General features: G+C 45.9%; 2 protein-coding genes across 2 annotated transcripts; one reads left to right on the forward strand and one right to left on the reverse strand.

Annotated features, from left to right (window-relative positions):
- The first annotated feature begins 18483 nt into the window (after positions 1–18483).
- ARL1 (ADP ribosylation factor like GTPase 1) lies at positions 18484–56868 on the forward strand. Its single transcript, XM_029599718.1, has 6 exons — positions 18484–18636; positions 30673–30810; positions 31372–31453; positions 39155–39266; positions 54904–55082; positions 56401–56868. The coding sequence occupies exons 1-6, from the start codon at positions 18633–18635 to the stop codon at positions 56429–56431; spliced, it is 546 nt and encodes a 181-aa protein (XP_029455578.1). The 5' UTR covers positions 18484–18632; the 3' UTR covers positions 56432–56868.
- A 9449-nt stretch (positions 56869–66317) lies between these two features.
- On the reverse strand, positions 66318–465614 carry UTP20 (UTP20 small subunit processome component). Its single transcript, XM_029599719.1, has 62 exons — positions 465412–465614; positions 453104–453184; positions 452172–452238; positions 450659–450791; positions 443351–443539; positions 430949–431030; positions 426198–426335; positions 423413–423568; positions 404414–404560; positions 403769–403903; positions 382336–382413; positions 376004–376173; positions 367012–367167; positions 365898–365986; positions 360911–361016; positions 359059–359209; positions 350344–350406; positions 344783–344941; positions 341143–341219; positions 340755–340834; positions 336829–337075; positions 335820–336011; positions 309887–309977; positions 307963–308048; positions 305280–305405; positions 303591–303757; positions 296915–297123; positions 276969–277112; positions 260103–260182; positions 252170–252396; positions 239856–240000; positions 237992–238079; positions 237009–237152; positions 230548–230601; positions 230284–230436; positions 227681–227836; positions 224711–224851; positions 218282–218419; positions 211512–211651; positions 202966–203048; positions 189713–190014; positions 188752–188891; positions 188214–188370; positions 180916–181014; positions 170730–170897; positions 163112–163278; positions 155620–155767; positions 151335–151451; positions 150053–150223; positions 149595–149726; positions 143910–144020; positions 143498–143577; positions 143338–143407; positions 132884–133066; positions 132026–132157; positions 112335–112467; positions 107022–107218; positions 94533–94604; positions 78712–78957; positions 76109–76235; positions 67948–68093; positions 66318–66687 (listed from the first exon to the last, which is right to left on the reverse strand). Exons 1-62 carry the CDS (start codon positions 465454–465456, stop codon positions 66532–66534), a joined length of 8367 nt encoding a protein of 2788 aa, XP_029455579.1. The 5' UTR covers positions 465457–465614; the 3' UTR covers positions 66318–66531.
- Between the last annotated feature and the right edge of the window lie 80368 nt (positions 465615–545982).

The following is a 545982-nucleotide window of genomic DNA, read 5'->3' on the forward strand; positions in this document are numbered from 1 at the left end:
ACTCGCTCCTCGAGGGCCTGCTCTCTGCTCCGGTGCCAGACCTCTTGTCTAGTGGAATCTCTGTTACTGCTAAGTGAGTACAACGCTACTGATTCTCTCTGCTCTAAGGATCAGGTACTCGCTCCCCGAGGGCCTGCTCTCCCTGTCTCGGAGCTTCTCCTATTTCTAATTGGGACTCTGTGTGTTAATCTTAATGTGTGCTCATAACTCTCAGTCTCTTTCCACTACAGCACTGCCTTGCAGAGGATCCGCTGTTCCAGCGTCTGTGTGAGATGCGCCCAGCCGGGCTCTACAACCACTACTCACTACTGCCACCTCTGGTGGTCACTCAAACTGTTTAATACAAGATTCAAATCTGTGTTTGTCTGTCCGGAGTCTAGCCTGACACCGTGGTCCCTCATGGGACTGCCCCCCGTGGGTGTGGTCAGCTGCCACAGTGTCCAAGGATCCACCCAAACACCATTAACCATAACAAAAAGTTACTCAGTCAAAGCCTTTGATTACTGACTTCTAAATGTCATCTGCAAACAGTTGACATTCAATGTAAAAAGTCTGAATGATAGCGAAAACTGGCCATTTGTATATGCTGAAAAGAACTAATGGTAATACCGAATCCTGGGAAAGGAGGGAGATTACGCGTAGTTGCATAGTAAATAACAGCAGATAAAGACCAAAATGGCCCATCTTGTCTGTCCACATTTCTTTAGGGTTGTAACTGCCACTCTGTGCAGGTTACCCTTTGATTTTTTGAAAAGCAGTTTACAAAGAAACTAAACTAAACCCCCATGCAGAAAAATTGCCATAGGTTATCCCAGTGCTTCATATCCATCCTCTTGCCACTAGGAGTCCTCTGTGGTTGTCCCAAGCCATTTTGAATTTCGTCACCATTCTTGTCTTCACCACTTCAGGGAAGGCAGTCCAAGCATGCACCACCCTTTCTGTGAAAAATTGTTTCCTGACCTTGTTGCTAAGTCTGACCTCTCTCAAAGCTTCACATCATGACTCCTAGTTCTACAGCTACCTTTCCCTTAGAAATGCTTTATTTCTTCTTGTGCATTTTTTTAAACCTGGCAGTTATTTAAAAGTCTGTATCATATTCCCCCTGTTTCTCCTCTACTCTAGGGTACACATATTTAGTTCCTAGTCTCATGTCATATGTCTTTTAGTGCAGACCCCGCATCATTTTGGTTGCCTTTCTCTGAACTGCTTCTATCCTATCTCTATCCTTTTTTAAATATGGCCTCCAGAACTGAACACAGTACTCTAGGTGAGGCCTCACCAATGACCTGTACAGCGGCATTGCCACCTCCTTAATCCTGCTGGTTATGCCTCTCTCTATATAGCCCAGCATCCTTCTAACCTTAATCACTGTCTTGTCACACTGCTTTGCTACTTTCAGATTGTCATACAAATCACCCTAAGGTTTCTGCATATCAGTCTCTTACCCACTGCCCCCAATCATGTATGTCTCCTTTGTATTTTTGAACCCCAACTGCATGAATTTGCACTTTTTTGGCACTGAATCTTAACTGCCAAGGATTCAACCACTCCTCATTCTGTCTATTCCTTCAAGGATATTCGCCCTGTTGCAGATATTAATGTCATCTGCAAAAATCCCCTAAACTTTTCCTTCTAATCCCTCCAAACTATCACTCACAAAGATAGGGCCAGATTCTAGTAGGCACGCGCCCAATTTTATAACATGTGCGTGCAGCCATGCGCATGTTTTAAAATCCGGGGTCGGCGCGCGCAAAGGGGTGCACACTTGTGCACCTTGCGTGCGCCGAGCCCTAGGGGAGCCCCGATGGCTTTCCCCGTTCCCTCCGCCCCTCCCACCTTCCCCTCCCTTCCCCTACCTAACCCGCCCTATCTAAAAAACCCCCATAATTTTGTTGACAAAGTCGAGCCTGCCTCTGGGCAGGCGTAGGTTGCGCATGCTGGCTGAGTGCCGGCGCGCGATCCCCCGGCACAGCCGCTGTGCTGGAGGCCTCAGTCCCGCCCACTCCCCGCACCTTTTTTCAAGCTCCAGGACATACGCGCGTCCCGGGGCTTGCGCGCGTCACTGGGCCTATGCAAAATAGGCTCGGCACGCGCAGGAGTGGGTTTTCGGGGTTACGCGCGTAACCCTTTTAAAATCCGCCCCATAATGAGTAGAACTGGCCTCAGAACCAATTCCTAAGGCATTACACCACTCTCTCCTAAGAATGAATTCCATTTACTACTAACCTCTGTCATCTATCAGTCAACCAGTTTCTAATCTAGTGCACCATGTTGGGTCCTACTCCCATACTGCTCATTTCATTCATAAGCCTTCTTTATGGCACAGAATCAAAAGGTTTGCTGAAATCCAAGAGAACTTCATTTAGTGCATGCCTTTCATCTAACTCTGTAGACACTCATTCGAAAAAAAAATTGATCAGATTCATTTGCCACAATTTTCCTCATGCTGCCTTATATCCTGTCAACCACTGGACTGTAAATAAGATATATAAACACTGATGTAATGCCCTCTATGCTGATGTATTCTAGGTGCAACAGGACTCCGGGATCAACAGCACTGAATGTAGGTCAAGAAGGGAATTTTCAACCTGGTCTGCATGCAAGCAGATACTGTTGTCCACAGTCAGTAAGGCAGACTCTGTTCTGTGATTTCTCTTAAAGTCATGCTGGTAGGTATGGAGGATCTGATACAGTTAAGTCTGATAAGAAGTCAAGTAGCTGAGTATATACTGCATTTTCCACCAAGTTGGATTAAGATGGAAGACTGGATATCAGGTAACAGTGATCAGCTACCATGTGGTCTGAACATTTTTTCAAGGTGGGATTTTAAAAACTATAGAGCTACCACCACATAAACATGCTCTGTAAAACTCTTCCTGCCTTCCACTGGTTTGCTGAATGCAACCTAGGGAATGGCAGAACTGGCACTTTGTATTATTATGATGAAAGGAATGATTCTTTTCTCTTCCCTAAACGGATTTAGCTATAAAAATAAACTCAGGTTTCCATACTGGCTGCATACAAATGCATTATTGTTTAGCTCTGCGTTCCTCAGTTTTTTTGGATGTGTGTACTGTCTCTGTCACGTTGTAGCTTTATATATTAGAAAAGCTGACCATTCTGACATTTAAGCCAAACAAAGAGAATATTGTCCAATAAAAGTAGGTAAATTGAATTGACTCCAAAAATCTACAACTGCATTGATGCCACAGATGAAATGGAGTTACATCGGTGAAACTCAGTTAGAGGTTGAGTTTCACCAATAAGTGTGACTCTTTGGGACGCTCAATTTGACTCATTACAGAATTTTCAAAGTGGCACATAAGCGTGCAATTTAAATTTACATTGTAAGGTTAAAAGCAAGAACATATGAATAATGGTCTTTGAAGATCAGCTTATTTTAAACTGGGAGACTGGGTGGCAAAGAAAAGCACTACATCATGGCCAAGATGTACTGAAACAGTGAACCTCAAGAGCGGCCACCAGAGTGTTTTGGTGCAGCCACTGCAAAGAAGAGGGTGAGAGGTGGAAGCCAGCATTATCAGCCCATGCAAGGCTGGGAAGAAGAAGGAACAGGTGACGGTGGCATCTCACATGGTCTGAGAGAGGCAGGAGCTGCCATCTCGGCTTGCTTGGGGCTGGGAAGGGTAGCAGGCAGTGGCCCATGTGGGCAGAAACAGAGGTGGGAGTTGCTATTCTTGACCTATGCAAGGCTAGAAAGAAAAAGGAGTAGATGGTGGTGGGCTGTGCAGTCCAGGAAGAGGAAGCAGGTGGCAACAGCAACATACTCGTTGCCATCCTTATTGCCAGAGGATGTAGTTAAGACAGTTAGTGTAGCTGGGTTTTAAAAAAGGTTTGGATAAGTTCCTGGAGGAGAAGCCCATAAACTGCTATTAATCAAGTTGACTTATGCATATGCTTATTATTGGCAATAGTGGCATTGGATCTATTTAATGTTTGGATACTTGTAACCTGGATTGGCCACTGCTGGAAACTGGATGCTGGGCTTGATGGACCATCGGGGTCTGACCCAGTAAGGCAACTTATGTTCTTAATGGGAAAAGGAGGTAGCAGAGGACCAGTTAGAACATAAGAAAATTGTTGCAGGAGCACTAGGGAGCGGTCCCGATTCTGGGGAGATTGGTGTGCCCTTGGACCACGGCGCAACTGTAGAGGAGCTCTGTGGAAGTGCCGAGGCAGGCAAGATGTATCCAAGCATGGGCGGACAGGCTGACCACCGGAGCCCTGACCTCTGCCAAACCTGCACGCACCGGGAGAGATCCAGCAATGAAATGCTGGTCTCTGGGGTAGCTCTCTGGCCACTCAATAGCCCTTTCAGACCTGCTGCTTGGGAACGGCAGATGTGACAGGACGGTCAGAGTTCGAGGACAGGCAATGGTACTGGAACTTGGAAAAAGACAGGAACTCGGAGACTTGGACAAGGCTTGAAGACTTGAACAAAATGAGGATACTTGGAACTTGGATAAGACGAGGACTCTTGGAACTTGGACGAGACAAGGACCCTTGGAACTTGGACGAGACTTGGACACTTGGAACTTGGAACAGATGAGATGAGGATACTCGGAACTTGGACGAGACGAGGACTCAGGATACTCGGAGACTTAGACAGGCACTGCCCCTCAGGGTGCCCTAAACAGCCGACATGGGCTGGTCACGGACCACTCTGCCCCACTGCATGCCCTACACAACCTGGAGGCTGGTCACGGACCACATGGAGAGCGGGACATGTGCAGGACTGAGGCTCAGGATGAAGGAGGAATCCGGGCAGTGCTCGAGAAAGGATCCAGCCAGAAGAGGACTCCAGCCACCAGAAATGGACACCGGATCGATACGGATTTACTCCCAGGAAGGTTGCCTGGAGACAAGGTCCGGGGCGAGGCAAAGCTGAACCCGGAGCTAGGAACTAGCAGTTACTTCAGGATCAGGACTGGAACTTAGGACATCAGGATCAGGACTCAGAATTTGGAACTCGGAACATTAGGATCAGGACTCGGGACTTGGAACTCAAATACATCGGTATCAGGACTGGAACATAGGACATCAGGACTCGGAACTTGGAACTTGAATACATCGGGATCAGGACTGGAACATAGGACAACGGGTCCAACAGGACTCCGGTACCTGTGGACACCTGAAGACGAAGACATTGGAAAACAGGAACATCTGGACATCTGGAGACGGGATCCAACGAGAGACAAGGACATGGAACAAAGATGAAGATGAAGGATCAGGAACCACAGAGGAAGACAAGGGAATTCCCATGAAAAAAAACAGAGTGCCTTGAAGAAGCGAAAAAGGTTCACGGAGGTCTCCTGAATCGAAGAGCTGGAATGGAGAATCCAGGAGCTGACTAGCTCCTTGTGAAGGTGAAGACAGACTGAAGGAAGGCCCTCTTAATAGGAAATGTCTTGGGAACATCATCAGGTGGAGTCAGGAAGGACTGCCCACCACTGGCCCTTTAAAAGGTGAAGAGAGGTGCGGCCATGCGCCCTGAAGGAGGGCAGGACCTTGGAGAGCGGCGTTCATGCTGTGAGGGAAGGAGCAGGCCCAGACGTCAGCAGCTCCCTGCCGCAAAGAAAGAAGGTGATGGTGGCTCCCTGCCGCAAGAAGAGGAGCTCCGGGGTGGCCTCCAGCCGTGGAAGAGGACCTGGTAGGCAGCGGCCTCCGAGCTGTGGAAGAGGCGCATCGACGGCGACCTCCAGGCCGCAAAGATGGCAGCATTGGCGGTGGCCTCCGGGCTGCGTAGGAAGAGACGTTGGTGGCAGCCTAGCCGCGAAGAACAGGAGGGACAGAACTGGCAGGGGCCACATGAAAGGAGCACTGGCGGCAGCCTCCAGGCTGTGAATATGGTGGCGGCTCCCAGGCCACATGGAAGGTGGTGATGTCGACGGCAGCTGGCCCCACTGTGGATGGAGGGCAGCAGCGGAAGTGGCGGCGACCTCCAGGTCACACTGAAGGTAAAAGGCTGCTTGTGGGCAAAAATAAGAACATAAAATATGCCATATTGGGTCAGACCAAGGGTTCATCAAGCCCAGTATCCTGTTTCCAACAGTGGCCAATCCAAGTCACAAGTACCTGGCAAGTACCCAAACATTAGATAAATCACAAGCTACTATTGCTTATTAATTCATAGTAATGTATGGATTTTTCCTCTAGGAATTTATCCAAATCTTTTTTAAACCCATTTACACTAACTGCCGTAACCATATCCTCTGGCAATGAAATCCAGAGCTTAACTATATGCTAAATGAAAAAGAATTTTCTTCGATTTGTTTTAAATGAGCTACTTGCTAACTTCGCCCCTGGTCCTTCTATTATCTGAGAGAGTAAATAACCTATTTACATTAACTTGTTCAAGTCTTGGCGCCAAGTTCTAACCTTCTCATTTTATTCACGAGCCTCCTATCCGGGACGGTATTAAAAGCCTTGCTGAAATCCAAGTAAATCACATCAAGTGCTCTTCCTTGATCCAATTATCTAGTCATCCAATCAAAAATAATCAATGAGATTTGACTGACAGGACCTCCCCCTGATGAATCCATGCTGCCTCGGGCCCAGTTTGTAGATAGTTCACTAGCCTTTCCTTCAGCAGTGTCTCCATTAATTTTCCTACAACCAAGGTGAGGCTAAATCGTTGGTGAGATCTCTTCTACAACAGCAAATCTGTCATGCCAAAACAGCAATAACTCCCAGGACTCAAACAACCTGCCTCCAACCAGGAAAGGGCAGGGCCAATGTGGGGCCTGGTAAGAGTGTGCAGATTCTCTCCCATCCCTGTGCGTCTTCACCAGATATATTTGCTCCAACCCCTGCAGCGACTGGAGTGTAAAGTCTGTCGGGCAGGGGAGGAGTGGGGTATCTTGACTTGTTTGGAGGCTGGTGGTTGGCAGAAAACCAACAACGACATTGGCCAGTTTTCTGGCCTCCCTTCAAGAAAACCCAGCCAAATTGGTCAAATACCGGCTGGTTAGCAACCCTAATTAACACCCAACTGAAACATACTGTGTTGGATTGGCAAACAAAATAAATATCTGATTTGTGTAAGAATTAAGGTTGCCAACTTAATAGAAAAAAACCAAAATTTTGAAAACAAAATCATGTCCGTTCCTGCCCCAATATCTTCTTCACCACAGTCTTTTCTGATGAAACAAGGGCCAGTCTGAGGCCCAAGTGCCAGCATCAGGCACACAAGCCAGGAACTCTGCAAACATGTGCTCTACTCCCAGACCCCATGGTGGCCAGACCTCCTTGCTTCTGGTTTCCAAAAAGGTGAGGCATGGGAACAGAGCAGGTGCTTGGTGACCGGACTCTGTGCCCTTACAATGGGTTGCTGTCACCACCGCTGAGAATGGCCTTCGGACTGACCTCTGCTTCAACAAGAACAGGTCTACAGCACAGGGTGGGGAAGGCTCTGCCAATCTGGGCTTACCTTAGGAGAGTAGAGGGCCTAAGGCAAATCAACCACAGCAGAGCCCTTGAACACTGAAATGATAGTGTTTAGAAAGGAGCTACTATGGTAGTCTGAGGCCCCGGGCAGTCGCCCCTATTTGCCCCCATTCCCCCAAGGACAGCCCTGATGCTAGTCTGGAAGCCAATAGTCGGCACTTACAGTGGCTAACCTTTAGGTCCTATCAGCCACCCTTAAGGAAAACTAGGCAGGCCTGCAAATACCAGCTGCTTGGAAACCCTAGTTGGAGTTTGAGGGGTCTACCCCCTCGCATACCAGATCCTTACCCTCCTGCCACACAAGTAACTCTGAGTACCTCAGAGAAGGTGGTGGTCATTTCGGTTCTGTTTCACTCTTGTACATTATTTATATTTTATGTTAGCAGTTTGCATTTAACTCCCTGGGTCCCGGTTCAATGTAACTCTTGTTCTATGTAATGTTTTTCCAATTAAGTTGTTTCGCTGTAAACCAATGTGATATGTATTGTTACATGAATGTCGGTATAAAAAAAAGTTATAAATAAATAAATAAATAATGCTGCTAAAGGTGGTCAGTTAGGACTCTGGCTACTCTGTATAGGTGAAGCTATTTAGATCAGCGCTTCTCAACCAGTGTGTCGCGTGCTCCTGGTCTCCCCCGCTGCTCTTCCTTCCCTGCTGCCGTTGCCACCGGGCTATCAGTACGTTCAAGCCCAGTGGGAACGGCAGCGGTGGTAGAAGAAGCATTGGCACTTGTGGCTGGCCTTTTCTTCTTCCTGCGCCTGCCGCCCCCCCCCCCCCCCCGTGACCCGGAACAGGAAGTGATGCGGTGAGCGGGAAGGAGAAAGAGCTGTGCCGCATGGAAAAGTAGCAGCGGCGGCAGCAGCAGTGGCCCCCGAGCAATCAAAGCAGCCAGTAATCGGGAAAGGAGACAGCAGCATGAGTCTCCCGCGGCTCATGGGATTCTTCTTTCTTGGCCTGCGGGGACTGGAGGAGGAGGCTGCTGCAGCTACCATTTGTGCTGGGGGGGGGGGGGGGGGAAGGGGATAGGAAGTGAGTTAGAGAAAGAGAGAGAAGCAGCCAGCCAGCCTGTGTGTAAGTGAGAGAATGTATTTGATTGAGAGCATGTGTGTGATTAAGAGAAACTGGTCAGAGAGCTGATGTGTGTGTATATGTGAGAGACAATGAAAGTGACTGCTCAGGGAGATGACTGATGTGTATGTGAGAGTGTGAGACAGTCAGGGAGGTGATTGATGTGTGTGTGTGTGTGTGTGAGAAAGAAAAACCATGGAAGTAAGAAATCTGGGTATGTGAGAAAGCATAGGAGTAAGAAGCCTGGTGTTGTGGGGGTGTGTGTGAAAGAAAGCATGGGAGTGAGAAGCCTGATTTTGTGAGAGAGAGCATGGGAGTGGAAAGCCTGTGTGTGTGTGCATGCATGATAGAGAGACTGGTTGGTAAGGTGACTGTGTGTGTGATAGAAAGAGACTGGTGTGTGTGAATGTGAGAGAAAGAATGTGATTCAGGGAATGAGAAGCCTGTGCACGTGGAGAGCGAGCATGGAAATGAGAGAGAGACTGGTGTGTGTGTAACAGAGATAAAGTGATTATGGGAATGAGAAGCCTGTGCATGTGAAGAGAGTGAGCATGGGAGTGAGAAACCTGGGTGTGTGTGAGACACAGCATGGGAGGGAGAAGCCTGTATATCTGAAAGAGAACATGGGAGTGGGAAGCCTGTGTGTGTGTGTGTATGCATGAGAGAGATCAGGTGACTGGTGTGTGTGTGTGTGGAGACAGCAGCATGAGCCTCCCGCGGCTCATGGGATTCTTCTTTCTTGGCCTGCGGGGACTGGAGGAGGAGGCTGCTGCAGCTACCATTTGTGCTGGGGGGGGGGGGGGGGGGAGAGGAAGTGAGTTAGAGAAAGAAATGCAGCCAGCCAGCCTGTGTGTAAGTGAGAGAATGTATTTGATTGAGAGCATGTGTGTGATTAAGAGAAACTGGTCAGAGAGCTGATGTGTGTGTATATGTGAGAGACAATGAAAGTGACTGCTCAGGGAGATGACTGATGTGTATGTGAGAGTGTGAGACAGTCAGGGAGGTGATTGATGTGTGTGTGTGTGAGAAAGAAAAACCATGGAAGTAAGAAATCTGGGTATGTGAGAAAGCATAGGAGTAAGAAGCCTGGTGTTGTGGGGGTGTGTGTGAAAGAAAGCATGGGAGTGAGAAGCCTGATTATGTGAGAGAGAGCATGGGAGTGGAAAGCCTGTGTGTGTGTGCATGCATGATAGAGAGACTGGTTGGTAAGGTGACTGTGTGTGTGATAGAAAGAGACTGGTGTGTGTGAATGTGAGAGAAAGAATGTGATTCAGGGAATGAGAAGCCTGTGCACGTGGAGAGCGAGCATGGAAATGAGAGAGAGACTGGTGTGTGTGTAACAGAGATAAAGTGATTATGGGAATGAGAAGCCTGTGCATGTGAAGAGAGTGAGCATGGGAGTGAGAAACCTGGGTGTGTGTGAGACACAGCATGGGAGGGAGAAGCCTGTATATCTGAAAGAGAACATGGGAGTGGGAAGCCTGTGTGTGTGTGTGTGTGTGTGTGTGTATGCATGAGAGAGATCAGGTGACTGGTGTGTGTGTGTGTGTGGAGACAGCAGCATGAGCCTCCCGCGGCTCATGGGATTCTTCTTTCTTGGCCTGCGGGGACTGGAGGAGGAGGCTGCTGCAGCTACCATTTGTGCTGGGGGGGGGGGGGGGGGGGGGAGAGGAAGTGAGTTAGAGAAAGAGAAGCAGCCAGCCAGCCTGTGTGTAAGTGAGAGAATGTATTTGATTGAGAGCATGTGTGTGATTAAGAGAAACTGGTCAGAGAGCTGATGTGTGTGTATATGTGAGAGACAATGAAAGTGACTGCTCAGGGAGATGACTGATGTGTATGTGAGAGTGTGAGACAGTCAGGGAGGTGATTGATGTGGGTGTGTGTGAGAAAGAAAAACCATGGAAGTAAGAAATCTGGGTATGTGAGAAAGCATAGGAGTAAGAAGCCTGGTGTTGTGGGGGTGTGTGTGAAAGAAAGCATGGGAGTGAGAAGCCTGATTATGTGAGAGAGAGCATGGGAGTGGAAAGCCTGTGTGTGTGTGCATGCATGATAGAGAGACTGGTTGGTAAGGTGACTGTGTGTGTGATAGAAAGAGACTGGTGTGTGTGAATGTGAGAGAAAGAATGTGATTCAGGGAATGAGAAGCCTGTGCACGTGGAGAGCGAGCATGGAAATGAGAGAGAGACTGGTGTGTGTGTAACAGAGATAAAGTGATTATGGGAATGAGAAGCCTGTGCATGTGAAGAGAGTGAGCATGGGAGTGAGAAACCTGGGTGTGTGTGAGACACAGCATGGGAGGGAGAAGCCTGTATAACTGAAAGAGAACATGGGAGTGGGAAGCCTGTGTGTGTGTGTGTGTGTGTATGCATGAGAGAGATCAGGTGACTGGTGTGTGTGTGTGTGGAGACAGCAGCATGAGCCTCCCGCGGCTCATGGGATTCTTCTTTCTTGGCCTGCGGGGACTGGAGGAGGAGGCTGCTGCAGCTACCATTTGTGCTGGGGGGGGGGGGGGGGGGAGAGGAAGTGAGTTAGAGAAAGAGAAGCAGCCAGCCAGCCTGTGTGTAAGTGAGAGAATGTATTTGATTGAGAGCATGTGTGTGATTAAGAGAAACTGGTCAGAGAGCTGATGTGTGTGTATATGTGAGAGACAATGAAAGTGACTGCTCAGGGAGATGACTGATGTGTATGTGAGAGTGTGAGACAGTCAGGGAGGTGATTGATGTGTGTGTGTGTGAGAAAGAAAAACCATGGAAGTAAGAAATCTGGGTATGTGAGAAAGCATAGGAGTAAGAAGCCTGGTGTTGTGGGGGTGTGTGTGAAAGAAAGCATGGAAGTGAGAAGCCTGATTATGTGAGAGAGAGCATGGGAGTGGAAAGCCTGTGTGTGTGTGCATGCATGATAGAGAGACTGGTTGGTAAGGTGACTGTGTGTGTGATAGAAAGAGACTGGTGTGTGTGAATGTGAGAGAAAGAATGTGATTCAGGGAATGAGAAGCCTGTGCACGTGGAGAGCGAGCATGGAAATGAGAGAGAGACTGGTGTGTGTGTAACAGAGATAAAGTGATTATGGGAATGAGAAACCTGTGCATGTGAAGAGTGAGCATGGGGGTGAGAAACCTGGGTGTGTGAGAGACACAGCATGGGAGTGAGAAGCCTGTATATCTGAAAGAGAACATGGGAGTGGGAAGCCTGTGTGTGTGTGTGTATGCATGAGAGAGATCAGTGACTGGTGTGTGTTTGTGTGTGTGAGAGAGAAAAAGTGATTATGGGAATGAGAAGCATGTGCATGTGGAGAGAACAAGCATGGGAGTGAGAGATTGGTGAGTGTGTGTGAGGCAGAGAAAGTGATTATGAGAGTGAGAAGCCCGTATATGTAAGTAGAACACGGGATTGGGAAGCCTGTGTGTGTGTATGGCATAAGAGAAACTGTTCAGGAAGGTGACTGGTGTGTGTGTCAAAGACTGTTTGGGAGATGATTAGTGTGTGAGAGACAGAAACTGGTCATGGGGGCATGACTGGTATGGTGTGTGTGTGTGAGAGACATTGGCACTAAGGAAGAGGACCATGAGTATAGAGCTTAGCCTCTACTGCTGCTTCTGCTGTGTGCTACTGCCTGCATGGAAGGGGAGTAGGAGAGCTGTTGGAGGGGGTATGTAAAGGTGGCTTTTTAAGTTTATTTTTCTTGATTGACTGCCATTTTAATTATTTAATATTATGTGATGTGTCTGCTTTTTTTTAAATATTTTATTGGTGTTTGGAGAATTTTTAATAGTTTTTATGAATTTTTAATTGGATGTTATTCTGTTCATAGCTGTTTAGAAACATTTATTCTGCTTATTAGTATAGTTTTACAATTATTTCTGTGTGGGGGATCTATAGCTGCTTGCTAGTTCTGTTATCCTAATAAGAGGTATATTGGTTTTTAGGGCCTGATTTAATATTTGTAGTGTTGCCTTTTCATAGATAGGGTGCTCCTGTTTGAGTGTATTCCAAAATACAGGTGTAACTGTGTGCGGATTAGTTTATGTGCATTACTACAGATCCTGGGAGTACGTTAGGTCGGTTCTGTGTCTGTTACTGAGATATTTTACTAGCATGTAAGTGTTTGTATCAGTCTTATTTGTTGTGTTTTCTCAAGAGGACATGCATTGGTGGTAAACTGCTGTCTTTTCATAAGTAGGGCTATTGAGCCTGGAAGTAGAAGGCGTTTGAGTTGCTGTTACTGAGATGACACCAGAACATCTTTTTTGTAGGGTTAGTTGTATGGGGAATGTCATAATTCTGCTTTACATCCATTATTGTGGGTCAGGGGGCTTCCTGTGGATGCAAACTGTACTTTTACATCTAGCCCCGTGACGATCATGGGTCAGTGTGTCATGCATGTGAGAACCATCTGTCAGGTGTGTCCCGACAGAAAAAAGGTTGAGAACCACTGGTTTAGATGAAGTGAATTTGGACCCAGGTCTCTGCTCCTTTTCAGGCTCTACTAAGGGCTGCCAAAAAGGAAACAACTAGGGATGCCACCTCACCCCTGGTCAAACAAACAGGCTGATCCAATCCTGGTTTTGTCCCATTATATGTATTGATGTATAGTTCATTTTCTTAGGGCACTCAATGGGACGTTTTATAAAGGAAAATTGTTTTTTTCATTTTTTCGTTCCTGGAATACCACGAATCAGTCCAGACTCCTGGGATTATGCCTCCCTTCCAGCACATGAGACACAGAGAAAGTTTCACTGGCACTGGCATATAACCCGGAGTGCCACCTGCAGTCCCTCAGTATTGACCTGTACTCAAGCCAAGATTTGCTACATAACAATCCTACTGAAATGCCCACCAATGAGCAAAGGGGGAAAAAAGGTAAAACCCCGCCTTAAAAGAAAACTCTTTGTTTCATAACTCAAAACCATGAGAACAAACTTGAAATCTTAAACAGCTCTGTAGCTTATATACAATATCACCATGACAGAAATATGAGCAGACTCTCCCCCACACCAGGGTGGGACTCTGGACTGATCTATGGTATTCCAGGAATGGAAATTAGCAGAGAAGAACCAATTTTCCTTTCTTGTTCATACCTGGAACAGTGCAGACTCCTGAGATATACCCAATCTTCCCTAATTAGGGTGGGACTGGGAGAGTCCCGCTTGAAGAACACTCTCACCCTTAGTCTCTGGGGCTTGGACATCTAAATAACGTTTAGCGAAAGTGTGCAACGACTTCCAGGTAGCTGCCTGACAAATTTCTTGTGGCGACACCAGGTGACAGCCCACGACGTCGCCTGAGATTGAACTGCATGTGCCCTCAATCCTTCTGGAACCACCCCTTACAGATTATAAGCCAAGCTTATTGCCTCTTTCAACCACTTTGCTATTGTGGTCTTTGAAGCCTTCTGACCTTTCCTAGGACCGCTCTATAGCACAAAGAGATGGTCTGAATCCCTGAAACTACTGATGACTTTGAGGAAATGCAGCAAAGCCCTGCTCATATCCAAACACCGTAACCCTCTTGCATGCGGAAATGAGACATCCAACTCTGGAAAGGCTGAAGGTTCCATGGTATGATTCAAATGGAAGGTGGACACAACCTTCGGGGGAAAGGAGGGCACCATCCTCAAAGATATCCCGGAATCTGAAATTTTCAGAAACACCACCTTCGAGGTGAGATCCTTTACCGTTGCCCTTCTCAAAAGGAGCTACACACAACCTGCGGCACCTAATAGCGCCCTCAACATGCAAATGCATGTTGATGGCCCTATTAGGTATGCCCGCATGATACAGAAAGTAAAATGTGCAGCCAAGCCGCACATTTTACTTTCAGAAATTAGCGCCTACCCAAAGGTAGGTGCTAGTTTCTGCCGGCACCGGGAAAGTGCACAGAAAAGCAGTAAAAACTGCTTTTCTGTACACCCTCTGACTTAATATCATGGCGATATTAAGCCGGAGGTCCCGAAGGGTAAAAAAAGTAAAAAAAAAAAAAAAAAATTAAAATGGGCCGCGGACGCTCAATTTTGCTGGCGTCCGGTTTCCGAGCCCGTAGCTGTCAGCGGGCTCGAGAACTGACGCCGGCAAAATTGAGCGTCAGCTGTCAAACTCGCTGACAGCCGCCGCTCCGGGTCAAAAGGAGGCGCTAGGGACGTGCTAGTGTCCCTAGCGCCTCCTTTTGCCCGTTTCTACCGCACCACCTAATTTAAATACAGAATCGCGCGCACAGGCGAGTGGCCTGTGCACGCGCTGGGAGAGCGGGCGCACAGTAAAGTCCGCGGGAGAGCGGACGAACGCCCGCTCTCCCGCAGACTTTACTGAATCGGCCCGATAGCTAGATGCTGTTCTGCCCAAAAAACCAATTCCTGAGCTTCCATGGCTACTACTTGGCTCCTGCTTCCCCCTTGACAGTTGATATAAGTCACCGTGGTCGAGTTGTCCGACAGAATGCGCACCGAGCAGCTGCTCAACTGAGGCATCTCCAAATGATTGAGAGATCAGGAATTCTCTTCCTTGGACCTTTGCCCCTGAGCCGACTGATTCTGGCATAGTGCTCCCTAGCCGGCAAGACTGACATCGGTGATAACTACCATCCAGCTTGGAACTTCCAAGTCTACTCCACGTCTCAATTGTTCTTGACCAAGCCGCCATGCGAGACTGGACCTGGAAAGTTCCACAAGTAACAGAGGAAGATGAAACTGCTCCGACAAAGGATTCCATTAGGAAAGAAGAGATCTCTGCAGAGGCCTCATATGCGCAAAAGCCCAAGGGACAAACACCGAAGCCATAAAGCCCCAACGTCTGCAGGTAATCCCAGACCCTGGGATCAGCCACCTGCAATAGCCTGCATACCTGCTTCTGCAGTTTGAGAATAGGACCCTCGGTAAGAAAAACCCTTCCCCAACCTGGTGTCGAAGTGTGCTTCCAAAACCACAGAACCTACGAGGGGGTGAAATGACTCTTTGAAAGATTCATCACTCAGTCCAGAGACCTTAATTGCTGTACCACTTAAGCCACCGCTTGAGTACGGAGGTCTTCCGACTTTGCCCGAATGAACTAATCGTCCAGATATGGATGCACAAGATGTCTGTTTTCCTGAGCGTCGCTGCCACCACCACCATCTCCATGGCAAATGTATGTGGCGCTCTTGCTAGACCGCATGGCAGGGCACAAAATTGAAAGTGGTTCCTGACAACCATGAAGTGTTGAAACCGCTGACAATCTGGGCAAACTGGAATTCTCCTTTGCGCACCGCTGCAATCACTTAACGCAGTTTCCATTCGAAAATGGGGAACTCAGAGGGCCACATTCATTTTCTTTATATGAAAAATTCAGCAGAAGAACCCTTCCTTTTTTTTTTTTTTTTACACCAAGAAAAGGATGGAATATCTTCTCATTCACTGTTCCCCCATCGGGACAGGAACTATGGCCCTCAGTTACTGTAACCACTCCATGGTTTCTTGGACCACCTATCTCTTACTAAATGGAGCACAAAGGGAGACCATAAATAGGTCTTGAAGCAGATGAGAGAATTCTAATGCGTAACTGTCTCTTATCACGCTGAGGACCCACTGGTCTGTTGTGATTTTGGTCCACTCCTCGTGAAACAAAGTCAAACGCCCCCCAATACGAGGAAGAGAGAGGTGGACCGGTCTTGCTTCATTGTGAGGACTTTGCCCCACCAGATCCCTGGCCAAGACCCTCTCTGCCTGGTTTCCTTTCCCCCAAAAGGGTTGGCTCCAGTACCTTGCCTTTGAATCCCTGCCGAGGGCCTAATCAGACAAAACCTTCTACTTGTATGAAACCGGGAACACCCTGCAAAGGAACCTTTGCTTCCTTTATGCTTATCTTCTGGCCACTTATGTCCTTTACCCTTAAAAGTTAACGCTCCTAGTCGAGACTTAGACCAAACATCTGCTCACCAGTTCCTTAACCAAAGATGCCATCTAGCCGGAACCGCAGACATCATAATTCTTGAAGTTCTGATGAGGCCATATAGGGCATCTGCGACAAAAGCAGAAGCTGTCTCAAGAGAGTCCGCCAGCTTAGCCTTGAACGCCGAAAGTGTCCTTGTAGCATGTAGCTGCTGAACCCAGTGTAAACTGGACCTCTGCATAAAGCTACCTCATACAGCAGCCCGAATGCCAAGCACATAAACCTCAAATATCTTCTTCAGATGAATTTCCAACTTCCTGTCCTGGATATCTTTCAGCGCCACTGAACCAGTCCCAGGAATGGTTGTCTTCTTAATGACTGTAGACACTGATGCGGCCACCTTGGGGAGTGCCAACAGCTTGAGCATGTCCTCAGGCAACGGCTATAACTTTGCCATTGCCCGGCCAACCTTTAGGCCCATCTCTGGAGTGTCCCACTCCCAGAACCCCAGCTTTTCCATTGACTTGTGAAAAGAAAAGGTTTTCACCAGACCCTCAGGCCATCCATGACCAGGTCCACTTCATCCTGATCAAACCCCTCCTGAGGAACCTTGATCCCCAGCTCGTTGAGAACATGAGGGAATAAGGGCCTTAACTCTTGCTTACGGATGAGACGCATCACCTTTGGGTTGTCCCTTTCAGCCACTGGCACCTGGTTCAATCCACTGTCCGGGCCAGGTCTTTTCCCAGGATGCAGACCATTAGCCTCATGAGACTGGTCCGACCGCCTCCCAGATGCTTTATGAGCTAAATGCACCCCATGACAGAGGAGAATGAACTTCGAAGAAAACATTTCAGGGTCCTCTGATCCGTCCCCGGAAGGATCCCCCTGGTCGTCAGAATCAGGCTCCCTCCGGTGGTCAAAGCCCTGCCCTACCAGAGACCACAGGGGAGAGGAATCCTCACACCCCCAAGGGCCTGCAGCCTCTGACAACATGGCCGCCTTTCCCGTGCCCGGTGGGGGAGGGATGGCTACCTTCAAAGGTGCTCCCATGCCTACCTTTGGCTTGTGTTGCTGCTCCTACATGGCTTCTGACAATATGGCCGCCCTTCCCGCACCTCGAGGGTACTTTCCTGAGGCTGAAGAGCCACGGGACTGGAACTGATCTCCTGGGGGAGGGAGCAGACACCACCAACTGTACACCCCCTGGCGGTGAAAGACGATCATAACAAGGGGCCCTAACCCTCTGCTTGCATTCCTCAATACCAGGGGGAATAGCCCCACAAGGGCCTAGTAAGCTCCTAGGAGAATCTCCTAAATTCGTTTCTCTTTATTCCCCACCAGACTGCAAGGATTACATTTCTACCATCTGCTGGAGACAGAGAAATACTGAGGGACTGCAGGTGGCACTCCAGGTTATATGCCAGTACCAGTGAAACTTTCTGTCTCCATCTGCTGGGAGGCATAATCCCAGGAGTCTGGACTGATCCGGGGGTGAACAGGAATGTGTTTTAACTGTTTTGGTTCTATTTGATAAGGCTGTAGAGCAAAATAAATCAAATCTAAACAATCAGCACACCCATCCATGCATACAATGGGGACAAAACCAGGACTGTCCTCTTTTACCCTATTCAAGTAACTATGAAGGAGGAGGTGGTAAACCTAGAAACAAGTTCCGACAAGAAGTCTCTCCTTCGGGCACTGCGACAACAATGACATTTAGTTTAACTCGAAACTTCATTTCGTGAGGCAGTGTTTGGATGCGCTTCCTAAATTACAGCTTGCAGTTTACTACAGGAAGCAGCGGAGGTCCACGGCTGCTCCCAAACCCCGCCCCTTCGAAGCCGGCCGCGGCGCCTGTAGCTCCGGGTTCAGCACTGGTAGATTCGTCACTGCGCCGAACACGATTAACCGTTCCCTCATTTCTCTAAACGTTTGATTTTTTATTTTGTTTTATTCAAGATGAAGTTCCGGAAGGAGACGGGTACAGCAGTTCCGTTTGGGTTCATTAACCCTGTAGAGGGAACGGTTATCTTGCCACGCCGAAACTTCAGGCATTGTTTTCACGGTTAGGTTCCCCCCCCCCCCCCCCCTCTGGCGTGGCCGTCCTACGCACTGGGCCGTCTGCCAAGTGTGTATATGACGTGGAGGTGCGCTCCCCACTTCCGGCTTGCGTGCGGGAGATTGCGGCAGCGGTGCTGGCAGTGTCTGGGGAGCGGAGCGGAAAGGAGACGACATGGGTGAGCGAAGCGGGTGACCGAAAAGAGCCGGGCACTGTTCTTCGTTGCCGTGACTGCACGGAGGCGTTTTGAGGGCAGCTTCGGCTTCCTGGCGCGAAATGACGTCACCAGCAACGCCGCGCGCTTCTTAGTAACGGGGGCTCCATAGCGACCCCAGCCCTGGGTGCGGGATGGGCGGCGTGTGACACCGAGCCCAGCGCTGGCGTCGCAGTACACTCGTTCTCTGAGAGATAGTTCCCGCAGCGCCATCACTGGGCGCAGCGCTGTACGGGTCCCAGTGAGATTCGCGAGGCGGTCTTTTCCGGCGTAAGCCTCAGCGCAGGGAGGCGGTGCCTTGTTCTGGTTCACGCTGGACTCAAAAGACTGTGGTGGCACCAGGGCTCAGCTTTCGGCTTTGCCAGCTTCAGCAGCAGCCTGGCAGAAGTTCGTGCCCGCTGCCACGTGTGCTCCCGGTAGAGGGAAAACAAACTCTTCCTGTACTCGTTGTTACTGATTGTTGGTGTTGCATGAAAAGGAAAGGGCACAGCTGAACTACTCTCTCTCTTCCCCCCCCAGCTAGGCTCTTTAATAGCTTATTTATTTATTTATTTTTAATTTTTATATACCGAAGTTCTTGTAGGGACTACAAATCAATCCGGTTTACATAAAAACGAAGAACTGCTCAACAGAGAGCGGAGCTTTACATGGAACCGAGGAACATATGGAACAGTATAACTGATTGACAATTTAACATAGTGCTAAATAAAGTAAATAAAGTAATAATTGTTTAACTGTTAAGCTTAGCAGAAGAATTTAGTATTGCTAGTGAACTGAGCCAGCACGCCCATGGCAGTGATGGAAGGAACATACTTATGGTCTGTTTTTAATTCCACAGTAAATCATTATGGTGGATTTACGATTTAATAGTAATAGAGCAAGGATACAGGAGACTAAATGATAATGGCTAATTCTGGTTATAAAGATCTAAAGAGTGAGAATATCTTTCCTTGGGCTGGACCAGGTTAGGTTGAGGTTTCATGGAGTCCACTCTGCTGCAGTAGACGTATATTGATTTGTGCTCCCTTGTGGCTTCTGGTGGTATAGAAATGATAGTTTTGTGGCTGTAAGACAAGGATTCAAAAACTGGGCTATGGTTTACCTGCCACGCACTGTACTCTCTCTTTCCCCACCACCTTGTAATACCCTATCTATCCTCCCTATCCTCACAATATTAAGCCAGAGGAACTACAGAAAAGCAATATTTTCTGCTTTTCTGTTAACTTTAGGTTAGTAGGCATTAATTTTTGAGAGTAAAAATGTGCACATCGGGCACACTTATTTTTTACATAAGTGGGTAATAGCCTCATCAACATGAATTTACATGTAATGAGCACCATTTGGACGTGCTGGTTTGGATGCATCTTTCCCCTTATTGCATAAGGGGTAATGGACAGGAGTCAACCTGTGGGCTAGGTTCAGTTATCCTCAGGCAAATGCATGATATCGCATTTGCCTAAGGATAGGCTTTGGTGTTGCAGATGTGAAGTGTGATATCAAATTTTATTAAATAAATGAGCAAAGCCTTCTCTTGACCCTGGCCAAATGTGCCCACCAGCTGTGAAAACAAATGGATTTTCAAAACCTTGCCTCTGGAAATGGTGGTGGAGAAGGAAGGGCATCTCTTTACACATGAGTAACTCTTCATTCCTGTGTGAAGAGATTTATATAGTTTCCATTGTCTGAGAGACTAATTTGTTCTGGAATAGTAAAGTCTTTCCATGTTGTGATAGCTTTTTTGTTAGCTCTTAAAAAAAAATTTGTGAGGTTTCAAAAGCTCATTTACTAAATTTTTGTTCCTGAATATACCCAGATCAGTGCCGACCAGTGGGTTATTCATCCCTTCCAGCAGATGGAGTCAGAGAACAACACATTGAGGCGCTGTTACTTAACTGAGAGTGCCACCTGCAGGACCCCCCAGTATTTCTCTGACTCCAGCAGATGGTAGAGCTGCACCTGCAGGCTGATAGTTAAAACAAAAATAAAAGGAAAAATTGTTTTACATTAGTTTTAGGGTCCGGATCACGGACACTCCCTGAGGTGCTAGGCATCTTTGTGGGCCATCCCTCAGGTGGAGCCGGGCCGCCAGGGGGTTGGATACCCCTGACTGGGTTTGCCCGCAGTGTACCGGTTGGTGCGATAGCAAGGGGTCCTGGCTCCCTCAACCCTCTGAGGCACTCTCTCACCTTTCTTCCACTGGACAGGGAAGTACCCACTTAATAAAGTTTCTTTAAGTTCCTTTTAAAAAAAAAAAAACCAAAACAAAACAGCGAACAAGAAGCAGCAGAGCTTAGCAGGAACTTCAGCGGGGAGGGCCTAGTCAGCAGGAGCTGTCGGCCAGGGATGGGAGGTGCAGGACTGAGCGGCGGTCGCCTGACTGGTAACCCGGGGCTCTAGGGGTTCGCAGTCAATTGCAATGCTCGTTCCGGGAGGGAACCGCAGTGCCTTTTTTTTTTTTTTTCTGTAGTCCTGTGCTCTGGTGGGGCCGACTGTACTCTGTCAGTGTTCCTGGGAACTCCCTGGTGGGGATTACATCCATTCCCGGCGGTGGCTTGGTGGGCCTGAGTCCGGCGTGCATCGCCGTGGGGGAGTGCCACGGGGTGTGATCGGGAGATATGGCGCCAAAGACTAAAATGACCACCTGCTGTGTGTGTGGCGCGATGGCAGTGGGTCTGAACTCACATTCCCTCTGCCTGGCATGCGTTTCAGGGTAGGAAGGCCCCTTGAGCTATGCAGGAAATCACAGCAGGAGGTCAGAAAGATCTGTTCCCATTGCCACTGGGGAGGCAGTGCAGGAGACTGCAGGGCGGTTGGGTGATTCTCCCCCCACTCTTTCCGTGGTCAGGCAGGATGCCTCGGAAGGGGAGCGTGAGGCGGCTGATAGTCCCCCAGGATTGGGGGAAGATGAATTGGGGGATTTTTCCCTGGATTTTATTCTTCTCCATAAGGCCTACTTGGCTAAGAGAAGTGGAGGAAAAAGGCAGGCAGGGGATTGCATGCGGGCCCCCTGCAGCTAAAAAGTCTAAAGTGGCTTCTTGCGGGATTGGCAATATTCTTCAGCGCCTGGGTTTGCGCCGTGTGGCTGCAGAGGCTGGTCCCAAAGACTCGGAGGACTCGGATCAGTCCCAATTGGACCCCCTTGATGCAGGAGCTGACCCAGATTGCCTGCTGACCCCTGATGCAGATGGGGCAAATGATGATCTGATCCCGACAAGTTCCCGGTCCTGGAGGGAGAGGATCCGCGGGTAGTGCATCTGTTTAAAAGGGATGAACTATGCCCCCTCATCCCGCAGGTGCTGGAGGAATCAGGAGTGAAGGTCACTCGGGAAGTCAGATAATGAGTGTTAACCCAATTCTGGATGGGCTGAGGGGACCCACTAGTGCTTTTCCGTTGCCCAAGAAGATCTGCAAGCTGGTAAACCGGGAGTGGGACTCCCCAGATGCTGGCCTGAAGGTGGGCAGAGCGATGGCCAAGCTTTACCCCTGGAATTGCTGAGGATCCCGAAGGTGGACACGGCTGTCTTGGCGGTAACCAAGACGATCCCAGTGACTGGGGCAGTGGCTCTGAAGGATGTCCAGGATCATAAGCTGGAGGTGCAACTGAAACGGATGTTTGAGGTCTCAGCGTTGTCTTCGAGCAGCTGGATGTGACAGTTAAATGCAAAGGGCCTGTCTCTGTTGGGTTCAGAAGGGTCGGATGGCAGTGCGTTACAGGCAGTGTGTCTGGAGGCAGGCTTAGCAGATGCTTTGTATGATTTGGTGCATATTTCAGCTCGCTGCATGGTCTCCTCGGTAGCAGCTCCTAGGCTGCTGTGGTTACATAACTAGTTGGCTGATTTTATCATACAAGGTCCAGCTCTGTAATCTTTCCTTTAAGGGAAGCTGTTATTTGGAGAGGACGTGGATCAGTTGATGAAGGTCCTGGGGGAGTCCAAGGGGACTAGATTGCCGGAGGATAGGAAGCCTAGTAAGTAGGTGTTTCCTTCTCGGGCTCATTTTCGGGATTCCCTTCGGTTTCATTCCGGTAAGTCCTGTCTGTTTCTGTCTCGAAACAGGGCGGTAGGTGCCAACAGTTCTTTCGTGGAGTATGCAGGTCGAGCAGAGACAGTGTCGGGCAGGGCACTGGGAGCAGAAAATCAGCCCAATGAAGCCAGTGTTCCCCCTCTCCTCTGTAGAAGTTGTAGGAGGCAGATTGTCCAGCTTTTACGAGGAGGGGGAAAAGATTACCTCAGACCGTTGGGTGCTGGAGGTGATATGAGAGGGCTAGGCTCTAAAACTTTTGTGCCTGCCTCGGGAGGCCTTTGTGGAGTCCCATGAGGTCTCTCGTGTCAGGCAGGAGGCAATGTTGGGGACACTGCAAAGGCTGCACACTCTAAAGGCCATTGTTCCAGTCCTTCTTGGAGGAGCAGGGTCAGGGAATGCATTCCGTTTACTTTGTGGTACCGAAAAAGGAGGGCTCCTTTCGGCCCATTCTCGATTTGCAGAAGGTGAATCGGTTCCTTCGGGTTCCGTGCTTTCGCATGGAGATGCGTAACGTGAGATTTTAAAAAGTATCAGTACCTACAAATAATCCAGTTTTCTCGAAAACCAAGAGGAATATTTTAACTTCTCTTTTCTTCCCACCCCCCTTCAAAAATAGCATCAGATTTTACTACAATGATTGTCTGAAATTGGGATAAGTGATATAACTCTACATTGGTTTTCCTCATTTCTAAAAGACCGCTCGTTTCAAGTAAAAATAGGCAGTTCGCTATTGGAGAAAATGGAGCTTACGTCAGGGGTACCACAAGGATCTTTTCTATCTGCCACCCTTTTAAACATATATATGTTACCCTTATGTCATTAGTTGCCTGGTTTGAGTATTACACATTTCCTATATGCGGATGATATTCAGTTCATGATCCCTGTTAAAGATACACTTGAAAATACTATGAAAATTTTAGAAATGTACATCTTCACAATCAAAACATTATTAACGCACATGAAACTCATTCTCAGTATTGAAAAGACAGAAATGATCTTATTAAATAGGAAACTGAACCCAACTCATTTTTTACTTTGTATAAGTTCCATCAAAATTGAACCGTCTGCCTATGCCAGAGATCTGGGTGTATTTATTGACCATGAACTAAATATGAAGAAGCATATCGCTCTAAAAATCAAAGAAGGTTACAATAAATTACAAATTTTAAAACATTTAAAACCTTTTACAACATGAGCACTTTCAAATGCTATTATTTTTGAGCCTAGATTACTGTAATGCTCTACTACTTGGCCTACCAGCAAGTACCTTAAGACCGTTACAGCTATTACAAAATGCGACTGCCAGAATACTAACTGGAGCCAGAAAATTTGCTCATATAACACCAATTCTGAACTCTTTGCACTGGCTACCAGTTAAATCAAGGATTAAGTTTAAAGTCTTATGCTTATTGCATAAATACTTAAATAATAATACAGAATGGCTAAATACATCTATCCATTTATATACCCCGCAAAGAAATTTGAGATCCGCAGGTAAAGGCTTCCTTGTGGTACCCTCTATACGCACAGCACACCTCAGTGAAGTTAGAGAGCCATCTCAATAGCTGGACCGACATTATGGAATTCATTACCTTTTAGATCTAAGAATGCAGTCAGATTATATGATTTTCAGAGAATCTAAAAACATGGCTATTCGCAAAGACATTCGAATGATCAGCTTTTATTTATTTTTTTATTTATTTATTTAAGAGTTTTTATATACAGTCATTAAGTTATTTACCATCATAACGGTTTACAATAGGGCACCTATATCAAAGAAAAAAGTGGATCATAATTTACATAGATGGTGCCATTAATATTCGGTAACAAATAGTATTATGAATAATATGGTATATGCTAATGCATTTACGTTTAAAGACATTCACATGGGGAAATGAGTTTTCTCATTTATCCTGATTTCTAGTATTATCTTCTCCTTTATACTTTTTGATTGTATTTTTATTATTTTATGCTCATTTTCTACATTTTATATTTATACGATTAATTTTGATTTAACTATTTAAATTTTAAATTTGGATTTATTTTGACATTTCTGAATTTCTTTACCTTTTGCATTTTTTGAATATTTTCGTTTTAACTTTCATTGTAAACCATTATGACTGAAAAATACAGAATGAAGGTATATAAAAGTTTTAAACAACAAAAAAAAGGCAAACCTTTTGACGAAATTACTGAGGTCCTTATACAAAGCCTGTTAGCCAGTTTTCTGTCTAAATGACAAGTATTTGAATATTGAATCACTTAGCTAGCTAGATTTTAGCTGGATAAAAAAAGTATTCCAGGGCAGGGTACAGTTATCCGGCTATCTTAGTCAATTTTCATTTATAACCAGCTAAATTGACTGGATAGCAATACCTAACCAGGTATCTTCAAAGATATCTGGTTAAGTAGCACTCTAAAACAAACACATAAAAGTGCTTTGCAGGCCTGGGGCTTGATTCCCAGGCCCTTCCCCCTGTTTTAATGGGCTGAGCAAGCACTCCCCCTCCCACCCAAGACCTGAAGAATTTTTTATGGGGTTGTAGATCACCCCCTATCCCCTCCTTTCCCATTTTTGTTTTGTCTCCCTCCTGCCAACCCACTCTTCTCATCCTTTATGCTTCCAGCACTGGGTCCAGAGAAAGGGAAATGTGTGTTATTGAGGTTGTGGGTAGGGGTGGGAGTTTGAGAAAGAGCCTTTTAAAATAAATGGAGAAGGAAGGGAGGAGAGCTTGCAATCCCATAAAACAAAATTTTAAAGTCCTGGGTGCTGCTCAGCTCAGCAGGGCCAGTTAAAACATATTGGGGAGAGGGGTATAAATTTGCCCTACAGAAAGTTTTTTTTGTTTTTGTTTTACTGTGCTAGGAGCAAGTTATCAGGCCACACAAGTCTGGATAACTTCCTAGCCTAACCGGTTATATGCAGACATAGCTGGGTAGGTTTTTAAGTTATCTGGCTGCATGTAGTTGGGGAAAACTTTTTAGGTGAGCATATTAAGCAGGACATTTCCTGGACAAGTTGATGAATATCTGGGACAAGTTATCTAGTTAATTTTTGCCAGAGAACTTGTCCACTTGCTGGCTTACTGAATATGGACCAACAGTACTGAATATTAGGCGAATTTTAAAAGCCCTTTGCACGCGAAAGCTGGGAGATACAAGTCCAAGTCGAGCCAGCGCACACTGAGTGGATTTTAATAAGCTGCCCATGTATGTGCCTATCTCCCGCTATGCGCACAAGTCAAACCTTTATAAAAAGGGGTGTGGCCTGTTGGGGAAGATCGAGAGATGCGTGTAAATACACACACAAGCATGCGTTGGGGTCCCCTGCTACGTAAATTTACTACTGATATGGATGGTGTGGAAGTAAAAAAAAAAAATCTAGGCTAATCAGTGGGTTTTAAGGGTTGGGGCTAACGAGGGGAAAGAGAGGCTAATAAATTAGGAGGGTTTTGGAAGTCTTGTCCCTAAATTGGGCAAACTGGGAACGAACAGGGAAAACTAGCTTTGATATCGGCACGCATCCCTTATAAAATTCTCTCACTTAACGCGGTAGACACAGCATTTGCATGCACATTTAAAATTGTGCGCCCATATCTGCACGTCCAGGCTATTTTATAACATGCGTGCACATATGTGTGGATGTGTCTCTGGATGCGAGTCAGCAAATGTGTGTGTAGGTGCATCCACATGGCTGTTTCAAAGTTACCATCCCAGTGTTTATTCTAAAACCTTGCCAAGAAATCGCTGTCATGTGGGCTGTGAAAACAACAAAAAAGTATATGGCAGCACCACAGGTGGAGGTGCAGCAACACTGGCGGGATTCTGTCTCAAAAAAAGAAGAGACTTTTCCCCTTTTAGTCCTTTTCCTTCAAGGGACTAAAGTTTATGCCCAGTTTGAAGGCAGATGAATTTTGGAGAGTTCAGGTAACACTGGACAGTATACTAAATCATAAATTCACCTCACTGAGGGGCAACTGTACTAAAAGGTTTTCCCGTTTTTTTTATTTTTAGTGTAGCAGACTTGCTTGGTTCGGTATAACCAGCAGTCTGCATGTTCATGCAGGGATTTCAATTATAAAATTGAATCCTCTCTTTTAAATATAAAGTATATGAATCTTTGCAAGTTGTGATAGCTTTAATTGAACCAACATTTTTCAAGGATGATGTTACACATGAGGTTCTGAGACTCTCTCGTCAGATGTGCATATACAGTACATGAACCTTCTGGCTGGGATTGTTGGCAAGATAATATGGAAAAGCTTGCACAGTTGCTGACTGTACTTAAAGTTGCAGAGAAAAGAAACCATGAGATTCTATTGTCTAGCCTTTAGGGGAATAAATATTTTAAATGAAACGCTGGTCTCTGGAAAGTGCTATAGAAGAGGGACTGCAACATTAGATGTACATTTTCCGCTCTTTGATAGCTTAGGAAAACATAATAGCCTAGCACAGCGGTTCTCAACCGGTGCGTCGCGACACACTAGTGTGTCGCCAAGCACCGGCAGGTGTGTCGCGTGGCTCCCGGTCCCTCCCGCTGCTCGTTCTTCCCTGCTGCCGTTGCCGCCGGGCTATCAGCACGTTCAAGCCCAGCGGGAACGGCAGCGGTGCAAAAAAAAAAAAAAGCTGTGGCATCCGCGGCTGGCCTTTTCTTCTTCCCGCGCCTGCATTCCCCCCCCCCCCGGACCCGGAACAGGAAGTGGTGCGCGGGAAGAAGAAAGGCCGTGCCGCAAGAGAACCCACGCCTCGCGCGCCATCACGGCACACATGGGGAAGCGCTGCTGCGGCCGTATGGCCAACCGGTCTTCCTGTTCGGGGGGGGGGGAGCGGAAGCGCCGCGTGCAGCTTCCGCTTCCTCCCCCCAATGCAGGAAGATCAGCTGCCTCTCCTGCTGCCACCCGTTCTCCTGCTATCTTCGGACGTCGGGCCGTATGGTCCGTCGATCTTCCTGCTTGGGGTGGGGGAGCGGAAGCGTCGCGCACAGCTTCCGCTTTCTCCCCCAGAGCAGGAAGATCAGCTGCCTCTCCTGCTGCCACCGGCCTCCTGCTATCTTCGGGCGTCGGGCCGTAGGGTCCGCCGATCTTCCTGCCTGGGGGGGGGGGGGAGGAAGCGGACGTTGTGCGCTGCGCTTCCGCTACCCCCCCCCCGACAGGAAGTTCGGACGCCCGAAGATAGCAGGAGTCCGGTGGCAGCAGGAGAGGCAGCTGATCTTCCTGCTCTGGGGGAGAAAGCGGAAGGGAAAGGAGAAAGCAGCATGAGCCTCCCGCGATCGATGGAATTCTTCCTTCTTGGCCTGCGGGGGCTGGAGGAGCAGCTACCATTTGTGCTGGGGGGGGGGGGGGAGAGGAAGTGAGTGACAGAAAGAGAGAGAAGCAGCCAGCCAGCCTGTGTGTAAGTGAGAGAATGTGTGTGATTGAGAGCCTGTGTGTAAGTGAGAGAATGTATTTGATCGAGAGTATGTGTGTGATTGAGAGAAAATGGTCAGAGAGCTGATGTATGTGTATATGTGAGAGACAATGAAAGTGAATGCTCAAGGAGATGACTGATGTGTATGTGAGAGTGTGAGACAGTCAGGGATGTGTGTGTGTGTGAGAGAGAGAGAGAGAGAAAGCATGGAAGTGAGAAATCTGGGTATGTGAGAAGCATGGGAGTAAGAAGCCTGGTGTTGTGGGGGTGTATGTGAAAGAAAGCATGGGAGTGAGAAGCCTGATTAGGTGAGAGAGAGCATGGGAGTGGGAAGCCTGTGTGTGTGCATGTATATGAGAGAGACTGGTTGGTAAGGTGACGGTGTGACTGGTGTGTATGTGAATGTGAGAGAGAGAATGTGATTCAGGGAATGAGAAGCCTGTGCATGTGGAGAGCGAGCATGGAAATGAGAGAGAGACTGGGTGTGTGTGTGTGTAACAGAGAAAGTGATTATGGGAATGAGAAGCCTGTGCATGTGAAGAGAGTGAGCATGGGAGTGAGATCCTGGGTGTGTGTGAGACACAGCATGGGAGGGAGAAGCCTGTGTATGTAAGACAGAACATGGAAGTGGGAAGCCTGTGTGTGTGTGTATGCATGAGAGAGATCAGGTGACGGGTGTGTGTGAGAGAGAGAGAGAGAGAGAGAGAAAGTGATTATGGGAATGAGAAGCCTGTGCAGGTGAAGAGTGGGCATGGGAGTGAGAAACCTGTGTGTGTGTGAGACACAGCATGGGAGTGAGAAGCCTGTATATCTGAAAGAGAACATGAGAGTGGGAAGCCTATGTGTGTGTGTATATGCATGAGAGAGATCAGGTGACTGGTGTGTGTTTGCGTGTATGTGAGAGAGAAAGAAAGTGATTATGGGAATAAGAAGCCTGTACATGTGAAGAGTGAGCATGGGAGTGAGAAAGCTGGGAGTGTGTGAGATACAGTATGGGAGTGAGAAGCCTGTATATCTGAAAGAGAACATGGGAGTGGGAAGCCTGGGTGTGTATGCATGAGAGAGATCAGGTGACTGGTGTGTGTGTATGTGGGAGAGAAAGAAAGTGATTATGGGAATGAGAAGCCTGTGCATGTGGAGAGAACAAGCATGGGAGTGAGAGACTGGTGAGTGTATGTGAGAAAGAGAAAGTGATTATGAGAGTGAGAAGCCCATATATGTAAGTGGAACACGGGAGTGGGAAGCCTGTGTGTGTGTGTATGGCATGAGAGAAACTGTTCAGGAAGGTGACTGGTGTGTTTGTCAAAGACTGGGAGATGATTGGTGTGTGAGAGACAGAAACTGGTCATGGGGGCATGACTGGTATGGTGTGTGTGTGTGTGAGAGACATGGGCCCTAAGGAAGAGGACCATGAGTATAGAGCTTAGCCACTACTGCTGCTTCTGGTGTGTGCTACAGCCTGCATGGAAGAGGAGTAGGAAAGCTGCTGGAGGGGGTAAGTAAAGGTGGCTTTTTAAGTTTATTTTTCTTGATTGACTGCTATTTTAATTATTTAATATTATGTGATGTGTCTGCTTTTTTTTTAAATATTTTACTGGTGTTTGGAGAATTTTTAATAGTTTTTATGAGTTTTTAATTGTTGGATGTTATTCTGTTCATAGTTGTTGTGAAACATTTATTCTGCTTATTAGTATAGTTTTACAATTATTTCTGTGTGGGGATCTATAGCTGCTTGCTAGTTCTGTTTTCCTAATAAGAGGTGTATTGGTTTTTAGGGCCTGATGTAATATTTGTAGTGTTGCCTTTTCATAGATAGGGTTGCTCCTGTTTGAGTGTATTCCATAATACAGGTGTAACTGTGTGTGGATTAGTTTATGTGCATTACTACAGATCCTGGGAGTATGTTAGGTCGGTTCTGTGTCTGTTACAGAGATATTTTACTAGCATGTAAGTGTTTTATCAGTCTTATTTGTTGCGTTTTCTCAAGAGGACATGCATTGGTGGTAAACTGCTGTCTTTTCATAAGTAGGGCTATTGAGCCTGAAAGTAGAAGGAGTTTGAGTTGCTGTTACTGAGATGACACCAGAACCAGAATATCTTTTTTGTAGAGTGAGTTGAACGGGGAATGTCATAATTCTGCTTTACATCCATTATTGTGGATCAGGGGGGTTCCCGTGGATGCAAACTGTACATTTACATCTAGCCCTGTGACGATCATGGGTCAGTGTGTCACGCATGTGAGAACCATCTGTCAGGTGTGTCCCGACAGAAAAAAGGTTGAGAACCACTGGCCTAGCATACCTTAAATAATTAAAATGCAAAAGGACAAGTAATTTTATACATTTTATAGTAGTGCTTAGGGCTTGCTTGACGACTTGCTGATTCAGAACATTTGAGTTCATTGAAATGTATTTAGGAAGTTTAAAAACTCCTTTTTCTGTGATCTGTGAACTTCCTCAATGCAGAATGTTTTCCTTAGTTAGCTTATTGCTCTAGCAATATGTATGCAGTTTTGAAGAGGTTTGGATCATGTGCAGCCCATCTTACAGTTTTGTTTCTAATTATTTTTAGGTGGCTTTTTTTCTAGCATCTTTTCCAGTTTATTTGGAACTCGGGAGATGCGAATTTTGATCTTGGGACTGGATGGGGCAGGAAAGACCACAATTCTGTACAGGCTACAGGTTGGCGAGGTTGTCACCACCATTCCTAGTAAGTGCTGGCTTAAAGGCATAAGAGTGTGTCTGTGCTTTTTATACTGTATGACTATTCCTCTGCAGGGGCGGATTGGCCTATCGGGGGATCGGGCATCCCCCGGTGGGCCGCTCGCTCTGGTCACGTGGTCTGCCGAGCACGGCCGCGGCAGACCACGTGGTAATCTCCCGGAATCCGCCCCTGATCCCCTGCATCTGAATGAACTGCAGCGCCCTTGCCCACACTAAGAGCTTCAAAATCTAGCATGACAGGCGAAGATCCTGGCACACGTCCCACTAAAGTAAATTACTCGAGGCTCCCGTAGGCACATAAGAGACATTCAAAGAAAGGACCCTAAGCATAATTATGTTCTTCCCCCATCTTTGGGTTGTAGCTCTTCTTTCCTTTTTCATGTAGAAATTTACACACTACTAGCTCATCTTCCACAGAGAGCAAGAAAAACAGGGGGGAAAAAAGGTCCCTAAGCTGCTGTTAGATACTACTGACCTGAAATATACCTTACTTGTAATGTGGCTACTTTTGATGACAATACTGAAATAGTTTTCCTTTTCCTTTCAGCAATTGGTTTTAATGTTGAGACGGTAACCTACAAGAACCTTAAATTTCAAGTGTGGGACCTTGGGGGTCAGACAAGTATCAGGTAATAACTTTAAATATTCAAATCGGACCACAGGGGGAGTTGTATTAGTTTTCACGTGATAGTCTTAATATTTTTACTTTCAAGTTCAGATTAGAAATCTCCTTCTATGCACTGCCTTTCTGATGTAGACACATTCCACATTTTTCCTTTCTTTGGCTGGGATAGGTGGCTGGATTTGCTGGAAGAACATCACAGCTATTTTACTTCAGCTCTAAAGCTCTGTGATTAGAATCCTATTAAGCCACTGTAATACCTTCCTTGGTTATACATTTTTTTTTTATTAAAAGTAATCCTGTATTATGTAGTCTTGTTTTCTGCAGCTGCTGGTCTTGCTGTCTGGTTACTTCTTTCTTAGGCAAAGTTAGTTTTTAAATTTGTATTTTTTCTTTTTTTAAGAAGAAACAACAGTTTCTTTGATTATACTAACAACCCTTCTCTGGCCTCAGTCTTCAGCCATTTTGTCTTTTATTTCTAGTCTAGACCTACTAAAAGTGCTGCAAGCTTGAGTTTCATACTGATGAGGACTTTAGTTTACTTAAATCCAAAATGGTAAAAGTCATTAAGGAGAAGCAGCTTTCAGAAACTTCAGACATCTGTCTCAAGAGGAAATAAATAATTGAGAAGTAAAAAAATTTTGTTCAAGGTGCCAACTGAATTGTGAGAAACAAAAATGAGATGGCATTGATCATTGGGGTAGTTTGGATCTGTAAAATCAAATAATGCAAGCATGGTACAGTTCATCTCCAGGCACTTATGTTTTTTAAACCTCTAGTTTGTAAACCAGGGTTTCCCCAAACTGTGGGTCAGGACCCCAGATGGGGGTCACAAGTGCTTCCTCTTCAGGCACACGCATCAGCAGTGTTACTACTGGAAGTCAGCATGGGGTCTGTGAGCCAGCATGTGCTCATAGGCTGTGCAGTGGCACTACCATTGTATGAGTTTCTGTGGTAACAGGAAGCTCTGCAAAAGGAGGGATTAGGGCTACTGCAGGGCCTGTTAACTTGGACTAGCTCGCAGCCTCTGTGCTGCCTTTCATTAGTAACACCGCTGTCGCTTGCAAATCATTGTTGGGCTTGGAACCAGCTTTGAGGGGAGGGCTGAGAGTGCATGGGTTGGTGGCAGTTGCTCACCCACTGTTAAATCTACCGAAGAGAAAAATGTTGCCGGGGGGGGCTTTGAGGGACCCATCTGAGGATGATTCTGACTCCCGGGAGGAGGATCTTGGGGGGTCCTTCAGGGTTTTCTCCCGACTTTGTACTCCTAATGCACCAGGCCTTCTTGGCCAGGAGGGCCCACAAGAGTGGGACTCCCTGGCGCAGGGGGTCTGGAGGGCTACCTAAGAAAGCACCCCAGGGGGCGGATCAGCGAGTGGCCACCAGGATCCATAAGGTGCAAGCCCCGAGGATCTGGTGGGTTACGCAGGATGTACCCTCAGAGGACCATGGAGAGGGTCCTAGAGGTTACTCCTCCCTCAGATGGTCCAGATCCGGTAGATGAGCCCGGCCAGCTTCCTTCTATGGGAGGGGATGACCCCAAGATGGTCCACTTGTTTCAACGTGAGGAATTGGCTCCTCTGATCCCACTTGTCCTAGGGGAGCTAAAAGCTGCAGATCCGTTAGTGGAGCCGAACCAGGACACGGTGGATCCGGTCATGGCAGGCTTATGGGGTCTGGCCAAAACTTTTCCCTTTCATGAGATGGTAAAGCAGTTGATGGTTCGAGAATGGGATACTCCTGAGACAGGGCTTAAGATCAGCAGGGCAATGGACAAGCTGTATCCCTTGCCTGAAGATACTCTGGAGTTGCTGAAGGTCCCTAAGTTGGATGCATCCATCTCAGTGGTCACAAAGTGCACCACCATACCCGTGGTGGGTACAGGGGCTCTGAAAAATCTGCAAGATCGGAAGCTGGAAGTGCACCTTGAGAAAATTTTTGAGGTCTCTGCTCTGGGCATTCGAGTGGCAGTCTGCAGCAGTTTTATGCTCCAGGCCAGCCTCAGATGGGTGCAGCAGTTGCAAATTGCTAGGGATCTTGAGCCCCAGGAAGCGAAGCAAGTGGAATGTTTGGAGGCTGCAGTGGTCTATTGTACAGACGCCTTCTATGATCTTATTCGTACTTCTTCCTGAACAGTGGTGTCGGCGATCTAGTCTAGGAAGCTCTTGTGGCTGCGCAACTGGGCAGCGTACATTTCGTCAAAGGCCCAACTTGGAGTGTTCCCTTTCAAAGGCAAGTTCCTGTTTGGAGAGGACCTGGAACAGCTGATTAAGCAGCTTGGAGAGAACAAGGTGCACAAGCTTCCTGAGGACAAGCCTAAAGGACTGAAAGGATTTTCCTCCAGTCGCTTTCGTTTTTGTGGTCAAAGGTGGTTCCATCAGAGCAGAGCTCCAGGTGCCGGCCAGAGACAGGCCTTGGGGAGGTCTCAGTCTTGGCCCCAATCCTTTTGAGAGCGCAGAGCAAGCCATGATGGCCAAGGAGTTAGTGGTGCCAAGTCCTCTCAGTGAGGTGGGGTCGGCTGGCTCTTTCCCTGGAGTGGGTCAAGATCACATCGGACCAGTGGGTTCTAAGCGTGATTGAGCGAGGCTACGCGTTAGAATTTGCTCGACCGCTCAGAAACCTGTTCATGGAATCTTCCTGTGTTTCTCCAAAAAAGAAGCTCGTTGTTCAGCAGACCATCCAAAGGCTGAAGAGCCTGGGGGCTATCATTTCTGACCCCCTGGAGGAACGCGGCATGGGCCATTCCATTTATTTCATCATTCCAAAGGACAGCTCCCTTTGACTAATCCTGGACTTAAAAAGTTAAACAGGGCTCTAAAGTTGCCATGCTTCTGCATGGAGACTCTGCAGTACAAACGGGAGCGTTTCTGGCGTAGCTGCACATAGGGATCTGTCGAGACCATCAGTGATACCTCAGATTTTATGATCCTCTGACAACATTTTCCAGTTTTGCGCTCTCCCATTCGGTCTCGCCATGCCCCGAGGACTTTCATGAAGGTGATGGTGGTGGTAGTAGCAGCAGCCTTCCAGCGAGAGGGCGTTGGTACACCCCTACCTGGACGACTGGCTCACCCACGCAAAATCCGAGGAGCTCTGCAAGCAGGGGGTGGTGATGGTTCTGCACCGCCTGAGATCCCTGGACTCGGTTGTCAACCTGGCCAAGAGTCATCTTTCTTCGTCTCAGTTTCTGGCGTTCTTGGACTCACATTGCGATACCTGTGTGGGCAAGGTTTTCCTCTCACAGGAATGGATTCTCAAGCTGTGTGTGCAGGTCTGAAGTCTCTTACGAACCTGAGTGCCCAGGGTCTGGGATTACTTGCAGGTTCTTTGTGCCATGGCATTGACCTTAGATCTGGTCCCATGGGCGCTTGCACATATGGACCTTACTACTGTCACAACAGTTTCATCTCCCGCTTCCACTCACTGGGGTCGCCAGATCAGGCTTTTTTGTGGTGGCTTGGCCAGGACCATCTGGAATGTGGGTGGATCTCCTAGCTACCTCAGTAGTCAGTGATGACAACCGATGCCAGTCTTTCCGGTTGGGGGGCCTGAATACCAGGGTCAGTCGGTAAAGAGCCATTGGACAGCGGAGGAGGCAAATTAATCGATCAAGCGCCTAGAGACCAGAGCACTGCGTTTGGCTCTGGAGAAATTTCTTCCCCTTCTGCGCAACCAGCCGGTCAGTCCTCTCCAACAATGCGACAACTGTTGCCTACATAAACCAGCAAGGAGGAACCAAGCGGAGGTGCTAATATCTTGGGCGGAACAGCATCTGTCGTTGGTCAACCCCGCTATATGAGATGCCGCCAATGTGCAAGCAGATTTTTCTCAGCCGCCAGAAATTAGACCCAGGAGAGTGGGATCTGTCACAGTGCCATGGACCTGATCTCTCGCAGGTGGGGTAACCCTCACATAGATCTGTTGGCAGCCCGATTGAATGCCAAGGTGCCCCATTTCTTCAGTCTCAAAAGAGATCACTGAGTGGAAGGGGTTGATGTTCTGGTAGTACCTTGGCCGCACGCCATCCTTCTTTACGTGTTCCCTCCTTAGTCTCTGGTAGGAAAGGTAGTAATGAGGATAGAGGTTCATCCGGGGCCAGTGCACCAGAGTGGCTGCGGCGGTCCTGGTTTGTGGATCTAGTCAACCTAGCAAGTGATGGGCCTCTGAGGTTGGGTCATCTGCCAAATCTTCTGCAACAGGGCCCTATATTTTTCGATCAAGTGGATTGCTTCTGTCTAGTGACTTGGCTTTTGAAAGGCAGCAGTTAAGAAAAAAGGGCTATCCAGAAGCACTTATTACTACTCTGCTGTGAGCTAATTAGACTTCTACTTCCTCCACATATGTGCGGATTTGGAGGATCTTTGTCTTTGTATGGCTCAGGGATTTTATCCTCATCGCGCTTTGATCACTGCAATTCTGTCCTTCTTGCAAGGTGGCCTCGAGAAGGGTTTATCCTTTAACTCCTTGCGGGTCCAGTTCTCAGCCCTAGGATGTTTGAGAGGCAAAATTCATGGGTCCGCTTTGGCTGCTCATCGGGATGCGGATCAAACTTTGTCGCATTCCAATCCTTGTTGGACAACTTTTAAGAAATTCTGAAGTTGTTGAGGAAGGCGATCTGTCAAATCATGCACCTGCTTCAAGAGATTTCTGTAATATTGGCCCATATATAACTGGTAGCAAGCAATGTGGTCTGCCAGCATTGAGCCCTGGAAGACCTTATGGCCTAGGGCATCTAGGGCCTTGTGCTTGCGTCCTGGAGGGTGGAGGCATGGGTATGGGACCTTTTTGCTTTAAGGGCGGACTCCACTACACAAATTGTTGTGGGAGGCGGTACCTATCTAACCTGCTAGATGACTGCGTCAGTCGTCTTGTTTACCAGAGGGACCTATATTGGGTGTTGCCAGAGTCTGCTAACCAAGTCCTTAAAGATATCGTGGACTGGGACCGCGACTACTTTGGTAGCATCCACGAATTGATGGATCTCCAACATCTTGTGCCTGGAGTCCTCTTCAGTGAGGAGCTGGAAAGGGACCAACTCCACAATTGCCCTTACAAAACCTGCGAAGGTCAGGTCCTATGGAGGAGAGGGTTCTGAAGTTAGATCCTCAGAGGAGGAGGCAGAAGGCTCATCTTCTTATGGGTCGTACTGGTTGTCAATTTCACTCCCTGGCGATGCTAGTGGGGGTGCCTGAAGCACTGATTTAGGCCGGGGCACATTGGGCACTGCTAGTCCTACAGGCACAGACAGTACACTTGGCCCTGGGGGCATCATAGGTACAGGGGCATTGACTGAGTCACAGGCCAGGGTAACCCGAGGCTCATTGGCTGTAAAATTGGTTGGGGAGTACAACCAGGGCCAACAGCCCTTCCTCATTGGAGGAAACCTCGATGGGAATTTTTCTCACCGTGGCCTCACCAGTGCCCCTCTTGAGAGCGAGGGTTTCTGGGGTATCAGCGCAGCTTGCATCAGCAGTGCACAAAGAAGGAGGTCCAAGCGCTCCAACAACTGTGCTACCATGGATAGTGCAGACTCCGGCAGAGGTACTGAAGGGAGCCGGTGGCTCAATACCCTGCAGGGCTCGCCCCACCGTCAGACGCATCCTGCACGCCAACTCTTCCTTGCATGCTATCGATGACAGTACAGCTTGCGGAGGAGGGGGAACCGGTGGCTGGCGCCAACAATAGTGGGCACCGCCTCGGGCCCTTGACTTCGGGCTGTGATGCCTCATCAGTACAGGGCCGCTTCAGGGATGTCTTGGGCAAAGCCGGCATCTTCCCGAGCTTGGAGCCATAGGAGGAAAGTGACTGATGCCAGTGCTTCCTCAGTTTCCCCCAGCACAGAGGATGAAGGCAATGACCCAGATTCTAGAGAAGGAGGAAACAGATCCAGCACCGATCTCCAGCTGGGGTATCAACAAAGGAGAAGACAAGATGGCTCCAACACTTCTGGGGTCGTCTTTGTGTGTCGATGCCCCCGACAACAAGGTCGAAGGATCAGACTTCCTGGTGCCAAACAATTTATCCATCTTGTCCAGGCATGCTCGACTACTCTTGGGGGTCATCTGAGCACAAAAAGGACAGCTGCACACATCGTGCGAGGGCCCCCAGGCACAGGACACAGACCTCATGGGGGACTGTGATTGACATGGTCCAAGGGCACTGGGGGGCAGCGGCGGAAACCTGAGGAAGTCATTGAGAAAAATAACTGCTGGTCAATGGCTGGGAGTTACTGGAGGACAGCACAATCAGTGATCAGCTGTGTAGAACACGAGTAACTTACCGCAATGCCTCTAACTAGGGCCCGGAAAGAATTAAGGGACCCAGCATGGAAAGGAATGAGAAGACTCTAAATAAACTTTTTTTTTTTTTTTTTTGAAGAAAAGAGCGCAAGTTCCATGTCCATGAGGCAACAGCTCCTTAGAAAAGTCTAGACTGAAGAGGGACTCTGCATGGACGTATGGATACTGGCATGCTGGGCATGCTCTGTGTGCCTAGTCAAAATTCTAGAAACTGACAGACGTTTTCTGGGCTGGACTCTATTTGATGATGTCTACTATCCTGCTTGTCCTAGGAGAAAGCAGCAAAATTTGTTTTTCAAATTTAAGACTAATCTGATGACATCCAGTTCTTTAAATATCTTTGCTGAGCATTACCAGTTGGTTGTCTGAGTTAGAGAAAAGGTTTTTTTTTTTGCCTCAGTGGTTTTGAGTGGGGCTTGGATAGCGACCTATCTTATTCAGGAATAGTTTGCATATGTGCCACTTGACTGGTCTGACTGGATGAAGAGGAAGGTGAAATTATTTCTTACCTGATAATTTCCTTTCCCTGAGTCCAGTCAGAGCAATGAAGTCTCTCCCTATGCTGCCAAATTTGATTCTGTTCTCTCTGCTACTGAAGGAAGAAATAAAAGGAGATGACATATGAGAGGAGTAGGAAGATGGAGCATCCATTATTGCACTGCTTGGCATGTGAGTGGTCAGTTTTATTTTTTATCTACATTCTGCTTCTTCTGCAAATCAAAAAAAAAAAAGGAACAGATTTCAGTCTTGTTATATTGGGATAGAAGTTGCTACAGTTAGCTTGTTACAGAAATACTGACAGGTTGGTGTCAGCACAGGGATATATAAGGAGTGATATCAGCGAGCCTATTGATCTGTCTCCATCTACTGGTTGGTGAGCTAACCCACTGGTCTGACTGGACTCAAGGAAAGGAAATTATCAGGTAAGAATTTCATATTTTCAGATAAATTGCCCTCCTCATACATTTGTGACTAGCTTTATAAAGCTGTGCCCCCTTCAGGCCACTGCAACCACACTAGCTTATCAAGGTTTCAGATGGGCAGCATTTGAATGTGATAACTCTCAAGCAATGCATGCAGGCTTATGAACTCAGGTTGTGTTCTTTCCTGAACTGACAATTCCGGTGAATAATTGCACTTATTGCCAGAGAATACCAACTCTGGCAGGAGCATAGCCTGTGTCGCTGAAGCATTCTGTCTTCTGTAACTCTGAAAATCTCAAACAGAACTGTGTAAACTGAGCTTCTGTACAATGTAGTTTCAGCAGGAATGTTTTGTCTTAAGAATGTAACTCTTAATTGTTGAAATAGTGTTGAATTTTTTTCCTTTTCTTTTTTGACCATCTTATTACTTTGTTGGTTTCAACTAAATTTTGTGGTGTATAAAGAGCCTGCTCTATTTTGTTCCAGACCGTATTGGCGCTGCTATTATTCCAACACAGATGCTGTCATTTACGTAGTGGACAGCTGCGACCGTGACAGAATTGGAATTTCAAAGTCAGAATTGGTAGCTATGTTGGAGGTATGAAAACAGCAATATGTATGTTCATGTTTTGTCATCTATATGTATATAAAAGGCTTATGTCTGTCACATTGTCATGTGGCTGTGGCTATCAGGTGGTGCCCTGAACAGTGGAAGGTACACAGTGCAAAGATAATATGCTTTGTTTGCACACAGGTTCTCATATACAGCTCTTCTCTTAATTTAATTAAAATAATATTTATCTCTTCCGTTTTTGTTTTGAAAATTTACATCCATTGTGAATCAGACAACCTAAGCAACACTGCATACTTTTCACTAATATGCTCTGTCTACAAAGCCTTGTCTCTCAGGATTCCACAACAGGCTCCTCTCCCCCCCTTCCCCCCCATACACACATAAGGTGTAGTCTTCAGGCATTGCCAAACCCCTTCTTCAGTCACCACAGTATGGGGTCGACTGTGGCCCTCTCCTTTTCTGGCTGCTGTGGGATGGGAAGTGTGGCAGGCCTTATCTGTTGGCGTTGGGCAGCCCTGATTTTGTGAGCCTGAACCCTAAGTGAGTAGGCCATGGCCCACCCAGACCCATGCCACAATTATGAACTGGATAAAAAAATAGGAAACAAACTAAGACTTAACCGGTCAGTTCTGTCAATAGACGATGGTAAATAATGCAGGAAATCTGTGCTACAACCTTTTTAATCTTCTATAACAATAGCTATATAGAATTGGGCAGTGTGAGACATCTAATGTACTGTCAATGTAGCTTATATATACTTGCTGCTAATTACATAACAAAATACAATATTTAACATTTTCACTTTTTTAAATTTATAGCTATTATGGACCAGACACCCTGAGCAAGGCCAGGCAGTTTTTGCTAGTATAATATAAATTAGATTTTTTTCATTTAAAGGATTCATTACATATTTTTCTCAAAAGCACTGATTGCCTGTGTGTGCGCCATGCTTGAAAGGTTTAAATTGACTAATGCTTGTGTAAACGCGGCGGCTGTGCATCTGCACCAGTTTGAGACTGCATATGTATTACACATTTGGGGGAGATTTTCCAGACTGTCTGCTTTAGGTCAAATGCTTACCTGTGGCTCTTTCTCCAGGTTTCAAAGCAGGAGTATGCATGAAAAACAACAATCGTAGAGTTTGAAATGCAATCCAAGTTTTGTGTGTGTGTTTTTAGCTGAGGGAAGTTTTCAGATAGTTAGTTTGTGTGTGCAAATTAGTTTACCTTGGTAAATGGCTTTTGAAAATTGCCCTCCCCTTGTCTCTACTGGATAGTGCAGTGCTTCTCAACCTTTATTTCATGGCACACTTTCAAGCTTGTTCAATCCTCGTAGCCCTCCAAACTAAATTTTACACGATTGTCAACCATTGGCAGGAGGAAAGTCCCACTTTTTACTGGTGTGCCTTATTCTGCCAGCTTCAATCTGACATCCTGCACTTGAGAGCGGCAGGTCCTGTAAGCACTAGCAGGGCGCCACACATTTGACCATCAGACTGATGCTGGCAAAAGAGTTGCATTCAGGTGGTAAATGCTGCTTGCCTTCTGCCAGTGGGGAGGAGGATAAAATTACCCGAGTTCTCCTGAATGAATCTGGGACACTTGCACTCTATTGTGCTAGAGGTGAATGAACAGCTTATTTTTTTGAGGGGGGAGTGTGTCTGGTGCACTGTTCTCATGGAAAATTGTGCTCATCTACTCTCAAAATATACCTAAAAGTACATAAGTTTTGTTACAACAAAATATTTTTGAGCCCAGTACAAGGTGGGGATGTCCGATTTACCAGGCTAAATTAAAATTAGCCAACAAAATCCATCTATTCCCAAAGTGTAAATTCTAACGGGGAGACATTTCCATTTGAACTGGGTCACAGGATATTCATACTGATGAGTTAATATTCTATCAGGCAATGTTTGCTGTCTCTGGCCTGCTTTTTTTGGCTCGTTTGTGTTTTTTTTTTCCTCATTTGCTAGTCTTTATTTTTTCTTCTCTGGTGTTCTTTCCTTGAGTGGATATTTTTAATACTTCTCTTCTTTCTGCTCTTTCCTTGATGCTCTCCGTTCCTCATTCCTCCTCTTCTTTCCTACTAACTCTCCGTTCCTCATTCCCTTTCTCCTGTATTATCTTCCAGGATTCCCCTACCCCCAAATCCAAGGTCATCTCTCGCGCTCTCCTTTTTCAGTCCTCGTTCTCCCTCTCTGTACATCTAACACCCGATTTTCCCCCTCTCCCCTGGCCAGTCTTTTCTCTTCTTCTGGTTCCCCATCCCCAGATCTCTTCCCTATTCCAGGCCCCCCTTTCTCTCCCTAATCATGAATCATGTCTCCATCCCAGTACCTGGTGGTCTTTACCTTGGAGCTACAGGTGGTGCTGTACTTAAGTCACTGCAGCACAGACATTTAGGGCCTGGGACTAATACTTGTTCAAGCAAACAAGAGTACAGCAGAGAAGATGGGACTGCGGCGTGGAGCACTGGGGTAGGGGCTGCAACAGGGAGCAGAGGCTCTTCTCTGCCATTCATTGCTAAAGTGCCAGCTCCCTGCTTCTGCCTCTCCCTTCTAGTTGTTCACAGTGCTGTTTGGTTGCTGAGGGGGCTGAAGCAGCCAGCAGGATATTTGAGGTATTGTCCAATAGAGTCAGAGCTTAAGACCAGGGAGGAGGATTTTGCTTGGGCAGCTAGCACTGTGGCAAAGAGAACTTTCTCGAGGCACAGTGGGATAGTGCATAGGTGGTGTGGGCACCCAGCAAGCCTGCATAATCTCACAATGTAGCACCAGAGAACATTTTCCATGGAAAACAGAACAGCTGTGGCTCTGTAGAGTGGAAAGTCTCCAGTTCTCTGTATGTACCAGGATCAGTCCAGACCATGGGTTATGTCCCCCTTCCAGCAGATGGAGTCAGAGCAAAAACTGAGAGGGCGGTCCCTCATGACTGGTGCGCCCTCTGTAAACCTTCAGTATTTCTCTGACTCCAGCAGATTCGGGTTGCACCTTCGGGTCTCCCATTTTCTTTCTGTGAGAATAGTCTTTGTTGTTTTATTTCTCCTGTTTTCTTGTTAACACTTTTTACAGCTTTGCTGTACTTTCTATGGGCTGTCCTGCTGCAGGCTTGCAGGCAGAGCAGACCTGGCATCTTTTGTATTTATTGCTGTATCGTGTTGTGGGTAAGTTTAACTTTCCTTTTACAGGGCTGTCATTTGCTGCCTTTAGGGATGAAGTTGGTGGTCCAACCTCTCCCCCTTGATCCGCTGCCCGGAGATGTCGTTTCCTCAGGGCAGCTCCTAAGCTTCAGAGACTAGACATCCCTCTCGCTGGGGGGGGGGGGGGGGAGAAATGGAACGGGTCATTAAAGTTAGGCAGGCAGCGCAGGACTTTGATTTCTTTCCTGCTATCGAAGGTTTTGGGAGATCTGGGTTCCAAGCCCTTCTTTACTTGCCTCCATGCCGCGGCTGATGCGATGCAGCGCCTACGGGGAGCCCAGATCGCGGCTCTCCCAGGACGGCCTGTGTACTCGGTGCCTCCTGGGCGGGGAGGGCACCTCGAGCCCTAGAGGGCGGTCTGGTTCGCGCGCCAGGCTCTGAGAAGGTCAGCCCCTTTCCCATCCAATGCGGGAAGGGTGGCCATCTTGGATCCACTACTTGCTGCTCCAGCGCTGCCTCCCGGGGATTCAGACCCGGACGGACCTCATTCTCCTCTGGTTCTCTTTCCATTGCACCTCCCTGATGCAGAGCCACCCTCAGAGGACCCTCCAGCCCCTCCACTCCCCCCGGAGCCTTTTTCCACAGAATTTATTCTGCTGATGCATGGGGTTTATTTGGCAAGGCTCAGCCAGCACCAGGATGCGGTGTTGGCTCCCCCTCCTAAAGTGGTCAGTCTGGGGGAACTCCCGCCCTGGCAGGGGGGCCTCTGGGATCGGTACCATCACGGCCCGGTACAGCAACAGTATTTCCGGCCCTGCTGTTCCAGTGGCCCCTTCGGGATTCTCTAGAGTTCAGCCAGTTACCTGTCCAACCAGTCCTGACCCTCCACCCCCTGCAGTGGACCCTGATCTAGATGACCCGATGCCCTCGGCGCAAGTCGAAGGGGACGTTCCTCGGGTTCTACGCCTTTTCCAGAGCGATGAGATGGTTCTGCTTATCTCACATGTGCTGGCTGGATTAGATATTGAGGCTCCCCAGGAGGCTCCTGCAGCCAGCACTGCACCGAAGAGAGGGGATCCCGTCCTACCAGGGCTCAAGTTACCTTCGAAGACTTTCCTTTTTCATCCTATGCTCCTCCAATTGCTGTCCAGGGGGTGGAAGACTCCGGAGGCCTCGCTGCAGGTTGGCAGAGTGATGTACAAACTGTATCCACGCCCCGAGGAGTCCCTGGAACTACTTAAGGTACCGAAGGTGGGTGCGTCGGTATCAGCAGTCACGGCTAGGACACCTATTCCTGTGACTGGAGGAGCAGCCCTCAGGGATTTGCAGGTCCGCAAACTTGGTGTATTTGAAGAGAGTGTTTGAGACGTCCGCCTTGGGAGTTCGGGGCTGCTGTTTGTAGCTCCTGGATGCAGCGTGCATGACTCCGGTGGGTCCAACAACTACTCGGGACTCAGGACCTGCCTCCAGGGGAGGCACAACAGCTGGAAAGGCTAGAAGCCATCATAGTGTATGGCGCGGATGCGCTGTATGATCTTCTCCGGGTGCTGACAGGTCTATGGTTTCCGTAGTCTCAGCTCGGCGCCTGCTCTGGCTCAGGACCTAGTCCGCATATTCCTCCTCCTAGTCTCAACTCTGCTCCCTTCCCTTCAAGGGTAAGTTGTTGTTTGGAGAGGAGATGGAGCAACTTATTAAGTCGCTCGGGGAGCTTAAGGTACTTAAGTTACCGGAAGATCGTCCTCGGTACAAGCTCCACGCAGAACCGTTTCAGAGGACAACGGCGCTTCCACCAGGTGCGGCCAGTGCCCCACAGGCCGCCCTAGTCTAGATCGCAGTCCTGGTCTCATTCCTTTCGGGAATGAAGATCAGCCCGAGACACCCTCACCCAAGGGATTGCCACTACATCTTCACAATGAAACATTGCCGGCCCACTCTTCGATTCCCCGGATAGGAGGACGCCGCTTCTACGAGGAGTGGGTCACAATCACCTCAGACCAGGGTGTCCTGGATATTCTACAGAGACAGGTTTGTCTTTTCTCCGGGCGGACTTAAGGAAACAGGGCGCAGTATGTCAAAAGCTAGACTGCCTCCTGAATCTGGGAGCAATTCTTCCAGTACCACTACCGGACCAAGGACTCTGCTATTATTCAGTCTACTTCATAGCCCCCAAGCAAGAAGGCTCCTTCCAGCCAATCCTGGATCTCAAGATGGTCAACAGGATGCTCAAGATACCACACTTCAGGATGGAAACTGCGCTCAGGGATTGCTGCGGTGCACTGGGGAGAGTTCCTGGCGTCCTTGGACTTGACAGAGGTTTATCTTCGTATCCCCATCCTGAAGGAGCATCAGCGCTTCCTTCGCTTCAAGATTTTGGGGCAGCACTTCCAGTTCCAGGCCCTGCCATTCGGCCTGGCAACTACTCCTCACACCTTTACCAAGGTGATGGTAGTGGTGGTGGTGGCCCTGAGGAAGGAAGGGATCCTGGTCCCTCACTTTCTGGGAGCTCATTTCGACATCAGAGTAGGCACATGCTCTCTTCGTCTGGAGCGGGCCCAATCATTCCTTGCTCAGGTTCAGCGTTTTCGGGACCTCAGACTTCTCACAGCCTGGGACTATCTCCAGTTGCTAGGTTCCATGGCCTCCACGACAGATGTCGTGCCTTGGACCTTTGCCCACATGCATCTCTTACAAAGAGCATTACTCTCCCGTTGGAAGCTGGTATCTCAGGAATTTCAGGCTCCTCTGACAATACCGCCCCTACCCAAGGACAGCCTGACGTGGTGGCTCAACCTGGATCATTTGCTTCGAGGAGTAGAGCTAAAGGTTCCACATTGGGTACTCATTACAACAGATGTCAGCCTTACCGGCTAGGGCCAGTGTGCGGTCGGCACTCGACACAGGGTCAGTGGACACCAGAACAGGCAACTTGGCCAATCCACAGTCTAGAAACGAGCGGTCCATCTTGCACTGCAAGGCCGAGCAGTCCAGATCCTCTCTGACAACACCACGACTGATGTACGCCACAATCGTCAGGGAGGAATAAGAAGTCTCCATGTGACTCGGGAGACGAACAAGCTGATGCCATGGGCGGAACTCCAACCTGTCTCATCTGGCGGCGTCTCACATTGCAGGGGTGGACAATGTTCAGGCAGATTTTTTTTTAAGTCGCCAGCGCTTAGATCCTGGAGAATGGGAACTGTCCCAGGAGGCAGTGGCACTACTCGTCATGCAATGGGGGACTCCCTATCTGGATCTGATGGCCACACAAAGGCTCTGTGCATTTTCAGCCGCAGAAGGGAGCATGGAGCAGCAGGTGTCTATGCCATAGCCCTCCCATGGCCAAGGTACATCCTATGTTCCGTGTTCCCGCCTTGGCCCCTGGTGGGAAGAGTGCTCTGAAGAATAGAGGGTCACCAGGGGCCCGTGATTCTCGTGGCTCCAGAGTGGCCTTGTCTGCCATGGTTTGCAGACTTAGTCAACCTAGCGGTGGACGGCCCACTGCACCTGGGGCATCTGTCGACCCTCCTTCAGCAGGAATCAGTATTTCTCGACCAGGTAGATCACTTCTGTCTAGTGGCCTGGCTTTTGGAATGGCGCCAGCTGAGGAGACTAGGGTATCCAGCGGCGGTTATCTCCACTCTTCTCAAGGGTAGGAAGCCTTCCACCTCCATTTCCTATGTCCGAACTTGGAAAGAGTTTGAGGCTTGCTGCCAGTCCTCAAGTCACTCTCCACGGCATGTGACCATAGCCCAGATCTACAGCGAGGACTGGAGAGTGGTTTAGCCTACAATTTTCTCAGAGTTCCAGTGGCAGACTTAGGTGCTCTAGTTCCTCATTGGGATGGCCCTCCTCTTGCGACACACCTGGACGTGGTCCGGTTCTTGAAGGGAGTAAAGCATGTGAAACACAGATTCGCAATTTATGCTCCTCAGGGAGTTTTTGATTTTGATCCTTTGTATTCTTGGCGGGTCGCCCTTTGAACTGCTGTAGAGCGCTACCCTCAAGGACCTGAGGCAGTTTCCTTGGTTGCCATCTGTTCTACTTGCAAAATCTCAAAGCTGCAGGCCTTGTCATGTAGAGAGCCTTTTCTACGCTCTACGGATCCTGGAGTATCCTCTGGTATCGTACCATCTTTCCTTCCAAAGGTGGTCTCATCTTTTCATCTGAATCAGTTGGTGGAACAGCCATCATTCCAGGCTGAGGATTCCAAGGAGCTCTGGCGCCTAGATGTCAAGCGAGTCCTCCTTCTATATCTGGAGGTTATTACCTACTTCCTCTTATCAGATCATCTTTTTGTCTTCTGGAGTGTTCCCAAGAAGGGGCACTAGGCTTCAAAGACCACCATTGCCCGATGGATGAAGGAAGTAATCTCTACCGCCTACATTGGGGTGGGCGTTAAAGCTCATTCTCTCCGAGCTCAAGCAGCTTCCTGGGCAGAAAGCAGAGCGGTCTCTCCACTAGAATTTTGCCGAGCAGCCACTTGGAAGGCTTTGCACACTTTTGCGCATCACTATCGCTTGAATTTGCAAATCAACGACCTCTGGTTCTTTTGGGGCTTGGGTCATTCGAGCTGGGATATCAGTGGCCCACCCTATTTAAGGGAAGCTTTGGTACATCCCACAGTCTGGACTGATCTTGGTACGTACAGGGAAAAGAAAATTTATTTCCTTACCTGCTAATTTTCGTTCCTGTAGTACCATGGATCAGTCCAGACGCCCACCCTAAGGATTTTGGGGTTTTTTCTTTGGGATAATCCTTCAGCTCGACTGTGTAATCATTTCAGGACCTGTTTGGGATTGACTGAGGGTTCACATTGCAAGTTTGCCTATTCAGATTTACAGTTTGATGTTCAATTTAGTTGATATTCATTTTTGTATTGATCCATCCAAGGGGTTTTTCTTTGTTGCTTGCAAATTCTTAATACTGAAGATTTATAGAGGGCGCACCAGTCATGAGAGACCACCCTCTCAGTTTTTGCTCTGACTCCATCTGCTGGAAGGGGGACATAACCCACTGTCTGGACTGATCCATGGTACTACAAGAACAAAAATTAGCAGGTAAGGAAATCATTTTTTTTACAGCTTCCTGCTTCTTAGGTTGGCTGGGGAATCCTGAGAAACAGGGGGGGGGGGGGGTGTCTTAGTTATCGCCTAAGGGTTACACTTAGTGGCTGTATTCCAGGCCAATGAGTGCATGGCCCTGGCTAAGGACCATCTCTGCAGTGGCTAGACTGCATGTGTCGGGAGGGTGAGGGGGGAAATAAAGGGGCCTGGATCCCAGCCCTGGATGCAGTTGAGCTGAAGGCAATTACCAGGTCTTTAAACAAAAATAAAAAAATTCCCCCAAAGAACACCTGCAAGAAGAGGGTGCTTAACTTCACTCCTGAAATCTTTATTCAAATTGCTGATTCTTTTTGTGGTGCTGGCCAGTCATCTAGGGGAATTCCTAACAAACTGTGGGTTTTATTAGCAAGGTTCACAACAGGCTCTTTATACAGATAGGGGACCTGGCAGGGTGACAAGATGCTCCTCAACTTCATTTCTTGTCATATGAATATGGGATTTTTGTTTGTGTGTGTCTTTTGTTTTTAGGCCGATGTATGGGAGTGATTACATTTTAATGCTGCTTTTTTGATATGTTTTTCTTGGTTTTTATTGAATTATGAATGTTTTTATTGTAAATGCTTTGATCAATTTTGATATTCAGCAGAATATAACTTCTAAATTCCCCTACCTGCTGGGGATTTGTGTGATCTGTCTGTGCAAGAGAGACTGTTAAGCCCTATCAACAAACTCACTTTTTTTTTTTTTAATTCTGAGATGAATGCAAATTCCTTTTGAGGATGAATAGGTTGTGGGGGTTGGACTTTTTTTTCATGTTGATAGATGGTTGCATTAGTATTATGTAAATGTTTTGATGTTCTGTTGTCTTATACAGGTTAGTTTTAAGCTTCTGATTCTCAGGTGGACAGCCCTGTATGGCTTTGGTCTCTCAGTAATATATAATAGCTCTGACAGCTGCTGTTCCTGTTTACTAGATAAAAATAGCTACTAGGCTTTACATATCCTTTGTTTGGCAGAGTCTTCACCTTTTGTGGCTTGTGTTTTTAAATTAGATGATCTGGATATTTGTAATTCAGCATCATTCTGAAAAAATAATCCTCTGCTGTCTTTGTGCATTTTTTATATTTATTTTTTTGCCATTAAGGTTGCCTGAGAAACACATTCAGATTATCCTCATTGATGAATAAAGCAAATCACTTGTTGTGGTGCATTGCATTTTTAATGGAGAAGTACTAGAAAAGATCTGTTTTTTTTTACTTGAGATATAAGGCTATAGTTTGAACAGACTGGACTAGTTGCTAGATTTGTTTTGTGCAAAAGTAGGACCCAGCTTGCAAGTCAGTTTGCTTGCAGTTTTGAAATAGCACTTCTTTTGGCCACTGTTTGTATTCAGGAAGGAAAATTCAAATCCACAGTAAAATGTGCCAATGAACTTAGTGTTTACAAGATTTGTGTAAGATTCCAAAGCACTTTATTGTTTTAGATGCTTTCTGTGCAAGCCAATTGACTTTTAGATGACGTTTTGTATAGTTCTTTTTGTCCAAAACTTGAATCTGGTCCTGTATGTGAGGAGGTGAAGCAATTCATGTGGAAAGAACTGCACTTTTCTCTGAGAATTGGATTTTTTTTTTTTTACTCTTGAAAATTAAACATTGACTTCCTAGCATCCAGTCAGATGAATCCAGAACAAGTGGATTTATGCTCCCTACCAGCAGATGGAGATGGCACAAACTGACGTCACAGTATATAACCCCTTGTAGCCTGCTAGTATTCTCCATCTCCAGCATTTGGTGAATGTGCATTTCCCCACAGGGGGGTTACTTTGATTTGAAGAAGGGAGAATTAAAGAAGAAAATTACCACCCTGCTCTCCTGCGGTGATACCAAATGGTCCTTCCTCCCCAGTTGAGATTTCCTGAAGTATGTCTGGGCCCAGTAGCTGGTTTTCCAGTGTGGGCTTAGCTACTTGAGCAGCTAAAAGGCAGCAGGTGCTGGAAGCTGAGCGCAACTGTGATGGCAAATGCCCTCTCCCATCACAGCTAGATACTGTCTCTATGCTCAGCCAGGTAAGGCTGAGTGCGGTAAGTTAAAAAAAACAAAAAAAAAAGTACAGAGACTTAGTGGGAGGTTTTACTTGCAGGGCTTCCTCCTCCCTCGGCTCTTCATGCTTGTAGCGCCATTCGTCTCACTGTGTGGGAGGTCGAAGGACAGGAGCAGCTTTTCTAAGCTAGGCCCCGCTCAGAGGCTTTTGCTGTGCGCTGTGGGTGGGCCACAACAGCTTTTCGATGCTTTTATTGAGCTGCCCTCTACAGGCTTGTTGGTTCGGAGTGTGCGTCTTGCTGTTCGCCCAGTTTTTGGGAGCACAGTAAAGCCTTATCCTTTGAGTGCCCACGTTAAGTGCTGCCTAGTAGCCACGTGCTTACATCAGCGCACATCTAGCACTGTGCTTTCCTGTTGGCCACCTGGATGAGCGTGCATAAATATTGTGCACATAACGTTTTGGGCGCATATCCTTGAGTGCATCTAATAAAAAAAAAAAAAAGCTAGATGCACACCCCCAGCAAAGACTCCACGTGTTGTCCACCATAATGACGCCTGTGCCTAAGAAGTCTAAGCACCTTACTCTTTGCACTGTCAGTGCTGTTTGGAGGCTCAGGGTGAATTGTCTTCCTCTGATTTCACTATGCTTGGTTCTTCCCATTGGTAAGGAAGTCTCAAGTGGGACACCTGATTTTGGATCTCCCCTAACTAGTTCCTCAGCTGCGTGTAGCACAGTGATTAGTCCCCAGGTACCTCATGGTCTGGATGCTGCTAACTTATCAGGGGTAGAGCATTTTTTTTCAGGTGTAGTCGTCAGCTCTGTCCCAGGCTCCTAGGGCAGAGGCATAGTTGGGAACCTTGCCTTTTGTTACATGGCGGAGTACCCCTCTGAAGACAACAGCTCTTTTGATTTGGAGATCTGGACGGCTCGGGTGATGATGCTGATCCTGCCTCTTTTGAGGATGGGGAAATTCCCCTTGGATAGGAACCATGTTGCATGTCTTTCATAAAGATGAAAGAACAGCCTTGAATTCCCAGACCTTGACTATGCTTGGTATTCCTGGGGTGGATTCTTCCTCTGAGCTGAAAAGAAATCCTATTTTGGTCTCTTTGCGCAAAGCCTCTTGTTTTTTTTTTCCCCGTGATGGAAGCCATTTATGAATGGATTGATCTTGAGTGGAGTGCCCCAGAGGCTAATTTCAAAGGGTGTCAGATTTTGGAAGGACTTATCCTCTGGATGCAGTGGTAAAAGAGCGTTTTTGTTATCCGAAGGTAGATGCACTTGTGTGTGCAGTCTCCAAGCGGACCACTCTTCCTGAGGGAGGAGTGGCCTTGAAGGATGCTCATGATAGAAAGATTGAGACTATACTTAAGCAGGCATTTGAAGCTGTGGCAATGACCTTGCAGATTGCTTCCTGCTGTTCCTTAGTGGCTCGCTCTTGTTTGTTTCTCTACCATAGTGGCTCCCTACCCTGTCCTGGGGACCCCCCTAAGCCAGTCAGGTTTTCAGGATATCCACAATGAGTATGCATGAGAGAAAATTTGCATGCACTTCCTCCATAACATGCTAATTTTCTCTCATGCATATTCATTGTGGATATCGTGAAAACCGAAGTGGCTGGGGGGTCCCCAGGACAGGGTTGGGAACCACTGCTCTACCAGGAGGTTGATGCTGGGGGTATAGTCCAGATCAGTTGGTGGCCAGGCATCACTTATGGTAGAGAAGTTAGTTGGCCGATGCAACCTCCAAGGCTAATCTTACTGAGTTGCCTATTAACGGCTCACTCTTGTTTGGTAGCGAATTGGAAAAGATGGCCAGTAAGTACGGCGATCTCCAGTTCCTCGTTTGCTGGATGATAAGAGACTGGCACAGCGCTCCCTTGTCATGAGCGGTCATGCTAGAGGTTCCAGGTGCTTCTGGCCCTATAGCAGAGTGATCTTCAGAGGACTTGGCCCTTCGGTAGGTCTGTCATTTTGTTCCCAACAGCCCAGAAGAGGCGCAGGTTCGGATAGTGGACCCTCCTGACCCACCCAATGAAGGTTTTCCAACCTACCCCCAGGAACAGGATATAGGGGATCACTTCTCTCTTACCAGAGGTGGATCAAGGTCACATCGGATGAGTGGGTCCTGAAGGTGATACGAGCAGGATATGCACTGGAGTTCCGCAGTATTCCTCGGGACGTGTTCATGGTCTCTCCCTGCCACTCCCCGCAGAAGCAGCAGATGGTGGAGGATACATTGGCAAGGTTCCTTAGGCTGAGAGCTATGGTCCCAGTGCCCATGTCAAGAAAATATGGGGCGATACTCCATTTATTTTGTTGTGCCAAAGAAGGACTCCTCCTTTTGTCCCTTCCTGGACCTCAAGGGCTTCAGTTGTCATCTGAGAGTGATGCATTTTCACATGGAAACATTGCACTCTGTGATCATGGAAGTACAGTGGGGGAATTTCTTCACATTCCCATTTGCCTGGAACATCATTCCTGTGGTTCGCAGTTTTGGGACACCACTTTGTTTCAGGCCCTTTGGTCTGGCCACCACTCCCAGCACCTTTTCCAAGGTAATGGTGGTAGTTGTGGCAGCATTGAAAGAGGATGGAATACCAGTACACCCATAATGGGACAACTGGCTGATTCTTGCCAAGCCGCTGGAAGAGAGCTGCTTGGTGACTCACAAGGTGTTTTGCTGGATGGTGAACTCAGCTGGATGGTGAACCTAGTCAAGAATAGCCTTCAGCCTACTCAGTTGCTGGAATACCTTGGAATTTGGTTTGATGTGCAGCAAGGTGTTTCTGCTAGAGGCTAGGATTTGGAAGTTGCTAGCCCAGATCCGCCATTTGTCAACTTTGTGCCTTGGCTTAATAGCAGTGACCCTGGAAGTGGTACAGTGGGAGATGACACATAAGGGTCCTCCTCAGCACTCCCTGCTGTCTCAGGACCAATCAATTTGGCTCCACCTGCTGATGGAGGTCTCCTCCCAGCTGCAGGCAGGTCATCTGCGGAAGGGTATCTCCCTATCCCCACTGGACTGGCTGGTACTGACCATAGATGCGAGTCTCCTTGGTTGGGGTGCTCACTGTCAGGAGCTGACAGTACAAAGCTGTTGGAATGCAGAGGAGTCGCTCTTGACATATCAATTGCCTGGAAGCCAGAGCAATCCGGTTGGCATGTTTCCAGTTCAGCGACAGATTGCAGGGTCGTTTGGTTCACAATGTCTGGCAATGCTATGACTGTGTCTTACATCAATCGGCAGGGAGATACCAAGAGACAACAAGTGTCACAGGAAATAGATGAACTTATGGAAAGGGCCGATGTGCATCTCCAGCTGATCTTGGCCTCACACATCGTAGGCAAAGAACACATAAGAGCAGGCTTTCTCAGCAGGAAGTCTGGACCCAGGAGTTGGCATTCTCACATGAGGCGTTTCAGTTGATTCAGGATTGCTGAGGTCTTTCAATCTTAGACCTGTTTGAGATCTTGCGTAATGCAAAGGTTCTGCACTTCTTCAGTCACAGAAGAGATCTGAAGACCTTAGTGATCAATTCCCTAGTGCAGGAGTGGCTGGAAGACTAGTTGCTCTATGCTTTTCCTCCATGGCCCATGTTAGGCAGATTGATTTGAAGGATCGAGCGCAACGGAGGGATGGTGCTCTTGATTGCTCCAGATTGGTCCAGGAGACAGTGGTATGCAGATCTGCAGAAGCTCCTGGTGTACTCACTCTTCGACTTTCAGCATGTAAGGGACCTGTTCTTCATGAAGATCCGAATCGATTTTGTCCCTTGAAAGGGCTTGCTTCCTGAAACTTGGCTATTCCCTAGCAGTTATTTTCACCTTACTAAGAGCAAGAAAGTTCTCCACTTCCTTGGCCTAAATGCGGGTCTGGAGAGTGTTTTGAGGCCTGGTGTGAAGTTAGAGGTACTCTTCCTTCCTTCCTTAGTCAGGATTCCGCTCATCTTGGAATTTTTGCAGGATGGCTTCCATAAAGACTTTGCGCTCAATTCCTTGAAGATAACAGGTACTGGCGCGCTCCTGTGTTTAGGGGTCAGGAAAACAGTGGATCCTTGTCATCTCATCCTGTTGTGGCCTGTTTTCTGAGAGGCGTAAATACTTTGGCCTCCCTTGCAGTTTGCGGTCCCCTTATGGAGTCTTAATTTGGTATTGGACTTCTTGGCAGGCCCTATGTTTAGACCACTGTATACTCTCTCCTTGCAGTTGTTGACCTTGAAGACTGTAATGCTGGTGGTAATTTGTTCTGCACGTAGGGTTTCTGAACTGCAGGCTGTCTTGCTAGAAACCATTTCTCCAGGTGACTCCAGGGGCAGTGATGTTGCGCACTGTTCACTCCTTTTTACTGAAGGTGGTCACTGAGTTTCACTTGAATCAGTCCACCTCCCTGCTGTCCTTACAGAGCAAGATGTAGAGGAGTATCATTTGTTGCAGGATGTCAGGAGGCGTATTTTCAGCTAGCTCAAGGTTACTGAACCCTTGCAAAAGTCACTGTCTGTGTGTCCTTCACAGCAGTACTACACAGGGAGAGCCAGCCTCGCAGGCTACAATAGCTTGCTGCATTAAGGAGGCAGTTGTGGCTGCATGTGTGAATGCCAGGAAGCAGTTACCTAGTCAGGTTAGGGCTTATTCCACTAGGGCTCAGGCAGTGTCATGGGCAGAAGTTAGATTCTCTCTCATTGACAGTTGCCAAAGTGTGACGTGGTCCTCCTTACACACCTTTTCCAGGTATTATTGTCTGGATGTGCAGGCCCAGGACGACGTGGCCTTTGCATGTGCTGTTTTGACTAGACTGTGTGCAGCTTCCCGCCCTATGAGGGAGTAACTTGGGTATATCCCACTTGTTCTGGATTCATTTGACAGGACACTAAGAAATGAGAAGTTACTACTTAACTGATAATTTCCTTTTCTTTAGGACAACCAGATGAATCCAACTTCCCTCCCTTGCTGCCAAATGATTGTATTATAATCCTCCTGTGTAGTTAAAAGAATTACTGGTAAGTGTTAGTCCTCTCCCTAGATCAGCATTATTACATTCTTGTGTTTCCTGTTGGCTGAGTATTGAAATGGTTGTGTTTTTTAATCAAGTTTTTTTTTTTTTTTGTTTTTTTTTTTGCTAGTCTGTCCACAGTTGCTTTTGAAGAGAATACTGGCAGGGGGTTATATACTGTGATGTCAGTTTGCTCCGTCTCCATCTGCTGGTAGGATAGCATAAACCCACTTGTTTTGGATTCATCTGACTGTCCAGGTAAGTAGTAATTTCTCATTCATAGTCTTCTCTGGTTCAGTCCTGTTATTGTATGGTAAAATTTATCACTGGCTATATCATTTAGGTATAAAAAAGGTAGGGGCCTGCATCAATTTGATACTTCTGACATGATTTCATACTGAAATAAACTCTTGTAATCTGTTCTTCAGGAGGAAGAGCTCAAGAAGGCTATTTTGGTGGTGTTTGCTAACAAACAGGATATGGAACAAGCCATGACTCCCACAGAAGTAGCAAATTCACTGGGCCTGCCATGTCTGAAGGACAGAAAATGGCAGATTTTCAAAACATCTGCAACCAAAGGCACTGGGCTTGATGATGCAATGGAATGGTAAGTACTAGTTTAAAAAAAAAAAAAAAAGGCAAAATAGTTGCTTGTTGGAAATATTTGAATAAAGGTATGAAAATATTTGTATTAGGGCACCAACCACCATGAAAGTAAGTTACAAAAAGGAAAGCAAGATATTTAAAAAAAAAAAAAAATATATATATATATATATATATACATAAAAATTAGGCAAGCAACTTCATAGGATACATTCCAGCATAGTCACACAGTAATATTTAAGGATAACCTTAGACAACACAGGAAGCATTAAAAAAATATATTGCTGTTTGGAAATTGTGGAATTGGCACTGAAATTAATCTGGCTTCCATAATTTGATTAAAACCGTTGGCCTGTTTCCTTTATTTATTTATTTAAAGGCTTTTATATACCGGAGTTCATGTACTAGTACATACCACTTCGGTATGTACTAGTAATGAATATACCTTTAATGAATATAGATTAGATGACACAACCCAACAGCTTGGATATAGCCTTGGGGTAATTCCCAAAAGGATTTATGTGCCTAAAAGTATATATTTTCGAAAGTGCATTTAAGCGTATGAATGCTTTCCAAAATTACCTCCTTTATATGCAAGGAATAATGAAGCAAACTGGGATGGTTCCCACCCTTTTTTTCTGTCATCTTTCTGTCTATCTCTATATATAATTGTCCCACCTGGTCTGCACACTTGTCTTCCTTTCTGGTTCCCTATGACTGCGTAGATGAGCTATATAAACTGCCATACTTGAAACAATCAAAACAAAAGCACACCCTCTGGTTTAGAAATGAGACAAAAACTATTGCATGGTATGCCTTTTAAGGCTTCCTAAACCAGATGTAAATTTATGACATGATTAAAAAGAGAAAAATGTATTTCAATACTTGGGCCATCATAGCAACAAACACTTACTTTGCTGACCAGAGAGCTTCCAAGAAGTTTGTTGCTCAGATGTTTGCTATGATAGATAGTAATTTCCCCTTTTTTAGATTTTTTTTAACCTCTATTACACTTAAAGCAATACCATGTCTTACCTAGTGTATCAGCCCTGTCCCTCACACTGCTCTATACAGTATCTATTCCAATCATCTTTAAATTGTTACAGTATTGGTCTCTACCTTCTCTGGTAAGCAGTGTTGTCTTTGGTTCTTATAATTCCTATATCTACTCAACACCCAGGCCTCCCTCCCATGTAATTTAATGCAATACCTCCTTCTTTACGAATGTAAAATCCTGCCCCCTCTCCTTTAGATATGCTGAATATTCCCAAAAGTATGTGTTGTCCTCTTCTGCTAATTAATGGAAACATCTTTTTACACAGGTTGGTGGAATCCTTGAAAAGTAGGCAGTAAAGACCAGTACAACACAACAGTATTGAGAATGAAGATGAAGTCCTGCATCCCTTCACTGAGATAACTACACCACTCTGTGCATACTGTACTGGTAGAGACTGGCATAGGTGAAGAATCTTGGTTTGTCAAAATTTCAGCCATTCTATTTTGTTTAAATAGGGATATGCCTGAAAAACTAAATACACCCATTGACTGTGCACTTGGCCTATGTATGATAGCTTGAAATACTCCATTGTTCTTTGCTCTCCTTTCTTTTTGGTTGTGTACTGATTGTTCATTTGTATTTATTTGGAATTTCATTTTTGTAATTGAAAACAGATCTTTTTTATGAATGCAGCTGTTGGTTTGGAAATAGATTGGTTGTTTAATGTCTCCATTCAGGTTGCATCTTTATTTGTAATTATACACTAATAAAACATTTTTAGGTGACTGGTAAAACTAGCGTTCTGCATTTTTATTTTTGTGCGGATTATGAAAACCCCTGTATTAAGAAATCAGAGGCTAGTGAGCAGAACTGTGCATTTATTCTAGGAGGGAAGCTAGAGATCCCTAAGGCAGGGAGGAGCTGATTGAAAGATGTGGAAGAGGCAAGAGACCATCATTTGAAGCTACTTGAAAAGAGTGTACTGAATTTCTAAGACATCAGATTGATGTTAGGAGCAACATATTTGGCATTTTCAGTTTAACAAGAAATGGGGAAAGCTTAATGGACATAGGGAATATTTCAGGATATAATGATTTCTAGAAGCACTGCTTTAGATTAATTTGCTGTTGACAGCAAAAGTAGCAGAATGATGAGTGTCTCTTTAGTTTTATAAACCAAGTGTGTTGCCCAGAATTTATTTTGGCCGTTTGGTTTCATTGTGAAGAGCTGGTAATTTGCCATTCTCATGCTGTAATGTTAGGGGAATTTTAGAACACAGTAACTTCACATTTTTCTCATGGTCTGTATGTGGCTATATGGCAACTCAGTGCAGTGTTCAGTATTGAGTGCCCAGCTTGGGAAACTGTTGAAACCTTAAGGCTAAGGTCGTAAAGATTCCTAGTCTAAGCTTTATGGTATTTATTATTAGAGCAAAGCCAGAGCCGATTACAGAAAATAAACAGAATAGTTTAAATTCTGAAAAGTATAGTTAATTCCTAAGTAATACATTACAACAAATTGATACTGTAACTACAGTTATCTGACAAATTCAATGTACATTCCTTCTTTTCTCTTCTCCCTAAAGTGCATTAGGGATTAAAATTTAAATCTGGAGCAGCTTTCATTATCAAGCTACATTCTAAAAAAAACAAACTGGCTATTGTGTTAACTATTTGGAGCAGGTAATAACCAGCTAATTCTAATCACTGATCAACAAGTGTCTAATCTTCTGTGTGTTATGTTAATTAATCACAGGAAATTTACTCAAAAGTGAGCCGCCTTTTATAGAATTTGCCAGCTTTCTTTCTGATTTATAGAGAAAACACATTGGTTTCAATCTCCTAATTACAGGTGGCAGAAAATATGGGAGAAACAAGGAAATTCCTTTGTCAAAACAAAAGCGATGAAGTGAATTTTGATGTTGACAAAATGTGACATCATACACAAAAACCTGCTTGCTTCCTGCTTCTGGAATATGCAAAATCTGACCATCAAAACTAGGGCCTTTATCGTTAATTTTTTTTAGAAATCTTCCCTGTTGCTGTAGCTAGAATAAATTCTGAAGAGCTCCAATTTAGATACAGATGAAATCAGGAGGGGAGGAAGGATGGAGAGGAAGTGAGAATTTTTCAGAGTTTGTTGGTGCTGCTAGTAGCAGTGTTGGGCAGTGAAAGTGCAGGAAAACACAAAACCTAAAAGCATCAAGTCAGCCAGGCTTTAGGGTGGAGCAAAAACATGAAAATCAGGAGTGTCCCTTTAATCATAAACTTCAGTATTTTCCTTTTTTAAACTTTAAGTGCAGGATGTGTTTACTTTATAGCAAACAAAATGAAAGAGAAAAAAGTTTTGTTTTTTTAAACATTGTCGATGTATATGTCCTCCCCAGTGCTGTTGTAGGGTTAATGCTTTTCTGTTTTTAAATAAGAAATACAAATGGAATGAAACATCCTGTCTGCATCTCTACATGCAGAAGACTAAGTAACCCCTGTTGCTATTTGTTATGCCATTGACTTGGCAGGAGATGAATGGTTTTGTTAGGCAATTTTATGTCTTGAATGAGAGACCTGAGGTGCAAAAACCAAAGCGTGATGATGCTTTAGCAGCATCTAACAGTAATTTGCTTTTGGAATGATTAGCATTGTGCTAGTAATAATGGTGAAATGGTGGAGAATTTAGTAAATACACACTGTCTTCCATGCAATTTGAGGAAAAAAAGGTCAGTGATCAGAATGCAGCTTATTAGGACTATGAGGTCCTTCATACTATTTGTGTATCTTCTGAAAAGAGTGATGAAAAAAAATTGGTTCTTACCTGCTAATTTTCTTTCCTTGAATCGGACAGATCAGTCCAGACCATTTGGGTTTTTCTCCCTTACCAGCAGATGAAAACAAAAGAAAAGCTTTACTATACTGCTGGTACATAAGACAATGTGCCAATTGAAGGCACGCACTATAATCTATAACCAAGCTAAGAAAAAAACATTAAACCCTTATCTTAAACGAGGGGAAAAATAAACTATTGGTAACTAAATCCAACTGGAGACCCCCCTCCAACAAGAGGAATTTGTTCATCCATACAAAACAATCAGCTGACATATACAAATAAGTGTTCTGCAGAAATTCAGGGTGGCATTCTGGACTAGTCTGTGCGATTCAAGGAAAGAAAATTAGCAGGTAAGAACTAATTTTTCCTTCTTTAATGATCCCCAGACCAGTCCAGACAATTGGGATGCACCAAATCTTCCCTAAACTAGGCGGGAACCCAAAAGACCTGCTCACAACATACTTTTACCAAACACAGCTGTGGCTGAAGCATGAACATTCAGCCTTTGTTTAGTAAAAGTATGTAAGACCAAGTTGCTACCTTGCAGATCTTCTGCGGCAAAACAGACATTCAGCCCAAAATGCAGCCTGCACCCTAATGGAATGAGACCAAAGCCCCTTGCAAATGTAGGCAAAGGCAGTCACAGAGCCATATCTATTGCTGGTCCAAAATTATGGAACTCACTACCAGAACACCTGAGCTCTCAAAGCAAATTTAAATCCTTCAAAAAAGAGCTCAAAACATGCTTATTCATCACGCAAGGATGGCATTAGCTAACAGCACCCGACAAATCCAATACATACCTTCGTCGGGTATGCAATATCTAGCATAAATCTAGAACTAGGTACGTTTTAAAATAGACTGGTAGAATAAATAAAACACATTGATCCCTACCCAGATTATATCCCCCCTGCTACCTGATATATGTAACGGACTTACCTTGGTAATGTTTAATGGTGAATATAGCTTTCAATCATAAGGAGGAGCTGATGTTAGTTTTTAGCTTTTTTCCTCAGATCAGATACTGTTATATGTAATGTTTGGTGTTCAATTGCAATAAGGAGTACTCGTGTTTTCACTTTTTTTCTGAGTTCACATACTGTTCTATGTAAACTGGAGTGAAGGCAGCTAGCTAAACCTCGGTATAAAAAAAAAAAGCCTTAAATAAATAAAATAAAAATAATCCATCTGGCAACAGGTGCCTGTGCCTTGTTGGGAGATTCAATTTGCAAATGTAGTTTGTGACCCTCAGTAGCGCCCCATGCACATCCAAAACATGAAGTGCTGTGGCATGAGCAAAAGAAGATTCCAACTTCCTAAAAGGAGGCAATTCCACAATTCTTAAATGAAAAGAAAATTACCTTCAGTAAAAAGTTGGTTCTTTCTAATGTGAAAACTGAGGGAAAGGATCCCTCATGACAAAGCCTGTAGCTCCAAAATACCTCACTGAACAAAGTTTTCAAAAAGTCTTTAAGGTAAGGTTCTTCAAAGATGCCCTTCTCAATGATTCTGAAAGAGGCTTACACAATGTTGTCACAACCAAATTAAGATTTTATGGTGGAACAAAAAAACACACTTTGAAATGTCTGTATGCCAATGCCAGAAGTCTAAAAAGTAAGATGGGAGAGTTAGAGTGTATAGCAGCAAATGATGAGATAGACATAATTGGCATCCCAGAGACTTGGTGGAAGGAGGATAACCAATGGGACAGTGCTATTTCAGGGTAAGAACATGCCATACTGGGTCAGACCAAGGATCCATCAAGCCCAGCATCCTGTTTCCAACAGTGGCCAATCCAGGCCATAAGAACCTGGCAAGTACCCAAAAACTAAGTCTATTCCATGTTACCATTGCTAGTAATAGCAGTGGCTATTTTCTAAGTCAACTCAATTAATAGCAGGTAATGGACTTCTCCTCCAAGAACTTATCCAATCCTTTTTTAAACACAGCTATACTAACTGCACTATCCACATCCTCTGGCAACAAATTCCAGAGTTTAATTGTGCATTGAGTGAAAAAGAACTTTCTCCGATTAGTTTTAAATGTGCCACACGCTAACTTCATGGAGTGCCCCCTAGTCTATTATCCGAAAGAGTAAAAAACCGATTCACATCTACCTGTTCTAGACCTCTCATGATTTTAAACACCTCTATCATATCCCCCCTCAGCTGTCTTCTCCACTCTGAAAAGTCCTTACCGCTTTAGTCTTTCCTCATAGGGGAGCTGTTCCATTCCCCTTATTTTGGTAGCCCTTCTCTGTACCTGCTCCATTGCAATTATATCTTTTTTGGGATTCGGCGACCAGAAATGTACACAGTATTCAAGGTGCGGTCTCACCATGGAGCGATACAGAGGCTTCTAAAAAATTAAGAAGTCTTGGGATAGGAGACGATGTCCTTTCGTGGATTACAAACTGGTTAAAAGACAGGAAATGGAGTAGGATTAAATGGTCAATTTTTTTCAGTGGAAAAGGGTAAACAGTGGAGTGCCTCAGGGATCTGTATTTGGACCAGTGCTTTTCAATATATATATAAATAATCTGGAAAGGAATACGACGAGTGAGGTTATCAAATTTGCAGACGATACAAAATTATTCAGAGTAGTTAAATCACAAGCAGACTGTGACATTACAGGAGGACCTTGCAAGACTGGAAGATTGGGCATCTAAATGGCAGATGAAATTTAATGTGGACAAGTGCAAGATGTTGCATACAGGGAAAAATAACCCTTGCTGTAGTTACACGATGTTAGGTTCCATATTAGGAGCTACTACCCAGGAAAAAGATCTAGGCATCATAGTGGACAATACTTTAAAATCATCGACTCAGGGTGCTGCAGCAGTCAAAAAAGTAAATGTTAGGAATTATTAGGAAGGGAATGGTTAATAAAATGGAAAATGTCATAATGCCTCTATATCACTCCAAGGTGAGACTGCACCTTGAATTCTGTGTACAATTCTGTTCACCGCATCTCAAAAAAGATATAGTTGCGATGGAGAAGGTATAGAGAAGGGCAACCAAAATGATAAAGGGGATGGAACAGCTCCCTTATGAGGACAGGGCTGTTCAGCTTGGAGAAGAGATGGCTGAGGGAGGGATATGATAGAGGTCTTTAAGATCATGAGAAGTCTTAAATGAGTAGATGTGAATCAGTTATTTACACTTTTGAATAATAGAAACACTATGGGGCATTCCATGAAGTTAGCAAGTAGCACATTTAAGACTAATCGGAGAAAATCCTTTTTTACTCAACGCACAATAAAGCTCTGGAGTTTGTTGCCAGAGGATGTGGTTAGTGCAGTTTAGTGTAGCTGGGTTCAAAAAAGGTTTGAATAAGTTCTTGGAGGAGAAGTCTATTAACCACTATTAATCAAATTTACTTAGGGAATAGCCACTGCTATTAATTGCATCAGTAGCATAGGATCTTCTTAGTGTTTGGGTAATTTCCAGGTTCTTGTGGCCTGGTTTGGCCTCTGTTGGAAATAGGATGCTGGGCTTGATGTACCCTTGGTTTTATGTTAACTCCTTGAGTATAGTATTTATGCTCAAGGGAGCATAAATTTTATTATTTTATATACCGACATTCGATCTCAATTGAGATATCACACCGGTATTTTTCTATCCCCAGAGGGCTTACAATCTAAGTTTTTGTACCTGAGGCAATGGAGTAAAGTGGGTAAAGTGACTTGCCCAAGGTCACAAGGAGCGACAGCTGGACTCTAACCCTGGTCTCCTGGTTCATAGTCCACTGCTCTAACCACTAGGCTATTCCTCCTCCCTTGAGAAATACTATGCTCCCTTGAGAAATCTCACTTGATTTGGGTGTGAGGCCAGTGAAGTCTAATGCACATTCTCTCTGTAACAGGCTAATGCTGCAACTTGAACCTTAAGAGAGCTCAGGGCCAAACCTTTCTGTAATCTCTTCCGCAGCAAGGAAAGGATCCATGGAACTGAAACCTAAAGCAGAGCAATCCCCGGCCTCCTGAAACCAGGACTCTTGACACCTTCCAAACCTGCTCAAATGCCAGAGAAGTCGAGGGTTTTCTAGCTTGTAGCAAGGTTGTGATGATTGTACCCCTTAACACAACTGTTTCTGAAAAGCCAGGCTGAGAGACACAAGTGATTCACTTGTCCAAGAAAACTGGTCCCTGACATAGCAGTCTGGGAATATGACTGAGCCTTAAGGGACCCTCTACCTTGAGATTTATCAAGACTGCAAACCAGAGTCACCTGGGCCATTCAGGAGCTAGCAGAATAAACCATGCCTCTGACACTTTTATATGTGCGTGGCTACCCTGCGAATCAAAGGCCAAGAATGAAACACACAGAGCAGGATCACTGAAGACCATGGTTGGGAAAGTGCAGAGGCCTTCCAGCCCCTCCTCCTTTCTTTATCTGAAGAATTGTGGAGTCTTGGCATTCAGGCTGGTTGCCATCAAATCCAACTGGGGACCCCCCCTCCAAGCAGTTTCTATGAGCACCACCACTTCCTGCTTCAACTCCCACTCCAGGGTAGAGTGACTGCTCAGAAAATATGTTTACACATTCTCCACCCTGGCTACATGAGACGCTGACAAGACCCTCAGATGTCTTTCTGTCCACAAGAATATCATCCCAGGCTCTTGGTGCACCCTCTTCCCCCCGGTCTGATATATCCTACTGCCATGGCATTACTGGGTGGGACTTTCACTGTCTTGTTTTGGAGTAACAGAAGGAAGAACAACACTTTCCTTATTGCTTTTGTTTCTAATTAATTGATGGACCACAGGCCCTGTGCTGTGTGTCCCTGACAAATGGCTCCCTAGTCCTTCAGACTGGTATCTATTGTCAATATGACTCAATCTGGAATTTCCAACTTCACTTATTTTGGAGGAAAGACTATATGGCTTCCTCAGAGATGGGTAACCTGACCTTGAATCCTCTGACTGGGCACTCCATCACAATAGAAGGACTCTCTGTAATGTTCTCATCTAAGCAAATGCTCAAGTAACCAGGTCTATCCTAGACACCATGGAATCCAGGCCCTGAAGATAATCCCAGCCCATGTGATTCCTCAGGGCAACAAGTGATGATCTGTCCCTGCAGTTTCAGAATCCTGTCTGCTGTAAGGAACAGCTTGTCTACACTTGTCTCGAAATACATCCCCAGATATTCCAAACTCTGTGATGGAGTTAGCTTGCTCGTGGAAAAATGTATGACCTTCCCCCAAGCTCTGCAACACTTTGTGAACAGACTGTTGGCAAATGGCCCTCAAATTTGCTCAAATAAGCCAGTCATCCAAATAGAGAGGCACCAGAATACCTTCTTTGTGCATGATCGCAGCCCTGCCACTACCACCACCATCATCTTGGAAAATGTGTGGGGTGCTATTGCCAGCTCAAATGGAAATATCTGAAATTGAAAATGGCTCCCTCCTCCCGAGCAGCGCAACTCTGAGAAATCGCTAAGAATCTCTTCAAACAGGGATATAAAGATAGGCTTCCAACAGATCTAAGAACACCAGAAACTCCTTTTCTGACCCCCACGATCATGGAACTCAGTTTTCAGCCAACAGTGAGGCACCCATAAGGATGCGTTTTACCTTTTTGAGGTCCAGAATGAGCTGATTAGTGCCCTCCTTTTTTGGCACTACAAAGTAAATTGAATAACTGCCCCAACCTCTCTTCTTTGAGACAAGAATTACCACACTCACCAGAAGTTGGCAATCCAACATGGATAAAACTGTGGCTTTTTTACCTTTTTGAAGCACACAGGCAGACCATGAAGGCTTCAACCAACAGATGAGCAAATTCTAAAGCATAGCCATTCCTTATGACTGAAATCGGCCCACTGATCCATTGTTATCTTGGTCTACTCTTTGTAAAACTGGGCCATTCATCCTATACGCACATACAGTGAACCAACTGAATCTCATTGCACCTCTAAGACCTCCTGAGCTGGAGCCTGAGCTCTCATGAGAGGTCTTACAGCCCCTCCCCCAAAAGGATTGTAATTTGCTTGGATACTGCCATTGTGAAGTGGACTCTTTTGCTAGATGGTAAGGCCAGGCCTTACTGAATTCTGCTTCCTGAGGAAGGACTTCTGGTCCCACCTTGGACCTATCTTCCAACATCTTATGAGACTTCAAGTTTCCAAACAGTTTAACCATCTGTTCCAAATGTTCTTTCTTTGAAAGGAAGATTTGGACCACACATTCCCAGTTGTGGAGTGAGAGAAGGTGTCTGACAGAGAATGCAGAAACCATATTTGTAGTAGGTCCATGAAGTAAATCATCCAGTGTGTCTGCGATAAAGGCCAGCCCAGTTTCCAAGTGTTCTGCTTCCTTTTGTGAGAATATCTGCGACTGGATTCTGTTGTACCCAACGTAAACAGGCTTGGGCCATGAAACTACTACAGAGACTGATACTTCAAACATTATCTTGAGCTGAATCACCATTTCCTGATTTTGGGAATCATCAAGAGCTACATGACCACTATCCCAGTGGAGGGTTTTCTTTGTAACTGCCAATACTAAGACATCTACTCATGGCAGCTGGAAGTTCCAATGCATCCTCCAGCAGGGGCTAAAACCTTGGCATTGTCTTGCTCATTTTCAAATTGGAATCCCATTGTTTAAACACAAGGGCCTTGATTGTCCTATGGAAGGGAAAAGCCTTGAAGACCGTGAAGCCCCTCCAAGACGGGATCCTCCCCTTCGTGCTCAGACTTAGCTGTAGCCTCCTTTAGGCCTAGTTCTGCTAGCACCTGTGAAATCAGAGGATAACTTTCCTTTCCTAAAGAGATGCACCACCTTAGGGGTATCCCCTTCTATTACTGGGATTTATTACTTCTTGTTATCATCCCCTAGGCAGTCATCCATGTCCCCTACTGAAACCCCCAGGTCAAAATTCAAATCCTTCTACAGTTTCTTCCTCTTTGGATGGGATGGAACCACAGTGACGACCTGAGAAGTCCTCCTTTGTGGAAAGCCCTTTCGCAACACCTGCTTTCTTAGCTTAGTCTGCTGGTAGGAGAGAAAAACCCAATTGTCTGGACTAGTCTAGAGAATAAGGAAGGTTTGGTTTCCTCAAACCACTTGAAAGAAGCACCATATACAAAGAAGGATAACCAGAGGTAATCAGAAATGCACTTGAATTGAGGGCCTCTGTCCTTGCAGCTCAATGGCTTATACAAGCTCCGTTCCACCAGAGAAAGCTACCTTTCTATAAAAAAACCCCCCAAAAAACAAACCCTCCTTTCAATTTGTATGAAAACTTGCTGCTTGTTTATAAAGATATTTTAATCTATTGCTAACTCGCATTATGCAAGTTTTATGCTTAACTTAATTTGCACAAGCTTTTGTACAAATTATTTCTCTTGTTTCTAATCTTAAATCAGTCATTTTTTACACTAAAGTCAATAAATAGATCAGACACTAATGTACAAATTCTTCATCAGCGCATTTAATTAGAAAAGCGCAGTGGTAGTACATAAAACTGTACATTTTAGGGTACATTCCAATAAGCTGCATTACATCAAATGCTCAGAATAGACTAAGATAAAATCACTCTCTGAAGTATAGCATCATACCTCCTCTCCAAATTCAGTATATACAAGTATTGTGTTAAGTCCATTGAGCTCTGCATAGCAGAACTTCATTCCACCATTGCTAAATCTTTAAGCACATGGCTTCTGGATTTCTTGGCCTTGTAACCTGGGCGCAGAAACTCAATTTTTCTTTTCTTAGCTTCAATTTTATTCTTATGTTTCTTTAACTTCTTTTTGGCAGCTATATCAGGATTGGCAACAGCCTACATAAAAATAAAGCAGAAAAATATGCATACATGAAGCAGTCAATTTTATTAGTTTTCTCTCGTTGAGGAGGAAGATGGGGGAGTGGAGCTCTTAAATTAATTTTAGATTCAGCTTTGATCCAGATTTAAGCAACCAAACGTGATTGCTGTTTATAAGATCACAACCACTGCAGGGGTGGAGGTTTTTTTTATCTAGCCAAGTACCATAATACTACCCCACCCCCAAACAATTAAAAAAAAATCCATGTAACCTCATTCTTAAGTCAAAAATGAACAGTGAGATATTTTTAACTACCCAATATAGAGGAGCACAAGGAAGATTACAAAAACTAATTTGGATAAGGAATGAGATTGCACTATTACTATGATTATTTTATGTTTAGGCTGAAGGCGTTTATTTTACTCTTTCAGAATTTTGAGTCAATAAGTATATAAAACAACACATGCTCATGTGACTCATGATATGATTCCACAAAGAGTGTTCATAGCCATGGTGAGAGGGAATTGTAGGAGATAACCTATGACTGGATTTTAGAGCCCATGATACAGGGTTCTGGAAGCAGGGCTGGCGCAACCAGTAGGCGGGACTAGGCATTTGCCTAGGGCAATAGCAGCGTCAGTGGGCGGGGCACTGCTGGGATAGGCAAGAGTGCCATTTCAAAATGTGAAAGGAAGGGTGACAGCACTTGCAGAACACAAATATAATACCACTGTCAGAGGGGCACTTTCAACTTGGGGTGGGTTTGGGGGTGCGGTGTTACATTGGTCTACCTAGGGCGCAACAGACCCTTGCACCAGTCCTGTCTGGAAGAAGCCCTGTAGCATGGCTCCCAGCCGCAGCACAGTTGCTGCAATGAGCAGACTAGGAAGAGTGAGAATGGAGGGCTCAGTTAAAATAGGGGAAACATTCTAGAGCAATTGCGAAGAAAGAATTCTGATTCTATGAGCCTAACACTGGTTCTAGGTGAAGAACTCCCCCTTTTTCATAATTTCTTTTAAGGAACAACTGTGGTGTCGAGTTCTAATGGTCATATAGGCCCTGGAGAAAACTGGAATCTTTGCAGGTTTATATCTATTTAAAAGAACCAACGAAAAATGTAATACATGAACTTTTGAGATCTCATTGGTCCCCTTCTCCCATCTATTCTATCTTGTTTGTTGGTCCTTTACAAAAGGTACCATAGTTTATGAAGACCCCAGGAACAAGTGAGGCTATGTATGGATGAACACAATATAAGGTGATAAAATAAATCTTGCCTGTAGTGCTTTTTGTTTTTTCCTAGTGGCCCTCTTTTGATTGGCTTGCTTCTGCACCACAGCGAATGCCAAGGAAAAACTCTCCAGACCCACGGAATTCTTCAGAAGGTCTATAATCTCCTGAGAGAGGTTCTTCAGTGTGGGATCTAACCAAAGATAAAACAAAAACAGTCATCTTTCAAAAAAAAAATGTGATCTGATTTGTTTCAAAAACTCATACAAGGATGAAAGCTTTGTTAAAGAAATGATCCTAGATAATAGGTTCTACCCAAAATAAGATTCTTACATTAAAAAATGCTTCAAGTGATAATATATTATCTTGTGTAAAATGGATAAGCATGCATAAATTAATTTACTGACCAGGAAAGGAAAATTGGTTCTTACCTGCTAATTTTTGTTCCTGTAGTACCACAGATCAGTCCAGACTCCTGGGGGTTTTGCCTCCCCTCCAGCAGATGGAGACAGAGAAGTTTTAACAGACTCTGCCTTATATCCTAAGGGGCCAGTATTACTCAGTATCAAAGCAGAATGGTTCAAAACCAAACTAACTATATACAAATAACACTTTATCTGAACTGGCTCACTAACCCAAATGGGAACAGATCCCGTTGAACACTGAACAAAAATGATCTGGAGACCCAAATAAACAAATGCTTAATGAGCGGACTCTCCGTTGCCTCTGTGATTACAATGGGCGGGACTCCAGGCATCTGGACTGATCCGTGGTACTACAGGAACGAAAATTAGGAGGTAAGAACCAATTTTCCTTTCCCTGTACGTACCTAGATCAGTCCAGACGCCTGGGATGTACCAGAGCTTTCTTACCTGGGGTGGGACCCGGAGAGGCCTGCTCAGAGCACACCTTCTCCAAACCCCCAGAACCCGGGGCCTGGACATCCAGTCTGTAATGCCTCGCAAAGGTGTGTAAAGATTTCCACGTAGCCGCCCTGCAAATCTCTTACAGTGAGACTTGTTGGCACTCCGCCCAAGACGCTGCCTGCAAACGGGTAGAATGGGTATGAAGTCCAACTGGTAGGGGGTCTACCACGCAACAAATACGCTGAACTTATAGCCTCCTTCAGCCAGCGGGCTATTGTAGTCTTAGAAGCCATAATACCTTGTTTTGGACCACTCCACAGAACAAAAAGATGGTCAGACAGCGGAAACTATTTGTAACCTCCAGATAATGCAGTAATGCCCTGCGAACATCTAGCTTCTTTAAGTCTCTGGAAAAGGGATCCAACCGGTCCACTTCTGGAAAAGACGGGAGCTCCACAGATTAATTCAAATGAAAAGAGGAAACCACCTTTGGAAGAAAGGAAGGAACCGTCCGTAAGGAGACTCCAGAATCAGAAATTCTTAAGAAAGGCTCTCTGCAGGATAACACCTGAAGCTCTGACACCCTACAAGCAGATGAAATAGCCACCAGAAAGATCACCTTTAACGTGAGATCTTTCAACGTCACCCTTTTTAGAGGCTCAAAGGGCGCAGCTCACAGAGCTGTGAGAACCAAATTGAGGCTCCAAGAAGGACAAGGGAGTCTGACCAGGGTAGGAACCACCTTGTGTTCCATGCACCAAGATTCAAAGACTCTCCTCACCCGGACATAAGCCAGGGAAGTAGATGGCTTACGGGATCTCAAAAGCATAGCCACTACCGCATCAGAATAACCTTTATTCTTCAGACGCTGCCTCTCAAAAGCCATGCCGCTAGACAAAAGCGATTCACCTCTTCCAAACAGACGGGTGCTTGATGTAGAAGGGCCGGGAAATCCCAAAACTGCAGGGGCCCCACCATTGTTAGATTGATCAGATCTGCAAACCGTGGACGTCTCAGCCACTCTGGAGCTACAAGGATCACCTCCGCCGGGTGGAGTTCTATTCGCTTGATCACTTTGCCGATCAGAGGCCAAGGCAGAAACACGTACAGCAAGACGTTTGTCGGCCAGGGAAGAATCAAGGCATCCACTCCTGTCTCCCTGCAGAGACTGAAGAAGCACGGGGCTTTGGCATCAGATCCATTCTGGGTGTGCCCCACGTGTCGCATAGGAGCTGAAAAGCCTCGTCGGCCAACTCCCACTCCCCAGGATCGAGACGATGACGACAGAAGGTCTGCGTGAACGTTGTCGATGCTGGCTATATGAGACACTGCAATGCTGACCAGATGCTGTTCCGCCCAGCTTATCAACCGTCGAGCTTCTACCGCCACTGGTTGGCATTTTGTCCCGCCTTGGCGACTGATATAAGCCACGTGGTCGCATTGTCGGACAGCACCCTGACAGACTTTCCCTGCAGGAGTGGAAGGAAAGCTTCTAACGATTGATCGACAACCGAGATTCTTCCTGGGACCATTGACCCTGCACGATTTCCCCAGACAATCCGCTCCCCAGCCGGAGAGGCTGGCATCTGTGGTAACCACTGTCCACTCGGGCATTACCAAGGGAACTCTGCGGGTTAAGTTGTCCGTAAGGAGCCACCAATTGAGACTGGACCTTGCAGAATCTGTAAGAGGAATGGGCAAATGAAACTGCTTGGAGACTGGGTTCCATCGGGAAAGCAAAGCAGATTGTAAAGGCCGCATATGGCACTAACTCCAGAGTGGAAGTCATCGATCCTAGGACCCGCAAGTAATCCTGTACTTTTGGAGGATGCTTGAACAATAAGTCTCGAACCTGACCCTGCAGCTTGCCAATGCGGTCTATGGTAAGGAAAACTCTCCCCTGGGAGGGTACCAGATGACTCTTGGCAAGGTTGACTACCCAACCGAGCGATCTCAATAGCTGAAGAGCTCTGTGGATCGCCGAATGGCAAAGCAATTCCGATTTCGCTCGAATCAGCCAGTTGTCCAGGTATGGACGTACCAAGAATCCCTTCCTCCGGAGTTGCGCTGCTACTGGGCACGGTGGCAAGCCCGAAAGGCAGAGCTCAAAAATGATAATGATATCTCAGGATGAAAAACCTTAGGAACTTCTGGTGGGTGGCCCAGATGCCGATGTGTAAATATGCCTCAGTTAGATCCAGTGATGCTAGAAACTCTCCCTTTCGTACTGAGGCAATGACGGACCTGTTATGCTTCACTCCTCAAGAAGGGCGGACTTAGCAATCTGTTATCGATCACCCCGCCAGGAGGGCGGAATTAGCAATCTTTTGTGACTAGACTCCGCCAGGAGGGAGGAGCTAGCAGTCTGTTGTCAATCACCCCGTCAGGAGGCGCAATTATCAATCTGTTAGAGTGTCTGCTAGGGGTTAACAGTCTGTTATAGGTTAGGACTGCTGCATAGCAATCTGTAGTAGAAGCTGCTATGGAGATGCTCCCCAGAGAGGAGAGGTCAGCAACCATCTAAGATCTATTCTTCCAGAGAGGAGGAAATAATATCTGTTATGGATCTCCGCACAGAGTGGCAACCTGATATACGAGAGTTCCCCTGAAGGGAGGTGCTGGCCCTCTGTATGGTTCCTGCTAAGAAGTAGCAATTGGTTATGATACAGTTCCTGAGGAAGAAGATGTTAGCAACAGTTGAGGGTAGACTGCAAGGTAGCAGTTTGTTGTACTCAGCTCTTGAAGTGTGAGAGATGAGCACTCTAATGTAGAATGGTGAATCCTTGGGTTGATGGCAGAATACAGCGCCCTCGAGGATATCAAGAGAGGGACCACCAACTAGGCTGGAGTATGGAGACAGACACAGATAGTTCTTTATTAGACAGGTAGTAGAACCATCAGAGGTGGCAGTAGTGAGTTGATGTGCCCAGCAGGGCTGAAGTCCCTCAGATCCTGGAACTGCTGAGCTGTAGAGAGAGACTCATAGATAGTGAGTAGACAGGGTATGCTGGATACATAACCAGAAGTAGATGATACACTCTCATAGATATTAATAAAGATCAGTAGCTGGAGAGAGTTAGGCCCTCAAGGAGCGAGTACCTGGTTCCAGGAACAGCTCTGAGAGAGCGATGGTAACTCACAGTTAATTATCTCTGTAATGGTTTCTAGGCAAACTGTAATAAGAACTCACAATATCTGTATATTTATTTATTTTATTTATTTAGAATTTTTATATACCGGCAATCATGAAAACATATCTTGCTGGTTTACATAAAACAGGAGTGCATTATATACATAAAAACTAGAACTGTGGTGATCGAAGGTACAGTTACATTTAACAAGGGTAGCCTAACTTGGAGAAGGAAGAAGATAGGAGAGAATAGAAATGGTTAAATAATATACAATTTAAGTATAGTATACAAAATAAATGTTATATACAAGAGGCATGGTGTTTTAGGAAATAACTTCTGAAATAGAAGGGAGTCTTCGGAAGGTTTTAGGAACACAGGCCCTCGAGGAGCGAGTACCGGTTCCTATCTGTAATAACTCACGATCTCCGTACCTGCGATAGCGTCTTAGACAGAAGAGAATCTTCAGAGTTCTAGGAACATGGGCCCTTGAGGAGCAAGTACCAGTTCCTATATGCAACTGGAAAAGAAACTCACAATGTTCATGTCTGCGATCGCTTCCAGGCAGTAGGGAGTCTTCTGAGCGTTCAGGGACGTAGGCCCTCGAGCAGCGAGTACCGGATCCCGTCTAGCAATCTGAAAACAAGAGGAGAGAGCGTGGCCCCCGAGGAGCAGGTACCCCTGGTATGTTAGAAGAGGCAGAGCAGTGGAGAATGAAGCAGGTCGAGATGATCCCCGCAATCAATCCCTTGCTAACTCGATTCGTAAGCGTAAGCAAAGACCTTTTATGTTGGAAGTGGATGACGTCACTACGGGGGGGAATCCCCCGAGGTTTGCGCCCTTGCTGGTACAAACTTCGGAGCGCGCGCGCTCTACGTCATCAGGAACATGGCAGATCCGCAGCGTCAGGCCAGCCTGGGGACTCCGGGAGAAATGGCGAGGAGAAGCCGCGGCAGCAACTGTCCATCAGACCCGAAGGGAGTCGCCTCAGAGGTAGAGAGGGTGGAGCGAGGGCAAGAACAGGCATGACTGCAACAGGACCTCAGGGTCTCCATGCGGAAGCGAGGCACCCGAAGGCATCTGTTGACCTGTTTTAAATCTAGAATGGGCCGGAAGGTACCCTCTTTCTTGGGTACCACGAAGTAAATGGAATAGCGGCCTATTCTCCGTTCCACAGGAGGAACTGGCGTAATGGTGCCGAGCTCGAGAAGGCTCTGTAATGTGTCTTGCACTGCCTTTCGTTTCTCCTTGTAAGTGCACGGGGAGACCAGAAACCGGTCCCGAAGGCGATGTGCAAAATCTAAAGCGTAACCTTGTCTTATCACGGTGAGAACCCACTGGTCCGACGTCAATTTGGCCTATTCCTTGTAAAAGAGCGACAGTCTGCCCCCCACGACCGGTACCGAGGAATGGACCGGCGGAATTTCATTGTGGAGACTTAACTCCAGGAGCAGACTGGGGGTTACTGGATCTACCAAAGCATCGGCCTTGAAAGGACTGAGACCATGACTGCTGTCTGTTCGAATTTTGCCTAAAGGAGGAGCCAGTAGACCGGGGCGTTAGAAATCTTTGATTCCCACGGAAGAGAGCCCGAGTAGAAAAAGAGCCCCTCGACTTGGGCCTATCCTCTGGCAAACGATGAACCTTATTCTCTCCCAGGGATTGAATCATGTCCTCCAGGTCCTTTCCAAAAAGCAACTTGCCCTTAAAAGGCAACAAACCCAGTTGCGCTTTGGAAGAAACATCTGCAGACCAATTCCATAACCACAGACGTCTGCGTGCAGAGACAGCCGACACCATGGACCTGGCCGAAGTTCTCAACAGATTGTAAAGAGCATCCGCACTATAAGTGACTGCAGCTTCCAGGCAACGGGCCTGGAGAGCTTCCCCTTCCGAAAGATCGGTGTTGGCCTGCAGCTGTTGCACCCAGCTGTTGCACCCAGCGAAGGTCAGCTTGCAAAGAAAAACTGCTGCACATGGCCGCTCGCACTCCCAGTGCCGAGACTTCAAATATTTTCTTGAGCTGAAGCTCCAAATTTCTATCCTGCAGGTCCTTGAGGGCTGTCGCTCCCGTGACCGGGATGGTGGTCTTTTTGGTGACTGCTGACATCGCCACATCCACCTTGGAAACTCAAAGAAGGTCTAAAGCTTCATCGGCAGAGGATATAGCTTATCCCATAGCTTTACTAACCGTCAACCCCAGGTCAGGGGTGTCCCATTCTCTGAACAGCAAGTCAATTACGGAGAAATGAAAAGGAAAAGCAGTGGTCGGACCCCGCAGGTCCAACAACACCGGATTCATAGCCCCTATTCTAGATTCCTGTGGCGGCCCTTCAATGCCTAACTCCCCTAGAATTGCGGGGATAAGCGGACCCAGCTTATCCTTTCTAAACAGGCGGACCACCTTCGGGTCATCTCTTTCAACAATATGGGAGCCGCGACCTGACTCCTGCTGTTGATCTGCATCTACATACACCCCCAGCGGGGGCTTGGATTGCAGGCCCTGATCATCTGGGTCAGAAACTTGCGCGGAAGAATCTGTATCTGTATGGGGCACCACGGACCTTAACTGGCACTTCATCTTTGAAGACCCTGCGCTCCCCTTAAGTTTGGACCGCTTCCGTGGATTCGACCGTGGTACCAATAAAGAAGTTTTCCCTGCAGCCTGCTTTTTCCCTGACTTCCTGGCCTTAAAGGTCTTATGAAGCAGTAAAATAAACTCCGAGGAGGAGGAGAGTGAAGCCCCCTCAGGGCTGTCCTCCGTCGCAGGCGAGGCATGCCCCATTGGTTCGCCCCCCGGGGGCCCTTTGTTGAGGGGAAAGAGAAGGCGAGAGAATCCACTCCCCCACCACAGTTTGCGTCGCTGCCCTAAACATGTTCAAAATGGCTTCCGTTTCCGAGCTCAGCGGAAATAGATCAGGAGAAGGGGGCCGCAGTCCATTAACCTCCGTCGGAGCTTTGCATGCGCTGTGCCTGCCATCCCTGGGCACAGCGAAGATTCCCTCCCCACTGGGGAGACAAGAGGAACAGAGGCCGTCCTGAGACAGGCGTGCGTGGCATCATGAGAGAACTAAAAATAAACCGGAGCAGTGAAAAAACGGTGGCGAAGTGATCTGTTCCGGCAGCGACGGAAGGAAAAGCCTGAGCGCTGAAAAGCAAGATGTTCACATTTTTATTTTTATTTTTTTTTTTAAGAAAACAATTTCCCTGGCAGTCTTCCAAGGGTCCTGGTTCTCCTGGGGTGAGTGAGCCGAGTTCCCCGGTATCATACCCAGAGCTGCTTGAAAGTGGCAACAGGGCCCTCGACCCTTAGCCGCAGCTGCCTCAAGCACCAGGGGGGATGGTCCCCTCAGGACCTAATAATCCCCTGGGAGGCTGAAGAAATCTTCCTTGTCCCTTTGCTTTTTTTTTTTAAACCTAAGTAGAATTTAAAGAAACAAACTCCCTAACTTTGTCTTTTTTTTTTTTACACTAAGTAATCAGTACAGACTAGGTTTTGCACCTCCACCATCTGTTGGAGACAGAGAAATACTGACAGACTGTAGGTGGAACCTTAGGATATAGGGCAGAGTCTGATAAAACTTCTCTGTCTCCATCTGCTGGAGGGGAGGCAAAACCCCCAGGAGTCTGGACTGATCCGGGTATGTACAGGGAAAGCCAGATTAAGTCAAATGTCTTGGTTTCGGTTTGGCTTGGAGGCAGAGGGAGATGAAGTGACTTGCTCAGTCACACAGAGGTGTACCAAGAGTCTTGAATTCATGGCCTGAATTATAGTCCAGTACTCTAACCACTAAGATCTTCTTCCTCTTCCACCTACAGTGGTGCTTTTGTTGGGAGTTGTGTGCACATTCTTTTACTGGTTTTCATCAACTGGAATGTGAAGCTAGACAACTTTAATAAAACCACTCTTATCTGATTATTCTGTCTGAATTTCATGTTGGTTGAGTAATTGATTGGAAGAGACTGCTATTATGAGACCCAGGAATGGGAATGTTACAATTTGCAATGAAGCTCAAGGATTTTAGTCAAACTGCCACGGACTTGGGTCCCTGTCAAGACTAACATCTTTAATGATTGATGTTTACACTATGACTAGTTCCATACATTCTTTGCATCTTTCAGTTCAAGAGCCTATTGGAGAAAAAAAAATTCAGGCTGAAGTGGTATAAGTATACACCTCAGTTTATGTACCACTAAGGAAAAATTTGCTGTACCTTGTTCTGCATAAGTACTGTTCAGTTCTCTGAACAGAGGGGTAATGATTGTTGAAAGATAGGGCTTCACTTTGTCTCTTCCAAGATCGACTGAAATAGCACCAAGAAATTTGAAGATGCAGATTCTCTGAAAAGGCAAAATATAATTGATATATAAATTATATTACTTCTCAATCATAGTTTTGAGGTAGATAAGTTATCCCGATATTCTGGATAACTTATCCTGATAAGTCTGTGGCTGAAAATACCCAAATAAAGTTATTTAGATAAGATCTGCCTAATTTCATCTGGCCAGTACAGAGTCAGAAACACCTCTTTATGCAAGTACATTTTGTTTGGACAGCAGTTAGCTAGATATTGTTTGATGTATAAACATAATGAGATCAATATGCAATTAAAACAAAATATTCCAAAGGCAGGAAAAGTTGTATGCCTTATTTTCAGCTGGGACCTGGAACTAAAGGGAGATAAAGCAGCTTGTGTCAATGTCATAAAGAAGAGTCCTGAACTCAGATCTTTGGACTTCTCCATCCTGATATAACCAGACCAGACTTTCCTAATGTCAAAATAAGCCTGATAAGTTAGCAGTGCAGGGAGTGGATAAATTAGCCAGAAAAACGTATCCAGTCAACTAATACCAGATATCCAGCAGTGCATGTGTGCTGCTAAATATCCATAGCCATCTCAATGTCAGATACATTTATATGACTAGTCCTCATATTATCTAATTAAGACTGGATAACACTGAATATCGGCACTCATCTGGTTATGTTAGTCAGATAGCAGAATCTGCCTTAGATCACCCCTGCCCAAACTTAGCCAGTTAACTTTTTGGCAAGATAAAAAGAGAGCCGGATTCATGCTGGCTGCTGCGTATGGCAGGATATTCAAACTGCTCCAATTTCCCATCTGTGTCCAAACTTAACTGGATAAAGGGCGCTATTGTGCACAAAGTACATTGCTAATTGTAGCTGCAGACTGTATATTAAAAATATAAATGTTTACAGACAGACTTGTAGCTGCACTCACTTTCAGCTTTGACCAATTTAGATGTTACTGCTGGTCATAATAACTTTTTCCTTTGGAAATCTTGTTTGGTCAATATTTTAAGATCTATGCTATTTTATGCTTTACTGCTGGATGCTTTGAGTACTTTGGAAAAGCAGAATACAATGAAATTTGGATTAGACTGACCGACTGGGGCAAAATCTCACTTTGAGGGCCCAGCTATTGTCAAAATAGAATGGAATCAAGGAGCTGGTTATACAAATGCAATTTCAGACAGGACAGTAGTAATCCTAACAAGGTGAATGTAACTGGCACTCCTACTCTTCTGAGTTTTGCTTCAGTAGATTTTCACTGCTAATCCCATATGGTGTGGGTTATCTGTGAGCGCAGTAGTGGATTTAGAGAGAAATTGCTTTAGGAAGATTAATAATACTGGCAACTTGCTATTTTCTGTTAACATCCTGGGCAGGTTTTTTTTTATTTCAGGTTACAGTATTAGCTATAATTAAGCTTGTGACTGCCTGCTCAGGGACTGAGGGCAATTTTTATGTTCAATCTGCTGGTAGCCAATTATCACTACAGCTGACTTCACAGTAGCAGTGGTAAATGTCTTTTTCTGGCACAGCGGCAACCGGGCCATATTACTTCAACATATGATTGAAAATAGTTAAAGCCAGGAGTTTAAGTGACAAAGCAGCAGTGACTTTACCATGTATAATACCAACAACTATAGAAATTTATGTCAGTTGTACTGGATTACAAGTCTGAAAACTAGACAATAGAAACTCTGACATGTGTTGTCTGCATCGGGGCTCCATCTGATGATGTCATCCATGTGTAAGGACTAACATCCTGCTGTCCTTGGAGAACACCTATTACAGGAAAGCAACTGTGCTTAATGGTTCAAGGATCATGGCAACAACAATGATTAAGCAGGGATGATTTTCTTTACAAAATAGGTCACAAGAGGGTGGCGGAGCTGACCTCTTTTTCCTCCTTCATGAGCAGCTACAGTGGCATGTAGACCTTTTTCACGCTAGCAGAATGGGCTCTGCCAGCATTTTTAAAACTTGTAGGCTAGTACTTCCTGGCTGCTGATCTTGCATTGCATGAAATCAGCAGCCAGGAAGTGTTGAAAATGCTCACAATGTCTTGGGTGCGATACCCAGATATTTCCCACTGGCTTCAGGGCGCCAAACTGTGGCAATTCATGAAAAATAAATTTGCTGCAGTTCAAAAGGCTTTCAGGTTACGTGACCTTGGCATAAAATCCCCCTCCAATTTGGTAGCCAACACTTGATACTCAAAGGACGCAACCTGGACAGGTGACATGAGGGAGCCAGGAAATAAATTGGAGTCCTACAGTCATCAAAATCCAAATTCTCACATGTGTACCAAGTCTAATGTCTGAACTTGGAAGTCCAAATCAAATCCTTTTATATGTGCAAAGACTGCAAAGTACATAAAGATTAGAAACGAGAGAAGGGAAAACACAATGCGTTGTTCTGTGCTGGTATAGCTTCTACTTTCCATTTTATCTGATTTTTTTCTGTTTTTAAAATAAGAGGAGGGCAGTAGTAGGTTGGAGCACTAACCTTTAATGGGTTTTTAGGGGTGTGAGCTGCCTCTCTTTTTGCCATGAGAGAGAGTTTTTTCATTAACCACATCAGTGTGGCTGTTTTTTCTCCTTCCTCTTTTGCCTCCCCATTTTCCTCTTCGTCGCCTGACATCTTCCTCTCCTCAGCTTCACAGTCCATCCCTTGACTGGTATCTTCTTTATCCTCCAAGTCTGGTGCAAGTAGATAGAGAACTTTGGCCACAAACAACAAATTCTTTATAACCTTAAAAACATGAAAACAAAGAATGTGTCAATTTTTACTTCCTGTAAACCTGACGAGACCCACTCTGTAGCATCAAAGCAGATTTCACCACAACTAAAACTGTGCAGAGAGGTAAATGAAGATGAGATTTAGAAATGGTTCATTTTCTGAAATTACCTTTTAAAATGTATTTGCATAAAAATACCACAGACAGTTAACGTTTAGCATTCTTCTTCCATGCATTGCATGACATCTGACATTTATAACCGCGGTTAATACGGTGTTATCTTCCAAACTTATTGTGCCAAATCTCAGCCCTGACTGGCTGTTGACTGTTGAGGAGAGGCAGAAAACGGTGCAGCTACAAAGGTTAAGAGTGTGCAACAGGTGTGGACATTGTTAAAAAATACCAACTTAGAAGTGCAGTCCAGATGTATTCCACACATTAAGAAAGGTGGAAGGAAGGCCATATGATTGCTGGTATGGTTAAAAGGTGGGGTGAAAAAGGCTATTTTAGTCAAAAGATCTTCCTCCAAAAATTGGAAAAAGGATCCAGCTGAAGAAAATAGGAAAAAGCATAAGCATTGGCAAGTTAAATATAAAACACTGATAAGACAGGCTAAAATAGAATTTGAAAAGAAGTTGGCTGTAGAAGCAAAAAATCATAATAAAAACCTTTAAAAATATATCTGAAGCAAGAAGCCTGCAAGAGAGTCAGTAGGACAGTTAGATGATCAAGGAGTTAAAAGGGCATAAGGCCATTGCAGAATGACTAAATGAATTCTTTGCTTCAGTGTTTACTGGGGAGATACCCATTCTGGATCATGATGAACCTGGAAGAAATAGTAGGCCAGTTTCACAAACTGAAGCGTAGCAAATCACTTGGACTGGATGGTATATATCCCAGGGATCTGAAAGAACTCAAGAATGAAATTTCAGACCTATTACAAGTAATCTGTAACCTATTATTTAAATCATCCATTGTACTTGAAAACTGGAAGGTGGTCACTGTAACCCCAATATATAAAAAGCACTCCACAGATGATCTGGGAAACAAAAGACCATTGAGCCTGACTTCAGTGCTGGGAAAACTGTGGCAACCATTATAAAGAATAAAATCATAGAACATATAGATAGACATGATTTAATGGGACACAGCCAGCATGGATTTATTGTTGCCTCACAAATCTACATTTTTTTGAAGATGTGAATAAGCATGTGGATAAAGGTAAACCGGTAGATATGGTGTATTTGAATTTTCAGAAGGCGTTTGACAAAGTCTCTCATGAGGATACTACAAAAACTAAAAAGTCATGGGATAGATGTCCTTTTGTAGATTACAAACTGGCTAAAAGACAGGAAACAAATGGTCTGTTTTCACAGTGGAAAAAGGTAAACAGTGAAATGCTTCAGGCATCTGTACCTGGACTAGTGCTTTTTAATATAGTTATAAATAATCTGGAAAGAGGTACAACGACTGAGGTGATCAAATTTGCAGCTGAGACAAAATTATTAAGAATAGTTAAATCACAAGTGGATTGTGATAATCTGCAAGAGGACCTTGTCAGACTGGAAGATTGGGCATCCATATGGCAGATGAAATTTAATGTGGAGAAGTGTAAGGTGATGCATATAGGGAAAAATAACCCATGCTGTATCTACATGATGTTAGGTTCCATTTTAGAAGTTACCACCCAGGAAAAGGATCTGGGCGTCATAGTTGATAGTACATTGAAATCGTCACCTCAGTGTGCTGTGGTGTCAAAAAAGTAAACAGAATTGGAGAAATTACTTACCTGATAATTTCGTTTTCCTTAGTGTAGACAGATGGACTCAGGACCAGTGGGTTATGTGTTCCTCTGCTAGCAGACGGGAGACGCAGTCAGGTTTCAAAGCTGATGTCACCCTAGATATACCCCTGCAGTGACCTCAGCTCTTCATTATTCTCTTCAAAAAGCCATATATATCGAAGAACTTGATTAGAATTTGGAAACAACTTGATTAAACCCTTGGTTAACAAAACTTGATTAAAATACTTATTAAAAACTGTCAGTGTACTCAACCAATATAAGTATCGAAACCAGCCATACTGTGGATGCCCTGCACTATGGGTTGCCTGCTCGACAGATGTTGGCAGGCAACATCAGCTTAGCTTCCGCCCAGGATACTGCCTGGGCCCTAGTAGAATGAGCTTTGACATGAAGGGGTAAAGGCTTCCCTGCCTCTACGTAAGTGCCTTGATTACTCTTCCTTGATCCAGCGAGCTGTAGTAGCTCACGAAGCCGCTTCGCCCTGTTTCTTCCTGTCGTGAAGAATAAACAAGCGATCTGTCTTGTGCACTGGTTCTGAGTGCTCCAGGTACCGCAATAAGAGTCTACCAACATTTAGGGGACAGAGAAGGCGGGAGTCTTCCGTGTCCTTGTGTCCCTCCAGTGACGGTAAGGAGATGGATTGATTCAAGTGAAACGCCGAGAACACCTTTGGTAAGAAGGAGGGGACAGTGCGAAGCTGCACTGTTCCTGGAGTAAATCAAAGGAATGGTTCCCGACAGGATAGTGCCTGTAGTTCTGAGATGCTACGGGCCGAGCATATTGCCACCAAGAATGCCATCTTTAGTGTTAATAGGCATAGTGACAGACTGCGCATCGGTCTGAAGGAAGATCCTGCTAGGAAGTTCAATATTAGGTTGAAGTTCATTAAAAGGACTGGCCACTTTAAGGGTGTTCTGAGTTGTTTAACCCCTTTTAGGAAACGGGCCAAGTCCGGATGTGCCGACAGATGGTTTCCGTTCACCTCGGTCCTGAAGCAGGAGAGGGCTGCTACCTGGACCTTGAGGGAGTTGAGGGACAACCTTTTCTTCAGGCCATCCTGTAAAAATTCCAGAATCACAGGGATCTTGGCCATTCGTGGGGGCACCCCGCAGCCCTCGGGCCAGGCCTCAAATATTCTCCAGATCTGTATGAATGCCAGGGACGTTGAGAACTTCCGCGTGCGAAGCAAGGTGGTGATCCTGGCCGCCGAGTAACCACACTTCTTCAGGCGAGCCCTCTCAAGGGCCAGACCGTAAGAGAGAATAGAGATGGATCTTCGTGAAGAATCGGCCCTGCTGGAGACGGTCCCTGTGTAGGGGGAGACATAGAGGACTCTCCACAAGGAGCCTTCGCATATCTGTGTACCACGGGCATCTGGGCCAATCCGGGGCCACTAAGAGGACTAAACCTCTGTGGTGTTCTATCTTGTGGATGATCTTGCCCAGATGAGGCCATGGGGGGAAGGCATACAGTAAGCTCTCCTCTGGCCAGGTCTTCAATTTGACATGGATCCCTTGGGAGTGCTGATCTAGTCTGCGACTGAAGAACCGGGGGACTTTTGCATTGTGAAATGTGGCCTGTAGGTCCATGGCCGGGAGGCCCCAGCGATTTACTAGGAGCTGGAAGCCTTTGGTTGACAGCGACCATTCCCCCGGGTCTAGGCTTTCCCTGCTGAGAAAGTGCGCTGTGACGTTGCCTTTTCCCACAATGTGGGAGGCCAAGATCCCTTGTAGGTTTAACTTCACCCATTCCATAAGGGAGTCTATTTCCAGAGACACCTGATGGCTCTTGGTTCCTCCCTGGCGGTTGAAATAGGCAACCTTTGTTGCGTTGACTGACATCACCCTGTTCGTTTGCCCCTGGAGCCTGTGGCTGAACTACACACATGCTAGTCTCACCGCTTGAACTTCCAGGCGGTTTATGTTCCAGTTAGCCTCTTCCTTGGGCCACTGTCCCTAGGCTGTCAGCTCCCCATCCTTGGAGGCTCATGGCTGTAGTAAGGAAGATCCAGCTCGGTGGGGATAGGCTTATGCACTTGCTTAGGTGGATTTCCTGTAGCCACCACTGGAGTCGAGAGCATACCTCCGATGGTAGGTGGAGGCAAATCAAGTAGTCTTGGAACAGTGGGTTTCAGCAGGACAGTAAGGAGCGTTGGAGAGACAGCATGTGAGCCCTTGCCCACGGTATTACTTCCAGGGTTGATGCCATGAGGCCGAGCACCTAAAGATAATCCCACACCTTGGGGGTGCATTGTGGCTTCAGCCGGCGTACTTGTTCCATCAGTTTCCTCCTTCCTTGGGGGAGGGAGGAAGACCTTGTTCTGCTTGGTGTCAAATCGGGCCCCCAGGTACTCTAAGGACTGGGAGGGCTTGAGGCTGCTCTTGTCCATTTTCACAACCAAACCAAGTTCCTGTAGGAGGAACCTGACCCTGCTGGTCACCTGGAGGCTCTCTTCCAATGACTCGCCCGGATCAGCCAGTCGTCCAAGTAGGGGTGCACCAGAATTTCTTCTTTCCTCAGTGCTGTCGCCACGATCACCATAATTTTGGAGAATGTTCTGGGGGCAGTTGCCAGACTGAAGGGTAACGCCCTGAACTGGAAATGGCAGCCCAGTACCGCAAAGTGTAGAAATTGCTGGTGGTCTTGATGGACTGGAATATGAAGTTAGGCTTCGGAGAGGTCCAGGGAGGTTAAGAACTCTCCTAGTTGCACTGCCATTATGATGAAGCATAGAGTTTCCATGCGGAAGTGCAATATCCGTAGATGACGGTTGATGCTCTTGAGATCCAGAATGTGCCGGAATGAGCTCTCTTTCTTGGACACGATAAAATAGATGGAATAACGCCCCATATTTACTTGGGGTGTAGGTACCGGAGCTATAGCCCTCAGACTGAGGAGCTTTATCAGTGTGGATTCCACTGCCATTTTTTTGAGCTAGGAGTGGCAGGGTGATATCATGAACCTGTCCTGAGGAATGCTGCAAAATTCCAGAGTGTAGCCTTCTCGTATGATGTCCAGTACCCATTTGTCCGACGCTAGTAGAAGAGGGAAAGTCGACCCCTATCTCCTCTTCCCATGGATGGGTCGGCCCAACTTTATTGGGAAGCTCGGGTCAAGCCTGAGCCCGAACCTGTTCCTCTTTTGGGTTGCCGGTTCCGAAAGGACTGAGAACTCCCCGAGGGTCAAGGTAACTGGAATGACGGGTTTCTGTAGGGCCGGAAGCGCTGGGAGCCCCTGGCCCAACCCCTCATGGGAGAGGGGTGCTGAGGCCTCTTTTTAAATTTATTTTATTTATTTAAAAGTTTTTATATACCGACATTCACTGTGAGTATCACATCGGTTTACATTAAACATGAACTTAGCTTATAAATGCTTTACAGAGAACTCTTGATATATGCGAGTAATATAACTATTTATAAATGTGAAGGAACATAACCTTGACTTAGCTTGAAGCTCTTTATATAGAACGTTTTGTGAGTGTGAATAATTGTAAGGAGGGGCGTTAGGTAACTAAGAGCAAGGATGACAGAGTTTATGTGTTTTAAGTACAGCGAATAGTTATTTGAGTAACTGAATACTACATTACAGAGTTATTTGAGTAACTGAATACTACGTTACAAGGAGACCAGAGGAAAGACTTACCAAAGCCTTTCCACATCTCTGCATTGGAAGAGTTCTTCTCTACTTACCTGGTCTCAGCACTTACCAACTGATTACAGAGATGTTCTCCAGCTGCGGTGGGGAGAGGGCCTTGGCCTTCACCACCACGCTCGGCTTCTGTACCTGCTGCCTTTCACCTGCTTCAGCAACTAAGTCCATGCCGGGAACTGGCTACTGGACCAAGGCTCACCTCTGAGGGATCTTGGAAATCTCCTCAGGAATTCGCAACCGAGGGAGGGACCCTTAGGTATCACCGCAGAAGAGCGGGATTCAAGCTTCCTTTAAAGGCGAAGGTAAAAATTTCTTTCTTTGGATTAATGCTGCAGTCCTGCTAACACTGTAATAGTGTGGGGATAGCGGACACATCTGCTAAGGAGATGGAGAGATACTGAAGAGCTGAGGTCACTGCAGGGGTATATCTAGGTGAAGTCAGCTTCGAAACCTGACTCCGTCTCCCATCTGCTAGCAGAGGAACACATAACCCACTGGTCCTGAGTCCATTTGGCTACATGCTAGGAAAGTTAGGAATTATTAGGAAGAGAATGGAAAATAAAATGGAGGATGTCATAATGCCTCTGTATCGCTCAATGGTTAGACCGCATCTTGAATACTGTGTTCAATTCTGGTTGCTGCATCTCAAAAAAGATATAGTTGCACTGGAGAAAGGGCAACCAAAATGATAAAGGGCATGGAATGGCTCCGCTATGAGAAAGGCTAAAGAGGTTAGGGCTGTTCAGCTTGGAGAAGAGACGGCTGAGGGGGGATATGATAGAGGTCTACAAAATCATGAAAGGATGAATGGGTAAATGTGAAATTATTTACTCTTTCAGATAATACAAGGACTAGGGAGTACTCCATGAAGTTAGCAAGTAGCACATCTAAGAAAATTTTTTTTTACTCAATGCACAATTAAGCTCTGAATTCATTCCCAGAGGATGTGGTTAAGGCAGCTAGTATAGCTGGGTTTAAAAAAGGTTTGGATATGTTCCTGGAGAAGTCCATAAATTGCTATTAATCAACAGGGAATAGCTACTGCTCGTTGCCGGCATTAGTAGTATGGGATCTGTTTAATGTTTGGTTATTTGCCAGGTACTTGTGACTTGTATTAGCCACTATTGGAGACAGGATACTGGGCTTGATGGACCCTTGGTCTGACCCAGTATGGCATACCTTATGTTCTTATTTTAAACTGGCACAAAGGTATGGGATAAACCAATTTATAAAATCACCACCAGAAGATGTCCTAATAATGTCCAAATCTCCAACCCATCACACCTTCTTCAACTTTCCAGAAATGAACCAAATATTATATATATAACAACTTTCTTCATAACAATAATAAAAATTACAAAATATATATGTGTGAGGAGGATGGTGGTTTCATATAGAAATTAAACTGATATCTCCGGTAATCAGTCTCACATATGAAGAAAATATTTCACTATTGGACTGTTTAAAAAACATTTTGCTAAAAAAAATATGAATATAGGGAGGAAGGTGGTTGGTGGTTTATGATTATATTAATATTGTGAGGCGAGCCGTGTGCACGGATCGAAATGGCGGACAGGGTGGCGAACAGAGCAAAATGGTGACGGCGACCACGCGGACAATATGGCGACCACCTCGGTGGGTCTCCACGTGGGAGGACCCTCAGATCTGACCAGGGTCTAGCCCTGCTAGGGCAGATCAACCCGGTGGCACTGGTCCTGGCTGGTGACTTGTGCGGCTCCTCGAGCTTCGGAGACCGGAGACTTTTAAATAGATTTCTACCTTACCTTGTCTCGGGCGCTTCTCGGTCTCGTTCCGAGCGGTCTCCGGCTGCGGGGGGAGAGGGAAAATACCTTCACCATCGTGCTCGAGGTTGCACCCACTGCCTCAGCCTCAACCGATGTCGGGGGCTAGGTCCCTGCCGAGGGTCGGCCGCTGGACCAAGGCTTACCTCCGAGGGATCGCGGAAATCACATCGGGAAATCTCAACTGGGGGAGGGACCCAATGGGTGTCACCACAGGAGAGCGGAACTCGTCTGTAGAGGTAAGATTTCTTATTTTGGTTTTCTTTGGTAAAATTACTCTAACGCTGTGTGAGCGTGCATAGAGTCCCTATCTGCTATGGAGACGGAAAATACTGAAGAGCTGCACTTCCTCCAGGGGTATATGTACTAGGGCTGACGTCAGATTGAAATCTGATCCGTCTCCAACTGCTATCAGGAGTACACTATACCCATTGATCCTGAGTCCATCTGCTACACGCTAGGAAATGGTGGGAGCCCCTGGTCTGACCGTTCAGAGGCGAGCGGCACTGCGACCTCCTTTTCTTATTTTCCAGTACCTTTGGCATTGGAGAATCACCCCATTTACTGGCCAACTTTTCCAATTTGCTTCCGAATAGGAGGGATCCTTTAAAGGGCATCTTTGTGATGTTTGCCTTAGAGGTAGCGTCTGGTGACCAACTTCGCAGCCATAGTTGCCTTCTGGCTGCCAGCACTGAGGCTACTCTTCTGGCCAAGGTATGCACTAGGTCAGAGTTTGCATCTGCTAGGAATGCTGTGGCGGGCTTCATTGCTTCTCTGGAATGCACCCCTAAGCTATCTGCCTCTCTCTCTCTCTCTCGAGAAGCAGACACGAGCGAGCCACCAGGGCACAACAGGAAGTGATCTGCAGCGTTATTGCTGTTGTGTCAAAGGCTTGCTTAAGGATGGACTGCAGCCGCCTATCGTGCGCGTCCCTCAAAGACGCTCCTCCCTCTACTGGGATAGTTGTTCGCTTCAAAACGGCGCAGACCAGGGCGTCCACTTTCGGGAAACGCAGGTGTTCTTTGGCCTCTGGGTCCAAAGATACAGGGCCTCCAATGCCCAGCCTCCTTTAAAGCTGGCTTCCGGGGCATCCCATTCTAGGTTAATTAACTCCTGGATGCCTTCCAGCATCGGGAAATAGCTAGAGGCTTTCCGTAGAGACACCAGGATGGGGGTTCTTCTTAGGGTCCATGCTGGGAACTCCCAGAGTCTTCAGGGTCTGGGGAACCAGTGCCGGCAATTCATCTCTGTGGAAAAACCGTAAAATGGTCTGGTATGGTTCCAAGCTTGGAAGGATTCCCCCGTCCTCCAATGAGCCTGCATTCCCTTCGTCGTCCATGGTGTCTGCGTCCCTGTCAGGGATACCCTTGGTGAGGTGAGGCATGTCCAAAGGCATGCTAATAGGGCTGGGAGGACAAGGCCTTCCCAGTTAGGGCTCAGTCTGGGCAGGGGTAGCAGCCGATTGCACCAGAACAAAGGCTTGAAGGCCCTGTAAAAATTTCACCCAAGAGAAGGTCGCCGGGTCCATGCCTAGGCAGGAGGAACTGGGGTAGGTACCACTGAACTGCCGTCTCCTGAGGACGATGCAGTCCTGGAATTGTTCATATCTGGGGTACTAGCGGATAAGGTCATGGCTGACCCGTCCTCTGACTGGGAGGGGCTGGGCTTGGAGGAGTTCTGAGAGTCCAGCCCTCCCTGGGTCTTCTCACAGTGCTGACACAAGAAGGATTCAGACTGTGCAGACCTAATATAGCAGGCAGAAGAAAGAATGTTGCTTCTGCTTCTTTGCTGCCAGAGCCATAGTTCAGTGCAACTTGTGCGTTCAGCCAGCTAGCGCTTGAACTCGAGTGCGCACAAATCCACCCTGATGCGAGTAATTATAAGTGTCCGGTTGTGCGTGAATGTATGTGTGTACTTACATGCGTAGGTATGTGCTCACTTAAGCACACAGTAGGGCCGGCCTGCACCATATGTACCAACAATCTATGGGGGGAAAATGGCGCCGCACAAAACTGTGCGCAAGATTGTGCCGCCGCGGCCTGCCACATGGAGTGACTCACCGAGCCTGAAGCGGGGCCTAGCCCATCGGAGGGCTGCTCAACCTGCTCGGAAACCCCCTTTCCTTGCCCCAATGTGATTGGGAATGTCGTTGGTACGGTGCACCGAGCAAGAGACCAAAAGGAAAGACTTACTGGAGCTCTTCCACATCTCTGAATTGGAGGAGTTCTTCTTTTACTTACCTGGGCTCAGCACTTACTGGCTGAGTACAGAGATGGTCTCCGGCTGCGGGAAGAGAGGGCATAAGCCGTCATCGCCGTGCTCAGTTTCCTGTGCCCGCTGCCTTTCAGCTGCTTCAGCAGCAGCTTCAGCAGCAAAGTCCACGCTGGGAACCGGCAACCGGACCAAGGCACATCTCTGAGGGATCTCGGAAATCGCCTTAGGAATTCTCAACTGGGGGAGGGACCATTAGGTATCACTGCAGGAGAGCGGGGCTTGATCTTTCTCCAATTTAAAGGTAAAATTTCTTCTTCTAAAGAGTACTGTGTTCCCAATAGGGAAGGCACAATCCACATCTGCTAGGAGACGGCTGAGGTCACTGCAGGGGTATATCTAGGGTGATGTCAGCTTTGAAACCTGACTCAGTCTCCATCTGCTAGCAGGGGAGCACATAACCCATTGGTCCTGAGTCCATCTGGCTACACGCTAAGAAAATACCTGGCTACACGCTAAGAAAATTCCCAAGGATATAGCCAAAACAAAATGCGAGGAACTCGCACTTTTCTTCCAAGACAAAGTCAACAAACTGCTTACACGTTTCCCTCCCTCCCCGACAACCAATCAAAAACCACAAGAAACTCCTGCAACCCAGCCCATCTCCCTCCCCTCCAAAGGCCTGACCGCCTTAGAATTCACAACTGCCCTGGAAATTGAATCAATTCTTAAGAAATCCAGACCATCCTCTCACCCATCCGACACAATCCCCACTAAACACCTACTCTCCATACCCAACATAATAGCCCAGCCCATTGCCAGCATCATAAATGCCTCCATCTCCTCAAGTTTGGTACCCAACCCCCTCAAACAAGCAATAGTCAAGCCGATTCTAAAGAAACCCAAGCTTGACCCCACCAACCCTTCCAACTATCGCCCCATCTCAAACCTCCCCTTCATTTCAAAAATTCTGGAAAAATCAATCAATAAGCAACTCACAGAATACCTAGATGACTCACACCTGCTCACCCCATCCCAATACGGATTCCGGAAATTCCATAGTACCGAAACCCTCCCCTATCTGACCGACTCATTAAAGACCTAGATAAAGGACATTCATATATCCTAGCCTTCTTAGATATATCATCAGCATTCGACACTATCAGCCATGATATCCTCCTGCAAAGTCTCCATGAAATTGGGATCACAGGAGCTGCTCACAATTGGTTTAAATCATACCTTAGTAACCGAAACTACAAAGTCAAAATTGGAAACCACGAGTCCAAACCTATACCCCTTGTCCAAGGAGTCCCACAAGGCTCCTCGCTATCTTCAACCCTTTTCAACATTTATCTCTTACCTCTCTGTCATCTCCTATCTGACCTCAAACATCCCCACTATATCTATGCAGATGATGTTCAGATTCTTATCCCAGTACCAGACACACTGACTAAAGCTGTGAACATCTGGGAATCAACCCTTCTAGCTATCAACCAACTCCTCACCAATATCCACCTTGCCCTTAACAAAGCAAAAACTGAAATAATGCTTATCTCCCCACAAAATCAGCCCTCTAACCTCCTCCTACATCACCCACAATCTCTATCTATCCCGTTTTCCCAACAAGTGCGAGATCTAGGGGTCATGCTAGACAGCCAAATCAACTTCAAGAAATTCATCAACACCACCCTGAAAGAATGCTTCTTTAAATTACACACCCTAAAGAAATTGAAACCTTTACTCCACCAACCTGACTTTCTTACAGTACTGCAAACTACTATATTCTTGAAAATTGATTATTGTAACTCACTTCTCCTAGGCCTTCCTAAAAACGTCACTCACCCACTGCAGATCTTGCAAAACACAGTTGCACGAATACTCACAAACACACGCAGAAACGAACACATTTCACCCGTGTTCAAGGAACTGCACTGGCTACCCATAGCATCTTGAACCCAGTACAAAACTCTTTCCATCATACACAAGGCACTCCACAACCCAGAATTGAACTGGTTCAATGACTCTCTAGTATTCCACCAACCCACCAAACCATCTCGGAGCCAATATCTTGCTTCCATACGCACCACCTCCCCAAGAAACAACAATCTGGCTTCCACCAGCACACGTGCTCTCTCCTTAGCTGGCCCTGCCCTATGGAACAAAATGCCTGTAGACCTCCGCCAAGAAGACTGCCTAAAAACATTAAAAAAAAAAACTAAAGACATAGTTATTCGCACAAGCGTACACCTAAATCATACACCCCCTACACTCCCAGCACAGTTCCTCGGCTTCCTTGTTTCAAGATCTTGCTCATCTCAAATAGCATTGTATTTTCATTGTAAATACCCTTAATCCTTAAGTTACCGTTACGTTCAACCTCCCTGTCTCCCATATTTATCATGCATATATCTAGGCTTGTACCCCGTTAATTTGTTCTACCGGTATATATACCTGTTCTTTTGTTATATGTCAAGCGCATTGCATGTGCAGTTTTTAACGTTTAATGTAAACCGATGTGATATCCCAGATGAATGTCGGTATATAAAAACCTCAAATAAATAAAAATAAATATGTTATTGTATATAACAGTAACACTTCCCGTTTTTCATTCCATTTTGTCCTGTTTTGCCTACTGTAATGTCCCTGAGTTCTGTGTTTTATAATTGGGTCTGCAGACTAGAAACTTTTTTCAACATTTAGGATCAAGTGGACTTTAGAGCAATGGGGGTTGTGATACACATTTACAGATAAAAGTTATCTAGAATGAACCAGGATGACCTGAATTATTCCAAGAGAAATTATAAGAACATAAGATATGCCATACTGGGTCAGACCAAGGGTTCATCAAGTCTAGTATCCTGTTTCCAATAAAGGCCAATCCAAGTCACAATTTCCTGGCAAATACCCAAACATTAAATAAATCACAAGCAACTATTGCTTATTAATTAATAGCAGTTTATGGATTTTTCCTCTAGGAACTTATCCAAATCTTTTTTATACCCAGTTATACTAAATGCTGTAACCACATCCTCTGGTAATGAATTCCAGAGCTTAACTATGTCTTTAAGCTGAGGCCATTTTGGTGATTTTTTCCCAGCAACTTTCTCCTATAGTTTACAACTACCATCTCCCTATGTATGTCTAATAGTTTCTCTGTTGACAAGAATGGCTGAATTAACCATAATTTGTTGAGTGATGTCTTCCAATAGTACTGAACAGACCCTTCTCAGTAGAGCTTTGACCCTACTGAGCTTGCGCGGGGATTCCCACTCAAGCATTGCCTTGTGAACCTCTTCAGTCTTTTTGTGTCTGCGTGCTGCATGGATGTTTACCCTCTCTCTCAGATTTTTGTATTTAGTGCTTTTTTTACAGTTCTTCTATCATCTCTATTCACTGCCTCACTACCCCTGCACTCCCAACACTACCACTTTTCAGAGCTACTTAAAAAAAAAAAAGGAAGTTTGATGATGCTGGGCAAAGGCACTATCCCAAGTGGCTTTCAAGCCTGCCTTGTGGCCAGATCTGCCTTGGCCCTGACCATGACTGCCAATTGCCATCATTGTAGCAGGATGTCTTGAAGAGCACAGAAAAAACATATAATACAGCTGAACTCCACCAGGACATTGAAATACCTCATTTTTCCTCCTGCTCCAGTAAAGAATCCTTATATTCTCCCCAGGGACCCTCAGGATCTTCTGGAATGTCAGGGTCAAGCAAATAAAAAAAAAAACATCGGGCGCCAGAGCACTCTGGCTCCAGGCCGTGTTCTTGAACTTCATCCCTCAACATGGGCCTCTGAGGTAATGCCCAAGTTCCTAATGACAACGTTGTTGGCATGTCTTATGCCTTCTACTTCACTTTTCTGCTCTCCAGATGTGTCCAATGATCAATGTTCTAGACGGGAAAGTTTCAATGAAGTTCCTTCCAGCTTCCTGGCTAAGAAAAATCTGAATGCCTTCTTCCCACCTATTTTATCCTGATCCAGGCCTTTTAGATCTCCAGAGGGCCCTTTTTGGCCTCCTGATGCCAAACTCAATATACCAGATCCAAGATACTCTGTCCTGTCCCTCACATCCAACAGCTTACCAGCAGGTCAATCCTCCTCAAGTCCCTTAAGAGTGACTCAGGAAGATGAACTGATTTTGGTTTCTTCATCTGAGATTCCCTCCCTAACACCAGCCCAAAGAACCCCATATTCTGTGGACTAGATAACTGAACTGGTAAAGAGTTTCTTCACTTTGCTGATAGACAGCTCTAGGGAGGGCATGCTGCAGCTGATCTTATCTCAGTTGTCTGTTCTATAAGGGTGTCCCCACCTGTGGAGGCCCTTCAGACAGGACCTTCTAGAATGCCCGCTCCGAAGGCCCTGCTCACCAGTGGTGAGTGCAACCTGGTAGACCTAAAATCACTTTCATTATCGTCAGGATCCTGGATCAGTGTCCACCCCACTTATGATACAAGGGAGGAAGGCTTGATCGGCATTTTATCCACCCCCGAACACTCCTCCCTGCCCAAGGACCTCGCCTACATCAAGGTCCTCCAGAAAACAGGTAAGCCATTGGGAGTCACCATATGGAAGGACTCCAGCCCCAGAATGGAAGAGTTTGGGCCTTTGAGGATCCTGGAAACACCCATAGAGCTGGTGGCAATCTCCATTGACAAGATCCTGCAATTCCTTCAACTCAGCATGTGGGAAAACCCTTTCACTTGCATCCTGGCTGCCCAGAAACTCAATCTCAAGTTCAGAGTTCAACAGTGTTGTGAAACTTCCCCACCAATAAGTGGTAGTTGAATGGGCTCTAAAACGAGCCAAGAAGATCCGCCTTTTCTCAAACTCTCTGAGTAAGGAATCTCATTTTAAACTCTCTGGGTAAGGAATCTCATTTCTTGGCAACTTCAGAAAGAAGGTGATTCATAGCTCAATGGTGAATGCTCAGATTGTTGCTCACCAGCTATACATCTAGATATAGATATTTATATATATATAGTTGCTCTTTAGTTATTTGTTGTTGAACCTATTTAACCGATGTTTACATTCCTATTTTTCTTGCCTCTGCTTTAGTTATTCTCTTTAGTCATCTTCCCTTTACCCTGTTATAATGTATTTTCCTCGCTTTGGTTAATATGTGAACCGACATGATGTGCCTCTCTAATGTCGGTATATAAAAATTACTAAATAAATAAATAAATACATAGTGCAATATCTGCATGACTGTATAGAGAAACAAAGACCTCTGATCCTTTCCCTGCAGGGGAAGAATGAACCTTAATCCCAGGTCCTCCTGGACACAGATGAATGTTAACACCATGTCATTTGCCCTGTGTATGAATCTTTTGATATTGCAGCTGGTTTGTCAGCAATTGCCATCGCGGCCCATTACATGGCTTGGCTCTGGGGCAGTAGCTTTGGGAGGATGTTCATGAAAAGCTTGCCGATGTAACATGTGTGGACAATAACTTTTTTGGTGACAAGATCCGGGATGCTGTAGTGCAAATTAAGGAGCAACACAGGGTGATTCAATCTCTGTCATCTGTACACCCCTTCACATCCTACTGTTTAGGCAACCTCTCCAGATTTGACAGTAGCTTCGGGCAGGCAGAGAGAAGCCATATTACCTTTTCACCAGATGCTCCCCCTCTGCAACCCTGAGCTTGGGACTCTGCACGTCATGGCTAATTCAGCCTTCTATACTGGCAGAGAAAAGTGCATTTGTTTACTGTAAATGGTGTTTTCTGTAGACAGAGGAATGAATTATCCATATTTTATACCTGTCCACCTTCCTAGAGAGTTGATGACCCATCTGAAGTCAAGTTACAGATGAACCGAAGAGATTCATGAGTGTGTGCTTCGCGGGAATCCCCATTCATGTTCAGTAGAGCCAGAGCTGTACTGAACTAGAGAGAAGGGTCCTTTCGGTGCTATCAACTGATGTCACCCACATGTTATGGCTTATTCATCCTGCTGTCTATAGCAACCACCGTTTATGGTAAGAAAACATGCTTATACAACACTTGGTATACTAAGATTTGCAAGTGCTACTCCTGCTTGATATGATGCTGTTGAACCCTTGGGGTGTTGTCCTGGTTTACTACAGTTTAATAAAGCCAGAAACATTTTTACCTGTTCTCCCAGTGACTGATCAAGGAACTTGGACTGCAACTGATGACAGAATGCCAAAGCAAGCTCTTTCGCCTGTGGAAATAGAAGACCCACATGAAAAACCCCTGGGGAAGTAGAGAGTTGCTCTAAAAATGAGTGAGGTTCGTCTGAATAGCTCTTCTGTTTCTTAGGGTACATTGGGCTTTATATTAATCTTAATCATCTTTTGGATTTACACTTTATACACTTCATAACAAACAAGGAGACAATACACTGGCACTGATTGAAGTTTCTTATCTGACTTAATTGTATGAAAAATCTCTACATGGTGTCCTATGATACATGTTTATATTTGCAGGATCCAGTGCTTGGGTAAGAAATGAGTAAACTCTAGGTGTGGTAAATATTTTTTTGAATATCAAGTTAACACACGTGGCCATATTGGATCTTTCTATAGAAATTTGGTCCTTTCTCCACACTACACTACGGCTCGACTCTCGAAGCAGAGTGATAAAAAAATAAATAAATGCAATTCTGCCCCAATATGCAGCATCAAATGTGTGATGACAGAGTAGTAGTAAGGGAACAAATAAGCATCTCAACCCTGAGCAGGTGAACAAAATCCATGTTACCATCCCACACTAATCTAACCACTACAGGTGTGTCAGTGTTTACTCTACAATGCCTCATGAGCTGAAGGATTAAGTTAGCACAGAATAAAGATTTTTCACAAAATTGAAACCATGAGAAAAGAAAAAAAAGGGGGAATTAAACCATAACAAAATCTTTTCAGCCAATTCTACAAAGCTTGTCTAGCTCCTGTACTGGCTCTAGGGTCCTTTTTTCCTTCACTGAGGCATCATTCCCCCTCACCCCCATCAGTAGATGTACACAGACAATTACCAGAGTGCAGAATGTCAAATAAATGGCCTGACACTCACTGTACAAGGATCCAAACTGATAAGCCACATCCACGGTTATTTTGTACTCCTTTTCCCTTTTGGTGAGTTTATTAATAAACATAGTTACTTAAAATGACAAACTTTAATAAGGATGCACCTTTGCAGGTGGTTTCGCATTACTCCCTCCGTTAAGTTTTGTATCTCTTCCCTCCTTACCTCTTTGTTGCAGTTTACAACAATAATTGCTTTCTCATGTGATTTTCTGCCCTTTCCTGCTCTCTCTTCCAAGTAAATCTGGAGGCTGAAATTTGTGCATCCTTATTCAAGCACTTTCTGTGCCAGGTTCAGAGATGCACCTTCAAGAGCGAAAGTCTGCTCTTTCCAGTTTGGTTTCCATGGGGGAACATAACTCATGATTTGATCTTTTGTTACACACACTTGTACAGAGACTGTGTTTAATACCGCATTCTACAATTTAGTCTTATTACACTGAATGTGGCAGAAATCTGAATGGCCTTTTTCTGGCATAAACATGCTCCATTAAGCAAAGAAGATAGATGTCCTGCTATTTGACTACACTGGCAAAGCCCCAAGAGCTAAAGGGTCACGTCCTCAAGTGACGATGGCACCTATGGTTTTTAACTAATTATGCACTTAGGGACAAAAGAAAACTGCAGGTCATGTGCAAGAATCCAAAGTTTAAAAAAAGACTGCCAAAAATAAGGCTCTCATTTCTAACTAGCATCCAGGATTGTCCCTAGGGAAGGGTGAATTAAGGCGATTGCCCCTTTGATGATCCTCCTGCCCTGGGCACGATCCCCCCCTCTCCTAGCTCCTCAAGCAGGATCTTCTCCCTCCCAATGGCAGGACGACAGCGGTTCTTAACTATCTGCAGGCTTTGGTATGAATGTGTGGTTCCTGCAAAACTATGGGGCCCTGCACAGTTCAGACTGATGCCAGAAGAGGCGGCAGATGCAGATAAAAGCATTGCTCTCCGTTAGCTGGTGGAAGGGAGGGGGTACTTGGAGACGGCCCACACTGGCTTTGTCGAAGGCCACACACTTGTTTAGGTTCAGCCCTATGAAGAATATATTTTTCATTTCAAATCGCCAAAATACATTCAGTATTCAAATACATGAGCTTAGTACATAAATCAAACAGCAGGTGCCAAGTTATTAGATATTTAAATTATTTTAAAAAACACACTGTAAGAATATCATCCTCATAATAAATTTATCCTCCCAAAAGAGTGTTGTAAAATTGTAAAACTTACAGCCTTCCAATAATGTATGGCACTCGCCAACAAAAAGTAGTTCTGAAGGTAAAATTATTTAAAAATGGCTTCCCACTTTTTCACAATGATTAGTATTTAAAGCAGAGGTCCTCAAACTACAGTCTTTCAAGCTCCTTTTAGTGGCCAGATCCAGCCCACAGAGGGAGAATTTTTTTTAACGCACAGTGGTGACAGCAGAAATGCTGTCAGACCTTGCCAGTAAAGAAACAGTTTTCTGGACCTAGTGAAGACTGCTGCTGGCAGGGAAGCCAGGCTCCACCTGTGGCAGGAGAGCTGGTCAGACCTGCCAAGTAAGGGAAGGTGACCAATGAATGAAGGGATAAGGGGGGCAAGAGAGGTGATGAGAGAGGCATGAGAATGAAGTGAAAGGAAGGGACTGAGTGAAAAGAATGTGAGTGAGAAGGTATTAGAAGGAAGAAAGAGAATGAGAAGTGTGTGAAGTTAGGGGAGAGGCTGGGAGAGGGAAGAGAGTGGTGCACCACACACACCTACCTACCCCTCAGGGGGTCAGATGCAGGGGAATATGAAGGCAAGGACCAGGGTTTCCAGAGTTGTGGCAGAGTTGCCATCTACCTAGAAATCTAGATCCTTATCCCCCAAACCAGTCCAGATGCATGTGTTTTTCTTTCCTACCAGCAGAGAGAGACAAAGAACAAAAGCTTCACTGCACTCTTGGTACTTAAGCTGCTGTGCCACCTGCAGTCTTCTCAGTCTACTCTGTTTCCAGCATAATGGTAGAGGTAGAGGTCTAACCTGCGATCAGACAGTGTTCTGAATAAATTTCTCCCAGGGGTGTAAGGTCAAGTTTTGAGCTATTTCTCCCCTGGTGGAGTAGGGGTGACTCTTCTTTAGCTTTGGCCCAGTTGGTCAGCTAGTGAGCTGGTTCTCTCATAACCTGTCCTGTTCCTTCCCTTGGTTGGAGTTCCAGGCCTGTCTCAAGGAAGAAGTCTATTTCAGAGAAGTATGATTTTTCCTAATGTTTAGATGTACTTTTAGTTGTTTGGTCTCTTTAAGCCAACTGAAAAAAAGAAAAAAATAAAAATAAAAAAGACACGCGTTGAAAGGTAGTGCTGGGAGTGGCTCGAAGCCACTGAGGCTGGCCAGCAGGAGTTTTTGCAGAACCTTTTCCGACCCGTTTAAGAGCATTTTCGTCGCAGAGAGAGTGAGGAATTTATTTACAGTTATTTTTTCTTCTGTTTCCACGCAGCGTTTGGATTCACGATAGTTGTGTCTGGGCAGTGCAGGAAGCACTGTATGGCCAGGACTGGAGGGCGATCTTGTTATCATCGAGCCTCTGCGATATGTATGAGGGAAGTGGGGAGGGCCCTTTGGGAGAGGACCGATCTGCCGCGGATGTTAGGCAGGGGAAGAAGCAACAAACTCGGGCTGCAGGAGCAGGCTTTCAGCCAGATCATGTCCGTAGGATTCTTCTGAGATATTTGATGGTCACAAATAGCTTTTGGAGATCGGATTACCTTTTTTGTGTTGTTTAGTAGTCCCAGTAAGGGGCAGAAAATGTCAAAAGCCTCTATTGCTAGATGGTTTAAAGAGGCCGCATCGGCTTACATTTTCCAGGGACAAGAGATACTGGTCAAACTTAGAGCCCCATTCCACTAGGGTTCAAGCAACATTTGGGCAGAGGGTCAGCTGGTCTCTCCTCACAAGATCTGTAGTGTGGCCACTTGGTCTTCATTGCACGCTTTTGCCAAGCACTACTGACTGGATGTTTGGGTGCCAGAAAAGGAGAGGCTTGTGAGTGGGTTGTGAGCAGGTTTTTCAGGTTCCCGCCTAGTTTAGTAAGACTCATGCAACTGGACTGGTCTGGGGGGCAATAAGGAAGGAAAAAACTTGGTTTCCTGTACGTACCCAGATCAGCCCAGACTCCTGGGTTTTGCCTCCCCTCCATCTGCTGGAGACAGAGAAAGATTTACTGACAATGACACTTAACACGAGGTGCCACCTGCAGTCCCCTCAGTATTTCTCTGTCTCCAGCAGATGGTAGAGGTGCAAATTCTGCAGTCTGAGACTGAAAAAAAAAAAAGAGAGAAACTTCAAATGCCAGTTTGGCTTGCCTCCCAGGGGGGCCATCCCTCCTGGTTTGTAAGGCAGATGAGCAGGGGGTTGGGGGACCCTTCTTTGCTCAGTCCCTTCTGGCCGGACAAGGTGAAAAGCTGGAGGTTTCAATTCCCTCACCCTGAAGGAGGAACAGAGCCTGCTGCCGGTCTTCTGTTAAGGGAAGTGCTGTTTGTCGTTCTTTCATTGCTTTCAAGTTTTGTTTAAAAAAAAAAAAAAAGGAAAGGGCAAGAGTCTGAAGACAGAAAAGGGGTTGCTGTGGGTCAATACGCTTGCCCAGAGACTTGCTTTGCAGGTTAGACGGCTCTTATTTTTCTTCCCATTCCTCTGGATGTGTTTTTTGTATTGACTGCGGCTTGGTGCCACGTTTGTAATATTGCATGGGCCATGTTGTACTGTATGTGGAGATGCGCGTGTGCGTCTCTCCCACAAGGGCTGATGCTCCCAGTGTCTCTCCGGAGGACAGCATACCTCTGGGAAGCTGAAAACTGCCTCGGCCGGGGGCCGTGAACCTGGGAGGCTTTCTGCAGCAAAGTAGCCAGTGGACAACCCCTTCCCGCTGAGCGCGGGAATGGCAGTCATTCTGTCCACATTCTCCGCTGCCTCGCGCACCACGGAGGGGGAGAGGGATTTCCCTCCTCCGTTGTTCCCTGTGGTTAGGGCCTCCAGGGGAGGTCAAGAGGCTGAGGGGAATCTTGCAGCAAGTGGAAACGAGTCCTGGGAGGATTCCGATTCATCTTCTTCCTTTTCCTCTGACTTTGTGCTCCTTTTGCATAAGGCTTATAAAGCCAGGAAAGCAAAGGCCTTAGAGGTGGCTTCAGTGCATTCAAGGCCGGCGAAGAGGGCCAGCACCTCTTGAGCTGCTGGGGCTACGAGGGTCAAGTGGGTCCCAGGGACCCCAGCTCTATCTACGGCGGTGGACACCTCTTCTGATGCTTCAGAGATGGGGGATCTGTGGGCGCAGGGCCAGTCTGAATCTGATCCGGGTTTCACTGACCAGGATCTGGGTCAAGCGCTGAGCAAAAGCCCATCTGTGGAAGGGGATGATCTCAAGGTGGTTCGGTTATCCCTTAATTCCTGCGGTGCTGGAGTAGCTGGGTATAAAGATCCCATGAGAGGTACAGAGTTTGGAGGAAGACCACCCGGTCTTGACTGGCCTCCGGGATCCAACAAGGTCTTATCCTTTTCACCAGTCGGTCAGCTCATTGGTATTTAGGGAGTAGGATATTTCCGACACAGGCCTGAAGATCAGCAGAGCCATGGATAAGTTGTATCCTTTGCCAGAGGAAACGCTGGAACTCTTGAAGGTCCCAAAAGTGGATGCATCCATGTTGGCAGTTACCAAAAAGACGACTATTCCAGTTGCAAGTGCTGCTGCCCTGAAGGACCTTCAGGATCGGAAGCTGGAGGCACACCTCAAGAAGTTATTTGAGGTGTCTGCCCTTGGCGTTCAAGCGGCTGTCTCCAGAAGTTTCATGTTGAGGGCTGGCTTGAGATGGGTGCAGCAATTGCAGGCCGACAGGTCCTTGTCTGAGCCCGAGACACAGCAGGCAGAGAGGCTAGAAGCTGTGGTGGCCTATAGTGCTGATGCTTTGTATGATCTAATCAGGATGACCTCCAGGGCAATGATGTCAGCTGTTTCAACCCGCAGGCTCCTCTGGTTGAGGAATTGGTCGGCTGATGTCTCATCCAAGTCTCAGGAGCCTTGCCTTTCAAAGGGAAGCTGCTCTTTGGATGGGACTTGGAGGAGATGATCAAGCTTCTAGGGGAGAACAAGGTTCATAAGTTGCCTGAAGATAAGCCGAAGCAGAAAGGCTCTTTCCCCTCACATTCCCCTTACAGAGGAAATAGGCGGTTTCGGCCTACTAGAGCGTCAGGGAACTCTCAGTGGCAGTCCTCGGAAAGGCAGCCGTCCTGAAACCAGTCCTTTCGTGGGAGAAAGCCTGGAAGAGACAGTTCATCCCAGGGCGATGGTGGAGCCAAGTCCGCTCAATGATGCCATGCTGGTCCACTCCTTGGTGCCAGTTGTAGGGGGCTGGTTGGCTCTGTTTTACGAGGAGTGGGGCCAGAATCACATCAGACCAGTGGGTCTTAAGGGTGATAAAACAAGTTTATGCTTTAGAATTTGCTCGGCCGCTCACAGATTTGTTCCTGGCGTTCCCGTGCACTTACAAGGAAAAGAAACTTGCAGAATGGGAAACCATTTGTCGCCTTCGCAGGCTGGGAGCCATTGTGCCTGACCCCATGGAAGAGTGCAGCACAGGCCGCTATTCCATTAATTTCATAGTTCCCAAAAAAGAGGGCACCTTTCTTCCAATTCTCGATTTGAAAAAGATGAACGTTGCTTTAAAGTTTCCTCATTTTTGAATGGAGACTGCGCTCAGTGATTGCCTCGGTGCATAAGGGAGAATTCCTGGTGTGGCTGGATTTGACTGAATCGTACTTACACAGAGGCATCAGGCCGGACCATCAATGATACCTGAGATTCGTGGTTCTGGGGGAACATTTTCAGTTTTGCAGTCTGCCCTACGGGCTGGCGACGGCACCCAGGACCTTCCTTCAGGAAGGACGGGGTCTTAGTTCATCCTCTCTGGACGACTGGTTGATTCGAGCGAAGTCAGAATCCCTTTGCTAGGAGGCGGTGGATTTGGTCCTTCGATGCCTACGGTCCTTGGGATGGATAGTCAATTTGTCCAAGAGTCACCTTTTTCCTTCCCAGAAGTTGGAATTCCTGGGGGCGCGTTTCGATACGAAGGCGGGAAAGGACTTCCTCACCGAACAATGGACCCAGGTTGCAAGCTCAGGTCCACGGATTGTTGAAGAAGCAAGTGCCCAAGGTTTGGGATTATTTACAAGTTATCGAGCCTATAGCTTCCATTTTGGAGATGGTTCCAAAGGCATTTGCTCACATGAGACCACTGCAGTCGGCTTTACTATCCTGTTGGGCCCTTGGAGCAATTTCTGTAGTCTCTCCCACTTATGGAGGTTGTCAGGTCCAGTCTCTTGTGGTGGATCCTTCCGACAAGTTGAGATGAGGGATGGATCTCGGTATCCTGGTCTGGACGATTGTCACCACTGACGCCAGTCTTTCCGGTAGGGGAGTGGTGAGTCAGAACCAGTCTGTTTAGGGCCGGTGGTCAATAGAGGAAGCTCTATGGTCCATCAATCACCTAGACACAATAGCTGTACGTTTGGCCCTTCAGGCATTTCTGCCCCCTGGTGAGGGGAAAGCTGGTGAGAGTAATGTTGGACAACGCAACGACAGGGCTTACATAAATCGACAAGGTGGTACCAAGAGTCAAGCAGTGGCTCAGGAAGCCTGGGATCTCATCAACTGGGCAGAGCAGCATCTGGCGCTGCTAGCAGCCTCTCACTTTCAGGCCGATGGAGTGCACTGTTAACATGCTTTTGGACGCGCATTTTCTCTTACCCCTTATTCAGTAAGGGGAGGAAAACGCGCGTCCAACCCGCGGCACCTAATAGCGCCCTTAACATGCAAATGCATGTTGATGGCCCTATTAGGTATGCACGCAGGATACAGAAAGTATAATGTGCAGCCAAGCCGCACATTTTACTTTCAGAAATTAGCGCTGACCCAAAGGTAGGAGCTAATTTCTTCCGGCACCAGGAAAGTGCACAGAAAAGCAGTAAAAACTGCTTTTCTGTACACCCTCCGACTTAATATCATGGCGATATTAAGTCGGAGGTCCCGAAGAGTAAAAAAAAGTTAAAAAAAAAATTGAATTCGGTCCGTGGCTATAGGGCCGAAAACCGGATGCTCAATTTTGCCGGCATCCAGTTTCCGAGCCCATGGCTGTCAGCGGGCTCGAGAACAGACGCCGACAAAATTGAGCGTCGGCTGTCAAACCTGCTGACAGCCGCCGCTCCGGGCTAAAAGGAGGCGCTAGGGACACGCTAGTGTCCCTAGCGCCTCCTTTTCCCTGTTTCTACCGCACCACTTCATTTGAATACTGAATCGCGCGCACCGGCGAGGGGCCAGTGCGCACGCCGGGAGAGCAGGTGCTCGTCCGCTCTCCCGCGGACTTTACTGAATCAGCCTGATAGTGGGCACAGACAACGTGCAAGTGGATTTTCTGAGCCGACAGCAGCTCGACCACAGAGAGTGGGAACTTTTAGAAGAGGTGATGTCCCTCATCAGATGCAGGTGGGTCACGCCGTGTGTGGATCTAATAGCGACTTACCGAAATCTCAAGGCCCTGCAATTCTTCAGTCGAAGGAGAGAATAAGGAATGGAGTGGAGTAGATGTCTTAGATCTACCTTGGCTGACAGACATCCTGCTGTGTGTGTTTCCACCTTGGCCACTGGTGGGCAAGGTTTTGCGACGCATAAGGGTTCATCTAGGCAATGTGATCCTCGTGGCACCAGAGTGGCCGAGGCGTCCTTGGTTTGCAGACTTAATCTACATCAAGACACTATATTTTCAGATCACGCAGCTTGCTTTTGTCTAGCAGCTTGGCTTTTGAGAGGAAGTTTGAGAGATAAAGGATACTCGGAAGGGTTTATCACTACTCTCTTACAGTCCAGGAACACTTCCACCTCCTTAGTTATGTGCGGGTATGCAGAGTGTTTGAGGCCTGATGCACAGAACAAGGAGTAGATCCTTTGCAAGCCTCGTTGGTTCATATTCTCGCTTTTCTGTAGAACGGTTTGGTAAAGGATTTATCCTTCAAATCCCTCCGAGTTCAGGTGGCAGTCCTAGGCTGTCTTCGAGGCAAGGTTCGGGACTCCACCTTAGCTTCCCATTCAGATGTGGTGTGTTTTCTCCTGGAGCAAAACATTTGCATCCTCTGGTTTGGAAGCCTTTTCCCTCTTGGAACCCTAACGCAGTACTAAAGAGTATGTGTGCGGCCCTGTTTGAACCTCTGACACGGGCTCTTAGTAGCAATTTGCTTAGCTTAACGGTTTTCAGAGCTTCAGGCCTTTTTGAGAATCTCGGAGTCGGGTGTTTCTTTGAGGATGATTCCTTCCTTCCTGCTTAAGGTGGTATTTTCATTCCACTTAAATCAGTCTGTGGAGCTCCTGTCCTTTTTAGCGGTAGATCCTTCAAGCAAGAGAGTTGCGTCATTTGGATGTGAAACGTGCGTTGATCCAATACCAAAAAGTCATGAACAATTTCTGCTTGTCTGATCATCTTTTTGTCTTTTGGAGTGGTGCAAAAAAAGGGCATAAAGCGTCAAGGGCCACAACTGTGAGGTGGCTCAAGGGGGCTATTAGCTCTGTGTATATCTGTCAGGGTTGCCCTATCTCGGAGGGGTACAGGCACATTCTACCCGTTCCCAGGCGGCCTTCTGGGCAGAGTGTCAGCAAGTTTCACCACAAGAGCTGTGCAGGGCGGCTACTTGTGTCCAGGCTCCAGAAGCCATGGGCTTTGGTAAAAGTGTACTATGAGCAGGACTCTCAGAGTCCCACCCCGGTTAGGGAAGCTTTGGTACATCCCAGGAGTCTGGACTGATCTGGGTACATACAGGGAAAAGAAAATTGGTTCTTACCTGCTAATTTTCGTTCCTGTAGTACCACAGATCAGCCCAGAGTCCCGCCCACTGGAGGAAAGGGAGATTAGGAGAGTCTGCTTGATCTGCTTTTTGGTAATTATTCTGAAGAATGGTACAGGTTTTGTTAGTCCTACCAGTTTTCCACTTTCCACTGCTCATTCAGGGGATGTTAGTTGGTATTTGATATTTGTTTCTACTTTTTTTTTTAACTTTATTTATAAACTTTTTGGTATACACAAGAAAACATACAGGATCAAAGAAACAATCAGCGAGTACAGTTTTACACATAATGCCGATGGTAAATACTCCAGATTGAATGGCATTTAAACAGTTGACCCTTTAGAGCATAGAGAAGTTTTCCAAGGCAACCACCTCCTTCACTTAGGTTTTCCAATAAGAAACTTTAGGAACAAATTTCCAGAAAGTTGCAATGGTAAATCTGGCCACTAACAATAGATGAGCAATCAGTTTATGATGCTTCAAAGGTACACCAGACCCGAACCAGTGCCCCAGTAAAGCTAGAGAAGGTGTAAGTCGTATCGAAAGTCCTAATAAATCTGTAATGGCCTGTGTCACTTGGGACTAGAACATTCGCAGACAGGGACAGGACCACCACATGTGTCTGTGTGAGCCAGCTCCCCCATGTTGCGTCCGTCGGTGCTAGACGGCTTCATCCCGTTTGCCTCACCTTGTTCACGGCTTCTCCCGCTTCCCTTGGGAAAATGGCTGCCGCCGCGTCTACAAGCCGACCTCTCCGGCGTCCCCAGAACGGCTATGTGCTGCTTCCCGCCATGCTCCTCCCAAAGGGCCTACTAGGGTGCGCGCGCGCAAGCCACCCACGTCTTTATTCCAGCATTGGCGCGAGCCTCGGGGACGTTCCCCTCTACTGACGTCACGCCATCCAGGTATATATCCTGTACTAAGTTGCTAGCTCGTTGAGTTAGCAAAGGATTGGTCGCGGCCGGTCTAAGCTACTCTGCCGCTTCCGTGCTGCCGCTGGAAGCTCTCTCTCTCTGCCCTTCGGGGTATTGCTAACCTTGGGTACCTGCTCCTCGGGAGCCCTCTGCTTTATTTCAGGTGCTTTACAGGGAATCAGGTACTCGCTCCTCGAGGGTCTGCTCTTCCTGCCTCGGTGCCGCTACCAACTTCTTCAACCTGGTGGAATCGCATACCAACAGCAACCATCTAGTGAGTAATCTAACTCTCAGTCTATCTCATCCACAGTACTGCCTTGCTGGGAAACCTACACCGGAATCCCCCTATACCAACGAGGGTCCTAAGACTGCTACATCCAGACTACCTCACTACTGCCACCTCTGGTGGTACATTTCAAGCTGTTTAATAAAAGAACTAACTTTATGTTTGTGCGTCTGCGTTTAGCCAAGTACTGTGGTGCCTCACGGGGCTCTTCCCTGTGGGCGTGGTCATCTGCCTCAGTACCCAAGAATCCATCCAAACACCGCTTAACCATAACATCCCACATCTGCGCCAGTGGAGCAAGCCTGCCTCAGGGTTAAATTTAGCATAGAAAGTGGGTGTGCGATATGTCCAGTGGAACAACAAACAATTTGTTACATCTCACACAAATAGAAGCATGATGTGCCTCCTGCCAGATGTTCTTCCAGGCTTTAGCATCTAAAGTGAGCCCTAGGTCAGTGTTCCAGACATCTTTTAAAGTAGGGGAAGTGAACAGACCATAGTTACTCTTTAGGAGGACCTGACAGGGTAAAGCAGTACCTTTTTTTTCTAGCCCCGGAGTCACTCAGAAATAATTCTACACCATTCAATTACTGGGGGGGGGGGGGGTTAGATAAATCAAAGTGGCGTTCCAGAGCCATCCGTAGCTGAAAGAAGGCAGTTCACACCAGGAACTGGCTATGGACCAAGGCACACCTCTGAAGGATCTCAGAAATCACCTCAGGAATTCTCAACTGGGGAGGGATCTTTAAGTATCACTGCAGGAGAGCAGGGCTCAACTGTCTCCAATTTAGAATGCAGAATTTCTCCTTCTAAAAAGTACAATCATCCCCATAGGGAGAGGTATGTCCACCATCTGCTGGAGACGGCAAATACTGGAGGGTTGAGGTCACGGCACGGCTATATGTACTGTGATGTCAGCTTTATAGCCTTACTTTGTCTCCATCTGCTGGCAGGGTAGCATAACCCATTGGTCCTGAGACCATCTGGCTACACACTAGGAAAACCAAATATAAAAAGAGTGCAGAATAACTCAAAGTCCACACACGTTTCAGTCAATTTCAGAAATGTTTACTTAGTACGGCAACTCCACTATTTTAAATGAGAATAACATCAAATTCTAGTGGGTCCTCCTAGATATTATTCTCATTTAAAATAGTGGAGATGCTGTACTAAGTAAACATTTCTGAAATTGACTGAAACGTGTGTGGACTTTGAGTTATTCTGCACTATTCTTATATTTGGTTTATCTACAAAGTGCAGATTTGCTCCCCCCTTTCTGTTTGTGGATTACACACTAGGAAAACCATCTTTACACCCAAGAAGCGTATACTGCTTTGAAATAATATAGAAAAGTACAAGCAGCTATATTTTTCATATCTAAATAGTACCTAAATTTAATCTGCTTTGAGGTGCTGAAAAAAGTGTAAAAAGCGGAATATTAAAATCTAAATAAATAAAAAATAAATTTTCTGGGTCAAAGAAGAAATGGAGACAGGAGGAAAAGGACCCAGTCCAATAAACATTTACCTTCTTATCCAGCTTCTCAGTTAAGAACAAGGTAGCAGGAGGCTCAGAGAGGCGTTTCTGGGCTTTTCCTGTTTTTCTGGTTATCCATTTACTAACCAGTTCTTCTGGTTTCTGAGATGCAAACAATAAGCCAAAAATCTGGGCCGAGGTGAGCCACACCCAGGTGTGTGGGTACCATAGATGGGACTGAATGTGACCTTGCAGGGAACAAGAAAACAAGTCTCATAACAGATCCAGAGCAATGCAGGCAATGCACTTGGTTTTGTTTATTGCAATTTCTAGACCGCTACAAAAGCAAGTGCTCAAAGTGGTTTAGAAAATTAAAACAAATTACAGAAACATAAATAATGTTCAAAGTTCCACAATTACCACACATTAAGACATTTAACAGCCAAAACATTTACATAATATCTACAGACACACATTCACAGGCTGCTGCAATAAGCTGTGCCCAGTCTTGCGCGCTCGTTTACTTGCGGCTGGGCGCGCATTTCAGGCACGCAATAATAGCTTCCGATGCAACAAGGAGATTAGCGCTTCTAAAACGTGTGCCCTAAGAAAAGCATATTGGATAGCGCCCATCGCATTTAAATTCCATTAAATGAAGACATTAGGTATTACCGCCCGATGCAGGAAAGTGTGCCCAACACATATTTCTTTTACGACGGAAAACTAACTCCAGCTCTGGAGGTGGAGTAAAGTTTACTCGCAGTCAAGGGCTCATGAGAAATATTTAAAAGTTTGGTCTTCTATGTTGTGATAAATGTGCCCCTTGTAGGGTAGGGTTGTTTAGAGAGATTACTATAAGAATTAGTTATTTGGATTAGAATAAAAAATTTAAAAATGTATATAAGGAGTAGTGGAGCAGAGCATGATGATTAGCTAAAGGATACCTTAAAAAAAACCCGTGGTAAACAAAATGCATTGCAGATTTTCGTAATTTTATGTAAATGATGCACTTTTGTTAGGAACGCACAATTTAGACATCTGTGTGCCTGATGCAATAAACTTTTGATTGCCAGAAATGCACATTTCTCCTTAGTGCGCCCCTATTTGTACGCCGCTCCATTTTCTTTCTCATTTAAATATTGCATCAGGCAGACAAGGGGATGTGGATGCGCACATTTTATTGCCATCATCCTGTCAACGAATAACAGACCTCATATTGTTAATCCTAAATACAATTACATACAGGATACATAAGCGCTGAATATGGCCTACAACCTCAAAACTACAGAAATTTCCCTCCTCGGCCTCTCTACACTTTAATACTTTTCTGCTTATAACCTGATTGTTGGCTCTGACACACATCGCAGAGAATATTTCGAGAAACTGTAACCTGCATTTCTGTTTATTAATTTCACTCCTTCTTGCGTATTTTATCTTTTAGTTGGCTGTTTCCTGAAATTTATCGATGCTCATTCCCAAACATACAATAAGAAAATGATTTACATCTTTCTTGCTGCTGAGAAATGTAATTCAGAATTTATTGAACATCAAAACAAATCTCACCCCCACAACTTATTAGCCAGCATGAATTTCTGCAAGAATTTCATTTAAGATTCCTGCCAAACAGTCTCATTTAGATCTATGTTGCTTCTGCTTCTATGATTATACAGTCGCTGACATCTGACACAGCTGAAAACAACTGCAAGGACACAATGAAAATATTTAGGACAAAACACAACCCTAGAGGGTCTTGCTGCTTTAACAAAACGGATTTCTGAAGCAGCTGTAAAATGGAAGACTGATTTATTCTTGGATTTCTATTCCAGAAAGGGTAAGCAAGCTGGATGCTTTGTGGTTTATAGTATTATTGGAAGCTGTGCAAGAAGATACAACGGTAGCAGGAGTCTGGTGTTTTGGCATGGGCTCTGGTCTTTTTGAACAGTAGAGTATTATTTTCTGAAAAGAATCCTCATGCCCATAAGGGGCAAGGAGGAACTTCACAGTTGCTTCTACCACCTTGGCAGTGCTTCAGAGATATCCACATCACCAAGTTTTATTCAACAAAAATATATTTCTGTAGTCGCAGAATTGGCAGGGGGAGGGGGTCCTTTCTGAGTGAGGCCACAAGTCTGTCCTGAAGGGACTGAAGGTGACAGACATTTTTAAAGACGGCAACTCTTACTGCGGGTTACAGTACCTGCAGCCTAGCCTTCCAGACTTCACACCTTCCATAAAAATAGCAGCTACCTTGAATCAGCTTAGGACAGACTTTGATATGGATAATTCTAGGTTGCTGTTACATGCAGTTAAAACCAAAGCATCATTCTGAAGACGTTTCTGATTGTTAAGAGTCAGAGTTTACAAGGTCAGAAAGCCTCCTCTCTGTTAGCCGAGCTAAGCTGCTGGGAATGGCTAGGTTGGATCAATGCTTTTGTGCCTCGTATCACAACAGCTAGTTCTTTTTTGGAAACTGCACCAACCCGATCTGCTTCACTATGAATCTTCACTCGCAGCTATTATGTGTTTTCTTCCCCAACAATCCCTGGTTAACCACTCCACAGACCATGGCTCTTCCCGCCCCACTTGATGGCTGTGAATGTTGCAGTGTCACCAGCTCCTGCCAGCCCAATCAGCTGAAGACGCAGTGGCGTAGCCACGGGTGGGCCTGGGTGGGCAGCTGCCCACCCAATTTAGACCCAGGCCCACCCAACTGACACCAGAACTGCAAGGCTGTCGCGGGATCCCATCCCCGCGACAGTGAAGAGGAGAACCCATGCTTGGCGCGCCATCACGGCGCACGTGGGGAAGCGGTCCTACAACCATATGGCCGACCGATCTTCCTGTTTGCGGGGGGAGGGGGGGAGCGGAAGCGCCGCGCACAGTTTCCGCTTCCTCCCCCCAGAGCAGGAAGATCAGCTGGCCTCTCCTGCTGCCACCGGCCTCCTGCTATCTTCGGGCCGTATGGCCGACCGATCTTCCTGCGGGGGGGGGGGGCGGCGAGGAGAGCGGAAGCGCCGCGCACAGGTTCCGCTTCCTCCCCCCGGAGCAGGAAGATCAGCTGGCCTCTCCTGCTGCCACTGGCCTCCTGCGTACAGCCGACCGATCTTCCTGTTGGGGGGGGGGGGGAGAAGAGCGGAAGCGCCCCGCACAGCTTCCGCTCCCCCCCCCAGCAGGAAGATCGGTCGGCCGTATGGCTTGAAGATAGCAGGAGGCCAGTGGCAGCAGGAGAGGCCAGCTGATCTTCCTGCTCCGGGGGGAGGAAGCGGAACCTGTGCGCGGCGCTTCCGCTCTCCTCCCCGCCCCCCCCCCCCAGCAGGAAGATCGGTCGGCCATACGGCCCGAAGATAGCAGGAGGCTAGTGGCAGCAGGAGAGGCCAGCTGATCTTCCTGCTCTGGGGGGAGGAAGCGGAAACTGTGCACAGGCTTGAATGTGTATGTGAGGATGAGAATGGGAGCCTTGTGTGTGTGTGTGGGTGAAAATCGGACCCTGGGTGTGTATGGGAGTGAGAATGGAGTCTTGAATGTGTGTGGGTGATAATGGAAGCTTGAATATGTGGGTGAGGTTGGAAGCTTGAATATGTGGGTGAGGTTGGAAGCTTGAATGTGTGTATATATGGGTGAGGATGGAAGCTTGAATGTGTGTATATATGGGTGAGAATGGGAGCCTGGGTTTGTGTGTGTGGGTGAGAATGGAAGCTTGAATATGTGGGTGAGAATGGAAGCTTGAATATGTGGGTGAGGATGGAAGCTTGAATGTGTATATATATGGGTGAGAATGGGAGCCTGGGTTTGTGTGTGTGGGTGAGAATGGAAGCTTGAATATGTGGGTAAGAATGGGTGCTTGAAAGTGTGTATGTGTGGGTGAGAATGGGACCTTAAATGTGTGTATGTGTGGGTGAGAATGGGAGAATGGGTTTGTGTGTGTGTGTGGATGAGAATGGGTGCCTGGATGTGCGTCTGTGTGTGCATAAGAATATAAGCCTGGGGAGGGGTGAGAAAGTGAGAGCTTGTATGTGTGTCTGCAGAGAATGTGAGCTGGGGGGGGGGGAGCATATGAGAGTGAGAGCCTGAGTGTGTGAGGGAGACTGTGAGAGAAAGCATTTATGTATATATGTGTGTGTGTGTGGAAGGGAAGAAGACAGTAGTAGAAAAGACACTGAAGAGGAATTAGGAAATGAGCGACAAGGGAAAAAATGGGAAAGAGAGACCAGGACCAACTGATTAGAAAAATACAAAGATCAGACAACAAAGGTAAAAAAAAAAAATAATATATATATATATATATATATATATATATATAGAGAGAGAGAGAGAGAGAGAGAGAGATGTTAGCAATTTAAATATGTCATCTTTGGGAATGTGCATTCTTATATTTTTGTATTTTGCTCTTAAGTATTCCACTGTTCAGACATTTTAGTTTCTCAGGCTTTCTATTTTGGCTTTATCTACATGTTTCTGTTTCTAATTTATAGTCTCTTATTTCTATATTAGGTAAGGGTCGGTCTCAGTTTTGCCTGTTTGTGACAGAAATGAGTATTTCTAGCATATAGTTTCTCTGTAGTAGTAGTCCAGCCTGTTCTGTTATTCCCATAGGTGATGTATTAATGTTCTAGGGCCTGGTGTAGTATTTGCATTGCTGCTTTTTCATAAGTTTGCTGTTTGAATCCTGAGAGTCAGTGCTGTGATTGTTTGGCAAGGTTCCAGATGCCTCTTTCTTTGCAAGAGTTTGTTACTTCACAAAATAGCAGTGGAGGGTTATTTTTTGCTGAGATTACACCAGAATTTGAATTTTTTTTTCATGTTACTTGTAATGTGAATTGCCCTAGCTCTGCGCTGCACCTGTTCTGATGATTAATTATATTTTACTGTATTTATGAAGATTTCTGGGTTTCTGCAAAGATGGTTCATGAAAGAATACATTAATTTTTGTTTTATTATATGATTGGATTTGATTGTTTTCTATACTTGAAATAATTGAAGTAAATTATTTTAAAGTTTCATACATGACACATAATGGCTGTTGCAAACTACTTAGAAAGCCATTCTAGGGTGCAGTATATGGCATTATTTATCAATAAGAAAACAACTAGTAGACCTGCATGCCTTGTGCCCACCTATGTTAACCTTGTGCCCACCCAAAAAATCAATTCTGGCTACGCCACTGTGAAGACGGGTTTTGAATTCACACCAAGGTCTCCCAACACAGCAGCGCACGGCGCGACTATTAAACCGTAGGGCTGCTCCAATTTAGGAATCTTAATGGCAATCAGAATATTTGGTGCTGGAAATATTTTATTATGCAATAGCTCTAACCACAGCTCACTAGTGGCAAAAAAAAAATAAAAAAATACTGCACACACTTACCCCAGATTCTGCTCAGAATTTCACTGTGCTTGAACAAATGAATAATGTTACATTCCTTAATTAGTTTAGCAATCAACGTAAGAAAACTGAACAACAATCTGTCTGCAGATTTTTCTTCAGCCTCTTCCTTTAACTGGAAAGAAAACAAAAATAAATCAAAGGACAAGGCCACAATGAACTTTAATTCCACCCCACAGTGTGTATTACAAATTATGGAGTCCACACCCTTCTCCTGCAATAATGTAGCAGATCTGCACTGTCATGATAGTGTTAAATTATAAATGTATGTTGTGCCACTAAGAAGTGCTGAGAGAGAGGAAGCAAGTCATTACTAGGGGTGTGCAGTGAAAAATCATGTTTTTTTTCATTTTGTGTCGTTTGGTTTTAGTGAGCATTAAATCTTAGTGTGCATTTAACATGACGTAAAGCACAAAAAACAAAATTAAATAGACAACAGCATTACTGGGAAAAACTTGTAGAGCCAAGCTGTGTTGTTGTGAGGCTGAGGGGGGATATGATAGAGGTGTTTAAAATCATGAGAGGTCTAGAACGAGTAGATGAGAATCAGTTATTTACTCTTTCGGATAATAGAAGGACCAGGGGGCACTCCATGAAGTTAGCATGTGGCACATTTAAAACTAATCAGAGAAAGTTCTTTTTCACGCAACGCACAATTAAACTCTGGAATTTGTTGCCAGAGGATGTGGTTAGTGCAGTTAATACAGCTGTGTTTAAAAAAGGATTGGATAAGTTCTTGGAGGAGAAGTCCATTACCTGCTATTAATTAAGTTGACTTAGAAAATAGCCACTGCTATTACTAGCAACAGTAGCATGGAATAGACTTAGTTTTTGGGTACTTGCCAGGTTCTTATCCCCTGGATTGGCCACTGTTGGAAACAGGATGCTGGGCTTGATGGACCCTTGGACTGACCCAGTATGGCATGTTCTTATGAGGACTGTGTTAACTGTAAAAGTTACTCTAGAACAGTGGTTCTCAACCTGTTTTCTATCAGGACACACCTCAAAGATGATGCTCACATGCATGACACACTGAACACATGACCATCATGGGACTTAATATAAGCATATGCGCTGCATCCACAGGAGTCCCCCGCTTCCTAACAATGGGTGCAGAGTAGAACTAAGATATTTACCTGTATAACTCACCATACAAAAGGAAAATTAGTTTCTTACCTGATAATTTTCGTTCCTGTAGTACCAAGGATCAGTCCAGGACACCTGGGTTGTGACTCCGCACCAGTAGATGGAGACAGACTAAAACTTGTGGGCGGAGCATATATGCCCCTGTGCCAGTCACAGCCCCTCAGTCATACGTAATGTCAAAGTAGACAAAAGCCAAAAGGCAACCATAGCTAACCATACAACTTGGTAGGGAAAAGAAAACCAACACCCCTACAGGAACCAGACTCCCCAACCGGGAGAGCGAATAAACAAGGATCAGCGTACTGAAAAAAAATAATGAGCGGACTCTTCGTTACTATAGCGCAACACTGCGGGCGGGATCCTGGACTGATCCTTGGTACTACAGGAACGAAAATTATCAGGTAAGAAACTAATTTTCCTTTCCCTGTACGTACCAGGATCAGTCCAGGACACCTGGGATGTACCAGAGCTAACTTACCGAGGGTGGGAAGCAGAGAGTCCCGCTCGGAGTACCCTCTCTCCAAAACCCCCAGCTTCAGTAGCCTGAACATCCAACCGGTAATGTTTAAAGAAGGTATGCAACGACTTCCAGGTAGCCGCCCTGCAAATCTCTTGAGGCGACACCTGAGAAGATTCCGCCCAAGACGCAGCGTGAGACCGTGTCGAATGAGCCCGAAGACCCACCGGCGGCGATTTTCCGCGCAGAATGTACGCAGAACCAATGGCTTCCTTGAGCCAACGGGCAATTGTCGTGCGGGACGCCGCAGCACCTTTCTTTGGACCCGAAGTTAACACAAACAGATGATCCGTCACCGGAAACGGATTAGTAACCTCCAGATAGCGAAGCAGGGACCTCCGCACATCTAGTTTTCTCAAGACTTTTGTTTTCGGGTCCGAAGACTCCGCAACCGAGAAAGCGGGAAGTTCAATTGACTGATGTAAATGGAACGACGACACGACCTTAGGAAGGAAGGAGGGAACCGTCCGCAAGGAGACCCCCGAATCGGAGATGCGCAAGAAGGTCTCCCTACAGGACAACGCCTGTAATTCTGAGACACGACGGGCCGATGCAATCGCCACTAGGAATACGGTCTTCAAGGTGAGATCCTTGAGCGTAGAACGTTTCAGGGGCTCAAACGGCACTGAGCATAAGGCTGAGAGTACCCAGTTGAGGTTCCAAGACGGGCAAGGGGGCCGCAACGGAGGACGGAGGTGCTTAGCCCCCCTAAGAAAGCGGGAGATATCTGGGTGGAGAGCCAGAGAGACCCCCCGGACCTTACCACGCAAACAGCCAAGCGCCGCCACTTGAACCCGAAGGGAATTACACACTAAACCTTTGGCGAGCCCCGCCTGGAGAAAAGCCAGAATATCAGGAATAGAAGCGGAAGTGGGGTCTAGGCCCCGCTCCATGCACCATTCCTCAAAAACTACCCAGACCCGAACATAAGCTAGGGACGTAGACTGTTTTCTGGATCTCAGCAACGTAGCAACAACCGCATCCGAGTAGCCTTTTCTCTTCAACCGATACCTCTCAAAAGCCATGCCGCGAGACAAAAGTGAGCCGCATCCTCCAAACAGACGGGGCCCTGACGAAGGAGCCCCGGGAATTCCTGTAGACGAAGGGGTGCGGCCACCGACAGCTGGACCAGGTCCGCAAACCACGGACGGCGTGGCCACTCCGGCGCCACCATGATCACATTGGATGGATGCAATTCTATGCGCCGTAGGATCTTTCCGATCATGGGCCACGGTGGGAACACATACAGAAGTACATCCACCGGCCAGGGAAGCACCAACGCGTCGACTCCTTCTGCTCCCCTTTCACGACGTCGACTGTAAAATCGCGGAGCCTTCACGTCATGCCAGGTGGCCATCAGATCCATGTGGGGCGTTCCCCAAATCCGGCGAATGAAGAGAAACGCCTCGTCCTCCAACTCCCACTCTCCGGGATCCAAGCGGTGACGACTGAGAAAATCCGCCTGGACGTTGTCGACTCCCACTATGTGGGAAGCCGTGAGATGGCTGAGATGCCGTTCTGCCCAGAGCATCAAGAGCCGCGCCTCCTCCGCCACTAGAGGACTTCTTGTCCCTCCCTGGCGATTGATGTAAGCCACGGTGGTAGCGTTGTCCGACAATACCCGGACCGCCTGTCCGCGCACGAGGAGTAGAAAAACTTGCAGCGCCAGACGGACCGCTCTGGTCTCCAGCCGGTTGATAGACCACCGGGTCTGCGACTCTGACCACAGACCCTGAACCGACTTCCAGCTCAGGCTGGATCGCGCCTGCCCCTCGAGAGGTAGAGGTAGATAGAAATCCTCGGAAACCGGTTTCCAGCGGGAAAGCAATGAGGACTGCAGCGGCCATAGATGAGCGAACGCCCAAGGGACTAACGCCAGCGTGGATGCCATAGACCCCAGAACCGTCAGGTAATCGCAGACTCGTGGCCGGTGTAGCGACAAAAGACGTAGCACCTGAGACTGCAGTTTGCATATCCGTTCCTGCGAGAGAATCACACTGCCTCGCTTCGTGTCAAACAGGGCTCCAAGATATTCCAAGGACTGAGAGGGTTCGAGATGACTCTTGTTGAAGTTGACCACCCAGCCCAGGGACTGCATGAGCTGTAACACCCTGGCCACCGCCTGCCGACACAGACTTTGAGACTTCGCCCGGATCAGCCAATCGTCGAGGTAAGGGTGAACCAGCAGGCCTTCCCGCCGCAACTGCGCCGCCACGACCACCATCACTTTCGTGAATGTCCGAGGCGCTGTCGCCAGGCCGAACGGAAGCGCCCGGAACTGGAAGTGCCTGCCCAGAATGCCAAACCTCAGAAACCGCTGAAAACGCTGGTTGAATTCCCACATGAAGGTATGCTTCTGTGAGATCTAGGGACGCCAGGAATTCGCCGGGACGCACTGACGCGATCACTGACCGAATGGTCTCCATTTTGAAGTGAGGGACTCGAAGGCATCTGTTGACTCCTTTCAGATCCAGAATTGGGCGGAAAGTGCCGTCTTTCTTGGGGACTATGAAGTAAATGGAGTACCGGCCCTTGCCGTACTGAGCGGCCGGAACCGGCGAGATGGCTCCCAGTCTTTCTAGTCTTTGGATGGTATCTAGCACCGCCGCCTTCTTCTTGGGATCCTTGCAGGGTGAGACCAGGAATTTGTCTGTTGGGATGCGAGCAAAATCTAACTCGTAGCCATGTTTTATCACGTCGAGGACCCATTGATCCGACGTCACGCTGGCCCATTCCTCGAGGAATAAGGATAGACGCGCCCCCACGTTTGGAACAGCGTGCCGAGGACGCGACGAGGGATGGGCCGGCCGAACTTCATTGCGAAGGCTTGGACCCCGCACCCGACGGGGCCCCTCCTTGCCGGCCAAAACGTTTGCCCCGAAAGGACTGCTGCCACTGGGTGTTCCGAGAGGAAGACGGCCTATACGAGGTTCCAGAGGATCTTTGCGGCCTAGACTTCCTGGGTGCCCTGAACCGGGCTCTGCCTGAAAAGGAAGATCTCGACCGGGTCCTATCCTCCGGCAGCTTAAACGCTCGGTTCTCCCCCAGGGAAACCATCAAATCGTCCAACTCCTTGCTGAACAGCAATGTCCCCTTAAAAGGCAAAGCCCCGAGGTGAGCCTTGGAAGAGCCATCCGCTGCCCAATTGCGCAGCCAAAGGAGACGACGTGCCGACACCGCTGCCACCATGGACCTAGCTGAGGTGCGCAAAAGATCATGGAGTGCATCAGCGCCATAGGCAATGGCCGCCTCCAATCTGTCTGCTTGGGAAGCCTCCTCTGAAGAGAGACCCGCATTCGCCTGCAGGACTTGAGCCCAGCGCAGACTAGCACGCATAGCAAAATTTGTGCAACTGGCAGCACGCACCCCTAGGGCAGAAACCTCAAAATTCTTTTGAGTTGAACCTCCAACTTACGGTCTTGAATATCCCGGAGGACTGTCGCTCCCGTGACTGGGATGGTGGACCTCTTCATGACAGCTGACACTGCCGAATCCACCTTTGGGAGTCGGAGGAGCTCTAGCGCGTCCTCCGGCAAAGGGTAAAGTTTGTCCATGGCCTTGCTGACCTTCAGACCTAACTCCGGAGTATCCCATTCCTTGAAGAGGATATCCGTGGATGAAAAAATGAAAAATGACCGCCGGCCCTGTGAGCCCAAGCAGAACAGGATCCATATTTGCCTCCTGGCGGACCACTACCGGAGGAGCCTCAATCCCCAGCTCCTGGAGAATGGCCGGAATGAGTGGCGACAGTTCCTCTCTGCGGAACAGACGCACCCACCTTGGGGTCATCCCCGTCGACGGCCTGCGCTCCTTTACCTGTACTGGGCTGCGCCGAGCCATCTGCTGCTGCCGTCCCGGCCCCCGGCAGGGGCTCCTCGGAGGCCTCTGTGTCCGCCCCGGAGGTATCTTCGGAATCCGAGTCCTGCGGCACCCCTCGGGGAAGCCGTTTGCCCCGGGCCGCGCTCTGGGTGGTCTTCGCCACCCTCCTTGCCATCTTCTTCTGCGGCGAGGACCGGTGGATCCTTGAACGCGAGGCGTCCCCCCGTCTGCGCTTGCTGCGCTTATAATGGAGAACTTTGCGCAGCAAAAGCGCCAAATCTTCAGAAAACTCGCCCGAATCCGTTGCGTCGCTTTCCGAATGCCCCCGGGACTGGGGCCCCTCTGAAGGGACCTCCACCGCCGCACCCCGCTGCGGGGAAAGCGTAGGAGGTAAAACCGAGGCCCCCACCGTTTCCCGCGAAACTACCCGGCCGGTAGACAAAATGGCCGCCACTCCCACGCTGACCGGGAACGGGTCAAGAGGCCTATCAGGGGCCCCCCCCCCCTTGCGACGGCGATCGCGCGACCCGGGAACGGGCCCCCCGAGGAGCTGCCGACGATCCCTCGTCTCCCGGGACGCAGGCCGAGCAAAGGCCGTCCCGGGAGAGACGCGCGCGCGCCGAGTCGCAGGCCCTGCACTGCGAGCCGCGCGGCATTGCAAAAAACCGCGGGAAACCAAAGATGCGCCGAAAAGCACTGAGGGACGCTGAATAAAAACAAAAATTCAACGCGGCGAAAATCGGCGACCTCCCCCCTGCCGAAGACGCCCCCCCTCGAGCGGAACGGAGCGCAACGCCAAGGAACGGAGAGCCGACTGAAAACAAAAGTAAAAACACTTTTTTTTTTTTTTTTTAAATAAGAAAAAACGCTGTCCCAGGTGCTGAAAAGCCCTATGTCCTGCAGGGGTGAGTGAACCGGGCTCCCCGGTGTCACCCCTGACGCTGCTACTAGCCCAGCCGGGTCCTCAACCCTAGCAGCGGCCTCAACCTGGGGAGGGTAGTCCCCTCAGGACCTCACAACTCCCCAGGGAGGTAGGGCAACCGGGACTAAAGTAACCAAATTAAACAAAAACCCCAATTTACAGTAAAAAACCAAGGTCTAATAGACAAAACAAAAACAAAACCCCAAAAAGCGAACCTGACTAAGAACCAGAATCAGGCCCGACAGGGCTGTGACCGGACCTGCACCACCTACTGGAGACAGAGTAAGACTGAGGGGCTGTGACTGGCACAGGGGCATATATGCTCCGCCCACAAGTTTTAGTCTGTCTCCATCTACTGGTGCGGAGTCACAACCCAGGTGTCCTGGACTGATCCTGGTACGTACAGGGAAAAAGATATTCTGATTCTGTTGTCATCTTAACAGCAACACAAACTCCTTCTGCTACCAGGTGCATTGTGAAATAATACAAACAAACCCCATTCTGTACATGTCTATCAAACCTGTCATACCTGGGCAGCACTAACTCCAAGAAATGAAACAGCAATAGTCCTACCCATGAAAAGGCAGCAGTTCACCACCAATGCAATATAATATTGAGAAAATACAACAAATAAGGCTGATACAAACCTCTAGTAGAGTACCTCATCTCAGTCACATATACACAGAACACAGTCAGACCTGCCTTCAACGAATATAGAATAAAAGACCACAAATTACAAATGTGGAAACAAAACCTGGAATGGAAACCCCAAGGCCACCTTCTGCATGCAGTGCAAAACTGGAAACAAAAATATATTTCCTCCTACACTAAGCAAAATTCAAAGAGAGAAGAAATGCATATTCTCAAAACTGTATCCAGTCACTCCATTCCATGCCCCCAGCACCCCTCACTTCTTCCAACTACTCAATCATCCCTTTACATGCTCATAGCCCTGTCCAATATTCCTGACACTCCCCACCCTACATCCTCTTCCCCATGCTCCCTCTCTCCCCTGTTCAACTCTTTCTGCCCTTCCCTCTCCTCTTCCCTACCCAGAATACCTCTGACCACCTCTTTACTACTCCTTCCTGCTCAGCATCCCCACTCCCCTCTCCCCAACCCAGCCACCCCACACCTCCATCTCTCCAACTTCTTTCTCTCTTCCCTGCCCAGCAGCCCCCAAACCCTCCCCTTACCCAGCAACTCCAACCTCTTTATCCCTACCCCTGACTCCCTATCTTCCCATGCCTTCCTGCCCAGTACATTTTCCCCTTCTCCTGGCTCCCAGCCAGCAGAAAAAACTTGTCCAATCCAGAGTCTCCCTCCCTCTTTATCAGCAGCAGATGAGGGCAAGAAGCATTGAGGAGAGGAAGATGAGGAGGCAGCAGTAGTGGACCTACAGAGCATGCACCTTTTTCCCCTTATGCTCCTGCTTTCACATCCAGGCCCGATGAGTTGAAGAGAGAATCAGCAACCTCAATGCCAGGCCAGGCAGAGGGAGATAAAGTTGGTGTCCTGCTGGACCCATATGAAAAGAAGTTGGTGATATTGCACTCTGATCTGGGTGAAGGAGGGAGGAAGGAACAACCTCCCACTAGCCAGGAAGAGGAGAGACAGAGAAAGTTTCACTGACGCTGTACATAACCCAGTGTGCCACCTGCAGTCCCTCAGTATTGCCCTGTACCCAAGCCAAGATGATAGCAACAACCATAAATTTCTAAGCAAGCTTTTAAGCAAACTCGCTCCCCTCCAATGAGCTGGACGATGACGTTGCCCCCAAAAACCAATACAAAACTCGTTTCCCAAATTTAACATAAGAGATCAGCACTGAAACCTCTAACAAATCTGCACTATTTATTTATTTATTTAACGAGTTTTATATACAGTCATTCGGAATCGTCAAAATAACGCAATCATAACAGTTTATAAAATACAAAGTTACAGGGATAAGGGGGGTTAAACAGGGTTTCCAAAGGTAAAAACTGTTATTATAGACAAAGCAACAGTATGAGCAGTGGACTCCCTCCCCCCTAATAAATGTGTGGGTATTTGTTGATCTGTGATACTACAGGAATGAAAATTAACAGGTAAGAACCAATTTTCCTTTCCCTGTACGTATCGGATAAGTCCAGACTCCTGGGATGTACCTAAGTTCCCCTTAACTCGAGAGGATCGTGGAGAATTCTGCTTGTAGAACATACTCACTAAAGCACATGGAAGCTGGAGCCCCGACATCCAAGTGATAATGTCTAGCAAAAGTGGGCAATGACTTCCCAGTAGCCGCCCAGCAAATTTCATGCAGAGACACCTGCTGTGACTCAGCCCAGGAAGTCGCCTGAGAACACGTCAAGGGCGCGCCTAAACCCCTTGGCAGCGAGTGCCCATTAGAAATATAAGTTGACAATTGCTTCCTTCAGCATTCACACAATTGTAGCCTTAGACAACTTATTTCCCTTCTTTGGACCACTCCATAGTACAAAGAGGTGATGCGATCTATTTAAATCATAAGTGATCTTTAGATACCTCAATAATGCATGCCTCCAATCTAAGAGCCTAAGCTCCCCTGCATGAGACATAGACTAATCCAAATCCATAAAAGCTGGAAGCTTTATTGTCTAAGATGGAACGCCAAGACTACCTCAGGCAGAAAAGAAGGCACCACACATAAAGATACACCTGAATCAGACATCTGTAGGAAGGGATCTCAACATGACACCACCTGGAGCTCTGAAATTCTCCTGGCTGAACAAATAGCCACCAAGAAAACCACTTTAAGGGTCAAGTCCTTAACTGTAGTTCTCTTTAGTGGCTCAAACTGAGCCTCACACAATCCTCTAAGGACTAGATTCAGATTCCAAGATAGACAAATGTTCTGTACCTGAGGACACAAGTTCTTAGCTTCCCGAAGGAACCATAGAACATCCAGATCTGTAGACAGAGAATATCCTTGCACCTTACCCCGGAGATAACCCAATATTGCTACCTGGACACTCAGAGTTAAAAGCCAGTCCTTTGACCAAAACCTTTCGGTAGAAAAGCCAAAATATGCGACACCATAGCCTGAACAGACTGAGGCTGCACTCCGTCAACAGCAGACCAGGACTCGAAGATCCTTCAAATTTGCACATATGTCAAGGATGTAGAAGGTGGAAATAACCGCTTCAGAATATCTACTCCATCTCAGTTGTCTCCTTGCAGAAGCGAGCCACCTGACCCAAACATATCAGGCCCTGGTGGAAAACAATCGATTGATGTCTGAACCTCAGGGGCCCGTATATGGCCATGTTGATCTGATCTGGGAAGCCTGGTCGATGTGGCCACTCTGGAGCTACCAGGATCACGTTGCCTGGATGTTTCTCTATCTGCTGAAATCCCTTGTCCACAAGAGACCATGGGATGGAAGACAAAGAAGGATCTCATGAGTCCATGGCAGCACCAGAACTCAGATTCCTTTGTACCAAATTCTGTTCAGGGGCTGTAAAACCGCAATAGCTTGGTATTCTCTTTGGTCAGGATATCCCCATCTTCCATGAATGAATCACATTGCTGCCTCAGGCAGCTCCCATTCCCTGGGGTCTAACTTTTTCCGACTGAGAAAATCCACCTAAATGTTGTTCACTCCAGCGATGTGAGATGTTGAAAGCCACTCCAAGTGTTGTTCTTCCTAGAGAATCAACTCCCGGGCCCTCTCGAGCCGCTGCCTGATTCTTGGTTCTGCCTTGAAGGTTGATGTAGTTCACAGTCATCACATTGTCTGACAGGATCCATACTGGATGGCTGCGTAACCTTCGCAGACAGGCATGTAATGTGAAATGAACTTCTCTTGTCTCTAACCGATTGATAGGCCATGATGCCTCCTGTTTCAATCATTGGCCCTGGCCTTGCCACACCGCCCTCCATTCAGAGAGGCCTGCATCGGTTGTATTACTGAATTCTGCACCACGCTCGAGATTGGTGCAAGTAAGCACCACGAAAGACTGTCCCTGGCTTTCCTCTCCAATGGAAGAGGAAGCTGAAACTTTTCCAATAACGGATTCCAGTGGGAGAAGAGCCCTCTGGAGAGGCCGCATATGTGCGAATGCTCAATGCATTTATTCCAATGTTGATGCCTTAGAACCCAGACCTATAAATAGCCCCAGACCCTGGGCACTGAAAGCTCTAGCAGAAGCCTAATCTGACTCTGCAATTTCAGCAATCTCTGTCTGTAAGAAACACTCTCTCCGCCAGCGTGTTGAACTGAGCTCCCAGATACTCCAGAGTTTGTAAGAGGACTAATAGCTCATTGCTAGGTTCGCCATCCAGCCTAGAAACTTCAAGCACATCGGTACCTTTTGTATTGATTGTCGAAAGAGGTCATTTGATTTTGCACAAATAAGCCAGTCAACCAGCTACAGATACACCAACACACCCTCCCTTTTGCAATACGGCTGCCCCTACCACCATCATCTTGGTGAAGGTACATGGAGCCATCGCCAACAAAAGGGAAGGGCTTGAAATCTAAAGTGTTCCCTTAGGACCATGAACCTCAGGAATCTCTGGTGTTCCAGCCTGATGGCTATGCGTGATATACCTCTATTAAGGTGAGAGATGCCAAAAACTCTCCTTTGCGTACTGCTGCTATGAAGGACCTCAAGAGTTGGATCTCAAAGTTTCCATGCAGAAATGGGGGACTTTGAGAGAGCTGCATTTGCTTTCTTTAAATCCAATATCTCTTGAATTAGATACAGGGGGAAAAGAAATAGGATGCTTAACTTAAAATTGACCTCTGGCCACATTATGCATGTTCAGGGTCTGAGCCAACAAACTCAACAAGACATCTCTGTGAAAAAAGAAAAAAAAATCAGAGCAGAGTCCAAAGTGGTTCTCAATCATATGCAATTTCTCCCTCTTCTAGAAATGAGAAAGCCAATTCTCCATCAGAATCCTCCAATATCTCATGATCCACTCTCCCTTGAGCATTACCAAGGACAGCCTCCCTGCGGCATTTGCCCACCGTGACTGACAAATGGGAGGCCTGAGCACACGATCCCTACATTTATTTAAAAGTTTATATATCCCACCCCTCCCAAGTTTGGGGCAGGTTACAGTGTAACATACTTTATATCATTTAAAAATAATACACAAAAAGTAAATAATAAAACGACGAAACATACATAATAGTAAAAGATAGAAGGCAAAAGCAGATAGGTTAACTTAAAAATAAGTGTTGACCTAAAAACATAAGATAAATATTATATAAACTAATTAAAATATCAAGACTTACATAAGTCAGGAAAGGCTTGAAGGAAGAGATAATGTTTGATGGCTTTCTTGAATAAGTCACATTTCAAATGGAATTAAGTTCCAAAGTATGGGTCCGGCTATAGAAAATGTACATTCTCTGGTGGAAACTAGTCTGGTAGTTTTTGGCAATGGGACTTGAAGTAAGAGTTTGTTTTTGGAGCAAAGATTCCCGAATGGGGTGTAGATATGTAGTGAAGTAGAAAGCCAGGAAGTGTTATTACTGTAAATAAGAGTGTGGAGGATCATTAAAGTTTTGTATTGCACATGCCACTTAACAGGAAGCCAGTGAAGTTTGTGAAAGACTGGAGAAATGTGGTCACGGAATTTGGTATTGTGTAGAAGCTGCACTGCTGAGTTTTGTAATAATTGTAACGGACAGGTAGTGATTTGAGGTAGGCCTAAAAACAAATAATTACAGTATTCAATATGAGAAAGATTCATGACTGAACCACTGTGTGAAAGTGAGCTGGATCGAGAAGGGGCTTAACATGTCTTAATAGTCTGATTTTGAAGCAATAATTTTTAAAGAATGTTTTCATATGTGAATTTAGGTTTCGCTTTGTAGCAAGAATGATTCTTAAATTGTTTAACTATATTTATTGTGCAGTTGTCATGTTGAATGGAGGATGGAATGTTCTCGAAACGGGGGTTTCCTAATATGAGAATTTCTGCTTTTGTGAGGTTTAGACTTAATTTATTGTGAGTTAACCAGTTTTTGATCGATGAAAGACACAGGGAGAGAAATTTTAGTGTATCTGACCAGGAATATTTGGTGGGGAAAAAGAATTGTAAATCGTCTGTGTAGATTCTAGACCAAGCGTGGATATTAATTGACAGATTGGGTTAAGATAAATGTTGAATAATGCTGCTGAGTGAGCAGATCCTTATGTAACTCCAGTTTCTAGTACAAAAGGAATGTTGAGATTACTTACCTGATAATCTCCTTTTCCTTAGTGTAGACAGATGGACTCAGAACAAGTGGGTATAGTGTGCTCGTGCTAGCAGTTGGAGACGGATCTGACGTCAGCACGGGTACATATACCCTCACAGGAAGTGAAGCAACTCAGTAATCTTCCTTGCAAAAGCTGTTATGGATATATGTGTACTGACCGATCAATTAATTAAGGAAACAGGATTCCCCTGACCGATTGATAGTAGCAGGAGACCGCCAGCGTTCCCAACCGGAAGGCGTCGACAGCTGGTAGAGTGGACGCTCTCATGTAAGAAGTGATAAGGCTTACCTTGAATCGGTGAAACCCATGTAGACAGGCAGTTGGGCGGGATGCTGAGTCCATCTGTCTACACTAAGGAAAAGGAGATTATCAGGTAAGTAATCTCAACATTTCCTAGCGTGTAGCCAGATGGACTCAGAACAAGTGGGATGTACAAAAGCTACTCCCGGACTGGGCGGGAGGCTGCCCGAGGTCCATTCAGGACTGCCCTTGCGAATGCTGCGTTCTCCCTGGCCTGGACGTCCAGACGGTAAAATCTGGAGAAAGTATGGAGGGAGGACCACGCCTCCACCTTACATATCTCTGCAGGTGACAGCATCCTAGATTCCACCCAAGAGGCCGCCTGCGCTCTGGTAGAATGAGCCTTGACCTGTAGAGGCGGTGACTTCCCGGACTCTACGTAGGCCGCCCTGATCACCTCCTTGATCCAGTGGGCGATGGTTGGCCGAGAGGCCGCTTCCCCTTGCTTCTTCCCGCTGTCTTTCGTACTGCTTCTGTCATGTCCAGGTATCTGAGCAGCAATCTGCCGATGTCGAGATGGCGTAGCAAACGCCCTTCTTCCGACTTCTTCAATCCTGCCGTGGTTGGCAAGGATATGGTTTGGTTGAGGTGAAATTGAGAGACTACTTTGGGTAAGAAGGAAGGAACTGTGCGGAGATGGATAGCCTCTGGAGTGAGTCTGAGAACGGATCACGGCAGGACAGTGCTTGCAGCTCTGAGATGCGGCGTGCGGAACACACCGCCAGTAAGAACACCATCTTCAAGGTTAAGGAACGGAGAGACAGGCCCCGAAGAGGCCTGAAGGTGGATCCCGCGAGGAAATCCAAAACCAGGTTGAGGTTCCACAGGGGCACTGGCCACTTCAGTGGCGGACGAATGTGCTTAACTCCTTTCAGGAAGCGTGAAACATCCGGGTGCGTGGCAATAGTCTTGCCATCCTTCCTGGGACCGTAGCAGGACAGCGCAGCCACCTGAACCTTGATGGAGCTGAGGGAGAGACCCTTCTGAAGCCCATCTTGCAGGAAATCCAGAACGATAGGGATGGTGGCCGCATGTGGATTGGTGCCAAGAGTGTCGCACCAGGCTTCAAATACTCTCCAGATCTTTATGTAGGTGAGGGATGTGGAAAACTTACGTGCTCGGAGGAGAGTATCTATTACTGGCTCCGAGTAACCTCTTTTCTTCAGTCTAGCCCTCTCAATGGCCAGACCGTAAGAGAGAATTGAGCTGGATCCTCGTGGAGGATGGGACCCTGTCGTAGCAGGTCCCTGTGAGGAGGCAGGGGAAGGGGCTCCCCTGCCAGTAAGTCTTCTCATGTCCGCGTACCAGGGTCTTCTTGGCCAATCTGGTGCCACTAGAAGAACTAGGCCCTTGTGCCGCTGAATCTTGTGGATAAGGGCGCCCAGCAGGGCCACGGAGGAAAGGCGTATAGCAGGATCCCTGGAGGCCAGGGCTAAACCAGGGCATCGATCCCGTGAGAGGACGGATCTCGCTTGCGGCTGAAGTATCTGGGTACTTGAGCATTGGACCTGTCCGCTAGTAGGTCCATGCCCGGAGTCCCCCACTGATCCACAATCATCTGGAAGGCTGTGGGAGACAGCTGCCATTCTCCCGGGTTTAGGCTTTCCCTGCTGAGGAAGTCTGCCGTGGTGTTGTCCTTCCCGGCAATGTGGATGGCAGAGATGTCCTGGAGATTCGCCTCCGCCCAAGCCATCAGCGGGGCTATCTCTAAGGACACCTGCTGGCTTCTGGTTCCGCCCTGTCGGTTGATGTATGCCACCGTGGTGGCGTTGTCTGACATCACTCTGACTACCCTGTTCCGCAGTCTGTGAGTGAATCGCAGGCAGGCTAACCGGACTGCCCGAGCCTCGAGGCGGTTGATGTTCCACCCCGACTCTTCTCTGGTCCACCGCCCTTGGGCGGTGAGCTCTTCGCAGTGTGCTCCCCATCCGCTCAGACTGGCATCTGTGGTGAGCAGGGTCCACGTTGGGGAGGACATCTTCGACCCTCGGTTCGTGTGGTTGGACTGCAACCACCACCTTAGCTGGGTCCACACCCTGGCTGGTAGAGGGAGATGTGCGGAGTAATTCCGGAAGCGAGGGCTCCATCGAGAGAGGAGGGAGCGTTGCAGTGGTCTCATATGGGCCTGCGCCCATGGCACTACTTCCAGGGTGGACGCCATGAGACCGAGGACCTGTAGGTAATTCCAAGCCGTGGGCTGGCTGGAGCTCAGCAAGGACTGGAGACGAGTCTGGAGTTTTAACCTTCTCTTGGAGGTGAGGCTGACCTTGTCTGCCTGGGTGTCGAACCGGACTCCCAGGTATTCCAGTGATTGGGAAGGCTGTAGGCAACTCTTGTTTAGGTTGACTACCCATCCCAGGCTTTCCAGAAGGGAGATCACTCTGTTGGTTGCCCGATGGCTCTCCTCTTGCGACTTCGTCCTGATCAGCCAATCGTCTAGGTAGGGATGGATGAGGATTCCTTCCCGTCTGAGCGCCGCTGCCACCACTACGACCACCTTGGTGAAGGTCCGCGGCGCCGTGGCCAGCCCGAAGGGCAAAGCCCGGAATTGGAAGTGCCATTCCGGTAGCGCTGATGATCCCGATGGATCGGGATATGCAGGTAGGCTTCCGACAAGTCCAGGGCCGTGAGGAATTCCCCTGGTTGTACTGCGGTCTTGACGGAGCGCAGAGTTTCCATGCAAAACCTCGGGACCTTTAAGTATCGGTTGACTGACTTGCGATCCAGAACGGGTCGGAAAGTGCCCTCTTTCTTGGGTCTAAGGACGAGAGAAACTCTCCTTTGCATACCGTGGCCACCACAGTCCTCAAGGTCTCCATATGAAAACGGGGGACTCGCAGACACCTGTCACCTTCTGCAGATTCAGAATGGGACGAAAGGTGCCCTCTTTCTTGGGAACCACAAAGTACAACGAATACCGTCCCTTGCCCTGTTCTGCAAGGGGGACCAGAACAATGGCCCGGAGATCGAGAAGCCGTTGTATGGTCAACCTGTACTGCCTCTTGCTTGGCCTGCGAGGCAATGCGAGATTCCACAAAGGCCTCCTGCACCGGGTGCGAAAACTCACGAGTGTAACCGTCCCGGACCACTTCCAAAACCCATCGGTCCAAGGTAATTTTTTCCCACTCTGCGTAGAAGCTCGACAATCTGCCTCCGACAGTTTCTACGACAGAATGGGTGCCTCTGGCTTCATTGGGAGGGTTTTCCACATCCAGCACCCTGGCCCGTGGACTCTCTCTGCCTGGGTGCCGATCTCCACGAAAGGACTGCTGATGCCCTGAGACCGGCCTGGGCCCTGAAGGAGCTGAAGTGCAAAATCTGCGAAAGTGCGAAATCTGCGAGAATCCCGAAAACGAGCTCAAGGGGGAAAAACCTTCCCATAAAGGTTTCCTATGCTCTGGAAGTCGGTTGCCTTTGGACTCCCCCAGTAATTTTACTAATTGGTCCAGATCCTCCCCAAAGAGAAGCTTGCCCTTAAAGGGGAGGTTACAGAGTTGAGACTTGGAAGAAAAATCTGCTGACCAATTCCGCAACCAGAGGAGTCTACGAGCCGTGACAGCGAACACCATACTAAGCGCCGAGGTCCAAACCAAGTCATACAACGCGTCTGCGACATAGGCAACACTTGCCTCCAATCGTGCAGCTTGTAAGGGCCCCACGCCATCAGCACTTGGAGCTGTGGATGCCTCCTGGACCCAACAAAGACAGGCTTCTCTGCAGGAGGCTGACACAAATCGCTGGCCTGAGACTCAGCGCGGAGACCTCGAAGACTTGCCTAAGGTGTATCTCCAGCTTGCGGTCCTGTATGTCCTTCAGCACAGCAGCCCCAGCCACAGGAATGGTGGTCTTCTTTGTCACGGCAGACACCGCCGCGTCCACCTTCGGAACCTTCAGAAGATCCAAAATATCTTGCGACAGGGGGTAAAGTTTCGCCATGGCTCTACCCACTTTCAAACCAGCATCTTGCGAGTCCCACTCCCGGGTCACCAGCTTGCGGACCATCTTAGGCAATGGGAATGAGGTCATCGGTCCCCAAATCCCATCCAGGACAGGGTTAACTCCTTCGCTGTTGGACTCTTCCAGTGAAGCCTTGATCCCCAGGACCTCCAATATCTGGGGAATGAGAGGCCAGAGTTCCTCCCGCTTAAATAAGCACGCCACGCTGGGATCATCACCCTCTGAGGGTGGGAAGTCGTCTGGGTCCGGGTCGTCCTGGTTCCCATCACCCATATCATAGGTGAGTCCCAGATCCTGAGGGATCCTCGAGCAGGACCAGCAACCTTTCCTCAACTCGGGCCCCCTGTTGAGCCCCTGAAGGTTGTTGGAGATCCGGGGGCTCCGTGAATACCTGCTTAGGTGGAGGCTCCACCAAAACGTCTGGTCATGCTGCTCTCTTCAGGATCACCTATTTCCTAGCCAGGAACGCCTGGTGCAGCAGCAGCACAAACTCAGGACAGAACCATCCCAAATCGGCACCCCCCTCAGCAAGAGGGTCCGGTAGCCCAGGGTCATCCTCAAAAGTGGAAATATGCTCCACCGGGGATAGAATGGGAGGGACAGCCTCCCCCCGCGACACCCGCCACCCTCTCCCGTTGAGGAGGACTGCGGCACGGAGGAACGGAGCACTTGTCTGCCTGATGTCTCTCCTGAGGAAGTTCCCTTCTGCCCTGTGGAGCAGGCAGAACAGAGGGAACTAGTATCTAGGGCCTGCCCTGGCATGCCAAACGTGCGGCAGGTCCCCATTTTGGGTCGGGGTGCCATAATCAGAACCGAGCAGCCATGTGGTTGGCAGTAAAAAAGAAAAAATCAAGCCGGGAACCCTTCGCGCGGTTGGAGGAGCTAAAAATAGCAAACTCCCTGCAGGCGCAAAAACGGCTCTGTAGAGAGCTGCTGGCGCGAAAAATGCAGCCTACCACGCGCGCGAAGGCCTCCACCCCCCCGACCTACCCGGAGCACCGGGCCATCATTGAGACCCGCGGGATCGAGCTCCCCACTCCAACTGGCCTGCCGACGAATCCCAGAACAAACTCCTCCTACCTTGAAAAGGATCAGTTTCTCTTTTTTTTTTTACCCTTTTTTTTTTTCTTCAAGAAATTTTAAACAGGAACTCCTGAAGCCTGAGGAAAGGAGTGAGGGGAGCCTCCTCAATGGTCGAGGGAACCAGGAGCCCCTGGCTATCGAAGCCACTGGACCATTGCGGGCGAGACTCAGGCAGGGGTGTCCAACCCCCCAGTCACCCGGCTTCAAATGAGCGATGGCCCATGAAGGTGCCTAATACCTCAGGAAGCTAGACAGCTAACTACTAACTAGCTTAACCTAGGAAAAAAACTTTCCCTAATACTTTTTTTTTTTTAACTAACTAACAGACTGCAGGTTTGCATCTCTACTATCTGCTGGAGTCAGAAATACCGAGGGACTGCAGGTGGCACTCTCTGTTATGTAGCAGTGCCCAAAGTTTTTGTTCTCTGACTCCATCAGCTGGTAGGAATGCACAACCCACTGGTCTGGACTGATCTGGGTATGTTCAGGAACTATGTATCTCTCAACCATCAAGAAAACAACTTTTGTAGGCTCTGTCCCGCCCCTCTGGAATGCCTTACCCCAGTATATAAGAGCCATTCCAGACCTTCTAATTTTCAGATTAGCAGTAAAAATTTGGCTCTTCGATGCAGCATTTAGCAATAGTTAACACTAGGGTTCACTGTACTTTCCCATAATCCTCACTCAAGTCATATCAGACTGCACCCTCTGGAAATCTACCTCTTCCCCCCCTCCAAGATACTGTATTCAACCTTTCCCACTAAGCATCCTACTCCTTGAACCAATCTTCCTCCCATCCTTATCAACACTGATAAGTTGAAACACCTGCCTCTACCTGTACAACATTTCTTGATATTCCATGCGCTATCACTATCTGTAACTGATAACTATCTGTATCTGTAACTATCTGTATCTGTAACTGTAACTATCTGTATCTGTAACTGTAGCTCATTGTAACTGATTTTGAATGATGTAATAATTGATTATTGATTATTTATTGTAATTTGCTTTGAACTTTGTGTTGGGTAAAACGTGTTGCTGAGCCAGCCTGCTTTTTAACAGGGTTGCTTGCTGTAATTTCTGCCACTTACCATCAACTTTCTTCACAAGTTTCAAGTCTGAGAGCTTTCCCATAATCCAAGGTGTCTGGGGGCTGTGCGGGAACGTCTGCTCAGGTCACATATTTATTGATGGCAAGAGTACTCACAGCGTAGTTCTACTTTTAAGTCTATCTTGTGTGTGTGTGTGTGTGCACGGACATCTTTATGATTTATCTTGGTCTTCTGATGGAGGGCCCGAATTAGTTTTGAAAGTTCATATACATATTTGAATACATTTTTATTCTGGTTCAGTAAGAGACAACAAAACTTGCCTAGAATCCAGTTTTCCGCAGGACTAGTACAGCTACTAGAACTCTGTGCTCAACCTTTGTTTCAAATGAATAATAAATCCAGACTAATTTTAAAAAGTTATATTATCTAAATAATAGTTTAAGTTCTATATTTATAAAAATATTTTTTTCTTTTCTTGTGCTTAGCTTAAAAATAGCAAATTGACCCAGAAGCATTAATCTTCTACTTTCTGTTCTCCCCTCTTCTCTGTTTCATAAGAATGTTGTTGCCATTGAAAGATAAAGAACCCATAAATACAATATATACAGATAATGATGACCGGTATAGCCAAAATGACTTACGTCTTCGTATTTCAGAGGGTCAATCTCATTCTCAATCAGCGGAAGAACAGTTCCAAGGCGCTGCTCAAAGGTCACTCCCTCAGCTTCAATAAACCAACCACAGGTCTGGGCAGCTAGCCTCCTATGTGAGGTCTGTCAGTGCAAACAAAAGTCATTGTTGTATGACTTCCACTCCACCACATTACAAAGATCTAAAAGAAGGATACACAATGCAAGTCTCCAGTGCTGCAAACAGGGCTGATTTCAGGATATGCACAATGAATATGCATGAGATAGATCTGCATACAATGGAGGCAATGCAAGGAAGCATATCCCATGCACGTTCATTGTGCATACCCTGAAAACCAGACCCATTTGCGGCAACTGAAGGCCAAAGTTGCATATCCCTGATCTACAAGACAGCACTGCATCTTGGACATTCTAAAGCCTGGGGATTAGTTTAACTTGCTATCTAGTGCATCCTGGAGGTTAGAATTTTAGGGTTGCACACAGCTCTTGTGGGCTACCTGATGCATGCAATTTGGATGAATTTACAATGAAAAGGATGTATAATTCACAATATGGACACCTACGGCCTTTTTCATGTCCTACCAGTCTGCGGTGCATTCAGGTTCAGGAGCTTTAGGAGGTAATTTTATAAAGTGTTTTTTGCTGACCTGATGTAGAAGCAGCAATTGGTCAAAAACCTCTTGCCATTATTTCTATCTATTTAATATTACTCTTAACTCTTTGCATCTGCCATACAGATTTAATGAAAACTGCCCAGTGAACTACCTCAAATAAATATTTTCAAGTTCCCAACTGCTTATAGCAATAACCTCTTCATGTGCAATATAATAGAATGAAAATGGGGCATACCTTCTCACTGTGAAACCAGTTAGTAACCAGAGAAAACATCAGATCCTTGTTTTTGGTATTTATTTTGCTGAGAAGGGATTGACCCGCGATGGCTGCCATTTTCTTGCATTTTGCTGAGTCATCATTTACCATCATCAGGACAAGGGGAACAAAAAGTAAGCCACAGTATTGGTGAAGCAATCCCTAAAACAAAATGTATCCATACATTGTCACCTAGAATTAATCAAACTGCCAATCTTATCATGTCCGAAGAGATGTGGAATATAAAATATGGAGAAACTTTTCTTACTTGACTCCCTCTACAGCAGACCAGACAAGTGGATTATGTGCCTCTACAAGCAGATGGAGGCAGAGAGTACAGCTTTCTCCATGACATCATTGCCATTATATGGAGATGGTGCAGCACAGAGAAACTCATTAAACCTATGATAAAGCATTAGATATAACATGAAAACATATTAAAAATGACAGATATGAGAGAAAGGGAACAGGAGGTAAGTAGAACAAGGGAGATGAGATAAATCCTTCTCAAAGAATATATATATATATATATATATATATATATATATATACACAGCAGACACAAGATTCATAGCCTTTTTTCTTTAACTGTGGCCCAACTTCCTGGGAAGGGGTCCCTGGACTGGTGTAGCAGGATTCATGGAAAGAAAATTCACAGGTAGGAAAATGTCTCCTTCCATTTCTTCCTGCAGTCCAGACAGATGGGAAGTACCAAAGCCCAACTTTTTTGGGAGCAAATAAGTAAGAGCCACTCTAAGGAGGTCAGCCCTAAAATCTGCATCCTGCTTAGCCATTACATCCAGTCTGTAATGCTTGGAAAACAAATGCAGCAACAGCAAAGTCACTGCCTTCAAAATGTCTATCGGCTCAATAGTGACCACTTCTGCCCAGAAAGAAGACTGAGCTTCAATAGAAGGAGCACAAATGAGCTTAGGGGCCTGACAACCCTGAGCAAGTACAACTGTCTCCTTGATCTACCATGCCAAGGTGGCCTTAGAGACCACCTTGCCCTTATGTGGTCCTCCAAAGAGAACAACCAACCTATCAAGTCCTGCAACATGGGTTGGTGACCTCCAAATATCTGATGAGAACTTGTCAAATATCTGGGAATTGCAAAGACTTGTTGCTGCTCTTTCATTCCTCCTTAGAGAATGCTGTAAGGAGGTAGACTGATTGAGATGAAAAACCAAGAAAGGAAGGAACAGGGCGAAAAGGCACTAAATTGGACTCAAAAAAACTAAAAGGATCTCTACATGAGAGCGTTTGAATTTCAGAAATGTGCCGAGCACAATAGATAGCTACTAGAAAAAGACTTCAGGGACAAGTCCTTAAGAGAAGTGTGTTTTAGGAGTTCAAAAGTAGGTGAAACCAGCAGCTTCAGAACCAAATTAAGATCCCACTGTGGAACAGTAGGTCTAAACGGCAGTTAAACTTTTCATCCTTTTAAGAAAATGGGCCACATCTGGATGAGAAATGACTAATATCCCTGAACTGTACCTCTGAAACAAGAGATTGCAGCCAGCTGAACCTTCATAGAATTTAGGGCTAAGCCCTTATCTAGGCCCTTCTGAAAAAAGAATAAAATCGAAGGAATATCAGAACACCAAGAAGAAATTGTACAATCATCATAGCAAGCTTCAAAGTCATGTCTGCCCAGAAAATAGACCAGAGAAATAGAAGACTTACAGGTTTTCAAAAGAGTGGAAATTACAGATGAGTACCCTTTCTTTCTCAATTGCGACCTTTCAAGATCCAGGCCACAAGATACAATGGAACTGGATGGTTGATGGTGATTGGACCCTGAACCAGAAGATTGCGAGCGACCAGAAGCTGAAGGGGGCTTAAACTGGACCAAAAATCAGCCACCCAATTATGGAGCCAGAAAAGCCTTTGTGCTGCTATTCCCAAAGCTAGGCACCGTGAAGAAATTCTGAGGCGATCAGAAAGGGCATCTGCTAGAAAGGCTGCAGCCGACTCCATTCTGGCAGCTTCCTCTCTCTCTGGGAACTGTTGAATCAAACACAACAGAGCATGAACCACCATGCTGCCAGAAATGCTCGTGAAAAAAAGACACGCTTCAGAGGAAGTTCAATTTTTCCATTCTGTGGATCCTTCAGCAAAGTGCTGCCCTCCACTGGGATAGTAATTGTTCTAGTAACATCTGTGACCAAGGCATACACTGGAGGCATCTGAAACCAGCACTATACTGCCACCTGAGGAAGGCGATATAGCTTAACAATGTTCTTCACTCCCTTGAGGCCACTCTGTGGGGACTCCCATTTAGAAAAGATCATTTCTTCAACTACAGAGTGAAGGGGAAAAGTCTTGTTAATGAACAGACCCCTTTAATAAATGAGTCCTCAAATGGGAGGTTCTTCCACTTTGGGATCTGGAATTCTCAAAAGAGAATGACCTGATCGATATAACAATTTCATCCCTACAAGAAAGACAAATAATAGCCTCATCCTCCCCATCAGAGGGAACCTGGCAGAGTCAACTTGGTCCTCGGGAGCCTACTGTATATCCTCCAAATGCACAAACGATGCCTCAGAGGGCAGCCTGGGGTGTTTTCTAAGCACCTCTCTCTCAAGCTGGGCCCTGGAGAAGGAGCCCTAGAAGAGAGTGGGACTCCCTCTCCACTCAGGCCTGAGGCAAAAAATAAAACAATTCTGGCAAAAAACCTCCAGAAAAAGGCACAATCGGGCCCGAAGAATTCCCACTACCTGCTGCTCCTACAGGATCCAGCACCAGAGGATCCTCAAAATCCTGCACTGACCCGGAGGAATGTTGCTTAACAGAAGACACTATCACAGGAGAAGGGCTCAAATGGCAATCCTTTTCACCAAATCCAAACCCTCCGAGACCTCCCTTTGCGGGCAGTCTGAATGCAGAAAGCTAGGCCAGAATTTTCCAGCAGTGTCGAAGCCTCAGATTTCTTCATGAAAGCCTTGGAGGACTCCTTGGGGATCTCTCCATTGTGAATACAAGTGACGCAGAGGAGCCCTGAGGCAGATGCGGAATATTAAAGCAGGCCCCACAACGGTGGCTGCGGTTGGCCTTCTTCATGTTGACAGAAAAAAATCCTTCCATGGAGTGGAACAGACACGATGCAGAGCATCCAAAGCACACTGCCCTGTACAAAACTTACCTGAGCTCTCCTTGCTGGGAAAGATTCACCCCTCTTCCTGCAGTGCTCCAAAGTAGGCAGCTTGGCCTCTCAATGAAGCTCCTTTGCTCAAGCTTTCTTTGTTTTTTTTATCAAGTTGCATCACTTCATGGCACAGAGTGAGATTGGGGAGACAGAGAAGGGGGGGGGGAGGGGGGGGGGGACGCAAGCCATCAGAAAAATCCTCTACACAATTTGAAGCTGTTGATTCATAGCACATCAACTATATGGTTATGTTCCTCCTTACGTCTTTAGCAAGTTAGCAACCGCCACGCCATTTACGTTCGATCGACAAAAATTACTTACAGGTACCAAACATCAAAACAGCCAGGCTAGATCTAACTCGAAAATGTGCCTTTTCCATAGCGGGCCCTACATTATGGAACTCACTGCCTAATTCAATCTGACTACTTACAAATTTAAAAGAATTCAAAAAAGCTGTTAAAACCTAACTATGTTCACTAGCATTTCCTGATCCTTAAGCATGAAGGTCTCTTTATTTTTATTTTGTTATGTAATGTAACAGTTTCATTTGTCTTAATTTTATCTTAATTTCCTATGTTGTTTGTTGAAACGCCTATCTTATTTGTTAAAATTGGATTATGAACGTTTTTATTTATAAACTGCTTAGACCTGCAATAGTTTGTATAGGCGGCATTGAAAAGCTTTTAAATAAATACATTTTTTCTCCCTTTTATTTATTTATTTTTTTTTTACTACCTAGACAAAGAACGCCCTGTCCTGTGCCCCTGGGTTCATCTAAGACTCTACATTGACTGGGAGCCTAAACATGGGCTCGCTATCCTAGGAGAAAGCAAATGTTGCTTACCTGATGTAACAGGTGTTCTCACAGGACAGCAGGATGTTAGTCCTCACAAATGGGTGACATCGAGGATGGAGCCCACCACGGAAAACTTCTGTCAAAGTTTAAACAGAACTTTGACTGGCCCCTACTGGGCATGCCCAGCAAGGCACTGACCCTGCAGCCAGCAGGGGTCTCCCTTCAGTCTGATGTTCAAAGCTACAGGCAGTGCCTAGAAAGTAAAAACAAAACAAACCCAACACCGCGGGGTGGCGGGCGGGTTTCGTGAGGACTAACATCCTGCTGTCCTGTGAGAACACCTGTTACATCAGGTAAGCAACATTTGCTTTCTCACAGGACAAGCAGGATGGTTGTCCTCACAAATGGGTGAGTACCGAGCTGAGGATGTCCTGACTTGCACCAAATGCACCCAACGACGTGCAACAGGCACTACAACTGGGGTGGAATTTGGTAAAGGGCATCCGCACCCTACCGGGAAGGTGGAAGGGTGTGGTACATCACGTTGGAAAAAGGTTACGCAAGACAGATTGGCCGAAGATGGAGTCCTGTCTTCCAGCTTTGTCCAAACAATAGTGGGCTGCAAAGGTATGGAGAGAACTCCAGGTTGCAGCCCTGCAGATGTCAGGAAGCGGCACCGATCGAAGGTGTGCCACTGACGTAGCCATGGCCCTCACAGAGTGTGCTTTGACACGGTCTTGAAAAGGAATGCCCGCTTGCTCATAGCAGAAAGCAATGGAGTCCGCCAACCAGGAGGAAAGAGCCTGCTTACCCACAGGTTGTCCTAACTTGTTAGGATGGAAAGAGACAAATAATTGAGTGCTCTTCCTGTGAGCAACCGTACGGTCTAGATAAAAAGCTAGAGCTCGTTTACAGTCTAGGGTATGCAGAGTTTGTTCCCCGGAGTTGGAGTGGGGCCTGGGAAAAAAAGATAGGTAGTATTATGGATTGATTGATATGAAACTCAGAAACTACCTTAGGTAAAAATTTAGGAGTACCGCCCGGTCCTGCAGGAGTTTAGTGTAAGGCGGATAGGTAACTAGGGCCTGTAATTCACTAACCCTGCGAGCTGAAGTGATAGCCAAAAGGAATAACACTTTCCATGTGAGATACTTTAACTCACAGGAGTGCAGAGGTTCGAAAGGAGGTTTCATTAGACGACCAAGAACCAGATTAAGGTCCCAGGATGGGGCCGGAGGCCGTAAGGGTGGCTTCAGATGGAGCAAGCCTTTAAGAAAACGTGTTACTAGGGGTTGTACTGAAATAGGGACACCCTGTACACCTTTATGGAAGGCGGCTACCGCACTGACATGCATCCTAATGGAAGAGGTTTTAAGACCTGATTCAGAGAGATGCCATAAATAGTCCAAGAATTTGGAAATTGGACAGGAAAGGGGATCAAGGGACTGAGAAGTGCACCATGATGTGTACCTTTTCCATTTGTATGAGTAAGACTTTCTTGTGGAAGGCTTTCGTGAAGCTATCAGGACTCGAGAAACGGAATCTGAAAGGTTGAAAGGCTGAAGGACTAACCTTTCAACATCCATGCCGTCAGGGACAAGGCTTGGAGGTTGGGATGGAGGAGGCATCCGTCGTTTTGAGTGAGCAGATGCGGGTCCTTTTCCAGAGGAATGTGCCTGCGGATGGAGAGATCCTGGAGTATTGGAAACCATACTTGGCGTGGCCAGTAAGGTGCTATCAGGATCATGGTTCCTCCGTCCTGGCGTAGCTTCACGAGAGTCTTTGACACAAGAGGAAGTGGGGGGAATGCGTAGAGCAGACCGGTTGTCCACTTGAGGGAGAATGCATCCCTCGGCCGAGAGTTCTGGCTCCGAATGAGAGAGCAGTAATCGTCCACTTTGTGGTTCTGAGGGGACGCAAAGAGGTCTATGCGGGGAGAACCCCACTTGTGAAACAGAGAGGTCGCTATCAGAGGATCGAGTGACCACTCGTGCAGTCGGAAGACACGGCTCAGCCGGTCTGCCAATACATTGTCTACTCCCGGCAGGTAAGTGGCCCTGAGGTACATGGAGTGGGAGAGGGCTTCCGCCCAGATCTGCGCAGCTTCCTGACACAGAAGGAAGGAGCCTGTGCCTCCCTGCTTGTTTATGTACCACATGGCCACTTGGTTGTCCGTCTGGATTAAGATTATCTGATGAAAGAGATGATCTTTGAAAGTGCGGAGCGCATAGCGGATTGCTCGAAGTTCCAGGAAATTGATCTGGTGTTCGGCTTCCTCGTTGGACCATAACCCTTGGGTTTGAAAGTTGTCCACATGGGCTCCCCAACCGATGTGAGAAGCGTCGGTGGTTAGGATTACTTGCGGATCCGGTGGAAGAAAGGGTAAGCCCTGAAGGAGGTTGACCTGAGTCGTCCACCAGGTTAAGGATAGGCGCAGCGCTTGTGTGACTGTGACTATGGAGGACAGAGGCTGAAAAGCTTGAATCCATTGGTGTCGTAGAGTCCATTGTGTTACTCTCATGGCTAGTCGGGTCATGGGAGTGACTTGAACCGAGGATGCCATGTGTCCTAGGAGATGAGGAACTGGCGAGCCGTGGCCGTGTCTTGAGACTGGAGCTGGTGAGCTAGGGACATGAGAGTTTGGACCCGTTGAAGCGGAAGGTAGGCCTTTGCCTGTAAGGTGTCCAAGTCTGCCCCAATGAAAGATAAGGTTTGAGATGGGACGAAGCAAGATTTCTCGTAATTGACAAGAAACCCTAAGGAAAGGAGTGTGTTGATTGTCAATTGTAGGGAGGACCGGGCAATCTGAGGGGTGGAGGCCCTGATTAGCCAATCGTCCAGATAGGGGTATACGTGGACACCTTCCTTCCTGAGGAATGCTGCTACAACTACGAGGCATTTGGTGAAGACTCGTGGAGCAGATGCCAGACCGAAAGGCAGTACTCGGTATTGATAATGGTCGCGGCCTACTAGAAACCGCAGATATTTGCGATGGGATTGTGTTATCGCAATATGGGTATAAGCTTCCTTGAGGTCGAGGGAGCATAGCCAATCCCCTTTTTGCAGCAGAGGGAGTAGGTAGTAACGTGCCCAGGGTTACCATCTTGAACTTTTCTTTTTGAAGGTACTTGTTGAGGGCCCGAAGGTCCAAAATTGGACGTAGCCCTCCTGACTTTTTTGGAATTAGGAAGTACCTGGAGTAAAATCCCTTGCCTCGTTGAGAGGGAGGGACAGGTTCTATAGCATTTGATTGCAAAAGGAGGGATACTTCCTGTTGTAATTGAGTGAAGTGGCTGGATAGACTCCACGCTTGAAGAGGCGGGGAGTCTGTCGGAAGAGTTATGAAATTGAGGTGGTAACCCTGTGCGATAATTGCCAGCACCCACTGGTCTGAGGTAATCCGTATCCAATGCTGTAAAAAGTGGCACAGACGACCCCCACAGGGATGTGGGGGAGTGGGATATGGCATGTGCTCCGTGTTGGGAAGTCAAAGGCCTGCCGCAGGCCCGGGAGGTGGGGCTACAGCAGGTCTTTGTTTCCGAGGTTGGCGTAGCTGAGGTCTGGTGGAGGATCGAGCCGGACGAGGCCTAGTCTACGGAGGGTAATAACGACGTGGCCGAAAGAATGACTTTTTAGAGTCCTTCTTAGGTGGTGGTTTGGAGGATACCTCAGATGGAACAGACGAAAGTTGTTTCAACGTCTCGTGGTGATCCTTCAATTCCGCCACAATCTGTTTGAATCTGTTCTCCGAACAGATTGTCCCCCAAGCAGGGTAAATCGGCTAGACGATCCTGGACCTCTGGGCGAAGGTTGGATGATTTTAACCAAGCCCAACGTCTGGCTGAGATGGCAGTAGCTGAGACTTTCGTGGAAGCATCGAAGATATCGTAGGCCGTTCTGATCTCGTGCTTCCCAGCTTCAAATCCTTTGTGAAGGAGGGCTTGAAGCTGTGGCTGGTATTGGTCCGGTAATGTGTCAGCGTAGTCCTGCATCTGTTTAAGGATAGCTCTGTTGTATTGAGTCATATAAAGTTGGTATGAAGCTATGCGAGATATCAACATAGCCCCATGATACACTTTCCTTCCCACACTATCAAGGAATTTGTTGTCCTTGATAGGGGGAGTGGAAGAGTGTGGTTTTAGGCGCTTGGCCTTCTTTTGCGCAGACTCAACTACAACAGAGCGATGATCCAGTTGAGACTTCTGAAATCCTGGTGCTGACTGAACGAGGTATGTTGAGTCAGCTTTTTTATTAACTGGCGACACAGATGAAGGTGATTCCCAGTTTTTCTTTAAAAGATCCAGAAATACCTGGTGAATGGGGATGGAAGCGATAATTTTTGGGGCATCCAGAAATTGGAGCAGCTCCATCATTTGGTGCCTGTCATCGGTCTCAGATTGCAGCTGAAAAGGCACAATTTCTGACATCTCCTTTACAAAATTTATAAAGGAGAGATCTTCAGGAGGAGATCGTTTTCTACTCTCTGTAGGAGATGGTGGGGATGGTAAATCTGTATCTGAAGATGTATCATCACCCCAGGTATCATAAGGATCATGTAGGGCTTGCAGTCCTGAAGGACCTGGTAGAGGATCCAAAGGCATCGATGGAATCGGTGCTGCAAGCGGAACTGTGAACGGCATCGAGGGCTTCGGGGGCTACCGATGGAATCGGTGCCGATCTTGGAATCGATGGAGCCGAAGGATAAATCGGTGGAAAGGTATGTGAAGGCACCGATGGAACGACACCGGACGGGGGAATCCGGAACGGTGTTTCTCCTGTCGATGAATGTCCTTCCGGAGATGATGGTGTAGTCGGTGCTACTGGAATCACCGATGGAAGGCTCGCATGAGTGCCTCCATACGATTTAGTATCGGTGCCAACGCTTCCACTAGAGGCTCGGTGGTCGGTTCCCTCCTCGGTGGCAGAGTCGGTGCTGAGGTCGGTGCCTGAGGCGGTGCCGGAATCGGTGCCGGAGGCGGTGCCGGTGGAGGCTGGAATCTTCGCATCGCATTCTCGATGGCCTCCTGGACCAGCCGGTCCAGTTCTGCCCGGAGACCAGGGGTAACCATACCCGGCTCGACGGGAGAGGGAGGCTGAGGCAGGGCCGGAAGTACCACCGTAACCGGTGGGATCACGGCCCCCGCCACCCCGGGAGGGTGTGGGTTTCCTCGGTGCCTGCGAACGAGACGTGGACGGTGCCAGGTCTGACCGAGGCTTTTTCGTCGGTGGCTCGGCCTGTTCAGAGGTCGATGGTTGTGGATCCTCGACGGGCCGAGACTTGTGCCGTCGATGGCGATGCTTATCCTTCCGATCTCCTCGCCCATCCGGGGAGGGGACAGGAGTCGACGGCCGAGAAGTCATCGGTGGAGGACGGTCACCGGAGGGTTGACGATGGTGGTGCAACTTCGACGGTGCCGGTTCCGATGACGTCGATGCTATCGATGGCGTTGGGGTGGGTGCATGGAAGAGGAGCCCCATCTTCTCCATCCTGGCTTTACGACCCTTAGGTGTCATTAGGGCACATTTAGTGCAAGTCAGGACATCATGCTCACTTCCCAAACATAGAACACAGACCCGATGGGGATCTGTGATTGACATAGTCCGGGTGCAATCCGGACAACGACGGAACCCCGTCGCCATGGCCTAGGGCCAAATTTAGCAGCGGGATTGGTAAGTGCCAACAGGCCTCTAGGGCCAAAATCGACGGCAGTCGATGAAAATCGGCAAAAAACTTACCGGCTTTCGCGGAGGTGACAAAAATTTGTCGAAGGGAGACCCCTGAGGGGCAAATTTTCTTCGGAAAGAAAAAACCGAATTCCTGTCAGGAACGTGGTAAGAGAGCTCCTTTCACCGCGTGGCAGCTGCTGCGCGGAAAAAAGAAGACTGAAGGGAGACCCCTGCTGGCTGCAGGGTCAGTGCCTTGCTGGGCATGCCCAGTAGGGGCCAGTCAAAGTTCTGTTTAAACTTTGACAGAAGTTTTCCGTGGTGGGCTCCATCCTCGATGTCACCCATTTGTGAGGACAACCATCCTGCTTGTCCTGTGAGAACCAAGAGCCTGACCCAAACAAACCAATGTCTAAATCCCTTCGGCAGGAGGCATGCCAAACAAGAAATACTGCTGCACCACCAGTTGCCGTACCATTTGCCTTCATCTACTGGTAGAAAGACATAATCCACCTATCTGGACTGGTGTAGCAGGAAGAAATGGAAGTATTTGTTTAAACATCCTCAAACAAAATACATCCAGTTCCCAATACTTTCACATCAGTGATGCACTGTTTAGGTATCAAAATAAAAACAATTTGCAATTAGCTTGATAGAAACATTATGGGGGGGGGGCTCCAAAATATTACCAGGAATGCAGAAAACAGCAACATGTTAACCAGTGCTCACCTTTCACACAAACAGTATCACAAGATAAGAAAATAAATACATTTCTGCTTTAAGAGGAAGAAACCAGTACTTACCAAACAAAAAGAAACTTACCTGGGGGAAGGTTTGAAAGAGGTACGCAATCATTTCCAAAGCAGATTCTCTTCCTGTCTCATATTCATAACTACCAGAGAGTTACCAAAAAGAGAAAGTTAAAAGTCAACAAATTCAATGATAAATTTCTTTATCCTTGGATCAACCAACACAAACTTACTTAAGCTGTGCAATTATGAACTCCAGATTTGTCTTCAGTTGGTCCCCAAGAGGATAATCAAGAAGATATTTCAGGTAAATCTGAAAAACAAATGACCAAAAACTAGTTTCTACTCTGATCAGACAAAGTATGCAAAGACAATGAGTCTTACTATTGGCCAGATTGACCAAAAAAATAGAAATTTTGACTCTTTTTGTTTCTTTTGCTTTTTATGCTGTCTATAAAATTCACAAACAATTAATGGCAAATAACTGAGACACCTAAAAAACTTCTCAGATGTTTAAAAGTGATGCTCTCATCTATTACCAGATGAAATGTTCAATAATAATCTGTATGCAACATTTTCAATGTTGCTATTAAACATTTTTTTGTTTTTGGTACATGCTAATATGGAAGGTCACGTTTCACGCACCTGCCTGCACTGGACTCTGACCGGCTCGCTCTGTCCAGTGATTGCAAACCTGGCCACCTTCTGCATGACTGCATCCATTTCAGGAACCACCAGCTTTCGCGATAAAATGGCCTTTTGAAAGATTAAAGGGAGAGTGTGAGTTACGCTGCTTAATGCAGTAATCTGGCTAAGGTTGTGTAACATCAGCTATCAGTCGTATGAGTTTGACTTCCTGCAGGCACTGATCCAGGTCACTTTTGGTTTCTCTCTCTCTTTCGTCTTTTACCATTGTGGATGGATGAGCATATAGGTTAATATACCTAAACCAACAACTAGGGTCCTTTTATTTCTTTTATTCAATCTCTCAACACAGTTCTTATCAGCATCCTCTCCATATCAGGGGTAAGCAACTCCGGTCTTTTGAGTGCCACAAACTGGTCTGGCTTTTAGGAAATCCATAAAGAATATACATGAGATATAATTTAATTCATTGCATCCCATTGCATGCAAATGTATCTCATGCATATTCATTGCAGATGTCCTGAAAACCAGACCTGTTTGTGGTGCATGAAGATCAGAGTTGCCCATCTGCTCTGTATTGACACCAAGCACACTTAAATTCTATCAGTTTTGGTTTCTGCTATCTCTGCTTGCGGATTATTCCAAGCATCTAACACCCCATCAACAAAGGCCTCCTCTGCCTTCGTATCATGACCCTTTATCCTTGAATTTCTTTTTTCTATGGCAAACTGCACCTCTTTATTAAAGCCTGCTAAGTATTTGAATGTTTCTGTCTCATGACAAGAGTGACGATCTCTGCCCAGAAGAGGCAAGAAACTGGAAGAAAGTGCATCAATGGCACTATTTAGGGGAGGGTGCATGCCTGATCACATACAGATATTATAAATCCCTTAGCTCCATCAGCACTAAAAGAAACCCAATTAACATAAAATAATTATTATCCGATTTCTCATTATAAATACAACAATCAAGGATATGAAAATTACTCTAGGAGTTACTCGATAGAGATAAAGTGCTCTTGCTATGTATTCACTAGGCTTCCCTGGTAATGTGTTTGGAGGTGGGGATAGGGACAGCTTGTGCACTCTTTCACACATCTTCCACCCCCTCGCTACTCCTCTCACCCACTACAGACCTTTCTCATGCCACTTCTCAATCCTTTCACATTCTCTACCCCTCTCATTCTATTCTTCACTCCTCATCCCTGCCTTCCCCCACCCCACCCAACTGCAAAGTCCTCTCCTCCTTTTTTCCTCCCCTCCTCCTCCTCTCATTCTCCCTCAACCCTCTTTCTCTTACCTGCTACCCTGCTGCTGCCTCCCAGACTCCAATAGGACCAAAGAGGCCTCTTCATCTGCCCCCCAGGCCAAAGATAATGCAGACTGCTTCCAGGGCTTGACCGGGCCCAATAGGAAAATTGGTTCTTATCTGCTAATTTTCTTTCCTGGAATACCACACATCAGTCCAGACAAGTGGGGTTTGCATCCTTACCAGCAGATGGAGGCAGAGAATAAAAACTTTTCAGGCACTGCTATATAACTGAGTGTGCCACCTGCAGTCTCTCAGTATTGACCAAGTTAAGTAGAGCCACAAACTCAAAAGCAATAAACAACGCCCTCTACCAGGGCAAACGTAGTTGGGGCCCCCTGAAATGAAGCCCTCCCATCCAACAAAGGCATTGAAAACCCATCAGTCCTAACATTCAAAATATATACAAATAAGAACAGGTTCTGCATTAATATTTATCACAACTACATCAGTCTTTCAGTACCAGGAGATGGGTCTCTGGACTGATCTGGGGTACTCCAGGAATGAAAATTAGCAGGTAGGAACCAATTTTCTTTTCCTGTTCATACCCCAGATCAGTCAAGGCAAGTGGGATGTACCCAAAGCTCCCCTACACTGGGTGGGCACCCGAAAGACCTGCTTGCAGCACACCCCCAGTGAAGTTTGCCTTTCCTGGCGCTGCACATCTAAACTGTAGTGATTGGTGAAAGTTTGATGGGAAGACTATGTTGCTGCTCTTCAGATTTCTTGAGGAGATCTGAACGTTGGAAATTGTTAGTGACCTTAAGATAATGCAACAGAATCCGCCACACATCCAGTAAGTGAAGTCCCCTCGCATGCGATCCTTCTGAAGCCAGATTCGGAAACGCCGATAATTCCACTGTACGGTTGAGATGAAAAGAAGAAACAACATTCGGCAAAAACGAGAGCACGGTACACAAAGTCACCCCAGTATCTGAAATCCGCAGGAACAGTTCTCAGGATAAAGCCTGGAGTTCCAAAATCCATATGGCCAAACAAATCATCACCAGAGAGACTGTTTCCAAATTGATGTCCTTCAGCGATGCTCTCTGTAAAGGCTCAAATGGGGCACTACAAAGACCTTGCAAGACCATGTTAAAATTCCATGAGGGACATGTTCTTCTCACTGGCAGCCGCAAATGTTTGGCACCCTTGAGAAAACATACAGCTTCCAGATGGGCAGCCAAAGGATTTCCCTGCAACCTCTCACGAAGGTCACCCAAGGCCGCCACCTGTATACGAAGTGAATTATAGGCCAAGCCCTTGGACAAACCCTGCTAAAAAAGGCCAAGATTTGTGGAAAATCCATGGATCTAGGCCCTCATTTACACACCAGGACTCAAACACCCTCCATACTCTGACATAAGCCAGCGAGGTGGCTGGCTTTCTAGCCTGTAGCAAAGTAGCCATAACAGATTCCCCTTCAATCTTAATTGTCTCCATGAAAGGGTAGAACCTCACCATTGCCTTGGCCACCTTGAGACCTGCTTCAGGAAAATCCTATTCCCAGTTCACCAGCTTAATCCTTTTAAGCAGTGGAAAGTCTTTTGGTAGACCTCTCAGACCATCCAGCACTGGGTCCACTCCTTCATTATCCGACTCTTCCTGGTCCACCTTAACACCCAGCTCCTCAGCACCTGGGGAATAAGAAGCTTCAACTCCTCTTTGTGGAATAGGCAGACCACCTGAGGGTCATTCCCCTCTGCCATCGGAACCTAGTCCGGGTCTACAAGATCCTTCACCTCATCATGGTTCCCATCCGCTGTTGTTGACTGCCATCTTGACCTCAGGATTATCCTCTTGACCATCCTATAAATCATCTGAAACTTCAGAATCTTCCCCTACATTAGGAAGGGCAAGTCCTAAATGGCACAGCAGGTCCCCCAACTTCCTGGGCGAAGACCTCAGAAGGATGCTGTGGCTGTTGAGTCAGAGGCCTTTTACCTCTTGTACTATTTCTGGCCAAATAGGCCTTGCGCAACAGCAAGACAAAATCTGTGGAGAATTCTTCCACATCATCATTCCTAGCATCTAGCACGACCTCCTCTGCCTGACTTTCCTCCCCTTGTTCCTCCAACCCAGTCTGAATTGCTGGCAAAAGCAGGGGAGGGGAATCCCTGGGCTCCCAAGAGACCTCCTGTCTAGCGCTGCTTGTATCCTTCCTGCCTGAGCAACTGCAAAGACTCTCCGGAGTTTCTTTAACAGGGCCCTGAGTACGAGTGACACTTTTGCTGGCCGCAGCTTTCTCAGAGGATCTTTCCCCTCCAGAAGAACATTCTGGAGGGGAAATGGAGCCACAGGCCTGACACTTTTTCCCGTGCTCGGAGGCCGATGCAGGCACCATTACTCTCACACATGGTCGGGTCTGCCTGCTGTGCTACACTGTCGGCATGATCGCAGCCCAAATCGGAAGTAGCGCACCCTGTCCCGATGCTCCACCAGCTCTTCAACAATGCCCCGGAGGCTCCAGACGTAGCGAACTGACAGCCTCTTCCCTCCACGAAAGCCATCTATGCGATCGCACTATCTGCCGACCTTCCGCCGCTTGCTTCTTTTTTTTTTTTAAACTCTTAAAGAAACAGTGGTTCCCAAAATAATCCCCAGCCAGAAAGGATAAATACTTCCCTGCTGCTGAAGAAAATCTAAGGGGAAAAAGCCTTCAAGAAGAATAAGGGAACCAGGACCACTGGTTTTCAGGCTCATGGATGCTGCGGCTTAAAGCTGCTCAGGGATTGCCAACCTCCCCGCTCAACCTGAAGGATGGTTCACGAAGCTACCTAACACCTCAGGGAGCGTCTCTTCAAAATCTTCTCTTTTCTTTTTTTTTTACTCTCTCAGACTGCAGGTTTGCACCTCTACCATCTGCTGGAGACAAGGAAATATTGAAGGACTGCAGGTGGCGCTCTCTGTTATATAGCAGTGCCTGAAAAGTTTTTATTCTCTTCCTCTATGCAAAACTCACTTGTCTGGACTGATCTGGGGTATGAATAGGAATCAGTGTTACCTCCCGGCTCCTCGGGCAGCCTTGCTAGCCATGAAAATCCACTCACACCAGGCGATTGGATTATCGAAACCCCGACCACAGTAATTGTTTATATAACACTGTACTTTAATGAACACAGAACTATGGAAGATAACGAACATGGCGATAAAGTCCCTAGGGCCTGAGCACTGGTTGAAGAGAAGAAGTGAATTTGTAATGGGCACGTAGCGAGTGATGGGGGGGGGGGGGAGGGGTCTCTGAATTGGGGGTTCAATTTTCACCCCGTTTGTGTTCTAGCCATCACACTGACCACTCCCAAATGCTCTGTTGGAATGACAGAGGTGGTCTGCCTGTTTTGCATTCAAAGTATGTGTGGAAAAAAAATATAAGCAGTGAACTAACGGTGCTGCCCAATTCTGTAAAAGGGTGTGATCAGTCAGAGATTTTGCCATTCACTGGCTTTCCCCTCTGATTATATTTTTCTAATATTTTTTTGTTCCTTTTCAAGATGGATTCTGTATTCTTAAAGCGTTCCATGAGCCAGCAGGTTCATTGCTGCTAGAAGTTTTGCCAACAACTTTGGCAGGAACCCTTGCAGAGGTCTGACAATGTCCATTTCAATTAGAAGTGAAAAGTAACTGAAAGATAAGTGGAATGAAGAAGGCGGAAATAGCCAGACTAAATTATGCTGACAGGCCAAAAACCTTCAGTAAAGTACAAACCACTGACATGGGCCACTGACATGAGAATAAATCTTAGATCACGTATTCATGATGTATGTTCCATAAACACGGTTGCTATTGATGCAAGTTTGTGTCATAAGATAGTTGCCATTTTGTCACAGAAGCGCTTAATAGTGAGAGACAAGATGGAGCCGTAGGCTGTTACCTTGGTTCGTGAGAGGGCTGAAGAAAGCTAACCAGCTGACTAGGCTATGTAGTTGCCATCTTAGCAGACCGGACAAGATGGACTGGAATGAGGAAATATGGGAATGGAGGAGGAGAAAGGAGAAAGAAATTCCTGATGGTGAGAGTCTTACATGAAGCACTTAGTGAGCAGATTCTTTACCTGAACTTGAATCCTACCTATTGCAAGGATGCTGGATCTCAGCTAGACCAGCATACCACATGTAAATATTTTCTAAACATAGCAGAATAACTAATGGTATTGACTGCCTGTTGGGAATGGTTTGTAATAAGTGTCTGGTCACAGGGAACGGAGGTGCTGCCTCATATATATACACACACACAATACAGAGAGAGAAGCAGATGAAAGGCTGTTACCCTACTTAGCCACCAAGAGCTGTTCCAGAATAGAACATGAGGTGATGCTGCAGACAGGAAGAGTTCTGTGAGCAATTCAGTGCACACACAAAAAAAACCCCTCTACTACACCTTTAATAGGCCAAATGCTGTCGCTTGCCGAGATGAATCATACATGTCCTCTTCAGCATACCCGAGCAAGACCTGCAGCTGCCTGTCTGTTATCAGGGGGCTCTTCACGTTTCTCACAAGTAAAGTCACCACCTGAAAATTGAAAGTCAGGGTGAATCCCGATTAACCAGCATGTATTCTTTAGACTGGCTCCTAGAGCACAGTGTTGCAAAATAAGAGACGGGTAATATTTCTTCTTAATATTTCACTACCACTCTCTGCACACAGCAAAGAAAGGTACATCCTATTGTCCTCTCCCTGAAATTAAGCATGGACGTGAACCAAAATCCGGAGAGAGAATATCACTCCGGATTTAGCTGCAGTGTTATGCTCATTACCCTGCTGCATCATTAAAAAGCCAGCAGCCAAGGCTGGGCTAGCTACTACATTTCTTAGGAAAGAAAATATAAAAAACATACTTTGAAACAGTTTACAACCAAATGGAAGTTCTGCCCCCTGGCAGCTCCCGCTTTGGCGTAGTCCTTCAGCAGTAGAAAGAGCTGCCTGGTCAGCTGTTCAGTACTTGTCTCTACAGACGGCAGAGGGAATTTTAACATCCAAACCAAGGTCTGCAGAGCAGCAGTAATAACCTGGAAATATACAAATGATGTTAATCTCAAGTGGGAACAAGTCTGGAGGGCCTACAGCAACCACAAAAGGCTACTGCAGACAGCATCACATCAGAGTCACAGAATAAGAACATAAGAACATCTGTACAAGACCACCACATTTACTCAGAATGACAATTAAGATGCCTGTGAAATGATCTAACCAGTAGAAAATGAGCACAAACCCGCAGGTTACATTTTATGGAGAATGACTCTGTTTACTTGCAAGTAAACAGAAGTTTCACAACTGTCGTAGTGAACAAAGTTTTTTGTTTTTTTTTTGTTGTAATGAAATTAGTTTGTTTTTTTTTGGCTTATTTTGACTTTAAAATCTCAGCGTAAAACTTACAACAGACGGAGCATTACCTGTTACGTCATCTTACCAAGCAAGTTCGAGGTTCTCAGCTCCTCTCACCAGGGCATTACCTGCCAGGAAGTGCTGCCCTGCTCATCTTAATTAGATTTTCCCTTACTGAGGTGCTGATACATCAAGAAACGCTTTTAAAATTATCATCCTAAAGCAACTGAATATATTTTCTGTATTTGTTAAAAAGTACATGTAAATGGATTTCACAGGTAGCAAGAAAAGAAAATAGAGGAAAATCCTCATAAGAAGCTGGGAGATACCCATAGCTCTTTAATATTGCCAGGGGGGTTGGAGAAGACATCCAGATGCCTTTTAAATTCCTGTCTAGCCCTAAATGCTTTAAGAGGCAGAACCAGGCAAAGCCCTGTGCTCCAAATTCTCCATCTATTGAGGCCACTTGGACCTCAATAGATCTCGACTTTGAGGCCACTTGGACCTCAATAGATCTCGACTTTGTGGTGCAGTCGAGCCTAGGCAGGGAGGGAAGACAGCTGCTGTCAATGTAGAAGCCCCTGTCTGCCAACAAGTGGTGTTAACAGTGCGTGCGCCTCAGATAGGGTGCCCCCTCCAGCCTTTGGGCTCTCTGGGGAACAGAGTGTGGCAGAGAAAAAGCACAGGGGACAGACAACAGCAGCAACAAAAAAAGCAGCACCAAAGTGACTGCAGCAGTACTACTGGAAAACAGCAAAGAGAGGAACAACAGAATTTTTGCTTAGTGTGTTGTACCTTTACATCCATAGATTGCAGACAGTTTATCAGCAGATGCACAAAAGGATCCAGCATTTCCAAAATATGATCATCTGAGGAATTGATTTTGGATTTCTTCAAACTCATGTGCAGAAGCTGGAAGTGTTAGAGAAGCAGAACTAAAATCTACCTTATAAATGGGCTCTGACCGACGGCCCGCAAATGCGCAGTAGAGAGCAGCTCTACCGCGCATGTGCGGGCCAGCACGTTGGTCAGAGCCGTGCGTAAAAAAATAAAAAAAAAATGGCGGCGGCGGTAGCGGCAGCGGGCGGTGGCGGTGGCGGTAGCGGGCGGCGGTGGCGACAGCGGGCGGCGGCGGTAGCGGCCAGTAGCGAGGGAGGGAGGGACGGACTGAGTGGGAGGGAGGGACGGAGAGAGAGAGTGGGTGGGAGGGACTGAGTGGGAGGGACGGAGAGAGAGAATGGGTGGGGAGGGAGTGAGTGAGGGGGGACTGAGTGAGTGGGACTGAGTGAGTGAGAGGGGGGGAGGGAGAGTGGGACTGAGTGAGTGAGAGGGGGGAGGGAGAATGGGACTGAGTGAAAGGGAGAGGTGGGACTGAGAGGGAGGGAGGGAGTGGGACTGAGTGAGAGGGAGTGAGTGGGACTGAGCGAGAGAGAGGGAGAGAGAGGGAGGGAGTGAGTGAGACTGAGTGGGAGGGAGGGAGGAGTGGGTGAGGGAGGGGGGGAGGAGGTGGTGAAGAGTGAGGGGAGAGAGAATGAGGGGGAGGTGAGAGACAGAGGGATGTAGCCCGTTTTAACGGGCTTAACGGCTTGTCTTATATAAAAGACCAGGAAAAATCTTCCATCGACTAAATCATGATATTTATTGGCACAACCCACAGATTTAAACAGAAAATGATTTTTTGATGGGAGGCGGTTTCTTTCTGCTCATTTGGGCATCTAGCTCAAATCAGAACCGGGGCGCCGGCATCATAACCCTTCATTCATTTTTTCCCTATTTTATATCCCAGTCATCTCAGCAGCAGTCTTGGGTCACGGGGGAGGGGGGGGGGGTGTGAAGAGGATAGGGTTGTATCTTACATAGAAGGGAGCAAGCACTGAAGGGTAGTGGAAAAACAGGAAAGTCTGTCATTTAGGAAAGTAAACTAAACAAAATTGGCAGGACTAGCAAAAACATTTCTAAGATTATTCGACTGGCAGCTGAAACACACATAATCATTAAAGCACCAGTAAAATAAAATGTAAAAACAACCACCCCCCCCCTTTCAGTTGTAGGAATACCACTATTAAGATCTCCTCTTCCTTATTCAGAACTATATTTTTTGAATAAAAGACTTTAATGCTAAAAGCCATTATTAATGCTGAAAGTCATGAAGGCTCCTCCTATTTTGCCACCCTAACCATGATGAATCAATATAAATCAGAGTTCTGCTGTGCAGATCCTCATCTGAGCTTCACGCAGGTATCAAGTGGATAGATGTACAGGATGACTACAACAGCAAAAACAGGTGAAGAGTGGCCTGAAAGAACGATATATTTATTTTAAATTGGGCACGGTTATCTTAAAAAAAAGACATTTTATTTCAAAAAAGTACAACACTATACCATATATTGGAACTACCCCCTAAAAGAGAAGACTTTAGCAGAAGACTAAAAGTAGGAAATAATGTCAAGGTGTAAGTTGATGCTTTGGAAAACCTTGTTTAAAGCATTTGGTAGATATCAATATAATGGGATTTCCTTGCAGATATTATGAGTAAATACTGTAGAGACCTCCAGTGGCCAAAATAGCAAAAAAAAAAAAAAAAAAGAAGGAAGATAAGGCCATTGCAGAAAGACTAAATGAATTCTTTGCTTCTGTGTTTACTAATGAGGATGTTGGGGAGATACCAGTTCTGGATAAGGTCTTCAAGGATGATGAGTCAGACGAACGGAACCAAATCACTGTGAACCTGGAAGATGTAGTAGGCCAGATTGACAAACTAAAGATTAGCAAATCACCTGGACCGGATGGTATGCATCCCAGGGTTCTGAAGGAATTCAAAAACGAAATTTCAGATCTATTAGTTAAAATTTGTAACCTATCTTTAAAATCATCCATTGTACCTGAAGACTGGAGGGTAGCCAATGTAACCCCAATATTTAAAAAGGGCTCCAGGGGCAATCCAGGAAACTATAGACCAGTGAGCCTGACTTCAGTGCCAGGAAAAATAGTGGAAATTATTTAAAAGATCATGGTTAAATGGAACAAGGTCAGTATGGATTTACCTAAGGGAAGTCTTGCCTCACAAATCTGCTTCATTTTTTTTGAAGGGGTTAATAAACATGTGGATAAAGGTGAACTGGTAGATGTAGTATATTTGGATTTTCAGAAAGCGTTTGACAAAGTCCTTCATGAGAGGCTTCTAAGAAAACTAAAAAGTCATGGGATAGGAGGCGATGTCCTTTCATGGATTACAAACTGGTTAAAAGACAGGAGACAGAGAACAGGATAAAATGGTCAGTTTTCTCAGTGGAAAAGGGTAAACAGTGGAGTGCCTCAGGGATCTGTACTTGGACCGGTGCTTTTCAATATATATATAAATGATCTGGAAAGGAATACGAGGAGTGAGGTTATCAAATTTGTAGATGATACAAAATTATTCAGAGTAGTTAAATCACAAGCGGATTGTGATAAATATCAGGAGGACCTTGCGAGACTGGAAAATTGGGCAGCCAAATGGCAGATGAAATTTAATGTGGACAAGAGCAAGGTGTTGCATATAGGGAAAATAATCCATGCAGAAGTTACATGATGTTAGGTTCCATACTAGGAGCTACCAACCAGGAAAAAGATCTAGGCATCATAGTGGATAATACATTGAAATCAGCAGCTCAGTATGCTGCAGCAGTTAAAAAAGCAAACAGTATGTTAGGAATCATTAGGAAGGGAATGGTGAATAAAACGGAAAATGTCATAATGCCTCTATCGCTCCATGGTGAGACTGCACCTTGAGTACTGTGTACAGTTCTGGTCACCGCATCTCACAAAAGATATAGTTGCACTGGAGAAGGTATAGAGAAGGGCAACCAAAATGATAAAGGGGATGGAACAGCTCCCCTATGAGGAAAGGCTAAAGAGGTTAGGGCTGTTCAACTTGGAGAAGAGACGGCTGAGGGGGGATATGATAGAGGTCTTTAAAATCATGAGAGGTCTAGAACGGCTAGATGTGAATTGGTTATTTACACTTTCGGATATTAGAAGGACTAGGGGGCACTCCATGAAGTTAATAACTAATCGGAGAAAATTCTTTCACTCAATGCATAATTAAGCCCTGGAATTTGTTGCCAGAGGATGTGGTTAGTGCAGTTAGTGTGGCTGGATTTAAAAAAAAGTTTGGATAAGTTCTTGGAAGAAAAGTCCATTAACTAATAATTATGTTGACTTAGGAAATGGCCTCTGCTACTACTGGCATCAGTAGCATGGGATCTTCTTAGTGTTTGGGAACTTGCCAGGTTCTTGTAGCCTGGTTTGACCACTGTTGGAAACAGGATGCTGGGCTTGATGGAACCTTGGTCTGACCAAGTATGGCAATTTCTTATGTTCTTAAACCACCAACTACTCAAAAGTTACCGGAGTAGCAAGAAATGAGGGCAGAGATGAGCCTGTTTCTAAACTGTGAGGATTTGGGGGCATGGTCCAATCTACATATTCTGTGAGGCCATGATACAATTTTGGATCACAATCCTGGATTTGTATTTTTTGATTAAGGGTTTGATTTATTTATTTTTTATCCTAAGGTCAAATTTTGGATCCAAAAATAAAACCACTGACTGTGCTCCAAAAATCACAATGTGACCAAAATACCCTGATCAGATCATGCACACCTGGGCCACAGACCCTTGCAATCCAAAATTCAGCCAATCTCCAACTAAGTGCTGTGAGTGCTTTTTCAGAAACAAATCCAAGTGTCAAGAGTAGGAGTATGAATTGAGAGTCAGACCATATCTGGCAGCTCAATGACCCAAATACTGGGACACGAGACACAGATATTGTGCATGAGTAACTAAGAGTAACATGTCTAACTCTTCCCCTTGCATAGCTCCAGTCTTTCTTGTTAATAATGATCAGCAGATTTCCAGCAAAGGAAATATTTAGGAAGGGCAGAGGTTCAAGTGCAGTTCTCGTCAGGACTTTCAAACACAATACGGTCTGGCCAAGATTAATTTGCTGCTTTATAAACACCCAAACCTGACTCTTCCTTCTTCCCCCAACACTCATTGGATGCCTGAGGGCCATTATTTATTTTAAGCACAGTCCTTACCCGAAGTCCTGAATCCACCAAGACATGCATATTGGTCTTACTGCTGACGGCAGCTTTTTGCCCTCCTCTGGCTGGGGCTGATTGGATTAACAGGCAGCTCTCAAGCTGCAGGCGAGGATCTGGCAGACCCTGGGCTGACATTTTACTTCTGAAAATTAAAATTAGTATTTATGTTTCTATTCCATTTGGTACAATACAGTCTTTGTAGGCTCTGATTCCTTTTCATCAGGGCATCAGTAAGAGATTCTATTAGACCACAATCCCTGCTTCAGGTCTGACTGCAAGGCTGAAGAAAGGAAGTATCTATACAGCTAGTGAATATAGTGGGGCAAAATGTTATAAATGCCTAGATATTAATCAGTGTAAATGCTCTCTAGGTATAAATGCTTCCTTCCTTCAGCCTTATAATCACACCTGAAGCAGGGATCTATGTGGTCTCAAATAAAATAGTTGGTCCAATAAAAAAAAGGTATCACAAAGTTTAAATATTCAATATTTCTCCAGCACTAATATGATCATTAGAACTCTGCAACACAGACTTCTGATCACTGACGAAACAAATGCAGATTTGTTTGTGGGAGGGAGGAGCTTAGAAGTTTCATGAAAACAATTCCTGCGTGAGGTAATACTTTCAGGAATTATTTCCAGTTTGCACTGAGAGAGGTTGCATACTGAAGAACAATGGAAATGCACCTCCTAAAATAAACCTCTCTAGAGATGAAGGTGGTAGATGGATTACCAAATGACTGAAAAACCTGTGCATGAGGACGTGATCAGGCAAGAAATAGACCTTAAATATTCCCATTCCACCATGGCCATTTGATGTTGTGACTGCAAATCTAAAACTTACACTCATAATTTTAGCCGAGTGCTTATGTTCAAATAATATAAATATCATTGGAACAGTCATTTTATTTAATAAATGTGTTGAAAGGTAGCAGAGCAGTGGCACATTCCCATTCAGTCTCTACAGATCTAGATTCCAACTTGGATAATTTGTTGAGATCACAAAACCACTGCACCACTGGCGGTTTCTGTTCAGGATTGCAAGAGCAGGAGCAATTTGAGGTGCTACAAAGGAAAATTGGTTCTTACCTACTAATTTTCGTTCCTGTAATACCACAGATCAGTCCAGACAAGTGGGTTTTCCATCCCCACCAGCAGATGGAGGCAGAAAACAAAATTTTGAGGCACTGCTACATATTGAGAGCGCCACCTGCAGCCCTTCAGTATTGACCTGTACCCAAGCCAAAGATCAAACCCTAAACCTTTTCCAGGGTGAACAGGCAACTCAGGGTTGGAACCCCCTGCACTGGAGCCTCTCATACATCCAAAAACCAAACAACATTCTGAATGCAACATATGTACAAAAACTGTAAAAAAAAAAAACTCTTTGAAATATAGTACATCGATTATATCAGGAAATACAGTCTTTTGGCAGTGACGGGTGGGTCTCTGGACTGATCTGTGGTATTACAGGAACGAAAATTAGCAGGTAAGAACCAATTTTCCTTTCCTGTTCATACCCAGATCAGTCCAGACAAGTGGGATGTACCCAAGCACCCCTAAACTTGGCGGGAACCCAAAAGACCTACAAGAAGAACACTGTCACCCAAGGATCATTCTCCTCGGCCCGCACATCCAAACGGTAATGCCTGGTGAAAGTATGAAGCGAGGACCACACCGAAACTCTACAAATCTCCTGAAGAGACAGAAACTGACAGTCTGCCCAGGAAACTGCCTGCGCTCTTGTAGAATGTGCCTTCAATCCCACTGGAATTTTACAACCCTTCAAATATAAGCAGAGCAAATGACCTCCTTCGGCCAATGAGAAATCATGGCTTTAGAAGCCTTATCCCCTTTCTTTGTGCCACCAAACAATACAAAAAGGTGATCTGATCGCTGAAAAGAGTTGGTGACTTCCAGATACCGTAACAGAGTCTATTGCACATCCAAAAGATGCAGCTCTCTATCCTGAGGGGAATCCTTAGACCACTCCAGAAAGGCTAGGAGATCTACTCTCTGATTAACATGAAAAGAGGACACCACCTTCGGTAAGAAAGAGGGCACCATTCGCAATGTGACTCTGTCATTAGATATACGCAAAAAGGGGGTCCTTGCAAGACAGTGCCTGCATTCCGAAATCTGTCTGGCAGAACATATGGCCACCAGAAACACTGTCCTTCAAAGTCAGGTCCTTCAAGTCGCTCTTCTCAAGGGCTCAAAAGGTGCACCACAGAGTACTTGCAGAACTAAACTGAAGTTCCAATCTGGACACCAACTTCCGAACTGGCAGGTGTAAATGCTTCACCCCCTTTAGAAATCGAACCACATCAGGATGAGAGGCCAACAACTTCCCCTGCAACTTCCCCCTAAGGGAACCCAAGGCAGAAACCTGGAGCGAGCTATAGGCTAGACCCTTAAACAACCCCTCCTGCAAAATGGCTAAGAAATGGGGAATGTCTACAGACAGGGGATCCAAATGCCGTTGTAGACACCATAACTCAAAAACCCTTCAGACAATGACATATGCCAGGGGTGTAGAGGGCTGTCGCATCTGAAGAAGCTTGGAAATAAATCAGTTCCGAATAGTCTTTCAGGCCAATCACTGCCTCTCAAAATCCAAAAATATGGGGCTCTGACGAAGCAACCCTGACAGGTGGGCTAACCTGAAGTGTACCTCTATTGAAAGATGCACAAGATCTGCGAACTGCAGCCGCTGCGGCCACCGGTGCCACTAGTACCACCGTCCCCAGATGCAATTCTATGCACTGCGGAACTCGACCGATGAATGGCCAAGGAGGAAACATGTACAGTAGGATCCCCATCGGCCAAATGCACACCAGAGCATCTAGCCCCACCGCACCAACCTCTCTTGTGCAACTGAAAAACCTCGCTGTCTTTGCGTTGGCATGCGTCGCCATGAGATCCAACTGGGGAACAGCCCACCTGGCATAGATGTGATCCCAAGCTTCCAAGGACAACTCCCATTCCCCCGGATCCAACTGCTGCATGCTGAGGAAATCTGCTTGCACATTGTCCACACCTGCGATGTGAGAAGCTGCTATTCCCTCGAGATGGCGTTCCACCCAAACAAACTGTCGAGCTTCCAGAGCCATCACGTGACTCTTCACCCCCCCTTGCCCATTGATGTATGCCACAGTCGTTGCACTGTCCGAGAATATTCGAACCATCCAGCCTCTGATTCAGGGGAGGAAAGCTTCCTGGGCCCATCTGACCACCCTTGTGTTTCCAGAATATTGATGGACCAAAGCCCTGGACAGCACAGTCCAGGCACACTGTCCTCCAATCCTTGAGACTAGTGTCCGTGGTGACCACCACAAGTTCGGGGTCTCCAGATCCATTCCCTTTTCCAGATTTTGATGAGACAGCCACCACGAGAGACTGGACCTGGATTCTCATAGAAGAGGCAAAGGCAGATGATACTCCTTTGACAACAGATTCCACCTGGACAAGAGTGCCTTCTGTAAAGGTCTCATGTGTGCATGGGTACTTGCCAGGTTCTTATGGCCTGGTTTGGCCTCTGATGGTAAAAGGATGCTGGGCTTGGTCTGACCCAGCATGCAATTTCTTTTGTTCTTAAAGGCCCATGGAACCAAATCCAACATGGAAGCCATGGACCCTAAGACCTGCAAATAATCCCAGACGAAATAGATGCGTCACCTGCACCTGTAACTTTGACAATCTGTCCGAGGTCAGAAACACCCTGCCCTTCTGGGAATCGAAAAGTGGCCCTAGACATTCCAACAACTGGGTCGGCACCAGGTGACTCTTTGCCACATTGATTATCCAATCCAGTGACCGCAAGGTGTCCACAACTCACTGGAGAGACCACACGTACTCCTCCTCCTTCTTCACGCGAATGAGCCAATCGTCCAGATACGGATGTACCAAAATTTCTTCTTGCCGAAGTTCTGCAGCTATCACTACCATCACCTTCGTGAAGGTACATGGCACCGTGGCCAAGCCGAAGGGAAGAGCTCGAAACTGGAAATGTTGTCCTAACACCATGAACCAAAGAAACTTCTGATGGTCCTTTCGAATGGGAATATGGAGGTACGCCTCTGTCAGGTCCAACGATGCCAAGAACTCTCCTCTGCGGACTGCTGTTATCACAGTGCGCAACGTCTCCATTCGAAAATGTGGAACTCACAGGACCAAGTTCATCTTCTGCAAGTTGAGATTGGGCCAAAAAATTCCCTCCTTCTTGGGAACCACAAAATAAATGGAGTTTCTTCTCAGTCCCTGCTCCTCCCACAGGACAGGAACTATTGCGTTTAAATTTAACAGCTTCTGCAGAATCTCCCACATCACCTCTTGCTTGCTTCGAGAAGCAACGTGGGATTTCAGAAAGGCATCCCTGACAGGGCATGGAAATTCTAGAGTGCAGCCCTCTCTCTCACTACCTCTAGAACCCAACAGTCTGAGGTAATCTTGGCCCACTCTTCGTAAAAGCTGGACAATCTTAAAATTTTACTACTGTTGTATTAAGTTATAATTAGTAATGCAAGTTTAATTTTAAGGTGTTTGTACTAATTTATGTTTTAAATTTTGTGAACCATAGTGATGGAATATTGCTGTGCAATGGTATATAAAAATTGTATAAATAAATAAATAAATAAAATCTGCCCCCTACCGCTTCTATAGAGGAATAGGCAATGTTGGCTTCATTGCATTGACTTTCCAATACCAGCCACTTGACCAGCAACATCCCTGGAAGATTTGCGGAAGCCTCAAAAGGACTGCTGTCACCCTAACGACTGCTTCACTCCTGAACCAGAGGAGGTCTTGCCTGAACGAAACCTACGCAACTCCCGAAAACAGGAGCGAGACAGAAAAACCTTCTTGCTGGTTCTCTTATCCTCGGGCAACCTGTTCCCTTTGAACTCCCCCAAAGTCTTCATAAGCTGATCTAAATCCTCTCCAAAAAAGGTGTTTTCCTTTAAAGGGAAGATTGCACAACTGGGCCTTTGACCATGTCAGCCGACCAAATTTCGCAACCACAAAAACCTGCGTGCCGCTACTGCCAAGACCACGCTCGTGGCTGAAGTGCAAACCAAGTCATAAAGCATGTCTGCAACATAAGCCACTCCAAGCCTCCATGGGCGTCAACTGCACAGCAATGACATCCCCTGATGAGGCTTGCTCCTGTGCCTTCTGCACCCAGCACAAAAAGGCCCTCTGCATCATGCTGCCACAAACTGCGGCCCAGAGACTGAAGGTGGAAACCTCGAACATCTACTTCAATTGTATCTCCAACTTGCGGTCCTGAACATGCTTCAGGGTGGCAGTATCTGCTACTGGGATGGTCATCTTCTTGGTAACCGTTGAAACTGCTGCATCCACCTTAGGCACCTGTAGAAGCTCCAAGGTCACTTCCATCAGTGGGTAAAGCTTAGCCATAGCCCTGTCGAACTTTAGACCCATTTCCGGAAAGTCCCATTCCCGGTTAACCAACATTCAAATCTTCTTAGACAAGGGAAAAGTACTAGGAGTGCCACTCAGCCCAGCCAGAACTGGATTCAGGCCCTCATTATCAGACTCCTCCTGAGCCATCTTAATTAATCCCCAGTTCCTCCAACCCCTGGTGAATAAGAGGGTGTAATTCCTCCTTCTTAAACAAGTGGTCCTCCCAAGCGTCATCCGCCTCCGACACCGGAAACTCATCTGGATCAAAATCATCCTTACTAGCATCAGGGTCCACATTCGGAGTCGCATCCACGTCTACATCTAGATCTGCCCCAGGCTGATCCAGAGGGTGCTCCTGTGGATCATCAGAATCTCCCAAATCCCTGGGATCAGCCTCCGAACCCACGCGACCCTGACCCAGGCATTGCAGCAGATCCCCGGAACCTCCTGAAGACACCACCTTAGGTCTCCCAGAAGAATGACGAGGTGGCCTCTCTTTTGGACACTTCACACCCACCCCTTCCTCGCCGGGAAGGCCTATGCAGGAGAAGAACAAACTCTGAAGAAAAATTTTTGGGACCCTCAGTGCCCTGCTCGAGAAGGCACTCATCCAAATCCCCTCCCCCATCCAAGAGGCGGAGGGGAAATCCCTGGGCTCTCTGGAGACCGAGGACCCCTGCCTACTATCCCCCACAGGCACGACTGCACTCCGGGGTCCCTCCAGGACCGCAGCTGCAGCCCCCGAACAGAGGAACCTTTTTTCCAAGCCCGCCTCCGCTGAGATACCTTCAACCCCCACTGCACAGCCAGAGCACAGGGAATGAGTGTTGAGCTTTGTGGACCACAGACCGCAAGCCCTGCATGTTGCCATGCGTGGCTTTGGCGCCATCACTCACATGGTTCACTCAACAACCAGCAGGTTGCGGATGCGGCTGAAGCGGTGTGCTGCATTGTTGTTCTGGCCCGAGCAGTGCACAGGAAAAAATATAAGGCCACAGCCGTGACAAGATCACAGGTCCGAGACACGCAAGAAGACCTCAGGCCGCACCTGTGGCTGATATACTGCACCGCGCCGCCGCCCCCCCGACTCGATAGACAGACAGGAAGAGGCCTCCCTCTAACCCCTGGGCACCCCGGGGAGAAGGGAAAGGGGCAGCTACCCCAAGCCCCTGCCAGTGCCAACAGCTTCTGTCGTCCAAGGCACCCTCACCACCGTGCCCCAACTGCAGTTCCTTCAGTCACTTCGTTATCCTATTTTTTTCTCAATTAAAACTTAATACAATCAAACCAGGGTACTTCTCTGAACAGGATGGCAGCTTCGCAGGAGGAGACCTCGGAGGCCATGAGGGAGCCAGTCCCCTGGCTCTCAGGACCTCTGGAAAGCCATGGGCGAACACCAGCCAGAGGTTTCCAACCCCCTGGTCGTCCTGTTTCACCTGAGGGATTGTCCACAAAGGAGCCTAACACCTCAGGGAGATTCTGCCAAAACTTCTCAACTTTTTTTTTTTTTGTCTTCAGACTGCAGGTTTGCACCTCTGTCATCTGCTGGAGACAGAGAAATACTGAGGGGCTGCAGGTGGCAGTCTCAAATATGTAGCAGTGTCTCCCATCTGTTGGTAGGGATGCAAAACCCACTTGTCTGAACTGATCTGGGTATGAACAGGAAAAGTAAACTATCCCAGAACATCCCCACACTGCAAAATAACTTTGAAAAAAAGCAGCAATCATAGACAAAGTTGGCAAACATTGTTTTTAATGTCTTTTGCCTGTTTTTTTTAAATATTTTATCACTAAGCATGTGGATTGTTTTGAATTGGTATGTTAATTTTATAATCTGATTTTAATGTTGTACTGTAATCCACCTAGAACATCAGGATTGATTTAGAAAGAATATAAATGTTTATAAATAAAATAAATAAAAAAATAAACAAACAAACATACCACAGCTTAAAGTCACAACATTCTTCCTCAGCTCAAGAATTTGGACTTTACTACAGCAAATGTCTAAAGAACTGCAGGCATTTCTGGTGACTGTACTCCTTTCTCATTATTCCAGACTTACCTTACTTTCTCTGTTAACAATGGGAGATTTTCACTGATTAGGCCATGGCTGAGCAGGAGGATGACTTCTGCGGTCATGTCCACGTTGGCTATTAATCCAAACACAATGCGGCGTAATGCCTCATGCACTTTACGAGACAACTTCAGGCTGGTGGTGGTCTCCAAGATCTACATGGCACCAAAAAAATTGTAAAAAGCAGATTACCCTACACTGTAACAAAGCACCACCAATCAGCCAATCATAACCAGCCACTGAACTTCTCCAGATTATCCTACATCTAACATACTCGGAGGCTGCTACCTCACAGGTGGATTTACACTGCCCTGCTGCGGAAAGAGGTGTTTTCTTTGGTCAGCAATGAAATAAAATCCTGAATACAGATTGTAGAACACACAGGACCTAAACAAGGAGAACAAACTACACAAATTGCAAGGACTTGGAGAGTTTTTCAGGTTTTCACCCTATTGACAATGATCGCGTCAAGGTAATTTTTAATGAGGTAGATACCAAGCCCATTGTCAACCTGCCACCAAATTTCACCCCCAATCGGTCCATAGACAAACAAGTTATCCTGCCACCAGCACTGCCTTAGTGCCTGCCATCTTCACGTTGAAAAACACTAAAATAATGCACCGAAGACAAACTCAAATAAACTAAATAAATGTGTGGTTGATAATGAACAAGCCAATTAGTGAGATTCCTGAATATTCAGTGGAATATAGCTGGATAAGTGTTCCGCTGAATATTATATATGAAATCTTAAAATGCCAGGCAAGCTTACCCAGATAACTTCATCTGGGTAAGCTTGCCTCTCACCAGCCTTCTGAATATTTAAAAAAAACAAACAAAACTAGTGGCCAAGCTCCCCCACCCCCATCTTAAAACATTATAGTGGCCAAGCAGTGTTGATCCCCGCCCCCACCCCATACCTTACATTCTAAAAATTGTGGACAAATATCTCCACCCTAATTCCCAAACCACCAAAAGTGTCCCCAAAGCACAGCAGGAGAGAGAGACTCTTACCTATTTACTAAATGCCAGTACAGCTGACAGGTACCATCACTTTGCATTCATTTATTCACGTTACCTCATGATGTAAAGACCAATTCCCATTCAGAACTCAGTACTGACAGGGATTAGCTCCTTCCCTATGAGAGTGCTGAACATGGCCTTGGTCTTTTCATTGAAAGGTCTAAGTTTTAGAAGCCCAAGTTTTTGGGCCCTTAATTTATGGGACTTTTCAACTGAAAACGTAAGTGCATGAATTCAGCTGAAATTTCCCGTTCCCTATACGTATCCAGATCAGTCCAGACTCCTGGGTTTTGCCTCCCTACCAGAGGACGGAGACAGAGAAAGTTTCGCAGAAACTGCCATATAACCTGATGTGCCGCCTGCAGTCCCTCAGTATTTCTCTGTCTCCAGCAGATGTTGGTGATGCAAAACCTGCTATCTGAAAAATTAGTTTAAAAAAAAAAGAAAAAGGAAAAGTTAGTGAAGGATTAGGAAAAAAAAAGAGGTGTTGCTCCTAGAAGGTTGGCAGGTCCTGGTAAGGCCATAACTTCTGGTCTTGAGGTGGACGAGCAGGCGGTTGAGGACACTTTTTGGCTCTGTCGTTTTTGCCGCCATGGGTGGATAATTGGTGGTGTCAGCATCCTCACCCCCAGGAAGACATCTGGAGCCTGCTGCCCAGCTTCAGGAAAATGTTCATAGTTTTAAAGTTAAAAAAAAAAAAAAAAAAAAAGGTCTTTTCTGTTTTTCTTTTTGGAATGTTGTCCGTTCGGCGGGGCAGATCTCAGGCAGCCTGGTAGGTGCAGAGCTGTGTCTTTTGGCATCCTCGGAGCAGCGGTCGGGTGCGTGCGATCGAGCTGGCGAGAGCTATGCCGCGAAGCAGCTGCTGCTCAGTGTGCGGTGATGTGTGCACATGCCTGTCCCGAACTGGCCTGTGTTCCCGCTGCCTCTCCAGGGGAGAGGGTAATTCGAGAACACTTGTGAAAGCGTCAGGGAGGCATCATGACTCCATAAAGATCGCGGGTGATGCCAGCGTGGCTGCAAGCTTCTTCCTGGTTCACATGGGAATGGCAGCCATTTTGAATCTCCAACTGAGACTGTGGAAGGAGAGGGGGGGGGGGGGGAATCTCCCTCCACTGCTATCCCTGGCCGATCGGAGCCCCACAGAGGACCGGGGAGGGCCAGGGAACCTCTGTCTGAGGAGGATCCTGAGGATCTGACAGGTTTTTCTCCTGACTGTTCTGCTATCCATAAGGTGTATCTCACCAGGAAGGCCGCAGGACGCCGTCTTTCCAGGCAGAAGGGCCCACAAGGTCCATGGCCTAGCAAGAGGCCCAAAGTTACGTGGGCCAGTGTGGCAACCAGAGTTCGGTGCATTCTGGGTTAGGCTGCACATTCAGATGCTGCGGACAAGGCCTTGGGAAAGTTGGATGATGGGGAGTTTCCGGCAGAGGACTCCCCGGAGGCGGATTCTTCTCCGGAGAGACAGGATTCGGATGAGGGGCAGGGTCAAGTCCCAGCTGTGGAAAGGGATGATCCTAAAGTGGTTCATCTTTTCCACAGGGAAGAATTGTGGCCTCTGATTCCCTGTGTCCTTAAGGAGCTGGGAATTAAGGTACCATGGGAAGAATCTGATCAGGAAGAGGTGGATCCAATCATGGATGGTTTAAGAGGTCCAGTGAAGGCCTTCCCCTTCCATAAATCAGTAAAGAAGCTAGTGGTTCGAGAGTGGGGGGCTCCAGAGACTGGTTTGAAGATTATTAGGTCAATGGACAAATTATATCTGTTGCCAGAGGATACACTGGAATTGTTGAGGCTGCCAAAGGTGGATGCTTCAATGTTGGCTGTTATGAAGAAAACAACCATTTCCATGGCCGGTTCTGTGGGCTTAAAGATATGCAGGAAAGGAAGTTAGAAGGCCATCTCAAAAAGATATTTGAGGTGTCTGCTCTGGGCAATCGTGCTACGGTTTGCAGTAGTTTTATGCTTCAGGCTGGTTTGCGCTGGGTTCAGCAGCTGCAGACTGACAAGGCGATGTCAGCATCACAGGCCAAGCAGGCTGAGCGGTTGGAAGCCATCATGGTGGCCTATGGAGCAGATGCATTATATGACCTCATCCTAATGTCCTACAAGACTATGATGTCAGCGGGCTCAGCCAAGTGGCTCCTTTAGTTATGGAACTGGTCGGCAGGCGTTTGGTCTAAGTCTCAGTTAGAGACGCTACCATTTAAGAGGAAACTGCTTTTTAGAGAGGACTTAGAGAAGCTTATGAAGCATCTTGGCGAGAATAAAGGGCATAAGTTGCCAGAGGATAAGCCGAAGGGGTATCAAAGGATCCTTCTCTACTCGGCTTCGCTTTCGAATGAATCGGCGGTATCGGCAGAATCAGGCTTCGGAAGGAGCCCAGAGACAAGGCACTGGGAGGCAGCAGTTCTGGAACCAGTCCTTTCATAGCCAAAAGCCGAATAGAGATGGTTCTGGCCAGGGAGCTTTGGGATTCAAGTCCGCCCAATGAATCAAGGTCAGTCCCCTCCTCTGTGTCAGCCATAGGGGGTCGGTTGACTCTTTTCATCAAGGAGTGGGCCAAGATCACGCAAGACCAATGGGTCCTAAGTGTGATAAGACAAGGTTATGCTTTAATTTTCATTGCCCGCTAAAGGACTTGTTCATGGTGTCTCGAACCTCTGCAAACAAAAGACGGGTGGGTTCAGGAAGCTATCGTACCCGTTCCTGTGGAGGAACGGGGGGACAGGAAGGTATTCCATTTATTTTGTGGTTCCAAAGAAGGAAGGGACATTCCGCCCAATCTTGGATCTAAAAAAGGTGAACGTAGTTCTCAAAGTTCCTCGTTTTTTGATGGAGACCCTACGTTTGGTGATTGCAGCGGTGCGCAAAAGAGAGTTTTTGGCCTCTCTGGACTTGACTGAAGCTTTCTTGCAGACAGTGATCCGGCCAGATTATCAGACATTCCTGAGGTTCATGATTCTCGGGACACATTTTCAGTTTTGCTTCCTTCCCTTCGGGTTGCGACGGCACCAAGAACCTTCACCAATGTGATGGCTGTGGTAGTGGCAGCTCTCAGTAAGGAGGGCATTCTAGTTCATCTGTATCTGGAGGATTGGCTTATTTGGGCAAAGTCAGAGGTTCTTTGCAGAAAGGCAGTGGCAGTGGTACTGCAGCGCTTAAGGTCCCTAGGTTGGGCTGTGAATCTGTCGAAAAGTCAGTTAACCCCTTCTCAAGTGTTAGAGTTCCTGGGGGCACCTTTCGATACCAGGATTGGGAAAGTGCTTCTCACCAGGGAGCTCATCGGCAGGCTGCAGAGGCAAGTTCACAGCTTGATGGACAGTGTGGTTCCCAAGGTGTGGGATTACCTGCAGGTTCTCGGTTCCATGGTTTCCACATTGGAATTGGTTCCTTGGCGTTTGCTCATATGAGACCACTGCAGAGAACATAGCTTTCCCTGTGGGATCCGTTGTCGGAGCAGTTTCATCTACTGTTACCTCTTTCAGAGATGGCCAGGTCCAGTCTTTCATGGTGGCTTGGTCGAGACCACTTAAGTTGGGATGTAGCCTTGGAGGTTCCGAACTGGATAGTAGTCACAACCGATGCCAGCCTCTCTGGTTGGGGGGGTTATGTGTCAGACTCAGCTGGCGCAGGGCCAGTGGTGGAGGCGTCATGGTCTATCAATTGCTTAGCGACAAGAGCCGTGCAGTTTGCATTGCATGCCTTTCTACCTTTCTTACGCGGGCGGCTGGTAAGAATTTTGTCAGACAATGCGCCAACAGTGGCTTACATCAACCGACCGGGTGGTACCAAGAATTGGGCTGTAGCTCAGGAAGCCTAAGAGTTAATACACTGGGAGGAGCGACTTCTGGAATTATTGGCTCTTTCTCCCATAGCTGGGACAGACAATGTGCAAGCAGATATTCTCAGTTGTTGCCAGCTGGATCCCGGGGAGTGGGAGTTATTGGAGAAAGAAGTACGGCTTAACTGTCGTAAGTGAGGCATGCTCCATATGGACTTGATGGCAACTCAAAGGAATGCTAAGGCTCCTCACTACTTCAGTTGTAGAAGATAACATGGAGCAGAAGGGGGTCGATGCCTTATTACTCCCATGGTCGCAAGGGGTTCTCCTGTACTTATTTCTGCAATGGTCACTGATGGGCAAAGTGTTGCAGTGAATAGAGATTCATCCAGGAGAGGTGATTCTAGTGGTGCCAGAGTGGCCTTGATGGCCATGGTTTGAGGATTTGATCAATCTAGTGGTATATGGGCTGCTGAGTCTCACCTTTTTTCTGAACTTTCTGCACCAAGATCCCATATTTCCAGATTAGGCGTCTCGCTTCTGTCTCGTGAATTGGCTCTCGAGAGGAAGTGTCTGAGGTGCAAATGATATTCCGAGGATGTCATTTCCACTTTGCTGCAAGCTAGGAAGACTCAGCATCCTTAGCTTATGTGAGGGTGTGGAGAGTTTTTGAATCTTGGTGCACAGAGCAGGTGGTTGAACCTACTAGAGCATCTGTGGCACACATTTTGACCATTTTACAACAGGGGTTGGTGAAGGGTTTGGCCTTTAACTCCCTAGAGTCCAGGTGGTGGCATTGGGCTGTCTTAGAGGCAAGGAGCAACCCTAGCTACACATCTAGATGTAGTGCATTTTCTCTGTGGGGCGAAGCATTTGCGGCCTCCGGTGTGGAAGTTGTGTTCCCCCTGGAGCCTTAACTTGGTTCTCAGGGGGATATGTATGGCTTCATTTGAACTGCTTCGAAGGGTCACTATGAAGGATCTTACCTTAAAGATTGTTTTTTTGGTGGCAATTTGTTCCACTAGAAAAGTTTTGAAACTACAGGCTCTGACATGTAGGGATCCTTTTCTGAGGATTACAGATTCTGGAGTCTCTTTGCGTATGGTTCCTTCCTTTCTTTGGAAGGTGGTATTGTCTTTTCATTTAAATCAATCAGTAGAGCTTCTGGTCCTTCCAAATCTAGACATGGCGGTACCTCATGCGAGAGTTGCGGCTCTTAGATGTGAAACGATCCTTGTTACGGTATCTCAAAGTCACTATTAGCTTTCAGCTATCAGATCATCTTTTTGTGCTATGGAGCGGCACAAAAAAAGGGACATAAGGCTTTAAAAGTCCACTAAAGTGAGGTTGCTGAAAGAAGCGATAGTTTCAGTGTACATCTGTCAGGGTCGCCATATTCCTAAGGAGTTAAGAGCTCACTCTACTCGATTGCAAGCGCATCCTGGGCTGAATGTCAACAAGTATCACCATGTGAGATTTGTAGGGTGGCGTTGCACTTTCACCAGACACTATCGTTTGGATGTCCAGACTCCAGATGTCATGGGCTGTGGCGAAAGTGTGCTTCGAGTAGGACTCTCGCAGTCCCACCCTGTTTAGGGAAGCTTGAGTACATTCTAGGAATCTGGACTGATCTGGGTATGTACAGGGAAAGAAAAACTGGTTCTTACCTGCTAATTTTCATTCTTGTAGTACCACAGAGCAGTCCAGAGTCCCACCCAGTTGATGTGGGGAGGATTGGAGAGTCCGTTCAATCTGTTATTGTAAATAATCTGTGCCATTCTTCAGTCTTTGTTTGATTTCTTCTGTTGTTAAGGTTGGAAAGGATCAATCCCATTATGGGGTTCCACATCCTACTGCTCGTTCAGAGGGATGTGTTATGTGGGGATGTGTTCAGAGGGATGTGTTATGTGGGGATGTGTTCAGAGGGATATGTTATGTGGGTTTGTTTATGTTCAGTAATATCTTGGCTTGGGTTGAAGATTTAGATTATTTGTTAATTGCTGCTTTAAGAGAAACTACCTCATGTTAACAAGTAACTGGAATAAGAAGGCCTGAAGAGAGAAAAATGTAATTGTCAGCCCAAGGCTGAGAAAGGGCAAATGTGAGATAAGAAAGGTGCCAAAAAAGTTAAACAAAGGAAGTACTAACGTAAGCAGAATGTGTGAAGTCTGAAAGGCGCATGAAAGAAAATAACCAGCTGATGTAAGGGATGAGCAAGGGGAGGGGTAGAGCCATGTTTAACAGTGTATAAAAAAAGTAATGAAAATTTAAAACGATGAGAAAATGGCATTGCTCACAAAACAGTATATTCTGTAAGTTGGGCTCCTTTACTACCATAAGGAAAACACAATCTTGATTTCCTTATAGATTCCTCTATCCTAACTTATATGTATGTATGAAATAAACAGATCCTGCCATTTCTTATAAGATCTCTAAACTACTTAATAAATGTTATGTTTTACAACTGAAAGTCTGTTTCATCACTGGCTATCTCTGGTGAGGAAACCAGGAGGGGGAAGTTCAGGTCTTTTAACAGGGTACAGGTCAATACTGAGGGATTGCAGGTGGCACACCAGGTTATATGGCAGTGTCAGAGAGACTTTCTCTATCTCCATCCGCTGGAAGGGAGGCAAAACCCAGGAGTCAGGAATGAAAATTAACAGGTAAGAACCAATTTTCCTTAAATTTAGGGGCCTAATTTAGCCATGTAGTTTTTTTTTTTCCCCTAAATTGATCCATGTTCAACTTATTCCTACACAGAGAGAAATGATTTGAGAGGATTCAGACCGTATGGTCCTGTTTTACCTGTTTCAGTGGGAGGATAAGCTTTATAACCTGCCCCTTGCTCACAAACTGGGCCAGCAGCTCATAAGAGTCGTAACTTTTGCTACTACGGGCCTCCATGACCTTGGAAACGATTCCTTTCACCTCCTTTTCCTCGGCGATGTCTCCAAACAGCTCATGATTAAAAATCTTGAAATAAAAGAAAGTGACACCGAAAGACAGAAGGGTTAAACTTTGCTCTCTGCTTTTTTTTTTTTTTTTTTTTTTTTTTGAAACTTTTCATTTATACAATTTTTATGGCATACAAAAAACAGAGGAGAGTAATGGAAATGACAAGCATAAGGTAACCAAGCATTTAACATCTGGTACACACCAACCATGGAGAACCAAAAGAAAAGAAGCAAAGAAACAAAATGTTAATTAGTATTGTCATAACCATATGTAAGAGAAAAGTGTGCAACTTTATAATCACAAATATCAAAACTGCGGGTGACAGCATCTTGGTTTCCACCCAGGACACTGCCTGGGCTCTAGGAGAATGGGCCTTGACTTGTAAAGGCAGTGGCTTGCCTGCTTCTACAAAGGCAGCCTTGATGACTTCTTTGATCCAGCGGGCTATGGTTGTTCGCAAGGCCGCTTCCCCTTGCTTCTTCCCGCTGTGAAGGATGAATAGATGGTCAGTCTTTCGTACGGATTCCGACCTTTCTAGGTTTCGGACTAGGAGTCTGCCGACGTTAAGATGGTGTAGACTTCGAGTCTCTTCTGAATTCTTATGCTCATCTGGCGATGGTAGCGATATGGTTTGGTTGAGATGAAAGTGAAACACTACTTTGGGGAGGAACGACGGAACTGTGCGTAACTGGATGGCTCCTGGGGTGAGTCTGAGGAACGGTTCTCGGCAGGACAGTGCTTATAGCTCGGATATACGACGGGCCGAACAGACTGCCAGCAGGAAGGCTGTCTTCAATGTTAATAGTCACAGAGACAGGCCGCGGAGAGGTCTGAAGGAGGTTCCTGCTAGGAAATCTAGGACCAGGTTGAGGTTCCAAAGAGGCACAGGCCACTTTAGGGGTGGTCATAAGAACATAAGAAAATGCCATACTGGGTCAGATCAAGGGTCCATCAAGCCCAGCATCCTGTTTCCAACAGTGGCCAATCCAGGCCATAAGAACCTGGCAAGTACCCAAACACTAAGTCTATTCCATGTTACCATTGCTAATGGCAGTGGCTATTCTCTAAGTGAACTTAATAGCAGGTAATGGACTTCTCCCCCAAGAACTTATCCAATCCTTTTTTAAACACAGCTATATTAACTGCACTAACTACATCCTCCGGCAACAAATTCCAGAGTCTAATTGTGCGTTGAGTAAAAAAGAACTTTCTCCGATTAGTTTTAAATGTGCCACATGCTAACTTCATGGAGTGCCCCCTAGTCTTTCTACTATCCGAAAGAGTAAATAACCGATTCACATCTATCCGTTCTAGACCTCTCATGATTTTAAACACCTCTATCATATCCCCCCTCACTCGTCTCTTCTCCAAGCTGAAAAGTCCTAACCTCTTTAGTCTTTCCTCATAGGGGAGTTGTTCCATTCCCCTTATCATTTTGGTAGCCCTTCTCTGTACCTTCTTCATCGCAATTATATCTTTTTTGAGATGCGGCGACCAGAATTGTACACAGTATTCAAGGTGCGGTCTCACCATGGAGCGATACAGAGGCATTATGACATTTTCCGTTTTATTCACCATTCCCTTTCTAATAATTCCCAACATTCTGTTTCCTTTTTTGACTGCCGCAGCACACTGTACCGACGATTTCAATGTGTTAGCCACTATGACACCTAGATCTCTTTCTTGGGTTGTAGCACCTAATATGGAACCCAACATTGTGTAATTATAGCATGGGTTATTTTTCCCTATATGCATCACCTTGCACTTATCCACATTAAATTTCATCTGCCATTTGGATGCCCAATTTTTCAGTCTCACAAGGTCTTCCTGCAATTTATCACAATCTGCTTGTGATTTAACTACTCTGAACAATTTTGTGTCATCTGCAAATTTGATTATCTCACTCGTCGTATTTCTTTCCAGATCATTTATAAATATATTGAAAAGTAAGGGTCCCTGAGGCACTCCACTGTCCACTCCCTTCCACTGAGAAAATTGCCCATTTAATCCTACTCTCTGTTTCCTGTCTTTTAGCCAGTTTGCAATCCACGAAAGGACATCGCCACCTATCCCATGACTTTTTACTTTTCCTAGAAGCCTCTCATGAGGAACTTTGTCAAACGCCTTCTGAAAATCCAAGTTTACTATATCTACCGGTTCACCCTTATCCACATGTTTATTAACTCCTTCAAAAATGTGAAGCAGATTTGTGAGGCAAGACTTGCCCTGGGTAAAGCCATGTTGACTTTGTTCCATTAAACCATGTCTTTCTATATGTTCTGTGATTTTGATGTTTAGAACACTTTCCACTATTTTTCCTGGCACTGAAGTCAGGCTAACCGGTCTGTAGTTTCCCAGATCGCCCCTAGAGCCCTTTTTAAATATTGGGGTTATGTTTGCTATCCTCCAGTCTTCAGGTACAATGGATGATTTTAATGATAAGTTACAAATTTTTACTAATAGGTCTGAAATTTCATTTTTTAGTTCCTTCAGATCTGCTTGACTCCTTTCAGAAAGTGGGAGACATCCGGGTGAGAGGCTATGCTGCCGCTCTCGCTCTTGGTTCCGTAGCATGACAATGCGGCCACTTGTACCTTGATGGAGTTGAGGGACAATCTCTTCTGTAGGCCGTTCTGCAGGAATTCCAAAATCGCAGGAATTTTGACTGAGCGTGGTATGATGTCGCGGTCCTCGCACCAGGCTTTGAATACTCTCCAAATCCTTATGTATGTTAGGCCTGTGCAGAACTTGCGTGCTCGGAGTAGGGTGTCAATTACTGCCCCCGAGTATCCGCTCTTCCTCAGGCGAGTCCTCTCAATGGCCAGACCATAAGAGAGAATCGAGCTGGATCCTCGTGGAGGATCGGTCCCTGTTGGAGCAGGTCTCTGTGTGGAGGTAGCGGAAGGGGGCTCCCTGTCAGCAGTCTTCGCATGTCTGCATACCACGGTCTTCTTGGCCAGTCTGGGGCCACTAGAAGTACTGGTACCCTGTGGTGTTCTATCTTGTGGATGATTTCGCCCAATAGGGGCCACGGCGGGAAGGCGTATAACAGAGTCTCCTGTGGCCAGGTCTGTACCAGGGTATCAATTCCCTGGGAATGAGGTTCCCGCCTACGGCTGAAGAAACTGGGCACTTGGGCATTGGACCGGTTTGCTAGAAGGTCCATGGTTGGTGTTCCCCAATGGTTTACTATAAATTGGAATGTTGTGGTCGACAGCCTCCATTCTCCTGGGTCTAGACTTTCTCTGCTGAGGTAATCCGCAGCAACATTGTCTTTTCCGGCGATGTGGATGGCCGAGATCTCTTGAAGATTCGCTTCCGCCCATGACATTAGGAGATCTATTTCCTGAGACATCTGTTGGCTTCTGGTTCCTCCCTGACAGTTGATGTAGGCCACTGATGTGGCGTTGTCCGACATTACTCTGACCGCTTTGTCTCGGAGTCTGTGACCGAAGCATAGGCATCCATGATCAGACTGGATTTGTTAAGGGACGTAATTCTACTGCTAACACCAGGCACTTTTTTTTAATATCCTCTCTAAGAAATTAGGAAAGATGGGTTTTCCTAGCGTGTAGCAGATGGACTCAAGACCAATGGGTATAGTGTATTCCTGATAGCAGTTGGAGACGGATCAAATTTCAATCTGACGTCAGCCCTAGAACATATACCCCTGCAGGAAGTGCAGCTCTCCAGTATTTTCTGTCTCCATAGCAGTTAGGGACTCTATGCATGCTCGCACAGCGTTAGAGTAATTTTACCAAAGAAAACCAAAATAAGAAGAAATCTTACCTCTACAGACTAACCCCGCTCTCCTGCTGTGAAACCCATTGAGTTAGCAAGGAACTCCAACGGGACTTGCTTCGGCAGTCCACGCTACATGCAACTATGCTCCGAATCAGCAAGGGGAATTCTTCTCCACTGCTCGGCCTTTTCAAACTTACCAAGAGTACCCGCTCCTTGGGGGCTCCGCTCTCTCTATTCTTGATTTCAGATTGTTGGACGGGATCAGGTACTTGCTCCTTGAGGGCCTATGTTCCCGAAGACTCAAAAGACTCCTATTGCCTGGAGGCGATCGCAGACGTGAACACAGTGAGTCCTATTACAGACAGGAACCGGTACTCGCTCCACGAGGGCCATTGTTCCTAATCGCTAAGGCTCCCTTCAGTCTAAGACGTTATCGCAGGTACGGAGATCGTGAGTTACCATTGCAGATTGTGGATAGGAATCAGTACTTGCTCCACGAGGGCCTATGCTCCCAATTCCTTTCTCATACTCTCTTCTTCCTCAGACGATATCACTTACCTATATCTTATGGATTATCATTACAGATTAATAGATAGGAACCGGTACTCGCTCCACGAGGGTCTACGTTCCTAAATCTCTCATAGCCTCTCTTCTATTCCAGAAGCCATCCCATACACATTTATTGTGAGTTCTATTTCAGACTGCTTACAAGAACCAGTACTCGCCCGCGGCTCCTGTTCCTGATTACTGAAGACACTCTGTTGCATATAGAGGACACTACAGAGATCTACTATTGTGAGTGTATCATCTATCACTGGTTATGCTAAGCATACCCTGTCTATTCACTACCTATAGTTTCTCCTTACAGCTCAACAACTCAGAGATCGTGGTTCCAGTATCAGAGGGACTTCAGCCCTGCCGGGCATATCAACTCACTACTGCCACCTCTGGTGGTTCTACTTCCAGTCTAATAAAGAACTATCTGTGTTTGTCTCAATACTCCAGCCTAGCCGGTGGTCCCTCTCAGGATCTCCACTTGAGGACCAGGGATTCACTATTTCTACTAAGTGTTATTCCTACACTAATAAGAGCGGTATCATCATCTACCACTCTGTGGGAGCCAACCCACATCAGACCATCACTCCTATCTCTGCGGAAGCTGATCCATATCAGATTGCTATCTCCTCGTGGGAATCATACAGGTTGCTGGTTCATCTTCTACAGGAACAAAGCATAACATTTGGTACTCCTTCCCTCTGGAAGAGCAGAGCACTAAAAGATTGCTACTCCTTAGTAAGATCCGTAGAGAGTGCTACTTCGCCCCTTGGCAGGTTGATCGCTTATAGCTTGTTAACTCCTCCTTCTACGGAAATATCCAGCATCCAGATTCATAACAGATTACTAACTCCTCCCCTCTGGGGAGAGCAGATCTATAACAGATTGCTAACTCCTCCCCTCTGGGGAGCTGGCCTCTATCAGATTGCTAACTTCTCCCCTTTGGGGAGCTGGTCTCTAACACTGGCCTCCAGGGCATTCCATTCCAGGTCCATTAGCTGTTGTACAGCTTGCAGCAAAGGGAAATGGCGTGAGGCCTGATGGAGCCCAACCAGAAAAGGGTTCATCTTTAGCTCTGCTGAGGCGCTTGTGTTTGGGATGGCCAGCTCCCTCAGACTCCCGGACATGAGGTCTGGTAGTTTGTCTTTGGAGAAGAAACGCATCATGGTTCGGTATGGTTCCGTTCCTGGAGGGATTTCCCCTTCCTCCAGGGAGTCTTGGTCTTCCTCCGAGTTGTCCGTGTCGCCTAAGGTTAGGCTTTTGTCCGGAGGAGGCACGTCTCTGGGAGGCCGAGAAGGGCCTGGGAGGTTAGGGTCCTCTAGTGGAGGCTGTGGCATCGGTGGCGCCGATTGCGCCTGGACGAAGGTTTGCAGACCTTTAAAGAATTCCTCCCAGGAAAAGGTACCTGGGTCTATATTGAACCCAGCGGCATTCCCCGAGGGCCCCATCTGGAGGGACAAGCTGGGGATAGAGAGGTCCGGGGTACTATCAGTGGATCCGGATTCCTGTACTGGCTGGGGGGGACCTTGCCCTGGTTCTCCCAGAGCAGTCTCACACTGTAGGCACAGGGCAGTAGCCTCTTCATGCTGTGCAGTTCTTATGTGGCAGGCTGGGCAGAGGGCTTGTGCTTTGGCTTTCTTGGCTGGTTGTGCCATGGTTTGTGCGCGTAGGGGCGTTCAACCCCAGTCTGTGCGTTTAGATGCGCGAGCCGGGAGGCTTAGATATGCACTCCAGGTGCGCCGAGGTTGTGCTTGTAGGCTGCGAAGATATGCGTGCAGGCCGGTCTGTGCACTTATGGGGATGCACGCGCCACTGTGCATGCAGCCGAGCTTGTGCGCCCGGCGCTGTTGAGCGTGGCGCTATGCGCCCAGCACCCTCATGCACCTCGCTGTGCGCACAGCTCAGTTAGATGGACTGTACGGTGATCAAGGGGGGAAATGGCACCGGCGACCACACAATTAAGATGGCGACCTCCCCCCCCTCCCCCCCCGGAGGGTCTCCACGTGGCTAGACCCTCGAGCCGGATTGGGCTCTAGCCTGGAAGGGGCTGTTCAACCCAATGGAACAGATGCTGACAGGCGATCTGTGCGGCTATCCGAGCCTCGGAGACTTAAGAAAGTGTTGGTGTTTGAAGTAGTTGTGGGTGGATCTTTGGGCCAGTGGCAGATGACCACGCCCCCAAGGGAAGATCCCGAGAGGGACCACCGGTCAGGCTCAGAGTATGGAGACAGACACACACTAGTTCTTTTATTAGACAGTATATGGAACTACCAGAGGTGGCAGTAGTGAGCTGGAATGCCCGGCTGGGCTGTAGTCTCTCAGATACTGGAACAGCGATCCTGGATAACTGAGCTGTAGAGAAACTGAATAAAGTGAGTAGGCAGGGTATGCAGAGTTCAGGAACAGAACCTTGATGGTAACTCTCACACAATAGTCTCTTAGAAGCAGCCCAGGAGCTGGAAAGAAGTAGGCCCTCGAGGAGCGAGTACCTGGTTCCAGGGAACGCTCTGAGAGAGAGATGGTAACTCACTGGTGCTGTAGGCAGCGATGACTTCCTGGCAGAAATGGTATTCAGTAGCAAGTCCGGGTACGTGGGCCCTCGAGGAGCGAGTACCAGTTCCAGACTGCGACCTGAAAGGCAAAGAGAAACGAGGCTCCTGAGAAGCGGGTACCCCTTGTAAGTTCGAGGAGGCAGAATAGCTAGGAGCGTAAGAAAAACATTCCATTCCAACTCCTTGCTAACTCGATTAGTTAGCGATTTCAGAGACCTTAAATATCCAGTGGAGATGACGTCACCTCAGGGGGACGCCCCTGAGGTTCGCGCCACTGCTGGTACTTGAGTCGGGGCCATGCCGCGCGCCCTTAGGCTGCTGGGAAACATGGAGTGCGGCGTCTAGCCGGTCCGGGGATGCCGGGGGAGAATGGCACCACAATGCCGCAGCAGCCAAACTTCCAACAGGCAAAGAGGGAGTCGCCAAAGAGGTAAGGTGGGCGTAGTGGAGATGTCGGGCAGCGACGGTCACAACAGAAAGTTTTCTACCTTACCTTGTCTCAGCGCTTCCCGGTCTCATGCCGGGTGGTCTCCGGCTGCGGGGGGAGAAGGAAAATACCTTCACCGCCGTGCTCGGGCTTGCACCTGCTGCCTCTCAGCCGCTCCCTCCTGGGGGCTAAGTCCATGCCGGAAACTGGCTGCTGGACCGAGGCTTCCCTCTGAGGGATCTCGGAAATCACCTCAGGAATTCTCGACTGGGGGAGGGACCCTAAGGTATCACTGCAGGAGAGCGGGGCCGTCTTGTAGAGGAAAGATTTTAGAGTTTTCTTTCTTCTTTGGGTTTGGATTTTCTAACACTGCAAGCGTGTGTAGAGTCCCAAACTGCTATTGAGATGGAGAAATACTGAAGAGTAGAGCTTCCTGCAGGGGTATATGTAGTGCTGACGTCAGATTGAAATCTGACTCCGTCTCCAACTGCTATCAGGAGCACATTATACCCATTGGTCCTGAGTCCATCTGCTACACACTAGGAAAATAAGATTTTCTATTTACCTGTAACAGCAAAGAATAGAGATATCCTTCAAAATAGTGCAGATAAAGGGAATTTGACCCAATTCTTGGAGGATTCCACTTCTGAATTCTATGAATGTGCTACATTAATGGTTTCATTTATTACGGAGAGGGATGTTAGTGAGATAATGAAAAGATATTTTAGGAATATGGAAATGCCCTTTCGGGGCTTACAGATATGTGTTTATCCCGATTTTACTCTGGTCACGCAGGACAGGAGACTAGATTTCTTAGCACTAAGAGCTCAAATAGTGGCTATGGGATTTTCATTTGTTCTGAAATATCCTTGCAAGTGTGTTGTTAAATCTCCAACAGAATGCTTTATCTTTTTTTATCCTGAGCAGTTAAAATCTTTACTTAATGCTAGGAGGGTTGTTATTACCTCCGTGAATAAAGCTAGTGTAGAGAATCTTTAAATGTATATGACTGCCTTACTAGTCATGTTAATTGCCTTTTATATGCAATGCTGTTTTTCTTTAAATGTCTTCCCTTGATTTCGCCCCTTGGTACTGATTTCTTTAAGGGCAATTGCATGGTTCTGGAAGTATGTTAGAATGTAATTATTAATTTTTCAAATGTATTGAACTGCTTTTTCGTTTTCATTAAGTGAGATGTATCTTGCTGTTTATTGTTAAAATGATAAAAATAAAAAAAAATTTAAAAATCGATGTAATATCCATCGGGCCCTGGACATTTCCCTCCCAGGAGAGATTTAATAGCCAATTGAATCTCTGAAAGAGTAATAGGTTCCTCCAACATTTTCTGCTACACCTCGCCCAACTCAGGGAGAACAATGCTATCAAGGAACTGCTGGATAAACCCTTCGGCAGGCGGGCTGGCCTCAGAGTACAAAGTAGAAAAATATTGTACCAAAAAGCATTCCAGGTCCTGAAGGTCAGCAGTAAGTGAACCCTCAGAAGTATGTAAAGTCACGATGTGTGATTTCCCTTGCCTTTTCTTTACTACCCTTGCTAGCAAAGTACTCACCCTGTTACCGTGTTCATAATAACAGAGTCTAGTAAATTTAAACGCCTGCTCAGTTTTAGCTGTTTCAAAGAAATACAACTCCCTGTGGGCTAACTCAAATTTTTTTTATATGTCTTAGGCAGGTAATCCCTTTTATGTTGAGCCTCAAAGCATTGCAATCTCAGTTAGCAAGTCTGCCATTCACCTCTTTTCTTGTTTCAGATTATAACTAGCATAGTTAATATTCTTCCCCCTAAGGAAAGCTGTAAGCGCTTCCCATCTGAGGACTGGCATGTAATCAGCTTCGGGATTAAATTCATTAAATTCCCACACAGCTTTAGTTATCAACTCTCAAAATTCCAATTTCCCCAACAAGTAAGTATTCAGTCTCCACAAGGAGGCATGGGGCTGAGCCTATGCAGGGTGGAAGGCTAACCTGACAGAACTGTGATCCACAATTACACAAGGCAAGATGGTACAATCCACAGCCCTAGCAAGAAAATTAGGGGAGCATAAAAAAAAAATCTAACCTACTGTAAGACCTGTGCGGAGAAGAGTAAAACGGGTAATCCCTGTCCTGAGGGTGAGCGCGCCTCCATATATCAATGAGTTTTAGAGTAGGGACCAGCTCACTGTCAGCGAGCCCATACTGTACCAGAGTGGAAGGCATATTAAGACCTATCTAGCAAGGGGATCATACACACATTCCAGTCACCACCCATGCAGAGTGAAACACAGCCAAAGTTAACAAGATCATCCAGCAGGCACTTATAAAAGGCAGCCTGATCTCGATTGAGCCCGTACACATTAACCAAGGTGAACTTATTCCCATACAGAGAACAATCAAGCATAACATATCTCCCATCAGGGTTGCTCTGGGACCTATGAACCTGTAAAGGTACATTTTTGTCAATGAATATATAAACTGCTCGATTTTTAGAATTAAAGGAGGAATAGTAGATATCACCCACCCACCCAGTTTTTAATTTCTCATGTTCTAATATGTAGAGCACAGCTTGAAATTTTGTGCCATCATATCACAGAAGAGTTTCATCTCTTTTTTATGAACATCTTACTAGTTCCTGAATACATTTGCTACCGAATCAGGTGCAGATCTGCAGAAAATGAAAGGAGAGCACCGGGTGCAGCTAAAAGGTGAATATTTATCTTCTGCGTGCCCTGGTTACTGTTTCAAGTTCTAATTCTCACCTCCACCAGAATGTCCAGGCAGGAATCCAAATCTCCGCTCTGCAGGCTGCCGCGACTTCCTTTCAGCAGCAAGTTGATAGTGAACGTTAGTACATGGACCTACGATGAAAGATGGGTCAAGATTAAAACTTTCCCTCTAAATGTAAGCAGAGTCTTATTCAGATACACATACAAAATATGCTCATACAATCATTTCATATTACATTAAAAACACCTTCTAAAACAGCAGAAATGCTCATCAACTTTTTATCATCCCCGCTTTCAGGTTTGAGGGTAGAGTATGGGTTAATGGGGAATGCTCATCTCCAGCACTGGGCGTAAACTGGTTGCTGGTGGTTGAGCTGTTAATGGACAAGAGTTGGTAGAGAGTGGCTCTTGCATACCAGAGTCCCTCAGTCAAGACCACCAATCACAAAACATTATGGGTCAGAGTATAAAATATGATTTTTTCCTCAACAGGTTATTATATCCTTAAAAATAGACACAAATATAGCAACATGACGCAGAAAATCACCAAATGGCCTACCTAATCTGCCCAGCCACCCAACTAATTTAACTTTATAATTCTCATCTCTGCCTCAGAGATCTCCCTTGGTTATCCTATGCTTTCTTGAATTTGGATACTATTTTGTCTCCACCACCTACACTGGGAGGATGTTCCATGTATGAAAAAAATCCATAGTACAGAAATGTAGCCAAAAGTTACCTAAAGTCATGTATACATTTGTGATTGCATGCTTTCAACTCTATAGAATAGCAAACCTTGGTTTAGAGAGCAACTTTGAGACTATCCCTGTAGAGATAATTTTCAGAAGGAAACTCCTGCAGAATTGGAAATTCAGGATGAGGAGGGAATATGGTGCTTTGTTCATGCCTAAAACATTTTAAAAATGACCTTCCCCATGAATATCCCAGACATGCTGCTCTTGAATACTATGTCTTTCTTAAAAAAAAAACCACCCCAAAACAACAAACAACAAAAAAAACAAAACAAAACAAAACCCCAAAAATGTTTAATCTGGTCAAAATTGTACGTGAACAATTTAGGGAACCCTCATTATGATTCATCAACAATCCCTGTTGTAATCTACTCAGGGGGCAGAGCTAGTGATCCCCGGAGCTTCTCGGCCACCATGATGGCACTAAAGAACAGAGGTGTACGTTCAGAGCCATGAATCCTTTGCCCTCACTGTGTGCCCATAACCAAGTCACCCTACCACCATGTACTGAAAAACGAAGGTAACAAAAATCCTTGGGGAAGAGATCTCGTCGCCTTATGATTTTTGCAACACTATGGAGCCTATTTGTTAAAATACATGAAAGGAAAATTGGTTCTTACCTGCTAATTGTTGCTCCTTTAGTCCCACAGATCAGGCCAGATGATTGGGTTTTTCTTCCCAACTAGTAGATGGAGACAGAGAATAAAAGCTTTGCTGTACCATGGTACTTAAGCCAGTGTGCCACCTACAGTCACTCAGTATAAATATATCCAAGCAAATGAACAATATGAACTATAACTATCCCCTCCATCCTTAAACGAGCAGGAGAACGAGAACCACAAGACTGAAAAGACTCTGGTGTGTAGAGTAACCTGAACTGCCAAGAACTGTAACATAATTATACATAGAATACAGAGCCATCGTCAAATACATAGGAAAGGACTCTGGATTGACCTGTGGGACTAAAGAAACGAAAATTAGCAGGTAAAAACCAATTTTCCTTTCCTCTTTGTCCCCTGATCAGTCCAGATGAGTGGGATGTTATCAAGCTCTCTCAAACTGGGTGGGAATTTGAAAGACCCTCTAGTAATATACTTTCATCAACATGGGCTGAATCTGGAGCTCGAACATCCAGCCTGTATGTAATGCCTGGCAACAGCATGCAATGAAGATCACATCACTGCCCAACAGATCTCCTACAGTGAAACCAACTGATATTTGGCCCAGAACATAGAATGCGCCCTAGTAGAACACACCCGAAGACCAACAGGGACTGGCAATCACTTGCTTATATAAGTCGATGTGATTGCCTCCTTTAACCATAAGGAAGTGGTTGCCTTCGACACCATCTCCCCCTTATTAAGGTCCCCAAATAGCACAAACAGAAGGTCTATTTTGTGAAAGATATTGGTAACCTTTAAATAGAGTAAAAGGATCTGTTGTGTATCCAACAAAAGCAATTCCCGGTCCAAAGAACCTGGCAACTCCACTAACTGGCTCAAATGAAAAGTGCAGACCACCTTGGGAAGGAAAGGATCCCTACTTGACTGACAATGCCTGTAATTCCAAAATATGCCTTGCTGAACAAATAGCCACTAAGAAGACAGTCTTTAAAGTGAGATCATTCAAAGATGATCTCACAGGCTCAAAATGTGCTTTACACAGACAGAACTTGCAAAACCAAATTAAGATTCCAAGGAGGACAAACTGTCCTTACGGTGGATGCAAGCGTTTCACTCTCTTGAGAAAACAAACACTGTCCAGGTGAGAAGCTAAGGAAGAACGATGCACCTTCCCTCTATAACAAGACAATTGCGCCACTTGCACCTTAAGGGAATTCAAGCCTACATCAAGCCTCTCTGCAAGAGAGAAAGAATCTTTGGGCAGATGCCTGAGCCAAATAGAAACCCTGCTCGAGACACTATTCCTCAAAATCTTTCCACATATACGCCAAGGACATTGAAGCTCTCCTCGCTTGAAGGTAGAAATCATTTCCTTCAAATATCCCTTTAATCTAGACTGCCTCTGCTCAAAAGCCAGGCTGTGAGACAGTAATGATCTGCCTGTTCCCAACAAATTGGACCTTGAGGAAGTAATCCAGAAAGATGTCCCAGCCTCAAAGGCCCATCCAACACCAAGTTCACCAAATCTGCAAACCATGGGTGCAGAAGGCATTTTGGTTCCACCAGATCACTTGATGTTTCGATATGTCGCAGAACCTTGCCTATCAATGGCCATGGGGAAAACAGGTGCAGTAGTCTCCCCTGTGGTCATGGCTGAGAGAGTGTGCCTAGCCCCTCTACTCTGAATACCCTTCTGCAACTGAAGAATCATTGAGCTTTGGTGTTGTTCCTTGATGCCATAAATTCCACTTGAGGAACTCTCCACCTTGAGCGAATAAGAGACTCATTCGACAACTTCCATTCTCCAGAATCTAACGTGTATCTGCTGAGAAAATTTGCTTGTACTTCTTCCACTTGCCATGTGTGAAGCTGAAATAATCAGAGGATGACGCTCTGCCCAAAGAAACAACTTGTGCCCCCCTGACATGTGATGTAGGCCACCATTGTCGCATTGTTGGATAGCGCACACATTGCTCAATTGCGAATCAATGGCAGAAAAGTGATCAGTGCCAACCAAATGGCTCTGGTCTCAAGATGGTTGATGGACCAGGATACTTCTACCGATAGCCAGAGTCCTTGCAATATTCACTTCTGATGTATGGCTCCCCAACCAGTCAGACTGGCATCCATTGTTACCACAATTCAATCTGGAATGTCCAGGTCAATTCCCCTATCCAAATTGGCCTGAGGAGACCACCAAGACAGACTTCATCTGGCATCCCCAAACAGGGGCAGATGATGCCTGAAATCCTCCAACTGAGGATTCCAGCACAACAGTAACACCTTCTGAAGGGGTGCATATGAGAAAATACCCAGGGCACGAGATCCAGAGTAGAAGCCATTGAGCCAAGGACTTGCAAGTAATCCCAGATCTTGGCGTTCCGAAGATGCAACAACCGATGAACTTGATCCTTTATCTGTTCCATAGTGAGGAACACACCTTGGTCTTGAAATGTGCTTCCAGGTATTCCAAGGTTTGCAAAGGAACTATATGGCTCTTTGCCAAATTTACAACAGGCCAAGGACTGTAACTATTGCATCACCTTCTGGACTGACAGACAGCAAAGCTCCTATGATTTTGTCCAGATAAACCAATCATCTAGAGACAGATGGAAAGGAATGCCTTCTCTGAGAAAGGCCACTGCCATGACCATCATCACCTTGGTAAATGTGTGTGGTGCTGTTGTGAAAACAAAAGGAAGAACCTGGAACAAAGTGCTCTTCTAGTACCACAAATCTGAGGAAACTTTCATGCTCCTCCTGGATAGGAATGTGCAGATAAGCCTCTGTGAGATTGAGACATGCCAAGAATTTGCCTTGTCTGACTGCTGCAATAACGGAGTTTTCATCCAAAAATGGGGTACCTGTAGCGCTGCATTTGCCTTCAAGTCCAAGATGGAATGAAATGTGCCCTCCTTCTTTGGAACCATGAAGTAGATAGACTATCTGCCCATCCCTGTTCCCCTTGAAGAACAGGAACAATGGCACCCAATTTCTGGAGTCACTCTAGAGTGGTTCAGACCACAGTGACCTTGTGACCTGATCCACAAGGCGATATCATGAAGGCATTGCATACCATACCTGCAAATTCTAAGGCGTAGCCAACACTTATGACAGATAGGACCCACTGGTCCATTGTTAGCTTGGCCTAATCATAAAAGAGGGCCAAGAGCCCTCCAACATACACCATCGAAGAGTGAACCGAGTACATTTCCTTATCAACCTTTAGGGCTTCGATGCTGGCACTGGAGCCATTCCCAATGACTTTCCAGTCCCTCGAAAGGACTGCGGTCTATTATAGCCTTCCCCGGCCAGTATCGCCTGTCTTCTCTGTACCTTTGTCTGTTTGTGAAAAACTTTCAATTCCCCTTAGGCTTGTCCTCTGGCAAATTATGCCCCTTGGATTCCCCAAGGTGCTTTACCAGATCCTCCTGGCCATCACCAAACAACAGCTTGCCCTTAAAAGGAAGGCTGCCAAGTTGCATTTTGGACCAGACAAAGCAATTCCCTGGTATTGACCACCGACTCCAAGTGGATGTACTACGCAAATCATACAGAGCATCCGCAATAAAGGCTAACCCTGCTCCAAGTGCTGTAATTCCTTTACCAACAGAGGCCCTTGCCTCTTCATCGGGAGCTTTAGGACCCAACACCTATAAAACTACTATACACAGCTGCTCTAATGCCCAGGGATGAAATCTCAAACGGTTTCATGAGATGGATCTCTATCTTCTGATTCTGGAAACCCTTAAGGGCTGCACTGCCTGCTACCGGAATAGTCATCTTTTTGGTGTCCACCAAGACCAAAGCATTCACCTTAGGTAACTAACAGTTACCTAAGGTGAATGCATTGTACTTAATCATATAATCATGTTATTTATTTATTATATAATCATATATACATATAATCATGTTGACAAACATATAACCCTTTTATTTATTTATTTATTAACTCGCATGTTATTTATTAACTGTTTAGCAATATATACTAATTTGTTACTTTGATTAATCTGTTCAATGTAAACCGCTAAATGAAGCGATAGTTTCTGTTCCTTGTAAACCGGGGTGATATGTATATTATACAGGAACTTCCGGTATATAAATCCTTTAAATAAAATAAATAACAGTTCCAAGGCTTCTTCCAGCAACTAATACAGCTTTGCCATGGCTCTGCCAAACTTCAAGCCTGCCTCAAGAGTGTCCTATTCCCTGAAGACTAGCTTCTTGACCGTACAGTATAATAGGAACACCTTAACGGGCCCACCAACTCCTCAATGAGGTTTTTCATTTTCATGCTCTGATTCCAACTCCACCTCCTTTATCCCCAGTACCCTTAGAACCTGGGAAATCAAGGAGAACTGCTCCTCCTTACAGAATAGCCTTACTACTTTAAGATCATCCCCCTCTGACACAGGGATCTCCCAAATTTCTCCTGGATCTTCTCCCATATCCTCATCTCCTGGAATGTCTGGCAAGGGATTACCCCTCTACATTCTCCCCAGAGTCTGGGGCTTCTGCCCCCAAAAGCACGTCTGGGCACCATTTTCTTTTGCCTGGGTGAAAAGGAGCCTCTGTACCCTCCAAAGGATTCACTTTTCGCACTTTGGAGGGATAAGGCATCTCCACAGGACAAGAAGATTTCTCCCTGCCTCTTTCCTGACCAGAAAGGCTTTGTGCACGGATAGCACAAATTCAGGAAAAAACATGTCCCCTTCATTAGACTCCACCTCTGGGGAGCCATCTGCCTCCTCAGACCCTTCTCGGGCACTACTGAAGTCATTTCTAGCAGGAGACAACAGAGGAGGGAAAGAAGCCTGATCAACCAGCACTCTCTGCTCTGTGGGAACAGCAGACAAAATGGCTGCTGTTCCCACACTGCAGAAAGAAGGGGTATTGTTGGCCTCATGCAACATCTGTCTCTTAGCTGAAGACTTTTTTTTTTTTTTAATACAAAGCTTTAAACAAAAACTTTAAACAGGGAATCAAAGACAATTAGCACTTCCCTTGACAGAAGACTGGCAGCAGGCTCTGTTCCTCCTTCAGGGTGAGGGAACTAGAATTTCCAGCTTTCTACCCTGTCCAGCAACAAAGGACTGAGCAACCAAGGGTCCCTACCCTCTGCTCGTCCGCCTCACGAACCAGAGGGGATGGCCCCATCAAGACCTAACAACCCCCTGGGAGTCAAGCAAAACTGGTGTTTGAGGTTTCTTTTTCTTTTTTTTTTCAGACTGTAGACTGCAGGATCTGCACCTCCACCATCTGCTGGAGATCGAGAAATACTGAGGGACTGCTGGTGGCGTCTCATGTTAAGTGTCAGTAAACCTTTCTCTGTCTCCATCTGCTGGAGGGAAGGCAAAACCCAGGAGTCTAAACTGATCTGGGTACATACAGGGAACTAGGGCTTTCAGTCACTGGCTGGCAGCATGGATACCTCGTGAATACCCTTCACATATGTGCGTGCGTGTATATGTGTGAATAGAAACCCATCTTAGGGGTTGCAGCTTAAAAAGTTTGCTTACCCCTGTGGTAAAGCACTGCAGTACCATACATTAAACATGCATTACAGAACACTTGCAACACAAAAATACTTGCAGCTACAGATTTATAGAGGTGTAGTTAAAGCTTTGCATTAGCATGGTATTTTGTGATAACGCAACCTGCATTAAATTTCAATGAGCTGATAAGCATACTTTTCTACATTCATCAGCCGATTTAAAATGTTAACGCAAAAATACAAATCGACAAAAGTTTTGTGTTACTATTACCCTAATGCAAGCGTTTAACAAGTGTTAACAGTAACACCATTTAGAAAATAGGCCCGTATATTGTTATTAAAGCTTAAAATAATTTCTTAGGCTCAAGTTTCATTACCCTAAATAACACTATTCACCCTTTTAGTCCACCATTCTTCACCACTTCTCAAACACACACACATAAAGAAGAAAGAAGCAGTTACCTGATACCCTTTGACAAGTACTGTCTGCATTTCTTTTAGAATGTATTGCAGGTAGCGGGCACCCAAAGTCGCCAGGATTTTTGTAAGCGTGTTCCGCGCAATGTCTCGGATTTCCTGTGCCCTGTTCCTTAGGAGCGTGCAGACTTTCAGCAGAATACTTCAGACAGAAAGCAGTAAAAACTTAAATTTAACAATTTGCAAACCACCTGTCCAGAAAGACTCTCCAAGCTGGGTTACAGTCACAGATAATGCCTCTAACTGCGGGAAGACATACAAAAATAAACAAAAGAACAACCTACTCAAACGTAGGGACAAAGGGTATCTTAATAAGCTCGTGTGCTTACACAAAGCCCAGGGACAGAATCGAGCAGACCCATGGAAACAAATCAGCACCTTATGCAATCCACCGCACTGCATGCATAATCACATTATTACTGGGATGAGGTGAGGTGACGACCACAGGTGACTTTTTTCTTGTTTCTTAAGGATCCAGAGCTTTAAAAAAATTCCTTCCAGAATGCTAAGACGATGATGGTACCTTGGCAAATGAGCTTCCATGACCTCTTGTGGGAGAGACTGCATTAACTTGACCAATGCAAATGCTAAAGGAACTCGGACCACTTCTTCCTCATTCACCACCTTGGACTTCACCAGCTTATGTTCCTCATCCCTCTTCACCTGCAGCATCAGCGGAAAAACATTATTTGGGATCTGTGCATAATCCTCATTTTACAAAGCAATATTTGCACATTAAGTTATCAGGTATTACTTTGCAAGTTAAGTTTCTTTGTCTGGAGGTGTATAACACTTACATTAGTGTTGGGACGCCTGGTGATGGGCAAGCTGAAATGCCTCAGTTTTTTAAATTTAAAATTGTCTAATCCATCTTTCCAGTTTACCAGGAATTTCCAAGGCAGATTGCAATAAAATCACCACATATAATAAGCTCAGCACATAAAATATTAAGACATCATGACCAGACTCATCAGCCATAACATTCATTTAGAGGTCCATATTCAAAAGCTCAGTAAACAGCAAAGTTACCAGATAACAGTTCCTGGTATTCAGTGGCTCTTATCCAAGTAAAAGTGCTACTAATATGCCCAGGTAACTTTAGAAAAAGTGATCGCTTCAACCAGACTTACCCGGCTGAAGTGTAACTGTGCTCCAGGAACACTCCCAGCTCCACTTCATTTTATCTGGGTAAATTTTATATGAGCAACAGGTTTCTTGGACAAAATGTTCCCATTCAGCAGGGAGATACTCTTCCAACCCCGCAGATTTGTTCAGCTAACTCCCAACGTTAGCTGGATAAATCTTTTGAATATTAACTTCTTAATATCCAACAAATTCCCTCACATATTTCTCAAAAGTTAAATGCATTTTTACTAAAGTGCTTTGAAAGATCAGATATTTCAGGGAACAGACTATTGGGTAAACACACAAAAGCATCTGAATTCAAGATCAAAGCATAAGTGCATGGACAAGCTGCTCTTCACCTTTGCGGTGAGACACTTCTGCAGCTTGGGTAAAATATTATCAGTCACGGTTTGTTGAATATGTTGAATCAGATCTTCTAGCTCTTCTTTGTTCCTCGGCAGTGAAGAAAAGGATTTTGGAGCTTTCTGGATGTCTCTGGACTCTTCAGCTGCCACCAAGTCTGTCTCCTGTTGGGGTAACCCAGTTTCACCTGGATCCTCCTTTTCATCCAGTGCCTTTTCCCCTTCTCCTTTCTCCTCTTCCCCATCCAGTTCTAAGTCCATGGCTTCATCCTCTGCGTCTAGCTCAATGTCCCTGGTGCCTGGAATTTAAGATATACTGAATAAATGCAGGAACAGAGTCACATTGAAACACAAGTGGCAAAACTCAGGGAATGTTATATAAACACTAATGGAAAGCAGACCTCAACAAAATAGCACATAAGCTGAAACTGGTCGAGCAGGAAACAACACTGCCATTTTGGTGAATCTAATAAAAGGAGAAATTACTACTTAACTGATAATTTCCTTTCCTCTAAGGAAAGCAAGCCAATCCTCACAAGTGGGTTATACATCTCTACCAACAGAAGGAGTTGGAGTAAAAGCTGACGTCATGGATATATAGCTCTGCCCCGATATCTGCCCACCAGTATTTTCTGGAAAAACCAAACTGTGGATAAACTGATTATACTGAAATGATTAACAACAATCAATCACTCATGCTTCCAACCCATAGAGAATATTGAGTGTAGATCAAAGAATTGACGTTCACTAAACTGAGGGACCGGGTAAAACACTTACCAGTCCTCCAATGAATAGCAGAAACAAACCTCTGCAATACCCACACCTAAAAAGCAAACAGAGGCAAAAAACTGGCAGCCGAGGACAAGTTGTGGATTGGCCTGCTCTCCTTACAGGAAAGGGAATTATCAGGTAAGTAGTAATTTCTCCTTTCTCTGCACTTGGGCAGACAATATCCACAAGTGCGATGTACAAAGGCCACTCCCGAACAGGGTGGGAGGCTGCCCATAGTCCAGTTAAGACTGCATGCACAAAAGCGGTGCCCTGCAGAGCCCAGTCGTCCAAGTGAAAGGCTTGGGAAGGTATGAAAGAAAACCACACCGCTGCCTGGGAAAACTCGGCCGGAGACGAATTTCGAGTATCCACCCACCATAGTGCTGAACCCTAGCGGAATGCGATCTAAGTCATTTAGAGAAAAGAATCTTGGCAAGCACACAGGTGGCTGTGATGACATCCTTTTTTCAATGGGCTAAAGTTGTCCGCATTGTCAGTACCTCTTGTTTACCTCCACCATGGAGCAGAAACAATCTATCAGACTTCATGAAATGTTTAGTAGCCTCCAAATCATCTCAGATGTCACTTGACAGCTAAGGTATGCAAGAAACAATCCTCTCATTTCTATTCCTGCTCAGCATGGGCAGGAGAAATAGACCAATTTAAATGGAACTTCAAAACCATTTTTGGTAACAGAAGGTACAGTCTGGAACTGCATTGTCCCCAGAATCACATACAGAAAAAAACCCTGTCCTTAAGGAAAGTAGCTTCAAGGAAAGGCTACACAACTGTCAAAAATTAGGAGACGCCAAGGATCCAGACCCAGGTTAAAGTTCAACAAGGGCACTGGTAGCCACTAAGGAGGACAAAAATTCTTAGCTCCCTTCAAGATCCAACACACATCTGGAGGGAAAGACCAAGCTCCTCTAGGAGAGGCTAGAGCTGCCATGTGAAACTTCCAAAAATTAATGGAATTTACACTTTGAGAGGCTGAGAACTTCACACCAGACCTTGAAAACATTCCCAATGCTAACATAAGCCAGAGACGTAGAAACAAACATACCTGCCCAGTGCAAGATGGAATCACTGCAGAATATCCACGCTTCGATAACCAAAGGACAACATCGACCCTTATCGTCATGTAGAATGGGTCCCTTGTGCAATAGATCCGGCCAGGGCGGCCACTTGAGAGGACTGCCAACTAGAAACCTTCACACATCGGCCTATCATGTCCTCCCGGCCAAACTGGAGCCATCAGAAACATGAGTTTTGGATGGACTTGCGATCTTTTGCATGACCCTACCTAACAGTAGCCATGGCGGGAAAGGATATAGCTCCATGCCCTGCGGCCCCTCTGGATCGATATGCAGAGTTTTGAATCCTGCCTGCAACAGACCTTGGAACCTCAGGTTGGCTGAAGTTGCTAGCAAAGCCAGAAGGGTGACCCAGCATGCCACCAAGAGCAGAAAGGCCTCGGCCAACAGTGCCCATATCATGAGCACATCCATATGCTCTGACACCTGAGGGCCCTCAGTTCTGGCTTGAGGAAAGGAGTACGTCACTATGGATGCCCTTCTGACATTATCCAGACTGTCCGAGCCTCTAAAAGCCTGACGAATGACAAGCGCGCCAGCCTAACTGCATCTGTTTCCAAACGATTGAAGCTCCTCGGTACCCCAGCGATCCATCTACCATTCTGGTGTCTCCAAGGAAATTTCCTTCCTGAGAAGATCTGCTGGCAACCACCACTGTCAGTGGATGCTCACCTCCAAGAGAAGCCTCACCATGTAGTCCTGAGACTGCAGACTCCACCGGGAAGTTGCACTGAAGAGGTGCATGTGCACTTTTGCCCAGGGAAAACTCCCCAACATGGCTGCCATCAAAACTAGGACCTGTAGATAAAGTCACATTGTCAGGCAAATAGATCTTCTCAGGATCAGAACTGGAGCAATCAACTTTTGAAAGTGACTACCTGGCCGAAAACACTCAGCCCTGATAGGAAATGACACGAATGCCAAGATACTCCAGCATCTGAGGCGACTATAAGGGGCTCCTGGCCAAGTTCACCTTTCAGTCTAGCTCTTGCCATGTGAGAAGCCAGGTGACTCTCTTCCAATGCAGATACGGGGAACCAAGATGCTGCTCCTGCAGAAGGAAAACGCTATCACCACTATGACCTTAAAGAAGTTCCCAAGTGCAGTGGCTAGCCAGAAGGGCAAGGCCTGAAACTGATAAGGACGTCCCAGAACAGCACACTGCAGGAAATATTGATGTTTGTGATGACTGGGAATATGTAGAAAGCCTCCAAAACATCTAGAGATGGGAGAATTCCCCTGATTGCACTGCCATTGTTACAGCACGCACAGTTTCCATATAGAAACGAGTCACCCGCAAATGTCACTAATGGAACAGCATTCCATTATTTTCTTGCAATCCAAGAACAGGAATTATGGCCTTCAAGTTTAATAGGCTCCTTAAGGAAGACTCCACTGCCTCCCTCTTCTGTAGGGAGTTGAGAGGCGAAACCACAAGGCATCTGCAGGGATGCGAAGAAAACTCCAGAACATAGTCTTCTCTCAACACTTCCAGGATGCATTGGGCTCTAATAATGGTGAGACAGACAATGTGCTCCACTTCTGGAGTCCGCATTCTTCCAAGGCTTTCTGGATCAGAAGGACTGAGACTGGGGAAGTGATGTCATCCCTCCAAGATGGACGCTTGAGCCATTTGCTCTGGGCCTGTTCCTCTAACCATCCTAAAAATAATGATACAGCATTAGAGGAACTATCTAAATTTCATCGAGATCGCTGTGGGAGAATGTGGAGGGATGACCACCCGGAAAAAAATTAGTGGATCTAAAACATTTCTCCTATGATTCCGGTGGATTGAGGTTTGCGGCCTTGGGTGAAATAATGGAGCCTAGTGAAGACAACATGGCCGACACAATCGCAAAGGCATCAGAGGCAAAAGATCTCCACAAAACTAATACTGAGCTTACTAAAGAGGACTTTCAAAAATGGTTTCAAGAAATACAATGGGACATTAAATCTATAAAAGAAGATATGCAAGAGGCCCTTGCTGAGTTCCGTACAGAGCTGGGAGATTTCGGAAGGTGTATTGAAGACGTGGAAGTGACAATAGAGGATCAGGCCTCTGAAGTTTCATGTTTAAAAGAAGACACTGCAGACCTCCACAAATCAAATCTGGAATATGCTAACAAAATAGAAGATCTCGAGAATAGATCTAGAAGGTCTAATATTTGAATTAGAGGAGTCCTGGAATCAAAGGTCTTCGAAGATCCTGGTCTAGTATTTCGTAAAATTTGCTGGGCAATCCTGAATTCCAGCAACGAAGTCACTGAACATATGGATGAAGACACAGTGCTTGACCGAGTGCATAGAGCCCTAAGGGCCCCAGGCAAAACTTACCATCAGACATCATAGCGTGTGTCCATAACTTCTATTTGAAGGAGAGGATCATCCAACGAGTGAGGAAAATGGGAAAGATTTCCTGGGAAGGCCACAATATAGCTATTTACAATGACCTTGCTACTGCTAAGCTGAAGAAGTGTAAGGATTTGCAGAATGTGACCTCCTTCCTCCGGAAAGAAAATATCCGCTATCGGTGGACCTTTCCATGTGGACTGGTGTTTACTATAAGTGGATCCACTTCTAAGATTTCTTCAGAGGCTGAAGTAGCTTTAATTTTAGCGCTGTTGGGATTTTCAGTACAAGCGCAGGCCAGCAACACCTGCAGGAAGATGGAATCAGAGAGGCCTAGAAAGCAACGAGTCAGCAAGAATGGCTCTCGACTGCGGCATAACTCGGCTGACCAGTGCACATCCCGAGAGGGAGTAGATTGAAGAAATCTCCCTCTACAGTCAGCTTCTAAATTAAGACTCCCCGAACAGAAATTACTTTTTTCTGTTTTGTATGGCTGAGAAAGTTCCAATATGCTTAGTTTTGTGTAGGAAAAGTTGTTATTATAACCATGTTTGAAAGTAATTTGTGGGGAACGGGGGGGGGGGGGGGGGCATGGACTCATTCCTGATAGGGAGCACTGCTGCAGTGGTGGCGATTAGTGTGTATGGGGGGGGGGGTAGGGTTGGGATGGGATTTTGGCAATGAAATGGGAGGTTTTCATAATGATACGGTATTCAAGTGTGTTCAGATATAATTTTCAGTGGGAAATTTGAGAAATGTTGGTACTGTACTTTAACAATGCACTTAGAGTTAAAATGAATGGTAAAGATGGCGACTATTAAGTTTGTTTCCTTAAATGTTAAAGGTTTGAACTCTCCATATAAAAGGAATATGTTCAAGGAATTGCTCTCTCTGAAGACATCAGTTGTGTTTATTCAGGAAACACATTTAAGAAAGAAGGATGAGTGCTTGCTAGTGTCCCCTCACTTCAATCAGATAATATTGGCAGCCAGCACTCCAGCCCGTATATATACAGGGGTGGGGATACTCATCACTAAAGACTTACAGGCACAGGTGAATTCTGTGCATCTGGATGAGGAAGGAAGGGTTTTAATAGTGCATTTACTACTCAATAAAGAATTATATATTCTAGTTAACATTTATTGTCCTAACACCTTTCAGAGAGAGAACCTTATCCAGATTTTGAAATAGCTATTACAATCCAAATGTGGGAAGCTGATGATTGGAGGGGATTTTAACTTAGTATGTAATCTTGTAGTAGATTGTTCCAAAGGAGGGGGTGCATCACTCTGCACAAGACAGGAATGCCCTTCTTCGATTTCCGCATAAATGGAATTTGATAGATGTGTGGAGAGATTTTTCTTTTTATTCGAGACCCCTTGATACGTATACTTGAACTGATTTCTTTCTAGTAGAAGTCATTAATGTTACACACGAGGGGTACAGGAATAGGCAACATCTCGTGGTCTAACCACGCCCCAGTGTTGTGGAAATTAATAGAAGCTCCTCAAGATGCTGGAAGGAAGTTTTGGAAACTAAATGACTCCCTATTAAAGGATAGCGATGCAGTATTACACATAAATAAAGTAATCTCAGAATATCTACATTTTAATAAGATCCCAGACACGAATCCTATTGTACTATGGGATTGCTTAAAAACTGTTGTGAGGGGGAGTTATCTCTCTGGCCTCATATAAAAAACGGGAGAAAGACTGGCAGAGTCAATTATTGAAAGAACAGCTACAAAGCTGCACATAAGAGAAACAATTCCCATAGTTTATTGCAGGAATTAAAATATATTTGTTACAGGTTATAGTTGCCGGAGGCTGAAGAGATGGCGTTCAAAATGGACCTTATAAAGAAAACCCAATATGAACAAGGCAATAAGGCTGGTAAGGCTACTGGCTCATGCGCTTAAAAAAAAAAAAAGAATGTCCCAAGCTCAGATAATTAAAATTAAAGATAGGGATGGATCAATGATCACAGATTGGGAAGAAATTAGGGAGCGGTTCAATCAGTATTACGCTGAATTATATGCGAGAGACTCTACAGCGGCTGAGATGGAGATAATAAGGTTTCTATCCGATGTCCAGCTCCCCCATTTAGATACAGATTTGGGGGAGAAACTAGGACAGCCCATCACTACTGCTGAAGTCCTGGAGGTTATCACAGAGTTGAAATCAGGGAAATCCCCATGTATAGATGGCTATACTCCATTTTTCTATAAAATGTTTAAAGAAGTATTGGTTAACCCCCTAGTAGAGATGTTCAATTTTCTCAGAACCGCTGGTCAGCTACTACCCCAATTCTAATGTAGCCGGCATAACCATACTCCCCAAACCAGGGAAAGATTGGATGCTATGCAGCTCATACCATCAAATATCCCTCATAAATATAGATTTAAAACTATTATCTAGAATTCTGGCGAAGCGACTATCCTTTGTCATCCCCATATTGATTCATGACGACCAAGGCAGCTTTATGCCGGGATGGATGGTGGGGGACAATGTCAGAAAAGTTATAACTCTCACTCACAGTGCAAAACAGTGCATGGTGCCCTTTATGCTGCTTGGGGTGGATGCCGAAAAAGCTTTCAGCTGGGTTCACTGGTCATTTCTCTTTCATGTAATGGAAAAGATGGGGTTTGATAGATGTTTTTTAAATTGAGTAAAAGTGTTATATCTGGGTCCAGTTGCCTGCATCAAAATATTCTCAAAACCTCTCAGTGCAAAGAGGCACGAGACAAGCGTATCCGCTGGCACCTCTACTATTTGCAATCTGAGTAGAACCACTTATGGAGAAAATTAGATAAAACCCGGCCATTAAAGGTATACAAATAGGGGAAAAGCAGTATAAAATTTCCTTATAAGCTGATGACATCTTATTTACCTTATCAGATCCGGAAAAATCATCTAATAAGGTAATCGCTGAACTGGAAGGTTATGGGAAAGTTTCTGGTTTCAAAATTAACAATGATAAATCGGAATTACTATCTATTTTTCTACCTGAAGGGTTAGCTCAAAAACTTAAAAGGCAATTCCCTTTTCAATGGGTGAAGGAAGCAGTGAAATGTTTAGGTATAATGGTGAGATCAGATCACTCTGACTTATTTTGTTTAAATTATATGTCACTTTTTAAGAAGTTGAGTAAAGATCTGAAGGCTTGGGAAGAACGGCTGACCACGTCATGGTTAGGAAGGATAGCGGCGGTAAAAATGTCTCTTTTACCAAAACTGGGATTTTTTTTTCAAACTTTGCCATGTTCTGTGCCGGCTGGCTGTTTAAAAACAATGCAGAGGAAAATCTTCTCTTTAATTTGGAAGAGAAGTCCGCCAAGGGTATCCAGAAATGTTATGTACCAAACCAAGTCAACTGGTGGTCTAGGGGTCCCTAACGTTGCTAAATATTATGCAGCTTCTCATCTAAAAGCAGTGCTTTTAGATCTAAACAATGGGTGGTTATTGAGGAAGATATGTTTCAAGATGGAAATATGAGAGATTTAATTTGGAAACCCAGGAAAATTCTATATGATGCCTCACGTATGCTACCCTGCACTGCTAACACATTGATGATATGGAGGTTATGGCGGTAATCACTGTTGGGTCCCCGGCAATACACATTTACCACCCATATAATGATGTGCGAAAATTTTCCTGGTGGGAGAGAAAGTCAAGGGTTTCAAAGGAGGGTAGACAAAGGATTAATTACATTAGGGAAGGCTTGGCAGGAGCATGGCCCCTTTTGAATTATCAAAAGAAAAGTTCCATTTTACGGATAAAGATTTTTTCGCTTATATGGCATTTTATGTCTATCAAAAAGATTCAAGAAGATCTATCCAAAGGTAAATCTCTTTTTGAAGGTTACTGTGAAAAGGCCCATATGTTAAAAGGAATAATTTCTAAATTATATATGCTGCTAAATAACACTAGCTGCATGAAAGAGGGTCACATGTGGGCTTGGGAACGGGAGTTAATGCAAACTCTATCAGAGGGGGATAGCAAATGTTGCTTACCTTTAACAGATATTCTCACAGGACAGCAGGATGTTAGTCCTCACATATGGGTGACATCAGGATGGAGCCCAATCACGGAAAACTTCTGTCAAAGTTTCCAGAACTTTGACTGGCCCCTATTGGGCATGCCCAGCATGGTACTAACCCTGCAGCCAGCAGGGGTCCCCCCTTCAGCGGGCGGGTTTCGTGAGGCCTAACATCCTGCTGTCCTGTGAGAACACCTGTTACAGGTAAGCAACATTTGCTTTCTCACAGGACAAGCAGGATGGTAGTCCTCACATATGGGTGAGTACCGAGCTGAGGATGTCCGAACATGCACCAAATGTACCCAAAGGCGTGCAACAGGCACAACAACTGGGGCGGAATTTGGTAGAGGGCATCCTGAACCCCACCGAGCAGGCGGAAGGGTGTTGGTACTTCATGTTGTAAACAGGTTATGAAGGACAGACTGGCCAAAGATGGAATCCTGTATTCTGGCTTTTTTCTAAGCAATAGTGGGCTGCAAAGGTGTGGAGAGAACTCCAGGTAGCAGCCCTGCAAATGTCTGGAAGTGGCACCGATCATAAGTGTGCTACTGAAGTCGCCATGGCCCTCACAGAGTGTGCTTTAGCACGGTCTTGGAATGGAATGCCTGCTTGCTAATAGCAGAAGGATATGCAGTCTGCCAACCAGGAGGAGAGAGTCTGCTTACCCACAGGCTGCCCTAACTTGTTAGGGTGGAAAGAGACGAACAATTGAGTGCTTTCCCTGTGGGCAGCTGTACGGTCTAGATAAAACGCTAGAGCCCGTTTACAGTCAAGGGTAGGCAGAGCCTGTTCTCCTGGGTTGGCATGGGGGAAAAAGGTAGGTAGTATGATGGATTGATTAAGATGAAAATTCGAAACTACCTTATATAAGAATTTAGGGTGAGTGCGGAGTACCGCCTGGTCCTGCAGAAGTTTAGTGAAGGTGGATAGGTGACTAGAGCCTGCAATTCACTAACTCTGCAAGCTGAAGTGATAGCCAAAAGGAAAATCACTTTCCATGTGAGATATCGAACGTCACAGAAGTGAAGAGGCTCGAATGGTGGTTTCATGAGCTGACCCAAAACCAGATTAAGGTTCCAAGAAGGGGCCGGAGGACATAGTGGAGACTTGATATGGAGCAAGCCCTTTAAAAAGCGTGTTACAAGGGGTTGTACCGATATAGGGACATCCCAGACACCTTTATGGAAGGCAGCTACCGCACTGACATGCATTCTGATGGAAGAAGTCTTTAGACCTAACTCAGATAGATGCCAGAGATAGTCTAGAAACTTTGGGATTGGACAGGAAAAGGGGTCAAGGGACTGAGAAGAGCACCATGACATGAATCTTTTCCATTTGTAAGAGTAAGATTTTCTCGTGGAAGGCTTCTGTGAAGCAATCAAGACACGGGAAACTGGTTCAGAAAGGTTAAGTGGTTCAAGGATTAACCTTTCAACATCCATGCCGTCAGGGATAAGGCGTGAAGATTGGGATGGCGTAGGCTCCTATCGTTCTGAGTGATCAGAAGTGGGTCCGTTCCCAAGGGAATGTGCCTGTGGATGGAGAAATTCTGAAGTATTGGAAACCATACTTGGCGTGGCCAATGAGGTGCTATCAGGATCATGGTTCTCTTGTCCTGATGTAACTTCACGAGAGTCTTCGAGAGAAGAGGAAGTGGAGGGAATGCATAAAGTAGACCGGTTGCCCACGAGAGGGAGAATGCGTCTCTGGGTCAAGAGAGAGTTTGCTGCGAATGAGAGAGCAGTAGTTTTCCACTTTGCGGTTTTGTGGGGATGCAAAGAGGTCTATTCGAGGATATCCCCACTGTTGAAAAATGGAGTTCGCTACTAAGGGGTTGAGAGACCACCCTTGCGGTTGAAAGACGCGACTCAGCTTGTCTGCCAGCACATTGTCCACGCCCGGTAAGTAGGTGGCCTTGAGGTACATCGAATGGGAGAGAGCTTCCGCCCAAATCTGTGCAGCTTCCTGACACAGAAGGAAGGAGCCCATACCTCCCCTGCTTGTTGATGTACCACATGGCCTCCTGGTTGTCCGTCTGAATCAGGATGACCTGATTTGATAGGCGATCTTGAAAAGCCCTGAGAACATATCTGATTGCTCGAAGTTCCAGGAAATTTATTTGGTGTTTGGCTTCCTCTGGAGACCAAGAGCCTTGTATCTGCAGATTGGCTACGTGGGCTCCCCACCCGATGTTGGAAGCGTCGGTGGTGAGAATGATTTGAGGATTTGGAACCTGGACGGGCAATCCCTGGAGGAGATTGGTCTGATTTTTCCACCAGGCAAGAGACAGACGGAGTGAGTCGGAGTCGGTGACGTGGACGATGGCCGACAGAGGCTGAATAGCTTGAGTCCATTGAGACCTCAGAATCCAGTGCATGAGTCTCATGGCCAAGTGGGCCATTGGTGTGACATGGACTGAGGACACCATGTGTCCCAGGAGGACAAGAAATTGGGGTGCAGTCGCAGAGTGGTGAGCAAGAGATACAAGTGTCAGTGCTCGTTGTCGAGGCAGGACAGCCTTTGCCTGTAAGGTGTCCAAGTCTGCCCCAATGAACGACAAGGCTTGAGATAGGACTAAGTAGGATTTGTCGCAATTGACGAGAAATCCTAATGAAATTAGTGTGTAAGGTTAGATTGAGGGACGACAGATCAGCTTGCTGAGTGGGAGCCCTGATTAACCAGTCGTCCAGATAGGGGTAGACATGAACACCTTGTGTCCTGAGGAAGGCTGTGACGACTACGAGGCATTTTGTAAAGACTCGTGATGCAGACACTAGGCTGAATGGAAGCACTCGGTATTGATAGTGCTTGGGGTCTACTAGGATCCTCAGGTACTTGCGATGAGCTGGACTTATCGCAATATGGGTGTATGCGTCCTGGAGGTCCAGAGAGCAGAGCCAGTCTCCTCTTTGTTGAAGAGGTAGAAGCGATCCCAAGGTGACCATCTTGAATTTTTCTCACTGGAGGTACATGTTGAGGGCCTGTAGATCCAGAATAGGACGGATGCCTCCCGATTTTTTGGGAATTATGAAGTAGCGGGAATAGAACCCTAGGCCTTGCTGAGAGTATGGAATGGGTTCTATTGCTCTTGACTGGAGAAGGAGGGAAACCTCTTGATCCAGAAGAATGGAGTGTTCGGATGCTCTCCACGCCTGTAGAGGTGGGGAGTCCGGTGGCAGGGTGAGAAAGTTCAGATGGTAACCCTGAACAATGATTGTCAATACCCACTGGTCAGATGTGATTGAGTGCCACATGTTGTGGAAGTGGCACAATCGACCTCCTACTGGTATGTGCGACAGAGGAATCTGGCTGCTGCTCTCTAGGTGGAAGTCAAAAACCTGAAGAAAGTCCTGATTGAGGAGTTGCTTGGGGATTTTGTTTACGGGCTTGACAAGACTGCGGTTTTTGGTAAGGTCTCGTGGCACGGGATCTGGTTGGTGGCGGGTAAGACTTCTTCGGGCGGAAGAATGACTTCTTAGAGTCCTTTCTGAAGGGCTGTTTTGAGGAGAAGTTGGAAGGCATCAAAGAGAGCTGTCTTAGGGTCTCATGATGGTCCTTTAATTCTGCCACCGTCCATTGAATCTATTCGCCAAACAGATTATCTCTGACACAAGGCAGGTCGGATAACCGGTCTTGTACTTCTGGGCGAAGGTCAGAAGACTTGAGCCAGGCCCACCGTCTCGCCAAAATAGCAGCTGCAGACACTCTGGTAGAAGTGTCAAAAATGTCATAAGATGTTCTAATCTCATGCTTGCCTGCCTCAAAACCCTTGTTTACAAGGGTTTGTAATTGTTCTTGAAATTGCTGAGGCAGGGAGTCTGAGAAGTCCTGTATCTGCTTAAAAATGACCCTGTTATATTGGGTCATATAAAGCTGATAGGCGGCAGTTTGGGAGATGAGCATGGCCCCTTGGAATACTCGGCGACCAATATTATCTAGCAACTTCTGTTCCTTTCCAGGAACCTAAGGAAGTGATACGATAAAGAAAAAAGAGGCAATCTACTTAGCATTGTTGTGCTGGGGAAAAAAGAAATAGTTATACCGATATGAAGATATTGGCAAATATTAGACAGCAACCTCTGAAAGACTGCAAAACAAAAAGCGTTTAAAATATGAAAAAATATATATTAACTTCTTTACTGAAGAATAAAATTCCGTGGTTGGCAAAGTGCTATGTTCTATCAAGACAGTAAGGTAGCCCCTTAATGCTCAGGCAACATGTTTTATGGTGAGCACTGCATCCACTGGAGAGGACTAGAAAGACTCTTCCTTGGAAGTCAGGACCTCAAAATGATCACCATTCCACAGAGGGCTCCTCAGGACTAATTCTGCAATACTTTGGCTCCTGTTTGGTGAACGCAATGCTCTCTGCTCTGCTCCTGTAATGTTTTGCCTTTGTGTGGTGAGGAACGGTTCTGTATTCTGTACTCTAGAAGAACATATGAATATATACACATACCGAACTGTCTGGTGGACTACTCCTTGAGCAGCGGTATTTTGGAACATGTGTTATACAGTGTTCAAACTAATTCACATTCTGTATTAAAAGGGTTTTAATTTATTTACTATAGCTTTTACCCCTTATGCTGCCAATGCCTCTGCCCCTCCCCAGAGAACCTTGTCCCCACTTTGAGGCATATGCCATTGTAGTGGGATCCACCTTCTCTACCTCCTGGTACCTGAGTGAACCAGCCCCAGATGAGGCAGCTGAATTTACACTTCCCTCTTCCCCCACGCCACTAGTACTTTTCATTTTGGATGGGGGCTAGACAGAAGCTCACTCTGAAAACTGAAGCTACAGCTTGTACCAGATACTCCAGCAACAACATTTGGGGAAGAGGAAGTCTATTTTTATGTGCTTGTTTAGCTCATGCCTTTTCATTGTTAGCTCAAGCAGAGTTACATTCAGGTACTGGAGGTATTGCTAAAAGTTGCGAACAGCCCAGCTCCTGCAGCAATAAATTATAAGAGAAGTGCTGGCTGCTTTGTTGATACTTACGTTTTCCATCCTGAACTGCTTCAAGCTGATTCTGAAGAGTCTCATGATCGAAGTGGAAAGCTTCCAGTACAGACACTAACACGCTAGCAAACAAGAAAAGCATTTTGAATCACACTGTGAAGGTGAATTTTCCATATTTTTGCATGCAGAATTAACCGGTAGTTTCTAATAAGAATGTGGGTTGTTTTTTTTTTTTTTTTTAGATGAATGATTCTTTGGGTGACAAAGGAAAATTGGTTCTTACCGGCTAATTTTTGTTCCTGGAATACCACCGATCAGTCCAGACTCCTGGGTTTTGCTTCCCTCCAACAGATGGAGACAGAGAAGAAAAGCTTTACTGACACTGCTACTTAATCTACTTTTGCCACTTGCAGCCCTTCAGTATGACCAAGGCAAGATGAGAATAACTATAATAACTAAGACCCTCAACCCCCCTCTACAAGTGGAAGGAAAATGAAGCCTCAATTGGAACCCCATTCCAACACCATAAATTAAAACACTATCCAACCCAAGAAATAACTCTGCACCATTTACATACTGCCATGATGAGCAGGCTTCCCTGAACAAATGGAGATCTGGACTGATCTGTGGTATTCCAGGAACGAAAATTAGTAGGTAAGAAGAAAATTTTCCTTTCCTATTCAAACCCCAGATCAGTTCAGATTCTTTGGATGTACTCAAGCTCCCCTATACTGGGTAGGAATGTGATAGCCTCCCTCTCAATACACTCTCTCCAAACCCCACGGAGCCTGGTGCCTGGACATCCAACCGGTAATGTCTAGGGTGGCCGCCCCATAAATTTCTTGTGGAGACACCAGTTGAAACTCGTTCGCATGAGGTCTCTTGTGCCCTAGTCGAGTGAGCCCTTAAACTCTCCACACCGGTCGACCTCTGCAAATGCACACTGAGCCAATCATGTCCTTCAGCCACTGTACAATAGCAGCCTTGGATGACTTGTACCTCTTCATTGGCTCATTCCAACGAACAAAGAGATGATTTGATCTCCAGAAACTATTAGTCATCTTGAGATGCTTCAACAACACCCGCCACATATCCAATACACGAAGTTCCCTCACATGTGGCACAGACGAATTACAATTTGGGAAAACTGGAAGTTCCACTGTTTGACTAAGATGAAAAGCAGAATCAACTTTCGGCACCATCCGCAACGACACACCAGTCTCCATAAACTGAAGAAAGGGACCTGTACGAGACAAAGCCTGAAGCTCTGAAATTTTTCTGGCCAAACAAAACGCCACCAGAAACAAAAACTATCTTCAGGGTTAAATTCCTTAGATTCGTCCTCTCCAACGGTTCGAACAGAGCCTCACACATCACTTCCCCAGAAGATGCAAATGCTTCACCGCTGGAAGAAAACGGACAACAGCCAGGGTTACCCCGTGCACTTTTCCTCGGATAAAGTTCAAGGACTCTTAGGGAATCGAATGCCAGTCCCTTTTGCTAGACTATTCTGCAAATAAAAACCAGAACATGAGACACTGATGTGCGAAGTGGCACAACTCCCTCTCCAAGGCACCATGCCTCAAACATCTTTCATACCCAAACATAGGCCAGAGAAGTGGAAGGTCTCCTAGTCAGTAACAGAGTGGTAATGACTTCCTCTGACAGCCTCAACTGTCAATGTTTCCTTTCAAAAGCCAGGTTATGAGTCACAGGTAAGCTGCCTGATCCAAGAAGATTAGTCTATGATGGAGCAACTTGGAAAGATGCCCGAGCCTTAGAGGACTGTCTACCGACAGAATTACCAAGTCTGAAAACCACAGGTAACACAGCCACTCTGGAGGTAAAAGGATTATTCTCCCCAGATGCACTGCAATTCACTTTAGTGTACGTACAACAGGGCCATGTGAGAACTAGAGCATCGAGTCCCTCTGCTCAGACCTCCCACATGTGACTGAAACAGCAGGTCATTTCAGCCTTCCGCATCTAAACCAGCAAGTCCAGCTGTGGAATGCCCCACCTGGAGCAAATGAGCACCATTGACTCTTCTGCAAGTTCCCATTCTCCAGGGTCCAGCCCTAGCGACTCAAAGTCCGCCTGAATATTGTCCACTCCAGCGCCACGAGACACCGCCAGCGCTACACTATGTTGTTCCACTTAGTGGAAGAAATCCTGGGCTTTCTGAAAGACCATGAGACCCCTGGTCCCCCTCAGAGATAGATATAAGCTTTCGTCACTGCCTTGGCCTCTAGGACTCTCACTGCTCACCTGCATAACCATGGAAGAGAAGGCAGTATCACACTGCAAACCACCCTTGACTTTCAATGATTGATAGACTATGATGCCTCCTACTCCGATCACCAGTCCTGTGTCATTTAACCCTGGCAAATCGCTCCCCATCCTTTCAAACTGACCTCTGTGGTCACTAGTACCCAAAGCAATATCTCCAATTCGACACCCAGTTCCTAATTGGCTCAAGAAAGCCACCTGGAGAAACAACCTGGATTCCCCCTGAAGTGGTAGCTGCAGTTGGAACTCTTCTGACAGAGTTCCAGCATGACCAAAATGCCCTCTAGAGAGGCCTCATATGCACAAATACTCAGGGAACTAGATCTAGCGTAGACACCACAGAACCCAGGATCTACAAATAATCTCAGACACTGGGTACTGAAAACTGCTTTAACAGGCGAGCCTGTGACTGCAACTTCAGCACCCTGATATTCTTGAGAAACACTTTGGCTAGCCTGGTATCAAAGTGGGCTCCTAGGTACGACAGTGACCGGGCTGGAACCTAGTTGCTCATGCTAGATTCAACATGCAACCCAGGATCTGTAACCTTTGCATGACGAGACAAACAGCCTGCTGTTTGTCTCGTCTAGTACCTTTGACATCACCTGAATTAGCCAATAGTTGGGATATGGATACACTAAAATGCCTTCCTTTTATAATGTTGTGGTCAGAACCACCATCACCTTGGTGAACATCTGTGATGCTGGCGCTAACACAAACATGAGCGCATGAAAATGAACACACTTTCACAGCTGCAACAAGCAAAGGAATCCCTGATGCACCTTCCTGATAGGAATATGTATACATGCTTCTGTGAGAACCAGTATAGCCAGGAATTCCCCCTTTGTAGACAGCCACAACAGAGTGCAGAAACTTCATCTGAAAATGTGGCACTCAGAGTTACATGCACCTTCCAAAGACCTAGAATGAATCAATAGGCCCGTTCTGTCTTTGGGACCTCGAATTAGATGGAATACCATCCTCTATCCTGCTCCTCTGGAGGTACCGGAATAATCATTTCCAGATGACGTAGATGATACAAAGTTGAACAAACCACCTCTAGTTTGGATGTTCAGTGCATGGGGAATTCATGTAGGTCTCACAGACCTTCCAGGAAAATTCTAAGACATAGCCATCTCCGATAACTATGAGGACTCACTGGTCCACTGTTATCCTGATTTCTTCCTCGAAAAAGAGGGCCAACTGCTCCCTATGATCTCTGGAGAAGAGTGGTCCAGCCACACTGCCCTTACTCTATCTGGCATCAGTACCGAAGCTACTACAGGAATCAAAAAAAGTACAGCAGATGCCTGCCTCTGAGAGGAGGATCCTCTGTCTTGCTGATAATTTGGAAGTTTTTCTCGTTCCTCTTTGGCTCCGCCTTGGGTAATGAACCCACCCAACTGCATCCCCAGCTGTTCACCAAAGACTTGTCTGTGAAGGGAAGACTGCCAAGTTGTAACTTGGACCAGATGAGAACTTCTGGTTGAAACAGCAGATCTCGTATTCCTTGCCAACGTTTGGAGCCAATCATCCAAGGCATCTGCAGTGCATGCCACTCTGGCCTGCAATATCTCTTTCTGCTTTGTATCCACAGACAATGCTGTCTGTGAACCCTGGAGCTATTGCACCCCACACAGACAGACTCCTGGCCTGAACCCACTGCCAATCTCATATTGGATGCTCCCTGCTGAGACCTTGAATATCTTCTGAAGATGTACATCCCCCACAACCAGTCCTGGGTATCCTTCAGCACTGCTGACTTCGCTACCAGAATAGTGGTCTTCATAGTTATCGCTGGAATTGATGCATGGATAAAGCTTAGCTTTGGTCCGCCATTCTTCCACCCTCAAATGACCTTCTTGGGTATGTTCTGGCCAGGCCATGGGGACCTTCCATGTGATCCGACTGCTCTAGCACCAGCTTACTCCCCAGTTCTTTCAAAACATGGGGGATTAAAAGGAGTTCCACCTTCTGGAAGAGCTGAACCCTCTTGGGGACATCCCCATTGGACTCCCATCTGCCTCTGAACCATTGGAGTCTTACATTATACTGATGAGACACTTTCCCTGGATAAAACTATGACCCTTCCATTTAGGGGAAATTCTGGATTTATCCCACGTTGGAGAACTGTGAGATCAGGTCTGCCTGGCAGCAGCATCCTCTCATGCCAAAGAAGGTGTTGTGCAATAGCAGCACACACTTCATGGAAAAAAAAAACCTCCCAGGATCAGAGCCCCTTTCCAGTACCCATCCTCATATCCACCTGTGGGGCCTCCTGATTGGGCTCAGCGAAACTTGGCCCTCCCCTACATCCTCTGGCAATGTGGGAGCTGTATCTAAGATGGCCACCATGCCCGTACCGCAAGGAAGGAAGGCCTTGCTAGCCACTGCTGCCTTGGTCAATTTTCTTTCTTCTGGCGTGGTCCCCGCAGCCCTGCCCTTACCCGCCTGACCCACCTGCCACATCTAGTGACTGATTTAGGATTTTGATGCCCCTAGGCACTGTTGGTGCTGATGCCCCTTGCGGACCCCTCCCTCCCAAAAAAGGAACAATAGAGCAGAAGGTATAAGGCACAGGTTTTTTGGCTCTGCTCTATCTACTTCAGGTTTTTCTCCTCCCCATATGTCCCTAAACAACAAGAAGAGAGTTGGGGTGTGTGTGTGTGTGTGTGTGTGTGTGTGTCAAGATTAGGGAGCAGAGTCGCTTTTCTTTGCTTCCTGCTACTTGCTGTGGCCTCATCCTTCTCGTCCTGTTACCTGTAGAGACCAGGAAGGGATGGAATAGGGAATAGAGCAATTTGTCTTTGCTCTGTTTCTTTCAGCTTAAACCCCTCCCATCCAGTTCTCTGCACTCGGGGAGGGGCTGCAGCAGGAAGCAGAAGGTTGTTCTCTGATGAGTGAAATTCAGCACAGCTGGTTGACAACAAATCTTCAGGCCGTTACAGTAAAAATCACAGGAGAGCGGGCAACCGCCCGCTCTCCTGGCACACGCATAGGCCCCTCTCCTGTGCGCGCGATTCAGTAAATTAATTTATTTAAATTGTGGCCCACGGTAAAAAGGGGCGCTAGGGACACTAGCACGTCCCTAGCGCCTCTTTTTTGACAGGAGCGGCGGCTGTCAGCGGGTTTGACAACAGACGATCAATTTTGCCGGCATCTGTTCTCAAACCCGCTGACAGCCACGGGTTCGGAAACCGGACGCCGGCAAAATTGAGTGTCTTGTTTTCAACCCGCGAGCCATGGGCTGATTTCAAATTTTTTTTTTTTAAACTTTTTTTTTTAACTTTCGGAACCTCAGACTTAATATCGCCATAATATTAAGTCAGAGAGTGCACAGAAAAGCAGTTTTTACTGCTTTTCTATGCACTTTCCCGGTGCCGAGAGAAATTAACGCCTACCTTTGGGTAGGCGCTAATTTCTGAAAGTAAAATGTGCGACTTGGCTGCACATTTTACTTTCTGAATCGTCGGGCATAACTAATAGGGCCATCAACATGCATTTGCATGTTGCGGGCGCTATTAGTTTCGGGGGGGTTGGACGCGCATTTTCAGCGCGCTATTACCCCTTACTAAATAAGGGGTAAAGCTAGCGTGTCGAAAACGCGCGTCCAAATGTAGCGCACTGTACTGTATCGGCCTGCTTATGTGGGCCTGCTGCCTCCTCAGATTTCTACCGCCCTAGGCACAGGCCTAGTGTACCTATTGGGAAATCCAGGGCTGGCCACATCGGTCAGCTGCAGACACCCCAATGCTTCTCTACTGGTGCACTGAAGACACTATTCCTGAGCTCCCCGAGCTGCTAAGGTACCTCCGCCATAGATTCCTGTCACTGTTTAATTCTTTTCTTTTTTTTTTTTACTTGCTGAGAATAATAGACACAGAAGCTAATACTTCCCTTTGGTGCAGGGGTTCTGGTTCCAGGAGCGCAGGCCACATGGCAGATCAGAAGGGAGCCAGACCACTGGCTGTATCCGTGTCCACTCTCTTCGGGTCGACCGTGTGGCAGATGAGAAAGGAAGCCAGACCACTGGCTGTATCTATCTCTACTCTCTTCAGGATAAATTAAACAAGGGTCCCCAACCCCTTATTCAGCCACTCTACCTGGGGGATGGCCCCTGACAGAGCCTAACACTCCAGGGAGCAATAATTCTCTCTTTTTTTTTTTTTTCAGCTCCAGACTGCACGTTTTATATGTCTATCATCTGCTGGAGACAGTGAAATACTGAGGGATTGCAGGTGGCACACTAGCAGGCCGATTTAATAAAAGGTGTGGGAGAGCCGGCGTTCCGAGTTGAGCGCCCGCTCTCCAAACGCATAAGGAGGCGCTAGGGACAATAGCGCGTCTCTAGTGCCTCCTTATTAACGGAAGAGGCGACTGTCAGTGGGTCCGACAACCGATGCTTAATTTTACTTGCATCTGATCTCGAACCTGCTGACAGTGAAATGGGGGCTAAACGGTGAGCTCAATTGAGCGCATTGTGCTGTATCAGCCTGAAGGTTAAGTAGCACTGTCAGTAAAGCTTTTCTTCTCTATCCCCATCTGCTGGCAAGGAGACAAAACCCAGGAGTCTGAACATAAGAACTTCCATGCTGGGTCAGACCAAGGGTCCATCAAGCCCAGCATCCTGTTTCCAACAGAGGCCAAGCCAGGCCACAAGAACCTGGCAGTTACCCAAACACTAAGAAGAACTAATCTGGTGTATGAAAGGCAATATAACCAGTTCGAGGATAGAGTTGTGACAAGTTGGGTTAATTCCCCTATTCTCCTCCACTATTTGTCCTTCAGCAAATCACAAAACATGTGTGCTTACCAGTGTGAAACTGCTTTTTGAAAACTGACGCCTGTATATTTGACTAAAAGTAAGTGTGCTCTAGGTCAGCATGCGTACTTTTAGCCACAGTGAAAGGGGCAAGGCTGCGGCATGATTAGGCTGAATAGTGTACAGTACCCACAAGGATTTCATTTCAAAATCTCTGTGCATACTTTACCACATATACTTTGTGCGTGTGCCTCCAAGTTTGCCACAGGAGTTTCCTTTTGAAAATTTGCTTGCAGGCCCACAGAGCACGAAGTTGGGGGCCACAAACTGTGGTTCTCTTTGAGACCCGGCTAATATGGATGGTAAGGTATCACTGCTGAGCCCTTTCTCCTGGGGGGGGGCTGTCAGCATTGCCCATGCAGCATCTCCAGCCCAAGCCCACCAGAACAGATGACCCGAACCTTGGCATCAAACCCGGGTCCCTCTGCACAACACTGCCACTGAGTCACCAGACTGGCCCTACTCACTCCCATTCTAAAGGTAAGAAATAAACGGCTGTGCAAAATGTTTAGGGGTGAATTCTGAGTAAGCGGCATATGTGGGTAACCTATTAACAGCGAGTTTCCACACTATTCGGGTATTTTGTACCCACATATGCTTGCACCAGCTATTTGTGACTTATGCACGAAAATTCAATATACAAGCAGGGATGGTAACTTTCATAATGGCATGCAGACGCACACTGGCACTCACCCAGATACGTGGCCATGTTATTACTTGCACTCATGTTATAAAATAGCCTGACATGCGTGCACATGTGCACCTAATGCGCGCAAATCCCGCTTCTACCACACAGGTTGGGGAATTTTAAAAGGGTCGCACGTTCAAGCCATTGCCAATTTCACCATAGTTCATCCAGTTAACTGCTAGGCCCTCTAAACCCTCTGGTTGAATAGCTTACACTCCCCCCCCCCCCCCCCAGTTACCCCAGACCCTTAAAACCCCTCAAGTATAGCTAGTTTTTAATTTTTTTTAAAACTTACACCTCGTCCCTAGCAGAAGTAAACTTATGCAGCAGGGAATCTGGGTACGCGCACAGGCACATTAAGTATTTACGCGCACATCTCTTGGCCACGCCCAGCCCCTTTTATGAGAACTATTGAGATGTGCGCGCAGTAGAAGATACGCATGCATCCAAGCGGCTTTTAAAATTTGTTCAGTGTGCCTGAGGCCGACTTGTGTGCTCATCCCCCAATTGACGTGCCCACTGGGCTTTTAAAATTCACCTTATAATATTCTTCTAACCCACACATGCCTCCTAGCATATTTTTTTATGTATCAAAAAAGTACTTTGTTAGCCACTGTGCAGGCGCACTTTTTTTCAGTTAGGCAGCTTTACCCACTTAACTCCAAAATTACAGTGCTAAAACATGACCAAGCCTTTTGAAAATGCACCCTTTTAATGTTCACTTTTGAACTTATGAAGGGAGAAGCAGAAAGCAAGTAAAGAAAAAAAAAAAAAAGGGTACTCTACCTCACTCCCAGCTTTTGGCTGATCTGCCCGGTTTGTAGAACATGTATAAAATGTTTTAAATGATACATGTACGCTGACCAGGCCAGGTGCCTGCACACTGCGCCCACCATATCCACTGACGCTGTCATCATGTTTTCATACTAGGGAAAAAAATAAGATGGCAGAACTTGGCTTAAAGCAACTTATAGAGACGTTGACAAGACAGGCCATGCTTCTTTAGGCTTGAACAGAGATTGGGGGGGGGGGGGGGGGGGTGTTTCTGGAAAATTTGGATTTGTAACATTTTCTGGAAATTTTTCTCATTTACTTAAAATTTGCAAATTCTTTTTTTTCATACAATTTTCCTATCAAAATGTTCCTGATAACCCAAATAGATTTGTGATCTGATTTGCCATGTTATTTGACCTACATATAAGAAAATTGGTTCTTACCTGATAATTTTCGTTCCTGTAGTACCACGGATCAGTCCAGACTCCTGGGTTTTGCCCCCCCCTCTAGCAGATGGAGACAGAAGTTTACCAACCAAAACTTCGCCTTATATAGGACGGTGCCACCTACAGTCTGGCAGTATTACGCAATATCAAAGCAGAATGGAGCACAAAACTCCCCCAACTATATACGGTAACCTCACAACTGCAAACCAGCTCCTCAACCCCCAAAGGGTACAGAACCTGTGCTACTTGGAAACAAACACAATGAATCTGCCAAGAAAATAAAACAAAATGTGAACAAACAGTGCGGACTCTCAGTTACCTTCAAATGCAAATGGGTGGGACTCTGGACTGATCTGTGGTACTACAGGAACGAAAATTATCAGGTAAGAACCAATTTTCTTTTCCCTGTACATACCCGGATCAGTCCAGATTCCTGGGATGTACCAGAGCTGCCGTTAATTGGGATGGGATCCGGAGAGGCCCGCTCTGAGCACCCCTTCCCCAAATCCTCCTGTCCCTGGAGCCCGAACATCCAACCGATAATGTCTGGTAAAAGTATGCAATGACTTCCATGTAGCCGCCTGACAAATCTCCTTGGGAGAAACCTGGTGACATTCCGCCCAAGATGCGGCCTGAGAACGGGTAGAATGAGCCCAAAGACCCACTGGCAAGGAACGACCGCTCAACAAATACGCCAAATTTATGGCCTCCTTCAGCCATCGAGCTATCGTAGTCTTGGAAGCCATGCTACCCCTTCTAGGCCCACTCCAGAGCACAAAAAGGTGATCCGATACTCGAAAACTGTTGGTAACCTCCAGGTAACGCAACAACGACCTATGCACATCCAACTTCCTCAAATCCTTAAACAAAGGATCTGACCTAGCCAGATCCGAAAAGGACGGAAGCTCCACTGATTGATTCAGATGGAAGGAAGACTCAACCTTAGGCAGAAAAGACGGTACCGTTCGCAGAGAAACCCCCATGTCCGAAAACCACAGAAACGGCTCCCTGCAAGACAGAGCTTGAAGCTCTGACAGCCTACGCGCAGAAACAATAGCCACCAAAAACACCACCTTCAACGTAAGGTCCTTCAAGGTGGCACTGCATAACGCCTCAAAAGGAGCCGCACATAAAGCGTTAAGAACCAAATTCAAATTCCAGGATGGAAAGGGCTGTCTGATTGGTGGACGCAAATGCTTCGCCCCCCGAAGAAAACAGGATACGTCAGGATGAGCTGCCAAGGACCCACCCTGAACGTTACCTCGCAAGGAACCGAGTGCTGCCACCTGCACGCGCAAGAAGCCTCACAACAACCCCTTCGCCAAACCAGCTTGAAGGAAACACAAGATGTATGGAACGCTTGCCCACATAGGAACAACCCCCCTGGCAAGACACCACGCCTCAAAGACCTTCCAGACCCGCACATAAGATAGGGACGTAGACACCTTACGGGACCGCAACAGCGTAGTCACCACCACATCCGAGTACCCTTTGGACTTCAGCCATTTCCTCTCAAAACAAATGCCACTAGACAAAAGCGTTCGACCTGGTCAAAACAAACGGGCCCCTGATGAAGCAGATTCGGCATGTCCTGAAAGCACAGGGGCTCCGCTATGGCCAGATTCACCAAATCCGCAAACCAGGGGTGCCATGGCCATTCGGGCGCTATTAACACCACCTCCGTCGGGTACAACTCTATTCGGCACAGGATCCTGCTGATGAGCGGCCAAGGAGGAAACACATACAGCAGAATGTCCGGCCAGGGAAGAATGCATCCACGCCTTCCGCTCCCGTGTCCCTGCAACGAGCAAAGAAATGAGGAGCCTTGGCATTCTTGAACGTTGCCATGAGATCCATTCCGGGCGTGCCCCTCTGGGCGCAAAGGATGTGAAACGCGTCGTCTGCGAGCTCTCACTCTCCTGGATCCAGACGATTGCGACTGAGGAAGTCCGCGTTAACGTTTTCCACCCCGGCAATGTGAGAGGCCACTATGCTGACTAAATTCTTCTCCGCCCAAGAAATCAACAGGCGGGCTTCCAATGCCACTGGTTGACTCCTGGTCCCCCCCCCCGACGGTTGACGTAGGCCACCCTGGTCGCATTGTCTGAAAGGACTCTGACTGACTTGCCCTTGAGAAGCGGAAGGAATGCCTGCAGTGCCAATCTCACCGCTCTGGTCTCCAGTCGATTGATGGACCACTGAGCTTCCTGACGGGACCATTGTCCCTGCACCGATTGCCGCAGCAAACCGCCCCCCCAGCTGGACAAGCTGGCGTCTGTCGTGGCCACCATCCAGTCCGGAACTACTAAGGGGACTCCCCGTCTCAAGTTGTCCGGAAGTAACCACCAAGCCAGGTTGGAGCGAGCTGTCCCCGTCAGGGGTAAGGGAAGATGAAACTGCTCCGAAACCGGGTTCCATCGGGAAAGCAAGGCTAATTGTAACAATCGCATATGAGCGAAAGCCCAAGGCACCAATTCTAACGTCGACGTCATGGACCCTAACACCCGAAGATAATCCCATACTATCGGGACTGGTTTGAGTAACAACGCCCGTATCTGACCTTGCAGCTTGGCTATTCGTTCCTCCGTGAGGAACACCGTTCCTTGACGAGTGTCGAACAACGCCCCCAAAAATTCCAGCGACTGCGAAGGCACTAGTCGGCTTTTGGATTCGTTGACTACCCCACCAAGAGTTTTCAACAACTGAAGTAACACCTCTGATTTCGCGCGAATCAACCAATCGTTCAAATACGGGTGGACTGAAAATCCTTCCCTGCGCAACTGCACCGCCACCACCACCATGATCTTGGTGAACGTCCTGGGCGCTGTGGCAAGACCGAACGGCAGCGCCTGAAACTGGTAGTGTTCGCCCAACACCGAGAACCTGAGAAACCTCTGATGGTCGGGTCATATCCCGATGTGTAAATAGGCCTCCATGAGATCCAGGGATGCCAAAAACTCCCCCTGATGAACTGACGCAATCACGGAACGGAACATTTCCATACGGAAACGAGGTATCCTCAGGCATTTGTTGACCCTTTTTTAAGTCGAGAATGGTCCGGAAGGTTCCTTCTTTTTTGGGGACCATGAAGTAAATGGAATAACGGCCTCGGTGGAGCTCCGCCGGAGGGACCTGCACCATGGCGCCGAGGCCGAGCAGACGCTGCAAACTTTCCTTCACTGCCCTGCGTTTCGCTGCAAGTCCGCAGGGCGAGATCAGGAATCGCTGGTGGGGTAGGCACGCAAAATCTAACACGTAACCTTGTTTGATCACAGTTAGGACCCACTGATCCGAAGTGATTTTGGCCCACTCCTCGTAAAACAGACAGTCTGCCTCCCACCACTGGAACCGAGGAATGGACTGGCAGCACATCATTGTGAGGGCTTTCCTCCCAGTGCAGCCTGACCTGTGCCAGACCTACCGAAAAGTCGCCCGCGAAAGGACTGAGAATACCCCTGCTGCCTGCTGGCGTTGTGACGAAAGGAAGACACAGACCCTGAGAATTCCACGGCCGCTGTCCACCTCGAAAGCGAGACCTGGAAGCAAAAGAACCTCTCGACTTTGGCCTATCTTCTGGCAGCTGATGAACCTTATTTTCACCTAAGGACTGAATTAAATCCTCCAGTTCCTTTCCAAAGAGCAACTTGCCCTTAAAGGGGAAGGAGCCCAGCTGAGATTTAGAGGACACATCTGCCGAGCAGTGACGGAGCCACAACAAGCGTCGAGCCGACATGGCCGACACCATAGATCTGGCTGAAGTGCGAAGCAAATCATGAAAGGCATCAGCACTATAAGCAATCACTGCTTCAAGGCGCCCTGCCTGGAACGCCTCCTCCTGGGACAGCAACTCATTGGTAAGCAGCTGTTGTACCCAACGAAGACCTGCCCGCAAGGAAAAATTACTGCACATCGCCGCACGAATTCCCAGCGCAGAAACCTCGAAGATTTTCTTGAGCTGAATCTCCAGCTTCCGATCCTGCAAATCTTTAAGAGCCGTACCTCCGGTAACCGGAATGGTAGTTTTCTTCGTTACAGCCGCCACCGTAACAGTTCCAAGGTATCCTCCGGCAGGGGATAGAGTTTATCCATCGCCTTAGCTACTTTAAGGCCCAAGTCCGGAGTCTCCCATTCCTTGTAAAGCAAATCCATCGCTGAAAAGTGAAAAGGAAAAGCCATCGGAGGACCCTGCAGGCCTAACACGACCAGGTCCGTAGTTCCGAGCCGAGACTCCTCCTGGGGCACCTGGATACCTAACTCCCCTAGGATAGCCGGAATGAGTGGCCCCAGTTCGTCCCTCTGAAAGAGACGAACCACCTTCGGGTCATCACCATCTGCCCCGTGGGCCCCCCGCAGACCTCCTTTTCAGCTGGTCCGCCTCTCCCTCCACCCCCCTCGGGGGCTGGGAAGGCAACTCCTGATCTTCCTGATCGTCCGTGTACGGAGAGATATCTGGATCCGCCAGAGGCGTCCGAAAGCTGGAATGCCAGTGCCCCCCTGACGGATCCAGTTCCTGGGCATGCTTGGCCCGTTTTCGAGTCCCAAGCTGAGAATCCATACCAAGGGGTCTTTTCTTGCCCGCCTTGTGGGCGTTGAAAGCCTTATGCATCAGCAACACAAAATCCGACGAAAAAGAAGAATCGGAGAAATCATCACCAGTATCCCCCACAGGGACATTCACATTATCATTTAACCCTGGACCCGCAGGCCTGTCCCCCTCAGGTACCTTGCGCTGCGGAGATAAATGCGGTGGGGGCTCATTCTGCCTGAGCGCGGGCCACGCTGATGGTGCTGATGACAGGAGCGGAGCCAAAATGGTGCCTGCTGCTGCAGACGCTGACCCTAGAGGACCCAAAATGGAGCCCGTTCCCACGGTTCACGGGAATGGGTCTGACACAGAGTGCTACACGTCCCCAAAGCACCAGTCAGTGTCTGCACCCGGACCAGGACCCTACCTCGGTCTCGCCGAGGCTCCCTCTCCCCCAGAGATGCAATCGGAGCACAAACTGTCCCGGGAGAGTTGCGCTCGCGTGGCGCCGCAGGCCCTACACGCGGCCTGACGTGGCATGCCTGTGAGAAAAAACTAACATTCCCCCCCCCCCCCCCCGAGTAGCGGTGAAAACAACGTGGATAGAGCCCCAACGCGATCGGGAGGTAAGGAGAGTCGAGCCACAACCAAAAAACAAAACAGCAAAAAAAAATTTTTTTTTTGTACTTGCCCAAGCGCCTCTGGGTCTGGGACCAACTGGAGGGAGTGAGCCGGGCTCCCCGGTATAACCCACAGTGCGTTAAGTTAGCTGGCAATCGGGATCTACCCCTGTATCTCAGCTGCCTCTGAAACCAGAGGGTTGGTCCCCTCAGGACCTCCCAACCCCCTGGGAGGCGGGAGACCGGCACCTGCAGGCAATCACTGCGGTACGCCCAGTCCTACTCTTCAATTCCCTGTTTTTTTTGTTTTTTTTTTAAACACCTAACTATCCTGTCTCAACTACAAAACTAGGCCCTAGCACAGACTGTAGGATTTTGCAACTCCTCCACCTGCTGGAGACAGAAGAACACTACCAGACTGTAGGTGGCACCGTCTTATATAAGGCGGAGTTTTGGTTGGTAAACTTCTGTCTCCAAGTGCTAGAGGGGGGTCAAAACCCAGGAGTCTGGACTGATCCGGGTACGTACTGAGAATTAATTTTTTAAAAATCCCATCATATTAATTTCCCACGTTATAGTTCAAAGTTGTTCAAGCAGCCAACTAGATGAGCTGAAATATTTCATGGGGGGTGATCAATAAAGACAATGGGAGGCCATTTCTGCAAGAGCAGAAATGGCCTCCCATTTGGGACTCCAAATGTTTTCCTGGGGGGGGGGGGGGAATGGCTCCGCCAAATATGCACCCTTGGCAGCGAAAAGACCGAGCCAGGCAAGGGTCCCCAACTCCCTGCTCGTCCATATCAGAACCAGGAGGGAGAGCCCCACCAGGGCCTAGCAACCTCTTAGGAGGATTGCCACAAATTATCTTCTTTGCTTAACCCCTTTTTTTTGGCCTGCAGGGGATTTTACCTCTACATCTGCTGGAGCAGAGAAATACTGGGGGACTGCAGGTGGCACTCCAGGTTATATGCCAGCGTCAGTGAAACTTTCTCTGTCTCCATCTGCTGGAAAGGAGGCAAAACCCAGGAGTCTGGACTGATCCGGGGATGAACAAGAACATGGTGTTAATCTGCTGTGCTGTTATTATTTCTCTTAGTTTTTTTGTTCTATGCGATTATGTATGCCTTTTTTGTAAATTGCTTGGATTCTGAGGTTACAGGTGGTATATTTAATAAAATAAAATGTGCTTACCTTAAGCATTTTCTCATCAAAAAGTGCTGTGGTTGCATAAGGCATAATGTAATTCTGCAGAGACTTGGAGGACAGTGTAACTTTGGCTTCAGTCAGATGATTTGCCAGCTTCCTCAAAGCTCGGGCTCGTCTGTGAATCTGACAAACATTTGGATGTTAATGCATGCCTAATTAATGCATGCTTAATTTTGATTTTACAAACTTTTGCTAAAGTGGCACTACATGCTGACATGCCCCTTTGGTCAAATGCAGTAATTTGAAATTCCTTTACAAGTTATTACTGGCTTGCCAGGTGCTGTGAAGTAATGAAAGACTGGGCTTCAGTGGCTTCATGACTTGTTTTTCATGAAGCCACTGAAGGCACACTGGGGCCTGGGTTGGCTGCCAAGCACAGTCATGGCTGGAATTCTCGACTCTTCATCAGATGCTATGTCATCCTTGGAGCAGCCTTGCCTCATGTTCCACTGATACCATTGGAATGTGAAACAATCTCCTTTTTTTTGTTTTTTATTAACATCTTTCTATTACCATCAAATATATGAAGCAAAATCACCTTGGGGGAAAAAAAGTAAAAAACAAGATCAAAACAAGAATAAGGAAACAGGTAGGCTGGTGATGGGAAGAAACTAGGTGACATCACTGTTTAAAGCATTTGCTTTCCGATTCAATTATTACCTTTGCAATAATTTATGATCAGCAATCATTTTGTACAAACTCACAAACATGGTTTTCTGGCAGGAAAAAAGCACCTCTTATCTGAATGTACATTTGCGTGTTTTATTTTTAAAACCTTATTAAAGCAGATCAAAACAATGAAACACTGCTGTAATGGTTTATATTGCACAAAATACAACGCTGATGAAAAACAAGAAGAGTAAAAGTTCTTTATACAGTCCGCAGTGTTTACTTTTATTGCTCCTGAATCCAACATATCAGCTTTAGGTTTTTAAAGATTCTAGTAACATAATTCTAGCTCCACTCTCTTGAAACTAAACAGAGCCATTCATATATTTAGGAGTGCTTGATGGTCGTGGAGCTTTCTGAGCTCAATCATCTGTAGCAGGGTAATTTTCACAAGGCATTTCTATGGGTAAAATAGGAAAATTGTTTCTGACCTGCTAATTTTCGTTCCTGAAGTACCACAGATCAGTCCAGACAAATGGGCTTTGCATCCATACCAGCAGATGGAGGCAGAGAACTAAAAACTGGCACTCCTACATAACCAAGAGTGCCACCTGCAGTTCTTCACTATTGACCTGTACCCAAGCCAACTATAGAATAACAACTCCTCAACAACCCTCTAAATGAAGGCAAACGCCAAATCCAAAGTTTGAAGCCCCTCAAACAGAAAAACCACAAATCAATCCAAGGGGCTAACCACAATCTGGAAAACTTCTTTAGGTTCTGCATATGGATAAGCTCCTAGAGGAAAAATCCATAAATTGCTATTAATTAATAAGTAATAGTGGCTTGAGATTTATTTAATGTTTGGGTACCTGCCAGGTGCTTGTGACATGGAAATAGGATTCTGGGCTTGTTGAACCCTTGGTCTAACCCAGTATGGCATATCTTATGTTCTTATATGTACATTCTGACAGTTCTTCCCAGTAAGCATGCTAGAACACAGAGTTCCCGTAATGGTCTTGAGAACATTAAGGGGCTGGGTCTCTGGACTGATCTGTGGTACTTCAGGAACGAAAATTAGCAGGTAAGAAACAATTTTCCTTTCCTGTTTGCACCCCAGATCAGTCCAGACAAGTGGAATGTACCAAAGTACCCCTACACTGGGCGGACCCATAAACGACATGCTTTCAACACACTTTCGCCAAAGAATGGCTCTCCTGGATCCTGAACATCTAAATGGTAATGGCAAGATAAAGTGTGAAGAGAAGACCACGTCACTGCTCTAAGTGATTCTTGGCTCACGATGCTGCCTGCGCTCTAGTTGAGTATGCAAACAACCCCTCTGGAATTCTTCTCCCCTTTCAAAGGTAGGCTGAAACAATAGCTTCCTTCAGCCAACGCACTATCGTGTCCTTGGAGGTCTTAAATCCATTTCTGGTACCTCCAAACAATACAAACAAATGATCCAACCACCAAAACTTGTTTGTGGCCTTTGCCTCCGGTGACTCACCAGACCAATTCGAGAAGGCAGGAGCTCCATAGTCTGATTCAGGTGAAACGAAGTTGCAACCTTAGATAGGAACGAGGGTACCATGCGCAAAGACACCCCCTCATCAGAAATCTTCAGAAATAGTTCCCTACAGGATAAAGCCTGCAGTTCCGAGATCCTTCTGAACAAACAAATCGCCACCAAAAATACCATCTTCACCATGAAGTCCTTTAACAATGCCTTCCTCAATGACTCAAAACAGAGGCCCATAAAGCACCCACAAGACCAAGTTTAAACTCCATGGTGGACCCATTCGATGCACCGGTGACCGCAGATGCTCAACCCCCTTCAAAAATCTCACAACATCCAGATGTGAGGCCAACGACCTTTTCTCTGGACTATACCTCTGAAACACACCAAGGCTGCCACCTGAACCCACAAGGAATTGTAAACTACGTCCTTGTAAACCACGGGCTCAGAGTATCCTTTTTGTCGCAAGTGCCTGCTCTCAAAAGTCAAGTTGCGAGACAAAAGTGATCACTTGATCTGAGAAAATAGGACCTTGCCTTAACAGCCCCTGCAAATGAGCCAATCTCAGGGACCTGTCAATTGCGCGCTGAACCAGATCCACAAACCACAGACAATGTAGCCTCTCCGGCCCCAGCAGTACCACCTGGCCTGGATGCCTCTCGATGCACCTAAACACTCGACCTATTAATGGCCATGAAGGGAACACGTATAGCAGGATCCTTGTCGGTTTTGGAAGAACCTAAGCGTCTATGCCCTTGGCTGTGACCTGTCGTCTGTGGCTGAAGAAACTTGCTGCCTTGGCTTTGCTCCTTGATCCAGATGGGGACTGCCCCAACAACACTGGATAAGGCTGAAGGACTCCTTCGACAGCTCCCATTCTTCCAGGTCCAACTGTTTCCTGCTGAGATAGTCCGGTTGCACATTGGCCACTCCCGCAACATATGAAGTGGCTATATCCTGCAAATGTCACTCTGCCCAGGCAAATGGTCCTGGGCTCCATGGGTACCCGCACGCTCTTCATTCCCCCTTGCCGATTGATATAAACCACCACTGTTGCACTGTCCGAAAACACACTGACCATTTAATTTCGGACTTGTGGAAGGAATTCCACCAACGCCCTTGCACACTGCTCTCGTTTCCAAGCGATTGATAGACCAGGATGCTTCCACTGGTGACCACAGTCCTTGTGCCATCCGTTCTTGACAGATTGCCCCCTAACCCTTGAGGTTGGCATCCGTGATCTCTATAACCCAGTCCAGAACTTCCAGGCCCATCCCTTTCTCCAAACTGGGCCGACACAGCCACCATGAGAGACTGGACCTGGAAGTACCCTGCAGCGGTAAAGGCTGATGAAACTCCTCTGACAACAGATTCCAGTGCAACAGCAACACCCCTTGTAGAGGGCAAATGTGGGCAAAAGCCCATAGCACCAAATTCAATGTAGATGCCATTGAACACAGGACCTGAAGATAATCCCTCACCCTGGGCACTGGCATCCGCAAAATCCGCACTACCTGGAATTGTAGCTTCCGAATCCTCTCCGAGGTGAGAAACACTCTGCCGAGCTGAGTATCGAACTTCGCCCCAAGTATTCCAGCATCTGGGTAGGGCTCAGGTGACTCTTTGCCAAATTCACCACTCAGCTCAAGGACCGCAACATATCTATTATCATGCACATAGACTGCTGGCACACCTCCTCTGATTTGCCTCGGATAAGCCAGTCATCCAGGTAAGTATGAATTATTATTCCCTTCCTGAGGAAAGCCGCTGCTATCACCACAATCACATCTGTGAGCGTGTGAGGTACAGTTGCCAAACCGAACGGGAGAGCCCAAAACTGGAAACGTTACCCCAGAACCATAACACAAAGAAACTTTAATGCTCTTATCAAATGGATATGTGCAGATAGGCTTCCGACAAGTTCAGTGAGGCCCAAAAAACTCTACATGGCGAACTGCTACTATCACTGTCTGCAACATTTCCATACGGAAAAATGGGTAACTCGCAGTATCACATTTCACCTTTTGCAGATCGAGGGTGGGACGAAAGGCTCCTTCCTTTTTTTGGCACGACACAGTAAATAGAGTACCTCCCGCGACTGCGTTCCCTGGCCACCGATACTATCATGCCAGCAACTGAAGGCAACACAACATGTCACAAATTGCTGCTTGCCTGCCTCAGACACTGCAATGAGACACCATGAAAGCTTCCGTGACACCATGAAAGCTTCCGTGACACCATGAAAGCTTCCGTGACACCATGAAAGCTTCCGTGACACCATGAAAGCTTCCGTGCCCTTTTACAGCTAGTGCTTTTCCTGGTTAAAAAAGCCTTGTGCATAAGCAAGAAAAATTCTGAGGGAAAACTCCACGTCATCCTCTCCCTCTGTCCAGCCCAGAGCTCGCAAATACTCCCCCACCCCCCCCGACGGGATTGCCGGAGACAACGGATATGGGGAGACTGTCACCTTCCGAGCTGTAGCACTTCTCCTGCCTGACAGTCTGTTTAGGCTCCCAATATTGATCCTGGCAGGGCCTTGGGAACCTGTGGCTCTCTTACCAGCCTCGTTCCTCCCCCCCCATCCAGAAATGAATCGCAGCTTAGTGCCGCTGCATTCAGTTGTCCTTGAGCCAGGTCGCCGGTCTGACAAGCTTTCCCATGCTGGGAAACCGCTGTTGGTGCTATTTTGCCTCCACGTGGCCAGGTCTGCTGCAGAGGAACAGAAGCCACGTGATCGCAGTGCGCAGGAGAGGAGGAGGAGAACACGGCCTAACGCAGGCTCTGGCTCCCTGAGCAGCCCAAAGCTGCGAACAGAAGAGCTACACTGCTCCCTTCCCCAGCCCAAGCCTGTCCCAATGATCAAACCAGAAACAGCCCGAGTGGGTGCTGCTGAAAGAAAAATATAACACTTTTTTTTTTTTTTTTAAAGAAAGAGCAGCCACAGCAAAGGAAGAAATTCAAGCAAAAAAAAGGACTATTTTCCTGCTGATGGCAACACCTTTGGGAAGGAGCCTTTAGGGGATAAGAGGGAACCAAGACCCCTGGATGTCAGAAAACCCTGGATCTGCTGCAGACTAAAGCTGATCAGGGATTACCAAACCCCCGCTTGCCCGGCTCAACCTGAAGGATGACCCACGAAGGAACCTAACACCTTAGGGAGCGTCTTCTAACTTCTCTTCTTCTGTACCTTCTTTCTTTCTTTTTTCTTAAAGGAAAATTGGTTCTTACCTGCTAATTTTTGTTCCTGAAGTACCATGGATCAGTCCAGACAAGAGGCTTTGTGCATCCCTAGCAGCAGATGGAGGCAGAGAACAAAAACGTTTAGGCACTGCTACATAAGCAAGAGTGCCACCTGCAGTCCCTCAGTATTGACCTGTACCCAAGCGAAGATGTCTACCTTAACAAACCCCAATAAACCTGGGGCAAACAGACACTTAAAGATTGGAGCCCCCTGAAAAAACTAGGCCCTCTTAACCCGACAGAACGCACATCTGAAACTATCTACACTTCTCATTCTCTGAATATATCACAAAAGATGGCTGCTGCCCCTGCACTGAGGGAAAAGGGATCAGCACTGAAATCACGCTGAGCAGGGCGTTTGGAAGCCCCTCGAGGCTTGCTGCAGACCCTGAAAAGGAGCTGCCTTCCCCACCAGGTAAGCATCGGAAGCAAATCCCAGCACTAGAAAGCCGCGCGGTGGCTTCACCACATGCTACATACAAAGATGGCTGCGGCATCTCACATTTTTTTTTTTTTTTAAAGCGAAAGCAGCCCAGGGTAAGAGATGGACTGGACCACCAGTAATCACTTACCCTGCCTTCTTATCTGCCTGGAGCCCCGTGGGGTTACCAACGCCAGCTCCTTTAACCTGCCACCAGAGAGGATGACCCCGCAGAATCTAACAACCCCCTGGGAGGAGAGAGAAAACTTCTCTCAGTAGAAGAAGAACTGTCTTTTTTTTTTTTTTTTTTTTTTTTAAACTTGCTTGATTCAAAACTTATAGCTAGTTTACGTTTAGATAAATTTAAGGGATAGCCTACACCCCAGACACAGGGCAAGACTGCAGGGTTTGCATGACCTCCATCTGCTGGAGACAGAGAAATACTGAGGGGATGCAGGAGGCACACCGGCTTAACTGAGGGTGCCTTTGAAGTTTATCTCTGTCTCCACCTGCTGGAAGGGAGGCATAACCCATTGTTTGGACTGATCCGGGTACGTACAGGGAAGTCCAGATATTTGTCTTTACATAAGCAAGTTAGGTCTTTCCATTCTCAGGAAGACAGTACCTGGATGTGTTTCATGTTCTCAAAGAAGTCCATCTCTGGGTCATTGTAATCTGTGAGAGGGACCAAATCCTGGAACTCTGGGTTTGTAGGGTAGGTTCGAACCAAGCAGGAAAGTAATGTTGTGTAGTCCTGCTGGACACTCTGACAGCAAGACAAAAAGAGAGACACGTGATAAGAAGAAAACCCAAACATTGTGCGTTGCATGGAAGTGAATGCATCTGAACTCTGGGACAGTGAATTCCTTTGCACAATAATCCTTTCTTACCTATCATAATTGAAGAACGACGCCGTTATTTATTTATACAGACATTCCACAGTTTTATAATAGATATGGTCCAGTGCAGATTACACAAAGATAGTCGTAGTACATTCAACAGCAAATTGACATACAGTAACACACAAAATAAAATCCACTACACAGGGATGGTAACCTTTAAAAAGGTGTGCGGGCGCACATGTGCACACATTTGCCAGCTCACGCCCAGAGATGCAGCTATTTTATAGGATACACACGTTACAAAATAAGCTGAACAAACGCACGTGAATGCTATTTTAAGTGGGCGCGCGCAAATACCACTTCTTTCGCATAAGTAGGGCGATTTTAAAAGCCAAGTCTGCCGATGCCATTGGCCATTTTCCCAGCTTTTTTTTTTTTTTTTTTATTTTACTTACCCGCCCTCCATAGCAGAAGTAAAGTTACATGGCAGGGGACCCTGGCGCGTGCTGGGTTCAATGTGAAACCAAGGAACGCCCATGCCCTGCCCAGACCATGCTCATTCCCCACCCCTTTTTTGGGAAAGCGTTTTGTGCTTACGTTGGGAGATACACGTGTGCTTCTTTAAAATCCGCTTGGCACGGATCGATCCAATACATTCACGTATCTCCCGCTTTTGGCACACGCAGGGCTTTTCAAATTCGCCCTTTAGGTGGTAACCTTTAAACAGGCACGCAGGCACACGTGTGTGCGCATTTGCTGACTTGCGCCCAGGGACGCGGCTATGTCATAACGAACGTGTGTATACGCACGCGTTATAAAACAGGGTGAGCGCGTGCATATGGGCGTTCAATTTTAAGTGAGTGCGCACCTATGCGCACAGATGGCCGCCTTTAAAGAGTAAGTGGGTGGATTTTAAAAGTCACACTTACCAACGCCATTGACCATTTTCACAGTTCATTCCCAGTTCACCCAGTTAAGGGATAGGGCTTCCAAACCCCCCCAGGTTTAATAGTCTCCCTTCCCCCTGTTAGCCCCGACCCTTAAAACACTGCTGACATGCCTAGATTTTATTTTATTATTTACACACCATCCATAGCAGAAGTAAGTTTACACGGCAAGGGACCCCGGCACATGCTTGTGCACATATTTATGCACTGGTTTCAATGTGAGATCCAAGCACGCCCATGCCCCACCCCTTTTTGGGAAAAACTTTGTGCACATAACGGGAGACACGCACGTATCTAGGCAGCCTTTAAAATCTGCTTGGTGTGCGCTAGCCTGACATATTTGTGTATCTTCCAGTTTTGGCGCGCGCCAGTCTTTTAAAATCCACCAAGGAAATAATTTTCAAAGCCCAACATATCAGCAAGTGAAACAGTGCCTTGCCCGTGGAAATGGAGTCCTTAAAAACTGTCCACCCTATACGCGGGTTACATCACAAGCGCAGTGCTACTATGTGTGTAATTGCACTAATGGTGAAATGAGGCATTCTTGGGGGGGGGGGGGGGGGGCGTGTTACGGAAGGCTTACACAGGCCAATTTTCCATGTCTGTGGGCAGTTTGCTGCTGAGTGCTTTTCCTCTCCTCCAGTAAATTTACTGTGCCAAATTCACAGGCCTAGAAACTATAACCTTCCATTTATCCTTTTACTGACATCTGAAGATAAAGGAAAATCCATCCCTGGTAGGTCATGCTCCCTCTGTGCCCAAAACTGTTTCTGTCTCACCCGAATGGCAACATCTCTCATTCATAGCACATCTGTAAAATCTCACACTTTACAGTTCCAAAAAGAACAAAGGAAAAAAAAGGAAAGGACCCTTCCCCACCCCCCAAAAAAAAATAAATACAACTTCACAAACACATATATTAAAGGTTTTCTCAAAAATCTTCAGGCCAATGCAATAACCTGTGCGTTAAGAGCCTTAGCCTCTGTGCTGAAATTCAGCGCACAGTTAATGCACAGGTTATTTTATTTTTTTAACTCTCAATGCAGCAAGTTAATGATATGCTAATGTATTGGGAGTTAAAATTTGAATACAGTGTTAAAAGGTGCTGTCAGAGCAGGCCGACCACACATTTTAACTCTGAAGGGGAGGTGCTGAATGGGAGAAAGCGCATAGTTGCATATCTTTTCTTGTGCTCCTAATTTAGGGGCATAACTTTTGTTGGGTTCCTAGCCGGCTATCTGGCAATGGTTAGACTTAAAAACTAAATGCATTGTCAAGCCTCTGATTCTTGTCCTTGTGGGTCGCAGGGAAGCCCTGGCAGTGAATATAGCGTCAGAAACTACTCCACCTCTGACCAGGAGTCAAGTTTCTAGCGTTAAGAAAATGCGCATTCAACTAGTGCGCCTCTCTGCATTGGAGGGAATGCTTAAGGCCCTCACTTCCATGGAATATCCATGTGAGGGCACAGAGTTGAGTGCACAATTTTAAGCGCACATATTGTGCGGGTAAAACTCCTTCCTGCATCGGAGTAATGTTTACCTGTACAAAAATGTGCGTTTAAGTGTGGGTAAAACATTAGCTTAGCTGGACGCACTTTATTGCAATGGCCTGCTTATGTGTAAGCTAACAGATAACAATAATAGCAGAGAAAAGTCAAATGTAATAAAATGCACAGGTTCGCTTTATTCCATGTAATATGTGCATTCTTACTCAATGAAACCCCCCCCCCCCCCCCCCCCCCCCCTGATATTGTTAAAGACAGTTGGGTAACATCATATCTCCTCCTCCTCCTGAGATGATGCTTACCTCGGTCTGGCTCTTGAGCCCTTTTCTCAGAGATTCCAGAAGAGTGCGGTGGATTATTTCCTTGTAGTCATCCTCTCTGTAGTCCACGGTGGTCAACTGATTGATGATACCAATCAAACAAAGACAGGCACTATCGCTCAAAGACATCTCCCCCAGCTAAAAAAAAAAAAAAAAAAGGAAAGAACTGTTATATTGCTGGGCAGCCCTATGGTACTCATAAAATGCACCCTGTGTTCTAACTACTGTATGTCAGGATATCTTGAGTTTACATATCCTGCCTATGCAAGGCTGAATATTGGCTCAGAAGCCATCAGGCCCAACATATGACTTCCAAAATGCCAACCCCTAGTACGGGCTCAGACTACAGGAGAAGTGGGAAAGCTAAGAACAGCAAGGATTCCAGTATAAGACCCAAAACAGTCACTGAAAGAACAACTATCCCATAATATCCTGATCAATGGTTAAAAGGAAAATTGGTACTTACCTGCTAATTTTCATTCCTGAAGTACCACAGATCAGTCCAGACAAGTGGGTTTTGCATCCCTAGCAGCAGATGGAGGCAGAGAACCAAAGACTTTGAGACACTGCTACGCACATGCGGCACCTCTGAATGAAGTGCGATGTCCCTAAGCAGAGGATGCACACGTCATGCGGGTCCATGATGGACATGGTCCTCGGGCACTGAGGGCATAGACGATAACCCATCGAGGCCATGGTGGGAACTGAAAGGGGCAAAAACGACAGCAAAGACGGCGGGCAACTGACACCGGTGGGAATTGAAGTACCACCGCCACAGGGGAACGAATCGAAATGAAACTTATCGAACCGACGAAAACCCTTACTGGATGCAAGAGGGAACTGAATAGGGACCCGCTATCAGGAAAAAAATGTAAAACACACTGAAAAGGTCGGTGAAAAGTTTTCCAACATTACTTTTTAAAAAAATAACATGAGCTCAGAACCGCAATGCGACAGCTCTGCAGAAAAAGAGAGACCCCACATAGACGCGTGTATTAGGGCATGCTGGGTATACTCAGTGTGCCAAGTCAAAGTGACAAAGTTTTCCATGCCAGGCTCCATCTGATGATGTCACCCATGTGTAAGGACCACATCCTGCTTTTCCTAGGGGAACAAATTCTGTGGAAAAATCCATGTCCTCCTCCTCATCTGACCCATGACCAGCCTGACCCTCCCCCGATCCCCCCCCCCCCCCCCCCCCCAACTCCTGTGTCATTGCAAACTGGCAACAATGGGGAAGGGAATCTCTGTGCCCTGTTTCAGCTCTCCTCCTGGCTAACGCTTTTCCCTTAACTGCAAGGCCCTCCAGATCCCCTGCCGAATCAGCCACTGGGCCCTGGTATGGAGTGGTCCTGCACCTGGGATCAGTCCCCCAAGAAACCTTCCCTGCCTGATACTCAATCGCAGCATAAAGCCGCCGAATTAAGCTGCCCCCAGGGCTGCCCGCACGAGCCACAACTCTTCCTGTGATGTGACTGCCAGTGGTGCCATTTCAGGCACACGCGATCAGGCCTGCAACTCACCGCACAGTCGCGGCATGCAGGAAAGCTAAGCAAAACAAGGGCAAGAAAGAGAAGCTGACCGCACAACTCAGCCCCCAACTCCTCAATACGATCGCTGCGACTCGCGGTTCCCACAATGCTGCTTACCCAGCTCTGGCCTGCCCTGCCAGGAAACGGCTGAAATGCTGCTGCCTGGCCTTTTTATTTATTTATTTATTTATTTATTTTAATGGAACTCTTAAAGAGGCAGGAGCAGCCCAGCCAACAAGAAACCCATGGGCAAAAAAACCCTTAAGGATACTTTCCTGCTGCTGGTCAGGTATCTGGGAAGAAGCTTTCAGGAACGCAGAGGGAGCCAGGACCCCTGGCTGTCAGCGCACTGGAACTGCTGCAGATCAAGCTGCCCAGGGATTTCCAACCCCCACTTGCCCGGCTCAACCTGAGAAATGGCCCACGAAAGAACCTAACACTTCAGGGAGTGTCTCCTCTTCTCTAACCTAATTCTTTCCTTTTTTTTTCTTTTTTTAAAACTCCAGACTGCAGGTTTGCAGCTCTACCATCTGCTGGTGACAGAAAAATACTGAGGGTCTGCAGGTGTCACACTAGGTCATGTGGCAGTGTCAGTGAAACTTTTTTCTGTCTCCACTTGCTGGCAGGGAGGCAAAACCCAAGAGTCTGGACTGATCTGGGGTATGAACAGGAACTCTCATACGCATATTCACTGTGAATATACTAAAAGCTGGATTGGCTAAAGGGGGTAGTACTTGAGGGCCGGGTTGTGAACCACTGTTCAAGAGTTTAAATGAAGCTCCAAGAAGCATGCAATACAAGGATGTGACAAATCTTCCACCATTTAGCATGCTCATCTTTGGAAGCAAAACCAAAATGACTGTACAGCTGGTAAAAGTGCAGACATACAATGAAAATAATTTCTCTCCTTTTCTTTTGAAAACAACAAAACAGTACCTCAAGACAAAAAAAAACAATCAAACCCAATATCGAACCACCACTATAGTTTTACAATTTTTACATCAAATATTCTCTGCTGAAAAATATTGCCCATGACTTGCCAGAGTGACTGACCTCTATGGTATAGAAACAGTTGTACATAATTGGAATTAGAAAGTTCATATCCAAGGTTTTCATCTCTTTGACGTGGGAAGTGGCTTTTTGGAATGCAGTCAAGCGAAGGTCAAAATCGACATCATCCAGGTGTCTCCGATCAAAGGCATTCATCTGAAAACACATAGTGAGGCAATGAGCTGATGCCATTATTACCAATGGTTGTTGCAGTAAACGCAGCGACTTGAAAGGAAATATGAGAGCCAAGTGCTAATCAAAGCATACCTTAATAACCACATCTGTTATATATGTTAAGCCATGATCCAAATCAGATAAGACCTAGGCGAGGGGGAAAATATAAAATGAAACGCAGCATTAAATATGCATTTCTTGAATACAAGATTTAACATCTCATTCAAAAAGCTTGCTAACTGATTAGAAATACACATAGTACTTGGTAAGATTAAGACCTGTAAAGACTGGATGATCTGGTGTCACCACTGACCAATGATGGGGACATTAAGAATCGAGCACCGCCTGAACCTGGTGGTGAAGTCTATTACAGGCAGAAGATTTTGTATTACACAACTGTCCTGGAAATTCATGATATAAAAATTACAAACACACATTTCACCTTTGACAGTTGTGTCTATTTCAGCCAAAATGCCATATCCGATATAGCTTAATAAAACCAGCATTTTGTTTAAAGTATGCAGTTAAAACCAGATACATTACTCTACAATAAAAAACACATCTTTCTTGATTTTTTTTCCCTTCCCATGTCACATTTTGGTGAGAAACTTGGAAATTTCTGTCAGATTATTACATGCAATGCAAATCACCATATCCAAAAAACTGCATATGTAGATAACTTCACTCTTTTTTTCTGAAAGGAGAAATTACTTACCTGATAATTTTGTTTTCCTTAGTGTAGACAGATGGACTCAGGGCCAATGGGTTTCTGCTCCCCTGCCAGCAGGTGGAGACGGAGTCAGGTTTCAAAGCTGACATCACCTTAGAAACACCTCTACAGTGACCTCAGCCCTTCAGTATTCTATTCAAAAGCTACTGTGGACATACTATCGAAAAATCATGATTAAAAATGAATAACCATAACTGTACTCAACTAAATAAACACTGAACCCCAGGAAGTTTATAGATGCCCTGATCTAGGGACTGGATGACGGCTTACCCATAATCTCTTGGAATCGATATCCACTCCACGGATGAATCCTTGGTACTGCTCTTGGGCAGCCATGGCTGGGATGCTGAGTCCATCTGTCTACACTAAGGAAAATTAAATTATCAGGTAAGAAATGTCTTCATTTCCTAGCGTGTAGCTAGATGGATTCAGGACCAATGGTATGTAGAAAAGCTACTCCCGATCGGGGTGGGAAGCTGCCTGCGGGCCAGTTAACATCGCCCTTGCAAAGGCTGCATCCTCCCAGGCATGAACGTCCAGGCGATAGAACCTGGAGAAGGTGTGCAAAGAGGACAACATCGCCACTCGGCAGATGTCGACAAGAGACAGCACTCTAGCTTCCGCCCATGAGACTGCCTGAGCCCAAGTGGAATGAGCTTTAACCTGAAGGGGTAATGGCTTTCCTGCCTCCACATAGGCTCCTTTGACCACCTCCTTAATCCAACGAGTTATGGTAGTCTGCGAAGCTGGTTCGCCCTGCTTCCTTCCACAGTGAAGGAAAAACAGGCGGTCTGTCTTTCAAACCGGTTCTGAAACTTCCAGATACAGTACCAAAAGCCTACTGATATTCAAATGGCGGAAGAGGCAGTATTCTTCCACATCCTTGTGCTTATCTAAGGATGGCAACGAAATGGACTGGTTCAAATGAAACTCTGAAATTACCTTGGGCAAGAAGAATGGAACAATACGAAACTGTAATGCTCCTGAAGTCATCCAGAGGAACGGTCCCCAAGACAACAATGCTTGTAGTTCAGAGATGCAACATGTCGAGCATATAGCCACCAGGAACACCATTTTCAGGGTTAATAAACACAAGGAAAGACTGTGCAGTGGCTGAAAGGAAGGCCCTGCCAAAAACTCCAATATTAGATTAAGATTCCACAAGGAAACCAGCCACCATAGGGGTGGCCGGAGGGTCTTCGCCCCTTTCAGAAAACTGGCCATGTCCAGATGAGCCGACAGGCGGGTTCCGCTCACCTTGCCCCTGAAACAGGAGAGAGCCACTACCTGGACCTTCAAGGTCAAACCTTTATTCAAGCCATCCAGCAAAAATTCCAGAATTAGTGGGATTTTGACTGTCTGAGGAGAAGCACGGCATTCCTTACAACAGGCCTCAAATACTCTCCAGAGCCACACATATGCTAGGGACGAAGAACTTCCACACGCGGAGTAAGGTGGCAATTACTGCCGCCGAATATCCTAGCTTCATCAGGTGAGATCATTAGACAGAATCAAATCCGATCCTCGTGAAGGACCGGTCCCTGCCGTAGCAGGTCCACGTGCAGTGGGAGGCACAGGGGGATCTCCACCAGGAGTCTCTGCATGTTCGCATACCATGGACGCCTGGTCTAATCTGGAGCTATTAGCAGGCTCGATTCTGCGAATGACCCTGCCTAGGAAAGGCCATGGAGGGAATGCGTATAGCACCTCCTCTTTCAGCCAGGTCTGAACTAGAGTGTTGATCCCCAGGGTCAACTGATCTCTTCTGCAACTGAAGAATAGGGGAACCTTTGCACTGTAAGATGCGGCCAGCAGGTCGATGGACAGGAGACCCCCTGCGATCTACTACCAGCTGAAAGGCTTTGGCCAACACCACCCACTCTCCTGAATTCAGACTCTCCCTGCTTAGAAAGTCTGCTCTGACATTGTCTTTTCCTGCGATGTGGGAGGCTGCAATCAACTGTAGATGTATTTCCACCCATTCCATAAGGAGATCAATATCCTGTGACAGTTGCTGGCTTTTGGTTCCACCCTGGTAGTTGATGCAGGCTACCATTATTGTGATGTCCGACATTACGCGGACCGCATGACCCTGAAGTATGTGGCTAAATTGTAGACACGCCAATCTGACTGCCCGGGCTTCCAGGCGGTTTATGTTCAGAGGGCTTTCTTCCTTGGCCCAGCACCCCTGGGCCATCAGTTCCTGACAGTGAGCTCCCCAACCTTGGAAGCTCGCATCTGTCGTGAGAACCAGCCAGTTCGGAGAGGACAGGGGAACTCCCCTGCCTAGATGAGCTTCCTGCAGCCACCACTGGAGCCAACAGCATATTTCCATTGGTAAGTAGAGGCGAATTGAATAGCCTTGAGATAGCGGGTTGAAATGTGACAGCAGGGAGAGTTAAAGTGGTCGCATGTGTGCTCTCGCCCACGGCACTACTTCCAGGGTTGTCGCCATCAAACCTAGGACTTGAAGATAGCTGCACACAATCGAGCATATCGTGTTCATGAACAGACGCACTTGGGACATCAACTTCCTTATCCGCATGGTCGGGAGAAAGTCCTTGCCTTGCCTGGTGTCGAACCGGACTCCCAGATATTCCAAGGACTGGGAGGGTTTGAGACTGCTTTTGTCCAGGTTTACGACCCAACAGAGTTCCTGAAGCAAGAAGGTTACCCTGTTGGTCACCTGGAGACTCTCTTCTACGGACTTTGCCTGGATCAACCAATCGTCCAAGTACGGGTGCACCAGGATTCCCTGCTTTCTCAACGCTGCCGCTACGACCACCATAATTTTGGAAAATATTCTGGAGGTGGTGGCCAGGGCAAAGGGCAGTGTCCGGAATTGATAATGGCAACCCAGTACCGCAAAGCGCAAGAAACGTTGATGTTCTTGCCAAATTGGAATATGTAGGTAGGCATCGGATAGGTCCAGGAAGGTTAAGAACTCTCCTGATTGTTCGGCCATTATCACGGAGTGCAGGGTTTCCATGTGGAAATGAATCTCTCATAGATGTTGGTTGGTGCTTTTCAGGTCCAGGATGGGGCGAAAGGAATCTTCCTTCTTGGGTACGATGAAATAGATGGAATAACGCCCCATATTTTCCTGGGGCGCAGGTACCAGGATTATAGCCCTCATCCTGAGGAGCCTTAACTGGGTAGTCTCCACTGCCTGCTTCTTGTGCTGGGAGTGGCAAGGAGATATCATGAATATGTACCGAGGAGTGCTGTGAAACTCCAGCATCTATCCTTCTAGTATGACCTCCAGTACCCATTTGTCCGAAGTGATCTTGACCCACCATTGGTAGAAGAGGGACAGTTGATCCCTTATCTCCTTGTTCCAAAGGTGGGTCGGGAAAACTTCATTGGGGAGTTTGGGATGAACCTGAACCCGAGCTTGCCCCTTTCCTTAGGCTGCCGACTCCGAAAGGAATGAGACCTCCCAAAGGAACGCAACCTCTGAAAGTTAAGTTTCCATAGGGGAAAAAGTGTTGGGAACTCCTGTATCGACCCCCTCATGGGTAAGGGGCGCTGTAACTGCTTTCTCTTATCTTATGGTAGTTGGGGTACTGGAGATTCGCCACATTTACTGGCCAGCTTTTCCAATTCTCTTCCAAAGAGGAGTGATCCTTTAAAGGGCGTCTTTGTGAGATTTGCCTTGGATGTTGCGTCTGCTGACCAATTCCGCAGCCATAGCTGTCTTCTAGCTGCCACCACTGAGGCCGCTACTCTAGCCGAGTTATGGACTAGAACTGACCCACGTCAGCTGGAAAGGTGATTGTGGGTTCCATAACCGCTCTGGAATTCATCCCAGAGTCATCCACCTCCCGAGAGAGGAGCAGACACGAATGAGCACAACAAGAAGCAATCTGTAAGGTTATTGCTACTGTGTCAAAGGCCTGTGTAAGGATGGACTCCTTCCACCTATCATGTGCATCCTTTAAGGCCGCTCCTCCCTCCACTGGGATAGTTGTTCACTTAGAGATGGCACAGACGAGTGTATCCACTTTAGGGAAACACAAACGTTCTCTCGCTGCCGGATCCAGTGGGTATAGAGCTTCTAATGCTTGTCTATCTTTAAAACTTGCTTCTGTGGGATCCCATTCCAGGTCAATCAACTCCTGGATGGCTTCCAGTACTGGAAAGTAGCAAGAGGCTTTCCATAGGGAAATCAGAATGGAATTCTTTGGTTCCATCACAGAGTCCAACCCTAGGAACTCCCAGCATCTTCAGGGTCTGGGAAACCAGGGCCAGCAATTCGTCTCTATGGAAAAACTGTAATATGGTCCGATATGGTTCTAAACCAGGAGGTATTTCCCCATCTTCCAAGGAATCTGCATCCTCTTCTTCATCCATGCTGTCCGAGGCCCTGCCAAGGATACCCTTGGTGAGTCGAGGCATGCCTCAAGATCTGCCGATAGGACTGGGAGAGGGAGGGCTTACTGGCTGAGGTTCCATCTGGACAGGGGCAAGTGAGGTAGCAGACTGCACCTGTACGAAGGCTTGAAGGCCTTGAAAGAATTCCACCCAAGAGAAGGCGGCCAGGTCCATGCCTAGCCTAGGAGGTACTAGGATAGGTGCCGTTAAATTTCTCCCTCCCAAAGATGACCCAATCCCGGGGTTACTCAGACCCGGGATACTTCCGGTTAAGGCTGTGGCTGACCCATCCTCTGAATGGGAGGAGCCAGGCTTAGCAAAGTCCGGGGAAGCCAACTCTCCCTGGGCTTCCTCACAGTGCTGACATAAGCAAGAATCCAGGTCAGACTGTGCAGCCCTAATATGACAAGCAGCGCAGAGAGAAAAGCACTTATGTTTCTTTGCTGCCGGAGCCATTGGTGATGGTAACTATGTGTTCAGACAGCTTGCGCTTAAAATTTTATGGGCACAGATTTTGGGCACCAATATGGGCCGCAGCGAGGTGCACGCACAGCCCATGTGCCCGGCTTTACTTGTATTCTGCGCGTATGTACCCACGTGCTGCTATGTGCACAGCGCGTGCGCAGAGCCGACACACACTGCATAGCTTTTTGGCGGGTAATACAGGTATAAAAATACACGCAAGATGTGACTTATGGTTTTACTACAAGAAAAGAAAAGATAAAATCCCATAGCATTTTGGATAACTGTAAATGTCATCACTGCTGCGCATTCCCTCCCCATCCACACACACTTTGCCAGCTCAGACTCCTCAGTCTGACCTCACTCTTCTTGAAATCCCATTAACTGATTTCACTTTTCTTAAATTTAAGCTCGCTTTGTTGCTCTCTGGCCATTGCTTTACCTGCTGCGAATTACCAACAGTGCCCGGATGCTGTACTGTTACCTAAATGTTCCCCTCTAATTTTATCTCCTTCAAATCTTGATGAAACTTAACTAGACCAGGTCTCCCCAACTTTACTAAACCTCTCTACCGGCTAAGTCACTAACAACGAGGTTTCTGTGACTTCTCCATCTAATGGAGCAAGTCTATTGGAGTCCATGGACTCAAATGGCTGGGAAGATGACTGACCCGTCCTTTAAGTGTTACCTTTGCGATTAAAGGGAGTTGAGAAATAATCTCCTCAACAAGATCTTCAGTGGGGTACACAACATACCCAGGCTTACGAGCATGGTTCATTCCTGTCATGGTATGTGCAACACTATCTGAAGACACTGGCCAGTGAGAGACTTGATCTGAGGAACAGAAGGCAGCGATAGCAATAGTCAGATAAAGTCACTCGCCAATTCTCACATTCCTTTCACTTGGACAGCTTGGAGGCAGGTGCATATCCTACGAAGTTGAAGCCTTCAGCATTGGCACACAAGCATGAAAGCATTTTTTGGGTACCTGGAAAGTTGCACAGAGCGTCTGTCGTGAAAGTTTGTTCTGAACCACAGAGAAGAGTTTGCCCAGAGGCTTGAGGAAGACGGTTGGGTTCAAACAGTGCCTTAGCAGGTTCTGCACGGTCTCCAAAATATCAATCTCTGTGTCCTGAGGAAAACAAATATCCTATGATTTAGTTGTTCACAAAAAAATACAAAGGGCTAGGATCTTGCTACAGTTTTTCTAAGAATTACGATAGGAGGCACAAAAGCAACTTATCTTCATGTTTTCCTAGATAATAAATTTAAGAACAATATTCTTCTCATACATTGCTGGAGCACTTCTAAGTATTACCAGTTAAAGAAATAGAGGGCTCTGAAGAGTCATATGTGACTCCTGAACTTATGTCTGTCTATTACTGCCTACAATACACCACAGGAAGCCTGATAAGTGAGAGAAATTAAATGCACAGGAGGTGCTCCAGCCTAAGTCTTCTCCATGGCAGTGAAGGTGTGCCAGCTACTGAGCCAGGCCTCTGAAATACACATCAAAAGCAGGAATGCCTCTTACTTCAATAGGAAAGCATTTCCTGCCATTTGACTTTTAAAAATGCATCAGTAAAGGTCAAGTGAGCGCTTCAGTTCCACAATTAAATGGGCACAAGATACAGTGCCAGCAATGTGCCGCATTTGCAGCTGTCCCTCCTTGATGGCTTAGAGCAAGTTCAAGAACCAGGTAGTCCCGGAGGCAAGAGACAACAGGGGATGCCATGACACCCCAACCTCACGTTTTCTCACTTCTTAACTGCTTGGAGCGCAATTTTAGCTTTATTGATCCACTATAAAAAAAAAAAAAAATGAACCAAGGGAACATTTCTCTTTTTTGTGTCCCCTTCAAACTCATACTCACTGCTCAGTTAATTTTTGCAGCAAGATTACAGCAGCTCTACTGCTTTAGAAAATCAGTTCTTAAGAAAGAAATCCTGGCAAGAGAAATCAGAAGTATACCTGAGCTATGTTACTCTTGTGAAGGTAGGAGAGGAGAAGGGTAACAAGGACAGAACTCTGTTCCTGATCTTGCAGAAGCTTGCTGATCCTACAAAAAAAAAAAAAAAAGCAACTGGTTTTAGCAATGCTAAACTCAGGAATATACAGCAGTAAGGTTATGCAGTAAATGGATCAAATTAAATTGACTACAATATAAAACTAGACTACAGTATAGTGTATAGTTTTTCTTGCATTACACGTATAGTCATTAAGTCTCCAGCAGTGCTAACATCTGAAGTTTGTGGCATTCACAGACCTTGTTCAAAAAAGACATATTTCCCAGTATTTCTGTTATGGGAAAATATCTTTTTTTTCAACAGAATCATTTGTAATGAATAATTCTTACATTAGTAGTCCATACTAGCTCAAACTTTCTTTCAGCTAGACTCCAGGTAGGAAAATCTTTCATGTTAGATATTTCTCTTACACAGACAAGTTTCAAATGTATGTTCTCTTAGGCATATCTTGCAACTCTGTTTTGCTAAACCTGGCTTCTTGCATCATTGTGATCAGATGCTGGGTGGAGTCTAATTTGAAATTCTACTAAAACGGAGGTCTTAAGGGTAGGAAGGCCTGGTCCTTTTGACAGAGTTCTTCAAATTTTCCAGATAGCCCAGCAATAACGGTCCTGATGGATAACGGCCTAACTTTGGTGACAGATATTCACTCAGTCTGCCTGGCTGGTTTTGAATACCTTCGCCTCCTGAAGCAGCTGAGTCCCTTTCTGAAGAGGGAGGATCTAACTGAGCTCATTCATGCTCAAGAATTCACACAATTGGAACCCTGCACCTTAGATAACTACTAAAAAAGCCACATTTGATATCTTTAGCTCATGCAGAATGCAGCAGCCCGTTTGGTCACTGGCTGCAGTTACACAGCCAATTCTACCCCTGTACTGGATAAACTGCACTGGTTTCTAATTTGGCGCTGAACAATCTTTAAGATGGTTTGCCTCATGTTTAGGCCTCTGAGGGAGAAGAGGTCCCAAATACATAAAAGATCGCCCTGTAGTTTATTCTCCTGTCAGACTTATCTCAGGCATCATTATCAGCCGAACCAACTGAGAACAGCAGCACTAGACAAGGGCCTTCAGCCATGTCGGTCCCAATTTCTGGAAGTAGCTACCTAATAAGGCCCATACCAGTACTGACTCTATGGCATTCTGAAAGCTTAAGACCTCTCCCTTTGAGCAGGCCTTCCCCCGAGTCTTAGTTTTAGCTTTATTGTGGTTTACAGTCTGCTTATTTTTCGTGTTTTATTGTTAATGCTGCATTGTAATTGGTTTTATTTTCTTTACATTTGTTGTGACTTGCTCAGAGTGCTACGTAAATGGGGAAGTAAGAAATCTAATAACGAAAGAAATGCAGTAAATTGGGGGCATGGTCTAGGGGAGCCAATGAAGGTCTAAGAAGCCCTGGGGCAGGAGTGGGGAGAGAGGCTGTTGTCCCGGCTGGAGTTCCAAAGATCCTTAGCCTGATGTGCACCCCCTGCTCACACCACAGGCCAGGACCCAAACTCATCACCACAGGTCAGATTAGAAACTCCTGAAAGCTGGATGTGGCCCACAGTTTGCCCACCTCTGCCATACAGTGCCACAGGATCCATCATGTCTTACATATTGTAGCCTTTTCAGAGACTTGTTTACTGGGCCAGTTTAAACCATAAATAAATCTAATTTTGAACAAACAATGCCATTTCTTTTTTTCCTGCACCACTTCTATGCAATGCATATATAGGCATAGCAGTGTAATAGACTCTGCCTTAAAATCTAAGTTGTTCATAATAGAGGAAAGGGGCTTTTTCTGCTTTCGGACATGCCACTTACTTTGACAGGATGTTCAGCTCTTTGCTGACCTGCGCTCGAAATTTTTTCTTCCTTATCTTTTCTGCATTGAGCATGCTCCTGCTGAGGTACTGAAGGATTGTAGAGACATGGGGAAGGATTAATCTCATGCCCATGCTAGGAGATGCTGTAAGGGATGGAAACAGGTTACTATTTTGTCAGGCAACAGTCTCTTTAAAATTATTTTAATTTTTATATACCGGTGCTCCTGTATGACAAATCACAACGGTTTACATTGCAACTGAGAACAAAGAGTTCGCCCGAAAGCGGTACATGGAACAAGGAATACAAGAAACTGGGATAAGGGAAACTATGGACCAGCAAACAAACAGTTAACTACATAAAGGAGTATGCACCATAACAATCAGTAAACTACAGAAGAGAATACAGAAAGTGTCCAGCGTGCCCCGAAGCGACCTTAATTGGCTCAGAAAATGAGAATAAGCAGAGAAATGAGCAAGCTAGATGTGAGCAAGGAGCTTATGTTCCTGGAAAAGCTTGGCCGAAAAGCTAAATTTTGTAAATGCCAGCAAAACCCGTTACAGCGAGCTGCTTCATATACTTTCAGAAAGCCTCTTCCTTCTGGTGCCAATTCAATGGAGGTAAAACCCAACTGCACAGCCCATAGGACCATGCAAGGTCAGGTTTGGGTGTGGTGGCAGTCCTTCAGTTCTCATGGAAGCTACAATTATAAATTCATGCCTTTGAAAAAGATTCTCACACCTACTGAATGGGTTAAACTAACAGACAGATGCCAATAAAAAAAAAAAAAAAAAAAAAGACTCCACACTCTTTAAAACAAAAGAAAATAAAACTCTATGAGCAGAGATCATTAAAGATCATCACAGGCACCGTACCACATCAATATCCAACAATTCCTGCTCTGGTGGTAGTATCTGTTTACAGTCATGTCTCCATTGTACATGTTTATACTTCCTTAATAGATCCCAGAAGGTGAAATTCCATAAAAACGACAGAAGGAAGTGGTAGCTTATAGACTAAACAGATTTGTGAAGGCATGATCTTTTATAGATAAGAGACCACATCGGCAGATTCCTTAATAAATCTGTTAGTCCATAAGATGCCATCAGCTTCTGCTTTTACTGCTACAAATTAACATGGCTTACTCGAAGTTTTACTAAATTCTGTCCCTCTCTAATCAGACAAACTTGCTCACAGTAATAGAAAAATAAAATACCGCTCATGCTTATGGGGAAAAAAAAAAACTAGCTTGGCAAGCATATTTATTTTTTTATTTAGCATTTTTATATACCGACTTTCCAATAACAGAATTACTGATCAATTCGGTTTACATTCTAAACAATAACATTGACAAGTAAACATCACTGCCAAGTTTAACCCTAATTCTAAAAATTCCCCCAACACCAATAGTATAACCCCTCCCACCCCACACATTCCCACCTTTCTCTCTTCTTTTGATCCCTCCTCTACCCTTGAAATAGAAAACATATTAAAAAAGATGAGACCCTCGTCCCACCCCTCAGAAACTATCCCTACTAAACTCCTACTCGCTATTCCAAAAACAATAGCCACCTCACTCTCCAAAATCGTGAACTGTTCCCTGGAACACAGCCTGGTCCCTATCTCCCTCAAACAAGCCGTGGTCAAACCCATCCTAAAAAAACCCTCCCTCGATCCCTCCAACCTATCTAACCTCTGCCCCATTTCTAATCTCCCTTTCCTCTCCAAAATCATTGAAAAACTAGTTAACTCCCGCCTCTCTGACCACCTAGAACAATCCAACATACTCCTACCAACACAATATGGTTTCCGAAAACACCTCAGTACGGAATCCCTACTCCTCTCCCTTACAGACACTATCATCAAAGGCATGGATGCCGGTAACTCCTACCTCATCGCCATGCTAGATATCTCCGCCGCCTTCGATACAGTAAATCATAACATCCTCATCAACACTCTCATCAGCATAGGAATCACAGGTACGCCCTTTCTTGGATAAAGTCCTTTCTCCAAAACCGTACTTACACAGTCCTCACCGACAACTTCACATCCCCCCCTGTTAATCTCGACTGTGGCGTCCCCCAAGGATCCTCCCTCTCATCCACCTTATTCAACATTTATATGCTCCCCCTCACAAACCTCCTCTCCAACCTTGGTATTACACACTTCATCTACGCAGATGATGTGCAAATCCTCATACCCTTCACTAAGTCTGTACTCACTGCTCTCCAAAAATGGAACACCATCCTCGCCTCCATAAACCAACTCCTCACTGACATGCACCTAGCCCTTAACCCGCAAAAAACTGAACTCCTCCTCATCTCCTCCAAACATGCATCCATACCCTTTCCCTCCACCCCCCTAACTTTCTCTCTGACAAAAGAAACCTGGGGGTTATACTTGATAACCAACTAACCTTCAAACCATATATCAAATCTATCCTTAGCAGCTGCTACTTCAAACTACAAACCCTCAAAAAACTCAAACCCCTTCTCTACTTCTCTGATTTCCGCACAGTACTTCAATCTATAATTTTCTCAAAGATTGATTACTGTAATGCACTCCTACTTGGTCTCCCTGCTACCCACATCAAACCTCTACAACTCCTTCAAAACGCTACTGCACGCATCCTTACTAATGCCAATAAGAAAGACCACATCACTCCCACCCTCATCAATCTCCACTGGCTTCCCATCCACTCACGAATTATTTACAAAACCCTTACCCTCATCCACAAAAGTATTACTAACGAACAGTACAACTGGCTAAACCCACCTTTCCTCCCTTGTACCTCCACAAGACCCACCCGCTCCTCTCTCCGTGGAACCCTCATTCCCCCTTCCATAAAATCCACAAGACTCATCTCCACCACTAATATGGCCCTCTCCCTCGCAGGCCCTTCCCTTTGGAACTCCATGCCCCTTGACCTACGCACAGAAACCTCCACACCCACTTTCAAAAAGAAACTCAAAACCTGGCTCTTCCTCCAAGCATACCCCCAATCATCATCATCCCCTACTAACACCCTTACCCGAACTCCATCTCTTGCCAACACCCCCCCACAGGACCTACACCCAACACCCACCCCCTCTAAGGAACTACAAACCTAAAAAATGCCACTCAGCACAACCGCATACATTTTCCCACCTCAATTATTGTTCTTCTGCGCTTATACAATTTTGTATATAACCTGTGTACACATCAATTGTTCCTTGTACCCCTGTACATAGCTTCTCCTTATGTATCCACTCACTCACCCCCCCCTCCCCTTCCTTTGTCTCGTCTACCCCCACCCCTCCCTCCCCTTATTTATCTTACTTTTCTAGTTAATTACTATGTTACTGCGTTTATGTTACACACTGTTCCTTGTAAAGGCTTTGCCTATATATCCTTTGGTTGTAAGTTATCTGTAAAACGGCACAATGTGCAAACGGTTGCCGGTATATAAAACAAAATAAATAAATAAATAAAATAAATAAATGTCTTACAATGAACAGGTCGATATAACTTGGATTAGTACATATGGGTTAATAACATAAGTAGAAGATAAGAACATAAGAAGAACATAAGAACATAAGAAAATGCCATACTGGGTCAGACCAAGGGTCCATCAAGCCCAGCATCCTGTTTCCAACAGTGGCCAATCCAGGCCATAAGAACCTGGCAAGTACCCAAAAACTAAGTCTATTCCATGTAACCATTGCTAATGGCAGTGGCTATTCTCTAAGTGAACTTAATAGCAGGTAATGGACTTCTCCTCCAAGAACTTATCCAATCCTTTTTTAAACACAGCTATACTAACTGCACGAACCACATTCTCTGGCAACAAATTCCAGAGTTTAATTGTGCGTTGAGTAAAAAAAGAACTTTCTTCGATTAGTTTTAAATGTGCCCCATGCTAACTTCATGGAGTGTCCCCTAGTCTTTCTACTATCCGAAAGAGTAAATAACCGATTCACATCTACCCGTTCTAGACCTCTCATGATTTTAAACACCTCTATCATATCCCCCCTCAGTCGTCTCTTCTCCAAGCTAAAAAGTCCTAACCTCTTTAGTCTTTCCTCATAGGGGAGTTGTTCCATTCCCCTTATCATTTTGGTAGCCCTTCTCTGTACCTTCTCCATCGCAATTATATCTTTTTTGAGATGCGGCGACCAGAATTGTACACAGTATTCAAGGTGCGGTCTCACCATAGAGCGATACAGAGGCATTATGACATTTTCTGTTTTATTCATCATTCCTTTTCTAATAATTCCCAACATTCTGTTTGCTTTTTTGACTGCCGCAGCACACTGAACCGACGATTTCAATGTGTTATCCACTATGACACCTAGATTTCTTTCTTGGGTTGTAGCACCTAATATGGAACCCAACATCGTGTAATTATAGCATGGGTTATTTTTCCCTATATGCACCACCTTGCACTTATCCACATTAAATTTCATCTGCCATTTGGATGCCCAATTTTCCAGTCTCACAAGGTCTTCCTGCAATTTATCACAATCTGCTTGTGATTTAACTACTCTGAACAATTTTGTGTCATCTGCAAATTTGATTATCTCACTCGTCGTATTTCTTTCCAGATCATTTATAAATATATTGAACAGTAAGGGTCCCAATACAGATCCCTGAGGCACTCCACTGTCCACTCCCTTCCACTGAGAAAATTGCCCATTTAATCCTACTCTCTGTTTCCTGTCTTTTAGCCAGTTTGCAATCCACGAAAGGACATCGCCACCTATCCCATGACTTTTTACTTTTCCTAGAAGCCTCTCATGAGGAACTTTGTCAAACGCCTTCTGAAAATCCAAGTATACTATATCTACCGGTTCACCTTTATCCACATGTTTATTAACTCCTTCAAAAAGGTGAAGCAGATTTGTGAGGCAAGACTTGCCCTGGGTAAAGCCATGCTGACTTTGTTCCATTAAACCATGTCTTTCTATATGTTCTGTGATTTTGATGTTTAGAACACTTTCCACTATTTTTCCTGGCACTGAAGTCAGGCTAACCGGTCTGTAGTTTCCCGGATCGCCCCTGGAGCCCTTTTTAAATATTGGGGTTACATTTGCTATCCTCCAGTCTTCAGGTACAATGGATGATTTTAATGATAAGTTACAAATTTTTACTAATAGGTCTGAAATTTCATTTTTTAGTTCCTTCAGAACTCTGGGGTGTATACCATCCGGTCCAGGTGATTTACTACTCTTCAGTTTGTCAAACAGGCCTACCACATCTTCTAGGTTCACCGTGATTTGATTCAGTCCATCTGAATCATTACCCATGAAAACCTTCTCCATTACGGGTACCTCCCCAACATCCTCTTCAGTAAACACCGAAGCAAAGAAATCATTTAATCTTTCCGCGATGGCCTTATCTTCTCTAAGTGCCCCTTTAACCCCTCGATCATCTAATGGTCCAACTGACTCCCTCACAGGCTTTCTGCTTCGGATATATTTAAAAAAGTTTTTACTGTGAGTTTTTGCCTCTACAGCCAACTTCTTTTCAAATTCTCTCTTAGCCTGTCTTATCAATGTCTTACATTTAACTTGCCAATGTTTATGCTTTATCCTATTTTCTTCTGTTGGATCCTTCTTCCAATTTTTGAATGAAGATCTTTTGGCTAAAATAGCTTCTTTCACCTCCCCTTTTAACCATGCCGGTAATCGTTTTGCCTTCTTTCCACCTTTCTTAATGTGTGGAATACATCTGGACTGTGCTTCTAGAATGGTATTTTTTAACAATGACCACGCCTCTTGGACATTTTTTACTTTTGTAGCTGCTCCTTTCAGTTTTTTTCTAACAATTTTTCTCATTTTATCAAAGTTTCCCTTTTGAAAGTTTAGCACGAGAGCCTTGGATTTGCACACTGTTCCTTTTCCAGTCATTAAATCAAATTTGATCATATTATGTTCACTATTGCCAAGCGGCCCCACCACCGTTACCTCTCTCACCAAGTCCTGTGCTCCACTGAGAATTAGATCTAAAATTGCTCCCTCTCTCGTCGGTTCCTGAACCAATTGCTCCATAAAGCTATCATTTATTCCATCCAGGAACGTTATCTCTCTAGCGTGACCTGATGATACATTTACCCAGTCTATATTGGGGTAATTGAAGTGAGGTGAGTGAGGTAATTGAAGTCTCCCATTATTACTGCACTACCAATTTGGTTAGCTTCCCTAATTTCTCTTAGCATTTCACTGTCCATCTCACCATCTTGACCAGGTGGACGGTAGTATACCCCTATCACTGTAGTCTTCCCTGATACACAAGGGATTTCTACCCATAAAGATTCAATTTTGTATTTAGTCTCATGCAGGATGTTTATCCTGTTGGACTCTATGCCATCCCGGACATAAAGCGCCACACCTCCTCCCGACTGCTCCTCTCTGTCATTGCGATATAATTTGTACCCCGGTATAGCACTGTCCCATTGGTTATCCTCTTTCCACCATGTCTCTGAGATGCCAATTAAGTCTATGTCATCATTTACTGCTATACATTCTAATTCTCCCATCTTACTTCTTAGACTTCTGGCATTAGCATACAAACATTTCAAAGTTTGTTTTTTGTTTGTATTTTTATTCTGCTTTTTAATTGATAGGGATAAGTTAGAATTTTTTAGCTCAGGTGAGTTTTTAGTTACAGGCACTTGGACTACTTTTCTAATTATTGGAACCTCACTGTCGGGATGCCCTAATTCTAATGCATCATTAGTATCCTTTAAAGATACATCTCTCCGAACCATGCGCTGCTGAGCGACTGTCGGCTTTCCCCTTTGTTCTAGATACGGTGCCTAATGTAGGCTAAATAAACAGTTGATAGTTATAAGACTGGGTTTTGATATTAGACTGCCAAAGTTCAAGTGAGTTCTATATATACACCACATTAACCACAAAGGGGTCACAAGTTATCCAGCAAAATGGCAATTTTTGGAATAGAAGGCATTCCGGGATGGGAAAAAGTTTTCTGGCTAACTTATCTGATTTTAACTATAACTGGCTAAGTTAGCTAGATAACTTTAGACATGTTTCAGTGCAGGTCTAAAGTTATCTGGCCTTGTGTTGCTGGATAACCTGTCACGTAAGAGATCTCTTTAAAAGATATCCAATTAATTGACACGCTTATCTTTAAAACAAAAATAAAAAGGTTTGACCGTGGACTTCCTGACCTGATTCCTCCCACCATCATTTTTTTTTTTTTTTTAAACACCCCTGCTGGCTGATCCCCCTCCAGTAAAGAAATGCCTGCCAACCCCCCCCCCCCCGCACCTCCACCTCCACTTCCAAACCCTAGCCCTCCCACCCAGGCAGCCCCTGACTGAACACAGTGGGGCCCCCATTTGCAGCATAACTGCATATGGGCTAGACACTTAAACTGATGGCTTTCGCTTCCAGTGTTGCTGTGAAAGCAATGCTGTAAGCACCTGGGATAGCAGTGCACTGCGATCTTGGTGCTGCAAACAGGAGCTCCACTGTGTTCGAGCAGGGACTGCGTGAATCAAAGGGGTAGGTTTGGGATGGACTGCATGAGGGGAACAAGGCCATATTTTTTATTCTATTTACCGGGGAGGAAATTGGGAGGGCCGGCACCAAGAGGATCGTCACTCTTTTTATCAGAGGGATTTTGGGAGGGGGGCCAGCAGGGGCCCATAGTCAAACTTTTTTCTTTTTTAAAGATAGGTGTGCCACTTAAAGGAAAACTGGTTTTTGCCTGCTAATTTTTCTTCCTGTAGTACCACAGATCAGTTCAGACTCCTGGGTTTTGCTTCCCTTCCAGCAGATTGAGACAGAAAAAGTTTTGCTGACACTGCCACATAACCCAGTGTGCTACCTGCAGTCCCTCAGTATTCACAAGTACCCAAGCCAAGATACTAACAAATACAACCACAAATAACATAATCACAACCCCATGAATAAGCAGTAGGAAGTGTAATCTTATAAAGGACTGCTCTGTAATTCTACAGGAACGAAAATTAGCAGGTAAAAACCAATTTTCCTTTCTCTGTACGTACCCGGATCAGTCCAGACTCCTGGGATGCACCCAAGCTTTCCTAAACAGGGTGGGACTGCTCGAAGTACATTTTCACCAAAACCCATGGCCTCCGGGGAAAAGACATCCAAACGATAATGGCGAAATTATGCAATGATTTCCAAGTAGCCACCCGACAAATCTCCTGTGGAGATACTTGCTGACATTCGGCCCAGGATGCCGCCTGAGATCGAGTAGAGTGAGCCCTTAAACCCTCAGGAATAGGACAACCCTGACAGACTTATGCCAAACCTATGGCTTCCCTTTAACCACCTCCGTCGCTGACCTCAGGCCCTGTGTCAACTGAGTATGGCATACAGCTCTCCATCCGGAGAGACTGGCATTGGTGGTAACTACTATCCATTTCGGAACGTCCAAGTCCACTCCTCAACACAACTGGTCCCGACCAAACCACCATGAGAGACTGGACCTGGCTAGCTCCGTAAGAGTTGTGGAAGATGAAACTGCTCTGATAATGGGTTCCACTGGGAGAGCAACGCTGACTGCAGAGGTCTCATATGAGGAAACGCCCAAGGAACCAGTTCCAAGGTGGAAGCCATGGATCGAGAACCTGCAAGTAATCTCAGACCCTGGGCATTGCTTTCTCTAACAAACTGTGAATTTGCCTCTGCAGTTTGCAAATGCTTTCCCTGGTGAGAAACACCTTCCCAACCTTGGTATCGATACGTGGCCCCAGAAACTCCAACACCTGAGAAGGGAAAAGATGACTCTTTGACAGATTTACCACCTAACCCAGGGATCTCTACAGCTGCAGCACCAACTCCACTGCCTGCCTGCAAAGGTCCTCTGACTTTACTCAAATAAGCCAATCATCTAGATGTGGGTGAACTAGAATGTCCTCCCTTTCCTCCCTTGGTGAAGGTCCTCGGAGCTGTTGCCAATCCAAATAGAAGGGAGCAAAATGGTCCCCAGCATTTGTAGGCAGCGGATTGTTTCCTGTATCACCCGCATTTTGGTAATGGAAGCACAAACTGAGACCATGAATAAGTCCTTTAATGGACAAGCAAATTCTAAAGCGTAGCCTTGTCTTGTCTTATGCTTAAGACCCACTCCTCGTAAAAAAGAGTCAACCGACCCCCTATGACCAGAACAGAGGAATGGGCCAGCCTTGCTTCATTTGGTGGACTTGGCTCCACCAGCACCCTGGCCGGAACCATCTTTGTTCGGCTTTCGACCTTGAAAGGACTGGTTCCAGGACTGCTGGCTCCCAGTGTTCTGCCTCTGGGCTCCACCCAAAGCCCTATTCTCCCGAAAACATCTATTCCCTCTGAATCGAGAATATATAGGAAAAGATCTTTTTCTCCCTTTCGGCTTATCCTCAGGCAATCTATGTCCTTTATTCTCTCGCAGATGTTTTATCAGCTTCTCCAAGTCTTCTCCAAAAAGCAGCTTTCTTTTGAAAGTCAATGCTCCTAACTGAAACTTGGACAAAACATCCGCTGACCAGTTTCACAATGAAAGAAGCTGTCTGGCTGAGACCGCCAACATCATCGTTCTAGAAGAAGTCCTAATGAGGTCATATAACGCACCAGTTCCATAGTTCACCACAGCCTCTAAGCTGCTCCGCCTGCTTTGTCTCTGATGTTGACATCGCTCTTTCTGCCTGCAACTGCTGCACCCATCGCAGCCCAGCCTGAAGCATAAAGCTGCTGCGCACCGCAACACGTATGCCTAGGGCAGACCCCTCAAAAATCTTCTTGAGATGGACTTCCAGCTTCCTATCCTGCATATTCTTTAGCATTGCAGAACCGGCCATCGGAATGGTTGTCTTCTTAGTAACTGCAGACACTGAGGTATCCACCTTTGAAACCCTCAACAGCTCAAGCATGTCTTCTGGCAAAGGATATAATTTATCCATTGCTCTATCAACCTTCAAACCAGTCTCTGGAGGATCCCACTCCCTGACCACTAACTTCTTAACTGACTTATGGAAAGGAAAAGCCTTCACTGGACCTCTTAAGCCATCCATGACCGGATCCACCTCTTCCTGATCAGATTCCTTTCATGGAACCTTTATCCCTAGCTCCTTAAGGACATAGGGGATCAGGGACTCCAACGCTTCCCTGTGGAAAAGACAAACCACCTTTGGATCAGCCCCTCAACAACAGGGACTTGGCCTAGCCCCTCTTCCGGATCCTGCCCTTCTGGAGAAGGATCCGCCTCAGGAAGGTCCTCTTCTGGCAGATTTCTGTCCTTCAAACCCTCAGAGAGTTCGTCTGCAGCGTTTCACTGTGTGTTCACACAAAGGACTTGCCGAACCCTTGTCGCACCACTAGCCCATGAAACCCTGGACCTATATATATAATTTTTTTTTAAACTTAATTTCCAGACAGCAGGTTTTGCACCTCTACCATCTGCTGGAGACAGAGAAGTACTGAGGGACTGCAGGTGGCACACCAGGTTATGTGGCAGTGTCAGTGAAACTTTCTCTGTCTCCATCTGCAGGAAGGGAAGCAAAACCCAGGAGTCTGGACTGATCTGGGTACATACAGGGAACTGGATATATTTTGAAGATATCCAGTTAAGTGGTAGGATATCAGACCATGCAAGGCCAGATAACTAAATCTAACTGGTCATATTCAAAAGAGATTTAAAGGGATATTCAGTGAACATTTATCCCACTGAATATCCAAGACAAGTTATCCGGCTAACTTTAGCTGGATAACTTGTCCACTGGCCGCCTTACTGAATATTACCCCAAGGTGTTTTGGAGATGTATACACCTTAAATATTGTATGATGAGTGCTCTTCTTTTAGGTTTTCAAACACACAAACTCTATGAGTAGCCCTTTTGGACTCAAGCAAGAATACAGAGCTCCCTGGGGCAATCAAATCAATTACCTCTAGATCTTTCCTTGCCCACAGGCCATTGTGAGCTAGAAAAGGTCTCTCAGAAGTTTGAAAACATTGGTAAAACAGCAGTCGTTGTGTTAAGTTTAATAGGTGTGGCTGCAGATATTTCTTAACAGTTAAGAATTTGATGACACAATGGTTATGTCATAATAGATTGCAAGACGAGAAAAGCAAGAGATTTCTGAGCAAATACATTATGTCAAACTGTAAAACATATTGGCACACGTAGAAAATCAGCTACAAATTGTTTATTTATGGGACTTTATGTTTCTTCAGTTTTAAAAGGTTTCTCCACCTAGTCTGAAGTGAACAAAATGACACTTGTACCAGAAATACAGGTGAGGTAGGGCAGGGGGAGGAGATGGGGCTCAGAGGTATCAGCTGCTTTATAATAGCAGTTTGGCTCCCTGCCCATGCGAAATTGGCTCAATTACTTCCGAGTAATCTAAGCCCGTGCTGCATTTCTAAAAGCAGCTGGTGGTGGAAATACAGATACAATGATTTCATCCACTCCTGCTGCTGAATTAAGCCATTTCCTTTTGAAGTTTTAAACATGATCATGCGTCTAAAAATCTTCTTTTCATGATGGGCAAAACCTAGACTTAGGAATGTTTCAACATGAAGCACTGGTGTTTCTGATGTAACCTGTGCATACTCAAACTCCTTTACAGTCATCCTCTCCCCACCCCAAAGTGTTGCTCCTCTATGCTAACCATAAGAGCAGACACAGACGGCCAATATGCTCTCACACGGGCAAAGACAACATGCAAAACACTCGTCCTCTAGATCCCAGGATGGCAAAACTGACCACACACCTGATCTGAGAAGACCTTGAGGTGATTTAATGGACAATTTTATAAGTGAATTACGTCATTTTTATGAACAAGTTTGTTTGCTTACGTGTGTTTGACAATTGCCATATATCAAGAAACTTGATTTGACTTCTTTCCAGACATGGAACTGGTCCAATACATTCTATGTAATGCGCCTGGTATGCCCTGCCAAGCAGGTGCCATGTATCTTAAAAAGACTCTAGATCCTTAAAACCATCTCCCAAATTTTCCTCCTCCTTGTTCCTCAAAAAACCTCCGTTTACATGACTGAATTTTAAATTTTACAATTTTTATTCTTTGTTGCATATTATCCTACAAGGTAAATGTGGCACAATCTGTCAGAAAATGGCTCCCAGGTTTCATGGACCATTATGTGACCGAACACACCAGAACTGAGGAGCTCCAATTAAAACCATGCCCACCAGAAAAAGATACATTTAAAAAAATGTAAATAAAATATTCTAGTTCACCCATGAAGCAAATGCAATGTTTTCTATAAAAATAAACAAACATATAAAAATGACATCAATAGTTATGGCTCTAGTGACAACACAGTCTTCTTCCTGCTATTCCTACCTTCGGGGATACCTTTGAAGTCACTGAAAACACATTCGGTGACCGGCAAGCTGGAAATAGTATCTGTGGGCTCAAAATCTGGGCTACTGAGAAGACTGTCGGCCACGTCCATCACAATGGCAGCTGTGGCCTCTGTTATATTCTTGGTGGACAGCAGGGCGAACACATTAGTCAGCACATCATAGCCAGGATGCCCAGGCTTCTGCTTGGCAAGTAGTGGGAAATACCTGAAAGCAAGGAAAATATGATAACCAAAGGCCAAAAAGACCCATCTCCTTGTGACAGCGTAGAAAAGAATTAAAAAAATAAAAATCATTGGGGTAGCTCTTATAGCCCCATTGCTGTTAAAATGGTTGAGTTGCGCTATATTTGTGTTTATGTATGGCATCAATGATGATAGAACAGAGGAAACCATGCAGACAAAAAGATGTTCTCCCTGCTCCCCAGAACCAGAAGTGGACCCACTGCAACCTAGAGACCTCCTCGCCATGGCCTAGGACCAGAGAGGAGCCACTGAGGTAGAGCAACATCCTCCTCTCCATGGCTCCAAATCGGAAAACAGACATCATGGGCCAGGAGATCACAGAACCAGAGAAGACACACCATGGGACGGATGATCCCCTCATAGTTCCAAGCCACTCAGATACAAAGAGACAAGGGATCCACGCCAGCAAAAACTGTGGGCCAAGGACTTTCCTCCCTATAGCTAGGCATTACAGAAGAATCAATTGTACAGGCCAGGAAATCCTGTCGTTGAGTTCCAGGTCCACAAAGGAGACAACGTGGCCAGGTGAATCCACTTGCTGCAAATTTTCATGGGTTTACCCTTGTTCTACGTATTTGAGGGACTGTCTGGTCCTATAAATGAGCACTCACTTTCTGTTCTAGATGTCAGGCTGATTTTCCAAGTCTGGTCTTCAAGAACACCCAACAAAACTGGTTTTCAGGCAATCCACACTGAATATCCATGAAGTATTTACATACATATGGGCTAAGATTCAAGTTGATTTGCATATTTTAGTTATTCTGAAAACTAGGATGCTGGAGAGGCTAGGGTTTAAAGGACCAGATTTGGGAACCATTGTTTTAAATTGTAGGTCACTGTGTGGAAGAAATCAGACTCTGGAAACTGTTTTTCCTGGGAGTCTCTAAGAAGCCAACCAATGAGGAGAAAATATTATTAATATCCTAACCTATGGAAGGTTAGTATCAGAAAAAGTTGTACTCTATATTAAATAAGCCACAGGCTCTTGCCCGCAATGGACTTCAACCAGTATCTTATGGGAGATTTGTGGGAATAAATTTGGAGCATTCGTCTGGAAAGTTTAAGATAAGAAAAGGGAATTGGTTTGCTTAAATGATAACATCATATAAGATAAGTATAATAAGAATTTTTTTTAAGAACAAGTTTTTTTTAGATTGAAAAATAAAACAAACGTGGTTCAAGTTGGATTCGCTGTGTATGGGAGTAGTAAATGACGTGAACGGAATGCTCTAACATATGATACAAGTTGACAGATGGGCAGCCAACAGGTACACCCCCCCACTCAAACAGGTCATTAAGTTCTTTAAAATCCAGGAATACAGTGGGCTCAGGTAGAATTAGACCTGTGATGAGGAGACACACAATGTACCAAATGCAAAAAGAACAACAAGCCATCTCTATATTAAAAACTGAAGAAGTTCTTCAGAAAAACATTGAAGTGTTACCAGAAATGAGAGAAAAAACACAATGCATGCAGTATTTCAAGATCCATAACCAAAAGAAAAATCTAATTCAGATGAATAACTCTGTCAACAGTGGCACAACTACAAAAAGAGAGAGTGAAGTGAATAGCAAATCTCAACTAATATCTTATAAGGAGTCCAGGAAAAGCAATAACCTTAAAGAGAGTACCTGGAAGGCTATGACCACAAATGCTCATAGTTTGGGAAATAAAATCCCAGATCTGCAGGCCCTAATGGCTGAGGCAGAATTGGACATTGTTGCTATCACAGAGACATGGTTCACAGAATCTCATGATTGGGATACAATACCAGGCTATAACTTGTTAAGGAAGGACAGAGAGGATAGAAAAGGGGGAGGTGTGGCTCTTTATGTCAGAAACAACATCCAAGCATCTGAGCTACAAGGAAGTTGGGGTAAGGAAGAAGCTCTATGGCTCGACCTAAAAAAAGATGACGGAGCGTCCATTTATATTGGAGTGGTTTACAGGCCTCCAAACCAAAAGGAAGAGCTGGACAGAGACCTGGTTGAAGACATCCATAAGATAGGTAAGAAGGGAGAAGTGGTGATCGTGGGTGACTTTAATATGCCAGATGTAGACTGGAAAATCCCATCTGCAGAAACTAAAAATAGCAGAGCGATAGTGGATGCCATGCAAGTATCTCTGTTCAAACAAATGGTGTTGGAACCCACCAGAGAAGGAGCTATACTCGACTTAGTGCTCACTAATGCAGATAATGTCTCAGATGTCCAGGTGGGTGCCCACCTCAGCAGCAGTGATCATCAAACGGTATGGTTTAATATCACTAAAAGAATAGGGAAAAGAACCACAAAGACCCGAGTTTTACAGTTCAAAAACACAGACTTTGAGGAAATGGGGAAGTACCTGGAGGAAGAACTTAAAGGATGGGAAAACGAGAGAGATGTGGATCAGCAGTGGACCAATCTAAAAGGAGCAATCACCAAGGCAACTGCTCTATACGTTAGAAATGTAAAGAAAAGCAAAAGAAAATTGAAACCTATCTGGTTCTCAAAGGAGGTGGCTGACAAAATTAAAGCTAAAAGAGCAGCATTCAAGACATATAAAAGATCCCAAAGGGAGGAACACAAAGAAGAATATTTGTATCAACTGAGGGAGACAAAGAAATTAATCAAGTTGGCAAAAAGTCAAGCGGAAGAGAGGATTGCCAAGGAGATAAGAAATGGTGACAAAACATTTTTCAGATACATCAGCGAAAAGAGAAAGATCCAAAGTGGTATAGTGAAATTGAAAGGTGGTAATGATCAATGTGTGGAGGGAGACGAAGAAATGGCAGAAATATTAAATGAATACTTCAGCTCTGTGTTCACTAAAGAAGACCCTGGAGAAGGACCATCTCTACACAACAAAAAACTGGTGGGAAGTGGAATAGATGAAAATCCTTTTACAGTAGAAAATGTGTGGGAAGAGCTAAAGAACCTGAAAGTGGACAAAGCCATGGGGCCTGATGGGATTCATCCAAGGATATTGAGGGAGCTCAGAGATGTTCTGGCAGCTCCGCTGTGTGATCTGTTCAATAGATCCCTAGAAACGGGAGTGGTGCCGAGTGATTGGAGAAGAGCGGTGGTGGTCCCGCTTTACAAGAGTGGGAACAGGGAGGAGGCTGGCAACTACAGACCGGTCAGCCTCACTTCGGTGGTGGGAAAAGTAATGGAGTCACTGCTGAAAGAGAGAATAGTGAACTATCTACAGTCTGGAGAATTGATGGACCAGAGGCAAAATGGATTCACCAGGGGAAGATCCTGTCAGACAAATCTGATTGACTTTTTTGACTGGGTAACCAAGGAATTGGATCGAGGAAGAGCGCTCAATATCATATACTTGGATTTCAGCAAAGCTTTTGACACGGTTCCGCACAGGAGACTGGTGAATAAAACGAGAAGCTTGGGAGTGAGTGCCGAGGTGGTGACCTGGATTGCAAATTGGTTGACGGACAGAAGACAATGTGTGATGGTAAATGGAACCTTCTCTGAAGAGAGAGCGGTTTTAAGTGGTGTACCGCAAGGATCGGTGTTGGGACCGGTCCTGTTCAATATCTTTGTGAGCGACATTGCGGACGGGATAGAAGGCAAGGTTTGTCTTTTCACGGATGACACTAAGATCTGCAACAGAGTGGACACGCCGGAAGGAGTGGAGAGAATGAGACGGGATCTAAGGAAACTGGAAGAGTGGTCGAAGATATGGCAGCTGAGATTCAATGCCAAGAAGTGCAAAGTCATGCATATGGGGAGTGGAAACCCGAATGAACTGTATTCGATGGGGGGGGAAAGGCTGATGTGCACGGAGCAGGAGAGGGACCTTGGGGTGATAGTGTCTAATGATATGAAGTCTGCGAAACAATGCGACAAGGCTATAGCAAAAGCCAGAAGAATGCTGGGTTGCATAGAGAGAGGAATATCGAGTAAGAAAAGGGAAGTGATTATTCCCTTGTACAGGTCCTTGGTGAGGCCTCACCTGGAGTACTGTGTTCAGTTCTGGAGACCGTATCTACAAAAAGACAAAGACAAGATGGAAGCGATACAGAGAAGGGCGACCAGGAAGGTGGAGGATCTTCATCGGATGACGTACGAGGAGAGATTGAAGAATCTAAATATGTACACCCTGGAGGAAAGGAGGAGCAGAGGCGATATGATACAGACTTTCAGATACTTGAAAGGTTTTAATGATCCAAAGACAACGACAAACCTTTTCCGTAGGAAAAAAATCAGCAGAACCAGGGGTCACGATTTGAAGCTCCAGGGAGGAAGATTCAGAACCAATGTTAGGAAGTATTTCTTCACAGAGAGGGTGGTGGATGCCTGGAATGCCCTTCCGGAGGATGTGGTGAAGACCAGAACTGTGAAGGACTTCAAAGGGGCGTGGGATAAACACTGTGGATCCATAAAGTCAAGAGGCCGCCAATGAAGAGTGGGTGACTCGCCAGAATGATGGCTACTGCCTGGAGACAATACCCTTATTCAATAAACGTACACATGCTTACTGTGACTCCAACATCGTTCTAGCTTCAACAGCAAAAGGAAATGTGGAATAAAGGATCTGCACTCACAAAGGGGGGAGTAGCTGGCTTGTTACGGCGGTTACTACCCCAAACCAAATAAGCCTGTTACTTCAATTTCTATGCATATACAGCATAGTTCTCTGCTTCAACGGCAGGGGAGAAGAAAAAACTGATACTACACACATCCAGCAGAGCTCTCTGCTTCAATGGCAGGGGAGAAGAAAAAAGGGTTCGCACTCACAAAGCGGGGAGTAGCTGGCTTGTTACGGCGGTTACTACCCCAAACCAAATGTGCCTGATACTTCACTTTCGATGCATATCCAGCATGGCTCTCTGCTTCAACAGCATGGGAGAAGAATAAACTGATACTTCAAGCATATCCAGCATAGCTCCCTGCTTCAACGGCAGGGGAGAAGAAAAACAACCAATAAGGGCTGTATAACATAGTCTGAGTAAAACAAATAAGCATGGGTGTAGCTTGCTTATTGCGGCGGTTACTACCCCTACTACCCCTAACTTATCAGCTAGATATTCACTTGGATGCAGCTCCATCACTGCTTTCTACATTAATGGTGGGGGTGGAAGGGAAATAGAACCAAGAGCTAAGAGAAACAGATAAGTATGAGAGAAAAAAGTGTGTGAAGCTTGCTGGGCAGACTGGATGGGCCATTTGGTCTTCTTCTGCCGTCATTTCTATGTTTCTATGAAGCCCACTGCGGGCAAGAGCCTGTGGATTATTTAACACAGAGCACAACTTTTTCCTGATACTAACCTCCCCCATAGGTTAGGATAGTAATATTTTCTACTCGTTGGTTGGCTTCTTAGTGATTGTACACGAGAGGTATTTTGCTTGAGATTTGTTTGATTTTGGATCATATAGGTTTGGCAAAATATGCAGTCTTTTTTCTGAAAGTCTGCCAGTCAAGTCAACATCATTCAAAGACAGCCCTTTTTTTTCCATTTATCTAGTCCAGTTGTGTTTATTTGTACTGCATATCATTTAATGTAGGTTTTTGTTGCATGTTTGGCATTTGCATTAACTTTTATCTGCAAGCTGCCAAGTAATCTAAAGGAATTACCAGTGAACATAATCTAGGCTACAGGCTCTCTTACTGCTTTAACTAGTTTGGGAAGACTAATAAAATGGAGAAGAGTGAGTCACTAAATGACAAAAGATAAGGAGAGGGAAATTATAAAATAATTTTTTTTTTCAAGATGTTAAAAATGTTTTAGTGTCCATCTGGTTATAAAAACAACAGAGTAAATGTAGGAACTTCTGGTTTCTCATGTTTGGCTGCTCTGTAGTGCCATCATCCACCTATTCAGGTTGCTGCTGTGCTTTTTGATTCAGTCTCTGAGGCCAGCCACTTGCCACCCAATCTGGTTTTAGGATATCCATAATGAATATGACTGATATACATTTGCATGCACTGGGTTTAAAAATCAGGTTGATATAGGCAAACATCTCTCCTACATATTCACTGTGGAGCTAAGCTTCTTGGATTGGCAGAATATACATTTTCATTAAAAATATAAATAAAATTCAGAATGGCTGGGGGGGATGCGAGGCCTGGGTTGATGATCACTGGGTTACTGTTTAAAATCACTTTAAAATAAATTCTGTTACATACAAAAACCAGGGAACGCATGCATTCAACTCTGGTCCTCAAGGATCACCAATAAGCAACAAAAATTGCTTACCGGATTTGATCTAAGAACCCAGTTAGTTTGCGTAATTTGGCTATCCAAAAACCCAGACTTGTCAGTGGCCCCTGAGGACTGGAGTTCTGCACCCCTAGCATGATCACAAAATTTACGATGCGCTCTTTCTGCGGCTGGAGAACATCATACAAGAAGACAGTCAGTATCCAGTCGAGTCAGCTCAACAGATGCCATTCACTGAAAGATGTGGCAAATTCCAAACTCCTGTCCTTTACACTTACAATTCAAGTAATATTCCTAGCAGCTTATAGTATGCAAAAAAATACATCTCTCTGTTACAGGTGTCTCAATTCATTTCCACACTGTAAACAATAAAGTTTCCTTTTATATCAAAATCTTTATCCTTAATTGATTTCAATCTATACTCATATGGGTTGCGATAATGGGGCACCATCCAGAAAGACCATGGGGACCTAGCAGATCAGAGGTTTGGGTAAAAGCTGCACTGGTATTGGTGGCTGTTTAGATTATGATAAGATCTTGTAGCTAGAAATAAGAGGGGTCCTGGGTGGAGAACAAGGGAGGAAGATGACAAAATCTGTTCTGAATAAGGAGTGATATCCTACAGGCAGTCATGCTCTATGCTTTGCAGCTGGGATGTATTCCTTGGTGTGGACAGGAATAATAGTCCAGATTGTATGGACCATTTGTCTTCTTCTGCTTATGTTACTACAGCGTCATCAGTTTCACATATCTTGAAAAGTCACTCAGTTATTCATATAGGGGGTAATTTTCAAAAGGATTTGCACACATAAAAGTACCTTTAATCAATTGTTAATATTCACAGAAGCATGTTTTCAAGCTATTTTTGTTGAATTTGGAAGCTTCAAACTTTGATTCATCAAGTTTATTTTTATTTAACATTTTCATTTTGCATAATAAAATCACTACAAGGAAGAAGGGCTGAAGATAAGATACTGTGCAAATACAGTTTACGGTGCATACCCTCCCTTTTTTCACATGGGTGCACTGTATTGCTGAACGCCCATGTAATAACCCACTGTAAATTCCTCCGCCAACGTATAAATATTCAGCCAAAATGGGACATGATAAAAAAAGAAAAAAGGTGTACAAACTTGGTTTAACCACCTATCCTCCTGTATTGCACATATTGCTGAATTCAGGACACAAAATATGGCACAGATTTTGTAGTGGAATATAATCACAAAAACTAGTAGGGTACTAAGTACAGAAAGGCTCTCCTTAGGTTGTAGTGTAACAGCTTGGAGATTTATTTTACAAACGCAACAGATGTATAAAGTGCATGCTCTACTTTGCAATGCACCAAGTTCGGTCTTAGCTTTTACTTTTCTTGGCTGCTTTGCAACGCTCAACACATTTTCAGAGGAATCTTCATGGATTTCTCCAGAAGTCATGGGTTTGACTAGACACTATGAACAGCTTGACCAATGTTAGAAGGTCACGCTGACGATATTTTAAAGCTTACCTTGCATTTTTGGCCCAGGCATGAATTAGCTTCAACAGGAGTGTAGGAGAATGCTGACTTTCAGCAGCAAGCCTGTTGATCTAAAGGGAAAAAAAAAGGATAAAATCAAATTAATATCCAGTCAAACAACATGCCTTCAATAAATATAGAGGAAATCCCTAGAAATTTTATATAAAGTTTTTTTTTTGTTTTTTTTTTTAAATTTCAACATAATTGTGTGAACGTATGAATATACATGGGGATGAGGATTACGAGTTGGAGGGGAGGGGGGTGGTACCTGAATACCTCAGAATAAATGGGTAAATGTTTAGAAGGTGTGGAAGAAGTATACTTGAAGGCCTCATAAATGAGGTTGTAGGAATGTTTGCAAAGGTGGAGAAGGGGACATTTTCTGAAAGAGTTAGGAATCGTTGGGAAGGGAGAGAAGGCGGGGGGGGGGGTGTGATAAATTGCAGTGGATTGGCTGGAAACTGGCTTCGACAGCAAAGTAAGGGGGTGTTTGAGCTGGGGAGCAACTGCCTTTGGAATGCATACTATGCTTTGTGCAAGTGGGCCTGGTGTATAAAACCTGACTAATAAAATAGTGTCTTGGAATGTTGCTGGTGTGAGTTCTCCAATTAAGAGAAAGAAGGTACTGCATGCTTTGCATAGACACCATACAGGTGTGGCTTTATTGCAGAAAAGCCATTTATTGGAAGAGGAGCATAAAATCATCAAACATGCCACTATTAGAGAACGATCATTCATCATAGCAGGGACGTCCCACTGGAATAATATGCCCCCTCACCTACGTCAGGAGCCATGCCATAAAACATTCAAACAGAATCTTAAAACCTGGCTCTTCAAACTAGCATACCCTGACTGACTGACTCTTCAAACTAACATACCCTGACCGACTATTCCCTAAGATATACACCCAATCCCTTACGCCCTACCTGACTGACACACCTTTATCGAACTTAACCCACCCCAGACCCCCCCTCATCCTCTCCTCCTCCTACATCCCTGTCCCCCCTCCTCCCTCCCTCCCCCTTACCTCCTCCCACTTCATCCCTGCTGACATCCCTCTCCCAAGCGTTCACCGCTTATATCCCTCTCATCATGTTGATGATTTAATAATCATCCTTCTTCTCTCATTTTAAAGAGTTAATATTTAACCTCTTTCTATAGTTGACCTAGTTTACCTCCTGTTTGTTTGACATTAAACTATTGTAAAGCTTGTTGCTATGTTATGTTACAATGTGAACCGGGGTGATGTTTTTTCCTAACGTGCCCCGGTATATAAAAAATCTTTAAATAAATAAATAAATAAATAAATAAATAAATAAATAAATAAATAAATAAATAAAAAGTTGAAGGGGGAGTGGGTGTTTGTTGTGCTGCCTCTGCCACAGTTACAAGGAAGGCGGGAGTTGCCATACCATTACATAAATCCTTAGCCATTAAGGAACAAAAGGTGAGGTAGATATGTTATCTGGGTGGGGCAAATATTTGGGGAAACCTTAGGATTCTGTTCCATCTACACCGCTCATGCGTATAATCATAATTTTTTCTTGGATTTAGCTGGCCTTCTTATGGAAATTGGAGATATTCCTTTTATTGTAGGGGGAAGACTTCAATTGCGTGGTAAATCCCATGTTGGAAAGAGACAGCTTAGTGAAGGGAGTGGTGTTGAGACAAAAAAAAAAAAAAGGGAGTATCCTTTTTGTGTAATACACTGAGGCTGGTGGATGCTTGGTGTATTCTACATCCAGGGGAGAAAGAATGTTTGCATATCTCCAGAGCACATCAATGCCAAAGCAGATTGGACTATGTTTTGATATCTGAAAATAACTTTTCTAAAATGAAATTTCATGATATAAGGCCTTTTACCATTTCATATCATGCCCCTGTGCTGTTAGAATCTTCTTTTGATAGACCAGATTCAACATTTCTGTGGAAGATGCCTTCCCACCTCGTAGAAGATGACTATTTAAAACATTTTTTAAGGAAAAGATAGGAGGAGTTTGCACAGCATAATGTCATAATTTTAATGGGAAATGGTGAAGGTAATAATGCGGGGGGGGAGATCTTCTACTACACTAAACACAAGAGGAAACAGATAATCATGAATTGCTTAGGCTGAGAAAGCAGTTAGAAAAAGCACGAAAAGTGATGGCTACGGCTATGACTGAAGCTAATAGAGCTCATTTTTTTTTGCCTGCAAGCTCAAGTAAACATTCTGATACATCAAAGAACTATGAATACTTTACTTTATCAAAAACAGATTTTTTCACTTTGAGAATAAAGTGGGGAAAAGCTTGGCACTGTTAATTAAATCCTTGGAGAGTGTTGTGCCCGTCGGTCGCAGGCGGCTGCGACCTTTGCTGCTCACCTCCTTTCTCTATGCAGCTCCGAGTTTGGGGAGAATGGTGGCCTCTGCTTCCACGCGCTGACTCTCATGGCGTGCCCGGGACAGCGTGGGCGCTCCCGGCAGCCATCTTACATCCAGGGTTACCTAAGGCATGCGCGCGCGCCTGCCCCCTTCTTAAACGCGTCATGGCGGGAACCTCGGGGGCGTCCCCACCGCATGACGTCATCCGCTTACCATACTTAAGCTCAGCTGACTTCTTGCAATACGAGTTAGTAAAGATTCCTGTCTTGCTATTTCCACCTTCTGGGTAACCTAGGTATCAGCTCCTCAGGGGCCTTGCTGCATTCAGGGCTATCCGCTCCTCGGAGAGCCATTACTACCTGCCTCACTTCATTACCAGTGAGCTCCTGCATCGTCCTTGGGCGACCCTTGCTGTTCCAGTTCCGGGCCTCCATGGTGCCTGATCTTCCATCTACTTCCACAGAGTCGGTGTGAGTACAGAACCTGCTCTTCCACCTTTGTGGCATGGATCCTCAGGTTACCCTGTGCTGTGGACTACTACCGGAGTTGCCAGCACAAGCTACGCCTAGAGAAGGTATTCACCGGACTTCTCCGCACTGCGGATTACTATCGGACTGACCAGCTTGCAGGTCATACTCTCTGGACTGACTCTATTGATCTGTTCCTAGGATCACCATTGGCTGTATAATAAAGATGTTTTCTATCACTGCTGAGACCTTGCCTGTTGTCTTGAGTGCCCACAGGGCTCCTCCCTATGAGCGGAGTCTACACTCGCCAGGACCCAAGGGCCCACTATTAGTTCAAAGACACACAGAACGTAACAGAGGGGCCACGTTTCATCTCTGTTTTGCAGGATGAACAGGGAGTCAGATCAATAAACAAATATGTGAGATTTTGAAAAGAGTTTACGAGCAGCTTTATGCATGGGGAGATCCAAGCTCAGTAACCAGGGATTCATTTTGGCAGGAATACACTGCCCCAATTAGGGGAAGATTATCTAGCACAGTTAAATCAGACTATTACAGGGGAGTAAATTAAAGATTTAAAACATCAAAAGACCCCTGGGCCCAATGGGTATATGGCTGAAATTTTTTAAGATTCCTCAGGCATATGTGACCCAGTCATTGGGTAAACTATTTTGGAAATGGTACAGGCAGAAGAGTTACCCAGATCTATGAGGAAGGCCTTGATAGCAGTGCTTCCAAAAAAGGGTCGAGATTTGGAACTACCTGCTGCATACCGGATAATCTCCCTGCTCAATACTGATGTTATGATATATGCCAAAGTGTTGGCAAATCAGTTGGTCTTGATACCTGACCTTGTCGCCCTTGAACAGGTGGGTTTTGTTTCGGGACGTACAGTGACTGCGAATGTTTGCAGAATTTTAGCGAGCTTACAGGGTCATTTTTCAAAACACGATGGGCCATTATCGCGTGCATTACGGCCTTATTACGTGCGATATCGCCCTAACGCACATGATAACGCTTGCATATTGATGATAACATTTAAATGAGGGAAAGGGGAGAGGTTTGGGTGGGATTTAAAAAATTTTGGGGGTGGCTGCACTGCAGGCAATAATCTTTTACACATTATCGCCAGAAGTAGCACCAGAAATAGCTACACCTTTTACAGGGATGCTATGGGGATGATAGTGTGCACTCTGGCCGCAACCGTGGCAGGCAAAAATGCACCGCCCTGATGCAGCCAGGTGCACACTATCACCCCTGCCCCTTTTCTGGCCATTGCTCTTCATTCCGCTATATTTATAGTGGAATGAAAAATCTAGGCCTTAGTTTGTAGCCAACAACTAGATACTCACCCAATTTTGGTAAGCTTTGATATAGAAAAGATATTTGACCACTTATCCTGGGATTTTTTATTCATGGTACTACAGTGATATGGTTTTTAGGGATACTTTCTGGAGATGTTGCATATATTATACAGGGCTTCCATGGCAGCAGTTATGTCAATGATTTAATAGCTGACTATTTCTCTCTTGCATGTGGCATGATACAGGGCTGCCTACTTTCACCATTTTTGTTTATTCTAAGCATGGAACCCCTAGCTCTACGTCTTTTGTGTGATCTTACATGGAAGTCAATGTGGGGATAAGGAAGTGAAAATAGCTTTATTTGCGGATTATTTTTTAGTGAGCTTATCATGCCCAGTGGAGACTTTAACCAAGGCTGATGCATGTGCTACAGGAATTTGCTGTGCTTTCTGGTCTAAAAATTAATATGGGAAAATCCCTAGCATTGGATCTGTCTGAAAGACTGCGACTTTAGTGGCAAGGAAGGTTCCCTTTAGGTTGGGATGGGGAGGAAATTGTATATTATGGTCTTCAGATACCTTGTGATGTTTCTTGAGTCTATCAATTGAATATTAGCCCACTGTTGGATGGCAGAAATGATTATTAGACAGTTGGCAACTTCTCCCAATATAATCAAGATGGTCATATTGCAAAAATGGCTCTACTGCTGTAATCCCTGCCATTATGATTGTTAAAAGAATACATTAATCTCCCAGTTTATCTTGAAAAGGAAATAGCCATATATAAGGATTTCTGGCTTACAAATTAATATTTGAGACGGTGGGTTGGAGTTGTCAAACCTGGAACTTTATAATGTGGCCTGTTTAATTCATGCGGCCAGGGACTGGCTGGGGGGATGAGGAAGTGTGATGGATATTGAAAAAAAAGAAGTCTGGTGAACCCTCTAGTGCTGTCTTACATTTTGCATGCAGCCAGATTCCACAAGGAGTTAGGGACAGTCAGTTATTTATCCCCATTGTTCAGGCCTGGAGATGGATGAGAGCTAAATACAGCTTATCTCCAAGAGTGTCAATATAGTTGCCACTTAGAGGAAATGGAGCCTTTCAGCCCAGTTTAGATCATGTAGTCTTTTGCAAACGGAAAGATGGAAGTCTTGGGGTGATTGGTCAAGCGTTAATAGATTCTCAGCAAGGTGTACTTACCTTTCAGTCCCTGAGGGAGAAATACCATCTGGATAATAAAGACTTCTTTGCCTATTGTCAAATACAGCATTATATTGCTACATTGTTACATACAAATAGGGATATTTTTAAGGCAGATAATTTTGAGGGGGCTGTTATTAAGCTTACAGCTAGGACTGGCTTACTTTCAAAACTATATAAAGGTATGGCGGGAGAATGGAGCTTGGATCCCCTGTCCAGCATAATGATTAAATGGTCAAGAGACATAGGTACTACTTTAGAGGAGGACGATATATGATTTTCTCTAGATAGGCTGGGGAAACTGGTAGAAAGTACTAACCTTCGGGAAATGCAATTTAAAGTAATACAAAGGCTTTATTTTTCACCATTGAGTGCTTTTAGATCTCATATTGCTTTAGAGAGTAACTGTTTAAGAACATAAAAACATAAGAAATTGCCATGCTGGGTCAGACCAAGGGTCCATCAAGCCCAGCATCCTGTTTCCAACAGTGGCCAATCCAGGCCATAAGAACCTGGCAATTACCCAAACACTAAGAAGATCCCATGCTCCTGATGCAATTAATAGCAGTGGTTATTCCCTAAGTAAACTTGATTGATAGCCGTTAATGGACTTCTCCTCCAAGAACTTATCCAAACCTTTTTTGAACCCAGCTACACTAACTGCACTAACCACATCCTCTGACAACAAATTCCAGAGCTTTATTGTGCGTCGAGTGAAAAAGAACTTTCTCAGATTAGTCTTAAATGTGTTACTTGCTGACTTCATGGAATGCCCCCTAGTCCTTCTATTATTCGAAAGTGTAAATAACCAATTCACATCTACTCGTTCAAGACCTCTCATGATCTTAAAGACCTCTATCATATCCCCCCCTCAGCCGTCTCTTCTCCAAGCTGAACAGCCCTAATCTCTTCAGCCTTTCCTCATATGGGAGCTGTTCCATCCCCTTAACCATTTTGGTTGCCCTTCTCTGTACCTTCTCCATCGCAACTATATCATTTTTTAGATGCGGCGACCAGAATTGTACACAGTATTCAAGGTGCGGTTTCACCATGGAGCGATATAGAGGCATTATGACATTTTCCGTTTTATTAACCATTCCCTTCCTAATAATTCCTAACATTCTGTTTGCTTTTTTTGACTGCTGCAGCACACTGAGCCAACAATTTTAAAGTATTATCCACTATGATACCTAGATCTTTTTCCTGGGTGGTAGTTCCTAATATGGAACCTAACATCGTGTAACTACAGCAAGGGTTATTTTTCTCGATATGCAACACCTTGCACTTGTCCACATTAAATTTCATCTGCCATTTGGATGCCCAAACTTCCAGTCTTGAAAGGTCCTCCTGTAATGTATCACAATCCGCTTGTGATTTAACTACTCTGAATAATTTTGTATCATCTGCAAATTTGATAACCTCACTCGTATTCATTTCCAGATCATTTATATATATATTGAAAAGCACCAGTCCAAGTACAGATCCCTGAGGCACTCCACTGTTTACCTTTTTCCACTGAGAAAATTGATTATTTAATCCTACTCCGTTTCCTGTCTTTTAACCAGTTTGTAATCCACGAAAGGACATTGCCTCCTATCCCATTACTTTTTAGTTTTCTTAGAAGCTTCTCATGAGGGACTTTGTCAAACGCCTTCTGAAAATCCAAATACACTACATCTACCGATTCACCTTTATCCACATGTTTATTAACCCCTTCAAAAAAATGAAGCAGATTTGTTAGGCAAGACTTCCCTTGGGTAAATCCATGTCTTTCTATATGCTCTGTGATTTTGATCTTGAGAATAGTTTCCACTATTTTTCCCGGCACTGAAGTCAGGCTCACTGGTCTATAGTTACCCGGATTGCCCCTGGAGCCTTTTTTAAATATTGGGGTTATATTGGCCACCCTCCAGTCTTCAGGTACAATGGATGATTTTAATGATAAGTTATAGATTTTAACTAATAGATCAGAAATTTCATTTTTGAGTTCCTTCATTACTCTAGGATGCATACCATCCGGTCCAGGTGATTTGCCACTCTTTAGTTTGTCAATCTGGCCTACTACATCTTCCAGGTTCACAGTGATTTCGCTCAGTTCGTCTGACTCATCACCCCTGAAAACCATCTCTGGAACTGGTATCTCCCCAATATCCTCATTAGTAAACATGGAAGCAAAGAATTAATTTAGTCTTTCTGCAATGGCCTTATCTTCCCTAAGAGCCCCTTTAACTTCTCGGACATCTAATTTCCAACCTACTCCCTCACTAATCGGAGAAAGTTCTTTTTTACTCAACGCACAATTAGACTCTGGAATTTGTTGCCGGAGGATGTGGTTAGTGCAGTTAATATAGCTGTGTTTAAAAAAGGATTGGATAAGTTCTTGGAGGAGAAGTCCATTACCTGCTATTAAGTTCACTTAGAGAATAGCCACTGCCATTAGCAATGGTTACATGGAATAGACTTAGTTTTTGGGTACTTGCCAGGTTCTTATGGCCTGGATTGGCCACTGTTGGAAACAGGATGCTGGGCTTGATGGACCCTTGGTCTGACCCACTATGGCATTTTCTTATGTTCTTAGGTTTCTTGCTTCTGATGTACCCAGATGGACTCTGGACCAATGGGATGTACAAAAGCTATGCCCGATTGGGGCGGGAGGCTGCCCGTGGTCTGGTTAACACCACGCATGCAAATGCTGCATCCTCTTGAACCTGTATATCCAGGCATTAGACCCTGGAGAAGGTGTACAAGGAGGACAAGGTTGCCACTAGGCAGATGTCAACAGGAGACAGCACTCTGGCTTTCCTGCCTCCACATAGGCTCCTGTCACCATCTCCTTAATCCAGCAAGTTAAGGTAGCTTGTAAAGCTGGTTCGCTCTGGTTTCCTTCCGCCATGAAAGACAAATAGGTGGTCCGCCTTTCGGACCGGTTCTGAGACTTCCAGATACCTTACTAAAAGTCTCTTGATATCCAAATGTCGGAGGAAACGATATTCCTCTGCGTCCTTATGCTTATCTAAGGATGGCTACGAAATGGACTGATTCAAATGAAACTCCGAGACTACCTTGGGCAAGAAGGATGGAACAGTATGAAGCTGTAACATTCCTGGAATCATCCAGAGGAACGGTTCTCGGCACGACAATGCCTGCAGTTCAAAGATGTGTCGTGCCGAGCATATAGCCACCAGGAACACCATCTTCAATGTTAGTAATGTACATAATAGTACATGCTTAAATGCAAGGAAAGACTGAGTAGTGGCAGAAAGGAGGGTCCTGCCAAAAATTCCAATACTAGATTAATATTCCACAAAGTAACTGGACGGAGGTGCTTCACCCCTTTCAGAAAATGGGCCATGTCCAGATAAGCCGTCAAGCGGGTTCCGCTCACCTCAACCCTCAAACAAGAGAGAGCCTCTACCTGCACCTTCAAGTAGTTAAGGGTCAAACCTTTATTCAAGCCGTCCTGCAGAAATTCCAGAATTAGTGGGATTTTGACCGCCTTAGGGGGGGCATAGCATTACTCGCACCACACCTCAAATACTCTCCAGAACCGCACATACACTAGGGACATAGAGAACTTCCGAGCACAAAGTAAGGTGGCAATTACCGCCGCAGAATATCCTTGCTTCATCAGGTGAGCCCTTTCAAGGACTAGGCCATAAGACAGAATCAAGTCTGATCCTCGTGAAGGACTGGTCCCTGCTATAGCAGGTCCCTGTGTGCAGTGGGAGGCACAGGGGATTATCCACCAGGAGTCTCTGCATATCCACATACCATGGATGCCTGGGCCAATCTGGAGCTACTAGTAGGACTAATCCGCCGTGGTGTTAGATTCTGTGAATGACCCTGCCCAGCAGGGGCCAGAGAGGGAAGGTGCACAGCAACTCTTCTTCTGGCCAGATCTGAATGATAGCGTCGATCCCAGGGACCATGGATCTCTTCTGCAATTGAAGAATTGGGGAACCTTCACATTGTGAGATGCGGCCAGCAGGTCGATTGTGGGAGACCCCAACAATCTACTGTCAGTTGAAAGGCTTTGTCCGACAACAGCCGCTCTCCTGGATTCAGACTCTCCCTGCTTAGAAAGTCTGCTCTGACGTTGTCTTTTCCTGTGATGTGGGAGGCTGAAATCATCTGTAGATGCATTTCAGCCCATTCCATAAGGAGGTCTATCTCCTGTGAATTTTGCTGCCTCTTGTTTCCACCCTGGCAGTTGATGTAGGCTACCATCGTTGTATTGACTAACATTATGCGGACCGTTCGATCCTGACACGCCAATCTGACTGCCTGGGCTTCCAGGCAGTTGATGTTCCAGAGGGCTTCTTCGGTCTAATGCCCCATGGCCGTCAGTTCCTGACAGTGAGCTCCCCAGCCCCTGAGGCTCACATCTGTCATGCGGAGCAGCCAGTTTGGTGAGGACAGGGGCACACCCCTACTCAGATGCGCTTCCTGCATTCACCACTGGAGCAGAGAGCATTCACCCATCGATAAGTGAAGGCAGATAGAATAGTCTTGAGACTACGGGTTCCAATGTGACAGCAGTGAGCGCTGAAGTGGTCGCATGTGTGCCCTCATCCACGGCACCACTTCTAGGGTTGCTGCCATCAAACCGAGAATTTGGAGTTAGCTCCACACTGTCGGGCATACCGTGCTCATCAACTCATGCACCTGGGACATCAGCTTCCTTATCTGCATGGTTGGGAGGAAGACCTTGCCCTGCTTGGTGTCGAACTGAACTCCCAGATATTCCACGGACTGGGAAGGCTTGAGACTGCTCTTGTCCAAGTTTACTACCCAATCGAGCTCCTGAAGCTAGGAGGTCACCCTGTTGGTCACGCGGAAACTCTCTTCCACGGATTTGGACCAGATCAACAAGTCATGCAAGTACGGGTATACCAGGATCCCCTCTTTTCTCAATGCTGCCGCTACAACCACCATAAATCTTGGAAAATGTTCTGGGGGCAGTGGCTAGGCCAAAGGGCAGTGCCTGGAACTGATGGTGGGACCCAGTACAGCAAAGTGGAAGAAAGCAGTGATCTTGAAGGATTGGAATTTGTAGGTAGGCCTTGGATAGGTCCAGGGAGGTTAAATATTCTCACGATTGTAAGGCCATTATCACGGAGTGTAATGTTTCCATGCGAAAATGATTCACTCGTAGATGTCGGTTGACACTCTTGAGGTCCAGGATGGGGCATAAGGAACCTTCCTTCTTGGGTACAATGAAATAGATAGAATAACGCCCCATATTTTCCTGGGGCATAGGTACTGGGCTTATAGCCCTCATCCTGAGGAGCCTTAAAAGAGTAATCTCCACTGCCTGCTTTTTGTGTTGTGTGTGGCAAGGAAACATCCTGAGGAGTGCTGCGAAATTCCAGCGTATATCCTTCTCGAATGACTTCCAGTACCCACTTTCCCGAAGTTATCTCAACCCACCGCTGATAGAAGAGGGACAGTCAATCCCCTATCTCTTCATTCTGAGGGTGGGTCAACAAAAACTTAATTGGGATGTTCGGAACGAACCTGAACCTGCTCCTCTCTTGGGCTGTGGGCTACGAAAGGACTGAGACCTCCCATAGGGCTAAGACCTCTGAAATGTGGAGTTTCTGTAGGGACAAAAGCATTGTGAGCCTCTAGATCGACCCCCTTATAGGCGAGGGGCGCTGTAACTGCTTTCTCTTATCTTCTGCTAGCCGGGGAATTGGAGATTCATCACATTTACTGGCCAGCTTTTCCAATCCGCTTCCAAAAAGGTGTGATCCTTTAAAGGGCATCTTTGTAAGATTTGCCTTGGAGGTTGCGTCCGCTGACCAATTCCGCAGCCATAGCTGTCTTCTGGCCGCCACCACTGAGGCCATACTCTAGCCAAAGTACGGACTAGATCCGAACCAGTGTCCATTAAAAAGGTGGTGGCAGGTTCCATACCACTCTGGAATTCATCCCTGAGTCATCCACCTCCTGAGAGAGAAGTAGGCACGAATGAGCTACCAGGGCACAACAAGAAGCAATCTGCAAGTTCATTGCTAATACATCAAAGGCTTGTTTCAGGATGGACTCCATCTGCCTATTGTATGTATCATTTAAGGCCGCTCTTCCTTTCACTGGGATAGTTGTTCCCTTAGAGATGGCACAGACCAGCGCATCCATCTTGGGGAAATGCAAACGCTCTCTCACTGCTGGATCCAGTGGGTATAGAGCTTCTAACACTCGTCTCCCTTTAAAACTTGCTTCTGGGGCATCCCATTTCAGGTCAATCAACTCCTGGACGGCTTCCAGTACTGGAAAGTAGCAAAATCTTTCCAAAGGGAGATCAAAAAGGGATTCTTCTTTGGTTCCGTTACAGAATCGGTCCCAGGGATTTCTAGTGTCTTCACGGTCTGGGAAACTAAGGCTGGCAATTCGTCTCTATGAAAAAAACCACAACATAGTTTGATACGATTCCAACCCAGGGGGAATTTACCTTCTTCCATGGGGTCCGGATCATCCTCTTCTTCTGAGCCATCTGGGTCCCTACCAGGGATGCTCTTGGTAAGGTGAGGCATGCCTCGAGGTCTGCCAATAGGACTAGGAGAGGAAGGGTTTACTGGCTGAGGTTCCGCCCAGACAGGGGCGAGCGAGGTAGTAGAATGCACCTGTATGAAGGCTTGTAGACCCTGGAAAAATTCCACCCAAGAGAAGGCAGCAGGGTCCATGCCTAGCCCAGGAGGCACTGGGGTAGGAGCTACTGAATTTCCTTCTGCCATGGATGATCCAGTCAAGGAAGTACTCAGATCTGAGGAACTTCCAGTTAAGGCTGTGACTAACCCATCCTCTGAATGGGAGGAGCCGTGTTTAGCAAAGTCCGGAGAGGCCAGTTCTCCTTGGGCTTCCTCACAGTGCTAACATAAGTTGGAATCCAGGTGAGAGAGGTAACGGTGGTGGGGCCGCTTGGCAATAGTGATCATAATATGATCAAATTTGATTTAATGACTGGAAGAGGAACAGTGTGCAAATCCAAGGCTCTCGTGCTAAACTTTCAAAAGGGAAACTTTGATAAAATGAGAAAAATTGTTAGAAAAAAACTGAAAGGAGCAGCTACAAAAGTAAAAAATGTCCAAGAGGCGTGGTCATTGTTAAAAAATACCATTCTAGAAGCCCAGTCCAGATGTATTCCACACATTAAGAAAGGTGGAAAGAAGGCAAAACGATTACCGGCATGGTTAAAAGGGGAGGTGAAATAAGTTATTTTAGCCAAAAGATCTTCATTCAAAAATTGGAAGAAGGATCCAACAGAAGAAAATAGGATAAAGCATAAACATTGGCAAGTTAAATGTAAGACATTGATAAGACAGGCTAAGAGAGAATTTGAAAAGAAGTTGTCTGTAGAGGCAAAAACTCACAGTAAAAACGTTTAAAAATATATCCGAAGCAGAAAGCCTGTGAGGAAGTCAGTTGGACCGTTAGATGATCAAGGGGTTAAAGGGGCACTTAGAGAAGATAAGGCCATCGCGGAAAGATTAAATGATTTCTTTGCATCGGTGTTTACTGACGAGGATGTTGGGGAGGTACCCGTAATGGAGAAGGTTTTCATGGGTAATGATTCAGATGGACTGAATCAAATCACGGTGAACCTAGAAGATGTGGTAGGCCTGATTGACAAACTGAAGAGTAGTAAATCACCCGGACCGGATGGTATACACCCCAGAGTTCTGAAGGAACTAAAAAATGAAATTTCAGACCTATTAGTAAAAATTTGTAACTTATCATTAAAATCATCCATTGTACCTGAAGACTGGAGGATAGCAAATGTAACCCCAATATTTAAAAAGGGCTCCAGGGGTGATCCGGGAAACTACAGACCGGTTAGCCTGACTTCAGTGCCAGGAAAAATAGTGGAAAGCGTTCTAAACATCAGAATCACAGAACATATAGAAAGACATGGTTTAATGGAACAAAGTCAGCATGGCTTTACCCAGGGCAAGTCTTGCCTCACAAATCTGCTTCACTTTTTTGAAGGAGTTAATAAACATGTGGATAAAGGTGAACCGGTAGATATAGTATACTTGGATTTTCAGAAGGCGTTTGACAAAGTTCCTCATGAGAGGCTTCTAGGAAAAGTAAAAAGTCATGGGATAGGTGGCGATGTCCTTTCGTGGATTGCAAACTGGCTAAAAGACAGGAAACAGCGAGAAAGATTAAATGGACAATTTTCTCAGTGGAAGGGAGTGGACAGTGGAGTGCCTTAGGGATCTGTATTGGGACCCTTACTTTTCAATATATTTATAAATGATCTGGAAAGAAATACGAGTGAGATAATCAAATTTGCAGATGACACAAAATTGTTCAGAGTAGTTAAATCACAAGCAGATTGTGATAAATTGCAGGAAGACCTTGTGAGACTGGAAAAATGGGCATCCAAATGGCAGATGAAATTTAATGTGGATAAGTGCAAGGTGATACATATAGGGAAAAATAACCCATTCTATAATTACACAATGTTGGGTTCCATATTAGGTGCTACAACCCAAGAAAGAGATCTAGGTGTCATAGTGGATAACACTTTGAAATTGTCGGTTCAGTGTGCTGCGGCAGTCAAAAAAGCAAACAGAATGTTGGGAATTATTAGAAAGGGAATGGTGAATAAAATGGAAAATGTCATAATGCCTCTGTATCGCTCTATGGTGAGACTGCACCTTGAATACTGTGTACAATTCTGGTCACCGCATCTCAAAAAAGATATAATTGTGATGGAGAAGGTACAGAGAAGGGCTACCAAAATGATAAGGGGAATGGAACAACTCCCCTATGAGGAAAGACTAAAGAGGTTAGGACTTTTCAGCTTGGAGAAGAGACGACTGAGGTGGGATATGATAGAGGTGTTTAAAATCATGAGAGGTCTAGAACGGGTAGATGTGAATCGGTTATTTACTCTTTCGGATAGTAGAAAGACTAGGGGGCACTCCATGAAGTTAGCATGAGGCACATTTAAAACTAATTGGAGAAAGTTCTTTTTTACTCAACGAACAATTAAACTCTGGAATTTGTTGCCAGAGGACGTGGTTAGTGCAGTTAGTATAGCTGTGTTTAAAAAAGGATTGGATAAGTTCTTGGAGGAGAAGTCCATTACCTGCTATTAAGTTCACTTAGAGAATAGCCACTGCCATTAGCAATGGTAACATGGAATAGACTTAGTTTTTGGGTACTTGCCAGGTTCTTATGGCCTGGATTGGCCACTGTTGGAAACAGGATGCTGGGCTTGATGGACCCTTGGTCTGACCCAGTATGGCATTTTCTTATGTTCTTAGACTGTGAAGCCTTAATATGACAAACAGCACAGAGAGTAAGACACTTATGTTTTTTGATTGCCAGCACCATTGGTAACAGTAACTGCGTGTGCTATTGGCTCGTGCTTAAATTTTTTTTTTTTTTTATGTGCACAGATTTTGAGCGACTAGGCAGGGTGTGGCAAGGTGGACGCATAGCCCATGCGCTCGGCTATTCCTGGTTCTGTGCTTAGAAGTTGTGCGCGCGGCGTGTGCACAGAGCTGACACACTGCACTTGCCGACGTTCTATGGAGGCAATACGAAATGCACAAAGACATGCACAAGATGGCGCCACCATGGCCTACCACGTGATGTGCCAACCAAGCCTAACGCGGGGCCTAGCCCACTGGGGGCTGCTCAACCTGTTTGGAAGTCCACTTCCCCTTACCCCAACAGGATAAAGAACGATGTTGGTACGGTGCACCGAGCTAGGAGACACAAGATGTCTAACCGAAACCCCCACCAAACGTCTCAGAATCAAGCGGTAAATCTTCATTTTTTATTTATTTTTTTATTTTTTTTTACTTACCTGGGTTCAGCGCTTACTGGCTGAGTACAGAGCCAGTCTCCAGCTGCGGGGGGGACAGGGCTTTGGCTGTCATCATTGCGCTTGGCTTCCTGCACCTGCTGCCTTTCAGCTACTTAAACAGCAAAATCCATGCCGGGAACCAGCTACCGGACAAGGCACACATCTGAGGGATCTCGGAAATCGCCTCAAGAATTCTTAACTGGGGGAGGGACTTTAGGTATCACCGCAGGAGAGCAGGGCTCAATTTTCTCCAATTTAGTATGTAGAACCTCTCCTTCCAAAAAGTACAACAATCCCCAAAGGGAGAGGTACGTCCACCATCTGCTAGAGACGGAAAATACTGGAGGGCTGAGGTCCCTGCAGGGGGTGTATGTAGGGTGATGTCAGTTTTGAAACCTGACTCAGACTCCATCTGCTGGCAGGGGAGCATAACACATTGGTCCTGAGTCCATCTGGCTACATGCTAGGAAATTTATTATTTATTGGTTACCACAGTTCTAACACAATCACAATGGGGTAGATTTTCAGAGCCGGGAAGCCTATTTTACATAGGCCTCCCGGCGCGCGCAGAGCCCCGGGACTCGCGTAAGTCCCGGGGTTCTCGGAGGGGGGCGTGTCGGGGGCGTGTCGGGGGGCGGGCCCGGTCGTCGCGGCGTTCCGGGGGCGTGTCGGCAGCGTTTTGGGGGCGGGTACGGGGCGTGGCTACGGCCCGGGGGCGTGGCCGCGCCCTCCGTACCCGCCCCCAGGTCGCGGCCCGGCGCGCAGCAGGCCCGCTGGCGCGCGGGGATTTACGTCTCCCTCCGGGAGGCGTAAATCCCCCGACAAGGGTAAGGGGGGGGTGTAGACGGGGCCGGGGGGGGGGGTTAGGTAGGGGAAGGGAGGGGAAGGTGAGGGGAGGGCAAAGGAAAGTTCCCTCCAAGGCCGCTCCGATTTCGGAGCGGCCTTGGAGGGAACGGGGGGAGGCAGCGCGGCTCGGCGCGCGCAGGCTATACGAAATCGATAGCCTTGCGCGCGCCGATCCAGGATTTTAGCCGATACGCGCGACTTCGCGCGTATCTACTAAAATCCAGCGTACTTTTGTTTGCGCCTGGAGCGCAAACAAAAGTAGGCTGTTCGCGCTCGTCTGAAAATCTACCCCAATGGTTATACTCTGGGCACTAGGTTTTTAGACTGTTTCTTATGTCTCATCTCTCACTCATTTAACCGACTCTACAATTTCTTATTTCAATTTGTACCATTTAGTATAATATTCATAAGACTCACTGTTTAAACACGCTACATAGATAACTGGAATCACAGAGCAGGTTTACTCTACATGCATGTAAGCAATTCCATGATTCACTACTTTTTAAAATGCAGGGGGCTGCCTTTACAACTGGGAAAAGAAGATTCAAGCAGATAAATAGTAAATTACACAAATGAGCTATACTTCCCAGCAAAGCATAAGTAATAGGGGGTTTTAGATCATTGAAATATGTATTTTTTTTTTCAGAATAATTTTTATTGCAAGGAGAACTGCTTACACACACAAAAGTCAGTAACACAGTACGAAAACAGTATCAAGCATGTAAAAGAATCCCAACAGAGCCAATACAAAACTCCTGGTTTGAGGCCCGCTGCTCTATCACTAGGCTATTCCTCCATTCCAAACATAAGCAATATTCTTTATCAATAAGAGTTTCAGACCTCTTACCTGTGGCCATACTACAGCATGAAAAACTGAGTTAATTTCTTCAACAGTGAAGTTGTAGGACTCGAAATCATCAAAAAACTCAGCCACACGCTTGATTCCAAGACGTCTCAAATTTTTCAGTGGGTTAATAAATCTTAACTGTATCTGTAAAGACATGATAAAGAATGTTATTGATATGGGTTCTGTGCTCTAAGGGGGATTTCAAAGGGACTTACATACTTAAAACTGGGTAATACATGAGTAAATGCACTTTACTTGTGTAAGAAGAACATAAGAACATAAGAAAATGCCATACTGGGTCAGACCAAGGGTCCATCAAGCCCAGCATCCTGTTTCCAACAGTGGCCAATCCAGGCCATAAGAACCTGGCAAGTACCCAAAAACTAAGTCTATTCCATGTAACCATTGCTAATGGCAGTGGCTATTCTCTAAGTGAACCTAATAGCAGGTAATGGACTTCTCCTCCAAGAACTTATCCAATCCTTTTTTAAACACAGCTATACTACCTGCACGAACCACATTCTCTGGCAACAAATTCCAGAGTTTAATTGTGCGTTGAGTAAAAAAGAACTTTCTCCGATTAGTTTTAAATGTGCCCCATGCTAACTTCATGGAGTGTCCCCTAGTCCTTCTACTATCTGAAAGAGTAAATAACCGATTCACATCTACCCGTTCTAGACCTCTCATGATTTTAAACACCTCTATCATATCCCCCCTCAGTCGTCTCTTCTCCAAGCTGAAAAGTCCTAATCTCTTTAGTCTTTCCTCATAGGGGAGTTGTTCCATTCCCCTTATCATTTTGGTAGCCCTTCTCTGTACCTTCTCCATCGCAATTATATCTTTTTTGAGATGCGGCGACCAGAATTGTACACAGTATTCAAGGTGCGGTCTCACCATGGAGCGATACAGAGGCATTATGACATTTTCCGTTTTATTCATCATTCCTTTTCTAATAATTCCCAACATTCTGTTTGCTTTTTTGACTGCCGCAGCACACTGAACCGACGATTTCAATGTGTTATCCACTATGACACCTAGATCTCTTTCTTGGGTTGTAGCACCTAATATGGAACCCAACATCGTGTAATTATAGCATGGGTTATTTTTCCCTATATGCATCACCTTGCACTTTTCCACATTAAATTTCATCTGCCATTTGGATGCCCAATTTTCCAGTCTCACAAGGTCTTCCTGCAATTTATCACAATCTGCTTGTGATTTAACTACTCTGCACAATTTTGTGTCATCTGCAAATTTGATTATCTCACTCGTCGTATTTCTTTCCAGATCATTTATAAATATATTGAACAGTAAGGGTCCCAATACAGATCCCTGAGGCACTCCACTGTCCACTCCCTTCCACTGAGAAAATTGCCCATTTAATCCTACTCTCTGTTTCCTGTCTTTTAGCCAGTTTGCAATCCACGAAAGGACATCGCCACCTATCCCATGACTTTTTACTTTTCCTAGAAGCCTCTCATGAGGAACTTTGTCAAACGCCTTCTGAAAATCCAAGTATACTATATCTACCGGTTCACCTTTATCCACATGTTTATTAACTCCTTCAAAAAAGTGAAGCAGATTTGTGAGGCAAGACTTGCCCTGGGTAAAGCCATGCTGACTTTGTTCCATTAAACCATGTTTTTCTATATGTTCTGTGATTTTGATGTTTAGAACACTTTCCACTATTTTTCCTGGCACTGAAGTCAGGCTAACCGGTCTGTAGTTTCCCGGATCGCCCCTGGAGCCCTTTTTAAATATTGGGGTTACATTTGCTATCCTCCAGTCTTCAGGTACAATGGATGATTTTAATGATAAGTTACAAATTTTTACTAATAGGTCTGAAATTTCATTTTTTAGTTCCTTCAGAACTCTGGGGTGTATACCATCCGGTCCAGGTGATTTACTACTCTTCAGTTTGTCAATCAGGCCTACCACATCTTCTAGGTTCACCGTGATTTGATTCAGTCCATCTGAATCATTACCCATGAAAACCTTCTCCATTACGGGTACCTCCCCAACATCCTCTTCAGTAAACACCGAAGCAAAGAAATCATTTAATCTTTCCGCGATGGCCTTATCTTCTCTAAGTGCCCCTTTAACCCCCTCGATCATCTAACGGTCCAACTGACTCCCTCACAGGCTTTCTGCTTCGGATATATTTAAAAAAGTTTTTACTGTGAGTTTTTGCCTCTACAGCCAACTTCTTTTCAAATTCTCTCTTAGCCTGTCTTATCAATGTCTTACATTTAACTTGCCAATGTTTATGCTTTATCCTATTTTCTTCTGTTGGATCCTTCTTCCAATTTTTGAATGAAGATCTTTTGGCTAAAATAGCTTCTTTCACCTCCCCTTTTAACCATGCCGGTAATCGTTTTGCCTTCTTTCCACCTTTCTTAATGTGTGGAATACATCTGGACTGTGCTTCTAGAATGGTATTTTTTAACAATGACCACGCCTCTTGGACATTTTTTACTTTTGTAGCTGCTCCTTTCAGTTTTTTTCTAACAATTTTTCTCATTTTATCAAAGTTTCCCTTTTGAAAGTTTAGCACGAGAGCCTTGGATTTGCACACTGTTCCTTTTCCAGTCATTAAATCAAATCTGATCATATTATGATCACTATTGCCAAGCGGCCCCACCACCGTTACCTCTCTCACCAAGTCCTGTGCTCCACTGAGAATTAGATCTAAAATTGCTCCCTCTCTCGTCGGTTCCTGAACCATTTGCTCCATAAAGCTATCATTTATTCCATCCAGGAACGTTATCTCTCTAGCGTGACCCGATGATACATTTACCCAGTCTATATTGGGGTAATTGAAGTCTCCCATTATTACTGCACTACCAATTTGGTTGGCTTCCCTAATTTCTCTTAGCATTTCACTGTCCATCTCACCATCTTGACCAGGTGGACGGTAGTATACCCCTATCACTGTAGTCTTCCCTGATACACAAGGGATTTCTAACCATAAAGATTCAATTTTGTATTTAGTCTCATGCAGGATGTTTATCCTGTTGGACTCTATGCCATCCCGGACATAAAGCGCCACACCTCCTCCCGACTGCTCCTCTCTGTCATTGCGATATAATTTGTACCCCGGTATAGCACTGTCCCATTGGTTATCCTCTTTCCACCATGTCTCTGAGATGCCAATTAAGTCTATGTCATCATTTACTGCTATACATTCTAATTCTCCCATCTTACTTCTTAGACTTCTGGCATTAGCATACAAACATTTCAAAGTTTGTTTTTTGATTGTATTTTTATTCTGCTTTTTAATTGATAGGGATAAGTTAGAATTTTTTAGCTCAGGTGAGTTTTTAGTTACAGGCATTTGGACTACTTTTCTAATTATTGGAACCTCACTGTCGGGATGCCCTAATTCTAGTGCATCATTAGTATCCTTTAAAGATACATCTCTCCGAACCATGCGCTGCTGAGCGACTGTCGGCTTTCCCCTTTGTTCTAGTTTAAAAGCTGCTCTATCTCCTTTTTAAGGGTTAGCGCCAGCAGTCTGGTTCCATCCTGGTTAAGGTGGAGCCCATCCCTTCGGAAGAGACTCCCCCTTCCCCAAAAGGTTCCCCAGTTCCTAACAAAACTGAATCCCTCTTCCTTGCACCATCGTCTCATCCACGCATTGAGACTCCGGAGCTCTGCCTGCCTCTGGTGACCTGCGCGTGGAACAGGGAGCATTTCAGAGAATGCTACCCTGGAGGTTCTGGATTTAATCTTTCTACCTAAGAGCCTAAATTTGGCTTCCAGAACCTCCCTCCCACATTTTCCTATGTCGTTGGTGCCCACGTGTACCACGACAGCCGGCTCCTCCCCAGCACTGTCTAAAATCCTATCTAGGTAAGTGGGCTTTTGAAAATTGCTACAATAGTAGTTACATTCACACATGCAAATCCTTTTGAAAATGACCCCCTAAGAACGCAACAGCAATTAAACATTCATCTTCTTCTTTCAACTCAAATCATTAATGCAAGGTTAATCCTCAAGGAAGGATGTGGTGGAGGGATGGAAGGCATTGGGGGTCTTCTGGTTCAGGGCCCATAGCCATAGACAACCCAGCTGCTTTCTGTCTTATGGCCTGGCTCTTGAGCAGAGATGGCTCCACAAGAAAGGGTATTCTTCGGCAGTGATTTCAAAGTTATTGAAGTCTTGAAAATGGTCCACTTCCTTGGCCGATATTCACGAGTGGCAGTTGTCTGAGCAGGTCTGTGGGACTAGGTCAGAATCTCCCTGGAAAGTGGATGTGCCCTGTATCTTGGCCTTTCTTCATGGTGGGCTAGACAAGGGGCTTGCCTTGAGTTCCTTGAAGGTATAGGTGACAGCCATTTCATGCTGCTGGGTAGTGTTTCCCTAGTGACTCACTTGGATGTCTTTCGCGTCGAGGGGTGTGAAGAGGCTGTGTCCTCCTTTTCGATCCGTCATTCCCCCATGGGATCTTGACTTGGTGCTGAAAGCCATAATGGGGAGTCCCCCTTTGAGCCACTCAAACAGACTTCACTGAAGGATCTATCGCTGAAAAAACGGCGTTCCTAGTGGTGATTTGTTCCACATGGTGAGACTTGGAGCTGCAAGACTTGTCTTGCTGGGACCCCTGCTTGATGATTATTCTGTGCTATTTGGAGATCACTAATGCTTTCCTTAAGTCTGACAAATTGTTTGTCTTGTTTTGAGGTCCAAGAAGAGGGGAGGTGGTGGTCTCTAAGGCTACCCTGGCTCACTGTATAAAGGAAACTATTGATTCAGCTTATTTGCTCAAAAGCAAGGCGGCCCCAGAATTGGTGCTTGCACATTCTTGTGCCAGCTGATATTTTCAGGGCGGCTACATGGTCATCCTTGAATACTTTTGTGAAGCACTACCGTTTGGATGTGCTGGCATGGAAGGAAAGAGTTTATGGGACGGGAGTTTTGTGGGCAGCCTTCTCTTCCACCCACCTGGGTAACTGAAGTTTTGGTACTTCCCACTTATCAGGGCTGGACTGGTGTAGCAGGACAAGATGGAAGCAGAAATTTTCTTACCTGTTAATTTCCTTTCCATTAGTCCTGCTTCACCAGTCCAAGACCCACCCAGGAAGCATGACTGCATAACTTCTGACTGTTCTGGTTATTATGCTGAGGTAGGGCAGTACTGAAGTATGTTAAGAACATAAGAACATAAGAAATTGCCATGCTGAGTCAGACCAAGGGTCCAGCAAGCCCAGCATCCTGTTTCCAACAGAGGCCAAACCAGGCCACAAGAACCTGGCAATTACCCAAACACCAAGAAGATCCCATGCTACTGATGCAATTAATAGCAGTGGCTAGTCCCTAAGTAAAATTGATTAATAGCAGTTAATGGACTTCTCCTCCAAGAACGTATCCATGACTATGCTGTGAAAGCATAGTAAGCAGGAATTATAGCAGGAAACGGTTCAGAATGGAATTGTCTCTGGAGACTGATAGAAGTAAAAATACATAAAGGCAGGATTTGGGAAGAACAGGCTGATGACTAGAAGGATTGCTGTAACAGAGTGCTGGGGTGGAGGTGAGAGGCAGACAATTAAGGGCAAACATCCACTTTCCTAGTTCAACCACTGTATTGCTATTACATCACTACCAGCATCATGCTCTTCAATGGTGTGCCAAAATACTGAAATTATTTCATTACATTTTTATTTTTTTGTTCAGAAACTCCCCAAATGTCACTCATATTGACCCTTGGGCCTTGACAGTTTATCAGAATAGGATTCAACACTGAGACAGTAAGAAATGCAAACAATGGACAACATTTGTATATTTGCTAATCATTTCCCAGTTATACAAAAATCTAATCCAATCCCTCCTCCCAGTTTGTAAAAACTGTGATGCAAGTTTCAAAAGAAAAACAGACAACAGGTCTCAGAAAAGAGTAAAACTATAACATCTGAAAACTATTAAAAAGTGGAAGTTTAACTGTGCCATTCTGCTCCCTGGCTATGTTCGTTTTTGCTTTGCTGTAGTGTAGGAAGTTTTATTACTTTCCAGTCACACAGATGTTCCTACGATGATTATCCAGGCATAAGACAGAATCAGTTATGCTTCACTCAAATTTTAATACTTCACTATGTAATAAGGTGTTACATTTCCCTTGCAAATAACAAGACTGTGAAATCTACAGCCAACAGCTACTAACTCTCAATTTCGGGGGTATTAAAAAAATGCAAAAGCTACAGAAATAAGTTAATCCATGTACATGTTTATTGTGTAAGGTCATTTCACAGGATGGCTTAGAGAAAGGCTGCTAAAATGATACAAGGCCTGCAACACAAACCCTACAAAGAGGTTTAAGACACTCAAAACGTACTCGCTGGAGGAAAGAAGGCAAAGGTGGGGGTATGACTGAAACATTCAAATATATTACAGCCTTCAAAAAAACGTATGAGAAGAGGACATTTTCCATAGTAAAGGGAATGCAAAGATATGGGGGGGGGGGGGGGGTTTCATAATCTGAAACTGCAGGCAGAAAGATACAGAAGAAAACATGAGAACACGTTTCTTTACTGAAAGGTCAGTACATGACTGGGGTAACCCAACAACAGAATTCAAGTGTGCTTGGGACCAAGTGAGTACAGTGATGTGAACAAGGTTAGGATGATGTAGTATTGCAAAACAACCCATACTTCAACTTCCTCAAAAGCAGAAGCAAGGGGAGAAACAAGGGACACATAAAAGCAGCACAAGCTAGCGACACTGCAGGCTAAGGGGTGAGAATCAGAAGGGGTGGGAGGTCCTGGGTGTCAGATTAAGTATGGGAATTTGTTTGCTAATCTATCCAGGATGGTAGAGAACCACAGAGGGCAAAACCAAAAAGAATCATGTGGATAAAGGCGCGACATCCTAATAGTGGTCAAGCTTCTATGCTTGGAAGCTAGAACTATTTTAGTTTTCGAAAGAACGTCAAGACCTGCCTCTTTTCTCAGTTATTTCTAATGCAGCAAACAGGTATTGATAACATTTTGTGCTTTCTGTAACAAGTAGAGTAAGGGTAATAATACAAGAGGAATGACCTCTTGGTTGTAAGTGTGGGCATTTTATCTGATTGTTACGTTCAGCTGTGGCTAGAAAATATTTTGTGTTATATTGCTTTGTATGTTTTAAAAAAATGTTTATCATTTGTTAATGTTTTTTTGGTGATCTGTGAACGTTCTGGTTGTACACTGCTTTGGACAGTTCTTTCAGAACCAGGAAAACGCCTAACAATAAATTTTACACAAATAAAATAAACATAGCCTTAGCAATGTGGACCAGAAAAGCTGGAAACTGGTCTTCATCTGCCACCATCCACTACGTTGCTATGCTTGTTAGTTTGGGCATGAAAGTCCCACAACAAAAACTGCATAAAATAAATCTACTGGAATATGAGACTCTCTTGGCATATACCAATGTCAGGAGTAAATATGGATTACTCTACCACTGCTACTCTTAACATCTGGCCACCTGGATGTTATTACTGGTACCTTCAGTGCTATTCATCACAGCTGCCTTTACTGCCACTGCACTGGATCTGTGCACTTCCTAAATAATTTACAAGGAAACTACAGAACGGGGGGCAAGATGGCGTCCTGAACGGGTGTGTGGAACAGAGCAGCTCCTAACCTTCAATAAAATTTCCTCGAAATGCCAGCGAAAAGAAAAGGGAAGGTGAGGGTTTTTCCCTCTATACCTACCCAACTTACAGAGCAAGCCCTGATTACTACCTTCCTCGCCCAGGGAGCACAACAAATCGGGGTGGTGAGTCCTGCTGCGAGCACGCCGAGAGGAGAGGCGAACTCACCTGGGACAGAGGTTTCCCTCAGCCCCCCCGAGACGCGTCCACCGGCTACCAGAGTAACCTCGACCCCGGAAGCACAGCAACCGGCGCGGACTGATGAGGTCACTGCGACTGAGTTGCTGGGTGAAGCGCCGGTTAGTGTCGAAGGAGCTTCAGGAAACGGAGACAGGTCGGCGAGGGAAGGAGTTACAGTCCCCGCTGAACCAGCTATACCATCCTTAATCTCCGGAGTGACCCCCTCAACATCGGAGGCCAGACCTGAAACTCTGGTAAGACCAGCGGTCGTAACCCTGGAAAACCTATGGGAACTCTCAGCGGGGTTAACTCTTGCAGTACGGGATTGTAATGCAAAATTGGACTCATTTGCTTCTCAAGTAAATTTTAAGATAACAACTCAAGAGAATTCCCTCATTTCTCTACAGTCTTCAATGGGGAAAGTAGAAAGCGAGATTTCACATATTAAAGAATTCAATATTGCCACTATTCATGACAGAGCTGCCCTTTCCAGGAGGTTGGAGTTACTGGAGAACTGGAACCGGCGTTTGAATATAAGACTGATTAATTTTCCAAGAATTATGGGGGAAATGCCCATTATTTCCTTAAAAAGATATTTCTCAGAGGTTCTTCAGTTGCCTGAAGCACAGTTTCCTTTGATAAATAAGGTTTATTTCCTCCCTGCAAGAAATGCTCCAAATCAACAAGTAGCACCTTCTATGGATTTACAAAATCTAACTAACTTCCTAGAATCCTCAGATATTGAAATTATAGATTTTTCTACTTTGTTTGTATCCTTGATACTTGAACAGGATGTTAGTAGATTAATGATTTCCTATTTTAAAAATTTAAATACTATGTTTCATGGAAGTCGTGTCCGTATGTTCCCAGATATTTCTAAAATAACCCAAGAAAGACGGAAAGGGTTTCTGTCGATGAGGCAAGCGGTGATATCTTTGGGGGCTACTTTTCTCTTAAGATACCCCTGCAAATGTATAATTAAAAAAGAAGCAGATACTCTTATTTTCTTTTCTCCAGAGCAGTTGAAACTTTATTTAGATTCAATAATCCCTACTGAGACAACCACAGATCCAGGGGAATAAGGTAGTTTGCTCTTATTTTTCAGGTTAAGTCCTATTTGAATTAATTTTTTCTTATTGTCTCCTTAAAAGTGATACCCCCTCTCTCAATATTGAAGTGAGATTTGGTTACTACATTGAATTTGTTTGCTCAAATGTTAATTTTTTCCACTGAATTATTTTCATCAATGTTATGTAACAAGTTACCTATATAAGTTTTGTGATACTATTGTATTAGAAAAGCATAAATAAAGAATTTAAAAAAAACAAAAAAACAAGGAAACTACAATCCAAAGGCCGTATCATTGTACTACTGAAGCATCTAAGGGGTTACAGGTAATCCTGTTATATATGTTCCCCTTTCAATTATCACTCAAACTCATCTGGTGATATTATAATGAGCGGAAGGAGAGAGGGGGTTCTAAACAAGTATTGTCCAGACTGTTGTGCCATAATGCCATTAATTCACATCCTCAACTTAAAATCAAATTTGTTCCAGTGTTAGAAACAGGAATGAATGAGGCTTTCCTTTTCAGGTGCCCATTGAATGTGCACTTATCTGAATCCTGAAGTTGGAGGACCAACTTCAGGATTCAGATAAGTGGAGGACCAACTTCAGGATTCAGATAAGCGGAGGACCAACTTCAGGATTCAGATAAGTGCACATTCAATGTTCATCGGTGCACTATCTTATGTTCACCATAGCAATAAGCAGTTTGAGTGCCTACACAAAGACAGAGGTGTGGAATGACCAATGATTAATCTGGATTGAGTGCATAAAGGCTACATTAATTTTGCCTGTTGCACCACAATTACCAGGTCTTAATGTCATTATAGGCTTTATCAACATAACCAGTGACAAGACAAATATGATGGTCATCCATGACACCTATTAAATCTATCACGAGTCATTAGTGGCAGAATTTTTCATTTTTGGATTGTCTCAGTTTCTGCTCTATACAGGGGTATTCTAATTCTTGTTTGACAAAACTATTGTGGTTATTCATGGTCCATGAACAGTCCCATCTGATGAGATAACAAACTAGAAATTTGATGATTTGATGTCAAACTCACATTTATCAAATTTGGTGAATAGTTTGATGTGTTAATGTTCTATAGCTTTTTCAAAGAAGATAAGATAATCTAGGTTAATCGTATATAATAAACTGATCTAAAATATCTCAAAAGATATAATTAACAAAGCTTTGGAGCATAGCTAAAGAGATGTAAAATCCCATCATCCAGAATTCAAAATGTTCATGTTTTCCACTCAGCTCTCTCCTTATCCTGAATCGGCTTGTAAGCTCCTTGTAGGAACAAGCTATATAAATATGCAGCCTAATCGAAGGTGGTCAAATAGTTCATTGATGAGAGAAAGGGGATACTTGATTTAAACCAGAATTGCACTTAGGGCCTGACAATCCACACATGAGCACAGGAATCATTCTTTTTTGAGGACAAAAAGGGGAACTCATGCAGATAACACTGAGCGTCAAACTCTTTGTCTAGATTTTCTTTCAAGTACTTTCAAAGTGTTCACAATTCTAGTTCTGATTGGCAGAATATTATACTGAAACCATGCTGGGCAAATGCAACATCCATGAAGCCGACAGGGGTTGCAGAAGTTGATCATGGCTTCCAACTGAAGTTTCCTGTCTTTCCACGATAACCAGACTAGAACCACCTACATGGGAGGGTCATGTGCCCACTTGTCCCTGAGGTCTTTGATGATTTACTGATACACATCCTAACCCTATGTCCTTGACTAGGATTGGGATTGCTGGATTTCTTGGTTCCATGAGGAAAATGCTCGGTGAACAGGTTGCTCACAGAGATGAAAGTCCACCTGGAGATATCTTTCTTTCTCAACTACTGATAGCCCCAGCCTGGCCAGCACCAACTTTCCCTGAAGAAACTCGCAGACTTGTTTTTTGCCATATTTTTCATTTTCGCGGCTCCAGAGGATCCCTCCCCCCATCCCCCAGGCAGACACCCCAAGCACAGGCCCTCATGAGAGAGCCGCACGCGCGGCATGAGACAGACCAAGGCATCGGAGGAGAAAAGAAAATCACACAAAACACAAAAAAATTTGCAAAATCGGGTACCCCCACACCAAAACACGGCGAAAACAGGGAGGAGAGAGAGAGCCGCTGCGCTGCCGAAAGCAAACAAAGATTTTTTTTTTTTTTTTAAACTTGCCCGGCAGTGATCCAAGGTGCTGATCCTGCAGGGTGGAGTGAACCGGGCTCCCCGTTACCGCACCCAAGCTGCCAAAGAAGGATAATAGGGCCCTCGACCCTGTCTTGCAGCTGCCTCAACACCAGTGGGGGATGGCCCTCTCAGGACCTCATGACCCCCTGGGAGGCTGAAGATCACACTGCTCCTCAAAGACTGTTTTTTTTTTTTTTGTAAAGCAAAATTGACCAAGCCAGAAAAAAACAAATACAAGCTAACTCTGACTAACTCCTATAATAAAACTAACACACAGACCAGACTGTAGGTTTTGCACCTCCACCATCTGCTGGAGACAGAGAAATACTGATGGACTGTAAGTGGCACCATCTTATATAAGGCGGAGTCTGTTTTGAGAACTTCGCTGTCTCCATCTGCTAAGGGGGGGGGGGGGGGGCCACGGCAAAACCCAGGAGTCTGGACTGATCCGGGTACTTACAAGGAATCAGTAGTGTGTAGAGTTTGGGCTGGTTCAAGGGGCTGAAGCTGGAGTCAGGTTATGTCAGAAGATCAAAGTCAGAAGTTTGTCTGAGGTCCAGGAAGAAAGAGGAGAACAACGAGCAGGATCAGGATCCAGTAGACAAAGCACCAAACATTTCAAGAAAGTCCTAGAATTCTGTGGTGCCAGCCACAGCCAGAGTCATTGCAGCAGCTGGGTTTAAATACTGCAGCCAATCAGGGGTGGTTCCCTGCTGAACCAATGAAGGCTTTCTTGGATGGATCTAGCATCAAGGTATGAGAGGATGCTGATTAACAGATCCCGAAGACTGTGACTCTATGAGTAGACTCTCTGGCTTCTGATCTCTAGGACTACCAGTCTGAGATTCATCGATCTTGACAGATAAGACGTTAAGTGATATAAGATTTGACATTTGGATGCTTTGGTCTACTCAGTTTATATATAGCTCAGAATAGTGCTACAGGTTCATGCATTTTTTTTTAGGGATCATGCAAAGCACTGTATTTATACCAAGGGTATACTATTAAAAGCACAGTATGGCCTGCTCATGGATCAATCAGAATAAGGTTTATAATATTCTGAGAAACAGAAAATGATGAAAACAGAAAACGATCTTATCCATTTACTAATTATTTCTCAATCCCATTAACATCCCATCAGACTTTCCCAGCATAAAATGCAGAAAGGTGAGAAAAAATGAGGAAAGTAAAAGTATAACTTGGCTCAAAACTAGCACAGTGGAATTTTAACGGGGCTATTTTGTTCTACTTTTGGCACATATCAGCAGTATTCTGAAGTAAATTACTGCATAACCGCCCACAATTTCTTGTAATGATTATCCATCCAAGACAGTGTTCGTACTGTGTTGAACTTTCAACACCTCGCTAGCTAATGAAGTGTTAAATTAACTTTGCAAATGACACTTTGGCATCCCAAATAACAGTTCCACAAGTTACTGAATTACAGTTTTTTTATTGTAAAACAATATTGCTGAATAGCGCACAGTAAGAAAATGATTATATATTACAGACAATGTAAAGCTGCTATAACAAATGTCTTCTCTGTTTTAATGTTTGTATTCGCAAGTAATGCACTGCTGTAAATCAGATTAGAGCCTGTTGCAACTGTAAAATTGCACTCTCTCGCCTCCTACCCTTGCTGCTGGCTGATGCCACATAGTGGTGCTTTTACAAATGGCATAGATGATGCTGAAGCTTGCAATCAAAGCCAATAAGTAAAGTTTAAATACAGAAAGAGTGCTATCCCAGCAACAAATCTGTACCTCCAGCTGCCCCCCACTCCCCTCCAAGATAGCTGATGATGTAAAACAAAATAACTCACATGGCAGATTGGCTACCCATAGGTACTTGTCTACTCCGCCTCTTGGTAAATCTGCCACTGCTGCTGTCTGAACAGCTCTATCTACATAGGGCTTTCAGAAGGAGTATGTGAAATCTATCATCCTAACAAGACCACCCTTCAACAGCTACAATTTCTGGATCCTCTGCCTCCTGTCAGGTCTCTGAATAAACTCACTTTCTCCGTCTCTATGATCGATGCCATCCTTGATCCAGAAATATGCACCACTTTTCATAATCACAGTTTTGGGGGGTTTTTGCAATACTTCTTCATACTTTTATTTCTTTGCATGGTGATCACTTCAACTCATTTGCCTCTATTTTAATCACCTTCAGTATAACTAGTATGTAGCTGAACTCCTCCTCAGCTGTTTGGAAATGCAGTAACAGTCTAAATCCCTGAGAATTCTACTACTGTTTCTTCCAAATTCAAGGCAATTTTGTTTTCAAATCCTTTATGGACTCGTTCATGCCTACTTCTCTGAACTTATTACCATCTAAGACCTTACATTATTACTTCTGCTCTTCTAGCTTGTTTCTTTTTCCTGTCCCATCTCACAATTAAACACTGCTGGAGGCAGATCTCACTCCTCTTCCAGATCCACTGTCCATATTAAAAGTCTCCTTCCCTACTTCTATATCACAACTTACCTTATTACCATTGCTCATATGTCTTTTGTTCAGAGGTACTGGATTTTGTATACTATATCTGTACTTGTGGTTGCCAAGCATTTAACACATTTATTTATTCATGACCAATATTCCACTACATCACTAGAGCTTCAAGGGGGATTTAGTTTGGCCATTAGACATGGCTTTTGTAACTGTAAGCATTGTTGAACACTAGATCATGCCTCCTAGGAAGGTTATGGAATCTCAGTCATTGGTGGGCTAGAAGAGCAGGTCAGATAACCATCTATCTGGGATGGTTTAGGTGTAGTTGATTGTGCCTAGATATAAGAAAATGGACTAGACCAGCAGTTCTCAATTTGGATTTCAGGATCCGCTTGGCCAGTCTAATTTTCAAGACAGCTACAATGAATATGCATGAAATATAGCTGCATTCAATGGAGATAGGTAAAATTACTTCTTACTTGATAATGCCCTTTCCTTGAATACAGTTAGACCACTCCAGACAAATGGATTACGCACACTAACCAGCAGATGGAGATAGATCAACGGGCTCACTGATGTCACTTCTTATATGCATCTGTGCCGACACCAGCCTGCCAGTATTTCTGTAACAAGACAAAAAACTGCAGCCAAACTTAACACAACTAGTCAACAAAAAATATAACCCACTCTGTCATTAATATGTCTTTCTTTAACCAGTGGACTTTCAGAAGAACAAGGAAGTTAAGGCAGAAAGAAATATAGCATAAAGAATTACCTATCACCTCGGAGCCACTAATATCACCAGCCCTGGATGACTCAAGATAGGCAAAATCCTTTACTGTATCATGGGCCAAGAGGAAAACATGTATATCATCTTTCCCATGGGCCAGATTCAGTGCAGACCTGAACTAAGCATTGATTCCAGATGAAAGAATCTTTCTTTTCTGGCTAAAAAAAATCTTCATACGATTGCATTCCTGCCATCAAACTTTGGCCAACCCTATCTGGCAACAATTTGATCGAAAGTTAGATGAGACAGAGACCATTTCCCTGGGTTGATTACATTGCAAATGAAATAATCCACTTGAACATTACTCACCCCCACAATATGCAACACTGACACAGCTTTCAAATTGCTCTCCACCCAAGCAAGGAGAAAGTCTAATTCCAACAACAGCTGTGGACTTCGTATCCCTCCTTGATTATGTACGCAACTGAAGTGGCTTTGTTGGACATTATCCATACCACCTGACCTACAGAAGAGTCAAACGATTGCCCTGGCCTCCAACCAACTGACGGATCAACTGGCTTCCTCAGGAGTTCACTGTCCCTGATCAAACTACTCCCGACAGTGCGCTCCCCAGCCCGTAAGACTGGCATTTGACATCACGTCACTCCAATGGGGTCTCCCCTGGTTCAAGTGATTGCAATCCAACCACCACTGCAAGCTCCTTCTAGCCAACTCTGTCACTGGGAGCCGTAAGGTATAATCCTGGGACTGAGGATCCCAGCAGGAAAGTAGAGCTCTCTGAAGTGGGTGATGTGGGTTCTTGCCCATAGAACCAGATCCAGCACCGCCATCATTTCTAGACTGAAGAGAAGACCTCACCATTGGATTCTTGGCGGACCACAACGCCAGAACCTGCTGGCATAGCCTATGGATCCTTAGGTCCATCAGACGAACTTGCTCCATATCTATATCAAATCAAGCACCAAATAATCCAGAATCTGCGAGGAAATTATGTGGCTGTTGGGGAAATTGACTACTCTCCCCAATTCCTGCAGAAATTGAAACACTCTCTAAATTGAAGCTATTCCTTCCTGTCATGACTTGTCACTGATCAATCAGTCATCCAGATGTTACATCAAAATTCTCTCCCTTGCACAAGGCAGCTGTCACAACCACCATCATCTTCGAGAAGGTCCTTGGAGCAGTTGCCAACCCAAAGGGAAGGGCTTGGAACTGAAAATGGTGTCCCAGCACTCATGATTCCTTCATATGGGGATATGAAAATATGCCTCAGTTAGATCCAAAAAGACCAGAAATTCCCCCTTTTGCATGGCTGTAATAATAGACCTTAAGGTCTCCATCCTGAAATGAATTACCTTTAGAAATGTGTCCACTTGCTTCAAATCTAGAATGGGGCTGAACATAAGAACATAGGAAGTTGCCATACTGGATCAGACCAAGGGTCCATCAAGCCCAGCATCCTGTTTCCAACAGTGGCCAATCCAGGTTACAAGTACCTGGCAAGAACCAAAAACATTAAGTAGATGCCATGCTTCTAATGCCAGTAATAGCAGTGGCTATTCCCTAAGTCATCTTGATTAATAGCAGTTAATGGACTTTGTCGCCAAGAACTTATCCAAACCTTTTTTAAACCCAGCTACACTAACAGCCCTAACCACATCCTCTGGCAACAAATTCCAGAGCTTAATTGTGTGCTGAGTGAAAAAGAATTGTCTTTGATTAGTTTTAAATGTGCACCATTCTAACTTCACTGACTGCCCCCTAGTCCTTCTATTATAAAGAATAAAATTACAAAATATTTAGATAGACATGGTTTAATGGGACACAGTCAGCATGGATTTACCCAAGGGAAGTCTTGCCTCACAAATCTTCTACATTTTTTTGAAGGAGTGAACAAACATGTGGACAAAAGTGAACCGGTAGATGTGGTGAATTTGGATTTTCACAAGGCATTCGACAAAGTCCCGCATGAGAAATTTCTAAGAAAACTAAAAAGTCATGGAATAGGAGGCTATGTCCTTTTGTGGATTGCAAACTGGTTAAAAGAAAGGGGACATTAGGTATCACTGCAGGAGAGCGGGGCTCGATCTTTCTCCAATTTAAAGGTAAAATTTAAAGGTAAAATTTCCTCTTCTAAAGAGTACTGTGTTCCCAATAGGGAAAGCACAATCCACATCTGCTAGGAGAAGGAGAGATACTGAATGGATGAGGTTGCTGCAGGGGTATATATAGGGTGATGTCAACTTTGAAACCTGACTAAATCTCCATCTGCTAGCAGGAGAGCACATAACCCATTTGGTCCTGAGTCCATCTGGCTACACGTTAGGAAAGAAGAAATTCTGAAGAAAAGGCTGCAGGATCAGCACAATCCTCCCCCAGGAGATCCTCATCCTCCCCTTATAGAGTTTCCTGTGCTCCCCGGTCCTCCACGGGGCTCCAGCCAGCCAGGGACAGTGATGGAGGGAGATCCCCCTCCCCCCAAGGCTTCAGAAGCAGCCGTGAGTGAAGACAAAATGGCTGCTGTTTCCGAGCTAACCAGGAAGGGGCCCGCTGCTGCACCCAAATCACTTGTGCTGCCTCCCCAATCCTTTTGCCGCTGTTCTCATGCCCCCCAGAGAGGCAGAGGGAACAAATGCCAGCAGGAGACAGCCACGCGCATGCGTCGCCACACGTGGCATAACTCCTGTCTGCTCGACCGTGTGTGCAGGCAGCCGCCCAAAGGACTCCAGAAAAATGCTGTGAAAGCCGATGTACCAATTTCCCCGGGTCAACAGACACTTACAAGCAAAAAAAAAAACAAAAAACCCCAAAAGTAACTCTTAAAAAAAAAACCAAAAAACTTTAAAGTCACTTCCCTTGAAGCTGAAGAGGTGCATAAGGCTCTGCAAGTCTTCTTGGGGAAAGGGAATTGGCCCCACCAGTTGTCTATCCCCAGCAGCAAAAGGACCGAGCTATATAAGGATCCCTAACCCCCTGCTCATTCACCTGACCACCAGGAGGGACGGTCCCACCAGGACCTGCTAACCTCCTGGGAGGAAATTCTCTCTCTTTTTTTTTTTTTTTTAATTTTCTTTTAAACCAATTTTAAGACTGCAGGTTTTGCACCTCTACCATCTGCTGGAGATAGAGTAATACCAAGGGACTGCAAGTGGCTCACTAGATTATGTGGCAGTGTCTGCAACATTTTCTCTGTCTCCATCTGCTGAAAGGGAGGCAAAACCCAGGAGTATGAACTGATCTGGGTACGTACAGGGAATTAAATTTCTCCTGCTGCAGCAGATCCAAGAGGTACAATCTGGAGAGGATACTAATGCCCTTGAAATTAGCCTCAGGAGCCTTCCACTACACATCAATCAGGTCTTGAACCACCTGGTGACGTGGGAAAAACAGAGAATTTCCTAAGGCTGATCGCAATAAGATCTTCCTTTACATTTTTTGTCCCCCTATTTTTCTCCTTTTATTAAAGTCCACGTTTTTAAAGTTAAAAGCTAGAGCAGTAATGTTTTCTTAATTTCCTCCTCCCAGTTAAGTCAAGTTTGATCATGTTATGATCACAGTTGGCAAGCATTCCCACCACAGTTGCCTCTTGCACCAAATCCTGTGTTCCACTAAGAATTGGATCTAGAATAGCTCCCCCTGTCATCTGTTCCTGTACCACTTAGTCATTTATTTCATCTAAAACTTCACCTCCCTAGCAGGTCCTGATGTGAAATTTACCAAGTAATTGGTGTAATTAAAATCTATTACTGTGCTGGCAAATTTGTTAGCTTCCCTAATTTCGGTTAGTTACACGATGTTAGGTTCTATGTTAGGAGCTACCACCCAGGAAAAAGATCTAGGCATCATGGTGGATAATACTTTGAAATCGTCGGCTCGGTGTGCTGCAGCAGTCAAGGGGGCAAACAGAATGTTGGGAGTTGTTGGGAGGGGAATGGTTAATGGAACGGAAAATGTCATGATGCCTCTGTATCGCACCGTGGTGAGACCACACCTTGAATACTGTGTACAGTTCTGGTCGCTGCATCTCAAAAAAGATATAGTTGCGATGGAGAAGGTAGAGAAGGGCAACCAAAATGATAAAGTGGATGGAACAGCTCCCCTATGAGGAAAGGCTGAAGAGGTTAGGGCTGTTCAGCTTGGAGAAAAGTCAGCTGAGGGGGGATATGATAGAGGTCTTTAAGATCATGAGAGGTCTTGAACGAGTAGATGTGAATCAGTTATTTATACTTTCAGATAATAGAAGGACTAGGGGGCACTCCATGAAGTTAGCAAGTAGCACATTTAAGACTAATCGGAGAAAATTCTTTTTCACTCAATGCACAATTAAGCTCTGGAATTTGTTGCCAGAGGATGTGGTTAGTGCAGTTAGTGTAGCTGGGTTCAAAAAAGGTTTGGATAAGTTCTTGGAGGAGAAGTCCATTAACTGCTATTAATCAAGTTTACTTAGGGAATGGCCACTGCTATTAATTGCATCAGTAGCATGGGATCTTCTTAGTGTTTGGGTAATTGCCAGGTTCTTGAGGCCTGGTTTGGCCTCTGTTGGAAACAGGATGCTGGGCTTGATGGTCCCTTGGTCTGACCCAGCATGGCAATTTCTTATGTTCTTATGGAGCCTCCTCCAAGGACTGGGTGTCAGCGGTAAGCAAAAACTGGACAGCTGCTTTATATAGGGATCCCTCTGCCATGGTAAACTTCTTCCCCCAGAGCTGCTCCTTAGCTTTGGAGCACTCCTGGCAGTACTACAATCCACACCATCTGCACCGTCCTTAAACTGCAGGCCACAGAGAACGTGGGCTTCTTCCTGTGCTCAGAGAATGATGCCATCTAAAGCAGTTCCCTGCTGCGGTACCCAGCCAACGCAATCCCAATCCAGCAAAAAAATTCTCCCCGACTCACCCATTCGTGCAACAGAGCTTCTCCCTTCAAAATCCAGCCACATAATGCTATGCAGCAAGGCCTGCCAAAACATTACTGCTTCCGATGGACTTCTCTGTTTCTTTTTTTGTTTTTTATACTTTATCACTGGCACAAGCAAGCAAAAAGAAAAAGATCTTAAAGATATAGGCTCCCGTTTGAAGTGCGGTAGAAAATCAGCAACAGAGAGTGGAAGGGAGGAGGAAGTAAGGAAGGAAAAAGTAGACCCCAATTCTCCTGGAAGCCCCCTGGTCTTGACCAAGTGCCCTGAGGGACAGAACTAATGCTTTCACCTCAGGCACCTGGACCCTGCTCAACTGAGGGAGGGAGAGCTCATCTTTCACCTCAAAAAAATACCCCCCCAGGAGTATTAGAAGCAGACGGTCGGTATAGAAAAATGTTAAATAAATAAAATAAATAAAAGACTCTGAAGTAGTTCCCTTTCCAGTCTACCAGGTCGCAGTCCAAAGCACAAGATGCTCGTCTACCATCTGCTGGAGACAGAGAATACTGGCAGGCTGCTGTCAGCACAGATGCATATAAGGAGTGACATCAGCGAGGCTGTTGATCTCTGTCTCCATATGCTGGTCGACATGCAAAACCCATTTGTCTGGACTGGACTGATCTGAGTGGATGAAGAGGAAAATCAGATCAGCTGGGTGGTATTGAGAACTAGATTGCAACTAGATGACTTCCAGCTCTATGGGTTGGGTTTTGTTTTTTTTTCCCCCCCACTGTTTCTTACCTTCTCTCTCTGCTGCAGAATATGTGATACAGTGGCTGTCATGCAGAGTATTATCCGCAAAATCTCTGGTAGGTACTGAACAATCAGGTGACCTAGGTTTTTCAACACAACCTCAAAACTATTGAACAGGCTGTGCTGACGTCCAAGAGGAAGAACTTTAGACAAATCCAGTCCTTCAAGTGCCCGCAGAACTGCAGACTGGCAGTCTCCTACAAAATTAAAAAAGGAAAAAAAAACTTACAGAAAGAAAACGACTTTCCTGTATTAGTTCAGAACCTTCAACCAAGAAAGCATCATAAGATCTTTAGTCCTAAGAGTCTCCCTCCCATTATGAACCAGAGACAAAAACAATTTTTCAGTAAATGAGTCACCTCAGTTTCATTTTAAAAGTAGAATTTGAGTTAAAAATTATAGGTTTTTAGTTCCACCACCCAGAACTTAGAACTTGAGTATATGCCCTGTTTTACACAAAACCTCAACAATGATAACAGAACAAACAGGGAAGTTCATTTTACTTTAAATGCTAAATCTTGAAGAGGTAGGACCTGGGAGATTCAAGAGTTATTGGAGAAATTACTTACCTGATAATTTTGTTTTCCTTAGTGTAGACAGATGGACTCAGGACCAATGGGTTATGCTCCTCTGCCAGCAGATGGAGATAGAGTCAGGCTGCAAAGCTGACGTCACTGTACATATACCCCTAAAGTGACCTCAGCTCTCCAGTATTCTCTTCAAAAGCTACTGTAGACATACTAGTGAAAGGACTTGATTAAAAATAAAGTTAAAAATATGATTAAAAATGGATAACTGTAACTTTCTCAAGCAACCATAAATGCTGAACTTCAGTAAGAATACAGGTACCTTAATCTAGGGACTGGATGACCACTTACCCGTGATCCTTTGGAATCGAGGCCCACTCCATGGGAGGACCCGTGGCACAGTTCTTGGGCAGCCGAGGGCAAGATGCTGAGTCCATCTGTCTACACTAAGGAAAACAAAATTATCAGGTAAGTAATTTCTCTATTTCCTAGTGTGTAGCAAGATGGACTCAGGACCAACGGGATGTACAAAAGCTACTCCCAGTCAGAGTGGGAGGCTGCCTGCGATTCAGGCAATACTACCTGTGCAAAGGCTGCATCCTCTCAGGACTGTGTGTCCAAGACAGTAAAACCTGGAAGTGGTGTGTAAGGAGGACCACGTCAACGCTCAGCAGATGTCGACAGGAGACAGCAGTCTAACTTCTCCCCATGAGACCGCCTGAACCCTAGTGGAATGGGCTCTAATCTGAGAAGCTAATGGCTATCCAGCCTCCACATTGGCTCCTGTGACCACCTCCTTAATCCAGCGAGCTATGGAAGCCCACGAAGCTGATTTGCAATGCTTCCTTCCACCTTGAAGGACAAACAGGCGGTCCATCTTTCAGACCGGTTCTGAGACATCCAGATACCGCATTAAAAGTCTCTTGATGTCCAAATGATGGAGGAGATGATATTCCTCCATGTCCTTGATTTTATCTAGGGCTGGCAACGAAATGAACTGATTCAAATTAAATTCTGATACTACCTTGGGCAAGAAGGATGGAACAGTATGTAGCTGTACCGCCCCTGGAGTCATCCGGAGGAACAGTTCCCAGCATGACAATGCCTGCAGTTCAGAGATGCAACGTGCCAAGCATATAGCCACCAGGAACACCGTTTTCAAGGTCAATAATCACAAGGAAGACTGCGCAGCGGTCAAAAAAGGACCTGCCAAAAAATCCAGTACTAAATTAAGATTCCACAAGGGAACCAGCAACCGTAAAAGAGGTTGAAGGTGCTTCACTCCCTTCAGAAAATGGTTAAGTCAGGATGACTCTGAAGTAGTTCCCTTTTCAGTCTACCAGGTGGCAATCCACAGAAAGGCCCCATTCACCTCACCCCTGAAACAGGAGAGAGCCGCTACCTGTACCTTCAAGGAATTAAGGGCCAAACCTTTATTCAAGCTGTCCTGCAAAAATTACAGAATAAGAGGGATTTTAATCATCTGTGAGAGGACACCACATTCTTCGCACCAGGCCTCAAATACTTTCCAGATCCGTACATACACTAGGGATGTGGAGAATTTTCAAGGGCAGAGTAAAGTGACAATTATCACTGCAGAATATCCCCACTTCATCAGGCAAACCCTCTCAAGGGTCAGACTCATAAGACAGAATTGAGTCGGATCCTTGAGAACGACCGGTCCCTGATGCAACAGGTCCCTATACAGTGGGAGGCACAGAGGATTCTCCACCAGCAGTCTTCTGGCCAGATCTGGATGAGAGCGTCGATTCCCAGGGTTCCTGGATCTCTTCTGCGACTGAAGAATCGAGGGACCTTTGTATTGTGAGATGCGGCCATCAGGCCCCAACAATCTATTCTCAGTTGAAATGTCTTGGTCGACAGCCCCCATTCTCCTGGGTCTAGACTCTCCCTGCTTAGAAAGTCTGCTTTGACGTTGTCTTTTCCTGCGATGTGGGAAGCTGAGATCATCTGTTGATGTACTTCCACCCACTCCATACGGAGGTCTATCTCCTGTAACAACTGCTGAATCTTATTCCTCCATGGCAATTGAAGTAGGCTACCATGGTTGTGTTGTCTAACATCACGCGGACCACTTGACCCTGGAGTCTGTGGCTGAATTGTAAACACACCAATCTGACTGTTTGGGCTTCCAGGGGATTGATGTTCCAGAGGTCCTCTTCTTCCGGCCAATGTCCCTAGGCCGTCAGTTCCTGACAGTGAGCTCCCCAGCCTGGAAGTCCTGCATCTGTGGTGAGAACCAGCCAGTTCGGAGAGGACAGGGACACGCCCCTGCTCAGATGAACTTCCTGCAACCACCAATGGAGGCGAGAACTGAATTCCATCAGGAAGAGGAGCCAAACCGCATAGTCTTGGGACTGTGGGTTCCAATGTGATAGAGAGCATTGAAGTGGACGCATGTGCATCCTCGCCCATGGCACTACTTCCAGGTTGCAACCATTAAACCGAGGACTTGGAGATAGCTCCAAACCATCGGGCGTACCTTATTCACCAACTGATGCACCTGGTACATCAACCTATATCCATGTGGTCGGAAGAAAAACCTTGCCCCCACCTGATGTCAAACCGGACTCCCAGATACTCCACGGACTGGGAAGATTTGAAGCTGCTCTTAGCCAGGTATACTACCCAACCGAGTTCCCGTAGCAAGGAGATCACCTTGTTGGTTGCCAGGATGCTCTCTTCCACAGACTTGGCCCACATCAGCCAATCGTCCAAGTATGAGTGCACCAGGATCCCATCTTTCCTCACCATAATCATGGAAAATGTTCTGAGGGCGGAGGCTAAGCCAAAGGGTAGTGCCTGAAACTGATAATGTCGGTCCAGTACCGCAAAACGTAGGAAACGTTAGCGTTCTTGTCAGATTGGAATATGTAGGTAGGCCTCGGAGAGATCCAGAGAGGTTAGGAACTCTCCTGAATATACGGCCATTACCACGGAGCATAAGGTCTCCATGCAAAAATGAGTCATTCGCAGGTGACGGTTGACACTCTTGAGGTTCAGGATATGACGAAAGGAACCTTCCTTCTTAGGTACGACAAAATACATGGAATAACACCCCATATTTTCTTGGGGCATAGGTACTTCTTCCTGAGAAGCCTTATTTCCACTGCCTGCTTCTTGTGCTAGGAGTGGCAAGAAGATATCATTAATACATCCCGAGGAGTGTTGTGGAACTGCAATGCATATCCTTCTCATATGACTTCCAGTATCCATTTGTCCAAAGTGATCTTGACCCACCATTGGTAAAAGAGAGACAGACGACCCCCTATCTCCTTGTCCCGAAGGTGGGTCGGTAAAATTTCACGGGGGGAGGGTTGGGATGAGCCTGAACTCGAACCTGCCCCCCTCTTGGGCTACTGGGTACGAAAGAACTGAGACCTCCCAAAGGGTCGAGACCTCTGAAAATGCTGGGAACCCCTGGAATGACCCCTCATAGGTGAGGGGCGCTGCAGATGCTTCCTCTATCTTCTGGTAACTGGGGAACTGGCATTCGCCCCATTTACTGGCCAGCTTTTCCAACTCGCTCCTGAATAGGAGTGATCCTTTAAAGGGCATCTTTGTAAGATTTGCTTTGAGGTTGCATCAGCTGACCAATTCCATAGCCATAGCTGTCATCTGGCTGCCACCACTAAGGCCAATCCTCTGGCTGAAGTACGGACTAAGTCAGAGCCTATATGTCTGCTAAAAAGCAAGCAGCAGGTTCCATAACTGCTCTAGAATTCACCCGAGTCATCCACCTCCTGAGAGAGAAGTAGACATGAATGAGCCACCAGAGCGCAACAAGAAGCAATCTGTAAGGTCAATGCTTCTGCGTCAAAGACTTATTTAAGGATAGACTCAATCCATCTATCATGTGCATCTTTTAAGGCCACTCCTCCCTCTGCTGGGTTCACTTAGAGATGGCACAGACCAGTGCATCCACTTTAGGGAAACACCAACAATCTCTTATCGCCGGGTCCAGAGGGTATAGAGCTTCCAATGCTCAGCCCCCTTTAAAACTTGCTTCTAGGGCATCCCATTCCAGATCAATTAACTCCTGGATGGCACCCATTACTGGAAAATAGCAAGAAGCTTTCTGCAGGGAGATCAGAATGGGATTCTTCTTTGTTTCAGTCATATAATCCGGCCCAGGAACTCCCAGCGTCTTCAGGGTCTGGGAAACCAGAGCTGGCAATTTGTCTCTGTGAAAGAACTGTAACATGGTCCGATAAGGTTCCAGCCCAAGGGGAATTTCCCCATCTTCCAAGGAAACTGGGTCCTCCTCTTCGTCCGTGCCATCTGGGTCCCTACCAGGGATACCCTTGGTAAGGCGAGGCATGCCTCGGGGTCTGCCAGTAGGAATGAGAGGGAGGGGTCACTGGCTGAGGTTCTGTCTGGATAGGGGAAAGATGAGGCAGCAGTCTGCACCTGTACGAAGGCTTATAGCCCATGGAAAAATTCCACCCAAGAGAAGGCAACCAGATCCATGCCTAGTTCAGGAGGTACTGGGGTGGGGCTCAGCTGAATTTTCCTCTCCCACGGATGACCTAGTCAAGGGTGTACTCAGGTCCGGCATACAGCCAGTTAAGGCTGTGACCAACCCATCATCTGAAAGGGAGAAGCTTGTCTTAGCAAAGTCCGAGGAGGCCAACTCTCCTTGGGCTTCCTCACAGTGCTGACATAAGTTGGAGTCCAGGTCAGGCTGTGAAGCCCTAATATGACAAGCAATGCAGAGAGCAAAGCGCTTAGGTTTTTTGGTTGCCGGTGCCATTGGCGACTGTGGCTGTGTGTTCAATCAGCTCACGCTTAAAAGTTTATGCACACAATTTACAAGTATCTAGGTGTGGCGAGGCGCACGCACAGTCCAAGTACACAACCTTCCTATATCGCTCACTTTCGAAGTTGCACATGCAGGGATTCACCCGTTATGCATACAGCACGTGCGCAGAGCCGATGTACTGTGTGCACTGACGTCCTATGAAGGGCAATACGGCATGCACAGGATACATGCGCAAGATGGAGCCGACGTGGCCTACCAAACGGCGGGTCGACCAAGTCTACAGTGGAGCCTAGCCCACTGGGGGTGCTCAACCTGCTCGGTAGCACAATTCCCCTTACCCCAGTGGGAGCGGGAACGACATCGGTACGGCGCGCCGAACATGGGAACCTCTAATCGTCTCTGAATCAAAAGTAAATCTTTTTTTTTTTCTTTTTTACTTACCTGGGCTCAGCGCTTACTGGCTGAATACAGACTGTCTCCGGCTGCAGGAGAAGGGCTTTGGCCATCTCCGCCGCGCTCTGATTCTTGCACCCACTACCTTTCAGCTGCATAAGCAGCAAAGTCCACGCCGGGAACCGGCTACCGGACCAAGGCACACCTCTGAGGAATCTCGAAAATCACCTCAGGAATTCTCAACTGGGGGAGGGAACTTTAGATATCACTGCAAGAGAGCGGGGCTCAATTTTCTCCAAAATGTGCAATCATCCCCGTAGGGGAGAGGTACATCTACCATCTGCTGGAGATAGAGAATACTGGAGAGCTGAGGTCACCACAGGGGTATATGTACTGTGACACCAGCTTTGCACCCTGACTGTCTCCATCTGCTGGCAGGGGAGCATAACCCATTGGTCCTGAGACCATCTGGCTACATGCTAGGAAAACATTATTTCAAATCATTTTCTAGAGCATGCATCAACATTTTTTGTAATGTACATCCTGTCATGTGTAATTGAACAAAATGAAGGTCATGGAGAAGTCATATTGTAATGTAAAGTGTGTACATATAACCAAAGTAATGTTTTGTTTTGTTTTTTAAACTGTTCAAATTTTAATAAATACTAAGGATTATCAACTTTTATTTAACACATCAAAAATGATATGGTTATTAATATGTATAAAGCGCCATAAATGTACACAGTCTTGAACATGTATAGGGAATGAAAAAAGTATCCAGCACTGCCTCTTTCCCTTTGACTCCATGTCCAATGATCTTTGTGAGGTAATCAGATCAAGATAAAAGCTGCCTTCAGAACGACTACTGCCAAAAAAAAATCAGGGAGGCTGACGGGATTGTACCAGAATGCTTCACCAATCTGTAGAGAGATCTAATCAAGGTGGGCTTTGAAGAGCATACCGTTGCTGAAGTGCCTGACAGGTTCATACAGCAGATCTAAGAACATTTGGAGCTCCTCTGGAAGGGATCCGGCAAGGAATCGCAAAACGATCGACATGCGGCTTCCTGCTGCCGACTTGCCTTTCGTTTTGCTGCCGGTTTTACTTCTCATTCTTCCATACAGAATCCTTTAAAAAAAAGAAAGATGCCTAAGAAACCAATTCATACACAGCTATTTTTAATTATATTGGAACTTTTGAACAGTTGCATATACAGTAAAGTTAGGGAATCCGGTTTTAAGCAAAGAAAAATTTCTGAATGAGAATGAAGTTATAACCTGCATATGAACAAACTGAGGTCCATATTCAGCTGCTTTGTGGCTCGGGTAGTAAGCCAGGTAAATTTACCCACTAACTCAGCCCATATTTATTTTATTTATTTATTTATTTAGAGTTTTTCTATACCGGCATTCATGATTAGAAATCACATCATGCTGGTTTACAGATAACAGGGGGGTGCGAAACAAAAAAACGGAACATTAACAAGTGCAGAGAGGTCATAAGGTTACATTACAACAAGGTCGATCTAACTGGGGAAAGAATTAAAGCATGGCAATATATTCAAAGGCGTGGCCACACCGCTGAATATATCCAGCTATCTTAAAGTTAGCTGGATAAGTTACTCCTGGGGAAAAATTCTGCACTAATGTGGAGCACAGAATTTGCGCAGAATTTCCATTTTCTGCACAGAAAAGGAAAATTGGTCCAAACTGCTGGGTTTTGCTTCCCTTCCAGCAGATGGAGACAGAGAAAGTTTTGCTGACACTGCCATATAACCTAGTATGTCACCTGCAGTCTCTCAGTATTGACCTGTACCCAAGCAAAGATAGCAAAAACACTAGTATTAGTGTGGTAGTAATGGGAGATTTCAATTATCCCAATATTGACTGGGTAAATGTATCATCAGGACATGCTAGAGAGATAAAGTTCCTGGATGGAATAAATGTCAGTTTTATGGAGCAATTGGTTCAGGAAATGATGAGAGAGGGAACAATTTTAGATCTAAATCTCAGTGGAGCACAGGATTTGGTGAGAGGCAACGGTGGTGGGCCTGCCTGGCAATAGTGATAATTTTATTTATTTATTTAGCAGGTTTTCTAGACCATCGTTTAGTAAAAACTTTCACAACAGTTTACAATTTAAGAAAATAAATACATCTTTAAATATAAAATTGTTAAAGGTATACATAGTAATACGATAAAACAAATTTTTAAGAAAGTAGATAAATCAATAAAATAGATAAGAACAGCATAAAGAATAAGATTAGTAAAAGATCACTCAGCTATACTGTAAACTCTTTTAAACAACCAGGTTTTCAGATTCTGTTTAAAATTTTTAAAATCTGACTGCATTCTTAGCTCAGGAGGCATTTAATTTCAACGTTTTGGGCCTGCTAATGAAATTGCTCTCTCTCGCACTGATGTTAGTCTGGCCGTATTAACAGACGGTAGAGTTAGCAGACTCTTGTTTGCTGATCTCAGGTTTCTTTGTGGTGAGCTATCATGGCCCTCCCTTGCGATCTGCTGACAAATAATTAGCTTTGAATCAGACCCAAATGAATAAAAACACAGTGATCATTTGATCGGAACAGGAACAGACAAAACAGTTTAAGATTGCAAAGCCTCATCTAAGCAGAAAAAGTTGTCCATACCGCATGATGACAGGAACAAGATCGGGTCTATGGGGCACTTTCACTATTGCATTCTCCTCTGAAATACTGAAATGGACAATCTCTTCTTTAAAATTCTTGTCTTCCAGTAACCTTTGCAAGTTCTCTCTGTAAGGAGCAAAATAATAAACCAAGATCCAGTGAGCTTTGGACAATAAATATTACATTTACCTGTTTAATTTAAGTAAAACTGCAGCAAAAAGTTTGCATTCAAAACAGGTAGCCTGGGCTTGTTGTCTGGTCTCAAACTGCCGAAAAGCTGGTTGAGAAAGGATTTAGCGATTTGTTAAAATCCACCTTCAGTTGCCATGCACTCCTTGGTGTGTGCTCAGCACCAACTCATTCAACGGGCCGGGCTTGGTCAGAAAGCAGTGCCGGTAAGTTAACACAGCCAGCTGGAAACCCAGTGCCTCATGTGAAAGCTGTGCATATGCAAAGGACCAGGTCACTGGTCCATGACAGGGCAGGGGGCATGGGGAAAGCAGATATGGAGAGGAGAGAGTGAAAAAAAAATGGAAAGCAGGGAGGGAAGGAGAGAAAGACAGGAAAGGAAAGGGAGAGAGACACAGGAAGAGGCGGACAGAGTGACTCAGAATAAAAGGAATGAGCAGCAAGGACGTTGAAAACATATGGGAGACTGCTCAAATACCAACAGGAGAGAATAAAACTAAGTGCGTAACAGTAAAAGAAATGTAATATATTTTCAGAAACCTGCATAAGAGGCTCATTTCTCAACATTTTTTAAATAACCTGTAGTTGTTCGTTGATTCATTTCTAACAAATTCTATTTCATATGTAAAAGGACATTAAAATATTTGTTTTACCAGAACAGTAAGGTACAGACATTTATTTTGTGAAAGGTCACAAATTAAAAGGAAATACCAAGCAACAAACCAATTATGGCACAACAGTTTAAAACCACAAAACAACCCAAAAGTCTCTCAGTAGACCAGTGGTTCTCAACCGGTGTGTCGCCACACTTCCCGGTCCCCTGCTGACCCAGCAGCTCCCCTTACCCGAGCAAGTCAGGTCCTACACCCGGGTGGAATTGCGGCAGGAGAGCTGGAGTCAGCGGCACCGGCATGTTTTCTTCTTCCCGCCCACCCCCCCCCCTCACCGCGGCCCGGAAGAGGAAGTGGTGAGCAGCAGGTGCATGTGCGGGAAGAAGAGACCATGATAGTGTGCTCGGCATCGGCCCGAAGAAAAGAAGGGAGGTGCAGCCTGAAGAATAAGCAGCGTGGCTCAGAGAAAAACAAAGAACGTCGTGTACCCCCGTGGCCGATGGAACTCCTTGCTCCGCGAGGGCTGAAAGTGAAGGAGATGGCTGCTGCCTTTAGGGTTAGAAGTGGAGGAGGCTGCTGCTGCCGCTAGTTCGGGGGAGGGAGGGACAGTGAGTGAATAAGCGTGTGCGTATGTGTGTGTGTGTGTGTGTGTGTGTGTGTGTGATAGCATGTATGTGAATGATTGAGAGCCTGTATATGGAAAAGAGAGTATGTGTGTGATTGAGAGCCTGTGTGTAAATAAGAGAAAGAGAGAGCATGTTTGTAAGCATATGAATGAGAGTCTGTGTGTGAGAGAAAAGGACAGCATGTATGTGTGTGATTGATTGAAAGCCTGTGTGTGTAAACCTGAAAAGATAAGACAGCATGTGTGTAAATGTGTAATTAAGAGCCTATATAAGTGAGAGAGAAAAAGCATGTGTATATGTGAGTGACTGAGAGCCAATGTGAGAGAGAGAGTGAGGAGAAAGTTGCAAGCAAACCATCCCTCCTCCTACTAATTCAAAACAATCTCAGGGCACCTGGATATCAAACGTTCCCAGGTATGCAGAGCAAAACATTTTTTGTATCCTTATTTTTCATTACTGGGTCTTTGTGTCTGCTATTTTAAAATATTTTATTGGTATCTAGAAATTTTTTATATGAGTTTTTAATTATTGGATATTCCATTCACCCGCTGTTTTGAAATAATCTGTTCTTTTTGTTAGTATGGTTTTACTGCTATTGATTTTATATTTCTTGATTTGTTTTATAAGGATGGGTGATGTTTCTTTTTTTCTTTTCTTGCACTGCATACACAGACTCTGGCTTGTTGCGGTTTCCAATTCAGTTTTTGTCTGCATGCTTCTAGTTATGCGTTTTGGTCTATTCTTTGTTTGGTGAGGGTCAGCACATATGATTCAGGTGAGGTTCTCTGCTGGTGTATAGTTTCTGTGTAGGGCTCTATAGCAGCCTGACTTGGTTCTTTTCCTAATAGGAGATGTATTGGTGTCTTAAGGCCTGGTGTAATATTTTCAGTGTTGCCTTTTCTTCGGTAAGGTAGTTACTGTTTAAGTGCTGGAAATTGGTGCTGTTTTGGTGTGGGACGTTTACCGTTTATGCAATTTCTGTTCAGATACAATATATATATTTTCCTTGTGTCATTCTTAACAATAAAAATAATACTGGACCTTTATTTTTTATTTCCGCCGTAAATTGTAATGAGCAGTGTGTCACACATGTGAACGTGGTCTGTCAGATGTGTCACGATGGGAAAAAGGTTGAGAACCACTGCAGTAGACAATATTTTATATCAATTATTCCTCAGAATACACTGGTGTGTGGGCTTTAGTTTTGTTGATTTTTACAACAGTTTAAAAGCCATGCTAACGAACACTCTGGCTTACTTGTAAGGCTGTAGATGTGGATGTCTGTAGCTCATTATGCAATCCAGGGCGATTCTTTGCACGTGCAAGTCCTGATGGCAAAGCAGCTAGAGAAAACATTTTAAGAAAGAAAAAACAAAGTTGGGAATGCACCGTGAACCACTTGCAGTTACCCTAACTCCAAAACACTGCAGCAGAAATTTAACACCACACTCTTTTGTTAAAAACAGGCCCTAGACTTTCAGAGCTGTTACAGAAGGATGCTGTTTCTAAACCCAGCAATATTCAAACCTGCCACAAGTTGATGAAGAGGGTGCCTTTCCCCACAGTAAGGGTGAAGAACTGCCAGCGTAAAATGCCTGGGCCCTGTCAAATCAACCAAGAGCAGAGAGATTATGGCTGGAGGGGAAAGGGTCTGTCCTGGGACTCGGTGCTATGTCCAGACCGCCAACTGTCAGTCTCTTCAAACGCATCCAATTCAGAAGTCAATTAAAAGGAAGAAGGAGGAGAAATCAGGGGCTCCACCAGTCAATTCTACCAGTTTTGTTAGAAGGCATGGCTTTTATTTTCCTGAAATGGTCTTACTGAGATGGATTAGAAACTTCCCACAAAGTGGATCTCCTAGACAAAACTGCATTGGCCCCAAAAGTAATTAATATATAGTAGAGATGTGAATCGGAACCGGAATCGGTTTTGATTACGGTTCCGATTCACATCGTGGTTTTTTTTTGTTCGGCCCGATCGCGGTTTTGTTTATCGGCTGCGCCCGAGCCAATAAACAAAAAACCCACCCCGACCATTTAAAACTAATCCCTTAGCTTCCCCCACCCTCCCGACCCCCCCAAAAACTATTTTTAAAGATGGCGCCGGCCATCCAGTGCTCCCTCCATGTGACAGGGGCCGGCCAATGGCACGGATACCCTGTCACATGGTAAGGGCAAAGGGCCATCAGCGCCATTTTGATTAGTGGCAGCCGGCGGCCCGAGAGCGGGAGATCGCTCCTGGGACTCCCACTGGACCACCAGGTACCTGTAAAACGTTTTGGGGGGGGGGGGGGGTCGGGAGAGTGGGGGAAGCTAAGGGATTAGTTTTAAAGGGTCGGGGTGGGTTTAGGGGTTATTTTTGTGTGCCGTTTTTCCTACCCTCCCCCAAAACGATAAGAGAACCCCCACGAACAATATCGTGGGGTTTTCCTATAGTTTTGGGGGAGCCCCCGATTTCTGACAATTTTGAAAATATCGGACGATATTTTCAATCGTCCGAAGCCCGATTCACATCCCTAATATATAACACCTCTCAGGACAATCAAATGTGAACAGCTTCAGCCCATTTGTTATAAAAGCCCTGCAGGTGAAGAGAACATCTAACCCATTCCAAGAAGACAAAAGCAGATCTAGTTTGACTTCTCCAGTTAACACTCTCCTTCACCTTTAGCAGCACTACAGGGTCAAAAACATTAAGGATAAAACAGCCAATGAGTATAATTATTTATTAAACTTCATTTACTACTTGCAGTCCATTCAGAAACCAAGCAATGCATCGGGGTAGGAAAAAAAACTTCCACATACCCTGTACCTCCTAAGCAGGCTAACTACAGATACCTCTTTATAAACACACCTCTATTTCCCCTAGAATTCTACCGGATCATCACCTTCCACCAAACATCCTTTGCTCTGCATTTTCAATTTAAGTTTTTCTCTCCTTGAGGTGCTGAGTAACAGAGGGGCAAACCAGATTTCAGCTCTAAGAGGTATTTCACACTAGCATGATGGAGCATATTAGGTGCATTCCTCTGTTAAAACCAGAAAACTACTGTAAAAAGTTGTCATCACAATGTAAGCATGAACATTTACACAAAAAATGAATGTAAAAATCATCTTTGGAATTCCAGTAGATTTATAGCTGCTTTCAGAGTTGAAAGAAGACCATTAAGTGTGCCAGTTACCTGATTGTAAACCTCATGCAGCTTTGGTTCCAAATACAGTGCCCGAGGGTTTAAAAACTTGGAGAAAACTCTCACATGGGCGATCAGCTGCCTTCAAGATAGAAACAGACAATTAACTCTCTTTAGGTATGGAGGATGAATGTTTCCACATTTCAACGTTATCAACAGGAAAGCTACAGCATATTGTAACTCGGTACAACTAATTCAGTTATTTTAAAACAAAGCCAGCTGGGAAAAAAAATGCCAGCAACCTGGAGATTGTTTCAGCATCACCTTGTATAGGTAACTACTCTAGCAGTAAGCCGGGGAAGCCCAGAGGCATCTTGGGACATGCCAAAAGTAAAGGCGAGGCATGCCGTGAAGCGAAACACTCAAAAATATATACTGCACTTGTAAAAATGCGAGAAAAAACCTTTAACTTCATTTACAAATGATTAGGCAGAGACAGCCATAGACGTCTGAGCAGCAAGCCAGGCTTACCACTCTGTTTACCATACCCGCCATACGCAAGTGCACTTTTGCACATTTAGGTCATTCTCAAAGAATCAACAGAGTCAGAATTTACTCATTTTAAACCCACAGATTCACAGGAAATTAAGCAGGGGGGAGAAACCTATTTCCACTGTCTTGGGTTACAGTTTTGGTGCTGACCGACACATTCAGTCAAGTTAAATATGCTGTGAGCAAATAAACCGCCACGTGTCGCCTGTCGTGGTGTCCCTGGACCTCAGCTGTTTCCAGACGTTGCTGGATTTCTCCAAAGGAGGATCCTCCCTGCAAGAGAGCTGCGGTAGCCACCTCTCAGAAACCACAAGCAAACAGCTGGCTCAATGCACAGGTTACAGAGAACAAGCACATGAAACGGGGCAAGTTGCCACAATGCTCAAGCCACCAGCTAACAGAGTAATGTAGTAGATAAAGAACGAAAGACCCCATCTAGTCTACCCAGTCATAAAAGACCACTATGGCAAGGATACATCCCAGCTGCCAGACATCACTGGCACCATTACAAAAATAGTTAAAAATCAGGCTTTAAATGCTCATGTCTCCCAGCTGTCTGCTAATTCTCTTAATGGCTCAATATTCCATGATAGCATACAGGTCGATACAGTAAAGTGTGCTCCGGAGCGCACTGTCAGCCTGCTCTGGACGCGTGTTTTCCCTTACCCCTTATTCAGTAAGGGAAGGAAAACACGCGGCCCACCCGCGGCACCTAATAGCGCCCTCAACATGCAAATGCATGTTGATGGCCCTATTAGGTATGCGCGCGGGATCCAGTAAGTAAAATGTGCAGCCAAGCTGCACATTTTACTCTAAGAAATTAGCGCCGACCCAAAGGTCGGCGCTAATTTCTTCCGGCGCCAGGAAAGTGCACAGAAAAGCAGTAAAAACTGCTTTTCTGTGCACCCTCCGACTTAATATCATAGCGATATTAAGTCGGAGGTCCCCAAAAGTAAAAAAAAAGTAAAAAAAATAAAATAAAAAATTTGAATTCGGCCCGCGGCTGTCGGGCCGAAAACCGGACGCTCAATTTTGCCGGCGTCCGGTTTCCGAGCCCGTGGCTGTCAGCGGGCTCGAGAACAGACGCCGGCAAAATTGAGCGTCGGCTGTCAAACCCGCTGACAGCCGCCGCTCCTGACAAAAAGGAGGCGCTAGGGACGCGCTAGTGTCCCTAGCGCCTCCTTTTCCCCGTTTGCACCGCGTCGCCTCATTTAAATACTGGATCGCTCACACCGACGAAGGGCCGGTGCGTGCGCCGGGAGAGCGGGCGTTCGTCCGCTCTCCCGCGGTTTTACAGTATCGATCCGATAGTAAGCAGCCAAGAATCCTCAAAATAAAGGCAAAACATGCAGTTGTAGACCCCATGCCAGAAAATTCAGTGGGGAAAATTAAAAAAAAATAATATTCTAAGAGCACTAACTACCGGTACATTATACATCATGATTAAGGCAGAAGCCTCTTACCTCTATAAAAGGGTGTCAAGCATAAAGTCACGATGTTACAATTAACTGTTAGGGGATGATTTTTTTTTTTTTAATCATTTTATTTCTATTTTCCATAATCACTAATAAACTAATACAGACGTGGGAGAGACTTCTGTTAGAAATGCTAATTTTTGCTGCTCTCGCTTGAAGAAGATCAGCAAGAGACCTGGCCTGTGAGAGTAAGGGTCTCCAGAAGCTCCAACCATAGGAGGGGGTAGAGGAAGACGATAGCAAAAGCTCCACATGCCAGTATTAGAGTTAGACAGATGCTAAGCATTTGTAATCCAAAAAGGTGGCGCCACAACTGGTTATGGGTAAAACAGGGTTTGTTTGGGGTTTTTGGTTTTTTTTTTTTTTGAAGGGGGTGAGACATAAATCACACATTAATTTTACTTATCCAATAAAATCAGGGGAAAATAAAGTACCCAATTGGATTTAGGACTTTTCATTTTTACTCATATTTGTTAGGCTTTCTAAAGCCTGTGACCTCCCACCAACTGAGAGAACCCCCTCCTCTCCCCCTTTCCAAGCCCCCTGGAAATCTCTGGGCAAAGCTTCACTTTTAGGAAATGGCAGTTGCAATGGTGGAAAAGCTGGCCTATTCCCAGACCGACACTATTCGCAACAATGTGACCTTTTCTAATAATGTCATCAACTGGATTATCGACGTGATCAGAAGATTTAACTGCAAGTTATTTGAACTAATTAAGGTCACCAAGTGAAGAGGAAAGTGTTTTTGATGGAACTATGTAATAGCTTTCCAGTAAATCTTGGACACATTAAGATAACTCTACCAGCAAATTCAGTTCTTCGAGGACATTTTGCTAGAGTAAAGGTAAAATCTTGCTACTACAAGAGTTCTGTAATTATTACCAGTTCATGTAACTACAAAAACCAGGGCTTGGTAACAGGACCAAACAAACACAAGGTTTTGAAATTTTGAAATTTCAAAATATCAATACTCCCTTTATGGAAGGTACAGTTAGGGTCTATCCAGACCTTTCCAGGGCCACCCAACAGCGGAGGAAGATGTTTATAACAATGCGCCCTGAGGTTTTGGCCAAAGGGGCAAATTTCCTGTTACGGTTTCCATGCAAATGTGTTATAAAGCTTGCTGGCAATACATATTTTTTTTTACGACCAATCAACAGACAGTTCCTGGAAGGGCAGACATAAGCCATGAATAAAGGGGGCATATAGTAAGAGGAGGCCTGTACAGCAGCAAATTTAAGTGGTATAAATTTCCTTTGTTCTCCTTTGATTTTCCTCTTGTTTCTCCTCCCCTTTTTTCCAATGAAACGCAGATAAAATTGGATTTCACATATATGTATTAGTAAATACATGTGGATGTATGTAAAATAACTAAGATTTGAGTTTATGTATTTCCTGACAAGGTTGTCTTGTTATATTATTTGAAAATTAATAAAATGTAAATTAAAAAAAACAAAAACACAAGGTTGTCAATAGATAGAGCAGCGTTGCTTACCTGTAAAAGGTGTTCTCCTAGGACAGCAGGATGTTAGTTCTCATACATGGGTGACATCATCAGATGGAGCCCGGCACGGAAAACTTTGACTGGCACATTGAGCATGCCCAGCATGCCACTATCAACGTGGGAGTCCCCCTTCAGTCTCATCACATAGAATTACGAAAAAATAAAACAACAAACGCAGGAGAAACCCAACTCTGCAAGGTAGCAGGCGGGTTTTGTGAGGACTAACATTCTGCCGTCCTAGGAGAAAGGAAAATTAGTTTCTTACCTGATAATTTTCGTTCCTGTAGTACCAAGGATCAGTCCAGGACACCTGGGTTGTGACTCCGCACCAGTAGGTGGAGACAGAGCAAAACTTGTCGGTGTGAGTCATATATGACCCTGTGCCAGTCACAGCCCCCTCAGTCTTACGTAATGTCAAAGTAGCAACTCAACCAAGCAACAAAACTGGCTAGAAAATTCACTTCCAAACCAAAACCTACCACCAGAACTCCTAGTGGAACCGGACTCCCCAACCGGGAGAGCTAAACAAGCGATCAGAATAACTAAGAAAACTATGAGCGGACTCTCCGTTACTTCAGCGAAGCCCTGTGGGCGGGATCCTGGACTGATCCTTGGTACTACAGGAATGAAAATTATCAGGTAAGAAACTAATTTTCCTTTCCCTGTACGTACCCGGATCAGTCCAGGACACCTGGGATGTACCAGAGCTAAGTTACCAAGGGTGGGAAGCAGAGAGTCCTGCTCGGAGCACCCTCTCTCCAAATCCCCCGGAATCTGTAGCCCGGACATCTAGCCGGTAATGCCTGATAAAGTATGCAATGATTTCCAGGTAGCCGCCCTGCAAATCTCTTGAGGCGACACCTGAGAAGCTTCCGCCCAAGACGCAGCCTGAGAACGAGTCGAGTGAGCCCGAAGACCCACCGGAAGCGGCTTTCTCCGCACCAAATACGCCGAGCCAATGGCCTCCTTGAGCCAACGGGCGATCGTCGTGCGGGACACAGCGGCCCCTGTCTTTGGACTCGAGAACAAAATGAACAGATGGTCTGTTACCCGGAACGGATTAGTAACCTCCAAGTAACGAAGAAGGGACCTCCGCACGTCCAGCTTCCGCAGTTCCCTTAACTGGGGATCAGGGGACTCCCCGACCGCAAACGCAGGTAACCCCACTGACTGATTTACGTGAAAAACGACACCACTTTAGGTAGAAAGGAAGGTACCGACCACAAGGATACTCCTGAATCGGAAATACGCAAGAACGGTTCCCTACAGGGCAGGGCCTGCAACGCCGAAACACGCCGTGCCGAGGCAATCGCCACCAAAAATGCCGTCCTCAACGTAAGGTCCTTAGTAGTAGCACGCTTCAAGGGCTCAAACGGGGCCGAGCCTAAGACGGAGAGAACCCAGATAAGGTTCCAAGACGGACAGGGGGGACGCAATGGAGGACGGAGATGTTTAGCCCCCCGAAGGAAACGGGAGATATCTGAATGAAGGGCCAAGGATGGTTCCCCGGACCTTACCCCGCAAACAACCAAGCGCCGCCACCTGGACCCGTAGAGAACTGCACGCCAAGCCTTTGGCCAGACCGGCTTGAAGAAACGTTAGAATATTTGAAACCGAAGCGGAAGTGGGATCCACCCCCCGCTTCACGCACCAATCCTCCAAAAACCGCCCAGACACGGACATAAGCCAGGGATGTAAAAACCGCCCAGACACGGACATAAGCCAGGGACGTAGACTGCTTTCTGGACCTCAGCAACGTGGCTATCACCGCATCTGAGTAACCTTATCTCTTCAGGCAATTCCTCTCAAAAGCCATGCCGCGAGACAGAAGTGATCCGCATCCTCCAAAACAGACGGGGCCCTGACGTAGGAGCCCCGCGAACCCCTGGAGACGAAGGGGAGTCGCCACCGACAACTGGATGAGATCTGCGAACCACGGACGACGTGGCCACTCCTGTGCCACCATGATCACATTGAACGGGTGCAATCCTATGCGCCGAAGAATCTTGCCTATCATCGGCCACGGGGGAAACACGGACAGCAGCACATCCGTCGGCCAAGGAAGCACCAGCGCGTCGACGCCTTCTGCTCCCCGTTCTCGACGCCGACTGTAAAATCGCGGAGCCTTCGCGTTGTGCCACGTGGCCATCAGATCCATGTGGGGCACCCCCCACGTTCTGCAGATGAGCAGAAACGCTTCGTCCGCCAATTCCCACTCTCCGGGATCGAGGTGGTGACGGCTGAGAAAATCCGCCTGGACATTGTCGACCCCGGCAATGTGGGAGGCTGCGATGTACATCAAGAGCTGCGCCTCTACAGCCACCTGTGGACTCCTCGTCCCTCCTTGATGATTGATGTAGGCCACTGTGGTTGCGTTGTCCGATAATACTCGGACCGCCTTTCCCCGTACTAACGGTAAGAAGGCTTGTAGAGCCAGACGGACCGCTCTGGTCTCTAGTCGGTTGATAGACCACTGGGCTTGAGACGCTGACCATAGCCCCTGGACCGACCTCCCTAGGCAAACTGCTCCCCAACCGGAGATACTGGCATCTGTGGTCACCACCGTCCAATCGGGTACCCGCAGGGACACTCCACCGGACAGATGCTTGGAATCGAGCCACCAGTACAGGCTGGATCTCGCTTGGCCCTCGAGTGGAAGAGGCAGGAAAAACTCCTCCGAGACCGGCTTCCATCGGGATAGTAAGGACGACTGCAACGGCCGCAGATGAGCGAACGCCCAGGGAACCAGGGCGAGTGTTGAAGCCATCGAACCCAGGACCGTCAGATAATCGCAGACCCGAGGACTGTGAAGAGACAGCAACCGCCTCACCTGAGACTGTAGCTTGCACCTGCGTTCCTGGGACAGGAACACTTTGCCCTGTGTCGTGTCGAATACAGCTCCGAGGTATTCTAGGGTCTGGGTCGGTACCAGTTGACTCTTGCCGAAATTGATTACCCAGCCTAGAGACTGCCAGATCTGTAGGACCCGGGCCACCGCCCGTCGACACTGACCCTCGGACTTTGCACGAATCAGCCTGTCGTCCAGGTAAGGATGAACCAGGAAACTTGCCGGCGTAGCAGCGCCGCCACCACCACCATCACTTTCGTGAATGTGCGGGGAGCTGTCGCGAGACCAAACGGCAGCGCCCGGAATCGATAGTGACGCCCCAGCATGCAGAACCTCAGGAATTTCTGGAACTCTGGCCGAATTCCCACGTGAAGGTACGCTTCCGTGAGATCTAGGGAAGCCAAGAATTTGCCCGGCCGCACCGAAGCAATCACCGAACGAATCGTCTCCATCTTGAAGTGAGGAACGCGCAGGCATCTGTTCACGCCTTTGAGGTCCAGGATCGGTCTTGACGTGCCGTCTTTCTTTGGAACGATGAAGTGAATGGAGTAACGGCCTTCGCCGTGCTGATGGATCGGGACCGGAACAATAGCTCCTAAGCTTTCCAAGCACCGGATGGTGCCTAGCAGTGCCGCCTTCTTCTCCGGAGCCTTGCAAGGAGAGATGAGGAACTTGTCCGCTGGGATTCGAACAAAAAGTAACGCGTAGCCGTGTCTTATCACGTCGAGGACCCACTGGTCCGACGTAACGCTGGCCCATTCCTCGAAAACAACGTCAACCGCGCCCCGACATTTGGGATCACGTGCAGAGGCTGCGGCGAGGAATGGGCCGACCGCATTTCATTGAGAAACCTTGGGACCCCCCCTGGCCGGGGTTCCTCCCTGCCTACCGAACCGCTTCCCCCGAAAGGACAGCTGCCCCTGAGGGGTCCGGGAGGAAGAAGACCTATACGAGGGTCCCGAAGAACGTGGAGGACGCGACTTCCTGGAACCACAGTTCCGAAGCCAGAGGAGGCGCCTCGCTGACCCTGGCGAGACCATAGCTCTGGCGGCCGTCCGGAGCAAGTCATACAGAGCATCTGCGGCGATCCGCCTGCCGCGCCTCCTCCTCTGACAGATCCGCGTTGGCCTGGAGAACCTGGGCCCACCGGAACCCAGCACGCAGCGCAAAGTTACTACAAATCGCCGCGCGCACCCCCAAGGCCGACGCCTGAAACACTTGCTTAAGCTGGAGTTCCATCCTCCTATCCTGGATATCCTTGAGAGCGGTCGCTCCTGTAACCTGGATCGTTGACCTTTTAGGTACCGCCGACACCGCTGCATCCACTCTGGGAACCCAAAGAAGCTCCAGGGTATCTTCTGGTAATGGATACAACTTGTCCATGGCTTCACTCACTTTCGGGCCCAGCTCCGGGGAATCCCATTCCCGGAATAATATATCCGCAGCCGAAAAGGGGAACAGGGAAGGCCACTGCTGGGCCGGTGAGCTCGAAAGGACTGGATCCATCTTGGCTCCCGGTCTAGACCCCCCCCACGGAACGAAGCCGCGAAGGACGGAGAGCCGGCATCCCCCACACGACCGGCAAGTGCCCAGAAGGGATCTGCACTAAAAATCAACCCCCCCCGGAACGAAGCCGCGAAGGACAGAGAGCCGGCGAGGCGAGGAAGCCGCAAAACAAAAACAAGACAGACTTTTTTTTTTTTTTTTACTTGCGATCGCCGCTTGGACGCTGTCCCTGGTCTTGACCTGCCTGCTCCAGCAGGGGTGAGTGAACTGGGCTCCCCGGTGTCACCCCCGACGCTGCTGCCAGCAAGGGCCGGGTCCTCGACCCTCAGCAGCGGCCTCTACCAGGGGGGGGATGGTCCCCTCAGAACCTCCCAACCCTCCTGGGAGGCTCTCAGGACGAGGGAGTCTTCTTTCTTTAGATGAAAAATTTCCAAAAACCAAATTCTTCTTATTTAGATGAAAAGTTTCCAAAAACCAAATTGAAAAGGAAAAAATTCCAAAAACCTGACTAACTACCAGAATCAGTGCAGGCAGAGGCTGTGACTGCACCTGCACCACCTACTGGAGACAGAGTAAGACTGAGGGGGCTGTGACTGGCACAGGGTCATATATGACTCACACCGACAAGTTTTGCTCTGTCTCCACCTACTGGTGCGGAGTCACAACCCAGGTGTCCTGGACTGATCCTGGTACGTACAGGGAACACCTGTTATAAGTAAGCAACTCTGCTTTCTCCAAGGACAAGCAGGATGGTAGTCCTTACTCATGGGTGAATATGTAGCTATAGGTTGTTCCCGAATTTTATTAAACCCATAGGCACCTAACCTGGTGCCAATGGGCACAACAACTGCGGTACTGTGGAGAACAGAGGGAGACAGCCTGAACCCGGAAAAGGGTCCTGGGCAGGAAGAGTTGGGTTTTACCTCGAATGAGGCCTGGGAAAAAAGATGAGCAGGACAATTGACTGGTTAAGATGAAAATCAGTCACCACCTTAGGCAGGAATTTAGGGTGAGTTTGGAGGACCACCCTATCATGAAAGAATTTTGTGTAGGGCAGATAAGTCACCAACACCTGAAGCTCGCTTACCCTGCACACCAAAGTAACCGCAACCAAGAAGATGACCTTCCAGGTTAGGTACTTCAGATCACAGAGGCGCAGTGGCTCGAAAGTGTCGACCATGAGCCAAGCTACTGGAACCACATTGAGGTCCCAGTACACAACAGGAAGCCACAGGGGAGGCTTCAGCTGAAGCAAGCCCCACATGAACCGGTCCACTACGGGCTGTATGGAGTCAGGACACCTGTCAATACTTTGGTGGGAGGCCCCGATGGCACCCAGGTGTACTCTGACAGAGTTAGTCTTCAGACCAGTGTCCGAAAGGTGCAGTAAGTAATCAAGCAACCTCAGAGTGGGACAAGAGAATGGATCCAAGTCATGACTCTCACACCAGACGCAAAACGTCTTCCACTTTAGGTTATATGTCTTCCTGATGGAAGGTTTCCTGGAAGCTACAAGGACCTGAGACACGCTGTCAGAGGTGTCAAGGGGCTGCAAGACTAGCCTTTCAACATCCAGGCCGTGAGAGACAATGCCCTGAGGTTGGGATGGCGCAGCTTGCCCTGATCCTGTGAGATCAGGTTGGGGGGAGGTCCCCAGGCCAATCGATTCTCTGACAGAGAGGTCTCGCAGGAGCGGAAACCAGATCTGTCTCAGCCAACGAGGGGCAATGAGAATCATGGTTCCCCCATTCTGCCAGAGCTTCAGGAGAGTCTTCATCACTAGAGGAAGTGGAGGATACATGTACAGAAGGCCATTGCCCCAATGGCAGGCAAAGGCGCCTGAGGCTGGCTTTCCGACCCGCCTGAAAAGAGAGCAGAAGTGGCTGACCTTGCTGTTGCAGGGGGAGGCAAAGAGGTCTACATCTGGGATTCCCCAGAGGCAGAAGATGCGATCTGCCACTGCTTGATCCAGGGACCACTCCGTAGGGTTGGAATGCTCAACTCAGCCAGTCCACCACCACATTCTCCATTCTGGCCAGGTATATGGCCAAGAGCAACATGCCCTGGGACTGAGCCCAAGCCCAAGCCCATATCTGGACAGCCTCCTGACACAGGAGGAACAATCTTGTACCTCCCTGCTTGTTGATATATCACATCGCCACTTGGTTGTCTGTCTGTAACAGGACCACCTGGTTGGACAAGCAATCCTGGAATGCCCAGAGTGAGTACCTGATCACCTGCAGCTCCAGGAAACCGATCTGGCATTGAGTTTCCTGAGCAGACCACAGACCTTGCGTGTACAGGCCATCTACATGCGCATCCCATCCGAAGGTAGAAGCATCCATGGTAAGCACCCCTGTTAGGGAAGCTTTGGTACAGCCCAGAAGTCTGGACTGATCTGGGTACGTACAGGGAAAGGAAAATTGGTTTCATTCAGTCCAGAGTCCTGCCCGGTGAGGGAAATTAGTTTTACAGAGTCTGCTCGATCTGTATCATTTAATAATTCTGATTAAATCTGACGAATGGCACTGGTTTCTCATTAGACTTCTTAAGAAGTATTCTAATTTTAATTATAGTTCTTAATTGCTATTTTCCTTGTCCTCTGCTCATTCACGGGGTTATAGTAGAGTTAATCGGTTAGATGTTTTTTATTAAGGATTTTCTGCTTGGGTACTGTTTAATACTGAGGAGATGGACTGGACCCATAAAACTCTGTAAGCAGCAACGGAAGATGAAACTGCTCTGACATCAGATCCCACTGGGATAGTAACTTTTTCTGTAGAGGTCTCATATAAGCAAACGTCCACAGGACGAGCTCCATGGTTGAAGTCATGGAACAGAGGACCTGCAAAGCAAACCCAGACCCTGGGCACTGAGGTGTACAAGAGACTCCGAACTTGCGCCTGTAGCTTGACGATACATTCCTCCATGAGAAAGACTTTGCCCACACGGGTATTGAAACACATGCCCAAGAACTCCAGACTCTGCGAAGGAAAATGGTGACTCTTGGCTAGATTCACAACCCAGCCCAAAGTTCTCAAGCGATGCAAGACCACATCCACCGCTTGAGGCAAAGTTCTTCCAACTCACTCGGATAAGCCAATCATCCAGATATGGATGAACCAGCACCCCCTTCTTCCTGAAGGCTGCCACTACCATCACAATCACTTTGGTGAAAGTTCTCAGAGCAGTGGCTAGACCCAACAGAAGAGTGCAAAACTGAAAATGTTCTCGGACAATCATGAATCTGAGGTATTTCTGATTATCCCGGCAGATCCCAATATGCAGATATGCTTCCATAAAATCTAGGGAAGCCAGGAACTCCCTGCTGTGCACCGCTGCTATGAAAGACCTGAGAATCTCCATCCAGAAACGAGGAACTTTGAGAACCACGTTCACCTTCTTCAAGTCCAGAATTGAACGAAAGGTTCCTTTTTTCTTTGGCACCACAAAATAAATGGAATAATGTTCCATCCCCCGCTCCTCCCGGGGAACAGGAACAATGGCCCCCAGCATCCTCAGTCTGTGTATGTTCTCTTGAATCATCAGTTTCTTTCTTGGCGAAATGCAGGGAGATACCATGAATAGGTTTCTTAGAGGCCGAGCAAATTCTAAAGCATAGCCTCTTTCTATCACACTTAGAACCCACTGGTCTGATCTGATCTTGACCCACTCCCTCATAAAAGAGAGTCAACTGATCCCCAATGACTGGGACCGAGGAATGGGTCAGCCTCACCTCATTGCATGGATTTGGCTCTGCTAGGGCCCTTGGCCAGCAGTGTCTCAATTTGTTCTTCGTCCGCGAAAGGTCTGGGACCAGGACTGAGACCTCTGCTAAGAAGGAAATGCCTTTGACCTTGAAAGCAAGAGCAAACCGACAGAAAACTCTTGGCCCCCTTAGGCTTGTCTTCTGGTAGTTTGTGCACCTTATTATCACCAAGCTGCTTTATCAGCTGTTCCAAGTCTTCTCCGAAAAGGAGCTTGCCCTTAAAGGGGAGACACCAAGCTGAGTTTCAACAATATATCCGCTCACCAGTTTCGCAAACACAAGACCGCAGACACCATTGTCCTAGAAGAGGTCCGAATAAGATCATATAAGGCATCGGCCCCATAAGCCACCGCTGCCTCTAAGCAATCTGCCTGCTCAGAGTCCTAGGGTAAGAGATCTCTGGCACTCTGTAACTGCTGCACCCATCTCAGGCTTGCATGAAGCATAAAACTGCTGCACACTGCAGCTAGAATGCCCACGACAGAAACCTCAAAAAATCTTCTTGAGGTGCACCTCGAGCTTCCTATCCTGGAGATCCTGCAGAGCCGCTGCGCCAGCCACTGGAATGATAGTTCTCTTAGTGACTGCTGACACGGAAGCATCCACCTTCGGCACCCTCAAGAGCTCCAGAGTCTCCTCAAGCAAAGGATAAAGTTTGTCCATAGCCCTACTAACTTTTGAGACCTGTCTCAGGGGTATCCCACTCCCTGGACTTCAAATGCTACACCATCCTATGGAAAGGAAAACTCCTGGCCGGGCCCCATAAACCCACCATGACTGGATCGTGTCCTATTCCAGCTCCTCCTGCGGAACCTCTATCCCCCAACTCCACCAGGACATGCAGAATCATAGGGCCCAGCTCTTCTCTCTGAAATAGGCGAACGAGCTTAGGATCATCCCCTTCCATGGAAGGAATCTTCCACAGCTCCTCCTCTTGATCCTAACCACTGTTAGGAGGGGAGGCTTTGTGAAGCCCATCCCCCGAGGGCAACCCCTGGTCGGAGTCCTCTGAGGAAGAGTCATCTGTGGTACCCCGCACCCCTGGACCTTTGACTTTCCGGATCCTTGTGGCCATCGGCATCTCTGAGCACCTGGGCTCCTTACTAGGCAGTCCCTGAGAAAGCCTGCCCCTGGGGAAGGAACTCCTCTTGGACTTACTGGCTAGATATGCTTTGTGCAATAAAAGTACAAAATCTAGGGAAAACTAAGGATCTCCCAAATCCCCCTCCAGGGGATCAGAATCTTCACCCAACTGCTCCTCTACAGCCTCCCAGGCTTTGTCGGGGCTCAAATCGGCAGGCGACAGTGCTAGCAGGAGATCCCCTCCCCCTGCTGCTCTCTGCCCAACATCTTTAAAGTTTTTTAAATGGTCACCGTTCCCGTGCTTAGCGGGAACAGATCGGCCTCACCCATCACAGTAGTCTGTATCCTGCCAGGGCCACGCTGCTTGATCACTGCCGCAGAAGTTCCCTGTGAGGAACCCTCTCTCCCCCGGACAGGCAACAGGAGCATCGGCTGGCCTTGAGCCGTGAAGACTGCTCCCCACACACCGAACAGCGGCTCGTGCCTGGCATGACCCCGACCGCATGACAGGGCCTAAAGCAACAAACGGGATCAGAAGCCGCAAAAACGTGGCCTGAATGCTGCGTCCCCGGCCACCTCCAGCAGCAGGCCGAGCAGCAAAAAACCAACCATCGCTATAAAATCCCTTCTAATCCTTTTTTTTTTTTTTTAACGTTACGAACAACCAGGAAAAAAAAAGGATTACTTCCCTGGAGAAGGGTGGCAGAGGCTTCTCACGAACCTTGCAGGAGGGGAAGGAGCCAGACCACCAGCTATCACCCCCGGCGCAGAAGGAGCAATTTCGAGGACCCCAATGCCTGCTCCACTAGGGCCTCCCAGGCCTCGTTGGGGCTCAAATTGGTTAGGGCTGTTCAGCTTGGAGAAAAGACGGCAGAGGGGGGGATATGATAGAGGTGTTTAAAATCATGAGAGGTCTGGAACGGGTAAAAGTGAATCGGTTATTTACTCTTTCGGATAATAGAAGGACTAGGGGGCACTCCATGAAGTTAGCAGGTAGCACATTTAAAACTAATCATAGAAAGTTCTTTTTCACTCAATGCACAATTAAACTCTGGAATTGGTTGCCAGGTGATGTGGTTAGTGCAGCTGGGTTTAAAAAAGGTTTGGATAAGTTCTTGGAGGAGAAGTCCATTACCCGCTGTTAATCAAATTGACTTAGAAAATAGCCACTGTTATTACTAGCTTCAGTAGCATGGGATATACAGGAAAATTAGTTCTTACCTGTTAATTTTCGTTCCTGTAGTACCACGGATCAGTCCAGACCATGGGTTGAGCCTCCTGTCCAGCAGATGGAGACAGACCAAAACTGAAAGGGTATCCTATATCAGGACAGAGTCTACCCTGCAGCCCTTCAGTATAACTATTATCAAAGCAGAAAAAGGCATAAGATCAAGCAAGTAATAGAATAACTAGCAATTGAGCAGAAATCATCAAACAATAGAACAATTGAATGAACTGTGCGACTAAAACGCTCTTGCATGACTACCCCAGATCATTGTAAAAGATGCTTCAGGTGCCTGTAATAAAAATTCAAGAGGGCCATGCAGAGACCCAAAATACTCCTATAAGAAGGACAAAAATAGGAAAAAGGTTTGAGCAGACAGAACACGGGAGGGTGTCTGGACTGATCCGTGGTAGTACAGGAACGAAAATTAACAGGTAAGAACTAATTTTCCTTTCCCTGTACGTACCCGGATCAGTCCAGACCACGGGATGTTCCAAAGCCTCCCTAAACAGGGTGGGACTGAGACAGTCCTGCTCGAAGCACCTGCCGACCAAAGGAACCAAAGACTGGCGCCTGAACATCAAGGCGGTAATGCCGAGTAAATGTATGCCGTGACTTCCATGTAGCTGCCCTGCATATTTCCTGTGGAGACCGACTGACTCTCCGCCCAAGAAGTAGCCTAAGAACGTAAGGAATGAGTTTTCAAATCCTCAGGAACCGCCCGGCCCTTGCAGATGTAGGCCGAAGAAATCACCTCCTTCAACCATCGGGCGATCGTAGTCTTAGAAGCAGGTTTGCCCTTATTTGGACCACACCAAAGAATAAAAAGATGATCCAAAACCCGGAAATCATTGGTAACCTGAAGGTAACGCAGCAAAACGCGTTTGACATCCAGGCGGCGAAGGTCACTGCCCCTGGATCCCGAGATTTCCTCAGAAGAAAATGCGGGAAGCTCCGACTGATTAACACAGTGGTCCCCAACCCTGTCCTGGGGGCCCACCAGCCAGTCGGGTTTTCAGGATATCCACAATGAATATGCATGAGAGAAAATTTGCATGCACTGCCTCCACAACATGGGAAAGATACATGGGAAAGATACGTGCGGGAACACGTAAAGGAGAATGTCAGGAGGCTAGGGGAGGGCCAGCGCATCTACTCCCTCCGAGCAATGCTCCCTCCAACAGCTGAAGAATCAGGGGGCCTTGGCGTTGCCCAAAGGCACCATCAGATCCAGGTGAAGGGGGACCCCACCTGCGAACAATGAGCTCCATTGCCTCACCTGACAACTCCCATTCGCGGGGATTGAGATGTTGACGGCTGAGGAAGTCGGCTTGAACATTCTCCTTGTCCGCTATGTGGGAGTCAGTTAGCCGATCCAAGTGCCTTTCTGCCCAAGCGAAGAGCTTGCTGGCTTCCAGCGCCAGACGACTGCGAGTACCCCCTTGACGATTGTTGTAAGCCACCGTGGTTGAATTGTCCGATAGCACTCGAAATGCTTTGCGGCGGATCGGGGGAAAAAAAACTTGAGAGCCAAGCGCACCGAGCGGGTTTCCAGGTGGTTGATGTGCCACTGAGACTGGAGTGGGGACCAGTATCCCTGAGTCGCTTGAGACTGACAAATCGCCCCCCATCCGGAGAGACTGGCATCCGTCATGACTATGATCCACGCAGGAGTCAGCAAAGGCATCCCCTTCAGGAGATGCGCCGATGACAGCCACCATTGTATGTTTGCAATGGTTGAGTCGGAGAGAGGTAGGATCTCCTGGAACTGCTCGGACACCGGCTGTCAGCGGGATAACAACGCTCTCTGTAATGGACGCATATGCGCAAACGCCCAGGAGACCAGGTCAATAGTGGAAGCCATGGTCCCGAGAATCTGCAGATAATCCCAAGCCGTGGGAAGCGGTAGGTAGATAAAGCTGCGCACCTGATCGATGAGCTTGAGTGCCCGAGCATCTGGGAGAAAAACGTTCCCGACCCGAGTGTCGAAACGAGCTCCCAAGAATTCCAGGACCTGGGAGAGCTGCAGATTGCTCTTGGAGAAGTTGATTATCCAGCCAAGTGAAGTAGAAGAGCCAGGACCCTGTCGACTGCGCGAGCGCACAGGGAGAGGACTTGGCCCGCACAAGCCAGTCGTCGAAATAAGGGTGGACTAGGATTCCTTCCCGGTGGAGCGCAGCTGCCATGACTACCATGATCTTGGTAAAGGTGCGGGGAGCGGTGGAGAAGCCGAAAGGGAGAGCCCAGAACTGGAAATGCTGGTCCAGGATGTGGAACCGGAGAAATTTCTGGTGCTCTTGTCGAATCGGAATGTGAAGATAAGCCTCCGTCAAGTCGAGGGAGGCTAGGAACTCGCCAGGGTGGACTGCTGCCCTCACCGCCCTCAGGGTCTCCATTCGGAAATGGGGAACCTTCAGAGCTCGGTTGACTCACTTGAGATCCAGGATTGGACGGAAGGCATTGTCCTTCTTGGGCACAATGAAGTAAATGGAATACTGGCCGGTGCCTTGTTCCCACAAGGGCATCGGGATAATCGCCCCCAGGTCCTGGGGCCTGGCTAGGGTTTGGCAGACCGCAGGCCTCTTTAAAGGGCCACAAGGAGAAACGAGATAAAGATCCGGTAGGTCCCGGGCAAACTCTAACGCGTAACCGTGTTCTATCACCTCGAGAACCCATTTGTCGGGCGTGATTTTGGCCCACTCCTCGCGAAACAGAGAAAGACGCCCACCTAAGTTTCGTGCGGAGGAATGGACCGGCTGGATCTCATTGGGGAGCGGACTTGGTGGCAGGGTGTTGCTGACTGCCATCTCGGAATCCACGACGGCCCCGAAAGGAATGAGACCATGACTGGGACCTGGAAGCGCCTCCTCTGGGATAGGAACTTCGTGCCCTGTTTCCGAACCGACGCTGCCCTCGGAAGCGGGTACGAGTCGGAAAGAAAGACTTAGACTGTTTAGGGCGGTCCTCCGGCAGCTTATGGACCTTGCTCTCGCCCAAGGATTTAATAAGCTGTTCCAGGTCCTCACCAAAAAGCAACTTGCCCTTAAAAGGAAGTGTGCCCAGCTGAGCCTTTGACGAAGAGTCCGCGGACCAGTTATGCAGCCAGAGTGGGCATCTAGCTGAAACTGCTGAAACCATCGCCTTGACTTGGATGCGAAGCAAGTCATAAAGGGCATCCAAACCATATGCAATGGCGCCCTTCAAGTGTTCCGCCTGCTCTGCCTCTGCAGACGGGAGGTCCTGGGTGCTGAGTAATTGTTGCATCCACCTAAGACTTGCCCGCTACATGAGTCTGCTGCAGATTGTCGCCCGGACCCGTAGGGCTAAGACCTCAAAGATCCACTTCAAATAAAACTTGAGCTTGCGGTCTTGCACATCCTGTAACGCTGTGGCGCCCACCACTGGGATAGTGGTTTGCTTAGTGACCGCAGAAACAGAAGAGTCCACCTTTGGGATCTTCAGCATTTCCAGGCAATCCTCGGGGAGTGGGTAGAGCTTATCCATAGCTCTCCTGACCCGGAGGCCCATCTCAGGGGCTTCCCATTCCCGTAGGAGGAGCAGTTTATGCATAGGATGGAATGGGAATGTACGCGGGAGCGCCCTAAGTCCCGCCAGGACCGGGTCCGCTTTAGGTGGCATCGCCGCCATCACAGAATCATCCGGCGGAGCATCAATCCCCAATTCCTGGAGAACGAAAGGTATAAGAGGTTCAAGCTCCTCCCGCTGAAATAAGTGGAGGACTTGGGGATCGTCATCCTCGAGCGTGGGGGGCCTGACCCGCAGCCTCCTCATCAAATGCATCAGGAGGGTCCACAGGGGGCTGAGGAGGATCCACGGGGGGGGGGGGGGGTGGGGGGGGCTCCTGGGACCACCCGCACCCGAACCGGGCCTTACAGATCCGGAACCGCGGGGGGAGACGGCGCAGGCATCAGAGGGTGTTTCAGAGCAGGGGGAACCAGTGGGAGATCCTCCTCCTCCTCCTGCAGGCTAGCTAGGTATGACTTGTGCAAGAGGAGCACAAAATCTGAAGTAAATCGGGCCCGAGACGATTTTCCCGCGGGGGGAAGGGGGCGAGGAAGAAGAGGGGGGGTCAGGGGCATCCCCCTGAGAGCGCACCGGGCTCAAATCGGGGGGCAAAACCGGAAAATCCAGCTCCTCTGGTTCCTGAGAGGCAGAATCTACATCGGGAGAAAAACCCATGATGGCCACCATTCCCGCGGTTTGCCGGGTCGGGAATGGCCTGGCCATGAGACGTGGAGCCCGACCCCGGGCTTGAGTTTCCTCTGCCACCGCGGAGGAGCCCTTCCCACCTGGGAGCACACCCCATCTCTGGAGAGCCGGGCGGCCAGCTCTCCACAGGCTAAACACAGATTTGAACGCGGCATCACAGAAACAGCACAGCTGCGAGTGAAAGTTAAAAACAGTTGATAGGGGAGTCCCAGAGGAGAGGAGCAGGAGAATGAACCCCGCTCCCTCAAGCCAAACCTTACTGCCACTAAACTTTTACCAAAAAATCCAAGTATTCACCTTCTCTTGCTGTTTACACTTTTTTTTTTTTTTTTTTTACAGCAGAGATTGCAGCGGAATGTGCTTCCCTGAAAAGGTACCCGAGGAATGGACGTCCCAGGGCAAGGCAGAAGGCTGAGGGGGAGTGACTGGCACCACCAGTATCGCCCCAGTAAGAAGGTCACCAGGAAGGGAACCTAGGCTGAGTGAATCAAGGGGCAAAGCCCCCTAGGAACCCCAAGAGCGAGGGAGACAGGACTGTCTCTCTGCAGTCACCCAAATGACAGAAATTAAAGACTGAAAAATCTTTTTATTTTTTTCAGCAAAATACTTCACACAATACTTGCTTGAGCTTGTCCCCAAAGAAAAGAACAAAGAAGAAACCCCGAAGGGAAAGGGCAAGCTAACAGGGAACCGCAGGGTGAGCTGTCTGGCATCTGCTGGAAACAGACGAATACTAAAGGGCTGCAGGGTAGGCTCTGTCCTGATATAGGATACCCTTTCAGTTTTGGTCTGTCTCCATCTGCTGGACAGGAGGCTCAACCCATGGTCTGGACTGATTCGGGTATGTACAGAGAATTAGTTTTTGGGTACTTGCCAGGTACTTATAGCCTGGATTGGCCACTGTTGGAAACAGGATGCTGGGCTTGATAGACCCTTTTTCTCACCTATTATGGCATCCCCCTAGGAGGATTCTTCTTTTCTTTTTTTTTTTTTTTTTAACTCAGGTACAGAATGCAGATTTTGCACCACCTCCATCTGCTGGAGACAGAGAAATAATGAGATGCAGGTGACACCAGGTTAAGAGGCAGAGTCTGCAAAACTTTCTGTGTCTCCATCTGCTGGAAGGGAGGGAAACCCAGGAGTGTGGACTGATCTGGATACGTACAGAGAATTATAAACTGAGTAAAAAAAAAAAATTCTCTCTTATTTGTTTTAATGTACAACTTAGTAACCTCATTGTGTGTTCTTTAATCTTTGCACTTTTTGAAAGAGTAAACAACCAATTCATGTTTACTCATTACATGCCACTTATTATTTTATAGACCTCTATTATATCTCCCCTCAGCCATCTCTTCTCCAAGCTGAAGAGTCCTAACCTCTTTAGCCTTGGCATCAGTAGCATGGGATCTTCTTAGTGTTTGGATAATTGCCAGGTTCTTGTGGCCTGGTTTGGCCTCTGATGGAAACAGGATGCTGGGCTTAATGGACCATTGGTCTGATCTAGCATGGCAATTTCTTATGTTCTTTCCTCATAGGGGAAATATTCCACCCCCTTTATCATTTTTGTCACCGTTCTCTGTACCTTTTCTAGTTCTGCTATATCATTTTTAAGATGTGATGACCAGAACTGCACACAATACTGAAGATGAGGTTGAACCATGGAACAATAATGAGGCATTACGATATTCTCTATTTTATTCTCCATTCCTTTCCTTATAATTCCTAGAATTCTATTTGCTTTCTTGGTGCTTTTGCACACTGAGCAGCAGCAGCCAAGAAAGCTATTAGGATTATAAGTGTTACTCATTTAACCAACTAACAAGAAAGAGCAGGAGATAGGCAGGCACAATGCCAAACCAGACTGAGTGGGAACACGAGCCTGGAGGTGAGGAGGCAGATGCAAGACAGTGCCAAGCAATGCGAGGTGGAGTTGGGGAAAGAAGAGTCAGCCATGATGATCTCGTCACCAGGGCTGCAGCATGGAAGCACTGGAGCAAATCCAGGGCCTGGCCCACCCTCTGGCTTGTCCCTGCAGTACATTTGAGCCAGCCTCCATCACACTGTTACCCCCAAGGGCTCTGAAGCCTGGTTCCTGCTGTTTTAAGGAAATTAGTATATTAGAACAGTTAAACAGCAAGGCCCAAAACTAAAAATGACAATATTGTGCTTACTGGTTAACTGTTTGATATTTTACATTGGCAAAAGTGTTACCACTCAGCCTATCACCTGCTATGCCACTTTGACCACTAAGCCATACACAAATCTGGTTAGTCTGAAACCATCAAATATAAATATTAACTACTTCCAAACCTGAACATCATTGCTTTTAAACTAAAGCACCCGCTAACAGAAACATTACAATATCTTATCTTACTCCTCCCTCCCACTTTCTTCCTAAAAAAATGTTTTATTTAAGTCTCTAGGACAAGCATATATAAAGAAGCAACAAGCTAAAACAATGAGTTTGAAGCGAAGACTCCAAATATATGCCATCTCCAGCTCTTTATTCATCAAAAGATCCAGTGCCACCGCCAGAATAAAGTCAAAGGCATTTCACAGCTCATGGTGCTAGGCCGTCGACATCGGGAACATCTCACACCGCCAACAGAACAGTGGGGTTGTGGTTTACACCTGGTAGCTTATCCTGCTATGGCAGGATGATTTTACAGTAATTGGGTTGAATACACTGCTCAAAACAGCACTTGTAGGTTTCCCTTCAGATTTTACTGGGGCAAAGACAGGAAGACAGCTCTGAAAAACAAGTCTAAATTGACAGCTTTCAAACGATCCGAGGCAGTGAACAGCAGCAGTGTTTTGCAAGCTGCTGCCCATTAAATCCAGGTGAGAAACATAACAACCTATAAAAATGCTTTTAAAGGTGAGAAGTTACAAATATTGTCACACGTCATACCCGAGTTTGCTCATAAAACCACCTAGATCCGGATCCAAGCCAACGTTGTTGCTGAGCCTTGACCAAACTTGAAATGACAAATAAAAAAATAAAATGTTCCTGGAAAGTTAAAAGAAGCCTTTCCCAGTGATCTCACAAACGTGGGCTGTCAATTACTTCAAGTCCTGGTGGAAAATGCACTAACTATTAGCCTTGGAGTGCCCTGGTGACAAGAGCTGCTCATCCAAGTCACACCAAGGAGTCACCTCACTAAATCCATCGATATTTATTTACACCAAAGACGCAGAATAAACTCTAGGGAGGCAAATTATCAATGCTGCAGGCATTGATAATTTGCCTCCCTAGAGTTTTCAAAGCTGACGACACTCTGGATATACCCCTGCAGAGACCTCAGCCATTCAGTATTCTCTTCAAAAGCCATTGTGGACATACTATTGAAAAACCTGAATACAATTTAATAACTTAATTAAGAACTTGATTAAAAACTTGATTAAAACAGATGACCGTAACTGTACTCAACCAAATATAAGTGCTGAATCCCTGAAATATTATAGATGCCCAGATCTAGGGATAGTGTGATGGCTTACCCCTAACCTCTTTCGGATCGAGATTCAAGTGCGATTCCTTGGCACTGTTCATGGGCAGCCGTGGGCAGGATGCTGAGTCCATCTGTCTACACGAAAGAAAACAAAATTATCAGGTAAATAATTTCTCCATTTCCTAGCGTGTAGCCAGATGGACTCAGCACCAAAGGGATGTACAAAAGCTACTCGCAAACGGAGCAGGAGGCTGCTTGTCGTCCGGTTAGCATCGTCCTCGCAAAAGCTGCATCTTCTCGGGCTGGACGTCCAGGCAATAGAACCTGGAGAAAGCATGCAAGGAAGACCACATTGCTGCTCGGCAGATGTCAACAGGAGACAATAGCTTAGCTTCCGCCCAGGATACTGCCTGGACCCTAGTGGAATGAGCTTTAACCTGAAGGGGTAAAGGCTTCCCTGCCTCTACATAAGCTCTCGTGATCACTTCCTTGATCCAGCGAGCTATGATAGCTTGCAAAGCTGCTTTGCCTTGGTTCCTTCCACCATGAAGAACAAACAAGCGGTCCGTCTTGCGTACCGATTCTGTATGTTCTAGATACCATACTAACAGCATACTGATGTTAAGTGGCTTAGGAGGCGATAGTCTTCTGAGTCCTTCTGTCCATCTAGGGCAGTAAGGAAATGGGACTGGTTCAGGTGAAACTTTGAGATTACCTTTGGCAAGAAGGACGAGACAGTGCAAAGCTGCAACATTCCTGGAGACAGCTGGAGGAACGGCTCCCCACATGACAGAGCCTGTAGTTCAGAGATGCGATGAGCCGAATATATCATCACCAAGAATAGTCTTCAGCATTAACAGGCATAGAGACAAAGCATGCAGCTCTGCTAAGGAGTCCAATACTAGATTGAGGTTCCATAGCAGGACCGGCCACTTTAAGGATGCTCAGAGGTGTTTAACTCCTTTTAGGAAATGGGCCAAATCTGAATGTGTCGACAGGCGGGCTCCGCTCACCTCGCCACTGAAACAGCAGAGAGCCACCACCTGGACCTTCAAGGAGTTGAGGGACAGACCCTTTGTGCAGGCCGTCTTGTAAGAATTCCAGAATCATGGGGATCTTGTTTGTCCGAGGGGGCACCCCGCGTTCCTCACACCAGGCCTCAAATATTCTCCAGATCCACACGTATGCCAGGGATTTAAGAACTTCTATGCATGGAACAAGGTGGCGATTACAGCCGCCGAATATCCACGCTTCATCGGGCAAGCCCTTTCAAGGGCCAGACTGTAAGACAAAACAGAGTTCGGTCCTCATGAAGGATCGGACCTTGTTGGAGAAGGCCCCTGTGTGGGGAGAGGCATAGGGGGCTCTCCACCAGAAGCCTCTGTATGTCTGCATACCATGGGCATCTGGGCCAATCCGGGGCCACCAGAAGGACTAATCTGGCAGTGAACTTTGGCCGCAGTCCAGCTCCTCATGCAGAGGCGGGCAAAGGGGGTCACGTGGACGGAGTCCGCCATGTGGCACAGCAGTAGGCGGGCCGGCACCCTCTTGCTGCTGCGAACAAGGGTGGCCAGCGAGAAGAGGGCGACCGCCTGGTCCTTGGGCAGGAAAACCTTTGCTTGTGCCATGTCCAACCTGGCGCCTATGAACTCAAGCTGAGGAGATGAACAGATACGACTTGGGGAAGTTGATGACGAATCCCAACGTCAGCAGGGTCTGAACCATCAGAGCCAGCGCTTGCAAGGCCCCGGAGTGGGTGTTGCTCCGGATTAGCCAATCGTCCAGGTATGGAAAGAAATGGAAGGAGCAACGCCTGAGGTAGGCAACCACCACCGCCAAACATTTGGTGAAGACTCGTGAGGCTGATCCTAGCCCAAAGAGCAGCACTTTGTACTGAAAATGTGCTGTCCCCACCAGGAAGCAGAGGTACTTCCTGTGGTTGGGGGCAATTGCAATATGGGCGTAAGCCTCCTTTAAGTCAAGGGAGCAAAACCAGTGTTCTCTTCGGAGGAGCGGGATCAGCACACCCAAAGAGACCATTTTGAATTTTTCTCTTATGAGAAACCTAACGCTCTGAAGTCGAGAGTGGGGCACAAGCCGCCATTCCTCTTCAGCGGCTGGAGGATAGTATTTCCTCAGCCGGTAAAAAGGCTTACGAGAGTCCGGCCTGGAGGTCTTCCTGGTGGAGGAAGGGCCTTCTGAGGGGCTGGCGGAGAGTTGTTGAAGAGTGTCATGCTGATCTTTCAGCTGCGCCATGACCTCTTTCAACTTGTCTCCAAACAGGTTCTAGTTTGTACAGGGGAGATCTGCAAGCCTGTCTTGAACTCCTGGCCAGAGTCCTGAGGCTCAGAGCCAAGCCAGTCATCTGGCACCCATGCTCCCGGTGGCCAGGCAGGCTGTGGTTTTGAACACGTCATAGGTGGACCTCACCTCGTGCTTACCCGCCTCAAGGCCCAGAGCAGCAATGGCTGCAAGAGATTCCTGCTGCTGCTGGGGAAGGCCCTCTGCAAAGTCTTGGACTTGTTTCCACAGATTGCGGTTGGTATTGGGTCATGTACAGCCGATAGGCCGCAATGCGGGCCACCAGCATGGCACCTTGAAATATTTTCCTCCGTATGCCATCGAGTTCCCTGTATTCACACCTGGAGGGGGAAAAGTGTGCATCCGGGGACATCTAGCTTTCTTGAGGGCGGACTCCACAACTGCCGACTGGTGCAAGCTCGATGGCAGAGGCTCAGGCGCTGGTATGGGGGCCTGTGGCACCAGCAGCTCAATGCTCTGGAGTGCTTTGAGCACTGCCGACGGCACCCTGCAATCCAACTCCTCCTGGAAGTCCTGTGTGGTCAGGACTGATGGAGGGAGATGAGATGTCGCCGGCACACCCTTGGGATCTCAAGGTGGCATGGCGCCCTGCACCGGAGTCAGTGGGGAATGCCTAGGGCTACTGGGAGCACCAGAGGATGGGGCCTCCGGTGGCCGGTGCTGCTTCAATGGCGGATCGGTCACCACCGATGCCACTCCAGAACCGGAACTGTGTTGAGACCGTGACCGGTGTTGATGTTTTCTGGTCTTCTGGTGCTCGGCCCGGTCTTTCCCTGGCGCCGAGGATGTCGTTGACCTCAAGGTCTACGGGAGGGGAGAGACCACTGAGGATCGATCCACCTATCCCCAATCCTTCGAGGTGCTGGATAGAGGGATTATTAGAGGAAGAGATGGAGACGGTTCCCTGCAATCCTTGGGCGTCGAAGATACCGAAGCAGGAGTGGAAGATTTTGGCATCCCGAAGAGTTTCTCCATTTTATTGAGGTGTGCTCGACGCCCTTTGGGCGTCAGTTGATCACGCAAACAGCATCCACGGATGTCGTGCGAGACCCCCTGGCAGAGGATACAGACCTAGTGCGGATCCGTGATGGACATGGTCCGCGGGCACTGGGGGCACCGTCGAAAACCTGATAACGCCATCGAAAAAGAGGACGGCACGCAGTCGATGGGCACCACCACGGTGCAGGGGTCGGGAATCGACCGCAAAGAATGACAAAAGAAAAGACCGAAAACAAGGGTGCCTTCCGGAACGGAGGGAAACCAACCACGAAGGGGAACCCGACGCAGAAAAAGCATTCGAAAAAGTTAAATACAATTTTCAAGGAGTTGGAGATCCACCACCACCATAAGGCTACTGCACCGCGGAAAAGGAGAGACTGAAGGGGGACCTCGCGTGGATGCACGGATAGCAGCAGGCTGAGCAAGCCTGTTTTCCGTGCCGGATTCCATCGGATGATGTCACCCCACACGCGAGGACTACCATCCTGCTTGTTCTAGGAGAAAGGAGGTTTGCTTTAGGATCCTTGCTCCACTTAACAGAATACGATGGCAGAAATTGATGGTAAGGCCCAATCAAGCCTGCCTGACTTACTTCCAGGACAGTGTCATAGACCCCAGCTGACCTTTGGCTTTCCCTTCACTTCATTTGCTTCTCCCGTTTATGAATCTACAGTCTTCTACCAACAGGGTCCGCTGTTTGAGAAGTATATGAGCATGCGGGGCTGTTACTGAAGTTAAAATCTACACGCTACAAATCAGCTGGGAAGCAGAGAGGGACCTATATCCTTCCAAAGAGAGTTAAGTGATGTCAAATGGAATCTCTTTGAATAAAAACTAAAGTTAAACCACAAACAGTATATACACACTATCTACACAGAATGCGGCTACTGCAAACTGGCCATGTACCATGATCTGCGAATAACGTAGCACGCATGTCAGGAAAAAAAGAAAGAAAAGATGCTTCTATTCACACAATATTTCACAGGTCAGTGGTTTTACTCTTTGTGTAAAACTTTGCATACTTTGCTGCAGCTCTTCGAGTTTTCTTTTTCTGCAAGTCTTCAGCCTTTGATTCTTCTAACTCTGTGTCATGCACCTCCTCCTCTTCCATCTTCTCCTGTTCTTCAACCTCTCCACTGACCGTTTCTTCTTTAGTTTTATTTCTGAGGTCCTGGGTTGGCGCTACCAGTAGATCAGCTGGATAGTATTCATTGCTACACACACAAAAAAAAAAAAAAGGATGGGGAAAGCATGCAATATCAACACCAATTCAGAGACTTGTCCACAAAAGGACCAGATTCAGACCAAGGCTTTTATGCACCAAGATCTTCTGCTACTGATCCACCATGGAAAGAGGGTAAAACAGATCTTAATGAACGTTTGAAAGAGGCACAAATTAAGAGAGACAAATATAATCAGTCATGACTGTTGTAGAACTAGATAATATTACTATGTCATTATCACCCTGAAATGCCTTCAACTCGCTGATGTGACTAAGTAGACATATCTATACAAATAAAAAGTGTTAAAAGGAGCCAAGAGACACCATTCTGGACAAATGGTTTCTCCTCTCATTCGTCCCCCTCATATTTTGAAATATTCGGTCCTGGAAAAGGAGCAAAGGAGGATTATGTACACAATTTAAATTATTAGTAGGTTGGAAAGCTTGTTGATGTATTGAATGCAGAGAAAATAGGATATTCATAAATTTTTTTCTTGTTGGATCATACCATCTTCAAATTGTTTGGATATCACAATCCTCAAATTATCTCACCTTGTCCCTAAGTTCATTTTCAACAAGGAAAAATCAATTTCTGCTCCCAGTGCCTGCTCATTTTTCTATTTCAACAGCCTCATCCTCCAGCTTTTAAAGATTAGATATTACCAAAAGAATGCTTATATCAAAAGGTATCATTTTATAGGTTCAAGGACTTCATTGCACGTAAAGCATTCACAATAATTTAAACTTCTTTTTTATTCCAAATTGGTACTTATAATCCCCATTTCCCAATACTGACATAATTCAATTACCTGATAAACCTGAGAAGAAGGGGGGAAAGCTCCCTCGACCTGGGCTCCACCCTGTCTGGGAACTCTGCCATCGCTTTCCAGAGCAGGAACCGGAAATTGGTGTAATCCGTCCTGTCAGAGACTTCAGTTCTGCTCCTCAGCTGCATCTGATACAAGACTTCCACCTCCCCCGCCTGCACCATTTCACAGTCAGGAGGAGCCAAACTCCATTTTTCCTCTTCTGCCAGTTCATCCTGTAGCTCTTTCTCTTTGTAGAAAAAGAAAAAAAAAAGGCTCTGTTCTATACAAAAGAAATTTATAAGGACAATTTTATAGGTTTTCTTGTGAAAAAGAGGGTTTTCTGTTATTTTAACATCTCACTAAAACTCCAGTTTTCACTGAGCAAAGAAATGTGGTTGCTGTGTTAGTCCACTTAGATACGTAGAATTAAGGGTCAACAAACAGAGGCCATAGGATCACTGAAGGCCTAGCTGACTCTACACTATTTAAACCTAGTGTGTCACTGAGCTGTTTCTTCACTGACTTGATGAAGAGAGGGTAACGCTTGAAAGCCTGTCACAGATGTGCATATTACTTTGGTCCAATAAAAAGGTATCACCTACATCTAATTTGTTGACCCTTAACTTTACAGGCTTTTTTCACTGGAAATTCTGGTGCTGATACATGCAATTTATTTATTTATTTGAAAATTTTTATATACTAACATTAGTTGGAGAACATCACATCAGTTTACATAAAACTAAAAATATAGTAAACAGGCTTTACAGAGAACCATGAACTGGATTATGCACATCTTAGAAAAGGTTGATGGAAGGGGAGGAACAGGGGAAATATCAGCCGCTTATAATATAGCAACAGATTAGAAATGAGGTAGACCAGAGGAACAGGGTAAATGAATAGGGGCTTTACATCTAGTAATATATATTTGGGGGGGGGGGGGGGGGAGGTAAACAACTTATCAAAAATCAAGTCCTAACATATTTATATAGTATAATTAGATCATTGTAGTATAGTATTTACAGGCAAATAGTTGGGGGAAGACCAATATTTATCATCTAGGGGAAAGGGTAGAGGACAGGTGTAAGTGGTGGGTAGGGTTGACTAAGAAACAGCATCAGTGGAGAATACTGCGTGTGCAGAAATAGGGGTGGGGTAGGAGATATGCTAGGTGCTATGTGAGAGAGGGGCAGTTCAAGTATAAGCTTGCTTGAAAAGCCAGGTCTTTAGGTTTTGCTTAAATTTCTTCAAGCAGAGCTCTTGGCATAAGCTGGTGGGCATAGTGTTCCATATTGTGGGACCTGCAATGGAGAGAGCACGGCCTTTGGTGGAGGAGAGGTTGGTAAGTTAAGGTGAAGGGATGTGGTTTCTGGTGGGTTTAGCAGAGGTGCGAAATAGTAGTGAGTCATTGAACCAGAGCATGTTTCGATTGTGTAGGGATTTATGGACGAGTGTAAGGGTCTTGTAAAGGATCCGGGATGTGATGGGGAGCCAGTGTAACTCTTTGTCGAGATGTGGTTGTTTCTGAGGGTGTTGGTGAGAATGCACAGAGTTAGAGAACTGGAGGTGCAGGATTTATATTGACATTCTGGCCCTTCCTATAAATTCCAGTCTTCACTCTCATAGCCATATAGAATTAGTTGAATGAGGCTATCAAATAATTATATAGTGTGAAACTGGCCAGCTTTTTAAAATTACGCAGAAGACCCTTTGGACTTTCTTATTAACACCAAATATTCAAAATCTGTGTTCATCCCATCAAGCTCATATATCTCATTAGAGGTAAATTGAACAACACAATAACTTTGTTTTATTATTGTTATTCATAAATTAGAACAATAACATTAATCTTGGAATATTATATATTTTTAATATAAATGAGAGGTTTTCACAAGATAGGTTGTGTCGTGAAACATTTTATTATGTATATATTTAAGGAAACATACATAAATTGTCGAAATACATTTAGTTCGTTTAACCTTTAACCTCTGGTTTGCTAGTAAACTGAATTACTGTGTCCTGAAATTATGTTTGTCTAAAAAGTGTGTCACCAACATGAAAAGTTTGGAAAGCTCTGCCCTAGACTGTAAACAGGCTCTAGCTTTTTATCTAGACCGTACAGTTTCTCACAGGAAGAGCACTCAATTATTCGTCTCTTTCCATCCTAACAAGTTGGGACAACCTGTGGGTAAGCAGGCTCTCTCCTCCTGGTTGGCGGACTGCATTTCTTTTTGCTATCAGCAAGCTGGCATTCCTTTCCAAGACCGTGTCAAAGCACACTCTGTGAGGGCCATGACGACTTCAGTAGCACACCTTCGATCGGTGCCGCTTCCTGACATCTGCAAAGCTGCAACCTGGAGTTCCCTCCATACCTTTGCAGCCCACTATTGTTTGGATAAAGCTGGAAGACAGGATTCCATCTTCGGCCAATCTGTCTTGCGTAACCTTTTTCCAACTTGATGTACCAACACCCTTCCACCTCCCGGTAGGGTGCGGATGCCCTTTACCAAATTCCACCCCAGTTGTTGTGCCTGTTGCACGCCGTTGGGTGCATTTGGTGCAAGTCAGGACATCCTCAGCTCGGTACTCACCCATTTGTGAGGACAACCATCCTGCTTGTCCTGTGAGAAACAGGACAAGCAGGATGTAACAGGTGTTCTCACAGGACAGCAGGATGTTAGTCCTCACGAAACCCGCCCGCCACCCCGCGGTGTTGGGTTCGTTTATTTTATTTTTCGGCACTGCCTGTAGCTATAAAAACAAGACTGAAGGGAGACCCCTGCTGGCTGCAGGGTTAGTGCCGTGCTGGGCATGCCCAGTAGGGGCCAGTCAAAGTTCCTGAAACTTTGACAGAAGTTTTCCGTGGTTGGGCTCCATCCTCGATGTCACCCATTTGTGAGGACTAACATCCTGCTGTCCTGTGAGAACATCTGTTACATCAGGTAAGCAACATTTGCTTTTTCCCTGCCAGCATGGCTCTCTGCATTGCTCGTAAATAGTTAACTGCCTCCTTTGTGCTAGACCAGTCGTGGTTTTTTGGAAGGTTTGTGCATGACTTTTTTTCCGCACTAAAATGCGTTATTACATTAGCATGGAAAAACATGTGTAACACAGCGTGCAAAAACCCGTGGAAGGTTTACCACAACTTATTATAATCGGTCCCTCTGTTTCTAAGACTTTCTGACTTACACATCACTTAAACTTTCCCTCGTGATTTATAAATGATGAATAAAAGGAATAAAAGGAAAAAAAATATATAACTGCTGGCTCCATTCAACGCAGGAGACCCTAACACTGCCCCCTTCCTTTTTACAGATATTTTAGCTTTAGTATCGTAACAATTTGTTTCTTGCAGTTCTAGCCTATTTTGCATTCAGTGGTCTCTGAAAGCCCTCATTATAAGGCAACCCAATTGAGTGCTACGGCACCACGACTTACAATGGTGTCCAATAAAGCTGAAGGCAACGCAGAAGAGCAGACGATGCCTTCCAGAAAGCTAATTGAAAATTATACCACGATGTTTTCATTTCACAACTAATTCCTTGCCTTAAAGTGACAGACCCATATTTATGAACAGGACAACAGCCATGTGGATTTACTACCCTTTGTGCAATCGCACCCGCACAGCTTAGTGATCTAGTGCTACAAATTCCGAAAAGCCAACCCCAAAGCTTATCAAAGGAAAAGGAAGAATTTCCATTACCTTTCCTGATTTCAGCCACCCTCCCGGTCAGGAAACAAACTGAAAACTTCTGTTTGGTATATTGACTTGGTAGCATGGAGTATTCTCAAACCTTTACTGATTGGCAAACCTTACTGAAACCTGCAATTTCAAATCGTTCCTATCCGCCTCTCGGCAAAAAGTTTAAACCCGCATGTCGGTCAGCCAATACAGCCACTTACAAATCCCAAACACAGGTTTGGCTCACCAGCACGGACTGCCGCTTTCTCCAGTTGTTCATGATATATTTTCCAAAACACTTTGTTCTCCATTTCATTTGCATGAGAACTAAAAATGAAGCAAAAATCTTAATTTAATAGCTGATAAAGTACTGCAGAATCAGAAAATGGTCTGAACAAGGGTGTTTAACTTTCAAAACTTAATTTAAAAAAACAAATTGCCTCAAATTAGTGAAAAAAATCTATCTGCAATTTGCTTCCTTACTTTAATTTCTAAATAATAAAAAAAAATTAAATTAAATATGGTACTAAAAATTGTTTAGATTTATATAACATCACTCTATCTATAAATAAGCAATTGATAATTATGCTGCACATCTGAGCAAACATTTGTTTACCTTGCTGTGCCATACTTACACTATCAGTTCAATAACAGGGTCCCAGAGAGGGCTGAAATTGATGTACAACATGGCAAGCAAATATCGAAGTGGTACCTGCAAAGATATAAGAAAATGGATATACACAAGAGTTTTCACACCCTTTTGCTTCTCTCCTAAATGCGCTCTTCTTTCACTTGTTTGAGTGCCAGTTTTACCCATATCCTCAGCCTCTCCATATCCCTCCACTGGTCTGGAGCCAAAATGTGCTCTCCTACTGCCCCCGGTCATGGGGCTAAGTGTTCACAGGCTTTTAGAGTACAAAGGAAAAGCACTCAGAGAATTTTGTCCAGTCCATCACAAATCATTTAAGATCGTCCCCATTTTCTCTTTTCCTTCCAGAGTTCTTAAGATACTGCTGGGGATTCAGTGGGCCAACTCCCTCCAGGGCCAATCACGATACTATTCTTTTCTCAGGTAGCAGATGCCTGTCTCCTGTAGAGTAGCGCTCTCTCAAGACTCTCTCACAGCGGCTTCTGGAAATGCTAGCCAAGATTGGCCTTCTTCGCTGAAGTCTAAGCCATTAATCAAACACCAAACTAACTAATCTACCAAGGCACAGGTTACAAATTGGATAGCTTCATACTGTTGCCTAAAAGATGATCAACTTTTTATCTCCCCCCCCTTTTTTTTTTTTAAGGGAGGAAATAAGCATGCTTTCTGATAAAATATCGATGTACTACATGTAAATATTCAGCCTGGTTCATTAGCCCTCTGGCAACTTCCAGCTGTATTTAGTCACTGAGAAAGAGTAGCAGCAAAGTTAATGCAAACATTTTTGGCACTATACGATTTAGTAATTGGTCATTACATTTAAACAAGAATTGGCCCACTCTTTGTAATGATACTGGGCATGTGATTGCTCTTAGTGTTATAACTGGATACCTAGGTGAGAGGGCATGAGCTGAATAAAACTTTGTGGTTATTGCTGCTGAGGTGAGCATCAGAAACGAATGCGAGTTGAGAAGGAAGTGAAGTCTGGTGCACATACATAAGAGGAGAGTGACATCTGCAGATACATGCAACAAAGGAAAAGGGGAAGGGTGGAGGGAGAGAGAGGAATCATGCAAAAAGAATAGCAGCTTCTTTCCTGGTTTGAAGACATCAGAGTGAGCTGGAAATACACCAGGGTGGTTTCTCCAGACAACACATACATCTAACATGAATTACGCAGCCAACACAGTACTTGCGCTACTGAACAGCCAACAGGAAGAATGGTTTTATACTTTAATCTAAGGAATCCTAAAAAAGCTTACAAAATAATTACTGGAATTTGCGAAGCACAGTACGTGCACTGAAAGGTTTAAATTTTAGCTTTTAGAAACTATGTAGGATTTTTTTTTTTAATTTAGCTTTTACCTAATACAGTTTATTGAGACTTTCTTTTCGTTTGGTTCTGTGATATGCTTTATTTAAGAACATAAGAACCTAAGAAAATGCCATACTGGGTCAGACCAAGGGTCCATGAAGCCCAGCATCCTGTTTCCAACAGTGGCCAATCCAGGCCATAAGAACCTGGCAAGTACCCAAAAACTAAGTCTATTCCATGTTACCATTGCTAATGGCAGTGGCTATTCTCTAAGTGAACTTAATAGCAGGTAATGGACTTCTCCTCCAAGAACTTATCCAATCCTTTTTTAAACACAGCTATACTAACTGCACTAACCACGTCCTCTGGCAACAAATTCCAGAGTTTAATTGTGCGTTGAGTAAAAAAGAACTTTCTCCGATTAGTTTTAAATGTGCCCAATGCTAACTTCATGGAGTGCCCACTAGTCTTTCTACTATCCGAAAGAGTAAATAACCGATTCACATCTACCCGTTCTAGACTTCTCATAATTTTAAACATCTCTATCATATCCCCCCTCAGCCGACTCTTCTCCAAGCTGCAAAGTCCTAACCTCTTTAGTCTTTCCTCATAGGGGAGCTGTTCCATTCCCCTTATCATTTTCGTAGCCCTTCTCTGTACCTTCTCCATCGCAATTATATCTTTTTTGAGATGCGGCGACCAGAATTGTACACAGTATTCTAGGTGCAGTCTCAGCATGGAGCGATACAGAGGCATTATGATATTTTCCGTTTTATTCACCATTCCTTCCTAATAATTCCTAACATTCTGTTTGCTTTCTTGACTGCCACAGCACACTGAACCGACGATTTCAATGTGCTATCCACTATGATGCCTAGATCTCTCCTTTACTTACAGATTCCAATAATTGGAATTTTCTTATATTTATTTATCCTTTTATTGTTTGTTCATGTTTAGGGGGGGATTAGGCTATTTATTTTCTATTTGCACTTAATGATAATCATTATATGTTAGTTTGATATAATATCTATTTGCATTTTACCTGTTTGATTGTAATTGTATGGCTTTTATGAGATGACACCGTATGCTGCCTAGAGCCTCTTTGTAGGATAAGCAACAGAGAAATATAAATAAATCAATGTGTTATTCCCATGCTGTGATTCTGCAAACATTTCCTGAGGATTTGGCAAAGTCAAAGAAAAGAAAATCAGAGCAGCTGAAGTTTGATACATAACACAATAAAAGCCTTGCAGTATAAAAGGAAGGCAATATAAAGCAAGTATGCTTACCTGTAAATAGGGCTTTCCACAGACAGCAGGATGAATTAGCTATTACACCTGAATGATGTCATCTAATGGCCAGACATGGACCCAGCATTCAGAGCTCAGGAAAGATTTTACTGAGCATAAGCTGGAGGTTTTGTGCATGCACGCTGCCTCAAGGGCCCCTCAGTCTGTTCCAGAGCTTAAAGTTTAGTGAGGTAGTTAACTCTACAGGTAAGCAAGCAGGTACCAAGAATGGTTAAATTCATCCTGCTGTCTATGGAGAATCCAACTTACAGGTAAACAAATTTTCTTTCTCTGTTAACAAGCAGGCACGAAGTAGCCATTGCGTGTGGGAAGTCCCAAGCTGAAGACTGCAATGCGGAAGCACTTATTTAAAGACAACCCGGCCCCATCAGTGAAGAATGGACTACTGGGACAACAGACTGTGCAGCATTGCTTTTCAAAGTTACTGCCTCCCTGAGACATGCTGTCCAGATTGTAGTAGGAAGACAAAGTATGCACAGAGAACCAAGCAGCAGCTTTGTAAGTTTCTTCAATGGACGTGACCTTGAGGTAAGCCACTAAAGTCACCATGGCTCTCAATTGATGAGCCTTGACAGAATCTGTAATCTGTAAACCAGTCAGCAGGTAACACTGCATTTTACTGAACTCTGTCCAGTTGGTTGGGGATTTTGGCAACTGCCCTTCTCAAACTATTTGGATCAAAGAACACGAATAGGTGAGAACCTGGATGGTGAGGTTGAGTCCTTTTTAGGTAATACTCCAGAGCTCTCTCGGAGCTCTGAGAGAGAGGAGTCCATGTTTGTTTATTTATTTACCATATTTATATGCATCCTATGCAGTATACAATAAAACATACATAATAAAGCACATAAAACAAACCATCATCATAGACTAATAACAGCCTTGATCATACCTTGACCAACAACTGCCATGTTAGTGATGTCAGATGACATCATCCATACATAATGGCTAATTCATGCCTATCAGCAGAGAAACAGGCTACAAAAGATGAGATTATTTACCTCCTGGAAAGGGCCACTGGCTATCAAAGGCTGCACCAGATCATGTCGAAGTTTTCTAAGATGAAGAAGTTTCTCTCGGAAATCATTCACACTTGCAGCTACCAGTTCAGCTTGCAACAATATGGCAAACACAGACTGAAGCTCTTCTGCGCCATCATCCTTCAGAAATTTAATGACTTTTGTTATATTTCTGTGTGCATTCTCAAATTTTTCCTTATAATGCTGTAAGAATGACTAACAATAAACAGGAGCTGGAACAACAAAGCCAGGAGTGCTCCAAATGTCCCCACACTCTGTCGGGTTTTCAGCATGCCCATATTGAGTATGCATGACATGTATTTGCATGCACAGTCTCCAATGTATCACACATATTGATTAGGTAAATACTGAAAACCTGAAAGGCTGGGGTACCCAAGGACCAGTTTCAAATCCTGTGCCCTAAGCTAGCTGGGCTAGGAGTGCTTTCAGCTTCTTGGTGGAGACATAGAGGCACCATCTGCCTAGCTGGCTTTAAGGGTAAGACAAGAGGATTTCTGAAAGGAGGGTGTTCACAGTCTTTGGCCTTATGAGTAAGAGAAAGGATATAGTTAGGAAAGCAGAAAGAGAGATGAAGGCTTTGATGGTTATGCAGTCATACTTCAACCCCTCTCCAGGAAACTGTAAATGTTCTCCTGCTAATTGGTTTTCCTATATGAAATGAGCCACAAGAGTTCATCAGGTAGCATTGTGTACAGGACTGATTGAGAGACTGACTTGCAAGAGAGGTTCTGTAAGGAAAATATATACTACTTTATTATTATAATCCCAAGGCAGGAAGGCACTCCAGTGATTTAAAAAAAAAATTAACTGTATTTATTCCACATCAGAATACTAACCTTCATTAAATGAAACAAATCATAGTTTGTGTGTGATGTGCGGCATGGGAGTCAGCCCTTAGTATCATGGCATAGTTGACGCAGCCTCATAGGCGAACTATGAGGCCTAGGCTGACTAGAGTGCCTACCTTCTTGGGATTTTGAATTGCAGTTTGAACATTGCTAAGGATCTACCACCTGGCAGAAAGCACCTGCTAAAAAGCTACTTAACTGGAATACATTGTAACTTAAGACATGTATTCACAATTATCAGCTGGTCATATTTATTTACATCATATATGCAATATAATACAACAATTCTTTATGTAAGGAACCATTAAGCAAAATTTGGAAACAAATATAAAATTTCCTTTGATTTAGAAATATAAGCACTACCATGTCCAGACAATCTCTGGTCAGACATAAAGGAGGTCAACAGGAGGTCAACAAGATGACAAAAACAAACTTGAACAGTTCCAGTCATACCACATTACATGTCAAACTTGTTCTAAAATAAAACTACTGGAAAGCCTGTCAAAAATGAAGAAATTACTTATCTAATAATTTCATTTTCCTTAGTGAAGACAGATGGACTCAGAACCAATGGGTTGTGCTCCCTTGCCAGCACATGGAGACGGATTCAGATTTCAAAGCTGACAACACCCTAGATACACCCCTGCAGTGAACTCAGCCCTTCAGTATTCTCTTCAAAAGCCACTGTAGACATACTAATGCAAAAACCTGATTAAAAATATGAATAAAAATGGATAACTGTAACTGTACTCAACCAAACACTGAACTCCAGTAAGAATACAGAGGCCCTGATCTAGGAACTAGAAGAGGCATCTGTAGGCTTACCTTTACTCTCTTGGAATAGATATCCACTACATGAGCGAATCCTTGGCACCAATCTTGGGCAGCCATGGGCAGGATGCGGAGTCCCTATGTCTACACTAAGGAAAACGAAATTATTGGGTAAGTAATTTCTCCACTTCCTAGTGTGTAGCCAGATGGACTCAGGAACAATGGGATATACAAAAGCTACTCCCAATCGGGGCAGGAGGCTGCTCGCGGTCTGGTTAACACCGCCCTTGTCAAGGCTGCATCCTCTCAGGCCTGTACGTCCAGGCGATAGAACCTGTGCAAGGAGTACCACGTCGCCACTTGGCAGATATTGACAGGAGACAGCAGTCTAGCTTCCGCCGATGAGACCGCCTAAGCCCTAGTGGAATGAGCTTTAACCTGAGATGTAATGGCTTTCCTGTTTCCACATAGGCTTCTGTGATCACCTCCTTAATCCAGCGAGCTATGGTAGCCCACGAAGCTGGTTCGCCCTGCTTCCTTCCACTGTGAAGGACAAATAGGCGGTCTGTCTTTCGGACCAGTTCTGAAATGTCCAGATACCGCACCAAAAGTCTACTGACATTCAAATGAAGGAGGAGTTATTCTTCTGCGTCTTTGTGCTTATCTAGGAATGGCAATGAAATGGACTGATTCAAATGAATCTCCAAGACTACATTGGGCAAGATGGATGGAATGGTATGAAGCTGTGACTCGTATTAATCTCCGCCCAGATGAGACCAAAAATCTACTCTCTTATACCCTAAAATAATCTCACCCTATTGTGTATTGTGAAACAACAATTTATTAAAGAATAATTTGTTAAAAAATAATTTATTGCGGAATGGGGTAAGTTTCATATATTTTGATGCATGCCTCCGCGGCCTTGCTTCAATTTTTATATTATAATCATCAACTTACCGCCCTCCCACTCGCTTTTTTATTCAACTTTTTTAAATATTTAAAAAATATTGTGTGAATCAATCTATCCTCTTAACCATGTCCCAAAATCCGCCTAAAAAATGTCTCCATCAAAATTAGAAAATTTTTATTTCAATTTCCACTGTTGGTCCTTGCTATTTTTATATTTATTTTATTGTGAAAATCAAACTATGATGTTTTCCACTCTTATTCCAATCCTATATTGATGTTTTCACTCCTGTCAGGTAATGTTTTTTCTTTATCCATGATCACGTTATTCAACCCGAATACTTCTTTATTATTAAACTTTGTTTCTTCATCAATTCGTTGGAAATAATTGAATATTCACTTAGTCTGAAGACATAAATCTTATATCATTCTCAAATAAACTTTCACTACCACCTAAAATTGTTTGGTATATATGCGGATCTAATATCACATGAACTTGACAGAGTAAAATTTCTCCTTTCAAATAACAAACGCCAATCGAATATTGCAAGTCGCACAAACTTATCTCTCGTATGCTCCCAACACGGCCATGTTTTGAAAAGTCCTCCTTTTTCTTCGTCAGGGGAGTACGCATTTATTCTTCATTCCTCGCTCTCAGGGAAGAACGTCACCATTCAGAGTTTGGTAACCTGGGAGCGAGGAATGAAGAATAAACGCGTACTCCCCTGACGAAGAAAAGGAGGACTTTTCAAAACATGGCCGAGTTGGGAGCATACGAGAGATAAGTTTGTATTTCCGGTTAAGGTTGTGGCTGACATCCTCAGAATGGAAAGAACCGGGCTTGGTAAAGTCTGGGGAAGCCAACTTTCCCTAGGCCTCCTCACAGTGCTGAAATAAGTAAGAATCCAAGACAGAGTAGCCCTAATATGACAAGCAGCGCAGAGAGAATGGCGCTTATATTTCTTTGCTGTCAGAGCCATTAGAGATGGCAATTACGAATTCAGCCGGCTTGAACTTGAAGACTTTTGTGCGCATGGATTTTGGGCACCTAAGCGGGTTGCGGCGAGGCGCACGCACAGTCCATGTGCTCTAGAATTCTGAATATAAGTAGCTGTGCGCGTACAACTGCACGCAAAGATGTGCACGACGTTGTGTGCGCACAGTGCATGTGCACAGCCGGCATGCACCGTGCATACAGACGCTGTATGGAGGGCAATGCAAGGCGCACAAAACCACGCGCAAGATGGCGCGAACTCGGCCTATACGCGGTGTGCCGGCTAAGCCTGAAGCGGGACCTAGCCCACTGGGGGGCCTGCTCAACCCACTCGGATGCCCACTTCCCTTTACACCAATGGATTGGGAATGACATCAGTATGGCCCATCGAGCAAGGAGACCGGAGGAAGCTTTACCGAAATCCCTCCAATGTCTCTGTTTTTTTTAAACTTACCTAGGCTCAGCACTTACCAGCTGAGTACAAAGACAGTCTCCGGCTGCTGGAAGCGAGGGCTTTGGCTGTCACTGCCACACTCAGCTTCCTGCATCCATTGCCTTTCAGCTGCTTCAACAGCAAAGTCCGCGTCGGGAACCGGTTACTGGAGCAAGGTACACTTCTGAGGGATCTCATAAATCACCTCAGGAATTCTCAACTAAGGGAGGGACTTTTAGGTATCACTGCAGGAGAGTGGGGCTCAAAATTTCTCCAATTTAAAGGTAGAATTTCTTCTTCTAAGAGTATAGCGATCCCGATAGGGAAAGCACGTCCACATATGCTAGGAGACGGAGATATATTGGAGGGCTGAAGTCACTGCAGGGGTGTATCTAATGTGATGTCAGCTTTGAAAGTTAACTCCATCTCCATCTGCTAGCAGGGGAGCATATAACCCATTGGTCCTGAGTGCATCTGGCTACACGTTAGGAAATGCAAAATTTCTCCTTCCAAAAATTACAGCAATCCCTGTAGGGAGGGGTACGTCCACCATCTGCTGGAGACAGAGAAATACCGAAGGACAGAGGTCACTGCAGGGGTGTATCTAGGGTGACATCAGCTTTCAAATCTGACTCTGACTCCATCTTTGGCAGGGGAGCATAACCCATTGGTCCTGAGTCCTTCTGGCTACACGCTAGGAAATGATGGGATAAAATCCAATCCTTCCATTTTGATCCCCCATGTTTTAACCTCCCCTGTCCCCCGAACCTTGTGGCCCCAAGACACAACCTCCACTCCCGCATCAGAAACCCCACCCCCCTTCCTACTTTGAAAAAAAAAATTAAGACTCTCCACTCCCTTTACCTCAGGGCAAAGTAAGGCCATACCCAGTCGCTCCTGAGCAGCACCTCCACTTTACCCCATACATAAGGCTTAAAAGAGAACCTCAGGTCAGCAGATGCCATCTTGAAGCTTGTCATTGCTCCTGCCCCTTAAATCCTCAGCTTACGGGGAGTGGGAAGGCCACGGCCAAGGAGAAACAAAGTTCTCAAAACTCCGGTTGGGGGGGGGGGGGGGGGGGGGGAGGCAGGAAGCAAGTCCGCCCGCAAAATAAATACGTCTTATATCCCAGTGGACACTAACCATAAATAGTGCGCATAAATTTCCCCAAGTGCATGCGCATAGTGGATGTGAAGACAACACACAAAAACGGACACAAACACCAGAAAACTGCATTCTGTATATAGTGCTGATATTCATGCTTGGTATAAACCAGATGCATACTGAATACCAATTTTATTCTTACTGTTCCTTTATGGGAGGGAGGGGGGAGTGAGAGGAATGGTTTTATGAACATTTTCCCCGAAGCATAACAAGTGAGAATAAACTGGTTATCTGATGGGCAAGCACAGCATGTTCACGTTTTCTAAAAAAAACCCCATAATGTCAATAAATTCTAAGAGGCATACAATGTTTACACTGTAAAACCTCCACTCAAACAACATGGGACAAAGCGATATGGATAAGAATTATATTTCAGCCACTTTTGAAAAGAAGTGTTACAACTTACCACTAGTCTTGCAGGAAGCTGCCCTTCAAAATGGGTTAATATCCTGATTGTTAGGAGTCGAACCTAGACAAAGTGAATGTAGGAATCAAATTGATATGTTTATGTATGGTGATCATTTGCAACCTTTATACTCTATGGGCTCAATATTCAAACATAGATGGATAAGTAGGTTAGCCAGATAAAACTTATCCAGCTAAATTACAAGGCTTATATTCAGCAGCACAGCTTTGCTGCTGAATATACCCGTAAAAAGTGTTCGTTAGCTAGATAAGTCTTATCCGCTAACTTTAGACCTGCTATTGAGACCTAACTCATCCGGGTTAACCTAACTGGATAAGTTTGAATATCTGCACTTATCCAGCTAAGTTAACTGGATAAGTACCTATCCGCCCACATCCCACCCACTGATTGCAGCCAGATATTGTCGCCACCACTTAGCCGGATAAGTAGTGCTGAATATCAGCCTTCTAGATTTTACAGCCTTTGAAAGCTTCAGTATTTCTTTTAGAACTTACATAAGAACATAAGAAATTGCCATGCTGGGTCAGACCAAAGGTCCATCAAGCCCAGCATCCTGTTTCCAACAGAGGCCAAACAAGGCCACAAGAACCTGGCAATTACCCAAACACTAAGAAGATCCCATGCTACTGATGCAATTAATAGCAGTGGCTATTCCCTAAGAGAACTTGATTAATAGCCGTTAATGATTAATAGCCGTTAATGATTAATAGCCATTAAGCATATATCATTCATCAATAAGCATATATCGTTCAATTGTAAAATATCTGTTCTATTCTGTTCCAATGTCATTTCGATGTAACAAGTTGTTCAACTGTAAACCAGGGTGAAGGCTAATTGCTAAGCACCGGTATATAAAAGCTCTGAAATAAATAAAATAAATAATGGACTTCTCCTCCAAGAACTTATCCAAACCTTTTTTGAACCAAGCTACACTAACTGCACTAACCATATCCTCTGGCAACTTGTGTATCACATATAATCCGCCCGTTTAAAAAGTCACTCAGATCCTTGGAACACTTTCTGTAATGGTTACTTCTAACCCAACATTTTTTTTTCCTGCTGCTCCAAATTAATTTTTCATTTTCCTGTATTATTCCTCACACACATTTAAAAACAGGAAAGAAGTAACGAGCATGAAACTGTGAGGGTTCACCTGTGCTCTCTTTCATCACTCTCCTCTAACACAAGCTCTAACCCAAGGATTCTTGTAAGAACAGGCATAAAGGATGAATGTTCTCCAACCTGCAGCTGTGATTGTTTTTAACTCCATCTCAAGGGCCCAAATATTCTCTATCTAGGACTGCTAAACTCATGCCTGAGCAACTGGCATAAAAGTTGTGAATTGACAAAAGAAAAAATCTGGGAATAACTAGTATACAATTAGTATCCAACAAATGACTAGTTATAATTTGTCTCTTTGCTGCCAAAAATCACTGGAATTGTTATTGCCCTAATGTATAATTTTGCTGTTTAAAAATATAAACCTTATTAATCAATGTTACTGATTAATCAATGTTCTTTCTTACTGAAAGAAATGTTTTATATAATAGAGGGAAGACCTCAGTATTGGCAAGGATCCGATTATCTCAGAAACTTATTTGAGCCAATTATTTCAATCACTGTCTTTTTACCCCCTTAATTTTATTTTTTCATTAAAAAGTTCTTTTGGTTGTCTTCAATTAATTTCTACTTTCGCACAGCTGTATTTTTTGATTGAAAGTTCTTTTAGTTATCTTTAATAAATTTCTCTTTGAGCAAAAAAAGATAAGTGCCTTGTTCAAATGATGTCGGGATAAAAGCACATAATACAGGACATATAAAGCAATGTTCTGTTAAAGGAAGTTCAGAATGGTATAAAGTTTTCCCGTCCAGAACTAAAGAAGGGCTGTAAAGTAAAATGGTGGAAGACAATTTGCTGTGGTAAAAGCTCACATTAATCAAAGATATTGCCGTGGTAAAAGTTTATATTAATTGAAGATATTAAAATCATCAGCTGTATGAGGTCCCGAGTGCCTCTGTTTGAGGATGAGGACCCTCCTGGGTCAGGATTCTGAAGATACTGCTGTTTTTTCTCCTGAATTTGTGTTGCTTCTTCACAAGCGTACCACGCCAGAAAGACCACAGGACACAGATTTTCTAGGTACAGAAGGCCGTAGCATCAGGGTCCTATAGCAAGCGGTCCAAAAGACGCAACCGGGTGAGTTGACCAGGGTTCAAGCGAGTCCTAAGTCAGACCACCCACTCTACGGACACATATGAGCTGTCGGGAGAGTCGGATGGTGGCGATCCTCTGATGGAGGTATCTCAGGGGGTCAAACCCCTACTGTGGAAGGAGACGATCCAAAGGTTCATCGGTTTCACGGAGAAGAGCTGTGGCCCTTGACTCCTTGTGTCCAGGATGGATCTGACCATGAGGAAGTGGACTCTGTCATGGAGGGCTTAAGAGATCCGAAGAAGGCCTTTCCTTATCATAAGTCGGTGAAAAAGCTGGTGTTTCGGGAGTGTGAGACTCCAAAGACAGGCTTGAAGGTGTGCAGAGCTATGAATAAGTTGTATGCCTTGCCAGAGGACACATTGGATTTATTGCAGCTGCCTAAGGTGGATGCCTCCATTTTTGGCTGTTATGAAAAAGAGACAATTCCTGTGGCTGGTTCTGCTGTGCTTACGGATATGTAAAATAGAAAGCTAGAGGTCCATCTCATAAAGATTTTTGAGGTGACTGCCTTGGGTTTTTGAGCAAGTATTCAGCAGCTTTATGCTTCGGGCTGGTTTGCACTGGATGCAGCAATTACAGTCTGTTAGGGTAATGTCAGCAGCAGAGTCCAAGCAGTTCGAGTGCTGGAAGCTGTGGTGACCTATGGAGCGGCCACATTATCAGCCCTACCTCCAGGACTAGGATGTTTGTGGTCTCTGCCAGGCTGCTCCTTTAGTTGCCGAACTAGTCAGAGGACGTTTGGTCTAAGTCTCAGCTTGGGGCGTTACCCTTTAAGGGGAAGCTATATTTTAGCGAGGGCTTAGATGAGCTGGTAAAGCAGCTGGGTGAGAACTCCCAGGGGGTTATGAGGTCCTGGTGAGGCCATCCCCCCTGGTTTGAGACTGATGAGCAGGCGGGGGGGGGGGGGGGGTGACCCTTCTAATAGCTTGGTCTGGAGGTTCATAGGGAGAACATCTGATGGTCCAGATTCTTCACCCCCTACGAGAAAGCGGTAGAACGTTGGCAGTTCTGCACTGCAAGCCCAGTGGAGCAGGAAAGTATCCCTTTTATACAGTTTGTTCTGGGCTGGGTTGCTAAAGTTTGGCAAAAGGCAACTGATTATAGCCAGTGGCCCGGCTCCTTTCTGATTTGCTATGTGGCCTGCACTCCTGGAACCTGCACCTCTACACCAAAGGAGAGTATTGGTTTCTATGTATCTCGGAGAATTAAAAAAAGGAAAAAAGAGAAGAAGGAACTAGGTAGAGGAATCTGTGCAGAAGCGAGGTTCCAAAGGGAGAAGCTACCTCAGCAGCTCAGGGAGCTCATTGATGGGATTTTTTGTTTAGCAGCTTCTCTGCCTGCGGAGGAGACCAGGTGTTGGCTCTGTGGCGCTGAGGGTCTGTCCCCCTGCTTGTCGTTGAGATGCTGGTGGTGCCGCAGGTGCTGGGAGGAACTGTGTATACGTGCAGTAAAAGCATTCGTGAGTCTGTGTCTAGAATGACCTCGCCGGTAGACCAAGCGTCATGGGTGACGGGGTCTAGCACTGAAGCTTTCCCTATCAGTGTCGAAACGGTGGTCAATTTTTATTCCCTAGCAGCTTTGGCAAGAGAAGCAGGGGAATCCCCTCCTCAATTATCCTGCACAGGTGCAAAGAGGCACTTGCACTGAGAAGAAGTCTCTGGTTCTGGTAGAGGTCTCCTGCCAGTTTTAACTGGCTTATGCACAAAGTGTATTTAGCAGGATGCTGGCTCTTGGGTGTAGTCTCCATGGATTCTCGGCCAGTCAAGAGGCCTAAGCTGTTGACCAGCTCTTCAGGCCAATGATTTTTGATGCCAGATGTTAAAAATATCCAGGCCTAAATGTGCGGAAGGTGCAGGCAGGCTTTTACTTAGCCATGTGGTAGTCTGCGGCAGCGGTTCTTTTTCCGTGTGCATAGGCATGTGCGCGAACACTCACCGATTGGTGGTTGCATGCACAGGGACCTGTGTGCATAAGGCCGCAGCCTAGATTTAAGCGCATATGTCTGCGTCCTAGTCTTGAGCGCATATTTGCACAGGTGTTTGAGCGTGTATTTGTATAGGTACTTGTGTGCATAAGGCCATAACCTAGACTGCAGAGTGTATTGGTGCAGCTACTCTGGCGCCTAAGACTGCAACCTAACTTCAGCACATATTTGCACAGCTACTTGTGCAATTACGAGCATGGCCTATACAAGCATGTATTTGCGCATGTACTTGTGTGCGTACGATCATGACCTAGTCTTGAGCACGAATTTGTATGCAACCTGGAGGGGTGTGCGTGTATGACTAGGTGGCATTGGTGTGCGCACAGGAGGCCACCTAGAGCTGAAGTTCAGGACAGCTAGGCACAAGGAATTAACAGGTCCAAGCACCTTGCTATCTGTGAGACTTGTCATCTGATAGCCATTCAGTCCTCACTCTCCGTTTATGTCAGCAATTTGACTCCTACAGTGTTTGCCCATGTTGAGATATCCCCTTGGCCAATGGGGTTTCTGGAGGGGGAGGGGGGTGGAGTAGGAGGCAAGGTAATAGTCAGTTCTCCTCCCTTATTCCCGAGGGCAGAAACAGTGCTCCCTTGGCCACAAGGAATTTTCCTGTATGTTTTTCCACCATGGCCGCCGGTGGGTAAAGACTTACGGCAGGTGGAGAGTCATCCAGGAGAAGTGATTCTGGTAGTGCCGGAGTGACCTGGTTTGCGGATTGGTTCAGTCTTGCAGTGGATGGGCCATGGTGGCTCGTTCATCTCTCCAACCTCTTGCATCAAATGTCCCGTATTTTCAGATCAGGCATCTCTCTTCTGTCTCGTGGCTTGTTTTTTGGAAGCAAGCATTTGAGGGGTAATGGATAACCCGATTTCCACCCAGTCACAAGCCAGGAAAACTATGGAAAGCTATGGAAAAACATACAGGAAAATTCCTTGTGGCCAAGGGAGCACTGTTTCTGCCCTCGGGAATAAGGGAGGAGAACTGACTATTGCCTTGCCTCCTACTCCACCCCCCTCCCCCTCCAGAAACCCCATTGGCCAAGGGGATATCTCAACATGGGCAAACACTGTAGGAGTCAAATTGCTGACATAAACGGAGAGTGAGGACTGAATGGCTATCAGATGACAAGTCTCACAGATAGCAAGGTGCTTGGACCTGTTAATTCCTTGTGCCTAGCTGTCCTGAACTTCAGCTCTAGGTGGCCTCCTGTGCGCACACCAATGCCACCTAGTCATACACGCACACCCCTCCAGGATGCATACAAATTCGTGCTCAAGACTAGGTCATGATCGTACGCACACAAGTACATGCGCAAATACATGCTTGTATAGGCCATGCTCGTAATTGCACAAGTAGCTGTGCAAATATGTGCTGAAGTTAGGTTGCAGTCTTAGGCGCCAGAGTAGCTGCACCAATACACTCTGCAGTCTAGGTTATGGCCTTATGCACACAAGTACCTATACAAATACACGCTCAAACACCTGTGCAAATATGCGCTCAAGACTAGGACGCAGACATATGCGCTTAAATCTAGGCTGCGGCCTTATGCACACAGGTCCCTGTGCATGCAACCACCAATCGGTGAGTGTTCGCGCACATGCCTATGCACACGGAAAAAGAACCGCTGCCGCAGACTACCACATGGCTAAGTAAAAGCCTGCCTGCACCTTCTGCACATTTAGGCCTGGATATTTTTAACATCCACACTCGCTTGTATGCGAGTGTGGAGAGTTTTTTGAGATTTGGTGCAAAGAGCAGAGTGTTACTCCTATTCAGGCATCGGCGGCACACATTTTACACTTCATACGAGGATTGGTAAAATGATTGGCTTTTAACTCTCTCAGAGTTCAAATGGCGGCTATAGTCTGTCTTGGGGGCAAGGTGCAGAGTGCATTCCTAGCTGCACATCCTGATGTGGTGCATTTTTTCCGGGGGACGAAACATTTGTGACCTTGGGTATGGAAGTTGTCTCCCCCCTGGAATCTTGATTGGGTTCTCAGAGGGTTGTATGCGGCTACGTTTGAACCGATTTGAAGGGTGATGTTGAAGGATCTTTCCCTAAAGGTTGTCTTTCTGGTAGCAATTTGTTCTGCTAGAAGAATTTCGGAGGTACATGCTCTGTCATGCAGGGATCTTTTTCTAAAGATAACAGAGGCGGGAGTCTCCTTGCGTACAGTGCCTCCTTTACTGCCGAAGGTGGTGTCGTTTTGTCATTTGAATCAATAGGTGAACTCCCAGTTTTTCTGAACCTGGACACATCAGTACCTCATAAGAAAGAGTTATTTGGATGTGACGCATGTCTTGTTATGTTATCTTAACGTCACTAATAGCTTTAGGCTGTCCATCTTTTTGTGCTGAGTGGTACAAAGAAGGGTCATATGGCTGGCGCAAAGAAGGGTCAGATGGCTTTGAAGGCCACCATTGCGTGGTGGTTGAATGAGGCAATAAGTTCGGTGTACATATGTCAGGGCCGCGAGATTCCTATCGGCTTTTGGCCTCCCTACTTGGTCGCAAGCGGCATCCTGAGCCAAATGTCAGCAGGTGTCGCCACAAGAAATTTGTAGGGCGGCTGCGTGGAAATCATTGCATACCTTTGCCAGACATTTCCGTTTGGATGTCCATGCTCCAGATACATGGGCTTTGGAGATAGTCTACTTTGAGCGGTCACAGACCCGCCATGTTAAGGGGAAGCTTTGGTACCTCCCATGAGTCTGGACTGATCTGGGTACGTACAGGGAAAGGTAAATTGGTTCATTCCTTTAATTTTCGTTCTTGTAGTACCTCAGATCAGTCCAGAGTCTGCCCAGTTTGGGATGAAAAATTTGAAGAGTCCGCTCAATCTATTATTGCAAATACTCTGAAGGTTGGCACAGGTTGTCTTTTTGGTGTTCTTTTGATCTAAAGGTTGGACAGGATCATTTCCATTAAGGATTTTTTTCCACATCTTGCCGCGCGTTCGTGAGAAATGTGTTAAGTGTAGGCATATTGGCTTAGGTACAATAGCATCTTGGTTTGGGTACAGGGCAATACTGGCGGACTGCAGGTGGCATGCCAGGTTATATGCCAGTGTCAGCGAAAATTTCCCCGTCTCCATCTGCAGGAGGGGAGGCAAAACCCAGGAGTCTGGCCTGATTTGAGGTACTACAGGAACGAAAATTAGCAGGTAAGAACCAATTTACCTTTCTAGACCGCCTTTCCAATTTTAGCTCAAGGCAGTTTACAACATTTTCTCAGGTACAGAAGTTTCCCATCCTAGAGCTGCATTACCTGCCCAAAGTGCTTCAAAGTCAGCACTTAGTTCCCATAATACATGCCCTGCCTGTGGACAGAGTTCCCAGATTCCTGAAGGGCTCTCTTATTTTTTAAAATGAAAAAAAAAAAACAAACCCCAACCCCCAGCAACAATAGGGTTTTTTGTTTAGATAAAGTGATATAGTTGTTTCTTTGCCAATTGTGCTTTAACAGACAGTTCCTTGTTGCCAAGAAAAATCTCTATGCTCTACTGCTGTTGCACCTCCTCTTCCTCATGTCCTTGTCACAAACGAGTGACAAGGTGCGCAGCAGAACTGAGAGGTCTGTAAGGCATTCAATAGGGCCAAGATCTAAATGCTTCTACTATGACCCTGAAACTGGACTGAGGCCACTAACTCACTCCACATGTGCCACACTTTTATAAGTCCCTGCCAACCTGAATTGTATTTGAACCAATCACCTAGAGGTGAAGGGCACTATGGCAAGTATTCCGAGCCACTGTCCCCAATGCCGTGCCACATGGTTGCTATGGCGTAAACGATCAGTACCGAGGAGCTTCTACTTTCAGCAGAGAGCACTGGTAAAAGCTACAGCATTTTCGCATAAAATCAGACAGAGAAGGGAAAATAAATACTCTGATCCAAGTCTTTCCAGGCCAAAATATATGCTCCAAGGAATACAGGACAACATCCTGTAGCAAGATTTTTTTAATGAAAGGTGGCTTCCTTACACTTTAATCGTCCTTACTTTGTGAAACATTAACTACAACCAGGTGTCCCATAAGAAGGGTGTAACTATCTCAGAGTTAGGTTGGAAATACATTAAATTACTTAGCATGTGGAGGTCATTTGAAAATTCCATAGGTCCATTCCCAGCCCTTACACAGATGTGTATGAGATCCTCTTCAGCTCCACAGTGAGGTATGCAAAAAAGGAGCAAATGAAAACTGAGACAGCCATTTTCCCGCCCATGTGGAAAACTACACGCGAAGCAACTTTGGTGGTTTAGGACAAAAGGCAGAAAATAGAAAGAAAACACATTTGTGCAGCTCAGCTACACCACTGATAACATCCGCACACACAGGCACCAAAGAGTACATTTTTAAAACATTTAAATAAACATGAGGTTACTTCACGCACTAAAGCTGTGGTGACAAGACATTAGCATCACATTTCTGAAAATGTCATGATAAAAAAAAAAAAAAAAAAACCAGGATCATAAAGCCATCAGAAAAATGAATTACCCTGGATGAATTTGTTGAAATGTTCGATTGCAGCTTATAAAATATTTCCAGCAAATTTTCCTGAGAGCGCTGCTCTTGGCAACCACACAGTGCTAATCTTGTGTAATATAGGTCAGCCAGCAGTAAGACTGAGAGCTCTGAGGGGAAGGATCTGCAGTAAGAAAGGACATGTAAATTTCAGGCTCTAATGACGTTTGTCAAAACTGGACTACTGAACACTGTTAAACACAAGGCATATGTGCTAAGTCTTTTAAATTATTTTACATTCAGAACTACTATAGGAGGAGACCTGGGTTTGGTTTACTCAAGCTGGAGATGTTGTGAGGCGGCAGCAGCATTCACAGCCCCTCCTCCTGGGAGTCCCAGCTGTCACACAACGGTGACAACTAGCAGGGCCGGACTCAAGAGTGAATGCAGACCAAGTTCTAGAAGGAACTGTGGTCTACGGCACACTCCTGGCTGAGGACAGCTACTGCAGCGGGGCCAGGGAGGAGAATTAGAAATGGCAAAAAACACTAAAGTAGTTGCAATTGAAGGCTGATGGTGTTGCAGCACCTGTAGGGCATCCAGTTACAGTAGAGCTGGAATCCCAAAGGAGGAGGAGGAAATTGCCGAGATGAATCCTCCCCCTCCCTTCTAAAAAAAAAAAAAAAAAAAAAAAGCCCCACTACTGTACAGCCTATCATCTTTATCTTATTTTAGCACTGGAGGCAGTGCATGCAAATCCATCTCAAGCTTATTCACCTTGGATGTCTTGCAAACCAGACCTACTGGTAGCACTCCAGGACCAGATAGATGTTTATCAAACATTCTGTGATAGTTCCAGTTTTTGTACCAAATTTTAGATTATTTCTTTTTTGTAAGCATGGGTCCCCGATCCTTTTAAAAATGGGAGTAAAACATAAGTGGGAAGGGCAATGGAGGGAACAGAAACATTGTAATATACCCAAATATTTTGTAATTTAATTTTTGCTGCCAGCTTTACTATATCCACTGGCACATCACCATGGAGAATCAGCCAGCAAGAGCACAGCGAGGAATGCAACTGGTCTCCAGAGCAACGTGGGCCAAGAAAACCCCTCATCACACCATGGGTTTTACTCTGTCCCATGCATCGTCACCTGTAGCCAGCAAAACATGAACATACCAACCCAGGAGGAGGAAAGCAAATTAGAACTTAAAAAAAAAAAAGACAGGCCTGATTCATCCAGGTCTTTGACCACTGACAGAATGAAAAAAAAAAACAAAAAACCTTAGGGAGGTTGATATGCAAAAGATGCTTTGGTTAAAATCGACTTTAAACCACATTAACCTTACTGGTTAAAGATTCTCACTTCCCCTCACCCCCCACACCAATCGATTAATATCCATTCACACAACATTGCTGTGCATACATATTTAGCCTGATAAAAAAGGGACCAGGTCTGGGCATGCTCATGGTAAAGTTTTCAAATTTAGCTGGCCAACACGATATTCAGTGCTAACTTACTAAATATGTTCAGCTAAATGCAGCTGCAGAAAATGGGTACCTTAAAGCTAATTGCAAAAGTTTTGTTTGGTTAGATTTAACCAAATATTCTGCTGCAACTTTGGCCAGTTAACTGTGGCTGAAAATCCAAATAAAGTTAAACAGTTAAAATTAACAACTGGTTAACTTCATGAACTGGGCTCTAAAATTAAAAAACAAAAAAAAAAAAAGTTCCCTGCACATTATAGTTCCCTGCTCCCTCCTTTCCATTCAAAGGAAGCAGGCCCTACATTCACAAGAAAGATGCTTCGGTGTCTCTGCAGCTGTACATTTTATGCCATTACGTAATGTGCAAAAGAGCAGGGCAGTCAGGAAATCACTCACATTAATAAGCTCTTCACTCGCTCTGCAGGTATCAAGCGGACAATGTCAGAAGATTCCTCTAAACTAAGAAGTGCATTTACAGCTTGGCAGGCCACAAACAAGATTCCTGCAGGATAGAACAAAAGCATGTGATTTCTACACAGAATCTAATGAGGTTACATAAAAATACACACACACATACATAGGTATATTAAACTGAGTATTCACTTCTACCCAATTACCAATTTCTTTTCCAACAAGGTACATGACCCATATTACAGACTCCGGAAACACAGTATGATGATGTGTTTGCGGTGGAAGCAGTGGTGTCCGTGCAAGAAAACCAGATTTTTCTGCCCTTCTTAAGGAGGAACATTTTTACAACATTTTGAGACCAACACTCCAAATTTCTGTACAGACCATCACCCTAGGACTGAATTTTCCTTCCGACAGTCTTATAAGAACGTTTCTTTATGTATAGATGAAAATATAAGCATTAACCATGGCTATTGGTACCCATTCATTGTATATCAGCACAATTAACAGCTGAACAAAACTGGTGGAATAGAATCACACGGTATGCAAATCGTGTACCAATGTGCAGTCTGAACTATGCATCAAGAAGCAAAAGAGATAGATAAGGAGAAAAATGCAGTCTTTGTAGAGAAATTAGAGGCACCCATTGAAAAGGCGGACATGAAACAATCATGGACATCTAGATATCGGCAGCTATTGAGTTTTCTCTGAAAAATATTCATCTAGAAGCTGCTGGAGTGCACCTGCACATTTTTAGTTTGAATTTGCTCCTCTAAGTCCTTCTCCCCACTGCTTCCCCTGATGTTGCCACTGCATTTCACTCGGACGTAGATTTTGGGAAGTGTGTGTGCCAGACTTCCATGCCCTCCCTTTGGCGATGTTGCCAAGGACAGTGAAGCACACCGTTAGCTGTGCTAGGTTGTGGGGTAGTTTTCCATTGGATCTCTTGCCAAAAACTAACCCTGCAGGGCTGCTGCAGGACCGTCTCTGTGCCGTTCTTGCCACTTTCAACAACAAAAAATCATAGGCCAGCAGAACAGGCTGAGTGTTGCACCTTTTACAACATACTATAAACTAAGCCCAAAAACACTATCCCTCCTGTATTCCCTTTGGCCTGTTCTTTAAAAGAAAAAAGTTACCCTATTCAGGGCCATACTTTAACTGGTACACAGAAAGAAAAATAAAAAGCAGTCTGATCCTAAAGATTTTGGTCACGTTTAACAATTGTTTTTGGTTGTTTCAATGAAAATACCACTCACAAAATGCTGTTACTAACATTGTGCCTTTTTCTCAGCCTGACATCTGAAGAAAGAACCTGTGTGGTCTCAAAACCTCACATATTACAGCCACCCGCCACTTGTCATTTATAAGGTACCATGCCCCCTACCAAGACTGGAGTTCATAGCTTTAAGAAATATATTAGATGTGTTCTAACTGTGTAATGATCCTGGCTGCTAGGCAGCCCTCATTGAGCCATACTCACAATCATTCTAGCTGCTTTCTTGAAAGTATCATGATGCAGCAAACCCTGCTTCTCCCTGCACTCAAGGCTTCTTCATCAAGTCACCTTCGGTCCTTGCATTGGCCCACTTTGCCTTGCTTCACTTCTGTGTGGCCCCTGTGGCCTTCTTGTTTCACTTTGCCTTGTGGCCTCCTCTGCCTTCCTGCCTTGTCCTGAGGTCTCCTTGGCCTTCAGGACATCTAGCTTACCTGCTAATTTTCGTTCCTGGAATACCACAAATCATTCAAGATGCATGGGTTTTTCATCCCTACCAGCAGATGGAGACAGAGAAGAAAAGCTTTACTGACACTGTGTTATTTAAGTTAGCATGCCACTTACAGTCCCCAGTATGCACTGTACCCAAGCAAAGTTGAGCTTGAACCATAAACAACTTCACCAAAACAAGCAGGGGACAGGTTGAGCCCCTACCCTGGAACCCTTCAGTCTATAAAGGAGATTGGATATCCCAAACTTAAAACAATTTCTTACTATCTAAACACAGAAAAAAAGAGCAGTCTTTCTGGAGAGAGCAGGGCTCTGGACTGATCTGTGTTATTCAAGGAATGAAAATTAGCAGGTAAGAACCAATTTTCCTTTCCTGTTCATACCAGAGATCAGTCCAGATGCATGAGATGTACCCAAGCTCCCCTAAACTGAGCGAGCATCTGAAAGACCTGATCGCAGCACATTCTCTCCAAAACCAGCCGCTTCTGGTGCCTGAACATCCAATCGGAAATTCCTTGTGAAATTGTGTAGAGAAGACCAGGTCGCCACTCGATAGATCTCCTGCAGGGAAACCAACTAACACTCAGCCCCAGGACATCTCCTGCACCCTAGTAGAATGGGCCCATAGACCCACCGGGATCGGACGTCCTTTGCAAATATAGGAAGACACAATGGCGTCCTTTAGCCATCGTGCAATGGTTACTTTAAAAGCTTTATTACCTTTACTCATTCCACTAAACAGAACGAACAGGTGATCGGACCTCAGAAAACAGTTGGTGACCTTCAAATAGCACAAAAGGACCAGACACACATCCAACAAGTGACGTTTCTTTGCATGCTTAGATAAGAATCCCAATCTAAAAAAAACAGGAAGTTCCACCATCTGGCTTAGGTAAAAAGGAAATACCATCTTCGGTAAAAAGGAAGGTACCATGCACAAAGACATCCATCCTCTGAAATCTGAAGAAAAGGGTCCCTACAAGACAACACTTGAAGTTCTGAAATCCGCCTGGCTGAAAAAATTGCCACTAGAAAGACCACCTTTAATGAAGGTCCTTCAATGATGCCCTTTTCAATGGCTCAAATGGAGGACCACAGTGAATCCTCAAAAACAAATTGAGGTTCCACGAGGGAAACACACACCAGATGCCATAAATGCTTCACCACTCAAAGAAAACAGACCACATCCGGATGCAAAGCCCAGGGATAAACCCTGCACCTTACCTCTAAAACAGCCCAGGGTTTGCAACCTCTGCATGACTCATTGAACTGAGTGCTGACAGAGTTCCTTCGACTTCAGCTGAATGAGCAGTTTCATCCAGCCTGCTATGCTCAGACATTAGTCCTCGCCTCGCCTTCTCAGCCATTCTACAGTTCGTATACAAGTGCCACCTAATCAGCTCCTTCAAAACCTGGGGAATCGGGGGAAATCATTTCTCCTTCTGGAAGAGCCTAATCATCCTGGGGTTGTCCCCTTCTGCCACAGGAACCTCCTCTGGCTCCAAGAGGCTCCCGGAGGCTCTGACAAGAATCCCCCTGTCCTTCTCAGAACCCTCTTCTAGCTAGGAGTGCGCAGAGGCACTTTCAACCCCACCCTGGGAGTCAAGTTTCTTAAACTTGCCATGCCACAGAAGGGTCTGTGAGTGGGGAAGCTTCCCTGATGATGACTCCTTCACCAGAAAAGCATTGTGCATTTAAAGCACAAACTTGAAGGATCCTCTGTTCCCTCCTGGGATCCAGTACAGCATGGGAATAATGGAGGAGGAACAGACCTCTCCTCTGATCTTTCCAGCTCCACAGGACCTGCCTCTAACATAGCTGCCATTCCCATGTTGCAGGGAAGAGCAGCCCTGCCTGCGTCATCTGATCTGGCCATTCTTTTGCCTTCCAAAGCTGTGCTGTCCGTGCCGAAGCTGTCTTCCCCTCCTGAAGCACACCTGCTGCAGAGCCCCGATGTGTTCAGCAACGTTTCCCAAACTTCATGGTCATTGCCATGACTAAGCCCAGCTGAACATGCTTCTAACAGGAGCAGGACTCCCTGAAAGACTCCACAGCCCAGCGGGGAAGCTCATCAAGCGATCCCCGGCCTTACCTGCTGGAGCAGCCACTAACCCCCTCCTCTCCCCGATGGCTCTCCCAAGCCAAGCTGGCCTGTCTCCCTCCATGCAATTCTTTTTTTTCATTTTTTTTTTTTAAGAGAAAGTTCCTCTAAACAGCAGCAGCAAGGAATAAAAGTAAAAACACTTTCCTGATGTTATATTCATCTGGCTGAGCGAAGGGAGAGGGAGGAAGGGACATGTGGAGGAAAAAGAGGAAGCCAGACCACTGACTTTCAATCACCCCACATACTACAGACCGAGACAGTTTTGGGTCACCAACCCCTGTTCGCCCTACTCTACCAGGAGGATGGTTCTCCATGACACTTAGCACACCAGGAGCAATTTTTCTGTTTTTTTTTCCCCAATAAAAACTCCAAACTGTAGGTTTTACACCTCTAACATCTGCTGGAGATAGACAAATACTGAGGGACAGCAGGTAGCACGCTAACAAGTAGCATGGTATCAGTACAGCTTTTGTTCTCTGTCTCCATCTGCTGGTAGGGATGAAAAATCCATGCATCTGACCTGATCTGGAGTAAGAACAGGAACTTTGTCTTATCTTGCTTTCAGGCCTTCTAGCTCTTGCCTTGCCCTGTAGCCTTTGGTCCTTCTCCCCTTGCCTTAGCTGGCCTTGTGGCCTTCTATTCTTGCTTTGAATTACACTGTGGCCTGGTTGGCCTTCTAGTTTGTTGTCTGTCTGTTCCCAGTCCTGCCCTGCCTAGTTAACAGCTCCCATCCTGTCTTTTCCAGCCTGTGCCTCTGGTTCCTGCCTTGCCTCTGACCCAGCTTGTCTCCAGCCCCAGCCTACGTTCTGCCAGTCACCAAAACCTGCAGGCTCAACCCAAGGGGGAAATCGGCCGGTCAGACAGAAAACCTTGCCCTGTCCTGAAATCCTGTACTGCTCCTGTGGGGGAAGTGTCCATATCCAGACAATCCCCTAGACGTGGCAAACTGTTTACTTTGAATTTGCAGCAATGGGTTGTGCCATTTTTCTAGTTTTAGGAAATATATCCACATACATGTGAAATTTCTTTTGCTCCTTCTGATCATCATTTATTCTTTTTTCTGCTAGTGTCCTCATGGATATGTACAACTTATGAATTTTAAATGGAATATTTAAAAAATATATTTTTTTTTAATTACATACCTTTACTGATGTTTCCTCTATCAACAGTAATGAACAGTGATTCTATTAAAGCCATCAGTTGTGGCAGAATTGCTCTTTTGTCCATTGGTCTGCCAAAAGAAATCAATGTAAAACCTGTCATCTCCAGCTTCTAACATCCCAGACACCTAATAACAAACTTTTACTTGTTTATTTAAAAGATTTTTAACCCACCCAGGGTTTGAGGTGGAGAACACTTAGCTGTCTCCAAATCAAGGAGAATGATCTCTAGATACAATACAAATATACTGTCAATAAGGTATCCCAGGGCTGGGCAAACCTTTTGACACAAAAGCCACATTGGGGGCCCAGTCCAAGGTCCACATGAAAGTCTGAAAGGCATGGGAAAGGTGTCCTCTGGAGGTCCAATGGTCTAACAACAACACACCTGGCCCATCATGCTCTCATTACCACAGACCAGCACCCAAATCATGCTCATCATCACAGGCTGGACTGAAACTTCCCCTGGGCCGTAGTTTGACCACCTCTGAGGTAGCAGAAGCTAGCATTTTCCAAAGGCTGAGAAGCTCAAGGACAAGGGTGTCATCATATAGACATGAAGGGAGAGAAGATCCAAAGAGAAAACATTTTTTCACCAAGAGGATAGAGCCAAAGCAATGACAGAATTCAAGTATATAGGGGACACACAATAGGACCCTGGTGACAGAGGGAGGGAGAAGACCACCGACAAAGCAAGACCTGATACAACCCAGTGGGCAGGTACAAATGGGCAAATTCAAAGGATCAAGTGGTCCTTTTCTAATTACATCATCTTTGCTTCTACGAGTGCCATAGGCCAACAAGGAGCCCCGCTTTTGAGACCAGTGTCACTATATGCAAATATCTCTCGCAGATTTACTGTGGACACTCAAAATGCCATAATTATTGGCTGCAGGCGACTACTGAGCCTCACCAGCACCAGTTCAACATTGCTTGCAGACACACATTTTCAACAGTTATTAACTGTAACATGCTTCACTGCTCATAAAAATGCCAAATGATGCAATAGTATGGCCTTCCAAGTGCAATAATGTGCTCTCTTACATTTTTACACCAATATTCACATCAGAATTGAATAAAACATTCACTTTCTTACCTCACATGAGGAAGTACCACGCATGCGGCCCACAGATGTGACAGACTGGCATATTCTTCATTTTCTGGTGCCTGAACCAAAGATAATATATAATCCAACACAGGATGGGCTTCTGTTTTTTTATTTTTTTCACCTTCATAATGGTCTGTTTTGATTCTTTGGGGTGGAAAAAAAATGCACATTTTTTATTTTACATTTGGTTTACTTTTAGACAAGGAGGCGCAAAACATTATTAGCATGGCACCACCATGAAAAAGAAAAAATCAGAACATCCATGAAAAGTATTCAGGTTCCACTAATAAAATCTAGTAAGATACAGCAACAGGCCAGAGGAAGAAATTATGGGGGCAATTTTGGAAACATGCAGCTTGCTTGCCATTAATTTATACCGGCGGGCCTGCGAGCGAATTTTCAAAAGGGAGCTCCCTGTGGCATTTTCCTTTAACAATTTGGGTGGTGGAATAAGCAGGGGCCAGCTAGTGAGGTGGACACTTCTGTACAAACAGTCTTTGCACTTCTTTAACAGCGGGTGGAAAGTCAGCACCTTAAAGCAGATAAGGGGATTTCGAAATGAAATTCCCATGTATTGCTTACTTGCCCTTTTTGTGGCGCTGGTAACAGCAAGTTGTGAAACGTGCATCTACTTCTACCCCAAAAGGGGAGGTCAATTTTAAGCCAACAATTTCACTCAGGGTAAATTCAAATGAAAACTATCCTCCCCATTTTACAGTTAAAAGCAAACAAATTTGTAAACATAACTCTTTGAAATGATTGAACTTTTTAAGCGCAGCACAGAAATAAACGTCAAATCAGCAAGCTATAGTCAATAGTCCAATAAGAAAACCCAAAAAACTCACCTACACCTTATTTGCTGATCTCTGTCAGGCCGATACAGAAAAATGCGTGGGAGAGCGGGCGAGCGCCCGCTGTCCCGGTGCGCCCACAGGCCACTCTCCTGGGCGTGCAATTCAGGAGGGTGGCCTATGCAAATTAGGGCCCGTGGTAAAAGGAGGCGCTAGGCACACTAGTGCATCCCTAGCACCTCCTTTTTGACAGGAGCGGCGGCTGCCAGCGGGTTCGACAGCCGACGCCGGTTCCCAAACCCGCTGACAGCCACGGGTCTGGAAAACGGACACCGGCAAAATTAAGGGTCCGTCTTCCGACCCGCGGGCCAATTTTTAATTTTTTTTTTTTTAAATTTTTACTATTTTTTTTTTAATCATATCGCTATGATATTAAGTCGGAGGGTGTACAGAAAAGCAGTTTTTACTGCTTTTCTGTACACTTCCCTGGTGCCGGCAGAAATTAATGCCAGCCTTTGGGCAGGCGTTACTTTCTGTATCGCGCGGCAATAACTAATAGCGCCCGCAACATGCATTTGCATGTTGCGGGCGCTATTAGTTTCGGGGGGGTGGGGGGGGGGGGGGGGGTTGGACGCATTATTAACCCTTACTGTATAAGGGGTAAAGCTAGCGCGTCGAAAATGCACGTCCAAACCTGGGCTAACAGTGCGCTCCACTGTACTGTATTGGCCTGTGTATATCTAAAGTAGGCTAATCCGGCAACCAAATTGCTTCCTAGGAAAGTCGAGCAAAACACTTCCCAGATGTCAGACACAAAAGGGGTCCACATTTTTAGCCGCTGTGCAACTCGGCTAGTTAGCCAGATAAACATATCCGGGGTGCAGTTGCATTGCTGAATATAACCAGCTAACTTTAAGATAGTCGGGTATGTCTAACTGGCTAATTTTAGGACAGCCCTATGGCCCAACCAGAGTTAAGCGGCTAACTCTCCTCTTCCTCTGCATAAATTCAGTGGCTAACTCTGCTCTTCCTCAAAACGCCTTCTACCTACCCATGGAACATCTCTTTATCTGACTAAATATAGATAGGTGAGACATTTAGATGGATAAAGGAAAATTGATTCCTGTAGTACCACAGATCAGTCCAGACGCCTGGGTTTTGCTTCCGTTCCAGCAGATGGTAGACAGAGAAGTTTTATTGACATTGTCACTTAACCTGGTGTGCCACCTGCAGTCCTTCAGTATTGATCTGTACCCAAGCCAAGATGGAAAAGTATACCAAAACTCAACAAAACCTATCCCGCATCTCCCACCAAACAAGCAGGAGGAGGAGAAAACACTAAATCTGAACGAACCTTATAACCAAATAAATCAGCATGTACAACCATCACCTGAGCCAGGAAAAGCCAATTGAAAATACCTCAGTTTATATACAAACAGTAAATAGAGCGGACTCTCCAAACTAGAGTGGGACTCTTGACTGATCTGTGGTACTACAGAAACGAAAATTAGCAGGTAAGAACCAATTTTCCTTTCCCAGATCAGTCCAGAGTCCTGGGATGTACCAAAGCTTCCCTAAACCAGGTGGGTCTGCAAGAGTCCCACTTAAAGCCCGCTTTCACCAAATTTGCTAGACCATGGTGCCTGGACATCCAGACAATAATGCCTGGAGAAAGTGTGCAAAGACTTCCATGTACCCGCCTTACAAATTTCTTGTAGCAACACTAACTGACATTCAGCCCAGGATGCAGCTTGTGACGTGTCGAGTGAGCCCTCAGGCCCTGAGGCAACGACTAACCCATGCAAATGTACGCCGAAACTATGGCCGCTTTCAGCCACCGTGCTGTGGTAGCTTTTGAAGCTTTCTGCCCTTTCTTTGCACCACTCAAAAGGATGAAAAGATGATCAGAAATTGTGAAACTATTAGTGACTTCCAGATAACGTAACAGTGCTCGCTTCACATCCAGACATCTCAACTCATTACCCAAAGCAACCGTCCTATCCAAATTTTGAAAGGCTGGTAACTCCACAGATTGATTCACGTGAAAGGAGGAAACAACCTTTGGAAGAAAAGAAGGCTCTGTTCGCAATGAGACACCCGAATCGGAAAACCTTAGGAAAGGCTCTCTACATGAAAGGGCTTACAGCTCTGAAATCCAACTAGCCGAACAAATTATATAGGACCTTGCCGCAGTAGGTTGGGAAGATGAGCCAGACATAGTGGGCCATCCACTGCAAGACTGACTAAATCCGCGAACCATGGCTGACGAGGCCAATCTGGTGCCACCAGAACTACATGCTCTGGATGAAGCTCTATTCTTCGCAAGACTTTGCCCACCAGTGGCCACGGTGGGAAGACATACAGGAGAATTGTCTGTGGTCAAGGGAGGACTAAGGTATCGACTCCTTCTGCCCTGTGCTCTCTTCTTCGACTGAAGAACCTTAGGGCCTTGGCATTCTAGCAAGTTGACATGAGATCCATGCACGGAACACCCCACCTGCGACGAATCAGGAGCATGGTTTAATCTGACCATTCCCACTCCCTGGGATCCAACTGTTGGCGACTGAGGAAATCCACCAGGACATTGTCCAGCCCCGCTATGTGGGAAGCTGCTAGTATCTCCAGGTGGCCCTTTACCCAATGTGCCACTGCCCGATTCTTGGTACTGCCCTGCCAGTTGAGGTAAGCCACCGCCATCGCATTGTCCGAAAAAACTCACTGGCCTGCCCTGAACAAGAGGCAAGAAGGCCTGTAACATTAGATGCACTGCTCTTGTCTCTAGACAGTTCATGGACCATGAAACTAAGAAGATTGTGAGTCCTCAGGAAGAATGAGACCCGCCCCCGATGACGTCACCACGCTAGCGTCAGAGCCGGTAAACGACGCCGATCCATCAGGCAATGAAGGTGAGGGGCAACCCACCAACATCGGGTACCCTGAGAGACAATCCCTGGCTGAAAAAAACTGAAAAAAAAAATGAAAAATCGCCATGAAACTAAGAAGATTGTGAGTCCTCAGGAAGAATGAGACCCGCCCCCGATGACGTCACCACGCTAGCGTCAGAGCCGGTAAACGACGCCGGTCCATCAGGCGTTGCGCGCCGGGCGTCGCGCCCCTTTGGGGCGCGACAAAGGGGCTCTCCCCTTTGTGCTTCTTTTAAAATAAAGGTTAATTAAAAAGAAAAACATAAATAAAATTATTAAAGTTGTTTAGGTTTTTGTTTTGTTAACATTTCTTTCGTTTTAGATGTTCAATGTATTAGACTAAGGAATTATATTTCCTGCTTATTCAGTTTCACTGTAAACCGGCCTAATTTGCATTGTATGCAAGAATGTCGGTATATAAAAATTAAAAATAAATAAATAAATAAATGATGTCTCCTCCGGAGATGAGTGTCCCTGCGCCACTTGAGCCTGACATACAGCCCCCCAAACTGGAATGGCTGGCATCAATTGTGACCACTATCCAATTCGGAACCTCCAAGGCCATCCCAAGGCTCAAACTATCCCGACACAGCCACCAATCCAGACTCGACCTGGCACTTTCTATAAGAGGCAGCGGTAGATGAAATTGCTCCGATACTGGATTCCACCTGGAAAGCAAGGCCGACTGCAGTGGCCACATATGAGCGAATGCCCAAGGGACAAATTCCAAGGTGGAAGCCATAGACCCAAGAATCTGCAGATAATCCCAGACCCTAGGAACCTCACTACTTAGCAAACTGCGAATCTGATCATGGATCTTGTCAATCCACTCCTCGGTAAGAAAAACTCTCCTGAGCCCGGTGTCGAAACACACTCCCAGAAATTCCAGAACTTGAGACGATATTAACTGGCTCTTGTGCAAATTCACAACACAGCCCAGGGACCGTAAGCGTTGAAACACTACCATCACTGCCCGATGACAGAGAGCCTCTGACTTTGCGCAGATCAACCAGTCATCCAAATACGGGTGAACCAGGATGCCCTCCTGCCGAAGAGCTGCTGCCACTATGACCATCACCATGATAAAGGCCTTGGCATGGTTGCCACCCAAAAGGATGGGCACAAAACTGAAAATGATCTCTGAGGATCATGAACCTAAGAAACCTTTGATGGTATGGATGAATTGAGATCTGGAGATAGGCCTCGGTCAAATCTAGAGAAGCCAAAAACTCCCCTTTGCACACTGCAGCAATCACCGACCTCAATGTTTCCATCTGAAAACATGGTATTTTGAGCACCAGATTCACCCTCTTTAAATCCACAATCGGACGAAAAGCACCGTCCTTCTTTGGGTCTACAAAATAAATGGAAGACCTTCCTGTTTCCCGTTCCTCGAATGGTACTAATACAATGGCTCCCAACAGATGTAGACGATTGACAGTTTTCCAAACTACCTGTCTTTTCTATTCATAAGTGCAAGGGGACCTTATGAATAAATCTTTTAGCGGCTGAGCAAATTCTAAAGCGTAACTGTGTTCTATCACACTTAGGACCCACTGATCCATCGTGATCTTGGCCCACTCCTCGAGAAAGGATTTTAACAGACCTCTGATTCTCGGAATGGAGAAGCGGGGTGGCCTCGCTTCATTAGGAGAACTTGGAACTGGAGGCTCCCTGATCAGAACCATTTCTGACTGGTCTATGGCCTCAAAAGGACTGTCTCCAAAACTGCTGCCTCCTGGTACCTTGTTTCTGACCTCCTCCCGAAAGACGAGACTGCTGGGGATGTCAGTTGGACCAGAAATGAACCCGTGCCGAAGAGAAACCTCTGCCTACCTTCGGCTTCTTCTTCAACAGCTTGTGCCCTTTAGTCTCTCTGAGACGTTTCACAAGCTCCTCCAAAAAGCAGCTTCCCCTTAAACAGAAGTGATCCCATCTGAAACTTAGACCAAACATCCGCTGACTAGTTCCTTAACCACAGAAGCCTTCTAGCGGAGACCGCGGACTTCATCAAGCAAGAGGAAGAATATAAGAACATGCCATATTGGGTAAGACCAAGGGTCTATCAAGCCCAGCATCCTTTCTCCAAAGTGGCCAATCCAGACCTTAAGAACCTGGCAAGTACCCAAAAACTAAGTCTATCCCATGTTACCATTGCTAGTAATAGCAGTGGCTATTTTCTAAGTCAACTTAATTAATAGCAGGTAATGGACTTCTCCACATGGTATTAAGGACCACAATTCCTCCCAGTGAAAAAGGCAGACTACCTTTGGATCATCTCCCTTCACCGAGGGTGCTTAATCCCGTGCATCATCAGGGTCCATACTGTCCACATAAGGATCTACCCCAGACGGATCTACCACCAGGGGGAGATCATCAGTCTCCGAGCTCTCCAAGGTATTATCAGCATTCCCCGGGGGTAACTGATGCACCAGTACTCTTTGAACCCTAGTCGCCTCACCAAATTGAGAAGAATGTGGCCTCTTGGCCATAACTGGCTCCTGCAAATCCAGTGGTATGGGATGGCGACATCCAGCCACCCTTTTTGCCAGAAAAGCAAAACAAAATCCAGGGAAAAATCCTGGATTTCTGGATCCTGCTCCAGGAGGTCTTCCCCTTCTTCCCCCAACAGAGGATCCCAGGGCTCTGAGGGCCTTCGATCTGCCGGCGACAGCGGCGGGGGCAGGGCAGCATCTTTGCAGGCCCTATCAGTCATGGCAGCAAAGAATCACAAAATGGCAACCATTCCCACCAAAACTGGGGCTGCTAGGCTCCCTCCATGCTGCCCATGGAGGATCACTGCCAGGCTCACAGAGCTGCCTCCCCACCACCCGGAGAAGCAGCGGGAGCAAGTGCCGGTAAGGGAGAGGCATGCACGTGTCCCCACATGCTGCGCACTGCTTACTGCACATATGGTAGCAAAAACCTCACTAACTTTTTTTTTTTTTAAACAAATGCCGCTCTGAGCCAACTGAGCTGCTGAAAGACGACCTTAAGCGCGCCCAATGACTCCACAGGTCGCCAGGAACGTGAACACCCGACCGGGAAAAAAGAAAAACAGAGGCTTTTTACATTTTTTTTTTCAAAAGTTTATAGTTGCAGCTGCAGGCTCCGGCTGTGCACCTTTGGGAGGGGAGGAGAGGGAACTGGCCTCATCAGTTATCTCCTCCCTCAACGGGTCAAGGATCCAGGTAGACTCAGGTGTTTCTAACCCTTCCTGCTCGTCCGCTCTTCCATCTGAAAGGATGGCCCCCACCAGGACCTACCAACCTTCAGGGAGGGCTAAGTATAATCCTAAACTCCCTTTTTTTTCCTTTTTTTTTTTTAAGATTCCCCAGACTGCAGGATTCTGGAGATAGAGAAAAACTGACGGACTGCAGATGGCACACCAGATTAAGTGACAGTGTCAGTAAAACTTTCTCTGTCTCCATCTGCTGAAAGGGAGGCAAAACCCAGGAATCAGGACTGATCTGGGTATGTACAGGGAACTATTACTTTAGCCGTCTAAATGGCTTTTGAATATGGACCTCAAAGATGTCAGAGCAAGGTCTCGTGAACGGAAATCAAGGGTGCAGAAAAAAAGGCAAAAATCAGAGTGACAATGCTTTTCTGTAAGTCATTTAAACAATTTTTGGTATTTCATAATAAGTTGTTTCATTTGCACAAGCAAAGCCCAGTCGCTGTGTAAAAACTGCAAGGCTTGGAAAGCTGACTCAGCCTTTGACAGTGTATGAACAGAGTTCAGAAACACCATGTCTTAACAACACCGCTAGAAAGCACTTCATCACGGATATGCAGCTCTGTGTACTGCCATACATTACTGCATTGCCATTGATGAAGAATGCTAAACACACAGCAGACATCAGCCCATTCTTCAGAGTCAGAGGCCTGTAGGGGAGTCGAGAAACCAGAACTCGCTCCAAAACCATGGCAGGACTACCTTTATTTAAATTTTAAAAATTATTTCTTTATAGGGCTAATCACTGCCACATGGTTCGACTTTTGGTGAGAAGTTGAAACAGAGCTTTAACTACCATGATGTTTAGCACTTGTACAAATCTCCAGTACAGTAGAAGAACAACTATAAAAAGAACCCTTGGGCATTCAAAATTAATTTCTTTATCTCTGTGCATTAAAGAACCAGAAATGCAACAATCGTAAGCTGAATATTGGACATTACCATTGTATTTTGCACAAGGAGGGGAAGTTTCAAAGCCACTAACACAGGTGAAACAGTACTTTACCTACAGAAATGGGCTTTTAGAAAAGTTGCCCACCCTATAAAGTGGATAAATTTATGTAAGCAAGTTCATGTGCAGTGGGTGAGGCTGAGGATGGGTTTGGAATCGCATTTGTTACTTTTACATTTTCAAAAGCATTTGTGTGTTTTATTTTCTCTGGAAAACTACTCACGCAAGTGATCAGGCGTAAAAGTGCATGAGCAGTTTTCCCAGGAAAATTTTCAAAGCAAAACGTTGGCGAGCACCTTCCCTTCAAAAAACGGTTGCAAAGTCCACGGATAAATAGCACCTGTGTGGCCAGCCAGTCTTAGACTTACCCTCCTAAGTATTTTACTGTTTGAGTCGTGATTTATTCATTGTGGTTTACGACTGATGACTACGGATTTATGAATGAATTTATTCTTGACCAGCAACATTGGGGTTTATGACTCCTTATGTTGTGTTTTATTTTTATTGGTTTATAGAATGTTATTGTATGTATGTATTACTCTGTTGTACATCACTTAGTTCTTATGGTAAGATCTATGAAGTGATTCATAAACATTACAAATAAATACATACATAAATAAATAAATAAATAACTGTATTTGCACCTTTTCTTGCTGACCTCTTACTTATGTGCCTTGAATGCAGACTCTTGGCCCACAGCTGTATTTTGCTTATTTTTCTGGTTTTGGTGCTTTGCTTGTACCTCACACTGTGGGCTCTCTCACTTCTATTTACTTATTTATTTAAAACAGATTTATTTCCCGCCCTTCCTACGTTCAGAGCTGGGTACAATGTAAAACGTATACAGATAAAGAGGAGAGGGGGAAGAGGTAAATTCATATATCTTAGGATAGGGGAAGGAAATCACAAGCATCTATGGAGTGGGATCATTAGGGAAAGGGGGTAGAAGGTGTGCAGCCAAAATTTAAATAAAATAACTTTAAACAAATCAGAAGCGTGCTGCTTTTAGAACTCTCCAGAACCAGCCCACAGCAGTACCTTTGAGGCAACATACAAAGGAACAGCTCGGACTTACTGTTTCCTGAAGAGAAGAGGATATTTCTCAAACGCCATCGAAGCGATACTGGGAGGTTCAGCCTTGGCTAGAATAAGTTTGGCTAAGATGGCCAAGGCTTCTTCTTTGGCCAAACTACTTTCTCCGGTGAAGAAGTGTTCTATGTGTCGTAAAAAGCTTGGAAGAAAATACTGAAACAATAATAATAAATAGACATTTGTCTGGCTTTCCTGCAAAGAGATTTTCTGTCACCAATGTACATGGAATTCAATGACATTTTCAAAAATTATTCTGATCAGAAACATTTGAGAACACTACAGCATAAAAACAGCGATTTCCCTTAGCCATTTGTCAGAATACATCCATTTCTTAGCTATTATAGGAGAGAAAATTGATACGTAAGTACAGGAAATATCTGTTAAAGCAGCTGTTATCTGATACCACTTTATAGATATACATATAAACATACTGCTATAGATAGATATCCGTTCTTCTTTTCTTGGCTGCCCAGCGTTTACTGCTGCTCCTTTGGGCTTCTAGCTCATTCAGAACTAATTCCCACTGGGACTATGAGCAGGGTAAGAGCAGCGTGCTGTGAACCAAGAAAGCCAGGATTCAGATCCCACTGCCGCTCCTTGTGATCATGCCGTTTCACGCTCCACTGCCTCGGACACAAACCTAATACCTGAGCTACTAAGGCTTTTCTCCTATCTCTGTCTATGGGGGAAAATGCTTCGTAAATGAGGCTCAGATTGTGAGCCCTCTGTAGACAGCGAAATACCTTCAGTACCTGAATGCAATCGGCTCTGAAGCAGCGGAAACGCGGCATGCAAGCAAATAAATAAATAAAATTAATAATAGCCTTCATACTCAGCTATCCACAATTTTTGCCTATTTTTAAATATCTGGGGGATAAATTTTCAAAGAGTACAAAAAGTCTGTGGGTAGTTTATGCTCACAGACTTTATACTAATTTTCAAAGGCAAAAAATAACCACGCACTTTTACTCTGAAAATTACAGCACAAATTTATACCTCCCCAACCCCAGACCGCTGCTCCAGCATGGAGGTGAAAATACAGGCATACGGGACATACACGTGTATTTTTGCCCAAAATATTAGGCGGGCAATTTTAGAAAAGTTCATTTTTGCAACACTTTACGGTCAAACGGCTTTTTAAAATTGCCCTCTCAAAGTCTCACCCCCTCCTGTCTAATGCATCCATCAGAGCCCCAATTATCAGGCAAAGGCCAACAGATGGAAGGTTCCCTTGGGAACCTGGCAAGCCCACACTTGAACCTGTCCAGTGTTGATGTTTCAGGTGGCTGGGACCCACCTCCCTCTTTCAGGTTTGGAAATACCCATTATATACCCCAGCTTTCATCTGCATAAAACCATACCAGACCCTATATAGGAAACTATTTCAAACGGCATCTCAATTTCCCTGAGTTAATATTTGGCAAGATACAGTACCATGCAAACTCTCATATGACAGAGATAATGATTAACATAAAGAAGAGATCCAGAATATTTTAGGTTACAATGATGGAGATATTCAGGACATGTTTATCCACATGCATCTGCATATATTATTCTTTTCTCAGTAGACATCAACACCAAAGTCTAATGATTACCACCTGGAGACAGTGTGTGCAGAACCCTTGTCAGGAAAATATGTATGAAGCAATACCAGTCAACCCACAAGGACTTGCAAAATTTTACTGGACTGGGTGATTACTGATTTGTGAGTGAAGATGAGTTTATATCCATGTGCTCTGCAGATCTGTGATTCTTGCAGGATATGCATTTCATTCTCCTGGCGATCCCTGATCAGAAAGGCCAACATTTCAAACATTCATTTACTACTCAACTGTTCCTCTTCCTTTCCCGGTCCCTTAAATAGTTCATGCTCAACGGAAATGAGGCATTTCAATAGAAACTAACAACCCAATTTAAAGGCTATAAGTAGCAGATCTTTACAAAGGATGGAAACTGTGTTTATAAAAAGGTAACACACCAAATCTATGCAGCATGGCACTCCCTTCCCAGGAAACAGGAGCACACAGGGCAGGTCCCTGGCAGCACTCACTTCACTTTGGGGGACAGGTATTGTGTCTGGGCCTCTCCTTCACATGCCGAGGCTGCCAGGCAAGGATGGCACACATCTCTCCCATGAGGCCCTGGTTCAGGCAACCATGTGATGTCAGTGAAGGGGGAAGTTGAGGGACGGGAAGGGGAGGTCGCCTCCTGATGACGTGACCAAGAAGGCACTTTCTGATGACACAGTCTTTAAATACTGAGGTTCGTCACAGGGATACATTTAGCTAAATTAAAACAAGCCACTAACCATCCGATGCTACATTCTGTGTACCAGAATATACAAAGGCACAAAAAAAAAAAAAAAAAAAAAAGGTAGATGAGGAATAAAGAGTTAGCTTTCATTTACAACTGATACTTTCAGTTTGAATTTTCTGAAGAGTGCAATAAATCCAAAGTCCAAATCCCTCCCTAACCTCCATCCCCAGAAACACTTCCACTCAGTACAGCCTAACTTACAAATGAACTTGGCCCGTATGTAAGATTTCTCGCGTTCTGAGTGAATAATTTTGTAAAAGACCATTTCTACTCATAAAACCCCCCAGTACTGTGAAAATTACCCTCTATGGGACAGCCAACATTCCAACCTCAGGGATCCCAGAGGCTTCTCTGGAGTTTAGAGCTGCAGGCACAGCAGAGGACACCCGCTGTTGACGACTTCTTACACCAGGGGCCTATAAGAAGCAGAGCAAAGCAACGAGAGTTTGGCCAGCTGACATTCCAACTCGCAGGATCCCGGAGGCTTCTCTGGAGGTTAGCGCTGCAGGCACAGCAGAGTACACCAACTATTGACAACTCCTTACATTGGGGCCTATAAGACGCAGTGCGCTGCCGGCGGAGTGCATGACTTATGACTTCTTTCTACGCTGGTTTCATGGGGAAGAAAAGGAAAGGCATGTCTTCAGTGTTCTCATCAACCCCAACCTCAACGTGTGAGCCTAAGGACTTATACATTCATAGAGCTAATTTGACACTGCAAGTAAATTTGAGTACCAAATTAGCACAGACCTCCCTTACTCCAGAAGCATGATCTCCATCGCCAAGGCTCAAATCTCGCCAGGTATGTTGGTGGTGGACTCCAATATCAATATACTTGCCCCTGACAATCAGAGTGGGAGTTGCATCCCCCAAACTGTGCAGGGAGACATAAATAAGATGAATTCCCCTGTGGCTGTACATCAATCGGGAGATAGGAAGCTTGTTTCATCTGTGCCAGATAACCTAACTGTTCCAGTTAGATCCGCATGTGTCATTCCGAACCCTGTGCTAGTCAGCTTGCTATTGGAGAGAGCCAAGTTCTCCCTAAGGGACACTTGGAGAGCGATTTCTAGGACAGAGACTACTCTAATATAGTGAGAACTCAGCTGGAGCGACTTCAAGTCTACTAGATCTAGAGACTAGAACTTACTACCTTAGGGGGTCATTTTTCAAATCGCATTAGGGCCCTAACGCCCACGATTACACCATTAAGGATGTGATAAATAATATTTTGCAAGATGCATAAGCAAATTTTAAAAATTTAGTCAAGTGGGAGGAGTTGCGATAAATATTGGAAATCCTGTTTGGGTGAGAGAGAGAGAGAGAGAGAGAGAGAGTGCCTCTGGGGAGGCACACATATTAGTCAACTTTTTATACCACTGTAAGAGGGGGCATTCTGAACTCTGGGTGAGGTTTTGGTGGTATGCTAGGTTTTGGGGGGGCAGTTTTACATGCACAGTCAGAGGTACGGACGGCACAGCAGACAACAGTGAAGATTTTATGTGATTTGGAATGATGAAAGGTACAAAAAGATGAGATTTGTACAATGTACTCTCAACCTAGGTAGAGATTACAAGGTACAAATCTCATCTTTGTGTACCTTTCATCACTCCAAATCATATACAGTCTTCACTGATGATTACTGTGCTGTTCATACCTCTGACTGTGCATGTAAAATTGCCCCTTCAAAACCTAACCCCAAGTTACTAGTTGCCCCTCTTACAGTAGTATAAATAGTTTACTTATATGAGCCTTATAAATTCTCTCTCTCTCTCTCTAGGTAGCAGCCCTTGCGATGTCAAAATGCGAATCCGCAAACTCATTTTCTTTCAGGTAATGAATTGTTTAAGAAATATGCAACCGAGGTTCTTCAAGTCTAATTGCTTCTATTTGCCTGTAAGAGGAAGGTCGTTAAGTCTAGAGGAAGGGGCTTCAGATTTCTTACTGTCCTTCTCTAGAACCAGTCTCTTGCTTTTCCTTCAATCCTCATCTGATAATATAGTAACAAGAGCTACTTTTGCTGTTACTTTTGCATTAGATTCGGAGAAGCATATTTAGTTTTGTCAATATTTCAAATATAAGGGGAGTCTATTCTGTGGACAAAAGATTCAGGTATTCCCAGATGTCTCTTGAGAGACACAATTAAGAAAACAGTTTCTCCAATTGAAACCTCAGTTTTTGGCTATTGGGGATTCATTTTACCTAAAGGTCTCCTGCAAGTGTGGGATAAGTTTTCAGGGTAACAGGTTTATTTTTTATGGACCCTGCACATCCCAAAGTATTCTTAGTAGATAAGACTTAATTATATGTATGTGATACTAAGGCATAGGTAGGATCAAGGGCCATTTTTTTAAATTTATTTTCTTTTATTTGTTTTTCCTAATAAGCTGTCCCTTGTAATGAGGACTTATTCAAATATTTGTTTCTGTTTCTATTATGGGAATTTACTGCTTGATATAGTTGATTTTCTTTCTTTATATCATTTGTATGACGATGTAAAAACGTAATAAAGAATAAATTAAAAAAATAAATAAATAAAATAAATTACCCTCTACGAGTATCAGTTGTAAATGAATGCCTGTGTGCATAAATTTTCCCAAAAACTTTACATGCGCCAAATAGCAGGCATGTGGGTGGATTTAGTGGGAAAATTTTCAGTGGACTTATGCACAGACATCTGCTTAGAAAAATGCTGTCATTTAAGTGCATTGTTGCCAGTTATCTTACGCACAATGTTACAAAATTACCCCTTAGCTATCCATGTTAACCTTGATTTTTCTTTTGCAAGCCCGGTCTTCAGGCTTCTTCCCAGATTGCAGTCATTTCTTGGCCCTACTCCTCTAGGTGCTAGCTGTGATCCTTATTTTCATAAAGCTCCTCCCTTGAGATATTTATTCCATCATGTCTGAGTGTGATCCTGTTTCCTGTGGTCCTGGGATACCTTAGAATGCTTCTCGGGGTCTATCAGGAAGCGCAGGACCCCTGATGGGTGATTTAGAGTAATGCTAAACATGTTTCTCGAGTGAGCAGTTTAAAATAACCATTCAATATCAGAAAGGTTATTTCTCCTGGGAGGGGTGTGCAGGAATATACTGCATACCATGGAAATGTAGCCCCCACCCAGGAAAACACTGCAACATAGTTGGTTTCTTGGTCAGATTCCTCTACCGAAATGTTTTTAAGGTCAAAATAAAGAGAGACCCGGTGAGACTAGAAGCTACTGCTCATACAGAAAGGTAAGAACAAACAGTCTAAATTCATGCCATAAAGCCCCTATTCCAAGCAGCAGTGAGAACAAAAAATAGACTTCACTGCCAAGCAAAACTATTAAGATCCTCTGTTCTGTGACGCTATTAATGTTTAAAAAGCTCCTTTGACTTATCTGCCCCAACTATATCAAAATCACTACATTGGCTGTCGGTGTTTTATCATTTACAGTCTAAAATTCTGTGTTTAAATTTTTAAATTTATTAATGACTGCAGTGTGGACTGTTTGGAGTCTTGCATCTCTTTTTATTTAACAGATTTATACACCACATAATTAGCCAAACTGTAGAAAAGGTTTACAATAAAACATATGGAGGCCCATTTGTTTCTAACTTTTAAGTTATCCATCTAAATGGCAAAAATGGCATATTCAGCCACTTAGCCGGCTAAATTCTAGCCAAAAAACTAGTCAGAAGCATTCGAGGGCAGACAGGAGGCATTTCGGGGAGGAACAGAGTTAGCCAGATAATAAATCCTGCTAACTCTGGTCCCACAGTTAACAAGATAAACTCATCTGGCTAACTAAGATAGCTTAGTATATTCAGTGGCACAACCACACCACCATCTCAGGCATCTCTGTTTACTCCTTTGTTGAATGCTGCCCATCAAAATGACAGCATAGGAGAAAGCTTGCTGCTTCAGAATTCTTTGGCAATTAACTTTGAAAGACCATTTAGCATTGTGCCAGCAGCAGATCCTTCTTATGCAGAGGTATATTTGCACTTCACTTACTTGTTCAAACTGTTTCAGGGCAAACATCTCTTCAGCAAAATTCAAAAGCAAATGCCTGTCAAAGTCGCTCTGGAGAACCTGTAATACAAAGTTCAAAGAATAAACTTTAAAAGGAAAGCTGTACTCTGTGTACTGTGTAAAAAAAGCAGCCATAATCCCCCTGTCAAAGTCATTTTAAGGCATTATATTGTAAATCTATTTAAGCCCTTCTATAAGTTGGAGTCAACATTAGCAATCAACCAAATTACCTCACACACACTGAATAAGACTGGTCCGTTAGCAATAATGTGGCAATCGGTACCAGACAGACTGAGTGAAACAATTAGGCTACATTCCACTGATGCAAACTGTGGCCCCTTCTAGGTGTTTGTTGGAAATTACAGGAAAAGTAGCTTAAACATTTTCAACATGAATGACTTGGCAGAAAAATTTAAAGTGATAAAGGGTGACTGCTGGCAGTTATTTCTGAGATACTACACTCGGGCGTAGTGTCCATAGTGCAGCCCCATGTAGTTCCAACACCAGATGCTTGAATCATGCAGACCTCCATAGGTAAGAGTTCCCTGGCTCAAACAAGGAATGATTTCACTGTGGGGCTGCAGGAGGGAAGAGGCTCCCACATTTAATTTGATGACTTAGAAGTGCTGGTTAGGGCAGGGGAGATAAAGGACAGTGCAGGAGAAGAATTAATCCGAGGACGAGAGCAGGGAAAAAAACGGGGAAGGAGGGACTGGGGAAGGGGCAACAGAAGAATAGGAATCAGGGGCTGGGAGAGAGCAGAGAAAGACTGAGAGGCAGGGACAGAGAAGGAAATCAAGGGAAGAAAGATTTGGGGACTCAGGGAGAGCAGGGGAAGAACAGGGACTCAAGGAGAACATAGACTTTTGTGGTGGGGCAGGGTTAAGAGCAGGAATTCTGAAAGAGCTGTGCGGCAGCAAGGACTTGGCAACTGGCGGGGAAGAGTATGAGTGAGGGTGTGAGATGAAGGTAAAAAAAAGGAAAATTGGTTCTTACCTGCTAATTTTCATTCCTGTAGTACCACAGATCAGTCCAGACTCCTGGGTTTTGCCTCCCTGCCAGTAGATGGTGACAGAGAAAGTTTCACTGACACTGTACATAACCCAGTGTGTCACCTGCAATCCCTCAATACTGACCTGTACCCAAGCCAAGATGATAGCAGCAACCTTTATAAAAATTAAAAATAAATAAATAAATAAATAAATAAAAATAAACCTTAAACTTCTAAGCAAACTCGCTTCCCTCCAATGAGCCGGAAGAAAGAGAAGTTGCCCAAAAAGACAATGGAAAAATCATTTCCCATATTAAACATTAGCAATCAGCATTGAAAAACCTCCAACAACTCACACTATATACAAAGCAACAGTATGAGCAGCGAACTCTCCCCCCCCAGTAAATGGGTGGGTCTCTGGACTGATCTGTGGTACGAAAGGAATGAAAATTAGCAGGTAAGAACCTATTTTCCTTTCCCTGTACGTACACAGATCAGTCCAGATTCCTGGGATGTACCTAAGCTCCCCTTAACTCGGGTGAGACCTGGAGAGTTCCGCTCGTAGAACACTTACTAAAGCATATGAAAGCTGGATCCCCCACATCCTAGCGATACAAGTGTGCAACAACTTCCCAGTAGCTGCCCCGCAAATTTCATGTGGAGACACCTGTTGTGATTTAGCCCAGGAAGTTGCCTGAGAATGCGTCAAGTGCACCACTAAACCCCCTGGCTGTGGGCGCCCTTTAGAAATATAAGTTAACTCGATAGTTTCCTTCAGCCACCACACAATTGTAGCCTTAGATGACTTATTTCCCTTCTTTGGACCACTCCACAGTACAATGAGATGATACAATCTACAAGGAGGTGATGTGATCTTGGAAATCACAAGTGACCTTTAGATATCTCAATAATGCATACCTCCAATCTAAGAGCCTAAGCTCCCCCATAAGAGACAGAGAGGAATCCAAATCCATAAAAGCTGTTAGCTCTACTGTCTAAGATGAAACACTAAGGTTACTTCAGGCAGAAAAGAAGGCTCCATGCATAAAGAAACCCCCAAATCAGACATCTGTAAGAAGGGATCTCGACACGACAGCACCTGGAGCTCTGAAATGCTCCCCATTGAACAAATAGCCACCAAGAAAACCACTTTAAACATAGATCTCTTTAGTGGTTCAAACCAAGTCTCTCACAATCCTCTAAGGACTAGATTCAGATTCCAAGATGGACAAATGTTCCGCACCTGAGGACACAATTTCTTAGCTCCCTAAAGGAACCATATAACACCTGGATGTGCGGATAGAGGATACTCTTGCACCTTACCCCGGAGACAACCCGTGTCGCTATCTGGACTCTCAGAGATTTAAAGGCCAGTCCCTTGACCAGAACCTTTCTACAGAAAAGCCAAAATATGCAACACCATAGCCTGAACAAACTGAGGCTGCACTCTGTCAACAGCAGACCAGGACTCGAAGATCCTCCAAATTCGTACATACATCAAGAATGTAGATCGCCTATCCTGCAATAAGATGGAAATAACCGCTTCAGAATATCCCCTCCATCTCAGACATCTTCTCTCAGAAGCAAAGCCATGAGACAGAACTGAGCTGCCTGACCCAAAAATATTGGGCCCTGGTGGAAAACAGTCGACCAATATCCAAACCTCAGGGGCCTGTCTATGGCCATATTGCTCAGATCTGGAAAGCATGGTTGGTGTGGCCATTCTGAAGTTACCAAGATCATGTTGCCCAGATGTTTCTCTATCTGCTGTAATCCCTTGTCCACCAGAGGCCACAGGAGGGAAGCAAAGAAGAATCCCTCAAGTCCATGGCAGCAACAGAGCTCTGATTCCTTTGTTCCATGTTCTGTTCAGCAGCTGTAAAACCGTCACACTTTGGTGTTCTCTTTGTCAGAATACCCCCATCATCCATGAATGAGTCACATCACTGCCTCAGACAGCTCCTATTCCCTGGGGTCTAACTATCTGATTGATAAAATCCGCCTGAATGTTGTTCACTCCAGCAATATGAGACATGGCCAGCGGCTCCATGTGCTGCTCTTCCCAGAGTATCAACTCCGGGGCCTCTCAAGCCACTGCCTGATTCATGATTCCACCTTGATGGTTGATGTAGTCCACTGTCACCTTGTCCGATTGAATCCGTACTGGATGGCCACATATCCTTGGCAGACAGGCAAGCAATGTGAAATTCACCACTCTGGTCTCAAACCCACTGATAGGCCATGGGGCCTCCTGTTCAAGCATTGGCCTTGCGCTGACTGATCTTGCCATGCTGCCCTTCATCCGGAGAGGCTTGCATTGGTGATGACTATTATCCAATTCGGAATCTCCAATTCCACACCATGCTCGAAACTGGTGCAAGCAAGCCACCACAAAAGACTGTCCCTGGCTTTCCTCTCTAACAGAAGAGGAAAATGAAACTCTTCCAATAATGGATTCCAGTGGGAGAGAAGAGCACCCTGCAGAAGCCGCATATGTGCAAACGCCCAATGCATTAATTCCAATGTCAATGCCATAGAACCTGTAAATAGTCCCAGACCCTAGGCACTGAAAGTTCTAGCAGAAGCCTAATCTTACGCTGCAATTTCAGCAATCTCTCTTGTGAGAAACACTCTCTCTGCCAATGTGTTGAACTGAGTTCCCAGATACTCCAGAGTTTGTAAGGGAACGAAATGGCTCGTTGCTACGTTCACCAATCATTTTAGAGACTTCAAGTGCATCGGTACCTTTTGTACTTATTGTTGTTAGAGGTCATCTGATTTTGCACAAATGAGCCAATCATTCAGGTACGGATACACCAACACACCCTCCTTTTGCAATGCAGCCGCCCTCATCACCATCACCCTTGATGAAGGTACATGGAGCCAATGCCAGTCGAAGGGAAGGGCTCAAAACTGAAAATGTTCCCTTAGGATCATGAACCTCCAGAGGCGTATCTGCACATAGCCATCAGGCTATGTGCAGATACCCGAGAGGTATGTGAGAGGCCCGAGCATGCGATCCCTACATAGTAGGTTGCTTTGCCTTTGCTGGACGCCCCTGCAGAAAGGACTTCAGGCCCTGGAAACATTCCACCCAGGAGGAAGAGGACAGATCTATACCAGAGCCCATAGGCCTAAACTTGCTCTCTCTCCAACCTCTCTCTCTCGGGGAAACTTCTGCCCTCATGAGAAAGGAAGGAGGAAAACAGGAAAATTGGTTCTTACCTGCTAATTTTTGTTCCTGTAGTACCACAGATCAGTCCAGACTCCTGGGTTTTGCCTCCCCTCCAGCAGATGGAGTCTTAGAAAGTTTTACTGACACTGCCACTTAACACGAGGAGCTACCTGCAGTTTCTCAGTATTAATCTGTACCCAAGCCAGAAATATAAAGAGGAATTACATAACTATGCCTACTCCCCTAAATCAGCAGGGGGAAGAGGATAACCATCAAACAAGTAACAACAAAACGCCCTCACACTAAAAACCTGTGTGGGATCAACAAAACCTGTATTTCTTCATAGACCATATGTCAAAATCAGACAGACAGATCAAGCGGACTCTCCCAATACCCTTTGCTAATCAAGGGTGGGACTCTGGACTGATCTGTGGTACTACAGGAATGAAAATTAGCAGAGAAGAACCAATTTTCCTTTCCCTGTACATAACCAGATCAGTCCAGACTCCTGGAATGTACCAAAGCTTCCCTAAGTAGGGTAGGATTGGGAGAGTCCTGCTCACAGCACACTCACGCCAAAATTTCCAGCCCCCGGGGACTGGAAGTCTAAGCAATAATGTCTGGCAAAGGTGTGCAATAACTTCCACTTAGCCGCCCTACAGATCTCCTGAGGAGAGACTAACTGATACTCTGCCCAAGAAGCTGCCTTAGAGCAAATAGAATGTGCCCAGAGACCTTCTGGAATCGGGCGATCCTGACAAATGTATGCAGAATTAATTGTCTCTTTCAACCACTTCGCAATAGTCGCTTTGGACGCCTTATGCCCTTTCTTGGCACCGCTCCACAACACAAAAAGGTGTTCTGACATTCAGAAATTATTCATGACCTCCAAGTATCTCAGCAAGGCTCGTTTGATGTCCAGGCGTCGCAAATCCCTAGTGTGTGCCGCTGCCGGATCTAAGTTTGAGAAGGACGGGAGCTCCACCGACTGATTAACGTGAAAGGTGGTCACCACCTTGGGTAAGAAAGAAGGCACAGTCTGCAAGGAAATCCCCTCATCTGAGATTCTCAAAAAGGGCTCCTTGCAAGAAAGAGCTTGAAGTTTGGAAATTCTGCGCACCGAACAGATAGCCACCAAAAAGACCACTTTCAAAGTGAGATCTTCTATAGTCACCCGCCACAGAGGCTCCGCAAGACCACATTAAGGTTCCAAGATGGGCACGGCTGTCGAACGGGAGAGCACAGGTGTTTCACACCTTGAAGAAAACGAACAATGGCTGGATGTGCCAAAAGCGATATGCCACGAACCTTGCCTCTGAAGCAACCTAGCACCACCACCTGAACCTTAAGTGAATTAAAGGACAGCCCTTTTGCCAAACCATCTTGAAGGAAGGCCAAAATATGATGCATGGATGCTCTTCTGGGGTCCACCGTATGGCTAAAACACCAGGAATCAAAAACGCTCCATACCCTCGCATAGGATAGAGAGGTGGAAGGCTTTCTAGAGCATAGCAATGACCACGTCTGAATAACTTTTCCTTCAGATGCTGCCTTTCAAAGTCCAAGCAGCTAGACAGAATCGATCTGCTTGATTGAAACAAACTGGTCCCTGATGCAGTAGGTTTGGCAGATGGGCAAGCCGAAGAAGACTGTCCACAGCTAGGTTGATCAAGTCTGCAAACCATGGATGCTGCGGCAACTCCAGTGCCACCAGAATCACCAGGCCCGGATGAACCTCTATTTTCCAGAGAATTTTGCCCACCAGAGACTAGGGAGGAAACACATACAGCAGGATGTCTGTCAGCCAAAGCAGAACCAAGGTATCTACTCCCTCTACTCCTCTTTCTCTCTGCCAACTGAAGAAACGTAGAGCCTTGGCATTTCAAAAAGTCACCATTAAGTCCACGCACGGGGTCCCCCACTGACGACAGACAAGGAACATAGTCTCCTCGGACAGCTCTCATTCCCCGGGATCCAGTTGCTGGCGACTTAGAAAATCTGCTTGCACATTGTCCAAGCCCGCTATGTGTTAGGCTGCCAGATGCTCCAGATGCTGTTCTGCCGACTCCACCAGAAGCCGAGGCTTCTGAGCTATGAAATGACTCTTGGTACCTCCCTGATGGTTGATATAGGCCACTGCTGTCGCATTGTCTGACAAGATCCTCACCGAACGGCCCCTCACCAAGGGGAGAAACGCAAGCAGGCCCAGACATACCGCCTTGGTCTCTAGCCGATTGATGGACTAGGAAGCCTCCTCCAGGGACCAACGGCCTTGTACCGACTGATGCTGACATATCACTCCCCAGCCAAATAGACTGGCATCGGTAGTAACAACCTTCCAGATTGGAACATCGAGGTACACGCCGTAACTCAACTAGTCCCTGCGGAACCACCATGAGAGACTGGACCATACAGGCTCTGGAAGAGGGAGAGGTAAATGATAACGCTCTGACACTGGGTCCCAGCAAGACAGTAAGGCTGACTGCAGAGGACTCATGTGAGCAAAAACTCAGGGTATCAACTCCAAGGTAGATGCCATAGACCCAAGCACTTGTAAATAATCCCAGACTCTGGGAACTCGTTTAGGTAACAACTCCCAAACACCAATGCGCTGCTCGGTAAGGAATATTCTCCCCAACTTCATTTCCAAAAGCAACCCCAGGAACTCCAAACTCTGAGAAGGAGCCAGATGACTCTTGGCTAAATGGACGATCCACCCTAACAATTGGAGACAAACGAGAAACAAATCCATCGCCATCTGACTTCGCTCGGATCAACCAGTCATCCAAATAGGGATGAACTAGAACACCCTACTTTCGGAGAGCCGCAGTGACACAACCATCATCTTGGTGAAAGTCCTAGCACCGTAGCTAGACTAAACGGGAGAGCGCAGACTTGAAAGTAATATCACATTATCATGAACCTCAGATATCATTGGTGATTCGATCGGATTCTGATGTGTAGGTAAGCCTGTCAAATCCAAAGAGGTCAGAAACTCCCCTTTGTGGACTGCCACGATCATGGAGCGCAGCATCTCCATCCGGAACCTTCAGCACCACGTTCACCTTCTTGAAGTCCAGGATTGGGCGTAACTTGCCTTCCTTCGTTGGAACAATGAAGTAAATGGAGCAGCGTCCGGATCCTCTTCGTCTGGAGGGACGGGGACAATGGCTCCCAACTGATGCAGATGGCTAACAGTGATCCTCACCATGAGTTCCCTGCGCCAATATGAACAGGTGTACACAAGAAATCGGTCTCTGAATGGTCGAGCAAACTCTAAAGCGTAACCGTGCCTTATCACACTTAAGACCCATTGGTCCGACGTGATCTTGGTCCACTCCTTGTAAAAGAGATAGGCGTCCTTCTATCTGCGTAACAGAAGAGTGGACCAGCCTTGCTTCATTGAGAGGACTTGGTGCCACTGCCCCCCTGGGAAGATCCATCCCCGCCGAGTCTATGACCTCGAAAGGTCCGAGACCAAGACGATTGTCGAGCGGAAACTAGTCTCAGAGCCAGACCAGAGGGTTTGGGCCCCCGGAATCTTCGATTCCCCTTGAAGCAGGAATGAGAAAATGGGAAACTCTTGCCTTTCGCCCTGTCCTCAGGCAACTTATGAATCTTATTCTCCCCCAGAAACTCGATCATTTCCTCAAGATCTTTGCTGAAGAGTAACTTTCCCTTAAAAGGCAAAGATCCCAACTGCGCCATGGAGGAAACATCAGCCGACCGATTTCTCCACCAGAGGAGGTGCCTGGCCGACACCGCCAACATCATAGTCCAAGAACAGGTCCTGAAGAGGCATAAGCACTGTATGCCACAACGGCCTCCAGCCATTCCACCTGGAGGGCCTCAGCCTCTGATAAAGACTTGTCGCCTTGCAGCTGCTGAACCCAGTGAAGACCAGCCCGCAGCATGAACCTGCCACACATGGCAGCCCGAGTGCCAAGCATGGAAACCTCAAAGATCTTCTTGAAGTGTACCTCCAGTTTTCTATCCTGAAGATCCTTTAAAGCTGCTGCTCCAGTGACTGGAATGGTAGTCTTCTTACTGACCGCAGAAAACTGCGGCATCCTCCTTGGAATTACTCCATTTCCTAGCGTGTAGCCAGATGGACTCAGGACCAATGGGATGTACAAAAGCTACTCCCGATTGGGGTGGGAGGCTGCCCGCCATCTGGTTTACACCACTCTTGCATAGGCTGCGTCCTCTCAGGCCTGTTCGTCCAGGCGATAGAACCTGGAGAAGGTGTCCAAGGAGGACCACTTCGCCACTCGGCAGATATCGACGGAAGACAACAGTCTAGCTTCTGCCCATGAGACCACCTGAGCCCTAGTGGAATGAGCTTTAACCTCCCGTGACCATCTCCTTAATCCATCGCGCTATGGTAGCCTGCAAAGCCGGTTCACCCTGCTTCCTTCCACCGTGAAGGACAAACAGGTGATCCGTCTATCACACTGATTCTGAAACTTCCACATACCGCACCAAAAGAATACTGATATTAAAATGACGAAGAAGGTGTCTTTGTGTTTATCTAGGGATGGCAACAAAATGGACTGATTCTAATTAAACTCTGAGACTACCTTGGGTAAGAGGGATGGAATGGTATGAAGCTGTAATGCTCCTGGAGGCATCCGGAGGAACGGTTCCCGACAGTACAATGCCTGCAGTTCAGAGATGTGACGTGCCAACCATATAGCCACCAGGAACACCATTTTCAAGGTTAATAAACACAAGGAAAGACTGTGCAGCGGCCGAAAGGAGAACCCTGCCAAAAATTCCAATCCTAGATTAAGATTCCACAAGGGAACAGTCCACCGTAGGGGTGGCCAGAGTTGCTTCATACCTTTCAGAAAACGGGCCACATCTGGATGAATCGACAGGCGGGTTCCGTTCACCTCGCCCCTGAAACAGGAGAGAGCTGTTACCTGGACCTTCAAGGAGTTAAGGGTCAAACCTTTATTCAAGCCGTCCTGCAAAAATTCCAGAATTAGTGGGATTTTGACTGCCTGAGGGTGGACACCACGTTCCTCGAACTAAGCCTCAAATACTCTCCATAGCCGCACATATGCTAGGGATGTAGAGAACTTCAGAGTGCAGGGTAAGCTGGGAATTACTGCCGCAGAATATCTTTGCTTCATCAGGCAAGCCCTCTCAAGGAGCAGACCGTAAGACAGAATTGAGTCGGATCCTTGTGAAGGACCAGTCCCTGCTGAAGCAGGCCCCTGTGCAGTGGGAGGCAGAGGGGGGGTCTCCACTAGGAGTCTCCACATGTCCGCATACCACGGATGCCTGGGCCAATATGGAGCTACTAGTAGGACTAATCCCCTGTGGTGCTCGATTCTGTGAAATACCCTGCCCAGCAGGGGCCACGGAGGGAAGGCAACAGCAACTCTTCTTCTGGCCAGGTCTGAATGAAGGCGTCAATCCCCAGGGACCACTGATATCTTCTCTGACTGAAGAATTGGGGAACCTTCGCATTGTGGGATGCGGCCAGCAAGTCGATGGAAAGGAGACGCTAGCGATCTACCATCAGCTGAAAGTCTTTGGCAGACAATGCACACTCTCCTGGATCCAGACTCTCCCTGCTTAGAAATTCTGCTGTGACATTGTCTTTTCCTGCGATGTGGGAGGCTGAGATCATCTGTAGATATACTTCCGCCCATTCCATAAGGAGATCCATCTCCTGTGACACTTACTGGCTCTTCGTTCCACCCTGGCGGTTGATGTAGGCTACCATCATTGTGTTGTCCGAGATTATGTGGACTGCTTGACCCAGGAGTCTGTGACTGAATTGCAGACATGCCAATCTAAATGCCTGGGCTTCTAGGTGGTTGATGTTCCAGAGGGCCCCTTCCTTGGTGCAACGTCCCTGGGCTGTCAGTTACTGACAATGAGCTCCCCAGCCCTGGAGCTCATGTCTGTTGAGAGGACCAGCCAGTTCAGGAAGGACACTGGTACACCCCTGCTCAGATGAGCTTCCTGCAGCCACCACTGAAGCCAAGAGCATACTCACCCATTGGTAAGTGGAGGCAAATCGAATAGTCTTGAGACTGTGGGGTCCAACGTGACAGTAGTGATCATTGAAGTGGTAGCATGTGTGCACTCGCCCATGGCACTTCTTTCTAGGGTTGCCACCATCAACCCGAGAACTTGGAGATAGCTCCACACCGTCAGGCGTATCATGCTCATCAACTGATGCACTTAGGACATCAACTTCCTTATCCACGTGTTCAGAAGGAAGACTTTGCATTGCTTGGTGTCGAACCAGACTCCTAGATATTCCAAGGACTGGGAGGGCTTGAGACTGCTTTTGTCCAGGTTTACGACCCAGCCGAGTTCCTGAAGCAAGGAGGTCACCTTGTTGGTCACCTGGAGACTCTCTTCCATGGATCTGGCCCGGATAAACCAGTTGTCCAAGTACGGGTGCATCAGGATTCCCTCTTTTCTCAATCCTGCCGCTACAAACATCATGATCTTCGAAAATGTTCTCGGGGTGGTGGCTAGGCCAAAGGGCAATACCTGGAACTGATAATGGCGATCCAGTACTGCAAAGCATAGGAAACTTTGGTGTTCTTGAGGGATTGGAATATGTACGTAGGCCTTGGATAAGTCCAGGGAGTTTAAGAACGCTCCCAATTGTACGGCCATTATCACAGACCATAGGGTTTCCATGCGGAAATGATTCACTCGTAGATGTCGGTTGATGCTCTTGAGGTCCAGGATGGGGCGAAAAGAACCTTCCTTCTTGGGTACAATGAAATAGATGGAATAATGCCCCATATTTTTCTGGGGCGCAGGTACTGGGATTATAGCCCTCATCCTAAAGAGCCTTAAAAAAAAGAGTAATCTCCACTGCCTTCTTCTTGGGTTTGGAGTGGCAAGGAGACATCATGAATATGTCCCAAGAAGTGCTGAGAAATCCCTGTGCATATCCTTCTCATATGACCTCGAGTACCCATTTGTCCAAACTGATCTTGACCCACTGCTGGTAGAAGAGGGACAGTCGACCCCCTATCTCCTCATTCCAAGGGTGGGTTGGCAAAATTTCATTGGAGGGTTCAGAATGAACCTGACCCTGCCTCTCTCTTGGGCTGTCGACTACGAAAGTACTAAGACCTCCCAAAGGGCCGAGACCTCTGAAATGTCAAGTTTCTGTAGGGGCGAAAGCATTGAGAGCCCTTGGATTGACCCCCTCACAGGCGAGGGGGTGCTGTAAATGCTTTCTTATCTTCTGGTAGCCAGGGAACTGGCGATTAATCCCATTTACCTGCCAGCTTTTCCAATTCTCTTCTGAAAAGGAGTGATCCTTTAAAGGGCATCTTTGTAAGATAAGCCTTGGAGGTTGCATACGCTGACCAGTTCCGCAGCCATAGCTGTCTTCTTGCTGCCACCACTAAGGCCACTTCTCTAGCCGAAGTACAGACTAGATTCGAGCCAGAGTCAGCTAAAAAGTCAGCGGCAGGTTCCATAACTGCTCTGGAATTCAAACCCCCCCCCCCCAGTTATCCACCTCCTGAGAGAGGAATAGGCATGAGCGAGCTACCAGGGCACAACAAGAAGCAATCTGCAAGGTCATTGCTACTGCGTCAAAGGCCTGTTTAAGGATGGACTCCATCCGTCTATCGTGCGCATCCTTTAAGGCCACTTTTCCCTCCACTGGGATAGTTGCTCACTGAGAGACGGCACAGACCAGCACATCCACATTAGGGAAACACAAATGCACGCTCACTGCCGGATCCAGTGGGTATAGAGCTTTTAACACTTGTCCCCCTTTAAAACTTGCTTCTGGGGCATCCCATTCCAGGTCAATCAATTCCTGGTTGGCTTCCATACTTGAAAGTAGTCAGAGGCTTTCTGTAGGGAAATCAGAATAGGATTCTTCTTTGGTTCCATCATAGGGTCTGCCCCAGGAACTCCTAGCATCTTCAGGGTCTGGGAAACCAAGGCTGGCAATTTGTGTCTATGGAAAAACCATAGTCCAATACAGTTCTAAGCCAGTGGGAATTTCCTCATCTTCCAAAGAATCCGTATTCTCCTCTTTGTCCGTGCCATCCAGGTCCCTGCCAGGGATACCCTTGGTGAGGTGGGGCATGCTTCGAGGTCTGCCGATAGGCCTGGGAAAGGGAGGGCTTACTGGTTGAGGTTCCATCTAGACAGGGGCAAGTGAGGTAGCAGACTGCACCGGTATGAAGGCTTGAAGGCCCTGGAAAAATTCTACCCAAGAGAACACAGCCAGGTCCATGCCTAGCCCAGGAGGTATTGGGGTAGGCACCGCTAAATTTCCCTCTCCCATGGATGACCCAGTCACAGTGGTACTCAGATCAGGGGTACTTCCAGTTAAGGCTGGGGCTAACCCATCCTCTGAATGGGAGGAGCCGGCTTAGCAAAATTCCATGAGGCCAACTCTCCCTGGGTTTCTCACAGTGCTGACATAAGTTGGAATCCAGGACAGATTGTGAAGACCTAATATGAAAAGCAGTACATAGAGAAAGGCACTTATGTTTCTTGGCTGCCGGAGCCATTGGCGGCAGTAACTGTGCATTCTGTTGGCTCGCGCTTAAAATTTTATGCGCACAGATTTCGGGCACCTAGGCGGGACGCGGCAAGGCAAAGCTTTACCTGCCAAAATGGCGTGGGCCGTCCATTGCTCCTACCATGTGACAGGGTCCGACCAATGGCACCGGTAGCCCCTGTGACATAGTAAGGGCAAAGGGCCAACAGTGCCATTTTGATTACTGGCAGCTGACGGCCCGAGAGCAGGAGATCGCTCCCGGGACCCCCGCTGGACCACCAGGGACTTTTGGAAAGTCTTGGTGGGGGATCAGGAGGGTGGGGGTTTATAGTTAATTAAATATGAAGGGTTGGGGTGGGGTTTTGTTTTTTATTTTTTTTTTTCCCACGAAGGAGGAAAAAAGTTTTCTGATCCGGGGAGTGGACCGAAATGGCCCTCCACAGACCTGGGGTGGGGTTTTGTTTTTTATTTTTTTTTTCCCACGAAGAAGAAGGAAAAAAGTTTTCTGATCCGGGGAGTGGACCAAAATGGCCCTCCACAGACCTGAAAATGAAACGGGGACAAAAAAAATTGTATGTACATCCCTAATTTGCCGTTATCTTTTCCAAATACTTTATTGATGCAGAGACGTTCCAGATAAATTGCCCGACTCTGGCCAGAGTCGGGCAATTTATCTGGAACGTCTCTGCATCAATAAAGTATTTGGAAAAGATAACGGCATCTATTCCTTTTGTGTTCACCTGACGGTATCATAGATCGCCTACCTCTTTGTTTTCTTGGACCATCCCTAATTTGCTCCATAAGACGCACAGACGTCCTGGAACAGAGCCGGTTTAGCACACCATTTTTTTTTTTTAATTTTCCCCTCTGAATCCTAGGTGCATCTTATGGTCAGGTGCATCTTATGGAGCGAAAAATATGGTACATACTCTGTTAATATATTGTTTAAGTGTTAGCAGAGTCTATGTTTAATTGAGATGGAAAAATCCTAGGCACCTGCTTGTCATTCCTGCTACCAGCCTAGCATGGCCTTGAGATCATGAGCTAATGCTGTAACCTAACCTATCCCCTGCTGAGCCATCAGAGGAAGCCATACCAGAGCAGACCCCGGCAAAATATTGTATGAGGAAATATCATTGGTTAATAGAGAGGGAAAGAAGCTTCTGGGAAGGGGAGGAAGAGGAAAAAGGAGAGGAAGAGGATGGAGGAATCAGGGCCAGTATTAAGACACACCAGAGCTCAGGGCAGAAACTAAGGAGTGGGCCCAGCCAGTGCTATGAACACTAAGTAACATCACACAGAACTCACCAAGGGGGGCCCAGGAATTGTTCCGCTTGCCCGTCTCCCATGCATGGGAGGGACTAAGGGGGAAGGCTGGAAAAGAGAAGTTAAAAAAAAAAAAAAAAAAAAAAAAGGCAAAAGCCAATTCCTCTATCCCTCAAAAGAAGGGCAAAAATGTACTGTAAATAAAATAATTGAAAAGAAACAAAAAACAGAAAAAAAAGAAAAAGAAAAAACAAGCAACAAAATAAGAGTAGATTATAAAGAATATAATTAATTCTTCCCTGGTTCATAAAAATTGTGGCTGGCACTTAATTTTTCTTTGGCTCAGCAGTTTCCTCCTGACCTGGAGGTGTAAAGAGCAATTTGAACCAGATTCCACTGGGCCACAACACCATAAGCCTTCATTTGCAACTACCCAGGATGGAGGGGGTTCCTATTTTATATCGCCTGCCAACTCACTTAGCCCAATCATTGCAGTAATAGTCTTCAGCTGGGAGCCACATACTAGGGCTTCTTCTGAATACTGCAATCACAGGTTGTAAGTCCAGTCACTACACTGGGAGAAGACTCCCTTCCAGCCCCAGTCGACCCAAGGAAAGCAAGCTCTGGTCCAGGATCAAACCCAAGCAAGGCGGTGCATAGCACTACCAATGGCCTGCTCCACTTAACTTTTCAAAATATTTTTCCACCCTGTGTTTTATGTAACACAGCTGGCAATTTCTCCATGGCTGCCAGCTCCTACAATTGACCATGCTATAAAGTTTTGCCTAGGTTTTTGGGGGATTTCCAGCACATCTTTGCAGTCTTCAATGGGTTTTAAACTAGGTTTTACCCTGCTTTTGTTAATGTGAGAGTAAGCCAGGGATGTAAGAGACATATCTGAGGCTCCAGCAACAGGTGAGTGTTTGTGAGCTCTTGAACAAGACTTTGGATCACAGACCAATACTTTTGGCTCTTCAGCCACGACCATCACTTATACAGGAATATGTGTCAGAGCAATATTCAGATGATGTAACTATTAGTGTCAATGTTTTACATGGATTCTTTCACAGAGTTAGCAATAAATACCCAAGAGAAAGAGTATATAAAAAATTATAATAAATTAAACTAAACTACAGCTCCAGACCAATACCTGTATTCTGTCATGTCCAAATGTGTTCGAGGCCCAGTTTATATTGCTTCTTCAAAGCAGCATTTAACGTGGTGACTACACTGGAGCCCTTACTCAAGCTGTAAATCAACTTTTTAATTGACAGTTCCTTCCCAGCTGAGTACCTGTTTGTACTTGGACAAACATGTGAACCATCTCAGAGTAAAATACTGAAAGAACAGGATTCTAGTTTAAAGCACCGACTGTTGCTTCTGCATAAACATAACAGAGTCCTGCAAGAAGGAATCTCTGAAGGTATTGATTCTTTTAGCTGTATTTTGACAATTAGGAGTCTGGACTGATTCGGGTATGAACAGGAATGACTTATCTAAATAAAAAAAGATACTCAGAATTACAACTAGAATTATAACAAACAGGTTAAAACACTTTAACAAAATGTCCATTTGGAAATCGGTCATTTGGCTCCACTCTGACAGGCAAATATAGGAAAATTGGTTCTTACATGCTAATTTTCGTTCCTCTAGTACCACGGATCAGCCCAGACTGCCGGGTTATGCCTCCCTTCCAGCAGATGGACACAAAGAAAAACTTGAAGGGCACCCCTGTAAGTAGGATGCGCCAACTGCAGCCCCCCTTCAGTATAAACACTATCAAAGTAGAAAAAGGAATCGAACTGGTAACAGGAATCCAAAATGTAAATGGTCAAACCAAACCTATGAGAATCAACTATGTACAAAATAAGCGCATTTGTGAAATCTTCATCCTGCTATATAGCGTGACAGAAAAAATGAAAAACTCTCAAGCGGATCCAAAACTGGGCAGGCATCTGGGCTGATCCATGGTACTACAGGAACGAAAATGAGCAGGTAAGAACCAATTTTCCTTTCCCTGTACATATCCGGATCAGCCCAAACTGCTGGGATCTACCCAAGCCGCTTTACATGGGGTGGGACCTAGAAAGCCCTGCTGCCAAAGCTCTCTGAGACGGGAGCCCAAACATCCAAATGGTAATGCTGAGCAAAGGTATGCAAAGATTTCCAAGTCGCCGCTCTACAGATCCCCTGGGGGAAAATCAACTGACTTTCTGCCCAGGATGCCGCCTGAGAATGAAGCGAATGAGCCTTAAGACCATCTGGAACCGCTCGCCCATGACATGTATGCTGAAGCAATAGCATCCTTTAACCACCAGGCAATAATAGCCTTGGAAGCTTTATGCCCTTTCCTGGGACCCTCCACAAGACTAAAAAGGTGATCAGACAGGCGAAAGTAACCTCCAAGTAACACAGCAGTGTCTGCCTGACATCCAAACGCTTCAATTCCCAAACATGTGGAGAATTCTGATCCAAATCCGGGAACACAGGCAACTCAACGGACTGGTTCACGTGAAAAGCCGATATAAACTTAGGCAGAAAGGATGGCACGGTTCTAAGAGAAACGCCAAAATCGGAAAACCTAAGAAAAGGTTCATGACAAGATAGAGCCTGAATTTCAGAAACTCTCCGAGCCGAGCAGATAGCCACCAAAAACACCGTTTTGAGCGTAAGGTCCTTCAGAGTAACGCACTTGAGTGGTTCAAAAGGAGGTTTCACACAACGTCCTAAGGACCAAATTCAAACTCCAGGATGGACAAACAGCTCGACGTGGTAGATTCAAGTGCTTAGCACCTTGAAGGAAACTAACTATATAAGGATGAGCCGCTATGGACGCACCTTCCACCTTCCCACGTAAGCAGCCTAATGCCGCCACTTGAACCCATAGAGAACTGAAAGCTAGCCCCTTCACCAACCCCTCTTGCAAGAAGGCTAGAATGTGGACTATTGAGTCCCGCCTAGGGAAATTTTTGACCTACTACACCAAGAGTCAAAAACCTTCCAGACTCTGACATAAGTAAGAGAGGTGGAAGTTTTGCAAGCCCGCAAAAGAGTGGAAATCACCGTATTCGGATAACCCTTCTTTCTCAACTGCCGCCTCTCATAAGCCAAGCCGCTAAACAAAAGCGATCCACCTGGTCACAAAATACTGGACCTTGCCACAGGAGATTCGGAAGATGACCCAGACAGAGCAGACTGTCCACTGCAAGGTTGAGATCATCCGTGAACCACGGCCTCAGTGGCCATTCCGGAGCTACCAGCACCACCTCTCCCAGATGGGCTTCTATTCTTCTCAAGACCTTGCCTACCAGGGACCAAGGAGGGAATGCGTAGAGCAGAATGTCGCGAGGTCATGAAAGGACATGGGCGTCCAAACCTTCCACTCCGTGCTCTCTTCTGTGACTGAAGAAGCGCGGCGCTTTGGCACTCCCCCCCGAGTTGCCATTAGATCCAAACGGGAAATCCCCCACTGATGAGTTATCAACATGAACACCTCGTCAGACTGCTCCCACTCTCCGGGATCCAATCTGACGGCTCAGAAAATCCACCTAAACGCTGTCTACCCTGGCAATGTGCAAAGCCGCTATCCTGAGCAGGTGGATTTCCGCCCAGGCCATGAGCTCGCCCACCTCCGTAGCTAAGGGACGGCTCTTTGTTCCTCCTTGCTGGTTGATGTATGCCACAATCATTGCGTTGTCAGAGAGCACTCTCACTGACCAATGATGAACTAGAGACAGGAACTTCTGCAAGGCCAATCGTACCGCCCTTCTTTCCAGACGATTGATGGACCATTGCGTTTCCTGCTGCGTCCATTGGCCATGCGCCGCCTGAGATTGGAAAACTGCCCCCCCCCCAACCGTAAAGACTGGCATCCGTCGTCACAATAGTCCACTGAGGTACCTCCAGATCCACCCCCCTCGACAAGTGTTTGGGGCTCAGCCACCAGGCTAGGCTGGACCTGGCCAGTTCCTGGAGAGGTAAGGGGACTTGAAAAGCCTCCAACTTGGGGTCCCAACGTGAGAGCAAAGCCCTTTGCAATGGCCTCATATGAGTGAAAGCCCACGGGACCAACTCCAGAGTAGATGCCATAAAACCAAGCACCTGCAAGTAGTCCCATGCCCTGGGAACTGGTAGGAACAAGAGACACCTAACTTGCGACATGAGCTTGTCTATCCGTTCCTGCATAAGGAGACTTTCCCGATCCGAGTCTCAAATCTCGCCCCCCAAAAAATACAGGATCATCAATGCGGCCAAGACCAAAAATACTGGCTCTTGGCCTCATTGATGATCCACCCCAGAGAGCGAAAAGTCTGCACCACCTTGGCGACCACTGCCTCGCATAGTTCCTTTGACTTTGCTCGTATGAGCCAAACGTGCAAGTAGGGATGGACCAGAATCCCTTGGCGATGGACAGCCACCGCCAAGACCACCATCACCTTGGTAAAAGTGCGCGGGGCGGTAGCCAGCCCGAAGGGAAGGGCCTGAAACTGGTAATGTTTGTAGAGGATTATAAACTGGAGATACTGCTGATGGTCCTTCTGAATTGCAATCTGTAGGTACGCTTCTGTCAAATCAAGGGACGCTAAAAACTCCCCCCCCCCCCCTCTGATGGAGGTGATTACGGAATGTAGCATCTCCATGTGAAAACGGGGCACTCGGAGAGCTCTGTTGACCTTCTTCAGATCCAAAATCGGACAGAAGGACCCCTCTTTCTTGGGAACCAGAAAATAAATCGAATATCTGCTGGTCTGAAGTTCGTCCGAATGAACCAGGATGACCGCCCCTAGGTCTAATAACCGACGAAGCGCGAGAGACACTTGGCGACTTTTCTCCAGGGATCCGCAGGGAGACACCAGAAACAGATCGCGCAAGGGACGAGCAAAATCTAAGGTGTAGCCATGTTCTATAATGTTTAGAACCCAGTGGTCCGACGTTATTTTGTCCCACTCCTCGTAAAACAGGGACAGCCGACCCCGACAACCGGAACAGGGGACTGGACCAGCGCTATTTCATTGGGAGTACTGCTGTCTCGGGTGGGTCTATGGCCACGAAAGGAATGAGACCAAGGCTGTGATCTCCCGGACATTTGCCTTTGGTCAAAAGAAGCCGGTTTAGAATGGCGAAAATGGCGCTGTCCCCTAAAACGCGACCGGGAAGGGACAAAACCTCTAGAAGCTTTTAGCCTATCCTCTGGGAGCTTGTACACCTTACTGTCCCCCCAAGGACTTAATGAGCTGCTCCAAATCATCTCCAAAAAGGAATTTCCCCCTAAATGGAAAAGCACCCATCTGTGATTTGGAAGAAACATCAGCCGACCAATTACGGAGCCACAAAAGCCTGCGGGCTGACACCACAGAAGCCATAGTACGCGAAGTCGTACGAAGGAGATTGAACAAGGCATCCGCCCCGTAAGCTACCACCGCTTCCAAATGATCAACCTGCTCTGACTCCTCCGGGGAGAGATCCCTGGCACTCAGGAGTTGCTGTATCCACCGGAGACTCGCACGCTGCATTAATCTACTGCAAACAGCCGCTCAAACCCCCAGAGCTGACACCTCAAAGATACGTTTGAGAAGAACCTCAAGCTTATGATCCTGAGGGTCCTTAAGGGCGCTGCCCCAACCACCGGAATAGTTGTGCGCTTGGTGACTGCGGATATGGCCGCATCCACTTTGGGAACCTTAAGGAGATCGAGAGAATCGTCTGGCAGCGGGTACAATTTGTCCATAGCTCGGCCTACGCGAAGGCTAGCTTCCGGAGTATCCCACTCCCGAAAAATCAGCTGAAGCAACATAGGATGAAAAGGAAAAGTCCTTGCTAGGGGATGAAGACCAGACAGCACCGGATCCACCGTGCCCTGATCCTGAGGCACCTGACCGGCTGGTATGCCCAATTCCGCTAGGACATGCGGAAGTATCTGCTCCAATTCATCCCTACGAAAGAGCCTAAGAACCAGAGGATCATCCCCTTCCACCGGCGCCACACGCTCAGAATCATCATCCACGTCCGCCTGAAGTGGATCCGCCAGCGTTGTAGTTCCCTGGTTCCCGGAACCGGACCCTTCCCAGACCACCCGAATCTGGAATACCTCAGGAGGATCCGGCCAAGGAATCTGCGTGGGAGGAGAGGGCCCAGCCCCAGGCCCTGGAGGAGGCTCAAGATCCCCCGTGGGCATAAGGCTAGCTAAATATGCCTTATGCAGCAGCAAAATAAAATCAGCCGAAAAGGGTGGCTGGCCCTTTAAATTTTCCACAGGGGGCTTTCCCAAGGGAGCAGGGAAGGTGGGAAACAAATCGCGGGAGATCCAGGGCAAAAATCATGCGGAAATAACTTGGAAGGGAGATCCCCTCCCCCTGCCAAGCTATCTGCATCGGCATCCGCAGCCCCCAAAATGGCCGCCGTTCCCGCGGAACATGGGAGCGGGGTATGCTGAGCACCACGAGGCAGCATCAGGTTGCCCGCACCACGGGACTGATGTGCCTGCCTCCCCCTTCCGCTACTGCCGACAGACCCTTGCCCCTGGGGAGACACTGGAAGTAGAGGTTATCGCAGGAGAGCCGTGCTGCCGGCTCCCCGCAGGCTCTACACGCCAAGGCGTGCAGCACTGCCATGCTGTAACGGAGAGGTGACCGCCCAAAAGAAACAAGGAGCCCGGGAGGCCGAAGGAGAGCAGCGCTGCTCTAGAATCGCCGTGTTTTGTTTTTTTTCTTTCTTTAAATCGCACTGGCCTCATCCAGAGCACAACCCGTGATTGTCTGTGGGCCGGGGGGGGGGGGCGGCCCACCAGTAAATCCCCCCCAGTCAGTCACCGGCTGCTGCTCCTGGGTCGCGGGAACGAAGAGAAGCTTCCCGGGAGGCCTACCACCGAGGAGAAAATGAATTAGCTCCTCGGGAGGCCTGGCTTTTTTTTTTTTTTTTTTTAAACCTACAAAAAACAAAACTTTGTTTCAGCCAAACAAATCAAGGATTCCTGCACAGCCTTCCCTTATTTATTTTATTTTTTTTTACAGAATCAATCAACCAGGACCGCAGGTTCTGCCACCTTCATCTGCTGGAGACAGAAAAATACTGAAGGGGGCTGCAGGTGGCGCATCCTACTTACAGGGGTGCCCTTCAAGTTTTTCTCTATCTCCATCTGCTGGAAGGGAGGCATAACCTGGCAGTCTGGGCTAATCTGGGTACGTACAGGGAATGGAAATATTTGGGAAAAGGCAGAATTATCAAACAGTCATAAATAATAATAAATAGTTTGTCGTTGCTTCTAACATGTTCAGTTGGCCTGGAAAATGTTTTCGCAATAACAGCTTTCTTCTGATATCTAGGGAACGTAGTCTATATTTTTTATTCCAAATAAAGAGTACCAGAAAACAATAAACCCCTGCAGAAAGTAATTACCCAGAACAATAACTGAAAATATTGTCAGTAAAACATTTAAATGAGTGATGTTTGCTTTATCCCTGCTGTCCATTACCTTCACTATGGCATCCTCAGACACGTCGCCCGGTAGGCACACACGCTCGCTCAGAAGCAATCTGGAAATCAGTTTGAGGAGGGCTTCACAGCATGGTGGGGAAAGATCAGAGGCTTGCAGCATTTCTGTTAATGTCTAAGGAACACATGAGAGGGAGGAAACAGCATTAATTGTTTTTTGAAGTGGTAGATTATAGATATTGGGAGCAATCTTCAAACTGCACGCAGTGGGATGAAGCCCACGGGTATGTTTTCCCTCTGTACTTTGGATCTAACTTCAAAGGTAAAGTACGCACATTACTTTTGCTTTGAAATTTAACGTGGATACAAAAGTACCCCAGGACGTTTGTGACAGATTTTCGCACCGGGGTAAATTTTCTTTTGAAAATAATACAATCTGCAAGTGGGTGTTATCTTCCTATCCTATCCAAATCCAGCTACAAACCCCCCCCCCCCTCCCCCCAGAGAAAAAGATGCAGCTTAAAGTATGCATTTTGTGGAACACCGTCTGCACTTATAACTAAATTAAAGGAGGGAAATCTTTAGATGGCTCACTTAGTGGCCTATTTAACCGTGCAATTGGCTTTCCAAAATCGTCCTCCAAAGCCTATACTTGTAGTTTTAGAACAAAATACTCCAAACTCACCTGACACACACACTCAGGCTTAGGAATCTTTGACCCTTGCGCATGTTGCACAAGGAGGAAATAGGCTTCCAACAGCCTTATAATTTGTTCGGAGCATTCAGAGCAGTTGCTTGGAGTTATTTTGGCATTCAGACCTAGAAATGAGTCCTAGAACAAAGCAGATTTGCAATGGAGATGTTAAGTGCCCACTGGTTTTGTGATGCTTGTTCTAAGCTCCTGTTTCACTAAGCAAGACGAAATTACTTCTCACCTGAGAACTTCCTTTCCTTGAATATAGTCAGACCAATTCAGACGAATGGGTTATGCACGATAACCAGCAGATTGACAGAGATCAACCGGCTCGCTGATGTCACTATATATATATATATATATATATATCCATGCTGTCACAGGCCTGCCACTATATCTGTAACAAGCTAACAGTGGACAACTTTAACACAACGGAGAAATTACTTACCTGATGATTTCATTTTCCTTAGTGTAGACAGATGGACTCAGGACCATCTGCTAGCAGATGGAGACGGAGTCAGATTTCAAACTGATGTCACCTTAGATATACCTCTGCAATGACTTCAGCCATTCAGTATTCTCATCAAAAGCCATTATGGACATAGTATTGAAAAACTTGATTAGAATTTTGGATACAACTTAATAACTTGATTTAAAACTGGAGACCACAACTGTACTCAACCAAATATAAGCGCTGAATCCTGTTGGAAGCAGGATGCTGGACTTGATGGACCCTTGGTCTGACCCAGTATGGCATTTTCTTATGTTCTTATAGATGCCCTGATCTAGGGATAGGGCCTTGGCTTACCCGTAACCTCATGGAATCGAGATTCACCTCCTGGGCAATTCCTTGGTACCGATCATGGGCAGCCATGGGCAGGATGCTGAGTCCATCTGTCTACACTAAGGAAAACAAAATTATCAGGTAAGTAATTTCTCTATTTCCTAGAATGTAGCTAGATGGACTCAGGACCAATGGGATGCACAAAAGCTACTCCCGAACAGGGCAGGTCGCTGCTCACTGTCCGGTTAGCACCGCCCTCACAAAGGCTGCGTCCTCTCGGGCTTGGACATCCAGGTGTTAGAAAGTGGAGAAGGTGTGTAAGAAGGACCACATTACCGCTCAACAGATGTAGACAGGAGACAGTACCTTAGCTTCCACCCAGGATACTGCCTGAGTCCTAGAGGAATGAGCTTTAACCTAAAGGGGTAAAGGCTTCCCTGCCTCTACATAAGCTCCTGTGATCACTTCCTTGACCCAGCGAGCTATGGTAGCTCGCGAAGCCACTTCACCTTGTTTTCTTCCCCCATGAAGAACAACAAGCGGTTTGTCTTGCGCACTGGTTCTGAACATTCCAGATACCGTACTAAAAGCCTACTGATGTTTAAGTGGCATAGGAGGCAGTATTCTTCCGTGTTCTTGCATCTATTAGGGGATGGTAAGGAAATGGACTGGTTCAGGTGAAATTCCGAGACTACCTTTGGTAAGACGGAGGGGACGATGCGAAGCTGTACTGTTCCTGGAGTAAAATTAAGGAACGGCTCCCGACATGAAAGTGCCTATAATTCGGAGATGCGATGATCCGAGCATATCGCCACCAAGAATACAGTCTTCAGCGTTAACAGGTGCAGAGACAGACTGCGCCAGTGGCCAAAAGAATGGCCCTGCTAAAAAGTCCAATACTAGATTGAGGTTCCATAGGGGGACCGGCCACTTTAAGGGTGGTCGGAGGTGTTAACCCCTTTTAGGAAACAGGCCAAGTCCAGATGCGTCGACAGGCGGGTTCCATTCCCCTCATCACTGAAACAGGAGAGAGCCACCACCTGACCTTCAAGGAGCTGAGGGACAATCCTTTCTTCAGGCCATCCTGTAAAAATTCCAGAATCATAGGGATCTTGGTCGTTCGCGGGGGCACCCTGCGTTCTTCGCATCAGGCCTCAAATGTTCTCCAGATCCGTTCGTACGCTAGGGACACTGAGAACGTCTGTGCGCAAAGCAAGGTGGCGATTACGGCCGCCAAATATCCATGCTTCATCAGGAGAGTCCTCTCAATGGTCAGACCGTAAGACATAATCGAGTTGGGTCCTTGTGAAGAATCGGACCTTGTTGGAGAAAGTCCCTGTGTGGGGGGGAAGCATAGGGGGCTCTCCAAGAGAAGTCTCCATATGTCTGCATACCACTGGCGTCTGGGCCAATCTGGGGCCACCAGAAGGACTAATCCTCTGTGGTGTTCGATCTTGCAGGATGATCTTGCCCAGCAGAGGCCACGGAGGGAAGGCATACAGTAAGTCCTCCTCTGGCCAGGGCTGGACAAGGACGTCAATCCCTTGGGAGCGCTGATCTCATCTGCGACTGAGGAATCGGGGGACCTTTGCATTGTGAGATGTAGCCAGTAGGTCGATGGATGGGAGGCCCCAGCGATCTAGGAGCTGGAAGGCTTTGGATGACAACGCCCATTCCCCTGGATTCAGACTCTCCCTGCTGAGAAAGTCTGCTCTGATGTTGTCTTTTCCTGTGATGTGGGAGGCAGAGATCCCTTGTAGATTTACGTTCACCCATTCCATAAAGGGGGTCTATCTCCAGAGACATTTGGTGGCTTTTGGTTCCTCCCTGGCAGTTGATGTAGGCTGTTGTTACGTTGTCTAAATCACATGGACTGCTTGTCCCTGGAGCCTCTGGCTGAACTGCAGACATGCTAATCTGACCGCTCGTGCTTCCAGGCAGTTTATGTTCCAATGTGACAGCAGGGAGTGTTGGAGTGGCCGAATGTGTGTCCTCGCCCACAGTACTACTTCCAGGGTTGACATCATCAGGCCAAGGACCTGGAGATAGTTCCACACCCTGGGGCACATTGTGTTCATCAACCAATACACTTGGTACATCAGTTTCCTTATCCTCGAGGTAGGGAGGAAGACCTTGCCTTGCTTGGTGTCAATCCGGACTCCCAGGTACTGTAAGGACTGGGAGGGCTTGAGGCTGCTCTTGTTCATGTTCACAACCCAAACAGAGTTCCTGTAGGAGGGACCAGACCCTGCTGGACACATGAAGGCTCTCTTCCAACAACTTCGCCCGGACAGCCAGCCATCTAAGTAATGGTGCACCAGGATCCCTTTTTTCCTCAATGCCGCCACCACAACCACCACAATTTTGGAGAATGCTCTGCGGGTGGTTGCCAGGCCGAAGGGCAACACCCGGAACTGATAATGCTGGCCCAGTATCATAAAGCATAGGAAATGCTGGTGGACTTGATGGATTGGCATATAAAGGTACGCCTCCGAGTGGTCCAGGGAGGTTAAGAACTCTCCCAGTTGTATGGCCATTATGACGGAGTGAAGAGTTTCGATGTGGAAGTGAATTATCCACAGATGGCGATTGACACTCTTGAGATCCAGGATGGGTCGGATTGAACCTTCCTTCTTGGGTACGATGAAACAGATGAAATAACGCCCCATATTTACTTGGGGTGTAAGTACCAGGGTTACAGCCCTCAGACTGAGAAGCCTTATCAACATGGATTCCACTGCCAGATTTTTGTGCTGGGAGTAGCAAGGTGACATCATAAACATGTCCCGAGGGAAGCTGTGAAATTCCAGAGCATATCCTTCTCATATGATGTCCAATACCCATCTCTCCGACATGATCTCAACCCACCGCTGATAGAACCCCCTATCTCCTCATACCGTGGATGGGTTGGCCAAACTTCATTGGGAAGTTCAGGTCGAACCTGAGCGTGAAACCATTCCTCTCTTTGGTTGTCAGCTCTGAAAGGACTGAGACCTCCCCGAGGACCGAGATGTCTGAAATGACGAGTTTCTGTAGGGCCGGAAGTGCTGGAAGCCCCTGGACTGACCCCTCATGGGGTGCTGTGGCCTCTTTTTCTTATCTTCCGGTAGCCGAGGCACTGGAGATTCACCCCACTTATTGGCTAGCTTTTCCAATTTGCTTCCGAATAGCAGTGATACCATAAAGGGCATCTTTGTGAGGTTTGCCTTAGAGGTCATGTCTGCTGAACAATTTCGCAACCATAGCTGTCTTCTGGCCGCCACCACTAAGGCTATTCCTCTGGCCAAGGTACGCACTAGATCTGAGCTTGCATCCGTTAGGAAGGCCGCAGTGGGCTCAATCGCCTCTATGGGATGCTCCCCTGAGCTATCTGCCTCTATCGAAAGAAGCAGACACGAATGAGCCATGAGGGCACAACAGGAAGCGATCTGTAGTATCATTGCTATTGCATCAAAGGCTTGCTTAAGGATGGATTCCAACTATTGTGAGCATCCTTCAAGACCACTCCTTCCTCTACTGGGATAGTTGTACTCTTCGAGATGGCACAGACCAAGGCATCCACTTTCGGGAAATGCAGGCATTCTTTGGCCACGGGTCTAGAGGGTACAATGCCTCCAAGGCCCAACCTACTTTAAAACTGGTTTCCAGGGCATCCCATTCCAGGTCAATCAATTTCTGGATGGCTTCCAGCATCGGGAAATAGCAAAAGGCTTTCCATTTATTTATTTTATTTATTTATTTAACACTTTTTTATACCGGCATTCGTAGGACACATCATGTCGGTTTACAAGTAACTGAGAAAGGAAAGGAAATTACAATGAACAAGGGAGGGGCTAACTGGGTAATATGCAAAATACAAAGGAAGAGAGTCAACAGCAGAATTACAACTTTTTGCATTCAAGTTAGGGTTAAATATGCAAAAGAACTTATAAACAAAGTAAACGAGGCATGTACACTTGAGAAATTAGCATATGAGGGCTTATTTACAGTATGAGGAGGCAAGTGCACATATGTACAGTTAAATGCTAGTGAGGGGGGAGTAAGGAGGGAGGGAGCAGGGGGAGAGGGGCGGGTGGGGTAGAGTGAAAAGGGGTACATTAAGGTACGGGTACTTTCAGGGAGGGGTTGCTAGGGGGTGAGAGGGAGGGGTATTGGGGGCTAGGAGTGCAAGGGAAGGGAGCAGGAGGGGTGGTGGGAAGGAGAGGGGGAGGACAGGGAGGTGGTATAAAGGCTAAGCGTGAGCTGAGGTGGTTCATAGGACAAAGATTAGGATTGAGAGGAGTTGGGGTATGCCTGTCTAAAGAGCCATGTTTTGATTCCTTTTTTGAAGTGGCTCAGGGATGGTTCTAGGCGGAGTTTGACGGGGAGGCACCTGGAGACACCAGGATGGGATTCTTCTTTGGTTCCGACATAAGGTCCATGCCAGGAACTCCCAGAGTCTTCAGGGTCTGGGAGACCAGGGCCGGTAATTCATCTTTGTGGAAAAACCATAGCATGGTCCGGTATGGCTCCAGGCCTGGAGGAATTTCCCCGTCCTCCAATGAGTCCACATCCCCTTCAACGTCCATGGTGTCTGGGTCACTGACAGGGATACCCTTGGTGAGGCAAGGCATGTCCCGAGGCATGCTAATAGGGCTGGGAGGGCGAGGCCTTCCCAGCTGGGGCTCAGACCAGGCAGGAGCAGTAGCTGACTATGCCTGAACAAAGGCTTGAAGGCCCTGAAAGAATTCCAACCAAGGAAAGGTCGCCGGGTCCATACTTAGACCAGGAGGAACTGGGGTAGGGGGCCGCTGAGATGCCTTCTCCTGGGGAGGATGCAGCCCCGGAATTGCTCAGGTCCAGGGTGCTACCAGATAAGGTCATGGCTGACCCATCCTCTGACTGGGAGGGCCCAGACTTGGAAAACTTCTGAGAGTCCTGCCCTCCCTAGGCTTCCTCACAGTGCTGACACAGGAAAGATTCTAGGTCAGACTGTGCAGACTTAATATGGCAGGCAGCACAAACAGAATGTTGCTTGTGCTTCTTTGTTGCCAGAGCCATAGTACTCTGAGCTGATGCATTCAACCCGTTAGCGCCTCTCGAGCGCGCACAAACCCACCTTGACGCGTGGAAGTCGAATCATCCGGTTGTGCGCTAATGTATGCGCATGCTTATGAATGCGGTTATGCATGCAGTTATGCGCACAGGTGTGCGTGCACTTTCGCGCACAAAGGGCCGGCCCGCACCACACGTACCAATGGAGGAAAATGTCGCAGCACCAAACCACGTGCAAGATGGCACCGCTGTGGCCTGCCACGTGGAATGCCCACGAGCCTGAAGCGGGGCCTAGCTCATCAAGGGGCCGCTCAATCCCCTCAGAAACCCCCTTCCCTTGCCCTAACGGGATCGGGAATGTCGGTACGGCGCGCTGAGCAAGGAGACCGGAGAAAGGACTTTCCAAAGGTCCTTCCACGTCTGAATAGGAGGAGTTCTTCTCTACCTACCTGGGTCAGTGCTTACCGGCTGAGTACAGAAACGGTCTCCGGCTGCGGGGGGAGAGGCCTTAGGCCATCACCGCCACGCTCGATTTCCTGCATCCATTGCCTTTCAGCTGCTTCAGCAGCAAGTCCATGCCGGGAACTGGCTACTGGACCAAGGCACACCTCTGAGGGATCTCGGAAATCACCTCAGGAATTCTCAACTGGGGAAGGAACCCTTAGATATCACCGCAGGAGCACGGGGCTCAATCTTTTCTCCCAATCTAGAGTAAATTTTAATTTCTTTTTCAAACTAGTGCTGCAATCCAGCTAAACACCACTACTGGTGTGGAGATAGTAAATCCACATCTGCTAGGAGATGGAGAGATACTGAATGGCTGAGTATATTTAAGATGACGTCAGTTTCCATCAGCTAGCAGGGGAGCACATAACCCATTGGTCCTGAGGCCATCTGTCTGCACGCTACAAAACCAATACTTTCCTTTGGTGCAGAGGTTCTGGTTTCAAGAGCACAGGCCGCATGGCAGATCAGAAAAGAGCCAGACCACAGGCTATATCAGTCTCCTTTTGCCAAACTCAGCCCAGGACAATTCATATAAGAAAATTTGATTCTTACCTGATAATTTTCGTTCCTGTAGTACCAAGCATCAGCCCAGACTCCTGGGTTCATACATCCGTACCAGCAGGCAGAGAGAGAAAGTAAAACTGCCACTGCTTTAACTATGCTGATGCCCCTGCAGTTTCTCAGTATTAATCTGTACCAAAGCTGAATACCAAACATCGGTGAAAACCCCATGGAATTATAAACTTCTGAACAATTAAACAAAAAATTCAACTCAGATAACAAGGAACCAATAAGAAAGCGGACGACTCTCCAACTGTCTTGATTCCCGGGTGGGACTCTGGACTGATCCTTGGTATTACAGGAACGAAAATTATCAGGTAAGAACCAAATTTTCTTTTCCCTGTACGTACTGGATCAGTCCAGACTCCTGGGATGTACCAGGGATGTTCCTAGACAGGGTGGGACCTGGAGAGTCCCGCACGCAATACACTTTCGCCAAAAGACCGAGACTCCCGATCTGCCACATCTAGGCGATAATGCCTTGCAAAAGTATATAGCGACTTCCAAGTCGCCGCCCTACAAATCCTTGTGGTGAAACCAAGTGAGCCTCTGCCCAAGAAGCCGACTGAGACCGGGTGGAATGAGCCCTCAAACCCTCCGGTACTGGCTTACCTTTGAGAATGCAAGCTGATCCAATAGCTTCCTTAAGCCATCTAGCAATAGTAGTTTTGGAAGCTTGAAGGCCCTTCTTCGGACCACTCCATAGCACAAAAAGATGGTCAGAGTGCCGAAAACCATTCGTGACTGTAAGATAGCGAAGCAATGCTCTGCGAACATCTAGAAGCCGAAGCTCACACAAATGTGGCTCCGAAGCAGATAAATCCGAAAAAGCCGGCAGTTCCACTGACTGATTAACATGAAAGGAAGAAATTACTTTCGGCACAAAAGATGGAACTGTCCGTAAAGAGACACCCCCATCCGATATCTGAAGAAAAGGATCACGACATGACAAGGCCTGCAACTCTGAAATGCGCCTTGCCAAGCAAATGGCTACCAAGAAAATCACCTTCAAGGTTACATCCTTCAACGTAGCCCTCCGAATGGGTTCGAAAGGAGGCTCACAAACACCGAAGGACCAGGTTGAGGTTCCAAGGAGGACAAACCTTTATCACAGGGGGACGCAAATTCTTGACCCCTTGAATATAGCGGACCACATCCGGATGAGAGGCCAAGCGATAGCCATCCACGGTTCCCCTCAAAGAGGCCAACGCTGCCACCTGGACTCCAAGGGAATTGAGAGATAGACCCTTAACCAACCCGTCCTGTAAGAAAGATAACACTTGTGCTACAGAAGCATGCAAGAATGGAGTCCCCTTCGCCAGACACCAAGCCTCAAAGACTTTCCAGACTTGGACGTATGCCATGGAGGTGGACTTCCGCCTAGACTGAAGGAGGGTAGTAACTACCGTCTCCGGGTATCCTTTTGCCCATAAATGCCTCCTCTCAAAAGCCATGCTGCTAGACAAAAGCGAGCGGCCTGATCCGAAAATACGGGACCCTGGTGTAGTAGACCGGGGAGATGACTGAGTCATAAGGGTCCCTCAACCGCCAGATTTAATAGATCTGCAAACCAAGGATGGCGAGGCCACTCCGGGGCCACGAGTATCACCTCCCCTGGGTGATTCTCTATCCGTCGCAGTATTTTGCCCACCAGAGGCCAAGGAGGAAAAATGTAGAACAGAAGCCCCTGGGGCCAGGGAAGTACCAGAGCGTCCACGCCCTCTGCGCCGTAATCTCTGCGTCTGCTGAAAAACCGAGGAGCCTTCGCATTGTGACGAGTTGCCATGAGATCGACCCATGGACAACCCCTCGTTGAACGAACGAGGTGCACTGTCGCATCTGACAACTCCCACTCCCCCGGATCCAGAAGCGTGCGACTTAGGTAGTCGGCTTGCACATTTTCAACTCTGGCGATATGAGATGCAGAGATCTGTATCAATTGACGTTCCGCCCACCGTATCAGGTCCTGAATCTCGAGGGAGACCGCATGGCTCCGAGTGCCCCCCGTCTGTTTATATACGCTACAGTGGTCGCATTGTCTGAGAGCACTCTCACTGACCGCTCTTGGAGCAAAGGCTGAAAGGCAAGCAAAGCCAAATGCACCGCTCTGGCTTCCAACCGACTGATAGACCAAGATGCCTCTACGGTCGACCAGGAGCCTTGAGTTGCTTGACTCTGACAAACTGCTCCCCAACCAGACAGACTCGCATCCGTGGTCAGGACTATCCAATCCGGAATCTCCAAGGACATCCCTATCAGACGTTTGGGGGTATGGAGCCACCACGACAGACTGGCCCTGGTCTCTGGAAGAAGAGAAACTGGTTGGTGATACTGCTGCGACACCGGACTCCACTGAGCCAAGAGTGCGCTCTGGAGGGGACACAGATGAGCAAAAGCCCATGGTACCAGCTCCAAGGTGGAAGCCATGGACCCGAGCACCCGTAACACGTCCCAAGCAGTGATAATCGGCAACCGCGTTAAATGCCGAATCTGCCATTGAAGCTTGCGAGCCCTCTCATTCATCAGAAAACTCTGCCTTTGGTGGTATTGAAGAACGCTCCCAAATACTCCAGAGTCTGTGAGGGTACCAGATGGCTCTTTGCCAAATTCACTACCCAGCCTAACGATTGCAAGGTCCGAAGTACCGTCTATACCGTTGTTTGACAACTGGCTTCCGACTTCGCCCGAATGAGCCAATCGTCCAAATAGGGATGTACTAGAACTTCCTGTCGACGTAAGGCCGCTGCCACGACCACCATGATCTTGGTGAAGATGTGAGGTGCCGTGGCCAAGCCGAAGGGGAGTGCCTGAAACTGGAAGTGCTGTCCCAGGACCATGAACCGCAGATAGCGCTGATGTGCCTGAAAAATAGGGATATGAAGATATGCTTCTGTCAAATCTAATGATGCCAGGAACTCCTGGGAGTGTACCGCTGCTATCACTGAGCGCAAGGTCTCCATCCGAAAACAAGGAACTCGCAACGCTAAATTCACCCTTTTCAAATCGAGAATGGGATGAAAGGTTTCCTCTTTCTTCGGGACCACAAAATAGATCGAATACCTCCCGGATCGAGTCTCCTCCAGTGGCACCGGTATCACAGCCCCCAACCCCTGCAACCTGTGCAGAGTCTCCCGCACCACTCTGCGCTTCTTCAGTGAGCCGTATGGGGAAACTAGGAACAAGTCATGGACAGGCCTTGCAAAATCTAAGGCGTAGCCATCTTTTATCACCCCTAGAACCCACTGGTCCTACATGATCTTGGCCCACTCCCTGTAAAACAATGCCAGCCGACCCATTACAAAAGGAACAGCGGAGTGGACCGGCCTTCTTTCAATGTGTAGACTTGGGACCGGAGGGAGCTGTATTACCGGGATTCCGAAGGGTCTGCGGCCCCCTCGAAAGGGCTGTCCCCAGGAATGTCCTCTTGACGAAGAACCCCTCTGCACCGGCGCCCCAGTGGTGCGCTCTTGGCGAAACCTGCGATTGTCACGAAAACATAACAGAGGTGGAAAACTACGTCTTCTGGCAAGTGAGGCGCCTTAGCATCTGCCAATTGTTGCACAATTTGATCTAATTCCTCCCCAAACAGGAGTCGACCTTTAAAAGGCAAAGATGACAACCTGGACTTAGAAGAAATATCTGCCGACCAGTTACGAAGTCATAGCATGCACCGAGCCGCTACTGCCAAGCCCATAACCCAGGAGGATGTCCGGACTACATCATACAATGCATCGGCTACAAAGCCTACTGCCGATTCTAATCGGTCTGTGTGAGCCGCTTGTTCGTCCGTGAGTGTCTGCTCTTCTTGTGTGCGCTGTACCCAGCATAAGCATGCCCTCTGCATGAGGCTGGAACAAATAGCCGCGTGAAGACTGAGGGCCGAGACCTCAAAAATCCTTTTGAGTTGAATCTCGAGTCTGCGATCCTGAACATCTTTCAGCACTGTTGCTCCTGTAACCAGGATAGTGGTCTGTTTCATCACGGCGGATTCCGCGGAGTCCAACTTGGGTAGGGCAAATAACTACAGGGTCTGTTCTGGCATTGTAGAGACATGGTGGAAAGAGGATAACACTGCTATACCGGGGTACAAATTATATCGCAATGACAGAGAGGAGCACTCGGGAGGAGGTGTGGCACTTTATGTCTGGGATGGCATAGAGTCCAACAGGATAAACATCCTCCATGAGACTAAATACAAAATTGAATCTTTATGGGTAGAAATCCCTTGTGTGTCGGGGAAGACTATAGTGATAGCGGTATACTACCGTCCACCTGGTCAAGATGGTGAGACGGACAGTGAAATGCTAAGAGAAATTAGGGAAGCTAACCAAATTGGTAGTGCAGTAATAATGGGAGACTTCAATTACCAAAAGTATATCAGAGCAAACTGCACTTTAAATAATCTCACATCAGACAAAAAGTGCAGGTAGAGGGTCAATCCTGACAAAAGACTCCAAATAGATTTCAAAGTTAATAAGGATTTTTATTCATTTATGAGGCAACTCCACTGATTCAAATCCCAAGCAATACTTTGCGGCGTCCCCCGACACGGTCCCGTGTTTCGCCTAGGGCTGCATCGGGAGGGTAGCGCCAACAGGATTTCTCAATAGGAAAGCTAAAACAAATTAAACAAAACGTCAGGATGCTATATAGGACTTACGCCGACTAGAAATACAAACAATGATGATTCACCATAACTCTTACCTGACAGCTTGATTTTCTGAATTCTGACAGGGAGCGCACTAACCCTAAACGCTGTCAGGTATTTCAAGGATAGCGGTGGCGCCAAAATCACAGGTGAACCAATGACGTGGGTAAATTGTCCCCGTTCATTGGTTCCCGTTCCTGTGAGGTGCCCTAGCAGCATAGTATGTGACCAGTGCTTACTGTGAGAGATCTTATGTGAACAGAAACCATTCTATCTCCCGATTAAGTCCCTTGGGGGTTACTGAATCTAAAGTAAATATCCACCGCTGTTCAATACGTCCTAACTGTTCTGCATAACAACCCCCTCGGACAGGACGTGGGAACACTTCAATGACACTGAACTTGAGGTCAGCGAGGTTATGAGATTTGTTTACCCAGTGCTCTACCAAGGGTTCGTTCTCTCTTGCGTGCCGGATGTTAGAGCAATGCTCAATAATACGTGTTTTAACCATTCTCGTGGTTTTACCTACGTATATTAACAATATACGTAGGTTTTACCTACGTATATTGTTAATATATGCAGAACAGTTAGGACGTATTGAACAGCGGTGGATATTTACTTTAGATTCAGTAACCCCCAAGGGACTTAATCGGGAGATAGAATGGTTTCTGTTCACATAAGATCTCTCACAGTAAGCACTGGTCACATACTATGCTGCTAGGGCACCTCACAGGAACGGGAACCAATGAACGGGGACAATTTACCCACGTCATTGGTTCACCTGTGATTTTGGCGCCACCGCTATCCTTGAAATACCTGACAGCGTTTAGGGTTAGTGCGCTCCCTGTCAGAATTCAGAAAATCAAGCTGTCAGGTAAGAGTTATGGTGAATCATCATTGTTTGTATTTCTAGTCGGCGTAAGTCCTATATAGCATCCTGACGTTTTGTTTAATTTGTTTTAGCTTTCCTATTGAGAAATCCTGTTGGCGCTACCCTCCCGATGCAGCCCTAGGCGAAACACGGGACCGTGTCGGGGGACGCCGCAAAGTATTGCTTGGGATTTGAATCAGTGGAGTTGCCTCATAAATGAATAAAAATCCTTATTAACTTTGAAATCTATTTGGAGTCTTTTGTCAGGATTGACCCTCTACCTGCACTTTTTGTCTGATGTGAGACTTCAATTACCCCAATATAGACTGGGTAAATGTATCATCGGGTCACGCTAGAGAGATAACGTTCCTGGATGGAATAAATGATAGCTTTATGGAGCAATTAGTTCAGGAACCGACGAGAGAGGGAGCATTTTTAGATCTAATTCTCAGTGGAGCACAGGACTTGGTGAGAGAGGTAATGGTGGTGGGGCCGCTTGGCAATAGTGATCATAATATGATCAAATTTGATTTAATGACTGGAAAAGGAACAGTGTGCAAATCCAAGGCTCTCGTGCTAAACTTTCAAAAGGGAAACTTTGATAAAATGAGAAAAATTGTTAGAAAAAAACTGAAAGGAGCAGCTACAAAAGTAAAAAATGTCCAAGAGGTGTGGTCATTGTTAAAAAATACCATTCTAGAAGCACAGTCCAGATGTATTCCACACATTAAGAAAGGTGGAAAGAAGGCAAAACTATTACCGGCATGGTTAAAAGGGGAGGTGAAAGAAGCTATTTTAGCCAAAAGATCTTCATTCAAAAATTGGAAGAAGGATCCAACAGAAGAAAATAGGGTAAAGCAAAAAACATTGGCAAGTTAAATGTAAGACATTGATAAGACAGGCTAAGAGAGAATTTGAAAAGAAGTTGGCTGTAGAGGCAAAAACTCACAGTAAAAACTTTTAAAATATATCCGAAGCAGAAAGACTGTGAGGGAGTCAGTTGGACCGTTAGATGATCGAGGGGTTAAAGGGGCACTTAGAGAAGATAAGGCCATCGCGGAAAGATTAAATGATTTTTTTGCTTCGGTGTTTACTGAAGAGGATGTTGGGGAGGTACCCGTAATGGAGAAGGTTTTCATGGGCAATGATTCAGATGGACTGAATCAAATCACGGTGAACCTAGGAGATGTGGTAGACCTGATTGACAAACTGAAGAGTAGTAAATCACCTGGACTGGATGGTATACACCCCAGATTTCTGAAGGAACTAAAAAATGAAATTTCAGACCTATTAGTAAAAATTTGTAACTTATCATTAAAATCATCCATTGTACCTGAAGACTGGAGGATAGCAAATGTAACCCCAATATTTAAAAAGGGCTCCAGGGGCGATCCGGGAAACTACAGACCAGTTAGCCTGACTTCAGTGCCAGGAAAAATAGTGGAATGTGTTCTAAACATCAAAATCACAGAACATATAGAAAGACATGGTTTAATGGAACAAAGTCAGCATGGCTTTACCCAGGGCAAGTCTTGCCTCACAAATCTGCTTCACTTTTTTGAAGGAGTTAATAAACATGTGGATAAAGGTGAACCGGTAGATATAGTATACTTGGATTTTCAGAAGGCATTTGACAAAGTTCCTCATGAGAGGCTTCTAGGAAAAGTAAAAAGTCATGGGATAGGTGGCGATGTCCTTTCGTGGACTGCAAACTGGCTAAAAGACAGGAAACAGAGAGTAGGATTAAATGGGCAATTTTCTCAGTGGAAGGGAGTGGACAGTGGAGTGCCTCAGGGATCTGTATTGGGACCCTTACTTTTCAATATATTTATAAATGATCTGGAAAGAAATACAACGAGTGAGATAATCAAATTTGCAGATGACACAAAATTGTTCAGAGTAGTTAAATCACAAGCAGATTGTGATAAATTGCAGGAAGACCTTGTGAGACTGGAAAATTGGGCATCCAAATGGCAGATGAAATTTAATGTGGATAAGTGCAAGGTGATGCATATAGGGAAAAATAACCCATGCTATAATTACACAATGTTGGGTTCCATATTAGATGCTACAACCCAAGAAAGAGATCTAGGTGTCATAGTGGATAACACATTGAAATCGTTGGTACAGTGTGCTGCGGCAGTCAAAAAAGCAAACAGAATGTTGGGAATTATTAGAAAGGGAATGGTGAATAAAACGGAAAATGTCATAATGCCTCTGTATCGCTCCATGGTGAGACCGCACCTTGAATACTGTGTACAATTCTGGTCGCCGCATCTCAAAAAAGATATAATTGCGATGGAGAAGGTACAGAGAAGGGCAACCAAAATGATAAGGGGAATGGAACAGCTTCCCTATGAGGAAAGACTAAAGAGGTTAGGACTTTTCAGCTTGGAGAAGAGACGACTGAGGGGGGATATGATAGAGGTGTTTAAAATCATGAGAGGTCTAGAACGGGTAGATGTGAATCGGTTATTTACTCTTTCGGATAGTAGAAAGACTAGGGTGCACGCCATGAAGTTAGCATGGGGCACATTTAAAACTAATTGGAGAAAGTTTTTTTTTACTCAACGCACAATTAAACTCTGGAATTTGTTGCCAGAGGATGTGGTTAGTGCAGTTAGTATAGCTGTGTTTAAAAAAGGATTGGATAAGTTCTTGGAGGAGAAGTCCATTACCTGCTATTAAGTTCACTTAGAGAATAGCCACTGCCATTAGCAATGGTAACATGGAATAGACTTAGTTTTTGGGTAATTGCCAGGTTCTTATGGCCTGGATTGGCCATTGTTGGAAACAGGATGCTGGGCTTGATGGACCCTTGGTCTGACCCAGTATGGCATTTTCTTAGCAATGCCAACCCTCAGCCACGCGTCCGGCGAATTCCATTCCTGTTCGACTAACATCTGAATGGAATCATGGTATAGGAAAGCCGCGGAAGGACGCCTGATGCTTTGCAAAACCAGATCCGCAGCATCCTTACGCGCGTCCGCCGCTGGAGACTGGAGACCCAGTTCCTCCAGAAGAAGTGGCGCTAACTCATCTTTACGGAATAGCCGGAGAATCTTGGGGTCATCCCCCTCTATCGGCTGTCCGGAATCCAGGTTGTCTGGGTCCCCCAACGTCCGTGTCCGCCCTCCCCGAACAATCGGAGTTGTCCTGCGGAGCCTCTGTGGGAACACGCAGCCCTCAAGCGGGCGCAGCTCCTGCCTGCGAGGACCCCTGCATGCCCTGACCGGGGGCCACCCCAGGCAGGGATCCTCCCCGGGATAAACCAGGCTCCGGGAGTAAGGGGGGAGGGAACTGACTACCCACACCAGACTCACCCCCTCATATTGCACCAAAAAAGCTTTGTACATTAACAACACAAACTCTGGCAAAAAGGGAGCCGGAGTCCGCCCATTGTCGGGCGCAGGCAAAAGGGCCCCTTCCCCAGGCTCTATTGGGGCTCCCTGTCCCCTTACAGGACCTGGGAGCACCAGTAAAAGTACTGGGGGGGGAATCCCCCAGTGTCTGAGGTGCCGGAAATTTGAGCCCCAAAGGACTCAAAATGACCGCCATTCCGGCGGTTTCCCCAGCGGGACGCCTCACAGCCGCTGCCGGGCCCAACGAAATCGGGGAAGGCCGAGACAGGCACCTCCTACGTTCAGCCAGCCTGGGGAGTTCGGAGGGACCCTCCCCCCCGGAAACGCAGGCCGCTGCAACTTAGGCGCACCAGGGTGGACCCACACGCACAACAAGCCACCCCCCTCACCATCGAGGCACTGACGAGTCAAAGTAAAACAGACAGAAAAAACAAAAAGAAACCCATGAAGAAAACACCGCCGAAACCGCGCCGAGAGTCGACACAGCTCCTACCTGTTCCTGATCCTATTCCTCCTCCTTTACCTTTTTTTTTTTTTTTTTTTAAACTTTACTGCTCTAACAGCAGTCTCACTGAAACTTTCCTCACCTGCGCTGAAGAGAGCTGTTCAGCTCAATTCAGCAATTAACCAAAGAGAGAAAAAAAGTGAGAAAACTAATTTTGGAGCCCAACATGTATCAGGGAGGGATCCGGACCACCGGATGTGCACCTCACAGTTACGGGATGTGGGCGTACAGAAGGGTCACCGACCCCCACCCAGATAGGGTCGGGGTTCCTTACCAGCAACCCCGACCCCCTGGGAGGAAGGCTCTCAAAATTTAAAAGAAAAACATCTAAAAAATCCTAAACCAAAACTGCAGGGTTCAAGCATCAGCCCTGCCCTGCTGGGAGACAGAGAAATACTGAGAAACTGCAGGGGGCATCAGCATAGTTAAAGCAGTGGCAGTTTTACTTTCTCTTTCTCCGCCTGCTGGCACGGATGTATGACCCAGGAGTCTGGACTGATCCGGTACATACAGGGAAAAAAGGGATACTTCCCTGTTCCACTGGGCTTGCAGTGCAGAACTGCAAGCAGATTCCACTGCTGTCTCATGGAGGATGAGGGATCCGGATCACCAGATGTCTACCCCACGGACCTATGGACCCAGCTATTAGAAAGGTCACCACCCCCTGCTCGTCCACCTCAATCCAGGGGGGATGGCCCACCTGGACCTCACAACTCCCTTGGAGGTTCCAGAAATTTTGTCTTGTAATCTTTATGTTCTCTCTCTCAAGACTGTAGGTTTTACACCATCTACCATCTGCTGTCTCCACCTACTGGTGCGGAGTCACAACCCAGGTGTCCTGGACTGATCCTGGTACGTACAGGGAAGTGGTAATGCTTAGTAAAATCATGCAAAGACCACCAATTTCGTGCTTTACAGATTTCCAAAGGAGAGATCAATCTCAACTCTGATTACAAAGTCACCTGCACCCTCATGAAGTGAGACCACACCTGCTTTAGCAATGGAACAGTGGAGTCCACATAAGCTGCTGCAATCACCTCCTTAATCCATCGTGCCACCGTAACACTAGAGGCCACTTTTCCCTTTCTTACTCCATTATACAGGACCAAAAGGTGATCTGACTTTCTGATGCCCTTATGACCTTGAGATTTTGCTAGCATTAAAAGGCCCATGTATGTGAGTATATGGGCCAAGCATGAGCAACTCGTATTTTAAAACTGGCAAATTGTGCATGCGCAACAGAACACGACAAAAAGGGGCCGGGGCCGACATATACACATTTTTTTTTGTTTTTTAATTGTTCAGTTCCTTCATGAACAGTAACATTTAAAGGCTATTTAAAAACAGAAATAGTCAGAGAAAGGGGAGAGAGAGATAGAGAGAGAAGAGTCTTCACTTCAAATACCCCTAGAAGCCCCTTAGGGCTATTCAACTGAACAGAATGAGGGAGTGCAAGACTTTCACTTTGACCCACCAGAAAGAACACATCAATCCTGCTTTTCAAGCAAAATGTTTTAATAATCTGTCCTACAATGCTTTGGTGAACATCTGGGATTCTGTCTGATAGAATGCTGTCCATATAATTGATCTATACTGGATGCCAGTTCCACTGAATCCACATAGATTTACTCTCGTGATATTCAAAATGCTTAGACCCCCACCGAAAGGGACAAAGACTGTTTTCTTTAACTCTTGGGCCAGTCCAGGGTGTAATACATGTGATCATTCTTATGAAACATGTTTAACGGAAAGGGAACGGGTCTTGTACCCCTTAAATCTCTTCATCTCGCCAAGATTAAGAATCACACTATGGCACAGGAAAGTACGACTAATCCCCACTCTTAAAAGCATGAGCATCAAAAGAGCTTGCAAGACCCAACTATTTGTCCTCTCCCAATGCTGCAAGGATCAGAAATTAAGCTTCAGCCATCTTACATAAAGTATAACTGTTGATCTAGCATTTTTTTGCCACTTGCACCTTCCAAACACCTCTTTGGGGCCATGGTTGGAATCAGCCAGTCAGCTACCTCTAATCTAAGTAGTCCCACCTTTTCCTAAAACCTTTTTTATATATGTTTTAAATGAGTTTTTATATGTATTTTTATTATGTATATATATTATACCATGTAAACCGTTTTGACGGACTAATTGTTTCAAACACGATATATAAACTTTTCAAAATAAATAAAGAAGACTAGCACTCAGGCTCGCCAAATGACATGTGGGCATGATATAGGAACAGAAGAATCTTAAAATGTTTTCCGCTGTTTAAATATTTTTCAATTCACTGAGCTGCTTCATACCAGCCACTTAATAAGGATGCAGAGCTGGACTATGCTCGAATAAGGCCCCCCTATTTTACCGCCCAGAGGAGTATCGTAGCTCATGAGGATAGACTGAAGGTGGTGCAGGGGGAGGTAATCAAGTGAGGAATCTGTACACCCTTTTAGAAAAAGAAAGCTATTGTTTTACAAGACATAATATATCCTCCTGATCATAGTCAAAAAGCAAGTTGAAATTAACATTACAGTATAACTTATTTTATTCTTAGAGTTATGAGGTCCTAAGAGGTCCATTTTTAAAAATCATAATACATTATGAATGAGTTTCCATTGCATAAAAGCCATGTAAACTTTTCTGTTCAATGCCATGAATCATCTAAAAGAATAAAAGTCTGTATTGCATGATGACCTTTTCCATTAATTATGGAAAACTTACTTGCAGGCATCTGAAAAGTGGATCCAAGTGCTCCCTGTGCACATAAGATGCAGATGCCTCTACCAGGTGCTTGACAGCCTGTCCAACCATAGCCCATGGTAACATCACTTCAGTTTCGGTAACAGGCCCCAGCTTTTGCACAATTAATGTAAGAGCCTATGGGGGAAAAGGATTAGTTACAAAGGAACTATAGCTTCTGTAACAAAAATAAAAGTATTGGATTTTCTTATGGTTACTAGTACTCTATAATAATCATCATCATTTTTATAGCGCTATTAGACATATGCAGTGCTGTACAACTGTGATTAAGTATTCAGGTATGATAGGCCCCGACCCCAAGAGCTTACAAGCAAGTGGGTACCTGATGCAACAGGAAATAAAGTGATTTACCCAAGGTCACAAAAAGTGTGAGTGATAGAAGTGGGATTTGAGTCCTGGTTTCTCTGGTTTGCAGCCCATTGCACTAACCACTAGGCCACCTCCCTCCATTATTAATCATTTACTTCTTTAAGATGGACAAATGTGTCATACACCGGAGGCTGATTTCTCCATCACTGATACTGACATCTCAGGACACCAGATACGTTTGCCAGATAATGTTTGTGCCACAAAGGCATAATGAGGAAAGTACCCCATGGTTAGGAATCACAAGCTGCTGGCAATACATTTTTGCTTTGTGTGTCTCTTGCTCAGAGAGCTGAGTCTGAAGGGAACAAAGTCCACAAAGCACAAAGGGACTGATTTATGAAGTTTCTTCTTCATCTGTGCTGACAGGAAAAGCCTTTGATAAAATAAGCCTGAGGCCCGACAGACAGAAGAATCAGGCATCTAATCCTCATTCCAAGCATTCCTTTCCCTAACAATAAATGGATAAACTGAAAAGGTGTAGGTAAACAGACCACTAGCATAGGGGCCAATGCACTAAGCAATTTTCCCAGAAACACAAAGTGAGAAAAACCCTTTGGTACATCTGACTCTAGTGCTACCACTCGCACCCTCATTAGCTGGTAAAAACAGGCCACATTGCACTGATCACATTCAAGAACCCACTCTGCAGCCGTTCAGCATAAACAGATGAAGGGTGACCTCAGGGGAAGAATGATTTAAGAACAAAGGCCATGATAAAAGCTGGGCACACTTCATACCAAGCTTTAGTAATAATTAATAATAAACTATGTTTGGACAAGAAGAAAAAAAACCTAAGAATAACATCAACAGGAAGAGGGGAGAAGCAGTATGAAAACAAAAAAAAAAAAAAGAAGGAAAGAAGATATTTCTTCTGTTTTGTGTAACTAATCACAAATTTTCATGCAATGTAACTACTTTTGTTACAGCCCTTGCCCTTCTCTGAAATTTTACACTAATCCATTCTTGGTTAAAGCAGCCACAATTATACAAACACAATTACAAAAAAATAAATAGAGCCCACTAATGAATTTAACTGATTCTCCTAGGACAAGCAAGATGTTAGTCCTCACACATAGGTGGCATCATCGGATGGAGCCTGGCACAGAACTTTGATCTCAAAGATTCTAGAGTTTTCAGCATGCCCTACTGAGCATGTGCAGCTGTAGCCATCGGCGGAACCGACTCACCTGCGAGACCCACAGGGAATGACTGCAGCAAAGTCCCTGGCAAGTGCAGGCCATGTCCTGCAGGAGCAGTTTTTTTTTTTTTTAATAACAGACTCTGTCAGGCTGCACAGGGAAGAACCCACAATGCAGCCGGCAGATAGTTGGAAAAAGAATAAACTACAAGAAAGAAAAGCTGCAACTCTAGAAAAAAATCACTTACAAAACTAAGAAGAGAGCAAAGCTGAATATCGTGAAAACAACATTTTCTAATTAAAAAAAAGAAAAAGAGCATGAACTCCACAACAACCGCGAGACGACAGCTCCGCGGATGAGACTGAGGGTCTCTGACTACAGCTGCACATGCTCAGTAGGGCATGCTGAAAGCTCTAGAATCTTTAGAGATCAAAGTTCCATGCCGGGCTCCGTCCAATGATGTCACCCATGTGTGAGGACTAACATCCTGCTGTTCTAGGAGAACACCTGTTACACGTAAGCAACTCTGCTTTATCTTTCACTTCCTCTCCCTATGCATACTAAAGTGTCAGGATTCATACAGGACACCAGAAGAGGTATGGAGCCCAGGTTTGCACTCAAGTGATCTGTGAGCTGACTCACTATTTTGAGGGCTCCTGGCTCATTCTGATGATGTTCCCCAATGTGGGAAATGGGGAAGAAAGGGATGTGCTAACATCCTGGATTTCTCTGCCATGCCTATAAACTGGAAGCTCCCAGAAGTGGCTCATCTGGCTCAGCAATAACCACCTTGAGTTTTGACCATGAACATTCCGCTTGAAGCAAGATCTGAGTAATGGAGAACACATTGCTTTCTGATTCGGTACTGCTTGTGCTTACTCTCCTTCACAAATATTTTTACAGCATAGCTCCATCTTGCTCCATCTTGCTCCATCTCGGACCATGTTCAAGTTTCACTTAAATCCAAAACTCCTAACTCTTCCTGATCTTGGCCCTCTCATGTTATACATGTTTTACTGTAATAGTTAAGTGATTACTAGAAATCACCTGTCTTATCTGTGTATCTCAAATAGATTGCAAGCTCCATGGAGCTGGGATGGTCTCTATTTTATGTATTTGTACAGAGTTGTGTACATCTAGTAACTTTATAGAAATGTAAATAGCAGTAGTAGTACTTCTCGTGACCACATGCTGGGTTCTGCTTATTGAGCATAGTTGTGTGGAGGAAAGTCTGTTACCTTGCCCGCGGAGGAGTGGAACATATTTCTGACACCTTTACACATCTCGAAGAGCAGATGTCCCACGCCCTCTGCCTTTGCTGGGTGCTCACCAAGATCAAGAAACATGAAATTGAAGAGAGCATTGTGATCGGAAACCTGTAAACAAAATATCAGAAAAAGGAAAAACTTGTTACTTGCAATACAAAGTCTGACTGCTTCCTGGGAACAAAATAATACAAAGAAGGGACATTCTGCCAGAAGAATGCAGTAAAATCGAATGGCTGTAGTAAAGTTTCCCCTTTTCATATCGCACAGTTTTTCTTCTGATGTAGTGACTACAACTAAGCCTGTCCCAATTCAAAAATACAATTAAGATTTCCTTAGGCCAATCCTTTTCACATTATCCGTACACGAATTTGAACTTCAGCTACTGAAAATTTTGGGGCAGGTTTTCAAAGGCTACGCTCGTAACATACGCACGTAACCCGAGAAAATCTGCCCCTGCGCGCGCAAGCCCCGGGACGCGCGTATGTCCCGGGGCTTGAAAAAGGGGCAGTCCGGGGGTGTGGCGGCGGTCTGGGGGTGGGGTTGAGTGCTCCGGCATAGTGGCCTGTGCCGAGGCATGGCGTATGGCAGCCCGCCGGCACGCGCAAGTTACGCCTGTCATCAGTTGGTTAGGTGGAAAATTTAAAAATTGGGTAATTTAAAGTCCGGATAACTTCTGAAATATTGACCTCTTAGTTTACTTAGGTGGGTTTTCTCTGCTCATTTAAAGCCTTTTACTGGTGTTTATAATATACAGTAAATACAGCAAACCAATAAAAAGATGTAGTGTATATAGACCTATGTGCATTACACACACATACAAAAATATAGCTTTAGATATATACTATATACATATTTTATTTGGATGTAGCTCCTGCTTTTTCATTGGTAGCTCAAGGCAAGTTATGTTCAGGTACTGTAGATATTTCCCTGTCCATAGAGGGCTCTTGGTTCCCCCCTGGTGGTTGATGTAGGCTACCGTTGTTCGATGTCCGACATTAAGCGGACCACTTGACCCTGGAGTATGTGGCTGAATGTTAGACACGCCAATCTGACTGCTCGGGCTTCCAGGCGATATATGTTCCAGAATGCCTCTTCTTTGGTCCAACGCCCTGGGCCATGTTCCTGACAGTGAGCTCCCCAGCCCTGGAGGCTCAGGTCTGTCGAGAGGACCAGCCAGTTCGGCAGGGACAGGGTTACACCCTTGCCCAGGTGAGCCTTCCTGCAGCCACCATTGGAGCCGAGAACATAATTCTATCGGTAGGTGGAGGCGAATCAAGTAACCTTGAGACAGTGGATTCCAACGTGACAGCAGGGAGCTCTGAAGTGGTCACGTGTGTGCCCTCGCCCACAGTACTACCGCCAGGGTTGACACCATCAAACCGAGGACCTGAAGATAGCGTCACACCGTCATGCGTATTGTGTTCGTCAACTGACGCACTTGGGACATCAACTTCCTTATCAGCGTGGACGGGAGGAAGACCTTGCCCTGCTTGGTGTCAAACCAGACTCCCAGATAATCCAAGGACTGGGAGGGTTTGAGACTGCTTTTGTCCATATATTTATGACCCATCTGAGTTCCTGAAGCAAAGAGGTCACCCTGGAGATTCTCTTCCATGAACTTTGCCCAGATCAACCAGTCGTCCAAGTACAGGTGCACCAGGAACGTGAGAGGGAGAAGGGGCCAGCAGGGGTTCCGTTCGGACAGGGGCAAGCAAGGAAGTAGACTGCGCCTGTACAAAGGCCTGTAGTCCCTGGAAAAATTTCCACCCAAGAAAAGGCCACTGGGTCCATGCCTAGCCGAGGGGGAACTGGGATGGTCCCAGCCGAGATTCCCTCTCCCATGGAAGACCCAGCCAAGGGGTTACTCAGATCCAGAGTACTTCCAGTTAAGCTGCCAATCCATCATCTGAATGGGAGGAGCTAGGCTCAGCAAAGTCGGAGGAGCCCAAATCCCCTTGGGCTTTCTCACAGTGCTGACACAAGTTGGAATCCAGGTCAGACTGAGAAGCCCTAATATGACAAGCAGTACAGACAGCAAGGCGCTTAGTTTCTTGGCTGCCTGCGCCATTGGTGGCAGTAACCGTGCGCTCGATCGGTTCGCATTTAAAAATGTATGCACACAAATTTTGAGCGCTTAGGTGGGGCACGGAGAAGCGCACGCACAGCCCATGCACCCGGCTTTTCCTATAACCTGCGCTTAGATTACTGTGCATGATGTTATGCACACAGCATGTGCAGAGCCGACGCACTGTGTGTACCAATGTCCTATGGCGGGCAATACGAGATGCACAAGATGGCGCCGCCGCGGCCTAGCCCATCGGAGGCCACTCAACCTGCTCGTCAGCCCACTTCCCTATGCCCCAACGGGATCAGGAACGATGTCGGTATGGCGCGCCAAGACCGGAGGAAGTCTTACTGAAACCCCTCTACTTTGAAGGTAAATAGTATTCTTCTTGTTTTGTTTTTTTTAAACATACCTGGGCTCAGCGCTTTCCGGCTCAGTACAGAGACGGTCTCGGCTGCAGGGGGAGAGGGCTTTGACCATCACCGCCATGCTCAGCTTCCTGCATCCACTGCCTTTCAGCTGCTTGAGCAGTAAAGACCACGCCGAGAATGGGCTACCAGACCAAGGCACACCTCTGAGGGATCTCAAATGGGGAGGGACCTTTAGGTATCATAGCAGGAGAGCGGGGCTCAATCTTTTCTCCAATTTAAAAGTAGAATTTCTTCTTCCAAAAGGTACAGTGATCCCCATAGGGAAAGCATGTCTACATCTGCTGAAGACTGAGAAATACTGAAGGGCTGAGGACACTGCAGGGGTGTATCTAGGCAGGGTGATGTCAGCTTTGAAACCTGACTCCGACTCCATCTCCATCTGCTGGCAGGGAAGCACAACCCCATTGGTCCTGAGTCCATCTGGCTATACGCTAGGAAAAATGATTTTTATTTTTTTATGGACTAGTAAGGAGGAGGAGTTTATGGAGGCAGAGCCACCCAACCAGTCAGCTCCCCAACATGAGGGATTATCACCAAGAGACAGCTATTCCCAGAGCTCCTTTTGAACACTGCTTGACTGCCCATGTTGCTGCAAAGCCGATGGGTACTATTCAGCAACAGGTTTTTTGCACCAATTTCCAAAAAGGAAAATGCGTGAGTACTTTCACTTTAAAAATTGCTCTGGGGACAAAGTATCTGCAGACATTTGTGCTTGCTTTTTCTGTTCATATTTTTGTATGGAAGAAAAAAAAAAATCATCCACACATTTCAAAATACAATCCAGGCATATTATTTCTCCTCTCCCCTCCTCATCAAACCATACTCCCATGAATGCCACTTCCTGTTGCGATGAAAAGTCTGGGCATTGAGGTACCTCAGGCCCTCCCTCGTGCATCTCAAAAGCAGGGGCTGAACTCTTTGGTTTTATTGTTTGGTTCTTTTTGTTTTTTTCACCCCAGTGCCAGAAATTCCAAGCCAAGTTCTTCCCGATTGTCAACTGTTAACAAGGTGTCATACAAAAGTGGCAATTCTAAGTCAGTGGGATGAAAGCTGCGTTTTTTCAGAATTCAAAGCACCACCAGTACTTGTTTGGGACTAACTGAACCATCTGTTAAATGACCTGGGACACTGAAGGATGCAAGCTGCAAATGTCTGGCTGGCAAGGCTGCTTTGTGATGTCATACCCATGCTGTAACAGCAAATGAGTGACCACAAATTTTGAAAATAAAAAAATAAATATGTTAAATCAATGCAAATGACCCCCAAATATAATCAGTACTAAGGCTCTTTCCTCTTACTATGTCTATGGATAAAAAGCTTAGTAAATTGGGGTCCAAAATCAGTTGTGGCATGCTAATGCACTTGACCTCTGACCTTGATACATCAGAGAGATTACGCCCTAATTCAAATACGAGCTCCCAGCCACATTCTCAAATAGAATTCCCACATGTAGGGGGTCAGATTTTAAATATATCAGGGTGTCAGTGTGCTAAAGTCAGAATTTAAACCACTTATACCATAAAAAAATGCAAAACAGCAAAAAATAAAAAAAAATAAAAATGGACGCCCATGGATTATTACACCAGTCCCTTCATTACACATTGTCCAATGCTTGTAGTTTTAAATATGCTGTATATCTGAATTACTTACACAAAAATAGTCAAAAATATTAACAAGCAATCAGAGGGCAGGCATAACAAAACTCAAAGCATGAGTCAAACTGCAGGATATCAGAGAATGCAGCAGGTCCAGTTTTTTCTAGAGACTGTGTATGTTCAGTTCCATTTATCCAAGGAGCTCAACAGCTAACTTGGGGCAAAAAAACATTGTAAATGTTATTTTTGCACCATAAATTTGGTGGCTGAAAGTGATATTTATTAGGGATGTGCATCGGGTGCCTGATCGTTTGCGCTTTCGGGTTCGTGTGGCCGCGGGAAAATCTCGTTTTCCCGCGGATCGGCATTTTTTTTTTTTAGTAAAAAATCGGTTTTCGGCTTAGTGCGCACTAACAAAAATAACAAAAAGTAATAAAAAATAACAAAAACGATTTTCACGAAAATTCAGGGGGAAAAGTGTTCGTTTCTTGTTTTAACCGATATATAACGAATTAAGCAATATTGTACGATATTTCAATTCGTTATAAAAATGATTCATATCCCTAATGTTTATAGATATAAACAAATCACTTTTGTTTCAAAGTTAAGTTGACAAATACCATCACTTACCTTTCTCATTAAAAATGCGAAGCTTTCAGCAGCAAACTTCCGGATGTGAGACTTGTTGTGAGCAAGGAGAGAACTGTACAAACTGTAAGAACAAGAAAAAGAAGACTAGAACATGAAAACACCACAGTATGGAAGATTCTAAAATGGAAAATATTACTTACCTATTAATTTCATTTTCCTTAGTGTGGCCAGATGGACTCAGGACCAGTGGGTTTATGCTCCCCTGCCAGCAGATGGAATCAGGTTTCAAAACTGACATCACCCTAGATACACCCCTGCAGTGACCTCAGCCCTTCAGTATTCTCTTCAAAAGCCACTGTGGTCATACTATTGAAAAAAACAATTAAAAACTTGATTAAAATGGACAACCGTAACTGTACTCAGCCATACATAAACACTGAACCCTAGTAAGATTATAGATGCCCTGATCTAGGGACTGGATGACGGCTTACCGTCATCCAGTCTTGGAATTGATATCCACTCCACGGGCGAATCCTTGGCCCCATTCTTCTTGGGCAGCAGAGGGTTGGATGCTGAGTCCATCTGTCTACACTAAGGAAAACGAAATTATCAGGTAAGTAATTTTTCCATTTCCTAGCATGTAGCCAGATGGACTCAGGACCAATGGGATGTATAGAAGCTACTCCCGATCAGGGTGGGAGACTGCCTGTGGTCCTGCCCTTGCAAAGGCTGCATCCGCCTGGGCCTGAATATCCAGGCAATAGAACTTTGAGGTGTGCAAGGAGGACCATGTCGCCACTCTGCAGATGTCAACGGGAGACTTCAGTCCAGCTTCCGCCCATGAGACTGCCTGAGCCCTGGTGGAATGAGCTTTAACCTGAAGGGGTAATGGCTTTCCTGCCTCCACATAGGATCCTGTGACCACCTCCTTAATCCAGGGACCTATGGTAGCCTGCGAAGCTGGTTCGCCCAGCTTCCTTCCACCATGAAAGACAAACAGGCAGTCTTGTCTTTCGAAACGGTTCTGAAACTTCCAGATACTGCACCAAAAGCCAACTGACATTCAAATAGCAGAGAAGACGGTATTCTTCTGCATCCCTGTGCTTATCTAGGGATGGCAGTGAAATGGACTGATTCAAATGAAACTCCGAGAATACCTTGGGCAAGAAGGATGGCATGGAACGAAACTGGAGCCATCCAGAGGAATGGTTCCCAACACGACAATGCCTGCAGTTCAGAGATGCGACATGCTGAGCATATTAGCCACCAGGAATACCGTTTTCAGGGTTAATAAACAAAAGGAAAGACTGCGCAGCAGCCGAAAGAAGAGCCCTGCCAAAAACTCCAATACTAGATTACGATTCCACAAGGGAACCAGCCACCATAGAGGAGCTCCAGCCACCATAGAGGTGGCTGGAGGAGCTTCACCCCTTTCAGAAAACGGGCCATGTCCGGATGAGCCAACAGGCAGGTTCCGTTCACCTTGCCCCTGAAACAGGAGAGAGCCGCTACCTGGACCTTCAAGGAGTTTAGGGTCAAACCTTTATTCAAGCCATCCTGCAAAAATTCCAGAATTAATGGGATTTTGACCGCCCGAGGGGAAACATCACGTTCCTCGCACCAGGCCTCAAATACTCTTCAGACCTGCACATATGCTAGGGACATAGAGAACTTCTGCGCACAGAGTGAGGTGGCAATTACTGCCACCAAATATCCTTGCTTCATCGGGCAAGCCAAACCATAACATAAAATCGATTCAGATCCTCGTGAAGGGCCGGTCCCTGCTGTAGCAAGTCCCTGTGCAGTGGGAAGCATTGGGGTGGGGGGGGGGGGGGTACTCCACCAGAAGTCTCAGGAGCCACTAGAAGGACTAATCCCCCGAGGTGCTCGATTCTGCAAATGACCCTGCCCAGAAGGGGCCACAGAGGAAAAGCGTACAGCACTCCTCTTCCAGCCAGGTCTGAATGAGAGCGTCTTTCCCCAGGGTCAACTGATCTCTTATGCAACTGAAAAATCGGGGAACCTTCACATTGTGAGATGCAGCCAGCAGGTCGATGGACGGGAGACCCCAGCGATCTACTACCAGCTGAAAGGCTTTGGTCAACAACGCCCACTCTCCTTGTTCCAGACTCTCTCTGCTTAGAAACTCTGCTCTGACATTGTTTTTTTCCTGCGATGTGGGAGGCTGAGATTAACTGTAGATGTATTTCCGCCCATTCCATAAGGAGATCTAAGGACACTTGCTGGCTTTTGGTTCCACCCTGGCAGTTGATGTAGGCTACCGTTGCTGCAATGTCTGACATTATACGGACCGCTTAACCCTGGAATATGTGGCTGAATTGTAGACACGCCAATCTAACTTCCAGGCGGTTTATGTTCCAGAGGGCCTCTTCCTTGGTCCAACATCCCTGGGCTGTCAGTTCCTGACAGTGAGCTCCCCAGCCCCGGAGGCTCATGTCTTTTGTGAGGACCAGCAAGTTCAGAGGGGACAGGAGTACACCCCTGCCCAGATGAGCTTCCTGCAGCCACCACTGGAGTCGAGAGCATTCTTCCATTGGTAAGTGGAGGTGAATTGAATAGTCTTGAGACAATGAGATCCAACATAACAGCAGACAGAGTTGATCGCATGTGTATCCTCACCCATGGCACTACTTCCAGGGTTGCCACCATCAAACCAAGGACTTGAAGATAGCTCCACACCGTCGGGCGTATCATGTTCATCTTCAGATGCACTTGCAACATCAACTTCCTTATCTTCATGGTCGGGAGGAAAACCTTGCCCTAATCAGTATTAAACCAGACTCACAGATACTCCAAGGACTGGGAGGGTTTGAGACTGCTTTTGTCCAGGTTTACGACCCGAGTTCCTGAAGCAAAGAGGCCACCCATTCTCTTCCATGGACTTTGCCCGGATCAGTCGTCCAAGTACAGGTGAACGAGGATTCCCTCTTTTCTCAATGATGCCACTACGACCACCATAATCTTGGAAAATGTTCTGGGGGCAGCGGCCAGGCCAAAAGGCAGTGACCGGAACTAATAATGGCGACCCAGTACCGCAAAGCATAGGAAACATTGATGTTCTTGCCAGATTGGATTATATAAGTAGGCCTCGGATAGGTCCAGGGAGGTTAAGAACTCTCCTGATTGTATGGCCATTATCACAGAGTGCAGGGTTTCCATGTGGAAATGAATCACTCGTAGATGTCGGTTGATGCTCTTGAGGTCCAGGGTGGACCAAAAGGAACCTTCCTTCTTGGGTATGATGAAATAGATGGAATAACGCCCCATATTTTCCTGGGGCACAGGTACTGGATTATAGCCCTCATCCTGAGGAGCCTTAACAGGGTAATCGCCACTGCCTGATTCTTGTGCTGGGAGTGGCAAGGAGATGATATGTCCCAAGGAGTGCTGCGAAATTCCAGTGCATAATCTTCTCGTATGACCTCCAGTTCACATTTGTCTGAAGTGATCTCGACCCACCACTGGTAGAAAAAGGACAGTCGACCCCCTATCTCCTCATTCTGAGAGTGGATTGGCAAAACTTCAATGGGGGGCTCGGGATGAACCTGGGCTGCCAACTCCAAAAGGGCTGAGACATCCCAAAGAACAGAGACCTCTGACATGTTGAGTTTCTGTAGAGGTGAAAGTGTTGGGAGTCCCAGGATCGCCCCCTCAAGGGCGAGGGGCACTGTAACTGCTTTCTCTTATCTTCTGATAGCTGGGGTACTGGAGATTCGCCCCATTTACTGGCCAGCTTTTCCAATTTGCTTACGAAGAAGAGTGATCTTTTAAAGATCATCTTTGTGAGATTTGCCTTGGAGATTGCATCTGCTGACCAATTCTGCAGCCATAACTGCCTTCTGGCCGCCACCACTGAGGCCACACTCCTCTGGCTGAAGTACATACTAGGTCTGAGCCCACGTCAGCTAAAAGGGTGGCGGCAGGTTCCATTTCCGCTCTGGAATTCGCCTGACTCATCCATCTCCTGAGAGAGGAGCAGGCACGAACGAGCTACCAGGGCACAACAAGAAGCAATCTGTAAGGTCATTGCTATTGCGTCAAAGGCCTGTTTAAGAATGGACTCCATCCGCCTATCATGTGCTTCCTTTAAGGTTGCTCCACTCTCCACTGGGATAATTGTTTGCTTAGAGACGGCACAGACCAGCACATCCACTTTTGGGAAATGCAAACGTTCTCTTGCTGCCAGATCCAGTGGGTATAGAACTTCTAATACTCGTTCACCTTTAAAACTTGCTTCTGGGCCATCCTATTTCAGGTCAATCAATTCCTGGGTGGCTTTCTGAACTAGAAAGTAACAAGAGGCTTTCCTTAGGGAAATCAGAATGGGATTCTTCTTTGGTTCTGTCTTAGAGTCCATCCAAGGAACTCCCAAACACCTTCAGGGTCTGGGAAAACAGGGCCGGCAATTCGTCTCTATGGAAAAACCATAACATGGTCCAATATGGTTCTAAACCAGGGGGGGAATTTCCCCATCTTCCAAGAATCTGGATCCTCTTATTCGCCTGTGCCATCCGGGTCCCTGCCAGGGATACCCTTGGTGAGTTGAGGCATGCCTCAAGGTCTGCCGATAGGACTGGGAGAGAGAGTGCTTACCCAGCTGAGATTCTGTCTGGACAGGGGCAAGTGAGATAGCAGACTGTGCCTGTACAAAGGCTTGAAGGCCTTGAAAGAATTCCACCCAAGACAAGGCAGCCGGGTCCGTGCCTAGTCCAGTAGGTACTAGGGTAGGTGCCACTAAATTTCCATGGATGACCCAGTCCCAGGGTTATTCAGATCAGGATACTTCCAGTTAAGGCTGTGGCTGACCCATCCTTCTGAATGGGAGGAGCCGGACTTAGCAAAGTTCTGTGAGGCCAACTCTCCCTGGGTTTCCTCACAGTGCAGACATAAGCAAGAATCCAGGTCAGACTGTGCAGCCCTAATATGACAAGCAGCACAGAGAGAAAAGCACTTATGTTTCTTTGCTGCCAGAACCACTGGCGATGATAACTGCGTGTTCAGACGACTCGTGCATAAAATGTTATGCGCACAGATTTCGGGTGACTACGCAGGCTGAAGAGAAATTAACGCACAGCCTATACGCCTGACTTTACTTGTATTCTGTGTGCGTTTGTATGCGCGTGAAGTTATACGCACAGCACGTGCGCAAAGCCAACATGCACTGTGCGCACCAAAGCTCTATGGTGGGCAATACAGGCACAAAATTGCGTGCAAGGTGGCACCGCCGCAGCCTACCACACGGTGTACCAACCAGGCCTAAAGCGGGGCCTAGCCCACTGGGTGGCTGCTCAACCCGCTCGGAAGCCCACTTCCCCTTACCCCAACAGGATCAAGAACAACGTCTGTAGGCACACCAAGCAAGGAGACCAAAGGAAGTCTTAGCAAAACCCCTCCGTCGTCTCTGAATCGGGAGGAAATCCTCTTCTCTCTCTTTTTTTTATTTATTTATTTTTTTTAATTTGCCTAGGCTCAGTGCTTACTGGCTGAGTAGAGAGGGTCTCCGGCTGCGGGGGGAGAGGGTTTTGGCCGTCACCTCCACACTTGGCTTCCTGTACCCACTGACTTTCAGCTGCTTCAGCAGCAAAGTCCACACTGGGAATCGGCTACCGGAACAAGGAACACCTCTGAGGAATCTCAGAAATTACCTCAAGAACTCTCAAATGGGGGAGGGACCTTTAGGTATAATTGCAGAAGAGCGGGGCTCAATCTTTTCTCCAATTTAAAAGTAGAATTTCTTCTTTCAAAAGGTACAGCGATCCCCATAGGGAAAGCATGTCTGTATCCGCTGGAGACAAAGAAATACTGAAGGGCTGAGATTACTGCAGGGGGTGTATCTAGGGCGACGTCAGCTTTGAAACCTGACTGTCTCCATCTGCTGGCAGGGGAGCATAAACCCATTGGTCCAGAGTCCATCTGGCTACATGCTAGGAAAATAATTTCCATGTGGAGCTGATGGAGTCTGTGTTCCAGTACACACATGGGTATTAGTTGGATTCCCCACTAAAGATACCATTCCGAGGATTCTCTTGCACCCCCCCCCCCCCTCCTGAAAATTTAGTCTGAATACGACATCAAGCAGAAAAGTTATTGGGGCGTGGGGAGGGAGGAACACAGACATGATAATGTCATAAATCTTCTCTCCAGCAAATAGATCCTGAAATATACACAAGTGAAAGCGAAAAAACCTCACTTGGCAAAACTGGTAAGCACTAATTAGTGAAAAACAGAGTTGCTTACCTGTAATAGGTGTTCTCTGAAGACAGCAGGATGTTAGTCCTTACACATGGGTGACATCATTGGATGGAGCCCCGGTCAGGAACTTTGGTCTCAAAGATTCTAGAACCTCCAAACATGCCCTACTGAGCATGTGCAGCTGTAGTCGTCACCCTGCCCCTTAGGCAGAGTTCCTCAGTCCATGATATAGTTCATAAAAGGGGAGGCAAGTTGGTTTCGTGGGGACAAACATCCTGCTGTCCTCAGAGAACACCTGTTACAGGTAAGCAACTCTGCTTTCTCAGATGACAAGCAGACTAGCAGTCCTCACACATGGGTGAGTCCCAAGCTATAGGCTGAACAAAATAGGATAAAGAGGGAAACCGCACCATGCTGAAAGCACCATTTCTCTCCCTTTTGCCTGTGAGGCAGCCGACCCACAAAGAGGTCTAGGCGGGAAAAGAGTTGGGTTCTACAAAGAAAAAACCATAGAAAAGACTGAGACACAAAACCCCGATGCACAGCAGAGGCGCTTAAGAATGGAGAGTGATGCAAGTCCCAACAAGAAACATAATCCACATCACGGAAAACATTACAAGCAGTGTTTCGGATCAGTAAACCCTGACAATAACAGTAGATCTAAAACATCCTGGATACAGGAAAAAGTCTAGAGATGTAAACAAGAGAAGGACTCTTGGACCAAGACCACATAGTTTTCTTCGGTGTTACAAGACAACCGAAAAACCAACTGGAGCCTGAAAGCACCCCAGAAAGAAACTGCGGTCCACTGGCATCTGCAGGACAGAATACATCTGCGGAAGTGCAGATGTATTCTGTTTGGTTGATAGGCACAATGGGCAGAAAAACCCAAGCAATGTTTGGAAGAATAATCAGCAAAAATGGCAGGGTTTGTGACAGACCCTACGTGCCAAAGTACCAGACATAGCTGACCAGCAGGACAGCATCATGAGTTTCAGGGGATAAAAGACAATGCCTGATTGGGATCACTAGCACAAACCCCTGAGCAAGAAGATAAGTTAGGCCTGAACCTCACCCACACTGCACCCTATCAAGGGCAGGGCTATCCATCCTGTCTACAGGATAGTTCAGGTGAGCAGGAAGGCACTTTGGACCATCCAGTGAAGTGAAAAAAGCTAAAGGCGGTATTGGCCAGAACTTGGTGAAAATATAGGGAAAAAGTGGTGTATCTTTCCCTGCAGGTATACACTAAGAAATACCAAGAATGCCCTAGCTTGTCTTCCCCTTCCCTCGACAATCCAATTGGAGGGAAAGGAATGAAGAACACAAGGTGGCAGACTGCTGGACTGCAGGGATAAGAACAAATCATTAGATTGTATATCTCAACCCCAAGCAAATAACTCATTGCCGATTCCAGTAAGGAGTTACCCACCGAGATAGAGCCTCAGCCTGCATGAAACAGCTGAAACGGAGGGCAAATTCCTCAGGGAAGAAATCCAGAAACACTCCACCAAGAGACAGGAAGCCGGGGTGCCAGAAGTGCAAACCCCTGTCGAACAGGATTTCCTCACTATCTTGGAAACCCTAAGGGTACCAGGGTAGGGTCAGTATGATCTCGGAACAGAGTGCCCACGGATCTGGATTAGGTATTAATACTTCCATCATGATTACATTTACTTTCCCCAAGGAAACACGCAGTCCAGTAAATGGAACAACCGTTGCATGAACCAGGACTCTCCTGGCCACAGACAGGGTTATCCCTAAAATGGGGACGAAAGGCTTGCAAGCCACTACAACCAAAGAGTAACAACTCTGATGCAGGGTTCCTCGTCCCCCAACTCCTTCAGCCATAGATATGGCGATAGGTTGAAAGGCATACTTGTCAATTAGATGGATTAGAATCCTCCTCATGAGGTAGTGTCCCGCAGGCAAGAATGACTGGCAATAGTGGTCCTCCACAAAAACCGTCCATTGAGCCCAACAGGTATCATAGGTGACTCCTGGATGGGAGAAACTCCTAATCTCATCTTCAGGGAGCTACCCCAAAGAGGAGACTCCTAGTATGACAGGGAGACCAAATCTGGAATGGCTCCCTTGCGAACTAGACCTGCTGTGCCTTAGGACAACCTAAAGAGAGCACTACTGCCCAACAGACTCTCGGATTCCGCGAGGAACCGAGAGAGATTGCCAGTGGCGCACCACTTTCGGCTCGTCCCCGTCCATGATCTGGGAACCATGGTCTGCGTCCTGCTGCAGATTCGTATCGCCATCTGCCCCCGTTGGGGGCTTGGGCTGCTGATCCTGGTTGTCCGGGTCTGAAGAGTCTGAATTTGTAGCAGTAGCCACTGACCTCAAGGGTTGCTTTCCCTTATGTGGCTCAGGTCCCTCTATGGACTCGGGTCGCTTCCGGGTCGGCTTGCGCTTAGCTACTAAGCTTGCTTTGTCTCCGGCCTGCTTTTTCCCCGCTTTCCAGGCCTTAAAGGCCTTATGAAGTAAGACGAACTCCGAAGAGAAGGACAACGCAGACGAGGAATCTGAGCCCCCCTCGGAGCCATCCTCTGGTACAGGGAGACAGGAGCAGCCGGGAAGTCGCCTCCGGAAGCCATGTGTTGAAGAGACAGGGAGGGAGGTAGGATCCCCTCCCCCACCACGGGCTGCATAGCTGGCTGAAAAAAAATTCAAAATGGCCTCCGTTCCCATGCTCAGCGGGAACGGATCAGCTGAGGCCACTCTTTGCGCCGGCAGCCTCGTCGGGGACCGAACCGCCCGAATCCAACCCCACACCCCCCCCCCCCCCCACGGCAAAACGGAGGGTCCCTCGCTGCCGGGGAGACAATCAGAGCACAGGCCCTCACGGGAAAGGTGCATGTGCGCCGAGCCGCACGTGTGGCATGCCGAGCCTCGGGGCATCACAGTAGCCGGAATGAACGGCAGAGAACACAGAGAGAAAAAAACGCAGCGAAAAAGGAAAAACGGCGGTGCACTTACCCTGCCCTAGCAGGAGAAGGAAGGGAGAGTCAATGCGGTAAAACACAGACTTTTTTTTTTTGTTTTCTCTAAACAAAGAAAAAACTTGACCATCGCTGCCCTGGGTTCTGGCCCTGCTGGGGTGAGTGAGCTGGGCTCCCTGGTATCACCCCAGAGCTGCTGAAAAAACTAGGTAACAGGATCCTCGACCCTTGCTAGCAGCTGCCTCTAAATACCAGGGGTATGGTCCCCTCAGGACCTAACAAATCCCCTGGGAGGCCGTCTCCTTATCCTTAACTTGTCAGATCTTCCCCCCCCTTTTTTTTTTAATCTAAGTAAAAATTAAAGGAACAGAACAAAATTTACAATCTTTTTTTTTTCCTATGTAAACAGACCAGACTGTAGGATTTTGCACCTCCGCCATCTGCTGGAGACAGAGAAATACTGGCAGGCTGTAGGTGGCACCTCAGGATATAGGACAGAGTTTGTTTAAAACTTCTCTGTCTCCATCTGCTGGAGGGGAGGCAAAACCCAGGAGTCTGGACTGATCCGAGTACGTATAGGGAATGAGGGACACCCATGTCGGGGTGGACAACCAGGTGTCCGGGGGGGGGAACCATAAGGATAACCCTGGAAATCTAGTCATATCTCCCTTTCCTGAAGGGACAGGAAAGCAATGGGAATCAGGGCCTTACGATCCTGAAAACCCTTTTAAATGTCCAGGTGAGAGTTGAGTTACAGTCACTGATCGCTAAGGTTCGGAAGCAACCAATCTGCCACTTGCAGCCATATTTAGATGGAGTAGGCCACACGGTAGTCAACAGAGGAACCCCAACAAAAATGGTCCAATGACCACTGCTGCAATCCCCCGGTCCTGGCCTACAATGAGATCCACCAATTCAAAAGAATCAAGGCTCCAGTTTGGCGATAAACCTGCAAGGAGAGGAGCCCTGGGGACTTCACCACAAAGGGAATTTCTAACATGGGAGGGGTCAAAAGATATTCCTCTTCTGAAGAAGGGAAAGGCTCCTGATCCTACCTCCTGCTATCCGCTCCCATAGGAGTTCGACCAGGGACGCAGTCTTAGGTCACTCCTGTGGCTCAGCCCATTGTGCTTGCCACAAGGGAAACACACACACACACACACACAACCCCAACAGTAGAGGGCAACTGGAAGAACAGTGCCCTCCACTGTAAAAGCACACTGATAGTACTCAATACAGTGGTATCCCGTCCTATGGATGGCGGCACTCCTATGAACCCACTCGCCATGCTTGTGGGTAGAATCCCATGGCACAGCAAGGACGGAGCACCACCTGTTAGAGTCTGTGGCAGCGCGCTGCCAAAAAGCAGAGTGTGTGATGGCGCCTTCCCCGCCAGTTACAGAACAGACGAGGAGGCTGATACTTTGACGAGATGCTGGCAGAAACCTGGCATGGTATGTACTACACAGACAGGGAGAATGCCGCCTGCCAACACTGAAGCACTTGGAGTACTTTACCTGCCGTACCTCACCAGTAGCTATGGCTGACAATAGCCAGGCTAGCATTAATTAGCATCAATGGTGCATGAAGCCAGGCGAGGCCTCCAATGCCCCCAATCCCAGCGGTTCAGGGCACCCGAGATCAGTGGCATCCTTGGTGCCAGACAGCCGTGGGACAGCCCAATGATCCTCGGTGCCCCATCTAGACACCACAAAGGAGCCTCGAGGACACCGGAACACAGCGCCTGGATGCCTGGACACTCCAGGCTGCCTGGACACTCCAGGATGCCTTGAGTAGATGGCGACCCCAGCGCTCTACAGCACCAAGTCCATCCAAAGCCGTAGCCTCTGTCACCCGAGGGCTTCAGTAGCACTCAAGGGCTCTCATGCCCCGGCGGTCGATGGCCTTGAGGGCGACTAGGGACCTCAATGGCGAACCCAGTGCCATTGATGGTGCTAGACATCGTTGAGAGCGACAACGAATGACATCACTGGCTAACACTCCCAATGGCCTCCATGGAGGCCCAGTAACTTGATGGCATCGATGGTACCAAGGCAGCTCCACATCGAGATAGCCTCAAGGCCATGCACTGTGATGAACTCAAGAGTAGCTGCGGCATCAAGGCCACGCACCTCAAAAGCATAGAGGCTGGCTGCGGCATCAACACGTCTTTGGCATCAATGGCCCAAGGGCATCGATGTCCTCAAGGGTGGCTCCAATGGCATCAAGAGGGACCATAGCGCTCAGTAGCAGTCCTGGTCCCAGATGCTAGAGGTCGGTGTTGCTACTCAACCACATTGAGGCCCAAGGCGCTCGATGACTCCAGTGGAGTTCACAGATGCCCACAGAACAGAAGGCCCTTACAGCATCAAGGGTGGTCACACCCCTCAATGGCATCGAGGGTGCCCCAGCACGACGATATTAAGGGTGACCATGGTGCTCAATAGCAGTCCTGGCCCTTGATGCAATCCTGACATCGACATGTCAGATCATCAGTGCATTGGTCACAGATGTGCACGGGCAACCGTTACTGGGCATAGCTCCTGCTCACTCTCTCTCACAAGCAAGCATCACAGGCAAATAGGAGGGGAGATTCGTTCCTTTGAATGTAGGGAGGATGCGTTTACCCCCCCCCCCCCCACAAGAATGGTGTGGTCCTCGATCTCCTCTCTGTCTGAACCTCCATCGATGCTGATCGATTCATAAAACAACATGGAACACCTGCCTGGGTAGAACTCAGGTAAGTCCCCAGGCTCAGCAGCCTACACAGATCACCCACGGACTGCATTCTGACAGTCCTGCCAGCACCTGACAAAGTTACAAAAACAGGCAGAGCAAGGAGAGGGCACAGATAAACTGTAGGTGCAGTATTTATTTAATAAGGGATGGTATTAGACTCTGCCAGGCTGTACAGTGACTAAGGCCTGACATGCGGCTAGCAGACAGTGGAAAGAAGAGGAAAAAAGGAAAAGAAAAAAGAAAATAAAACTACCGTAAGGTAAGGGAAAGAAAAACAGCTGCAGCTCTAGAAAAAAAAAATCACTTACAAAAACTGTGAGGAGAGAGCAAAGTTGAATACTGTGACACACATGGTCCTGTAACCACACAGCTACATGGAAGAAACTGAGGGACTCTACCTAGGGGGGGAGGGGGATGACTGCAGCTGCACAAGCTCAGTAGGGCAATGATGTCACCCATGTGTGAGGACTACCATTCTGCTTGTCCTCAGAGAAAAAATATTGCCAAAGCTTTTGTTGATCTTAAAAACAGATCTGACCTGTATATAGCTGGCATATCCTTCACCATCAGCCTCCACAGGTACTTGTAGAGATAGGAGAGAGTGGTGAAAGCCCATTCCAGCAGCTCAGTGTCCTTCGTGCTCAGTATGGAGGTGATGGCCAGGAAGAAGTCTTGGAAATGTGGGTAGAAGTCAGCCTGGAGATCTCTAGCCAACTGTACCACTAAGCTAAATTCAAAACACAATATGCAAAGACATGGTATGCATGAAGAAAGAAAATATAGCAGTTTTTGCACTGTAATGAGCACTCAGCCCTTTTAAACAAGTAGCACCAACAATTCTGTAGCAAATATTTTAATTTTACAGGGGGAAAAAATGGAGAAATTACTTACCTGATAATTTCATTTTCCTTAGTGTAGACAGATGGACTCAGGACCAATGGGTATTGTGCTCTCCTGATAGCAGAGGTATATGTAGACTGATGTCAGATTTCAAACCTGACGTCAGTCTACATATACCCATGCAGCATGCTTAGCACTTCAGTATTTTCCTCGAAAAACCAGTGTGGATATATGTTGCTTGATACTAGATTACACTTGAGTATACTTGATTAAATTTGAACTGGCACAACTGATTATAAATATAAAAACTTTTTGGCACTGGAGACCGCTGGTGCGGAGAGACAATAAACGCCAACACTTAGGTAACTGTGGGTGTCTTAACATAGAGGTAGGCCGAGGCTTACCCGTACAGTCTCGAGATTGATATCAGAGGTTCTCTATTTCTGGAGCAGCCGTGGGTGGGATGCTGAGTCCATCTGTCTACACAAAGGAAAACGAAATTATCAGGTAAGTAATTTCTCCATTTCCTAGCGTGTAGCCAGATGGACTCAGGACCAATGGGATGTACAAAAGCTACTCCCTTACTGGGTGGGAGGCTGCCCGTGGCCCACTTAGTGCTGCCCTTGCGAAGGCTATATCCTCTCTGGCCTGGATATCGAGGCGGGAGAAACTGGAGAAGGTGTGTAGGGAGGACCATGTCGCCACCAGACAGATCTCAGCTGGCGAAAGCAGCCTGGTTTCAGCCCAGGAGACTGCCTGGGCCCTTGTAGAATGCGCCTTGACCTGTAGAGGTAATGGTTTTCCTGCCTCTATGTAGGCAGCATTAATGACTTCTTTGATCCAGTGGGCTATAGTCTCCCGCGATACCGCTTCCCCTTGTTTCTTCCCGCTGTGAAGAATGAACAGGTGATCAGTTTTGTGCAAGGATTCCAATTTCTTGAGGTATTGGACTAGGATTCTGCTGACATTCAAGTGGCGAAGGAGGCGTGAGTCTTCCGAATCTCTGTGTTCATCTGGTGATGGTAAGGATATGGTCTGGTTCATATGGAACTGGGAAACCACTTTCGGAAGGAAGGATGGTACCGTACGCAGCTGTATGGTGCCTGGGGTGAACCTGGGCATATTGCAATCAAGAATGCAGTCTTTAAGGTCAAGAGGCGGAGAGACAGGCCGCTTGCTGGTCTGAAGGACTCCCCTGCTAGAAAGTCTAGTACTAGGTTGAGGTTCCATAGAGGCATCGGCCACTTTAGAGGTGGACGGAGTTGTTTGACTCCTTTCAGGAAGTGAGACACATCAGGATAAGTTGATAGTCTGATGCTGTTCGCTTCGGACCTGAAACAGGCCAGTGCAGCGACTTAAACCTTGAGGGAGTTGAGAGACAGCCCCTTCTGCATGCCGTCCTGTAGGAATTCTAGGACCATGGGAATCATGGCTGTCTTTGGAAGGAGGGCGCGGTCTTCACACCAGGCAATACTCTCCAGATCCGTATGTAAGACAGAGATGTGGAGAACTTGCATGCTCGGAGCAGGGGGTCAATCACGGCTTTTGAGTAGTTGCGCTTCTTTAAGTTAGTCCTCTCAAGGGCTATACCGTGAGAGAGAATTGAGCCGGGTCTTCGTGGGAGATCGGTCCCTGCTGAAGAAGGTCCCTATATGGCAGTAGACGCGGAGGATTTCCCGCCAATAGTCTTCACATGTCCGCGTAGCATGGTCTTCTTGGCCAATCCGGGGCGACTAGGACTAGTCCCCTGTGGTGCTCTCTCTTGTGAATGACCCTGCCCAGTAGCGGCCAGGGTGCGAAGGCATACAGGAAATCTTCTTCTGGCCAGTTCTGGACGAGAGCGCTGATTCCTTGAGACTGTGGTTCTCGTCTGCGGCTGAAGAATCTGGGGACTTGGGCATTGTGTCGGGTTGCTAGGAGGTCCATGGCTGGGGGACCCCATCAATTCACTATCATCTGGAATGCTGTGTCTGCCAGTGATCATTCCCCCGGGTCTAGCCTCTCTCTGCTGAGATAATGTCTTTTCCCACGATGTGGGAGGCCGAAATCCCTTGCAGGTTTGTTTCTGCCCACTCCATGAGGGGGTCTATTTCTAGAGACACCTGCTGGCTCCTGGTTCCTCCCTGGCGGTTGAAGTATGCCACGGTTGTTGCATTGTCTATCAGGACTCTGTCAGACTTGTCTCGGAGTCTGTGGCTGAATCGCAGGCAGGCAAGTCTGACCGCTCGAGCTTCCAGGCGATTTATGTTCCATTCCGCCTCTTCTTTGTTCCATTGTCCCTGGGCTGAGTTCCTGACAATGGGCTCCCCACCCTCACAGACTCGCCTCTGTGGTGAGCAAGATCCACTTCAGTGCGGATAGGGTTTACGCCTCTGCTTAGGTGTTCTTATTGTAGCCACCATTGAAGCTGATGCCGAACCTCTGTCGGTAGCTGGAGGCGAATTGAGTAGTTCTGAGACACTGGATTCCATCGTGACAATAGGGAGCATTGTAGTGGTCGTATATGGGCCCTTGCCCACGGAACAACTTCCAGAGTTGAGGTCATGAGGCCGAGGACTTGAAGGTAATCCCATACCTTGGGACGAACCGAGTTCAACCAGTTTCTCAATTAACCCATCAGTTTCCTTCTCCTTGGAGGGGGAAGGTAGACCTTGTCCAGCTTGGTATCGAACCAAATTCCCAGGTATTCTAGTGACTGGGAGAGCTGTAGGCAGCTCTTGGCTGTGTTCACGACCCACCCGAGCTCTTGTAGTAAGTTCTTGACTCTGGTGGTCGCGTGGCGACTCTCCTCTGGAGACTTTGCTCTGATCAGCCAATCGTCCAAGTAAGGATGTACCAGAACTCCTTCTTTCCTCAGTACAGCAGCTACTACCACCATAATTTTGGTGAAGGTTCTGGCAGCGGTGGTAGGTCCGAAGGGTAGCGCTCAAAATTGGTAATGATTGCCCAGTATCGCAAAGCGCAGGAAGCGCGCGTGATCCTGATGGACCGGGATGTGAAGGTAGGCTTTGGATAGGGACAGGGAGGTTAAGAATTCTCCCTGTTGCACTGCCATTATAACGGAGTGCAGGGTTTCCATGCGGAAGTGTGGTACCTTCAGGTAACGGTTGACGGCCTTGAGGTCCAAGATGGGTCGGAATGTTCCTTCTTTCTTGGGAACGATAAAATAGATGGAATAGTGCCCAGTATTTTGTTGAGACGTAGGCACCGGAGTTATTGCCTTCAGGCTGAGTAGTCTTGCTAGCGTGGTTTCCACTGCCAGTCTCGGAGTGGGAGTGGCACGGTGATCTCATAAATTTGTCTGGGGGGATGCTTTGGAATTCCAGGGCGTACCCCTCTCGAATGATAGTTAGGACCCACTTGTCCGATATTACTTCAAACCATCTTTGGTAGGAGAGGGTAAGTCTGCCCCCTATGTCTTCTTCCTGTGGATGGGTCTGCGTCTTCTCATTGTGGAGCACGGCCAGAGCCTGCCCCTGAGCTTTCTCCTCTCTTAATGTGCTTGTACTGAAAGGACTGAAACCTTTCTGAAGTACGAGGTGCTTGGGACTGTGTGTTCCTGTAAGGTTTAAAATGTTGCGATCCTCTACCCTTGGTTCTTCGAAGGAAGGAGCGCTGATATGTTCTTTTGTTCCTGTCTTCAGGTAATCGGGGTACTGGGGATTTGCCCCATTTGTTGGCTAAATTCTCCAGTTCGCTTCAGAACAGGAGGGATCCTTTAAAAGGCATTTTTGTGAGATTCGCCTTGGAAGTAGCATCAGCTGACCAGTTTCAGAGCCATAATTGTCTTCTGGCTGCCACTGCAGCAGCGACATCCCTGGATGATGTGCACACGAGGTCAGCGGTAGTATCAGTGAGGAAGGAGACTGCAGGTTCCATCGCTTCTCCGGGCGTGGTAGAGTTTCTGGAGAGGATCAAACAGGAACGTACCACCAAGGCACGGCAGGAGGCAATTTGTAGCATCATTGCTGAGACATCAAAGAACTGCTTAAGGATGGCTTCCAGCCTTCTGTCTTGGACGTCCTTCAGTGCCGCTCCTCCCTCCACAGGGATTGTGGTGCGTTTTGAGACACCACAGATCAGAGCATCCACTTTAGGGAAGCTATGAAGTTCCTTGGCCGTAGGTTCCTGCGGGTATAGGGCTTCTAGTGCCCATCCCCCTTTAAAACTGGCCCCTGGAGCATTCCATTCCAGGTCAATCAGTTCCTTGATGGGCTCCAACATAGGAAAATAGCATGAGGCTTTACAGAGGTACACCAACATGGGATTCTTTTTTGGTTCCAATGCAGGGTCCGTGCCTGGGAGACCCAGTGTCTTCATAGTTTGGGACACAAGGGTTGATAATTTGTCTTTGTGGAAGAATCGGAGCATGGTCCGGTATGGCTCATCCCTGGGGGGGATTTCCCCTTCTTCCAGGGAGTCGGTTTCCTCCTCTGAGGTGTCTGGATCCCCATCCGGGATGATCTTGGTTAGGAGAGGCATGTCTCGAGAGCCTTGGGAGGTGCTGGGAAGGACTTGTGCTTCCGGCAGAGTTTGAGGCAAATAGACAGCCGGGGCTGGTTGCGCCTGGACAAAGGTTTGCAGCCCTTTGAAAAATTCCACCCAGGAGAAGGTTCCTGGGTCCATGTTGATGCCAGGAGGGATTGTGGTGGTAGCTCCAGAGGAACTTTCTTGTTGAGGTGTCGAGTTGGACATAGTTAGGTCCGGGGTGCCATCATCAGTGGTTCCAGATTCCGCTCCTGGCTGTGGGAGATCTTGATTGGGCTCTCCCTGGTTCTGTTTGCACTGCTGGCACAGAAGGGATTCTAATTCAGGCTGTGCAGCTCTCAAGTGGCAGGCTGGGCAAAGGAAGGGTCCCTTGGCCTTCTTGGATGGTGGTGCCATTGTTTGTGCGTGTGTAGGGCTTAAAAACTCGTCCGTGCAAGAGTTATGCACGTGGATGCTCTTAGCTGTGCGCATCAGCAGCACAGAAGTTATGCGCACTACGTACGCACAAGTTATGCGTGCAGATTTTGTGCACGTGGCACAGTTATGAACGCAGTTGTCTGTGCGGCCTAGTCGTGCATGCCGCTGTGAGCACAACCCAGATGTGCACACAGTTAAGCGTGTATCCCTACGGACGTGCTCAAGTTAAGCACCTCGGGCCTCTGGCCTGCTCCACGTGTACCGACGGCGAGGGGGGGGAAGATGGTGCTGACGTCCCCGGCAACAAGATGGCGCCCCCACCCCCGGGAAGGTCTCCACATGTGTGGACCCTCAACCAGATCGGGGCCTAGCCAGAGGAAGGCTGATCAACCCGATTTATACCTCTTCAGAGGAAGGTCGGTACGGCTGTTTGAGCCTTGGAAACTGGAGACTTAGAAGAACAAGTTTCTACCTTACCTGGTTCTCAGCGCTTACCGGTCGCGTGCCGGGCGGTCTCCAACTGCGGGGGGAGAGGGAAATCCCTTCACCACCATGCTCGAATTTGCACCCGCTGCCTTTCCGCCACCCTGGGGGCAACGTCCACGCCGGGAATTGGTCGGCGGACTAAGGCTCACCTCTGAGGGATATCGAATCGACCTCTGGAAAGCCTCGACTGGGGGAGGATCCGTTAGGTTTCACCGCAGGAGAAGCGGGGCTCTCTTTTTAAAGATAAATGTTCTTCTTTCTTGTAAATGTTACACTATTCTCTTTTGGATAGTGTCCGCATCTGCTATGGGAGACTGGGAAATACTGAAGAGCTAAGCATACTGCACGGGTATATGTAGAGTGACGTCAGCTTTGAAATCTGACTCCGTCTCCCATCTGCTATCAGGAGAGCACAATACCCATTGGTCCTGAGTCCATCTGGCTACACGCTAGGAAAAAAAGGCATTTTCCCAAAGAAAGGTTGGCAGTTTTTATACAGCTGTGGCTGGCAAAGCTGCCATGTTGAAAAGTCCTGGGAACCCATCCCAAGAAGCAACTAAAATGCCAAGATTGAATCTGAGTCTAATAATGGCCCACGGACCACATTCAAACCTCCACACACTTTCAACATGACCGCACCGCCAGCCTCTGCCAGGTAAGGCATAAAAGTACTTTCCCCTCAGAAGATTCTTCTACTAGGAAGATCTGGTGTGTGAACTCCTGGGTTGAAACATTTATTAGATATTTTAACTGAGCCTTCAATTTTAAAACAAATTTTTCAAAAGCTGTTTATTTCCATTTTTTCAGTTTATCTCAAAGCAGTCAAGTTTAGCTGATCTAAAGTTTCTCAGTGATTTCCTATTTGACAGTGATCCCAGCGTGGCTGAAGGATGAGATGGCTATTTGCAGATTTTAAAACAGAGGAAGCCTTGAGGTTTCTGATGAAAGTCTGCTAGGAAAGTAAGGACAAGCTGGAGAAGTATTCCTTAAAATGGTCTGGCTTTCAGGATATCCATAATGAATATGCATCAGATGCATTTGCATACAATGGAGGCAGTGCATGCAAATCTATCTTATGTATATGCACTGTAGGTGTTCTGAAAATCAGCCTGGCTGGGAGTACTCTGGGACCAGCTTGAGAAACTGAGCTGGAGGACACTGAACCTCCTCCATCAGAAAAAGAACAACCTGGTCCACTTCATACCAGACTTTTCAACCTGCAGTGTCCCAAATTTGGATTATTTTATCTATTTGGATGAATCTTTGCATCCTGCTGGGAATAACCAAGCTACAGATGAGGGCAATAACATTGAAATGTATGGAGACAGGTGAAGAGAGAAAGAGGGTGATTTCTGTAAAAGGTGAAGGGAGGGGAGTCATTCTCAAGGTGGGGTGACCTGGAAGATCTGCTAACACCAAGTCTTTTTCCTCATTTTATATCTATGCCAAAAAAGCTTAGGAAATTAGCCCCTTAAAAGTATTTTGCAGAGGGACAAATATTGGGTCCATTAGAATTCCGGAATATCTTCAACAAAACCGTATTGCAGGATGAGAGATCGTGCTGATGCTACTTTACATGACTTTGTGCACTTCATCTGGTGCAGCTGATACTCACTCTAGGAGGGGCTGGTAGGCGAGGCTGTTGTGGACCTGCAGATGTGCCTTCAGGCTCTGCACGATGGCATTCTGATGGTACACCAGCTGATTGAAAGACTGGCATTTGTTGAACACCTCTCTGGAGAAGGCCACTGTGCAGGGGAAGAATTTTGTTCATCATTAACCCTTTTTACCATATTCTCTAATCCATTCACTGACAGGTCAGTTAGATAAAGAGATTGATTTATTTTATATTTGTTAAGCTATGTACACAACTGACCTTTTTAATCATCACAACTAACACACAATCAAACACCTCAGCAAAGATCAATTTCAAAAAGCAAGGAAATTAGATAAGACTGCACCACTGAGACAGCTAACAATCAGCTGTAGCATTTTCAATTCTCTGCTTTAAAGTGGTGAGACTATGAAAAAAATATCTAATTCATTTGGAAATTAAAAAACAAAATTACAATAATCCCTTTTTTATTCAGAATTCTATTTCATTTAGAAGAACGTACTAGTCTTTAAGAGGCCAATATTAAAAAATCAGGAAAATGGATAACCTCTCCAGCTGGATAAGGTATCTGTGATATTCAGTGGGATAAATGTCCCACTGAATATCCCCAATGAAAATTATTTGGCTAACCATAGCCAGATAACTTTGAACACAACCGAATATATATTTTTTTAATATCACCGGTTACATGAATAACGTAAGCCTTAACCAAATATATTCAAAAGAATATAGCCAGTTAAGTGGAAAAGTGCTGATTTAAAAAAAAAAAAAAAAAATTTGCAGGCCTATTGGCCCTAACACATTCCCCCTCCTCTTTCCCACCCATGTTCCAAAGGCTGGACCCTGCTGGGCTAAGTTTGCATCCTCCTCCCCCCAAACTCTCTCCATGTCATCATTTAACAAATATAAGGTCCGGGGCTGGGGCCGGTCTCTTCCCCTCCCCCATCCCGTCTATTTTATAAAAATTTAGTATTCTCCGGGGCCTACCCTCCTCACCCCAACCTTTATCCTCCCCACTCTGCCAGAACTTTTATTTCAGATTAGTCTTCGGCTCAGATCACAGGAGCTGGACTGGTGCTTTGCTGTCGCTAGGCAGATGCTGGAAGCCTTTACAGTTATAGCTTTTTTTTTTGTATGAGTAGGGAAAGGGGAGGGAAGGGAAGGGAGTCTGGCAATCTTTGAACCCTAACAGAAATCCCCTGCAACTGCAGCACTCACTTCCACCTGCTGGCAGTAGCTGTGGCAGCAGACATGAGAATCTGAAAACCCTGATGTCATTCCCCCCCTCCCCCCCAATTTTGATTCTGGAGGGTTTTAGATTTTAATTTGAAAACTCCTGGAATAGCTTTAACTGATAGCACTACTGGCAGCAGTCAACAGCAGGGATCTTTTGTCAAACTCCAAAGATTAACAAATAAAAACCCAGGAGGGGAAAAAATACCTGCAAAGCATACAAAAAAGTACTAAACAGGCAGGGTAACAGAGGGGTTGTTAGCTGGAAAAGATAAGATACCAAAGTGCTGCGTGAGGTTCAGCTCTCTCCATTTCTGTAATCCTTCATAAAAGTAGGTTTCAACTTCCTGTTAAACGAGAACATGGAATTAACCACCCACAGCCAAACGTGTAAAGAGACATTCCTCTCTAACCATCATCTTTCTAATGAATGTATGAAATAAAATACTCAACCGGCTAATCAAGGGATCCAGAAACAAAGTCTCAGACGTGGCAAGCAGTGATGGTAAAAACTGGTTAACGATAACTATAAACCTGTGTCCCAATTACTCTTCTGAACACCACCAATAGGGAAATAGATTTTGAAAAAGCAATCAGACAAAAACAGCACAATTACTTTTTATTTTTATTCCCATTTGCCACAACCTTTGCAATGTGGCTTCTCCTTAACATAAGTCAGTAGGCAAAATCTTTCCAACACAGCATCTGGTACAAGAATTCAATGCAATGATGTATTTCTGCTTCCAGATCAGGAAGGTTTAACCTCTTGTCAGCTCAAGGTGATCTAAAAGTAATTACTAACAGAACACATTCTTAAAAAAAAAAAAAAAGGCATCAGTAAACTGGCCAATTACTTCTGAAAGGTAATGTTACCACTTCTGAGTATAAGCACTGCAATGGTGACTGTCCGAGCTATGAGAGGCAGTAAAGACTGCATCAATCCTGAAGGTCATCTGAGGATATCTGAAGAAGTAGTTAGTGCTCTCCTGAGAGCATGGTTACTACAGCTACTGCACAGGAAAGAGCACAAAGCCGAAAAGTTGATTTCCTCCACTCCCTGCTCCCTTTACAAGTTCTAATTAGAAACCCATTTATAATGTTTCACGTACAGAGATGAGTTAGAAAAGCAAGTGTTGTCTGGAAAGATTTTTGAACTGAATAAAATGGGCTAAAAATGATTTTAAACCGAAAAGCTGCATTTATATTTCTTACCTCCTCATAGCTTCCTGTTCTGTCAATTCGATGGATTATATCAATGTTCACATTTGCTAATCGTTCAGAGAATGTGAGAAACTGTAAAACAAAAACGCATTTCATTTAATTTTCAAAAAGGTTCTGAATTTGTTTACGTATCATTGCCTACTTAGGGCTGATACAATACGGTGCACTCAGCCAAGCACAGTTAACCTGCAGTCGGACGCGGGTAGAATAGGCGCCAATCAATCCCCTAATGCAATAAGGGGATTAGCGCATATTCAACGTGCGTCCAACGCGGAGTGAATCTAATAGCACTCATCACATGGAAATGCATGTGAATGAGGCTAATAGGCATTCACTCCCAATGCAAAAAAATAAAATGTGAGTCTCGGACGCACATTTAACTGTCATCTATTAACGCCTGCCTGGAGCAGGCGTTAATATCTGTGCGCATCAAAAAAAAAGTACAGAAAAGCAGAAAAAAAAACTGCTTTTCTGTACTGCCTCCTACTTAATATCATTGTGATATTAAGTAAGATGAAAAATAAAAGAAACAAAAGTAAAAAAATAAAAATTGACAGTCGGACCCATCGGCTGTCCGCCGATAAGGAAAACCAACACCGATAAACTTGGCGTCGATTTTCATGACTGGCAGATTGGGTTCGTGTTAGCTTTGGGGGTGTGTTAAGAGAGCAGGTGTTGACTGTTCAGCACCTTTCTACATGACTTTATTGCATCGGCCCCTTATTTTGGAATCTAATTAGTTCTTTTACTGAAAACAAATTCATTTACTGGCGTAGAACACTAATAAAATAAAAATGCAATCTCTGCTAAGCTGATTATTAGGAGCAATAGATTTAGTGACTGCATGGAATTTTAGTATTCTGTGTCTATTTGAAGGGAAAGCAAAAATATTATCTATTTCAGGAGTGAGCCAACTAGGGGGCAGACCCCTCAGGGGAGGCTTGAACAATCCTGAAGGGGAGCATAAGAACATGCCATACTGGGTCAGACCAAGGGTCCATCAAGCCCAGCATCCTGTTTCCAACAGTGGCCAATCCAGGCCATAAGAACCTGGCAAGTACCCAAAAACCAAGTCTGTTCCATGTTACTGTTGCTAGTAGTAGCAGTGGTTATTATCTAAGTCAACTTAATTAATAGCAGGTAATGGACTTCTCCTCCACGAACTTATCCAATCCTTTTTTAAACACAGCTATACTAACTGCACTAACCACATCCTCTGGCAACAAATTCCAGAGTTTAATTGTGTGTTGAGTAAAAAGAACTGTCTCAGATTAGTTTTAAATGTGCCCCATGCTAACTTCATGGTGTGCCCCCTAGTCTATCTATTATCAGAAAGAGTAAATAATCGATTCATATCTACCCGTTCTAGACCTCTCATGATTTTAAACATCTCTATCATATCCCCCCTCAGCCGTCTCTTCTCCAAGCTGAAAAGTCCTAACCTCTTTAGTCTTTCCTCATAGGGCAGCTGTTCCATTCACTTTATCATTTTGGTCGCCCTTCTCTGTACCTTCTCCATCACAATTATATCTTTTTTGAGATGCAGCGACCAGAATTGTACACAGTATTCAAGGTGCGGTCTCACCATGGAGCGATACAGAGGCATTATGACATTTTCCGTTTTATTCTCCATTCCCTTTCTAATAATTCCCAGCATTCTGTTTGCTTTTTTGACTGCCGCAGCACACTGAACCGACGATTTCAATGTGTTATCCACTATGACGCCTAGATCTCTTTCTTGGGTAGTAGCACCTAATATGGAACCTAACATTGTGTAACTATAACATGGGTTATTTTCCCTATATGCATCACCTTGCACTTGTCCACATTAAATTTCATCTGCCATTTGGATGCCCAATTTTCCAGTCTCACAAGATCTTCCTGCAATTTATCACAATCTGCTTGTGATTTAACTACTCTGAACAATTTTGTATCATCTGCAAATTTGATTATCTCACTTGTCGTATTTCTTTCCAGATCATTTATAAATATATTGAAAAGTAAGGGTCCCAATACAGATCCCTGAGGCACTCCACTGCCCACTCCCTTCCACTGAGAAAATTGTCCATTTAATCCTACTCTCTGTTTCCTTTTAGCCAGTTTGTAATCCACGAAAGGACATTGCCACCTATCCCATGACTTTTTATTTTTCCTAGAAGCCTCTCATGAGGAACTTTGTCAAATACCTTCTGAAAATCCAAGTACACTACATCTACAGGTTCACCTTTTTCCACATGTTTATTAACTCCTTCAAAAAAGTGAAGCAGATTTGTGAGGCAAGACTTGCCCTGGGTAAAGCCATGCTGACTTTGTTCCATTAAACTATGTCTTTCTATATGTTCTGTGATTTTGATGTTTAGAATACTTTCCACTATTTTTCCTGGCACTGAAGTCAGGCTAACCGGTCTGTAGTTTCCCGGATCGCCCCTGGAGTCCTTTTTAAATATTGGGGTTACATTTGCTATCCTCCAGTCTTCAGGTACAATGGATGATTTTAATGACAGGTTACAAATTTTTACTAATAGGTCTGAAATTTCATTTTTTAGTTCCTTCAGAACTCTGGGGTGTATACCATCCAGTCCAGGTGATTTACTACTCTTCAGTTTGTCAATCAGGTCTACCACATCTTCTAGGTTCACCGGGATTGGGTTCAGTCCATCTGAATCATTACCCATGAAAACCTTCTCCATATTGACTGATTAATCAAGAAATTAAAAAACTATGGCAATGCTATCGAGTCTCAGTGCCATGAAGGCACTGCAAGCTCAGGGGGGAAGAAGCTGCCAGAATGTAGTGACATCGTAAGCATGCCACGGCTTAGCCATGCATCTCTTTCAGTGGCATAAGGAGAGGAACTGCTTCTACTGTGGTAGGCACAGGGACTGAACTACTTACTCTGCAGCAGAACTGTTCTTGGGAGCAGCCACTACAGAGTTCCACAACCCAGGAAGAGCCACTACCCTCAGGCCTCAGTCCAGGAGTTCCTAACCTGGGAGAGAGAGATTACAGCTGTTGCCCACCAGGGAAAGTGAAGTGGTCAGGAGAATAGGCAAAAAGGCCAGAGAAAATGGAAGGGAGAGAGGCGGGGAAGGAGAATAAAGCAAAAAGTGCAATAATCAAATCAAAATATGAGAAAATAAAAACAAATGAGCAAACTAAGAGAAATAGGAAAAATGAGTGAAAACAGTTAAGCAAAAAAAATAAAAAAAAATGAGCAGGGTGGGATGGAGTTTTTCTCAGCACCTAAAAAATTTTGGCTACCACCTAATTTTTTTTTTTTTCATTTCCAGCTTTTACCATTGTGGTGTGTGTGTCTGTCTGTCTGGTCTATGTGTGTGGTCTGTCTGCCTGTGTTTGTCTGGGTGTGTTATGTCTATGCTCCTTTTTGTGTCTGTCTGTGCTGTGTCTGTTTTCAGTCTAGGTATGGTATGTCTGTGTTTCTGTGCCTGTCTGGGTGGTGGGTTTCTTGATGTCTGTGGAGTGTATTTGTCTCTCTGTCTGGGGTAACTGTCTGTTGGGTCTTTGTTTCTCGGTCTGGGTTTGCAGTATCTGTTTCTCTCTGTGTCTGCGTATATCAGCTTGCTCCTTTCAGCAACTTGAAGAGAAAAAAAATGGGAGCTTTGAGCCACTGGTTGGCAGCATGGCTGCCTAGTGAATACCCTTCATGCATGCATTCACACACATATTTATTTATTTATTTAGACATCCATAATATATCGGGCTTGGGAGTGTGTCCGTCAGTGCTCGTGCATGTTCCCCAGCATGAAGGGTATTCACTAGGCAGCATGGCTGCCTAGTGAATACCCTTCATGCATGCATTCACACACATATTTATTTATTTATTTAGACATCCATAATATATCGGGCTTGGGAGTGTGTCCGTCAGTGCTCGTGCATGTTCCCCTCCAAGGCGGCCAGGGGCTCCCTGGCCGCCTTGGAGGCTCAAACACACCGTACAGCGGCCATGTCACAACACCAGGTACAAGAGGTACTCCTGGGGGAATTCAGCGCTACTGCGGAATGCAGATTTTGCGCAGAATTCCTCCTTCCCTCCCGCAGATTTCCTCCCTCGCCGGAAGACTATTCAAAACCAGAAGGACAGTGGCCATCGAGGGACAGGCAAAAAATAGCAGAGGAGACCCCGGCATGCCGCGAACGGAGCGCATCCCGCGGCACACGTTCCCATTCACGGCGAAGATGAAGACCCGGCGTGCCGTTCACAGCGAAAAGGGAAGGCCCCCGTGTGCCACAATTGGCGCGCCCGGGCCTTCATCTTCGCCGCGAACGGAGCATGTGCCGCGGGACGCGCTCCGTTCGCTGCATGCCGGGGTCTCCACTGCTATTTTCTGCTCAATGAGAAAATGGAAAACCCCCGTGTGCTGCGAACGACTCGCTGGGCTTTCATCTTCGCCGTGAGAATGTGTGTCGGGGAGGGGAGGGTGAGAGAGAGCAGGAGGGTGTGAGAGAGCGACGGGGGGGGGGGGGGGGGATGCCAGTGAGAGAGAATGTGTGTGTGAGGGAGGGGGTGACAGAGAGCATGGGAGGTAAGAGAGGATGGGTGGGGGGATGCCAGTGTGGATTTCAGAGAGAGGGAGCCTATATGAGGGGAGGGGGATGCCAGTGAGAGAGAATGTGTGTGAGAGAGAGGAGAGGGGGTGTGGGGGAGGGTGAGAGACAGTTTGGTAAATAAACTTTGCCAGCCCTGGCTTTAGCAAATGTGCCTCCACATCCCTTGCCCTGGGTGAAAACAATTTAGTTTTTCCTTTTTGGCTAACGCTTTCTTATAAGAGCATATGTGCCAATAAAATAATAAAAAAGGCTCGCCGCCCGGGGGTAGAACGGGTACAGTTGCTAGTTTTATATACCATTGTTCCATATAAAAGATCACAATGGTTTACAACAGTAACATTCATAGTTATAAATCAACAGGTAATAGCAAGTAAAGGAGGTATTTTTCATAAATAGGCATTGACATCTATCAATCGAATTGTTCTGATACATTTGACTCAAGTTTTAAGACATGGTCAAGGGTAAAGAAAGTTAAAAAGAATAAAATAAAATGTTTCACATTTCTTTATTACTTTGTATCGATTCTTTCATTCTCTTCGTCCTTCAGTTAGAAACAATAACAAGAAGGTCAAAGGATACTTTCTATATCAGGTGTTTTAAGTCAGGTTATATGCATTTTTTTAAAGCCGTGTTTTTAGCTCATATTTAAATCTCTTTCTGTCTAACCTTAGCATCTCAGGTAGGGAATTCCACAGCTTTGGACCCGCTATGGAAAACATAAGATATATATGTAACCCATGTTGGGGACCCAAACCAATTGTATGAATGGAAGGGGGTGCTGCAGCTCAAAAGGTTTCCTCATCCCTGATCTATTCTTCCACAAAGGCTGCTGTGTAAGGTATGGCTGCTGCAGATCTTATTATACCTTGAAACATTCAGCCAATTAGACTCCTTCAGAGACTAAACATACTAGTTTCTAGTGCAATGTTTTTTATAGAACCCGGTACTGCCAGAAAACAGCCATGAAGTCTGCTGTTCCTTGTGGAAATCATCCATCAGAATGTAAAGACAACTACAGCAACAGATCCAAAACTATAACTAGCATTTTAATACACAGGGCAGACAAACATATTTGTGCCCATTCAGATCTCTCTCTCTCCACGCCTTCTGCTCTGATCTCCAGAACTCTTTCCCTTTTCCCCTCCAACCTGAATGGTAGAAAAAGAGTTGCATTCTTCCTGGCTTTTCATCTACTGCTGCCACATGCTTACATTTCAGTTATTTTTCTGTCCTCTAGATGCTGGGAGGATAACTTTAAAACATGGGCGCGAAAATCTATTCTGATATTTTATAACCTGAGCATATACGATGTACAGAGGTTATAAATTATGCATAAAAGTTTCTGGCAACATGCATGTGCACATAAAAATGATTGCAAATACATTATTGCACTTATCCGGCCGAGTTATCCAGCTAAGTAGCAGGACTTATCCAGCTAAGATGCAGCAAAAGTGCTACTTATCTGCCAAAGTCAGATAGCCGAATAAATCTAAAAATCGCTACTTATCTGGCTGACTTAACCGTATAAGAAGTGATTTTGCTGCTGCTTAACAGATAAATTGGAACTTGTCCAGATAAGTGCCGATTTCAAGATTTAGCCAAATAAATTGGAATTTATCTGGATAAATGGCACACAACTGTTATATTCGTGTATTTTTCATCTAACTTTAAAAATATATGCATGGAGATTTTACCTGCATAAAGTACACACATTTACTCCCCTTAAGTCATCTTTTACATGTGTATGTTGGGATATTTTCTAACATGTGCACAGCAATGAAATTATCAGTTTTACCAATTAGTCTGCCAGTTCGCCCAGTCCATCTGCAGGTCATCAAGACCCTCCTGGCTCTTCAGCATGAAGTCCCGTCCCCCCCCATTTCACCCAGACCCACTACCCACTCAGTAGTTCACTTTTTAGATGTTTATGATCATTTACTCCAGATATAGTAAACTAGTCAAAACTGGTTACGCCAAGCTGCGTATACTACAGCGGTTGAAACCATTATTAACAATGGCAGACTTCCGTACTATATTGCAACTCTAATATTCTCAAACCTAGACTACTGCAACTCCTTACTACTAGGTCTTCCAGCATGTCAATTAAAACCACTACAATTATTACAAAATGCCACAGAGACTCCTACTAGGATCCAAGAAATATGACCATAATTACACCCTCACTGATTTCACTGTATTGGTTACCAGTACAATCCAGAATTTATTATAAAGTACTAACAATAATTTTCAACATCATTCATTACAATAACTCTAGCTTGTTAGGAGTGACACTACAACCTTACACACCTCAGCGAACATTAAGATCACAAAATAAAGGACTATTGATTATTCCAACAATAAAAAGCACACATCTGATGCAAATAAGAGATTGGATGTTTTCTGTAGCGGGCCCAAAGTCATGGAATTCTCTGCCCAAAACATTATGAATTTTACCTGATAGAAAGAGATTTAAATGTGAACTAAAAACATAGTTATTAAAAAATGCTTATGAATTAACTTAATACACATGAAAATTGAAAACCACAAAACAAAAAAGCCAAAAGATAATAATCAAAACTTGAAAATAAATAAGAGATATTATATAATAGAAAATTCACAAGATAGATATTAATACATGTATAGGATACAACTATTGGCTACATCTGTAACCAATCATTGTTTGTTTGAGTCATAACTACGAATGTCACTTTGTAAACCCTTGTGCTCTACATATGGGATAAGAGTATATAAAAGTTCTAAATAAATATAGAGAAGGTGTAAATATATACTAGTAAACTGCCAAATTTACATGTGTAACCTGCTTACAAAATAGCAACTTCCTCATATAAATGTTGACCTCCACCACAGAATGTGGCATTCTTTTCTACACATGCAAATCCTTACTTAAACATGTATGTTGAGGTTAATGGAATAGCAACCAAACAAAGAGCAAAAAATCGCGACCCTGTCGAAACTTAACAGCAAAAACACAAAAGGAATCGCCACCCACATTCACTAATCACACCGTTTATGTCAAGATTAAATCAAAACAATCATTTAAAGTGATAAATTGATAGAAACAGGACTGCATCAGCAAGCCTTTGTCAACGTTCACAATAAACTTATTGAGACGTCCGGTCTTCTCAATCATTTGCAGCCTGTTTTTTCAGAAAGTTTTTAAAGCCCACAGTGACTACTTCTCATCGGGGCAATGCAGAATTCAAAAGCCAAAATATTCAAGAGCCCACGGCGAATATCTCTCATAGGGGCAAAACTGAATTCAAAGAACAATGTCTCTAGCAACAAATTTTCAATGCGCTGAAGTTGAGGTATTTTTGTGGGATGACATAGCACATTCAAATCGCAGACACTTGATCAGATCACATTCATTCAAACAACATCGTACCGATGCCTTCTTATAAACAGGTGCCTGGGATGCCAACTCAACAGCAGCCGTGTTTCGCAGCCTGCCGGCTGCTTCTTCAGGAGTCTAATTTCTAAACGATAAATACCATAACAAAAAATCAGCATGTATAACTTCGTAAAAGCTAGTACTTAACTGACAACGGTGCGGTCACCTATTAGAAGTAGGACCGAAGTCTCAAGTCATCCTCTCCAACAAAACGCCGAGCTAGAGACCGCATCCAACTAGTCTGACTAATTAAATAGCCCGCTCTTTAGCGGACGTCATGACGTCATACAAGACGTGTGCGATCGTCAGAACTGGGATGTGAAGGCGAGAACTCATCATAAAAAGACATTCAACTCCAATGCATTATTGAGACCCTGAGGATGAACAGTGTTTAATCGGTGAATCCATTTTTGTTCAGCTTGAAGCAGCTTCTTGTCAAAGTCTCCGCCTCGCCAGGAGGGAATCAGCTGTTCCAATACACAGACTCTTAAACTTTCAAAGGTGTGTGCAAAATCCATACAATGGGTGACCAAAGGAGCAGTGATTCTACGCATATTAATACAAGAGCGATGTTCAATTAGTCTGGTTTTCAAAATTCTCTTTGTTTTGCCAATATAGCATAATCGGCAGGGACACTGTATGATGTATATAACTCCTGAAGACGCGCAAGTGGTGTTATGATGTAAATAAATGTTGGTGTTGAGTGTTGAAAAATATAGAACAGAAGTTTCAATCGTTACCGGACAAACGGTACATGAGCCACATTTTGAATGTGAGCCGGATTGGTAAGATGGATCACGGACTGTGGAATCTGAATGAACCAACTGATCTTTCAGATTGGCTCCTCGAGTATATACAAATCTGGGAAAATTTTGAAATTCAGAATGTAATTGTAAAATGTTCCAGTTTCGGGAGACAATTGACTTGATTGTCGCTGACATTGAAGAAAAAGGTAAGATGCATGTGAGAAAATTGTCGGAGTCTTCAGAGCGTGGTAAGAATAGCCACTCCCGGTGAGTGTATTTAGCTCGTAGATAAGCCTTTTTGATACATTTCAACGGGTAGCCTCTTTGAAGGAATCTGGACCATAGATCTTTCGCTTGATGTTGATATTCGGCCAAAGTGGTACATAAACGCCTGAGCCTAAAAAATTGGCTAGTAGGTAAGCTCTCTTTAAGTGGTCTGGGGTGGGCACTCGAGAAATGCAACAGAGTGTTACTTGCAACTGATTTCCGAAATAGGGTCGTCTCAAAACCTGTGTCAGTTTTAGAGATATGAATGTCCAAAAAATCAATATTCGTTTGATGTATTGAAGCCACAAATCTTAGATGACGATTACAGGTATTAAGCCAAATGGTAAATTCTTGAAAAATTTCTATGGATCCCGTCCAAAATAAAATGATGTCGTCGATGTATCTTCTCCAGACAAGTATGTATTGACTGAATGGATTGTTCGTGTAGACCCAGTTGTCCTCAAAATGTCCCATGTATAGATTGGCTATATCTGGGGCCATTGTGGCACCCATAGCGGTGCCACAAATCTGTTGATAATATTCGCCCTCCCATGCAAAGAAATTCTTTGTTAGGGCTAACCTTGTGAGCGCTTCCAAAAAGAATGAGGGAATCCGGTGAGGTCGTGGTCTTATTTCAAAAAATGAGGTAGCAATTTCAATGGCTTGTTCCTGGGGAATGTTTGTGTATAATGCTTCCACATCTAAAGTGACCAAAAACATAGATGACAGGTCTATTTGATCAACACAAAATTCTTCAAGGAATTGAATGAGATGTTGCGAGTCGCGAATGTATGATTTCAACACAGATACATAAGGAGCAAGAAAAAAGTCTACAAATTGTGAAAGAGGTTCTAGGAGAGAACCTTTACTGGAAACTATCGGACGTCCCGGAGGGTTAATGATATTTTTGTGGATTTTAGGTAAAGTATAAAAAACTGGAACCTGTGAATGCTTACGGAGGAGAAACGAAACTTCTTGAGGTGTTAAAAAACCGGCTTCAGATCCAATTTTGACCAAACATTCAATCTCAGAAAAAATAGATTCAGTGGGATTGGACGGTAGAGCTTTGTAAAACTTGGAATCACTTAATTGTCGGGTAATTTCTGTGGAATATTGCTCACGATTCATTAAGACAATTTTGCCTCCTTTGTCTGCAGGTTTTATTATAAGATGTTCCTTAGTGCGCAAGGTTTTCAGCGCCACTGCTTCAGCCTTAGTTACGTTGGAATAAGAACGTTGACAAGCGAAAGATCTATGGTCCAGATTCCTTCAAAGAGGCTACCCGTTGAAATGTATCAAAAAGGCTTATCTACGAGCTAAATACACTCACCGGGAGTGGCTATTCTTACCACGCTCTGAAGACTCCGACAATTTTCTCACATGCATCTTACCTTTTTCTTCAATGTCAGCGACAATCAAGTCAATTGTCTCCCGAAACTGGAACATTTTACAATTACATTCTGAATTTCAAAATTTTCCCAGATTTGTATATACTCGAGGAGCCAATCTGAAAGATCAGTTGGTTCATTCAGATTCCACAGTCCGTGATCCATCTTACCAATCCGGCTCACATTCAAAATGTGGCTCATGTACCGTTTGTCCGGTAATGATTGAAACTTCTGTTCTATATTTTTCAACACTCAACACCAACATTTATTTACATCATAACACCACTTGCGCGTCTTCAGGAGTTATATACATCATACAGTGTCCCTGCCGATTATGCTATATTGGCAAAACAAAGAGAATTTTGAAAACCAGACTAATTGAACATCGCTCTTGTATTAATATGCATAGAATCACTGCTCCTTTGGTCACCCATTGTATGGATTTTGCACACACCTTTGAAAGTTTAAGAGTCTGTGTATTGGAACAGCTGATTCCCTCCTGGCGAGGCGGAGACTTTGACAAGAAGCTGCTTCAAGCTGAACAAAAATGGATTCACCGATTAAACACTGTCCATCCTCAGGGTCTCAATAATGCATTGGAGTTGAATGTCTTTTTATGATGAGTTCTCGCCTTCACATCCCAGTTCTGACGATCGCACACGTCTTGTATGACGTCATGACGTCCGCTAAAGAGCGGGCTATTTAATTAGTCAGACTAGTTGGATGCGGTCTCTAGCTCGGCGTTTTGTTGGAGAGGATGACTTGAGACTTCGGTCCTACTTCTAATAGGTGACCGCACCGTTGTCAGTTAAGTACTAGCTTTTACGAAGTTATACATGCTGATTTTTTGTTATGGTATTTATCGTTTAGAAATTAGACTCCTGAAGAAGCAGCCGGCAGGCTGCGAAACACGGCCGCTGTTGAGTTGGCATCCCAGGCACCTGTTTATAAGAAGGCATCGGTACGATGTTGTTTGAATGAATGTGATCTGATCAAGTGTCTGCGATTTGAATGTGCTATGTCATCCCACAAAAATACCTCAACTTCAGCGCATTGAAAATTTGTTGCTAGAGACATTGTTCTTTGAATTCAGTTTTGCCCCTATGAGAGATATTCGCCGTGGGCTCTTGAATATTTTGGCTTTTGAATTCTGCATTGCCCCGATGAGAAGTAGTCACTGTGGGCTTTAAAAACTTTCTGAAAAAACAGGCTGCAAATGATTGAGAAGACCGGACGTCTCAATAAGTTTATTGTGAACGTTGACAAAGGCTTGCTGATGCAGTCCTGTTTCTATCAATTTATCACTTTAAATGATTGTTTTGATTTAATCTTGACATAAACGGTGTGATTAGTGAATGTGGGTGGCGATTCCTTTTGTGTTTTTGCTGAGGTTAATGGAATAACATACATTTTACATACATATCTGCTGATTTTTACATGCATAATTTTTTTAAATTCACTTTTTAGTGTCCTGGCAGCTGTCCCTTTCGCCCATCCCTAGATATGGCCCTGAATGGAACCACTGTAAACCAAGTGCTCAGAATGTTTATTTGTTGACTATTTAGCTTTTGTTTTGTTTTAGGAGACAGCAGGTTTGTTATCTCTGCATAGGTATTGGCAGTGGACTAGGGGTACTGAGGGAACAAACTTTTATCGACCGCTTATAACGATAAAATCGTGCTAAACGACTATTTCATTGTTGCTTGCCCAAAAAGATCTAACTTTTTGGGCAAGCAACCACCTCGCGTTACACAGATAAGGAGCAAGGCGGGCATCCGTTCTACGGTATGATTAAGATGTATAACATAACGAAAAGCCAGAGGACTTAAAACCTAAACAGAAACATAAAATGAATGAGCCAGCTGGATGCACTCATGTGATCGTAAACAATACACCGAGTCCTAATGCCCCTAATACCTTGAAAGTGTTCTCGGATTGATGGTGAGAGGATTTTGTCTTCATGTCGCCCACAGGTATGACTCCTGCCCGATTTAGCACGCTGTAATCTCACGGCCAGAGCCGAAGCACAGAAACTCGCCTCCCAGACACACACACACGCCGCTAGCAGCTGGGGGCAGCCATCTTGACTGAGGGTTGTTGGGAACGTCTTCGCGTACCGCGTGGGGGGGGCGTGGTTATAGCCTGCTTCCGCCCTTAAGTCTGCCCTTACCTCCGGGAGTGAGCGCAGGTTGGGTGTATGGGGGTAGGTTGCTATCATTTTAAGGACGTTGGCGGTTGTGGTTCTTAATGCTGCGAAGCGGGATAAGGAAAATTTCGGAAGCGATTCTGCATCTCCATAGGATCCTCGGGCATCACTCGCATCTTGCATCATTATCTTCCCCGTGGCCTAACCCTTTTAAATAGAAAAAATACTTATATAATATAGGAACCTTCTAGCCTTCCCGCTGACTTAATGTGCTCCTTTTGAACATGATATGTGTTGGTGGCGTGTAAGGAGATGGTATGGTCCCTTTGTAAGAGCACCCGTTAAGGAGGTTGCCATATGACAGTGGTTCTCAACCTTTCGCCCGTCGTGACACACCTGACGGACAACGCTCACATATGTGACACACTGCTCATTACGGTCCACCGTGGAAATAAAACAAACAAAGGCCCCGTCTTACTTTTATTGTTTGAATGACACAAGGGAAAGATGAGTACGCTCTGAACAGAAATTATATAAGTTTTAAACCTCCCATACCAGAACAGCATCAACTTCCGGCACTCAAAACAGTAACCACCTTACCTAACAAAGGCAACACTTAAAATATTACACCAGGCCTTAAAACTCCAGTACTGGTATTAAGAAAACAGAATAAGCCAGGCTGCTATAGAGCCCTACCTAAAAGCTACATGCGAATAGAATACATCACTTCAGTCACATGTGCAGACTCTCACCTAACAAGGAATAAAGGGACTATAAAGCATAAATAGAAACATGCAGACCAAAACTGAACTAGAAACCACAACAAGCCAGCGATTCTGTATGCAGTGCAACAAAGGAAAAAGGGAAACATCACCAATCCTCATAAAATCAATAGCAGTAAAACTATACTAATAAAAAGAACAGATTATTTCAAAACAGCTGATGAATAGTAATTAAAAACTCATTAAAAAAATTCTAGACATCAATAAAATATTTCAAAACAACAGACACAAAGACCCAATAATTAAAAATAAGATTAAAAAAAGGCTCTGCTCTCATACTTGAGAACATTGGATTTCCAGGAGTCCTGAGATTGTTGTGAATTAGCAGGAGGGAGTTGCTTGCAACTTTCTTCTCTCTCTTGCACAGGCTCTCAATCACACACGTATATGCATGCTGTCTCTCTCACGTAGGCTCTCAATCACTCACACACATGCTTTCTCTCACTTACATACGGGTCGATACAGTATCGTTCGGTCGAAGATTGCCCGTCTGTAACGTGCTCGGAGCGCACAATTCGGGCGCGTAAGGCGATCCAGCGATACAGTCTCCAGTTTCACGCGTCCTTAGCGCTTCTTAAAACAGACGCATAACTCTTTCCGCACGCGGCATGTAAATGAACGAATTAGCTGTATAATGCTGTATAATGAAGGAATTAGCTATTCCCCTCCGATACCGTAACGCGCGCTCAGATTATCTCCTTAGTAACCCGCTGTTTTGCCGCGGCCTTAACGTGTTAGTTTACCGCCTCCCCCTAGTAGGTGTTAGGACTGTGAGTCTAGTAACAAATCCATCGACACCGCTTAAGATACTCAAAAACAATAAAACACAATAAAAAAAAAGCGATACAGAGATGATCGAGAAAATGTAATGCTGTGGGACACATAAAACCTGTCAGAAAAAAAAATAAAAATTTTTAAATACCTGTCAGAGGGCCGCGTGGGTCCAGGCGGCCAGCAGGATCCGGGGGGCGGGTGGTCGCGTGTTAAATCTAGGCCGCGGGCGGGTGGGCGCCTGTTCCAGGCGGCGGGGGGGGGGGGCGGGGGGACGCGCGTTAGTTTCAGACGACCGGCGGCGGGAGCCGGGGGGCGCGTGGTCGCGTGTTAAATCTAGGCCGGGTTGCACAGGCGGGCATTCATTCACTGCCGGAGGCAGCCCCCACCGGCAGTGAATGAATGCGCGCCTGTGCGACCCGGCCTAGATTTAACATGCGACCACCCGCCCCCCGGCTCCCGCCGCCGGTCGTCTGAAACTAACGCGCGTCCACCCGCCCCCCCCCGCCGCCGCCTGGAACAGGCGCCCACCCGCCCGCGGCCTAGATTTAACAGCGACCACCCGCCCCCCGGATCCCGCCGCCCACCGGCCGCCTGGACCCACGCGGCCCTCCGACAGGTATTTAAAAATTTTGTTTTTTACACTTCCTGGTGCCTGTCATTTCAAATGACATTTGAAATGACAGGTACCAGCGCACCCAGGTTACTGTATAGGCGCTGTATTAAGCGCCTATACAGTAAAATGGGTTGCGCGGGCATAACCCTTCCCTAACGCTTTACAGCCACGGCATGCATTTGCATGCAATTAGAAGAGAGTATCAGGCGCTAGGTCAAGAGAACTGTGCGTGCGGGGAGGAAGGGTGCGCCTGACACTGCCGCACTGTTTCTACCGCGGCCTTACAGTATCGAGCCGATAGTAAGTAATGACGGCAGAAAAAGACCAAAATGGTCCATCTAGTCTGCCCAGCAAGCTTCCCAAGGTAGTAACTGCCGCTTTGGTGCAGGTTACCCCCATGTTTCTCTTAAGGGTAGTAACTGCCACTCCGTGCAGGTTACCCCCATGTTTCTCTTAAGGGTAGTAACTGCTGCTCCGTTCCGGTTAAGCTTTTTTGTTTATTCCCATCCTCTATCCTTTTAGGGATCCAATGGTTATCCCATGCCCCTTTGAAATCCTTCACAGTTTTAATCTTCACCACTTCCTCTGGACGGGCATTCCAGGCATCCATCACCCTCTCCGTGAAGAAATATTTCCTGATATTGGTTCTAAGTCTTCCTCCCTGGAGTTTCAAATCATGACCCCTAGTTCTACTAATTTGTTTCCAATGGTAAGGTTCTCAATTACACACAGACACACATGCTTTCTTATACACACAGGCTCTTAATCATACATACACATGCTGTCACACATATACAGGTTCTCATTCACACATTTACATACATGCTGTCTCACACAAAGGATCTCAATCACACGCACACATGCTGTCTCACACAATCAGGTTCTCAATCACACGCACATTTGCTCGTAATCACACACACATACAGGCTCTCTCTCTCACACAAACACAGGGTCTCAAACATACATGCTCACTCACTCACTCTCGCCCTCTCCCCCCCCCCCCCCACAAACTGAAGAATAATTAGTGGCAACACAGCAGCAGCCTCCTCCTTTTCTAGCCCTTGCGACCTCAAGAAAGGAATCCCATTGGCTGCAGGGACTAACATTGTTCCTCTTTCTGCCCTGGGCCGATGCTGCATGCACTTGCACTTTAGCTCTTCCTCCCACCTGCGCAGCTGCTGCACACCACTTCGTCTTCCAGGCCGCAGGGGGTGGGAAGAAGAGAGCATGCTGCTAGTACCGCTAAGTGCTTCTAGCTTTCCTGCCACGTTCCACCTGAGCTATCAGCATTTCAAGCACAAGCAGAGGAAAAATTCACATCTTGCTGGGGCAGGGGGAGTTGGGCCAGCTGGGGACCAGGAAGTGTGGCAACACACCTGCATGTGCTTGACAACACACTGCTGTGTCGCGACACACCAGTTGAGAACTGGTGCCATATGGGATTCTTCCTGCTATGCTATGGAGACCCAGTTTTCTAGAAGAAGTTCTGTGGTGTGAGGAGTGAGAGCAGTATTTTGCTCTACAATGAGCTGCAGGAGATGTGCACTACAGGAGCTATTATGTGCAAGGGGAATAGCTGCAGGCCCAAAGATGGGTGCTTTTGTAGGCTGTCTTCCAATTTATAGAGAGATGAGAAAGCTTGCAGCTTTTGAAGTCAAGTGAGCTCTTTATAGAAGAATTTCTCGTATTGAATGCTCCAGTCAGTGTTACCCAATGGTAGAAAAGTGCTACACAATTTGGGAGAGAAAGATTCACTACCAACCTGCTGCAGCAGAAGGGAAGAGTTTGTACCCTACCAGTACTCAACATAAATAGAAGACATTGTCCTGCTAATGCACAGTATAACAATTGGATTTCAGATACCAAGGGGTGTCCTAGAAAGTGTAGGAAATTCCTGTTATGTTTTGTAAGGTTTGGGTGGAACCTTGGACACTGTGGCAGCTGACCACGCCCACAGGGGGAAGTCCCGTGAGGGGCCACAGGTCAGGCTCAGCTCTGGACACACAAACACAGATATCTTTATTTAGACCAGCGCTTCTCAACCGGTGTGTCGCGACACACTAGTGTGTCGCCAAACACCGGCAGGTGTGTCGCGTCTCCCGGTGTCCCACTGCCCCATTGTACTTTCCTTCTCCCTTTTTCCAGCCCCCGCGGTCCAATTGAAAGCTTCCTTTCTTCCTACCCCCACTGCCCAATGGGAAGCCTCCTTCATTTTGCCTTCCCCCGCGCAGGCCAATCGGAAGCCTCCTCCCTGCCACCTGCCAGTGGTAGTAGGAAGAAGGGAGGAAGCCTTTGATTGGCCGGTGAGGCAGGCATGGCACTGCCCGGGAGTGGGGTGGGAGGAATAGCAGTGTAGAACCCCGACGAAGCATGGCCGCTACGGGAGCCCATCCCCGTAGCGGTGAAGAGAAAACCCGACCGCGATGGTGCAAGGCCGCTACGGGAGCCCATCCCCGTAGCGGTGAAGAGAAAACCCGACCGCGACGGTGCAAGGCCGCTACGGGAGCCCATCCCCGTAGCGGTGAAGAGAAAACCCGACCGCGACGGTGCAAGGCCGCTACGGGAGCCCAAACCCGTAGCGGTGAAGAGAAAACCCGACCCCGATGGTGCAAGGCCGCTACGGGAGCCCATCCCCGTAGCGGTGAAGAGAAAACCCGACCGCGACGGTGCAAGGCCGCTACGGGAGCCCATCCCCGTAGCGGTGAAGAGAAAACCCGACCGCGACGGTGCAAGGCCGCTACGGGAGCCCAGCCCCGTAGCGGTGAAGAGAAAACCCGACCCCGATGGTGCAAGGCCGCTACGGGAGCCCAGCCCCGTAGCGGTGAAGAGAAAACCCAACCCCGATGGTGCAAGGCCGCTACGGGAGCCCAGCCCCGTAGCGGTGAAGAGAAAACCCGACCGCGATGGTGCAAGGCCGCTACGGGAGCCCAGCCCCGTAGCGGTGAAGAGGAAAACCCGACCCCTAGCGACGAAGAGGAAACCCGACCTCTGACTGAGGCGCCCATCCCCGTGGCGCCGAAAAAAGAAGGCCCGCCGGATTAAAGCCACGGCGGAACCGGAGCCCATCCCTGCAATGAAGGAAGAAGTTATTTTTGGTGAGAGCTGGTGTGTCTGTGTGTGAATGGGGGCCTGGGTGAGAGCTTGTGTGTGAATGGGGGCCTGGGTGAGAGCTTGTGTTTGAGGGTGTGAATGAATGCCTGGATGAGAGCTTGTGTCTGAGGGTGTGAATGAATGCCTGGGTGAGAGCTTGTGTCTATGGGTGTGATTGGATGCATGGGTGAAAGCTTGTGTCTGTGGGTGTGAATGGATGTCTGGGTGAGAGCTTGTGTCTGTGGGTGTGAATGGGTGCCTGGGTGAGAGCTTGTGTCTGGGTTTGAATGGGTGCCTGGGTGAGAGCTTGTGTCTGAGGGTGTGAATGGGTGCCTGGGTGAGAGCTTGTGTCTGAGGGTGTGAATGGGTGCCTGGGTGAGAGCTTGTGTCTGTGGGTGTGAATGGGTGCCTGGGTGAGAGCTTGTGTCTGAGGGTGTGAATGGGTGCCTGGGGGAGAGCTTGTGTCTGAGGGTGTGAATGGGTGCCTGGGGGAGAGCTTGTGTCTGAGGGTGTGAATGGGTGCCTGGGGGAGAGCTTGTGTCTGTGGGTGTGAATGGGTACTTGGGTGAGAGCTTGTGTCTGTGGGTGTGAATGGGTACCTGGGTGAGAGCTTGTGTCATTGGGTGTGAATGGGTGCTTGGGTGAGAGCTTGTGTGTAGGGGTGTGAATGGAAGCCTGGGTGAGAGCTGGTGTGAATGGGTGTAAGAGCTTTTGTGTGTGATTGAGAGCTTGTATATGAGAGAACATGAGTGTGATTGAGAGAGCGAGACTGGTCAGGGAGGTGATGTGTTTCTGTGTGAGAGAGAGAAACTGGTCAGGAAGATGACTGGTGTGAAAGAGACCGAGACTGGTCGTGGGGTCTATTTGGGGGTGTGTGTGTTGTGAGTGACTGGTTGTGGGTGCTAAGGAAGAAGATTGAGGACAGAGCTTCAGCAGCCCTTGCTGCTTCTGGTTAGTGCTATTGGCCTGGAAGGGAAAGGAGTAGGAGAGTTGCTGGAGAAGGTAAGTAAAGGTGGCTTTTTAAATTTATTTTTCTTGATTGACTGCCATTTTAATTATTGGGTATTATGCGATGTCTGCTGTTTTGAAATATTTTATTGATATTTGGACATGTTTTAATAATTTTTATGAGTATTTAATTGAATATTATTCTGTTCAGCAGCTGCTTTGTAACATTTTTGGTATAACTTTACAATGATTTCTGTGTGGGGCTCTGTAGCAGCTTGGCTTATTCTGTTTTCCCAATAGGAAATGTTTTAGTGTTTAGGGCCTGGTTTAATAGTTGTATTTCTTAGATAGGGTTGTTACTGTGTGCGTGTGTTCCGTAATACAGGTGTAACTTTGTGCAGGTTAGTTTGTGTGCATTATTGCAAATCCTGAGTCTGTTAGGTGCTATATTTCTCTTTCCATTTCTCCAGGTTCGCACTGTATGCAGAGTGGCTTTTTTGGTTTTCCGTTCCAGTTTCTGTCTCCATATTTATAATTTGTGTTTTTTCTGTACTTGGTGAAGGTCAGTTCTGGGTGTGTGACCAAAGTGAGGTGTTTTACTAGCATGTAGGCATTTGTATCAATCTTATTTGATGTGTTTTCTCAATAGGATATGCATTAGTGGTAAATTACTGTCTTTTCATAAGGAAGGCTATTGTGCCTGGTAGTAAAGGGAGTTTGTTTTGCTTTTACTGAGATGTCATCAGAACCAGAATATCTTTTTTTTGTATGGTGAGTTGTACAGGTTATGCCCTAGATCTGCTCTGCACTCATAGCTGAGGGTTGAGGGGATTCCTGTGGATGCAGAGTGCATGTTTACACTTAGCCCCGTGATGGTCACATGTTCAGTGTGTCACGCATATGAGAACCATTTGTCAGGTGTGTCCCGGCCAAAAAAAGGTTGAGAACCACTGATTTAGACAGTTTGTGAAGCCACCAGAGGTGGCGGTAGTGAGTAGAAGAAGGAGCCCGGCTGGGCTGGTATTCCTCAGGGCGCTGGAACAGCGGATCCTCCGGTAGCAGTGCTGTAGTGAAAAGAACTGAGAGAGATGAGTACAATAAGACATTCACAGAGTCCCCAGTAAAGAGAAGCCCCGAGATAGGGAGAGCAGGCCCTCGAGGGGCAAGTACCAGATCCCTGGGAGCAGAGACTCGTTGGCAAGTACTCACGCAGCAGTTCCACGTATGAGATGGCACTGGCGCTGGAACGGAGACAGGCCCTCGAGGAGCGAGTACCTGGTTCCAGGGAATCAGCTCTGAGGAGTAGATGGTAGTAGTACTCACAGATGGTGTCTGTAGCAAATTCTTCCAAGTTGAAGAGGAGGTGGACACAGACAGCGAGTCAGGGAATATGGGCCCTCGAAGAGCGAGTACTGGTTCCTGATAGCGACCTGAAAGAAGCAGAGAGGCCCCCGAGGAGTGGGTACCCCGTTAGCAGACGGTCCAATTAGAAGTTGGAGGCAGAGTAGATGGGTACGGAGAGCGAATCCCATCCGTAGGAAATCCCTTGTTAACTCAGAGGCTAGCAATAAAGTACAGGCTTAAATATCCTGGCAGCGTGATGTCATCACAGGGGGACGCCCTTGAGGTTCGCGCCATAGAGGAAATAAGAATGAGGGCTGCGTGGCACGCGCGCGCCCTAAGGCTCCAGAGGAGCATGGCGGGAGGCAGTGCCCAAGCCGGTCCGGGGACACCGGAGAGGACGGCAGACAGACGCCGCGGCAGCCAAACGTCCACATGGAGCAGGAGGAGTTGCAGAAAAAGAGAGGTAGGCGGAGTGAAGCCGTCGAGCAGCGATGGTTGCAACAATTCCAGAGACTGTTCAGTAGATGATCCTGCAATACCAAGTAGATCCTGAGAGAGTGTGACTTGTGACTATAAAATAGAAGAAGCTGATTTATCTCCAGATAAGTGTTCTCTTCTCAGATTGTTACAACTGAACTTTTATTTTCTTAAAGTTTATTGGAACACCATCCAGAGTGATGTGTGATTTGGTAGAAGCCAAGTTGGGGAAAAAAAAACAAAACTACAAGGACCTAAATTTATTTATTTCTCATTTCTTATATACCGCTCATCAGATACCAGATCTGGCCAGAGCAGTTTACAATAAAATACAGTCAATGTATACCTATTCACAAGCAAATAAAATGCAATAAAATACATAATACTCAAAATGTGCATCTCTCCCTCCTCTCCACCCCTAGCAACAGATCTGTACTCTGCAGCCCCCCTGCTCAGTGAGGACACAGGGGAGGCCACAATACTACGTTGCATTAACATTGGCAGGTTACCTTGGTTACCCTGCCAGTTTGAAATTGCACAGTTCAGGCTTTAGCAGTTCATGCAATATTGGCATGTGTAAAACGGGCTCTCCTAACGCATGCTGATCCACCTCTCCCAGACACCCAATTTAATATTGAAATTAGCTGCTGCAGTAAAAAGGAGGCTCTAGGGGAAATTATGCGTCCCTAGCGCTTCCTTGGCATCGGGCGCCCAGGAAAAGTGGCTGTCACTGCGGATTAGGAAGTGAACGCTCAATATGAGTGTCTATTTTCCCCCGCTACCAGCACAGTATATCCCCACAGTATACATGACCTGGATTGCATATATTGTGGGTGTATATTGGGCACCCAGAAATTTCTTTTCCCCCAAATTGTTTTCTTTACATGATTCCACTTTCTGTGGTACCTCCTACTTTGTATCACAGAAAGCAGGAATTTTGGCTATTAACAATGAGCCTTTGAGTGCGGAAGACCTTTAGGCCAGCTTAAATTTGCCGTGTTGCAAGGGCACGTTGGCCGCATGGGAGATTTTTTCCATCACAGTGATTAGGTAATAGCCTCATCTACATGTAATTTACAAGTGATGAGCACTATTACCAACACACTCGATTCGGCGCATGTTTTGAATGTGCTGATCCCCATTTTGCATTGGGGGTTATGGATGCGCGTCCAAAACACACGTCCAATCGCATGTTGAGCCATGCACTGGCTGCAGCACAAGGTATTGCATCGGCCTGTAAGTGAAATATATCCAGCATCCACACATGCTCAAAGGACCACGTTGAATAATCTCTCTTTAGAATTTTAGCTCACTTTTCCAAATGTTGCTGAGGACGGTTCAGAGCAATTTTAAGATTCTGGTGCAATAAGTTCCCTCTCCCAAGAGCTTACAATCTAAGGCCTGGATTTATCAAAATGCACTAAATATCGCATGCGATAGGAAAAGGGGCATGTTTTATGGTAATAGGAAGTTTATTGCAATTTGCGCTAATACCTATGCGAAGCGCTGATAGCACAAATTGCTTGATGGACTCTCTACCTGGGTAACATCAAGTTAGGTTGAGAGAACATTGCACAAATCTCATCTTTGGGTGAGTTTCCTCACTCTCTCTCTCTCCACCCCCCCCCCCCCCCCCCCCACTCCGTGGTTGTAGAAGGGCCCTGGCAGGTAGGCTGGCTCTAAAGCCGTGTGATATGGCCTCGCAAAACTGTGTGCCCAGCCCACTTGTCCTCCTATTTTTCTCATTTGCATCGCACCATGCGTTATGGTGCTTTTGCATGCGTTAAAGTTGCTGTAACGCATGTGAAAATGCCATATAGCACTTTGACAAATGACCCCCTAAGTGACGACCTGAGTCAGTGGGAGGTGAAATGATGTTACCCAAGGTCACAAGGAATGAGGCAAGTGAGATCTGAATCCTGGTTGTCAGCCCATTGCTCCAACCACTAGAGCACACCTAGTATATCGCTATATGAGCTCACTTTTTGCCCATAATTTGCTTTAAAGGTTTATTAAGCCCATTAACTTAAGGTATAATAACTTGGTATATTATCTTCCTCTATGGCAGAGGTCCCCAAACATTTCAAGGGAAGGGCCACATAGAACATTTCTAATCTTTGAAGAATATGATTGATCAGATACACAATATTAAGAGGAAAAATACCCAGACGCCTCTGCTGTACTGTGGCCTGTCAGAGGTGAATGAACTCTGAGAGACTTTCTGACTATCACAGATTCGAAGGATGTAGAAGATTTAGGAAACTTGTAAGCTCTGCACAGCATATAATTAAAGGCCAGAAAGGCATCAATGACTGTCCAGGCTGCAGGCTTTTGTCTTGCAGATGCCTCTCTCAACGGACAGGAACCAGGTAAAAAGAAGATGCCTTTGAGGTTACAGCTTTAAATTAAATCCTGGTGCCAACCGACGGAATTCAAGCCTAGCTTCTATTCAAGACTAAGACTGCTATCTGTTTACACAACAAAGAAGAACAAAAGGATACTATAAAGAACACAGTGCATCAAAGCCAGGGTAATAAAGGAACTTTTATCATGGAAGGGTGGTTTCAGGAAAGACTAGTAAATGAATGATTTTTACAACTGAATGGAGGATGTCCTCACAAGCATTTCCTATACATGATAGATTGTCATGACAACAGCATAATGTATCTTTGTAAAGAAGTCTTTGGGCAGTCACGTCATTCATTCTGGAAACGTCGGTTGTGCTGTATTTTGATTATATAAGTCAGGGCATGTCATATATTCACTGAGATGCTAGTTATTACTGATAGAGGGCATTTATATCGCATCTCCCAGGAACACTTGTCTTGGACTCTCTTTTAAACAGCTGAATAAATTATATTTTAAAATCTTTTGTTGAGTCGAAGTGTTCTTGTTGCCCTGGCTTTGAGTCCAGAAATTATAAACATTTTGGCACCCCAGATGGGACTTTAATAGCTGTTGTTATTATAATTATTAATTATTAATAAGCTGTAGTATTACTTTTGGTGGACAAAAGTATACTAGGTTCTTGAATGGGTAAATTTGGCTTTCCGTTCAAAGATAGTGAGTTGCCCTCATGAGTGGAGGTTATCCCGGAGAATTATGAGTTCAGAGCAGATGTGGAATGACGTTGGATCCATTTTGTGAGTAAGTAACGAGAAAAAAAAAAAAAAGGAAAAATCTGTAAGTATCAATGTTTTTATTTTATTTGTTGTACAGTGTATATAGATTGTGTGTTACATCGGGATTAGAATACCTTTTTGCAAAATGTTCTTTAATATATGTTAGGGAGACAGGACATGAGTTGATGATTTGATTAAAATCAGATTGAACAGTTGAAAAAACAGAGGGGTAGCCAGCACTAGTCAGTCTGGGGTCTTTTGTCCTCAGACCGCATGGCTTTGGGCTCGGCAGCAGTTTCAATTTACACCTGGGGAGCTGCTGAGTAGAGCAGTGGTGATTGTGTAGATTCAGAAGGAGAAAGAGGGAATAAGTTAAATTTGGTAAGTTGAAAGTTATAATTAGTATGATCAGGTGTTTTTCGTTAGTGGATTTTTACCAAAGTTTAGTTGTTAAACAAAAACAAATGCGGTGCTTTTAAAACTAGAAACTGCATGGCTGGATATTATAGTTTACAGCTGTCTGTGATCAGAGGTACATAAATGCATCCAGTTTATTTTAGTCTATGAGATTTATTTTTATCAGTTCATATTTAAGTTTGCTTTGGAGTTAACGCGTGATTGCTGTTAGGGTATCATTAACCAGAGAAATGAATTTTTTCAGTTTTATGCTGTTTCGCTTCTCCCCCCTCCCCCTCAAGGTACAGGGCTGAATGATGTAGCCATGGCTGGCCACAAGGATTCTTATGTTTACTGTAAACGTAGAAGAAGAATAACCAGCCCAGCAAGCTTCACACATTTTTTCTTATACTTATCTGTTTCTCTTAGTTTTTGGTTTTATTTCCCACCATTAATGCAGAGATGCTCATATTTGCATCTAAGTTTTTAGAATTGTGTGATTAACGAGAGTTTATTGTGAAGAGATTTGAGCACTATGTGCAGTGTGTTTCATTTCATTTGGTAAGAACGAAAGCATGAACCTGTGTTTATTTAAAGCCATTCATAATCAGCTTTGATTTATCATTGGAGAGGGATGTATCGTTTTTTTTCTTTGGTCAGGGGTATAGGCAGAGAGATAGGAAGGAAAAAAAATATATATATAGCACAAGAGAGCGACTCCATTTTAATGAAATGATCTGTTTAAGTGTTTTATCACTTAACAAACCTATTCATTGAGTATAACAGTTGTTTGGCGGGAGAGGAGGTGAAACCCCCCCTTAGGAATGTGTTTGAGAAGAAAGAAAAAAAAATAAATTTGGGAGTGAGTCACTTTTAAAATGAATTGCACAGTTCTGCTGAAGTAAGAGTTTTAAGGTTTTTGTTTGATATAAATATTTGATTGAGTATGTCAAAGGATGAAGTGCAAGGTGATAGAAGAGAGACTAATGAATTGATCTGTTTAATGTGAAAACAGAAATTTGTGTTGAAAGTATGGGGAAAGTGAATATTAGGGATGAGAGATGACGTAATGTTAAAGAGGGAAGAGATTTATTTTTATGATGATGCTGGTAGGTACGAATGAATATGCAGAAGGCTGTGTGCTGGGAAATTTAGAATGTTTTGGGTAAAAGTAGAGAAAAGATGTAAGTCAGTTGCATTTAATTGTGTGAAGATATGATTTATTTTAAATTAAACACAGGTCAGAAATAAACGGACGGCACTAATATGCATGACCTTTATGCGGCAGTATGTGTTAATTACAGTATTTATGTTATATTCTTAGGATAGTTCCCAGTTTTGATTATATCTCACTAGCTGCTAACTTTTAGAAGTAAGGGAATGAATTAGGTTGCTTGTTTTGATGGGAGTTCAGGTATTGGACGTTTGTATTGTGGACTGGTTAGACGATATGTAAAGGAGTAAGATTGTGAGACTGTGAACAGCAGAGAGTTAAGCAGCAATGCCTATTATCTATTTATGTGCCAGTAAGAAAAACTTTTGGTTAATGCATATTAGTATGTGCCATCCTTTTATTTTGCAGACTTCCAGACTCCTAGCTGATATGTCTGTGCTTTTGGAAATGATTCGTATTTCTATTTAGGGTATTTACAGGATTTGGTAGTAAGAACTTTGTGGAACATATGCATATTGGATGGAAATAAAATGACTTCTAATTAAGTGCAAAGTTGTCTGTTTTAAGTTTCTCTTTTAGAAGGCGAGTTAGGAGTTTACAAGCATAGGAAAACAAAAAGGTTTTAGATTTGTAAAAGGAAGTAGCTCTTATCACAGGGGACAGCGCCTCCTAGGGGTGGACCATCATAGAAAGGAAAGTAGCTTTATGACTGCTTTTTTCTGAATTAAGGTATAACAGCAGTTTGACTTTTAAGGAACATGTAATGTTGTTTTTTAAATTTCATTTTAATCATTATATTAATTGTCATATGCTAGATTTCTTTTCAGAGTACCAAAGCACAAAGTACATCTGTCTCTGTTCCATGGGAAATGAAGATTACAGTTTATTCCAGTTTGATTCCTTTTTCATTTTTAATAGATCTATTCTACTTTTAATCCTGAGTTTTGTTTTCTTTTGTGGATCGATCCAATTCTTTTATATTTTAAAGTACTTTTTTTTTCTTTTTGAGCTCAAACGTTTGTCATGTTGTCTGTTCTATGTTACATGTGTAAACTGAGGAATGAATGAATGAATGCATTATGTGGTCAGTGCTGTGACATATATGTTTTAATGTACAGTCTGAGTATTTATGTTTGTGGTCTGGACCATTGCATGATGTTTTGAAATAATGTGGGGATTATTTGGCAAATTAAATATAGGGAGTACGTGACATAAAAGTATTTTCTTACTACTTAATCGGTTTTGTTGCACTTTTATTTAGGTTTGACTTCATACACATGCATCTAATCTAAGGAGCTAAGAGATTCTGCCCTGACATCATCACTGAATCCTACTAAAAGAACTATATACGCACTGAATGCAGAAATTATTCTTGGTCACAGACTTTCTTACATCTTATATGGATTGCAAGGCTTACAATTTATACCTGATTTTTGCTTTTTTCTTTGTTCTGTGGGAATGACTTTATGCAGAATCTAGGTTCTTTCATTCTCTGTCAGCACTTAGGTGTTCAAGTTAATGATATTATTTGAAGTGATGCTGTTTTTATTAGTTTGTATGTTCCAAGTTAAGTAGTATTTTCCAGTTTTAGACTTTATAATACTTATATGCTGAATCAGCTAAATGCATATGTACTAGGTTTTTCTATCTTTATCTATGGAAGCTGCTTTGATCACATAGAGGGTGCTGTGTCTCAGTGTGATTCAAATATGATAATTTAGGGTTCAAGAGGGAGATCTCTTTATATTTCTCTTCCACACCAGCATAAGTTATAAGCTATTCCTATTCTTTTGTTTTGCAGCTTGCACTTAGGGTAATCACTTTGCTGATCTTTAATATTTCAATATTCTATTTTTTATTCTAATGTTTTCGCTGAACCCTTCTTTGAATATCTTTTTACTATGCCACTATTTACTAGATTTTACCTAATGACTGTTTCACTTTCTTTCACAAAGATTTCTTACTAGTGTAGCCTGTGATGCTTATTATGAGATTGTTCTCCTTGAAACAAATACATACCTTACACATGAGGAGCTCTGCTATGGGGATCTGTAACATTTTATTACTATATCTTTGGGTATATTAATTGCTCATTGTTCTTTTCTTCTTATCTTGGCCCTTTCACTATAAACCCTATCTGTGACTTATAAGCTAGTTGGTTTCTATTTAGGATTCCAAAGGGGAAGATATCATTTTTCTTAGTTCTGTCTTCGATTTGTATTACATTCCTTCCTTTCCCTGTTCAAAGACTCACACTGATGGTCTATCAATTCTGCAAAGTACATTATTTTGTTTTAGTTCACATAATATGCTAAAGACTTTCTCATAGTGTTAGCTTTTACTTGTTGTTATGATTATTCCCAATTACACTTAGGCTTACCATCATTTAAGAAGGGTATGAGCCCCATTTCCCCTAGAAGTATCTGAAGACGAAGCAGTATTACTAGCCATCAGCTACCTTAATAATTAATACCCCTTGACTGAAATTGGTTTAGAACCCTTGCCATCCACAGCTGTATTATCTCTTGGACAGATGATTGCCACAAGTGAATTAGGACTGGCCATACAGTGAGGGTTTTCACTGCTACGGGTTGTTGTCATAATACTGGATAGCACTATAACTACCCTACAGAATTAGTATGATGTTTCAGACTTTTGCTATGCCTTTGCCTATCATGCATATGCCTTTGTATTTGATCTTCCATCACTGCAGCATATGACTAGAATATGTCTTATGCTTTGCAACACTTTTATAATTTATCCCACATCATGTATGCACAACACAGTATGAGTTCTTCTATTGATTCTTGTTTCTTCTATTCCATTGGTTCCTTTACTTTTCTGGTAAGGTGCATTGATTATATCCCTGCTTGTCATTTTAATGAATATTATCCTGGGTAGTTGTTCACAACAACAGTATTCATTGAAAAGATTTGCCCAAGATATCTAGTATTGTATGAGAAACATAGTACTTTCATACTGGTCTCTCTGTGTACTTATCTTTACATGTTATACCACTATTATGTACTTACTTGATTCTGAAAGATAACATATGTGATCATGTTATTATGAAGTAGGGCCTTTTTATAATGCAGGTATCTGTATAGCTCCATTATAGAGCTAATAGCTACCTAGTGAAAATTAGTTTTGATGTTATTGTTTGATTAACTAGTGAATGCTTGTGGGAGTATCATTCATATTAATTAGGAATCTAGAGGGACACACACCTATGCACTACACCTGATAAATACCAAGGTTAGTGGTTAGGACACACTTTTAAGTTCCTTTGTCATGGCTCATCATCGAAGATTGATTGATGTGACACCTGTCTATTAAAGGTGTCCCATAGAGGGAACTGAAGAATATGATTGATCAGATACACAATATTAAGAGGAAAAATACCCAGACGCCTCTGCTGTACTGTGGCCTGTCAGAGGTGAATGAACTCTGAGAGACTTTCTGACTATCACAGATTCGAAGGATGTAGAAGATTTAGGAAACTTGTAAGCTCTGCACAGCATATAATTAAAGGCCAGAAAGGCATCAATGACTGTCCAGGCTGCAGGCTTTTGTCTTGCAGATGCCTCTCTCAACGGACAGGAACCAGGTAAAAAGAAGATGCCTTTGAGGTTACAGCTTTAAATTAAATCCTGGTGCCAACCGACGGAATTCAAGCCTAGCTTCTATTCAAGACTAAGACTGCTATCTGTTTACACAACAAAGAAGAACAAAAGGATACTATAAAGAACACAGTGCATCAAAGCCAGGGTGATAAAGGAACTTTTATCATGGAAGGGTGGTTTCAGGAAAGACTAGTAAATGAATGATTTTTACAACTGAATGGAGGATGTCCTCACAAGCATTTCCTATACATGATAGATTGTCATGACAACAGCATAATGTATCTTTGTAAAGAAGTCTTTGGGCAGTCACGTCATTCATTCTGGAAACGTCGGTTGTGCTGTATTTTGATTATATAAGTCAGGGCATGTCATATATTCACTGAGATGCTAGTTATTACTGATAGAGGGCATTTATATCGCATCTCCCAGGAACACTTGTCTTGGACTCTCTTTTAAACAGCTGAATAAATTATATTTTAAAATCTTTTGTTGAGTCGAAGTGTTCTTGTTGCCCTGGCTTTGAGTCCAGAAATTATAAACATCTTCAAGAGGTGGCAGATAGAGGGCCAGTGGTATTTCTAGGTTTCTCAAAAGTTGGCAAACCTTCCACAACCCTAGGAACCCTGATTGTACCTTCCCCTTCCCCTGCATCTGCTCCTTGAGGAAGATAGGTAGGAGCAGGCAGGGGGAGGAGGGACTGCATCCCCACCCTTCCCTTACCTTCACATCCCGCACTCCATCCTTCCCTCTCTCAACCCCTCTCATCCACTCACCCATTCTCGTTCAGTCTCAAAACTACTATCCACCCTTCCCTCTCTCACCTATCTTCCTCACCTTTCTCTTACACCCCTTCATTCATTCCCTTCCTCCATTCACTCACTATTATCCTACATACCCTTCCCTCTCTCACCCCATCTGTGTTCTACTAATTTCTGATTCATTCATTCTCCCCCTCACTCCTGTCCTCTCCTCTATTCACTCACCCCTCTTATTCACAACCTTCTATCCTCCTCTCCTCCAGTCATGCACCCCTCTCATTCATGCCCTTCCCTCTCATCTCACTCCCCACCCTTCTTTCCTTCCTTTACTATCCCTTTCATTCCCCCTCCCCTGCTCTCAGCCCCTTCCCTCCTTTCCCTTTTTCACCAGACGATCCAGCCAGATATTCTCTTGCTGGTGGGGCCTGACCTTCCCTCCAGTGGCTCTGGTTGTCATGAGTTTGCTGGGTCGTCTCTCACTGGCAGTGCCTGGGTAACCCTGCCAGCCTTTTTTCCACCATGCATTAAAATAAAGCACTTCCTCTGCAGGCTAGATCCAGCCACACGAGAGGCTGGAGGGTAGATAAAAGCAGGTCGATGGTCCAAGTCCGGCCCATGGTCTGTAGTTTGGGGACCCCCTTCTCTGTGGTCTGATAACCCCTGGAGCCCTATGCATTCATGGTAACCCTCCCCAGACGTTCCTCCTCCCCACCTTGCATAACATGTAGTCAAAGTGTGAAGCGGTACTTCATGCTGACATTTTACCAGCATAGGAACAGCTGACAAGAGACACTCCTCCTGCCACTGGGATTGGGGCTTGGGAGTGGTTTGGGGAGGATAATCATGGATCTAGTTGGGGAGGGCTCTTCTTCACTAAGGCATCCAACAATGGAGGGAGAGGTCTGGGTACCACTCCAGTGGGGAATTGAAGGGGTGGGATGGCTAGAACCTGCTTCCTCCCATTAGTTAACTATCACTCCTCCAAGAGTGGCAGCAAATTTACCTGGGTGATGCAACCATGGTAAATAGACTGAAACTTTGTGAATAGAAATGGATGTTGTTTGAAAATACCATCTTGGAAGCCCAGATTAGATGTATTCCACACATTAGAAAATGTGGAAGGAAGACCAAAAGACTGTTATAACCTCATTAATGTCTTTAAATAAAAGAGACAAATCTTCCAGAGCACACAGTGGTATTCCAAGCTTCACTTTCATGTGGTGTTCAATGGTGCGTCCTCCAGTTGCAACATCGGCACTATCCAAAGGGTCCACCAGCAAAGCTGTTATGCCTCCAATACAGAGGAATCCCTCAACACAGGCAGAACCGAATCCTTGGGGCTGAGTGAAGCCTCACCATTTTCTCAGCAGCCCCTCTAAAAGAGCATTTGGACTGCCATTTGCCAGAAGCTGAGACTTTAGAGTCTGTAGATCCCATGATGACCATCAGAGAAGTAGTGACTTTCCCCTTCCTTTTACTCATTGCAAGAGAAAAAATAAATTTAATTAAGGAAATATCTAAAAGAGGTAAGACCACTGGGAGTTATTGCTTCATTGTCTGCTCAGTCTGATGTTGTCTTGGTGTCTACCTTGCCAATTTTCTTATGCGGGCTGTTACAAAATTACCCCCTATATGTTTAGTCACGGTTTTATATTATCTAATAAATGCCCACAGAAAAACTGAATATGATGGCAGACAATGGTAACAAGCAGCAACAATGTTAATAAAGACTTCCTTTATCCCTTGATTACTGGAGCTTGAATTTGGGACGATCATCCTTATACAGTGATTCTATCTGCATGACATCAGGTCTCTAACCCCCCATATAATTGCTCTATTGTGTCTCCCATTTACCTTAACTCCCCATTTCATCTCATTCCTTCTGTGACCCTAAATTAACAATTTCATCCCCCTGTATATTTAATTGTATCTTTATTTGCCTCCCGGTGTCCTCTTTTACCGGCCGATACAGTAAAAATGCGGGAGAGCGGGCAAACGCCCACTCTCCCGGCGCACACACAGGCCACTCTCCTGTGCGCGCGATACAGTATCTTAATTTATTTAAATTAGGCCTGGCGGTAAAAGAGGCGCTAGGGACACTAGCGCGTCCCTAGCACCTCTTTTTTGACCGAAGCGGCGGCTGTCAGCGGGTTTGACAGCCGCCGCTCAATTTTGCCGGCGTTGGTTCTCGAGCCCGCTGACAGCCACGGGCTCGGAAACCGGACGCCTGCAAAATTGAGTCCGGTTTTCGACCCGACAGCCACGGGCCCATTTTAAATTTTTCTTTTTTAAAATTTTTTACTTTTTTAAGCTTTCAGGACCTCCGACTTAATATCGCCATGATATTAAGTTGGAGGGTGCACAGAAAAGCAGTTAAAACTGCTTTTCTGTGCACTTTCCCGGTGCCTGGAGAAATTAGCACCTACCTTTGGGTAGGCGCTAATTTCTGAAAACAAAATGTGCGACTTGGCTGCACATTTTGCTTTCTGAATCGCGTGGGAATACCTAATAGGGCTATCAACATGCATTTGCATGTTGCGGGCGCTATTAGGTTTGGGGGGGTTAGACGCGCATTTTGGACGCACTATTACCCCTTACTGAAAAAGGGGTAAAGCTAGCACGCTCAAAACGCGCGTCCAAATGCCGGCTAAAAGTGCGCTCCTTTGGAAGTTCGTGGGGGGGGATTTTATTGAGGCAGAGTTAGGCACCTAGATTTTTAGCGTCGGAGCACACTGTACTGTATCGGCCCGATAGATTGTTAATTGTTGGTCTATTGTATTAAGAAATTCTAATTCTTAACCTTTTTACTTATTTAATTGTTATCTTTATCTATTTTATATCTTTATTTTATACAAGCCGTTAAGCCCGTTAAAACGGGCTACATCCCTCTGTCTCTCACCTCCCCCTCATTCTCTCTCCCCTCACTCTTCACCACCCCCTACCTCCCTCCCCCCCTCACCCACTCCTCCCCACCCTCCCTCTCCTCTCACTCAGTCCCTCCCTCCCACTCAGTCTCACTCACTCCCTCCCCCCTCTCTCCCTCCCTCTCACTCACTCAGTCCCACTCTCACTCAGTCCCACTCCCTCCGTCCTCTCCCTCAGTCCCACTCCCTCCCTCCCTCTCCCTCCCTCAGTCCCACTCACTCCCTCTCACTCAGTCCCCCCTCCCTCTCACTCAGTCCCCCCCCAGTCCCTCCCCCTCACTCAATCCCTCCCTCCCACTCAGTCCCTCCCTCTCACTCAGTCACTCCCTCCCCCCTCTCTCCCTCCCTCTCACTCACTCAGTCCCACTCACTCTCCCTCAGTCCCACTCCCTCCCTCTCTCTCCCAGTCCCACTCCCTCCCTCAGTCCCACTCCCTCTCACTCAGTCCCCCCTCTCCCTCTCACTCAGTCCCTCCCCCTCAGTCCCTCCCCCTCACTCAATCCCTCCCTCCCACTCAGTCCCTCCCTCTCACTCAGTCACTCCCTCCCACTCTCTCTCTCCGTCCCTCCCTCCCACTCAGTCCGTCCCTCCCTCTCTCTCTCTTCTCCCTCCCTCGCTACTGGCCGCTACCGCCGCCTGCTACCGCCGTCGCCGCCGCTCGCTACCGCCGCCGCCGCCCGCTACCACCGTCGCTACCACCGCCGCCCGCTACTGCCGCCGCCGCCGCTCGCTACCGCCCGCTGCCGGTACCGCCGCCGCTCGCTACCGCCGTCGCCGCCCGCTGCTGCCACTGGACGCTGCCATTTTTTTTTCTTTCTGACGCTGGCTCAGACCGACGTGCTCGCCCGCACATGCGCGGTAGAGCTGGTCTCTACTGCGCATTTGCGGCACGTCGGTCAAGCTTCGTTTATCTAGTAAGATTTATTCTTAGTTTATTCTTATTGCTGTTATTAGTCTAAATGCCAACTGTTTTTACTATTGTATGTTATAATGCATATTATAATTATAATGTATTTTATAATTTGTAAACCGTTGTGATGGCTTGTCTTAATGATGGTATAGAAAACCTAATAAAATAAAATAAAAATTGTAATCTGCCTTGAGAGTAGCTTGGAAAAGGCAGAATATCAAGTGTTTATAAATAAATCATCTGCCCAATTTACTTCTGCCATGGAAGCATATTAGATTTTAACTGAGACTGTGCTTCTTAAAGATTTAAATAATGATATTAACCTCTCTTTCCTTCCTGAATAGTCCTTGGACTGCAGCTGTTATTACTTTATTCCTGAAATACTAGTTTCTGAAAACTCCTACATAGTCACTCTGATGCTCAGTAAAACAGAGCTCTGCTTTGAAGATCTTCACAGAATGATCCAAATCCCTGTCACCAGCCGAGGGCTTTTATTTACAGGTGGGATGATGGGGTTCTTACATTAAAGACTGAGTACATGTTATGCCTTAGTATGATTTCTATATTTGTTGCAACATGTCCAAACCTTTGAGTTATGTCTACAAAGAAAAGAAAAATATCTCCATGTCTGTAGGTGTTTGGGTATGTATGTGTGCATATGTGTGTGTAGTTTATGCTTTTGTGTGTGGCAGGGAGGGAGTTGTAGTTGTCACCAACATAACTCCCTCACATACGGGTTGATACAGTACAGTGGGCCGACGGAATGCACTGTTAACCCTTGATTGGATGTGCGTTTTCAATGCGCTAGCGTTACCCCTTATTCAGTAAGGGGCCGAAAACGCACGTCCAATCCCCCGAACCTAATAGCGCCCGCAACATGCAAATGCATGTTGATGGCCCTGTTAGGTATTCCCGTGCGATTCAGAAAGGAAAATGTGCAGCCAAGCCGCACATTTTACTTTCAGAAATTAGCAGGTACCCAAAGGTAGGCGCTAATTTCTTCGGGCACCGGGAAAGAGCACAGAAAAGCAGTAAAAACAGCTTTTCTGTGCACCCTCTGACTTAATATCAAAGTTACCAAAAGTTACCAAAAGTTAAAAAAAAAGTTACCAAATCAAAGTTACCAAAAGTTACCAAAAGTTAAAAAAAAAAAAATTTGAAGTCGGCCCGCGGTTGTCGGGTCAAAAACTGGACGCTCAATTTTGCCGGCTTCCGGTTTCCGAACCCGTGGCTGTCAGCGGGCTCGAGAACCGACGCCGGCAAAATTGAGTGTCGGCTGTCAAACCCGCTGACAGCCGTCGCTCCGGTCCAAAAGGAGGCGCTAGGGATGCGCTAGTGTCCCTAGTGCCTCCTTTTACCTGTTTTTACCACCAGGCCTAATTTGCATACTGAATCGCCCGCACAGGAGAGTGGCCTATGTGCGCGCCGGGAGAGCAGGCGTTCGCCCGCTCTCCCGCGGACTTTACTGTATCGGCCCGATAGTAAAGCAGTTTTTAAAATAAACACAATTTCAGTGATATGAAAAATGATTGCAGTATGGAGTTGTGTGGAGAGGAGGTATATGGGGGTGTGGGTATGCATGTGTGAGTGCTGTTCTTGTCAGTGGAGGATTATGAATAGGGAGACTGGAGGGAAAGGGGCTGTGTTTTGAGAGGTGTGGAGGGTATGTTCCAGGGTGTGGGTACATATGGGGTCTTGTGGGAAAGTGGGGCGGCATTTTGTATATGTTGGGATGGTGTAAGGGAGTGAAGAGTGGTAATGTCTGGGGGAAGGCATGTAGGCTTTGGGTTGCAGGGTGCGTGAGAAAGTGGGTGGGTGTGTCGAGGTGTGATGGGGACTGAGGGGTATGGATGTTGGGTTCTCTGAAGTGTGCATGGGAACTGCAAGATGTGTGGGGCAGTGTTAGTGTTTGAGATAGTTGTGGGTGGATCCTTGGGCCGGTGGCAGATGACCACGCCCCCGGGGGAAGATCCCGAGAGGGACCACCGGTCAGGCTCAGAGAATGGAGACAGACACACACTAGTTCTTTTATTAAACAGTATATTGAACCACCAGAGGTGGCAGTAGTGAGCTGTACGTGCCCGGCTGGGCTGTAGTCCCTCAGATACTGGAACAGCGATCCTGGATAACTGAGCTGTAGAGAAACTGAATATAGTGAGTAGGCAGGGTATGCAGAGTTCAGGAACAGAACCTTGATTGTAGCACTCACACAATAGTCTCTTAGAAGCAGCCCAGGAGCTGGAAATGAATTAGGCCCTCGAGGAGCGAGTTCCTGGTTCCAGGGAACGCTCTGAGAGAGAGATGGTAACTCACTGGTGTTCTAGGCAGCGAAGACTTCCTGGCAGAAGTGTATTCAAGTAGGGATGTGAATCGTTTTTTGACAATTTAAAATATCGTCCGATATATTTTAAATCGTCAAAAATCGTTAGGGCCACGATACAATACCAATTCCCCCGATTTATCATTAAAAAATCGTAAATCGGGGGAAGGGGGAGGGCAGGAAAACCGGCACACTAAAACCCCCTAAAACCCACCCCCGACCCTTTAAATTAAATCCCCCACCCTCCCGAACCCCCCCCCCAAATGCTTTAAATTACCTGGGGATCCAGCGGTGGTCCAGAACGGCGGCGGTCCGGAACGGCCCCCTCAATTGAATCCGTTTGTCTTCAGCCGGCGCCATTTTGCAAAATGGCTGCCGCAAAATGGCGGCGGCCATAGACAAAAACGATTCGATGCAGGAGGTCGTTCCGGACCCCCGCTGGACTTTTGGCAAGTCTTGTGGGGGTCAGGAGGCCCCCCCAAGCTGGCCAAAAGTTTCTGGGAGTCCAGCGGGGTTCAGGAAGCGATTTCTTGCCGCGAATCGTTTTCCGTACGGAAAATGGCGCCGGCAGGAGATCGACTGCAGGAGGTCGTTCAGCGGGGGTTCCGGACCACCGCTGAACGACCTCCTGCAGTCGATCTCCTGCCGGCGCCATTTTCCGTACGGAAAACGATTCGCGGCAAGAAATCGCTTCCTGAACCCCGCTGGACTCCCAGAAACTTTTGGCCAGCTTGGGGGGGCCTCCTGACCCCCACAAGACTTGCCAAAAGTCCAGCGGGGGTCCGGAACGACCTCCTGCATCGAATCGTTTTTGTCTATGGCCGCCGCCATTTTGCGGCGGCCATTTTGCAAAATGGCGCCGGCTGAAGACAAAAGGATTCAATTAAGGGGGCCGTTCCGGACCGCCGCTGATCTGGACCACCGCTGGATCCCCAGGTAATTTAAAGCATTGGGGGGGGGGGGTTCGGGGGGGTGGGGGATTTAATTTAAAGGGTCGGGGGTGGGTTTTAGGGGGTTGGCTCACGATTTTAACGATTTTTCACAATATTTTTAAAACCCAAACGGCAACAATACGATTCCCTCCCCCTCCCAGCCGAAATCGATCGTTAAGACGATCGAGGACACGATTCACATCTCTAGTATTCAGTAGCAGGTCCAGGAACGTGGGCCCTCGAGGAGCGAGTACCAGTTCCAGACTGCGACCTGAAAAACAAGAGAGAGAGCGAGGCCCCCGAGGAGCGGGTACCTCTAGTAAAGTCCGAGGAGACAGAGTAGCAAGGTATGCAGAGAGCGAATCCCATGCACAGCGATACCTGGAGGAAGCTAGGAATCCTTTCCTTTGCTAACTCGATTAGTTAGCGAATTCAGAGCCCTTAAGTAACCAGTGAGGATGATGTCATCTCAGGGGGACGCCCCTGAGGTTCGCGCCACTGCTGGTACTTGAGTCGGGACCGCACCGTGCGCGCACCCTTAGGCTTCTGGGAAACATGGCGGAGTGCAGTGTCTAGCCGGTCCGGGAACGCCGGAGGAGGATGGCAAGATGATGCCACGGCGGCCAAACCTCCATCAAGCAAAGAGGGAGTCGCCAAAGAGGTAAGGTGGGCGTAGTGGAGACGTCGGGCAGCGACGGTCGCAACAGGCAGTGTATGGGAGTAGGGGACATATAGCGATGTGTGTGGGGTGGGGGTGTGTATTGGTGTATGTGGAGATGTTAGGGGTGTTGTTGAGGACTAACTTGCTAGGCAGACTGGATGGACATGTTTGGGTTTTATCTGCTGTCTTTTACTTTACTGTGCTACTCTGGGAGGGGGTTGTATATGTGGATGTTTGGTGTGGGTTGAGTGATATGTGGAGAAGGGTTGGATGAGAGTGAGTGTGAATGGGTGTTTATTAATGTGGGGGATATGTGTGTTTGTATATAGAAGGGGAGAGGTATGAGGATGTGTATGTGAGAGTTATATGTAGGTATTTCTACATGTGGATGTGTTTTTGTGGGCACATGTTTATCTGTAAGGGGTTAGTGTATGGAGTGGGTGTATGTGGAGGTGTGTATGTGTGGCTTATGTGTGATTACTATTTTTCCCCCTGTGTGCTTTTCTTGCTCTGAGCCTAGCTGCTGGGGGGGGGGGAGGGGCTAAGATTCCACCGCCACTAAATGTATTCCTTAGACAGCAATGAGGATTTATTGGGAGAGTTTTTCTGGTTTTTAGCCACTTCTAAGATATTTCTTTTTTTTTTCCCTGCATGCCAAATATGGCAGATTTCCATGCCTTCTGTCATGAGGACAGATGGACAGACCTAAATCCCTTTTGTGTGATTCTTTCCAACATTCCATATGTTGGAAAGCATAAAAAAAAAAATTCAATCCATTATCACAATTTGATCTGATGGATTGAATGGCTATGCTTTTAATTTCCATGCAAGAAACAAATGTTTTTAAAACTCTTCAAGACCGTGGGAGAGTGAGAATATCATGGAGGTCATTCTGTCTCCTGAGAAAGGTGTTACCTTTCGAATTATGCTTTTCTGACAGTTGTTTACAATAATAAGCAACTCAAAGCATTGTTAAGTTGAAAAACAATGCTTAACACAGGATGATAAATTTCTTCTGTCCTTGGCTCAAAAAGAACACATTGTCCTTGGATCAGGTATCTGACTTTTATTTACCCTCCTTCACATTCAGGATTTATAGAAACTAATAGGAACTAGTGGAACTAAGGAAATAAAAGAACAAAATTCAGTAGGGGACAGTAAGGTGCCTCCTGCAATTCCTTTGGCACTAGATATCACCAAGCTATGTGATGGTGCCCTCTGTAGGCAGTCACATGCGCTTCTTGTAATCTGGTGCTGACCTTAGCAGCACAGTCATTGATAGTATACCATATGGTTTGTATTTTGATACAGCTACAGGCTGAGTTGTCACAAAGACCCCCAGTAGTAGTAGTAGTAAAGGGGTGCTTTTATTTTTTGTTTGTTTTGTTTTGATTTAGTGCTCATTAATCAAATTAGTGTGAACTAAATTTTAAAGAACACAATTAAAAAATAATTTATTTTTTTTTGGGCTGCACACCACCAATTCACTTGTGGAGATTGTTCACAAGCAGACCCTGCCCTATGACCCTAACAACAGTGAAATGGCTGCATTGAGCTTCCAAGGAAGGCATTGGTGTTAACTGCATGGAGTGACCATGCTTAAAGTAAAAAACCCAAGCTTTTAGTGAGCATGGGGAGACTGGATGTTTTGGTGAATATGTGGATTATTAGAAACATGGAAAGAGGACTAAGTTGTTGGATTTAGTGTTGGTCTTGTAAGAATCATAGAGGAAGACAGCAAGGTCCGAGTGGTTCTGCCTCTAGAGGTAATCCATTCCAGAATACTTTAACATATTCTGGGATGGATATGAAGGATAGTGTTGGGAAAATGGTTAGGGTTTCTGGTAAAAGACTAGATGGTGGATGGGGGAGTGGTGTTGGGTTACATATGGAAATTTATATGCTCATCTATCCCAAGTGGAAGAATCTGAACTGGGCAGACTAGATGTGCCAATTTGGTCTTTTTCTGCTGTCATTTACTAGGTTACTATACCTAGGGATGTGCATTCGTTTTGCGACAAAATAGGAAATAAAGAGATATTTCCTATTTCGTCATGTTTCGGGGGGGGGGGGGGGGGGGGGGGGGGGGATGCCGAAACGATAAGAAAACCCATGAAATTTCGTGTGGTTTTCTTATCATTTTTGGGGAGGGGAGAAAGGGCTCCTTAAAAAAAACCAAACCCCAAACCCAACCCTTCAAATTTAATTAATTGCAACCCCCATCCTCCTGACCCCCCAAGACTTGCCCGACCCCCCCCCCCCCAAGACTTACCGAAAGTCCCTGGTAGTCCAGTGGGTCCTGGGAGCGATCTCCCCCTCTCGAGCCATCGGCTGCCACTAATCAAAATGGCGCCAATGGCCCTTTGCCCTTACTGTGTGACAGGGGCTATCGGTGCCATTGACCAGCCTCTGTCAAATGGTAGGAGCAATGGATGGCCCGCGCCATTTTTTAAGATGGCGCCGGGCCATCTTTAAAAAAGTCTTGGGTGTCAGGAGGGTGGGGGTTGCAATTAATTAAATTTGAAGGGTTGGGGTGGGTTTGTGGGGGGGGGGGGTTGTTGGTTTTTTTTTTTAATCTGAAGGGTTGGGGCAGGTTTTGGGCATCATTTCGGGGGGCAGACAAAATAAAATCTGCCCTAACCACGGGAAAACGAAATTTCCTGCGGCGGTCCGATAACGAAGCCTGATTCAAAAGGTTCGGCCGACTCACATCTCTAACTATACCTTGTCTAGAGACCATGACTTTTGAATGTACAGGAAAACAAGGAGTTTTGACCATTCAGGAAACACTGAGTTGCCATGGAAATTATTTGAAGTTATAGAAAAGGGATGGGCAAACATTTTGGCCTTAAGACCACATTGGAGATGGATATTTCATGATGGGGTGGGGGGAGTCCTCCTCACTACTTTCAGGAAATCAGAGTAAGGGAGGGAGATTATCCCCTCAGAACCTTCAGCCCCAGGTAGAGGAAGGTGAGGGAGAGAGAATGTCTGAGCAGTATTGGCTTCAGGTCTGGGAAGGCAGAGAGAAAGTTTGCATACCACCCTAACCTGCCAATCTAGTGTTGAGAGGTGATGGAAAGAAACAGAAAAGGGGATATTGCTGTAGTTGGAGTTGTGGGAAGAGGATGAGAGAGAAGTGGATGGGGGAGGGTTGTCCAGTTCACAATAGTTTGTCACAACCTGAAATGTTTATTTGAAGAATACATGCCTGCAGCTGTACATTCTGTATTTCAGGTGCCACTGTCAATTATAAAGCAATTCATTACAGTTAATAATCCATGACATACTGGAAGCATTTTCTGGAGCTAAGAAAACTGTTATTTATCTAGGTGTTGAATTTTCACTGCTGCAGGGCATTCTTGTGTTTAGGGCTCCAGTAAAACATGTATTACTTTACTTATTTTGGGATTAAATCAGCATTCCTTTGAAGAATGGTTTTTGTGGTTGAATTCCGATATTTTACCATATAAAAATATTGTGTGATTTCTTTGTTGGAATAGCTATGAAATAGTAACACTGATTCTGTAGGTAGTGATCCTATTGGCATCAAGCAGGATGAATGATGTGGTTAAAAGGGTGAAACTAGTAAAACCGTTCTACAAGGATGCCTTAAATCAACTATGAGAAATGTATTATTTATTTTATTAAATCATAAAATGACAACTTCTTGAACATGTAAAGCCTTCATATTATGGTGGAGTAGGAAAGAAGAGCATTCCCCTCCAAACCCGTTAAAGAATCATAGGCTCAATTTAGGTGATAGCAAGTGCATTTTTTTTTTTTTTGTGAAAGCATTTTTTTCCAAGTGATAAAACATTTTAAGCAAAAATAGAAAAACTTGTCTGTGCAGAAAACTCATTACCAAAGATTCTCACTTAAACGCCTCGAAAGACAATGAGTCCAGTCTTGAAATTCACAGAGGTTGAAAAACTTAAATATCTAATGTTGATTTAGTCCCAGGGTTGACTCTGCTTCAGGGTACTGACGTACATTGAAGAACATCAAGAATGCAAATTCATCTCCATGCTAGTCACATTGAAAATGACTTACCACAGCGGGTCTCATTTAAATGTTAGAAGTCGAACTGAGGACATCAATGGAAGTGACTCACCAAATATGTCATTCACGTGAGATAGTCTCAGCTCTGTAAACGGATGATGATGTCAACAGAGCTACTGTATTTAAGCGCAGGCTCCGCTCCCTAGCTTTGCCTTTGCTACAGGTCCCCTCGCTAGTCGAGTACTCATTGCCTCTTAAGAGATTTGTTTCTAAGCTCCTGCTCCTCTTTGTCCTGGTTCCTGTCTCCTTGTTCCTATGTTCCTGCCTTGCTGCTTTCTACGGATTGCCTACATGGACTTTGACTCTGCTTCGCCTGACCACGCCATTGACTCTCTCCAAGCCCGGACCTCTGCTTCGCCTGACTACGCTACAGCCTATCTCCAGACCCAGACCTCCACTTCGCCTGACTACGCTACTGCCTACCTCCAGACCCAGACCTCTGCTTCGCCTGACTACACTACTGCCTATCTTCGGATCCAGGCCTTGCCTCATCTGTCTACTCATTGACCTACGTGTTCAGACCTCTGCCATGCTTGCACCATCTGCAGATTGCCTCCAGCCCTGACTCAAGCCTGTACCTTAATGCCTCTTAAGCTTATCGCTTGGACTTGATTCATTCAGACTTCGGCCTGCTTTTGCTCGAGCGCCCCCTGTCTGCTTCCGTTCCATTGTCGCCTGAGTTTCCAGTATCCTACATCGTCCAGCATAAGACAATACCATCTTTCACCTGCTGTTCTGGCCCGAACCGATCTCCACATCGACTCTACACAGAGGCCCACCTAAGTCCAGCTGGCCCAGCACCCAAAGGCTCAACCTGCGGGGAACGAGGGCTGGTAGTGGTGAAGCTCCAGCTGGCCTCTGTCCATCAGCCCACTCCACCTGCCGATGGTGGGGACCCGTAGGTCCCTACCTATGGGTTGCGTCAACCCCACCTCAGCCCAAGGGTCCACCTCCGGCACAACAGTATATCCAAAAAAGAAATTTGATGCTTATGATAAACCATGGTAAATTTTACAATCCAATGAGTTAATCCAGGTCTCCACACAAAATAATGTAATTTATGTATCGATGCCAATGGAAAATATCTTGGGGGAAAAAAATCAGTGTCAAACAAATAAGATCCTCAAAATAGGGGCCATAGAGGCACCCAATCCTGCATCCTTAATTTGCATGAAAAAATGGACTTAAAGCAAAACAAATTCTTACACAATGACTCAATAAGATAAATCAGTCAGAATACAAACTGGTTGTGGCCTAATAACTAGTGTGTTTTGAATAGCCAATAAAGCTGTATACTGAGGAATGTCAGTATCTAAAGCGCACTTGCTATCACCTAAAGTGAGCCTATGATTATATAACTGTCTCAGAAAAGAATTTTCTTCTTTCCTACTCCACTTAATGTGAAGGCTCAATAGTTTCAGTATTTATACTTTGTTTAGAACCAGTAAGGTCCTGAAGGTATTTCTTCTCTATTACTTCTCTGCTCATACTGCAGAACAGCGATTCACAACTGGTGTGTCGCATGCTATCCACAGCCGGCGGGGCCAAAGATCCGATGATCGGAGCTGCTGGCCACCACCAGAGTCCAGGCTGGTGGGGCTGAAGATCGGAGCTGCTGGCCACTGCTGCCTGAGACCAGGCCAGCAGGGCCAAACATCTGAGCTGCTGCCCGCTGCCACCCGAGACCAGGCCGGCAGGGCCAATGACAAGCTGTTCAGCTGGGGGCCGGTGTATGTGTATATGTGTACGTACATGTATGTATTTGAGATTGGAAGGGTGCTTTTGTGTGTGTGTGTGGTGTGTATGTGAGACAGGGAGGGGGCTTTTGTATGTGTGTGAGATGTGTATGTGAGACGGAGGGTCCTTTTGTGAGTATGTGAGGTGTGTATAAGAGACAAGGAGGGTGCTTTTGTGTGTGTGTGGTGTGTATGTGAGACAGGGAGGGTGTTTTTGTGTGTGAGTGTGGTGTGTATGTGAGGCAAAACGAGCAAAACAGACCCGTCGCCTTAGATTGGAGATATTTTATTCACACAATATTGACGCGGTTAAAAGAGCCCAACTCTGGCTGAGTTTCGCACAACAGCTGCATCAGGGGCTTGTCAAGAATCGATGGATTCTAATTTTGCAATTTTTCAATAAACATTTATGGAAGCGACTTCTGGTGACAGTTTCAGCAAATTGTATCTCCAATGAAGTTCACTATATGTGGCAATCAATTGTGCTTGTGTGTGTCAATGTGAGCGAGGGAGGGTGCTTCTGTGTGTGTGTGCAAGAGAGAGATGGAGCATGTTTCTGACTGGCTGTAGCTGTGAGAGAGAGAGGGGGCATGTGTGTGATTGAGCTAGTTTATAAATGAGATAGAGAGAACGTGTGTGCTTGAGAGCTTGTGTGTAAATAAGAGAGCGAGAGTATTGTGTGATTGAGAGAGACTGGTCATTGGGATGATGTGTGTATGTGTAAGAAAGACTGATTAGGGAGATGAATGGTATATGTGTATCTGTGTGTGTTAGTGTGAGAGAGAGAGACTGGTCAGGGAGATGATTGGTGTGTGAGAGACAGAAACTGGTCCTGAGGGTGTGACTGATATGTGTGTGTGTGTGTGTGTGTGAGAGAGAGAGAGAAGAGATTGGTTGTAGTCTCTAAAGAAGAGAACCGTAAAGACAGCTTCAGCAACTACTGCTGCTTCTGGTGCTGCGATTCTGCTTGTGAGACTAGCTCACAAGTAGCCCCTTACCTTTCTTTCTTCTGCCAGCCTCCCGACATCGCTGGAGCCATTGCCGCCAACCGCCACTCCTCTGCGGCTTGAAGGCCGCCGTCAGTCCGCCGTTTCCCCGCGGCAGGGAGCCGCCGCCATCTGGGTCCTTATGCGGCCTGGAGGTCGCCACCATTGCTGCCGACATAGTCACTCTTCATGCGGCGGGCCAGCCGTACTGACGCTCCTCTTCATATCTAGGCCATCGCCACCGCCTTCATTCTCCATGGCCTGGAGGCCGCTGCCAGCACCACCTCTTCTGCGGTCAGGAGGCCGCCCTCGATGCTCCTTTTCGTGGCCTGGAGTCCACCGCTGACTCCGCTGCTCCTCCCGTGGCCTGGGTGCCACCTACTCCGGCTCTTCATAGCTAGGCCACTGCCAACATTCCTCTTCTGCGGCCTGCAGGCTGCCCCCCACTCCTCGGATTCTTCGCGCCTGGGGGCTGCTCCAGAGCTCCTCCACGCGGCCTGGAAGCCACCATCAATCTTCAGTTCTTCTTCACAGCAGGAGCCACCCCCAATGCCTCAGGCTTGCTCCTTCCTCTTCTCTGCATGGCTGCTGTCCGAAGTCCCGCCTTCCTCCTTAGATGCGGGGCCGAGCCTCTCCACGGGATTTAAATGGCCAGTTCTTCTGGCTCCTCCTCATGATGTCATCAAGGCGTTTCCTCTTCAGCCCTTCAAAAGGGCTCAGCCTTCAGTCAGTCATCGCCTTCGCAAGGAGTTGGTCATGGAGTCAGACCTCTCCTGGATCTTTAGTTCCAGCTCTTCACTCCAGGAGTCCTCCGTGAACCCTCTTCACTTCTTCAAGGCACTCTGTTCTTCGTTGGTCCTCCTTGTCTTTGTCTATGGTTCTTGAACCTCCGTCGTCATCTTCATTCCATGTCCTGGTTTCTTGTCGGATCCCGGCCTCTTGTTTTCAGATGTCCTGATGTCTCCATGTCTTCAGATGTCCTGATGTCACCATGTCTCCAGATGTCTTCTTGTCTTCAGGTGTCCTGACATCTCCCTATCTCTGGATGTTCTGATGTCCCGTTGTCTTTGGATGTCCAGATGTTTCAGCCTTCTGATATCTTCGTCTGTCATGTTCTGGTCATCCCTGTGGTCCTCTTCTCTAGAAGTCCCCTGATGTCCAGATGCCATAGATGTCCTGATGTCCTGAGGTACCAGTGTCCATTCATAGCCGATGTCCTACATTCCAAACCTGATGTTCCATGTCTCACTTCTGATGTCCTTTGTCAGGTTCCGATCCTGAAGTACCGTCATTCCTTAAGTTACGGGTTCAACTCGTTCGCCCCAGACCTCATCTTCAGCTGAACTTCCTGAGAGTAAATTCATTTCTATCTGGTGTCTGAGTTTGGTGGCTGGAGCCCTCTTCCAGCAGATCTGTCTTCAAGCACTGCCTGGATTCCTCCTAGTTCCTAAGCCTCTGTCTTCATCTGAGTATCCTGAGTCCTTATCCTCGTCTGAGTCTTCCCCAATTCCACATTTTCATCGGAGTATCTGGAATCTTCGCCTGACTCTCCAGAATCAACTTCTGATCGTCACCTATGTCTGAGCGTCTTGCGCCTGAGTTCCAAGCCACCCCACGTTCTCGTCACGTCTGAGTTCCAAGTCACCTCATGTCTTTGTCTCTTCTGAGCTCCCAAGTACCAAGTGTCCTTGTCTCATCTGAGTCTTCAAACGTCCTCATCTCGTCTGAGTCCCAAGCTCCACGTGTCTTCATTTCAACTGAGACTCTGAGCTTCCTCATCTTCTTCAAGCCGTCAGCCTAGTCTAAGGCTGAGGTCTCGTCTTGTTCCAGGTTCCAGTACCATCACCTGTCCTTGACCTCTGTCCGTCCTGCCGCATCTGCCACTACCCAGTGGCAAATCCGAAAGGGCTATCGAGTTGCTGGAGGGCTACCCCAGAGACCAGCATTGCATTGTTGGGTCTCTACCAGTGCGAGCAGGTTCAACAGAGGTTAAGGCAGTGGTCAGCCTGTTCCTCCCATGCTGGGACACATCTTGCCTGCCGCGGATGTGGAGCTCCCCTCTGCAGTCAGATCGTGATCCATGGGCACACATCCCCCCAGAATCGGTAGAACTCCCTAGTGCTCCCTCCCACAGATTCCAACATCTGGTGTGGTCTCTAAGGGAAAGGAGTAGGAGAACTGCTGGAGAGGATATGTAAAGGTGGCTTTTAAAGTTAATTTTTCCCGATTGACTGTCATTTTAATTATTGGGTATATTGTGATGTGTCTGCTGTTTTGAAATATTTTATTGGTGTTTACAGAATTTTAAATAATTTTTAAGAGTTTTTAATTGTTAGATGTTCTGTTCATCAGCTGTTTTGAAGCTTGGCTTTTTCTGTCTTCCTAATTGGAAGTGTATTGGTGTTTAGGGCCTGGTTTAATATTTGTAGTGTTGCCTTTTTATAGGTAGGGTTGTTCCATTTGAGTGCATTCCATAATACAGGTGTGACTTTGTGTGGATTAGTTTGTGTGCATTATTGCAGATCCTGGTACTATGTTAAGTGCCATATTTCTGTTTCCATTTCTGCAGGTTTGCACTGCATGCAGAGTGGCTTTTTTGGCTTTCCATTCCAGTTTCTGGCTCCATATTTGTAATTTGTGATCTTTCTGTACTTGGTGAAGGTTAATCTTGTGTGTATGACCAAGGTGAGGTATTTAACAAGAATGTAGGCTAGTAAAAATACTAGGGATGTGAATCGTTTTTCAACGATTAAAATTATCGTCCGATAATGTTTATATCGTCTTAAATCGTTATAGAACACGATACAATAGAAATTCTAACGATTTATCGTTAAAAATCGTTAAATCGTGTTAGTGCGCACTAACTCGAGTTAGTGCGCACTAACTCCCCGTTAGTGCGCACTAACTCGATTTAGTGCGCACTAACTGAAAATGATACAAATAAACACTTTCCAGGTCACTGAAGGTCAGTTAGGAATGAATATGTGTTCCTATTGGCTGGCTGCCCTCTTATCTATTGATATTACCAAGGTTACCACTGAGGTGATGGTTGGGGGGATGGGAAATGGAACTGGAAACTAACGAACACCAACAGAAAATGAAACAAAGTGTTCACACTTCCCAGGTCAGTAAAGGTCACTTAGGAATGAATATGTATGTATGTATTCCTATTGGCTGGCTGTGCTCTTATCTATTGATGTTACCAATATGGTTGGGGGGATGTGAAATGGAAACAGTTGGAAGCTTGACAAAAAAAGTAATGTAATGATCAGCACTCACGTGACTAGAACTTGTTTGTTTATTATTTTTGTTAGCAGGCACCTGAAATGCTAGTGCATGTTGAATTTGCCAATCACTGTGCATTTTAGAAAGGTGGTCCTGGCTGGAACTGTACACAGTTCAAATATATGTAATTGATTGTTGGTAAGTGTATTTTTTAAGTAGCCACACTGGCACCAGTATGTTTACTTTTCCTCCTACTTAACTCACTAGCTCAGCTTTGTAAGAAGGGCTTCTCTGCTTGTGTGTTGTTTTTGTTTGGTGTGAGGAGAGCAGAAACATCAGATCTTTATTCAATCTACTACAGTCATCTCTTACAGTGCCCTATCCCTATTAATACCAGGAGTGTTGTGATCTTCCTGCACACAGTGCCCTAACCCTGATACCAGTCTGAGACAGCTCCCTCCCTGCATTACTAGTGAGAGGCTGGCTTCACAGACAGGGGGGAGCTGCCTGACCCTCACTCCTGACTTCCCCCATGTCCCAGCTAGTGAATGGTGTGTGGGTGAGGGGGGGGGGGAGGATGGTGAAGTCTGAGACAGCTCCCTCCCTGCATTACTAGTGAGAGGCTGGCTTCACAGACAGGGGGGAGCTGCCTGACCCTCACTCCTGACTTCCCCCATGTCCCAGCTAGTGAATGGTGTGTGGGTGAGGGGGGGGGGGAGGATGGTGAAGTCTGAGACAGCTCCCTCCCTGCATTACTAGTGAGAGGCTGGCTTCACAGACAGGGGGGAGCTGCCTGACCCTCACTCCTGACTTCCCCCATGTCCCAGCTAGTGAATGGTGTGTGGGTGAGGGGGGGGGGGGGGGATGGTGAAGTCTGAGACAGCTCCCTCCCTGCATTACTAGTGAGAGGCTGGCTTCACAGACAGGGGGGAGCTGCCTGTCCCTCACTCCTGACTTCCCCCATGTCCCAGCTAGTGAATGGTGTGTGGGTGAGGGGGGGGGGGTGGGGTGGATGGTGAAGTCTGAGACAGCTCCCTCCCTGCATTACTAGTGAGAGGCTGGCTTCACAGACAGGGGGGAGCTGCCTGACCCTCACTCCTGACTTCCCCCATGTCCCAGCTAGTGAATGGTGTGTGGGTAAGGGGGGGGGGGGGGGAGGATGGTGAAGTCTGAGACAGCTCCCTCCCTGCATTACTAGTGAGAGGCTGGCTTCACAGACAGGGGGGAGCTGCCTGACCCTCACTCCTCCGGGGTATTGTGATCTTCCTGCACACAGTGCCCTATCCCTGATACCAGGGGTGTTGTGATCTTCCTGCATGCAGTGCCCTATCCCTATTAATACCAGGAGTGTTGTGATCTTCCTGCATGCAGTGCCCTATCCCTATTAATACCAGGAGTGTTGTGATCTTCCTGCATGCAGTGCCCTATCCCTGATATCGGGATGTGTGCAAGAAGATCACAACACCCCCGGTATCAGGAATAGGGCACTGTGTGCAGGAAGATCACAACACCCCCAGTATCAGGAATAGGGCACTGTGTGCAGGAAGATCACAACACCCCTGGTATTAGGGATAGGGCACTGTGTGCAGGAAGATCACAACACTCCTGGTATTAATAGGGATAGGGCACTGTGTGCAGGAAGATCACAATACCCCTGGTATCAGGGTTAGGGCACAAGTTCTAGTCACATTGACTGATCACATTACTTGTTTTGTCAAGCTACCAACTGTTTCCATTTCCCATCCCCCATATACTGTCAGTAGGAAACTTGGTAACATGAATAAATAAGAGGGCAGCCAATAGGAATACATATTCATTCCTAAACTGACCTTAACTGACCTGAAAAGTGTCAAATTGTATCATTTTCAGTTAGTGCGCACTAACTCCCAGTTAGTGCGCACTAATCGGAAAAAACGATTTTTAACGATTTTTTAACTAAAAAATCGTGCCTAAGACGATTTTCTTGCCCTGCCACACGATTTCTATCGTTAAGACGATATGGAAAACGATTCACATCCCTAAAAAATACCTCACCTTATTTGTTGTGTTTTCTCAATAGGGCATGCATTGGTGGTGAACTGCTGTCTTTTTATAAGTAGTGCTATTGTGCCTGGTAGTAGAGGGAGTTTGTGTTGTTATTAATGAGATAACCCCAGAATATCTTTTTGTATGGTGAGTTGTAATGGGAATGTTCTAGTTCTGCTTTATACCCATTACTGAGGGTCAGGAGTGGGGGTGGGATTAGCTTTGTGACTGTCATATATTCAGTGTGTCACACATTTATTTATTTTATTTAGTGCTTTTTTATACTGACATTCATGATACAGATTATATCATATCGGTTTACAAGGAACAAGGGGGAAATAACGTTAACATAAACAAAGATAGCGAAAAGTTACAATAAAACAGGGGTACTTGAACTGGGAAGAAGAGGAGCCAGAGGCAGAGGTAACTCAGAATTAAACAATATCAAGTCATGTACAATATCGGAATTGGGGTGCATCGACTAGAGGGCCTTGGAATGTTACTATAGCTGGGGAGGTCCCTGATTAAGGGAAGGCTTGTAGAAATAGCCAAGTCTTGAGTTTTTTTCTGAACGTTGGTAGACAGGGTTCTTGTCTAAGGTTAGGGGGCTTAGCATTCCAGATGGTTGGTGCCGCTGTCGAGAAGGCTCGTTCTTTGGTGGATGAGTGGAGTGTAGATTTGGATGGGGGAGGGTGTAGCGAGCCCTTGTAAGCTTCGCTGATGGGTCTGGAAGAGGTGTGCAGAGTGAGTGGGTAGTGGATATCGATAGGGGTCCGGTTGTAAATGGATTTGTGGATGATGGTGACACTTGTGTAAGATTCTAAAGCTTACAGGGAGCCAGTGCAGATTTTTTAGGATGGCTGTGATGTGGTCTTTTCTGTTGGAATTTGTTAAGATTCTAGCGGCTGAGTTTTGAAGCATCTGAAGTGGTTTGGTGGAGGAGGCGGGAAGGTCTAGTAGAATGGAATTGCAGTAGTCTAATTTGGAAAATATAATGGCCTGGAGTACAGATCTGAAGTCCTGAAAGTTTGAAGAAGCAGTCTTTGGTTGTGTTGTTGATGAACTTTTTTAGATTTAACTGGTTATCAATTATACTCATTAGGGATGTGCAGAGCAAAATTTTATGTTCATATTTTTTATGTCCGAAAGGGGGTCCCACTTGCGGCCAATATGGACATAAAAAAAATCCAATGAGTTGGGTATATGTACATATGTGCAAAAAAAAAAATTAAACCCCCTCACCCTCCTTAATCCCCCCCCCCAGACTTACCACAACTCCCTGGTGATCGAGCGAGGAGTGAGGACGTCATTTCTGCAATCCTTGGCGAGAAGCATGTGACGTCGGTGGCACGTCGAGTGACGCGGCGTCACGTGATTCCCGGCTCGTTCGCGCCGGACGGCTCGTTCGGCCCAAAAAGAACTTTTGGCCAGCTTGGGGGGGCCTCCTGACCCCCCCAAGCTGGCCAAAAGTTCTTTTTGGGCCGAACGAGCCGTCCGGCGCGAACGAGCCGGGAATCACGTGGCGCCGTGTCACTCAGACGCGACGTCACGTGATTCCCGGCAAGTTCGCGCCGGACGGCTCGTTCGGCCCAAAAAGAACTTTTGGCCAGCTTGGGGGGGCCTCCTGACCCCCTCAAGCTGGCCAAAAGTTCTTTTTGGGCCGAACGAGCCGTCCGGCGCGAACTTGCCGGGAATCACGTGACGTCGCGTCTGAGTGACGCGGCGCCACGTGATTCCCGGCTCGTTCGCGCCGGACGGCTCGTTCGGCCCAAAAAGAACTTTTGGCCAGCTTGGGGGGGTCAGGAGGCCCCCCCAAGCTGGCCAAAAGTTCTTTTTGGGCCGAACGAGCCGTCCGGCGCGAACGAGCCGGGAATCACGTGACGCCGGCGTCACTCGACGTGCCGCCGACGTCACATGCTTCTCGCCAAGGATTGCAGAAATGGCGTCCTCACTCCTCGCTCCATCACCAGGGAGTTGTGGTAAGTCGGGGGGGGGGGGATTAAGGAGGGTGAGGGGGTTTATATTTTTATTTTGGCTCAACAATCGCGATTTCCCACATATCGAACATATCTATGTTCGATATGTGGGAAATCCGATCGTTTATGTCGAATCAATTTTTTAAGTAAAAAAAAAATATGAGTTGCGTTTTACTAATGCGGTCAATCCGAATGCACACCCCTAATACTCATAACTCTGAGGTCTCTTGCTTGGCTGGCCAGGGTGTTGGTGTGGTCGATTGAAGGTTATCATTGTGGTTGGGAGATATAAGGAGCATTTCTGTCTTAGACGTGTTTAAAACCAGATTTAGGTTAATGAGGAGGTAGTTGATATCTTGGAGACAGTTGTCCCAGAGCTTAAGTGTTTTTGAGAGGGATTCGATTATTGGGATCAGGATTTGTACGTCGTCGGCATAGAGATAGTGTTTAAGTTTTAGATTTGTGAGAAACTGGCAGAGGGGAAGAAGGTATATGTTGAAGAGTGTGGGAGACAGAGAGGAGCCCTGTGGTACTCCTCTTGAGGAGTTGATGAGAGGAGATTCCTTGTTATTGATCTTTACTTTGTAGCCTCTGTTACTGAGAAAGGAGTCGAACCATTTGAAGGCTGTACCTGTTATCCCGATGTCTGAAAGTCATTTAAGGAGAATGGAGTGATTCACCGTGTTGAATGCGGCCGAGATGTCAAGAAGCACTAGAAGGTAGGAGTGTCCAGAGTCCAGACCCATGATGAGGTGATCTGTAAGGGAGATGAGGAGGGTTTCGATGCTTAGTGATTTGCAGAATCCATAGGGGTGGATTTTAAGAGCCCTGATTGCCTAAATCCGCCCAAATCCGGGCGGATTTAGGCGAGCAGGGCCCTGCGCGCCGGTGAGCCTATTTTACATAGGCTCACCGGCGCGCGCAGACCCCGGGACTCGCGTAAGTCCCGGGGTTCTCCGAGGGGGGCGTGTCGGGGGTGGGCCCGGTCGTCGCGGCGTTTAGGGGGCGTGTCGGCAGCGTTTTGGGGGCGGGTCCGGGGGCGTGGTTACGGCCCGGGGCGGTCCGGGGGCGTGGCCGCACCCTCCGTACCCGCCCCCAGGTCGCGTCCCGGCGCGCTAGCGGCCTGCTGGCATGCGGGGATTTACGTCTCCCTCCGGGAGGCGTAAATCCCCCGACAAAGGTAAGGGGGGGTTTAGACAGGGCCGGGGGGGTGGGTTAGGTAGAGGAAGGGAGGGGAAGGTGAGGGGAGGGCGTTAGAGGATTCCCTCCGAGGCCGCTCCGAAATCGGAGCGGCCTTGGAGGGAACGGGGGTAGGCTGCGCGGCTCGGCGCGTGCCGGCTATACGTAATTGATAGCCTTGCGCGCACCGATCCAGGATTTTAGCGGATACGCACGGCTCCGCGCGTATCTACTAAAATCCCGCATACTTTTGTTGGCGTCTGGAGCGCCAACAAAAGTACGCCAACGCGCCTTGTTTGAAAATCTACCCCATATTGCGTTGGGTGGAGAATGTTGTGGTCTTCCAGGTAGTCTGATAATTGGATATTGACTAGTTTTTCCATAATCTTAGCCACAAAAGGCAGGTTGGAGATGGGGTGGAAGTTGTTGGGTTCCTTAGGGTCTAGGTTTGGTTTCTTGAGAAGGGGTTTGAGGGTGGTGATTTTTAGGATGTCCGGGAAGATTCCTTGAGATAGTGAGCAGTTTATGATATCCACTAGGTACTTAGAAATGGTGTCTGGCACCGATAAGAGTAGTTTAGTTGGGATTTGGTCGAGGGGGTGGTATGAGGATTTCATTTTCTTTATTAAAGATTCTATCTCTAGAGCGGAAGTAGGTTCAAATGATTCCAGTAATGTTCTGGTGTTTGAGGAGGGAGAGATGGAATTGGGAGTAGAGGTAGAGTTGGGGGGCAGGAGTGTTAAAAGGTTAGATATTTTGCTCTGGAAAAAGATTGCCAGTTCGTTTGCCTTTGATTGTGCCTGTTCATCTGGGATGGACAGGGTGGTGGTTTTTGTGAGATCCGATACATAGGAGAATAGAGCCTTAGGGTCAAAGACGAGGTCGTGGATTCTGTGAGCGTAGAAATCTTTTTTAGCTCGAAGAGTGGCGTTTCTGTAAAAGTGTAGGGTTGATTTGTAGGCGGCTAGTGTGCTTGGGCATGGGGACTTACGCCATTTGTTCTCTCTCTGTCTGAGGTTTTGTTTAAGTTTCTGAGTTCATTGAAGAACCATGGTTGTTTCCTGTTAGGTGTCTGAATGATTTTTTTGGCTGCAAGAGGGCATACTTTGTTCGCTATTGATTCTGTGATACTGTGCCATGAGAGGAGAGCCAAGTTGGGGTTTGAGACGTCTAAGTTGAGAAGTTCCTTTGTTAGGTGCTCACTGAGGACCTCCAGGGAGCAAGATCTCCTGTAGTGAAATGTAGATTGAGTGGGGTGAGCGTTGAGATTTTCCTTTCTCGTGAGGGTGATAGAGATCAATGAATGGTCAGACCAAGGAACTGGTGTGCATTCCGGGGGGACTGAAGGTGAGAAGCTGGAGTTTATGAAGATGAGGTCTAGGGTATGACCTGCTTTATGGGTGGGCTTGTTGATAATTTGTTTGAAGCCCATAGCCTTGAGGGAGGTGAGGAATGCTTTGCAGTTAGTAGAGAGAGGGATTGAATTGACGTGGAGGTTGAAGTCCCCTAAGATCATAGCAGGGGCGTCTAGGTTAATATGTTTGGCTATGATTTCTACTATGGGGGAGGCATCTGTGTCCAGGAGATCAGGCAGGGCATAGATGAGGAGGATTTGAAGCTGGTGAGATTTAAACAGGCCTAGTGTTGCGGTTCTGGCCGCGAGCACTGCGGCCAGGCCCTTACCGTCGGGCTCCCGGTCCTGCTCCCGCTTCCAGAGGATTGGTTTGGGGCCTGTGTGGCGGCGCCCCCGCTGGGGCGGCACCGCTGCAAGCTCTCCCATGGACGCCCTGCTCCTAGGCACTCGCGCGCCACTTGGGTGCTTTTCTAGGCCGTTTTCCGCCAGAGCTGACTCCGCCCAAATCCTGACATCAGACGCCGCGGCCTTGATAAGCCTGGGGGGGTTGCTCTCAACATCATCAGTATTGTATTCCTCCCCTACCTCTTCACTGGAGGCTAAGATGCTACTGACTAGAGCTCCCAAATTTTCTTTGGCTATTAGCTGTTCAGTATCTTCTGATTTAGGGAATCCCAGAAATGATTCTTCCTCATAATCAATTCTTGAAAATACTGCCTCCATTACTTCAGAAGCAGTAATTATGGAGGAGCTTGCTGCTGGTTTTAGGTGTTGCACTTCTGCTGCCCCTGTCCATGCCCCTGCCCTGCTAACATCAGCTTTGGATGGCTCTTCTATCTTTTGCCCCTGCTCCAAAATAAGAGGGAAAGGAAAACGCAGCAGTGGTATATGCTCTCACAGTTTCATTTTCTTATGACTTGAGCCAGTTTCCATTCCTGACTTTCTAATACTAAAAAAAAAAGTCTCTTTTAAATGTAAGGGCAGAACTCCATTTTTTCTCCCTGCTACTAGTACTGCTTGTATGTGTCACAGGCTGGACTGGCTCTGCAGCAACACACAATCCTCTGCCTCTGCCATTCCCTCCTATTTCCTTGCAGTGGCACGATGGAATTTGAAGTGGCTACTGGGGATTTGGTATCAGAACAGACTTTATTGATATTGTACCAGCATTCAGTACCACCACTCTAGTACTAAGGGGTAGATTTTCAAAGGGTTACACACATAATATACGTGCGTAACCCTTTAAAAAAACTCCTGCGCACGCCGAGCCCATTTTGCATAGGCTCGGCGGCGCGCGCAAGCCCCGGGACAAGTGTATGTCCCGGGGCTTGAAAAAGGAGGTGGGGAGTGGGCGGGATGGGGCAGTCTGGGGGCGGTCCGAGGGCGGGGCTGGAGCCTCCATGCACAGCGGCCATTTGCCACTGTGCCCGGGATCGTGGGCCAGCCGTCGCTGGCACGTGCAACCTATGCCTGCCCGGAGGCAGGCGCAACTTAAAAATTAAAGGTAAGCGGGGGTTTAGGTAGGGCTGGGGGGTGGGTTAGGGAGGGGAAGGTGGGGGAGGCGGAAGGAAAGCTCCCTCCGAGGCCGCTCCGATTTTGGAACGGCCTCGGAGGGAACGGAGGAAGGCTACGCGGCTCGGCGCACACAAGTTGCACAATTGTGCACCCCCTTGCGCGCCGACTCTGGATTTTATAACATGCGCATGGCTGCACGCACATGTTATAAAATCGGGCGTAGATTTGTGCGTGACGGGTTGCGCGCACAAATCTACGCCCGCGCGTAGGTTTGAAAATCTGGCCCTAAATGAATGTGTCTGCCACACACACATTCAATCAAGTTCACAGACTGATTTTACTTCAATGCTTAACAAGTACAGAGCCAACTTGCCAAGTACAGTTTGTAGTCAGTGGCACAAACTTAATCTCTATCTTTCTAGAGCTACCCCTCAGATTGTGTGCAAAAATGTGTCTCACACACACACACACACACAGTATATGTGTGTGCACTACTGGCTGATTCCTTTTACATACACACAAAACCAAAAACATTTAGAGAATTGAGAAGGCTGTCAAGGCTGTGCTTCTCTTCTCTTCAGTCTGTCTGCAGATAGATAACATGAGTGCATTGCACTCTGCTCAGTGTGCTGCATCAGACAGAGAAAAGCAAAAAAAAAAAATCAGTCTTCACTAGCACTGCTATGATCCCCAGTCCCGAGAAGCTTGGGCCTCTCAAGAGGGGCCGTAAAGGGGGGGTACTGTTGTGGTCTGCACCGCTTCCCCTCTCTTCCCCGTGACCAGCGCCTACCTCCGCGTCTGGGGACGCCACACTCCGCGGTCTCCAGGACCCAAAGACGTGCTCAGTTCCATGTGGCATCCGCCATTTGCCTGTCTCTCTCACCGCGGCCTCGCGCGCGCGCGAGTACGGCCACTTTGAGCGCCCAGAACCCAGAAGTCGAGCCCCGCCTGCGCTGATGACGTCACGCTCTGAGACAGATATAACCGGCGTCCGGACGTTCCATCATCGCCTTGCAACGAGGTTCACTACAGTCTTGTAGTTCTGAGTTGCGCTTCGTCTTGCTGAGTTCCTGCCGCTGACCTTGGAGTTCCTGACTACGCTCTGCCTGCTGCCTGCCTCGACCCCGGTTTGCTCCTGACTACGCTCTGCCTGCTGCCTGCCTCGACCCCGGTTCGTCCTTGACCACGCTCTGTTGCCGCCTGCCTTTGATCCCGGCTCGTCTCTGTTCCTGCTTCAGCCTTGCCTTCACCTGCTGGCTGCGGACCCCGCTCCAGGTTTCTACTTGCTCCTACTCACGTCTGCTCACTTAGAGACTCTATTATCTTTGGACTTCCTGGTTCTCTATTGCTGGACTCTCTCTAGTACCCAAGTCCCAAGGAGCCAGAACCCTACGGGTCCCTCCTGGGGGGTCCCTGGTTTCCGGGCAATCACCTGGTGAACACTTTGAGCCTTGGCTCCGCCTCCCGGCCTACCCCACCTCTCATGGTAGGTCGGCCCAAGGGTCCACTATTCCACAGCAGTACCCAACTGCAACACCCCACAGCAAACTGTGGAGAGATCGGGTAATAAATGTTTTTAATAATTATAATAATTTATACCTGCTAGGGAATGTATGTGTGCATTTAGAGGCATGCTTTTGAAAATCAAAAGTATGCAGGCAAATGGTTTCTCCACCCTAGAATATCTCTTTGCATTGCATGTTAAAGTACGTACAGAATCCTTTCTGTGCATACTTTCATACACACACACCCCAAGTCAATTTTAAAAAGCTGATTTACACACATAAAACTGAGTTTTATATGCATACGTTATTTTGAAATCAGGCCTTAAGTGTGTTAATTAGCTTTTATTTATCTACACTAACCCTCATCTGCCACCACTCTTCCTGTTAGCTTAAGTTATAAAATCAGTACTTTCTGCATTGTATTTTAATTTCACAGAGCTGGAACGTGCTCATTTCAGGTTAACAAGGATGTTATAGTTATTTTGGCAGAGCTGTTTTATATGGAATTTAACTACTTAATTAAGCTCGCCATCAAATGGTGTGAAGTTGATCTTTCCTTTATGTGGGCATGTATTTATCTGTTTTGATCCCCAGGGCTGACCTTAGTAGAATGCAAGGCCCAGGGTGATCAACTGTAGCAGGGTCCTAGAGCGCTGAAATTATAGTGTTGTAGATGAGGCAATGATGGCAATGCCACTCACCCTAAATGTGGAACTCAGTGTGCCCTGTTCAGGATGGCCTTGGCGATTCCTATGTAGATGAGAATTAAGGGAGCCTTACTGAGAACCAGGACAATGGAATCCTGGTTGGCATAGCCGCGCAGGTTTTCTTCAGTTTCACCATATCTATGAGGGGACTAGGCAATGCATAGTAGGACAGGCACTGAAGACTAGTATTCTTCCTAAAGCTGATTCATCAGTTTGAGCAGATTGCTTCAGGGTACAGTGCTTTGTGCAATCCAGCATCTCTCTTGAGAAGAAGCAGCAGCTTGACTCAGATGCAAATCAAAGCGTAAAGAAACGAGGAGGAGGTTAAATAAGCTAGGCAAGCAGGACTTAAAAAGAGAGCTGACATAGAAATGCTGAAACTATGAAGGATGAATTCAGTTCCAAAAGGAGGCCTCTGCCAAAAATATTAGTCAGTCCAAACTAAACAGTTGGCGCAGAAGCTATGTTTTTGTCTTATCTGTACCTAGTAAGGGCTGACTTACAAGAAAGGAAATCGAGCACAGTCAGCATATAGCCTTGCTCTTTATTCTCAGATTTCAGATCCCATGCGCAAGCAACAAATGAGCCTTTAGAATGCAGATTTTTCCTGACCTTGGGGCCTGGCCTTTCTGTCCTTTTCCTCTGCGCAAAAGATGCCATGCACGCTGCTGCAGAGTGCAGTCATGCATTTTGGGCTGAGCGTTAATACAAACTATGGTGAGTCTGTGCATTTCTGTAACTGAATACTCAGAAGAGTAGAGCAATTCAGACATCCAAAGAAATCAATAAAATGCGAAGAACCTATAAACATCTCTTTTACGGGGGAACCTGGTACCAAAGGAAAAGGAGGAGGAAACTATTTCATAATTAAGAATTTGTATTACAAATGTATCATATGAAAGCTTATTTGATATATTATAAAGTAGCTGCACATTTCTTTTTACGGATGTATAAAAATGTGTCTTCTGGTGTGTAATATTTGAGCTTCCGTTCTCCATCTTTTTCAGCACTGTTTTCAGGGACTGACCTTATTACCCAGTGCGCACTTACAGTCTGAATTGCAGGGTTGCAGTGCAGTGGTTCATCCTTTTTTGGCATCTGCCACACCCTGACGTCACTGGTGTAGCTCGTTTAAGAGCAATTGCTTTTCACTCTTCTATCCCCTCTGTCCTTCAACCCCTTGCTATTCTTGCTTGAATACATCCTCTTCCATCCCTACTCACTCCACTTTGGCCTCTTACATAAGAAGCTAGCAAGGGTAAGTGTCCCTTAAGCAAGTTTGAAACAAATTCTAAACACATTTGAAGGACAGTTATATGAAGCCTGTGCTATGGTATTTGAAATTGTAAAGAAGTCCCATGCAATAACACGCTTATTTTATTCTACACTGCAAGTGGGTTCTAGAAAATCCACCAGAACTACTTAGTATCCTAATGATACCTATGCAAACTTACAAGGTATGTGAACTACATAGAGATTTCGACAAGCATGTTTTCACCTTTATTACACCCTATGATATAAACCAACTTGAAGCTTTGCCTGATACTAGACAATTTTGCAAGAGAAGGAGGTCTTACCTTTATTATGACACATCATACTAAGCTCCTAGTATGTTGTTCTCACAATGCATGACTTATTGCTGTTTTTCTCTTGTTTGTAATTGTAATGAATCAGTATGATCTTTCCTCAGCTGTTTTCCTTTTTTGGCTAGGATCAAATGTAAGGTCTGACTCATGAATGGAGGATGCTGCCTGTACGTACGATATGGAGGAGATATCACCTTAAATGTAAACAACAAAAGAGATATTAATGTGCAAAAAATAAAACTTAATTTACTAATAGAATCAGTATCAGAATTTTAACGTGCTATTACTAAGATACTTCGCTGCCTCCGGCCCTCAGTGGGCTTCAAGCAGATATCAGACGGGAGCACTGATGTTGAAATCATTTATTGATTCATTGAACTGATTCTTTTTTTTTTTTGTGTTAAAGACCCACATGAAAGATACCAAATAAATTAAAAAACAATCCGTACATAGCATAAACTGGCATGTCATGTTTACATTCTAAAAATCAGACACTTATCTCTGTCTATAGCCAGCTTTTTAGTCACCAATTCAAACTGAAAGTGCTACCATTCCATCCCACCCTATGGGGACATTAAACAATTTGGACTCCAGCCAAACTGGGAGGATTAAACCTTATGTAAAATTTAAAAAAAAATAAATGAGTATATATCTGCAACCCAGGAGGTATCATACAAATCACCTGCAACTCCTGGAGATAGCCAGTGAGCACAGATTTGCATAGGTACATTTGACTGTCTTAGTGGCGGTGTATTTTGTGTTTAATCGATCGGGTGATTTATTGGGCAAGCTTAGAATCGTAGGATCCGGATAGGTTATGAAGATAACATGTCTTATGGCTAGATATGTAACCAGGCTGCTGTGCCCAATAGGGCTTCAGAAAAATTAATGCAGTGAGTAACTGCCTGGGAATGTGAGGAGGAGGAGCTCCTTGATGAGTGGCTGGGCTTAAATGAAGCAAACATAATGAAGAACCTCAGAAAACAGCAGAGTGTTTCTCATGTTTATCTTTCTGGTGATCATTGGTCGGATCTTCCTCATACATTAACTTAGGGTTAAGAGTGTGGTTGGACTGTAAATCCATTTAGTCAAAACTGAAGATTTTAAACAAACAAACATATCCTATAGTGAACAGGATAAAGTTCAAACAAACATTTAAGCAAGGCACGGCTTTCAATTAAAACCCTCCTGTGGCGTAAACAAAGACTAATTAATTTTCTATTTTGGTTGGAAGGGCAGATGAAGTGAGGAGTAAGAATAAAGCCCATTGTTGTTATATCTAATATAACATTTCAGTCAATCCTAGTCAGTGGTTGGACAAGATTTTATTATTTCATGCTCTCACAATTTTTAATGGATATTTGTGGTATGTTTACTCAACAGAATGGCATGTATATACTGTCTCTGGGTGAATAATGGGGATTTACAAGCACGTCTGTGGGTGAAGTGGAAGGCGTTGACAGAGTATTTGTCCTTGCTTCTCCTGCACATTCTGAATTGGGGGGGGGGGGGGGGGGGGCGCGGCAGCGAAGAAAGGTTGCTACGTTTCTGCTTTTCTGACAGGTCTGGTCAAGCTTTTGGCTCTGTTTGTTTTCCAGAAGTTGAAAAAGTTAATAAAATAAAATTATATAAGGTTCAAAGGTATCACCATATGTGTGTGTGTGTGTGTGTGTGTGTGTGTGTGTGTGTGTGTGTGCGTTGTCTTTCATTTCCGCATTCAAGTGGCCTAACTACTTTCTCCAAAAGTCAAAAATAATCTCGGGTGAATTGAGCCTAATTATTTTCACTTTCCTCTTGCAATTTGTGTATTCTCTTTCAAACTCTGCAAAGCTTCCAGAAGAAAATAGCAATAAAGACAATATTACAATTATTGTTTTGAGCAAGAGTCCGCAAATTCCTTCACAAAGAAATAACTCATAAGATAGTGAAGTTTAAAACTTTTAAATGAAAAAAAAATTCTGCTAAATTAAGTGAGCGTATATTGTCAGATCATAAGAACATAAGAAAATGCCATACTGGGTCAGACCAAGGGTCCATCAAGCCCAGCATCCTGTTTCCAACAGTGGCCAATCCAGGCCATAAGAATCTGGCAAGTACCCAAAAACTAAGTCTATTCCATGTTACCATTTCTAGTAATAACGGTGGTTATTATCTAAGTCAACTTAATTAATAGCAGGTAATGGACTTCTCCTCCAAGAACTTATCCAATCCTTTTTTAAACACAGCTATACTAACTGCACTAACCACATCTTCTGGCAACAAATTCCAGAGTTTAATTGTGCGTTGAGTAAAAAAGAACTTTCTCCGATTAGTTTTAAATGTGCTACAAGCTAACTTTATGGAATGCCCCTAGTCTTTCTATTATCCAAAAGAGTAAATAACCGATTCACATCTACCCGTTCTAGACCTCTCATGATTTTAAACACCTCTATCATATCCCCCCTGAGCCGTCTCTTCTCCAAGTTGAAAAGGCCTAACCTCTTTAATCTTTCCTCATAGGGGAGCTGTTCCATTCCCCTTATCATTTTGGTAGCCCTTCTCTGTACCTTCTCCATTGCAATTATATCTTTTTTGAGATGCGGCGACTAGAATTGTACACAGTATTCAAGGTGCGGTCTCACCATGGAGCGATACAGAGGCATTATGACATTTTCCGTTTTATTCACCATTCCCTTTCTAATAATTCCCAACATTCTGTTTGCTTTTTTGACTATCACAGCACACTGAACCGACGATTTCAATGTGTTATCCACTATGACGCCTAGATGTCTTTCTTGGGTTGTAGCACCTATTATGGAACCTAACATTGTGTAATTATAGCATGGGTTATTTTTCCCTTTATGCATCACCTTGCACTAATCCACAATAAATTTCATCTGCCATTTGGATGCCCAATTTTCCAGTCTCACAAGATCTTCCTGCAATTTATCACAATCTGCTTGTGATTTAACTACTCTGAACAATTTTGTGTCATCTGCAAATTTGATTATCTCACTCGTCGTATTTCTTTCCAGATCCCAATACAGATCCCTGAGGCACTCCACTGTCCACTACCTTCCACTGAGAAAATTGTCCATGTTTCCTGTCTTTTAGCCAGTTTGCAATCCACGAAAGGACATCGCCACCTATCCCATGACTTTTTTCTTTTCCTAGAAGCCTCTCATGAGGAACTTTGTCAAACGCCTTCTGAAAATCCAAGTATACTACATCTACCGGTTCACCTTTATCCACATGTTTATTAACTCCTTCAAAAAAGTGAAGCAGATTTGTGAGGCAAGACTTGCCCTGGGTAAAGCCATGCTGACTTTGTTCCATTAAACCATGTCTTTCTATATGTTCTGTGATTTTGATGTTTAGAACACTTTCCACTATTTTTCCTGGCACTGAAGTCAGGCTAACCGGTCTGTAGTTTCCCGGATCGCCCCTGGAGCCCTTTTTAAATATTGGGGTTACATTTGCTATCCTCCAGTCTTCAGGTACAATGGATGATTTTAATGATAGGTTACAAATTTTTACTAATAGGTCTGAAATTTCATTTTTTTAGTTCCTTCAGAACTCTGGGTTGTATACCATCTGGTCCAGGTGATTTACTACTCTTCAGTTTGGCAATAAAGCCTACCACATCTTCTAAGTTCACCGTGATTTGTTTCAGTCCATCTGAATCATTACCCATGAAAACCTTCTCCATTATGGGTACTTCCCCAACATCCTCTTCAGTAGACACCGAAGCAAATAAATCATTTAATCTTTCCATGATGGCCTTATCTTCTCTAAGTGCCCCTTTAACCCCTCGATCATCTAACGGTCCAACTGACTCCCTCACAGGCTTTCTGCTTTGGATATATTTAAAAAAGTTTTTACTGTGAGTTTTTGCCTCTACAGCCAACTTCTTTTCAAATTCTCTCTTAGCCTGTCTTATCAATGTCTTACATTTAACTTGCCAATGTTTATGCTTTATCCTATTTTCTTCTGTTGGATCCTTCTTCCAATTTTTGAATGAAGATCTTTTGGCTAAAATAGCTTCTTTCACCTCCCCTTTTAACCATGCCGGTAATCGTTTTGCCTTCTTTCCACCTTTCTTAATTTATTTATTTATTTATTTAAAAATTTTTATATACCGACGTTCATCAATGATATCACATCGGTTCACAGTGTAACGCAAACAGGCGCCTGGGGTAGCCCTTTACATCGAACAAAAGTAACATGTTAACAAGAGAGAAATTTAGGGGGGGGGGAGATATAAGGGGAATATAGCATTAAATGTTATAAACAAGATGTGTGGAATACATCTAGACTGTGCTTCTAGAATGGTATTTTTTAACAATGACCATGCCTCTTGGACACTTTTTACATTTCTAGCTGCTCCTTTCAGTTTTTTTCTAACAATTTTTCTCATTTTATCAAAGTTTCCCTTTTGAAAGTTTAGCACGAGAGCTTTGGATTTGCACACTGTTCCTCTTCCAGTCATTAAATCAAATTTGATCATATTATGATCACTATTGCCAAGTGGCCCCACCACCATTACCTCTCTCGCCAAGTCCTGTGCTCCACTGAGAATTAGATCTAAAATTGCTCCCTCTCTCATCGGTTCCTGAACCAATTGCTCCAAAAAGCTATCATTTATTCCATCCAGGAACGTTATCTCTCTAGCGTGTCCTGATAATACATTTACCCAGTCAATATTGGGGTAATTGAAGTCTCCCATTATTACCGCACTACCAATTTGGTTAGCTTCCCTAATTTCTATTAGCATTTCACTGTCCATCTCACCATCTTGACCAGGTGGACGGTAGTATACCCCTATCAGTATAGTCTTCCCCGACACACAAGGGATTTCTACCCATAAAGATTCAATTTTGTATTTAGTCTCAAGCAGAATGTTTATCCTGTTGGACTCTATGCCATCCCGGACATAAAGCGCCACACCTCCTCCCGGGTGCTCCTCTCTGTCATTGCGAAATAATTTGTACCCCGGTATAGCACTGTCCCATTGGTTATCCTCTTTCCACCATGTCTCTGAGATGCCAATTAAGTCTATGTCATTATTCACTGCTATACATTCTAATTCTCCCATCTTACTTCTTAGACTTCTGGCATTAGCATACAAACATTTCAAAGTTTGTTTTTTGTTTGTATTTTCATTCTGCTTTTTAATTGATATTCAAGATGAATTTTGACTGGCTAGATTTAGGAGAGTTTCCAATAGGCAAACTGTTGCAGCTTTAAATGTGGTTAAGATTGTCGGCTAAAGGTTAGGCAGCCCAAGTGAAAAATCTACTCCTGAACTCTAAAGCAAAAGCACTGTGAGCATTCTCTTCAGCACAAAATGAAGAGTTTGTATGCAGAGGAAGTGAGAGTCATTTTGTCTCCTGGCATTTTCTGTACCACTCAAGAGAATGGTTTCTTATCACAAAGAAAGGTTGTTCTGCTGGACAGTGATTGGGGAATACTATCCTAGCTTCAGTTCCTGATAAGGAATCTCTCTAGCAGGCATTAAAAGTTTGTTGCAGTTTCAGCTGTGCTTAAAATGTTGTGGCTATCTTATGGTAGGTTTGCATGCTAGGCATTCACCTCCTGAATACAATTGGAAAAAAAAATACATGTCTCAAAGGTCTAAATGATATCTTTCTCTGTTACTGATCTGTTCATCCACTAACAGAGGTTTAGTGGGAGGAGCTACTTTAGCCTTTTTGCAATAAACCCATCACCTTTTTTATTTCTATTTGTATTTGCACTTTTATCTTACCTTATCAGTCCCAAAGAACTACCGGAAGGGGAAGCAATGTTTAAGGGGTAGATTTTTTTGTATTATTCTTTTATGCAATTTATAATTATAAATCAAAGTATACACTTTGGTACAGAAACAAGATATTAAAGCAAAAAAGAAAGTAAACAATAAATGAAGAGAAAACAGTCAAATATCCACTAGATCAGAAAATGGGTAAAAAGAGGGGAGGGAGGAGCAAGATAAAGGGAGAACAGAGGAAATTACAATGAGGAAACTGCATAGCTTGTCGATTCTGGAATGGTTAATAAAATGGAAAATGTCATAATGCCTCTATATCGCTCCATGGTGAGACCGCACCTGGAATACTGTGTACAATTCTGGTACCGCATCACAAAAAAGATATAGTTGCAATGGAGAAGGTACAGAGAAGGGCAACCAAAATGATAAAGGGGATGGAACAGCTCCCCTATGAGGAAAGGCTGAAGAGGTTAGGGCTGTTCAGCTTGGAGAAGAGACGGCTGAGGGGGGATATGATAAAGGTCTTTAAGATCATGAGAGGTCTTGAACGAGTAGATGTGAATCGGTTATTTACACTTTTAAATAATAGAAGGACTAGGGGGCATTCCATAAAGTTAGCAAGTAGCACATTTAAGACTAATCGGAGAAAATTCTTTTTCACTCAATGCACAATAAATCTCTGGAATTTGTTGCCAGAGGATGTGGTTAGTGCAGTTAGTGTAGCTGGGTTCAAAAAAGGTTTGGATAAGTTCTTGGAGAAGTCCATTAACTGCTATTAATCAAGTTTACTTAGGGGTAGATTTTCAAAAAACGCGAATAGGCGTACTTTTGCTGGCGCATCAGGCGCCAGCAAAAGTACGCTGGATTTTAGTAGATACGCGCGGAGCCGCGCGTATCCACTAAAATCCTGGATCGGCGCGCGCAAGGCTATGAATTCTGTATAGCCGGCGCGCGCCGAGCCGCGCAGCCTACCCCCGTTCCCTCCAAGGCCGCTCCGAAATCGGAGCGGCCTTGGAGGGAATCCTCTCTAACGCCCTCCCCTCACCTTCCCCTCCCTTTCTCTACCTAACCCACCCGCCCGGCCCTGTCTACACCCCCCCCTTACCTTTCTCCGGGGATTTACGCCTCCCGGAGGGAGAAGTAAATCCCCGCACGCCAGCGGGCCTGTTGCGCGCCGGGACGCGACCTGGGGGCGGGTACGGAGGGCGCGGCCACGCCCCCGGACCGCCCCTGGCCGTAGCCACGCCCCCGTACCCGCCCCCAAAACGCTGCCGACACGCCCCCTAAACGCCGCGACGACCGGGCCGCCCCCCGACACGCCCACCTCGGAGAACCCCGGGACTTACGTGAGTCCCGGGGCTCTGCGCACGCCGGTAGGCCTATCTAAAATAGGCTCACCGGCGTGCAGGACCCTGCTCGCCTAAATCCGCCTGGTTTTGGGCGGATTTAGGCGAGCAGGGCTCTGAAAATCCGCCCCTTAGGGAATAGCCACTGCTATTAATTGCATCAGTAGCATGGGATCTTCTTAGTATTTGGGTAATTGCCAGGTTCTTGTGGCCTGGTTTGGCATCTGTTGGAAACAGGATGCTGGGCTTGATGGACCCTTGGTCTGACCAGGCATGGCAATTTCTTATGTTCTTATGTTCTTATTCACAAATCAATTCACTCCGTCGTCGCAATATTGATATGACATAATTTACATTGTGCATTTCACTTCTGTTACCCAGTATCGTGATGGCCAATACCTCAGCTGCTGTTTCTAAGTGGGATTCCACCTTAAGTTCAGATTTAGACACACTAGCCTGTTGGCATCAAGAAAACTCATCCGCAACCGTGGTTGACACCTCTCAAATCTGTTGGTCAATCTCTGAGAAAATGTGAACACAAATGGCATAAACATCACAACTCAGAATTAGCTTCTTCATTTAGGCCTGGATTCATCATTCTTCGTAGAATGATGAATCCTGCGAAAATGGGGGGTGGGCCTGTGAAAGCCCGCAGCCTTCACACCACGGCGCTGCGCCAGCTGCCGGCTTTCGCACCGAATAACGCCACCGTGAAAGGTGGTCCTATTCAGCGCGCTACTGCCGACGATAATGTTAGTAACATTATTGCCGGCAGCGAAGCCACCGCCGACTCCGCCCCTCCCTACCCCAACTCCTCCCCTCCCCCTAATTTGCATTATATCGCTTGTGAAATGACCCTTTTTGGTAGAATTCCCAGCCACAGTCGGCCGCGGCTGACCCCTCTTACCTCCCTTTGGGGCGTCGGGACCGCCGCCGGCACCTCTGTGGCAGCAGGGAGGCGTCCCCAATGTGGGCTCCTAGTCTCTTCTTTCCGGGCAGCCTCACCTGCCGAGCTCCTGCCGCACTCCTCGGTGGAGGGGATGCCCCTCAACCTCCTCTTTGCGGCGTCGGGCCGCATGCCAGCACTTCCTGCTTCCTCATTAGGCCATCCTCCTCCTAGGTGTGTGGCCGCACCCCTGCAGTCACTTAAAGGGCCCACATCACAAAATTGCCTGCAGCTGTATGGATGATGTCTGGGTTCAGGAAGTATATATAGAAGTCTCCTCTTCCCATTCCTCGACTTGGCAATGAGTTTGCTTACTTTGGTGAGTTTGTTTGTGCTTCATTTGTGCTCTTGTTCCTGCCTTCCTGAGTCCTATTCCTGCCTTCCCGCCTTTCCGAGTCCTGTTCCTGCCACTCATCCTTTAGCTTTTGGACAGATCTTCTGGCTTCTGACCTTGGACTGGCGATTGGCGATTCTTGGCTTCTGACCTCGGACTGGCGATTGGTGATTCTCTGGCTCCTGACCTCGGACTGGCGATTGGTGATTCTCCGGCTTCCGACCTTGGACCAAACTTCGGTGACTTCTTCATCTTCTCAAGGGCCCACCTAAGTCCAGCTGGCCCTACGCACCCAAGGGCTCAACCTGCGGGGAACAGGGCTAGTATAGGTGAAGCCCCAGCTGGCCCTTGCTTCAGTTCAACCTCGCCTCCTGATGGTGGGGACCTGTGGGAGTTCGCTCCCTCAGGTAGCATCAACTCCCCCTTGGGCAAGGGGTCCACATCTCCCCTGTCAAACACTACAGATTGCCAAGACCATGGACCCGGCAGAGGCTTCGGCTCTTCAAGCCACTCCAAGCATGGCGCAAAAGATTATAGAGCAACAGAAGGCACTGGAATCTCTCGCCTCGGCAGTAGAAGGCCTGAACCGATGTTTGGACTCCATCGGCCCTATGAATCCCACTTTTCCTCCAATGCCTATTGCTGCACCATCGACCTCTGGTATCCGTCCGGTGATTCCTCTACCCGCTCCTCCATGCTTCTCCGGAGAACCCTGCTCCTGTAGGGGCTTCATTAACCAGTGCAATATGCACTTCCGATTACAACCAACCCTCTTTCCTGACGATGGGAAGGCCCTAGCCTGGCTGTCTCCCTAGGGGAGCGTGATGACCCTGTCTTATGCAACTTGAGAGAGTTCCTGGATCTTTTCTGTATCATCTTTGATGACCCCACTCACCAGGTGACCTCTGGGGCGACTCTTCTACATCTGTGCCAAGGTTCCCGGACTCTCGCCGAATATGTAATTGAGTTCCGAACATTATTCTTGGAACTTCATTGGGATACCGCCTGCTTGAAAACCATCTTCCTGGAAGGACTCAACCCAAGAATTAAGGACAAACTCACAGACTTACTAGGGTCCTTGAACTCCCTCATTGACTTGACTGGTCGCACTGACAGACGCCTTCAAGAACACTCCTGAGAGGTTCCGCTCTCCAAGAAAGCTTCTAATACTTTCAGACGCCCTTGAAGTTCACCGTCTCTGAAGGTCAAACCAGGTCATCCTGGGGCTTCAGTTGAGGAACCCATGCAACTGGGCCAAGGCAAACTCTCCTCTCAGGAACGCCGCAGATGCCTGCAAGGCAGCCTCTGTCTTTACTGTGGTGATGCTGGGCTTATCTTATCATCATGTCCGGTTCGTCCGGGAAACTCCTGGGCCTAGGATATGAAGGAGGACTCTTCCTGGGCTTGGCATCACCCGTACCTCCACTGACTCTGCCGGTCAAGCTGACTACAGGAGACCACGAATTCCATACCCTAGCCCTGGTGGACTCGAGAGCCGGGGGTAATTTTATCATGAAGAGTTTGGTGGAACTCCTTGGGATTCCCCTCGTCCACGCCCGGGTTCCATTGGTCCTCTCATCCATTCAGGGTGAACCCCTCCCGGGCCGGGTCACCCACGTCACCGCCCCCATCCAGGTTCACACTGAATTACTTCATGTGGAACATCTTTTCTTCCTTGTCCTTGACCAGTCTATACACCCCATCATGTTGGGGCTCCCCTGGATCCAAGTGCATTGCCCCCAGTTCGACTGGAAGACTCTACAATTGGTCTGCTGGGGACCGGCTTGTCAAAACTCCTGTCTAGATATGGTATCCCCGTATGCCGTTTGACTGCGCCCGCTCTTCCTCAGGGCCTACTGCCACCATATGCTTCTTACGCAGATGTTTTTTCCAAACGAAAAGCTGAGACGCTACCACCCCATTGGCCCTTTGACTGTGCAATTAATCTGCTACCGGGTACCAAGCTTCCCTGGGGATGCACCTATGCCCTCTTGTCCTCCGAGACCCAGGTCATGTCACGTTACATCCAGGAAAACCTGGACTGAGGATTCATCCACAAATCGACCTCACCAGCAGGTGCTGGATTCTTCTTCGTGGGCAAAAAGAATGGGACACTTCGTCCCTGTATTGACTATCGGGAGTTGAACGCCATAACCCTGAAGGATCGCTATCTGCTTCCCTTAATTTTGGAGCTCTTTGACCATCTCCAGGGTGTGCAAGTCTTCACCAAGTTGGACCTTAGGGGAGCCTACAACTTAATTCGCATCACGGAGGTGTTGCGACTGTCGCTGCTCGACGTCCTCACTCCGCCCTCTTTACCTCTGTGGCGACTCCCTCCGGGTCTGATGGATGACTGGCTCCCGTGGCGTCTCCATGCCATCTCTCTCCGGCGTCCCCAGACCGGCTCGATGTTGCAGATCCGCCATGTTGCCTGAAGACCTAGGGCGCGCGCGCACTCGCGAGCTCTGATTGAAGTACCAGCAAGAGTGCGAACCTCAGGGGCGTCCCCATGAGATTACGTCATCTGCTTCCAATATTTAAAGGTCTCTATTTCGCTATCTAATGGAGTTAGCAGGGGAAAGGGTTTGCTTCGGCTACACCTCCCAAGCTACTCTGCCTCCTCGGTCTTACCAGGGGTACCCGCTCCTCAGGGGCCTCACTATTTTCTTTACTTTCAGATTATAGATAGGAACCAGTACTCGCTCCTCGAGGGCCCATGTTCCTGGACACTCTGAAGATTTTCTACTGCTTGTAAGCTATCGCTGCTACAAACAATTGTGAGTTACCATCGCTCTCTCAGAGCTTTCCCTGGAACCAGATACTCGCTCCTCGAGGGCCTAAACCTTTCCAGCACCTGAGCTTCCTTGAGACCTTATGTGAGTTTTGTCATCTAGTTCTGTTCATGAACGCTGCCTACTTTGCCTACTCACTTTCTACAGTTTCTCAGACGTCCAGTCAAACTGAGGATTGTGATGTTGCAACCAAGGAATCCCAAGAACAACTGGATGAATGGCTTTCTGGATGACATAGAATGATATTCATTCAGAGTGGTTAGGTGCAATGTGGAAAACCAGAGGAACCGTCTGATGAGTTATTCTCCCCGGCAGGGGAGAGGAATGCGTACTTGTTCCACTATATCTTGCAGGATGAAACTTCCTCCGGCCCCAGAATCTACTAAAGCCAGTGTAGAAAATTGGTGACCTCCGAGAAGCAGAGAGACATTTAGGGTAAGTGGGGGAGCCGGAGAAGTGATGCCTAGGGTTACTCCCCCAGTGGAGCCTAGGCTTGGGAGTTTCCTGGATGCGTAGGACAATGAGCAATATAAGCAGAGACCTGCCTTATGACGTCTTTGCCGTTCCTCCGGAGAGAGCGGACCTCGTCCCTACTGCATCAGTTCTTTGTCAGTCCCTTCTGTGGCAGAAGAAGTTCGAGAGACCAGAGAAAATGGACTTGAAGGGGTAGAGCTCGCCAAGCGCTTCCTTGTGCTCGAGCCTTCACGAGCCCTTTCCTGAAGGCGACGGTCTATCCTAGTTATGAGCTCAATAAGGGAATCCAATGAGGGTAGTAGTTACCGGGCTGCCATTTCATCCTTAATTCTGGCTGACAATCTTTCCAAATATATGGTCCGGAGACAGCTCTCCTCCCAATGGAGTTCTGAGGCTAGAGTTCTGAATTCAATAGTGTATTCCCCAAGCACATGTCCTCCTTGGCGAAGCTGCAGAAGGCTGGAACCCGCAACTACTTGTTTCCCTGGATCATCAAATACTGTTCGAAACAGTTCCAAGAAGTTGGGGAGATTTTGCAGCACTGGATCTGACCGTCTCCAATAGGGAGAAGCCCAAGCCAGGGCCTTACCTTCCAACAGGGATAAGATGTATGTAGTCTTTGTAAGATCATCCGGAAAGAGGGAGGCCTGGAGATGGAAGGGCATGCTACATTGATCGAAGTATCCTTGGCACAGGAGGGGTTCACCTGAATAGTGTGGAGGAGTTAGTAATGGAATTCCTGGACGAGTATTCCCCTGCATCACGGACGATGAAGGTAGAGGTGGACGAACTGCATGAGCCGCGACTACCGAATCCAGACAGGCATTGAGTCGCCCAATGGAAGACCCCATGGACTCTAACATTCCTTGTTGCTCCATAATTTTCTGGGCCAGTCCAGGAATGGCCTGCAGAGCTGAGGCCTCTGCCGGGTCCATGGCCTTGGTATTCTGTTATGAAACTGATGGTGGACCCTTAGTCCAAGGTAGAGCTGATGTTAAGGAAGAATAAACTCTCTTAGGTCCCTACCGTCAGAAGGCAAGGCCAGGTAATCCAACATTGAACAGTTACTTCACCACCGGAAGCCCACGGTCCCCCCTGTAGGGACCTGAGCCACTTGGACTTAGGAGACTTCCTAAAGACTGAAGATAGGTCTGGATGCAGGTGCCTCCTGCAGGTCATGGGGTCCAGGCCGCTGGCACCTCCAGCAGCTTGTATTGCAATCCGGAAGTCGAAGCCAAGGAAAGGTCGGAAGCCAGCCCAGTGGTCAAAGCCGAGAGAAGGGTCGGAAGCCGGTCCAGTGGTCAAAGCCGAGAGAAGGGTCGGAAGCCGGTCCAGTGGTCGAAGCTAGGAGAAGGGTCGGAAGCCGGTCCAGTGGTCAAAGCCAGGAGAAGAGTCGGAAGCCGGTCTAGTGATCGAAGCCAGAAGAGTCCGTCCAACAATAGGAGAAGCAGGAACTAGGACCAGAAGGACAACACCACGGAACACAAGAAGCAGAGTCCAGGAACAGGAACCGGGAACTCAGGAACAACACCAACCAGGAGCCAGGATATCAAGGCAAGGTCTGAGGGGCAGACCTTGCCTTTAAATAGTGAACCAGCAGGGGAGTTCCCCGGAAGAAGCTTAAATCAATATCCGGTAGTGGTCCCTTTAAGAATCCTGCTTAGCCGCGTGCGCAGCTCTAAGCAGGCTCAGCAGGGGAGGAGTCAGCTGCAGAGAATGTCAGCAGGGACGCGGCCAGGCCTCAGCAGTGGTCATGGCCGCACATCGAGCATCAGAGCTGGCTGCCTGCTCCCACGGGCACCCTGGGAGCATCCCGACGCCGCGGGTGAGTGGCTGGCCCCAGTCGCGGATCGCCACAACCGGCAGCCATAACAATACTCCTTTTTTGCCTTCAGGAAATTGGCATGGCTGGAGGTGTCTTTAAATGGTTCTCTTCTTATCTCCAAAATCGATTGCAGTTCATTAAAATTAAGAATAAAATTTCCTCTTCTTCATGCATCAAGACAGGTGTACCTCAGGGATCTTCCCCTTCATCTGTTCTGTTTAGTATTTACTTGGTTCCTGTTTGTAAAATTATTGGTAGTCTAAGTGATTGTTATAAAATGTATGCCGATGATATCCAGTTTGAATTGTGACTACATGCCACCTGGCAGAACACCAATGAACACCTAAATATTTGTTTTTCCACTATTAAAACATGGCTACAACACAACAAACTGTCCTTGAACATGACCAAAACAGTTTCTTTCTGTCCACAGCCCTTAGGCTGTTTTTCCAGATAACCTCATTCATCTAGAGAAATCATCTTTTTCAATTCAGAATCAAGTAAAAAGTCTTGGAGTCTTACTAGACAGCACAGTATCCTTTTGTTCACATATCAAAATGGTAATCAGACAGGGTTTTTTTTTTAAAGTGCGTGTCCTGTCTGGTCTTAAGAAGTTGCTACATGTCTCAGACTTCTGTACCAGAGTTCAAGCATCCATTTTTTCGATTATTAAATACTGTAATAGCCTTTACTTGGCCCTTCCTAGTTGCACATTGCAAGCACTACAAATGCTAATCAATTCATCTGCTCTCTTGACTGCAGGCATCAAGCGTTACGACCACATTACTCCAGTCCTGATTGATTTGCATTGGCTTTCAATCAATGAACGGATTAAATCTAAAATAGGCATGATAACTTTCAAACTGATTAATAATCACTCATGCCCATGGTCTAAAGATGTACCAACCATCCAGACATTTGTGATCCTCACAAAGAAGTCTTTTAGACATCCCCTCGTTAAAGACAGCACGTCTTCATGTTGCAGCCCCGGTTCTTTGGAACTCTTTTTCCTTAGAGCTACGCTTATGGGACTATCTAAAAACATTCAAAGGACTGTTAAAAACTTTTTTTTATTTAAGCTGACATACATGTGAGACCATTCGTAATGTTATACATCCAGAAACGAACCACATCCAGATGTCTTACATCCATAATTTTCTTGTACCAGAATATTTGTTTTATATTAAGATTGTACCACAGTTTTAAGTATTTTAATCTTGGATGATTTTAGTCTTGAATGCTTTAATTATGTGTGTTTTATTGTATATTGCTTAGACCTTCTTAGAGTTAAGCGATTACCAAATTTTAATGCATGTAAATATTCTATGCCAAGGTTACAACTCCATTGTAGGAAATTATAACAATAATAAATAAAAGGACCTGGTTCATTCTGCTTTTTTTTCCCCTCCATGCACACAGAATGGGAGAAAAACCTTATTCAGTCAGATGAGGCCCCCCCCCCCCCCAAATGCCTTCGGCCTGTTCTGAGATGTGGCAGCATTCTTTGATCCGCACGCCGGTCTGCACTTCCCACAAAAGCGAAAGATCCGGTGTGCTGGAAGAGCCAAGAAAATAATCTGCTTTGAGGGTAATTTTAAAAAAGCATTTACATGCTTAAAATTGGGTTCTACACATGTAAATACACTTTACCTGTGTAAGTGGGCTTTTGAAAATTGCTACAATAGATGCCATTGAATTTTCCATAGGATTTACCTGTGCAAGTGCACTTTACTCGAGTATGGCTTTTGAAAATTGCTATGATAGTATGTTACAAACACCTTTTAAAATTGCCCTTTTTGTATGCACTTAACGCAAGTAGGCAAACCAATTCTACTGAGAAATAACACTGTTCGGTGATAGTACTGATGAGGCTCTATATAGTTGCAACTGTTTATAGGCTGGGTTTTTTTTCTTTTAATTGCTCTGGGAGTGTTGCCTGAGTGCAGTGCATCTATTGAATTCTCTCTCCATGTGCTGCACGTGTAAACTGCAGATTCTATTCAGACTCTTGTCTCTTGCAGTGATTTCTTAGGGCAAATCCTTATTTACTCTTTAAGTAGCTCAGCCATGGAAACTTGGAAACAAAGCAAGATGCACCCGATTTCAGATTTTAGCCGTTGTGTTTGGTCTGCTGATCCAGTTAATAGCAGTGTAAAAGTGAAGCACAGACCCAGGGAGCAGTGCCTCTCACCGTCCAAGTAATTAGAATTGATGAATAATTTTATAATCTGGGGGAAGCGGTTTCTTATTAAAAAAGCAGTACTGGTAAGAAAGAACTGTAGAGAATTTTCTTGGCTGTTAAATCTAGTCAGATCATTTAAATCCTGCTCCTTTTTAGGCTTCCAGCTCAATCAGTATCTGCCTCTGCTGGGCTATGATGCCATGAGCTTTCATGCATAAACAGGTTTTCCTCTCTTATTTTCATGGCCCTCTTCTCCCCCTCATCCAACTCAGCCATTATGCCAATAGTCCTTGGTCAGGGACCACAGATGACAGCCTCTAACAGAACTCATACTTATGCACCTTGAGTCTGGCCGTTAGATGTTGCCATTCTGTAATAGCTGAGACTCCTCTACTAGGGCAGGGCTTCCCAAACTGTGGGTCAGGACCCCAGAAGCGGGACATACAACCTGCAACTGGAGTCACAAGTGCCTCAAATGATAGCAGTCTTTAGGCACCAGCAACATTGGTAGCGGAAGTCAGCACTGGGCCTGTGAGCCAGCAGGCACTCGCAGGCCCTGTGGTAATTCTGCCCTCGCATGAGTTTCTGTTGTAACAGAAAGTCCTGTACAAGGAGGGATCAGGGGGCTGCTGCAAGGCCTGTGAGTTTGCTGACTTTCATTATTAATGCTACTGCTGCTTGCAGATCACAATCATGACCAGCCATAAGGGGCAGGAGAGGGCTGAGTGCATATGGGCAGGTGGAGATTGCAACAGCTTCTCTCTCCTTAACAACTAGTAAACCTACTCAAGAGAAAAATGTTGCCCCTGTCATCAGCCTGCCCTGACTTCCCGCCAGTTGTCATTCATTGTTAGTCCAGGGCCCAAAGGAAAATGTTGCCGCTAACCCTGGCCAGGGGAATGTTTAGAGAAGGGGGACCGTTTGAAGGAAGGGATGAGATGCAGGAAGGGTTTGAGAGCTGGATCAGCTGGAAATAGATTGGATGTGGAGGGTGAGAGGAGGAAGTGAAGGAAGATAGACTGGTGGATGTAAGAGACGAGCTGGAGGTGAGAGTTGATCAGCTGGTGAGGGTGTGAGAGAAGGATTGGAGGGGAAGAGGTGAGGCTAGGAGATGAACGAGAAAGGGGTGAGTGAGGAGGGGATGGGGTGAGAGGGAAGAGATGATAGATGACCAGTTGGGGGTTTTAAGAAGGCAATGGGAATGAGAGAATTAGCTAAGGAATGTGAAAAAGGCTGAAAAGGATACAAGAGTGTGGACTGGGGAGAACTTGAGAGGGGGGTCATGCTATAGGGAAGGAGGTTAACAGAGGAGGCCCTCTTGTGGGGTGCAGGTAAAATGAGGGGATCAGCTGGATTGTAGTGAGGGTGCGAGTGGCATGATTGTTGTAGGGAAACTACACCTCTGCTAATTTCTTTTGGTTGTCCTCTGGGGTCTGGTGAATTTTCAAGGGCAAAAATAGGGTCATATTGGATGAAAGTTTGGGAAGTCATGTACTAGGGGCTGTAAGTACAGTTGCTGCAGGAGTCCCCATATCTAGCCAGTCCAGGAAGTTCAGGAATCAAATCTACTTTCCGGCGATGCAAAGTACTTGCCACTGAGCAACTGGACTGACCCCATTTCATTCCTGAGAAGATTTTAATGTTTAACATTTTTTAAAGGTTTTGCCCTTTGGCCTCGCTTACTAGAGTGCCATTAGTAGCCAAAACCCTCACTAGAACCCCATACAGGCATCACACTGCTGAAGGTAAAGTGTGAATACAGCATGAACAAGCGAAGAGTGAAATTGGAAGGAGATTTTCAAATTTAGAGTGGGATGAGGAATGCAAGCCAGTCACAAAGAAAATTAGCTGAAAACTAAGGCACATGAAAATATCTGGCTCGCTTTGGGATTCTGAATCAAGAGCGACTACATAAAGAAATAAAACCAGCTTGGAAAGGAAAAGGAATCCGTTATTTTGCGGTAAGACAATTTTCCTGCAGGTATTTGTTTTTAATTTATTTTGAGGCTTTTTAATTGGGCAGTCTCTTAAAGGCCCTGAGCTATGATACTTCTTGCAAGGTGTTTTCTTTTACTTTCTTTTAGTTATTTCTTAAGCAGGCACTCGGGAAGAAGCTAATGCTATAATAAAAAGAAAAGACGTGGCCAGTTCCTGGGAACTTGGGGCCGGTCAGTCCAGCCTATTGCACAGCAGCACGGCCAGAAGAAAGATACCCACCTACTGCTCCAAGCTTTAACATATCAGAAGAAAGATACCCATTACTGCTCCAAGCTTTAGCATGTCGGAAGAAAGATACCCACCTACTGCTTGTTGTAATTGGGTGAAGTTGGGTGGACCCTTGGACACTGTGGCAGCTGACCATGTCCATGGGGGGAAGTCCTGTGAGGGGCCAGAGGTCAGGCTAGCTCGGGACACACAACACAGAGATTTATCTTTATTTAGACAGTTAGTGAAACCACCAGAGGTGGCGGTAGTGAGTAGATGATGAAGCCCGGCTGGGCTGGTATTCCCCAGGGCGCTGGAAGAGCGGCTCCTCTGGTAGAAGTGCTGTAGTGGAGATAACTGAGAGAAGGAGTACAACAGAACATTAGCAGAGCTCCGATATAGGGAGAGCTGGCCTTCGAGGGGCGTGTACCAGATCCCTAGGAGCTGAGAGACCCGTTAGCAAGTACTCACTCAGTGGTTCCACTTTGGCAATGGCACAGGCACTGGAACGGAGGCAGGCCCTCGAAGAGCGAGTACCTGGTCCCAGGGAAGAAGCTCTGAGGAGTGGATGATGACAGTACTCACAGATGGTGTCTGTAGCGAATTCTTCCAAGCTGAAGTAGAGATAGGTTCAGGCAGCGAGTCAGGGAACATGGGCCCTCGAGGAGCAAGTACCGGTTCCTGATAGCGACCTGAAAGAAGCAGAGAGGCCCCCGAGGAGCGGGTACCCCGTTAGTAGAAAGAGTCCAATGAGAATTGGAGGCAGAGTAGCTGCGTACGGAGAGCGAATCCCATCCGTAAGAATCTCCTTGCTAACTCAACAGCTAGCAATAAAGTACAGGCTTAAATATCCGGGCAGCGTGACGTCATCACAGAGGGACGTTCCTGAGGTATGCACCAAAGAGGAAATAAGAATGAGGGCTGCATGGCGCGCATGCCCTATGGTACCTGAGGAGCATGTCGAGAGGAAGTACCCAAGCCAGTCCGGGGATGCTGGAGAGGACGGCGGGCAGACGCCGCGCCAGCCTGATGTCCACAGGGAGCAGGAGGAGTCGCAGAAAAAGAAAGGTAGGCGGAGTGAAGCCGTTGGCAGTGACGGTCGCAACACTGCTCCATCTTTAACATGTCAGAAGAAAGATACCCACCTACTGCTCTAAGCTTTAGCATGATGGAAGAAAGATACCCACCTACTGCTCCAAGCTTTAACATGTCAGAAGAAAGATATCCACCTACTGCTCCAGGCTTTAGCATGTCAGAAGAAAGATATCCACCTACTGCTCCAAGCTTTAGCATGTCAGAAGAAAGATACCCATTTACTGCTCCAAGCTTTAGCATGTCGGAAGAAAGATACCCATTTACTGCTCCAAGCTTTAGCATGTCAGAAGAAAGATACCATTTACTGCTCCAAGCTTTAGCATGTCAGAAGAAAGATATCCACCTACTGCTCCAAGCTTTAGCATGTCAGAAGAAAGATATCCACCTACTGCTCCAAGCTTTAGCATGTCAGAAGAAAGATACCCATTTACTGCTCCAAGCTTTAGCATGTCAGAAGAAAAATACCCATTTACTGCTCCAAGCTTTAGCATGTCAGAAGAAAGATACCCATTTACTGCTCCAAGCTTTAGCATGTCAGAAGAAAGATATCCACCTACTGCTCCAAGCTTTAGCATGTCAGAAGAAAGATATCCACTTACTGCTCCAAGCTTTAGCATGTCAGAAATAAAATTACATTATGATGCAAAACAGACCTGGAAGCAAAAAAGGCCAAAAGATGAATCACAGGAGTCAAGACCAGGCAAAAACTCCAGCTAGTGCTGCTGCTACTGAAAAGAGAAAACTGTAAAGGACATTTTTATCCTGTGCACAATTCCTGCCCCTCCCTCCCACTGCCATAGAAAGGGTAATCTTGTAAGAGTTTGTGAGGGTTTGATTAGTGTCTCATCCAATACATTCACATGCATAGGACATAGTATCAGTTTGTCACTGCCTTACTTTTAGACACACAGCAGGTGTTATGGAAACTGTATTTAGAAAAACCCCCAACTATTTTGCTGTGGCTAATAAATATTTTGCCTGTGCCTTCCAGCTTCCTTTCCTTTCACAGCTTGTGCTTTGTTCTTCATTAAGGTGACACTGTAAATTATCAGGTACTCAAGAATGTAAAAACAGAATAAGCTGGAGCGGGTTAGATATTTGAATTAAAAGTACTTTTTGTCAAGTTCAGATTTGCCAGCAAAGGCACAACGCACATGCATGATTGTAGAATGCTGCACTATGCAGACCCCCAAAATATTGATAGTCTTTGGATGCCAGTGTAGATGACCACTTATATTTATACCAAAAAGAATTATGGAGACATGCATTTTGGAATTTATGTCATTGACAAAAGAAGCCGACCAGTTTCCCTAAACAAAATGATGACATTGTATCTTGTTTCCACAAATTGCAATGCAAATATGCAAGTATATACACACAACATGATGTCCAGACAATGACGAATAAGACATCCACAAAAAAGCAATTGTTACTCTAGAGCTAAAAATAGCGGTCTTCAGGTTACAGCCAGAAGCAATCAATACAATACATTTAGTGCACTGCAGTGTTCTTCTGCCAGAGCCCAAAAGGCAAGAAATATTACTTTGTGACCTCCGTTGATTCTATCTTATATCTGAAGATTTTTTTTAAATCAGGAAACTTAATAAAATGAATCATGGACTTTATTACGCATTTGCACGGGAACCTAAGAATAAAGGAGGGTCCCAGTGCCAATACGTCGAATTTCAAAGCAAGGAAATTCTTCCGTTTGGTTTGTGTTGCCTTCGTAAGGTCAGGAAATAAAGTATGAGAATAATAGTTATATTTTTTTTTCACCCCGAACAGCTGAAAATGTTTGTTGAAGCAAAGAAAGCTTTACTATTTACAAGTAGTAAATAATAATGTCTATTAGAAATAATGCTGTTTGATCTGGTCGCATAATTTCATAGTTAATACTTTTATTCATAAACTCCTCAAATTTGCAGGTACTCTACCCCTCATAGTTTTGTGGTCTAATATGTTGTAAATGTTGGGAATTTTATAATTTGATGTAGTAATGATGCTGATATAAGATATATATTTTCCTTTTGGATCCCGACATGATACACTATGTTTCATTAACAAAGTTTAATGCTTTATAAATTGTTAAAAACCAATAAAGATTAAATAAAAAAAAAGAATCATGGACTTAAATGGTAAAGTTAAAACAAAATTAAAACTTGAATGTGATTCTTTGAGAATCAACTCAATAATCACAGGGCTCATAAGGGACCTAGATTGTGTACCCTTGAACCAATCAATGCTTGCTTCGACTTTAGGTCTGTTGCCAAGTTATTTCCATCTTGTCATAACATATAGGTCTTGATTTTAACTACTTTGCTACCCCAAAGCAGTCTGGTGTTTGTCATACAGCATGTACTTGGAAAGGGAGTTAGAAAACCAAAATTAATCAGTATTACACTGATATGTCTGTAATGCTCAATTGTTTATAAGAACACCAAAAATGCATCCAACTCTTGTCCTCGAATGCTCACGTCTCAATAAATCAGTTTGTCTATTAGGTGCTTGGTCATTTTGCTTCTACAGACTAACATGGCTAGCCCTATGGAATTTTCCAGAAATGTAGCAACTCCGTATGGGCCAGATCTACTGAGTATTTTCTCTTTAGATACAAAATGGGAAAAACCCTTTAGCCACAATGAAGAAACACAATTTATAACCCACCACTACTGTGGTTAGTGCAAGGGAATAAAGGGATTTTTAATAGAGGTTGCAAATTGCGATCAAATAGTGCAGCTCCTTTTTTAGATCCTTGTGAATTTTAGAGGCATTGTGCTTGGATACCTACAAGGTATTCCATAAAATTCCATAAGGCCTTTGTGCGCCCCTTCGTGGAGCACCATAGTGTAGCCTCAGCCCCCTTACTCACTGTGGTCACTGGTTACAACCTTTCATAAAGACATTCGCTCCAGACCTCCTCAGACTAACAACTATCCCTCCAGTCTCCTATGCCAGCAGTCAACCAACGCACCCCAGCATTATCTCACTCTTGCTTTTATTATCCTGTTCAAACATTCATCTTCACCAGCCATATCAAGCCGGTTCCATCATTCATCCTGCATTCAACCTGTTCCAGCATTCATCCGCTACAGCAGTCACCAAACCTGTTCCAACATTCATCCTGCATTCAACCTGTTCCAGCATTCATCCGCTACAGCAGTCACCAAACCTGTTCCAGCATTCATCCTGCATTCAACCTGTTCCAGCATTCATCACCTACAGCATTCTAACAAACCCTGTCTATCATTCTTCCACTACAGCCTGTCATCCAACTCGTCCCAGCATCATCACTCCTTAGCCTTCAGCAAACCTGTGCCAACTCTCATATATATCATTCTAACAGCCATCTTGCTTGACACAACAGGCCACAATGCCTCCTGGTCTCCCAATACCAATTCTTCATCACAGTACATTCTACACTGGAAAATCATCTATGCTATCCCGTCCTCACACCTACAAATCCCTCATCCCTATCATGATCTCACCGATTACCCAAATCCTAGGCCTCATTCTATTCTCCTTGATATTATTTAATGCCCAATCCCTCACCAAGAAATCTCTGGTCCTCAATGACCTTCTTCTAGATGAGAACCCAGACATTTGTGCCATAACAGAAGCATAGCTTAAACCTACGGACATAGCAATAATAAATCAACTACCAACTCAGACCTACGACTTTTTCTCCCTTCCCCGACAGAAAAAAAGGGGTGGGGGCATTCTCCTAGCAGCCAAAAAAGATCTAAGATTCGCACAATACCCAGTTAAATCTGAGTCTAAACTTGAAACATGCTTCTTCAAATCAGACCAACTACAAATCCTCCTTGTTTATGCCCCACCAGGCCTCCTGGAAGCAGATCCCTCCCCCATTGTTGAAATTACAGCATCACACATAAATCTGGACTCCCCAGCTATAATCTTAGGAGAATTCAACTTGCATGTCGACAACCCCACATGCTCAACCAGCTGCGAGGCTTTCCTCACCGCCCTATCAGCCATGGGATTCAAGCAGATAATCAACAAACCTACCCACAAAGCAGGTCACACTCTGGACCTTATCTTTGTAAACTCTGGTATCTCACACTCATCCCACCTGGTATGCAAGCAGGTCCCCTGGTCAGACCACGCATTAATCTCCACCACCATCATGCTGGCAGAAACCAATAACATCCACCTCCCTCAACCTTCATTTCTAACAGAAAATCCTGCTCCTCCGACGACCTCAGCAAACAGCTGGCCTTAGAACTCCCATTCATAGATGTCTCCACTCCCAATGCAGCCCTCCATTCCTGGACTAACATAACAGAGGCGGTAGCAAATAAACTATGTCCACTATCAACAAAAAAATCCAACCCCAACTCCTCCAAAAGGCAACCGTGGTTCATGAATGAACTTCGAAAACTTAAACAGAGCTTACGTCAGAAAGAGAGTAAATGGCGTAAAGCACCATCACCCATCACCCTCTGCCTACAAGCTTGTTCTTCACTACTACAAGAGTTCCACCTTAAAAGCAAAAAGGGACTTCTATGCTCATAAGATCTATGACCTCATCTTCGACGCTAAAGCCCTCTTTGCATTCGTATCTAACTTAACACAAATCAACGCTCCAGACATTTCACTCAACCAAGCTCAATCAAAAGCAGAAGAACTGGCTATCTTCTTCCGAAATAAAGTCACTAACCTCCTAACTCAGCTTACTTGCAACACCACCTCCCCTTCCAGTACATATCACCATCCCGACAAAGACATTTCTCTCAAATCCTTTGAACCTATCACAGCCTCAGAGATCCAAGCAGTTTTGAAGAAAATGAAACATTCCTCACATCCCTTCGGCTGAATCCCTACTAAACTGCTCCTACTAATCCCTGACACTATCTCCAAATCACTGGCTGACATCATTAACTGTTCTTTATCCCAGGAACTCTATCCAGACGATCTTAAACTGGCCTCCATCAAACCACTACTAAAGAAACCAAATCTGGATCCTAAAGATCCCAATAGCTTCCACCCAATCTCCAACCTTCCTTTTATAGCCAAGGTCATGGAAAAATTAGCTAATACACAACTATCTGATTACATCGAAGATCACAATATTCTGTTCCCTTCCCAATATGGTTTCCGAAAAGCATTAAGCACAGAATCCCTACTCATATTCCTGACAGACCACCTCATCATGGGCCTCGACAAAGGTCATTCCTTCTTACTGATTCTCCTGGACCTCTCAGCAGCATTTGACACTGTTAACCACTCCATCCTCCTAAATCAGCTGTCAAATATTGGAATAACAGGAACTGCACTGGCCTGGTTCAAATCATTCCTCGGTAACAGAGGCTACAAGGTTAAAATTCACAATAAAGAATCACACCGTCATCATTCCTCCCTAGGAGTTCCCCAAGGTTCCTCCCTATCCCCCACGCTCTTCAACATTTACCTTCTTCCATTATGCAACCTGTTAACCAAACTGAACCTTAAACACTTCTTATACGCCGACGATGTCCAGATCGTGATCCCCCTTAAAGAATCCATCACTAAAACACTTGAATTTTGGGAAATCTTCCTTCAAGAAATCAATTGCCTACTTAATAGCTTAAACTTAATACTAAATTCTTCAAAAAGCGAACTCCTTCTCATCTCCCCGGAAAACAGTAATATCACCACCAATCCGCCGGCCAACATTCACATCACCCAAGCAAGAGACTTAGGAGTTATTATCGATAATCATCTAAATCTAAAATCATTTATCAACCAAACAACTAAGGACTGTTTTCATAACCTTCATGTCATGAAAAGAATAAAACCACTCCTTCACTCTGAAGATTACAGAACGGTTCTGCAAGCAATAATCTTCTCTAAGATAGACTACTGTAACTCTCTTATTAGGCCTCCCCTCGTCACACACCAAACCTCTTCAGATGGTCCAAAACGTGACTGCCAGACTACTGACAAATACGAGAAGAAGAAACCACATTTCTCCCATCCTTAAAGACCTACACTGGCTGCCAATTCACTATAGAATCATTTATAAGTCCATTACCATTATCTATAAAGCCATCCATCACCACACTCCACTCAACCTACAAATTCCATTCAGAAAACATACCTCCTCCAGACCCATTAGAGAAGCTTACAGAGAATCACTACATGTACCCCATACCAAAACCTCTCAACATATTACATTTAGAGACCGGGCCTTTTCCACAGCAGGACCATCATTATGGAACTCCATTCCACCGGATCTGCGACAGGAACCGTGTCTTCTAACATTCAGAAAAAGGCTCAAGACGTGGTTGTTTATTCAAGCCTTTCCAGACCCCAACTGAATCACAATCCAACGACAACCATAGTCAGACATTCCTAGAACATTGTAAATAATTGCTCTTTCTGTTAATTTCCTTTAGCCTTTCCTTCTTCGCCCAGTTTTGAACATCCTCATTTTATTGTAATTTCTTAGTTTCTCTTCACCAGTTACTGTTTATTTATTTTCATTTTACACCCCCTGTTAAATGTAAACCAGCATGATGTGATTCCTATCTTGAATGCCGGTATATAAAAACACGAAATAAATCAATAAATATTCATTATTGCCCAGGCAGGGAAGCAGATGCTTTCATCAATGGTTGTGCTTTGTGGCCTTTTCTTTTCACCAAGTGCCATATTCAAGCTCATGTTCTTGCATGAGTATATTATTATCCACTTGTCTCAGCCTTAGTACTTATGGCTCTCTATCTAGGGCAGTAAGAAAGTGTAGTGAGGGATAAACACAGTCACCTTTTGTAGGTCAAGGACTGGTTGGTTGGAATACATAAGCTTCTAAAGTTATGGAAAATAAAAATTGCTTTTCTAAGCAGTCTGAGAAGAGTTTAAGTGACAGATTTCCACAAACTCAATTATGCTGATACAAAACTATTAGAAAAGCTACACATATGCATTTTTATGCTCCTTTAGAGAGAAAATGCTTTTAAATTCAGAGACTGCAAAGCAAGGGAAGAGGAAGGGATTTTGTATTTCAGCATGGAATGACTAACCTTCTGAGGAAGTTAAATCAAATCAGAAACTCAGAAACCTGTGACAGGTCATGACTCTGCCAGTGGCACAACCCAACCCATCTGGTTTCTTCCCTAGCCAATCCTACCCCACCCTCTTCCCTGCTATCTCAAGGTCTAATCACCCCTAAGTAAACACACTGACAAAGATTTCCCAAATCTTAACTTTGTATATTAGAAATGCTTGACTACAACATAAGAACATAATCCCAAACTTAACAATGCAATAACTTATCAAATAACTGATCTAATATAAAAATATAGCTATTAAAAATTGTCACATTATACACAGTAGATTTTCCAGTGGGCACCCATGATGGATTCCTTAAAAGCAGATGTACACAGCAACATTATCAATTTAGGATTACTAGGAACAACTGCAAGAGTATTTAAATCCCACTTGCCTACAGAAGGGATAGACCATAGAAAATCAACCCCTTCAATGTCTGGATGTGAAGTGGCCATCAGAAGCCATGCCTTATTTATTTATTTAAAAAATGTGTTACCCGCCTATATCCATGGTTTAAGGTGGGGTACAGATTAAAACATATATAAAATAAACATATCATATAGAATATGATCTTGCATAAAAAGCAACAAAGATGGATCAAGTTACAGCTCCTACAGGATATTAACCATGATGGAATAAATATAGTTTAGCAAAACACAAACTACCCTCCTAACTAGTAGCAAGCATAAACTGTGCTGTTAAGATTTCAATAGATCTACTGCAATGCAATTGTAAACCTTGAACAATGAAGGAGACATCACAGAAGCCTTTGTAACTAGCTGCCTCAAATATTTGCTGGAATAAATATGTTTTGAGATGTTTTATAAATATTTGAGTGTAACCCTCCATTCTTTGGGAGTCACCTTCTTAGCTGCAGGGAGCCTGGGGTATTCACTCAAAGTGAGGAAAATGGTTCTCAGCTGGGTTGTGGGCTGAGGGCAGATATTCTGCAGGGCCAAAGTGAGCACAGGACAGCCACACAGGCACTTCCAAAAAGCCACTGTCCACATCAAAGATTGTGATCCAAATGAAAAGATAGTTTATTCAAAGTATCTTCAGTTAATGTAGAAAAAGTATAAATCCAGTAAGATTTTGCTCTCAGTCTTCCAAAGCAGTAATGTTAAAATCTATATAGACCACTATTCAGCCTATACAAGGCCACACTGTTGCTTCTCTCTTGTCAAACACAGTAGATCTCAGTGAACTCATTTTAACTCCTGGATGGCTTCAAGCTACTCACTTCTCCTTGTTGTAGGAGGAAACAGGAGATTTTCACTCCTCTTTCCAGGATCCAACTGGGCACAGGTTTTTTTTTTCTTTTCTGGTTCCAAATGGTCCCTTCACAGTTCCTTTTCTTTAATGTACTTTTTGCTCTTAGATCCATATTCCAGTTACTTCACTCAGGGTCCCTGAGACACAATTGGAGTATCTCTGTCAACTCTCTCCTCTATTCCCTGGTACCCCAGGAGAGGGTCCCAGCTGCTGCCTTCTCTTGGTTTGGTAACTCTGGGAGAGTCCCTGCCCTTGCTCTAACCAGGGTATTATACCCTTTCCAAAACCCAGCCCTTAGGGGCTGAACCAGTCTGTCAGTCCAAGGGTTACCATATACTCCCTCTGACCATTAGATGACCCCCACACTATCTGGAACCTCTCCCTTTTCATCATCCCTCTAACAATCTCCCTTAGGAGGAAACAACAAATTCTCACCATTATACACTCTGCAATCTTCTCTGTGACACACAGGGGCCATATGAATACAAGCCAGTTGGCATAATTGTTCGGGCAGAGAAACCCAAAACAGCGGGCCTGTGACTGAGAAGGTCTCCTCATTGGTATCTGTGAGATGTGCCATGTGTTGGGATGGAACATCCAAGAGAATCCTATGATAAGGAGCATCATGCATATCCATGTTGAAGAAGAATTGTTCAGCAGTTTATGTATTAATAAGGCCAGTTTATACCTGATCTGCCACCGGATTGGCAGTCAGTGAAAACAAAATGGGTGTTATATAATTGTAGTGCCTAGAACCTGAAAAACATTGCTGCAGCATTTTGCACAAGCTGCAATGCCCTTGATACATTTGCTGAAAGTCCAATATACAAACAGTTATAGTAATCCAGCCCTGTCAATACCAAGGCCTAGAATAATGACTCTGTCAGGTCTCCATCATGATTCAGTGCCTTGATGAAAGGATGCGAGGAGGTCCCACCCTGTCTGTTGAAGAGCAGTGTGGCCTGATCTCCCCATGATTATGCATTTCCAAATCAACGGGGGAGTAGATAGGCTCCATCTTGGCCATAGAAACTGAAGGATGGTCAGACCCCCTCTCTCTATCCCGACCAAAAAATATATACAACCATGCTGCTGGGGTGATGAGGGGCTCTTAGGGAAGATAAGGCCATTGCAGAAAGACTAAATTAATTCTTTGCTTCCGTGTTTACTAATGAGGATGTTGGGGAGATACCAGTTCCGGAGATGGTTTTCAGGGGTGATGAATCAGACGAACTGAACCAAATCACTGTGAATTGGGAAGATGTAGTAGGCCAGATTGACATACTAAAGAGTAGCAAATCACCTGGACCGGATGGTATGCATCCTAGGGTACTAAAGGAACTAAAAAATGAAATTTATGATCTATTAGTTAAAATGTGTAACCTATCATTAAAATCATCCATTGTACCTGAAGACTGGAGGGTGGCCAATGTAACCCCAATATTTAAAAAGGGCTCCAGGGGTAATCCGGGTAACTATAGACCAGTGAGCCTGATTTCAGTGCCAGGAAAAATAGTGGAAACTATTCTAAAGATCAAAATTGTAGAGCATATAGAAAAACAAGGTTTAATGGAACATAGTCAACATGGATTTATCCAAGGTAAGTCTTGCCTAACAAATCTGCTTCATTTTTTTGAAGGGGTTAATAAACATGTGGATAAAGGTGAACCAGTAGATGTAGTGTATTTGGATTTTCAGAAGGCATTTGACAAAGTCCCTCATGAGAGGCTTCTAAGAAAACTAAAAAGTCATGGGATAGGAGGTGACGTCTTTTCGTGGATTACAAACTGGTAGGAGTGAGCATTTGTAACGCATTGGGAATCCGCAACGTATAGGTCCATATTCGTTTGTATTTGTGGGTTCGCGAAACATATTGCGATTCCCCACGAATAAAACATATCATACGTTTTATTCTTTTGGCGCACTCGCAGTGATTTCTAAGCGGCCGTTTGAAATGGGAGAACGCCATTTGATGTATCCATAGCCAAAAACCAGCCCTTTCCTGTGAGTCATCAGTGACCTTACAGCCCTGTCATAGAGTGGGTCGGATAGGTTGGCAAGGAAACCAGAATGCAATGTATCAGCAGTAAGAATTTTGGCAATGCAGCCAATCGTGCTCTCACTCAGTGGTCGGTGGCGCTTTTGCTGATGACCCAGCACTATATATACTTAAGCACGCGGCGTGCCACACACTTTCTTTGCAGTGGAAGTCTGGGGAGATGGTCTGCGGAAGGTGGCTGCATTCAGAGCTAGTCTGAGTTCTCAAATCTGTATTCAATTGCTAGCTAGGCTACTACTTCAATAGAAAAACATATTTGTTCTGCATTTGGCTGCAGTGCCAGCTACTAGCCCTGTTTTTTTTTTTACTGCAAATATTCTTATTGATCTGAGACGGTTTCTCTGTGCCACTGAGAGAAGCTGCTAGCACTAGCAGTGGCATTTTGCTGCTTATTTTACCCCCTGGTGTCGGTTGCAAGCAGAATTTAGGTGTTGTGGGTGGGAGATATATTCAATTTCTAGCTAGTTTGACAGACTTGCTATTGGAAAAGATATTTCATTGATTTTGGTGCTGTGCCAAGCAAGGGTTTTTTGTTAACTGCAGTTTTTTTTTTTTTTTATTGAACTCACTGTCTCTCTGTGCTCTTTTAAACCAAGAAGGCAGTGCACTGGGCATCAGTGACAGTGGGCACTGGGCAGTTTTGCAGACTCACATATATTGGGACAGTGGTGCTCTATGAAGCCAAATCCCCAGTGGGCCTCTTTTGTAGTTACAAGCTTGGTGTGTGCACATACATTACATTAGTAATGTATGTGCACATTAGTAATGTATGTGCACATTTCATTTCACATTTCATTTCAGCGACTCACCCGCTCCGCTGCCAGTCAGGCCTCCCAGTCGGCGCCACCCCGGACAGGGACTCAAGCCCTGCCGACCAAACTCAGGCCCGAGACGCCCAGAGCCCGAGCCCCACCCTGCAGACCCGCTGACCACGTGGGACCCCAGCCAGCCCTCCCATAAGCGGCTCCAATCCAACCAGAAGCCAGAAGGCAGGGACCGAAAAGGGAAAAAGGAACTGACGAAAAACAAAAGGAAAAAAAGGTAAAAGCCCTTTAAATCTGGGCTAGCACATCCGGCGTTCATTTCAGCGACTCACCCGCTCCGCTGCCAGTCAGGCCTCCTAGTCGGCGCTGCCCCGGACAGGGACTCAAGCCCCGCCGACCAAACTCAGGCCCGAGACGCCCAGAGAGAAAATTTGCATGTTATGGATGCAGTGCATGCAAATTTTCTCTCATGCATATTCATTGTGAAAAGAATGATCACATTACAGGAACGCTTGCCGATCTACACTGGCTCCCAATTGAACAAAGGATTCAATATAAGGCTTTATACATAATTCATAAACTAATCCATGATGAAAAAGCTGACTGGCTTAACACTGCTCTGCGCGTACATGTCCCACAAAGAAACCTAAGATCTGCTAATAAGGCTCTACTAACTGTTCCCTCTGTCAAAACAGCACGCCTCACGCAAGTTAGGGAGAGAGCACTATCACTGGCTGGACCTGTACTATGGAACTCCATGCCACTCGAAATAAGGCTGCAGAGAAACTTCAAAATATTCAAATCCAATCTGAAAACCTGGCTATTTAAACAAGCTTTTTATAAAGATAAAGAGAAGGAAAAAAACAGTTGATTGATTAGGATGCACCAAACTAGAAATTGTTATTTGTAACCTACAAATGCACATTAAGGTTAAATTCTTTCCGTCTAATATGCTCTCTACAGACAAACTTAATGTACACACATAGTTTATTGAAGTGAATTGTTACCGCACTATGATGGCACATGACTAACTGTAATCTATACCACTTACTTTATGCATTATCGTGCCTTGCTGTAAACCGTTGTGATGGTTATCTAACTTAACGACGGTATAGAAGAGCTTTTAAATAAATAAATAAATAAATATCCTGAAAACCCGACTGGCTGGGGGGTCCCCAGGACAGGGTTGGGAACCACTGCCCTAAATTATCACCACTGTGGCCCTGGAAAGAAAATGTTATATTTATACTTTTTTTCTACTGTCCAGCCAGTGAATGATTTTTGCCATTATTTTGTTCAAGGATAGCAAACTCAGGAATTTTGTCCATTGGCCCAAGATAAGGTTTATTAAAACTTCCGCTGACACTTTATGAACAGGGCTGGGGCAGCTGAACTTTTAATATGTGAGTCATTCAGATAGTCTTACTTCTAAAATTCGGGTTGGACATTACATCGATGTTTTTGAGCCTCCAAAACAGGTATGAAACCTATAGTTTTGTATAGGTAATAAGTCATAGTACACTGTCTATTAGGAAAGAGCAGCAGCATCACCTCCTTTACTATCACTGTAACCTGGTCAAGTCAATTGGTAAAAATCATTTTCGTTGAATTTTCTCTTTTACAAAATAAATGTTATTTCTCTACTTAATAATGCAGACCTCTTCTAGAGAAATTTATTCTATTTTATTTTTTAAGGAACGCTCAGTCCAGTGGCATAGCCATGGGTGGGCCTGGGTGGGCAGCTGCCCACCCAATTTGGACCCAGGCCCACCCAACTGGCACCGGGACTGCAAGGCTGTCGCGAGATCCCATCCCCACGACGGCAAAGAGGAGGACCCAGGCCCGGTGTGCCATTCCGTGCATTTGCATGGCATGCATGGGGAAGCGGTCCTGCGGCCGTATGGCACACTGATCTTCCTGTTGGGGGGGGGGGGGGGTAGCGGAAGCGCCGCACACAGCTTCCGCTTCCTCCCCTCCCCCCCAAGTAGGAAGACCGTGGGCCGTACGGCCCGAAGATAGCAGGAGGCCAGTGCCAGCAGGAGAGGCCAACTGATCTTCCTGCTGGGGAGAGGAAGCGGAACCAGAAGCTGTGCGCAGGCTTGTGTGTATGTGTGGATGATAATGGGTGTGTGGGAATGAGAATGGGAGCTTGAATGTGTGTATGCATGGGTGAGAATGGGAGCTTGAATGTGTGTATGCATGGGTGAGAATAGAAGCCTGGGTTTGTGTGTGGGTGAGAATAGAAGCCTGGGTTTGTGTGTGGGTGAGAATGGCAGCTTGAATGTGTGTATGTGTGGGTGAGAATGGGAGTCTGTGTGTGTGTGGGGGTGAGAATGGAAGCTTAAATATGTGGGTAAGAATGGGTGCTTGAATGTGTGTATGTGTGGGTGAGAATGGGACCTTAAATGTGTGTATGTGTGGGTGAGAATGAGGAAATGGGTTTGTAGGTGAGAATGGGAGTCTGGGTTTGTGTGTGTGGGTGAGAATGGGTGCCTGGATGTGTGTCTGTGTATTCATAAGAATGTAAGCATGGGGAGAGGTGAGAAAGTGAGAGCTTGTATGTGTGTCTGCAGAGAATGTGAGCTTGTTTGTGTGTGGGGGAGAGCATATGAGAGTGAGAGCTTGAGTGTGTGAGGGAGTCTCTGAGAGAAAGCGTGAGTGTGTGGAAGGGAAGAGGACAGTAGAAGAAGAAAGACACTGAAAAGGAATTAGAAAATGAGCGACAAGGGCAAAAATAGGAAAAAGAGACCAGGACCAACTGAGTAGAAAAATACAAAGATCAGACAGCAAAGGTAAAAAAAAAGTATTTTGAGATGTTAGTAATTTAAATATGTCATCTTTAGAAATGTGCATTTCTTATATTTTTTGTATTTTGCTCTTTCTTAAGTATTCCACTGTTCAGAAATTTTAGTTTCTCAGGCTTTCTATTTTGGTTTTATCTGCATGTTTCTGCTTCTAATTTGTAGTCTCTTATTTCTATATTAGGTAAAGATCAGTCTTTGTTTTTGCCTGTGTGTGTGACTGAAATGCAGTATTTCTGCTAGCGTGTTGTTTCTCTGTAGTAGTAGTCCACTTTGTTCTGTTATTCCAGTAGATGATGTATTAATGTTCTAGGGCCTGGTGTAGTATTTGCATTGCTGCTTTTTCATAAGGTTGCTGTTATTTGAATCCTGAGAGTCAGTGCTGTGACTGTATGGCAAGGTTCTAGATGTCTCTTTCTTTGCAAGAGTTTGTGTTACTTTCCAAAATAGCAGTGGAGGGTTATTTTTTGCTGAGGTGACACCAGAATTTGATTTTTTTTTTCATGTTAGTTGTAATGTGATTGCCCTAGTTCTGTGCTGCACCTGTTCTGATGATTAATTATATTTTATTGTATTTTTGATGATTTCTGGTTTTCTGCAAATATGGTTCATGAAAGACTACATTAATTTTTGTTTTATTACATGATTGGATCTGATTGTTTTCTATACGTGTGCATTTATAAACTGCAATAAATATAAAATAAATTTTGATTAATAAGGAATTTTTAATGCTGGTAAGTGTTTGAA

The sequence above is a fragment of the Rhinatrema bivittatum genome, chromosome 4 (genome assembly GCF_901001135.1).
Source record: "Rhinatrema bivittatum chromosome 4, aRhiBiv1.1, whole genome shotgun sequence".
Lineage (NCBI taxonomy): Eukaryota > Metazoa > Chordata > Amphibia > Gymnophiona > Rhinatrematidae > Rhinatrema > Rhinatrema bivittatum.

What these genes read in the sequence shown, in the direction of transcription:
- ARL1 (XM_029599718.1), top strand. An exon ending in GGTTGTCACCACCATTCCTA is followed by an intron (nt 30,811 to 31,371) that starts GTAAGTGCTGGC and finishes TTTTCCTTTCAG; the next exon opens with CAATTGGTTTTAATGTTGAG. An exon ending in CTTGATGATGCAATGGAATG is followed by an intron (nt 55,083 to 56,400) that starts GTAAGTACTAGT and finishes CTTTTTACACAG; the next exon opens with GTTGGTGGAATCCTTGAAAA.
- UTP20 (XM_029599719.1), bottom strand. Translation starts at nt 465,456, where the DNA reads ATGAAGACAAAATCCTCTCACCATCAATCCGAGAACACTTTCAAG. An exon ending in GAAAGCGGCAGTCCGTGCTG is followed by an intron (nt 337,076 to 340,754) that starts GTGAGCCAAACC and finishes TTTTCTACAAAG; the next exon opens with AGAAAGAGCTACAGGATGAA. An exon ending in TGGTTGTAAACTGTTTCAAA is followed by an intron (nt 149,727 to 150,052) that starts GTATGTTTTTTA and finishes TTCAATTTTCAG; the next exon opens with GTGGTGACTTTACTTGTGAG.